Consider the following 576,716-nt stretch of genomic DNA (forward strand, 5'->3'; position numbering starts at 1 on the left):
CATATGCCTTAGCATAGTTACAAGGAGGATCTGCCCATGATCTTTCCTCGCACTGAGGGGAGACTGACTGGCCTGTAATTCCCTGGGTCTTTCTTTTTTTTTCCCATTTTCAAAGTCGGGATTATGTTTCCCCTTTTCCAGTCACTTGGAACTTCAATGGACTGTCATAACTTCTCAAATATGATGGGCAGCGGCTGAGCCACTTCATCCACCAGTTCTCTCAGGACCTGTAGATGCATTTCATCAGGTCCCATGTACTTGTGCACCTTCAAGCGATGTTACTGAGCTGTGGAAGATTCAGTTCACATGTAGCCTGTAATGTCCTTCTCAAGGACTGTCTCTGAATAGAGAAACTGGTAGCAGATGAACCAGATGCTCAACAGAGAAATTCTCAATCACTTGCTAATGTTGATGATTTGTGAAGGAAACTGCAGAAAACAAACAGCAAACCAATGAAAAGGGGGTGAAGCCTTCTACTGAATTGTAAGTATGCATCTGAAAAATACATGATTTGAAAGTATTGTGCCAAGGCTCCTAACATCATAACATTTTATCATATTTGATTGATTTTTGTCTGCAGCAACTTCCATTCACAATAGAATAATCAACAACTTGTTCTGAATATGGAAAAGGTATTTTTTGCTGAGAATGTTTCTGCCAGAAGTAAGCTGAAAGCTATGGCTCCTTGTCCTGGGTTCAGCAGTAGCAATCATTTTTCTCCGTCTTAGTAGTTGGTGCAGTGGAGTGTTTTTGACTTTCAGCCTGGGAACAGTGCTGATAACACCGATGTTTTTAGTTGTTGCTCAGTAATGTTTAGTCTGACCAAGGACTTTCTGAGTCTCATGATAGAGAAATTTCCCCTACTGCTACTGCAGAACCCAGGACACTCCTCTATGGAGAAAGTGAAGTTTACTAATAAGTCCTGAAATAGATATTAACAGCTGGTTTGCTGACCTAATAATACTAAGTCCTGGGACAAATTAACTAATCATGTAAAATTATCTCATTTGCTAACTGTAATGAGAAATGACTGATGAGGTTGGAGTTGATGCATGTAAGGGTTAGAAACCATGCTGAAATGTCTCCAAACAGATAAAACCTCTGAACAAATTGTTGCTGCCTCATTTAATAATAATAATATAAATTAAAAAAAGCTATGAAAATATACTTGGTGATTCAAATTATGTGACAGTCTCTGCAGTAAGGGATATGTGGTAGTTTTTTAATTGTAGATTGTAATTATTCTATTATGGCATTAATCATGATGTGCTTGCATTTTTAGACATCCAAAGACACCAAAACATCTTAAAGACACGTAAGAGAATTTTTAGCATTAGTACTTACTGAATGCAATTCATTTTGCAATAATGTCTATTTTATGCCACTTTCAATTAAAAGTTACAAAGTTCATATTTATTTGTGCTGAGTTATATTCCAGTATGTTTTCAAACTGCACAATTATAAAGATTCTAATCCTTCTATTGTCAGTAGGAGACTATATTCTGATGCCATTTCTAGGAGGCTGGGAAGTAGAATTACTGGCAAAGGGTGACTGTGCCAGACCTCCTGTCGTGGTTTAAACCCAGTCAGGTAATTCGTTCGCTCACTTCCCCCCCCTTTTCTTGCCCTCCCCCTGCTCTCGGAGGGGCGAAGAGGAGAATCAAAAAGAATGCAACTCCCACAGGTTGAGATAAGAACAGTTTAGTAACTAAGGTATAACACAAATCACTACTGCTACCACCAGTGATAATAATGATAAAGGAAATAACAAGGGAAGAGAATACATCATCTCACCACCAGCCGACCGATAACTCGCCCCCCCCCAGCCCGACCAAGCTCCGACCGATACCTCCTCCAACCCTGCAGTCCCCCAGCCCTTCTGGATAACTCTCAGTTACATCCTGGGCATGACGTGCTGTGGTATGGAATACCTCTTTGGTCAGTTTGGGTCAGGTGTCCTGTCTCTGCTTCCTCCTGGCTTCCCCTCCTCCCTGGCAGAGCATGAGGCTCACAAAGTCCTTGGCCAAACCAAAACATCGCTTGTTATCAGCTCTGTCCCCGAGCTGAAAGTCAAAACATTGCACTGCACCAGCTACCAAGAAGGGGAAAAATGACTGCTACTGCTGAACCCAGGACACCTCCTCATCTTGTCACGCAGCAGGACATACCTGATTAGATTTTTAGGTGTGCAAGTTACCATTGTTCATATTTTTTTCTTTAAAAGTGTGGAATTTCAACATTTTCTTTTCTTTCCGCTATATATAGATATTCACACATACTGATTTTAAAAGTATAAAACGTCCAGTTTCATGTAAATTTACAAAATTGATACATAGAATTTTCTGTGGTTTAAAGGAGGGCTTTCTGAGGACCCCTTTTGAAGAAGGAAATGCTTCTGCAGTCCAAGTAGTGTTGTGTGGGAAACGGATACTAGATTTCATAAGTGACTGAAGAAATGCTGCCCTGACATGATAACTGGACACAGAATCTCTTCTCAGATCTCTCTCCACACTTTCCCAGTCCTTAAAAGGTGGTGATACTCTTCCTTTGCTAGTATGTGCTTGGAGAGTCAGAGATAAAAACACCATCTAGATACTATTGGTTGTCAGCTAAGTCCCTCATCTTATTTCAGAGTAAGTTTAAAAAGAATAGAAAGCTGAGTAAAACTACTCAATCTTTAAGAATTTTATGGGGAGAAGGGGAACTTCATTAAAAAACACACTCATACAGCTGTTAATGTGACTCTTCCAACTGGTATTGCTATACTAAATACAACAATCCTAACTTTTTTTAACGTGTTTAGTCATAAACCTGTGTCCTGGGTTCAGCAGTAGCAGTCATGTGTCTCCTTCGTGGTAGCTGGTGCAGTGCTGTGTTTTGACTTCCAGCCTGGGAACAGTGCTGGTGATACCGATATTTTCAGTTGTTGCTAAGTGATGTTTACCCTGACCAAGGACTTTGTGAGGCTCATGCTCTGCCAGGGAGGAGGGGAAGCTGTGAGGAAGCAGAGACAGGGCGCCTGACCCGGGCTAGCCAGGGAGGTATTCCATACCACAGCACGTCATGGCTGGGGTGGGGGGTAACTGGGAGTTACCCGGAGGGACATGGGCTTCTGGGTGTGACTTGTTTCTCAGCGGGTGGTATCGTATTCTCTTCCCTTGTTATTTTCTCTTATCGTTGTTGTCGTTGGTGGTAGCGGTGGTGATCTGTGTTGTACATTGGTTGCTGGACTGTTCTTGTCTCAACCCGTAGGAGTTGCACTCTTTCGATCCTCCTCTCCCTTCCTCCGGGAGTGGGGAAGGGGAGAGCCCTGGGGGGGGGGGTGGTGGGAGGACACGGGCCTCAATTGCTCTCAGCCCGGCACCACTCACTGGGAGTGGGTGAACAAGCTGTCTGGCTAGGGTTTAAACCACGACAACCCGACAAAAAAATGCAGAAATATCAGAGCTGTTTTAGTTTACCATGCCACTTTACATAGCTGACTGCTATCCAGAGGCAGCAACTTTGAAAGGTGCTTATAATGACTATGTAGAGTTCATATGTTAATAGCACAGGCAGGATTTTAAGATTCCTAGACCAAATTTCATCTGAAAAAAAACCCACAAACCAACCAAAACCAAACCCAAAACCCAAAAACCTACTAGAGAAATTTTATACTAGAAAAATACGTGGAGTTTAGAATTATGTCTATTGACTCTGAAATGCTGCAAAGTTAACATTTTCTGATTTGTATTTGAAAGTTATTTCAGGTTAAACCGAGTTGAGAATCTGAATTGCACCAGATATTTCAAAAATCCTACTTCCATGTGCAGTTTTATTCTGAAATAAAATGTGGTGAAATAACTGTAGACAAAACATAGACTCTTGTTTTCAGATGTCATCGTAATCGCCTACTCTGATGAAAAACAGTTTGTGCTATGATAACTGAGGTTTCGGCTACATCCAGACCTTGGCATGCATCTCTGCATGAATTTATACATTGAGTAAAATTCCTGACTGATTTGGGAGCAGCAGAAAAAATACCCTGACCTGCAGCATATGTCTGGGCAAAAGCTGAGAAAATAAGGGTATTATCAGCAATCAGTCTGAACAGGCAGTCTACTGTGACTAGTAGGAGGAGACTGGCATTTGAAGATTATGCCTCTTGATTGATTCACAAGAGGAGGAATATTCATGCTGTAAAAGACGAATTTTTTTTCCTGTGTTCTGCATCAACACATCTGAATTTTGGTTGTACAATAAGGCAAATGGTGCAAAATTATTGTGTACGGAAACAAGCTTAAGTAGCAACAGCTATACGAATATACTGGCTTTTAGTGGCATTCTAGTACTCCTTGTGAAAGAACATTCAGGAAAAAAATGTTTTATTTTTATTGGATCTCTTCACCATATCGATACATGCCTATTTTAATCCCTCTTTTATACTGAAAAATTAAATATATAAATTCACATTCTTATATAAATAAAAAGTAGTGTACCAAACACAACTTGAACATTTAATGAAAACCGAAGGTGCTACTTATGGTTAAATGATGGTAATATTTTAAACATTTGTACCATTCACTCAAGCTTTTCCTGAAGTCTCAATAAGATGCCAAAAGTTGCCTAAATTTAAGATGTGCTATACAACAATTATTTTAATGTTTGGACATTTGGTTTTCCTTAAAAACTGCTAGTTTTTTGAGTTCAGTGCGTAATTGCATAATTAAGAAAGCCTGACTAAATAAACAGAACCAAAGAGTATGTTGTTTCACATCAGGCAAATTTATTAATGTGAGTTGATACACAAACAGTCTACACTGAAACACCTAGGCATTTCATAACCAAATTCAGCAAAGAAATGCCCACTGAAAGGAGTACCATCCATATGGCCATACTACATGACATGGGCAGTTCCTCCTTGAACAATGTACCTATTGGTCTTTCTTCTTTGTTTGGTAAGAGTGCTGAGTGTGTCAGGTAGCAACATCACATAAGGAAGAACTGGTGATTGTGAAAAATATTATGACAAGTGGAAAAAGCAGTTTGACATCCAAGCAAATACTTTGATACAAACCTTTGAGATGAGCTGTTTTTGCTGACAGTGATGCAAACTCATTGAGATTTTTTCTGTACTCACAGAAGCTTCCTCAGACAAAGTTTTGATAGACTATCTTACACTTGTACTTAGATTGGAAGTCCTATGTGTGATCTACGTGCTGCTCAGCCAATACAAAGTATTACTTTATAAGATCTACTGGCCAGTTTCAAAAAAATTTCACTTGTAGGTAACATGGAATTTCAGTTCTGTGATCTTTGGAAAGGTAATCTATTTCTGTTGTTTTTCAGAATCTAAAATGAAGAGGGAAGGATGCAGTTTAAGCGGTAAATTATAAACACAGGAGAAATTCAGCTGATTAAACAGAAAAGATACGTTGTTGTAAGGACAGGCAAATGCTTCACATTCTGAGATTTGCTCTGTACTTCTAAAAACAAAAACCCACTTTTTTTTTATTTTCAGAAGGAATTGCTTACCTGCCCTCATGAACATGCATGTTGTTGATGCATGGATTTATCATCTGCCTTCACAGTGTTTGAAAACTGCTCTCCAGTGAACCCCTATGAACTGCCAAATCCCACTCAGCCTTATTTCTGGAGCAACTTTGACAGAAATGGAAAGAATTTTGACTACACAATGGCGTATTTTTTTTTTCTCAGTAGCTCTGTTTTTTGTTATAGGAGAGGGAGTGGCTCTCAAATACTTTTAAATTTTGAACAGTTTGGCTAAAACAGAGTCATTGTTTGCTTCTTGTATTTTAATGACAGTCTGTGCGAACCAAGAGTTTTGGCATTGGGTTTTGGGGGCTAGTTTTGTCCTGTGGCAGGGACTGGCTTTTTCTTACATTCTGTCGTTGGGAAGCAGATCAAGAGCTCAGAATTTCATATGTACTTCTCAAGGCTTATCTGAAGGAGGGTATCCCAGTCAGTTCTGATATCACGGGACTTTTCCATTTGTGTATTTTAGAACTCATTTTTCTGGTACCCTGCACTGAGAGATGCAAGGAGAAAGGACAAGAATATTCCAGGCAGTAATAGCTTCTACATCTCTGCTGTCTTTGGATCAGACTTACTAGTCCATACACAGGAAATTTTCATGAAATGTTCTCACAGTCAGAACAATCATACCAGAGTTTAATTTTGCACAGTATATAACAAAAGATCTTGAAATCTCCAGTTAAGCTTCTCTAAACTTAGGCTAATTTAAAGCTATCAGGATAGCTGAAAGAAATTATTTAACTTTGATCTTAATTCTTGTACTTTTGGAATATGGAAAAAGAATATGAGTGCACTGATGCATTTTCAAGTAAGTGGTACCTGAAACACATGCTAGGCATTTTAAAATAAAACTCCAACAATTGTTTGACACTACTTAAAATTCTGTAACATTAAGCCTCAATAAAGGAAGCAGTACTGAGGCTTATCTATGGAGCTTTTGTGACAACTGACCTACTTGCTCAGCGAAGTATCACAAATTTGCAATCTTTTCAGCCCACCTAACTGAAAAAATACTTCAGTCCCTCCTCAGTTCAGGTTTGGGGTACAGAAAGTCTTAAAACCTAAACCAGTCATAACCGAAACAGTAGATCTTTCCAATGCACAGCTCTTTACCACTTGGGAAAGACCACAGTTGGATCCTTAATGGTGATTACCCACACACATAGTGCTGTCTCATTTTTCTCCAATTTAATTTTTAAAGAGAGCTTGAACTGTAACTCCAGGTAAAATCAATTTAACTGGGACGGAAGCTCAGCCAACACCGAAACCATTGGTAACTTACTCCATTATAACCGCTTCCTGATTAAATATAGTTAGGGCTTTTCCAATGGTTTATTCCCTATGGTAATTTAAACCGCCCCTCCTGGAACCCAGCGCTGCCCTGTCCCAGAGGCTCTGTACTTAGGCCCTCTGGCACTCCGGGTTTAAAGGAGAACCCTTCCTTTAGCTGCGGAACACCCGCTGTCGAGGTGCCGGGGCCCGGCCCGGCCCGCCCCCGCTGAGCTTACCGGCTGGCAGGTACGCGAGAGCAGACCCCAGGGGACGCGCCCGTTAACGGCCAACGGGCTCGCACGGCCCCGCGCCCCTTTCTAGGCGGGGCCAAGGCCCCTGGCCGGTCCCGCCCCGGCAACGGCCCTGCAGCCGCCGCCTTGTGAGCTTCCGCCGGGAGCGCGGCGGCCGTCCTGCGCGGGGCGGGGTTCCTGCTCCCCGGCGGGCGCCGAATGCGGCCCGCCCAGAAACTCCTCCGGGGAGCAGTGGAGTGTGCCGCTAGAGCGCCCGCGCGGCAGGGCGGTGCAGCAGGCGCCGCGTGCTCGTCTCGGTGGATAGGCCCGCCTCTCCGGCTGCGTGTGGCACCGTCGGGAGCGGAGCGGCTGTGAGGGGCCCACCATGATGAACAGCGGAGGGATTGGGGTGCCGCTGGGCTTCCCCCTGGGCCCCACGTCCGTCATCCAGGTCACGAACCTGTCCTCGGCAGTGACCAGTGAGCAGATGAGAACTCTCTTCGGCTTCCTGGGAGATATTGAGGAACTGCGCCTCTACCCCCCGGAGTAAGTGGGGCCTGTGCCGGCCTCCGGAGAGAGAGAGATCTGGAAAGAGGGAGAGGTCCTGAGGAGGATGGTGGGGGATGGATAAGGCAGAAGGTCCTGGGCGCCATTTTGAGTGCGGGCACCACAGCCTTCCGCGGGAGGGTGTATGTCCCACCGTTTTGTATGGCAGGAGCGGCAAGGGGACGGGAGTTTCGCCCGTACCTAAGATGGCGGCCCCGCGAGAGGGAGGGAGCAGCTGCGGCATTCGCGGAGCGGCGGGGTTTGCGTGCCGCAGCCGGTGGCTCGCGGTGAGCCCGGCCTGTGTGGGGAGCCGGCACCGAGGCAAAGCCGAAAGCCTGGCCAGAAGTGTGCCCGCGCCGCTTCCCGGCGCGGGTCGTTTTTTCTCTTTTTTTTTTTCCTAAAAAAAATCCTTTCTGCGGCCCACCGTTCTCTTCCGTCGACCTTAGTGGAGGGGGGCGGGCGAGAGAGCCCCAGGCCCGATCCCCGCCCCGCTGGCCCAACCGGCGTGTGCCGGTGGGACAAACCAATTCTTTTATTGTTTGTGTCAATCCCCCTCCACATTCCTTCCCCCTTTTTTCCTCCCCCCCCCCCTTTTTTTTTTTTTCTTTCCTTGGCCTGTTCGAAGGCCTCTGTTCTTCGAGAAAACGCCGCTCGAACAGAAGCCAGAATAGCTGTTCCCAGGGGGTCGGAACCTGCCCTGCTGTGAAATAGCCCTGACAAGGCGTGCAGAAAATTACAGTTAATAACGGACATTACACGTTTCTCCACACTGTAGTTGTTCTTATGTCAGCTGCGTGCGAGGGATGCACTCTGATGGGGGATTCTGAGGTTCACAAAATAACAATATTATTTCTCCAAGCAGATGATGATCAACAGAAAGGGGAGGAAACAAAGTTTGGGTTTTTTGTTTTAATACGTTTCTTGTACTAGGAGTGAGTGGCAAGCATGTTCTTTCAAAAACATCTACCTCTTAGGCAAATTAAATGGGAATAGCAGAAAGGGGAGGGAGCCATTCACATCCAGGTAGTTCAGTTTTAATATAAGTAAGATGTTTAGCTGAACAAAATACTCATTTTAAAAACTGACTTGCAGAAAATGTTGATATTTATCAATTTTAATGTGTCACTACATTACATCTGAGTGGATTTGAATGATGACCGTTCTGACAATTTACATATGATTTAATATGTACATATAAAGTATAAGTAATAAGAATGCATTTATGTAAAGTTAGGCTTAAAACAGCCTTACTGAGTTTTAAACACTCCATAATAGATCCTTAGTGATTTTTCACACAGTTTCTAGGGGTTTACGCTGGTTTTATTCTACACTTGCTTCTGAATATGTTTGAGTTTTCTCCTGGATGAATATATTTTTTGTTATAGATGGTGCTGTTATTTTCCAGTTAAGTTATATAACAGACTTTAAGGCAAATAGATACTTTCTTTACATGCAAATAATTCACATGCAAATAATATTTGTGCCTGTGTATAAAATTTTGCCAGTGTGCACATGCACATAAAATATTAAAATCCAGTACCATAGTAGGCTTTGACATGGAAATGTCAAGGTTATAATTCTGTAAGCATCAGTTCTAAATTATTAATTTTTCAGAGATAAGATGCAGGTTTGTGATTACTTATTTTACTCTTGGCTTTATTTATAGTTTTTGTGTATAATTTTTAGAAATATTATTTTCCTTGCCTGATGGCTATGGACATATGAACTGACTTTCAAATTGCTACCTTGAAAAATTATTTACAATAATGGCCTTCTTGTGGAAGAGACATGTTTCCTGTTGACCTGCTGAGAACATATTTGAACAGTATTACAGTTAATAAAAAGCTTCATTGACAAGTGCACGGAAAGCAAAGGTGTCTCAAGCAAAAAGATGGTAAAATAGTTGTCTGCAATTTGTTAAAATTATTTTCTGCCACTGTTTTTTCCTTAGGTATTTAATGATCTAAGGCGTAGATTAAAAAAAAAAAATACAATTTTCTATTCAGTTAAAAGCGAAATTTGTTTTTTTTATATTAGAATGAAAATCAGCCAGAATATTCTGTCATCTGATCTTAGCTTTAAAATTGATTCTGTAGGACATCCAAACTTACGATGTATTCTAGGGCATTAATTTTGTTAGCTTCATGGAACAGCGGAAACTACTTTTCAATCCAGTTTCTAGATGGAAAACATAATTCAGTAAGTTGAATTAGTGAGCTGCAGGTTTCATGGATACAGACTGCTAACTGAAAAACATTAATATCCTTTTTTTAAATTTAATTCATTCTGAGGAATAAGAGGAAGGTGACTTAGCAGCTTTCAGTAATTTGAGAGTGTGTGTGTTACCTGAATTGAAGCTTTCACTGAGATTGGAAATCCCTTTGCTGTTCTTTGCGTAGAAATATATCGTTAAAAAAAATAAAGCCAACGATACTTGTTTCAAGAATAATGAAAGATGTAGTATTAAAATGAGTATTATCCTAACTTTTTGAATATATTAAGCAATGAGCTGAAGGTGTTACATTACATTGTGTTGAAATGCAACCTGTTCTCTCTCTCTAATTCTGTAATGCAGATACTCAGCTCACACACAAAATAACTTACTTAGTTAAGCATGAGTTTTTGAATTAGAGTGAACTTGTGTTCTCTTCTGTATGCATCATTTCATAGAATCATAGAATAGTTATGGTTGGAAAGGACCTTAAGATAATCTAGTTCCAACCCCCATGCCATGGGCAGGGACACCTCACACGAAACCATCTCACCGAAGGCTTCATCCAACCTGACCTTGAACACTGCCAGGGATGGAGCTTTCACAACCTCCCTGGGCAACCCATTCCAGTGCCTCACCACCCTCACAGTAAAGAATTTCTTCCTTATATCCGATCTAAACTTCCCCTGTTTAAGTTTTAACCTGTTACCCCTTGTCCTAGCACTACAGTCCCTAATGAAGAGTCCCTCCCCAGCATCCCTGTAGGTCCCCTTCAGATACTGCAAGACTGCTATGAGGTCTCCACGCAGCCTTCTCTTCTCCAGGCTCAACAGCCCCAACTTTCTCAGCCTGTCTTCATATGGGAGGTGCTCCAGTCCCCTGATCATCCTCATGGCTCTCCTCTGGACTTGTTCCAACAGTTCCATATCCTTTTTATGTTGAGGACCCCAGAACTGCACACAATACTCAAAGTGAGGTCTCACAAGAGCAGAGTAGAGGGGCAGGATCACCTCCCTCGACCTGCTGGTCACACTCCTTTTGATACAGCCCAGGATACGGTTGGCTTTCTGGGTTACGAGCACACACTGCAGCCAGCTCATGTTAAGTTTCTAATCTGCCAACACCCCCAGGTCCTTCTCCTTCTCTCTTCAAACTCTTCTCTGCCCAACCTGTAGCTGTGCCTGGGATTGCTCCGACCCAGGTGTAGGACCTTGCATTTATCATGGTTAAACTTCATGAAGTTGGCATCAGCCCACCTCACAAGCGTGTCAAGGTCCCTCTGGATGGCATTCCTTCCCTCCAGCGTATCAACCGAACCACACAGCTTGGTGTCATCGGCAAACTTGCTGAGGGCGCACTCAATCCCACTGTCCATGTCAGCGACAAAGATGTTGAACAAGACTGGTCCCAACACCGATTGCTGAGGGACGCCACTCATTATTGGAATGAGCGGGCAGGGTCGCTCCAGTCGAGGGCTGGCTTTTCTGCTGGGCAGGAAGGTGGGAGCAGCTGCTCCTCCATGCCACAGGCATGCGTGGGCATGGGTCACAGTGCTGCCACTTGCAGCCCCATGCCTGGCAATCGTGAGCTGGGGCGCATGGCATCTCAGAGGCCCCAGGTGAGTAAGGTGGCCACATGCGCAGGTCCGGCGGTGCGCCCTGGTGGGAGCATGTGCGGCCGCGGCAGGGCCTGTCAGCACGAGCCTGCGGTGCTGCCTCAAAATCCGTTGTTACGGATGATGAAAGGAGCATGACAAAGTTGTGGAACATGTGTGTAGCCACCTTGAAGATGCTGTAACATTTTGGGCACAGAATGTCAGTAGGTGTGATGACCCCTTGAAATTAAGTTGTGAGCTGGCAGATGCTTGTCCCAAGGCTAGTGCAGTTTTTGGCAAACCTGATTTTGGTAAGATTTATGGTGGCTTGTCTTTCTGAAGACAGAGTTGGTACAAGTGTATGTTACAGCAAGTGACCAGCAATGAAAAATGTCAGGTATTGTACATAGACTATGGAAATTCTGAGGTTCTGAATAGATCAGACATAGTGGAAATTCCACTGGACTTGCAGTGTCCGAGCATTCTGAAGAAGTACAGACTCCAGGGACTGCAGATACCGGCTGATCAGAATGTAAACATGTTTGATGAGGGGAAGAAGTTCTTGAGCAGCCTAGGTTTTGAAAAAGAAGTAAAAACACATCACAAAGCCAAGTTCTAAGATGGTGCCATCATTGCCCAGGTGGAACATGAAAAGATAGGTAATTGGAGAAGAGGTGGCCAAGGCAGGGTTTGCTCAAAGATGCACATCACCAGGGTACACTAAAGAGGCAGAAGAGAAAAAAGCAGATGTCATGCAAATGCAGAATTGGAAGATGAAGATTTCAGTTCCGCTGTGGTTTAACAGGTCTTGTCACACGATGCACAGCTCCCCAAGAGAGCATGTTGAGCAAGGACCTGCTGGCACCAGGAACTGGAATTTTCCTGGAAACTGGATGTTTGCCCCAAAGGAAAAGGTGCTAGGTTTCACCTCGGTGCCAGACACCAGCTTGGCACACGTAAGACCAGATCAGAAGCTGCCTGAAGAGAAAAAAGTTCTGAGAAGGGAGAATCTGGATCTCTTGCAGAGTATGACTTGGCTCAAGAAATTATTCAGTTATGCACAAATGTGGATGAAAGAGATGAATTGATCAGCATGAGGGATGAGGTGCAGCAGAATTTTTATTCAGCAATGAATTAATTTTGGAAGTGGATCAGCTGCCTCTCTCAGAGCGCTCAAGAACGTTACAGAACTGCTTCTCTGGAGATGTATGATCAAGGTTCTGAAGCAAGTGACTCTGAGAAGGTATTTGAAGAGTTCTTTAAGTGGAAGAGTATTAAAACAGAAATTAATTTGTGTCAAATGATACAGACAGCTCTCTGAGTTCTTGCTGACTGGACTGGTTCACATATATAGGAAAAGGGTATTCATGTTAAAGAATTTATTGTAGATTTGTAATCCTGTTGTCTTTGCTGGGTATGTTTATTTCTAATTGATGTTAATTTCCAGTTCTGTTGATAATGGACTTTGTACAAAGACTTTTTTTATAACCTTATCTGCAGCAGTCTTCTGATGTTAATATTTTTTTAGCATACTTTCCACATAACTTTTGTGATTGAAATCCAGGAAATGCAGGGGGAGAAATACTATATAAAAAATTCACTTGTCAGAGGTGCCTCTATAGATGTTGAAATTTGTAAGGATTATTCTTTGAGCGTGGAACTGCCTGGAACAGAATTATGGTTTTAAGCAAGTAATGACAAAAAAAAACCAACACCCCCCCCCCCCCCAAGTTAAAAATCCCTCCAACTAACACCACAAAACAAATAAATAATTAACACCCCCCCTAGAAAACCTCAACCAATAAACAAAAAAATACTCCAACCAACCAAACCCAAACAAAGCCTGGGATGTATTTCAGGTCTCAACAATCTGGACAACAGAATTTTCAGTGGAGCCTTGAGCCAAACCCTAAGCAACAACAGCAGTATCAAAACTCCCTGTCCTCCCACACATCCCCCTTCCACACTCCCATTAACAAAACCAACCAAACACCCTGTGGCCATATAAAGAAGTATCTTTGCAGTGAGGGAAGTCTGGCTCTTGAGAATATGTAAGATCAAAAGTTGTACGCAGACATCTTTGCTGAGAAAGTCATAGCTTGCTGCCACTTTTGCTGTGGAAACTCTCAGAAGCCATTCTAGACAATTCTTTCTTTCCTGAATGTGGAAACTTGAAACTGAAAATACTGGCTACTACAAGGAAAATGAGCAGGCAGAAGAAATGTAACAATAGAATCATAGAATCGTTAGGGTTGGAAAGGACCTTAAGATCATCTAGTTCCAGCCCCCCTGCTATGGGCAGGGACACCTCACACTAAACAGTATGACACAAGGCTCTGTCCAGGCTGGCCTTGAACACCGCCAGGGATGGAGCATTCACAACCTCCCAGGGCAACCCATTCCAGTGCTCACCACCCTCACAGTAAAGAACTTCTTCCTTATATCCAATCTAAACTTCCCCTGTTTAAGTTTTAACCTGTTACTCCTTGTCCTATCACTACAGTCCCTAGTGAAGAGTCCCTCCCCAGCATCATTATAGGCCCCCTTCAGATACTGGAATGCTTAGGTATGCATTTTAGCTGTGATATGCTTTTCAATATGCTCTACAATAGTAGTATAACTACAGAAAAAAAACCCCTGAAGTAGTTTAAATGAATGTCACCTATACTTGCAGTGTGTTTTAAATTGTGTAAGGTTGACTTGTAGATATATGTATCTCCTATTCCCTGTTTATTTTTGCTTCCTCAGTGTGTCTGTTTTCACAGAATTTTCCATCATAAAATGTTTCTGCATGCCATGCAGAAGTTGGCTTGCTCTGTAGGTACTTAGGTGTTAACTTCCTGGTAAACAGAAACATACCAGTCTGTCTATCTCAGACTAAGTTCTTGCTTCATTTATGCAATTAATATGATAAAATAATGTGTCTAAAAATTCTGAGCTTGTACTTAAATACTAAAATCTAATTAATTCCATACAACAACTTCGGGAGTACCTGCTTGAAACTTGAGGGACTACAGGATGGGTTGGACTAAACTTGAACTGCTTCTTGTACTTCCAGAAAGTTGCTAAGTGTTTCTGTTTCTATTGAGGGAGGGTTAGGTGAACCATTTTCTACAACTTATTTTCCATGAGTTACTGCTTTGCTAGAAGACAGATAGATGGTCTTTTCAAATCAAAACTGCTGATATTCCAGCCATACCTTATTTATTGCATTTTCTCTTTGGAGATTTCACTGGACTTCATACGAAGAAATAAGTGCATAGGTAAAGGTTACAAGCCTTGACAAGGGTGTACATATTTTAAGGCAGACTTCTTTGGTTTTGATCAAAATGACAGTGCTTATGTCTTTGACATCTCTGATAGTAAAGCAGATCAGAATTTTTTTTCCAGCCGCATAGTGACCTTCTCTTCACTACACTATGCCAGACTAAGTTAGATGCTAAAAAAGAATTTGTAGTAATGTTGAACACGCTGCTCAGTGTTGTTTAGCAAGATTATGAAAGCAAATTAGCCTTGTTAGTTTGGGATTTTGGCTTTTCTGTAATTTTGCATTAAGAAGGAGGAGGTGCTATGCTATGCTTTTGTCAATGACATAGTAAAGTAAGCAAATCAGTAAATTTCTATACTCTTGCCTTTTAGCTAGCTATTCCAGGAGCTCTAAAACCTGTTTTTTGTTAAGGAGTAATAGTTAAAAATACAAACATAGAATTATTGAATGTGACTAATTTTTTTTTCTTTTTATCTTGCAGCAACGCACCTCTTGCTTTTTCCTCCAAAGTATGTTATATTAAGTTTCGTGAAGCATCGAGTGTTGGTGTGGCCCAGCATCTAACTAACACGGTTTTTATTGACAGAGCTTTGATAGTTGTGCCCTGCGCAGAAGGTTGGTATTTTAGACGTTTTCTGAAATGTTGTTCTTTGTCAAGTCTGCTAGTTGTGTTAAGCTTTCCATGTAAGGAAGTGGTGCTCTATTGGTGTTTTATTTCATTGCTTTTTGAAAAAAAGTCTTGAAACAAAATCTAAAATGGAACAGAGAGATGGAATTATATAGATTCAATTGCAATTTGGTATTAAAAAAGGTAGTTAAGTTAGGATAATTCAATTTATTACGTCTTTTGAGGGAAAAGAAGATAAATAATTTGCTTCAGTATGGTTTGTGTTGGCAAGCTTATTCTCACACAGAGTTCTCACTGAAGTCAATGGAGCACTGAGAAGATTAGGCAATTTCCTGGCACCAGTAAATTGCAGTTTGGATTTTAATGGATCACCTTTGATGTGGTGTTTTGTTGTTGGTTTGGGGGGGGTGTGTGTGTGTGTGTGTGTGTGTGTTTGTTTTTTTGTTTGTTTAGTTTTGTTGGTTTGGTTTGTTGTGATGTGGGTTTTTTTTGTTTTTTAATTTGTTTGCTTGTTTCTGAGATCCTAATTACTTTTCATTTTTTTAGACTGAATTCTGATTTTATTTTGTAGACATGTAATATATGCATTTAGCCATTTTAGATTGCTCTAATTTAAAATACTTAGTATTCATATTGACAATTACTGTTTGAATATAAATGTTTACCTGCTCTTTCAATTAAAAAAGAATCAATTTTCCTATCTTGTTATTGTAGAAAATATTTGTGAGCCACAAAAAGGTTTTCTTATGTATGCTGGTACTCCTTTTTTAGTTTTATCTCTCTCTTAAAAAATGCAGTCATCTGTACAGAATGCTTCTACCGTAAAATGATTTTAAAACTCAAAATAAAATGCTTGGTGAATACTAGATTTACGAGTATTCCTTTAACTAGCTTTGAGGTCATATTTTTACAGGTATGTTGAATGCAAGGTAATTTGTATTGTTTGTATAATGATGTCCCAGATCAGAATACAGTTATATGAAGCATGGTCCTATGGGAGGCATGTTGCTGGAGTTAGGCAAGGCGCCATTGACTTCATTGGGATCATTGTGGAACTGAGCACCCTCTGTTTGGTTCTGGACTTTTTGACTCTTCAGAGTAGAACATTCCAGCTGGTGGAGTGAACCTGACTTCACTTTGAACATGGTAGCTGTTTTGCCATGAGCAGCAATATTGAGAATGATTGAACCATAAACCATTTCTGGACCATGGAAGTCCAGAAATACCTCCTATGAACATAACTTTTCTAACTGAAGGAGTCAGGGTTTGGTTCAATAAATACTGTTGACTTCTTGGAGTTTGTTAACAGTGGTCCCAGAGTACCATTTTTTGGCATGCTTGCCATGTCATCTGGATAGCATGAGATATGATGTTGCTGTTGTAATGGTCTGGGATGTTTCTAGCAAACTCTGACAAGTTTACAAGTAGACTGTCTTAAGTACTTTCAGTAAAGGCTATATTAACCTGCAATATACTGTCTGTTCTGGTAGTCTTCTTAATAAGGACATATGGCATGTATATTTGTCTTTGTGAAGCTTAGATTTTTTAGTTGCTTTCATATCTTGTTTTCGGGGGCTTTTTGGTTTTATTTTTTGAATTTTTTCTTCAACCACAAAGAGAATATTGCTGTATCCACTTGAAGCTGTGTAGAGGCTAATGTGGAACTAGAGTCATTATTATTAAAAAATTTCCCCTAAATAATAGACTACAAATTATTCAGGATCTTAGTTTTACATTTCATTGAAAAGACCTTAACACTGGTTCAGTACTGCCAGAGAGGGATGGTTGCCACCTAATGAATGAACGACGCTTCCTGGTGGTTTTCTTGTGATGACATCACTGCCTGATGTGATATGGCAACAGGCAGGTAAAGCTATGTTTTCCTGTGTCTCTTGATAGTAGACAATGAGTGGCAAGAGAATAAAATCAATGTTCTGGCTAATCTTGTTCCAGCCCCATTTTTAACTGACATATTGGGCATTCCTGAGAAAATGTATTATAGAATAATTGACACTGTTCAAAAGGATTCTGGACCCCATAGAGATGTATGCATAATTAGGTAAACAAGTGATTGAGTTGAGAGGTCAGTTTTTTTTAATGTCAAAATGGTGTTTCCATGTAACTTTATAACAGAATCACTAATTTTAAAGATGTGAATTTATATAAATTCACATAACTTTCTGCGGAATATATTGTGTGGAGTAAGTATGGCTTTGGAGAGCACAAAGTAAGATTTTCGACTGACTATTGTGTGATGAGGAATAGCCAGTGGAGTGCATCATGGGCTTTGAAAGTAGTGATGGTTATATTCTGCCAGGAGTTAAAATTATATCCTTGGCCAGTGGTGCCAGTAATAAAACATTTCATGTGCCAGATTGAGCATAGGAAAGAGGTAAAAGGGAGCTCTGAAAACCTGGTTTTAAAACTCAAAATCTGAAATTTGAAGTGTATTTAAACAGTGGTAAATCGAGGGAGTATGAGGAGGTAATCACTATACAATGAAAACATAATGTTAATTTTGTGATGTTTAATAAACAATTTGGCAAAAATGCAATTGTAACATTAAGCTGTCAGAATATGACTTATGTATGTGTGAATGGGTAGGTTTTTCTTTGAACATTATTCTTTGAGAACACAAAGGTTGAAAGATAAAGATACCACCCTAATCATTCTAAATTTTATGTCCACATTATCTGGTAGATGGATTTTGACTATTAATTTGGTTTTATATGTTTTCTCTGTGTGATATTTGTGCATTATTAGATGACTAGACTGGCCAAGGCAGACCTGTTACACTTGCCTGAGTTAGGCATTGTTTGCCATGCCACTAAACCTGCCGCCAAGTGAAACCTTCATGGGGGAAATGAGATCGAAGTCTGGCCTGCTGAAGATGGACGCCCTGTCTCTGTTTTTATTTTATTTTGATTTCTTTCCTTTGTTTCTTTTTATTTTGATTTTGTCCCTTTTTTTTTCTTCTTTTTGTTTTGTTTTGTTCTGTTCTGTTAAATCTCTTTCCCTTGTACTTGTGAACTGGTACTTCAGTTCTGTAAAAATGGTGTTTTGTAAAGGGTTCACAGTGTTTCATTTTGAAGTTGACCTGAAGCTGCTTATGAATGGTGGATGGTATACACAGAATTTAGAGCATGATTTATGTTGTGAATTACAGGTAAATTTGATTTTGAATACGTTTAAGCATCTAAATTCAACAGATAAACACATTGTGTCAGGATCCAGGAACAGCGAAAAACCGTTTTAAAATTTATTCTCTCATATGTTGTACTTCATGAGTTTATCTTGGAAAAGAGTAGTTAAAACTCATACTTCGTGGAGAAATTAACTTTACGAAGTAGAGTCATGATCTTCCTCTGCTGTTTTTCCCCTTAGCAGAGTAGTTTTAGGTTGCGCAGTCTGTTTAGAAGAAGGCTTACTGTTTGTGACTAATATGAACAGTTTAATTAGTTCTGAAATTGAACTTTCATGAATATTGAATGCTGTGAAATACTAGTTTGCTTCTGATGAAACCTTGCTCCAGTGAGGTCAGTGGCAGTAAGATTTCATCCTTCTGTTTTTGTAATTTTCAGAAAAAAACTGTTTACCACTCATAAGTACAAATGCAGCCTGAAGTTTTGGTTGGAATGTGTTATGTGAGGCACATTGTCTTTCAACACTGTTATTTGTGGGGAGATTGAATCAGTTCTCCATGTGTGTATGTATGTGTATATTGCACTTTGACATGCTACAGTGGTGGTGATTTCAAGAAGAGGTCTTTTTTTAAAAAGAAAGATAGCAAAAAGTGTCTTCTTGGTCATCTCACAATGTGACAAACCCTGGCAGTTCATGCTGGAGTGATTGAGAAAGTTCTTGTCTGTAAATGATGTTCTTGTAAAATGGAAGTGGTGGACCAGGTGGTGTGTCTAGTCCTCAGGCATGGCTCTTCCCACCCTGCTGCATAGGAATTGGTTGGTTTCACTCTGGTAATGCGGCAGGCTGTGCAGTGCAGCTGGAAAGAGCTTTGTTTAGTGATCTCTGTTGGATTTAGCGGTGGCAGTTGAGGTAATTGCCCGTACGTGTAATCTCTTTAATCACTGCTGCTAAATCTGATAAGGGTCATGAACTGGATCACACAGAAATTATTTTTAAGTCTGCAGTTTTCACTGATTAAAAATAGCAGGAAAATATCAATTTCTTTAATTACATTTACAGTAGATTTGAACTGTAAGTATTTTTAAAACAAACTTATTTTAGAAGCAGTTTGGGGAGGGAGGGCGGAACTAGCCATGTAGTTTCAGTACAAAGAGCAGGAAATTAATTTCTTCTGAGCACTTGGAACGGAATAAAAATACTATGATTAGTACTTGCCTAACACAGATACTTCAGTATTTAGCAAAATGGATTGCAGCATGGGCAAGGATGACTAGGGCTCTTGAGCACTTTGATACAAAAAAGTAACAATCATAACTAATATTTAGGACAGCTGTACATTACATTTCCTAGGAAGCATAAGGTGTCTCTAGGCAATGCAGAGCTAATTTATATCTGCTTCCAGATTTCTATGCAAATGAAGAATCAAGAAATAAATTATCATAGAAACCATATTTCCTAAACACAAGAACTTCCAGGAAACCGTTTTAAGGATGTATAGGTGTGGCATATTTATTTTTTCTGTTTCCCTTATTAGAAAATAAATATCTTTACCTCATTTTCATTCAGCTTTTAAATACTGTGAGTTTAAAAACAAAACAGTTATTTGTAAAGTAAAATGACCTAATTTGCCATGTCATAACCCACGTTTTGTTGTATCTTTGTGGACTTGTATTCCTTTATTATAAGTAAACTCATGGAGATAAAACTCCGGAATTTAAACGCTGTAAAAAGTGAGGTTATTTGGCCTCACATACTAATTTGTTATGGGTTTGTTTTGTTGTTGTTTTTTTTTTTAACTGTGTAGAGAACAGGGAAGTATATTTGCAAGATATTTCAGGTTTCCTTCCCCCCCCCCCCAAGACTGAGTTTAATTTCTACAGAATTTTTTAACAGTTTGACATGGTCTTCACATGTAGAGAAGGATCTTTTGAGAAGGCAGTATCTTTGAATATTCAGGCAAATTTTCAGGGTTCTGTCTGTCAACACAGATGCTTTATCATTCTTGAATTAATGCACAAATCCTTTTTTTGGGCATGGAACTGACCACCTAGATTTTGGTACATTACGAAGGGCCAAAGTATTCTGGAAATAATGCTGCTAACTTCAGATACGCATGTTGTTAAATCTTTGAACTGCTGTAATGGTGCACTTAAACAAAAGTTGTTACTTGAGCAACATGAGTAATGCCAATTACCTCTGTAAGATGAACAATATACTTACAGCTTAGGCTTGTATTTAAGTAGCTGTCTGAACTTGGCTCATTGTCTGTTATGTGCCTAACTCAGTTCCTACTTAAAAGGGCTGAATGCCTAAACATGTCTTAAATTTATCTGATTAAGTATATATTGAATTGGCTGTATGTAAGCACATACTTAAATTAGGCATATACTTATGTACATTATTGGACAAGGATCTAAATTACAATGCAGACACACCACTTCAGGAGCCATTTCCACCATTGGATTTACTTGATCCATGTCTGTTGATCCTGTAGAAACCTGCATGAGTATCCAGTGAATTGCAAGATGCTGGTTGTTCAGGATAAGGTCTGGTTCATTTATCATTTGAAAGTGCTTAAATACTAAGATTTTTAGAAGAACTAGTATGTAATTCTATGCCTAATTTGCATGCACAGCTGCTGGAACTATATTTGAAAGCCTGTTAGTGAGCTACACAATAGGCAGGATGTACAGTGAAGTACCTGATACTCATGCGCAGTTAGGCAGATCATGTACACCTCTTGTTGCATGTCTGACTTCAAAATGGGATCTATAAAGAGTGCTGAACATTGTGATGATGACTCAGATTCATGCATGGGTTTTTTTTTTTTGTTTTGTTTGTGTTTTGGTTTTTTTTTGTTTTTTTTTAAGCCCTGGAAATCGTTATTGCACAGTTAATTATTAACTGCTAATAATTTTCCTATTTTTCTCCTTTTGATAGCAAAATCAAGTGGTTTGTTACATGTTAAGGAACAAGGTGCCTCAAAATTTTACATAAATGTAAATAGGAAGCATGAGAAAAAATGGGTACTGTTTTTAATTTTCTATTCCACCCATGCTACATACACATTAAGTTTCATTTAGATTTGTTTTGTCGTTTGGTGACACTCAACTGTAACCCAGTCCTTGTTGCAGATCTGTAGAACAGGTTTCCTTACTTTAATTTTTTTAAAAGTAGATGTTTCCTGTGGAGTCTATAGGAACTTGTATGGCTAAAGAAGCACAGTATTTTGAAACTTACCTTGTATTTTGCTTTTTTGATAAGAATATTTATATACTAATTTTTAAACCCTGAAGGTGGGGGTTTTACAGTTTAAGTATACACAGTTTGAACCAAAGCAGTAAAAGCCACTGGTGCAGTATTTGTATATACCTTGACTTTTAAAACAGTGTTTAAATAAAAGCATTTACTTTAATAAAGTGCATACCGAAGGGCTTAGTTGGATAGCATATATACAATTATGCCAGTAATTTTGAATAGATCATAGGTATCTAGTGTAATCAGAACTTTTCTGTAGTTTTACAGTTTAGTGTTTGATGTTTGTGCCAGTTTAAATCCCTTTACATTTCAAATTTAATATGTACATATAATTGTAGTTATAATTGTTTAACTATTAAATCTTAATTTTTGAAGATTTGGGGTCATTTAGCGGTCTTAATTGTGGCCAATGTTGAATGAAACTTCCGTTTAATTCAGATTAGCTATTACTTAAACTTCTAGCATGACAGGGGCAGTATAACCTGGATGAAATAATGGAAAATTGATATTTTGGGAAAATATAGCTTGCTTACCTGATCAGTTGCAATTTTTTTCAATCTTAATAAATTTAAATCTTATTTATCAGAGTTTCGGGTAAACTGAGGTGAGCTAGAATGTGAGACAGTACCAGCTGAGTTTTTTCTGCCCTCCCCTCTTCCACCTCTGACTTCACTTGTAATGTGTGTTGAGTGGAGTCACAGTAGTTTAGTAGTATTTTTTTATTATTTTATTTTTACATCCAAAGTAGGTATCACCAGAGGAATTAAAAAAATAAAAGCTCAGACAACAAAAACAAACACAAATTTCAGTTAGCACGTACTTTGTTTTTTCTTTTCTTTTTGTTTTACTGGTTTGGTTATTTGCCATTTCTGGGGATTAAACTTTAAAAAATGTTCTTCTTTTCTGTATCTGATGTTCTGTGTGCTATTAGTGATGCAGCCAACACGAACGGTTGTCATGTGTAAAACAACTTTCGATCACCGCGAAAACACCGCCCTGGGAAAGCGTCCATGCTTGATATCGTTTGGTTCATGAACATTAAGTTTCCAGTACAGGTGACCCATAGCTCAAAGTGTTAAATAATTGTATACATTATTCAGTTTTAAAAATAATCATTAATGAGACTGCTAGTCTTTGAAGTTTTGCTCACTTTTGTTTTTCCTAGTAGAGGCAGGGTAAAAGGAAAAACTTAAGTTCTTATTTGTTTCTTTGTAAGGATCTGGTAGATAGATTCATTGTTATTTATTACATTTTTAAATACAAGGGTAGTTGTAAAATCATAGAAAGAGTAACATCTGTGTAGTGTTCCAACTCTGTGTAATGCTTTCATTTGCTTCTTCAGGTAAAATCCCAGATGAAGCCAAAGCCCTTTCCTTGTTGGCACCTGCTCCTACTATGACAAGTCTGATGCCTGGTGCAGGGTTGCTTCCTATACCTACACCAACTCCTTTGACTACAGTAAGCAAAATTCAGCTGCTGTTTGATTTCTGGTTTCCTTTGTACTCAGTAGCCTTTTCTGTGTTTAGAGAGCAAGAACTATTTGGTCCATGGATCTCTTGTTGTGTCATTTTTAATTTTTGTCTTTCCCTAGACCCATTAATTTGGTTCAATGGCAGTGCTTTCCACTTCCTAAAAATTTGTTAAAGCGTAGTTACATTGACACAGTTCTTAGGAGTATTAAAATGCTGCATTAGGGTGCTTTAATTGTTATCTGTACAACAGGGCTTTTGACTCTTTTGCCTCACCATGTTTTCAATACAAAGAGCATAGGAGCTACCTGGTGCTACTTCTGTTTAGTTCCACTTTGCCTCTGTAAGTCTTTCTTGACATCAGCAGGCTTCTGTGACCTATTCAGGGGAAAAATCAAGTTAAAATAGAGTAGTTTTCTCTTTTGTTGCATTAAAAAAAAAAAAGATAAAATTGGTGCCTAGTTGAGAATTTCTCATATTTATTAGAAAATTTGTTTGCTGGAAAGGCAGTTGCTTTTTGAGTGGAGAAAATAAAATTCAAACCAGGAGCTCAGCAGACCAGTTTAGTAGTGATTTTTAAGTGAAAGAGAACTGTATTGTCCTTGTTCTTTAGGAAGTGACTGTGTTTGTAGGAAAAGAATTTAGGCTTAATATCCTTCAGATTTCAACTGTAATTTATTTTGCCTTTCATGATGTGTTGGTTGAAAAAGTACCTTTATTTGTTCCTTTGATGGACTGATACCTATTACTGAAAAAATTGGTCTTAGGCACTGCAGATTGCCTATTTCCTGTGCTGAACAAGGGCTCAGCAGTTCCTTACCTACTTTTATACTTGTTGTGGGGGAAAAAAAAAAAAAGTAAAAAAAAAAAAATATGAGCAGTGTCTGGAGGTGTCTCAATCAAATTGATCGGCTGTTAGAAATTCAAGCCAATTTGTTTTCTGATTGATGCAGTACATTGCTGGCCAGACCTCTTTAATAAGATGTTAACTAATAGTGCACAGAAAATTGTAACTATAGGAAATTATTTATGCATTGATTTTTATTCTTTAAAAAAAGTGCTCAGCTGGGACCTTAAAGTATTGCCTGTATTCATTAGATTTATTTTTACAGAAATGCACAAGACAAGCATGTGTTACAAACAAGTGTTAATAAGTGAAGTATCTTCCACCAGTGCTTGGTTGCAAAGCATATTCAATTTTTGTGTTTTCCAGCTTGGTGTTTCACTTGGCACTTTGGGGGCTATACCAGCAGCAGCATTGGACCCTAACATTACGGCTCTGGGAGAAATACCACAGCCACCAATTATGGGGAATGTGGATCCATCCAAAATTGATGAAATCAGGAGAACAGTCTATGTTGGAAACTTGAATTCACAGGTAGCTGTTTTTTGTGTAATGGAAATAATAATGGAAAGTGTAGAATTGCAATTTATGAATTCTAATCTTACATGTTAAAAAGTTTTTGTTGATAACAGTAAGAATTAAAAAATAATAATTTTTTTGGTTACTAGTGGTATTTTGAATTTTGAATGCTCCTGTGCCGATCAGATCAAACTGTGGAGCATTCTGGCAGGACATGAAAGTCCTCTGTAGCTGAGTTGCAAAAGCATACTTACAATTTTGTGTGTTGATCAAATGTACAGCTGGGTTGTGTTAGCTGAGCAGTGCCTCTGAAGTCATGAGATCAACACTGTGCAATGGCTCAGCTATAGCAAGGTGGAATGGTGTGTCCTACTGGAAGTTGATAAATTAGCGTAAATACTGTTTAGCATAATTAGCATAAATACTATGCTAGTACTAGTTTCTATAACATGAAAGTTAGGTCTGTCAGAAACTTGGTGGTTGGTTTTAGTTTTTTTTTTAGCAGTTGATTGAATTAATTGAAAAACAATTGGCTTGTGACTGATGGCAGTGTAAGTATTTTATTTGGAGGTTTTTTTGACTGCTAAATTAGCTACTAGAGTGTGGAAGTACTACTGATTGGAATAAAATAAGCTGGAAGCTAGTAGGAAAGCATATAAAAGCTAAGTCTTGTGATATTGTTTGGACTTTAATTGATCAAAATTCACAATCAATATCTTGGACACAAGTGTGTAAGGAAGTTCCTTATCAGTTATTTCAGATCAGTTGCCTGAAAAGCACACAACCCTCTGCAAATGCTTTTTAAACCTAGATGTAGGACTTCAGAGCTTGTGGTTGCACTATTTTGACTTGTATATTCTTTAGATTAATGGAAGAAAAATACCAAATTCATGTTACCTGCATAGTGATAGTGAGATATCTTTCCAAAATCTGTAGCTCTTAGATGGCCTGATATACTGGATAAGTGGTTTTCATTGTATATTTCACTTCAGCTGAGCTCTTTGACTCTTTCTAGACTACAACAGCAGATCAGCTGCTTGAATTCTTTAAGCAAGTTGGAGAAGTCAAATTTGTGAGAATGGCAGGTGATGAGACACAACCAACAAGATTTGCTTTTGTGGAGTTTGCAGACCAAAATTCTGTACCTCGAGCTCTTGCCTTTAATGGAGTTATGTTTGGAGACAGGCCACTGAAGTAAGAAATTAATTGTCTGTATGACTGTTGAATGGGAGATTTCTTTCTTTGCTTCTACATTTATGATTTTGATGTACAGGAAACTGCTGTCATGAATATTTTTTTCAATATAAGGACCTATTAGCAAAATGGAACATTTTCATAAAGTCCAGTTTCAAAGTTTCTTTCAGAAGAATATAAATGGCATAAGTCTTTAGTACTAATTAAGATTTCTGTATGATGTATATGTAATTAGTAGGCCTTAACATAGAGATTTGATCTGAAATAGAGAAATAGATTCCTAGACTTCAAGTAGAAAATACTTTAACGCAGAAATATTGTTCTACATTTATTTAAACATGGTAAGATTTGAAAGCAATAAAAGACATTTCTGATTCTTAGAACAGAAAAGCTTGAGGACTCATCTGTATTTTTTATGAACTTTGAAGTTTTTAATTGTACTTGGAAGTTGAGGTGTTTTCTTAGTTGTTTTTTCATTTTCAAGTGTTTGAGATTTAAAGGTTTTACTTTTCCTAATTTAGAATAAATCACTCCAATAATGCAATAGTGAAGCCTCCTGAAATGACACCACAAGCTGCTGCCAAGGAACTGGAAGAAGTGATGAAGAGAGTCAGGGAAGCCCAGTCTTTTATATCTGCTGCTATTGAGCCAGGTAGATATATTATGCTCCTTACCTAGCAGACACATTTTGTGTGTACCTTGGCAAGTGCTTTAAGAGCATTTTCAAACATGGGGAAAAAGGTACTTGAAGGTGAACAATTAAGTGTTGGCAAAAATTAAAAATAATCAAAATTGTGTTAGTGCAACAAAGCAGTGGAATGAAGCTATTTCATTGTGTCTTATTTTCAGATACATGCTCACTGAATGTTTTAAAAAATTCAAAGTTAATTCTAAATTAATAAGTAATGTTTCTTTTTAAGTTCAAAGTGCTTACAAACTTGGAAAATATTTTACATTTTGTTTTGTACTCCTCTGACATCTTTTAAGAACATAGCTTCATGATCAGAGGGAGCTAGCAGGGTTCTGAAAGCAGGGACATTATGCTTTCCTTGTCTGCAGCGAGTTAATTTTGTCCCCGTGCTATGCTCTTTTGTGCTGGCTCAAGACTCTGTGCATCCTCATAGCAAATGACATCAGAGTAGGAATCTGGGGTAGAACTTAACATATTGTAAAGGACATTTTTCATCCAGATTGGTTTCTTAATCCCTGTTAATACTGAGATGCCAGGTCAGGAGGAAGGCATTAGTGGGTTGAGAGGTTAGACATTTCATTGCTGATTTATGCTGATGTAAACTGATTGCAGAACCACAGCATAAAAAAATTCTCAATTGTTAAACTTGCAGTTGAAATTGTCCTTTTTCATTAGCAATATTTTGCCATTCTTCTTGCCAACAAACCCAGACATTGTCTTAACGTAAGTTAGATACTCTGGAGTCTTGAGGTATTTTTTTTTGGGGGGGGGGGGTGGGGGTATGGTTGAGTATTATGGTGGTTTTTTTAGGGTTGGAAGAAAAGTGACTCTAATGTTTCCTCAATGTCAAGCAGATGAATAACAGTCTTTTAGCATATTAGCCAAAATCTGGGGAGGTCACAGTAAAGGTTTCTATTGACTTCCTCGTGCCTTTTGGATCAGACATTTCACTCTGTTCTCTCCATTTCTTTAAAACAGTGTTTGAGGAATAAAACTTCAATATTTATTATACAGAGGTTGAAAAATCCAAAAAAAAGTACAGGAAGTGCTAATTACTGTTTACATTTTATGCTTGTTTTCAAAATTGTGTCCTCTAAATTCTTCTCAGGTTATTTTTAAAAACGTGTTGTGATCTTGTGCATTGTGGCAGCAACATAAATCCCATTCCTATAGAACTAGCTGTTTATAATTATCTGGTTTATGTGTACTGCTGCAGGATGGCTGCACTCAACGAGTATATGCAATGACTTTCTTGGATGTTTCTGAAGGATATTTGCAAAGAAGGAAGATGTGCAAAGAGTAGGCCCCTTGCACTATATGTGGTACATTCCACTTGTGCCAGATTGTTAACTGGGATCTTTAAATGTTCTGAGCTTACACTGCAAAGTGGTTTTTTCCTCTCAGAGTCTGGAAAGAGCAGTGAAAGAAAAGGCGGCCGATCTCGTTCCCATTCTCGTTCAGAGTCCAGGTCTAGCTCAAAATCCCGATCTAGGAGGAAAAGATCACACTCAAAACACAGGTAAGTGTGGGTTTTATTTTGCACTAAGAGATTTGAAAAGTCATGGCAGTCGGGTAAAGTTCCCGATGACTGGAAAAAGGGAAATATAACCCCCATTTTCAAGAAGAGGAAAATGGATGACCCAGGGAACTACAGACCAGTCAGTCTCACCTCTGGGCCTGGCAAAATCTTGGAGCAGATTCTCCTGGAAGGCATGCTAAGGCACATGAAAAACAACAAGGTGGTTGGTGACAGCCAGCATGGCTTCACTAAGGGGAAATCCTGCCTGATCAATTTGGTGGCTTTCTGTGATGGGGCTGTGGGATTGTGGGACAGGGGTAGAGCAGTTGATGTCATCTACCTGGACTTGTGCAAAGTGTTCAACACTGTCCCACATGACATCCTTGTCTCTAACTTGGAGAGACATCAATTTGATAGGTGGACCACTTGGTGGATAAAGAACTGGCTGGATGGCCACACACAAAGAATTGTGGTCAATGGCTCAATGTCCAGCTGGAGACCGGTAACGAGTGGTGTCCCTCAGGGATCGGTGTTGGGACCAGTCTTGTTCGACATCTTTGTCGCTGACATGGACAGTGGGATTGAGTGCGCCTTCAGCAAGTTTGCCGATGACACCAAGCTGTGTGGTTCGGTTGATACGCTGGAGGGAAGGAATGCCATCCAGAGGGACCTTGACACACTTGTGAGGTGGGCTGATGCCAACCTCATGAAGTTTAACCATGCCAAGGGCAAGGTCCTACACCTGGGTCAGAGCAATCCCAGGCACAGCTACAGGTTGGGTGAAGAAGAGATTCAGAGCAGCCGTGCGGAGAAGAACTTGGGGGTGTTGATCGATGAGAAACTTAACATGAGCTGGCTGCAGTGTGCGCTCACAACCCAGAAAGCCAGCTGTGTCCTGGGCTGCATCAAAAGGAGCTTGACAGCAGGTTGAAGGAGGTGATCCTGCCCCTCTACTCTTTCTCTCGTGAGACTTCACTTGGAGTATTGTGTGCAGTTCTGGTGTCCTCAGCATAAAAAGGATATGGAACTGTTGGAACAAGTCCAGAGGAAGGCCACGAGGATGATCAGGGGACTGGAGCACCTCTCATAAGAGGATAGGCTGAGAAAGTTGGGGCTGTTGAGCCTGGAGAAGAGAAGGCTGGGTGGAGACCTCATAGCAGCCTTGCAGTATCTGAAGGGAAGCTATAGAGATGCTGGGGAGGGACTCTTCGTCAGGAGCTGTAGTGAATAGGACAAGGGGTAATGGGTTTGAACTTAAACAGGGGAAGTTTAGATTGGATATAAGGAGGAAGTTCTGTACTATGGGGGTGGTGAGGCACTGGAATGTGTTCCCCAAGGAAGTTGTGAATGCTCCATCCCTGGTGGTGGTCAACGCCAGGTTGGACAGAGCCTTGGGTGAGATGGTTTCGTGTGAGGTGTCCCTGCCCATGGCAGAGGGGTTGTGATTCTATACTGAAGGTTTTTGAGGTGGTGATGGTTACTGATACTTCTTACTGAGTTATAAGACAAGTACCCTTGCAGAAATTACTAACTTACACTGTACAGATCAGAGTAACCAGGAGCTTTGTCTCTGAACAGATACTCTTTCTCTCCAAATTCTAAATGTTTTCAGGATTGCTTTCAGTTAAAACATACTAAAAGGCATTTTCTGTGTCGCGTAACAATTTCTGTGGTTTCATGGTACATTTTGTGAGAGGTAGCATCATGTTACCGTCTTGTGACCTGTATTTTAAAAGAAAATAGTAAAATTATTTTGCATATTGTGCATTTAGTTTACTGTTAATAGCCTGTCATAGTTTAAGCCCAGCTGGTAACTCAGAACCACACAGCCACTTGCTCACTCCCCGCTTTTCCTCCTCCCGCTCCCGCAGGGATGGGGAGGAGAACTGAAAAAATGTAACTCCCACAGGTTGAGATGAGAACAGTCTGGTATCTAAGGTATAACACGAAACTAATACTGCTACCAGCCATAATAATAATGATAAGGGAAGAGCAAGGGAAGAGAACACAACCACTCACCACCCGCCAACCAGTATCCAGCCCAACCTGAGCAGCAGTCTAGCCCTTCCAGGTAGTTCTCCCCAGTTTATATACTGGGCATGACGTGCTGTGGTATGGAATACCCCTTTGTCTAGTGTGGGTCAGGTGTCCTGTCTCTGCTTCCTCCAGGCTTCTCCTCCTCCCTGGCAGAGCGTAAGACTCAGAAAGGCCTTGGTCAGAGTAAACATTACTTAGCAACAACTAAAACTGTTGGTTTTATTAGCGTTGTTCCCAGGCTGAAAGTCAAAAACACAGCACTGCACCAGCTACACCCTGAGCAGATAGGCTGGCTAATTTTTCTAGTAGAAATGTCCCAATGTCCTGAACTTCTAAATACTGATTTAGTGAATGCAGTATTTTTACTTACTGTACTGTAATGTAAAACTATGGCTTTTTAAAGCATAAGAAAAAGGCTTTACAGGTAACTTTTCATTCTTCAGTTTTGTTTGCTTTGCTAAATTCGTTCAGTTCCAAAACAGGCTTTGGAATGTGGGAGGAAATAAAATTCCTAGATTATCATTAAGACTTGGTTTGTTTTTTTTTTTAAATGATTTATCACTGTTACAGTGTATTTTGAAAATACGCTGAAAAAAAGGACAGTCTGATACACTGAGGCTACTTAATCACTAAGAGTAAACTATCTTCACAGATTTACTGTTTTATAAAATACTTTTAATCCCTATGATATAAAATTGATTCACGGTCTTATTTTGGCTCAATCATAATTAATTTGCCGTGTTGTTAGTTTGTGCTGATAAGGGAAGCAAAGCCGTAGGTAAAAAAGATGGTTGCTTCTCCTCTTGGCTTATATGTCTCTGTGTCTTGAGCTCCAGAAGACAGGTTGAACTGGTATTTTTTGTACCTTCATGTTCTTCAGGACTTACTGGCATTTCTGTCTTTGGTAAGGTAAACATAGCACCATAACCTCTCAGGCAAAGTGTCTAATGATGTGGGGTTTTGAAACTTTATGTTTAAATCCAGCTTTTTATTTTGCTTTCCTAGGGAGTATGATCTTCATAAAAAAGGGAATATTTTGGAAAAAAAATACAGTACTTAAAAAGTCTTAATTTCTTCATCAAATCTGTGACTACGTATATCAGAAGACTTTAATTGAATTTTTGTCAGTATCTGCACGTTATTTGCCTTACGTATTTATCATTTAGTAAATGCTCATTCCTTCAGAATTCTTATAATGGAAATCCATGCTAACAAAGCTTTTCAACTGAAAAAATAACATGACTAAATGCCTGAATCACAGATAGTGTTTGTTCTTGAGGTTTGGGTTTTTTTTTTGGTTGGTTAGTTTGGTTTTTTTTAAAGTTAATTTAAATAGAAATTCTGGAGACCAAGGCAAAAAGAGACTAGTTAAAGTCATCTTTCTTGAGTGACCAAGACTGCAGTAAGTTACTAGGCCTGGAAAAGAAACAAAATCTAACTAATTTTTTTTTTTCAAGCTGCTAGCAATTGTCTGCAGTAGATTTTATGCACTGTAATTCTGTAATTTACTAAGGACAGATACTCTAATATGATATGAATTAATATTTTCCAGAATGTTCATAGAGGTTATTAGGAAACATGGGTATTACCTAAATGGTGCACTTGTTTCAAAGGAGGGCTTTTGCAGCTGGTGAATCATAACGCATAAGCAAAAATATATACACAGTATATTACTGAGGTGTAACTCTTCTATAGTTTTATGTAGCGAGGCAAGATTTATGGGTTTTCCCTTTGTTGATTGACCTAATTTCTATGAAGTTTCAATTTTAAACTATTTTTCTTCTGGCATTGTTAATATAGATCTGGCAACAGATCAGTCTCAAGACACAAGGACAGACGCAGATCCAGAAGTCCTGTGAAAAAACGTTCTAGATCTAGGGAAAGGCGGAAATCAAGAAGTCGCTCTCGTTCTCGGTGAGTTCCATTCCTATGAAATGATACTGTTGCTCTCAGTACACAGTATAGAGTACTTGAAAAAAATCTAGGAGACCTTTCAGGTGATGGTAAAGGGTGGAATCTCTTAAATACTTTAGCCTCTCCGTAGGCTTTATCTGTGGGACAAAATAATAACAAATTTTAATGCAGCGTGTACTGGTTTTAGCTGGGATAAAGTTGATTTTCTTCATAGTAGCTCATATGATGCCTGTGGAGGTTAAACTACCATACTAAGGTACCTAATCTTTGATAATCTAGTCTACAATTACAGTAATGTACAAACTGACTGAAAACAGCTAGCTTTAATTGCCAGACTTTAACCAATAGATTGAGAATTTTCAGTAGCATGTGCAGCCCACAGAAAAGTGGAGGATGATTGTTCAGTCTTTATCTGTTGAGAAGATTGGATTCAGGATGAACTTGATATCACATTCTGAGAACATGTATAAATTTTTTGTGCACAAGCCTTTATTGTTGCCTTTGGCTATCCTATTAGCCATATGGTGCTGTGGACACGAAATCATGTGTCTGTTACAGTATATTTGCATTTCAGGATCTAATAGATCGGTATTTTAGCTAGTCTGTTCATTTTTAAGTCTGGTAGGCTAATTATTGAACTGAGAAATTCCAACAAGATAACATAATTTTCTGAGGGATGAAGTGGTTAATATTCACAAAACAAATGTCCCTATGAAAGTAGCTTCATGAATAGAAGTCTTGGTACTTTTCTTTCTGTTTCATCTCTGTAATTCCCCTGATTGATTTAAAGGGAGCTTCATGCTTAGGTTGTGCAGTGGCCTCATATGTTTTGAGGGAAGAAGTTTTGTGGAAAAGAGAATTGCAGATCTTTGGACATTAGTGGAAACAGGAATAAGTTACCTAACTAGCTGGGCCTTATTGGTGTATCTTTTGATTCTCTGATGCTCTTTGGAGCTTTTTGAGATACCTGCTTACTGGAAGGGGGAAGTTCAATAAAATCTCTGTGATACATTATGTAAAAGGCACTCCTTGGCTAATTGTGAGACTGCTACTGCAGCAGTTGTGTGTTGTTTCGTCTTCAAGATCTTACATTCTTTTTCTGAGACTTCTAGGGAAGCAAAATTGTCAGGTCACAGAGCATACAACAGCCTACTATTTTATTAGCAGTTTTGAGGAAGAGACAGCTAAGCACTCCTTTTCTTGAAGAAAGGTAGGAGCTCTGCTTAGGACCTTTTGTGTGTGGAGGAGTCTCTTTACCAAACTTTAAAAATCCTAGAATAGGTACCAGTACCAGTAGACACACCAACTTCTGTCAGTCCAGTTCTCTTGGACATGCAAAGGCCTGCTAATCAACTTCACTTCTTGTGCTTTCTCTCTCTGAAAAATTGTTCATTTTCATCTGTCTGAGGGGCAGGTCTAGGAGTCATGAATCTGTGCTAAAAAAGAAAAAGATGGAGTATTGCACTTCCAAATAATGCTATACAGAAATGCAGTCTTGCAGCCAAAGCTCTGAGCTAATCAGTTTTTGTTTGCCTGGATGACAAGAATATCAGTTGTAATTTTCCTCGCTTTTCTTTTTATGAACATGCATCATACTGCCTGTCCCAAAGAAGCTGACTTTTTCTTTTGTTCTTGCTTCTGGTTTTCGTATATTACTGTATTAACAATTTTTCAACAACTTCTGAATTCCTAGTGACATTACAGATGACTGAATTGTCTTGAGTTTTGACCTTACATTTGCTTTTCAAGGGAATTCGTTTGGTGAAATTCTATTCCTGTTAGTTTATTTCTGTGTATTAATTGGTGTTGGATTTCTAAGCAGTTCCAGGATATCTGTGTGAGAGAACACTGTAGAATAAAGACTTATGTCAATCAGCTGTCATTAATCATGTGGGGCTTGTTAATCTGCAATCCGTTTTGTGTGGACACACTTTTAGTAAAGAGTGGATTTACAGACTTTAGAGTTTGTCTCCTGACAAAATGCAGAAAGTTTATGTATGTATAACGTAACTGTGAGGTGAAGAGACATGTTCTCTCCAGGTGTAGTAACATTGCTCTGAAGATCACAGTTCGAGTTGATTTTGGCCTCCCCTTCTCCAATTTGGTTTCCAAATTTTTTTTAGCTATATAACATTTCCCTCACACTGAACAGGGCTGGAAATGTAGAATACTGAATTATTTTCAACAGAGACTCATACCTTATCTTGAGCAGTTAATGTACACTAAAGAGTTGTAGTTTTAATTGGAAGTTTAAGGATGAATTAATGTATTTGTGTTTGGCTTTTCACAGGGACAAGAAAAGAGACAAAGAAAAGGTCAAGGAAAAAGAAAAAGTCAAAGAGAGAGACAGAGACAAGGAGAAAGACCGAGACAAAGATAGAGAACGTGATAAAGAGAGAAACAGGGAGAGAGAGAAAGAGAGAAACAAAGATCGGGAGCGAGTCAGAGACAAGGATAAGGACAGGGACAAGGATAAGGAGAAAGATAAGGAGAAGGAAAAAGACAGGGAAGAGGTAGACCAGGACAAGGAAAAGGAAGATACTGAGAAAGAAGGAGAGAAGGACAGAGAGAAGATTAAGGACAAGGAGGGAGATAAGGACAAAGAGAGGGACAGAGAGAAAGAAAAAGATGGGGATAAGGAGAAAGAGCGAGAAAAAGAGAGAGATGATAAAAAGAAGAAAGAGAAGAGATCCAGAACACCCCCAAGAAGCTATAGTTCCTCAAGAAGATCTCGTAGCTCGAGCAGGTTTGTTTAGAATTTTTTTTCATGCCTTTCTTGACTTGTCAGTTCAATAAGGCACCATCCTAGTTTTCATATATTAGTATCACCGTGTCTTTTACTAATGTAATTTGTATTATTGTTTTGTAGATCTTCCTGTAAAGTAAAATATATGGCAAAGAGCTCTGTATGATGCTTGGTAGAGCATAGTTTCTTGTTGGGCTGCTGGTGCTTGCCTTTCATACAACCATTTAGTATTGTCCTTGAGGACAGTAAGTAGAATGATTCTTGTGGCATTTCTCTGCATTGAAGCCACCCAAAAGTTCTGATAAAGCAAAATCACACATAGTCTTTGTCCTGATAAAAATCTGAGTCACTGTTATGTAGTTCCTTGGTTTCTTACATACTGTACAGTGTTGATCCGTACAGCTTGTGAACAGTTAGGTATTTGTCACTCTTCAGTTGGATGGCTGAACCAGCAGGAAGCGAGCATATCACTTGGCTGGCTAGCCATTTGGAATATTGGTATGTCACTTGGAAGATAAGCATGCGTTGTTTTGCTGGTAGATGGCCAGATACAAGTGAAAAGTAGCATTCCTTAATGATGCTAATAGCCAACATGAAAACAGTGTAGCTGTTGTTTTTGCCTCTGAAGGAGGCTGAGCTGAGTGGAAGTCTGGATAAATTCAGCAAAAGGAGACTGTGAGATTGATGATAAGCTCTGTAAGTGGATCAACTCATGCATAATCTAGAGTGTTGTGGCTGACTTAAGTTCAGAAGCATTGGTGGAAAAAGTGTCTGAATACCTCAGGTATTGGGAGTTCAATAATATCACACATCAAATTTAGATAAATTTTATTTGTTAACTTGAGAGAATGAAATGCTGGATGAAAAGTTACTTACATTACATACTATAATCATAACGGACAAAAGCAAAATTCCCCCAGTCCTCAAAATTCAGGAGTGCATGGCTCATGCAAAGCAGTCCATGTTGGTTTTTTGAGATTGATGGGCAAAATACTGTGCTGCCTTTGAGCATTTGCAGCTTCCTGTTTTGATGCATTTTTAACATTATTTCATGGGTTGAAGACCTACAGAGAAGAGAGGTATTTCTGCCAGCTTTGAAAACATGTCATTTTCTGTCTGTAAATCTCAGAAGTTTTCAGTTAGGTAAGTGTAGAAAAAAGATTTAAGATTTTGACAATATGTAGTGACAATATGTAGCTTATATAGAAACTTGGTGGAAGACATAGTTCTTAATGTCAAACAGCAAATGTATGTAGCTGGATGCTGCCAAAAATTGATACTCTAGTTTGCAACAATAATGCTTCATTTAAGAATCATGCTATTGAAGAGAGCAAAGGGTTCTAGTGAAAATTAGTGCATCTCTTCTAGTGGAATCACAGTGCAAAACTCTACTTTGATATGAAGGTTTTTTTGTTGTTTTGTTTTTTTTTAACAGAGATATTACTAAACAAGGTCAATGTTCTTTTGAATACAGAGGATGAGAGAAACACTTTTTTTTGACATGGATTTGTTATTCTTTCTTTGGACATAGTTATCCTTAGAGTATCAATACTGGAACCAATACTCTTGAACATCTTCATCAGTGGACAGTGCACCCTCAGCAAGTTTGCAGGCAATACAGAACTGGGGGGAGAGGTTGGTACGCCAGAGGAATGTGCTGCCATTCAGAGAAACATTGACAGGAAAAATGCACTGACACATCTCGGTTGGGGCAAAGAGAAGTCCAAATCCTGCACCTGGGCAGGCAAACTGTCACACCAGTACAGAATGGGGACTGACTGGAAGGCTGGCTGGTGGAAAAGGTCCTGGGGCTCCTGACTAGGTCAGCAGTATCCTCCTGTGCATTAGGCAGACTGCTGTGAGCAGGGCAAGGAAGGTTAATTCTTCCTCTCAGCACTGGTGAGGCCACATCTGAACCTTGCATCCAGTTCTGGGGTCCTCAGTATGAGAGACACAGATGTGCTAGAGTGAGTCCAGTGGAAGGCCACAAAACTGGTAAAGGACTTGGAACATCTGTCATAGAAGGAGAGACTGTGGGAACTGGGATTGTCTAGTCCGGAGAAGAGAAGGCTGAGAGGACATCTTACCAGTGCATATGAGTACCTGCTGGGAGAGTGTGAAGAAGACAGCCAGTGAGGGCCAGTGACAGGCTAAGAGGCAGTAGGCACATACTGACAGATTGGAAATAAAGAGACTTTCTTCCAGTGCTTGAATTATGTTGGTTTGGTTTGGTTTTGGTTTTGGTTTTGTTTTTTTTCCTAGGCAAACTGGACCCAGTTATGGTGAGAGATTGTAGTCTTTTTGGAGATAGTAAAAATCTGACTGGATGTGGCCCTGAGTAGCCTGCTCTAGTTGACCCTCTCTTTAGGTGGGTGTCAGAAAGGTTTGACTAGCTGGTCTCCAGAGGGCTCTTCCAACCTCAGTAATTCTGTTATTCTCTGAGAAGTAATTGTGAACAGGTTGGATTACAGAGTCCCAGTTAGCTTGCATTTGGGGTATCTGTTTACTGTGGTGATTGTTATTGCCTAGTTGAAATAGTAGTTGAAGTAGCATTTCAGCTGCCTAAGTTTAGCAGTGCAGCACGGAGATGGGATTGCTAATCCTTTACTGGATGAGTGTAAAATACTAGACAAATAGTCACCTTTTTGGAGAAGAAGTGAAGGTAGAGTTGGACATCCAGGACCTTCTGAGAGCTAGGTGGCAACTGACCTTGCTTTATTGACAGACCGCATGCAGGTAATAGAAACTAGATGACTGTTTGTGATTCCTAGCTGAAGGAAGTGGCACAGACCAGAGGAAGAGGAAGAACTGACTCCTTTTCTAACAAATATTTACAAGCTAGCAGAGAAGATAGTTATGGACTGTTAGTTCTGCTTATGACTAAGAGGCACAGAATCACTATTACAGTATTCAGACTTGTTTTTTCTTAAGTTTTGCTGTGTTAGTATTTCTTAACATTGTTAAGCAGGTGCGCACACATCTTTGTGTAGACAAATGTGATGGAGGTGAGAACGAATACCGTAAGACAGTTAAAGCTCTTTGACTTGAAATATGAAAAGCAGAAACTGAAAATTAGATTTCATGAATAAATGATTTCTGTTATGAACACAAATGCTAAGGCACTTAGGTACTTGCAGATATGTATGCTTTAGTTTATTTATCCCCACTTTATTTAGTGGGGATATACCCATTGTAGCCCAAGTGGGAGCGCTGTCAGTGTAATGCATCAGTTTTCAGTATCCTCATATTAAAACAGGTGCTGATAAATGTGAAGCTGTTAAAAATGTAATGTGTGTTAATTAGTGAGCTGATTAGTGATTTTATTATTTTCTCAATGATTCTGAGGCCAGTTTGTATTTTTGTTTACCAAAGATCAAGTCAAACTGGAAAAGCTTGCTGAACAGAATAGTTACGAATTTTTGTCCTGTGCAGCTTGAGGAGATCACGGTAGATGATATTGTCAATGTATCAATCCAGATAACGATACAAGGCATATCTTAATAAATCCTTTGTGATTTATTTAATAACTGTTGATTTCTTGGCCTTTCTAAATGTTGAAGATGTAAATACTCACACCTGGTGGTGTGAATTTTAAAAGCTGGTATGTGTAAGAATAGCATATCTTGAAGTTAATTTTTAACTTCCCTGTTTTTCTTTGATGGCTCTACACATCCTCTTTTCCTGCTTGAGGAAGAGGTGATAGGAAAAAATCACGTTACTTTGACAGAGGCAGGATCTACGTTTATGTTGAATGAAGTTTTACTGGATCAGGTTTTTGCTTTATTTTAACATATATCTTGGTATGTTTGCAACAAGTTATTTAATGTTATGTTCTATTCAAGGTTGGAGTCTATAATAACTTTGGCAAGCTCCATATGTCATACATCTGTAAACCAGTTGTTTAGTAAAATGCTATGAGCTCTTCAGTGCCTCACAGAATGGTAACATTATGTTTGCTGAGCAAGGACTGCTAGGAAAACAACAGATAATGACTTCTTGTTTTGATTTTGACAACATCTTGAGCTTCATTTTGCACAGTTTACTTCTAAACCAATAGGAATACTAGCACCTGTATTTAGGAATTAAATTTCAGTCAGGTTGAACTGAAATTACCGTGATCTTCAGGTTCTAATGTTACATGCTGAAGTTTGCATTGCTGAAATTAGGCCTTTTGTCTTAATGTGGCTCTTCATTCATTTTAATTCTTTTCCTGACTGAAGAAGCTCTTACTTAATACAGGATTAATGAATTAAGTGTGTTTCTGTTGCTGTCATGTGAGAATAAGCAAAAAACTAAAATCTGAAAGGTACAACCTTTTTTCCTCACGTCTGGCCTTCCCTTTCCCACCATCTGAAACATAAGATTTTTTTTTTCTTTCTACAGTTCACATATTGTTGCTAATAATAAAATGTTAAATTCAGGGATATTTACTTATTTTTTTTTGTCTCAGATTATTTTAAGGCCTTTTTTGTTTTAATCTGGTTCCTGATTTTATTATTTTTATTCTTATTTTTATTCTTTGATGATCTTGAATTTCTTGGTCCTGTAGAGGAAGGCGTAAAAGGAAGAGTAGAAGTCCCTCCAAGTCTCCTAAATCATCCAAAACAACAAAAAGAAAGTCTTCACGAACTCCTTCTCCAAGAAGGTAGGTTTCATGTAAACGTAAAGATTAATGAGCAGTAAAGAATCAAGAATTTTTAGTATTTTCATTGGTTAACTGCTGTTGCACTGACAATCTCAGACTCTTCCAGTTGGACAGTATGATGAATTTGAGCTTTGGTATGCTTTCACCTGGAGAGTTCCAGATCTGTCAACAATGCAGATTTGCTTCAAATCTGTAAAAGCTCTTCACTGGATACAGGTGGCCTTGGTTTTCTCTTTGCAAGTACCGTGCATACTGAGCACATGTATTCCTCAGCTCGTATCAGTCAAAAAATGCCCTTGTCTTTACAAAAAGGGGTTTTGTTAGTGTTTTGAGGTTTTTTGTGAAAACCCATAGATGGAAATTTAGTTTGCAGTTAAATGGCTTGAAGGTTGTTGCTGTTTGATCAAATTCTAATCTGAGTAAAAATTTTCTTAAACAGAAGCAAGAAAGAAAAAAAGAGAGAGAGAGATACAAATAACGAAAGAAGAGAAAGAGAACGCTCCACCTCCAAGAAAAAAAGTAGTAAAGAAAAAGAGGGAAAGGAGAAATCTGACAAACGCACCAGTACCTTGAAGGTAAACTATGTATAGATAGAATCATAGAATCATAGAATAGTTAGGGTTGGAAAAGACCATAGGATCATCGAGTTCCAGTAATAAGCAGAATGAAGAGGTGCTAGTGGAGCCAGTATTGAAATTTGCTTTTTTCTTTTTCTTTCTTTTCCTCCTCCCCTTTTTCTCCTGTTTTCCTTACCAAATTATTACCATTTCTATTTGGCTTTTGCCAGTGAAAACCTACAGTCGGTGTGTTAGTGGGCCAGTTTCATACGTCTCCATTTTTGAACTTTACTGGACATAGCAGCTTGTATGAATAGGTTATGGAATCACTTTTTGTTTGTTTCTTTTTCTTGCTCCGTATGTAAGGACCTGGCTGACTGCCTGTGTGTATGAGCAGGCAGGAACCAGACTGTGTAACTAAGGAGAGATGTTCAGGAACAGCTTGGCTGTCAAGCTGGAAAGATTACTTTTCCAATAAACTTTCACTGTTCACTTCAGCCTCTCCCTGGTTCCTTTGCCCTGGTGTGCATGTTGGACTCCGCAGGAGTAAAGTTGTAGAGCTGAGGAAGAGTGGTATGGGATTTTTCCTGCAAAATAGAAGATGGTGTGATTAAGGAAAGAAACATCTTCAGATTTTTTCAATCTTAGTATTTGAAAAGCAGCATGCCTTTAAGAGTAGTTTGTTGTACTCAGAATTATTCAACTGTTATAAACAGCTGATTTGGGTGACTCTGCCCACATGCTTAAGTAATTATCCACGAACTTTGTTAAAATGCATCAGGTATCTGCCAAAAACTATGAAAGAAAAAAGCTTAATCCTATTTTATTTAGGAAATCCGGAGAAATCTTCACTTCTGGAGCTGTTTCTAATAGATTCTGTGATGCTACTTTGTTCTTAATATTGATCGTAAAGACAGATTATGGCATTGATTTCTTGGATGACTAGTTGTTATGAGTCCCTAACTTCATACAATTGAAAAAGAAGCTGACACCTCTACTATAAAAATTGCCAAGACAAGATAGGCGTGTAAAAATTGAGCCAAAAATAACAAAAGGTGACTGGAAGTCATAAAAGTCATACCCTGTAATGCTAAGAATATGATTTTTTTTGTAAAATAATTCTGTTTTTGGTAGGACAAAGATCACACTAAAGAGGATCAGAATTCAGAAACTGACAAGGAAGTAGACAGCAGAGATACAGAAAGGACAGATGAAGTCAAACTACAACAGAATGGGAACTGTCAACCAAATGAAGAAAACCTCTCAATTAAAATGGAAGAGGTTTAAAGCAAAGAGTGGGCATCCGATTCAACTAAGAAATGAAATCCAAAGCTTTTTATTTCTCAGAATGAGGAAGAAAATAAAGCAATCAACCTGATCGTGTTGATAGTACTAGTAGCTCTTTCAATTCTTGGGATAGCTTTGTTGTCTTCTTGCTGTAAAGCAAGAGAGCACGGACCAGTAGTTATAACATGAAAAGGCAAATGCCATCAAAACTGTTCATCTCTGAAAATCCATGTATTCTCATGATGGCTGTACTTACTTGTGAAATGATTTATGTTAAGTTTTGCCATAAGCTGTTACATAAGTAGAAACTGAAAGATGTAAACCTGTACTACCCAAAAGAAGCTGAAGATATGCATTGAAGTTTGTTTAAAATTCTGCTTGTTGATGATTTTGTGGTGTTTTACCTTGTGGGTTAAAAAAATCCACAAAAACTTCAGTGTGTACTGTTTGATGTGCTTGGAAATGGTGCATAAATATACGCACTTTTTTCTGTTGTAAATGATCCCAACAGAAAGGGGTTTTAAACATAAACACAGTTTTACAGGTCTTTTGTTAAATACCTACTGACCAGTATGTTTTTAAGTTGCTTACTGGTTGAGATTCTTGGGGTTTATTATTTGAAAGAATTTCTTACTAATATCCATAAAGTTAATATTTCTTTTAAAGTATTTGAACAATGCATGTTACTTTTCTGTTCGTAAAAGGGACACTGTTATGTTATAGATAATAGATCAGATTACTGAGTTATTTTGGGGTTGTTTTGTTGCTTTCTTTGTCCTTCCGGAAGTGAGCACTTCTGTATCATATTATCTGAATTACAGCTTTTGTTTTCAGCCGTACTGCAGTGTGTACAGCTGCAAATAGTACAGGTGCCATTATGAAAATAAAATTTTCTTATTTGTTTTAAAAAAAAAAGTGGGAGCACAAGCAGATGCTTTAGTGCCTTCTTAAAATGTGGTATTTTCTAGAAACGTATATGTGCTGTTACTTATTTTCAGCTAAATCTTACATGATCTCTATTGCTGTTTTGCCACCACTTTACTGTAGACAAGAATGCAAGTGATTTGTCAGAATGGTTGCTGTATTCACTTGTTAAAATGCTAAAGTTCCATTTTTCTTTTTTTTTTTTTGTTTAAGAACAGATTTATAGATAAAAGCAAAGATGCAGTTTGGGGACCACCACTGTACAAAAGTAGTAGCTGAAGTCAAAGCATTTTCTGATCACCTGCATCAAAGACAGCCCTTTATAGACATTTAATCTACATTTGGATGGCCTTAATTAATTAATAATGACCTGTCCCTCATCTTCTCTTATGTCTGCTGGGTGAAACAGAAGGAATTGCATGTAAAGAAGAGGGCAAAATAATTTGGGGAAAATTCTAATTACACAGGAGTTAACTGGTAGAGATATTTTTTTTTCTCATTCTTTGGGGAGAAAGCAAGTAAGAGAGAATGACAAAGGAAATATTTTTGTCAAGGTAAAATATGGCTTGTCTTCTCAGAGCTAACAATTGGTTACATGAGATTTCTTAAGAGTCATTCCTTTAAAATTTACTATTTTTAATACAACTTAATACAATCAAATGACTTAATTGCCTTACCTCTTAGGAAGAGTTATTGTTGAATACAGTACAGTTGAAAAAAAAATGCAGTAGCATATTAGCTGTTTGGTTTCAATTTGATTTTTTCAACATTGCATAGTGAATTCTTCCAAAAAGAAAAAAACCCACCCGGTATTATAGGGAGTGAAAAATTTGCCCAATTCCTAAGGCAATGAAACCCAGTTTGATTGTGAAGCTGCTTAATCACTCTTCATTCTCAGTAGGATTTAATGTTCTTGCCAGTGTGTACATTTAAGACTATAGAAAATGCTTTACCATGTAAAGTATAGACAGTCATTTTTGTGCTGTTGGCTGGTAAACAGCTTATTCTGATAAAAGAGTGACAAATCTGTATGCTTACAAGAAGACTATGAAGGATTGTGTCTTGCAACAACAGCTGTCTTATTTATGATGTGTAAGTAGCATAGAGCAAAGAGATTGTTTGTATACTTGTTATCTTTGGTACCATTTCACTAATAAAATCAAGTATTTTAGAGGGAAGTTTCTGCTAGTACATACTTATTAAAGGAATATTTTTAGTTGATCTGGGTCTCATTCACGCAGCTTCTTTAATTAGAAATGTCTATACCAGTGAAAATACAAATGTATTATAGTATCTTTGAAAAGCTGGGTTTCTTTTTTTGGAGGAATTATAATTCTTGCAGTGTATCGTGTTTCAGCTGATACTAGCTTGATTTCTTGAGTTTTCTTATCCTGAAATTGCATAGTCATTATAAATCAGTTGCAAAATATATAAAGGATTGGGTACAGTTAACCAAGCAACATTCCTTTGGAAATTAATAGTGAAGGATGGCAGTCTTATTAACTAACTTATCCCGCATATAAGTCCATGTGCACCACACTGTTATATTGTTTGTGAATTAATAATTCCCTTACAAAAAAACCTTTTACTTGTTTTGTTTTTAAAGGAAAAAACTCAAAACAACCAACCACCGAACCCAGACATTTCCTCCCCACCTCAAGTCGTATTTTCTTAAAAATGCTGTATTTTCTGGGTTTGCTTTGTAAATATTGTGCAGATCTGTAGGGTAAAGTTTTGTCTATTTGTATTAGGTGTTTTGCAGTTCCCCTCTTCCTAAGAAAGCCACTAGTAGAAAACTACTGTTCTGTAAAATGCCTGTTTCTGCAGAGGATTGATCGTTTGCGAACTGGTAGTGTAGCACAGTAATGAAGTCTCTGCTTGCTCCAGCAGGATTGTGTGCATCATCCATTAAGCGTGTTCATACTCTATTGGAATTGCCTTCATTGTTAACTGGTTTGCATGCTGAACTGCCATGGTAGATTGCTTGGTTTTGCACTGCATAAATGAGATTACATGGAGTGATGTTTTGAGAACAGTGTAGTTCATGATAGTTTTACTGTTTTAAATGTAATTTCATTTGAGTCAGTTTTTATTTGAAAATATGAGAGATAATTGCTTAGAAAAGTGATTAGCCATTTTGCTAAGACCATGTGAAGCCTGTATGTGTAAGTTTCTGTTAGTGGCTACAGTTATTTCACAGCAGTGTTTCTGGGTTACAGATAGGCTTTTTCATAGGATTTTGAGGGAAGAAGATAGAAGGCAACTGCTGGTGACTGAAACAGGATTCCAAGTTCAAAGTAGAGGTGGCTGTGACTTAGATAAACTCATCAAAGTCAATAGGCTTACGCAAATGAGAGGGATGAAATTTTGATTGCAAACATTAGTATGATATGAAAAGAATATTGTTAGAACTAAGGAGAAAAAAAGGCACTTCGCTTAGAATCTAGAAACATGCAGAATACCTGAGACATCACCGATACGTAGGTTTTACCTACTCATTAGCATTACCTGCTCTCTTTTAATGGCAGTTTCAGGTGCATCTGAACTACCTTTGAATTATCTGGCTAATAGCAGCAACCTGTGCACAGCTTGTATTCTGAAATGAGCTGTGACACTTGTGTTTCCTCTGCTGTAAGGAGGTAAATGCCATAGCCTTTAGCATAGCTTGCATTGCTTGCTAGTGTTCCCTGGGCCAGTTACATCTAAGGCAATACCTGAAATAACTTTGAAACTGCAAATGTTTGTTACATGGTAGCTTCTCTGTGTTGCCTTCAGCCTGTACTGGTATTTTTGTAATAGTTACTAGATCTAGGGATTTCTGTGAATTTCTTTTGATCTGAGGAGGAGATACGCAAAGGCTGCTTTGTGTGATAAAATTTTATACTTCATACCTGTCCTTATTATTCTGTACTTTTTTCATTCGTGTATGGCTGTTGCAAGCAGTAATTCCTTAGTGATTGGTACGTGTTTTCTATGACTGAGTTATCTCTGCATCAGTGTCTTCTTAGAGTTCATGTATTTTAATTTTGCTAGCCATTCACTTGGGAAAAAAAAAACAACAACAAAACCAGACAAAAATAGTCTTGAATTTTGTAAATGTTAGTGTGAAAGTTGCATTATAGCAGTAAACCAGCTAATTGTGTATTCTGAGCAATGACTTGCAAACTGGGGGATATTATAGGTACTGCCTGCCACTTGGTGTACTTCTAGTTTTATAGTAATTGATTATTGCCTTTGGTGTTACCATGATTTTAAAAGTGAGAATTGGACTTAGTGACACAAATGCTGAGACCTGTAAATGGCCAAAGTAATGTAGGCACTTAGTTCAGAAAGATGTGGTTTTCTCACCAGAGGCTGGAGCGTGGGCAGTTGAAATTTGTAGATACCATTATTACCTAAAGAGAATCTAAAACTTAATTTTGTTTGCTAATGTATGTAAACAGAAAAAAAGGTTTGAGCCTGTACCTTAGGTTTATTTTTATATGTTGAAAACTGTAATTAAAATAATATTGAAAACTAAGACACTGTATGAACAGGTGTTTGTTTTTTTTTTAAATGTAAGATAAACTGTCAGTGGTGTTTAAAAGATGTCTTTGCATGCAGTGCTTGTTTTTACTTCAAGAATATTTCATTTGTAGGCAAGTCCTGTTGCAGGATCTGAGCACATTTGTCTGGGGATTTCTTCAATATTCTCTTCAGTGTAAAACAGCTTAATATAGTTGTCTGTGGAGGCAGCTACTTTCCACGTAGTTTGAGACACTCCTCCAGTACTTTGATTCTGTATTGTTTAAGTAAATACTACAGTTGAGAAGCTATCTACAAACTTCAGCTTCCATAGTTTCCTGAAACTGTGAACTCTTACTATTCAACAGGAAAAAAATCCTTTTTATTTAAATTGTCATCATAGTTTTATCATTGTTGATCTTAATACAGGAGAACATGGACAGCAAAACTTTTAGCTGTTTATATATTTTCTGGTATGGTTCAGCTTAAATTTGTTACCTTTTTTTTATGTTAATCTAATGTCAAAGACAAGACTTGAGATTTTTGGTGTACGAAATATGTTCCATGGTAAACTTGCTAATGAAATTAATCTTCAATTGAAAATGTTGCATGTCTTTTTTGAAATGAAAGACTTACCAGCAGTGGTAAAAGAATGATTGCAGCTTTGTTTCTTAGTCCTTCATGTCGTTAATGAGGCTGCCAGTAAAGTAGCTTTCTAGTGAGCTGTTGCTCTCCTCAGTAAAACCTTTCTTGGTGCAAAGGTGTGGAACTACTGCTGCACTGATGAGTAAATTATGGGCCACTTAGAAGTTACTACTTCATAAATTCATCATTTTCATAGTAATCAACTGAATGAGTGATCTTCTCTGGAAACATCAGGAGAGTAACTTGACTTGCACAATTCATGTGGTCTATCAGTATATCCCTTCTGGTATTTTTTTCCCAGTGATGCAGGAGCTATGATTTGTTACACACAGAACCTATCACGGTCTGTGATCAGGTATACCTCAAGAACCTAAGCAATACAGCAGCAAAAAGTACTGTTCCCCTTCTCTAAGTTCGGTATTTCTGGTAAGAAAGTAGGTCTTTCAAGTTTAACAAACATTACCAAAATGGAACAAATTTAGTTTATTTTTGCATTAGTGAAGAAACTATGAAATGGTACAAGTAAAGAAATTTCCAATGCTATTACATTGTTGCTGTTTTTGTAAATAATGCCCCAAAGTTTTAATGGTGTCATCACTTAATTTGGATGAGATACAGAAAATGGCTGTGCAGCAATTCGACTTTCTCTTTTTAAATTTTTTTTTAATTTATTTATTAGGCTACATCTGCCCCAGGGAGTCAAGTGCTTTGTAAGTAAGTCTGTTGGGACTGATATTGACAAGAATATTACATGAAAGGGGGTGAGGGGTTAACTAACTAAATGTATCATCACTGTTTAGTTAAATCCCCTGGCCTAGCAGGGGATTTTCTTCTCCAGAGAAAGCTACCATAGTTCCACCAGGGAAGTTTGTCTTTCAAACAGGAAGTTAATAAGTGTGACTGCATAAAGTATTTCTCAATTTCTTTTTTTTTCTTCTTTTTAAAGTAGTATCAGGAGTTCATGCAGAGCTTCTGACAGTACATGTCAATCTATTGCCATGGCTAGTTTTCATATGACAATTCACTTAAGCTTCCCTGTTACTTTGTACAATGTGTAAGAGTCTAAACAGGCAATGGTTAAGGAGCAGAAGTTTGAGGTCTGCTTCTCAACATAACTTGTTTGGTAGGGATCTGATCTTGTGATTTTTGGGAGCAGTTATGTCTGTAATGAGACTTGTGGCTGGCTTACCTGCTACTGATCAGGTGATTTAGTCAACACATCTTCAGTCTAGAGAGCTGCATTTTACCATGCTGCTCCTCTGAATGTGAAAGGAGGAAAAAACACGTCTGAGAAATACATTGAGATGTCTTGGCAGTGGTTCAAAATCATATATATACCTAATCTTGTTAAGTAATAAAAAAAAAAGTTCTCTTTAGAGGAGGGGATAGAAAATTGAATAAAGAAGTGTCAGTCTTAAACTTTCTTGTGTAGATGGCTTGGTTTGCCTGCTTGTTTTAAGAAAACAGGCAGACATAAGCATTGGTGCTAGACCTGTCTTAAATGTGCTGCTTCAGTATGAGATGTGGGAAGACTGCGTCTCCTGGTTTTCTCTCTACAAATTTTACCTTTCATTTTAAAGGTAGAACCTAAAGAAAACCTTTAAATTTTACTGAAGTAATATGTTAAAGGGTTGCTTCAGATTACTGGATTTAGAAGTTCAAAGCAGATGCATTGGTCTACATGAAACGTGAACATTAAAAGAATGTGTAATCATCTGTTTTTTGTCAGATTTGTCTTACTGTGATGGGGTAATATTTTCCACAATTTTTCCTCTGCTTTGTTCAATTTTGTAGGACTACTCCTCTTTAGACTTCTTTAATAAGTCTTCTGAACTGTTAAAAACTTGTCTTTCTATGAGCATGGCATTTTCCTCACAAATATTCAATTTACGCATCCCAGTTATCCCGTAGGGTCTCATCAAGACTAGGTGAGGACTAGACTTGTCTGAACTGTACTGTAAATCATACTAACCTGTGTTACAGATCAGTCTCAGACAAAATGATCAGTATTTCTGAATGAACCATTAAATGGAATGAACAGAAGGATGTTATGAGATAGTAGATACTAACCAGGAGCAAACACGCAGTGCTTTTTGGTTTGTTTTGGTGTACCCAGTTAAATTTTCCTCTGGCCAAAGGAAATTTGTGGTAGATAGGTTATTAAAGAGTTTATTGGGATGCTAAGAATAGGGGATGGCCTTACAGAAGATGTCAACTGGGTGCTCATGATGTTAATTGTAAGGTGTATTACTTGATGTGTCCAAGTTTCAATTGTATCAGCTGGGGCATCCTGATGTAGTAAAGATCCTTATGACTGTGATATGTTTGTGCTGTTGCTTAATCTCCAAAGAGGATGGGAAGATGACAAGTGTATGTTTATGGTGTGAACTGGAGACTGCTTTATAGTGCCATTTCTCAGATAATGTGGGACATGCAGTAAGTCACTGAAATACTGTGTTCTTCTAGTTTAATAACAGGAGTTAGCATTCTTGCTTTATTCAACTGAAGTGTGGCAATGCTGAATTTATCAGTTTAAAGTATACTTAAGAATCTTTTGATGGAAGAAAATGTTAGACCTGGATCATTGCATTGCATTAGAAATGCATTAGAAATGGGCATTTACCATGCTTTTATGGCTAGGTGGAAGATGGCAGCCAAGTGTTGCATAAGTTAATTCATTTTAATAAATCAGATTCCCTTTGATCACTTTTAGCTGGGGTAATTTATAGTTGCAAGCACTATAAAACATAAAATCCTACTTCCTTTATCCGAGAACTTTCTTCTGTCAGATGTATAACTTTATTTCAATAGTAGCTCGTAATTGCAATTGGCAAGAGTAGTATGTCTCTGTAGAAGTGATCATGTTTCATGGCTTCTATGTCATTCTCTGCCTATAAGATAAGAAATTTTTGCCTTTATGCTCTCTGTGGAGAGAAACAGACATCTGTAAAAAGCATAAAGGCAAAAATTAGTGTTTTAAAGGCCATATCATCCTTCCAGATCATAGTTCTCAGGAGCTTTATAAAACCAAGTCTCATTCCTGTCCCCTGTCTTCCTCAGGTTTAGAAGACCGTAGAAGGCTGAGTAACTATCCAAGCCTGATGCTTCTACTGTTGATTCATGTTCTGACTTCCAGGCCCGCGCATGAAATGTAAAATGCTTAACATGGGTGATGAAACATTGCTGGTGGTGATTATACAGTTAATTTAAGCCTTGTAAACTGTTGCTGCCACGTGGTGCTTAGCTGATTGGAAGCTGTGACTTTTGGGCAGAGGAAGGGGTTTGGGTTTTGGGGTGGAGGGCGAGAGCTCTGTGAGATTCACTCTGTTTTTGTATTATGAAAGCGTGAACTTGTGAGGTAATTTTGAGATGGAGTGGAAGATGAGATGCGTAGATCATGAGCGGTTAGTGGCTGTACTGGTTGAAGAGGACTGCATACGTGGAAGTGAGTTGTTTGAAACGTGAGGCAGAGGAATTAAATCAGTTTGCAAGAGAGAGGCCTTCATGTTAGATGGGAACTTAGGCAGGATGCTGATTTGGGGCTTATACAGAAAATTGACTTTACCACAGTGATTTGATAAACTTTTAACATCAGCTTTCCGTATCACCTGTGGTTGTGTTGCTTTTGGGTCATTGTGCTACAGTTGATGATGTTCCCTTCCCAGCACATCCTTCTTTCATTTTTTTAAATATGGTTCTGTGTATCACTTAGCAAGACTTCCTAATTGTAGTCTGGGGTTTGTTGTAGCACTGCCTTGTTTTGAAAATGTTGCCCTTCATTGGCTTAGAACACAGACTGGTCGTGTGTCCTGAGAGAGAAAGAACTCTCTTAAGAGTGAACTCTCTTAAGAACTCTCTTAAGCCCTTTAAGACTTGTTGTTCTGTGGAGAAATGGAAATTTTTCAAGCCAGAATCTGTCCTGGAATTTTAAAAAATACAAGTGTGAAGTGTGGAAAGGGCGTTATCTTTTAAAAACAGCTGCTATGCTGCACTGCAATATAAAATCCGGTGCTGGAGCACCCCCGTTTGAGCTGTTGCAGTAATGCCTCAGATACTGTTTGAAATCCTGCACATTTAGATGTAGTGTGTGCTAAAGGCTTTGTTTCAAGCCTGCTGCTAGGCACCACTATTTTTAGTACCTGACCACTGCTATTTCAATACCTAATGCAGTAGCAATCTGCTAAAATGCACTGGAATATGGTGTACCTATTCTTACATTAGTAGGTGATACTTTGTGTATGGGTTACAGGGCCTTTTTAGTAATATCTGAAATAGGTTCATTTGGACTTTGAGGATATGCCCAGTTGATTACCTGGTGCTTTGGACCACCACAAAGAGACTGAGGCTGATGTATGCTGGAGCTTTACATTTGATTACATGCAGCTAATTACCTGATTAAATTTGTTTTAACTGTTTCTTTTTTTTTTTCAGGGGAAAGGTAATTTAAAATGCTTGGGAGCAGGCACGTGCTTTTATTTAAAGCAGGAGAAAATGAACTATTCTGGACTTAGTCTATGACTGCAATGAGAGATGTGCTAGCGTGGAAAACAGATAGGAACTGTACAGCTGGATTCTGCTGATATGGCATTAGGCAGAGCACCATGGTGTCAATATGCAATACTGAGCCTCTCAGGCAATGCAGTTGGTTTCAGGGCCAAGATACATTGGGGGTGCTGGAAGGACACTATACAAGTGTAAGAGTATAAGATAAAATAAACAGTATCTTCCATTTTGTTCCTGGTGCTTGGAGTTCTGTCAGCTTGTTCTCTGCATCCAAACCTTCCCTTCTTTTTCCTTGAAGTTTTCCAATAATCAACCAGTATTTAAAAAAATAAAAAAAAACAAATCAAAACCAAAACACAACTGTTCTTGGAAGCTGAAAAAAATAGTATTCTGTTAAAGCTGCAACTGCTTCTCCAGTGTTGCTTCTGTAGTTGCACTTGCTTACGTTTTCAAAATTCCAAGGGTCTTCTCACCAACAGTGAATGAACATTGAAATAGAGTGAACAGGATCTTGTATCACTGGACTGTGTTTTAACTGTCATTGGAGCTAGGGCTTTTCTCAGCATCCACAAAATCTCTTATGTTAGTAGTGGAAATATTTTTACTTTTTCCTAGTGAGATCCTTACTAACAGTGTTAATTTTCATTGAGCCAATGTATCTCATGTCAATTTTATCTTAACTTTTCCACAAATGTTCTATAGCAGTGGAAGAACATTTCCGTGACACAGTGTAACCGGACCTGACAAATTAGAACTTCAGAGTCACTACATGCTACTGCTTTAGTATTTATGAGGCACGAGCCCATGCAGTGTTGAGAAGCTACAATACAGTGTGTGTCTAGATAAATAGCTTGTCTATGTATGCTGTATGGGCATTGGCAATTACAGTTGGTTTGAGACAGCTATGATAAATTGCAGAAACATGGGTGGCCTCAGTTCCAGAATTGAATGTGTAGTGCTTGAATATAACATACAGAAGTCACAGCGGCTACATTCATTTCAAGATAGATGTAATGCACCAAAGCCATCCAGATAGTGAAAGCAAAGCCGCAGCTGTCATACTAAAAGGGAATTACTGAGCTTTATGGATTCTAGATCTGATGACACCCAGCCACCATACACTTGAAATGAGTGCCAGAATGGTTATTTCATTGCAATTCACAAGAAAGTTGAAGGTTGCTGACAGCCGAGTATCTTGGCTTGAACCATGACCAGCAAAATATAACAGTAGCAGTCAACTGTTTGGGAAAGGTCAGAGAATACCCGTAAGATCTTTATGGTTCTGCTGTCCATTTCTGTATGAGCAACATACCAAAACTGGCTGCAGCCTACAATTTACAGTTAAAATAGCATGTCTGCTACTCTCCAGCCTGCCTGAACTCCAGTGTTTCCAGTAAGGCCCTGAACATGTTTCATCACGATTTCCCTGGCAGTTTGCTTCTGTCCTGGTCCAGGGAAAGCTGTGTGTGAGAAAATAAGAGAGCACAAGTCTTATGAGGAGCAGCTGAGGGAATTGGGGTTATTTAATCTATAGAAAAGGAGGCCTGGGAGGGACCTTATTGCTCCCTGCAATTGAGTGACTGTCATCTCTTCTCCCAAGTGACAAGTAACAGGAAGAGAGGAAATGGCTTCAAATTGCACCAGGGGAGGTTTCAGCTGGACCTTAACGAAAGATTTCTTCACCGAAAGGGTTGACAAGCACTGGAACAGGCTGCCCAGGGCAGTTGTGGAGTCTCCGTCCCTGGAGGTGTTTAAAAGATGTGCAGGTGTGATGCTTAGGGACATGATTTAGTGATGGGCTTGGCAGTGTTGGGTTAATAGTTGGACTTAATGATCTTAAAGGTCTTTTCCAACCTAAGTGATTCTATCATTCTATTCTATGATTCTGTGAAGCACTAAAGGGGTCTCTGAGTATGGGTGATGTGAATGACCTTTTCTAGCATGACAGGTAGTTTTCAGTTTTATTAATGAAACTTGTGCTTCTGCGGTAGAAATAAAATAGATATGGGGATGAGATTATTCCATGCTCTCTGTCCCCATCCTGCCTCCCTCTTTTTCCCCTCCATTGGCATGGATTGATTTATCTTAGAAGCAGTCTTCTGTAAACAATGCTCAGAAGTGACTGATATAAGCTGTCCCAGGTTTTATTACCCACTTTCATACAGATACCATCAGTGCAGTACCAGGATACAGTTAACAACATTCAGGCAGTAGACAAACAGTGCCATCAACAGAGAGAGAAACAGGTAAACCAAGAGCCTGTGACACAGTCAAAAGAACTTTCAGAGAAGTGTCTTCTGTAAATACAGGACTTTAATGAAGTGTTTCACTATTTTACAGTTTTTGTGGCAGTAATGGGTTGACTGATATTGACAGGATGCACCTGTGCTCTTTGCTTTCAGGTGGACACTCAAGTGCAGATGCCATAGTGCCACAAAGGTGTCTTTTAAGGTTGCCAAAGTACCCCAAAGGCTTATGATTTTAGGGGATTTGTAGCTATTCTGTAATTATTCTATTTAGTTAATACAGAGTGAAAAAAAACCCTCTGGAATACTGTGGTTGTGACAGTCTCTTACTCCAGGCTGAGTCTCTGAAACTCTGTGGTAATTTTCAGTGCTGTCTGAATACTGCACTTTAGTCTGACCTGAAGTGTAAAAAAAAGCCCAAAACCCCAGCTCCCGAAGCCCCCAAAACAACAACAACAGCAACAAAATCCCCATGCTATATTACATTAAAATATGCAAGAAAATCATCTACTCTGGGTACCAGAAAAAATAGGTATGTACTAACTTTGCTTTGTGCATGTTTTTAGAGGCCATATTAGAGACTGTATATTACATTCCTCTCTTTGTAAATATAAAATATATATATAAAATATAAAAACACTGTAACTCTGCAGTATAATACCTCGTGCTATAAATCACTATGCTGTATGCCTCCAGACCTACAGTTAACTGTCTAAACTTTTACAGTGTCCAAGTTCTCACTATTGCTAACACTGGTTCTGAGCTTCCATATTTGGAAGCTTTCACTCCTAACATAACAATAGCAGAGCTAAGAATACTGAAGCTAAGCATCCTACTGAAACCACCTGCACAGTACTACAGCACATGAAATACCTATTTGTAGAGGTAGGCAGGCTTCTGCAGTCTGTATATGCACACATTTCTATAACCTGCCTGAAGGGGTCAGCCAGTTAGACTGCGATTATTGTGGGTTCCTTACAACGGAACTAAAAATTCCCACAGAAGAACTAAACAACAACAATAAACAAATATCATTCCCCTTCCCACTGCCCCCCAGTTGAAGTTAAAACACATGAAGAGATCTAAAGGACTGCTCAAACCTTTGAGGTGGTGTGGGGAATGCTCCTGTTACCCCTTCATTTAATGAGCAGAGGTAACAGGGATAAGTAGTAACAGGTAGATTGCTTTGTGGCAAAACAATGCATTTTAACTGCTAAGAAAGAAACAATGCAAACTCCACAGTGAAATACAGGTTCATTCCTACCAGTTCTAACAGACATAGAGAGATACAGATAAAGAGAGAGAATATAAATAAGGGAAGTGAACAGGTTTTGTTTTGGGGCCTCAATAAATCAGTCAAGCGGGACATACACAATTTTTTTAAGCTTTTTGTAAGCATTGCTATTCTATAATTCATACTGCCTAATATGCATGAAAGTATTTGTGTGAATGTGAGTTGTCCTTCACTTTTAATGAGAGAATTTTAAGAGATGTCTGTCTAAGGAGCCTCTGGTACTTACAGTACAATGGATCAATTTCTCCACAAAATAATTATAATAAAATGCTCTGTAACCTAGAGACAACAACAATAAACTGAGTTATCTACAATAGCTGCAAACCATTAATGCCTACAGAGTTCATGGGTGGGCAGCTCTCATAAGCTGGAAAACCAATTCAGACTCCTTGCACCAGAGATACATGAGGGAGTCAAATAAAGAGGATATTAGGGAAGACCTTTTTATTCCCTATATCCCTGTGATTTCTCCTCAGTGCAAGCTTTGGAGGGCTGAATAACAACTATCTATTCAGTTCTTGAGGTCTGTTCAGCAGATACCATCATTACATGCACTGTGAAATGGTATCGGCAACTGCATCTCATAACAGAACGTGAATAGATTTCTATTCCTGTGTAGATAAACATGGAAGAAATAGCTTTAATTTAAAGCAAGTAAGAACTCCAGCACTAATACTGATATTTATTATCATCCTCATTTACACAGTGCTATTCATCTATGATAAATAAAGGTGTAAAGTTCTAATATATAAAGCATTTAATAGTGCTTTACACAGATGGATAAGCATAATTTTCTATTCCTATATTGAACGCTTTTCACTCTTTTGGCCAGCTTTGAACAGCTGGACAGCTTCTTTTGGGGTGGTAGACACTTCTGCTGGAATTTTTCCTGAAGAGATTATCAGATCTGAAAATTGGGTCTTAAACTGGTCATAGTGAACTCTCCTGATGACATTCTGCCTTGAAATGGCTTCCTGAGTGCCCTGGCACTAAGCATCTAACAAGAGGTACCTCACTGGAAGGTTTTTCATACAGTTCCCTGAAAGTTTTGCCTGTGTGAAGACAATAGGATTTTCCACAGAATTGACTGTGGTGAAATAGCTAATATAATTACATAATGAATCTATCTCACCAAGGAATTTTATTGAAGTAGATACTATTGTCACAACTGTCCTACTGTAGGCTTAATTACAGATTTAAACTAACAGTGTGTGTGGCTTTAAACTAACATAGTAAAATACAGTAAATTGTTCTAACTTGCTAACATGTGGAGACAAAGGTATTTCCAGCTGACGGGGGAAGGAACATCACAGGATTTATAACAGCTATGGAGACAATAAACAAGACCGAGGATGCCAGCTTTCAAGATAGCAGAGTGGCATCCAACATGGAGCAGAACAGAAGCAAAGACATACCAGCTGCTAACTCAGCACTGGGACCTTGCAAACATGAGCAAGGACTGAGGTCATTCAGTAAACACAGTGAGCAGCCATCAGAGACCCCCACTCAGCAAGAAAGAGCACATGTAATTAGGATGCAAATATTATAATTAATTCATGGAAATAGCATGAATATGTAAATAATCTCATGGAAAATTTGTTAGTATGCATGAATATGCTAAATATACAGCTGCTGCCGGCAAGTAATGGGGGCATTCACCTTTGCAAAACAATTTGCATGTGCACCCAGTGCTGCAATGAAGAATGCTGCTCTCTAAACTCCAAATTGAGTCTTAGAGAATTTCTCTGGCCAATTTTTACAGTAACACTACATGGTCCTAATGGCTTCATTTAAGCATTAGAGGTTTTGGAACTGGATTTTACAGTATGGGAAATTATATTTTGAAATTTGAAAAAAATATGAAGAAATTACGGCTTCAGTTTGAATTGACTTGTCCCATGAAATTTGGTCCAGATGTCAAGAGTACCAGCTGGTTTTGCTTGAGGTAGTCTTGGGGAGCAAACAAACGCTCATGCTCAGTTTGTGCTGGCTTACTGCTTAGCTCCATTTTCAGATGAGGATGAACAACTCTTGCAGGCAGTTTCACTGTCAGGCTCATCAAGGCTTTTTGGCTGATCTCCATGCTAGTGTAGTCACTCAAGAGTGGTACGGTAATGGAAATGATTCCTTCTTTTTCACTTGTTACTACTTCTTCAGGGATTTCTTTCTGCTTTAGGCTTATGTCTAAGTTATTGCTAGGTTCTTCTGACTGGTCAGTGTTACATTTGCTGTCTTCTCCACCATCTGTAAAGAGGTCTAACTTCAAAGAAGCCTTTGTCTCATGCTCGATGACATAAAGACTGGTGTTAACATTGTCTGACAGGGCCTGAAGCAGTGACCTTGAAACAGGTTTCCAATTAATCTGCAAAACAAAGCAGGGAGAAAGAATAGTTTTAGTGTCATAGAATCATAGAATAGTTAGGGTTGGAAAGGACCTTAAGATCATCAAGTTCCAACCCCCCTGCCATGGGCAGGGACACCTCACACTAAACCATCTCACCCAAGGCTCTGTCCAGCCTGGCGTTGAACACTGCCAGGGATGGAGCATTCACAGCTTCCTTGGGCAGCCCATTCCAGTGCCTCACCACCCTAACAGTAAAGAACTTCTTCCTTGTATATAATTTAAACTTCCCCTGTTTAAGTTTGAAACCATTAGCCCTTGTGCTGTCATTACAGTCCCTGATGAAGAGTCCCTCCCCAGCATCCTTGTAGGCCCAATACTCATGTCATACTTTCATGAAATGCAATTGTCAATTTACTGAAATAAATAACAAAAAGATAAGAGACAGGCAGCCTGATCCTACCTATATAATATGGTAATACATTTAATCTCATCTTCATTGATTTTAGAAAATTGAGGGAAAAAGATTGATTTCACTAACTCAGAGGACCATCTTCTCCTCTCCCAAGCTAAATAAGCAAAGTGTTTCTTGTGTTCATGTGTGATTGGGACGAAATGTAGTGATGATAAAATGTAGGCTTCTATTCTGCTATTCTGAAAAGTTTAACAAACGTGTTACTATAAAAAGGTGGCAGCTTGAACTGTACAGCAGGTGAACGAGCTTTATCTACCAGCTGCTGCTACTGGTTTGTTATTCAGCTTAATGCCATCTTGTAGTCCAAAGGTTAAATGAGTACCTTGGGTTACAAGCTTTTGCAACTTCTACATGATTCAAAGGAGAACAGTTTGTAAAACTTCTTTTCCACTTTGATCGTTCTGCTGCGTTTGCCCACTTTTGCCAAAAAGTTCTTTAAGTCATTGCCAAGCTGGTAAGTTCTCTGCTATAACTATTTGCTTTCTTTTTAGCTCTTTTTTTTTTTTTTTTCCCTCCTCAGCTGTTCTAAATTTGTTAAAATTGTTATGGTTCTTTTGCAAGAAATAAAATTGCATTGGTTTTAATTTTCTTTCTTTTTACAATTTGTATTCTAACTTGGAAATTAGTATGCAATTCTTTGAATTCTCAGTAATCCCACATAAAATATCTCTATATTTCTCTTGTAATGGGTTAAGTAGACACCTCCGCATGGTCAGATTTTGCCTTGTTTTAAATAAGGACTTGTGTGATATGTACCTCCATTATTGTATTTATTATGAACAGCAGCCCAAACTCTACACCTACCAAATCTAAAATAAGCTCTGTGTGAGCTTCTGTCTGAAAGAGGCAATGATGGATGAAGAGAAAGCATCATCTTTGAAGAATCTTGTCTAACCATGAAGAACAGGACACTGACAGGGTGGCTGGCTGTCCATCTTGGTCCCTGTAGTTCATTTTCCTGGGCTCTGTGTCTGACTGAATGGAGAGGGTTCCCAATTCTTCCTACTGCTCTGTACTGTGGGATGTTATCACTGCCTTTGGTTGCAATAAGGAATGCTCTGTCTGGATTTAAAGTACAAATTTTCTTGCCACCTCTCTGTACTATATGTGTGTGTCAAGAGCTGCTACATTGCTCAACTAACCTGATGGGGTTCAGTCTTGAAACAACCTGCAAATAGAATAAATATACAGAATATAATAAGGTTTACTCCCTGCCTCCATTTTACAAAGCTCATTCTGGGAATACTTTTCTCCACGTTTCATGAAATGTTCATAATATCAGATTACTTCTAGGGAATATGTCTGGAATATATCTTTATTGTACGGTCTTCTCACATAGGACTTTTTCTGCTTTCCACCAAACTCTTACCTGATACCTGTAATTTCTGTTTCTGCTGTGTTATCAACCTTACCATATTAATCTACCAGTCTTGGCTAATACAGACTTAATTTTCTTTTATAGTTGCTTTGCTTCTGTAGGAGTATCTTAATGCATTTTAAACAGGTATATTTTGCTTTTGGATTATTTGCTTTTGAGCTACAAGTGCCAAATAAAGCTCTGGCCTGCCAGAAAAATCAAAGCGATTTAGAAGAGGGAAGCAAAAATATAATGGTTGGTGGTCTGAGACTTGGGAGATAAACCGAGGTGCTTCTTCAGTCCTGAAATTCAGGTACCCTTTCCAAAACACATGTGAAAGCCATGGGCAAGATTTGAACAAGCTGCTGAACCCTGGTGTCTGTTGACTAGTAGGTGGTCCTCAGCCAGCTACCAGCTGACCAGGCAAAGCCCCTGGATTGCTCTTTAAGCAGGTAGAGGCTGAAGGGTGAGAAACAGATATCACAAAATACCGTTTACATGGCCTTCACTGGGAGAGTTCTATGGAATTAGGCTGCAATGTTAATTTGTATTTTGTGTAATTTGTACTTAATTATCGGTTCTGTTGGTGGAAACTGACTGGATAGAAAACCTGAATTTCTCTCTTTGGTTTCCATCTCCACCCATTCAACTTGGCTTTGTTCTTCTATCAACCGTACCTTTTAATACACTCTATCCTGTTCTAAACAAAGTCTGAGAAGAGTTACTAAATTAAAAACTGCATACAGCCTCTGGCTAAACAACACTAAACCCTCCCCAGTCCTGTATTTCTAGTATTACCGTAGCTTCCCAACTGTTGATATTAGGCATTTGCTGGGGTAAAGTATGAAAAGACCAGTAACTAGCATTACTGATTAATCACTAGAAGGATCTCCTTTGTGTATTTTTTCACACCATCAGAAGAGCACTTGCCATATTTTGGAGTGCACTGCTGTTTTTTGGACTTGGTACACTGGGCCAGCATGATATTTTCAGCCTGTAAAGAAATATTTAAATTTATTTTCAGGTTAATTGACATATTCTGTTCATTTAAATTAACTGACATTTATATGCAACATTTTACTGTTCTATGATGACTATTAAGCATAATGCCAATTAAAAAGAGAAGACCAAGCTTGGTAGTCTACACCGAATGCTGAGTTAGTGACAATTAGAATCTTTGCTTGAAGACAAAGGAGCTGTGACAGGAGCTGTTAATGTCTCTTTCTATACATTTAATCATTGTATTTTCCTAATTTTCTCATTTCCACAAAACCTCCGTCTTCCTTGAGGACTTTGGGACACTCAGGAAATGTTTTAGTAAATATTTGTTCCTGGGCTTCTGCTTAGAAGCTTACTTTCCCTCCAAGAAAGAGCAAGCAAGCTATTGCTGTTCTTATTTTTGGTGCAGTGACACTGGTGGCCTTGCAGAAGGTCTCCCTGGTACCTTCAGACCAGAACAGGGGTACATCACAGCTCCTGCTCTTTCCTAATCATTTTGAATTTGGCTTTTTCTGGGAAGGGGTTTGTAAGGTAGAGCTGAGTTTTTCAATAGAGGTGTTCAAATGAGTTTCAGCTGGCTGAAAGGTCTTCCATCAGAACCCTTTTCTTCATGCTGCTTCATTGCATTGAAGGGCCCAGAATGAAAACTGGCAACAAGCTGCTATGATCTCCAGCCACCTTGATCCCCTGCCATCATGGGTACTATCTCAGGCATTGTCCTCTGTGTCCCTTCCCAAGCAGAAGGGCTGCAATGTTGACCTGACTATTATTCCCACTGCCCTCGGATTCTGGTCCTGGCCCCAGTCTGGGGGGTCTAGCTGTAATTTCCCTATGGAGGGGCAGCAGAGGGGTGTGATGGGAATTTCAGAAGGAGTTTCTGCTGAGCTGACTGGTCCCATTGGCACCAGTTCACCCCTGGCTGCTCATGCATGGCTTCTGTGGGAGTGGAAGAAGATAATCCCTTGGCATTTTTGAGGTGATCTCCCTGTCAGTAGCTGCTCTCAGAACACCGCTCTTTGAGTTTTGCCCAATGTCTCATGTCCACAGGCAAAAACTCAACACAGCTGTGAGACTGTGGGAGGCTGTGTAGCCCATCACCTTGCCTTAGTGTTGGCTTCAGTGAAGTCTGGTTTTCAAATCAAACCTGGATTTCATTAGCTGAAATGTACTTTGCCTCTGTTTAGCCTGTGGTTTGAGGTGAAGCCTGAGGTTGTAGAGTTACTGGTTCTCTGATCTAGGTGAAACTTCTGTGTAAGTCTCAGAAGCTGTTGTCAAAGACACTAGATCAGATGTAAAGCAACTTAAAGCAAAATCTGAAAAGACAGTGCACAGGCGTCTTAATGTGGAATGCAGCCTGTCTCCCAATGGCAAGGGCAGGAGTTTAGCCTGATACATAAGCTGAAATGAGCTATATCTTGCCATACGGTTTTCAAGCTATGGTTTGTGCCATCTATCTCTTCTGTCCTTCAGCAGCTGTGTTTTCAGCTTCTGAGGCTGGTGCTTTATAAAAAGTAGAAGAAGGGAGTGTAATGTTCTAGGACACCAAAACAATAGTATGAATAGCTGTAGGAAACTAGGCTTATCAGAAAATGAACATTAGAACCCATTACTATGCAAATCATTTTTCTTATATGCCCCTCATATTGCACCTCAGATTAATTTGAGGGATGTGTATGTGTATACTTTATTACTACAGAGAACAACTTCTCCAAAAATAAGAGGACCTCATCCATATCTTACTATGGATGAGGCACCCTAGTTATTCTCTTTTCTTCTTACTCATCCACCTATTACTACTTCTCATTATGTGTTTATGTGCATAATTCATACAGTTGACATCCAAGTGTGTTTGCAGGAAACTGCTTAGATAGCAACATCAATTTGTGTATGCCACACAATGGAATTTCTTTTTGTATTTCAATAGAAGAGATGATTATCAGTTGGGAATGAAAGTGCAAAATAATCGAATGCATGCTTTTTCCATATATATAACCATTTCCCACTGTGAAGAATGGTCCTCACTCTTTTCAAGGGTGAGACAGGAGGCAGTCAGATAACGGTATTAAAAGTGAAAGATTATAGATTTTGAGAAACTAATTTAATCAGCTTATAGTAGTTTGCAATTGCTCTTACTTTGTAAATGCATGGTGTGGTGTGGCTTTTGTGTTGTGTGCTTTCTGACTTGGATTGCTTTTAATGACAAAAAAGGCCCAGTGCTATGAAACTCAGGGTGAAACAAACTGGAAATGCTGCTAACAACTTCAGTCAATATTCCCTTACCTTTTAAGCAGCAGAGAACAAGTGAGAGGTGCAAAAACCAGAATGAATATTGTGCTGAAGCAAAGGCCAGTCACAAAACCTTCAAATTCTCCTTTATCTGATGGGAAATAGAGAGATTGAATCAGCTTTATGGTATCAAGTATAGGAAGACTATTTGCCTACACAAGAGAAGTATTTCAAACAGAAGTCAAACCTTACACATGTTCTGGGGTGCCTGTAAGTGAAACCTAGTTAAAACAAGACCCAAGTTTTCTGGGTGGTCTGAGGCTTTCAGATTTGTATTTTTAAATACCTAGACTTATGTGCTGAATTATTAACCCTGCTATTCAAAGACAAACACGTTACAAAAACCAAAGTATTCCTAATCCCGATGCTATTAGGTGAGCTCTATGTTGTTTAACATCTCAAGACCCTAATGAAGGTCTGACTTCATGAGAAACTAGTTGAGTGAAAATGTTTTTTAATCTCTTTCAGGTTTTAGTAGCAGGACTTGGGTGTTTGGGTGAGATCTACCTGGTCCTGATAATAAGAATATAGTTTGTGTAGTTGGTAGGTGCCACAGTTTCCCTGTTGGATACATTGAGACAATTTTATCTGCAGTCCGCTATTTGTCAATCCTTGCTGCAAACCTGCATCTCCTATTGCCTATGTTAATACCTGCTTGAGATAACTTCTCATCGCACCCCCAAAAGAGATAACTGAGGTAAATTGCTTAAAACTTTACTGAAGGTTGATAATGTCCTGCTCGCTGTGAGCAGGGACAGCAGTGCTGCTCACACAGGAGCCAAAGCAATCTGTCGTCTGAAGAGTGGGTTGGGTTGAGGCATTCTTTACAGATAGCTAAATCAAAAGATTCAGAATAACTCCAGGAAAGTGTGGTCAGCATGCGATTGTGTTGCAGATACTGACAAGCCATATTTGCAAAAGGCCGCTTGCTTTTCCTTTTCCTTCCTACCTACCAACAAAACTTCTTTATTTTCAATGAGCTACTTAATTATGCTTTAAAAGGTACTCGAAAACCTGCAAATTGCTTTGTTGCTGAAAAAGCTTTTATGACAAAGAAACCTGAGGTTGTTTTAATGGATTAAGTAACACATGACATGTTGGGGAGGTGTAAAATATTAAACATAATGCTTAAACTCAGTGTAATTACTTGAATTTTCAAAATGTTGCATTAACTATGCGTTTTTGTAACTTCCTTGAAATATTCAACCCTATCTTCTGTATGTTCAATATCCTGTTCTATGTGTTCAATAGGATACATGGAATAAAGTCCTGCAGAAAAGCTGCCGTGGAGACACTTTAATTTCTTGTGTTGAAGGGAGAAAGGATTGGGGGTGGGGGGCAGAAACTCTTGATTCCAAGAAATATTTTTAATTTATTTTACTTTTCTTTCTGCTTCACCCTTTTGACTATTCAGCTGTTTGTATTTACACCTCCATCACTTAATACAAAAAAGCTGTAGCCATTTGCATACTTCTGTCTCTGAATTTCACAGGTTACTTTTCCTGTGCCTGATACCATCTTAGTTTGCTCTTTTATTGTGTTTTTTTGTTTAGAAAGCTCCAATTGAATGAAGCTGTGGTAAAACTGAAAAAAGTCTACTGCAGTGTCAGATTTAGCTTAGTTTTAGCACCTGATAAGGTGCTAAAAATGTCTGAGAAGCCACGTATAGGCAACCCTATATGACTGCAAATTATGAGACTTTATAAATGGAAGTGTATTGATCTTAGCCTATCCAGGCACCCTTGAAAAATAAAACTTTTGCCAGCAAACTGTAGGACTTCTTTGATAAAATGTACTTAAATTATTAAAACACAGGATACTTTGATTAGCTGTCACCCACAATAGGAGCAATTGAAAAAGACTTCTATTTTTTAATTGTTAATGGCTTAGGGAACTGGAAACCGATTTTACATGATTGCTCAGGGGTTTGCCAAGAGCAAAGACTAGTGAACCTCCTTAGTCACAAGCAGAATATTTAAAATGCTGAAATCTATGACAGGAGTCAGTAATAAATAAAGGTATGTGCATATACCTAGCATAAAGAGGTCAGAAAACATTTCAGAGATGAGGAGATCCAGCTAAGTCTTCCCTGCATGTTAGGTAATGAAGTACAGGCAGAGTTGCTCTGTGATGCGTAGTTTACCTGTCACAAAGGAACAGCTTTGTGTGTTTGCAATCAATAATTAAGGACTGAATAATAAATCTCCTGCATGAGCACTTTGTTACTCCCTGAAAAGTGGGAAAGAGTAGAGAATAATGGCATATATAGTGCATAATGCAAGGATTGATGCATAGAGCTTCCACGGTACCATATTTTGGAGTGCTGAAAGGTTGTGAATGAGTCGGAGGTCCTTCACCCACATTAGTGAATCCTGAAATCTGCACACGGTAACTGGTTTTTTCCTTCAGTCTGGTAAGATGGTAGCTTGTGGTAGAAGAATTGAGAGTAACAACTGAAAAGCAAGAGGGGATGGAGAAGATGATTAGATGAACTCTGGTGGCTGGGTCTGTATCAGTGTAGCTGACTGGGGAAAAGGCAAAATTTCTGTGCCCTAATCTGTATCTGGAGGAAGCCACACCTCGCTGATGTTCTTCAGATGGGTACAAGATTTCCCAAAAATACTTATGTATGTTTTAAATCTGGAGGTAAAATGCATGAGCTTTTAACACACAAAGGATGTTTAGGTGGTGAACGCAGAAGGCAGTGTATACTGCATGACAGGAAAACACACCTAACAACCTGAATAGTGGTTTTCATGTTGACTGTAACAGTTGACATAAGGACTAAACCCTATCACATGCTTTACTTTCACTCCAGTAGTCAGTAGTTGTTCACCTTAATTAATACCAGTGCTATTATTATTCACTGCAGAAACAGGTCTGTTTCTGAATAACAGGGCTCAATGTTTTTATTTTGGTCATGTAGTGACTTTTCCCCTAGCCAGAATAATTGAACAATGGTGCTGCAGTACACTGTAGGGCAGAATTACTTTTCAATTTGGCCACTGTGAATTAATGATCTTCATAGAGGTGGAAATGGTGCTGCAGCCTTGTAGGCTTCCTTTCCCCAGATTCTCTGATAAAATTATTCTTTCTGCCTGGGAAACATGGAGGAGATCAAGTGTTCATGTCACAGAGTCACAGAAATCTTAGGGTTGGAAAAGACCTCTGGAGATCAGGGCAAAGGGAAAAAAAGCCTCATAATTAAATCCAGCCCTGGACACTACCCTTCTGTCTCCTCTTAAACATTCTTACAGGTATTCGGGTGGAAGAGGGACCGCTGAAGATGGTGCTTACTTGAAGCTTTTGTTACTTTTTGTGCCCTCTAAAGGCTTAGGCCAACATGAATTATAGAATGCTTGCTGTTCTTTGCCAGGTCTCTGGTGCTATTTGTCTCCCATAGCATGCCTTTAATTTTATTTGAAAGTCAGTATGTGCAAAGTCAATGTATTATTATTTATAGCAAGAAGACTTTCCACTCAAGACCAGAAGTAAAATGTTTATCAAAAGGAGTATGGGGATTTTTTTTATTATTTCTTTTTTAACTCAAGTGGTTTCAGCTCACAATTATTAATTTATTTTAGTGTGTAGATGTTCCATCATTTGTAGGCAAACACAAAAACTATCTATTTAAGACAAAATTTCTAAAAATGAAATAAATAATAGGGTCTTTGAAAACAGGTAAGAAATACAAACTATATTCCCTTCTAATTAAGTTCAACAAAGAAGTGTATAATTTCTTAAGTCCTACAGAAAATCTCAGTTGAGCTTGTCTGTGTTGCAATGAAACATAAAAGTTTTGTGACTGAAGACTTAACAGCTCAGAAATACTGACAGCATGTATCTTCCTTTCAGTGTTACCAAAGAATTCTTCAGTAGGAGAATTAGAATTTAGAACTGTAATTTTTAAAGAAATATTTTCTTATCAATATTTAATACAAGATGATACCTAAAACACTCTTAAGTACTCAGAGGACCATCCTGAACATTAAAACTATAACCAGTAACTGACCTTTGAGAGGGCTCAATTCCCACAGAAATGTAAGGAACTCAGTACTGTGCCGCAATAGCACTTAATCAGTTGTATGAATCTTTTCTGTCATGACTGACCTGCTGCTTTGTTCTGAGCAGCAGTGACTTACCCAGAGACTTTTTCCTAGATGTGTCTGTGTAGCTGATCCTGTATCCCTGGAGAAAGCCCAAACAATCTTCAGCAGCTATTTGGGTCCACTTCACAAGTGCAGAATGCTTTGTGATATTCAGGATTGTCACATTAGCAGGACCTGTCCTAGGAACTTAAAAATCAGTTAAGAATTTAAGCTGTACACCAATACTTCTGCAATAGACATACAAGACTAAAACCTAGCCGCTTCCTTGACAGCTCTTTGCCTGATCCTAGTTGTCATAAATCTAACATCAGGGTGAAAGATAAAGGAGAGATCTTAGTGAGTAAAACCCCCTCATCTTAAGTAATACCAAAGTAGGTAGAAACTGTAACTGTCTCACTACTCCAACAGCCACAGCCATAATAATTTCAACTTGAAATATAAGAGACTTCCAAATTGGGATTGGAAAATCTAACTTTGAACACAGTTACTAACTCTGAGACACTCTTTCTGTTATTTTGGTAATGTCTTATGTAATGATAATATTTCTGCGTTCTGTCAGTAAGGAACAACATTCAGGTCATTCACTGCCAGAGCACAACTGCTAAAACTAAAGGCAATGCTAACTGGACAATGCTGTTAAGCCATCTGGAAAAGAAACTTTATGTAAATTGATGCAGATAGGAAACAAGAAGAAATATGAGAGATGAGATCATATAAAGGGGAGGAATACCTCCTTCAACTGAGTAAAAATGGGTCACTCCAAAAGTCTTTTCATGTCCTGTGAAACTTTCACACTGACACACATCCGATGCGTGTACCATTATTTTGTACAACTTAAATGGCTGAAAATTGTCTGGAAAACAAATAAAGGTACATCAGAGTTCATTGAAAAGTTAGAAATTACAAAGAAAAGCAGGAGAGAAAACAACTTGCAGTTTTTCTGTATAGTTCTTACTTTCTGAGATTCAAAATGCAGTATAGGTTTATGGTGTTTTACACTGACTACCAAATACGTGCATCCCTCTTTATTGTCTCTAGATGGTTACTACAAACATTTCAAAAGCAGAATGAGATATAACATAACTTTTCTTTTCAAAGATGCCAGACCTATTTGTAGTCTCTCTCTGAAAGGCTTGAGCTCCTAAAGGAGAAGAGGGGAACTAAAATGGCTGTTATTATCTTAGTGCAAGGACTGGTATTTCCCCCTCAGCCATCATATTTAAAAGCAAGCAGAACAACTAGGTGCAATGTGGCAGTGTGGATGTTGCAGAAGGACCAAGGAAAAGAGTGCATTCATTTGTAGAACTCTAAAGCTAAGTGCTCTTTACGGTACATAAAAGCCAGTCCTGCATGGCTTTTGCAAGTGTCACCTACATGATTTTAATCTAGATTTTTGATGATTGTCATGTAAATGATCCTTGGCTGCAGCTCATCATGCCTACCTTGGTCAGCAGAATACTGGAGTTGAGATCTTAGGTTTTCAGAAGGACAGCCATTGGGGTAAAAAAAATAATCTAAGGGAGACTAAAGAGCAGTTCATAGTTAAAGTTAAGCTTACCTAGACACAAGAGAAATATTTTATTTTTGCTTTTAAAGCCGGTAGTGTTTAGGTCTCCCTGGGATGTGGGCAAGGAGAGAGATCATACCAGCAACAGCAGCTTACATTTCTTGCCCAGCTGTGACCAGAAGAATCCTACTAAAATGTCCACATTTTCTCTGACTCAGTGTTACTAAAAATTGGATGATCTCAGTGCTGGACAGAGATAAGAGTTGCACTTATCTGTGTCTTCAGGTTGCTTTTAAAAACAGGGTGGTTGCTGTTACCTAGTGTGAAATTTCCAGTAGCTGTAGTTACTATTTTCATGCGCATATCCTCTTTACCCGTGCCCCAGTCAACCACAAAACATTTTGGATTGTATTCTGGAGTCCAGGTGACAACTGCACTAGTTCCCTGGTGTTTGACGTGCATTTGGCCAGGCATGTCTGTGAACAAATACACCATTAGAGATCAATAAACAGGAAAGCAGGTTTCTCTTCTCTTGACAGCTTTCTCTTTTTTGCTCTTTTTCAAAGATTATTCAATACATAGTTATCACTGCAGCTGATGTAGTAAGTTTTACATGATTAGGTCAGTGAAGAAAACTCAGCATCTAGTACTTTGCAATGGTGTCTGGGAATCCAGTATTAGTTGCTGTTCATGAGCTTTAATTTCCCAAAATTGGAAAAGGAGAAATGGCTGTTCCAAGCCTTAGGAAAAGGAAGCCTGATGTTGCTGAATAACCTCCTGTGAGCCACTATTAACTGCTATACATAGACATAAAGCAACTGTAAGGTAGTGCTTACCTGGGGGAGGGGGAGAAGGGGCTAATTGAGGATTTAGCCATATAATTTCATATTCCATATACTTTGCATTTTCCCCAAGGATGTTGAACATATTGACATTTTTAAAGACAGATTATTTAAATAATAAGAAAGGCCTTCTGACTGAAACTAAGGGCACAGGAGAACAACCTGTCATTTTGGAGTAAACAGTGGATCTTGTGACAGACAAGATCATCTTCTGTCTGAAAACCAGTATAATAAAGTCAAATTAAAGAAAATGGCTGTATGAGCTGAAAAGCTGTGCATGCTGAGAAGGAATGCATTTAATACAAGGATATTCTGTTAACTCATGATAGATACAGCAAACCTGCATATAAGTACAACTGAGTCTGAAATGTGTGTCTGAGAAGAGCCATGAAGAACAGGCTGAGAGGTTCAGTAAACAAGTAGGTGTCAATCGAAAGACGGCTTGAGGTGGAAGTATGTATTTCATCAGAAGGGAGTGAAAGCAGTCAAACTTAGGCCATAACCAAATTGTTATGTCTTTGCAGGGCAAGGAGAGCAGAATGAGGGGGGTGTGTTAGAAAACCATGGAATCATGGAATGGTTTGTGTTGGAAGGGACCTTGAAGATCATCTCGTTCCAACCCCCTGGCCACAGTTGCTCAAACCAGGTTGCTCAAAGCCCATCCAACCTGGCCGTGTACACTTCCAGGGATGGGGCAGCCACATGTCATTATATCTAGTCTGAATCTCTCCTCTTCTATTTTCAAAACATTATCCCTTGTCCTATTGCAACAGGTCCTACTAAAAAGTCTGTCCCTACCACTAACTGACCTAGAGAAGCTTTTTTTGTTGCCCTTGATGTGTCTGATCAGATTATTCTGCCAGGTCTTTAGCTTCACTAACATCATCCCTGGCTTGCCAGACAATTTTCCTGTATTCCTCTCAGGCTACCTGTCCCTGCTTCCAGCCTCTATAGGTTTCCTTTTTGTGTGAGTTTGTCCAGAAACTACTTGTTTCTGGAAAAATCAATGACTTGCAGCTGTCTGGAGACCAACAAAGGTGCTTGCACGCTTACACATGCTATAGGTTAATTTAAGAAAAAAGAAATAATTCTTACTTTGGAAGAGAGAGGTTTTCTTTTATTGCAATAGCTGTACATCAAGATTATAACGAATGAAACTCGCTTATATTATAAGAAAAACAATGTTAAAATGTTTTCTTGTTGAAATGAAAAAAAAAAAACCTGTGTCTTTAGGCATCACAATAGCTTACATCTTCATTGGAATATGACAAGTACATTCTCCCTATTGCTCTCACCATGTACCAGCAGGGATAATACTGAAATAAAGGACAGTAGCAGGTCTCTTAATAGTTACTTAGCTTAAAAACATTGGATTTGCACATCATTCTGCAAACTTTGTTTAAACTGCTGGTATCTACTTAACTTTGATGACCCTCCTTTTGATAGGTAGATCTATCACGTAGCTACTTCTCTAGTTTGAGAAAATGGGAAGTGATGAACAAAATCTTAAATTGCTTGGTCTGTTTGTTAACTTCTATTGAAATCGTTTCTTAAGAAGCAGTACTGACTCTTGCTATGCAAAAATAACAGCCTAAAAATATTCAAGAACATACTTAACCCTGTCCCAAAGACTGACAAAGGGTAGATTACAGATTGCTCATAAAACCTCCCCACTGCTCTAATGAATGAATGATAAAGTAAGTACCTGTTGTACAGAAGTCTGGGACAATGTAGATGGCTTGAGGAGATTCTCCTGCTTGATTATAGGCAGAAATACTAACTCTGTAATAAGCCATAGAAATATTTACAAGAACTTCTCTGTCCTTTAGAAAGATGCGATTTGGTGAATCACTGCAGCTGTTGGGTATTCTTTCCACATTAATGTAATATCCAAGGATATTCTCGCTTTGTGTTACCTAGTAAGAGAAAAAAGATTATTATTCTATAAATATTATTATGTTCTGTGCAGAAAAATCAAGAGGGATTAAATTGTAAAACCAAATTGTCATCTTTGATGAGGGGGAGAGAATCATACTGCTTTAATTAGGTTATTAGGAATCAATGAAGTAAAGCATTTCCTTAAAATTAGGAGCAGACTTAAATTTAGGGGATTTAAGCATGGTATTAAGTGTTTTGCTTAATTGAGATCTTAGTTATGTGTATCCAATTAGTAATAACAGCAGTGAAGCAGCTGTAACATTCTGTACATTTCAGTGGAACATACACCTCATAATTAGGAACTTGAAAGTTAATGAGAGGTGTTTAATTGCAATTCATGCCTCTGGGAATCTTCATCGACTAAATTTTGTTAGGCAACTGGTCCCTTTGAGGATAAATGCTAGTAATTACACTACAACTTCAGAACACGTTGTGTATCCACTGATACATTTTTACGTGGCAATGGTTCACATGTCATTTTACTGTACTAATCTTTATGAGAGATTGGAAAATGAGCGCATAGAAATGGATATTACTGTGATCTAGATAGAAACTGAGCTTTATACATGAAGGCCTGTGAATTCTGCAAGGATTATTTCTGGTATCAAGATTGTTATTTCTTGGTACAAAATTAATAGTGTGAAGATGCTGCAAAGCTGAGAAATTGGGTTATGTTAATGAAATTATTGGGTGCTTTTGGAGTAACATAAACAGGATGACAATTTAAAAAGCAGAGACACCTGTGTTGAGAGGAATTTCTGATAAAGTTGGAGGTTTTTAAAATGGAAACATGTTTTCCCAGGATAAAGAGGGAAGAATTAGTGCCATTATTTGAAGCTCTGGTAAAGCTGTTGGGAGAAGAGTGTTATGGTCCTCTCATCAGACTTTGAAACTGGAAAATGTTTCTGTGTAGGAGAAATAATTCCCAGGATAAGTGAAATTATGAGGTCTATTGCACAAGAAGAAACTAGTAGAATTTAGCCTTCTTAGTTTAGCAAATTGAGACCAGAAAAAGTTAGCACTGCTTTATGTTGTGCAGTCCTGCAGGAGGTGCCGGGTGATGTGCAGCCATGAAAGCAACACGTTGCCTGGTCAGGTGCTTAGAGCTGAAGCCAGGCTGTTAACTGAACATTAGCAAAAACAGAGGAGTGATGGCTAGCTGAAATATCTCTAAGCTGCTTTATTTGTTTCAGACCAGCTTAAACAAGTATGGCAGCAGAGTTGAAGATTTTCCATCTACATTTAACATGTTAATTATTGCATTCAGTCCTTCCTTCTGCTCCTTTGAGGTTTGTTGAAGCCATCTGGATTTGAACCCTATTTTGTATAACAGACTAGTATAAGTATTATCCTGAATGAAGATCCTAGCCCTGATTCTATATTTAATATTGTCTTTTTTTTTTTAACTAAAGCATTTAGATGGAGAAAAATTTATTCTCTTAACTTGACATTTAAATTGGCATGTACAGTCTATTGCTTGGTCACAAGATGAATAATTTAGTGTGCAGCTTTGCCTTTTTATGAGTAGATAAGGGAAAAAGGGGATCTCTTATGCTTATCAGAAGATGTCTATTTCCTCTGCTGCCTTTTCTTTCCTTTGACAAAAGTGCATGGGGTAACTACAGAACTTTCCAATTCTGATATTTGAAAACTCTGCCAGAGTCTGTCCTTTCTGTCAGGGATTTTCCCTATGTCAAACTTACTGGAATTTGTAGACACTTCTCTCAGAATTTCGATAATATTAATTAGTTTCCATGCAAATGCCTCTAGTACACCTTGTTCATTGAAATTGCCTGTTTGCCCATTGACTGTATATTCAAGTTGTTCATTTCTTACCAAGAGAACTTCAGCTGGTAATGCTGTTGTAGTCAGTCAGCTGATAACAACTCCTGCTGAAGAAAAGAGCATGCCTCTGCTGTATAGGTTTGAACTTTAAATGTCATTATGGGAAACATGCAGTTTGAAGCTGCTCTTACAAGCCAGAGACTCTTTTTCTGTCCCTATTATAATGTATTTGCACTTCTGAATTAGTAAATTAGTAGACATACAAACCTTTTCTAAAAGGTTTTGGTCTCTTGAGAGTATGGATGCTCCTTATGAACATGTGAAACACAAGGTATGTCACTTGTATGCGTTAAAGACTTAGGCTCTTTTTAGGAAAAGTGGCAAACTTGAGGCACACCTATTTTTAATGAAAGCTGGGAAAAATCTTTAGTCAATGATTTTGAGCACAGAGATTGCTGGTTTAATAATTTTTCAAGTTTATAAATTGGTGTGTTTTTTTCCTTGCTAATTTCTAGAACCTAGAACACCACCATAAAAATGCAGTGAATCCTGAAGTGAGACTACAGTATTCAATGCCTTCTGCTTATACAGTAGTCTCATTATGATGAGAAAATCTATTTTTTTCCTACAAAGTAATAAATTAATAACATGGACATATAGAAGGTACTCAGACTCAAAGTGAATGTTACCTCCCACTTCAGAAGAACACTTCTTCTGCCTGGAGCAATTTCTGTAGTTGCATTGTATGATATTCTTGGCTTGTTCATGAGTTCTGGTAAATGTGGAAAAAGATGGAAACATGCACTGATATAAATCAATATGATCATCATATTTTCAACAGAATCTGACAATGCTATTTCTATATATACAAGATTTTAAGAGGTTTTTACATTCATGCTTATTCCCAGTAGGACAAAACTATATTTCACTTACTGTGAGGGACCAAAATCTCTTTACTCCAAACGCAAACACAGTAGAGATCATCCTTGGCTATGCATCTAAGCTGAACAATGTATGAAGACATAGCATTTAAATTCCAAATGGTGACATTGACAGCACTGCTTTTGACAGGCACCTAAAAACAAATGATGTGTTTAATTTATGTGGCAGCAATAAAACATAATCTTGTATTAACTGATTTCTCAATCAAGAACCAGCCACCTGACTGCAGCCAAAAGTAGGGGTCCCTGTTCATCAATGAAGATTTACTACACATTTTAGCCAATGTCTTTTCACTCTTTCTCTCAAGGCAATACCCTTTGCTTCATGATCTGCGCAGTCACAATATATAAGCAACAATTTAGGTCTAAATAGTGTTTTTTAAAATAAATTAAGCATTATATATAATGAAAAATAATCTTACCTAACTTACCTAATAAACTTGCCTTGTTGGCATTCTGAAGAAGAAGATATTAAGGTCAAATTAAATATTAAAAAAAATACCTTTATTCTCAAACGTTAATCTAAATGGATCTGTATGGCTGATGTGGTAAGGAGTGAGCATGGCTGAATAGAATGTGTGGCAGCCTATGCCTTAGTACCACAGAAGTGGTCTGCATCTGCAGCTGATGACGGCACTGGACCTCCAGTAACTGTAAAGGGAATGGAGATAGTCTTCAAAGAAAGACACCACCTGTGTCTGAGGAAATACCTGAGCTGAAAACTATGGGAGAAAATATAATAGAAAACTGTTGCTTTATGCTTGAACTCTTTTACACTTTTTCCCAGATGTCCATTGGTCGTCACCATTAGATCACAGTATCCTGCCTTACATGGACTTTTGGTCCATGTGTTGTAACATTTTTGGTAAAAGTGGTATTGCAGATTGAAATATTTGGTTTAGCATTTGTCTGCTGTAAAGTTTTGTTTTCTTAATGATACGCAATTCCTAAAAAAGCCTATCAAAGAACCAAAACCAAAACCAACAGACAAAAAACCCCCAAACAAAACAACCTAGCTCTTCTTTTTTTTTTGCAGTTTTTTTTTTTTTAATTAAAATTAATTAATTAACATCTGTGTCAGTGTATTTACTTCTCCAACCAGACCTTTATTTCACATAACCCTCTTCAAGTGATAACCACCAGTGGCGGCTGTAATGCACCATCAATGAAGTCTGTGACTAAGTCTGGATTCAGCTGCACCTGAGCTCCCCTCAGGAAGGAGTTTAGAATACAATGGGGGCTCTTCCTGAACCTCATGACTCAATGGGAAGGCCTCCCTGACAGTTTTGTCTAATCCTGTCCTCTATGCAGTAAATACTCAAGCGTACCTTGCCATCAAAACTTGTTAAATCACTATCACATTTACTATCAGGCTTTGTTAAATTGCAGTTTTATATCAATAACATATTGCTACTCTGTTTTGTGGATGAAGTGACACACTTCACTTGTAACAAATTGATTTATTTGATAGGTTGGTGAGTAGTACCACTGATTATTTATGGAGGTATGAGGTGAATCCAAGTCCCAGCTTCTCAGAAAAATGGGCTCATGACAATTGTATAATGGGAAAGCTGTTGCCCTAAGCATTCCCAGAGCCATGATTCAAGGTCAGCCTGCTGAAGCCTCCCAGAAATTAGATAACTGTGAAAAAAAGGAGCCTATTATTTCAAATCCGCCAGCACCAGTCCTCAGTAAGGGACACAACCTCTTCCTTCCTCTTAGGGAGGAATTGCAGGGCCTGAATCAAAAAACCCAGAGTAATGCCAGAAGGCAGTTTGCCTTCCTGTCTGGAAAGTGGAGGCTTATCAGGACGTAAGTGGTGATGGCCCATATGTATTTTAATTCCAGCTGGTCCTCAAGGACACTTGGTGGAATTTTTAATAGACAGGGGAGCACAAATTTCAATACTAACACAAGAAGATAGTATTGAAGAATATACTTCAGTATACTGAGAATATATTGAGAAGCTGGCCATTCAATCCAGATGGTTAAGATCAGTGGTCTGAAGGAAGCAAGTGTTGTATGTTGAACTGCCAAGGTGAATTTATGGCTCCTGGTCAAGAAGTGTATGGCACTCAAAAATTACTAATGTACCACAATAACTGAATTCTGCTGTGGCATGGAATGGAATTTCTGGAGATTTGGAGAAATGACAAATGACATCCAGAACCCGTTCCCCATGTATGTCACCTGTCCAGTCAGTTGGAAACCAAGCAGGAGGTAGCGCTTAGCAGTTGACTGTTGGCACCTGAATGCTAATACATCTCTGCTAACAGCTGCTGTACCAAACACTCCAAACTTGCAACTACTTTGCAAGCAGCTGAAGCTGCACAACCATGGATGGCGGCATTAGATGTAAAAGATATGTTCTTTATGGGTCCCCTAATGTATGATAGAGGAGTTTTCTGTTTGGAGGGAGTAGTACATACTTTTAACAGCTTCCCACATGGGTATTAACATTCACCCACAATTGCCCATGCCACACTTGCAGAACTTTCACAGGCAGTCTCACTCCCCAAGGATGTGAAACTGTAATGATATATAGACGATATTCTGATTGGAGGAACTTCCCCTGAGAAGGTGGCAAAAGCAGCAGCAGCAGTATGGCAAGCACTAAATGAAGCAGAAATTGATATTCCATGTGGAAAATGCCGGGACCAAGTAAAGAAGTAAAATTTTTAGATACTTGGTGGATAGCAGGCAGTGAAGTGATTGCTCCAGAAACCTTGAGAAAAACAAAAAAGCTGCTAATGCCCCAATCAAGGAAGGAGTTACAACAATTAGTGGGAACTTTAGAATATTGGAGGAAGAATGTACTTGGTTTTTCTATCACTTCCCATCCATTATACTCACTCTCGTGGACAGGCAAACCCTGGGAGTCAATATTAGAACACAGAGAGGAGGTCAATTATTGTAACACAATAAGGTTTCACTCAACAAGATACTTACAGTAACCTGTTCCAAACTACCCCAGTGGGCCAAAACAATCTTTATTTTTTAACTTAACCACATTTAAAGAAACAAAACAATGATACTCTGAATGTGAAAAGGGTGACATGCTGCTCTATATTTTATTGTGTAAGACTATTAACAAATTTAGGATCTGTTAGAACAAGCCTGAGATCTTTGTGAGATTTGCCTACAGATTATCTGCATGCTGTGCCTCCTTGCTATTCATGTTGTGTGTGCTCTGCAGTAGCATCCTGTCAATGTCCTGCATATGTGATATGTATTGCTGTACTGATAATAAGGCACCTCATGTTCTCAAATGATTTTCATCTCTAAGTACATACCAGCGTCCACCGAGTGGATTCTGCGACTGCCTCTCTGTACCTCAGCTCATACACTGTAGGAGTTGCAGGCAGGTCCCACTTTACTATCAGTTGGTTTGTGACCTGATGAGCATTTATGTTTGATGGTGTCAAGCACTTCCCTAAAATGAGGAACATACAGCTGTTGTAAATACAAGAGAAGGATGAAGGGTTTTGGTAATTATGTCTGTCAGGTGTGGTTTATAAAAAATAAAAGGCTTGGCACAGAATACTGAACACTGAAAGACTTTAAAAAGACTGAAAAGAAATAATTACTAAATCTTTATGGCATCAACAAAACAGGGTTGATCCTCCTGTCTTTCTTTTGTGAATGCTTCTACTTATTTCAGAAAGACTCTTTTTCTAAACAGGTGCTAACCTGAGTGAGTCTCAAAGGCAAAACAAAAATGCCAAGAGTACCTATATTTGTCGATTGTACAAAAAAATTTCCAGGACATCTTCCAATTTCAGCAACTGCTTTATCTATGCAATTTTAAGTGCAAATACATTTTTGTCTGCCTCCCTAATAAACACAAGGTGGCTAAAAGCCTCTGTGGAGGTCATAGGGATAATTTGGTTTGTACTGGTAGTTCTCCGTGGCAGTAAGGAGCACCTTTTTTTCTTGGACCATGATTTTTTGGGAAGATTTGGAAAGCCCTCAAAGTTATCTCAGTGATCAGATACTGTAGGGAATCTTTAAATAAACATCTGAAGGACACAGTTGATAAGATTTACCTTTTTTTATATCTCCCCTGCAGCACCATGTAATGGGTAACTGGCCTTCAAAAAGAGTTGAAATTTGAAAAGGTTTCTCAAAATGTTAATGCTCTATGACAAGGATTCCTTAAGTGCATGGTACCGAGTCAACCTGCTCTTCATAAACCAATAAAGATGTTCAGTAAACCATTAAAGAGAGCACAGGAAACTGGTTAAGTACTGTACACAAGTATCAGGATATATTTTCTGGCTATGACTATTTCCTAGTCTAGCAAATGGTTTAAAGTAAAACTCTTCTCCCATAAAAGCTGATAGACTTTGGCTATTGACTTCAGTAAAGATTTCTTCCAAGGAAGCCAAACTTCAGCTTAGCTCTCTGGACCCATAAAAATAACAACTGCATACTGGGAGTTACAATTTTGGAAATAATCTATGAAAATGCTGCCAGTGCTTCAGGTTGGGTCTGCAGTGACACAATTCATGAAGCCGCTGTACCTGCTTTGCTCAGTGTAACTGAGATCTTCTTTCCTTTCACACAGCTGTCATGGGCATAATTGACTGCTATCCAGATTGACGCAGATCGCTTCATGTAGAGATTCTTTCGTTCTATCGTGATGGAAGATGATGACGTGTTTCGTTGAAAAAGTTTTGGTATTCTGTCCCTTTGGAGAAAAGGAAGCAGAATGTAAAACAAACATTTTATTGGACTAAATTTACTCATTCCTGCCTCAGAACACAATTTTACAGCAATTAATAGTTTTCCAGGTACCTATACACAAAGTTCAGTATCTTGAAATCTTGCAGGTGTGGCCTGAGCAGCTTGAAACAGCAAATGTAATTCCAGTACCCTAGTAAATCTAGCGAATTTGCACCTGCAAGTCTTCATTGCATGGTGTTAAATTCCTGAAACTTGCAAGGCACAGCGTGATATAAGACAAAATCTGTTTGGCCTTCTTTTGTACTTACAGTGAGATGTAAAGGAGGTATAAAATTAGGTTAGATATTGTTTATAAAGTCTACCTGCCACCTACCATAGGGGCACCTAAAATTCCCCTTGAACAGCAGAATTTCCCAGTTAACTGACTTTAAATTACCACAAAGGTATGAAAAATTTCTTGCAAGTTATATGCTTGCCTTCTGACTCTGTTCCTTCAAAACATCAGAGTTTGACACATGTATTTAAATGACACCTCAGTTCCTCAGCATTGTAGACTTTTGGTATACCTAATGCACACAGCACAGGAAGTGCAAGAGGTTTAAGTCCTCACACAGGAGGTTGTTCCTGTTCTGACTAGGTTTCCTTCCCCATTTCTCTCTCATTTACTCTCTGCCACACAAAGTACAGGTTTTTTTTAAGGTTAAAGTTGTGCCAGTTGAATGTTCTTAAAGAAATGTATGAATCCCCTCCCTACATATTTCAAGTATTAAATGTGCTGATCATGATACAATATTTAATAACTGAACAAAACTACTTGAAGGTTTCCCTGTCTTCTGCTTAGTCTAGCTGTGAATCAGCCATTAATATTTCAAAGCGTGACTTTGAATGCTTGGTTGGAACTTTTCTGTGGGAGTATTTTTCTTTAATCCTTTTCTTCCTGACAACTAAATCATACGGAGCAAGGATAAGGAACAATTTCAATGTCAGACTGATGTTACCTGCAGAAAGGGGTGATGTCCTCTTCTAGGCAAGCAAAAGCCCTTTCAACCTTTTTTTTTTGTTTTTCTCTTATCCAAGTAAGGGGTGAAAGGAAGTTTTTCTTTAAGACAACTGGGTTGAAGTGTTGGAGACTGAGGTTCAAGACCTACCTCCGGGTTGGGAAAATCAACCTCTCTATAAGGCAATTGCCTCCCTGCTCTCCTACCCACCTCCTCTTTCACTCTTTCTTCTGCCTTCTCTGCTCATAACACCAACCCTGCAGCCTAGGAACAGTACAGTCTGATTTTGGCTGAGGACTCTTACCAGCAACTAGCTTATAAATACTTAGGCTGATAATATCTCTACAGAAGCAGAGCTGTTTCACAGGTGCTTCTCCCCTTTGAAGAAATCAGGACACCTGAAAGCCCCAGGAGGCAAGACAGCAAAAGCAGTGGGATTTGGTGCTTATTGCAGCTTGGCCCTTGATGCTATCTCCAGTGGGAAAATACTGAAGGTCATGGAGGGAACTAACCTCAGCCCTGAGTTGATTGCTTTGCTCCTCTGCAATGTGCAGAAGATCACTCTCGTGAATTTCCCAGTGTAGTGACAATGCTTCTAACCACAGATCTTATTTAAATGCAGAGTGATGGGTTATGTGGCAAAATAATTGGCAACGAGTATCAGAATCTGCCAACGTCATACAATGTGGTACTCTGTGTACCCCATGATATGGTCTCACCGTAAAGATCATCTCATCTGATCTTAGTTCTCTATTTCTAAACATACCTTGATCTCATGAGAGATCCTAAATACGTACCAAAAAATGAGGAAAATCCACTTTGTAATGCAGGTACTGAGACAGAAATCTGCTTACTTTTATTTATTTTTAACAAACAAATGGACAAGTATTAATTTAATCTGCCCATTTTACTTGGCTTTTTTTGTTGTAGATTTCTCAAAGAAGGTAATCAGTTTAAGATTAAGCCTACGAGTTCATTCTACCCATTAAACCAGTACTAGATAACTCAGAATTGCAAGAAAATATTTTAAAATCTATTATTCTTATGTGCCACATCTGACATCTCCTTGGATACATGGTATAACACAATATATATAGTATAATAAAAACCAGCTTAGTTTTGTTTTTTGTGTGTTTTACATGCAAGTCAATAGATGCAAATGAGAGAAATTGATTAAAGGGCTGTTTGGCAATAGTGTTTCAAACAATGTGTCCGAATAATGGAAAGATGTATAAATGACTCTTTGTAATGCCTTTGCCTGTCAAGATTTTGGTACTGGGGGGACTACGGGGTGGCTCCTGTGAGAAGCTGCTAGAAGCCTCCCCTGCATCCAGCAGAGCCGATGCCAGCCAGCTCCAGGATGCGCCCGCTGCTGGCCAACACTGATCCCACCAGCAATGGTAGCGGGAGCAGAGCTTCCCCTGCAGCCCATGGTGCAGATCATGGTGAGGTAGCCGTGCCCCTACAGCCCATGGGGGACCTCACACCGGAGCAGGGGTGTGACCCCATGAGAAGCCTGCACTGGAGCAGGCTCCTGAAAGGACCTGTGGCCCCATGGAGAGAGGAGCCAGCACTGGAGCAGGTTTGCTGCAGAACTTGTGACCACACAGGGGGCCCACATTGGAGCAGTTTGCTCCTGAAGGACTGCACTCATGGAAGGGACCCACACTAGAGCAGTTCATGAAGAACTGCAGCCTGTGTGAAGGACTCACACTGAAGTTCATGGAGGATTGTCTCTCGTGGGAGGGATCCCACGCTGGACCAGGAGATGAGTGTGAGCAGAAAGAAGTAGCAGAGACAACATATGATAAGCTTAGTACAACCAACATTCCTATCCCCCTGTGCCGCTAGGGAGGGGAGAAGACAGAGAAATAGGGAGTGAAATTGAACCGAGAAGAAAGGAGGGGTGGAGAGAAGGTGTTTTGATGTTTGGTTTTATTTCTTATTATCCTACTCTGATTTGATTGGTAATAAATTAGATCACTTTCTCCAAGTTGAGGCCATTTTGACCAGGAAAATCTTGATCCACAAGCTTTTTGTTATATTTTCTTTCCCTTGCCCAGCTAAGGAGGGGGAGTGACAGACCAGCTTTTGTAGGCATCTGATGTGTAGCCAGGGTCAACCCACCATACTCTTACCAAATCAATATGTACTGATAAAATGTGAAGACAGATTTTGACCAGTATTGTGTAACAACTTACAATGTGATGAAATATGTTGGAGCAAAGATCTAGCAAGCAGAAATCATTCTGAATAGCAATGTAACAGCTTTTAGTTTTCTGAAATGACTTTTTAGTCTTACCATTTTAAGAAGATGGTATAATTAATTGTATTCGGAGCACTGGGTACTGGCAGCCAGGTACAGGTTAGATCCTCACTTAATTCTTTGTAGCATACCAACTCATTGTCCCAATCTGCAAGATGAAAATACGAAGACTAGAAAAGTCCCATCACAGGCAACTGCTTACCATTAATCAGTGAAAGGTGATTTGAAGCAAACACAAATACAAAGCGGGCTATACCCTTCTATGCAACAAAATAAGAACTAGCTATGTGAGTCCTTATACCATGTTTACTCTCAGGCAAGTAGCTCACTAATGTTGAGAACAAGGCACAGAGACATTTAGGAAGATTAAACCTTATCAGTCCTAAAGTTTCCAAGTAAAACCTAGTTTTCCTGCATAAAGGTAGAAAGGGATAATTCTTCATGTGTGTTATGATGCCATTACCAGCTGTTATGTACCCAACAACATAGTGCTGAAATGCTTGTTATGGTGTTTCCTACAGCTTTGCTATGGTTACGTATTTGAACTGTACTTCTCTCCTATGATAGTGACATATTGCTTGCTGCTTGCTTCTGAACGTTATAAAGCTTAATTTTTTTTTTTCCTTTTTTTCAGTTCTTAACAAAATATCTGTTATACTGCTGAAAACACTATCACATTTTTTGGCACAAAAATGCAGAAATAAATTGCATGTATTAAAGGAATCATCAGAGCTTTTGGCATTCTGCTTCAAGGAAAGTTATTGCAAAGTAATCTTGAACCAGATGACAAAATTACTGTGAACATCTGCTGTAAGAGACCTCAGATTTTTATCTCCCATCTTTGCTCTGGTTTCACGCTGTTCTCATCTGACACACAGTGCCTGTCATGACAATATGTTTCTGGAAATGCTCAAATGCTTGCTGAAATCTGTACAAAGCTTTGGCTTGTGGTGGGTTACTCTGGGTCTGGGGAGCAAGCCCCTTCTCTGGAGGAGTTGCTGTGACCTGGGAACCCTGGAGAACAGAACCAGGAGCATCTGCCTTGCCTGGAAGGCACTGTTCACCTGCAAGAGCATAAACTGGGATTGGCTCTGCTTGAGCAGCTTACTGAATGTTAAACACAAATTTATAGACATTTCTGAAAGTATAGGCCAGAACTGCCTCACTTCTTTTGTGAAGCATCTTAAAAATTAATTCCATGCAACTGAGTTGGGAGACAAAAAGGAGTGAAGGACTGCATTTTAGTAACACCAAGGGCCAATGTGATGTTTCAGAAATTTTCAGCTGCCAAGAATTGCTTTGGAATTTCTTGCAAAGCATTATACACTGCAGAGTAGGGCTAATTCTCAACAGTAGAACCAGCTGGCTAGGTTCCAAAATCACTCCAAACCCATCAGTCATCTCTATCCAGAGTTCAGAATAATGCACTATTGCTGGAAAAAAACAGTATGTCTCTTACACTACCAGCTTCATAAAGATCACATTATAAAGTAGTAGTAGCATAAGTTTATATACAAAATGATTTGTGCTTAATTTTTTGAAAGAAAAATATGGGAGTTTTATGCAACTGAACATACACATTTTTCAGCTGAAGGAAAGCAAAACACTGATGACATTCTTAAAGGAACTGATTTTTGGTCTTTAGCAGTTAAGCTTATTTCTGTTTCAAAAATCTCTTATCAGTAACAGTAATGATAAAATATGACTGTTATGCTTTTGCTCTACACCTTACTGTCTGAACTGTTAGTTCAGAAGAATCAGCTATGATGTCTTAAAGTACCACCCACACCTTTACAAAAAGACCCTGTTTTTTTTTTCTCTTCAGGAAAGTAGATAGGGATCTCAACAGGTACGGGATACTTAAGGTGATAAAAATGAATTTTTCTTGATAAGTAGACTCACATGTCCTTTATTTCTCTTAGGCTTCATGAGTTGCCAATAGACCTGTCAATTTTGACTAAGAAATATTTTGCTACTGAGTAAGTAACTATGCATATCTCTGAAGTTGGTGTCACAGCATAGTTATGGCTATGAAATAAAATTTCATTCCTCCTCTTTTCCACAGTCAGAGTATCCCCAGTATTCTTTTCACCATTCAAATAGCAGCTGTATATTTAAAAGTTTATTTGGACAAAAAAGAGTGTCGGATGAGTACAGCTCAGACTTTAGTACTCTCACTCTATGTCACTTCCTCTCTCCTACTAAAAGAAATGTGCTGTTCTAATAAAGCTATGCTGCATCAGTTTAGATGTGTGCAACTTTCTTTCAGGAAGGTGGAGATCAGTTTTTCCTTGTTTCTACAGCAATGTGAATAATTATTGAATTCTTTGCTTTCCTACTCTGATGACCAGCCACATCTTGGCTGTCTCACCCATAGACATAGTGCTCTAAAAACTGGGGAAAGTGACAACTGCTCTCATATTCTTCTGTTTTACTCTGGATTAAGCCTTTCATTTATTTTGTGTTTCTTTTTTTGTTCTTTTTCTGTAAAATAAACACCTGAAAATAAATGCTTTTTGGAACTGCTGTAATACTTTATGCCAATATATTTGTAACATACTGCTTCCAAAACTACTTGAAATAACAGTTTTTGAGAGAATAACAAGAAGGAAATATTTTGACTCTTCCACTAAATTTCTACTAACTTCTTCCTCAAATAATTTCTATTAACTGAGATCCAAATGGTTACCACAGTGTTGCAGACATCTGCTTACAGAACAAGGGGGGTTGTATTTTCCCTCATGCTCCCAGTCTTCCAAAAAACCTCTGACTTTCTCTATGAGATGATGGTGTTAGAACAGACAAAGATAAAAATAAGATTCTATATATGGAAATAGTGTGTAAGTTCAACTAACACGTTGATGCACTACCCTGCTGCCAATATATTAAATTCTCTGTTACTTTCTCCAGATGAACATACTGAATGCTACACACTTTGTTTTCACTTGTTCTATTTGTGGGAATTAGTCCATGTGCATATTCAGTTCTGTCCTAGTGCTTTTTTTTTTTTTTTGTTTTATTATGCTGCTTCCACTTAAAGAACATGTCTATTATTAGTACTTCCCAGACTAAGAACAGTACTAGTCCTGTATCATGACTGTATTCCAAGAGCTATGCGAAGAAAGAAAAAACTTGTTCTCTGTTCTAAAGACATCTCAATCAGTTTCTTTTTCTTTAGAAAAGAATAATAACATCCACTGAAATGCATTGGGCTGGCCCTTTTTGCCATTAACAGTAATCTATCAGTTAAATGTAAGGCATCAACAATTATCACACATAAACATTACACTGCACTGTCTTTTGAAACTGCTGTTGCTTTTGAGACTAACTGTTTCAAGACAGTGTGAGGTGGTCCCAGCTCCATCTCAGCAGGCAGGGTCCCTGGTGGCTGCACACAAGGGTGCTGGTGCCATCCCTTTGCCCCTTGATCAGTCCATCCAGCAGGGTCCCCATTCAACAGTGATGTTCATCTGTGCAATTAAGTAAGATATTATTTGAGAAGTATTTACTCACCTGGGAGCTGCTGGCAGAATGGGAAACCCTGGGTCATAGAGCTGCAGGAATCTGGGAAATAAAAAGCTATTGTTCAACAAGATAACGGCAACAGAGATAGCAAAATAAATGTTACTGGCTGTTGTTTCTCCCACCTACAGAAATTAATTCAGTCATGATTTTCGCTATACAGCCTTGTCTTTGAGTGGCATTAAGAATTTTTACTATTTATAAACATTATCAAGTTATGCAGCACATAAAAGCTTACCTGTTGCAAATAAAAAGATAGCAGCAAGCAGAGAGTTGTTCATCTTCTCTGTGAAGAAGCATAATGATTACAATCAACATTACAGTCTTCAGTCTGTTTTTCACACTTCCTCTTCAAACTTCCTATTTATTCATCTCCCTATACTGTTACTGGCTGAACACAAGTAATGGGTTTATTAATGACAATGTGAGAGACACTTGACCTCTAAGTTATTAATTATACTTATGAAATCCCAACAGCCCCTTGGAGAAAAAGAAACTTTCCCCCTTGGTGTTTGTGGAAAGTCACAGTTAGATTCTTAACAGTGTCTGAGGTATCAGTGGTGCAATTGAATTACTTACATGGGTATTATATATGAATAATATGAATTAATATGAAATAATATGAATTAAGCTTATACAGGTACTTCAAAATCCTTTGAAAATCCTAGCCTAAATGTCAATGCTGTAATCAGTTGATATCAGCAAAAGTAAACTTGGCTAGGGGTGTTAAAGATAACAGGAAGGGATTCTTTAGGTACATTGCAAATAAAAGACAGAGTAGGGGAAAACATGGGCCCTCTCCGGAAGCTATTAGCAGAACTGGCTACCCTGGATTTGGAGAAGGCTGAGGTTCTGAATGACTTCTTTGCCTCAGTCTTCACTGGCAAATGCTCTGACCACGTCACCCAAGTCTTGGAAGGCACACTCAGGGACTGTGAGAATGAAGACTTGGGCCCACTCTGGGAGAGGATCTGGTTCAAGACCATCTTAAGAACCTGAATGTGCGCAAGTCCCTGCGACCTGATGAAATCCATCCCTGGATCTTGAAGGAGCTGGCAAATGAAGTTGCTAAGCCATTGTCCATCATATTTGAAAAATCATGGCAGTCAGGTGAAGTTCCCGATGACTGGAAAAACGGAAATATAACCCCCATTTTCAAGAAGGGGAAAACGAATGACCCAGGGAACTACAGAGCAGTCAGTCTCACCTCTGTGCCTGGCAAAATCTTGGAGCAGATTCTCCTGGAAGGCATGCTAAGGCACATGAAAAAAACCAAGGTGCTTGCTGACAGCCAGCATGGCTTCACTAAGGGGAAATCCTGTCTGACCGATTTGGTGACCTTCTATGATGGGGCTACAGAACTGATGGACAGGGGTAGAGCACTCAACATCATCTACCTGGACTTGTGCAAAGCATTCGACACTGTCCCACATGACATCCTTGTCTCTAAATTGGAGAGACATCAATTTGATGGATGGACCACTCGGTGGATAAAGAACTGGCTGGATGGCCACACACACAGAGTTGTGGTCAATGGCTCAATGCCCAACTGGAGACCAGTAACGAGTGGTGTCCCTCAGGGATCAGTGTTGGGACCGGTCTTGTTCAACATCTTTGTCGCTGACATGGACAATGGGATTGAGTGCGCCCTCAGCAAGTTTGCTGATGACACCAAGCTGTGTGGTTCAGCTGATACGCTGGAGGGAAGGAATGCCATCCAGAGGGACCTCGACATGCTTGTGAGGTGGGCTGATGCCAACCTCATGAAGTTTAACCATGCCAAGTGCAAGGTCCTACACCTGGGTCGGAGCAATCCCAGGCACAGCTACAGGTTGGGCAGAGAAGAGATTCAGAGCAGCCCTGCAGAGAAGGACTTGGGGGTGTTGGTTGATGAGAAACTTAACATGAGCTGGCTTCGGTGTGCGCTCGCAGCCCAGAAAGCCAACCGTATCCTGCACTGTGTCGAAAGGAGTGTGACCAGCAGGTCAAAGGAGGTGATCCTGCCCCTCTACTCTGCTCTCCCCTGGAGTATTGTGTGCAGTTCTGGTGTCCTCAACATAAAAAGGACATGGAACTGTTGGAACAAGTCCAGAGGAGGGCAAAGAGGATGGTCAGGGGACTGGAGCACCTCCTGTATGAAGACAGTCGAGAAAGTTGGGGCTGTTGAGCCTGGAGAAGAGAAGGCTGCGTGGAGACCTCATAGCAGCCTTCCAGTATCTGAAGGGGGGATTTAGGGATGCTGGGGAGGGACTCTTCATTAGGAACTGTGTGGCAGCACAAGGGGTAACAGGTTCAAACTTAAACAGGGGAAGTTTATATTGGGTATAAGGAAGAAATTCTTTACGGTGAGGGTGGTGAGGCACTGGAATAGGTTGCCCAGGGGGGTTGTGAATGCTCCATCCCTGGCGGTGTCCAAGGCCAGGTTGTACAGAGCCTTGGGTGGCATAGTTTAGTGTGGGGTGTCCCTGCCCATGGCATGGAGGGTTAGAACTAGATGATCTTAAGGTCCTTTCCAACCCTAACTATTCTATGATTCTGATTCTGTAAGTCAAGGTGTTTGACATACGAATGGTTGGATACTGTAGAAATGATAGCAGCAGAAGATCGTGCCAGTCTTCACTTTCTGACTTTTTTTCCCATTCAGTGTATTTTCAGGACTGGAAAGATGCTGTATATCTACATTGTTGGTACCAACACTGGAAGCCCTAATGTAGACAAAAATCACCATAGCTGTAAATCCAGTGTGATTATAAACCTTGCATCCATGAAATCTGGTCAGAGACTGTTTAAAATTACTCTGGACACAGAAGCCACCAGAGCCACAACAGCTGCTGCTGCTGAAACAGTAAAGGGAAATTTTCAGAAAATTTCACTACTGTGGGAAATTCCCCCTGGGTTTAGATAGCTGCAATCAGAGACTATCTGGTGATAGGCAAATTATTAACTTATCTTGGCAACTCTGGTATATGTCAAGTTGAATATTCAATATATGTATATGTAAAAATCTGTCTAAAATGAATCAGTTAAGGAGAGTTATGGGCATACTTCTGAGCCTGGTCTACAGTAGGAGTGGGTGACTAATACATCAGCTATATCTTATCAGATTTTCTGAAGAGCACAATTATGAAATGCAAGAGAACAAGGAACTTGCGTGGAGACCTCATAGCAGCCTTCCAGTATCTGAAAGGGGCCCTTAAGGATGCTGGGGAGGGACTCTTCATCAGGGGCTGTAGTGGCAGGACAAGAGGTAACAGGTTCAAACTTAAACAGGGGAAGTTTAGATTGGATATAAGGAGGAAGTTCTTTATTGTGAGGGTGGTGAGGCACTGGAATGGGTTGCCCAGGGAGGTTGTGAATGCTCCATCCCTGGTGGTATTCAAGACCAGGTTGGGCAGATGCTTGGGTGGCCTCGTTTTGTGTGAGGTGTCTTTGCCCACGGCAGGGGGGTTGGAACTAGATGATCTTAAGGTCATTTCCAACCCAAACCATCCTATGATTCTATGATTCTATGTAACTGAGTGACCCAAAAGCCAGCCTTGCTAATGCTTCCCGCAAAGAACAGCCAAGAGGATAGTGTTAATTTATGAGCAGTAAGGAAAAACTGACAAGAAGAAAAAAAAAAAAAGGAAGTCATATGTGAGAGAGATTTTGACTGTGAGGGTTGAAGAGTTAGAGACTCAGAGTAGCATAGAATTCAAGAGATGGAGAAAACTACATCAACTCTATATCAACTCTATGTATTGGTTTGAAGTGATCAGGATAATCACATTTAAAATAACCTATCCCAAGCAAAAAACATCTAACTATCTCAACGCTAGAGCAGAAACTGGATTCAGCCTGCATAGTATTAAGAGAGAGCATATTGGAGAGAAATAAACCTAATAAGGCAAGTCCATATCATCTTTGCTGGAGCTCTAGGTCTCTGTATTACTGTCATTTAAATTAGAAAGTCTATTGTAACAAATACAGAAAATACATAGCCAATCAAAACAGCAGAGGAGATGATAGAATCTTGAAAACTAGAATGTATCATAGGGGTAAGAAACTTTTTTAATTATAGCTCAGCTATCAAGTTGCTGTAGTAACCTTTTAATGTATAACAAAAACTGGAATATTATTTTTGAGGTAACTTTTGAATAAAAACACTTTTTCAAAAGTTTAGTATTTCAGGTCTTTCACCTCTATGGACATGTATCAGAGTTGTAAATGCTGTAAATTTCCTGCTATTCTGGTGAGGCTAAACTGTGCCATCTTCTGTGATATGCTCGAAAGTGCAGAATAACTGGAGGATACCACCAACTTCACTTCATTTTTGATATAAATGGTTTCTCAGTCCTAGGTTTATGTATTGCTCCAGAGGTAGTTTTCTCTAAATGCTTTTCCTTGCCACTTACTTATTTAAGTTCTGCGGTAAAAGACATGGTAGGCTCTTGGTCTCTCCAAAATGCAGTCTTGAAATAAATGAACTTTTCTATTTAGACTGGATTACACCATGTAAATTAATAGAAAACCTGCAGTGTCCTTCTCTGTTTCCTGCTGCAAGTTTAAGTGTTAACTGTTACGCTTCGAAGAAGAATAACCTCAGAAGACAGGTGGACGCAGGATTAACATGCTGTCATCTCCCTTGTCCTGTTCCATCCCTGTGGAGCTCCACCTCTTGTAGCTTTGCACATTGCATGAGGACTGGTCAGGCCGTGAGCTTGTGAGTGCACTTATTGCAGGTAAACTTTGAGCCCACGAATGTTAATGAACCAGAAAGAGTCTCAGATCTTGTTTGCTCAGAGTCCTAAATATATCCCAAGAAAGTCTGGATTATGTGCAACCAGTACTCTGGTTAAAGTGCAGTCAGAACTCAGTGGGCAGCAGAAGCAGAATGTAAACTGCAGAGGTATCACATCAGGAGAGGAATACTGCATTTATGACACTAAGCTGGGAGGAGTGGCTGACACGCCAGAAGGCTGTGCTGCCATCCAGCGAGACCTGGACAGGCTGGAGAGTTGGGCAGGGAGTAACGGGATGAAATATAACAAGGGAAAGTGTAGAGTCCTGCATCTGGGCAGGAACAACCCCAGGTTCCAGTATAGGTTGGGGAACGACCTGCTAGAGAGCAGTGTAGGGGAGAGGGACCTGGGGGTCCTAGTGGACGACAGGATGACCATGAGCCAACACTGTGCCCTTGTGGCTAAGAAGGCCAATGGCATCCTGGGATGTATTAGAAGGGCGGTGGTTAGTAGGTCGAGAGAGGTCCTCCTTCCCCTCTACTCTGCCCTGGTGAGACCCCATCTGGAATATTGTGTCCAGTTCTGGGCCCCTCAGTTCAAGAAGGACAGGGAGCTGCTGGAGAGAGTCCAGCGCAGGGCAACCAAGATGATTAAGGGAGTGGAGCATCTCCCTTATGAGGAAAGACTGAGGGAGCTGGGTCTTTAGAGAAGAGGAGACTGAGGGGTGACCTTATAAGTGTCTATAAATATATAAAGGGGGAGTGTCACGAGGATGGAGCCAGGCTCTACTCAGTGGCAAACAATGATAGGACAAGGGGTAATGGGTGCAAACTGGAACAGAAGAGGTTCCACTTAAACTTGAGAAGAAACTTCTTCTCAGTGAGGGTGACGGAACACTGGAACAGGCTGCCCAGGGAGGTTGTGGAGTCTCCTTCCCTGGAGACATTCAAAGCCCGCCTGGACACATTCCTGTGTAACGTTATCTAGGTGTTCCTGCTCTGGCAGGGGGATTGGACTAGATGATCTTTTGAGGTCCCTTCCAATCTCCAGCATACTGTGATACTGTGTGATACTGCATTTCTGTGCGACGTCTTACCTGGTCTGAAGTGCTAATTAGTGAGGTTGCATTTTTGTTAGCTCGCTCTTTCTCTGGTGAAAAGTCCAGTTCCAGTTGACAATAGTTGATCTGTTTCAGGCATATTGTAAGACATTCAATATTGTAGCAAATTCAAATTAAATTTTGGCCTATTAGTAGCACATTCTGAAGTCCTGCATCTTTCCTTGTGGATTTACAGTTGAGCTACAATACTTTTCACAAGTCTCTTCTGCTGTAACAGCTTCCGATAAGCAGACCTCCAGCTTTGTAAATGATCTAACAGATACTTGCAGAGTGGTTTTTGCCAGAGAAGTACATGAGTATCTAATTCAAAGAGCAATTTTCATATGGCCTTTTGGGAAAATAAAAAAATCCCACTCAGCCCTCGGCCACACCCCTGGCAGAAATTTGCTGTGATGGGGAGAGTCTCCTCTACACACTCTTTCTTCCTTTCTGAGTTCAAGCTACAGTCTGAAGCAGCTTATCACTCAAACAGTTCTGTGATATCTTAATGAAAATCACAATCTTCATCCTAACAAATCGGCTGAGCAGAGACTATCAAAAAGTTGATATAAGACATCTGACCTGGAGGTTTAAAAAATCTGAGTAGAAATGAAGCATAAATGTCACTGAATAAACTAGACAGCCAACAGAAAACCAAGATATTTATATATTTTGGTGACGATTCTTTGAAAAAAAAAAATAGAAGAAACTAAATTGATTTAATTAAGACCAAATAGCCTTAATCAAAACACTAAATTCTGCTTATACTAGAATCAGTCTGGGGTCTCACCACTGACAGTGATATGATGCTGGATCTTCCCAAGTGTAGATGAAGACTTGCTAGTACATCAGCTAGAATACTTGTAAGAGTTGGGGCAGCATAATTAGATGAGACAGGCAACTTGTCTTTACTGCAGCACCACAGTCAGTGCTACAGGCTTGTTTGTGGGATGATGAGAAGAAATTCTCCATGGGGTAGCTCTGACCAGTGGTTTGGAAACAGAATTCAACAGATACACACTGGCTGAGCCGTGTGTGCAACAGTCTTAAGTATTGTGATTTGAATTGGAAACAAGATCCTTACCTCTGCTAGAAAACCTTTGAGCACGTCTTACTCAACAGTTTTACTAAGTTGGAGTCTCTAACTGTTTTAAAAATGCGAAAGCCTGCTTAGGTTTGTGATCATTATGTCTTCCTCTGCAGCTGAGAGAAGAATCAAGGATGATCCTGAATTTTCTCCATTACATTTAAGACTTCGTTAAAGGGAACTTAGTGTTTTTGGTATGCAAGCAGATGAGCAAGAAAATAAGCCTTCTTCCTTGCCATCCCGTTTGGCTTGTCTGTGCTCTTCCTATGCACAGATGTGGGAATAAGTTTTATCTTTTTGAAGTCTACAGGAAAGATTGGTGGGGGTTTTTTTGGTCTTTTTTTTTTTTTTTCCCCCAATGCCAGCTTTTTTTATCCCTGAGGGAAGTGGGAGGAGATACAAATATCTGAGTCACCACCACCCCCCTATTCTTTTTCCCTGATATTCTGAGGGGTTTTTGCCTTGGGATTGCTCTTGGATGAAGAAATGCTTCTAGTGAAATGCAGCTATTGTAGAAAGCATGTTCAGAGAAAACCCAAGAAAGCAGTATGAAGATGCTCATTTAGTGCAAGGTAGAAGGTGAACTTTATTAACATATTGTTCTGTGTTCATGATATATTGTCCTGCCCATCCACTTCAGTAACAGTGCATGCATTTGTGCTGTTCATGTAACTCTTCCACAGAAGCTTTTCTCCATGGTATTTTTTCTTTCAGAATTTCATCCAGTGTAACTGGGATGCCAAGTGATTGCCTTTTCTTAATCCAAATCTTTTCAAGCATCTTTCCTGTCTTAGAACAAAGTGATTTAAAAATAGCAATTACGTCTAACTGAGTCATCAGAGTTTGTATACATGCTCATTTGTGGCTTTATTACTCTTGGCCATTTTCTTTTCCCTTCCCCAAAAAATGACCTGGGGGAAGTATTTTTTGAGAGATCCTTTAATTAGCTTTATCAGAAGTTACTTTAGTCATCTTAAAATAACTCACAAATAGCTCTTTTCCATTCCTGTGTAGAATAGAAAGCCAGGGAGGGACAAGATTTGCCAAACAGGAGTAACAGATTTTCATTATCCTGTGTATCAATGACTGGAACAATTGCTCATTAAGCAAGATCAGTTAAACTTACTTTGACGGTGTGAGGGCTTTGCAAATGGGACTAACCACCATGCTTTAAGACATTCTAGCACGGCGTGTTTTGAATCTCCCTGCTTTATGTAAGTAATAATTCAAAAAAATCCCCTAAGCAAGAATTAGTATCTAATGAGTCATGTCCCATCTAAGTATTTTAACTGTTGAGCTAGAGCACTGTGTACCAGCAAGAGTGAGCAGAAAGTGCTCTTACTCAAAATACCTAGCTATCCTAGTAGTTAGGATATTCTTCTGACAGCTGAGAAACCCAGGTTTCTTGTATGCGAGGGTAAGAAAACAGATATTAACCAAATTTTTGTGCAACTTTTGTTTTTTATTTGGCTTCCAATAGGTTAGTCACACAGTCCTGATTATAGTAGGAAAAGCCAGTCTGTCCACAAGCTCTGGGAACTTGTGGATTTCCTAGCTTTTTTGCAACACGGTGTGAATGTTCATACTCACTCTCAGCCTCCAGCTTAGGCTTGCTTCTAGGAACAGAGAAGTGCCAGCAGTGTCATGGCTGCCTGAAGTTTCTGCCTTGCTATCAGGGGCAACAGGTTCTTGCTGTTTCTGTTGTGAACTGAAAAAGTTCAATCTTAAAAAAGTCATGGTGTTTTTGTCCCCATCCCTCATACTGGAAGCTGTTCCTGAATTTAGCAATTACTGGTGAGGCTTCCTTCTAGCTCCCAGCTTTATTTTTATTCCTGGCTAGATGGTATTTCTAAGTTTTTGTGCTTAGTTTAAATATTTTCTTTCATCTGCCATACTGATTATCAGCCTGTGTTTTGCTAGGGTTAAACAAGCCGTTCTTTTTTCTTTTGGTCTGTTATTATATGATAATATCCCATTTTCCCAGTTATCTCATTAGTCTTTCTCTTTGCAGTCTGATTCTCCGAGATTTTGCTGCTAATGAAACAGTACCAAAGAAAAAACACTTGCTTAGGCAGTTGCTGTTGGCAAGTTGCTGTTGGCTATTGCTGTTGGCAAGTGCTGTTGGCAAGCACTGTTGCCTGTATTTCATCTCCCTTTGGCTAGGAGTGCTGTCACAGTGAAGCCATTTCCTGCTGACCACAAAGGCTCATGCTTTTATTTCTGAGTTGGTGAAGTGTGGTTCAGTGGCCAGCCAAGGAGTGAGACAGCCTGGGCCCAATCTGGTAGGACTTTTTAATTCTAAAAATTTTATGTCTGAGGGACTGATTTGGATGCCGGGGAGTGGAATGGCACCAAGATGTCATAATCTGGGCTTGTCTGCAAGTGCATGGCAAGGGCCTGGGGGGGGAGAGAGTATTTGCATGGGCATGGGGCATTTTACAGAGTGAACACCTTCCACTTGCAAGCCGAGAACTTGAAGCAGCATGATGCACTGTAACAGATCAGTGCAGGCATGGCCCTGCTGTTTAACCATTGATTATAAAATGCCCTGGGATTAAAAAAATAAGAAACAGAATATTAAAGGTCGTAAGGGATATCTCTGCTAAAACCCAAACATTTCAAGAAAAGCTACTGATTAATCCCTATCATACAGTAATGCTAAACTGCCTGCTGCAAATTTCCCTCTCCTGCTTTGAAGAATGCAAAACATTCTTAGCTCTTTCCAGTTAAAAAAAGTTTACTTTAAAAATGTTCATAGGATTTTCTCCTGTTTTCTGAGGAAAAAAAAGGCAAAATTAGATGTGTTAAATGGTGGCAAGTTTACTTAACAAATTCTCAACAAGAACCTTAAAGAAATATGATAGGGGACATGATGTGAAAGTGGCTGCATGAGACAGTGAAAGTGCATGATTACCATGATTCAAACTCCTTTTTCTCCTAAAGGGAGAGGAAGGGCATGGACAGAGCAGGACATGAAAATAAGAATCATATTGACTTAAATGACATGCCAAAGAATAAAATTGAGCTGAAGATGGTATAAGAAACCCTGAAATTGGGGAGGTTTGTATCTAACCTTTGTGGCTTTTTCTTATTTGCATAACTAATTAACGGTAATGGCTTAGAACTCAGTTTCCTCCCCAGACACTGGCTCTTGGCAACAAAACTGTATCTGTCTGGTCAATATGTAGCCTTTTGTGCTCAGCTGAAAAGGGTATGAGAAAGATGTGAAGGTTTGGCCTTCCATGCTGCAGAAGGGGTTTCTGCAAGATGAGGTGGGACTGCACTCAATACAAAGTGCTCAATTGTAGTTTTCAACTCCCAGACCTGAACTAGACCAGAGCTAGAGTGAGAGGAGAGCTGCATACCTCTTGGTTTCTTGCTTGGTTTTTCCATTCTTTCTGAATGCTTAGAGGTAGATGGATATGAAACATGAAGTCTAAGCACACAGAAAAGAGAGACTTTTTCCCTGTAAAACAATGCAACTGTGAAAGAATCCAATTCTCTCTCGTGTATTGTTGTGTGCACAGACAAAGCAAGCGCTGCCACTCCGGGATAATAACACTTTGCAGTTGTCCTCCGCAGGGGACAGCCATACTCAAGATGTATTTGTTTGAGGGGTTTGTTTTGGCTGTGTGGGTGTAAGAAGATGCGCATGCAATCTGATTATCTTCTGTTTTTCAGAAAAGTGGGGCCTGCACTAACAGGGGAAATGTGCCTGATAGCTGAGAAGAGCAGTCACTGACCAACGGTTATCATCAGGTCATGAAAACACTGTCTTGCCCCGCCTATCATGAGCTTACATGGCAAAAAGCTAGAGATGGTTTATAAAGCTGCCTTGCTTTGCTTCTAAAAAAGAGATGCTGTGGCCTGGCTTACCCCAACTTGATGTGAGCACACCTTCAGTAGTTAACAAAGCTGGAGAACTAATGCCATGCTTAGGCATAAATTCAGCCTTCTAAAAGTGAAACAAAGTGAAAAGAACTCTCTTACAACAACAAGGGAACAAGATTGCAACAAACAGAGAACAATTTTATTTTATTTATCCCCTCTGCCTCAGGCTCTCAAATGAACCGGTTCCAGCCCTGTTGAAGGCATTTGCAGTCAGCCTGTTTGTAAATTTGTCAGGCTCCAACTTAAAATTGGTTCTTTCTCTTTCCCATTACTCCTGATGGAAAGCTGTTCCAGGACTGTGAATCTCTCAGAGCTATTTGGGAGAAGGCATCTGAGTCTCTAGGTTTTTTTACCTTTTGGAACAATTTGGAGGAGAATTATAAAGGAATACTACAAATAACTTTTTGTTTTTATTTTTTACTATTTATTAGAGGGGAATACAGTCTTGCAAGACACTGCTTTGATTAATCCCTTGTCTTTGGAGTCATTGTGGCAATGGCCCTGTATTTCCATGTTTAAGGGCAGCTTGAAGGTTAACAATATTCTTTCCTAACATAACAGATTCTTGAACTTGAAACATCCTTTGGTGCAATCATTCCATTGCACAGCTTGATAAAGAAGGTCTGGGTTTCTTTCATTTTATTACATTACATTACAATTGGCATCATAAATGCATGGCACAAGACGCATTCACAGTTCAATAACTTTTACTGGGTGCAATGGTCTTTAAAGATCTCTCTTAGTAGACATGGATAGGTAGAGAAATGTAAAATCATACCAGTTCTTGATGGCTCTCTATCACTGTTTTCCTCAGTCTCTCACACTCTGCATTTATTGAGTTATAGATATTTATAGAATTTTCCACTGACTAGTAAATCATTAGCATAAACACTAAATATGACTCAAGCAACGCCCATGGTTCTGTGTAAGCCATAGTGAATGGGACATAGTATTGTCAGCTGGGTCTAAAAAAGCCATGCTTCAGGCACTTCACACAGGCTAGTTGCAGAGCTGGGCTGCTGCTGACAGGCTAAAGGTAGAATTATCATGTGATTGGCAGCCTTCTGCAGTGCTTTCCCATATGTAGCAAGTAGAAGATCTTGCCCCTTTATCTGCTCCTTCACTGATTTGTTCCCTACAAAACCTAGCTATGAGTTTTGTGCAGACTGCTTAAACTTGGCTGTGACTCACAAAGACATGAATCCAGTAATGCCTTTTTTCTTAACTGAGTTTCTTAAACATGAAGAGCAAGAGAAAAAAAAAAATAACACATACACCACAGATCTGAAACTTTGATAAGCTTCTAAGTAGTGTTGTGTAGGCTTTGTACATATTTGCGTATCAGGTTCTCACTTGTGGTGCTGGATAAGCTTAGCACAAGAAAAGAAGCATTTAATAAAAGAAAAACTCCAATAAGGGTCACATTTCTGTACATTACTTTCTCACAACATATTTAAAGGAGAGGATTTTTTTTTAATTTAAAAGTAATACAAAAACTGAAAACTGTAGTGCGGGCCCAAAAAAAATTAATGCGCATCCTGTACAAGTTAATCTGTTCACCTCAAGGACTTTTACCTTCAGAGATCAGAAGACATAAATCAGACTCAGATGTATGTTCTCTCACATCACCTTCCATGCTTTAAAGAGCAAAACTTAAAGCTGAAGGAAATTCTGATGCTCCTGTTGGTATATCTTTTAGGGGCTTTAGGGAATTTGATGGAGCTGACTTTGTGAGTACAGGGTGCAAGAGTTGAAATTCACTGTAGCTTCCAGTGTGCAAATCAAACCAAGAACGTTTTCCTATTTGTTATTAACTCATGACGAAAGGACAAAGTCTATGGGGCCATTTCTGAGATACTGACAAACCCCAGAAATCTGTTGTTTGGGAGCACATTTTCAGAGAGTACTGTACAGTGAAATTTTGCGGCTAATCCCATTGCATGTAACAGGCCATAACTCACAGCAGCAATTACAGCAACCATCAGTGTATTGAACTGTCATAATTTAAACATGTTGTGCTTATCTGAAATTGTTTTTTTTTCTGCAAAAGTCTTGTTTGTGTAACCCTTATGTCCACATCATGTTGTCAATCTGGACAGCCTGGGTAGGTTGAAGAGTGGCTTGACAGTAGTTCTTTCTTGATAGAAAAAATTACATTAATCTTGCTTTTCCATAACATCTATTAGAAAATAATTTCTTGAAATAGAATAAAATTAGGCCCATGACTTTTCTAACACATACTTTCTTAAATAAAAACATATTTGCTCTTTAAATTCTCATGAAAAGCTTAAAATGAGAGCATGCTTCAGCCCAGAGGCGCTTTTTGGTTCTGGCACTCTGAAAAGCGACAGCCAAGAGCCAAGTGCGGTTTGCATGAGAGAGCAGGTCACACAGAGTCCAGCCTCAATCAGCTTTTGGGTACTCTTAGTTTTTGTGCTCCTGGCATCCTTCACTCCCTTCTAAAGGAAGATTAGGCAAAGCCAGAACAGTTCAACAAAAATTTATTACGTGTTAACATTTTTCAGGGGAAAAGTGCTGTCAAAAATTCCTCATCCATTTCTGTATTTCAGTCTACTTGTGGTTTATATTATATAGCAGTAACATAATAATTTACATGATTGAATTGCTCATAAAGGCTACTATAACTGAATTTCCCAGACACTTAGATACTGAATTGTTCTAACAGCAAACCCATAAAACCACTACAGAGATTAATAAAGCTGACAAAGCTGAGCTGGATTTCTGCAGCCAACCAAATTTTTCAGTTTGGCCACAGCAAAACATGATAACATTTATGCTGATATTTTCAAATCTGGCTTCCTGACCCCAAACACCCAGTCCTTAGATAGACAGCTGTACAGCCTTGAATAACTTACTGCTTAGGAAAATCAGTCCTACAGCTGTGTCAAATGAAGGAATTTGTGACACTGCAGAAGCCCAAGTTTGAAAACATAGGTTCTGCTACCAAAACCTGTAAGAATTTATCCTGCGTATGACTTTAGGTATTTCACATTCAAAAGTAGTTCCAGTGTTGATGAATTTTGAGTGGCCCCCTTCACCATGTTGCCCACCTCATGTAGCTGCTGGAGGGTGCAGACATGGCCCAGATAAAGCAAACCCTACAAGCCTCCTCCACCAAGTGCCGGACACAGCGTATGACTTCCTCTTCTCAGGCACTTTATTGGCAGCCTGTGTTGCGTGTCAGGGTGAAGGTTCTGAGCCACAGGCCCTTCACCCATCCGGGCTAGGGCTGTCCCACAACCCACCCAGCCTCCTGTACCTCAGTGGGGTGTTGGATTTTGTGTTTATTACCTCACAGTGACACCTGCTGGAAAGAGGCCTTCATTCAGCCAGGGAATATTCGTTTTTAGTATGAATTAAACATTAACTGGACATCATGTGTGGCAAGGACCATAGTAAAGACTGGCACAAGTGAAAGATACCAGAAGAGTATTATAAAACTTGCTGATATCCACCACAACCCAGTAAAGCAGCCTGTTCCCAATTCTCATCTCATTAACGCATATCTCAAAGGTGGGTGTCAGGAGGATGGTGCCAGGCTGTTTTCAGCGGTGCCCAGTGACAGGATGAGAAGCAATGGCCATAAACCAAACCACAAGAAGTTTCACCTCAACACAAGGAAGAACTTCTTTACATTGAGGGTGGCAGAGCACTGGAACAGGCTGCCCAGGGAGGTTGTGGAGTCTCCCTCTCTGGAGACATTCAAAACTCACCTGGATGTGTTCCTGTGCAACCTGCTCCGTGTGACCCTGCCTTGGCACGGGGGGTTGGACTACATGACCTCTAGAGGTACCTTCCAGCCCTAATGATTACGTGATCCTGTGATATTCCTAAAACTACATAATGGTTGACTGCAGTTTTACAACCAAGGCCTGGCACCACTTGAGTTCCAGACCAGCCCTCAGAGGAACATGCTGTGTTTCTCTGCAGTGATCTCTGAGGATATGGAAGTCATTCCTCAGACATCTGGTGTAGTTTTTACCTCCAGTCCTTGTGGGCTTTCTCAGCTTCCTGTGGGATTCAGAAAGTGGAAGGAAGGTAGGGAGGAAATCTGCCACAGGGCATTCCGAGAAGCGGTTCCTCTGGTGAAGTCGTCTAACATTGAAGGCTGACAGACTGCGTGGCCTGGTCCTTTTCACTAAGGTACCACTAGGCGGCACTAAACGCCAGGGATTGTCAGCACTGGTCTCGCAGGACGTGCGCGAAAGAGTAACGCTGCGTATTTCATGGGTACACCTGGTGTCAGCTAGGGGGCTTTTTCTCTTTGCAACGTCCAAAGTGTGAGGTCATTATAGCTTTTAGAAAGATTTGTATTTGTTTTAGGGAACATCTCTGGCTTCCCAGCAGTACATATAAACACTCAGCTTTCTAATTTTAATGGAAAAAGCTTATTTCACATACAACATGAGTGAAATAACCTTGGTCTGTAGAAGCTATTAAATTATACCTGTTAGTATTTGAGAGGAGCTAGTTCTGTCTCAGGATTAAATAATGGTGGTCTTTCACATGCGGTTTTCCTGCCATGTGTATTCAGTGAAGTTGCACTTGTTGGAACTCTCCCCACCATCTCATGTAGACAAAGTAAAAGCTGCCACAACTGCATTTGTTTTTAGAAAATCCCTTGTGCACCTTCAGTACGTAAACAAGTGTTAAAACTGAGGCTGGCAATGAAGCTTCAGCAACAACTTTGTCCAGCCTTCCTTCATTTTATACAACAAGCATGACGTAAACTGTTTTTTCCCCCACGTGTGGTATTCTATGATTCTATGTCTCAGACCGAGTCATCTTTTCCTTTGGAGGTGTGGGAGGGCACGGAGAGGAAGAACATTTTGAGTACATTGGCTGATGTGGGAGGTGTATCAGGGGGCTTCCAGCAACCTCATGACTAAAACTCTGCTCCTTTCCCTTCCCCAGTGTCTAGTTTCTTCAAAAAGGAAGGATGAAGAGTCAGGATGTAATTGTGAACAGCCAGAGAGCAGGGCTATGGGTTGTTCTACACTGCAGAATGGATACATCCTCAAAGTCTGTGGCTACCTCTGCCTCTAGCACCTGTAAAGTGTCTAAGTGGCAGACATCTGTGCTGGAGATACTGATGCTGGGCTCTGACCCATGCCCAGGGGTAGCTCCATAATGAACAGCTTCCTTAAACTGGCAGTGCTGAGGAACTCCTGGGAAAGCTCCCGAAGATATTGTTTCTTCAGCTGCATATTTGGCACCAAAGTCAGGATGGAAGTGTATGCTGGAGAAGGAGATAAAAGAGAGGAAACCAAATAACCATTCCTTCTACTGAAGGAACAGAAGTTCTGCAGAATAAAAGTAACATTTGTGCCTACTGGTAATGGCTTCTTCATAATGCATACAGAGAAACTGCGCTGAGACTGCCTCATCAAGTTTTGTTCTTTGTCATACGATAGAAATATTCTGTGAAATTTTCCTTTGCTGAATGAACACTCAAATTAATAGCTCTTTCAGTGTATATTTAGTTAAAACTCTCCTTCTCTGAGGGAAAAAACCCACAGTCTAGCATCCCAGATTTTATAACTACAATTTTCTCTGACAGAGAATAACAATAAACCTCTTTTTGCTCTGATTATTTAGCTTGTCTGTACTTCTCTTCCCCACTCAGACAAACTGTTGTTAATTTTGATCTTCAATGTAGTCTTCTCATGAACACAGCAGTAAAATTCTCTGGCACAGTTTTTTTTTCACATAGAAAAAGAAGATGACCTTATCTTAGGTACCTCACAAGAATATTTTAAGGTTTAATACATGCATGTTTGTAGAAAAGATCATATTATATTGAAGACAAAAAGCAATATATGATAAACATGACTTTATACTTCTTTGATCATAAAAGGTGCATTAGTGCTTTTCCTCATCTCTCAAATAAGCAGCATTGCTGTCCATTCCTATACATCCATGAAAAATATATCTATAAAACAGGAAGAAAAATAATTATAAGGTAAAGAAGATAAAGTATTATAAATAAAGAAATACAGCAGTAATTCATTTTAAGATGACGATTGGAATCTCTTTCACTTGGTTCTTTTGATCTCCTTGAGGCTCATTAAATTGTGGATGGCAGATACTGCTTCCATGTTTGAAAAAGAATCTAGAGTGCTGCTTAATCTCAAGCAAAAGTTTCAAAGGTAATGAGGCTTGGGACTTATGGACCAGAAAGTATAGGTTGATTTGCATGCATTTTCCACCTCCCCTGCTGCTTATTTGCATTGTGTTCTTCATTTTTCAGCCAGCTCATAAATCCTCAGCTGATTTGTTAATATTTGCACAGTGCCCATAAGCACTACCAATGCTCTTCAGGTAGGCAGGGAGGAAAAGCGCTGGCCCAGTCAGCTTCCAATCAAATGACTTGAGTTGTGATGCTCTCACTTTCATCTGCTATCTATCCTGGAGGAACATCAAGGATTTTCCATAGCAACTGTGAATGATAAAATCACAAAAATGGGTTCTAAATTGAAAGCCTATAATTGAAAGGAAGAGGTGAAAAAAACATTTCCTTAGATTCCACCTGTAAGAGATATAGGTATTCTCTATTTTTCTGTGTACATCCCGTTTTATTTTTCTTTCTGTTGGTTTTGTTGTTGTGGCTGTTTTTAATTTATATTCCTTTGCTGGTTAGGTTTGAGGTTACCTGCAAAACAAAGATCTGTGTAAGGAATGATGTGGAACTGCCTCATCAGAGATTCTAAAAACAAAATAGCTCTTTGACTTCCAGTTGACTACCTTTGCCAGGTTGTGCCACATGCTGCACTAACTAGCTCTGTAGACTAGTGCTGAACCTCAGCACAGAGGGACGTGAGACCCTTTGCACCTGGAATGGACTCCCATGGCAAGGAAGGCTTGCAAACCTGCCCTGCCTTATGGACAAGAAGTTGTGTCCTAATAACCTACTAAGACAATGAAAGTGCAGCATCATAAAAGTGGAAGGAAAGAGTTTCAAACACCTTCTGTAAGGTAAAAATAGACAAGCAAATTCTAAACCCACAAACAGCTTATATTGTAACCAAGTTTATTACCAAAGTGCTCTATAATAGGTTCTTCCCTTTGTTCTGATGCTTAGCAATTTCCTTTTTCATACCAGTTGACTTCGACAAAGATACCCCTGATTAGTATGCTGAGGTGTCATAAAGGAGTGTTATAAAGTACATGAAAGAAGAATACAGCTATATAAGCATGCCTGTACACCTACTGATTGCTACTGTATGTCCTTGATGTCTTCAAGCACAGAGCATGTGAACCTGCTACTGAGGTGAGCGGCCATGCCCATTTCAGTTTGCTCCACTGCCTGGCATTGGGATGGCTCCACGATCACAGGTACATGGCAAGAACCTGTGCATGCTGCCATCTAAAATGAGTTCTCACCATGCTGCTTTTTTACTTTGACTTAGTAAAGAGATCAAGAAATGTGTCAATGGAGATAAATTTAGTGCTTGTTTTTATGGTGAGTGATGTTTCATGTGCTGTTGGAAGTCTCTGAAGGAGTTTTAAAGGCAGAGGGAGTTACAACAAGACAGAAAAAGATGAAGAGAGCTGTTCGCCCCTACGTGGCAATACTAGTATGGAAGCTTTTTGTATAAACTGCATCATCTCTTTATATATAAGCTCCTGCTGAGATTGAATCCTAACCAGGACAAAAGCACAGCACAAGGAAGCTGCTATTGCTTAAATATGCGGTAGATTACTTTCTCCCTCTTTCCTGTATGGTTTAAGGAGTAAGCAGCAAGCATATCATGTTCCCGCTCTGCAGCACTTCTTTGTAACGCAAACAAAATTTCCTTAAAAACTACAAAGGAGCTCCTGAGAATATGTTGCTATCAACAAATACTTTGACAATAGGCAAGAATAAAAATTGAAAATACATTTTTTGGGTAGCACTCTTACAAATTCATTGAAGGTTGATTGTGAAAGTACAGTACCTCTTATTAAGCCAAATCACAAAGAAACCATGAAATCAAAGATATGGCTATGAAACATATAATCAGCTGTTAAAATAGAAGAAGTAAATCATGCTCAGAGAATAACATTTTGCACTATAAAGATACCAACCAGCAGCTACAAAGGGGAAAGCAAAAAGCCATTCTCTTCAGTTTCCAAACAATACTTGTGCACAGGAGCCTAAGATTTGAAAAGATTTATAGCTTCCCTTTCTATATCAAAATTACTGTGTTTTGGTGCAAAGCACAGATTAAGAATGGTATGTGGATAATGGCTGGAAGATTTTAACAGTGAGATGTTGCAACCATTTTCCAACCTCCCTCAACTGTAGCTGTTGCTAGACAGGAGTGTGTGGTTTGCTGAATGACCCTGTGGTATGTCAGTAGGTTTTGTCTTCAGCGTTAGCCCCTTCAGTGAGGAGCCAGGGTAATCAGAAGCCTCTTTGAGCAGAGGAAAAGAAGAATATCAAAAGGCAGATTGGAATTGGTATTCAAATGAATAGTGTGAAATCTCAAAGTGAGATTACCAGGGTAATGGTAACACAGTTATCTCAAAAAGAAGGCTGTTATTTTTAGAAATGGGATTTCACCAAAAAAGAGAATAAAGGGATCAGCACCAAAGAACCTGCCACTGTCAGATGAAAGGTAAATCTTTAATATGAAACACTTCTTTAGCTACTGTCATGGCATTGGCAAATATGTTTTTATTGCAGATTTTTATCTTTAACCAAACAATAACATACTAAAATAAACAGAATCAAAATTTTATATTTTCTCCAGAATCTGAGATAAAAAAAACAAAAGGGATTTTTTGATTAACAATATTAGTTATGATAATGTTAGATCTATCCTTGTGAATAAAAACTACAAGAAGCATGTATTGTAAGTAAGCAAGTTGGCTGGTTTACCATCTTCATTATACGGTTATTAAAAGATTGTAGTACTTATTTGTATTTGCTTTGAGTAAGATGCTATTTATTATTCTGTGGTTTGTAACAAAGGCTAAATTGCTCTGAAATGAGAGTGAAAGAATTCAAGTGAGAGGCACTATTGCCTAAGGGAATGTGTCTGAAGTTTCTTAGATGCTATAGAATCATAGAATAGTTAGGGTCGAATAGTTCCAACCCCTCTGCCATGGGCAGGGACACCTCACACTAAACCGTATCACCCAACGCTCTGTCCAACCTGGCCTTGAACACCGCCAGGGATGGAGCATTCACAGCTTCCCTGGGCAGCACATTCCCCATTACCCTCACAGTAAAGAACTTCTTCCTTATATCCAACCTAAACTTCCCCTGTTTAAGTTTTAACCTGTTACCCCTTGTCCTATCACTACAGTTCCTGGTGAAGAGTCCCTCCCCAGCATCCCTATAGCCCCTCTTCAGATACTGGAAGGCTGCTATGAGGTCTCCACGCAGCCTTCTCTTCTCCAGGCTGAACAGTCCCAACTTTCTCAAGCTACCTTCATGCGGGAGGTGCTCCAGTCCCCTGATCATCCTCGTGGCCCTCCTCTGGACTTGTTCCAACAGTTCCATGTCCTTTTTATGTTGAGGACACCAGAACTGTACACAATACTCCAAGTGAGGTCAATGACCAAAATATGACAATGACCAGAACATAAGGACCTGTATTGAACTAAAGTTTATGGAACTAATGTGCAAAATTTCTTTGTGTGTTCGTATAATGTTTCTTTACAGTCAAAAGTGATGAGCCAACAAAAGGGTTACCTTTTGTTCAGGTCTTTGAATTTCACATATCTTGCACACCGTGTGGTTTTGGTTGTGCTCAATTTTTTATTAATAGATGATTAACTTAGAAAATGCCTTGTCTATCAATTTTAGGTTTTGAAAGAAAATTCAAGGCTGCTTTTGAATATTCAGAGGCGAATGAACCCCAAGGAATTCCTCAAACTCCAGGAGAGAGCTGGGCATTGACTGTACTTGCCAGTAGGCACAGCCACATGCCAGCTGCATGAGAATATGTGTAGGTAGTGTTATGTTTTAAGATTTCCTTAAAAAACATGCCAAATCTTGTGATGCCTTGTAGGTCTATACTGGTCCAGGGACCACACCTTTGAGTAATACTGTCATAGAGATTGCAAGGGATCAGAACAGTGGGATACTGAAAAGCTGATGTATTTGTTTGTTTGTTTGTCTTAAATGCTGTATATGTCTTTTAGGTAACTTTCAATAATTTCTTATATGCATTGAAATAAAATCAACCTGAAAAAGAAAAGAGGTAGTGCTGAGCTGCAAGTAGGCTGTGGAGTTTATTTCAGAAGGAATTTCCCTGCTCTCTCTACCACTCCCTGCCCTGCTTTGTTTGAGCAGATCAGCACTCCTGCTCTCAGAGCCAGACACACAGTTCCCATTTTGCTAAACCCTGAGAAACATAATTTTCCAACAGCATTCTTTGTTTTTCTAAGCATCACTTGGTTGTCAGTGTTCTGTGTCCAGTGGAAAACTCAGCCTTTTTTTGTGTTCTAGCCAGTTTCTTTTACTGAAAGGAAAAGAAAAGAGACCAACATTTCTGTTCCTTTTGAAGTTGCCCTCTGAGCAAAATGCCACCTCCTGCTTCACAAGCAGAACATCTGACAAGCTTCTTCCATTGATGTTAGTGAGAAAAGCACATCCCGGTGACCAGGTAAGCTCAAACAGACATGTGTTTCTTCTTCTGCCTGAAACACTTATAAGCCCTGATTATCCAGAGGGATACCCAATATCAGCATCAATGCCATTTGTGGCTCACATGGTACCTTCCCTCCCCACAGCAAAGACCTCTCTGCTGTGGTATTCTATTCCTGACAGGTGGCACATATGGCTGAAGAACCTGACCCATAAGATCTCTGTGTACCTGAACTTGGAAATTCCAAGGCTAGATAAGATATAGATAAGATCCTTATTTATTATAAAATAGGAAATTCAAGTGCTGTGCAATGCCCTGCTGCAAGTCCCTCTGTCTCTTGATGCCTCACATGTTGTTTGCCTCTTTCCCCTGCATACATCCTACCTTCCTGAACAACACAGCATATTGCAAACAGAACACAGGACTAGCAGGGTGATTTCTGTGCACCAGTGAAAGAGCTGAATGTATGCCTCTGCCTTGCCCTGCAAGAATGAAACGTTTTCTGTGGAAATGCCACAGGCCTCATATACTATCTATCTTGCGTTGCAGTTAGTAGATGAGAAAGAGGTAACAGGTACATAATGAAAAGAAAGGTAAATGAAAGGACAATAGTTACAAAACCATAACGATTTCATTAATTTAATTGCAAACATCTTGAGGAGGTGATGACAGAATCCAGACATCATTTTTTCACCATGTTTACCAGCAGACTGTTGAAAACCAGCTAACTGCATGGGAACATACATGTTTTGGGCTCTTTTCTAACCAAAGCATGCAGCTGTACATCCCCTGGCCAACTGCAGAAGGAGCTGCAGTTCACAGTCTGCGGGCTGAGCGGTGCAGAGAAGGACGCAGTTCAGAGCATTGTGATCTTGAGAAAGTGCTAAGTCTGTGTGCACTTCTGTGCTCAATGACTCTTATAAAAATGTAGAATATTTTTAACTTTTAGTCAGGGTGTCTCAGTTTTCATTATCTTGCTCCTGCCTAGTAATTACTGCTGTGGATGTCACCAGTGTCTTTTGTATCTTTGCATATTTGCATGCCAGCAAGCACCTGGACCTTTAGCAAATACAGATAAGGTGTTGCAAACAAGCAAAGGAGCCTTCATGTATTACTGTTACTGACAGTTTTGTTCAACGTACAAAATCATTGTGCAAAACCTGAAAAACACTGTCAAGGAAGTACCCAGACACAATTACTTGAATGGATCAGCTCTGCTTGGTCCTGCAAGGTGATCCAGCTGACACAAGCAAATGGACTGAAAAGCCAACTTTGTAATGCTGCCAGGGTATCGACAGTTGCTTGAATAAAACAAGAGATGCTGCAATAGTTAGACTTTCAGAAACATGCAGCTAATTTGTGTCATAGTTACTGATGCCTTCTTCATGTAGCATTAAAGCAACAGCTTGCTCGGAAATAATAGCTGAGACAGGGAACAAGTAAGTCCCTTGTGTGCACCCAGTTCTGGTTACCTGGATGATGCTTAGGCTAATTCATATCTCACAGTACAGAACATTTTGCTTTCTTTTGGGGAAGGCAAACAAGTATCTTCATCTTAATCAGTTGGGGTCATTGTTCTTTTGCCTGACTTCCATCCAGTCAGAGAAGTATGGTTAATAGTCACATTTATTAATTTGACTCAGATTAATCAGACTGTTTTCTAATTAATCGAACTTGTTTTCTAACTCCTTTATATTCTGTAAAGACCATGATTATTTTTTGCAGAGCAAACAGTCCTGGAAGGTCACTCTTTCCTATGTAACTTCAGGTGTAACTTTGGCAAAATTCGCTGTGCCATCTAAATAAATAAATGGTATTAGACCTCTCTGGCTGCATTTGTTTTCAAAAAAAAAAAACCCAAACAACCCATGTTGTTGCAAAACACCACTACATGATAGATTATCCTGATAAACCACTACACCTGCTTTGGAAATTTTAAAATGTGTCTTTGATCTGCTGCTGCTGATTCATGTACCTTTCACAGGGTACTTGGCAACAGAGCAAAGCAATTTGTAATGAGGAGCCACTGAAATATTACTACAGAACCATACTAGAAAAACATCATAAAGCATGTAACAGGGTTCAGCAACTAATTCTTAATTGCTACATGGGGGAAAAAAAAAATCACATTTTGTAAAGTTTCAGTAAATCTGCAGTCTAACCTGTGAATTTTAATTAAGTAACTTGAACCAGCAAATGAGCGCACGGGAAATGCTGCTGCTCTACTGCACTCTAGTGAGTGCTGAAATGTAGTGCACTCATCATTTCAGCAAAAATTGAGCCCTGCTGAAACACCCTTCCAGAGAGACGTAGTCTGACAGCTCTAATTTTATGGCAGTGTCTCACTAGTGAGATTTCCTTAGATAAACAAGTGTCACCAGCTGGGCTTGCTGCCGTTGCCGTGCCATGCTGTCACTGTGCCTTTGGTGGTTTCACACTGCTGACAACTGTGGTCTACTTTCTGTGGACTTAATGTGATCAGACGTGGGAAGGCTGGCCACAGCTAAGGGGACACATGAGCACATGCTCAGGTTCTGAACTCAGCAGAGTCTCAATGTGCATTAAAGTGCTTTGCAGAAGAGGTATGGAGTTAGTTCTGCACTTAAAGTTTACTACTGAATTATTAAAAAGCACCTTTGTAAGCAGATTGTTTAAGTGGAAGTTGAGGTAGCCTTGACAACAAAACTTGCATAGGGTTGGTTCTGCTAATGATCCATGTGGCACCAAAGCCGAGCTTCATGAAATCACAGATCAGTTGATTTTGGTACTTGAAGCAGTTGCCATTACATCTTTGACTGCAGAGAAACCAATTCATAATCACAGAACCATAGAATCACAGAATCACAGAATGGTCTGGGTTAGAAGGGAATTTTAAAAATCATCTAATCCACTCCTTCCTGCAATGAGCTGGAACATCTTCAACTGGATCAGGCTGCTCAAAGCCTCACCTAACCTGAGCTTAAATGTTTCCAGGGATGGGGCATTGTTGTAGTTTAAGCCCAGCCGGTAACTCAGAACCATGCAGCAGCTCACTCACTCCTCTTGTCCGTCCCACCTCCTGGAGGGATGGGGAGGAGAATCAAAAGAATGCAAATCCCAAGGGTTGAGATAAGAACAGTTCAACAACAAAAGTATAATATAAAGCTTTAACTACTGCTACTAATGATAATAATTCTGATAAGGGAAATATCAAGGGAAGAGGATATAAAACTAAAAAGGGAAGGGGAAAAACGAAACAATAAACATAAATGTTGCACAATACAATTGCTCACCGCCCCCTGACCGATACTCAGCCTGACCCAAGCAGCAATCAATCCCTTTCAGGTGACTCCTCCCCGTTTATAGACTGGGCATGACATGCTGTGGTATAGAATACCCCTTTGGCTAGTTTGGGTCAGGTGTCCTGTATCTACTTCCTTGTAGAGGGCTTCTTGTGCCCCTCCTCACTGGCAGAGCATGAGACTGAAAAGTCCTTGACTGGGGTAAGCGCTCCTGAGCAACAACTAAAAACATCGGTGTGTTACCAGCCTTGTTCTCAGACTAAAGATGAAACACAGCCCTGCACCAGCTAATAGACAGGAGAAAAAATAACTGTTACAGCTGAACCCAGGACAGCCATCTATCAACTCTCTGGGCAACCGGTTCCCTTGTTTCATGACCTTCATCATAAAAAATGTCTTCCTTATACCCAGTCTGAATTTTCTCTCTTTTACTTTAAAGCAGTTACCCCTTGTCCTGTCCATCAGGCCCTATAAAAATCTGTACCCATCTTTCTTGTAAGTCCCCTTTAGGTATTGATGACTGTTATAAGGTCTCCCAGAATTTTCTCTTCTACAGGCTGAAAAACTCCACCTCTCTCAGCCTTCCTTCACAGGAGAGGAGCTCCAGCCCCCTGGGCATTTGTGTGGTCTCCTCTGGACCCGCTCCAGCAGGTCCGTAACATTCCTGTACTGAGGATTCCAGAGATGAACACAGTACTCCAGCTGGGTCTCACAGGAGCAGAGTAGAGGGGCAGGATCACCTCCTTCAACCTACTGGTCACGGTCTTTTTGATGCAGCCCAGGATATGGTTGGCTTTCTGGGCTGAGAATGCACCCTGACAGCACATGTGCAGCTTTTCACCCCTTTCTGCAGGGCTGCTCTCAATCCCTTCATCCCCTAACCTGTATTGATATGACCGTTGTCCTGACCCAGGTGCAGACCTTTGCACTTGGCCGTGTCAGAACCTCCTGAGGGTCACATGGGACCACTTCTCTATTTTGCCCAGGTCCCTCTGATGGCATTCCTTCCCTCAGGTGTGTCAATTGCCCTGGTCAGTTTGGTGTCATCTGCAAACTTGCTGAGGGTGCACTTGATTCCACTGTCTATGTTGTTGATGAAGACATTAAACAGTACAGGTCACAAGACCAGTAACAAGACAGGAAATCTCTCTTAATGATAGATACAACTATATTGAATAATTCTCGGCTGCTTCTAATAAAAGAATCTAGAAGATTCTTCTAGTGGCATGCTCTCTAGCTTACATCTCAAAAGATAAAAATATCAGTGGACTACACCATATTTGCTCTGTGTAACCAGGCTAATAATATATGACCTTCTGGAGAAGAAGAAGAGGGCATTGAAGGAGTGTCTGCCAGTGTGATGGTATCCAGTTTGATTTCATCAGAGGGATTCTAGGTGAACAAGTTTACATAAAACCCATGCAAGTAAATGCATTGTTGGGCACCTACTGACACTCAAGCCCCAAGCCTGCTGTTCATTGCTTACAGCATTTCTTTAGCTTTCAAACAATGATTATTCTGTTTAGCAAATTCTCAAGTGTAAATAGTATTTTCTTTATTACTAATTTATGTGCACATGGCATAATCCCATTTTCTTTCCTTTGAATGGATTTCCCTAAGTGACCCTGTACAGTAGAGGTTACTCCATAGTAGACCTCCCCTTTTACACCATTGTTATGAATAAATTGAAGGGAATGACTGGCATACTCAGCTGAATATCAGTGAAGAAAGGAGTTTTACTGGCAAATCTGATTTTGAAAGCCATGTCTTCTAAGAGAAGAATATTCAACAGGGCAGATTTTTACATAAATAATGTGTTGAATTCATTACATATATTCTTTCAGAGAGCCACAGGGGATTTCCCTCTTAGAATCACAATGCAAGTTATAAGATACTGAGAGCAGCACTATGCTAGTATTGTTATTTGGAAGATCCTATTTTTCAGGACCCTCCAGGGTGAGCTGGTGAAGATTCTGTATGTATTATTATGTATTAGTCTTCAGCTGCAAAAATAAAACCTTGTGTTTCAGCACTTATCCTACAGCTTGTTATGTTAGTTAATTTTGAAAATGGATTGAGGTAGAAAATTACATACCAAGAAGATAGAATAGCTTGTATGTGACTCACAGTGTGGAAAAAAACAAACCCATTGTAATAAGCACATGTACATGTATTTTCACTGATAGGTTTTGTAACAAGATAGTTTTGATTTGGTTGTTTTTTTAAAAAGGAATCCACATGCCTCTCTTAGATCTGTTTAAAAAATATCTTTCATTGAAAATGCTATTGCTGTGCACATGCGTGAATCAACATCCCCTTGCTTTCACTGTGATCTTTACTTTTCACAAAAGTGGTTATTAAGTAGTGACTGCTTCTGTTCTTAATCACTACTTCTACAGCCCTAGTGGTAGGGTCTAGTCCTTGACTTGGGCTCCTCTGTGCTTCTATCAAACTAGTAATTTCCAGTGTGAAAGAGCAGCAGGAATTGTGGGAGCTTTGTAGGTCCGTGTTGCATATTCAGACTCCCTGACTGTAGTTTTACATTTCCTTTCCAAGCAATGGAATTCTGTGTCCTTGCCAAGACTTATTACAGCTATGTTTTCCGTGGTCAGGCAAGGATAAAAAGAGGAGTCCATGTCTGATGCACACAAATGCTCTTTAAAAGAGATAGGCCACATGACAGTTGGCTATCTGGGTCTTCTCTACTAAGAGAAAAATAGCCAATAACTCCAGCCTTCCTGTTCAAAAGCCTGTTTTCTGTATGAATCCATGTGCAGGCTAAATAACTGCATGAAGTGCTCATGAACTGTGTGGGTTTGTGCATCAGAACTCTGTAAACAGTGTTCTGTGCGTATCAGTGTTCAAGTGGCCAAATCCTCATGATCCCAGGAGTATGGAATATAAACCCCTTCAGACAAAATAAATGATTGCTAGGTAATATGAAATATCTCCAGGATAGAAGCAGAAGGGACATTACCTCCAGAAAAAAAAAACAAACAGAACTCTTTCACTCGTGAATAGTGATTCGGAGAAAACTCCAGGAACAAACTCGATGGTTCATCTTTTCTCCTTGCCCACTGGTCTGAGGCCTGTATGGAAAATGTAGTTGCCAATCACTTTCTAATTTTTTGCTAATTTCTTGTGACAATTTTGCACTAAAGTGTGAACTGGTCGTAAGAAATTGCCGCTGGTACTCCAAAACGAGGTATTATTTCATTTAATAATATTTTAATCACTCGTCTTGCATTATTTATCCTACAGGGGAATGCTTCTGGCCAGCCTGAAAAAGTATCCGTTAACACCAACAAATATCGATAACCCCCTTTTCTTGGTAATTCAGAAAAATCTATTTGCCACTGCTGTCCTGGATAACTTCCTCTCCCAGTTGTCCCAGTTTGATTTCTATTTTCAGTTTTAGGATTATTCTTAAGACATAACTGACATTGTTTTGTCACTAACTGAACTGTGGTGTATAGATTCCTTCCTACAATTTGTCTAAATATTTATACAAAGAGTTGCTACCCCAATGAGTTTTATTATGTTCTTCCTGAACTAACTTCCAGAGTTGGCTATAGGGGATTACAATTCGCCCATCAGGTACTTGGAACTAACTTCCAGAGTTGGTTATAGGGGATTACAATTCGCCCATCAGGTACTTGAGTCCAACCCTCTTTATTTTCCTGTCCCTTTAGATCCTCAATCAATTTTATATCCTCTTTTGAATACCTAGGTTTAGATTTTTCAATTGTTAGTTTGCTGTCAGGGATTAAGGACATTATTTGAGATTGTTCAGGTGCTCGTTTGGCTTCAAAATCAGCCAAATTATTTCCAATTTCCTGATCAGAGTCACCTTGTTGATGTCCTTTACAGTACATAATAGCTACTTCTTCAGGTAGCTGAACAGCTTCCAGTAATTGTAGAATTTCTGTAGCATGTTTAATCTGTTTCCCTTGTGTGTTCAAAAGTCCTCATTCTTTCCAGATAGCATCATGTGTATGTACCACAACAAATATGTATTTAGAATCAGTCCAAATATTTATCCTTTTATCTTTAGCCAATTCCAGGGCTCTTGTTAATGCTATTATTTCTGCCTTCTGGGCAGAGGTGTTCGCAGGTAAAGGTTTAGCTTCTCTTACCTGTGAAGTGGTGGCAACAGCATATCCAGCTTTTCGTTTATCATTTTTCATGAAGCTACTACCATCAGTAAACCAAGAATCAGCATCTTCCAGAGATTTTTCTTTCAAGTCTGGTCGGCTCGAATATACAGCCTCTATGGTGGTCAAGCAGTCATGTGTTAGTGGTTCTGTCGATTGTTCCTGCAGAAAAGATGCATGGATCCAAAGTCTGCACCATCCTGTCATTCCCAGGAATGTCCGGAGCTCCTTGACGGTCGACGGCCGTGGAGTCTGGCTTCTTTTCTGGCAGTTCCAAGTTCTTTCTGTCCTCCTGTTATTTCATATCCTAGGTAGGAAACTCAGGTTTGGATTAGTTAGGCCTTTTGTCTGCATACCAGATAACCATTCAGTCCCAGAAAATTTAATAATTCCACTGTCCACTGGGTACATTCTTCCTTTGTTTCTGTAGCAATTAGTAGGTCATCCACATATTGTGACAGAGTCCCCCTCTGAGTGGGTGGCTTTCATGGTTCTAATTCTCGTGCTAACTGATTTCTAAAAATTGCTGGACTGTTTTTAAACCCCTGTGGTAATACTGTCCAAGTTAACTGAGTTTTTCTTCCTGTGTCAGGATTTTCCCATTCAAAAGCAAATAAATTTTGGCTTTCTTTGGCTAATGGTATGCAAAAGAAAGCGTCCTTTAAATCCAGGATGGCAAACCATTTCTGATTTAATTTTAGTTTGGTCAATAAATATATGGATTAGCCACCACAGGGTGGATGTCCTCTAGTATTTTATTTATTGCCCTTAAATCTTGAACTAGCCTACAGCTTTTCCCATCTGCTTTCTTTACTGGTAAAATGGGGGTGTTATATTCCGTACACATTCCACTAATAAACCGTATCTTAAAATTTATCAATTATTTCTGTAATTCCCCTTCTATCCTGTATTCTTAAAGGATACTGTTTTATTTGAACTGGGCAGGCCCCCCTTTTTATTTCCACTTTAACAGGCAAAGCATTTTTCACCTTACCTGGAACTTCAGATGCCCATACTCCCACATATACCTGATTAAGGATTTCTTCTATTTCAGGGAGGTCCTCCTTTTTGCTTTTCTGTTGAATTAAAGATAAACTCAAAACTGCAATTAATTGATTGTTTTTAACTTTAAATTCCATTTTGCCTTCTTTAAATGTTGCTTCTCGCCCTAATAAAGATTTTAGAGAATTTGGCATGCATAGAAATTTATGCATTCCTATTTGTTTCCCCCCCGCTTTTTCGTGGTGGCCAGTAGCACCCACACCTGTAACGAATCCTTTCCTCTCTAACACCAAATAAGTTGCTCCTGTATCCACTAAAATTCCACTTTATTTCCTCTAGTTCCTCATTTTAATTTAACCAGTGGATCTGCTCGGGTAGATTCCCCAGGTCCCTGTTAGTCTAGGTCCAATTCAGTCACCGGAGCAACCCCATGGCACTCCCCACCCCTCCAGGGCAGTCTCACTTCCGACGTCCAACCTCCCCATAGCACGCACACCGATCCAGTTCCACAGACGAGCTCACTCCCCCACCTCTGCCAGTCATCCCTCCCCCCATGCTCAAACACAGGAGCTGCCCGAGCTCCCCACCTTTCCCCCTTGGTTTTCCCTTTTTTTTTTTTTCACAGCTGCTCACCCTGCTCTGCAGGGGCTGCAGATGCCTGCCTCTGCAACAGCGCTTCTGGTTTAACCCCTTCTTAACTCTGAATGTGAATGTGCCGCTTGTTGCCAGTGACTGCAATCTCCTCCTCCTTGTCAATAGTGTCATGCTGCTTCAGGCTGTGTAGCATAGTCTTAACAGCATTTTTTTACCCCAGCAGTCTGCAAGCGTTCTTTACCCATATGTGGTCTGTATTGCGATGTATTGAAGTGACCTGCAACGATTTTCATGAAAGTGTAGTCTTCAGGGTATTAGGGAAAGACCGTCAGATGGAGAGGAAACTGTAGTACAGAAGCATGAGGTGAACAAAGGAGTTTAAGCATGGGACAGCAAGAACTGCTAATGTTGACACAAGTTGTACAGGGAGGACTTAGTATGTCTTCTACTAAATCTGTCTTTTGTGCTATTAATATCATGGATGGTCTGCAACAAGAGCTGGAGGTAACCAAGAGACTGCAAGATTGATAAGTGACTGTATGGTGAATACATTTTATAGTATTTAATATACAGGATACTGTGACAGCCTCAAAAATATTGCAGCCCCCAGAGAAATACAGAATATGGTAGGTCTGCAATCTCAGAAAAGCCCTTAGGAAGAGCTAAGAAACAATTTGGGGGCTGATATTGTCAAGTGCTAGGACAAGGGGGAAATCTTATTAAATGAAATCGAATTACAAACAGCATCCTGTTGGCAAGTGCTGAGCAGTGCAGAGCCAGCTCATGAATTTTGGAAGCCCTGTTTTGTCACAGTTAGTTAAAACCTGATGCTTAATAACACTGGATAGAATTCTGTGGTCTTCAGCAGAGGCATGAACATGCATAAAAATTGCACAACTGTTGAGGGGAAACATAATCGTGATCTGTCAGTAACATAGCAAGACCGAGATGTAGGATTTAACTGCTACATATCCACAACTCGCAAGAACAGACTGGTAAATGCAAGGTCTGTGATTGTGTCTGTGACTGCACAGACATACCCAAGACAGCTTTAAATAAATGAGCTAGGGAAGTGCCAGCAATATTGCTAATCATGCAAGTACTTTGTTTATTTCATAGGTGGGGTTTATATCCTTTGCTGAGGTCTCTGCTAGAAGAACGTGAATTATCTGCTATAAAACTGATTTAGATATAGCTACTCTATGTGGTAGTTACTGTGGTGCAGCCTTCTTCAAAACATCGCTTCCTAGAGAAGCTTTTTAAGCTGATGCACCTAACGAATTGTTCCTTCTCTCAGCCTGTGTTTGCACAGTGAGGAAGCATCAATACTTTTATCTTCTCTGTGAGCAATACTTCTGCTACCTTGAGTTGATGTGTACTTCATATCACTGTTATGACAGTTTACGGTTAATAATGACATTGGTATAGCTTTGCCCTTGTTTGAAAGCACTGTTCAGCAGCCTGACCACATACCCCAGCACACAGCCAGCAGTGACTGGCAGAACAGAGTATGTTCACAGGAATGTGATGGCCAGCAATGGCAGCTAAGCTGTGGGAAGACAGAAGGAATTTTTCCTTAAATCTTCACAGAGCAGCAGCGACGGTCACTGATACAAGAGCTCCCCTTTGCTAGCTACAGCCACCACCTGGGTGCACCTGAGAGCAGTCAGGTAATACTCAACAGTTTCTGGCTGAGAAATCAGCTCTTGGGGTTATTTTGCTGTTAAAGGCATGCTGCATCTCCACCCACTGCCTTTCTGCCTCTCAAGGACAGTGTTCCCTGCTCCTTTCCCTACTCTTTCCCTTGAGTCATCACTAGCACAGGTGCCCTGCAGCAAAGGCTCTATGTTTGAAGCTGAAATTGCATTTTCTTTTCAGTGTGGGGTGGTCAGTGATTTTGGAGGAGTCCAATGTGCTTGTGTTTCACACAACCATTTTATACAACTCAGTGATTAGATCCAGACTGGACTAGGGTTAGATACAGCAGCTGCTGTCAAGGCAACAGAATTAAGACTGTGAAACACTAAAGATAGATGAGACTGTGATGAGTCTCTACTTTAGAAGTCAAGATATTAGAAAATGCCATTACATAATGAAGTTCAGGACAGAGAATGAGACATGATGACAACAAATCTGATGTGGAGTGCCTGGAAATATTTAGGAAGAAGGAGCTAGACTCTGGAACAACAGCGAGTGGTGAAGTGAACAGCACAGAGCAGCTTTCAATTGCTGGAAGCTGCTTCAGGTACACAACAACATGGTCAAATATAAACTGGGTTCACTAGTCAACCCTTGGTTCTTCCCAGCTTGATCAGATGAGGAAACCACTGTTCCCACAGGCTGGTTGGCTGCAGGGGCTCCTGACAACACTGCTTCCTGTGCTGGGCAGCTGGAGGAGGCGAGGGCAGTGCCGTACAACTGGACAGGTTGTAAATGGCCACTGAGCTGCAGGAGTTACCTGTTCAAAAAGACAGGGTGAACCAGGGAGATATGCAGTGCTACCATTCAGGGTCTTCCCAAGTAGCATCAGAAGAGAAGGAAATAGCATCTGCCATGGCAGGCCTGAGTATACAAGAGATATATAAGTTCAGGTTAGAATTAAAGCCTCTTTTTGCTCCAATTTCTTTCATATAATACTTGTGAATCAGCATAAAGAGCTGCAGAATTAGTTGCATTTGTAGCAATTGTTACAGAGCTGGGTATGCAATCATGCCTTAAAAGAACCATGATTTCTGACATGTCTCCGTAGACTGATTTGAGCCATTTATCATGAAATCTCAACTTTAGGGAAGGTTGAGTGCACTCTCTAAGCTATAAGTTAAAGTATCTTTTCTATCAGTTTTTTTTTTTTTAAGCTTGCTGTACCTAAGGCAAAATGCACAATGTGTATCTCTGTGTAGAAGTACTAACATCTGATTGTATTTTGTTTTTTAACCCATCTGGTGCCACCATTTTATAGTTGAATGGAGCCTGCTGAAGTGAGAAAGGAAAGGAAGGAGCTGTTTGGCAAGAGCAGGCAATGCCCATGGGGTTTCACAGTACAGAGAAATTCAGTGAAGAAATTCCTGTAATAGCTGTATTGTACAAAGGAAGATCAGTGACATTCAGGCAGAGAGAAGGTCTTAGCTTTGCCATGCTTAGATTAGGACAACCCAGGCCATGCCCTTCCTTCCTTCCCTCCTTCTTTTGTAATACGAGTGACACTGTCCTCCACAGTGGAGCTGGTGTGGTTGTTTTCATAGGGTTTTAGAGCAGGATCCAGATCTCTGGGGTGTAAATTTGTTGGTTCTTCCAATGACTCCCCTCCTGTTGAAATCCCATGAAACGTTTGAAGTGAGAAATTGAGTTCCTTGGTTGAGTGTCATATTTTTGTCCATGTCTCTTCTCTCACTAAGGCTAAACGTGAAGTAAACAATAAAGGCCAGGTCCTCTGTCAGGGAATATGGGAAGCCAAAATGGTCATTACTGAAAAGGGCACTTCTGGCTGCCCACCATTATTAGACAGGTGACATCCAGTCAGGATACCTCCATAACCAAGAATCAATCCAATTAGAAACAACCTGAATGTGGGCAAAGCACGCTTTTCAAGTAAATTAACTAATACTGTAGCCTGGTACCATCCTATGCAGACTGGTTTTGGTGATCTCACTGGCCCTGGCTGGCAAACAGAATTGTAACTGTCCTTCTGTGTCTCAGAAGTGTCTTTTTAAAATAATTGGTCCTAAGTGTTCTGTTGCAACATTCCTGTGTTGTTTTTCCTAAACCTTCTTCAGTACCACATTCAGTGAGATTATTTTTGATACCTAAGTATGGAAGCTGTTGAATAATCTTTCCAAGATGTTACAATATCTGATTTCCAAATACCCTTAAGGTCAGGATGCCACCATAGTTTTAACCTAGATGGATAATTTGCCTCAGATAATCTAGTTCCATTAAATACAAATGCTTTTATTCCAACAGGCCTGCATTAAAAGGAAACATCTATCCAGGCCTGACATAGGATGTAATATTTTTATCTGGATGAAAACCTACCTGCAAATTGCTAGCTAGAATGAGGCTCTAACTCATGCAGGTTTAAATGAAGAAATACCCTGTAGAGTGCATACTGCCTTTTGCCCTCAGTCCATGAGATTCTGCTTTCACTGTTTTCAGGAAAAAACAAGGAAAAATGCACTTGCATATAGAACATTGATTGGTCTGGTGATGTTTTATATATTATGCTTAAGAGCTCCTGACAAGTGCAAAAATATTTCACTAGGTGTGATCAGGAAGTAAATTGTCCCTGCCCTCCGGCATGATCCAGCAATTACCTCCAATAGCAAAACCTCTAAGTTAATCACAGTATTAGCAAACTCAGTCTCATTGTTCATATGCTGAATCTTTTCCAGTAGAGTGTTATCCATTGAAATTAGAGTTTACAGGATGTTCATTTGAGGCAGACATTTCTTACTGGTAAGAATACTCTAATTACTATTTTCTAATTCAATTAAGCTTTTTAAAAATGTTAACCATGACATTTTAATAGCTTCAGCTCATATTGGTATTCTGACAACACACTTCAGCTCAGCCACTTGTGACTGAAAAGGATGTTTTTCCAATTAAGAAATCTCTTCTTAAAGGCTTCTCTTAAATGACGCCTATTTTACGGAGGGATGTAGACTAGAATATAATTTGTTTCCCTCGCTGCATCATCTCATAGTTCAGCAGGTAGCCCCTTCAAATCTCTTATTAAAAAAATATAGCCTTAATGCCACAATGAATTTATAGTGTCCAACACATGAAAAATAAAGCATTTAAATTATTATTAATAGTTATTTGTAGTTAATGCATGGAATTTTTTTTCTAATGCATCAGAATGCATCCTAAAGAAATCCGTATTCTGGATTCCATAAGCAGTGCATCTGACATGTTGGAGTGGGTCTCGAGGAAGGATAAAAAAATGATCAGAGGGCTGGAGCACCTCTCCTACGAGGAAAGGCTGAGAGAGTAGAGCTTGATTATGCTGGAGAAGGGAAAACTCCAGCAGGGGGCCTTTCAGTACCTAAACAGGGCTTTAATATGAAAGATGGGAACAGACATTTTATTAGGGCCACTTGCAATAGGACAAGAGGTAATGGTTTTAAAATAAAAGAGGGGAGATTTAAGAACCTGAACATACACAAGTCCATGGGACCTGATGAAATCCACCCGCGGGTCCTGAAGGAGCTGGCAAATGAAATTGCTAAGCCACAGTCCATCGTATTTGAAAAATCATGGCAGTCAGGTGAAGTTCCCGATGACTGGAAAAAGGGAAATATAACCCCCATTTTCAAGAGGGGGAAAATGGATGACCTGGGGAACTACAGACCAGTCAGTCTCACCCCTGTGCCTGGCAAAATCTTGGAGCAGATCCTCCTGGAAGGCATGCTAAGGCACATGAAAAACAAGGTGGTTGGTGACAGCCAGCATGGCTTCACTAAGGGGAAATCCTGCCTGACCAATTTGGTGGCCTTCTGTGATGGGGCTGCAGAACTGATGGACAGGAGTAGAGCAGCACTGTCCCACATGACATCCTTGTCTCTAAATTGGAGAGACATCAACTTGATAGATGGACCACTCGGTGGATAAAGAACTGGCTGGATGGCCACACACAAAGAATTGTGGTCAATGGCTCAATGTCTGGCTGGATATCAGAAATTAGTGGTGTCCCTCAGGGATTGGTGTTGGGACCGCTCTTGTTCAACATCTTTGTTGGTGACATGGACAGTGGGATTGAGTGCACCCTCAGCAAGTTTGCTGATGACACCAAGAGGTGGAGGGAAGGAATGCCATCCAGAGGGACCTTGACACGCTTGTGAGGTGGGCTGATGCCAACCTCATGAAGTTTAACCATGCCAAGTGCAAGGTCCTACACCTGGGTCAGAGCAATCCCAGGCACAGCTACAGAGTGGGCAGAGAAGAGATTCAGAGCAGCCCTGTGAAGAAGGACTTGGGGGTGTTGGTTGATCAGAAAATGAACATGAGCTGGCTGCAGTGTGTGCTCGCAGCCCAGGAAACCAACCGTATCCTGGGCTGCATCAAAAGGAGCGTGACCAGCAGGTCGAAGGAGGTGATCCTGCCCCTCTACTCTGCTCTCATGAGACGTCACTTGGAGTATTGTGTACAGTTCTGGTGTCCTCAACGTAAAAAGGACATGGAACTGTTGGAACAAGTCCAGAGGAGGGCCACGTATGAAGATAGGATGAGAAAGTTGGGGCTGTTCAGCCTGGAGAAGAGAAGGCTGCGTGGAGACCTCATAGCAGCCTTCCAGTATTTGAAGGGGACCTATAAGTATGCTGGGGAAGGACTCTTCATTAGGGACTGCAGTGGTAGGACAAAGGGTAACAGGTTCAAACTTAAACCGGGGAAGTTTAGATTGGATATAAGGAAGATGTTCTTTATTGTGAGGATGGTGAGGCACTGGAATATGTGGCCCAGGAGGCTGTGAATGCTCCATCCCTGGCAGTGTTCAAGGCCAGGCTGGACAGAGCCTTGGGTGAGATGGTTTAGTGTGAGGTGTCCCTGCCCATGGCAGGGGGGTTGGAACTTGATGATCTTAAGGTCATTTCCAACCCTAACTATTCCATGATTCTATGATTTTTTCTTAATTCTAATTCACAGTAAAAATAAATGTCAGATTATGACTTAGATTCCTTTTATAAGGGAAATACCACCCAGGTATATAAGCAAATCAGCATCCATTATGTTTAGAAAAAACTCTAAGGTCAGTGTTTTACTCCAGGACAAAGCAAAAGGCTACTTTTTGTCTAAATAGTGCTCCAGAGTAGACCTGTAATACACAACTGGACATCGTGGAGCCCTTGGACAGTAACTACCAAGGTTGTATGACTACTTGTCTTTTGGGAAATTTTCATGAATGATTCCATTGGTAGGAAATGCAAAATTACTCAGATCACTTACTTTAAGTACCCTAACTTAATTGTAAGCCACAATATAACATTTAATAATTTTTTTTTGCTTGTTTAAACCAGAGTTTATCTTACATTTTAAAAACTTTTAAATGACAAATTGTTCCATATTGGAATAGCCTATGACGATACTGTACTTCAAAAAGAAATGTTTTGAGAGACATTAACTAATAGCAGGAACAACAAACCAGCTGAGAATTTTGTCACATGATATCTGTGTGTGATTTGGTTTTGTACCACTGCGTAAACTGTATTTCAGTATAAACAGAAGTATAAAGAGAAGGGGAATGAGGAGCTCTTTCACAGGGCACAGGAAAAAGAAGTGCTGTCCAAAAGTCTCCAAAAGTCTCCATTAGCCTAAACAGCATAAAATGATCAGTATCTTGAGATAACTGTTAGCTGGCTTTGGAATCAGCAGTGCCTGAAGCTGATTATTTCTGGCTCTGTCAGATGGTCTAGCTGTAGTGAACTGAATTACTGTAGATAGTTTCAAGGGATAAGGAAAGATAAATGAGCCAAACAAAAAAGGCCTGCAGAAAATTAAATAGAAACACAGACTATATGTTCTAATACAAGATCACTGCTAAAACCGACTGCAAATGAAATAATTAATTAGTTAGAACAAACACAGGGGCACTAAGTGTTATTGCATCTAAATAATTTTTACATAATTTTCTTCTATAGAATAAAAAGAGATCCTGACACCATGCATACAAACTGTTCCTGTTTCTTTGAAGGGTATTTAATCTTTTGTTCTGCTGATCAGACAATATTTAAGCAACAGCACATTGTACTGCAAAGGCAGTAATGCAATGATCTCAAAATTATGTAGTTCTTTCTTTTCATAATAAATGATGTTGATTTGCTTTCCTAGTCTGTTCTAACTAACAGAAAATCTCTGAGTACATGTTCAATTAAAGGATGAAAGTAATTTGTTTTTTAAATCCTAGTGATAAATGGCAGATATTGCAAATCCAAGAGAAAATACTCACAAAAAGGATACTAGGAATAAAAGATCTACAAGCTCAAAATAAACTGTTAAATTAGTAAAGAACGCTTGAGCCAGGGCATGTCAAACATATTATCTAACCATCTGGTACAAAATCCGGATAAAAGAGTTGAGGTTAAAATATCCAGTGTAATGAAACCTTCTGCAGCATAGTGATATGAGATGAACAGTGAGAAGAAAGCTTGGTGACACCTTGGTCTCTTAATTTAAAATAATGGTTTAATTCATTTATTTTCATATGTGACACACAGAGTACATTATAATCTTGTTTTGGAGCTCACTCTTTAATCTACCAAGTTAGGCTCCCCAAACTTTCTGATGTACTCATTAACTTGCTTGCCAACGGGTCATATTTTATTGGCAATAAAAGCATATATATATAAATATATGAACTTTGTATTCTTCTTACTCAGTACCCCTGCATTCAGTGCACCCCTGTGACTGAATGGAGAAGGGGGGCTTTCACAGGTAGCAACAAGGTGATAGGAATGATCTGCAGAGCTGACCCCTTTTTGCTGTCCCAGCTGGCTGATGCCCAGCTGTCTGCACTGTACAGAGGACGCAGAACAATGACAATTTTAAATTTCATGAGATTGGAGGGATGAGGAAACATATCTTCTTTTTCATCATTTTAAGTAATATGTAAAACAGATCTGTCACCCCAATAATGCACCTTTTTTTTGTATTTTTTTTTTCCTCTCTACTGCTTTATTGGCTTAAAGCAACAAGAAATGTGAGGATCCAGTCCAGGACTTCGAACAAGATGACACCCAGACCTTCCCTCCAACCCCAGCCCTTCTGGAAGTTCATGACTTTCTCTAGCAGGGAGCAACTGCAGTTTTGTGTTACAGTCCCAGGCAGACGAATAGCAGAAAGAGAAAACGGCATGAGTGGATGTCACTTCTGGTGTGCCAAGAGAGTGCGTTACCACTTCTCGTTATCCAGCTGTGGGTTAACTCAGGTTCTGGTGATACAGAAGTGTCCTAGGCCTGGGAGCTGAATAGCACTCACCTGCACCTACTCTACATCTCTTGCCAGCTAGGTAGAGCTGAACTAGATTGACAGCAGTTAATCATAGAATCATAGAATAGTGAGCATTGGAAAGGACCTTAAGATCACCTAGTTTGAACCCCCCTGCCATGGGCAAAGACACGTCACACAAAACCAGGCAACCCAAGCATCTATCCAACCTGGCCTTGAACACCGTCAGGGATGGAGCATTCACAACCTCCCTGGGCAACCTATTCCAGTGCCTCACCATCCTCACAATAAAGAACATCTTCCTTATATCTCATCTAAACTTCCCCTGTTTAAGTTTTAACCTGTTACCCCTTGTCCTACCACTACAGTCCCTAATGAAGAGTCCTTCCCCAGCATCCCTATAGGTCCCCTTCAAATACTGGAAGGCTGCTATGAGGTCTCCACACAGACTTCTCTTCTCCAGGCTCAACAGCCCCAACTTTCTCAGCCTGTCTTCATACAGGAGGTGCTCCCGTCCCCTGATCATCCCTGTGGCTCTCCTCTGGACTTGTTCCAACAGTTCCATGTCCTTTTTATGTTGAGGACACCAGAACTGCACACAATACTCCAAGTGAGGTCTCACAAGAGCAGAGTAGAGGGGCAGGATCACCTCCTAACACCTCCTGGTCACGCTCCTATTGATGCAGCCCAGGGTATGGTTGGTTTCCTGAGCTGCAAGAGCACACTGAAGCCAGCTCATGTCAAGTTTCTCATCAATCAACACCCCCAAGTCCTTCTCCTGCTCTCTTCAATCTCTTCCCTGCCCAACCTGTAGCTGTGCCTGGGACTGCTCTGACCCAGGTGTAGGACCTTGCACTTGTCATGGTGAAACTGCATGAGGTTGGCATCAGTCCACCTCTCACGCGTGTCAAGGTCCCTCTGGATGGCATTCCTTCCCTCCAGCATATCAACTGAACCACACAGCTTGGTGTTGTCAGCAAACTTGCTGAGGGTGCACTCAATCCCACTGTCCATGTCAGCGACAAAGATGTTGAAAAGGATTGGTGCCAACACTGACCTTTCAGGGACACCACTCGTTACTGATCTCCAGCTGGTCATTGAGCCGTTGACCACAACTCTTTGCATGCAGCCATCCAGCCAGTTCTTTATCCACCGAGTGGTCCACCTATCAGATTGATGTTTTGCCAGTTTAGAGACAAGGATGTCATGCGGGACAGTGTTGAATGCTTTGCACAAGTCCAGGTAGATGACATCAGCTGCTCTACCCCTGTCCATCGTTTTTATAAATCTCGTGTAATAAATATATGATGAGAGATATATCCAGTGTTAGAAAAGATGTTAGAATTTGGGAGATGTCATTGAAAGGAAGGGATAGACTAACACAGAGAACAGATAGATTATTTTCCCTTCAGAGTTTCTGCCCCTGCAGAAGTCCCTTTTCAGTTTCTTTCAAATACTGTGCCTTTACACTGCTGTGTAAACTAAAAGGCAAAATGGGCACAATAATTTTTTCTTACACTAAGCCAAAGGAAATGTAAGATTAGTTGTCCAAATCTGTCACAAGCATCCTATCTCTGCTACCAGGCGTAAAGTGGTTCTCCTGCATTCTACACTTTTCTACACCACATTTTTTTTTATTGTGAGTAATTGAAAGAACGAGTGATTAGGATCTCTTGGTGAAATTGTGATGATGATAAATGATGATCACTAATTATGATGGGGTTTTCCATGAACAGATCTATTATTGCTAATATGACTTCACTCTATTTCCAGCAAAGGAAATCCATCTCCTTCTATCAAAAAGTCATCTGCTAATTTCCCGTAACAGTAGCTTAACAAGAGCCTCCTGTTCCTCCCCTTAGTGTATGTATGAGGGAGCTATTCTGACCCTTAACATTGCTCAGTTGATTAACTGGAAAATGAAAGAAGGGGATGGACTCCTAAATGTCTAATTAGTTTATCCTCCTCAGCAATTTTGAACAAGTCAATTTGCAGCACATTTAGGTTATAGCAGCTGTTGTGCAATGATGCTTATTTAAATGTGTCAAACAAGTCTGTATCTCATTCCCTTGTTTTGTGAGGTGTTTTTCCTTGTAAGTGTTACCAGGATCTTTCAGCATTTGCATGGTTCCAGTTGTGGTGTTGAAGGTTATAGAAATCTCTCAGATAAAGACTTTTTTATTTTTTGTGTGCTGATTGTCTTGTGTTATTTTCTTTTTTCTCAATCACCTCTTTAAACTGAAGTAGATGAAATAGCTGAAGGTGTTGGAAACAGCTTTAAGCTTGCTACTTGGAAATAAATCTGGAAATAATACAATAGACACCTTTCAACTAGTTAAATTCCACCTGAGGTCCTGTTTCTGTAAATCTAGGAATCATATCAGTTGAAGAAAATTTACTGGGGATTTCATGTTTTTTAAAAAGCTGAGCATTTCGAGGTCCAGAAGCAGGGGTAGCACTAAGCAGTTGCGTTGACCTTCCTCTGACTGACTGAAAACGTGGCATTGCTGAGCAGTGACTATCACAAGACATTATGTTGTTGAAGTAACTTGATTCTCCATGGCTGTGATGACAAGTGGGGAAGGCACCACTGACAGGGCTTATTCCAGTTATTTCTTTCTGTCAGGGGTGGTGGCAGACTGGATCTGTAGCTTGCTGTTGCAATCAGAGTAGAGTTGATCTTAATCACAGAAGCTGTGTGGTTCAGTTGATACACTGGAGGGAAGGAATGCCATCCAGAGGGACCTTGACACACTTGTGAGGTGGGCTGATGCCAACCTCATGAAGTTTAACCATGCCAAGTGCAAGGTCCTACACCTGGGTCAGAGCAATCCCAGGCACAGCTACAGGCTGGCAGAGAAGAGATTCAGAGCAGCCCTGCGGAGAAGGACTTGGGGGTGTTGGTTGGTGAGAAAATGAACATGAGCTGGCTTCGGTGTGCGCTCGCAGCCCAGAAAGCCAACCGTATGCTGGGCTGCATCAAAAGGAGCGTGACCAGGAGGTGTTAGGAGGTGGTCCTGCCCCTCTGCTCTCGTGAGACCTCACTTGGAGTATTGTGTGCAGTTCTGGTGTCCTCAACATAAAAAGGACATGGAACTGTTGGAACAAGTCCAGAGGAGAGCCACAGGGATGATCAGGGGACGGGAGCACCTCCTGTATGAAGACAGGCTGAGAAAGTTGGGGCTGTTGAGCCTGGAGAAGAGAAGGCTGTGTGGAGACCTCATAGCAGCCTTCCAGTATCTGAAGGGTGCCTATAGGGATGCTGGGGAGGGACTCTTCATTAGGGACTGTAGTGGTAGGACAAGGGGTAACGGGTTAAAACTTAAACAGGGGAAGTTTATATTGGGTATAAGGAAGAAATTCTTTACAGTGAGGGTGGTGAGGCACTGGAATAGGTTGCCCAGGGAGGTTGTGAATGCTCCATCCCTGGCAGTGCTCAAGGCCAGGTTGGACGAGGCCTTGGGTGATATGATTTAGCGTAAGGTGTCCCTGCCCACGGCAGGGGGGTTGGAACTTGATGATCTTAAGGTCCTTTCCAACCCTAACGATTCTATAATTCTATGATTCTATGAATAATTTAGGTTGGAAAAGCCATCTAAGATCATCGAGTCCAGCCATTAAACTAACACTGCAAGTCCACCACTAAGCCGTGTCCCTAAGCATTGTATCTTTTAAGTATCTCCAGGGATGGTGGCTCAACCACTTCCCTGGGCAGCCTGTTCCTGCGCTTGACAACCCTTTCCATGAAGAAATGTGTCCTAATATCCAAACAAAACCCTCCCTGGTGCAAGTTGAGGCACCTCTTGTCCTATCACTTGTTAACTGGGAGAAGAGACCAAAACCAACCTTGCTACAACATCCTTTCAGAGCAATAAGGTCCTCCCTGAGTATCCTTCCCCAGACTAGGTACTTGAGGTGTGGCCTAACCAGTGCTGGAGTCAGTGCAGATCCCTGCTGTGTCAGAGTTTGTGCACCTTCCCCATTTTGAGAAAGCTGATGCAAAGGAAGTTCAAAGGTATCTAGTGTGTATGTCACAGGGAAATGGCAGGTGAGTGCTCTGGATGTGCTTCCTGGTGGGATTTCAGTGGTATGAGAAGGGAGTGTCAGCAGCTGGGCATGCTTGGGGCTGTAAGGAAGACTCAGTAAGGGAGCTGAATGAAACACTTTGACAGTGGCCTTGGGATTTCCTTCAAAAGCAGTATAGACATATCCTGTCTTCCTGGAGACCTGTATTGAATTCCTGAGGACAAATATCCTCAAAGTCCATTTGATTGATTGTTTCTGCTTTAAAGTGTTGCAGAAAAGTATGTATCTTACCCCCACAATTTAGCAAGGTCATAAAAGTGCTGTACTCTCAGGGGATCTCCAAAAATGAAAGGAATGAAAGCATGCTTATTAGATTTGCTAATGACACTAATCTGCAAGGGACTGTGAGTATGTTGGAGGACAGGATTAGAATTTAAAGTGATCTTGACAAATTGAAGGTATGGTCTGAAATAAATAGGATCCTATTCAATGGGGATAGACAGAAGGAACTGAATTTAGGCAGGAATAATCAGCTGCACAAATAAAAGGGGAAAAACTATTTAAGTGGAAGATCCTTATTTGTCAGTTTTATGGCTCACAAAACAGACTGCAAGTCAACAACATCATGTCCTGCCTTTCCCCCTCTCCCAGACAAACCCAAACCCAGATATCCCGCAGTAAATAATGTAAACTTCACCCTGTGGGGGTATGCAAAGTTCTACTCCTTCATTCCTTGGGGCAAGCAATGCCTCAGCTGGACTGCTGTATCTCACTGTAGTATTGACTTAGAGCAATAAAATGTCTGAAGTGAGGGTACAGAAAATTCAAAGGATTCATATATTGAATGGTCTAGAAAATATTACTTAAGAGGACATAGGTTAAATTAATCTAGTCTTCGTATATCTCAAAAGTTGTTATGTGGATTGCCTTAAAATTATTCATGACAAGTAATTAAGAAAAGCAAAGTGTGGTGTGTGGTTTCGTTTGGCTAGATCCTGCATCTGCAATCAGAAATGTCTAAAAGTATTTTTGCAAGGAAAAGATTTAAAATCACAGAGTTAGAGACTGGAAGCTGCTTGTAATGATTTGGATCAGGCCACCTGGGAATGATGCGCCATCTCTATCTGGAGACATCTTTAAGGGCAGGTTAGATGAACATCTGCCAGCAATGACACAGACACAGCTGTAGCTGATCTTTGTTCAAGGGAGATAGATGGTTGGGATGTTTTCCTGAGGTCTCTTCCAGCATGAGCTGTGCCTTTGGGAGATGAAAGCAAAAAAAGAACTCTGAGATAGCAAAGAGCAACTGAGCTGCTAGTTCTTGACATTGCTTCATAATTGGTCACTTTCAGAGGGATTTCTTTCCCACTTTTCTTAGACAGTTCCTTCTGCATCTTCCCTGTTTCCATGCACTTTTTGTCATTTCCACCTATGCCTTCTTTCTTCCTTTTTATTCTCCTCTCTCAATATACAGGAGCAAATGAGGCTGTCCCTCAGCTGAGAATAAATTCAAAATGATGACTTCACTGGTGCTTTAGCAGGTATTGTATTGACCCTCACCTTGACCCTTCTCTAACTACTGGCTTTTCAGTGATGCTCAGTGTGTTCTCATCTCAGTGTTTAAGGAGATATGCAAATACTTCGTCTGTACAGGCAAATCAATCAGAGATTGATTGTAGATAAACCATTTTGACCTGATGCAGAATTTATCTGAATTTTCAATTACAAAATACTGTCACCATTAATAAAGCACTATGTACAGCTCAGGAAGACACAGGCTGAAGAACAACAGTGTGCAGCTGCACGCATGCAGCTTTTTTTGCCAGAGATTGAATTTAGCACAGAAAGAAATCAGTTGAGTTGCACAAAAAATTAGGAGTGCATGCAAGAACAAACTCCCATTAGACAAATCCAGGGATTAGCACCTAGCGCAGAATCACGACATTTCTTCCAAAGATACACCTTGCCCTATAACTTGTCACACAAGTAGAAGGCACGTTACTTAGCTAGGCCAGCAATGTTTGTCAATTTAGAGCTTTAACACTTAATTGATGTATGGCTTTGGGCAGATAGCTTCTTCAGCTTTCCAAAATTCTGTTTCTTTTATTCATGCTGCAAACGCTTTGATTTTGGCAAAGCCCCGTATTATATGCTTATACTGCATCTACTGCAATGGAGTCTTATCATTGTCAGCCCTTCTACACTTAATTCTAATTGTACTGATGGGAAGAAAATTTTAAGCTTGATACTTTTTTCCAGCTCACTAATTATGTGGAAAAATGGTGCATTTCGAAGGCAATAAATGTTTGCCCAGAACATTTCTCCGAGAACATTTTGCCAGTTCCTGGTTTGGTCAGATTTTTAGAAACAAGGAGTTACAGTGAGTTCACTGAAAAATCAAATTGTTCTTTTAGTGATATAACTGATATATAGATTAAATATATACTGGTGGCATATGTGCTTATTATTATTTATGCATATATTTTTTTTGCAAAGAACAATCCCATTTTGTGCAGCCTTAATTATGATGATTCAAATCTCTGGGTTTGTTTGCAATACTATTGCAAGCTGTATTAGCAGAAAATGCCACCTATAGCACTGGGGATTGTAGCCAGAAACAATATACTCCATCTTCATTTTATCTTTCAGCACTGAGTCCTTTTTAAATTATTCAGCTGTGCAAACTGTAGGCAAGAAAAGCAAAACCAACACCCGCCCTCTTGAGAAATAAATGCCAAACCCTCTAGGTAGGGATATAGCTGACATTTACCCAGATGGTGCACGGTAGCTCAAGATATTTCTTTTATTTATCTGCTTATGAAAAAAAACAGAGCAAGGGGATTCCAGTAAGGAAGATTTACTTAATACACAAAAATAATTTTAATAAACATTACTTTATACTGAAGTGTATAATTTATATATATATATAGACATATAGGTGCCCTAAGCGCATCCTCCCTTGAATATGAAGGATAGAAGAAATTGCAAGTCAGCAGCCACAGCAGACGAACAGAAGAGGGATGCATTATTTAAACATACTAGTTGTGAGTACAAGTTGCATAGTGAGCTAATTAGATTTCAGTGTTAAGCAATACTTTTGAGCTCTTTTTCATAAACTTCCCACTCCACTAACTATGGTGAGGGAAAAAAAAAATTAGTTGTGATTAAGTCTAAAAATTAGTCTAAAAATGTTTTCAATTAAGTTAAAAATTGCAAGGTAGCTTAATACTGTACAGACAATGAAGAAAACCTAAACTTGAAGAGCTGATGAACCTAAATGGTCACTCAAAGAACTCTTCCCTCCAACACACTATTTTCCTGTGTATAGCTGCCTAGGACTACGTTAATTGAGGATGAATAAAACAGTTTTTTACTCTAATATTCAGGAATTTATTTCCAGTACATCTGTTCTTGGAGTTCAGCCCCAGGTCTTTTTATGTAGTGTCCTTCACTGCTGGCATAGACATCAACATTTTTATACTGCTTCAATGATGTGTCTGGCAGGTTTTGGTCTGCTGTCTTGCTTATGTCCTTTCAATAAGTAGAGTGGAAGCATGGCTTGGAAACAGCCTGGAAAAATCAATGCAAAAATAAACCAACACTGTGGGAGGAGAGGGGTTATACAAGAATTCAGCAAGCTACTAAGAGCTTCTTGTGTGCATACCTAAGGCATGAGGATACGGGGCATGATATTCATGTGTCTTCTCTGCACTCCGCTTTCAAGTTGTTTGGCAAGAAGAATTTTTTTTGTTTTGTTTTTGTCTGGTGAAGTACAATTTTCAGGTGTTTGCTGAAATGAACTCTGGTAGTGACCTACCTAACAAAGAGCTACTTTCAGTGAGAGCTGACTCAGGTCATCATCAGCACTGCATCTCAACTGATGCATGGCCTTTGATGAAGACAGAGCAGTTTAGTCTGCAATGTTATTAGCGCCACTGCTAACATAGATGATAATGCTACACCTCTTGACATTTACAAGTGAAACAAAGTATTATGTCCTTCATTTATGACTGTGAGGACAACGAGACTTATGATATGGAATGGAGCCAAAAATGGTTTAGATTTCAATGCAGAGGAATTAGAGCTGATTTTGTACAGAAAGCTGCAAAATGCATAAATGCTGATCCACCTTGACTTAAAACTGCAATCTTTGCAACTAATAGTCCAATTTACACAGGTGTGTAGTGATTCTTGCTATGGTTAGTAAATAAGTGCTTAAAGCTTTGGGATGTGGGAAAGCCAATATACTGACACAAACTTCAGACCTTTAAAATAGTAGACTGCTACTGTGAGAAAAGTCCTTGCAAACGGATTTAGAAAACTAATGTGATGTTCATATATGTGAGGTTGTTACAGAGGGGGAAATGGTGATAATACGAAATCACATAGGGTATTTGTACTTTGTGACATCATAAGTTTTAGGCTTTTCTCTCCTGCCTTTAGATAGCCCCAACAAAGACACTGGTTGGTGACCTATTTCTGCTTATAGAAAAGGCAGAGAAATAGAGGTTTTAAGTCTTGATTCATCTGACCTTGTTTAGCTGCCTACTTTAGGACTACATGAATCATGCCCTTGAAATGCCTCTGGGGTGAGATGAAGTGTAGTCTCAGTATTCTGCCCCATTCCTCCAAGGATGCATTTTTATAAAAATGTAAGAACTTAGATTCTTATGACATTGGCTCTGAGGCATGGAACAACAAGTTTCAAGAGACATGATATATGAATTAAAATTAATAAATAAATAAAACTTAGGAAAAAAAAACAACCTTAAGAGCAAGTAAAGATAACTGCCACATACTGAGTCTACAAAACCTCTCATCTAAGTCCTTCAGGTTGAATGCCTAACAGTTGACTGAGTTCCTGAGTTGTTTGGGTTTGTTTCTGAAAGTAATTTGGATTGGGCTTTGCTTTAATTCCTAATGCCTATTCCTATCTTATTTCCAGCTCAATTCAAAATAGCAAGCTGAGTGACTATCAAAGTTGATGGCAAAAGTTTCAGTAATGGTCAGTTTTGATGTCTCTGTTCTTGTTCTGAAACATTTTCAATGAGACTTTTGGAAAGCAATAGCCTTCTCCCTGGCTGCCCATCAGCTCTTGGCATGCAGACTGGCTGGGCATTGATATGTTCACGCTTTTCTAACAACCACGGGTAAATCTTAAATTTGGATATCTCAGTACAGGTAGAAGGATAAGTCTGATGATAATACAAAATGAATGCTTACCTTCAAATCAGCTGATAAATGATGGTGTTCACAAAATCATCAGCATGAGAATGCAACACATAGCCAAACATAGATCAGCAACAGCATATACATTTTTTCTAATTTGCTAAACTATTGTAACTGCTGCCGGTTACATCCTGACTAATACTGGTCTGCACCTCATATGGCTGATGGTGCTGTGACAAGTTGTTTGGTATGAACAATTGTTTACTACAGAATATGTCAGCTCAATCACTTTTTTTGTTTTACCTTATTTTGAGTCTCCTTCAAAACTTGAAGCTGGTGTCTGGAAACACCGCAGGGCCTGCCATCTGTTTTAACTGGGCAAAACCTCAGATTTTTCTATATTTTTAAAGTAATTTTGACAAATCTGTTGCAAATCTGTTACATTATGAAATTTTATCTATTAAAACCATATGTTGCCTCTCTAGTAGACCTTTCTGTTCTGCATTTATACTGCTTGTCCCACTTCCTCCTTGGACACCTGGCATGACATTATTATTCTTTCAATATTCTAGACTTTCCTACATAGTCCATGATTTAATAAATGTCAAAATAAGTGAGCCAGAAAGCTTCTCAGATGTTAGTTTTAGGAATTAGATGCAAGTTTTCCCAACCTGTTCATACAAAAATTATTAAATGTAGTAGCTGTTTAATGTCCTTTGTCACAAATGGCTTATAAAGTACTTCATCATGCAAGGATCATCCTTCTGTGATCTCTCATAATTTCAAATACAGAATGGAATTTCATAAACACTTCTGCATTTCATAAACACTTCTGCATTATTGTGAATAAATCTACCATGTCTGAGCCTGGACTGTTGTTGGAATTTCACTTGTTCAAAATCAACTTCAAAGGCAATTTTTTATTGGACTCAGTCCTGCCAGCCACAGTCTTCTGTCATCTTTAGCTTCCTTACCAGATTTTTACATTTTAAACCTTCTGCAATATATTGTTTGTTATCTATTTTTCTTTCCTTTCCCAATTTGCAACTTTTTTTTTCATTTAACACAAGTTAAAGCCTTTGCAGCTCAAACATCTCTGCTACTCATAGAGACATGCCAAGTGCTTCAGATTCCCAAGACACTGCAGTCTAGAGACAATAAAAATAAATTGTGAAGGTATGCAACTCCTCTGCATGAAGAAATTCACAGTTTGGGAATCACAGTTCATTGCAAGGACTTTACTCAGGCAGGCTATGCATTTTGCTTTGCACCAATTTTATGTTGAGATTTTCAGTAAGATATTAGATGAATCTTCTTCAGTGGTAGGAAAACAGTTTGTGGAACAAAGGTGGGCACACATATAATACCTTGATTATAGAAAGACTTCTAGCATTCCAGTGACAATGTTTATGCTAGCTAAAGAAATTCTGTGACTTGTGTGAATCTAAATCCAGAACTGGTTTGAAAACAATACTGAAGGAATATTTGTCAATGGGTCACTGTCAAAATAGTAGGATTCATAGAGTAACATCTGTTTCTAATCTATATGCTGTTTAATAGTTTCATGAATAACTGGGATGATGGAGTATACAGTACACTTACTCAATTCGCAGATGGAGCTAAGCTGAAGATGAATATACTGAGAATGGTATAACAATTTAAAGTGATCCTGACAAATTGAAGATATGATCTGAAAATAATCAGATGCAATTCAATGGGGACATATACATTAGGCAGGAGTTGTCTATTTTGTAGACAGGATGGATAAAAGTAATTTAAAGAGCAGTTCTGCACTAAAGGACATAGGGGTTAAAGCTGACCATACAGTGGACTAGCCTAATATGATTGAACAATGCTGTATTGATGAAAAAAAAGAAAAGACAAGAGCTCTTTGGGATCAAATGGAATTTATAACCCCAAATGTAGCCTGTAAGACATGAAGGAATTCTTCCTATTGATTCAGCATTTAAAGGCTTCACTCAGAGCAATTTTCCAATTATATGTGGACCATTTGGATGGAATTCAGTAGAGAAAAATGAGAATGTTCAGGAGTCTAAAAATGTGACCTATGAAAAATGCTTTAACAAATTGGGTTATTTAACCTGGGAAGCAGAGGACTGCATGAACAAAACAATCTTCAAATACATAAAAGGTGGTTGCAAAGAGGGGGAATAATCCATTCTTCATGTTCTATGCCTAGAAAGAAAGGGTATAAACCTCAGCATAATTGGTAAGACAGTGAAGCACTGGAATAAATTGCCTAGAGAATTGGTGGAATCTCCATCTTTTAAAGTCCTTGAGAACCAACTAGTGAAATATCTGTCAGAAATGACACTGGGATAATTGTTCTTTCTGGAGCAAAGCAATAAGAGACTTAATGACATCTTGAGGCTCCCTCTAGTCCTGTGCCTCCAGGGAGTTGTTGGATATAAAATACATCTTGATGGAGGGATGTGAAAATTGCTACAGTTCTGATTTCAGTAACAGAGCTAACTGAAGATACAAAACTAGAAAGACTTTAATTGTGAGAGGTAAATTTACACTAAATTCCTAGTCCTCATTCTGAAATGTTGATTAACCTTTGTGGATCATAGTTTATCCAGTCACAACATAAAATATAAAATATGGAGGTAGTAATTAATACCATAACAAAACTCCGGTTGCAAAATTAGTAAAAATCAAAGTTCTGTCACTTGTTGTGAAATATTTAAATAGAGAATATGTCCATAATGTTTTAACAGATTTCTAAATAAACCACAAAAAATATTGTGAATTTGCTTAAATTTACCAGAATTGAATAGTACACTTCATGTAATTTAGTGATTACAGAGTGGTTTTCCCAAAAAATAACATTCAGTGAAAATAAAAAAAAAAAAGGAAAAAAAGAAATAAAACAATCCCTCAATACGTTTTACCAGCTTAGCCCAAAGAGGATCCTGCTTTGCATAAGCAGTTGAAGCAGTAAAATGAAAAAGCAAGGTCTTAACTAAAGGAATAACAATGGAATTCAGCCCAGTTTTCTAAAGTAAAATGATGGTAAAGTTTGAAGCATTCAGTCTCTTGTGCATCAGTGTTTGCAAGAATAAATGGAAATAAAACAGAAAACAATTTGTAAGTGGTATAGATGGTTGTGAAAGAAGTTTGTTCCATACTTGGGCAGTCATGAGATAAACAAGTCAATCAATCTGACTGGGTGAAGAATAGCTAATTCAAAGTAAGCAGAAGCACAAGGACAGGTTTCATTAAAATCAAGGTAGTGGAGCAGAGAAACAAAGCCTGATGGAATGGATACAGAGCAGGGTTGTCCACAATGGACCTGTGTTTTCTGATAAGGAGAAATGACAGTTTTCTTAGATAAACCTGAGTTATTCTGCAAGAACAGAAACATTTTCATTCAGGAAAAACAAACAAGAAAACAAACAAAACCTCACTGTAAATTTCAAGCATCTGCAGATCATATTCTCCAACAAGCATTAAGATCCAGCAGCAGAAACACGGTTACTTTTTAGTGGTGTGTTATAAGATTTGGAATTTGTATTTTCTGCACAGAAAAAAGAAGTTTTTCCTGCTTATGAGGCTAAAATATGTTCATGTTATAGACCCTCAAATTATCAAGCTAGAATGGATCAATCTGTGGTCATTTATCTTGAATTCTACATACAGCACAGGCTGTATGACTAAATAAACAAATTCTTGTTTAACTACTGTGCCTCTCCCAGAAAATCAATGAAGCTTTAATTGAAAGTTTTCAGTGATAGGTCATATCATAACACAATCTTTGCAATCATTCCTTAATTAATAATTCTTCATGAAAATTTTGTCACCAATTTGAACTGCCTCACTTCAGCTGCTAGCTATTTGATCTTTTCATATATTTGTCTGATGGAATGACAAGCTCTGTATTATCCTGTTGCTGTGCTGCATGCAAGTACTTACACAGTACAATCAGGTCAGCCGTGAGCCTCCTCTGTGTTTAGTTAAAATTGATTGATACATTGCAGTCTATTAAAAATTGGTCAAGTTTGCAATATTTAATGCTTCTCATTGGCTCTTGGAACTCCTGTTCAAGTATGGGACCCAAACCATATTTCTCTAGATATTGCACACCTATGTTCTACGGATTTAGGTGTACTATTACATGCTTCCCAGAGGGAGCAAGAATATGCTCTATTACTGTACTGCAAGCAAAGGCTCAATTAATTGGTGAATGTCACCAGAATGTTCTTCTTCTTATACAAATCTTGCAAATTATGAAAATGCATTTCCTTTCATTGCTAACTCTTGAATCAATTCATGAACCTTGACAGAAATGCTGGAACCATGTTTTGTGGTGTTAGGTACTGCAAAATATGTATTATCACAGTCTGAGAAACTGAATGTCTGAGTATTCAGTGAGTATTCAGCAGATACCATGGAAATGCCCTTAGCTTCAGCCATGCTAAGATGAAAGCAAATTCAAGCATTCATTTGTGAAATCCCTGATAGATGATTCAATTAGAGGACAGGCATACAATCTCTACTTACTCTAAGGACAAACTGTTCTCTCCTACATTGTCTCTGGCAAACAGTGCGACCTGACCACATAACAATGGATGCTTGGTTTGTCCATCAACAGGTTAAAGAAACTAAGACAATAGGGAAAAGATACACAATCAGTCTTGCTTTGTAAATCAGTCTTGCTTTGTATAAGTGATCATTTCACATCTTAATTGGCCTGACACTGAGATCTCCCAGTATGACCACAATGTGACCTATTAATGACTGTCTCCAAATAAATCACTGCTTGAGCTGCTTCTAGCTGTGGAGCCCTGTATGTCAGTTTAAGATAAAGCCCTTTTGCTCACTGAGTCTGTAGGAATTAGAAAACCTGTTGCCTGTCAGTTACAACTTCCATGCCTATGTGAATTCATATGGCTCAATACTGGCTGTTGTTTACAACCCAAAAAGGATAGCAAGTAATCATGCTTGGGCGCTAATGGGCACAGAAGAGATCAGTCATCATTTAGACACTCTGTAACCTTACATTTAGCTTTATTAAATGTGCTGTCTGTGCCTAGCTTCCAGACATTAAAATTACATGAGTTTAAAGATCTGGTCTCTTATTTGGCCTTGCACAGTCAATGGTCACAGTCCTTGTGACCACTGGAAATGCTATTTGTAATGACTTGAGGTTTCTTCCAAATCATTGATTAAAAGATCTGTCTTGTCCTAAGGCCATAGGTTCCCTGGGAACTGCATTAGTAACTTGTCTATTTGGTGATGGTACCCCAGCTGCGTGCTGAAAGACAGCCAAAAGCTCCACATCTATTGATGAATATGGTCTGTACCTGGACATGGATATGGATAGGCCAGTCCCTATGTTACACCCTTGCCAAGGTTTAAACTGTTGTTACAGTTTTCTGAGACCAACAGGCTTTGAAACAAATGTGCCCCAGTGACTCCAAACTTCTGGGGAATTGCTGCTCAATCAACAGTCCCCACTGATAATAATTTACCAGGCAACAACAATACTTCAGTTACTGCTATTGACACACTGCCATGTCAATCCTCTGGTGCCTCACCAGCTATCATGATTTATTTGTGATTGATGAAGCAGTGAAAGAAGAAGCTAGAGCACTACTGTCAAAAGATTGCTGAATGTGATTAATTTCATCATAGAATATGTTTATTTTCCTGTGTGATGGCAATGAAAAAAGGTGAAGAAGTCAAGCCTACAACAATATTTCTTTTGACTGAAAATCCATTGAGGCATTTTTGAACCCCAGAATATGGAGATAAGGTAAAAACTCATGAAAATGAAATGTATCTCCACGGTTTTCAAAAGAGCTACAGTATGGAGGGAGGAAATCTGACATGTTTGGGCTGATCCTGAAAAAGGTGAAAATTAAGTAAGGGGAATAATATGATTCATCTGAGGAAGATACTAGATGATGTGAAGAGACTACTGTGAATCAAATTAAGTATTTTTAGGATCAAGCATCTCACATATGCATAAGCACAAAAGCTATTAATATGTTTGGTTTTGTTATATTTCATATTTGATTCTGATTGATTCTGATAAATTATATGAAAGTTTGCATTTTTAGGTGGCAGATTTCAGTAGAAATTATTTCAGTTGTCCTTGGAAGCTGAAGACATGTTGACAATTTAGAGATGTCAGACTGTATTTATAAATCCAACCATGTATTTAGGTATCTTTTCTGGCAAAAAAAAAGCTTAAAAAAGGCTTAACACCTCATTTTTGGGTGACCAGATTAAATGATTAATGACACCAAACAATTTTTTTTTAATGGAAAGGAGACTCAAGAAAAACCTTTCCTGTGTTTTTTCAGTTGTTTACATGCAGACACGTACATGACATAACCTCAGCAATACTGCAGCTGGAATTATTTGACTAAGGACTGTGGTGAAAGTCACAAGCCAGGTTTATAAACCCTACCACACTGCCCACCCATGGGATTCTAAATGCAAACAGCTAACATGTTGTTGTGACTGGGGGGTTGAACTAGGTGACTTGTAACGTCACTTCCAACTTAAACCATTTTATGATTCCAGAATTAGAATCTGAAAGCATATTATGGTTTACCTTATTTATTTAACCTGCATTATTTTATGTAGTGCAAAATATTCCTGTGTTTTATACATTTACATCACAAATCCATTAAGAAATTGTTATCAGTGTTGACAGCTCCATAGACAGAAAAGCTATAATTACAATTGCTAGTGTGGAACACTGTGTTATTGGATAATTAAAGAGTGCATATGCCTTAGGAGATAAAATAACAGTCATAATTATGGAATTTCCTTGTTTTTTGTGCCACATAACTTCTGTGTTAAACTGTGTTTGCTTGTTTTTTAGTAGTTTCATCAACAGCTCCTGAAAATGTACTGTTCTGTCTTGAGGATGATTGACGGGGCCTAAAATGCTTATTTTAATGGTAAATGTGCTGTGCAGAACATGTAATTTAGTTCATATATCTGACAGATACATCAAGTGCCTTTTGAAATCATGATGAAAAGATCTAATAAAAAATATCTTTGTCAGTCAGACTGAATTTTTGAATAAAGTTTAATGTCAGATTTGATTGAAGCCTGGAGTAGAGAATTAAGAAAAGCATGACTTACCACCTGTTGCAAGGTTACTGTCCCCCTCAGCTCACTCAAACTATGCTCTATGCTTGTCTTTAAATTCAGCTGTTGTTCCCAACCTGGACTTAATTTAATTTCTGGCAAGAGTGGTAGAGTTTTCTGATACAAAGTACTTACTTTTCGATAGTCACAATTAAATTCTGTTATCTTCACACCATATTTTAGGAATAATCTTTGCTTTCCATATACAATATATAATGGTTTAAGCCCAGCCAGTAACTCAGAACCACGCAGCCGTTAGCTCACATCTCCTTCTTCCCTTCTTCCCCCTCCAGATGGGATAGGGAAGAGAACTGAAAGTATGAGAATTGAAAACCCATGGGTCGAGATAAGAACAGTCCAATAATGAAAGTATAATATAAAACTATTGCTACTGAGACTACTAATGGCAAGGGAAATAGCAAGGGGGGAGAATATAAAACTAAAAGGGGAAAGGGAAAAAACCCCAATAAACACAAGTGATGCACAATACAACTGCTCACCACCTGTTGACTGATACCCAGCCCGACCCAAGCTGCAATCTGCCCTTCTAGGTGACTGCCCCCAGTTTATATACTGGACATGATGTGCTGTGGTATGGAATACCCCTTTGGCTAGTTTGGGTCATGTGTCCTGTCTCTGCTTCCTCTCGGCTTCCCCTGCGCCTCCTCACTGGCAGAGCATGAGGCTGAAAAGTCCGTGATCAGGGTAAGTGTGTGTTACTGAGCAACAACTAAAACATCAGTGTGTTATCAGCAGTGCTCTCAGACTAAAGCCAAAGCACAGCACTGCACCAGCTGCTAGGAAGAAGAAAAATAACTGTTACAGCTGAAACCAGGAAACAATAACACTAAGTTGAAGTAAGAGCTTAGCTCTCAACACCAGAGAATGGTTATATACTTTGAGTTTACAGTACTGCTTGTGGTTGTTAGCTGCTGTGTTTAAAGCAGCCCAAGTAAAACTGTATTGCATGAAAGGATTAATTCCCACCCTGCCCCTAATAAGCTTGGGTAGACAAAAGAAGAAAAATTTGTCAAAGAAGAAAGTGTTAAGTCTTAGAAATACATGTCTAGACATCCTGAAACTTGATTCCTCTAGACACGTCTTACAGAAATACTGGAAAGACTACTACAACCCTTTACCTGTCACATTAGGCATAGTACTTTTGATTTATAGTGCTTGGGGATTTATTTGATTTTTAATGTTGTATTTATCCAATCCAGTGAACAGTGAACTTCAGATGGCTTTTTGTACACTCAATTTACATGTGCACACTTTAAATCCAATCCTGGTAATTAGCCGTGTATAGTCAGGTCTCAGGCACTTACGTTGTTCTGAATGCTACTCTACTCTAAACAGCTTTGTGCACATTTGAGTCTTCTATTAATGGAGTCTCTTTTAAGTGGGAGAGTTAGTTAAATTTTCAGTGAAGAGTACAAAAAAAGGAGCAATATAAGGCTGGGGACAGAAATAAATTAAGGTAAAGGGTTTGTGGACAAGCAGTTTGAAGGCTGAGCTGGGGATGCTATTGCTAGTACTACCATTCAATGCAAACAGCCAATTGGGAAAAAAAAACAAAACAAAACCCCAAAACACAACAACAACAACAACAAACTTGGTGAAATTTATCACCAGAGAGTTAACTGAGTTTTTGCAGGAGTCTGCGTGAGCCTGATTCAAAAACCTAACCAAACTGACTTCTAAGGAAAAAAACTCAGAACTAATCTGCAAACAGAGCAAACCAAACTTTTAGCCAACTTTCCTGTTTGAAGGGAAATCTGAATACTGCAGAACTTGATCTATAATAAGATTCTGTGAGTTATATATTGGTGCACAAGTACCTGCAGTACTGAACTACAGTATCACATCACATCAGTTTAAAAAAGTGGTTTGTATAAGTAGCTCCTTCTGCAGACTAGAAAATTTTCTGCTTGTGTACTCACTTTCAATTCAATTAAACTAAAATGATGTTTGTGCAATTAGGTGACTTTTATTATCAGTTTTGTTTGCAGTCCAGCCTGTTTCAACTTTCGCAGCGATCACAAAGAACCTAGAGGCTCAATGAGAGGACGCTTTTACATTTTTGTGGATCCCAAAATGAGATCACTGAAACTTTGTTTGTTCCAAATTTTTATGTTAGGAACTTTACACAGTTGGAAGAATAAATTAAGCTTGTGTCCTGGGTTCAGGAGTAGCAGTCATTTTCTTCCTTCTTGGTACCTGGTGCAGTGCTGTTTTTGACTTTCAGCCTGAGAAAAGTGCTGATAACACCGATGTTTTTAGTTGCTGCTCAGTAATGTTTACTCTGACCAAGGACTTTCTGAGCCTCAGGCTCTGCCAGTGAGGAGGGGAAGCTGGGAGGAAGCAGAGACAGGAGGAAGCAGAGAGAGGACACCTGACCCAAACTAGCCAAAGAGGTATTCCACACCACAGCACGTCATACCCAGTATATAAACTGCGGGCAGTTACCTGGAAGGGTTAGATTGCTGCTAGGGTCAGGCTGGGTATTGGTTGGCAGGTGGTGAGTGGTTGTATTCTCTTCCCTTGTTATTTCCCTTATCATTATTATTATCGGTGGTAGCAGCAGTGGTTTGTGTTACACCTTAGTTACTGGACTGTTCTTATCTCAACCTTTGGGAGTTACATTCTTTCGATTCTCCTCCCTCTGGGAGCAGAGGGAGGAAGGGGGAGAGTGAGCGAGTGGCTGCGTGGCTCTGGTTTGCTGGCTGGGCTAAAACCATGACAGCTTGTAACTAGAGCTCTCCTGTAACACCCTGAATATGAAAGTTTTTATTTATCTGAAAAGAAGAATCCTAACATGGTCTTATAAGAGATCTTATGCAGAGGCAGAAACATCTGGCTGCTAATGAATTAACAAAAGCTTATCAGCATATGGTGCTGATTCATGTTCATGCCTCTGCAATTTCATTGGATTAAAATCACTGAGAATCTTTATTAACCAACCTACTCTTTCTGCAATCAATTACACCTGGGTAAAGTGTGTATAAAATGCTATTATTCAGATTTGACTATGTTTTGTCCACATTTTGCTGCTTTTCAAAAGATTACACAAAGTACAGAACCATATTTAGTCCCTGTATGTTTAGGAGAAGAGGTCTCAGAGGGTTGTTTCAGGGTGACCAACACTACAGGTGAAAGAGAGCTTTCGTGCTTTCTCATGGTCTCTCCAGGCAGAGATAATATTTACTAGTGTATTTTTCTGAGAAGTAGCTGATGTGCATCCATATTTTATCTCTATCCACTACATAATGCTAAATACATTTTACAATCAGAAAGGGAAAGCACGTACCCTCAACATGGTTTTTATTAAAAATTTAAAGACAGCACTGAAGGAGATGCTAGGTGAAAGAGTACAGCGCGTCTTCTATATAAGCTACATTCCAGCTGCATCCAAATACCATGCAGCCGGCTTTTCATGCAGCTCTTTCTTATTCTTAGGAAATGGATGGGACTAGTAGGGAAGAGGGGGAAAGAAGTTTCTTTGAAGTGACATGCTTTATTTTGGATATATATTTAGCATAACCCTTTGAGTGGCATGTCATGATGTGGGGCAGCAGTGGCAGAGTGTCAAAGCCGGCTGAGCTATGTCACATTTGCCTAGCAAGCCTCACAATCTTTCGCTAATGTTACATAGAACAGTGGATATGGATATGTGTAGGGTCTGTAAGAGCTTGTACATGCCTTGGGGAAAATGATGTGCAGAACAAGCTTTGTTCAAGGGATTCACATTTGGGGTATCTTTCTAAAGTCTTCAAACACACTATGAAAAGTGTGTGTACGTATATTAGCTACATCACTGCTAGAGCTTTAGTGTGCCAGGGGAAGGAAGTGCAAAGAAGACGTAATGGTCTGTGTCTATTTATTTATATAAATAAATATATGTGATTTTTTATATACAGTCTTATGCCTGTGTAGGATATTTAAAATCATAGAATCATAGAATAGTTAGGGTTGGAAAGGACCTTAAGATCACCTAGTTCCAACCCCCCTGCCATGGGCAGGGACATCTCACACTAAACCATATCACCCAAGCGTCTATCCAACCTGGCCTTGAACACCACCAGGGATGGAGCACTCACAACTTCCTTGGGGAACACATTCCCGTGCCTCACCACCTTCACAGTAAAGAACTTCTTCCTTATATCCAATCTAAACTTCCCCGGTTTAAGTTTGAACCCATTACCCCTTGTCCCATCACTACAGTCCCTAATGAAGAGTCCCTCCCCAGCATCCCTATAGGCCCCCTTCAGATACTTGGAAGGCTGCTATGAGGTCTCCACGCAGCCTTCTCTTCTCCAGGCTGAACAGCCCCAACTTTCTCAGCCTGTCTTCATACAAGAGGTGCTCCAGTCCCCTGATCATCCTCGTGGCCCTCCTCTGCACTTGTTCCAACAGTTCCATGTCCTTCTTATGTTGAGGACACCAGAACTGCACACAATACTCCAAGTGAGGTCCCACGAGAGCAGAGTAGAGGGGCAGGATCACCTCCTTCGACCCGCTGGTCATGCTCCTTTTGATGCGGCGCAGGATACAGTTGGTTTCTGGGCTGCGAGCGCACACTGAAGCCAGCTCATGTTAAGTTTCTCATTGACCAACACCCCCAAGACCTTCTCCACAGGGCTGCTCTGAATCTCTTCTCTGCCCAACCTGTAGCTGTGCCTGGGATTGCTCTGACCCAGGTGTAGGACCTTGCACTTGGCATGGTTAAACTTCATGAGGTTGGCATCAGCCCACCTCACAAGCGTGTCAAGGTCCCTCTGGATGGCATTCCTTCCCTTCATCGTATCAGCTGAACCACACAGCTTGGTGTCATCAGCAAACTTGCTGAGGGCGCACTCAATCCCACTGCCCATGTCACCGACAAAGATGTTGAAAAGGATTGGTGCCAACACCGATCCCTGTGGGACACCACTTGTTACTGATCTCCAGCTGGTCATTGAGCCGTTGACCACAACTCTTTGCATGCGGCCATCCAGCCAGTTCTTTATCCACCGAGTGGTCCATCTATCAAGTTGATGTCTCTCCAATTTAGAGACAGGGATGTCTTGCAGGAGAGTGTTGAACATTGTGCACAAGTCCAGGTAGATGACATTGACTGCTCTACCCCTGTCCATCAGTTCTGTAGCCCCATCACAGAAGGCCACCAAATTGGTCAGGCAGGATTTCCCCTTAGTGAAGCCATGCTGGCTGTCACCAAGCACCTTGTTGCTTTTCATGTGCCTTAGCATGCCTTCCAGGAGAATCTGCTCCAAGATTTTGCCAGGCACAGAGGTGAGACTGACTGGTCTGTAGATCCCTGGTTCATCCATTTTCACCTTCTTGAAAATGGGGGTTATATTTCCCTTTTTCCAGTCTTTGGGAACTTCACCTGACTGCCATGATCTTTCAAATATGATGGACAGTGGCTTAGCAACTTCATTTGCCAGCTCCTTCAAGACCCGCGGATGGATTTCATCAGGTCCCATGGACTTGTGTCATTCAGGTTTTTAAGGTGGTCTTGAACCAGATCCTCTCCTACAGTGGGCCCAAGGTCTTCATTCTCACAGTCCCTGAGTCTGCCTTCCAAGACCTGCGTGGTGTGGTCGGAGTGTTTGCCAGTAAAGACTGAGGAAAAGAAGTCACTAAGAACCTCAGCCTTCTCCAAATCCAGGGTAGCCAGTTCTCCTGATAGCTTCTAAAGGGTGCCTACGTTGTCCCTAGCCTGTCTTTTATTTGCTAATTACCTATAGAATCCCTTCCTGTTATCTTTCACATCTCTAGCCAAATTTAATTCTAACTGGGGCTCAGCTTTCCTAACCTGGTCCCTAGCTTCCCGGACAACATCCCTGTATTCTTCCCAGGCCACCTGTCCTTGCTGACACCTTTTATAAGCCTCTTTTTTCTCCTCAAAGTTTGCTCAGCAGCTCCTTATCCATCCAAGGAGGTCTCCTGGCCCTCCCGCTGCACTTCCTTCTAGTTGGGATACAACACTCCTGAGCTTGTAGCAGGTGATCCTTGAATATCAACCAACAGTCTTGGGCCCCCCTGCCCTCTAGGGCTATATCCTACGGGACCTTACTAAGCAGGTTCCTGAAGAGGCCAAAGTCTGCTCTCTTGAAGTCCAGGGCAGTGAGCTTGCTGCACGCTCTTCTCACTGTCCTGAGTATCTCGAACTCGACCATCTCATGAAAAATAAGAAGACAGAAGGTAAGGGTTTATAGAAATGCTTGGGTGCAGAAGTGAAAACCTCAAAATTGGTTGTTACAGCAACAAATATGTTTCCTAAGGCTATGTATGCACAAATTTGCAAATATTGAGCAAATGACATAAAAAGGAGGAGCTGCAGTGCTTTGCATAAATGGCTAGGGTATTTATATCAGACCCTTTTGCTCTGGGGTCCAGTACCAACAAGTGCACAGTTGCTGTTTGCATCTGTCTTTCTCTTAGTGATTCCAAGGAACTTTTGCGGATTTGAATGGCACCTGCCCGCGTTTGCACATGGAACATCAAAGGCCTCCACAATTCACTGGATCTGTTGCTGTGCCAGAAGGAGCTGTGGGTGGCTGTTCTTGCATGTGTCATACAGCTCTCAACATAGGAAGTCTCTCTAGTCTGTCCAGATTCAAGGGATCCAACATTTGAAACAGATGAGAACTCCAAGAGATTCAACAGTGAAGGAAGAGAGTCTAAGGTTAAGAGAATGTATTTTTACACAACAATAATATTTATCCATTTTCCCCATTTGCTACACCTCAGCATTCCTGTTATTCCCAGGCCACAGCAAGGCTGAACTCTGCCACAGCCTTCTCTTTGGACCTCTAACTTCATTTCCGTACTGCCTGCTTTCTGCCTCAGATCAGTCATGTTTATACATGTGCAAGAGCACAGCAGAGCTGATAAGTTGTCCCACCTGCCTCTGTGCTGCTCTATACCAAGCATTTCTTGCATATATGTCTGCTACTAGTCATTATACATAATGCACAACCTATGACTTTCCAGGATGACATATTAATAGAAAAGGCTTGCAATCTTTTCTCAAGTCAATTAGCATGCAGCACACTGAACCTGCTGGACAACTGTGTTGCTTCCTTCTTGCTGCTGGTGAGATGCACAGAGTATGAGCAGGCCTAAGGAAACAGTTTTAGCTGTTCCTGTGCAAACTGTTGCAGGCTGGTTACACTGGAGGATGAAGGGCCATGCAGCTCTTGTGCCCTTATTTTATCCTTGACATCACAAGTACTGATGACAGATGGAACTCCAAACAGTGTATTACAAATATCATTGTGGTTACACCTGACTGTGATCCCAGTTGTGTTCCTTCTGCCTTTCATGGATTTTTAGGACTGGAGCAGAGAAAGTCCTTGTGTGACTTCATCATCCTTAGCATGTGGAGCAACCAGCAGTGAGCTCCCCTGCAAAGGTGAGTCTTGCCAATCTGGCAGGTCAGGGGAAACATCAGGTCGCAGGATTTTCAGTCTTCAGGTCCTGGCTCGACAGCAAGGACCAGGAAATTCAAGGGGATGAATCTGGGAAATCAGGAACGAGTTGTCATTCCTCTAGTCATGAGCATACCTGTGGTCATGCGTAGCTACTTTAAGAGACACTGACAACGTGACTTAACCCTTTATTTTCTTCAGGATTATCATCAGATGCACTGACACCTGTACTATTTTGTCTGGACTGTTGTTGTATGGTTTTGCAAAAACAGCTGCAAAAGAAAAGCACTTCAAGGTAGGAATAGATAAGATTTAATAGACAAGATCCTAGTTACACCAGTGACTTAGTTTAGGAAACTGTCAGCTTAGTCCCCAGCTGTTTGGACTGACCTCCCCTAAATCAGCTCCTCCTAAATTCTGTGTGTATCTCTCCTCTGTCCCTTTGTTAGCAATGGCTCCCTTTAGAGCTGTTGAGGTTTGCCTGCTCTTTCTCATCTCTCCTGATTAAACCTTACTTCCTGTTCTTACTTGAATTTATATCTCTCTGGCCTAAAACTCCTTTCCCTCCCCAGTTCCAGAGCTGGATTAAAAAGCGCAAGCGTCTGTAAGCAGCTTTGATTTCTCTCTTCCCTTCCTTCTCATTCCACCTAGCATCTTTTTGTGTCCACTTCCATGGCAATTTTTCAGTTAATATTTCTCTTGTATTTCTCATGTTTTATAACAATGAAATATGACGAAACACGTAAGTACATAGAATTCATTTGCCTCAGATGTTCTAAACTGATATTTGTGTATAGATTAAAGAAGCTCTATTACAAATACAAATGTGAACTCTATTGTGATTTAACCCCAACCGGCAACTAAGCCCCAGCTGTTCATTCACTCCCCGCTGCTGGGATGGGGGAGAGAATCAGAAGAAAACTCATGGGCTAAAATAAAGACAGTTTAATAGGTAAAGCAAAAGCCACTTACACAATCAAAGCAAACCCAGGAGCTCATTCACCAATTCCCATGGGCGGGTAGGTGTTCAGCCTCCTCCAGGAGAGTGGGACTCCATCACATGTAATAGTTGCTTGGGAAGACAAACACCATCACTCTGAACGTCTTTCCCTTCCTTCATCTTCTGCCCCAGCTTAGCATGATGACACATGGTGTAGAATATCTCTTTGGTCAGCTGGGGTCAGCTGTCCCACCTGTGTCCCCTCACAGCTTCTTGTGCACCCCTAGCCTGCTCACTAGTGGCGTAGTGTCAGAATCTGTAAAGTTCTTGGCTCTGTGTAAGCACACCTCAGCAATAACAATAATTGCATTATCAACACTATTTCCAGCACAAATCCAAAACATAGCCCCATACTAGCTACTTTGAAGAAAATAAACTCTATCCAGCCAAAACTATCACAGGTTCAAAAGTGCTTTTTCAGATAACTATTTCCTCTATTGCATTCTCCCAGTGCTACGGAACTGAGTGGCTAAAAGGGCTTCCCACCTTCTTTTTTTTCCACTCACTGAAGCACAGCAGTTTTCCTGCTGGTCCTACGTCACAGATCTTGCAGTAACAGAGTGAGGAACCTGGGTACTGCACCACAGAAGAGTGATATATAGGGCTGCCTGGGAGACAATAATGCTTTAAAAGCCTGTTCTGCTTCTCTTTTTCAATTTGCAAGAACTTGACAAGTTTGCTGTATGGATGAGTAAAAAGACTAGACTCCTATCACCGTGTATAGGCAGTGTATAATTTTGAGTAAGTGTTATATCTGTGTCGAGAGTACCCTCTATGCTGCGTAATATAGCTGGAGCTGAGGGCCCCATATGTTCTCCTTTCTTGCTAAGCCTCAGGGGCATTCTCAGTGCTCTCCAGAGCACAGAAGTTACAGCCCTTGTCACTGGGGTTATTATTTAAAACCAGGTGAACAACAGCACTTAGTAAATTGGTCCTTCCTTTATCTAAAAAAAATCTCTTGCTATGAGAATTGATCAGTTATCTTGGGTAGTGATGAGTTTCCAACTACCATCAAAGCTAGCAGGGTCCCCTCAGGGCTGGTAAGGCTTTTGGAGTACTGAGTCTTTTTGCTTGGAATGACTGGTCCTGCTCTATACACATGCAAATGTCCCTCTGGCTATTTAAGGATAAGATCAATAGTTCTTAAAAATGCCTCAGCTTCTTTACTTAAAAAAATACATTTTAAAAAGTTACCATTGGCTGGACTGTATCTCCTTGCTCTTGAGTATTGGCACTTCAGTATTTATTTTATCCCTGCTTTGGAGCTAAATGAGTACTACCAATTCACACAGACAGAAAAACAGAACAAAAAAAATCCTCTAATAAAAGAAACCCAATTTATTTTGCTTTTAAATAATCTGATGGTCAAGTTCCTAAGTATCAGACCACATGATATTACAAGCACTGAAATGAACACCTGTGATCTGAACACAGAGGTAATGTGTTCTACTTCTTATTAATATCCAGTTACTGGAACCTCACAATATTGCCTATCAAAGGTTTCACAACACAAAAAGAAAAGCGTAATATATTCTTAGTTATGAGTTAGGTGAATTAAAATAAAATCAATTTCAGTGCCTCAATGTGTATAATCCATTTCCCTCTAAAGGTTTATCAAATGGCATTTAGGCTGAATAAGGCTAGTAAAGTCAGGTGCTTGCTGTAACATATGCTAGCAAACGAATTACAGTAGGTGTTCAAAATCCTATTTTGAAGAGAAAACCAGCCTGGCTAAAAGGATAATTTCTACGCTAAATATTACTTCTTTTACTGCTTTCTGCAAACAAAGCTGGGTAGCAATGTGACTGGTGTATAAAATGTGCCTGCATATGAGAAGACAGAACTAAAGCATTGGTAATAGGTAAGCTCTGTGTTCAGTATGTAGTATGAAAGGACACTTAAATATTGCGAATCAAAATCCTCAGTTAAGACACTGTTTTTTACTTTGTTAAAAGCCATAGTACATTAGTCAGCTTTGCAAGGAATTATAAACCTGATTTAAAAGTTACACACTTCACACTTCCACCTTAATAAGGTTTAAAAGTCAAAATATAAATTCTTCTTTCCTTCCCATTTTACCATGAACTCCATTCACCTCTACGGCCTGGCTGTGACGTACAGCTAAGGTAGGCATCACTGCAGGGGCAATTAAGATCTTCATTCTCAGTAAACAGAATAGGTTTGATCCATGTAAAATACCATTAACTTCAAGATTCTCTAGCCTCACAAAGGCATTCAGCAACCAAGTCCTTTATGGCTATTAAGTTATTTATTAGAGTGATAGGTTAATATTTTCATTATTTGTTGAAGTTCATCTGTATTTAAGCATGTCTACATAATAAACCCCTCCTCCAACATGCTGTTAACAAGCATAAACAAGCCTTTAAATATGTTACAGGTAATCTTTACTTATATTGCTTCATGCTGCTGAAAATAACAGCTGGAACATAGATTAAATCACATCAAAAATGACCCACACATCTTGCAATTATTCACGAACCATTTAGGATACTAGAGAGAAAATGGTCACTGAATACTAGAGGTCTAGCTTTAGGTAAGTCTAATCTACCAGGAGAAAAAGACTCTATGGCTGCTCAGATTTTTCATGCTTATCTGTAACTTTCATTCTATTCTCTCTGCCATGCTGCTTTAAATACTACTTACCAGATTCTGGCTGCTTATGCTCAATAAAGGGACAAAGGTGAGGGAGACAGTTGTATTCCTAATGCTTCTATTGTCCCAGAACACTTCCAAGCAGCAGCCATTTGGGTAAGAAGTAGAGCAGTCACATTTTAGTCTGTTGATTACAGGGTCAAAAGAGCCTTCTGCCTGTCTTTCTTCTGCCATGCTTCCAGCAAAATGCCTTTTTGTGTATTTTCTCCAGACAGATGTAGTATAAGAACTATCCCTTCATGCACCTGATCAGTAATCTGATTTCCATCGTTTTGTGGGGGGTTGATGATAACTGATCTCTGGTACTTGTGAAACATGAAAGTTGGGTTACATTTACTAAAAATAAATCTTTCAGCATGGTAGAGGTGGAGAAGCAGCAATGACTCCGCTCTGTCCTAAAGTGTTGTTGGATGAGTCATTTGCCTATAATGACTGAGAGTTCCTGAGATGCCTCCTTCCTTCTTTGCCTAATGTTTCATTTGGGCAATATACTTAATCAATGTTTGCTGATGTTTATGGTCTAATATATACTGACAGCAGGTGCAGAGAAAGTAAATCCACATCTGCTTAAAAATCCTGCTGAAATTCAGAAGCATGCTGTTTCACTGTAATTTTCACAGACAGGTCATTTTTCATGGTACCTCCAGAAGGTTCCTCCCATCTCCCTGCTGCTACCTCTGTTTTCCTACCTGCTGCTACCAAAAGTCATGCCTTTGTTTGTAGCTCTTACATGAGGAGCCATTTTTAAGTGTATCTATTTGTTTTGTTTGATGGAGTCTCCTTTGGATTCAGTTCAGGTATGGGGTTACGCTCCGTGGTTTGCATCATGACTTTTGAGTGTCCTGGTGGACAAATGGCTTCCTTTGAAACACTCTTGCTCTTCACTGGAACAAGGGGATATCATGACCAAGGCTTTAAACCACGGGTGGAGATCCTGCTTCCTGGGGACCACACCCTCTGTTTTGTCTGTTTTCTGGAAAAATGCTGTTATTGCTGTCTGCTGGTTTGGTTTTTTTTTTTTTTTTGTTGTTTTGTTGTTTTTTTTTTTCCATAGCTATTGCATAGCTGTATATTAATAAGGTTAGGCAAATATCTCTACTGTGAAAGGCTATTGTTCTAAAGCTTAGATCAGTGTTTGAAGATTAGGGACAAACAAAAACTGTAACAAATTGTTTCTAAAAATGGGGAAGCCTACCTAGTTGCTTATTTTACCAGGTTTTAAGGACCAGCATACCTCCTGTCCCTTTTAATATACTCTTAAGTGATGGCTTCCTTGCTTTGCTTTGCCTTGCTTTTTGTTTGAGGAAACAGCAAAAGACATGGTTTGTCTGAGTTAATTTATGGTCATAAACTGCTAGAACACGTCTTAATCTTTCTACTAAATAGTTTTGAATTATTTGTGTTAAGTATTCTTAAGATCTGAGCCACATTATAGAAGTACATAATCTTCCCTCAAACTCTTCATCTAAAGGGAAAAGGAAAATGAAAGGCACAGTCTTATCCACTGTGATAAACCACTATGTAATCAGGAATAGAGAAGTTGATTCCTAGCCAGGTGCAATACAACAGACCATGTTATCACCTAATATTCTATTTCTTAAAATTAAGTAATCCAATTCCCCTCAAGAAGGACCAGAAAAACCAAAATATAGGGAGATACAAAAAATGGCTTAATGGGAAACCTACGTAGGATCATGCTTACAGATTTAGTAAATAAAGCAATGGGATATTGCACCAGATGAGATATGGAGGGAGATGTCTATTATAGAGCAGGAAATCTCCAAAGTCCTTATTTTGTTGGTTTTTTTTTAAAAAGAAACCAAAACCCTACCAAAACACAAAACAAAACAATATCAAAATAGTACCTTTCAAAACTGCACTGAATATGAGAAAAAAAACAACTACTAGTTAGGGGACTTTTTTTTTTTTTTATTGGGTGGGTAAGGGATTTTTTTAGTCTGGTTGGCTGAGGGGCTGGGTTTTTTTTTAATACTATAACTGTATAATGCCAGATGCAGTTTTGAAAATCTTGAGCTATTTTATCTGATTTTCAGTTAGAAAAGCTGGGGAAAATCAGGTAAGTTGAACTACGGGTTCAAAGACATAAAATGAGAATTAGAAAATAATTAAACCAAGCCATGTGAGAATAATCTCAAAGCAAGCTGAAGCTAAGCCAATAGTAACTCAGGCTCGCCTGTACCTATACAACAAAGGCAAAATGCAATACAGCAGAGAAAAGCTGTGGGAAGAAATGCATTAGAGCATTATCCATTACAGTATGCCACAGAAAAATGAGACCCTGTGCTCCTAGGTTTCTCAGAAAAGCCTTTGGGGAAAAAATCAGCAACTAGCAAAAGCAAATGCTTTGCTATCATTATTCTGTAACTGTTTCAAGAGCATTGGTAACTAGAAGATGTCTGTGACAAATGTGGGATTGAATGCCATCTGGAGATGAGGCTTTCCTTTTAAATTAACTGTCTCTGTCAAGACTCCAGTTAAAGAAATTAAAAGATTATATGCTAAACATGCTGGAAAGAGGACATTGAATAGCTGGGATTCTTTAAATGTTAAAAGTGTTGTCCCAGAGCACTCATAAAATAGTGGATGGTGATATATGGAAATTAAAGTAAATGTGAACAGAAAGTGCTTTCAGTCCTTCTGCACAAGTAGACAGAAAATTGTCCCACTTAGCAAGAAAGCAGAGGATTACAGAGGGTGAAGATCATCATGAAGATGGCCAAAATTAAAATTATATGTATCTCTAAGAAATAAATACTATGAAAGATATTAGGATTAACAGATTGACAAGTCAAAATTACTGTTAATAACTGATCACTGCTGATTATACCTCAAAATGTGAAGGACTTTCTGACAGCAAAATAAACAAGACTATTTGTTACACTCTAGACAGGTTTTGTAGTCTTAGCAAGGGTGCTGGAAGCCAGAATTTGTTTCAAAGAATATTGATCTGAAAGCTCAACACAAGGTTTCATTTTTCTCATTTAATTTGTGGGGAATGAAGTAATTTTTTGTGATGAAAGCTTATTCTATTCTAACATCAGGGTTATAAAATCTTACTAATTACATGAGACAGGTTAGAATTTCCTGACTCCAGTTGCCACTATGAAGGTAATTGTATGCACGAACCTGCAAACCCCACAAAAATTAGAAACCAGAAGCATTCAGTATAGTTCTCTCCTTCAGCTTGTTTTTAATACAAGTAAATTTTAAAGGAAAAAGTCTTGCACAACTGAGTTTTCAGTTATCTACATCTGTTGTATCTAAGCATCTAGCCTAAATATTTCCTAAGTGGCATTTCTTTCAACATGTCCTATGATTACCCTTGTTAGTTTCTCTTTTTATCTTAATTGTCATTATCATGGATGTTGAAAGTTTTCTTGGTCCCATATTCATTATTCTGGAATCATTAAATATTATGCTTGTGACATAATGGACTTTTCCATAGCAATCAATTGTGATGGCATAAAGCAAAAATGTTATGATTTTGAATAAAGAATTAATGATAAGAAAATGAAAATTCTGGTTCCCTAAACAATGTAAGCTAAAAATAATATTAAAAACATTAATTTTTTTAGCTGAGTTTTTTTTTCCTGTGTCATTTCCATTAAATTAAATACTGGTGGCACGTTATTCACACAGTCATTTTGGAAAAGATGTGGCACAGCAGTGGGGGAGTAAATATGATGAAGAATTTCTGTTAAGCTGCTTGTAACTAAAAGCACAAAATGTGATGGTACAGATGAAGAGCTTCTATTTCTTTTCTTTTTAGTTCTTATTAAGAAAAAAGTCTGTCAATGCTTTTGCTGGAAGACACCTAGTGAAATTCTCAAAAGACCTAGCTTCAGTACAGTGGCACGTAAGAAACTCTGTAATGCAACTGTTGTAAGCTACAAGTGTTTTGAGGAATTCATGCTTCCAAAGGCATCTCTCTGAATGAACAAAAGATGGGCTCCCTTCATCATGTCATAAGCCACAATGTAGCTTGCACCTTTCTCTGCCATCTTTTCTAATCTGGATTGCTTCAGGTTACAGAACACTGGGGATCACAGTCACATACTCAAACAGATCTAGCTCCTCCAGGTATGTGCCTTTCTTCCTTTCAGGGTCTTGTAGCCACTCACAAGGGACGTACAAGCAACCTTCTCTGTTCAAAACATTACTTAATGTTAGTAAGAGGCTAACAAAAAAATGAGCTTGTTGACTTCACCGTTTTTGCTTTTACTGTCAGTATCAATCTTTAACTATAAAATATGTGTCTTGTGTTTTGTCTTACGTGTCTTCTCAGTTGACCTTTTGGCACCACCTATTAAAGGTGCTGAAATCTTTTTCTGCTGTGGTTTCTGAAGCTAGGATAAACCAGTTTGAGTAGTTTAGCAGAATCAACATGTGTTACACTGAAGTCAGTGGTCCTGAATGTTTGCTAATAGCCTGAGACTTCTGCAATTTTTCTTTCCTGTCTTAATTTCCTCATGAATGAACAGCTGAAGTAATTCAAATGCACACAGTAAACAGCTTATAAAAATACAATAGAATACATTCTATTTAATTATTAGAAATTGTTACAAATCAGGCCTCTCTCATACAGTTGTACATGCTGTCTTCTGTCATTTTCCAGGGAAACAATTTTAACAGGATGTGGTTAATTTTGCTGCTTGCATTTAGCTGCTTCCTAGAAAAAGCAATCCAAATTAGGAGTCGGAACCCACTTTATAAAGCTGCTGCTTCATTAGGGGGTACCACTGAATTGTTTGTGTGTATGGAGCAGTGAGGGGGGAGGAGGTAGTAGAGCCAGTTGTGTATTTGGGAATTCATCCTTTTGATAATCACAGTCTCGTATCGAAAATGCCAGGAGCTGAGAAGTGGTAGGAAGTAAAACTCTTCAGGAGGAAGTGCCTCTGACTTCGACCATCCCTTTTTGACCCCAGATATTTTTAACATGCATCTCTTGTCCCTACTAGTCCGTATCTGATAACTTATTCAAAGCTTGCTTAGGGATTCCTCACCTGTATAATGACTGCAGTCCAAGCTGAGATGGACAGATAACAGATTTATAGATGCATACAAAGATATGCACAATTGGTATTTTGGTTGTGGCTATTTATGCATATAAATTCAGTTCATCTGAAACCTAAGATTTAAGTGTAAAATAACTCAATAGAGCTTTGTCTACAGAAGGATCTTGCTGAAACACAGATGCTGCTTGTGACCTGAATAAGGCAACAAACATACATTTTTTTCTTGGCTATAACATAAGAACTGAATATATAATATGCTTATGTTTCCTCAGTCCAGACAACCCCAGAATTACCTTGTTCAATATTCCTGTATCAATTCTTTCCCAGTCCACAATTTAACTGTTACCAGAAAGCGACTGATACCAGGAAATAGTGATCTATTATCAATCACAGATAATGTTGGAGTGTCCTCAAAAGGTCTTAGCCCTTTTGTATTAAACACGATATACAAACATTGCAGATCAACTGCTTTTTAAAATGTAAAGCTGAGGCTTTACATACATTTAGTCTCATTTGTTTCCAAAGGGCTGTAAGTCTTGTTGAGGTGACTGCCCTGACTTCAGGGAAGGATGTGGAAAAAATTTAGATCCTGACTATCCCTTAACATGCACCAAAGCAGTTATGTCCTTGCAAATGACATCAAGGATCCCACCTGTCCTTGTCCATATGGTTCCTGAGCTTTCCTGCCACAAGGGTAGGTTGTATTTGTAGGTGGCCTGATCTCAAGGTCCTTTTACAGTAGACAGATGCTAAGCCAGAGGCACCTTATAGCAGCAATAGGGGTGTGTGTGTATGCCTTGCTATAAAGGTGAGCTGGCAAGGTGTCAGATTTTAGCCTGTTTCCTCAAGACACTGTATAGATACAACATGATCTACCAAACTCAGTCTGACTTTTTGACTAGAAAAGTCAGATCAGGCAGGTGGTGCTGAGATAATATGAAAATATGACAGAGATGGATTTTAGAGTCAATGTTAAACAAAATGGTGATCTCAGTTTAGTTCCTTGTGGCAAAAGCTATCAATCAGAACCGGCATATTTGTTTGTAATTCCAGAAGTGAAATGGAGACCTAAAAGGAACTCACACTTTGGGGATAAGAGTTAAATAGAATCCATTCATCAGCTTGCACTTATGTTGTACGTTCTGTGGATACTGGCTATGTACTTTTTGCATAGTCAGTCTAATGGATTTAGCAAACATCAATTCGGTGTTTGAAAAATGTTGTCAAAGAATAAGGATCACGTATTTACCCTGGGTTACTGCCAGAGATGATACGATTTGAAAGGTAAATGTCAGGGTGCCCTGTATCTTTGTCTTACTAAACCCTCTACAACATTGCAGTAATTTCAAAAGGAGAGGATGAAAAGCTACTGGCTACTCTGGCGGTGAAAGAAAAATAAATATTTGAAATATTGTGCACTGAAGTTGTGCAATCTGTGTTGCACCAGTCTGTGTTCTGATGATTTAGATTGTGTTGGTTTCCCATACAGAGGCTAGTAAAGTAAGGCACTTCCCATAAACACCTCCTAAGTGCAAAAGAAACTCAGTAAAAGTAGCTAGTAACTATGTGACAATAAGGCATATTTTCACCCTGCCTCTTCTCCAGACGTTGAGATCGTAAGCAGGAAACTATTACTATTTGAGATCTACAGCCCAAAGCTGTCCTCAAGAAAGGGAGAGGGAAGTAGGGCTTGTTTTCCTCTTTTTAACCTGTTTTTTTCCTGAAGCATACCTGTTTCTGTCACTCAGAAAAAGTCTGTTCTCTTGAAAGCCTGCCTAGGACACTTCCCCTAGGAGGAATAAATTTGTATGTTAACTCTTGATCCATGTCTAAGCTATGCTTGAAGAAAGTTTAAAATAAAATGTCCATTGGAAAATGGCTACTGGAATTGCTGAAAGCTGCTAATTTCTTTTCTTGGCAGGATATTCTAAATACCTGGCTGTATTTAGCTTGGTAGCCAAATACATTGGTATTGGTAGCTAGGCAGCTTCTCTCTTTTTCTCGCTCTCTTCGTGAGTCTTGAACTGCTTGCTGGTTAACAGCACAGCTTAAGCCTTGGAGGTGAAGTGTGCCCCACTGACAGCAGGCAGAAAGAGAAATTGATGGGACATTTCTCTTGTATCTAATTGAGGTTGTAATCTTGCTTTCTTGGTTCCTGAATGAATGCTTTATCCTTCCAGCTGTTTTATCAAAGAACTGGGAGAGAGAAATACTGCTGTTGCATTTGGAAAGAAAGCGTTAACAACTGTGCTCTATAGAAGGCTGAGCCTATCTGCCCATTAAGAAACCTGAGAAAACATCTACCAAATTCAGCTCTCCAGGAGAGATAAGCCAGTTTTTAAACTCCAGTCAGGTTCATTTGATAGAGGCGGAGGAACCAGGACTTGACTAGAAACACCAAATCCAAAAGCAAGATGCTTTTTACCTCCTACTCAGCTCAGTGCCAAGCCCTGCAATCTGTAGCATGTGCTTAAAACTTGCTATGCAAAAGCTGCCTATTACCTACTCAGCCACCTTATTGATAAAAAAACAAATTGCTGTATCACACTTTACCTTGCAAAAAACTAAGACTGTTCTTGCACGCTATGGAACATTGAGAACTTGTAAGCTTGAACAGTAACTTCTACCCACTGCAGGTATAATTCAGCCTGCCATGCATAAGGCAAAGAATTTGAATAATTATTTAACTTCATTTAAGAATTCAAATAGGCAGTATAGGAACTACATTTCACAGTGTTACACTTCCGCTAAAAACTGCAGTCTACCAGCATTTCTACATTTCGTGATTCAATAGGAAAATGTACGTGAATATTTCAAGATAAACACCATCTCAATGCTTCTGGCACAATTTCTGATTACAGCAGTATACACATATTATAGATGTGTATCTGGTGGTGATACTTCATTTTCCCCAGCAAAGATGCCATTTTGCCTAGCTGGGCTTTGACTTCAGAAGAAACAAAACACTGCATGGAGACATAATGCATCTGGAAAAGACAGAACCGCATACATCTTTCCATATCAGGCAGAACAGGAAAGTGCTTAAGGTGGGTAACCTCTGCAGTTCTACACAGCCTCACAGAGAGTAAAATTTAGCACTTTTTAAGATGGCATTGAATCATCTTGATCCACGTTGGTGTGTCAAATTATGAGAGGAGCCAAAACGTTCCACATTTGTGACAGTTCTTTGGAGTTAACTATGAACAATTAGTTATGTCCCACAAGTCAGTAAGTATTCTAGTGACTGTCATTTCTGGAAAGTGTTTTTTGTAAATCGTTTGCATTCTTCTTTTTGAAGAGACAGAGTAACCCAAGATTTTAACTGTTGTTTCATAGTTTTGACAGTTTAAGTGCTCCTTATGGAAGAAGAGTTTACTTCCCTGCTGTAGGTACACCAAGTACTATGTTTCTGCTGAGCCTGCTGTGAATCAAATTAAACTCTGTGCACTACACAGTCCGAACTTGTAACCTTGACTGCTTCATCCTCATATGGTCCTTCACTTCTTTTTGGCACAGAGGTTACTAAAGTACAGGACTACAAGTATTTTGCTCCTTTGCATAATAACAAATGTAAACACCTAGTATAGTCATCAGTCATGAAATGGAAGGATATTAATTTTCTGTCTAAAGAAGCATGTGGGATTAATGTAGCAGATTTTGAAATATATTGCAGAAGAGAACAACTCTGCCCTCTTCCAGTTATCATGCTTTCTCACTGGTGCTGTCAAACACACAAATGACGTATTACAGCTAAAACTCTTTCCTAAATATAAAGTGAGCTAGGAAGACATGCGCACTACAATGGCCTGTAGATTTGAATAGCTAGAATCTTTTTATTATTTCACTTGTCCCAGCAATCTCGTCTGCCTTTAAGCTTCTGGTAGCTGTATTGCATTGTACAGATGATACATCACAGTACAATAAAAACACCATTTATGCCAGTAAAGCTGGTGAAATGAATTACAGTAACAGAAATTAAAAAAAAAAACAAAAAACCCCAACAACAACAAACCCCCCCAAAAAAAAACAGAAAAAAACAAAACCACACAAAACCCAAAAAAACAACAAAACCCAAACAAACCCCCAACCCTCACAACCAAACAAAAAAAACCCCACACTATGAAATTATGTGAAGAGGATGCTTTTTTTCAGCTTAAAACAAAGATTTTTGACCAAAGGTCAAAGCAGCCCACTCTTCTGCCCTTCTACATCATCTCTTTCATGCACAGCACTTTTTCTCTAAATGGTTTAAAATCAAAGTACCAGAAAAAAACCCTCAGATCTTCTAGAGGTTTAGAGACAAAAATAAAATCTTACCACTGTACTAAGCACTGAGTTAGCCATAATGCCTTTTAGCAAGCCAGTCATGTTCATACATTACAAAAAACTTCAAACTTAAAGTGTTTGTCAAAACATTTTTACTGGTTACATCTGCTCGAGTTGAAGAAAAATAACATAAAATTCTATGAATCTCAGGCCATTTCTAAAATAATAATATTGAGCGGAGTGTCTGACTTGTGTTTGGATGTAAATAAGTTTGACTCAGAAGCCCTTGCCTGGAAAACTGTTGTTACTGCAAGAAAGAAAGTAGAAACTGGCAAGATTTGGGTGATAATTCTGTGTTTCTGTGGATGCAACTGTAGGACGTATTTGGAAGAGACAGACAATTTAGCACTGTATGTTTTTCAAAATATGAATGGCAACTTACTGAAAGTAGTAAAATTTCATTTTCTCTCTTCCTTTGTACTTGCTCCATGCAAAGTAGAGGGAAGGTGCTGCCACTGGTTAGAAATGCTGTTTTGGAAATAAATGTTTCCTGATCTGCATGCCCTAGAAAAATCCTACTTGTGTAAAAAACAAACACTGCCAAAAATTAGGTAAACCTCTTTCTCTGGATTCACTGCTGTTCATTTTAACTAGGTTGGATGTGCAATTGCCCTTCACTTGAGGAGGAGTTTGCCATAAGTACCAGGTGCCAAGATTCCTATGCTAGGATCGCACTTTAAAACCGAGATGTTGCTATGCAATTTGCAGTATGAAATAACATGACAACTGTGAGCCTTCACTTTTTGTTTTCTCTCAGTCTTTAGTAGTGTTAAAATTAGTAGTGTTAAAAGTACTGCTTTGATACCACTGTAGCTCCCTGCCTTTAGCTAAGGGCTGCTTTGGGGGTTAGGCTGTGATTTAAAGTGTTACGCACTGTCTGTTACCACTTGGATCTGCCTCTAGGGTGCCCTGAGGTTGTGAAGTGATAACAGGAATTGCTTGTGTTCTTGCAAAGCAGTCTGCTGAAATGAGAAGCTGCATGGCATAGGACTGATTCTGCGACGTTCAGCTTTTATACCTTGATTTTGACTCTCAGCCCTTCCATGACACAAGCAGACACAGGTATCAAGATATCCTGTTCTTTCTTTTCCAGGTCATATAAAAAAGTTAACTTTGTGGTTACCATAATTTTGCCTGAGTTTGATTAGCCACAAGAAGTAATAGATTAAAAGTAAATATTGCCAGGAAGTAAGTGCCGTGACATCTACTTTGAAAAAAGTTGATACTTGAAACACCTGAGTCTTTGAAAATAAGAGGACTCATAGTCCCACTGGGCTGTGGACAGTCTACATGGAGTGATAACCTGATGACCAGAAGAACCCAAAAAGGCAACAACAAGGAAATGGTCAATACATATGGGAATTTCAGAAGATTCTTCTTATTTTTAATTTTTCCTTTCTTCTTCCTTTTTCTGTCTCCTTTCCCTTGCTGTGTTTCCTTTTCCTGTGCTATATCCACAGTTACTTTCTTGGTACAAATGCAAAACCAGATGATTTCTAACCATAATGTATTGAAATTCCCTGAAGTAATGCATATGTGTATATAAGATTTCTGTTATATACACAGAATATGACATTCATTTGGCTTCCTACCATGGAAACAATACCAAAATAGACTGTTTTAAACATAAGTAAGGCAGATACGGGAGACCCAATCCTGAAACATGGTCTGGCTACAGACACTGTCTCTGCAAATTTGTACTAAGATGTCCTGAAGAGATCTAGCTTCCATAGATACAGCATAGCAGCTAACCTTCAAATCTCCTTTCAGTTTATGAGGACAGCCCCACCTAATCCTCCAGCTCCTTTTCTAGGGTATCAGAACTGGCTCTCACTCCCATCTTTACAACACTGAGACATATGCAGAACCCAGCAAAAAATAAAAGAAAGTTTGCAAACTTTATAGGGATTTATGGCATATATGCATACATTAATGTCATTGTACATATTATATGCAGCATACTTATGATTCTGGTTTGTACCTTTTCCTAAAGAACTTAATATTTCAAGAAATTTGAACTGTCCACTCTTTCCAGTGACCATGCTAGCATCTCTTTGATGTGTCTAACATATTTCATGGAAATAGAGCCATGGTGGTCCTCAGGTGCAATTGTGGTATTAAGGCTTCTGCAGCAGCTGAGAGCAGTTCCCAGTTCCCAGGTCCAGGTATGTGCCCTGGATCTGTTCCAGCTGTATGTTGGGGTTAGATCACTGTGTACACCCTTGTTTCTTCACGCTCCAGAAACCTGTCATGGTTTCTGCTGGAAGGAATCCTGAGCACCTGGTACTAAAAAAGGCTGAAGTGCAATCATCCAAGTTCACAGACCAGATAGTCGGAGAACTGAGACCCTTTGCCTAACACTCAGCTTAGATGTAGCTATTTAGTTCTCTGAGGCCTTGAGACCTGACAGCCAGCCAAAGAAAGGCATGCTTGTTTTCAGATGGCTGACTGCCTTCCAGACTTCTCCCAGACTTAGGCACTGTAACCTTTCAATTTTAATTTTATTTCTTTTTAAAGCTTTCTCTGTGGACTCGGGTTCTGTGGCAAAGTAAGTCTTAGTTTGTCCAAGACTTGTGTTTTCAAGTCATATTATTTATTCATGTGCTATGGCATTGCATACTTAAAAATCACTGGTCTAATACATATATTTACAGTATTCAGAACTGAATGTTGCCCCAAAATATATGTTAATATATAAATGTACATAGTAGCCATAAAACAAAAAGAAAGACAAACTAAAACTTAGTGCACATTCAGATCTCTTGATTATATTTATGGGTTTTAAATATTACATTTGCTCATTTACACAGTCAGAACAGTTTGGCAAATAAAAATTAAATAATTATTTCAAGTTAGACAAATGGTAATTACATCTATTTTAATGTATTTACCAGTCTACAGATCCAGATAGATACTATGACTGTTAAAATAAACAAAACCAGGACAGTCACAGAAAAAAATTATTTTTCACTCACAGTGAACTATTGCAATAAGAAATAAATTCATTTAAAAAACAGTGTTAGCATTATTATTTAACACTCAGAAATCATTAACACAAACAAAGCAATTATTATGTAGATAAAACACTTATTTTGCATCAAAAGTATTTTGTTTTGGTTTATTATTTCTTTTTACAGACATGCATTCATATTTCTATAAGCCTTCAGCAGTTTATGTTATTATGAATGACAAAGTCCATTACAGCAGACTATGTATGCATCTTATTTCCTCATACCTGCAGGGAGACAGGGGACAGAGGTGCAGGACCACAGCGGGACAGCCTGAGTTCCTCCTGGAATCATTCCATGGTACCAGCCTCAAGCACACAGTCAGTGAAGGGTAGACCCTCGCCATTCCTACCAACCTTCTGGTCACCAATAAACTTTCAGACCTCAGTTTTCTGTATGTTAGAAAAGTTAAAAGATTGACATTATGTATCTTACTGGAAATTTGTATTAATTTAATGAATTATGCTTTAATTATGCAGCACTATAGCATGTTTGCATTAACTGTGCTACATAAAATATAATGGTGGCTTAATAGCAGGATAATTTCCCTGTGGAAAATAATTATGGCTTTGACCCTCCTGGAGTCAGAATAAAATGTTGCAGGGATAAGAGAACTTATTATTGTTATCTCCCTAAATTCTACTGTAACAGCTGAACTGAGAAATCGCATTGGGTGTGCTTTGGGTAAATTTTTCATTCAACAAATTGTAATGACATGATATTGAGAGATGTGTACATATTATCCTTTCCAAGACTTCTTTAGCTTTTATGTCATTGACAATATAAATTCTTTTTTTTACTGGATCAAGCATTTAATAGTTTGATTTGTCTGGAATCTCATTTTACAAGTCATTACTAAATCCATCAGGACCTAGAGCTGTGTTAGAGTGATTTCATATCCTTATAAAATTCCCCTATATTTGCCAGCAGTTCTAATTATCACGTTAAATGCCCTGCAATGACAGAAAAAATGTAACATATCAAAATTACTATAAATGTTTTTGAAAACTTGAAAACATTCTTTTTGAAAGAAGAAAGTGTGGCTGTGCTTTTTAAACTGCTGCATTATTGGAAATAATTGTTCATTTTAAATGGGTGGCAAAGACAGCTTACTCACCTCAGCATCTCATGAGTTTACCTCAGAATTTTTTGTGTTGTACACCTACAATATTAAAAGGGATTAAAAATCACTAGATTGGCTAAATAATTTTGGTCAGAACCAAGGTTTCCTGGTAACTGTACACAATCAGATGTATTATTATAGCATTAAAAAGACTCATATTACAGGTTACATGTCAAGTGCTCGTTGAGAGGGTATCTTTTTTATTTTTTTTTTTATATTCCCAAGCCTCAGGACTGACATGCCTCATGAACCCCAGTCCTTACGGTGAAGATAGAATGATTAATTTTTTGCCTGGTGTTTTCTGTGACATCCATTGTTGAAATTCAGGATTGTTTTGCAAATGAATTATTTTCTTATTGCAACAGCTCTGCTGGTGAAATAGATTTTATCTTTGTTCAGGGGGAACAGGTGTTTGAGCTGCTAAAGGCACACTGACCAAATGAGCTTGGCTGAAGGTGCAACAGCCCCATTTTTCAAAGCACTTGGTGAGGCTTGTTTAAAATTTCCAGTGGATTTTTCCCATTCTATTTCTTTTTAACAGTTTTGATTGAGATTAAAGCTTGTCTTTGAGAAATGAATAAAAAAGAAAGACTAGCCTTACATTTCTCCATGACATTCTGACTGAATTTTCAATTTTGCAATTATTTTGTTTCTGGGTGTCTTTATACTGGTTTTGAAAAACTTTCCTGTAGTAAAGCACAGTGTTAAAGCAAAATGTAGATTTTTATTAAGTGACACAAAGCAGTAAAGGAACACAAAGCAAAATGTGTTTGTATTTTAATTGCTGCATGGCAATTTCTGTTCTTTTTACCCAGTAATCCCCTCAGTGTTTCATGGTTCATTGGTTGGGGCTGTTGGAAAAGGCTGGCTGTTTGACATACCCTTAAAGACCACCATAAAGCATACACATACTGCCAGAGGCAAGCTAACGTTACCAGGAAAGCCTCAACTCAGGTATTTCTTACATTTGGGGTGTTCTGCTCATTGCTGTTCATTATAGCCTGTGCTGTGGAAAACCAACCCAATCTGCCTGGCCCAAACTTCTTCCCTTCTCAACCTGTTTCCAGCAGCTTCTTGCTGAGGCAGCATGCCCTTGCCAGGCCCCGTGGCACAGTCCTGCCCCCCCTGAATCGCCACATCTCCCAGCACCATGTGCGCGGGCTGCCGGCGGCGGCAGCTGCTGGGCCGCGTGGAGCCTGGTAACGGTTGCCCTGCAACAGACACGGGCAGTTCCAGATCCTTGCAGCCAGCTTCACAGCACACGCACACACAGCAAGGTGATGCTGACCCTATGTTTCGCGCTGCTGCACCTCTGGGCAAAGGCACAGCAGCAAATACCGGACGGACAGAGGGAGAATGATGAAGAAAGCGGGGAGACTGAGGTAAGAGGAGGAGGAAAGGTGTGTTAATATTTGCTTCAGTCCTCTCCTTTTGTTTCCCAGTTCCCGAATCAGTAATTAACCAATTTATATTAACTGGCAACTAAGTTAAATTACCTCAAGTCGGGTCTATTTTGCCCGTGACAGCAATTGGCAAGCAATGTCCCTGCCTGCATACTGACCCACGACGTTGCTGTTTCCACCCTGCCCCACTGCAGGGAGGGAGAAGGCCTTTTGTGGGAGTCAGTGTGGCCCTCTGGGGGAGTCACTGCGAACTGCGGCCAACCCACCACAGGCGCAAGCTTGTGCTTCTTCTGTGGATAACCTCTGGTGGGGAAGAAATGCACTCCTTACAGAAGGGATTCACCACGGCTGTTGGGTCTCAACCCAGTCATAAGGTTTTAACCTTGGCTGTTTGATAAAAGCATGAACAGCAAGTGTGAGATTTTGGGATCACCTGCAGTTGCCAGGGCAGGTTATGCCCAAGGGTGTCTGACACACTTCCATGTTCTTGCTCTGATCCACCTTAAGCTCTTCTTCATCCTGTCTCTGATGTCTAATCTCCAGTCTTCCTGTGGTGCAGTGACTTTCACTTCCCACCAGTTTGGATCTTCATGCCCTTTGCTGCATGGATTCAGCAGTAAAGGCAATGAAAGAACAGGTAAACCAACACAAAACAATATCCAGCATTTTGAAAAGCAGTGTCATTAAAAGCCTCTCTCAGGCTTTGTGACTTTCTTACGTGTGGGTGAATATCAGGCTCATCTCAGACAAAATTTGGGTGATTTATCTGTTAATGTAAGATTAATCTAGAAGGATGTTTTTACTGGTCCTATGTAAACTAAGATAGGCCTATGATCAAATTAGGCATGATTCTTCTGAGGATGGTAAAATCATCTCTGACAGCAAGGTGATCCTCACACCAAATTTGGGTTCCGGTTCTAAAGTATAAAAGCATGGGAATGGTTTCTGCTTTGTACTGAATGGCTAAGAGAATTTCATACTGATTTTATAGTGATTACAGATAGTGTACTTCCCCAGAATAGTTGAATTGTTTTGGTTTCCTCTGAAATGACTGAATTGTTTTGGTTGGAAATTCCACAAATGACAAAAAAAAAAAAAAACAAAACAAACTAAACCAAAACCAAACCAACCAACCAAAAAAAACCCAAACCCAAAACGAAAATAAAATAGCCACAACCATAAGAACAAGAAAAACAAAATAAAAAATGATGGATCACAACCTCAACAAAATTCATAGAAAACTTCATCTTGCATGAGTGCAATTTTGCATGACTATAAGCAGTGCAAGATGGACTGTTGCACTACTGAAAGCTTTGGATGACACTGCCACAACATTTCAGTCTGGTATGAAAAGTGGATCATTCTTTCAGTACATGTCCCTGATTTTGATATACTTCTTCAATTGTTTATGCTGGCAAAGTCTAAGCTAGGACAGTAATTCATATAAGCAGCTTTTCTATTAATGTGTGTGATTATATTTTTCAATTTAAATATTCTTCCCATATCTCTAAGGTCTGGGAATCAGTGCATCCTGTATCATACTCATCAGTTATAAAAGAGAAAAGCTATCACTAGAGAAGCATAATCTCTTTACACTTAATAAATGAAGACAAGTTTGCTAAAACATTTCAAGTTTATTATGTTCTTGCCATAAATAGCCTAGAAAGAAGAAATGTCACATATGCAAAGATAATTTGGAGCACAAACCCCCCCACGTTATTTAGAGAAAGCTGCTTGGAAAAGGAAGTAACATTGAGAAGGTGCAAATTTGGTCAGTGCTGTTGACATCAAAAGTGCCGAACTATAAATCAGCTGCAGAAAATTGTATTTATACATTAGAATGTTGCTTACTTTATTATCAAAATCCATTATTATTATTGTTGCTTATTCTTTTGAGACTGTTACTCATTTTTGCCTAGAAGAAAAACTTGTTTACTTAGTACATTTGACAGTTTGGGTGGTTTTCCAGAGCCCAACATGATTTCCTTAGCTAGGAAGTCATCTGGCACTTGCCCTTAATCTTTTCCACAATTTATACTGGCCAGATGTGCAACAAGATCTATTATTTTCACAGCTAGCTGCCTCCAATTGTAAAATTAATCTGGTTTCAGATTTGTAAGTGGTCTTTATGGATCCTTTGTACATATTTAGGAATCTGACTTTACTTTCTTAAGTGTTGACCATTACTTCCAATCTGGAACATAAAAATGTTTCATTTTAAATATGAAATGTTTGAATAAATTGAGAGTTTCCTAAATCCCTACTAAGTTTTTCTTTCAAACTAGCAGTGATTAATATAAATAGCACTGAAATTTTGGCAGTAAGTAAATCTAGAATATGGATTTTTCAACTTCATCTCCCAAAACACTGCTGTAAAATACTTTAGATCTAACTGTCCTAGTATGAAACTGCCAATCAAACAAATACAACATGGAATATAACTTGGAAATGTATGCTTTAGGAAATATTTTCAGCAAAGAATATCAGTGGTAATAGACTAGTACTGTTAATTAGTCTATCAATGAAACAAATGAAATAAATACCAAATTTTGACATAGAATCCACTGCATTTGTACAGTTTGGTCTGGAGACCAAGCATCCCTCTTGACAAGAACAAGCTTCCAGTGAAGTGGGAACCTTCCTCTCACTTAAGTGCTTACAATGAATTTCCTCCCTATTCAGTCTGCCCTGGGAATAGAGAACTCAGTTTTGATATATGGTAGGACACAAATATAGTCAATGAAAAATAAGAATAATAGAATAAAAAAAACTAAATCCCTAAATCCTACTATGAAAATGGGAAGTAGTCCACAAAAGATACCACTTTTGCTATTAAAATCTTACCCCAAGAAAAGTAACATCCCCCCCCCAAAAAAAAACCAAAACCAAAGCAAAAAACAAACTCCAAACTGCTTCCTAATTCTGGTAAACAGAGCAAGAAAAAATTAGCTTTCAAATATTTTACTTTACACACAAAGTATATACACTAAAAATTGGATGCATTTTCTTAAGCATGTAATGTCTTCCTAACTTTAGTCATGACATTTTGAGTCTGGGAGATTACCCTAGTTATTAATGGGAGAAAGATCAGAACAGAGGGAAACTCAGAATATTAGTCCTATTTACATGTACAGTGGGGACTTAGCTTTTACTCTTTCTGTGGGCAAATATGTCTGCACAAACAAAACTGTAGTATGTACATACTGTGGCACCATTTTTAGGGCTCCCACACAATAGTTGATTTCTCAGAGAAAATCACAGCTTTTCCTCAAACCCTGCGCCTGCTCTATTTAGGAACTGTTAAGGCCTGGGATGAGGGCAGGCAGAGCTTACAGAAACCTTGCGGGCTGTGTCAAATTTGTTTCTGCTTCAGTTGTTGCCATTGAGCTTTGGAGAGTTTGATAATTCAGGGCAATCACTGGATCGCATATTCACTCCCCATTTTTAAGTTGTTTTTCAAAGAGGCTCTGGCTAGTATTTCCAAGGAGGATTCTCTCCACACACTTTGCAGCCCATACTAACACTGTCCACTAGGGCCTTAATATTTAAGGAAAGGATGTTGTGTAGACAGTTGATGGCATCTAAACTCATCCAGGAAGTTCACTACCCCTGAAGCCTGGAACACCTAGCATTTCTCAGGGTGCAGATATAATTCAGGTTTACGTTCTCTCTGTTGAGCTGAAGGTTAAAACGTGGTTTAGGAGTGCTAAAAATAGTGACCAGAATACACCACAGGATGCAGCCATGCAGGCCTAGGTTATATTTAGCAGTCCATGGCTGACTACGCCTTCCACCTAGACCATGAGACTGGCTACACAGCCACAGTGCAGGAAGGGTCTGAGCTCCTTTCTTCTCCCTACTCTGTCTGAAGCTGGAGCTTTGATTATCTTCAGTTTCCATACCGAGTTTGAATCATCTCTTCCTGTCTATCTGCTCTTTGGAAGAAGTCATGATTTTACCACAATACTGCATGGTAAAAATGAGAAATCATCTCCTACTTCTCTGGTTACAGCACTGTGAAGGAACAGTGCTAAACATTGTTAAGATGTGTTGTGAGAGGCAACAGTTTTTCTATAATTTTGGGGGAGCCATAACACTGACTTTGAACTTTTTATAAAACACAGACCTCACAAAGCAGAATGTGAATTTGAGAACAGAGCTCTCAGAATGAGTAAGTTTTCAGTTATATGCCAGTTGGTAACAGGAGTGTGCCAAGACCACACTGCTCCTTCCTGCTGCTAATGCATTACTATATGCTGCTGATACACAGATGTTGTGAAGGTGAGGGAGAATTTGTGGAAGGCTCCTTGCTCAAGGGGTATATGTCAAGAAACCTAGCACATCTGTCAGCAGACTTATGGAAAAACTCTGCAGTGTGCTGGAAGTACACTTCTGTGTCTGAAGTCAAATTAAGAAGGTATCACTTCTACTTGTCCCTGCCAGCACTCAGCATTACGACCTCTCTAAATCAGCCTGAAACTGAGTATAGAACTACAGCAATGCCTTTAGGGAGACCTGAAAAGGGGATCAGTGGGTTATGCTTCCCTCTCTTCCTGTAAAACCTCCTGATGCTCCGATACATAAAGGCCTGAAGAGTGCTGGGTAGAATGTTGTTTTTTACCCTGAAGGTACCAGAAATGTAAATGTCAAAGTACAAACATTTGCCAGACGTTTTATCTAAGAGTGATTTTCTGCAGGTCTCCTGACAGTTACTTGTGCAGTGTTCACGCAGGTCCTCAAGTGTCAGTAATCAGGAAAAGTATCTCTAGCAATTATGCTGTTTAGCCCTGATCACATCATCTCTACCTGACAAGATCATGGCACTACTTGGACTTGATAAAAGCCCCTGCAGCAGGTGGAGGCCTGTGCTAGCTGTATTTCTTACATCTGGTAACATAATCAGTAGATGATATGTTACATTTTTCTCAGGTTTATTACATGTTCAACTCACTTGAGCAGGACATTTCTGTGAAAGCATATACCTGCTATTGCTAGGATTTATAATGTAACACAACCAGTCTGTTAATGCCTTTTGAGTTGTTCTGAAGCTAATCAGCATGTTCAAATGCACTTGTTTCATGCTCTGCAAAGTGCCGTGAAAAGTACACTGTGCTTCACATTCATTGTAAAAAAAGCTCTTTAATGGCGAGAGACTCAGAATTGGTTCTTTCGGGAAGGAATGAAGTGGCTTCTGCTTACTCTGACATGGGAAATTCATCCCCATTCTAAGGTCTAAGGAGACCCTCAGAGGTAAGAAGAAAGGACCTTCAAACCATGCTTTATGTTTGGAGGTATATGCCCAGCCTACAGACAAGAGTTGCCCCAATGCATTTTTTTACTCACATCCAACCTACCACTACAGTTGGCATTATTGGGTATTCCTGCCACTGACACCAATGGGTTGTACCCCACCAAAGAAAAGCTTTTGAATTCCTGATCTTAGACATTGCTTGAGAGCAAATAGGTAAAGATAAAGCATATCAGGTAAAAATTAAAGGTGATCTTCATGGTACTGTAATATGTATTTTCAGTAAGTCCAGGTTCCCAAAAAGTCTTGATTCCAAAATTTGCTGCTAGAGCTGAGAGGAGCACTCGGAAGTACAAGCTCCTGTTTGCCCATATTCTAGTACTTCAGGTAGACAGCTTTTTTTTCCCAGAGGTAAGGCAGAAATAAAAGTGAATGAACCTCCTCTTACAGAAGAGAGTGTGCTAATGAAACATTAATACACCGCCAGTGCAGAAGTCTGGAATTAAAAATTGAAAGACCTATTTGTATTACAATTTGCATTCAGGATTGGCACTAATTGGCAATGATGTTGGCAGTCTCAACAGGGAGGGCAAGAACTGAGTAAGCATGGAGACTTATTCATCCAATGAAGTGGTTCTTCCAGGTCAGGCTTAATGCACATTTACTATGCAGAAAAGGAAGCAGAGCGATGTTGCTGCCAGTAGTGTAACTGCATTATTTGGAGAGCCTTGTCTTCGCCTGGTCTGTCAGTTTTGTCTAGGAATTTTCTCCGTTGCTAACCCCACTATCAGGGTGTTTTGAAAACTGCTTCTTGCAGATGCACACTTATGCTTAAACATGCAGAATCAAAAAGGAAGAGAGTATTCTAAGCAACACAAAAAATAATTTCACAGAACACTGCCTAGTTAAAAAAGACAATGATTGGAAGACAACTAATGTCATAATGCAGTTTTACTGCATAAAACTGATACAGTAGCTATTACAAACATCTATTTTTTACATTTGACCCATTAAAGCTACAGCATGGGACAGATGTTTGCCCTGCTCAAACCATTGTTCTACCTCTTTTGAGTCTTTCAATTTTCTCTGGTTTATTCAATACACTGCTGCAATGCTAACTTTCTTTGCATGTCATTTTTATCATGTATTTGCTGCTTTGACTTCTTGGTAAAGACCCTGATCCTTATCTTTGAAGCCCAGTTAACAAAACTAATCATTATCTTAGTGTCTTTTCATGCTAGGATTTACTGACCATCTTTCTGTAATGTTCATCAAGAAGTTTGGGGGGAGGGAGGCTCTCTGTGGCTGTCCTTATGTGAAACAACACTCCTTTTGATTCTGTAACTGTTGTACTCTGTAAGTAATGGGGGGAGGTCAGTTGTATTGTTGCACAGGATTGTGAGAGAGAAAAGGGGGCTGGGTGGCTCGAAGTGGTGTCTTGTTGCAACGCTTGAGGGGAGGGGGCTGCGACGGTGAGGAGGCTGCCAGTGGGAGCTTCTCGAAACTTCTCGGTAATGAGACCCCCTGCAACAAAGAGAACCAATGGGGAAGAGCCATGTCAACATCCGAGTGAGGAGGGGCGACAGGATTGGCTGGGGCCTTGAACCGAAAGGGATAAAGGACCACCTCCCAGGGACCGCGTGTGCGCGTCTTGGGCGGAACGGAAAACTCACCGTCGCGCCCAGCGCTGTTTTATCTGCTATCGCTTACTCAGTTTAATAGAGCTTATACTTTAAACCGAAATTGGCTACAATATTGATAACATTTCTACACTTAATTTTTTTTTTTTGTCTTTACCTTATACCTGGTGACCTTGTGCCAAAATAGTCAAGAAATCTGTTAGTCATTCTTCCAGTCATTCAAGTCCACACAGAATGTAAGCATTTCCAACCAGGAGTACTATCAAGGAGTTTTGAGAATGCCTTTTCTTTCTTTTCTGTAATTTGTTTTCAGTTAACTATGCCATGAGAGCCCCGAGTAGTGCACATAGTGAACAGCTGTACCACACTGTATGACTATTTTTTTCTAATTACAAATCCTGTGAACGCTGTGTTTCAATTTCAATTTGTTCAGTGACCACCACCACTTACGGAGAGGAGGTAAGATCCTGCTGGAAGGAATGGGAGGAAATGGACCTTTCCTTTCTTGAGGTGCAGAGGAAAGAGCAGGAATTGGTTAAGAGGAGCCAGCTGTGGCTGTGTAGCACAGAGTGGGTGACTGCTGTGTGTACGGGGGACAGGCAGGAAGGGGAAAGTTTGGCAGGTCAGAGCATGGCTGCTTGTAAATGTACAGGTGAAAAAAGGGCAAATGTTCCCAAAGCTGAGCCTGGCTGCTGCTGTAGCTGAGGTTGGACCACTCTTAAGCTACACTAGTTTCCACCAGATGAATCTACTAATGACTGACAAGAGGTGCACAAAGCTTATTAAAAATGGACGTCTTCTTAAAAAATACTCTCAAAATGAGCTACTCAAGTCATGCCAGATACACAGTGTTTTGCTGTGAAGTACATCACTGATTGATGATGGTCAAGTACAAGCGACAGGACTTTCCCGAAGATGGAAAATGACATAAACTTCTGTCTTTGTGGCTTTTAGCTTTAGTACCCTTTAGCAACTATAGGCAGCATAGCATCCCTCATCTGTTTTAAGACAATGTTGGCAGAGTTGGTCTGCCATAGTTTAGAGGCCAGAGCAGAACAATACTGTCACTTACCTGTAACTTCTGGATGATATAATAAAACTTGAGTGCCTTCTAATTTCAATTTACGGCATAAATTAGAGCAGTTCAGTGATTATCCTAATATATGCCTTGCTGCCCCCAGATTACAGGTGGTGGTCTGGCAGTTGATAGTAACTGAAGTGTAGTAGCACTTTGGCTAAGCTCCTATTTTTTCCCAGGCAGTAGGAGAAAAGGAAGTGACAAAAGATCTGCAGTGTTGGTTTTCACCACCTGGCAATTTTCCTACACATCGCAAATCCCCAGGTAGAAAATTAAGCCAGTTGTGACATGACACTAAAGGAGAAGCAGAATCCCACTGGAGGTTTGGCTTTAAAAACTGAGGGCTCCGGAATTATGATTAAGTCCAGATTTTGGAGATAACAGGAGTTTGTCTGCAGAACCTAGAATACTAAGGAGGAACTCTCTTCTCTGATCAGTTAAAATTACTATAGTTAAGTTTGGAGTAGTGTGTGTAATTCACTTAGCTAAAATTAGTTCTTGAATTTCTGCATATACTTCATGTTTCCTTATTATTAAATATTGGTACAGGCAAGTTTCTGGTTAAATGCTATAGCTACGGGTATTAAAATCCTCTTCCCCAGTAAATTAACTCCTATGCATTTTGAGGGCCTGATCTAAGTACTGACAAAAAGCCAAAAAGAACTATCACCACTGTTACAAACTAATACCCAGCTTTAATACCTTGTTCAAAGCAGAGAAAGACTGAGATTTGGAGAATTTTATATAGCTATTTTTTCTTCCACTATTAATCTGATAATCCGGATAGTTATCGTAACATTAAAAAAAAAATTTTTTTTTCATTTACCACCTGGGAATACTGGATAAACTTGTCAAATTACAAATCTGGAATAGGGGAGACTTGCATTTTATTTCCTACTTTCGTTATCTAAGTACTGTGTTAATTAGAGCACATCAATAACTGGTCTGTGCTCACATTTCTTTTCCTATGAAATTGGGATGTAACGATGCTGTGGGACTTTATTCATTACCAAAGTGCTTAATCTGATTTCACAATTCGATTAGCCCAGGGAACCCTGGGCTGTACGGGCATAAGTAAGTAATGTGTATGTATGTAATGTGTAATACACACACCCGTGTATACAGGTGTGTGTATATATTTATACATTATACTAGTATATTAGATTAGGATCCATGTTATCATTATGACATCTAAAACCAAAGTATTTTCAAGCCAGTATTTTAAAAATTGACACAGCCATTAGGTTTAAAAGCCATTTAGGTCCTTAAAGATCGAGGAGCTGTCTAGAAAGATTTGTATAAGCTTCAGGTGCCTCACTTCTGTGATCTGCTTCGGTTTCAGTGGCTCGAAAAGCCTAGTCATAAATCCCAATGTCAATGCCCGTTTCAAAGTCAAACACCTAAAAGGATTTAGTTTGCTTCAAAACCGTATCTAGGTGTACATACCCTTTACCAACGATAGGAAGCTGGCAAAGCCGCTGCGATAAACCGCTGATTGATAGTTCGTTTTTAGAGGAATAGCGTGTCGTAGAAAACTGTTGTCATAAGGAATCCCTGTCTGCGTTTACTCCTGTGGCACCTCCCAGAGCGGAGAGGCCCGCGGTGCGCCCGGCCCCGGGGTCTGGCAGATCCGGCTGTGGTCTCCGCACCGCGTGCTGTCGCCCGCCCCCTCCCTCGATCGAAGCAGGCGGTGCGACCGGGGGGGACCGCCAGCCCCGGGGAGTCGTGGCTTCGCGTCTAGGTCCTGCTGCCCTTCGCAGGGAGGGGCAGCGAGAAGGGTCCCTGTCCCTCGCCCCGTTCCCTAGCCCGCCGGCAGACCCAATCTTCTGCTGCACTCGCCGCCCTGAAATCTCTCCGCTATCAAATCCGCCTGATCCCCACAGTGGCCCCTTCTCTTCCCCTCCCCGCTCCGCTACCTGCCGCCCTCCCGCAGCTCTCCGACCTGCTCCGCCTCCCGCACCGCTAGCTCCGCCTGGCCAGGCCTAGCGCCGCCCGCAGGCATCACACGCCGCCGGGGAGCGCGGTGGCCGGCCCGGCTCCGGCGGTACTGCTGCCGCCGCGCCGTTACGCTCTGCGGGGCGGGGAGGCCACGGCTGCCGACTGTGGGTCATGCGGCCGGCGCGGCTCTGAGCCTCCGGCTATGGCGGAGAAACTTTCGTCGGCTCCGGAGCGACCGCGGGGCGCCGGACACGTCGGCTCCTCTTGCTCCAGCTCCTCCTCCGGCTCGGAAACTCTCTCCGATGAGGGAGAGCTTGGCGCCTGCGGGGCGGCGGCGACGGGGCGGCGGCGGCTCCCGAGCGAGGAGCGGGCGAGCACTGGCGGGCGGGCGGAGGAGGATGTCTCGCTAGAGGAGCGGGATGAAGAGGTGCGCGGGGCCGGGGGTGCGACGGCGTTCGCTTCTGTCGGCCACAGACGGGAGCGGTGTGGTTTCTGCTCCCCTGACTCTCACCCGTTCTGGCTGCTGGTAGTGAGGGCTGGGGGGTTTGCATGGAAGGGGTGTATTTTTCTTTTAAGGAACCTTTTTTTTTCTAGCGTGTCACCTTCGGATACCGTTGCTCTAAAGCAAACTCTTCAATGTCAGACGGAAGTGATGGACAAGCACCTAAACTACACTAATCCTCTTGTGAGAGCTAATGGCAGGCTGTAGATTATGGAGGATCTCTGTGGTTGATAGATATGTAGCGTGATACGCGGATAACGCGTGGTGGTCGCTCCCTGCCCATCCTGATTAGCTGCAGTATTTCTAACGGCACTCTTAAACCCAAAACAACTCCCCCCACTATGTTACTGTGAAGTGACCCTTTTGTATCTGAGACTGTGTCGTTTTTCTTGCTATGAACCCCAAACCAAGCATATTGGTCTGCCTGACTCCTGCTTTACTTTGTGTACATAATCTCCTGTATACCTTACAGGAGTGGCTGATGTACCTACCTTTTGTTGTGGTTAACTTTTTAATTTGCTCTTAGCTGGCGTTTCTTTATTCTGTACCTTTAAGCAGCTGGATGTGCAAAATTTTCTTGGGGGGAAACCCTCGCATTTTGAAAGGAATATCTTTGAAATGCTGACTGAAGTTATTTGCAACTAGCTGAGCTGTGGTTGCCAGTAATGTTTTCCTCTACAGTATGTGGATGAATATGTAGATCCTGCTTTACACTTCATTCCCTGATGCCTCTGCTACTAAACTGATAGAACAGTAGGATAGCAATGTGAATTTGATCTGATACGACTTTATCCTCCCCCCCTTTTTTTTTAATTATTATAATTTAAATACTCAAACTCGGGCCAGGGTCCTCCTCTGTTTCAATTGCATGAGCTCACAAAGGCTGGAATGTTTTTGCAGGAAAGTGCATTTATGATAGTGGTAGAAAGAATGTGGGTATATTTAAATTATTTAGTTATTTTTAATGGATGTAAACTTGCTTTATTCACTTGAACTGAGTAGGAGCTCTGTAGCTGTTAGCATGGTGCTCACTGGTAGGTAACTGATATATTCCGCTTCTCTGCAGGTCTTGTATGTGTGGGCTGGGGTCTGTGGTTACCACAACTATGTGGTGTCTAGTTGGTTTGGTGCTCAGTTGGTAAGCCTGCAAAATACGATAGAATACACAAAGGCTGTTTGTTCAAATAGCTGAACTCAGAGCTGCTGGCAGACCAGTAAAGTTCTGGTTAAGGCTAGTTAGTTCTGTGTGTGCTTTAGGGATGCATTATAGGTACCTTTTGAGTTGAAAATATGGGGAAGCCCAAAAAGAAGCAAATATTAAATTCATTAGAGTTTGGGAAATCTTCTACATGGGCAATCTAATACCTCACCTCCAGTTAGTAATGATAGGAGATACCAAAATAAACTTATTTTTATGTAATGGGAAAGTATGCTTAGAATATGCAGCCTTCTTCCCTTCCCTTTATTCCCTTCTGCTAGATTCCTTCATTATCTGAAACTAGTCTTTTTTTTGTGCTTTGGTTTTGCCTATTCTTCCATTTTGGGGCAGTGAGTGCTTGCGGCTGAATTCCTGCCTACATGCAGAGCTACCTGATAAGTGCACCTGTATAATCTTTTTTTTTTCTTTTTTTGTGCAAGGACACGACGATGGATTACAGTGCAGGAATAAATGAATGCATGTTAATTTGAAATTGAGAGAGTATCTATGTTACTTGCAAATTGAAACCCTTAAAGATAGTGAAAAAAGGCAAGACTAATGTCCAGGATTAGCGTACAGACAATTTCAAGCTTTCTTGATGTGCCACCTGCCAGAAGAGTCACATGGAGAGGAGAGCTTGAAGATACCATTTTCACATTAGCATCTTATCCTATTAGTGTCAAATAATGAAAATTACGATGTTTTCTGTTATGTTTCATTTACGAGTTCTTTTGGGTTTATGGATACCTCGTATTTGATTGTACTCTTCCAGGTTTCAGTTTTTCTCTTGTCCTGGCCTTGTTCCTGTTGCCAGCATAGCAGAATTGAATCTGTTGTCACGGCTGTTCAGTATCTTTTAGACAGCAGTGAAACAGATTGTTCCGATACCCCTCTTGATGCTACTTTAGCTGTCAGTAAATTCTTCAAAGCCATGACATAAAAAATATTTTCAAACTGCATTTATAAATAAGTAATTAGAAAACAAGCATATTTTCCTATACGTGTTACTTACTTCATGTGGTATTCCAGTAGAACTGTTACTCTCCTGTGACACTGTATACAACATACTTGACAACTCTGATCTTGTCTCCTCCTAGACCTCTTCTTCAGACTAAACAACCCCAGTGGCTTTAATCTTCCTATATAGAATGTGTTTCCAGACATCTGATCATTCTCATTGCTGTCTTGTGGAGTCTTTCCATCTGGTCACATCTTTCTTGAAGCATGATATCAGAAAGCAGGATGCCATACTCAGATTTAGGTCTTGCCAGAGCTGAACTGAACAGAAAGATTATTTCAGAGGTCTCACAAGCAATGTTACTGTTTACGTAGCCCAAACTGCTCATTTACAGTTTGTGGTCTGTTACGAGTTTTGCCTTTTTCTGAAGAATGATGTGAATGTTTCTGCTTTACCAAAAAGGACAATTTGTCTCCCCACCTTGGTGAAGGAAACTTAATGCTGTCACTTATGGTGGGGCTGCTTCTTTTCTATCCATAAATTAAATAGTAGAAGTGAAAGCTTGTTAATTTGTTTTCTGAGTATCACATCTGAAAGAGTTAATTCCTGGAGGCAGATAGTGAAGGGAGAGGTGAGAAGAAAAGGTACATCGCTACTTTGTTTTTGTGGTGGTGTTGTTTTGGGTGGTTTTTTTTTCTATTATTACTTCATCCTACTCTTCTGTAAACTTCACCTTAAAATTACAAAACAACCAAAGAAAACCAGCCTCTCATTTCATGTAAGCAAGGACAAATGATAGTTTACAGGATCATGGCCATCAGTTACTAAGGTGTTTTTGATGTTATACTCTTAGACTCATGAGAATGAAACATGGCTTTAACCTTGTGTGGGAAGTGCTTTGCTTCAAAAACATCAGTGCATTGAAGTGATGTGGATAGCAAACAGTTGAAACTATGGCTTTAACCTCATGTGGGAGGTGCTTTGCTTCAGAACCGTCAGTGCATTGAAGTGATGTGGATAGCAAACAATTGAAACTGAACTGAATTCCAGAGGATTATTTGCCTATGCTCTTGTGAGGTGAGTGGCTAACTGCTGGCAGGAGCAGCCAGGATAGGATTGCATAGTGAAGGCCACTCAAGACAAACACTACATAGAGGATGGCTTGCTGCTTTAATGTAGCATGGTTGTTTAGTTTTTTAAGGATTATTCTGTATTCTCTTCAGAACTCTTGTTAGACTATTTTCCAGATTGTCAAAGGAGGAGCTGAAGCTGGGCAGTGGCACGTTTTCTGTTGAAATCTGGCTGCTTCAACAGTCTGTGGATAGTCAATACCAGAACGGGATTATGCAGAAAGGGCTGAAAGCAAAAACTCCAGGATTTTCCTATTTTCCTTTCTCTTGTATTTCTATCTTCTCTACACTAGTCTTTCTTCTAGCAAAAAAAAAAAAGTGACTGTGAACAGGAAACATGTTTTATGAAGTTTACTGAGGCAAGTGATGCCAAGTGTCATTTGGCTGCATTAATTTCTCTCATTCAGAATATTTTACAGTCTTCAGTACAGCATGATGTATGTGATTTTTTGTTGGTGGCTTCCAAATCTCAGTCAGTGTTTTACAGGGTAAGTGAGAGCTCACTTGGGTTAATCCTCTCTTATAAAAAGAGGATGAAGACAAGCTACGGATTCATCGCCTACAGCAGTAATCTTAAGGATTTGAAGGTTAAATTGTATGTTTTAGAGTTGTCTGCCTTTTCTGTCTCTGTCAGCTGACCTACTGAAAGACCTTGTCTTTCTACAAACCTTGTAACAGTAATTGGGAATGCACATTGCTTACCAGAGCAGAGTATCAAGCCAGAGAGGATCAGTGGTCTTCAGAGGGAATAATAGTGTGTCATATAGCACAGCTGTATTGGTCTGAAAAGGATCCAGAAGCTTCTGAACCCACCAGTGTCTTCTGGATTAAAATAGTATGTCCTCTTCGTCATTTTAGATGCTTTGCAAAAACCCGAAAACCTCCCATGAAGAAAAAAGGGGGGGGGGTGGGGGGGGGAGAATGTAGTGTTTTGTTGTCAGATGATTTCAGTTCTTGCTTTGTAAATTAAATGTCACTGACTAAACTGTTAGTAAGGGTTGATTCTGTGTTGAAAAGATGATGAGCAACTGTAAGGACAGGGTTGCTTCTGAAAAATGTCCACTGACCTGTGAGGTTGATGGTTCTACATTTTTACTCTCTAGTTGATGTGTATCATATTACAAAGATACTGCACTACACAGAATGAGAAGCACAAGAGCTTTTTCTGTTGCTGCTAACTCGTTGCCTGAATGTGCCTTCTTGCTGTTTCTGTTGCAGTCTGTTGTGGCTTCAGGAGGACTGTATGGTGAGAATGAATTACTGGGAATCTAAGATTCTGTTACGAATGTACTCATAGCAAGGTGAAGATGGTGTTAGAGAAAGTATTGCTCTAAAAGCTGCTCTTTCACACATTTGTCCTTGAGCATATGTCCTCTAGAGAGCTATAGTACCTCCAGCATTACAGATTGTCTGCCAGATCTTCACCTCAACAAGACTGTAGTGTAATTTGCAGGAGGGTGGAAATCAAATGCTTCAGGATAAAGTAAGCGAAGAGTGTATGAAGTGATGGCAACATTAAAATGTGCATCCATGTATAACAGAGATGGTGATAGTTCTGTCAAAATAATCACTGTGACCTAACTAGTAATGAAGTTTTTGTTATTTTTTTTTTTCCCTCCTGCTTGTCCTGCTGAAGTATTAGCCATGGGAGATACTTAGACTCTGTTGGAGATTTTTCCTTCAATTGTTTCAGACTCCCTTGTCTCTGACAGTGATGGGTTAGCACTGTTGTAGCACACCCTGGATTTTACAGCTACCTAAATGTGAACTGCCTAATTGTCAGAGTGTGATCCTTAGATCATACTAAGGGATAGAAACAAAGTCATAAAATGTATACTTCTCAGGGTTAAAATTGTTGCAGTGGGATTAAATAAATAACTCATTGAGACTAGAGTAGCTGCAAAGCTGTTCTTGCGTCACATGCGGCAGAAAAACAGCATTGCCTTTGGTTTTTTAGATATATTTGTGATGTTACCTGTAATGTTAAATACGTTACACTTTAAGTGTGTAGGACTGTTTCAACAGTCAGTTAAAACGCTTTCTTGATTTGCTTTTAGTATGAAAAAGTCTCCTAGTTTAAACTTTCTGCATGCCGGATAGGCCTTTAAGGTGTATGCTGATATGCACCCTTGTTACATAGAAATACATTGGGAAAATGAGAGACACATGGTTGAGGGCTTTCTCTAATACAGCTGTGTGCTGTTGCCTGTGCTTTTAGGTTATCTGTGCAATAATAGTGTTTATAGCTCTCTGGAGCTTCTTTTGAAGGATTTGGTGGGTATAAATAAGTAGAGCATCTCCCTTCTCACTTGGAATAAGTGAGAGCTGAAGAAGTAGATTCATACGTTGAGTTATGTATCTCTTTTAGTGTGCCAGAACTACTTACATATTTAAAATCCTTCTGGAAGGAGGTGTGTGATTATAGTCTTCAAACCAAAATTTGAATGCATTTGCAGAAATGGTTGAGTGGGCCTTTTACAGCAGAAGGACATAGTCCTGAAGCTAATCTTCAGGATCTGTATGTTCAACTGCGAAATCAAATGTCAAAAAATGTCTTTTCTGAAAAGCTGCAGCTCTGTAGAAGGAGGACAGTCTAAGTCCTGGGTAGTCCACTGCCTTAGACAAAATTTTCACTAGATGTGAACTGCTTTGAACTGCATGCCAGTAAACATAACAATGTGGTGCTAATGTCGTACTATGAGGAATATGATGAGGCTACTCTGCTAGCAGTAACAGCTTATGTGAAGTTGAATTTACACAAAGGGATAGAAGAATCCCAAGTAAAGACTTAAAATAGAAGCTCTGTCAAGTGCAGTGCAAATGAGAAGATCCTTGAGCTAGCAAGCTGAGCAGCTGGATAGCCTTTTACTGCAATAATCCATGTAATGGGGTAACTTTTCTGTTGGTTTTGCTGCATATTATAGACTCCTTCCCCTTACCCCAAAGAACAGCTGTGACCTGGGAGATTGGCTTGCTGAAGCATTAATACATATCAATTACTTGGTTTCCCGTCTTGCTATTTGGGTTACTTGGAGCTGGCAAACATTAACTAGCAACACTCTATGTATAAGATATGAGAAGAACATATTTAAAGGCAAAAATCTGAAATGCAGAATTCAGGGACTTAGAAAAAGGGGCATGATGAATCTGAAAAGATTAGTAATGTGTATGAAGTCCTTAAAGTTTTCTAGTAAAGCTTCCTTAGGCAGAGTTTCTCTGACAATCAGGCTGAAGGTTTTCTCTTATGCCCAATGTGGTAAAGCAGATGCTTGTTATTAAGAACTTAAGTGAGGCAGGCTCTGCCTGTTTTGCTGCTGGGTTGGGAGATGTTCAGGCTTTGATCTGGGAGAAATACCAGATCAAAACTCCAATTTTTTTTTTTTTTTTGTACAGTACCAAGCACAGCAACGTTACAGCTTGTGTTGGGAGCTCCTCAATGTTACGGTATCACAAGCAGTACTGTACATGCTATTTTAAAAGCAGTGATATGGACTTCAAATACTCTGCATTACAGCCCCCCCCAATTTTTATCATTTGTTGCTTCAGCCTTCAGATAGTGTATTTTCAGCTATTCTTTGCAGTTGTGGAGTTTAAAATTCTCTTCTGAAATGAGGTTTTAATAGTTGGGTGGTATGTGTATGACTGATGAGAGACTTGGCTTAAAATCATGAAATGCTTGTAGCTCTTTGTACAATGATAGAAGGAAAAAAGATGGAGGTACTTTGAGGATAAGGTAGCTGAAAATATGAAAGATGTGGGGGGTGTGGTATGTGTGTGACAAACAAACTCTGCTTCAGAATGAAGCCAGGAACCTGTGTTAGCTTAGTTGAGCCAAGTAAAGCTTCACTTGCCCTTTCCTAGCTGAAAGGGATGCTCTCATTAAACTTCTGTGCTGAAATGCTGTCCTACTTCAGCCAGGATAAGTGGGATGAATACCTTGCCCTCCTGTACAAATCTAACAAATTCTAAGCTGATGAATTTGCACCATTCAGAGGTGAATTACAAGTATGTCAACTGTTTAAGTGTCCTGCTATATAAAAAGCCTGGTAGCCCTTGTCACAGGTTTCTTTACTGAGTGTCTCTACATTTCAAGGGAACTTCCCCCCCCCCCGCTTTTCTGGTTAAACATCTCTGGAAGTGACTTGCAGGAGAAGCAAAAAAATAAAGCCCTGTGCAAGCTACAAAAACCTCTTCCAAAATTGTGTTTGCAAATAACTGATTATAGGATAGTCAAGAAAGATGAATTTCCTGTTGCCTGGCAGAGAAATCTGTGCATTAGGTGCATTTTGCAGTGTTTTATTGTAACAACTGTCTATATCTCAATATATCCTTTTTATTTTTATTTATTTATTTTTAATTGCTAGAGGCTGCATACTGAGTGACAAGCTTCCTTTGTGAGGCCATGCTGCCATGGTAGTGTGACTGTAAAATTAATTGCACCTGGACTGTTAATGATCCCATTGTTTTTAATAGCTTTGCAATCCTGAGAAAGAGAGCGGTGGGTGAATGGAGCAGATGAACTACTGCACTAAAATGCTAATTTGATTTTCATTGTTACCTCAGGAAACTTTTACTAGAATGTAATAATGCTGTAGCTATGGCTCAGTGGATGCTTTCATTGTAAAGCAGTTATTCAGGCCACATAACAAAAATGTCTCTGATGTCTTTCATACTGTGTCTCAGGTTTTGTGCATAGTATATGACAAGGAAAGGGCAGAGTGAATTGTGCCCTATATATTTGTTCTGAGCTAGCTAACAGAATAGATTGTTTCCAAGAAGTCACAAAGAAATCCTTTAGCTCGGTTCAGTCTTTGTAGCTTTGATAAGTAGATGGGTTAATGTAAACTTTTTGGATGTGTTTTAGCCTGTTATCAGTGGTTCCTTTCCGTTTGTTCAAATACTGGTGGTTTTAAAACATTATACCAACGGAGGACATCTTCCAAGGTAAAAGATGCCATTGATTTGCTGGGAGCAGTTCTGTAGCAAGCAGAGTACTGCATATTGAATTGGCTGTATGTTCTTTTAGAAAATGTGTGTCTAAATTACAGACTGATTAGCTGAAATGGCAAGGAGGTAACCTTGGGCATATCACTTGTAGGTCATTGAAGGGCAGTGACAGTCATTGACTTTCTTGAGTTTCACTAAGTGCATGAGTTTGCTGAAACAAATGTGTGTGTTGGCATTACAGTGTGGGCTCACAGTTGCACTGAATTCTGCTGAGAGAGTGTATGTACGCTCAAGGTGAGTATGTGTAAAGGTAGTTGTACGGTCTAATGATTGGGAACCTAGCTGAGAATTGATTCCCTCTAATAGCTGAGAGCCTATTTCTGCTCATGACTGAGAGATGTAACAAAAGTATGTTTTTTGTGAAAGTGTATTTGGTAGAGTATATATGTTTATGCTCATGGTGATTGTTTGTCTGAAAAGGCAGGAAAACATAGGTGTGCAGCTGTTCTATGACCTTCATATGCGGCCACACTGGGGTGCCTGGCCCATGCTCGACAACAGTGAGATCATGAGAAATTGCACACCCCCATGAGTAAACAGTTACAGATATGGCATAAAGATGGTTGTTTTTCTAAGGGTGTAAAAGCAGGACCCTCTTGTGGCCAAATCTGAAGCCTCACTTATGAGTGGACACACCACATAGGAATTTTCCCAGTTACCTAAGACTCCTAGCATTGCCTGCAATGGGTCTTCTCAGCTGGAAGTGTGGGCCTGGATGGTGATTCAGCGGTAACTGGTGATGCATTTCTTCTTAGTCACTATTCTTTCTATGCAGTAATGATTAATGCATTGCTAATTTTTGTTGGTATTTTACTCATATATGTATGTGTATATCTGATTTGCTTTATTGTATTTATTTACTATATACAGAGAGAGGTACATACCTGATTCTCATTAGTGTGTTTGTTTGCTTTAGTGTGCTTGTTTAATAAACTGTGACTATTCTACAGCTAACGTGTGGTCATTTTGTGGTGTACCCTGCCTGTCAGCAGAACATAAGGCATCTAGTCTTCTCAAAAGAATAATAGTTTACAATGCTGTCACTATGCTGAGTATTACCTTCCCTCCTGGCACCTGTTTTTGTGGTCTCCCTGGTTTACTTCTATCCAAACTCAGCATGCTTAGCTTTAAATTCCCATCGGAGGTAATAAGTAGTGACTGAAAATTGGAGCAGATGAAACTTAAGAGTTACATTCAGATGGTAGTGGTCCTACAGTTGAAGTGGGAGAGTTACAGGTAAAGTAAGGGTGTGAAGAGAGGATGAGGAGAGAGGTTTGGTTAAGATATTATAGAATTGTAGCATCATAGGATGGTTTGGGTTGGAAGGGACCTTAAACATCATATAGTTCCAACCCGCCTGATGAGGGCAGGGGCATCTTCCACTAGACCAGGTTGCTTAAAGCTCTGTTCAACCTGACATTGAACATTTCCAGGGGTGGTGCAGCCACAGCTTCACTGATGAAACTGTGCAAGTGCCTCACCACCCTCACAGTGAAGAACTTACTGATACCCAATTTAAATCCACCCTCTTTCAGTTTAAAGCTGTTATCCTTTGTCGTATCCCTGTATGCCTTTGTAAAAAGTTCCTCTCCAGACTGCACACTAGAGGAAACCCTTTTCCACAGTGTTCAGTAACCTTTATGCTTCCGAGTTTGTCACTATTAGTGTTGTACTAACAGGGCCATTAGACATAAAATTAAGGAAGAAGTATGTTAAAAACATGTACAAACTTAAAGCCACACTGTCAGGCACTTGAGGTGTGAACTTGCTTAAGGGTGAGGAAAAGTACTACATCTGAACTTTGGTATGTTAGTAACCACTCAAACAGCTGGGAGGTGCAAGCTGTGCTGTTACAGCCCTGCATTACTTCACCTGCATGCTACCTAAGAGAGCAGCTGTGCCAGGAACTGTGGCATTGTAACTTGTGCAGAACAGAGGAATAGCCTCAGAGGTATATGCACCCTGTTGACTTACAAGCAGGTAGGGACAGGTTTTATGGCTTCATGAGCTAAAGCACTTTCATTCCAGATCTGATTTTCCAATATGACGCTTCCAAGTAGTGTTTTTTTGGCATGGTAATTAAGAAGAAAGAAGACGTGCACAAACTGCAGATGACAAATGTAGGCATATTAAGTCATAGAACTGTCACTTGAAAACAAAGAATTGGGATTAGCAAAGTAAACATCTTTGAGGACCTGGGTTGTAATTCAGGCCAAGCTAGCAATATTTTTCCAAGTAAGTGTATACTAGTGTCTTCCTATAGCTAGCTGCAGTTGCTGAAATCTTGCATGCTTTTTGAATATCTAAAAAAAACCACCAAAAGCCCACAAAATAACCCCCAAAACTACCCCCCCCCAAGAAAACACACCCAAACCCTCCCCCCCAAAAATACAAACCCGCAATAATAATAAAAAAAAAAAACAACAACAAAACCCCTCCCCACATCACTACTGGTATAAATACTTTACTACTTTCATGCTAGTGATCTACCTGTAATTACATAATGCTTTTCCTTTAATTCTTTCCTTTTGGGAGCTTTAATAGGTTGCATTGCAGAGAAGTTATTTTGGCACTGAAACTTCTTGTGTGTAGCTTCTGGAAAAAGGATCCTACAGTTGGCTCCTGATGGCCTTGGTATGAAAAAAGACTTCAAAGGGATCTTTCCTGCAAAATGAACAAGGAAGCAGAAAGAGCCTTGCCTGTATAAGCAAATAACACAATGCAAGGGGGTGAAATGGTTTGAAGACAGTGTTCATATTGTATGTGTTTTGGGGGAACTGACTTCTGAACAGCTAGTCCAATCTCAAGAGGTGATGACCTGGTGCACTGCCAGTTGGGCAGGAGCCGGGTGTGCTTCAGGGTTTGTCAGAAGGCTGGCTTGGGCACTGGTGGTGTTGCCCCCAGATCAGCCCAGTTTAGCCACATGAAGTTCTTGGTTGATGCCTGGCCAGTTTTTTTTAGTACATGTTGAGCTTTGTGCAGCTGTTGATGCATGAACTATTTTTTCTGGATAAGCTGAAGTTCAATGTGTCTGCAAGAGCTGCAGTTGCAGGTTTGGTTATACTGTAAACATAAAATCATTTCAGTTGAAATTTCTGGCTGGGTGTGGTGATTTTCATTAGTTGTTAATCTCTCTGTCCTAACTGATTATGGTTGAAGTAATGTGCTTTCATGAGAGAATTAGCAGGTGGTTGGTGTGTTAATCCTTTCTGTTTAGGTATGAGTTTGGTAATCCACCTCCTAGATGTAGATGTCTTGCCTGTCTAAAGCTGTGATTTCTGTCTGCCTTATTTTTTATTTTTATTTTTATTTCTAAAGATGAACTTTCTTGCTACATGCGGTTACTCCTTGGCAGTTTCTTCCCTATGTTTAGTATGGTTGCTTCTAAACAGATTTGCCTGTCTCCTAGGAGACAAAGCAATGCCACTGCACCTGATTTTAAGCCTTGAAGATGTTATACATAAATACGGGAAAAATGTATAGTCTTCCCTGTACTTTAAGAGGTGTGGACAGGTAGAATGGCTTGGCCTGTTTTTGTGTCTGGTGGTACTGTTAACAGATGCCTCCTACAGTTTGATATTGATACCTGTGCAATGTCTGTACTTGTTCAGATAGCATCCAGATAAAACCAGGTAAGCTTCTCAGATAAACCTGTGGGCAAAAGACATTTCCATAATAATAGATGATTGTTTAGTCTAAGTATAAAGCTAGGTCCCAAGGTTTAAGGGCTCCTCTGAAACCACCCACTTCTAGTGCATGTGTGTAGGATATATTTTTTCTTCAGTGGGTCAGTGATACTTACGTACTAGAAAGCTTCAGAAAAAGCATCTTGAATTTGTGTTTGATGTTACAGAGCATATATTGACAGAGTTGTACATAAAAATGTACACCTGTATTCATTTCCTTTATTCTTAGGACAATTATGTCTCTTCCTGCGAGATTTCTAGAAGCATAAACAAACTCATTCTTTAATATCCAAATAATATAAGGAGTGTGGGGGAATTAACTTTGAAGGTTTTATCGTACAGGCATAGCACTTAAAATAATTCTGGTGACTGCATTTGCAGCTGATGTGGTAGAAGGCCTTCTGGAGTCTCCAAAGTGTGTCTTATACATTGCTGATCACTTCAGCGTAGCTCATGCATGTTTGGAGTTGTAGCACAGCACTGCACAACTAACCACTAAAGCACTTGGAGAGCTTTCATAATTAGACTTGACTGATTTGGACTCCTTTTTACTGTGTTGTACTCGCCATGCACTGCTCTAGTGCTCTTGCCCAGTGGTGTTTTTTATGTGGATGTGCAAACATGAAGTGTAAGCCTATGTAAAATGTCATGAGGCAAGACCAGTGCTGGACATAGATTACACAGCTGAGTCAAACCTTCGTTACTTGGCTCTTGTTCACACACAGATGTAATGCTGGAGTGTTTTGAGGCTTTATTAGTCTGGCTGAAGTTGCAAAAGAAATCAAGTCCTGTTTTTCCTCTCTTGCTTCACTGGCCTGCACTGTAAGTGGCTGAAGGGTGGCTTTGCAGAGTCTGGTTTCTGGGGCTGCAGTTTGCTGAGAGTGTCTGTAAATAAAAGTCTGTCTCACCTTGCAAAATGGCTTTATAAAGCTGGAGTCCAGGTTTGGGGCTCATGGACACCTAAGGTAAATCCATTGTGTCTGGTGTGGTTCAGTAAGTGCATTTTTTCTCTGTGAAGTTCTTCTCAGATGTTGTTTCCCTTCAGCGAGAACGCTTGTATTGGGTGCAGGTGGCCAGCTGCTGGCAGTGGGCGGGCTGCAGGGGTATCCTCTGTGAGGAGAAGCCAGGGGTGCCATGTGCCAGACACAGAAAGATTGCCAAGAAGTAGCCTTTAATAATGTAAAAGTTGAGGGTTTGGCTGTTCTGACACTTGTCTTCTAATTGTGAAGGTTTTAAGATGTTTTGGGTATCTTAAATCAGTCTCTTTAATGAACAGTGGTGTGTGAGTTTAGGATTTGAGCTTCATAGAGGCTAGCATCATGGTGGTAATTTATATGAAAGATTGAAAATTCTGAGGCTGATTGGATTAAGGTTTGTTTTTTCTTTCCCATACCAGTGGCACTCTCAGGAAAGGCACAAGAAACCCATCTCTTTTTCCATTGTTCTGTTGATTATAAAATGGGCTGTCTACGCAAGGACAGGGGCAGGTTTGAAGGAAATTGCACTAGTAAACTAAGGGACCTGCAATATGCCACTGATATTGAGGTTATCTGATATTGTGCAGCACACTGGCCTGAAGTTGTCCAGTTTGATGGCTCAATTCTATGTTTATGTGGCATGATAAATATATGCAGCTGTGCACCTGGACTTGTGGTCTGCTGCCCACTGACTGACTGAGGTTTTGCTTTTCTTTCTTGTATGTCTTGTGTCTGCCTGCCTGAATATGCTAGTTGCCTTTTTTAGTTGTCTTTATTCAGTATCCTCAGATTAAGACTTTCCCAGTATGTATGTGACCTGAGGTCTAGGTTGGTGGTACATGCCTCCTTATATGCACACTGAAGAGTGGTTTATGGCTGCATGTGAAATGCGTGTTTCAGCATTGCTGTCCATCTAACAAACATAAGTGTGTGAACTTTACAGTGGGGCCAAACTGCTATTTGTGTGAACTACTGCCATCTATTCTACACCTAGTGCTAACTTCTCTTCATAAAGCACTTACTGATGCACCTAAGCAGATGGAACAGATGCATATGCGTCCATACACGTGGCTGGCTAATGGAACAGTGATACTCCTTGAATAAAACTCTATAACCTACCTGCTTTTTGTGAAATGTGCAAAGTAATCTCTTACCTCGCCACAGATGAGAATTCTTAAAATGAATAAACATTTGAAGTTAAAAAACCTTCGGACAGGTTCCTACCCTGTCATTACTTAAGAGAGAATTGAGCCGGATTGTGGCACTGTGGATTTATCTCAATAATCAAGCCACTTTATCTTAGACATTGTGGTTCAGATTGTCTACCCCTTGTGAAATAGTGATTGACAGGAAAATCAAAGATGGCGCTATATTTCCAGGGTGAACAGGTTAGCTAGATTTAGAGAAGTGAAAGCAAAAGTTATTTCTTTAACCTCTCCTGTTTTTACTGTTGTGAGTGCTGCTTGGAAATTGAAGTTCAGATTTTGGAGGCCTCATGTATTGCATGTGAAAATCCTGGAGCTTGGAAACATGATTAATCTCGGCACAGCATCTCACTCTCATTTTAAGATTTTGTAGTGTGTAACCTGGTAGATAGAATCACTGTAGTCGAGCCTATCCTGTGCAGAGGAGGTTGAACCATGGAGAACATGTCAGCGTGTTGTTAGTGTAGCCCCTGACAGTAAAGGCCCAGCAGTGCCCAGGCTGTGACCAGTAATTACAGCTTCAGAGATGATAAAGCCTCTACTGGATATTCAGTTTCCCTGCATGTGTGTGTTGGGAGAGGTGTGGAAGGAGAGGAAGCAGGAGCCCAGGCCTGCTTCCCACTGACTTCCAAGACAGTTTTTCAAATGAAGACAGAAAATGTGTTACATGTAGCCTCCTGCCGATGTTGTTCATCATACCCTACTACAGATTAGTGTAGATTTCAGCTGACCTTTCAGGCTGCTAGCTGTTTAGAGGTGCCAGGATCAGAAAGTTCATTCAGACTTGGTAACATCTAAATTGAAAAATTGAAATGCAGGGATTTCAGGTCTGGGTGAGAGCATCTTGACTGCATGCTTTAGATCAAGTGCAGACCGATTACGCAAGTATAGGCATTAAACTGTTACTGGATCAAGGAGAAACTGATTTTTAAATGCTGTAAGGGCTTTTGGGAGACTGTAAACATGCATAGATGTGGCTGCTGAGAAGACCTGGTCCCATGTGACCCTATGAAGCAATTTATGCTGACAAAATTTTAAAACCATAATTACATTCCCTTTATACTGGTGAAGAGAAGGGTCAAGAAAGCATGGTTAGAATCCAATAATCCAGACAAATATTAGCAAAATAACTTCTTTAATATTTATCCATCTTAATTGGAATGCCATAGAAAATGGTATGATTTTCTGTTCTTAGTATTCCATGTCTGTTTTGATGATACACTACACTGGATTACTATAAAATATTCTAAGCCGTTGTACTTGTTGTCATATTGCATCTGCCTAAGAGGAATTTGTTTGATCATTAAGTCATGGGGGGGGGAAGATTCAGCTCTGCACACTTTTTTTTTCTTGAAGTAGATAATTCTGAAGCTGGAGTGTTTTGAGGTATGCTGCTAGTGGCAGGCTTCTCAGACATAGCAGTGACAGCATTAAAATATTCTTCTTTTAAAGCCCTAAGAGCAGGCATCAGCAAGACTTCAGTCTTGCACCTTTAATTATCTGTTTAAACCTTGAATTTCCACAATGCAAGAAACTCAGCATTTTTTGGCTTTCCCTTCCCCCCCCTTGCAATGTCACGCTATTGCAGAGTATATTGCTATAAAGTTAAAACTTAATAAAAACATTGGGAGATACTTCAGTTGAGAAGTTGCTTGGAAAGGAAGATGTGTAGTTTTGGGTAGGTTTTGGACACTGAAGAATCTTTTGGTCCAGAGTCTACATATATGTGAAATAATAATCCTCCAGGCAGCGTAACCAAATGGAAGCTAGCTGGATTGCCTGTGTGATGGATTACACTGTATGAACAAAGGCAGGAGGTCTGGGAGTTCATGTTGACAGCAAGTATTTAAGCAATATTTTTAAGGTGTGCAGATTTTAACTTCAGCACTTGAAAATTAGCTTCTCTTGATCTGACAAGTTGAAGTTCATGCTTTGTTGGTCTCTCTGCAGCAGCACGTGGTATCAGAAATGTCATGACCACTCTGTTATCACATTTGTCTTCTTCAGATAGAAAAAATACTAGTGGTGCAGACACATAAATGAGCTCCCCTTCTTGCCAGTTAATGTCAGAAGGTAAATCTGTTATCTTTCTTTTCGCATTGCATATGAATTTGTTAGCTATTATAGTGTTAGAATTAATGATTAAATACGTATTGCACTGTCGTGGTTTAAGCCCAGCCGGTAACTCAGAACCACGCAGCTGCTCGCACACTCCCCAGTTCTTCCTCCCCCTGCTCCAAGAGGGATGGGGAGGAGAATCGGAAGAATGTAGCTCCCACCGATTGAGATAAGAACAGTCCAGTAACTTTTTTTTTATTTTCTTCTTTGATAATAATTTGTTCGTAATCATTATGTGTATTTGTCATTCTAATAATGGGAAGCTTAGAAGGCAGAGAAGACAATTAGAAAAAAACCCACTACTGTTAAGAAAGAAACTTGCTGAGACTTTTGAGTATCCAGGAACAAGCAGAACATCAGAGCACCCCAACTTTTGTAAAGAAAGGCATCTTATTTGTCTGACTTCTGATTTCTTTTGTTCAATGGACACTATTGCACGGATATCTCCATGTCTCACTGGCCTGGTCACTGCTCCAAAGCAGTTAAATGTGCATGCATCTTTCTGTAACCTGTTCATGAGTTTATTGAAAGGTTAACCATTTAATTTTTCAGCAAGCTGCAGCTCTACCTTAACAAGCATGGAGCCGTTTTAAATTAATGGGTCCAAATACAATAGAAAACTCTCACTTTCTAATCTACTGGTAGCTAGAAATAGGAGAATTTATTTAAAATTATATCCTCTTGACCACCATCTGTGGGAAAATGTGGTCACAACACAGAAATAAAATTGCTGTGAATGGTCATATATTATGCTGGAAGGCATCACTGGATGGGAAGCCTTACAGAAAGAGATCAAGCATTACATGCCTAGTTAATATATAACATACCTTTTCACTTACAGAATTGTATGTTATAAAAAGGTAAAGGTGAATGCCTGGTCAGATAATTTTGAACCCTTTTTGTGGGCCATGTAAGAGTTTGGTTTGTGGGTTGCTTCTTTTTAAAGTCTCGTGTAAAAAGGTAGTAACAGAAAGCAAAATTTTTACAGAAGATTTTGACCTGCACTGCCTGGCAGTATAAATGGAAAATAAGCACTCTGAGACCTCTCTGCTTTAAATTTATGTAGTCCAACTTGATTTGATCCTTCCCTTCCCCCCAGGTGAATTTATAACAGCAGATGTTTAGCCTGGGTCCTTATAATTGAAATGTATTGTCCCACATGCCTTGTGAATTGTTATTGTAGTAAAAATCTATTGGCACTTGGTAACAGCCCTAATGGAAGTCTCTTTCAGATAGCTTGTTTTACTTCCACTTTTTCAAAAGATTGAGTTCTCAGATTGTGTAATATTTCAGTATAAATTACTACTTTTACTGTAATTTTTACAGGGCTTGCAGTCTGATCTATATGGAGTTCTGCATTTAAAACACTGCATTTGGAATAGTCTATCAACATTGGTTTTTAGATACTTTTTGGATATTCCATTAACACAATTGCATGAGTTGTTAATTAGGAGTACCTGAATTTCTTAGCATAATACTGATGTGGTTTACACTGCTGGTTACATCAATTATAATTTGCTGTACATGTTCCCTACAGACTGACTGAAGTGTTATTTAATATCTGAAGTTGTTCCTTTAGTGTGTATCTTACTCCTGAACTTTATTTTGTTCTGTACTGCTCCTCAGACTGGCCTGTGCTTGGTGAACCAGACTGCCATGACACTGCACTTTCAGTGCTTCGAGTGCTTGTTACTGACAATATGTAACTAACTGTGTCTTCCTCCTTTGTTATCAATAAGGAGAATGAGAAGTGGTGAGTGAGACTTCTGGAGCTTTTAGACATTTCCAGTTTTTATCTGGTCGGTTGTGCTTGGGATTACACTGGTTGAATGGAATGTTCCTCTTCTCTCATGGGAAGATGTTGCACTTGGAAGTAAGCTTGGTGTTTATTAGCACCAAACCTGGTGCATGTAATTTCTTGTCATAATGCTAAACCATAAATGACTTTATAAATGGCTTCATGAATGTGTCTTCCTGTCTGTATGTATTTCCAGGAGACATCTTAGAGCAGTCTTCCAGTACCTAAAAGGGCCTATGAAAAATCTGGAGAGAGACTTCTTACAAGGGGAATAGCTTTCAACTGAAAAAGGGTACATTTAGATTATATACTAAGAAATTCTTCACTGTGAGGGTGGTGAGGCACTGGAACAGGTTGCTCAGAGAAGCTGTGGATGCCCCATCCCTGAAGGTGTTCAAGGCCAAGATGGATAGGGCTTTGAGCAGCCTGGTCTAGTGGAAGGTGTCCCTGCCCATTGAAGGGGAGTTGAAACTAGATGAGCTTTAAGGTCCCTTCCAACCCAGACTATTCTATGGTCTTTTTCCAGATGAATGCATGCTTGTATCAAAATATGGTATGGTCTTTTATGTTACTTCTAACATGTAGTTCTTTTTAGAAGATAGTACTTAAAGCACTTTCTGTCTTGGTGATGAACACTGAAAATAGTACTTATATGAAAATAGTATTTATATTCATATACCACTGTCCACTTTAAGTTGCTCCATGTTATTTGTGGAATTGGAGAGTAGAAGAAACTACTCCTGTGCCTAAAGATAGTGTTGCCATATTTTGGGGAAAATGATTACAGCAGAAATTCATTTGCTGTGTTGCACTAAGGAGGTGTAGTTGTCACAAACCTCTTACTCTCTGAATTGATATTGTACACTTATTGCTGAAGTAGCAAGGTTGGGCTTGTGTTTTTTTTTATATGCAAGTGATCCCTCTGATTCTTTAAACATCTTTAGTAATAAGAGCTCCCTGCTCAAACTAGAAAACAGCAGATACATAATATAGCCTGTGACTATTGAATTGTCAAAACAGTGGATCTCTGTTCATATCAACAGTCTTGCTCTATCATATTAAAAAAGTCCAACCATATAGTCATTGGAATTAATGAAAGAACAAATAGAAAGACTCGTTCTGGTGGTAGGGATGCTCAGAGAGAGAATCAGCTGGCATTTTAATCTCTGTTGCCTCCAACACAGACATTTGATTGTGTGGTAATGTGATTTAAAGATTTCTTAAATACAAAATTTATACACACACAGTAAAGCCTATCCAACCTTGGAAATGCTGAAACAAGTCTGGCTGACTTTGCTATAAGATGCTGTCTATAAGGGGCGTTTACTGTGAGCTTGCAGAGTTTCTGTTAGGAACGTTATTACTGAATCTTGGATTACTCATTTCATTGGAGTTTTTGAGTAATTCAAGTATGAATTACTCAAAATCTCCAATTCCTCATTGAATTGGAGTGGACTAAATGAGAAAAGGATTATGCTAACTCCTGGCTATTATTTTCTGTAGTCCCTCTTGCACCAGTGAAGCTTCTGTGTCTGTTCTGGAGTCTTCCCAAATGGGTCTTATGTTGAGAAATGAAGCTAAGATGTTTGGAGCAGCAGACTCTTAATAATGCTAATGAATATTTTTTCTGATTCAGCAGAGAATCTCTTCTTCCAGAAAGCATCCGATGCACCTCTCTCCTTGCAGTAGCTGAGCATTAGGGTTTTGTGTGATAAGAGTTGTGATAGGTCTGCTTCTGCATTGTTTTTATTTGCCTGATTCAGAGAAGAGTGAAATCCTAGGTGTTCTGCATGGTGTGTATGGCCATTTCTCTGTGGGAAAAGGGACTGTAACTATTCCAGGGTATGTTTGTAACTGTTGTGTGTACAACATCCAGTTGAATGTTCACTAAGCCAGACAGAGACTTCATATAATCTGGTATTCTGAAGAATTTTGTGCAAGCCTTGAAGGCCTTCAAATATGAATCTCAATCTTAGTGTAGTTTTTAACAGGTAAACTATCAAATTATTCAGTGATTGGCAGTTTGTTGAAAAGATTGGACATTCTGGCGGGGCTGAGGTCATGAGTTTCTCTGTCACTAGAAGGGTGTAGTTTTTGATGCAGATAAGAAATGCCATGAAGTTGTTTTCTGATAATGTGAAGGGTGAAGAAATCCTCCTTCTGAAGAACCATTGATTTGCAGAACCAATGATTTGTGCTTGTGAGTTTGTGGCATCAAGTCAGAGTACAGGGCAGTGTGGTCGTTGCAGCAGGACAGAAGTCTTTGGAACCCCAGTGTGTAATGCTGCTGTTGTGGGTTTGTCATGCTACTTTCAGGTAGTAGATGTTCAGAAGCTGTACACAGAGATCTGCGGGGACTCAAAGCTGATGTTTATAAACTGTTAAGTCTGTAGTTTACCTCTGCAAATGCATGTGCTGGGATTAATTTTAATTTAAAAAAAAATTTGTACATGTGTGGGATGCGTGTTGTGTCATCCCTATCAGTCTCCATCGTTGTGTCCGCCCAACTTTTGGCCACGTGCAAAGGCTTAGGGATGCTTCTGCTACTCTTCCCTCCTCTCCTCCCTGTGCTGGAATATGGTTGCTCAAAAGGTTTCCTCTATATAATCTGTTAATGCCTTGTTTTGCATCAGCTGTCAACCTGGCACAACATTCATAAATATATTCCTTCTAGCAAGTGGAACTGATCTGTGAACATGTCTCATACCTCTTGTACAACCAAATTGTGCATGTGGCTTAAAAGTTTATACATAAAATTGAGAGGTGGAATTGTTTCACCTCAGGGGTAATTATTTTTTCTGATAATAATTATGGTGCAGGGCTAAACATATTATCATGGCAGTACTTTAATCGTGTACTGCAGCTCTTACCTAGCCACCTGTAATTTCTAATAGCACTGGAAATACTGAGTAACTTGGGAAAGACCAAAGAAACTTGCATTTAATTTAATTATTTTAAAAACTGACTCAAATGTAGGATCTTGTTGATGTCAACTTTAATCTTTTCCTAGCTAGATTAACTCTCAGACATCTTTAGTTCTCTCTTACACAATTAATTTCAGTTATCTTCCTTTTTAATCAAATGTTCTGCTTTCAGGCGAAGGGGATGAGATCAAGGGATTGTACCAGAATAGAGCTGTAATCTAGTGATAAAACCTCGTTTGCATTGTGAATGAAACTGAACTTTGGAACCACTTCATACTGTACCCAATTTCTTGTCTCTTAATAATTTAGATGAAAGCATTCATGGTTAGAACAAAGTTGTTCATTTAATATAACTCTTGGAAAAAACATAATCTTTCTAATTTAGTTCCAAGAATGAAGCTAAGGCTGCGGATGGGAGTAATTGGCAATTACTGTTACTGCCATTATAGAGTTTCTGGTGCTGTCACTTACTTGTTTTAGACAAAATTGTGTCAGGAAACCAAGTATTCAGTTGAGTTGTGGCTGTCTCTTACTTCTGTGAAAAATCCGTGTAGTCTGATGGAGCTGGTCAGAAAATTTGCCTCCAGACATCCATTTGGTCATGCAGCTGTTGCTGCAGACAACCTGTATAAACAGTCTCCGGTTAGCTTCCCTTAGTCATCATCAGGATTGGAGCAGAGGAAATTTTGTGAACTAGCTTGTCATAGTTTTTGAATAAACTAGATTGTATACAAAATGTAAATCTTAACTGTAGAGATGTTGTATATAGAGCTTTCCAAGGAAGCATTAAAAGCTGCCTTAGTAAATGTTATGCTGCTATTCAGAGCATTTTCAGGGCAGTTAATGTCTCAGCTATTAGAACCTAACTGAAAAACCCAAAACTTACTGTGATTTAGTGTTATTCTTCCCTTCACCAGATTGTGCTAAACAAGATGCCTTTATAAAATGAGTATTACTTTCAGTTTTTTCTTGCTAGGCAGTGTGTAACTAGTGCATGGGAGATGAGCGGTGGGAGAAAGAGCAGGTACTTTGCTGCAGTGTGATGCTCTCCCATTGTGTTTAAGCTGGAATAAGACCAGAGATATTGCTTTGCATTACCAATGCAGATTCTTTCTAGCATTAAAGAGAAAATAAGCCCTGAAAATGTTTGGGCTTTCCTTTTTAAATGAATTCTGTCTTACTGCTAATGAAATGAAAAAGATTTTGATTCCATCTCTTAATAGACTTGTTAAAGAAGTCATGAAGAATTAAGTTTGTAGTAAATTCTTTAAATTTATTTATTGCTTAATGATTCTTTAAACAGATATGCACAATTAAGTACTTTCCTGGAACTGGAGAAAGTCCTGCTTTGATTTTTAACTTTCTAATTCAGGTTTTACTGAAATTGTGATTCAGATTAGCTCTTGGAAGTTCAGCAACACCTAGAAATTCTGGTCAAATTCTTTTGCCATCTTCATCTGTAGGAATGAAATGGTGATTGCTATAGTAATAAAGTTAATTTCTTCATACTGTGAATGTGTAAGAAAGCAAGCAGTGAAGCCTGATGTATGTTCAAGCACACTGAAATGAGAAGCTGTTTGAATACCACCAATGGGAAAATGACTTTGCAAAATATTCCCTGTTCTTTTGTGGACATGTAGATGAGAAAGGGCCATGTTTTCATGAGATACAGCTATTTGAAGGAACGATGAAAATGTCACTAATTATTAAGAGGTAGGCCTGGGCTGACCTTGTTAGCTTTGGCACCTGTAGCTTCAAGAAGGTAAAACTTAGATTCAGCTTATTTAATTAACTTAATTAATATTTAAGTTTGACTTAAAAACATAGAACATGAAAATGTTGGAGGTGCTTTGACCTTATGTTCTCAGCAGTGTTGTCTCTTGCTGTTTTAGTTTATGTGTCTACAAAGTGTACGCAATCGAAGAGCAGCAGTGAATTTCCAATATTAAATTAGGGAAACAGAAAGTGTTTTTATGGGATGACTACTGTCAGAGGATAATATGTAAGCTGGAGCAGTTTCTTCTGTATGAAGCTTTTAATGCTTTTCAGGACTTTTATGATTTGGAATTATTTTGTGTTAAATACTTTAGTAATTTTTATTTTTAGTTTTAAAAAGCAGTCTGCAATAATGTTCTTGTTTTAGGTGAATGTGGGGTGTTGGCTTTTAGGAATTAATCTACTTTTTCAGTTTTGCCTGTTTCAGTGTTCTGTTGGTTACAGAACTGCATATTAACTTCAGGTATTATGTGGTTACAAGTTGTGTAACAGTTGTTGCTATGATTTTTTCAGGTGTAGCGGATAAAATATTTGATATATTTTGCTATTCAGACAAAAGTGTGTGGTTCTTCTGCTGTTTTGGAAGGAATATTAGTAAAATGGTGAATATCAGTCTTCTGTGTATTAGATGACTTAATGATGTATGAAGACTTGTCTGTATCCTCTCCTCTTGCCATTTTTCTAATGTGAAAGAACTCCAAGCCAAGCAAGGGTTATCTGTTGAATAATCGGATTCATCCTGTAAAAAGAGGGGGAAAGCTAAATGTACTCTTTTCTGAAACATCTTACATGGGAGCACAAAGCAGGAGTGGAAAGCTGCTTACATGCGATTTGGGACTCCTGTCTGGTTGGTGGAGTCTGATTGAAGTGCAGGCTCCACTTTCAATAGGGTTTCACCTCTTTATTCTTGAGATGAAATTCTTTGCCTGTAGGGCATGGAGCTAGTAGTGACTGGTTGTTAAACTTCACACAAACAGAATGAGGCAACTCCTGATGTAGTGAAGGTAAGCAGCCTTCCAGATGTCTCTTGGGATGGTTCTCCTGGGAGGTGACCAAAGATGATGGTGCGTGAAGAGAGGGGTGCATTTACAGTGATGCCAGGTGGGAAATGGAAGAGACTGAAGCTGAAAAGTGAAAGCATCAAACTTGTGCTTTAGTGGAAAAGGAGAAAGGGAAGATGAGAGAGGCCTCAAGGCTATTCGAGCCTTTCTTCGCACCTTGCTTTGCTCTAAATGCCGAAGAAAACTGAGAAAAAGAAGCAGAGGCAAGCAAATAGGGCTATTTCTGTATGTCATAGATACATCTATATCTATGCTTTCTAAACTGGAGGAAAATGAGAACTTTCAAAAGAATTTTAAACACATGGTTCAGTGCCTGTTTAGTTGAAGGAGTAGGTAAATGAGATTGTTTCCTCTCTCAGATTGCAAAAATTGCAAATACACCAACCGAACAGTGTGGTGTATCTCTCAGGGGATATTGTGCCATGCTGATTTGTTATACATTTGGTTTAATTACTCTAAGAATTTCAGAAAGTTTGGAAATCCCTTACAAAAGGCTTGGTGATAGGACTTTATTTTGTGTAATTAAAATATATTATGGGCAATGGGCATATTTTAATGTTGAAAGCTGTTGAAGTGATGCAGTGAAAAAGTAATATTTTTTTTTTTTTTTTCTTTCCCCTAATCACCACACTCCTGTTAGGCTACTTTTCTTTAACAGAGCAATTTTGGAATATCTGTCTTTAATCTGCATGTGTTCAGGTATCTTTAATCAACTTGTATTTTATAGGCTCCTACAGCTGATTGATTTCTTAATTACAGCCTCTTATTCCAGCACTGGCCATACTTTTTCTTAGTTCAGTGACTGACTCAATAGTTTTCTAAAACCATAATATTATGATATAGCTATAAGAAAATTAATCCAAGTTAGAACTTCCTATTGAATCAAGCAAGACTATTTCTGTGATGTTTAGTTGGGCACAGTAAATGGTCGCATGCCGAAAGAACATTCACTGCATGCTGAGCAACAGTTAAATGTAACCTTTTGTTTTTTTTACCAGAGCTAAGTGACTTACAATAAGTGGGTAAATAATGCAAGGTACAGAATTCCTGTAGAAAGATGAAATCATGGGATGGTTATAGTGCTTAGTGAAAATGTGAATCTGTTTTTTTACATTGCAGGCACAACGCTCATTAAGTTACTGGAACTGGAAAAGGCATGCAGCATGTATTTAGCGTTTTCTCCATTTATCCCTCAAGGTGTATAGAATTAAGACAAAAGGTGTCTGAATGACCAGTGTTTCATGAAACAGCTGGTTGCAATTTTTTGAAAAGTGATTCATGCTAGAAGATGTTACACTGATTCATACATGCGAATGTCATTTTCTGGCTTTAAAATATATTTATGTACAAGGATCTAAAGGATGTTTATGAGGTTTCCTGGAGTTTTGCAGTTAAAGTGAAAATTACGAAGAACTCTTTAGAAATATTATCCTATGTGAGCATTGTAAAGAGCAAAAATTGTAACTCCCCTTCTCATCCCTTCTAAGTCTGCGATGTGATTGATGGTAGAAATTAGTCTGCATAAATTCCATTCTCAGTAAAATATTAGTGCTGATTATAGCTGAATAGTCATTTCAAAAGCTTAGGTATGGGAGTTTGAAGAATTTGCCCTCAAAAGACTGTTTTTCTCTTCCTCAGAACTCCAGGAATTACACTGTGGATTTCTGAATGGAAAAAGTAGGAGCAGTCTCCTGTGGAGTGGCCATGCTTTCATTCTATATCCCTTCTCTTCCAAATTCAGAACTCTCCCTCAGAGTGGCTTTTTACTGTCGAACATAATGTGACCTCTGTGTCTGTTGGATTGTAATGCAAGGATAACTGAGATTTTTCTCCTGTGTGGGAGGATGCATCTAGTCTGAAAGTCAAATGATGCTTCTCTAATTGAATTGTCAAAGTTCACTTGAAAGTAGTTGCAGTTTTAGACCATGGACCTTTTCCTGAGGGCACTGCACTGACTCTCTCTGTCCCTTCCCTCCCACGATCATACGCTTTTATGTTTTTCCGACATCTGCAAGTAAGACTGGTAGCAGGGGTTATAGTGGACAGTGAAGCTTGCCATCTTTTTTGGGAGCAGGTGAACTGAGAACAGGCTGGTGGGTAAACTCCTTGAGGTGCTGTGTTTGTGGGAATATATATTCAGATGGTTATTTTAAATATATGTGATGTAGATGTGGATTAACAGTTATGCCTTTTATAAATAACATGGGTAAGCTATTTTTGTTCTGACCAGTTGTATGCAACTTTCTGAGAGAAGATCATGACTTTCTGAACTGCATTATTTATTTAAAAGCTTACAATTGGATTGGGTGATGGGGTAGTTAACAGAAATCGCTGCCTCCAAGATAGAACTGATGGGCTGTTTTGGGAAGTTGGTGGTACTTTCTCCAGGGCTGACCCGTAAGCATAATCTGTATTTTCCCCTCTGTCTGGCAGCTGAGGCCATCTCCTGAGCAGTGCAAAGCAGGATCCTTGACTTTTATTTGCACAGCTGCATTTGGCTGACAGTTGCAAGTGCTGCTCTGGGATTCTCTGAAGAATTTCTCACATACTTTGTCTTGGAGCTTCTGCCCCCAAGTGCACATGTGCTGTGTCCTAATCAAGACCAGAGTGATTTGCGCAATCTTCATAAGACTTAGTGCACAAGAATGTGTTGCAGAGTTTTGTTACTGTTATTTTAGTACTGCAAGAAAGGTTGCTGTTTCCCTTGCTGGGAGACAAATGTTTTACTTGTGAAATCTGTGTGAAATGGGAATGAAGGGATGCCAGCCAGAGGGACCTGACGGGCTCAAGAGATAGGCCATGTGAACCTAATGAAGTTCAGCAATGCTGTGTGCAAGTCCTGCTCCTGGGTTGGGGCATTCTCAAGCACAAGGACAGACTGGGCAGGGAATGGATTGAGAGCATGACCCAGCATTGTGTGCTTGCAGCCCAGAAAGCCAGTCATGTGTTGGGATGCATCAAAAGGATCGTGACCAGCAGGTTGAAGGAAGGGATTGTTCCACTCTGCTCTTGTGAGACCCCACCTGTGTCCAGCTCTGGGGCACCCAGCACATGAGGAACATGGAGATGTTGAAGTGAGTCCAGAGGAGGCCACAAAGATGCTCAGAGGGCTGGAACACCTCTCCTGTGAAGACAGGCTGAGAGAGCTGGGCTTGTTCAGCCTGGAGAAGAGAAGGCTCTGAAGAGACCTTAGAGCAGCTTCCAGTGCCTAAAGGGGGCCTATAAGAAATCTGGAGAGAGAATTTTCACAAGGGCATGACAGGAACAGGACCAGGGGGAATAGTTTTAAACTGACAGGGGACATTTAGATTAGATATTAGGAGGTAGTTCTTCACTCCGAGGGTGGTGAGACGTTCGAACATGTTGCCCAGAGAGGTTGTGGCTGCCACATCCCTGGCAGTGCTCAAAGCCAAGTTGGACGGGGCTTTGTGCAACCTGGTCTAGTGGAAGGGGTCCCTGCCCATGGCAGCGGGTTGGAACTGGCTGATCTTTAAGATCACATCCAGACCAAATCATTCTATTGATTGTGTGAAATTTTTATGAGGAAATTTGGTTCATCAACTTTCTTGCTATAGTTGCAGGTTAAAGCCAGGAGATAATGATATCACCTGACCTGCTGTGTAACAGAGAATACAGGGCTTTCTTGAATGGTTTTCCTTTCGAGTAACAGTATATCTTTTTTTGAAAAACAAGTATTTACTTTTCCCAACTTGATTGTGTGAAGAATTAAAATCTGGAAAACTGGTGCTCAATTACTGAAAAAAAAAAAACAAAACCAAAAATGAAAATTGGGAGGGGCCGTGGGGGATGGAAATCGATCTTAAATAGACCACTAAATGCAGGCTGGCAATTTCTATAAAATCTTATCCAAATTGTGGAAGGGTCAGATTTTCAGTTCTTAATCAAATGAGTTGCTCTGTTTCTTCATCTATACAAAGTACTTTTCTGGCACAGCCTCCCTATGTTATGGTGTCTGGTGGGACATCAGTAACTGTTGTGCTTCTGAAAACCAACTCCAAGCTGAACCAAAAAAATAGTTAGAAAAGATGTATTTGGGTATTCAACAATTTCCTGTTACTTTAAGTAGATGACGATGAACATTTTTCAGAGGAAGAAGGAGAGGAAGAGGAGTGTCTGTACAGGATACTTGCTGCTCAAGATAGGAAGCCAATTTAAAGTTTTGAGCTTAGACAGTTCCAACATTTTCTCTAATTAAAAGTATTTTCACTTGCTATGCAGGAAGGCTGTGCTTGCCTTTTTCCTCCTAGTCAGAAGTCATTTTTTTATGAAGTAGATATGGGCATGGAGGATAGGGGTTTTTGTGGGGTTTTTTTTGTGCCTTGGCTAGATGTTAGTCAGGCTTAATTTCATACTGGTTGCTTTTGCCACTCTGCAGTGGATGTTTGCTGGGACTGGTAGCTGCTGCTTTGACTGCCTCTGTTGCCTGGCTGGACTGGCCCTGTGTTTGGCTTCCTCTGTTGAAGGCAACTCTCTTAGCATGGGATGTTATTAATGCTTCAGCTTAACACGACCGTTCCCAAGTCTCTCTGGAAAACCAGGTCATTTTTCTGCATTAGCTGTTCCCTGCAAGAGATTAACTGTGCCTGCCTGTTTAGAGCAATCCCTGATTGCTTTGCCTCTGCTACTACAGTTTAACAACTGTCTTCCTGTGTTGTTTTTTTTTATTTTTTTTATTTTTTTAATGAATACCTAGGAAAAGGCATCTTCATGCTCACACTGTCATCTAGTACCAATGGCATACCTTCTGCATTCCTTCTTCTGTGGTGTGATATGCGGTGTTAACCAAGTGAAGTGCTAAGGAGCCATAGTGGCAACAGCAGGCATCAGTGGTGCTGCTGATCAGGAAGATGAATTGATGCTGCAAGGATTTATGGCTGGTGAGAGATGAACACTAAGTTGATGCATATGCCTGGATTTCAGGTTTTCTTACTTCAAGTTTTGGATATGCATTTTTTTTGCCTGGGGGACTCTTTCTTTCCAAAGAGTAGGAGAAATTCACACCTTTCTGGCAATCAGGGTGAAAACTTGAGTGTTGAGAGTTAGGATATTGTTGGACCTATGGTGCAGTCCTTTTGCCATTAGCATCCTTTCTTGAATGTTCTTCATGGACTTGTGCAGTCTCAGCTAAGGTGATCCTCACTCAGGAGAGCTGAGATGACAGCTGTCCTTATGCAGTGGATATTAGTTTTAAAAATAGAAGTAAAAAAAATTAAATGGTGCCAGATATACCTTGGTCATTTGGGATTTTAGAGCCCAGCTCTGGAATGAAGGCTGGTTTATTTCTGAAACAAAGGCTGGCAGTTGCCGAAGGAGGATGTCTTTTCATCAGCAGTTTTGGCTAAATTATGAGTGGCATAAGATTTGGAGTAAAATTGAGAGTTTGTAATGCTGACTGCAGTGAACATGATTAGCTGGTGGCTCAGTTAATAGCCTTGTTTAGACACAGGTAAGCTGAAAGAGCTGTAGGCATCCTAAAATAACATGCACAAAGGTAGGAAAATATTTGTCATTTGCTGTTCAAGGATGTGCTAATGCAGTTGTATTATATGCTTTGTGCTGTGGCATTATGTGGTTGTGTTCATTGCTGTGTGGCTTCTTGGAAGTATCTCTGACTGGTGTCTGTCTGCTGTGTTAATGGGGAAACAGTTCTTGGCAGCATAGTTACAGATGTGAGGAGAGATGCCTTTAAAAAGTTCTTGCTTACTCTTCAACTTCTTTAGAAGTCACACTAAAAATTCTTGTGCCTACAGCCCTTGTAAAAATCTTTAACATTTCAGGGAAGGCAAGTCCCATAAAACTGTCATTCTCAAGCTGATTTCTGTAGGTTCCATAGAGGAAACCTTCCAGCAGAACTTCAGGTAGATGGCAGTGAAAAAAAAAGCAGCACGGGGGAGAATTCTACAGAGTATGTTAAAAAACATGAGTTTATCTTCCAGCTACATTGGAAGCCTCTTCTTCTCTTTTTATTTTATATCCTGTTCTCAGGGATTGCTAATTAATAATTCACATGTACTACAGTTACCAATTAAAGAAAAATTGAATTTGAAACAGCAGTAGGTTCAATTAAATATATTTGGGAAGCAGTTATTTCTTCTATTGCTCAAGAAGAGAGTTTAATTATTTAAAAAGTCCTTTCTTTATAAATTTTTCTTCTACATGAGCAGAAAGTACCAATGGCTAATTACCATTCCTGAGGAGTTAAAACATTTTCAGGCTTTAAAATTTGGGGTTTAAAACCAGAGAAAAACCAAGCCAATTCAAGATGAAATAAATGTTACTTAGTTGTTTTGAGTGCATGCACGAAGCTGATGACAACCCTTACAAAAATGCAAACATTGTCAGAAATCAAATGTTTAGCTTGCATTGTAGTGTAGCACAGCATATTAGATTGTGTGTACAGCGATATGAAGTCATCAGATAGAAATGGAGAGAGTTGGAATTCTTGTTTGGACACAAAGAATGGAAAATGAATCTGTTCCTCCTAGAATGTCTTGATTTTCCAATCCCCTCTACGCCACAGCAAGCACTCCTTACCACTTACAGGCAAGAAAATACATGTTATGGAAAGGTCCTTCATTATACGGTATATGCATGTTACTGGAGTAGATTTGTTTTATTTTTTCTGCTGATTTCTGTTCCATAATTGGCTGCATTAGTATGCTATATTAGTCATATTATGGCTATTTGCCAGGGACTGTAGGAAAAGATGCTTGTTTCTAAATGGCAACCTGCAGAATTTCCTGTTTTGATGAGAAGATGTATCTCGTAACATGCATTGCTGTTTCTGATAGACTTCTTATAAGTCAATTGCTTCTTTTTCCTGAAAAGCTATACTAAAGAGTGAAAAGTATTAAAAACCATTTTATCTGTTCGCTTTTAAAAGGAAATGAGCTTCTTAACTGTGGTAATATGATACAACAAATCCAGAAAGTTGGCTGGGTTGAAACAGCATAAGAGAGATCTAAATTAAACTACATTGATTTGGAGTGGGCTATAACAAAGTTGAGATGATTATTGTTAGCGTTTCCTTGTAAGCCTGGCTTTCCTACTAGCAGGGACCTTTGACTTCTCCTTTCATGAGCACAGATTGGTGCCAGCCTCATTGCAGGGTACCTTTCACAGCAAGGGTGAAACTGAGGTGCTGCTGGTTGTACAACAGTGCACAGAGTATAACTGTCCAACAAAAATCTGCTTGTTAGTCATGGCTTCCTTTATATTTTAAATTATCTTTGATGCTTCCAGTTGAATGTTTGCTGATTGATTCCATATGTTGCTGTAAGTAACTTGATGGCTTGAATAAATGTGTATGTCTGGCATGTTCTCCTTTACTATGGTTGGACTATTCTGGTTTGCAATTAGCCTTTCAAATCTAGCACTATATATACAGCTATCTAAGTGTCGTGTTAGCTGGACTTTAAGCAGCCTTCCCCTCCCACTCCCTTCCTCTGACCTTATGGATGGTGTTAGTCTCACTCAAAGGTTGATTTGCATTCTTGAGCAAATAGGTCTGGAGAAGTCCTCCAAGGCCAGCTGAGAGATTTGCTCTCAATATTTAGTTGCTTATAATAAACTTGCTTTTGAGAACAGAGTTTATGGACACTATAGTTCATAAAATGTAATGGGGGAATACTCACTTTTCTTGGTAATTAGTTCCTCGATTAGTTTGCTAGGGTGTTTTTTCTTGTTTTTTAAGTAAAATTTTAGAAATATGGTAGAAATCATTCTGGTAAAAATAATAAAAATAATAATATTAGGAGACTGAAAATTCACAAATTGTGATTTTGAATATTTGAATTTTGATGCTTACTCTTACGTTGCTGGCAATTTTGTCATTAAAAAAAAAAGAAAAAAGAGAACATTGCTTTCTGTGTTACAGTGTGGATGGGAAGTTGAGAGAGGAATCAGGATATAACATCAGAGATTTTGGAAAAAAATCCAAAATGCCCTTGAATATTGGCAAAAGACTTGTGTTTGAAATCATTTTGACTTTCTAAATGCTATGAGACAGCAAATAAACTTTTGACATTGTGATACTGCATTTCCATTCAATTTTTCATGTAATTAAATTGGTTTGATGCATATAGGTAAATGAGGGTTTATTTTAAGCAAGACTTATACTTTCTCAGGAAGAATGAATTTTCTTGGAATATTGCCTGAATAAAGCATTTAAAGGTAACTCCAAATGCAAAAGCAAATTTTTAGCTGTTGTTTTCCCTAAAAATAAGCTAAATGACATTCGTATCTGAACACGCTTAAGAAAGGCAATCTTCTCTACATAAGACTCTTAACCATATTCTGTTGAAAGTGTTTCTTCAGCCCATCTACCTAATGAATTGCCTCTGTATCTTAGATCAAGAGTGAAGTCATTAGTTTCATCTTGATGTGTTTTATGTCTTTTGGACAACTGCAGAATGATACTGTCCCCATGGTAGCTGTCAAATGGTGCACTTGATTAAAAGCAAATATAAGCCAAATTATATAGTGTTGGTTTGAGATCTCTCAACATAACTAAGTTCTGATGTTGGCACAGTTTATTAACAAGTTAGAGAACAGAAACTGCTCTTTTATTATGACTAGAGCCCAAAAGACCTGGGAAGCTGCATCTGATAAACTTGCATCATTCATGTGACAGTTTGGTAGTAAATTCAGGAAAAGTGTAGATTTTGCTACCAAGAGATGTAGACAAGCTAGTTGTCTTGTTTGGTATGTAAGTGAATTACCTGAGTGTTTAATAGTCAGCACAGCTGAACTTCCAGTTGTTGAAATTTAAGATCTTGTGGGTTTTTGTTTGTTTGTTTGTTTGGATTTTTTTTTTCCCCTGAAATGATTGAGTCTGAGGAATAAATTCTTCTGCAGAAGTGCAACTGGCTACAGGTTATTTTTATCAAAATAGGTATTTTTTGCCTTGGCTGCGAACATGTCATACTTTCTCCATGTGTTAGTTAGGCCTTGCTTTTCCATCTTGGGTGATCTTGGTAACTAATATTGTAGCTTTTATTTAGAAATTAGTTGTCTTCAAATAACACAAACTAGCTGTCATTAAACATGATTGTTGATGGTTGTCTTTATGGAGAAAAATACTGCTTGAAAGAAGAAAACTGAAATTATTGAATGTAGTCTATCTTATCTTTGTGCCAGCTTTGCTTAATTTTCACTGCATTAGTGAGTAAAAGGGAGCTTGCAAAGTCTTTTCCAAGTCTTAATGATTCAGTGCGGGCACACTGGTGACCTAAAAAGTTATTTTTTCTTACCACTTATATTCTGCATTTCAGTGCTGTAAGATAAACACATTACTGAGATGTATGCAGTGGGTCACTAGCTGACTTCATAAAGTAAGATTCCTTATTAGCCTGAAACACGTTGTTTACAAGCAGATGGTATTTGAGTAACCAGAGAGTTTAAAAAGCCTTTAGGTGGAAGGTCATGGTAGCTTTTAGTGTGTTTTTGATCAAATTAGGAGTTTTTTTCCTACTGACACAGTGACCCTTGCTTTTTGTGTTTGTTTATTCCTCCTTCCTCCTCCTCTGAGCCCTTAAAGAAAAAGCTGAGGTTACTGCAACTACCACTTGGTTTACAGAAGCCTGCCATAAGAGCTGAGTGACTTAAAACGTTGCCATAGCTGTTTTAAAAGCCAAATGGGTACTCAGTTAATAATCAGCAGTTATGAAAAAGGTGTGCTTTCAGTTTCTGACATGAGATAAATGTTGACATTTTTTAGGGGTTACTTCCAATTTGTTATAAGTTTGTGTTTAGAAGAACTACTTCAAGGTCTAAAACTATCCCCATAAACAGAAATGAGGGAGCCTTCCTGGGAAGGTGCTTCTCTGTGGTATCTGTATTCATCATGTTGCAGTTTCCTGGTCACCTTCAAACTTTACAGGATTTATCTGAAATCAGCCCAAGTCTGTGTCCTGAACATTGTTCCCTATGAAGTGGGATCTGTGGCAGCTCTGTGGACAGAGAGGAGTTCGTCAGTGCTCCTGAAGGCCCTGTGAAGTCAGTTAGTAAAGGCTGGAGTAGTGTCCCCACTGCACTCCTGAGAAGTTACCCTTGGGGAAATGGTTTGCAGCAGCTTAAAAATTTCTCTGCTTGAGGTGCTGTTCACATGCACGATTGTGCAAGCTGGGAAATGGGACAGGGAGTTTTAGTTATGAATCAATTTTAAGAGGAATCTTTGAGAGCTGCCTTTTCTGAGCCATTGTTGAGTGATGGAGATCATGGAAGCAGGAGGCTGGGCAGGATGACCCTCCTTCTAGTACCCGAAGGAAGTACCTTCTGGCCTAGTGTATTTTTTTTGTCATTGTCATTTTCTGTTTTCCTTCTGTTGCCATTGCTCTGCTGTCTTCATGCTACATCAGCCATGTTGCCTCCACATTTCCTTAACACAGACAGGAAACATAGGTTTTCTTAGGAGTGATAGGAAGAGGGCAGAGCTGGGACAAAGAAATAATCCATGCAGACAGGTTTTGGTCATCCCCTTGCCCACTTTCTGCTTTTCTAAAGGTGGGGCAGGAAAAGATGGTGTTTTGTAATAGAGTTCATAACTAAAGTAGGACAGTCCTCACAACACACAAAGGCATCTGATATCCTGACCTGTAATACCTCATTACCATTCAGAAAATGTAAATAATTTCTTTAAAGTAATACAGCCATCATATGTAATGAATTATATTAATTGACTCTTACTATACAATAGTAAACCAGTGCATTTTAAAGCCTAATGGTAAATGTTTCTCTTCTGAAACTGGGAAGAAAATGAACTTTGTCCAAAAGATACTTATAATTGTGGTATAGAGAATTTAGAAAACTGAAACATCTAAGTACATGTAAAGAAGACCTAATTACGTTCTTCGTGGCTGTCACTTAAAACTTAGATGTAATTGCAGTCGTGTTTGTTATTGATGTAGGTGTTTGAAAATCAACCAACCGTTTGAATAAATGGTCAGAACATAGGAAAAGCAGTGCACTTTGAGCAAAACTGGATGTGCCCTTCTGCATGCACTGCCACTCATGGGTTGCAGTGAGTGCATGAAGGCTTGCTCTGTATTGGGACTTTGTAAAGCAGGGTTGTGTTTTAAGGGTTACTACACAAACCTATTTAACACAACTCATTGTGGATTCTGATTTGGCACCACCTGTGTGTTTTCACTGGGACTGACCCTCCTGCTGCGTGGTACCCGTTTAGCTGGATTCCCTGTGCTGCCTCTAGGAGAGGTGCTACCAGGGTGAGTATTTCTGCTTTCACTGAAGAGCAAGGTCTCTGATACCTTCCGTGTTTGCTGCTCACCTTTTCAGCCTGGCCTGCAGAAAGTGTTGTGATAGTTTAAAATGAGCTTTCTTCTCTCACAAAATTGTCTTGAAGCTATTTCCTTAGTAGCATTTATAACCTCTGTTTCTTCTCATAGATGCTAGAGAAGACATACTCTATACTGATTCTCTCTGTATGGCTGCTCTCTGGGAAATGAGAGGGGATGGGGAGCTGCATGGGTTTTTTTTAGTTGACTTTTAAAGTAACTGCTGTCTAAACAAAAAGTTTCTTGTTATCCCTTTGTGTTGTATTATGTGGCTTGTGACTTGTGACCTCATGCTGGGAAAAATGTCTGTTGTGACTGAAGATTGTCACGTGTCTTGTCAGTAGTGTCTTTGGCAAGTGGGAGAACTGTGGCAACTGCATCTCCAACCTGAATCCGTCTACGTTCCTGTGCTGGCTTCAGGCCCCTAACTCTGTCCCTGGAGTGCAAACCCTGGGACAATGTATTGAGTTCCTTCTGTGCAGTGATCTTTTGGTCTCATTCCCTCTTTTCTTTCCTTGGGCAGTAGGTGGTGGAGATGATTGACAGAAGCTGTTTGCCAGCTGTTGTAATTCCTTTTGGTAGCACAGTGTAGAAGAGTACCTTCTGCCATTTGCTGCTCCAGGTATCCCTTTTGGCTTTGAGTATTTTTCTGAGAATTTCAGGAATAGCCAGAATTCAGTTACTGCTCCTTTGCAGTTTGATACCTCCCCAGTTAAGCGCTGGATTGGCCTAGGGTTTGGCTGTCTTTTGATCAAGAAAGTTCTCTCTTCGATGAGGTGGTGCTTTCGTTTCAAGATTCCCTTGTGTGAGTCAACAGTGTTTGTCTAGAAGGTTGTTTTAGAACTTCATCTCCTTGTTCCTTCTTAGGAGGCTCTGTTACTTCAGATCCAGCTACTTCATGGAGAAGACTAATTTTATGAACAATAAGCTTTTACCTGGGGGAAGAAAGGAATTTACTCAATTTGGGTAACGAAGAAGTGAGCAGTTTGTGAGAAAACAGTGAAGTCTGTTTCTTTTCCCTAGCATCTGTGTGGGTGTCCAGATGATAAAATGGAAATCTCTGATCATATTTGGTAAGCTTCTATGTGGATTGATCATGTGGGCAGAAATAGAAATTGAGTATAAATAGGCAAAGACAACTTTATAATAATTTGTCTGCTGTTGTAGAGCTATTTCTTGGTAGGTGTTCGTAGTGGTTTCATACTCCCCTAGTTAACGGTAGTGTCCCCAGTCCTGTCAGGGTTGCTATTGCAGTTTTATCTTTCATAGTGTACCGATCTGTTCTTGTAAACAAATCTGACAAGAATATTACTATGGTATGTGGATTTTTTACTTTTTCTATGATTACCAAACCAAGATATCTGTTCCTTCGGTGGGTTCCTCCCCCTCCCCCCGCAGTTTATGCACACAAGACAAAATAGTTCAACACCAGAACCCAGAACTATTTATTTATTTAAAAAAAAAAAAGTTTTTTAAATAAGAATATTTTTTGTTCTTCTTTACTCTTCTGATTACCAGGATTTCTCCCAAAAAAGGAAAAATAGAGTAACTTCCTGTTCAGACTTGTCATCCAGTGACGTTTTTGTATCTCTGTTTGTAGGGAAACTTTTTTAGCCAGTGTATATTTACTATTTTTCAATCTCTAGCTTTCTCTGCCATCTTGCCTTCTAGATACTATGATGAAATCTTAAGTAGAAATAAATCATATATATATTGCCCCAAAAGTAGTAAACAAAAAGGGCAGCTTTATAAGCACACACCCCCCATGTTTTGGCTGAGTTACAGTTTAAATCTTTCTATATAAATATTCAAAAATTCAATTTACCTAGATTTATATTTTCCATTCAGTAGCCTGATTTTACAGCATATTATCTGTAAAGTAGTAGATCTACTTCCAGGTTAACTTTTAAAAAAAAAACAGCCATGCATGTGTTAGCTTTAGGCACTTCACTGTATTTATGCTTAGTTGTCATTTTAAGGATATTAAAGAATGCCAAGATCAAAAGCCAACAATTTTATTCAGAGCAAAGAGTTCAGTCTTCCTTTCCTGTCATCATTAGCTAGTCTCAATTTGTTTGAGAAGGGGTAAACGGACCTTACTAATTTGGTCAGTGCTCAGGGTCATGCTTGCCAGCTGAATAAACATGAAAAGGAAAATAGATATTATCTCCTAGTGGCTTTTCTTGGAATTTGAGAGGGGATGCCACACTAATCATTCCAGAGCAAAATAGGTCATTTCTCTTGAAGTATCCTTTTCTTTCCCATGACTCCCATATTTCTGACAAATCATGTACCTGCAAATTGAATTAAGCACTGGATTTCCTACTACTTGTGCAAGAAGCTTAAGTCTGCAAAAATAAAGTAAGTTGTACCTTCTGAATTTGTCTTGTAATCATGTATCACTGTTCCAGTTAATGAAAAGTTAAAAAACTTCAAAGTGGTATATTCCTGTGGCTTTTTAAATCTGATCTCACTTGCAGAAGTAAGTAAACCAAGAGATCAAAGAGAACATTGATCTTTCTTTCTGAGGCTCTGCTTTTATAAATCCATAATGTTACGGAATGGCAAATGCAAGGCAAAATGTATCCCCTAGATGCACATTAGCTTCAATTGTGATTTGAAACTTGCTCGCTTTCTGTGATTCATTGTCTTATGTGATCTGCAGAGGTGTGACTTGTGTTTTCTATTCTTTATTTTTTTCTTCCTCTTAACCCATACTTGCTCAGTATGTGTTTGAGGTGTATGCATATATAATCGAGAGCCTCTCTGCCCCGCCTCACCCTTATTATCAGAAAAAAAAAAAAGGAAAAAAGAAAAAAAAGCAGCAGCCTTCATATTTTTTGTATGCTTGATGAACGGCTGTTTTTACCCAGGATACACATATGAAAGAGTAGGTAATGGGTGATTTGACTGGATTAATTTGCAAGTGTGGCCATGTCTTCAAATAATGAATAACTTCACTGTTTCCATGATTGAAACTCCAAACAATGATGTAATGGTAAAAATGTGCTGGAAGTGCTTGAACCTCATGTACAAATCTGGGCCATTTGGGGGGGGGAGGGGCTTATTATATAAATTATTATATTTCTTTAGTGTGTATGCAGATTAGCTGCTTCCAGGGGCTGTGTTCCTTCTTTTGACTTTGATCTGAAATAACTAAATACTGATTAAAGTAGACGAGAAATGTTTTATGATGCTTCCGTGCTGAGTGTTATTCTGCTTTATGCTGTACGTCAACAGGTATAGTATGGGTTCTTGTTTGAAGACTTCAGAATAAGAATTTCTGTGCCAATCTCACTTCCATCATTCAGTGTAAGACTTCAGAGTATGATCTCTTGAATAAAAGGTTATCTTCATCATTCTGGAAGTAATGTGGGTTTTTTTCTTTGTTTGAGGATTCAGTGTCAGTTGGATTTTGAGTTTAAGTTTTATTTGAAAGTGTTTAGATGCGTACCAGAATCCTTTCACCTTATGCCTTTCAGGTTCTGTGCATTAGGTCTTACAGCTTTGAAGGGCTAAATTCAGATTTTTAATGATGGCCAAAGACTGACAGCTCTTTGCAGCATAGATGGATGGGGTTTTGGGGGGATGGAAGAAAATTCTGTGTATGAAAGTCATAGTCTGATCTTTTTCACTTTCCACTTGATTTTTTTCTTTTGTCTGAAGTATTCCAGCCTCTTTTCTTGTAAGGAATGTTTCGGGTTGTTTTTTTTTCCCCCTCTTTGATGCTCTATACCTCTGCAGGGGCTTGCCCTGCCCAGTGGGCCTACATCAATTCAGTATGAGGGCTGTTAATGCAGAAGCTCACAGAAGGAGTCACCATTATAAATCATAAATCAAACATTGTAACCCCAGCAATGCTGTCTAAGCCAGTAACTCTTGTTCTAAGTTCATGCATTTTCAGAGAACCTGTTGTCCAAGAATGTTGGCATGAGGTCCTGGCATATGATTCCTAGATACCTGCTTGTCTAATTTTTAACCAAATCTGCCTGACGAGAAATGGGAAAATGCGGGAAGAACTTTCTCTGTTCTGCCATTGAAGGTCCTAATAATAACTGGGTAATAGTGTTTTGAGATATTGATGGTTTAATGGCTTGTTCTGAGAGCAGTCTGGGCACTTTGTTAAATATTCTGAAATACAGGCTTTTAAATACAAATTCTGGGAGCTGTGTGTCATCTGCACAATGTGAGCTTTCATCTCTAAGATTTGTGAGCAGGTGACTTTCTGATTCACCTGGAAAGTAATCAGCTTAGGCCTGACTCATAAAAGAGCTTGCAGTTTTTAGTAAAAGAGAGCTTAACTTGCTTTATCTTTGCTTTATCTTTTAAACAAGCTGCTATTAAAGGTAGCATAGGAACTATTAGGGAATTTGGTTTTGGTAATTCAAAGAGGGAGCCATGGAAACCCTCCCCATAAAGGTTTGACTGTGATGCATAAATCTAATGCTTCAAGACTGTAAACAAGTGGTCAAATAATTGCAAGGAAAATTTGGGTCTTAGTATTTCCAATTATCTGTAACATTTTGATATTTGCACTTTATAAATACAAGATAGCATACTGGTTTTCAGTTTTCTATGTTTGTGCTGTGGCTTACCTACTGTAACTTGTTCCATGCTCATATGCTAGCTAACATTTGTTTCTGATTTCGGAATACATACGGATAAACCATTGGCACTGCTTAAGCTTGTGTGATAGTGAAACTAATACAAGGTCATGCTACTAGACCAGCAGACTTGATCATTATAATTTTTCTTTTGTTGACTGTAATGTGAAGTTACAAAAACTCCTGAAATCTACTGGACTTTGTGGTTTGTGGTGTCCCTAACAGTATAGCTTGTTCTGTCCAGAAGGTTGTACTTTTGTGTGCCTGACATAAATCTAAAATTGCTAGGTGAGCTATTTGTTAATGAATGAAGCCCTGAATGTTGTGGTTTTGGAGCTAATGTGAACCTAACAGGAAGACTGACTCCAAAATGTGTTGTCTAATGCCACGATGTCTTCAGTTAGTGTGGAAGGGAAGTGGTTCCTCTTCCTTTGTACCTGTAGAGAAGCTTCAGAGGAACCCTCACACACGTGAGTTATGGTTGGAAGGCGGGAGCAAAACACATGTAAGAATATTAAGTTTACAAATTGTTTCTCCAGTACCTTGCAAAATTTTACCTGAAGTTTCTTTTGAGTTGGATTTAGGACTTAAGCAAAGAAAGGAAGAAGGGAAATACCTTCAAGGTATGTTGACTTGGTGAATTTTACGGATCTTCTTTTCATAATCTCAAGGGTACCAAAACCCCACATTTCTTTTGATAATACCCTTAAGTATGATCTTTCTCTTATCCTAACCTCTGGCTTTCCCTGATGCAGTCTTCTGAAGACTTTTAGTGAGATCTCTGATGCTGATGTAGAACCTGACAGCAATATGAACATGCCCTTCTGCTGGCAGCACCTACTTTTTCTCTGGGAGGGATGTGGATAGGTGCCACAAAGATCCAGTTGTGCAGAGTAACGTCATGCGGAGTAACGCCGTGCAGAGCTTGGGGATGAGAATGTACTTCTCTTGATCTGGATTTTAGACAAGGAGTGTAGTGTAGATTTTTCCTGAAGTTAAATGTTGGCTTGAAATGAGAGGAGGAAGTGACTGGATAGGTTGAGCATTTTACCTTTTGTTTCTTTCATTCAAGTCTTTACATTTTTGGGGGTGTAGCTGTCCAGTCAGTGTACTGTCTGGGCTTGGTTTTCCTGCTCAGCTCTCAGAGAATTAGAAGGGAGCAAGGGGTCTGCCTTTCTCCAATAACCTCAGTCGTGGTCAGCTGTTAAGTGACTTGGTGAACATGTACAGGCTGAGCAACTAGTAAAATGTCACTTGTGGTCAGTCTGCTATTTTTCTTAACTCTTTTGTCTTTATCTGGAGAAGCTGTTATGCTTCCCTTCTCTGGAGTCAGATGGCTTTGCAAGGCGGATGCAACTGGAAGAGCATGCTGCTGTTTGAGCAGTTGTCTTTGAGATGAATCAGGCAGAGGATAACTGTCAGCTGAGGCAATCTCAGGATTCTCAAGCTTGTGATTCAGCAAAGGTTGCGATGCTGAGTTTAATGCATACACTGGTGATCAGGCACTTTGAGATTTTTTGCCAACATTTCATCTCAACAGATGATTGTTTTTCTGACTGGACCATATGCTGACTTAGAGGACTATTTTTTCAGTAGTTATGTAAACTCCACTTGACTGCTGCTGTGAAGACACACATCCATCTGCTGGCTGGCAGGGACTGCAGGTTCACTATGTTTCATGTTGAACATCTCAGGCTATCTTTCAGCAGTCTGTTCCTGAATATTTCTATAACTTCAACTAAATGAGCAGAATGGAAAAGAAATCTGACATCAGATTTCTATTTTGTGCTTCATTATAAGTGGTTTACACTCTGTGCATCAGGAACTGCATACCCTGAAGTCATTGTTCTGGAGGTAAAATACCCGACAATGCCAAGTCATCTTACGACAGCAGTAAAGAGAAGCGTATCTGCAGTACAGACTGGAGAATAGTGAAGACTCAAATGATAAGGTGAAAGTGGAAAAAAAATCGAAACATTGAGGTTTGCATTGCTTCATTCCTGGTTCTTCTTTGCCTAACACTGGCCTCAGGCTGTTCCCTTTCTTATACTCGGACCACTTCCAGTAAATTAATTTAATTTCTGTAGTCACAGAAAATAGCATCATGCATGGAAGCACCATGGGTACTTATGAAGACATGTGCCAAAGAGCTTGGATGCAATAGAGGGTCCTGACAGAAGCGGGGCTGCCTGAGGATAAATGGAAGATGAACGGGCTCAAGTCAAGCAGGCTGATAGGGGCGGAATTGCTTTTTCCTTCTTGTCATTACTTCTTCCCTTCAGGCACCTGTTCTCCTTCTTCCCTCCCTCCCATTTTGGGGAAGGTATAAATACGGGGACTCTGAACCAGGAGCCTGAGCTAAGGTGTTAGAAACTTCTGAAGGTTACTATTTTTATGAACTGCTGTTACAGAGGAAATACTTGTGTTAGTTTTGGCTTGCTGTTGAGTCAGGATTTCTGACAGGGCTGTTGTTTCTTAATGAGGCTATAATGTGTGTTTGCAACTACAGCATGGGAGTAGCCTGGAAGAGATTTATGTTCTTTCTCCTTCTTCACCAGTCACTCCTGGAGAGCCCATTGTTTCATGTTATTCTTGCGTGACCTCCTAGTATGCCGGCACTGTGAAACAAGAAGCTGTAGGAAAGAGTGTTCAATTGACAGTATGGGGCATGAATAAATGTCCTGTGGCACTCTGAGTCTTGCCACTTGCATACAGTTCTACACCTTTCTTTGCATCTGCAAAAAAAAGATGCAGCAGTAGTATTATTGGGAAGACTGTGGCTTTGGGAATGTAGGCTGCCTGCCTAAATGTAAAGGACAATTGAGTGTGGTTATATTTCTTAATAAATAGATCTGTTAGTTACACTAGTTCCTATATGATTTTGTGAAATGAGAGCATGCATGCAAACTGCATTTTCTTTGTTGGAAAAGCTTGCCAAGGTTGCTCAGTTTATTGTCCTTGGGCAGTCTAGTGTGCTGTTGTTATAGGAAAGAATTCTGGATGCTGTATTCCCTGGATGGGCAGGAGCACTAAGTGCTGTGGAGGCGGTAGTCCATATGGGTAGATCCCTAACTGAAATCTGTATTCCATGGTCTGTGGGACAGTTGGGCTTTATTAAAGGGGTGTCGAAGTGTTTGGGATTGGTTCCTTCCTGGGGAGAAATGTGCTGCAGAAACGTTACATGGAGTTGCTCCCTGCAACTTCAGTAGGGTATGCTGTTGATCAACTACATGCCAGTAGTCTTCAGGAAAAACAATTTTTAAAGTTAAACCCTGCCAAATATTTATTCTATTGAAATTACATACTCAAACGTTATTTTTTTAACATATAAAATATTTTTTTTTTTCCCCAAATGGGCATTATCTTGGAAACCACTAACTAGTCTATGTAAGTAAGGGAACATTTAAGTCTTAGCCAGAGGAGGCTTAGTGAATTACTGAAGTAATAATTGTGGGGTAGGTTTGAGATTCAAAGTTATTTGCTCTATTGGCTGTATGGTACTTACTGGGGCTGACAATTACCAATCACTTTCTGAAGTTCTATGCAAATAAAAACAAGGTAACTAGGAAAACAATTTGTGTATCCAAGTTGCTCTGGTTGTCCTTTTCAACTTTTGCTGTATATTTATTCTAAACTCCAAGAGGGGAGTGCATCTCTGTTAGTGAAACAGGCAATTCTGGAGAATCATCACAGCTGCTGTCTCTCTCTGTGTCTCAGGAGAGGACCCTGTTTGCCATTTTTACTCTTCTGGACTGCTGTGGTTGACTGGGAAAGTAAGTTCATGAATGTTGAGTATTGAAGGAAAAACCTTTAAAAGTGTGTCCTCCTTTGCTGGGAATGTGCTTTCTGAAAAAAAATGAATGATTTCTAGAGAAAAATCAGCAGATAAGTTTTTGAAAATATGCTGGAAACGCCCCCCTTGGTGGGCTGTGTTGGTGTGTGGTTTCGGTTGTTTGTTTTGTTTTTTTTTTAAATAAATACTGCTCCAGTAACGAAATGACAAAACTAGAGCTTGAATTTCCTTGTTACTAGCCTTGCTGCTTTGTTCTCTGAAAGAGCGAGTTTAAATACTCTTGATCCAAGTGAAGAGTAGGTTTCTGGAGGGATACACTGACCTCAATACTGCAGAGTTTTTCTTGGGGGTTAAACCTGGATTTTGGCTTTAGATAATGCAATGTTTTCCTTTTTGTGGAATAGTTTTGTTTAATAACTTTTACATTCAGTATTAAAAATATCCTGTTACTAGAGCAGTTGAACATCAGTAGAAAACTAGGTTAACTCCCACAGTGGTACTTAGTCACACAAATCATAAATTTCAAAGCTTTTAGCAGTGCATGCTTTTCCTTGTGGACTCTTGTTACTATATCTTAGCAAGACTGTTTTATTTGCAATTCTGGATATGGTTTCCTGGATTAGAGTCTGCTACTTATCAGAATAAAAAAAAAGCAACTAAAATGAAGTGAAGCTGTACTGTAGGTGATACAGATATATCCAAAGAAGATGCTATTTGTATATGTAGATGAAATAGTCTCTGATTTCATCTTAGACACTTCCGAACTGCTTCTCCTCCCTATACTCGAGAAAGCCTGAAAGAAGCTGTTTTGGGCCTTTTTTGTGTGTATGACGTATGGTTTATGTCAGCACATCAACTATTTGAATAGAAAACGGTTTATTTCCAGACAACTTTGACTCTGAATGCCATTATTTTTAGCCTTCTGATCCCTTACAGTGGTTTGAATACTTTTAAATAAAAAAGTCCATTTTCAAATCTGTGTTATGCCTTTTAGAGACTTCAGAATTCTAAACAACTGACAGATTTCTGTATCATGGAATGGGCAGTATCTTTGCCTCCTAATAGCTGTAGTTTTCAGTTTTTGAAGTGTTAAAAATACTTCTGTATTTCAAACCTCCAGTGTAACATTACTGTAGTCCATAATATCTACCTATTAAAAGGACTATGTGTGATTTAAAGTTTTCAACATTGACTTAGACAACTTTTTTTTGTTTTATGAAAGATGTGGGGTCCCATTCTTTTGAATAAGACAGTGTAACCCTTAGAATACATGTCCTGGGTTCAGCAGTAGCAGTCATTTTTCTCCTTCTTGGTAGCTGGTGCAGTGCAGTGTTTTGACTTTTGGCCTGGGAACAGAGCTGATAACAATGATGTTTTGGTTTGGCCAAAGACTTTGTGAGTCTCATGCTCTGCCAGGGAGGAGGGAAGCCGGGAGGAAGCAGAGACAGGACACCTGACCCAAACTGACCAAATGATACGGTATATTGCTCACTTGAAGTGAGGGCACAAAGCTGATTTACAAGTTGGTTAAAAGGCATACAGTCTATGCTGCCTTACAGACATAAAGAGTCCTAGTAGACCCGATAATGGAGGCGGGTGTGTGTGTGTGTGTGTGTGTGTGTGTAGTGGTTGTCGTGCTTTTGACAACATTCTCATTTCGCTAGTGGAAATACAAAAAAAGTCAAAACAAGACTCAATACAGTGTGAAATATCATGGTTAGAATTGCATTTAGTTGCTTATGAAATCAGGTTACTTTACCAAAATAGTATGAGAAAACCCTTCTAATTCAGACGTTACTGCCAAGTTGCAGACATTGTAGGGCTTCATTGCTAAGTCTTACACTCTAGACATGTTAATGAAACTTGCATTTAATTACTTATGAGATTAATGATGATATCAAAGTAATCAACTGTTACAACTTAGTATGCAACTAATCCTTGTAATTTAGAAAATTCTAAGTCATACTGAACTTTTAGGAAAGCGTATATAAATCTCTGAGGTGATATGATCTATAAATAAAACTCTAATAGCCATAAAAGTAAATCTTCTTCTGTTAATTTTAGGTTTTCTATATGAGGGTGAAGAAAACAGAGCAGCTATAAACTGTTTGTAAAGACAAGCGCAGTCATTGTTTTCATTTGGACAGCTTTTACATGCCAGTCTGTTTTGTAGTCTTCTACACATATACACTGATGTCTGTTCTTTCAGGTATATTGTGTTATTTCCCTGCCTAATGGAATTTAATACAGCATTTTTTAATCTAAGTAGGCATCTTTCCTTCTCCCACCCATCAGTGTCACTGTATTAAATAGCTACCTATTTAATTGAAAAAGCCTGGATAAAAACACCAAGATCAGCGAGGATAGGCCTAGTTAATTATAGTAGGTTTTACAATGAGGATATTTAGAGTGTATGGGCAGTTTCTTGCTTAGATTACACAAATAATTAAAAAAAGGGGGTGAAGTACATAAAATTGTCACTTACTGCCTTTTTGGTTATATTCTCACACGGTCTTAATGGTATTTCCTAATTGTAATACTTCTTGAAGTTTTCAGGCAGAAAAAAAAAATCTTCCTTGAGCCCCATAGCATTAATAAACACTTATGGTAATGATAGACCTGGGTAAATTGACTGAGACTGACAAATGGCTTCTGACAGAAGATGTGAAATGCAGTGGAGGCACTTAAAATTATGAACATGGTTCTTGGTTATTGTTCTTAATTACAGATCTCTCTCTGCCAAATGCAGATTGGGTTGTGCTCTCCCTTCCCCGTATACATATGCCCTTCTGATATGTTTTGCTACAAGGCTAAAGAGATTACAGGAAAAGCATCCCAATCTGAATTTTCTGTTAGGCATGTAGGGTAAAACTATAAAGGCATGAAATGCCTTATTCTGGTTCACTTTCAAAGCAGTTCAGGAAAAGGGTTTTCATGGCAGCTATTGTTAGATAGCTGTGCGTGGTATCTTTCTCAGCACTGAATGGGAAGAAAGAGATCAAAACCCCCTTGTCTGCAAGGTCTCTTGTGGCGAGGATGCATTATTTAAAAACTTAGCGTCATGTTAAAGGCAAACTCAGGGAAAACCTTTATTTTCTGGAGCTGTATATGCTGCTTGTGAAGGTTAATTAAAAAATACAAGAAGATACACCTACTGGTAATAATTACTGATTTGTGCTCAAGTACACACATGCACATGACTGATACATTGATCAAGTAAAACATTGCTTGTCTAAATCAGAATGTAAATTAACAACGCAACCCCTTCGCATAAATAATCTTGCTTTCATCTTGCATTGATTTATGGATCAACTTCAGCTCCATTACATGCTGAGAACCTTTTACTCCAAGCTCATTTCATCATGGGTTTTTCTCTTTTGTTTTGTACCTGCCTTGCATAAATGTGTAGTGATTCCCTTTGGTATGTTACTCCTAAGGAAGGGGATGCTGAATTTGAAGCTTTATGTGGCAAAATGGATTATTTAATATTTTCATAGTCTAAATAAGTAATAACAAAATGGAGATTTTTTTTTTTTTTCTTAACTGTGTGTAAGGGTTATGTCTCCCATTCTTAAAATTGAGATACTTGTGAACTGCTGTAGCTGGAGTGCCTGTTTACACTTAACAGTGCTTGCTAGTGCTTATTAGAAAGCTGCATTACAAATGTGTTTTCCATTAGTCAGAGGAATAAGTTGATGAGTAGGAATTCTTTAAGTCACTGAGTAGGTACCTTAAACACTGCATTACAGTCAAGAAGCTCTCAACTGTGCTTGGAGTGGCAGTTATTCAGAGTGGCTTATTATGGGGAGCTGGTCAGTGGAATGGGGAATGTTTCACCTTGCATTTTTATTTTTAATTTCGCTGTAACTGAGGGAAAAGTGAGACCTAATTGAGCATGGATGGAGCAGATAGACTTGAATAAACAATTAGTTTTCTGAGGCCTCCAGTGTGACAGAATAAATGAAACCTTCATAGGTAGTCTAGGAGCTTATTGGTGAATGTGAATGGAAATAGATTTTATAAAGAACTAAACTGCTTTCACTTCATTAGTATTCATGGTATAACAACCCCCCCACTTTCCAGAGATATATTCTCCTCTGAAATATTTTTTTTCATGAGACGAATGATGATGGTGTCAACAGCTGATGAAGATGAATAGGTCTTTCTTATGTATTTCAATTTATTTTTTTTTTTTTTTTTGCAATTGAAAGTGACTTTGAAGGTTAGTTTTACTAAATTTTCATCCTCCTAGTTAAAGAGCCGGGAAAAATCTTTCTTAAAAACCTGTGTATGAGCATTGAAAATGTTTGAAGTAAGGTATGCATGTGTGGATGCCTGCACATACACAGTGTATAAATACATATTTTCATGCATTTGTCATGGTTCTCTTGTGCTGTAAAAAGGGTCATTAAAATAATTAAGGGTGAAAATTCTGCCTGTGGTGTCTAGAAAGATCAAAGTTCTTTTTCCATTTGCTGTGTGGCTAATTTCTCCTTTCATTGAGATACTAAAGAAATACTCAATATGGCTATCTTGATATTTTTCTCTACAACAGAGTATAGTGCACAGTGTTGATAATGTTACTAATAGCTCTGCATATGATAGCAAGAAAATGAATACAGTCATACAATATTAAAGAACAAAAATCTGCCAAAAAAGAGACTTTATGCAAGACTTCTCGTGGCAGTTTTCTGTAGGTTGGAAACGAAGTGGTGTTTTTTGTGTTTTTCTTTTTTTTTTTTTTGTTTTGTTTGTTGTTTTTTGTCGTTTTTTTGTTTTTAGTCGGAAAGTAAGGAAATACTACTTTGGGTCATGTAATTATTTTTTTCATTTAAACTTACTTACATTTGTTTCCTAGTGTTTCAGCTGAAAACTTGATTGTCTCTTCCCCTTCTTAGGGAGTAGATGAATCAGTGAAAGCAAAACAACACCCCTGAAGTATGTGCTTTGTGTTAGGAAGCTGTGATTTCTGGAGCGAAGTCTGCCATGCCCTACAGAGTCGTGCCTGCATAGGGACACAGCAGTGGTCTAGCATCACTACTCCTCACTGCCAGTGGGCCTGCTGGAAGGAGAATGACTGCTGAAGTGCTTGTGCCAGTGCGTGCACCTTAAACCTGCAGCGTCCTGTCATTCGCAAAATCCTGGGGGGGGGGGGGTATTGGGGATGTGTGGCTTTTTTATTGCTTAATGCTGCAAGCATGCAGGTTTCCAGCTGTTGTCCCTTTTCCCCAGCAAAGGTGTTTCCCAGACCTTGGCAGCCACCCACTGGGGTGGGATGTGGGTTGTGTCCCTGGTTTCCTCCCTTATGGTGGTGCGGGTGTTTGAGCAGCTTTCTGCTGGCTTTCCCTTGCTGCCTCCCAGCTATTCACTGGGTCTGTTGCAGTGAGTAGCTGTGGCAGTAGTTACAGCAAATTTCAACACTACGAAACACTTTTTCCTGCCAAGATGGCTAGCAGGATGGGGGCCGGAAGGGAGTATCCTTCCTGCCGCATAGCGATGGCACGTACTGCTGCACATCTGGGCAGCAAAGGGTGGGTTTTCTTTTTTTTATCTTCTTTTGTCCAATTCTTTTAAATGTGTGGAAATGAAGGTGAAATGTGAGTGTGCTTCCTGATGCTCAGGCAGTGCTCAGAGAAGCTGTACTTCTTCAGAAAAGGGGACTTTTTTCTAGATGCTACACTTAGAGCAGGACTGAGTGGGTTGGACAGACCCCTGGAGCCCTACTCTCTGTTTTCAAGATTTTGGGGATTAAATTATCAAACAAGCTTCCTTACAGAATCTGCTATGTTGAGTCTAGTCCCTCTGCTTGTTTCCTAGTAGGGCTGACCTCCTGAGCCTAGTGCAGCTTCACCCTGGCGAGCAGCCTGCATGTGATGCTCTGACTACTCTTGGCAGTTTTCTGTAGGTCGGAAATGAAGTGTTTGTTTTTGTTTTTTTTTTTTAATTTGGGTTGGTTTTTTGTTTGTTTGTTTGTTGTTTTTTTCCCCTTATCGGAAGCAAAGGCTTTTGTACATCATGTACATTCCTGGGAAAATTCCTGTATGACTGTTAAGAGTAACAAGAAAGTCTTGATGCTGCCAGCAAGTGACCTATGTGATCCCCTTTAACCATGAACTGAGCTATGCCTGCATATATCTATTTAAAACCATGTTCTGTTTTTTGACTCTTGTTGTAGGGCCTTACAAGAGATCTGCAAAACCTGCTCTTAGTTAATCCTTTGCTTAATGTTCATTAAAGCTGGGTAAGTCCAAGGAGACTTAAGGCAGACTGAGTTGTTGGAAGCAGTGTCTTCAGTACAAATACTGCTCCCTTTGTTACCTGGAAAGGGAGCAGTCCGTCCATCCATCAGAGTGTGCAGGGCCAGGACACAGGAGGCTTTCGAGAACGCAAGGACTTGATCATATTAAACAAGACTGTTCAATCTTAACTGGGGTAAAGTAGTAACTGGCTCAGACATCAGTGTGCATGCATATTTATAGGCCACTTCTTGGTCTTGTAGAACAGTGTGTGAAGTCTGTGCTTCATTTTCTGTGCAATCATGTGTAAATGTGTTTGTGAAAAAGCGTTGAATGCAAGCTGTTTTGGGTTGGTGATTTGTTTTGTTTTGATTTGTTTTTGGTTTTTTTTTACATAGCTGTAGCTGATTCTTCATGTTTCTCTGAGATTTGTTTATTTATAATTGAGCAGAGGTCAGATTTATTTTCAAGAAAAATACAACTGTTTTAAAGGCAAAATTACCCATTTCACATCCATTCTAGAAATGCGACAAAATAATGTGGATATATCTCTATTGATCCTAACAGAATTCTTAAAATATTTCTACTACCTAGGGTGTAATAGGTAAGAACATGATATAGAAAGGTATCATGATCTTTGTTTGATAATTCTGTTTACTTATACATATATTCATATATTCATCATAATAAACCAGACAATTTTGAACAGTGACTTTAGGTTTAGGTATTGTGTTTGTGTGATGTAAAACTAATAAAATGGTTAGAGGTGACGCTTCCTGAACTTCAGAGCTTTGCAATGCATTTCTCTTCTTTACCTTGGTAAGGGCCCATTTGCAGTGTCAGCTGCAGGTTGCATTCATATGTAAATTGAGAGTTGTTGTATGAATGATTAGCAAATAATAATCTGACTGTAAACAAAATCTCTTCTGCCTCTTATCCTTTCCTGCAACAGGGAGTTGACTTACGTTCTGTCTGTGTAGTAGCTGACAGACTGATGTCCCACTGAGGAAACTGGATGTCATGGGGGAAGGTGAGATAGTCCAAGACTTAATGGCTAGAACAGGAATGACAGATATCGTTTAACTGGGGAACTAGCAAAGTCTCCCAGCAAAAGCTGAAGGAGGGTGGAAAGGCAATGCCAAGTTTAAGAAATGTGCAAAGTGTCTTTGTCTTCATTATCTTTGGCTTCTTGAACTGGTGCTAGTTTTTGGAGAAGTGTTTATTTTTATCTCTGTGCAGAATTAGGTTTTTTTCTGATTCTCTGTTTGGCAAAGTGATGGCTGCTCTAGAGCTGTGAATATTCAGAATAATTGCACAGTTCTCTAAACCCTGCTCAAAACTGAGGTGGGTTAACACTGCTTGTAGGCAAAAGGAACAGAGAATATTACTACCATCAGCTGATTGAATTGGAGCCTCTAATGATCTTGTTCAGCTGCTGGATTTGATCCATGTTCATGGAGATTTCTGTGTATCCCCAGATTACTCAGATTGCACCCCCAAGCTGCGTCCTTCAAAAACTGATGTTGCTGTGACCAAAAAGCAGTGGAGCTGCTCCTCACAGATGAGAATTATTGCAGGATATCTGTTGGAAATCTGTTTACAACTCTGCTTGTGATGGTATTCAGACCTCTTGGGCATCTACACTGCCCCACTGTAGCATTCCCCTCTCATCTGATTTGGTTCAACTGAATTGTCAACAAGCATTTGGAGTAACTGAAGGGCACTATGCTCTTAATAGGCTAAAATGCCTTTTTTTTTTTTTGACAAATTGTGAGATGCTTTTGAAAAATAAAATACTATCCTTTAATAAGATCATATTCAGTGTTGCTCTCTGTGTCAGTGCAGCTAATCAAAACTCATGTATTTGTGCCAAATGTAATTCGACTTGCGGAGAATATTTAAACGGTAAGAACATACTTCTCCCTCATACCCAGTTCAAGGAAGTTTGTACAGTTTGCTTCAAAAGAAGTGCTTTGTTGGGCTATTGTGTTTCAGCATCTGTGCTTAAAATGCTTGCAAAGGAGCCAGACAGAGAGGCAGCATGCTGAGAGGAACCCAGTGTAAGTAATGTAAAGAAACAGATTGATTTATGTTCCTAGCAGTTTGCTTTGCTACAAAGGGTCAAACGCTGTTGAGCTAGTGGTAGGTCTTAACTGGCCTTAGAAACATGCTTGCTTTTGGCATGGTTTATATCTGGAGATGCAAGAAACAGGAGGGGTTTGTTAGGTTTGTGAAACCATGCTCCTCTTAAGTATTTAGCTTTATAACAATGAGAGTTTCTACAGAACAATGGAATATCTCTTCACTACCAGGTAGGCTCCAGTACTTTTGTCCGCATAGGACTGGAGTGGATGTTTTTCATCCTCACTTTTTTTAACATCTGGATAGGTATGATGCGATTTGGCATGTTTGATGACAACATACTTATTACTAGAATTTTATTTTGGGACTTATGGTTAGTAATGAAAACAACTAAGCAGTAGAACTATGCTGGATATTTTCTGCTTTCGGTGCTCTGTATGTGAGAGATTTCGGGTGTTATCTCTCTTTTGGGTTGGTGCCTGACTGGGGGAGGCTTAAAATGGGTGACAACACACAGCCTTTTTATGGAAGCTTCAGGATTTAATGTAGATATACGACATGACCTGAGGTAGAGTTGAGTTGTGCAGTGTTTAAGAGGAAGAAATGAAAATGCTTAATAGTACATCTTCGTTCATATTTTTAAGACTGAATATTTGAGCTATGTTTTCCCATTTTTTGCTGGAAGTAAGAATATTGCCTGTGGAGCTATTAGGGGAGTTTGGAGTTGAAGTATTTTGGACAGTAAAACCATAGTGGGTGTTTCAAGAAAAGGTGAAGCTGAGCAGATGAGTTCAGTTCTCATTTCAATTTTTTTTCATTGAAAAAATAAAGTCCTTATTGCAACAAATCTCAGCAGCTCAGAACAGCCTATTTTCCTTATCCTGGTGTTATCAGTGTGATTGTGTTATCTTAGCTTCATTCACCTTCTTGTACCATGGATTTCCTCTCCTGAAATCCATTATTTTCTTTCTGGCTGCCTTGCACCTCATTGTGTACTCGGCTCAAATTGTACTTCTACACACTGGTGCTAGGTCTTATTTTGAACTGGTTGTCATGTCCTTAATATGGGCTGACGTACTTGATATGACTACTTGATGATATAATTACCAAGCAGAGAATTCATTCTAGCTGTAGAATAAATGCATGATGGTAGACAGCTGGATTTAATGCTTGAGGTTTTTAAAAACATGAAGATAATCCTTTCTGAGTAGGTGAACTGTTAGGAGTCCATGGCTAGTACTGTGTGAGAATAATTTAATTTCCTTTGGACAAAGGCACCCAACTCTATTCACACAGAAAATGAATAGCTTCAAAATATGGGGATGGGAGGTTTGAGGACAAGTTGATTCCTGCATAATAGGAGGAGACTGTCAATCAAATTCAATCCATGTTACTATAGGATCTTGAAATCTATGTGTAAAGTCTGTGATAAGGATATTTTGATTATTCTGTTCTATGTAATTTTTAAGCTGCTTGCCTTTAATGGTACTGTCTGTTCCTTTTTGTAAGGGTGGGGAGGTGGGGAATAGCATTTATGTGAAAACCATTACCTCCTAAATTTTACAGTGCTTCTGTAGAAATTCATCATGCCTACAACATAATCAGGCAGGGTTGTTTTTTTTTATGAAGTGCATGGAAAATGGATTGGAAGAAATTAATTTTATAGAATGGTACGTTCTGCGTAGCTTGGAGTTTGCCATGTGTTTCAAAGTGCCTTTGTTGGAAAGGAATTATTCTGTATTTAATGTTGGGGGAGGGAGCATTTTTACAGAAGTTAACTACCCATGCCTTGTGAATATTAACAGCAGAGACTGGTGGTGAGATGTGTACTGATTAAAAATCCCTCTCTAAGGAGCCCGTATACACTCGATGGCTAACTTAACTCCCTTTGTTCTGCAGATACAGGACTATCAAATATACTTGCTTTCATATACTTTGTCTTAGCTGTCATGGGTCTTTGAAGTAGTGATTTTCAGAAGTAACTTCTGAATGCCATAGGCAAGTGGGGAAAACTGCCCTCTGTTACCTTACTGCTCCTTAAGTCACTATGTTTCCTTAAAAAGAGTGTGGAGGGAAGTGTGTGCTTGCATTCAGAGTGCAGTAATGTAAGACAGTAGGCAGAGCATGCAATAGCCAAAAACCTGGAAGTATAACATGAATGTCTGTCTGTTGGAAACTTGCTGCAGGGATACAGCTATTTTATTTCTTGCAATTTGGTATCAAGCAAGTTTCACACACACACAGACACACACAGACACACACAGACACGCAAAAGGTGCAACCAAACAAACCCTGGTTCTCCTGTTGTGACTGTATACCATCCAACATGGAACACATGTCCATGTAGCTAGAAAGCATGAAATAAATACCAATAGAGTATTTGCCCAGCCACAATTACCTGATGTGCTGAGTAGAAACATCTTGAGTAAAATTAATTAAAATATCTCTGGTAGAATTTCAGCTACCCTCATTCCTTAAGATACTTGCTTTGATCTTGTCTTGTGACCAGTAGTGCCCAATCTGTACCTGATCTGACACACAAGCTGAACTTCCATTACTTTCAGGTTTACAAGAGGTCTTTCAAATAAGTATTAACAAGTTTGAATAGATCTTGCTATAATCTCACTTAACAGAAGTAGGTAGTGTCATTTTTGGCTGAATTTAACAATTTTATGTGATTTGAATATGTGCCATGTTGCACCTGTTCAGAATCAGCTGTGTATTCCAAGGAAGCAGGACCTAATAAAATGTTTCTGTTGATTTCACTTGTTCAGACTTGAATGCTCTGCTTGGCATGAAAGGAGGGCTGTTCTGTTGAGGACAGAAAGCCTCTTTATCTACTGCATAGGTTTTTTTCTTGAAGTAAGGTCTGAATGTGGGCTAGAAAACCTGTCTGGGTCAATTTGGTTCATCTAGCTGTCTATTCTTTTAGAGTAGCCTGAGAAATTACTTATAGCTCACAAGCCTGGCTACTTTATGCGGTCCCTTTCCCTCATATTTCCACGGCATTCCCAGAGTTATCTCAAGGCTGTTTAAGGGTATATCCTTGTCTAATCTTCTTGATTTACTAAAGCAGCAGTTAAAATGTACAGACTTCTTTAAAATAACACACTGTAAATGCTATAGATCTTATTTTGTCCTTTGGAAGGAAAAGTGAGATTTCAGATAGCTTCCAGAAATACTTTGTTGATATATGTGTAATTGTTTACATAAACTAGGAGGAGTTGGCCGTCAATATGAAAACGTTAACTGTCAGATTTCCATGTTACTTGTAGTGCTAGACCCTATAATGTCTCCTGGTATAGTTGCATCAGGTGACGGGCTGGAAGATGATAGTTCCATTGTGTAGACTTAAGTGTTACTGTGCAGGGAGCTAAGTGCATTTGTTGATTTTTATATTTTTTTTTAATTTTTACTATTGCCCTCTTTTTTTGATATTTGAAGTTTTGATGAAGCTTATGCCAGGAAAAAATGTGGTTGGTTACTTCTAAGTGTGAAGCTGTTTTAAGAAAGTACATAAATTTTTGCCAGTAACTCACCTAAAGCCTTGATTGGATCATGTTGTTGTCAGATGCTTGGAATCATTTGGGATGCAGCATTGAACATTCGTTGCCATCCGTCAGTCAGTGAGCAGTTTGATTATTTTCTTATAGATTTCTGTGAAAGATTCACAAAATAATGTTCATTAGAAGCAAGCTGTTGTGAGTCAGTTCCTTTTTAACTGATTTGTAAATTCACTCGTGAGGTATCTTAGCACTTGGAAACAGAAATATTTGTGATACACCTGTGTTTGTGAAAGATAAATAGCAACAATGGTTAATTAAATATCATTTATGACCCCAAGCCCTCCTAAGTTAGGAAATTGCTAAAAGCATGGGCTGTGTGTTCATCAGTTACTTCAGTGTTTGTCATGAACATGAATTAGTCTTAATATGCTGAAGAAGCAGATTCAGAAACCATGGTGTTTCTTGATGCTTTAGAAGTGTGTGTCTACAAACGCTTCCAATAAGCTGCAGATTTGATCTAAAAAAAACCCAAGCCCCAAAATACTAACTAGCATGAAATATTAAATAGAGAGGAAACTCTAAACATGGGATTTGAAGTGCTTTGTAGGGTGTAACAGTACTTTTGCTGTGGGATTAACTTTTTTGTTGAGCAAAAATTGGCGTCACTGTGCATCTTCATCGGTGACCTTGACTCCTTCCTTTCAGTGAACAGGGAGGATGAAGCAGTCAGGTATGCAGGTGATGCTCAGATTGCCTGGCTGATAAATTTCAGCCCATGAACTGTGAAAATTGAAAAGATTCTGATGTGCTTGGCTTCCTGAAAAATTTAGAAAGGAGTTGTGGTTTAAATATTATAGAATAACATTTGAGTCACTTGCAGAATGATGACACCGTGCAACTGTACTGGTTTGAGAAGGACGCCTGCAAAACTTTATACTTTGCTTACTCGCATCCCTGCTATTCCATTGCTGTATTTGCTCACTTGCTTTTTGTTTTGTTTTTTGTGAATTTAATCAAATATTAAGGAATTCAATGTATTGTGAAAACCAGACAGGTAAAATGTTGTATAGGAATGATGACAGGAACAGAATTTGAAGAATAAGGATCTGTATTTCGGCTTTTTTCAAAGCCAGCATGAATGAATGCTTGTTTTGCAAACTGGTGCTTCTTTAGACTGGGCAGCGGTTTCCGCTTCGTTGATAGAACAGTGCCATCTAGTGACTGCTCGCGTAAAGCTAGGGAGAAATTGCCAAGGGGCAGATTGCAAGGTCAGATGGTTTCACAGCTGTAAAAAGACAGCTTTGTGAAAGGTCGAGTAAGCTGAAGTCTGATCCGTTGTACCTTGAGGTGGAACCACTGCTAAAATGGTCCTTGCATGAGGCTGGGGTCGGAGGTGCTGTGAACTGCACAAGAGGAGGATGCCTTTCTTACAGAACCAGCCACAGATCTGGCACTTGCAAAATTTTTTGGCTTCAGTTAGCAATTTAATTACCATAAGATATTTGTAAATACTTTTTTTTCCCAAATGCTGCCATAATTTTTAGGTAAAGGTAACTTAGAATTTTTTTTTATTTTTTTTTTCAGTGAAAGTAAGCATTTAAACAGCGTATGCACTTTTTTTTTTCCTCTCTGTTTCATTTCAGCCTGATCACACATTGTCACCTCCGCCTGTGCCTTCTCAGAAACCCAGCAGTCCTGAAGCCTTCTCTGGTCCTGGAAAGTCTACTATATTTAAGAGACAGCTGAGTGAAGATGGGAGACAGTTCAGAAGGGGAAGCCTTGGAGGAGCTCTGACTGGTGAGTCTGGGGTGTGTAAAGTTACCAGGAGGTTTAGCAGCCGTGGAGCTGATGGCACCTTGATGCCTGGCATTTTGCCTTGTGGACAAACATTTTGGAAGAGATGTGAGCTCCAACTGGAGTTTTCGTAAAGTCTCTTCCACATGGGCCCCCTGATTGTCAGTAGAAGGAGCTCATGTTTGAAGCTCTGCTTCTGTGGGGTGCTGATAGGTGACCAAGCACCTATTTCAAGCCTGAAAATGACCCGTTTCCTGAAATTTTCAGGAATATGGCATATATTTTGCTGACTCAGTTTGGAGGCTTACTGGTTGTTTGAGATGTGCTCAGATGCATCCATCAGTGGGATCACATACATCTTATTTTCTCAAGGTGCTGAAATGCACAAATGGTCCCTCTAGACTTGAGTTCATTAAAGAAAAAAGCAGTTTGGTCTCATTTATCTGCTGGACTCCTTGCAAGGGAGGAGGGGCATTACCAGATATCCACTAGTTGTAGACTTGCAAACTCTCCATCGAACCATGTGGAGAGGTATCAGGATGTTTGAGGAGGGCTCAGGCCCTCCCTGGCATGCTAGCATCTGCGGAAAATGCCAGATGCTGAAATCACGATTGTGTCCTGGGAGCTGTATATCTGCATACATAGTGATTGATTTTGAGCATCTAGTGAAATGAATGTGAAAACATTGGGACAGTTTAACTAGCACTTAATTTCTGTATTTCAAGAAAAAGAATTTCTAAATTTGCTAGAATTCAGCAATTAAATATATTCCTGAAAAGCATAGCATCTAACAGTATGACGAACATGCTGTGAAGAAGAGGATATTAAGTTGTCTTGTGCTTTATCTGAAGGAAAGACAGCTACTACTACAGAAACTTCTTGTGTCACATCAGCACATAATCATTGCTGTGATTTTTAGTGTCACTTGGGTTAGATTTGCCATTTCCCTTGTGCCTTTATTTTTATCAAGAGTTGTATTATGAAGATTTCAGGAACAATAAAGTATTTGTGCTCTGCATGAGCTTCCATGAATGATAAGTGACTTACATCAGTCTGAAGTATAATATGGTTTCGCTAACCGTGTTGGTGAATTCTGGCTTATCTGAAGTATTGATACTCTAAAAACTGTAGATCAGACTATCAGTTTATTATTTCATCAAGAGTTGGTGTAGGTTTTTAATATTGTTTTTAACTTTAAAGTAGGGTGGTGGTCTGTAAAAATTGAACTTTCCCATATAAGCCCTCCAGATAAAGAGGAGGGAGACAGCGTAATCAAAACCAAACAAAGCAAATGTGATCTGCTGCTGTAGTCTCTGGTCTTTATCTCTACACTTGAGTTATTGCTTGAGTTCTTTATAAAGGGGAAATGGATATGCTTTTTGTCTGCTTGCAATGTGTTGTGCACAGTTTCATGTCGAGATTTGGGAATGTAGTGTGCAGTGATGTTAAACTGCTTTACGACTAATGAACTTTAAATGAACCTGAATACCCTACGGCTTTGGTATCTTAAAATAGTTTAAATATCTTAACAGCTTTCGTGATACTGATTAAATTAATCAAAGTCATTGTGGTGGCAGAAAGTTGTTAATATTCTTTTGGGACTTAAAAAAATCATTTTAAAGAACTGCTGCAGATGGAGAACTATTTCCTAGAATTGTTTCTAAATGCCCAGTAATCTGAATTTAATAATTTCAGTGTTACCTTAGACTTGTATTTACATATCTTTTTTTGCGTACTGAAAGTTGGTGTTTTGGTTTGTGGTTTTGTGGGGTTTATTAAATGCTGAAGAATGGCTCATGGTTCTGGTTTGGAACTACATCAATAACAATATCATTAAAAAAAAAGAAAAAGGAGAGGAGGATGAGAAGGCCCTCCATTCAAGAGTGAGCTGTTGTGTCAGCGCACACATCCTGTCCGTATTTTCTGTTTGAGTCTTAATATTTCTGGAAAGATAGTCACGGTCCATAAGGTAAAAAATAAAAAATATAATTTGGAAAAGTTCACTTTTTTATCACTTTACACTGATTACTGTCTTCTTTTATCCTTTTGTCTTGTTGCTTTTGATACTCTTAAATTAAGTCGTAGCTTAATAGTGGGTATCAGTCAATTGGAAGATTGTTCAGAAAGGTATTCTTTGACAATTCAGTAGCTTAGACAGTTCAGAAATTGTCTAAGGTATGGTCTCTACCCTTGTTGTTCAAAAATGTTACCTTTGCTAACCTCCTACAACTACATTAAGTGAGAGTAAGTAAAGCAAGAGAAGACTACTAGCTTACAAATTTGCAGGGTATTCCTATGCTGATGCTTGATGCTCTCTCCAAATGTTAGAAAATAAGTGAATTGTGCTTTGTATGTTACTTTGACTTTGCTGTTAAAAACACTATTATTGAGCCATAGAATGTAAGTAGTATTAATGATAAAACAAAAATAAAGATTTTATTTGTTTATATAAAAAAGAATAGCTCAAATCCTACAGGGCTGAATACTAATAGAGGTAAATAGATAGGGTTTTTATCTCTGGGAATAGATCCCAAATAAATGAGTTTATTGGGCTTTATAAGGAGTAATGTTATGCATGACATATGAGAAGAAATAAAATCTATACTGTTGCAATATTGTGAATGAGACTTGTAAAACCTGAAGGATTATGGTTACTGAGAACCTGCTACTTTGAACTGGCTACAATAAATTACAAAACTCTCAACATAGGAATTTGAGAAAATTGAAATACATTGATGTACAAGGTCTTTCCAGTGGGAAAACAAGACAAGGGAGAGGAAGTTTGGAAACTTGGAAAGGCAGGATAGAAAGTGGAGTTGTATTCTACATGGCTTCAGGGAAACTGGAACCCAGTTGTTTTGTTTTTTTTCCCGAATTGCCCAGTTTTAAGTAATCTTGCAAACACTTTCCCAGTGACAAGCTAAGAATGCCTTTTTTTTTTGAGTTGAAGAAAGCTAAATCCATGTTTTTGAGAATAAATCTGCTGTTGCTTCCCTGAAAATCACTAGGGAACCACTGGTACTAAATAAAGTTTGGCCAGTAAACAAAATGAAGACTTTTTCCTGGAGACACTATGCAATTATGTTCTGGAAAAGACACTATAACCTAATGGTTGTGACAGTGTTGCTTTCTCTAATCTTCATCCCCAGGGATGGGAGGAGGAGCAATGAGAAAGAGAGACTGATTTTGGAACGAAAAGACCTTATTGAATGTAGCCTGGTATTGGTCTAGCAAATCTACTTTAATAATTTGTGTTGTGATGTGCTAGCAGTACTGCTTAGCGGAAGAGAGGATGAAAAATAATATTTAATAATGGTGGTGGCTAAACATAAAACAACTTCAGAGTACAAGTATTTGAAAATATTTATGACCAGTTCCTCTTTTAATTTAAAATGTTGTATTTCCAAAGGATTATAGTGTTTTGGGTAGCATGAACACTTAACACAATAGTGTTTGCCTTTTTCCTCTTCTGCTGCTCCTTCCATACTTCAGCTTTCCCCTTCCTTACGTGCACTTGTTCCCATAACAGCGCTTGTGACATCCTTTAAGTGGGAAGAAAACTGGAGTGTTAAGAGTTCTGCCTTTGTCTGAGCTGATGTAACACACAATCCTCGCACAGTTTGTTCAACTGTGGAATAAGCTCTGTTGCAAAGCTGAGCTGTAGTTACTTATCTAATAGACCTAGGTCAAATGGAGAAGGAAAAGTTCATTGCTTCAGAAGGATGCTGGTGCACCCTGGGTGCCATGGGCACTGGGGCAGTGCTGGACAGCTTTGTCAGGTGAGATCAGCTCTGTTCTTCTTGGGACAATAGACCTCTGTGAATACACATGTATTTAAATGCCTACCCTCCAGCCTTAGGTTGCCTTCTTAAGGATTCCTAACACTGCACAGACTGGGGCTTCAAAACTTGTTTCTAATCAAGAGAAAAGATGTTTAATTAAAAAGCTGCTTTTCTGCGGTGGCTGGTTTTCTTCATCTCTACAAACTTCAAAGAGCTGTCTATAGTCAGGGTTTTTGGCTTAAATTGTCTACATATTTTAGTTTACTGTGTTCAGAGATGCTTTAATAGAATTCATGGCAGAAGGTAATGTGAAAGGCTGAGAAATTAAGTGAGCTTTTACTGTGGAGGGGGTTAACCTGCAAATCACTTGAACAAGCAAATCAAATTGACCTTGCTTTCATGTCCCATTGCTGCTCCTCAGTTTGCACTGCAGTGTGCAGTGTAGCTCTGTTCAGTCTCCTCATTTCATCTGGTGCAGCATTTGGAGATTGCTATCTACCTTTTTACTTCTGAAAGGTACAAGAGCTTATTGCTGTGAAGAGTTTGTATTTTGCAGAACACTGCAGCTAACTCAGTTGTCTCTGTCCTGTTAAGCTCTGCAGTTAGATACATAAAACAAAAAAACAAACCCAAACCACTTTTTTACCTATAGTTTGAACCTCTTCTCTTGCCTCCAGTTATCTAATCAATAACTGCCTGGAAGCAGACTTCCTGCTGGGCTAATCATTGCTAGTTGTAGTAGGGCTGTTATCTTGCTAACCTTAAATTGATCTTACGCAAATACTGGTGACCGTAACACTTACAGACTTCATTTTATAGAATCTTTAATCCAAAGATCCTAAAGCACTTTACATTAATGAAGTGGTCAAGTAGATTTAGATATAGTGAAGAGCTAAAAACTGAGAAATCTTGGGATGTATATATTTATATATTTTTTTCTTCTTTAATATTCCTGCTTTGATGCGCTTTCTACCACCGAGTCATCAGTCATCCAGATATGCTCAGCAATTATTGTTATTCCCATATAACTAATCTGTGGTTGATTTGAAATGGATTTAGGGATCCTCAGTCTGTTTTTTTGCATCAGAGATTCATCACTCTACTAGCACTAATTAGCAGGAAGATGAACAACTTTATGGGACATGAAGAGCAAGCTGTTCTCTTACCCATGGGTAGGCATGTGCTGGCAGGACTTGGAAAGGGAAGTTTTCTTTGCTTATACAGAGGAGCAGTTGTGGTGGTAGAACTCCAGTTTTCTCAAACATTTTGCTTACATTTTTTTTCCCATTGTTGAAAATGCAGTTTAGCTCATTAAGCCTCACAGTGTCAAATCTTTGATACAACTTGGTAGATAGGGAAAGTTGGGCATAAAATCATATTACTTGTACCTTGAAACCTCTGAAAGTGGTACCATCCCATTCTGTATGGCTGTTTATTGTAACTACAATGTGATTATTTTAGTGGCAACATCTTTAGATTGTTTTTATTAATGGTAGCCAATTGGTGTAGATAAGGGGAAGTGTTCACTGTCTCCCCTGTACAGTATCAAGATTGTTTATTGACTTCCAATTATGGCACTCATTGATTATGCATGCAGTACTCCAGAAGAAGGCCTGTGGTTTTGTAGTTATCTCTGGGGATACAGCTTGGTGGGCTCTGTTGGTTTGTCTGGCTCCAGAAGCCAGGGTGCTTTGGGATGTGGGAGGAGATTGGCTGCTAGCACTGAAAGCTCTGTCAGGCATGCCTTTTTGTAGGAAATTTTACTTCCTGCATTTTCTTTGCTCATATCAGAGCAAAAGCATATTTTGAAATTGCTTTCATCTCCGTGATACATGACAGGACTGGATGTACTGATTTGAGTCTTTTCAGTCACACCTGCCTGAGGGCTCTCCCCAGCAGCAGCAGAGGGGGAGGGTAGCAGCCCAGGGCTGGTGCTAACACCACTGGGTTTCTGGGTATACAGGTGCTAAAGGTTCAACAGCTAGGTATGCGTGACAACACGCACCACACGCTTCATACAATAGCGTGCCTGGAGCATGTCCTGGAGTCTCTTCACTGCCTTCCTCAAAGGCTTCCTTCAAGTCCTAGCTTTAAACTTCTTCCAGAATTAATAGAAAGAACTAGAAGCAAGCTATTCTGTAATTAGGGGTTTGCTGGTTTTTTTTTGGTGTTTTTTTTTTTTTTTCTCCTTTAAATATGAAGCATAAAGCTGTCTTAGATGAAGTAAATACGTTCTGCTATGAAATACGCATTTTTAACTGGTTCTTGGTGTACTGCTGGTTGAAATGACATTAGGTTATAGTTGTCATTGTTAGTTACATTTGTCATTTAAGGCATCAATCAACCTACATAGTCAAGTTTATTTTTTTTACCTCCCTGTGTGCCTGCAAGGTAATTTCCATATTCTTTGACATGTCTGCATCATGTGATAGTCTGAGAACAAAGATACTGTATTCCTGTCTCATTATTTTGCTCTTAACTCCTCGATTGCTGCTTTATCGTGCTTGTATCATCAGAACATAGGAAGTTGATTGTTGTTGAGATAAAAGCAAACTGTAGCAGTAGAGTGCCTCATTAGCAAGCTGCCTATTTTGGAGGGTGGAGGAGTAGAGTTTAACCCTCTTTGGAAGGCTTATAAAGCATCTTGGAAGTTAAGTCATTTGTTATAGTGGAAAAATAAAATATGGATAAAATTAATTGCACATTTAATTTCTGAAATTTGAGTTGTAGCTCCTTAAAAAATTCTCCAAGAGCAGTTGAATTAGCTGGCTCAAGTATGCTTAGCAGTGTAACTGTAGAAGCACACATGAAAGAACTTGCCTGGGCTTAGTTAAATGCTTGGGTTTAATCAGCTGATTACCTAAATCTGAGGTCTCTGAGGCTGCAGTTCAGTTATTGGTAGTACCTGAGCTCATTAGTGCAAACCTGTTTCTGCAGCGTGTTTGTAATTTGTAATTGCATGTCAGGACTCTATTATCTGTATTATCTGTACTCTTAGAAGCTGAAGTCTCCCTTTTTCACTTAGGAACTCACTCGAGTGGATGTTGTGAAGCCAGTGGTCTGACTAAGAATAGGGGAAAATTGTACTTGCTTGCTCCAAGATGGATGCTTTAATGAAAGTGGAATGTACAGCTTGAGAACTGTTTGAGAAAAGTACTTTCTATACTTAATCCTTAGAATGAGGGTTGAAGGCTTGAATAAAGAATTTTATACATGTTTACTAGTGAAAACAGGACCAGGCTTGTCTATTAGGAAACTCCACCTTTCGAAAAATTACTATAAACAAACATTGTTGCAAATAATTTCTTGTATTATGTGGCATAGCAATGTATATGTGAAACTAAAACAGGGGTTTTAGTTGGAAATGTAGTGTGTTGACACTTCATGCTTGTAATTCATAATAGAGTTGCTGAGCACTTTCTTCATAGTGCAGTGAAAGATGCTTGTTTCATATTATAATTTCAATGATCAGAAGGTAGCAAAAAAAAAAAGACGTTGAGATCAAGGAGAGTCGTTAGCCAAGAATGTTAGCAGCTGGCTGTTGTTCATCTAGTGGTTGACCTGAGCAACAGTGAATTTTCTCGAGTTCTTAAAATTAGACTACATTTATTCTAGGCACAACTTGGTTGAAAGTCTGACAGTTTTGGAGTTGCAGATAAGACCTAGGCCTGTGTGCAGTATTGACTGTATATGAGAAGGAATGCTAAAGCTGTATCATCACTTAGATCTAGTCCACTTTAATGTGCTTTTGGTAGCATCATGTGTTCAGTCTGAACCTTAAATTTCTGTTTTTTCTCCTATTTTCAGAGTTTCAGAACCGGATCTTCAGGTTTTTTTTCTGCAGTTGTAGAGTGGAAAAAATGCTGAAAGGGTAGCAGAAATATTTGTCTGTCAAAGTTCTGTTGTATGATCTGGCAGTCTGTAATTTTTGGAGCTACATGTTAGAAGTATGGAAGAAGGTTCTATTTTTTGGTAAGATAAAGAAAAGGAAGAGGCAGAATGTGCCCATCTCTGAGCTCACTAATGAATAAGGTGTCTCCAACTAATTATTTTTCTGAGTTTTATTCCAGTAGAATTGGGAGGTCTATAAGAAGAGTTGTAAATTATAACTTCAGGCTTTAGGGTTTGTTGTTTTTTTTTATCATACAGATAGCAGTGGTATTAGCTAGCTAATACTGTATTGCAGTAGACATTTGGTATGGAAAACATTAAAAAAAAATCCAAACACTGCCCTCACCTCCAAAATTTAAATAAAACTAAAGAGATTTGCTGGTGATCCCAAATGCCTTTCAAATATTTTATTGCTGTTATAGTACTTCAATGATAGATTGCAAATCATCAAAATATTAATGTAACTTCAGTGAGCATCTGTTTGCAGAGGAACTTTGAGTAATTTCCATATAAGCAAAATTCAGTATTGTCTTTTAAGTATCTTTTAGTGAATTATATTTGTTCCAAATATGGCAATTGTATTTATTTCTGTAAGGAAATCTTAACTATATTAACTATATGTGACAACTTAGTAATTGACTTACAAACAATCTTGATTCTGAATTCTTTGTAATTAATTGAGTTCTGATTTTTATTTTTATTTTTTAATATATTTTGGATACAGATCTAAACATGCATCCTACTAGTTCCTGGTCCAAAATGGTATGTGTCCTTTTCCAGTTCCAGTTTTCCCAATATTGATGATTTTTTAAGACAGATGTATTGCTTTTTTTTTTTTTTTAAGATCGTAATCTCACCCAAGTTTTGCTTTTGGTAGGCCACATTGATTTCATGCATGACCAAATACTACTTCATCTAATTTTAGAAGGTAAACCCAAGATAGAGCGTTTTAAGGAGACTTTGTAGTCCCACTTTTCATCAAAAAGTGAAAAATCTATAGAGAGTGTAATAGGATTTTTAGAAGGGCTTCTTGTGCAGTGACAAAAGAAATTATAATTGAGTCAGTTATAGTCAGTTATAGGCTTAACGGAGTAATGTTATGTTTAGTGGATAGATTGGTTGAAAAAAAAAAATCGCCTCTTGCATCAGACAGATTGGCATTGTCTATTGACTTCAGCCATGTGCAGCTGAGTAATATGCAAACCGTGGTAATTTTCTTAAGTTGTGGGCAATAAATGAGGCATGAATGAAATGGTAACTCTTCTTTGCCTGCTGGTAGTCATTTTAAATTTAAGTAAAGTTTGTTGATGCAGCCACAGTAAAACAAGGCAAAATATTGAAAAGTTTCCTAATGATGGCTTTAAATCCATCCACTATCCATTTACTTTCCAATTACTGCTAATGGGAATTATGGGCTTTGCTCCCTCCACTCCCACAGTGTGGAACAGACCCTGAAATTTATAGCATCCACATGATTTCCTACAGCTGGGCTGTCTGCAACAGTTGAATTTGAAGCAATAAAGCAGAATGCCCTAAACTGATAGTAAAATACTAATGTGGGAGGCTGTTTGCTTTTCACCTGGCAGGTTTCTGATGTTGTGGTGAGGCTTCATGTGTCTGTGGGAGTGGAAGTAGTGGTATGTTGCCTCTAGCTTTGGTTTCTGCTTCCCACTGCTCCTATTGCCCAGTCTGCATGTGTCTGTAGCTGCTCTGCCTGTGCTGGTGCTGCCACTGCTGGGGTGCTGAGGTGTCAGGGGTTTTGCTTCAGTCTTTCCTCCATTCACAATAAGACCTGTCAATGAACTGTACAGTCTGGGGGTGGTTTTTTTGGAGAAAAGCAGAAAGAGTTGGAAGAGGGAGTAGAACCCAACTGTGTTTCTTTTCAGTTTGTTTCGTGATCCAAAGTGATCTCCAGTGGGGTGCAGTTTTGTCTTCCACCATGGCTTGTGCCTTTCTTCTGTTGTAGAGAGATGTTGAGGGAGCAACTCACTTGAAACTACACTTGGCAAATCTGACTGGACCATAGCATTTGGGTTTTGATATAGGATCAGTTATTTTTTACTTTAAAGTACTGAGGATCAGTTATTTTTTACTTTAAAGTAGTGAGGGAGAAGAAGCTTTCTGAATTGTTTTTTAAATATTCTGCATGTATATCATAAATATATGTAAGTGATTTTTTTAGAAATTAAATGAAATAAGTATTTCTTGGCTCTTGCCTTTAAAATGTCAGAATGGCAAGAGGCTGTTTTGAAGGCTGCTATTTCATGGCAAACACATTCAATTTAATCTGTGGTACATTGTAATCACATGCACAGCTTCCACTTTGGACTAATTGTGTCTATACTGTCAGCCCAAATCCAGATGCTTCTATTTTAACAACGTACATACCTGTCTTCCATTTACAGTTGAGTAATGGAAAACTGCTTTTAATATTTTCATAAAAACATATTTCCATCAAAAACTTTCAAGGTGCTTTCTCTGTACTTATCTTTGCATTTTGACAAAGTACAGAATTTCCAGCAGTGCAGTCTATGCTGTCCTAAGTACTTTTGTAAAGGCAAAATCCTGCTTGAATGGCAGACGGATTCTCCATGATATGCAATTCCTGAAACATCAGACTGCTGAAGATTTGAGACAAGTAATTTCCAAATTAACTGAAAATGGAAAATTTATATGTACTAGATTTAAGCTCATTTAGTAATTCTCAGCCATGCCACTGGGATATGTATTTGATAGGGAAAGATAAAGGAGGGTAATACTTCAGCAGTAGGAAAGATTTTTCTAATTAGGATAAAGCAAAGCCCACCTTCTGTGGCTGATCTTTGAGTGAGTGTATGTGGGTTTTTTTCTAGTCTCATTTGGCCTTAAACAGTAAGGCATACAAGAAGTATGCACACATGGGATGCAATAGAATTAAGACGTAACAAAGATTCTGTTTGGACTTTCTGTAAATATCCATTATAAAGGAACCTAGACATACAAGAGGCAAGTTCAAGGGGAAGATGACACTGAGCTCCAGTGATGTATTTATTCCCTATGCCCCCCAATGATTACATAATGCTGTTAAATAATGCTCAGTTATTACCATTACGTACTCAACTTAAGTCAATTTTCATTGAAATGTGTTTTGATGACTAATTTTGTGGAATAATGAGGTTTGCATTCAGATGTGGGAAGGAATTACACTGGTTACAGTGTTGTGACTTCAGACTATCTTGATAGTTCCAGGCACTGGAAGGGTAGCAGAGATGCCAGCAAATCCTCTGCAGACGGCACGGGGGGAATTCAAAGGCTGTCTTGAGTGGGACAGCAGCAGGGGATCTGTAGGTGATTTATCTGTATCAGCAACTGGTGAAAGTAGTAAGAAAATTATTATCAGTGTGGCAGCGGTCTTGTTAGATGTTGATTATCCTGAACATTGGCAGTGTTTTTGTGCTGTGTATCGGCTAAAATGCTAATTGAGATGGAAGGGATGAGGTAGAGTTGAGGTGAAGTCATTCTCTCTGTCTCCGAGTCAGTTCACTCAAAAAAGGAGGGAGCTGCTTGGAATACTAAACTTGAATACAGAAATGAATGCAGTGTGAAAATCAGTAGTGCATTTAAGCTCAGGTTTCATGTGTAATACTGATTTTTGAATCACATGGCAGTGAGGAAAACTGGATACATGTAAATTCAAGGGGTTATTAAACAAAAAGTGAAGAAATGCATACAATTATGAACGTAAAAAAAAAAAAAGACTGTGGAAGTACTACAGCAGCAGGAAAAAGGACTGGATAGACTGAGGGTATTATTGAATTTTATTTTTTTAAGCTGGAGGAATCCGTCTGACTAACTTACTGTGGGCACGGACTGTTTATTGTGTGGTGGTTTAACACAGTGGCACACTAATCTCTCAAAGCCGATGGTTTTGGAAGAAATTCTTTTTCTCTTAAGAAATGTTGACACCCCATTTGCTTTTGGAAATGAAAAAGCCTCACTGAATTCTTATAAACTGTCAAACTTTTGCTTATTTTAAGAAGCACAGTATTAAATACACAGTTGTTATTTTCCAGATATTTTGTTTCAGTTGGCATTCTTGTTGATAAGTGTGAATCTCCTGGTAGTGTATCCCTGCATAAAGGTTATTGCCCAAATAACTGTAATAAAATATGTGTTACCATCTTCTTTTATAAGCCATGGCTAGTTTTGCTTCTGTAGGAAGCATATTTATTCTATGCCATTTGTGTGTTTAAAAGCTTAAAAAGCTATGAAAAGAAAAGGAATTCTAGACAGTTTCAGTATGTTGTGAGCTCGGCAGTGCCCTCAAGGCTCCTGTTTGGGGTAAGGATGGGACAAGAGACCATTCTAGCATCACACATGCTCACGTTTTCATTGTCAATTTTGATTGCGTTGGCTGCCTAATTAGCTGCTCCACAAACCCTCCAATGTTATTTTAAATATTTCTACAGTTTAATCATGCAAGAGAGAAATAATGGGATATTAAGTGAATTCTTAGAGTGCAGACATTGGCCCTAGTGCCGAGTTAATTTCTGCTTTCTTGTCAGTCAGGCAGAATCTTACTGTTGAATGTTAATATTGAATGTTTGTTTTTTTTTTTTTTAATTACTGTGGTCTGGGAAAGGCTTAGTGTGATGAGTTTCAAACCCCTGCAAGAAAGGGCATTGATGAACCAAAGAGTGAAGCTCTTCCCCAGTTTCAGAACAAGATACATTAAAACAGACCTGTTTCTTGCTTGCATTCTCTTTTGTTCTAAAGATCAGAGGAAAACTACTGCTTTTCAAGTATTGATTCCCATGATGATAAAAGGCACCAAGGCTATACTACAGTGATCAAGTTGCAAGTTGTTTAACGATGTTTTCCTGGTGGTTTATAGAGTGGCTTAATACAGAGAAATTTGTGTAATGTTTGTCTTGGCAAAATAGGTGTTGCCAAAGTGTTTTACTGATATTACCATCAGTGATATGATTTATTGTTTGGAGCTGTCTTGACTTCGCTGGAATTTCAGGAGCCTTCTTGCAGACTTCCATTACAGTGTTTTTAGTCTGCATTCTAGCCTCAGAAATCTTTGTAATCGGATGATACAGCCCTAGGAAATGTCTAGTGTCTCATATTATCACTGACTCTTGGGGGCAGAATCAAAATGCAAGAAAACGCATAGACCTCTTCTGATGTGGAAAGTATTAAAGAAATAGAGCATACCTGTTTAAATGTGAGGTGTGTATAATTTAGTTTTTTCCACTAACTTTTTAATTCTCTTTTTCTTGCTTGGATGAGAAGGAGTTAACCTTTTGAGGTGCTGTAACTGACTGCACATATCACTGATAACATATCAGAATTGACATCAATGGAATATCAAAGATATGGACATGACAATCAATGCCTTAAGCTTTTTATGGTGTCCTTTTAGTTGAGGATAGTGGGAGACTATGTAAGAAGGTAACCGGAATTTGGTAGAAACAGGCAGAGAGAGCAGATGGGAAATTAATTCAGTTTTTCCAGTTCTGGGAAATGTTATCCTGGATAATTGAGCAAAAACCCACATCTTTTTTGTATGTTTTTCTTCTAGGCTCTGGCAAGCTGTTAGCAAATTGGGTGAAAAATGTTCATGGGTTCCACTTTACCAGTATAACAAAGAACAATAGCACATTTTGAAGACTAATTGGGAAGCATTAAAAAGACTATTTTGTGCTGCTGCTTGAGAACTCTCTAGCTCCCAGAACAGTCAGTTTCCAGCAACTCTCTGAGGATCTGCTGTCAAAAATAGGGTTCTGAAGCAGAAGCCTTTGATTTCCTGGCAAATCTGTGCACACCTACCAGGGTGCAAATCCTATAGCAGTGGTCATGCACATACCTACTCACTCCATAGTTCTCTGAGATTACAAGGTTAATGAGGTAATAATTAGTAATTCCAGGAAACAAATGTTTAGGATGTGTAGTTGGGAAGATGGTTTTCATTTCAGCTGGTCAATAAAAATTTTGCATTGTGATTTTGAACCTAGATTTGACTAAATTTTTTTTTTTTGTCACTTTGCATCAGTTAGTTGGTCTTCTAAGAGAAGTCAGTTATTTCAGTAGAGTCTCATTTTTGCATAGTTTTCAGAAATAACTAAGAACTTAGGCTGTACATCTTTGCTAAGAATTGTGTATAGCCTCTTACCCTGTTTCTTGACAATGTCTGAAAGTAAGCAGAACAGAAGAGCATTATTATATGCCCGTCATCTTAATATAATTCCCTGAGTATTCCCCTGATGCTGTTTTGCAGCTTAGGGGCTTCCTGAGCCCATGATGCTTTCTGCCTGCTTAGTGCCTGTAGGGAGATGGTCATGACCAAGTGGGAGTGCTTGATCAGGGCTCTGACCTTCCGTTATGCTTTGCTCAAGCAAAATGACACTTTAAGGCAGCAAGTACTGCAACCATGGTGGAGGGCTATGTCAACTGCTGTCTGAGAGCCCAGTGTGTGTGTGTTCCTGGGGAGTGGCTGTTGTACGCCTTGGTGATCTCCACTTTCTTGGTATGCTGGGTAAGGATACTTTTTTTGGAATTGAGTGAGGCCTATTAGGTAGATTATAAGCCATTTTGGAATAAAAGCAGAATAGTCCCCATTCACAGGGCAATATTATTGTTATCCTCATAATAAGTGCTTTATTTCAGTAAACCTCACTTTGTACCTTGTACTCAGAATTCTATTGCTTCAGGGTTAGATGGAATGGTTTGGTTTTATTGTTTGGTTTGTCATTGTTTTTTGTTTTTTTTCCTTTTTGAGTAGTTGTTTTTATTTATTTATTTTTGTCTACCCCTCAGAATTTAGGTTCCTTTGGTTCAGACCCACCATTCTGGATGTTTGTATCTGTTGTTGCATTAATTGTGTTTGTAGGTAGGAAAAAGGTATAGTTGTGAGGTTACTGAAAAAAATGAGTTTGCCTTAGGGAAGTGTTGCTTGTGGAAGGGTTAACAAGAAGGGCTAGCAAGTAAACAGTAGGAATTCTGTTTGGAATCCACTTTGGTCAGAGCTATAGTGAAAGAAACAAGTATTTTACAATGGTAAGAGCATTACCTTTCAGTAAACATTATCTTATAGTAAGCATTGCCTCATCTGCAACATGTAACATTTTAAGACAGTCTTTTTTAACTTGACAGGCAAATATCTGCTTCCCAGCACAACAGGGCAGCAGCTATGGCAGTCTGCAGAGATCTCCAATCTTGTTCGCCTGCACTACCAAGCACTTGGGAAGTCAGCACCTTCCCTGACTCCTAATTTGGTGAGTAATTTTTTTCAAAGCTCGGAGTGTAAAAAAAAATAAATAATATGTTGCATTTCTGTATTCACTGGTGGGGGAATGGGGATCAAACTAGAGCTGATTTTTAGAACAGCTTCTTGTCCCTGAGCTGCTTTTTTAAAGTACCTAATGCATTCCTGCATATAACATTACTTAGTATGTTGAATGCAGCTGAGTAACATTTATGGTAGCAGCAACTCTGAATTGGGCTACTGGATTTTGCATAAAGTCTGAGCTGAATATTGCATTGATGCAGCCCTTTGCCTTTATGAAGTTTCTTTCCTTAAAAAAAAAAAAAAAAGCACATGCATTTAAAGATAGCAACAGAAGGTAACTGTGCTTTCTCCTGATTATTCTTTTCTATCAGTGTCTTTGTTTCCACTCTGCAGGACTCTGTCCTCAGGAGAACTTAGCTGTATAAAGCATAAGCTTAGTTAGGTTTTTGGATAAAATGATCAGGGAAGAGAAAAGGGAAGAAATGCCTCATACACTAAAACTTTCAGCTCTTTTTTTTTTTTTTTAAGCACTGATTATGCTATTTTGTGGTTCTGTGTATTGGGATCCAAAGAAGTGTTGAAATTTAATGCAGGACCCCATATAATAGTCTGTACTTTTCTTCAAAGACTTACTTGAATTGCTTTAATATATTTCATGTTGTATAGAAAAAGCAGAAAAGTTTTATTAATGTTTTCCCCTTGTCCCTCTTCTGCCTTTCCACTGGTTACCAAAACTGCGTTGATCCATGTTTACTTTCTAGTATAAATCTTTGTTTCCACATGGGATTCACTTTAAAAAAGGCTATGATTAAACAGTGCTGAACAGATACCACCATGCCAGTTTTTCATATTATACCAGCATGTAGATGTCTGTTTCCTCCACAAATCTATCAGAAATAGTATTTCACTTCAAGGGCAACAAATCTGCACGTACAAATGTAACTGTGACTTCTCCTTAGTGATGGTGTTAAGTGTGGCTCTTTGGGGCAGATGTGGTTTATTTGACTCCATGCTAGTTACAGAGTATATTTTTGGAAGTTGTGTGCTTTGAGCCCTAATGTTTTTCAGGGAACTAAGTGTTAACCTATCGATTTCTGGTTTCTAGTTTGTTAGGAGAAACAGTATTTGGGTTATGTATATTTGAAATGAATAGGAAAATAGATGAAAGGTCAGAAATCAACATAAATTGCATAAAAATGGTACAGTTTTTCCTTTTCTGTAGTTGGGAATTAAAGCCATAATTTCTTCTAATGATCTGAATTAACTAAATTTAAAAAGTGTTGTGTTGCTTTAGTTTTCTATTTCTGTGTGAACAATTACTAGTTGTCATGCTACTAGCAGCGTTCTGCTCTTGTTTTGGTGTAATGCTTAACCTGTAGAGAAGATTCAGCAGCATTTTGAGGAAAAGTATTTTGAATGGTCATAAAACAAGAGACTAATGAAAAATTCATTGAGTCATGCTTCTGTAAGGGCCTTTTGTTCATCACCTGTCAACTTTTATGGCATATTTGTCTGCTACAGGCTTCTTCATTCCTGTCTCTCCACACTTTTATCTGTGCCTAACTGCAGCTTCTTTCATGCTGATGCAAAAGCAGGTGAGAGCCTTTCATGTAGATCCGAGCAGACTGTGCATGGGGTGGAGTTGCAGGTTCCTCAGAAGTATTTATTTCTTACCTGGAACTGCCATCAGGCTTGCGTCCTGAGGAGTATAATGTTACATTGTCACATAGGCAGAGCTCTTCTCAAGCCTCCTTTGACAAAGTCTTGTGAAAGACTTTGGGCCTTTGCTTAAAAGGGGCTGTAAGTTAGGGGTCACTGCCTCCTTTTTTTTTTTTTTTTTTTTCCTCTGTCTTGCGTCTGTGATTTGACAGAGTTCAGTGTGTGAGGCCTATTGTTATGTTTCAGTAACGGGAGCTTTCAGCTGTGTTTAGAAAAGAGCTTGACTTTATGTAGAAGAGATCTGTGTGAAGAATTTCCATGTAGCTGTTCAGTCTGAGTTGAAATGATTTAAAATGCAGTGTTTCATTCATCTGAGAAATTATTAGCCTGTTATTAGTTCCTCTACTAGGGCTGATCATTCTTGCTGGGGTTCATACCCATCTGATGTGGACCATTACTGTGGCAGTGATTATGTGCCAATATAGACAAGAATGACAAGCTAGCAGCAAAAAGTTACATACTAGTAGAATTGCAGTAGAATTGCAGTAGAATTGCAAACAGGGGACAAAATACTTATTTTTTTTGCTTTTCTGTTAACAATTTGTAAAAGCTTCCCAAGATTACTTCCTGTGTCACAGATGTAGATCTTTCTGTGGGAAATTGTAGATTTTAAAATGGGTTAGGGAATAAGGATTAATAATGGACAGCAGGTGTTGCTTTAGATGGAGTTCAATAGCTGTGCATGGTTCACTCCTGTAATATAGGCAGTTGGGCTATAGATTGAAAATAGAGTTTCCATATAGAACCATGTAAGTGGGTTTAAAAGGTGTTTGGGACACCTGATTTTCAGATGTATGGCCAGTGTATTAGATTTGCTGGGGGCTCCTAATTCAGAGATAGCAAAGTCATAGTTTTATTACTTTTCTACTTGTGGTAGGTGTATGTTGAGTTGTCCACAACACAGCTTATGTGTTCTGGTGATCGCACAGATGATGGGGGTCTGCAGAGTATTAACTTGGGCTTAGAAACATTAAGAAAATAATACAGAATGTCTTCAACACTAAGCAGAAAGATGATGCTGAGGTGTGGAGCAGTTCTGCTTTAGAATGTTTTCACAGGTCAAATGTTGGTCTGGTCAGTTTCTTCCCCTTCACAATCAGTGGAGAGGTAATGCATCCTCCTAGAAAGGGATTCAGAGTATGCATCTCACTGCTGAGTTTTCTGGAAGCATAACAAAACTGTGGTAGAGCTACTTTATCTTAATCTCCTTGTTCTATAGGCTGACAGTCATTTTGCCTGATTTTAGGCAAATTTCAGGATGAATTGACCGCTGAAAGAGTTTCTTTTCTACTGAATTGGTTTGGGACTTCACTTACAGTTGCTGCCTCATTCAGTGTCCAAAGTTTGGGAATAATTCTCCTGCTCTGTCCTACCTCGTTGCACTCCATAAGTGTTTACAAATACCAGTATTACTTACCATTTTGACTTGTCCATTTTTATTAATGCTACTAGAATTTTTGGAAAATAGTTCAAAACAAAGCCATTTTGCTTAATATAAGACAATATTTATTGCTTAAAATTATGATAATGAGCCTGAAACTGCCTGAAAATTGCAGAAAGATATTTTGTCTCTGAGTGGCACTGATTCAAGTTCCTGATTTCAGCTTTTTTTCTGAATAGTTGCATGCATAAAAACAGTAGAAACATGAATATAAAATATCTTTATGACACATGATGATAAATGTTTAGATGAAAGGAAAAGAATTTGTCCAAAATAATTGGGTAAAACTTCTGTAGATTTGCTTTGTCTTCACAATGAATTAATATCAAACTCCTGTTCTGTGGCTTGGTTTGGTTTTTTTTTTAATATTTGAATGGTGGTGTGTTTGGTGGTTTACTGCTTTAAGGAGCACGAAGTCTTTAATTTTGTTTATCTATTTTATATGAACAAAAAAACCCCAACCCAACCCAAACAAAACAGCGACAACAAGAAGGCAAAAAACCCTACAACAAAGACTTCTCACAGTTCAGGGAGTCTTTTAAGATTATTTTATGACTACTCAATGATAATTTAGTTTAATAATGGAACATTTTTGACTACTTGTAAATAGTAGTCATAGTAACTTATGATAACTAGAGAAAAGGTAAAAAAATGGCCTTTGTGAATCATTTATGCTCTTTCCTAGTAAGCAGTGAAAGGACGTTTTGTCTGACTACAAACATTTGGTACTTTTTAGCATACCACTTCTTCAGTCTTTTCAAGATTAGTTTACCTCTTGATTTCTCCCTCCTCCATCTCCAGCTTCCTTCCTCCTCACTCCCAACTGTCAAATATTGCTGTCTTTTCCGAAACAGAAGACTGAATTTGCAAGCATCTGTACTTCGGTATACTTGCTTTTTATTGCCACTTTATCAGTGTTAATTTGTAAGAATAGTCTTACGGCAGCTGAAGGGTGGTGATTATATAAAGTGCTGTTTTATAAGATGGATTGCCGAAAGGAAACAAAATAAGAAATGTTCAGTGTCTAGGAAAAGCAGTTTTACTTCTTCAGAAAGGGCTTTGCCTCCTTTCTTTTAAATAGTATAATACTGAAAATGAGTAAATGTGTCTTTGTTAAGTATGCCATTAACTTCAGCTAAATCGACATAATGTTGACAGTTATTATGACAACTGTTTAAAAACTAATTATGCTAATTAGAATGTAACTACTAGTAATTGCATGTATTCAAACAGCACACCAACACCCTTTTGTGTGTTTTATTCCCCAGATGCAAGGCAGCTATTTGTTGCCTGAGAAGCTGCAAAATCAGAGCTTAGATAATAAATGATCACAAACAAATAAAATGCATTCTTTAGAAACACTAATTAGTTAAGTGAATGACAGTATCAGTTGTGCTTGAACAGACCACATAATTAAAAAAAAGGCCTTTATTTAAAAGATTTATTTTAAAATTATAGGAAATTTTTTGAACTATTATTGTCTGTATTCAGTTTTATCCAATGAGTATCAGGCGTAGCTGAATTTATTTTTAAATAAACTTTCTAGAGAGCAAGAGGAACCTGCATCTAAAACTTGGAATGCTTTGAATTTTAGCTTTCTGTTCAGGAATTGAGATTTTCAATGCCTAAGATTGTTGGTTGTGTCCGTGAGCAGCTATTTAATACTCTGCAAATTAAGAGTATGTACAGGGATGGCACTTGTGAGAAACATGAAGAAGGTATAATAAAAATTGCCTAAGTAGCTATTCTTGGGTCTTTCTCTAAAATCTCCTGAAAATAGTTAGCTAGATTTCAGTAATACTGAGACTGAACTGAGGAAGTTATTTGAATGTGTCATGGTTTAAGCCCAGATGGTAACTCAGAACCACACAGGTGCTTGCTCGCTCCCCCTGGTCCCTTCCTCCCTCCGCTCCCAGAGGGATGGGGAGGAGAATCGAAAGAATGTAACTCCCATGGGTTGAGATAAGAACAGTCCAGTAGCTAAGGTATAACACAAACCACTGCTGCTGCCACCAATAATAATAATGATAAGGGAGATAACAAGGGAAGAGAATACAACCGCTCACCACCCGCCAGCTGGTACCCAGCCCAAGCAGTGGTCTAGCTGTTCCGGGTAACTGCCTCCAGTTCATGTACTGGGCATGACGTGCTGTGGTATGGAATACCCCTTTAGCTAGTTTGGGTCAGGTGTCCTGTCTCTGCTTCCTCCTGGTTTCCCCTCCTCCCTGGTAGAGCATGAGACTCAGAAAGTCCTTGTTCTGAGTAAGCATTACTGAGCAACAACTAAAAACATCGGTGTTATCAGCATCGTTCCCAGGCTGAAAGTCGAAACCACAGCACTGCACCGCCTACTAAGAAGGAGAAAAATGACTGCTACCCAGGACCCTAGGCCATCGTATAGATTTGAATACCGTATTCTTGTTGGATGTAAAGTCAGCTTAACTTCTAAGACTAACCACTGAGAATCTTTTTAAAATGCGAAGTATTTATTCCTATGAAAGGCTAAAACTGCCAAGTAATGGTAGCAATTTCTTCCAGCTTTTAAGAAGAGTTCGTCTCCCTTGTGTTTTATTTCATTAGTTCCTTACCCATGAATATGTATTTGTGTTTATATTTCCTTGTCTGTATTTGCCTTCTAACAAATTCTTAATTGCAGTTCTGATTCAGTAGTTAGTTGTAATTTAGTAGTAGAGAGAGCTAAATGAACATTCATCTTCATAACCACTCCTTTACACTAGATACTGGTACAGAACAAAAGGCTGGAGTTTACCTGGTCCAGAGCCATGAAACTGTAATACTTTCTGACAAGCTGATGCAAGAAGTTAATAACTGGCCCCTCCATTTCACAAATACAGATGTATCTCTATTTGTCTATAACATTGTTTTTAAAATTGTCACTGCATGTTTGGGTTTAAAAAATATTTGTAGATTCAATTATTTGATACAGTTCTAAGTACTTGATCCCTTTCCTAAATCGGTCCGATTAAAATTAGTGGCTTTCTAAGTTCTGATGCTTTGCTCACTCATTCTTGATGGATTACATGGAGAAGTCATGATGGCCAGGGTTAAGTCTGTTAAAGATGTAAAGAACTTTTGATTTCTCTTGAATTGAGAACACATCTAATGCTGCAGAATATCATTAGTTAATACTCTGATTGGAATATCATGGGAAAAGCACGTAAAATAATTTCTCATAGAAGACTGACCTAGGTTAAGAAGTCTTGCAAGGATATCCAACATATCTTTGAAGTGTATCCAATTTGTCGTGAAGTAGGTCGCGTTCCGTCAGCCTGTTAGCTACCAGCCGGCAGGATGTATTTGAGCATATTCTGGAACTGTAAGTACTTTGCATGGTTTGTTAGAGTTGAATTTAGATATAGTCCTCTTCTCTATCCTGTTAATGGTACAAAACCAGTAGAGATTGAATGTGTGTAGGAGCTAGCAATACATCCTTATTTTGCACATGGGTGCCATTCTTCAGTTTTTCAGGCATCCCATATAACGATCTCGTTCCCTCATGTGGCAGTTTTCCATGAACAGTGAAGAGGCTCACTAAGACCACTTTCTACTTCTAGATAATGAAGCCTGTTGCAATTATCGTCCTTAGCCTGTGTTGTCAGCTGACCATGCCTTACTTTTTGAGGTTCTATTTGTTCCTGCAGGACCTGCACAGTCAAGATCAGTATGCTAGGTTAAGTGTAGTGCTTTATCCCTAGAACTGAAGCTTCTGACTGTTATGTTAGTAGAGACTCGAATAAGGGCTTATTCTGCTTGTCTGCTGTCATATTTGAGTTCTCTGTGTGTGGTGTTAGTGATAGTTATCTTACAGTGTAAAGTCTAGATGTCTTTCTGGGAATACAAGCTTTCTCAGCTTGTTGACAGACTTTGCTCAGAGGATAATCAAATAAATGTTATAATCTGTGATTAACAAGGAATGAGACTCGGGAATATATTGATGGACTTTCCTGGCCTTAGATCAAAAGCTTCTGCAACCCCTTGAAGGATTTATAGTGGTGAAAATGGGAAGGAGGATAAAGAGGGTAAAAAGGACATAGAGAGCAGGAAGTGAAGAAAGTGGGAAAAGGACTATCAGAGGGATAGATTTAGGAAAATCTAGCTATAATGGTGTCTCCTTGTCCCTATCACAAAATACAGAAGAAAACTGACTACTGTGGTTTCGTTGTCTAGTCAGTTAACACATCAATTCTATAGTTTTTAACATTTAATGAGAAAATAATAAGTTGTAACTTGAAACTAATGTCACTCACAGCTCTGACTTAAAAATAAGGGAGATGAAGTAGGCATGGGGGAATACCATTATAAGTGCAGGAAAATGACTGTCTGCACTTCTGTCTGCATTCAGGATCTGAAGGCATAATAATACTTTTTATTGAAGGGGATTGCTCTTGTGAAGAATAACCACGTTGTGGGAAGTGTTGAATCTTACAGTGGGAGGAACAGCCAAAACACATTAAGAATAATTATACAACTTTAAGGAAAAGTACATTAATACATTATTACATTGAGAAAATACTGTACCCCTGTTGAGATTAAAGGAAAAGGTTATAAAAAGTAAAAATGGGACATAATTTATCAAAATAAAGGAGAATGGATGTATCTTTGTTCAAATGATTTAAAAATAAAACAAGAATTTAAACCCTTCCAAAGTTTAATAATTGTAGTTGGAATGCAACTTTCCTATTATCGTTTTTGCACATGAACCAAACTTGTAAGTATTGAGACTACTCATAAAGTTATTGGTGCTGTTATTGTTTTGCCATATGGAGTTTTTAAGAATTTGCTTCCTTTTTCCACATTCAGAATCTAAAATATTCAGTTGAGCTGACTGTTAGAAAATGCCTCAACCCAGAGAATTCTTCTTAACTTGTTCTCTCAGATATAGGGAACTGCAGACTTTCAGATTTAAAATAGCAAAACTCCTGTATGTTGTTGTTTGGCATTTCTTGGGCATATACTGAACAAGTAGTTCAATTCAACAACTTTTTTTAAAAAGTACGGACATTTTGGTACATATGCAGTTTCTCAGCTCTTGTTGAAAAGAGATCCATGAAAGAAACAGACTGTACTCATGATGTGCCTGTGCTTCAGAAATAAATTTATTTTATGCTATTGTTTACTTAGAGAAAACTTGGAAAATTGGAAGGCTTGCTGTCTTGGTTGGACTGGTGATGCATTATGTTTTTTGCTGAAATAAAACCCCACGCTATCTGATGCAAAAGACAACATCACTGAAGTTGAAATGTCTATTGTAACCAGTATTCTCCTGTATGTTCTGTCTTTGAAAGGGGGCTTAATTACTTATTTAAAACATTTAAATAAGTTTGCTTCTTCAAAAAGTTTTTATTCTGATATTTTTATTAATGATTTGCTACCTTTCTGAGCCCTCTGAATGGCTAAGCCAGAAATGGGTTGGTGCAAGTAGTATTTTTTCTGGCAGGTGACGTGAAAACCCAAGGTATACCTATGTTGTCCATGGAATGTGCATCCTTTCCTCATGGCTACTCTTACATGTATAATTGAAACTGTTGGCAAGGTATATGTGCTTTAGTATGAAAAGGCAGTTTATTTTCAAGAACCTTAAGATATAATCAGAAAAAAACATAGTAATATTTTAAAGAAACAACTACAAGTCATCTGTACTTATTTATGCATAAGAAATTGTTGCATTCTTATACTGATCTGTGGCTTGCCACTTATGTAGATTCATCAGCTCCAGAAGAAGAGAATTAGAGTTCTGTTAAATAAGGAATTTTTAATTTCTCTGTGCTTGTGATGTGTATTCTGAGTAACACACAGTGGCTCAGAAGCATAGCAAAATCTTACGTAAGTACCACTGGACCTAGTAGCTGGAGTGCTGTCTTGGATAAACCAGCCTGGCTTATTTGCATGTGTTTTCATGTAATGTGGTTAACGGGAACACAAATTGAATAGCACTCTATCAGTCCATGCAGTGCGTCTTGCCAATAGTCTGAAATATAAAAGAGAAGTAAAAGGAGTGATGTGCTTTGCTCTGTGTGGGAGGGTATATTTGTAATACTGAAGGGGAATATAGGAAAGTACTACTAAGAGCTTACAATTTTGTTGTCAGGCCAGCAATGCCTTCTCAGTGCCGCAGCTGGGGACTCATAGGAAGCAGTGCCTTGGAAACATTTGGCTGGTGAAGCTTGTCTGTTTTCTTTTCCTGAGGGATACTACTGGTTGTTAATATTGAGTCCTGAAAAGGAGATGTTGGTTTCACATGGAGCAGTTGTTCCATACTTTTTCTAAGCCCTTAAAAGGGACATTAGGCAAATAGAGTGTAAATGGCTGTATAGACATAATACTGTAACTTTTTCACTTTGAATATTGAAATGTGTATTGTTTAGTGTCTAAAATTAGATGTGAATTATTATGTCATTATTAGTAGTTAATGATGATGTTATGGATATTACTTGATTATGTTAGATTAATTAGTTTCTCAGTATTGCAATGTATGTTAATAATTATTAATTGTCTTTATTAATCTCAATTTTAAACAAGGCACCTTTACCTCCTAACACCATAAATGGGACAATTGCTTTCCCTGCTTCCTAAAGTAAGGTGCAAGTTCATGTGATACCAATGTGTGGCTTCTATGGATAAATATCTTGGAAAGTAATAATGAAAAACACACGGTGGATTTATTACCCTGTTCAGATAGTTTGTAATAAAGCTGGTCTGTATTCTCTCACTGACTTCTTAAATATGCTTTCCTCTTAATTGAAAGGAACAAACCTTTCTATAGTTGTGTAAGAGGAAATTCTTGCTGTATATATTATAGAGCTACAGTTCTGTCCACTAGTCTCTGCATATAGACTAAAAAGCTGTCTGCTGCTTTGGGTGGATTGTAGCTGTCTCTACCTTAGTGACAGTGTAAATGTGGGTCTGTCAATTTTGGCTGCTAATTTTGATGAAATGTCTCACTTCCAATGCTGTAGCTGATGTCAGTGACACTTCAGAGAGCAACAGAGCTTTCAGAACTTGAAGAAACAAGAGGCAGATGGGTAAAGTGTTTCCATAGTCTTTTTTTTTCCCTCAAAAAACACTAAAAGCATTACATTAAAGAAAACTTGGGAGAATGTCACTGTAGGTAGTGATACTATAAGTGTCTGATTTATGTAAGATGACTAGGTGTTGGTCACATAAAATTCTTTACAGATTATAGTAATTGTGATTCTCTTCCAGAATGGTTTTTCAAGCTGATACAAGAAATAGGTGCACATAATCCAGGTCTGAGTATCATAAATGCCTTTGGCTTTCATGCTTCTGTAACTTCACTTGATGATCTGGGATTCATTATGATTTCTAATGAAACACCTTTTGGTCCAACAGCATTGTGGAATGACATTATGGAATTTTTGATGAGGCTATACATATATGTACAGGAGGGTTAAAAAGTTTTGGGCGATTGTTTTTAAACAGATTTTTTTTTTGTGTGTTGAATAGACAAAAATGTAGTCTGTTATAGGATATTTGAAATTCAATGTCGAATACTGGGTAAATTCCTTTAGGAACTGAAGCTATTTTCAGAATGCTACAGAACAGAAAAGTGATCTCAGTGTTATGATTTCTTACTCACATGCACAATATGATTATTTCAGTGTGGCACATAAAAGGTGGCTCTTCCGACCATTCAGAAAGGTAACTTTGGGCTCCTTTGTGAAACTGTAGTGTAATTTTCCCTTGACAATTTGTGCTCTAAGCTATCCTTAAAAGTAACTTCAGAAGGCTTCAATATAAAGTTTTTGTGTTTGAAAACTTTGAGACCCATGGTGTGTCTTGAGAAGAAATAATCAAAGTGGGATCTGCCTCTGAGAGATGGTCGAAGATGTTGCTGGAATTTGATGCACATTTCATTCAGAGGATAGGGAGTTTATGCTGCCCTGGACTCTGAAAGACTTTAGAGTCAGGTCTGAAGTACTGTTCCTAGAAGGCTTGATATTCTTGTGGGTTTGCATGGATGAAATAAATCTTTGGGATCAAGAGCATACATATGACAGACTTTTTTTGAGATGAGGTTTCTGAGTGTTTTCTGTTTCCTTTTAAACCTGATGTTTGCCTTTAGACTGCAAGGAGAAACAAATACTGTTTCTTTGCATGGTGAGCAGCTTATCATGAATACTACTGAATCAAAAGAAGTGTGACCAACAGGTTGAGGGAGGTGATCCTGCCCCTCTACTCTGCTCTCGTGAGACTTGCAGCACTGTGTGCAGTTCTGGTGTCCTCAACATAAAAAGGACATGGAACTGTTGGAACAAGTCCAGAGGAGGGCCATGAGGATGATCAGGAGCTGGAGCACCTCCTGTATGAAGATAGGCTGAGAAAGTTGGGGCTGTTCAGCCTGGAGAAGAGAAGGCTGCATGGAGACCTCATAGCAGCCTTCCAGGATCTCAAAAGGACCTGCAAGGTTGCTGGAGAGGTACTCTTCATTAGGGGCCTATAGTGATAGGACAAGGGGGAATGGGTTTAAAATTGCACAGAGGAAATTTAGGTTAGATAAAAGGAAGAAACTGCTTACTGTGACGGTGGTGAGACACTGGAAGAGGTTGCCCAAAGAAGTGGTAATACTCCATCCCTGGCAGTGTTCAAGGCCAGGTTGAGAGAGCCTTGGGTGACATGGTTTAGTGTGAGGTGTCCTGCCCATGGCAGAGGGGTTGGAACTAGATGATCTTAAGGTCCTTTCCAACCCTAAGCACTAGTTGTAGCACCAAATACCCCTGCAGAATAGAAAGCTTCTAGTTAATTCTAGTGTGCAGTGAGGAAGATGAACTATTGGGTTACTGAAGCTTGGATATCAGGAATCTCTGCTACTTTTGTATGAGCCTTTGCATTTGTGGTGAGAGACAAACACTTTTGCGGGACAGGTAGGAAGAGCAAAGATAGAACCATATTTTTTGTCCCACTTTTCCCCCTTTCTTCAGTGCTATGCTTCACTAATAATTTTTTTAAAAGCTATCTCCTTTATCTTCTTTTCCTATTAATTGTGTATTAGCCTTATCCAGCATCATGTGCCACCACAATTCTTCTGGCAGGAGACCTATAGAAATTGAAAACTGGATCTTAAAAGTTTGAACTGGAATGATTAGAATGATAAAATAGTAACTGGAATTGGCTAGCTGTGATGTAAAGACTGGAATATGTAGAAAAGACTTGGATGATGATCTTGAACTTGGCTGCAGAGGTTAGGTCTGGTTTGATGCATGAATTTTTGTGTGTATGTGCAGCATGCACATATGTATGGTTGGCAAGTTAACTTGCACTCCTTCTGTTTGAAATTTTCACATATGCAAAAGCAGTGTTTGCATGAGCTTGTTTCAAAACTGTTGTAACTCTTATTGTAACATCTAACAGGGCACACTCTGGTTTGTTCTAGTTATTTCTCTTTTCTCTAATGTGCTTAGAGAAAGACTGAATAGGAATTAGTGTTAAACGTTTCCATGTTTTTCCATTCCTGTACTTGTAAACGCAGGTATCTGTAGTTACACTGGGTCCACTTACCTGGGCTTCTGAAGATAGCTCTTAAAATATTTTCATTTTTCTACCAGCAGTCATTTGAATTGCTTATCAGTGAACACAAACACAATTAAAATCTCCCTTTTTTTACCAGTGCTAAGGAAAAGCCATTCTTATTCTTTTGGACTGCCTTAAGGATGATACAACTTATCAGAATGTAAGGCAATTACTGCACTGCTTCTTATCTATTCTAAGCATCAGATTTTTCACATTTGGGAAAATAATAAAAAAAAAAATCAATGGTGATTTGATGATGTAGAGTATTTAAGGCATAGGAAATAGCCCTGACAGAGATAGATTTAGAGGGTAGAGTACAAGTGAGTTGTTACATGGTATGTAATAAATACGATTTGTCATATGCTGCCACCATGTGTAGTATGGAAGAGGCAGCCACACATGTATACATAAAATTAAATCTGCATTGTAAAACTGCAGTTATGTGTATATATATATTCATATGCCCAATTTTTATCTTTTAATTGGGTGATTTCAGTAGTCACAGTAATTTCTAAATTCTTAGTTCTGTCAGTCAGTATTCTTTTCCAAGTGAAGCAATATGATTAATGTAAAAAAATAGCAGTTGAATGAGGAAAAAACCCTGTCTAAATGTGTGTAATTGTCCTGAAAACTATCTGCTACAGTGTTTCTTTTCAGCTTTAAATAAACATGTAGTTCGGAGTATGTATCTAAATCAATTCTGAAACATGCCTTCCAGTACCTTCTCATATGCCTTTATAAATTGCAACATAAGCAGAGAAAAGTGCCACTTCTAGAACTGACAGTGAATGTAGTTTTCATGAAAGGTAGTTTTGCACTTTTCTGTTTGGGATTAATCTCATCTTCCACTGGAAGGCAGTCTTCTCTTTGTTTCATTCTCCTGCCTTCCAGTATTATTTAGGTAGCTAGTCTTTAGTTTCTTTGAAAATGAAGTAAAACTTGTACCCTGTTTGTCTGTAGCTGGAAAATTTATTCACGCAGGAAACATCTTTGCTTTGCCTGCTTATTTTTTCTGTAAATTGTCCATGTACGCAATTATAATTTTTGTGAAACTTGCAGTGATTTGTTTGGTTGTGAACCTCTTGCATCTATGTCTGTCAGAGATACGTTACTTGGAGGTATGACTTTTTTGTTGTTTTTCAAGTAATGAATTCATGGAATTTTGAATGCTTTGTAGACCTCTTGGTTAGATGGGATATAACACTTCTTTCATCTACATTAGTCATTTATGTGTAGTCACATAAGCTAACATGATTGTTGAAATAAAACCAACTAAACCAGCATTACTTACTTTTAACAGAACTTGTAAATTGTGCCTAAGGAGGTTTGTATTTCAGTGATTAAAATAAAACTTGGGTAAATCTGTAGGTTGGGTATAGAAATGCAAACACCTTGCAGCTGAAACCTGTGGCGTGCCATGAGAGGCAAATTATAAGGTTTTGCCTCTCACCTTTGAACCTGGGCAATCTTTGGCTATTGCCTCAAATTAATTTTTGCTGTGCTCACTGGAAGCGTAACAGCAGCATTTAAATTGTGATACACTTGCCTCTGTCTTCTCTGGAAATAGAGAAACACAGAAAAGTCAGGATGTGACTGCACTGGGATGTGAATGACAGGGTTAAAATTTTAAAGTGATTAGAAGAAGAAAGAAAAGATGGCATTTTGAAATAGAAATGGAAAAAGAGGAGCACTGGGAGGAACCCAGAAGGAGATACCTGTATATCCTTATGTAACTAATATTTTCCTTTAGTTTCACATACATGAGGGATCTATTAACTTTTCAGTCTGCTGCTGTAAAGTGGCAAAGTTCTCACCAGGTGCAGCATGCTGTTCAAAGAGGTGTCATAAGTTAATTCAGGAGAGTTGATCAGCCTTTGTTACAGAAGAGGTCAGACTTGATGGTCACAATGCTCCCTTCTGGCCTATGAATCTATAAGTTTATCAGTGTGCTTGATTTTCTTGTCTCAACCTTGTGGAACTGTAGTTTTGGTCAATGCAAGCTTCTCCTTTGTGGACAGAAATACAGCTCTGATCCTGTAACTGAAACTGGTAATGGCTAATCTGAAGCCATTCACCTGGTGTTAAGGATGAATTTGGAGCTGGAGATACGGAGATTCAGGGAAGGGGAAATGTCCAGTTAATGTGTAACTCTGATAAAAATTGACTGGTTTTGTGTTGGTTTGTTGTTTTTTTGTTTTGTTTTTTTTTTTTTTGGGGGGGGGGGTGTTAATAGTATATTTGGAGGTCTCAGAAAAACATAGCTTACCAAAAGTGCTGAAATTTTCTTTCTCTTTTATTACAACAAGTGTAAAATAATGTTAATGCATTTCAGTCATATGAAGCAAAGCTGGGGAGGAAGGGAAGGAGATACGGCAGTGTTTTCTTACTCTGTTCTTCAGATAAACTGTTACTGCTCACCGTTATCCTTCCCAGCAATCCTTCATTTTTTGTTCTAAATGCTTTTGCCCCTACTATGGAATTTACTACTATGGAATGTAGTACTACTATGTTTTTAGTACTATGGAATGTACATGGATCCCTTCTCGAAATGATGCAGTCTGACAGGAAATCAATATTTTTTTTTCATTCTAGATTTGCGGGTGTGATTGTCATAATCCGCATTTTAGACTGTTAATGGGTTAATAGTGTGTATGGGGAAATCAATGAATAGCTAATAGCAGTGTGTGTGTGTGTGTGTGTGTGTGTGTGTGTGTGTGTGTGTGTGAATCAATCTTTTGCTTAACCAGAATCATAGCTGGTTCTCTTGTCAAAGAGAAGTCCAGTACCTATTTTTTCCTCCTTAGAATCTGTGTTTTCAACGTAACCTTCTCGTGTTCAGCACCGCGTTTTTGAGAGAGGGTTGTTTTCCTTGCTTCGGTCAGGTGAGGTGAGGTGATGCGGCGCCTGGCTACCTGCCCAAGGTCACACACAGCCTGACCCGCTACCTGCGGCTCTCGGCGCCCTGGGGCACTCCGCCCGCCGTCCGCCGTTCTAAGAAGCTCCGAATAGGAAGCCCTATTGCCTGGAGGCGCAATTTCTCATAAGGTGCTATTTGATGTATAAGAAAACTCTTGCATTATGCAAGTGAATGAAAACTCCCAGGCAGGCAAGAGCTGAACGGTAGCTGAAACAGAACGAGAGAGGAGGTAAACGCGCTGGAACACTGAGGCAGTGAAGTGGCGGTGCCGGCGGGCCGTGTGCGCCTGCCTTCTCTCTCGCCTCAGGACGGGCCGGGCGGGGAACGACTGGCGGGACCGGTGCCCTTTCCCGCCGCGCCCCCCTCCCGGACACATCCCGACCCCAGGTGAGACGTCTCAGCCTCAAAGGGCTGGGGGCAGGGGCCGGAGCGGACCGAGCCGGTTCCGTTGTTTCCCCCGACTGCCACCCCTCCGGTCCCCCACCTCACCTCCGGGCCGTGCTCCGCGCGCAAGGCTGCCCCATTGGCGCTCGCCGAAGTTGCCGGGGTGCACAACTCGCGCGGTCACGTGCCGCGGCGGCGCCAATCGGCTCGGCCGTGATGTCAGCGTTGAGCAGCTGCGGGGATGCGGAGCGGGGTCCGGGCAGTCCGGCATGGCCAGGCGGCGCGCGGCGTGAGGGCGGCGGAGCGGAGCCATGGACGAGCCGGGCATTCTGCGCAGGCGAGGGCTGCAGGTAGGAAAGTTGCCGTCGCCGGCCGCGAGGCGCAGGGGCGTGCCGGCGGGTCCGGCGGCGGCGCACCTGTGGGCGGCAGCTGCGCCAGCGGTGGCCCTAGCGGGCAGCGTTCGGGGCGCGGCGGCAGCGCCTGCCGAGGAGTTGTGCGCCGCGCCGGCGGGCGGCTCCCGGGAGCAGCCGTAGCGCTGCGGGCTTGTTCTCCCCGTTAGAGCGCTCTGGAGGTGGGGTATCGACGGCCATTACCTGGGGGAGAAAGTTTCGCCTGCTGACGGCTCTCTGGGCGTCTGCGGCATACTTTGTAGGATGGGAGCGTTGCCGTTCGCAGGCAGCTTTTGGCTGACTTTTTCACTGGTGTCCATAAACGCAAGAAGATTACATATCCCAAATAGAGTGTGGGTTATGGCCAAATGTTGGTACCGTATGTTGCGGGAACTCAGGACTTGAGCTCTTTTTGGATAACGTATTAGAAGCTTAAGTATATATATATAGGCAGAGAGCGTTTTAATAAAGAGCATGTGACAACAGTCGAGTGTAGGGTACAGTTTTTTACCGTTTCACCAAAATGGAGCACCACCTCAAACTACATCATTCTGGCCCATTGTTTAGAAAGCCCCTTTGCCCAAGTCCTCTTAGCGATGAATGTACTTCCTTTCTTTTGTTTTCCTTTACATCCGCAGTGTTTCAGTGGGAGGAGGGTGAAGAGGAAAGCCTCCTTGAGTTTGAGATCTTTAGTCTTAAGTAATGTAAACCCACGTACAATGTTTAAAATGCTCTGAACTTGTGTAGTTCTGAACTTTTTAGGAGGATGCCCTTTCTGATTAGTGCTCTCGACTTGATGCTGATTAACTGTGACAGGTTTTATTAGATGGCTGAATACAAGTAGAATCTGTAGCCCGTGTTGTTACATAGCATAGAGAAGTCCTAAATCTCTCGGGACCTCTTAGTCTTTTAAGAATCCATTAGCTTTTCTTTAACTTTTTGTGTGATAGCATTTGCCTCTGAAAGGTGAATAACTTTCATGAAAAGATTCTGAGATTTTGCTTAGTCCTCAAATCCTGAATCGTTTCAGTCAATGGATTGTAAAGTGTGAAGCAGAATCTCTGCTGCAGGTTGGGACTGCTAATGACAGCTTTTAAAGGAGAGGATTTAAAAATTTAAAGAGGTGGATCTTCACAGAGAAACCGGATTTCCTCCTGTTAAACCTGTTGTAACCCATTGAGCAGCGTAAACCGGATTTCTGCCTTTTGACAAGAACTGAACAGCAGGCTGTTCTGATTAAGGGGTAATTTAAACTGTAATGTGAAAGCCCATTGTTGAGTCCTGCAAACATTATTTTTTATTTTTTGGTATGTGTTTATTGTCTGCAACTTCAACAAAATGATTTTGAATGAATACCGAGAATATTTCACAGAATACTTGATTACCTCTTTGTATGCTTACATGGTCACTTGAGAGCATTAAAAGCTATCTAGTGAATAATCCCAGTACCAGGAAGACCACACTTGCAGTGCATGCAGTAATAAACTGGAGCTGTTTTTAAAGATCTGTACCTCATGACTGTCATCAGAATCTAGGATTCTAGGCTGGAGAAAAAGAGGCAGTTGGTTGAACTTGTATTAGTTGGCATGCTGTCATCTAGAGAAAGATGGAGGGGAAGAAATCCTATTTACACTCAAGTTGTATTCCTTAGACCCTTAACTGAATCTGTCTTCGTATTGTCCTCTTCCTTCCCTTACATTCTGCTACCTTATGCTTTTGTCTTCATCAGTTGTCCATGCAACTAGCCTAGAGACTACTATGTTGAATTTGAGAGCTAGAAAGCAGCTGATATGACATGTGACATGGAGCGTAGCTGCTGTTTAATTTTTGTTAGTAAATACTGATTAGGTGAAGTCTCCCAAGTTGTTTACTTGGCTGACATTTGCTTTTTATAGTACATCTCAAAATAATGAGTTGGTTATTTTATAGTAGTAGTATGTGTTCTTACCAGAGGAAAAAACCCTAAATAGTTCCACCATTGTGCTGTTCTCTGGGATTAATCCAGGTATCTTCTGTCTCTGTTTCTTTTTTATATGTTACTGATCCTTTCCTTTAAAGGCTATTGAGAATATTCTGAAAGGGATTAAAAAAAAAAAAAAGAAAAAGAAAAGGTTCTGGGTTAAGGCTGTTCTGAGATCTTCAATGAAAGGTCAGCTAACTTCATGTGACTTTGTCAGTTCTTTTGGTTAGAAGTAGAAGTGATTTTGCTTAAGAGCTGTGAGTTTTCTTAGGTTAAGGTGCATTTAAATTAAACCAGTCCTATAATGCGAAACAGCACATGCTTAAATTAAAAGCCAAATCAGTGCAACTGCTGTTTTTTTTGTGTTTGTACACAATTTGCTTCAAAGCTTGATTTGCAGGACACGCAAAGCATTTCCTTTTAGATGGGAACCCGATGTAGTTGTATATAATGCTATGTACCATCATGCTGTGTTTAAAAAAAGCCAGGAAGCAGCTTGAATTGAATCTCAAAATATAAGCCTTAAGTAAATATGTAGACATGGATAAATCTTGTTTTGGTTTGATATGTGAAAGGCTTTTCTAGTGCTCAGGCTTCTAGGTGAGAATCTGAGCTTTTAGTTTGTTGCATCTTGAATACCTACACCTAGTTAATCTTACTACAGCCTCTTCCTATATGTTCAGTTATTTACATTAGTTGTATTCATAGAGGAATAAAAGCTTCTGAGATCTGTTGATGAGTGGTTTCTGAAGTTTTGATTACAAAGAATGCATTTTGTTTCTAAGAAATGTCAGGAGAAAATTGAGTATTTCTTTCAACTTCTGAAAATGCTAAATGTAATTTAATGTGGACTGAAATAGTTCTATCTTGAAAATAAGTTTAACACTCCTCCCCCTAAAAACAGCTAACTAGTACTTGCATATTTACCATTCTCAATTGCTTTTTTGCTAACAGCCTATGTTTCATCTTTCTTGTGTGAATTTGTCTAGTAGGTGTTTGTCTGAGCAGTGTGTTTTATCCTGCCTTAGACCAAAGACTCCAAACTGTCTGAGCAGTGTGTTTTATCCTGCCTTAGACCAAAGACTCCAAACCCACTTGATGGTGGGTATAGGTAACACATTTATTTCCTTCAGTCTGTAAGAAAGATATGGGAATGTGGGAGAAATCTCACTGCCAGATGCAGCTTCAGTTATGCTACCAGAGCTGATGAAGCTTTCTCTTTGTTGAACAGATGCTTTGGGCCTTCCCTTTTCCTTTTGCTAATTTCGGTTCTGCCTCTTAAAGTGGCTGGTAAGCAGTGTCTTTTAAATCTTGGGGTAGTTACATGAGCTTTTTTAATTAGGCTTGCAGAAGAATTGACCAACAGCAGAGAAATTAGCTATACATGAAACCTCCCAAATGTCAAAGAAAATGGTGTTTATGTTTGTTTTCTTGTCTCTAGGTATGCTTTCTCTTTCTTAATGCTGAAAAATTTTCATGGAGGTATAAGGCTTCTTGAAATTCAGGATGACTGATTACATTAAGTTTGCAGAGGCAGGATTACAGCCAACATGAAAAACTCCAATTGAAGATCTTCTAATACTGTACTTCAGGCATTGATTTGGGGAGGGGGTGAGGTAGAAAATAATAATAAAAAAAAAGCAAAATTCAGATTATTGCTGTAGAAATGAAAACACGCAGTGTAAATACAAGTGTGGAGTCAATGGAGTGTTGCTGTTCTGACACAACTGAGGTGACAGTTTATACTAATTCCATATATTTCTAGAAAAGATGACAAAGGGTACAGTCATTATCTAACCTTGCCTACTCCTTTCCTGAACCTCTGAAATCCTTTAGTGAGCTCAGTGGTGGAATCTGTAGTGATTTGAGATGAGCTTGGTTGTGTTCTAAGACTCGAAGGAAGCCAGCTTTGGAGTGGTCCATGCACTTGTTCTCTCCTGTTTCTGAATCACTTGGCTTATCCCCAAAATTGGCTTGTGGTTTGTTTGTTCTGTCTGTCTGTCTGTGTTTCCGTGTGTCCATCTGTCCATCTTCCTCCCTTCCGACCCTGTTTAGTTAGTAGGAATAGTAGCTGCATGAAGGAGAGCAGCTTCTGATTGAAACAGTTTTGTGGGGTTTTGTTTGTTTGTTTTCAATGCCATGCATAGTTCTTGGTTTGACATTTTGTTAGCATTGGCTTTTACTCACTTTGTCACAATTAATGAAACTAGTAGTTTTCCATGTTTTCTTTTGAAAGTTTTTGTAAGATGCTTTGTTCAAATTTGATGCAGTTCTGACTGTGATGCTGCTTTATGTCATGCTTAACATAATGATTTGAGACTTGTTTTCACCAACTGATACACTATCTTTGCTTTAAACTTCTTAAGCTAATGGTTTTATCAAAATTGCCCACAGGCTGTGCGATGCCATTAATTCCTTTTCCTATTAGATTGAAACAATAAACTTTTTTTGCTTATAGCAGTGCCGGTTACCCATCTGAACATTAAAATTACATAAAAATCCGTAGATGATAGTTCTTTATTCACTGAGTGGTCCACCTATCAAATTGATGTCTCTCCAATTTAGAGACAAGGATGTTGTGTGGGACAGTGTTGAACACTTTGCACAAGTAGATGATGTTGACTGCTCTACCCCTGTCCACCAGTTCCATAGCCCCATCACAGAAGGCCACCAAATTGGTCAGGCAGGATTTCCCCTTAGTGAAGCCATGCTGGCTGTCACTGAGCACCTTGTTGTTTTTCATGTGCCTTAGCATGCCTTCCAGGAGGATCTGCTCCAAGATTTTGCCAGGCACAGAGGTGAGACTGACTGGTCTGTAGTTTCCCGAGTCATCCCTTTTCCCCTTCTTGAAAATGGGGGTTATATTTCCCTTTTTCCATGATTTTTCAAATATGATGGACAGTGGCTTAGCAACTTCATTTGCCAGCTCCTTCAGGACCTGTGGATGGATTTCATCAGGTCCCATGGAGTTGTGCACATTCAGGTTCCTATGAGTATCTCAAACCTGATCCTCTCCTACACTGGGCCTAGGGTCTTCGTTCTCACAGTCCCTGAGTCTGCCTTCCAAGACTTGGGTGGTGTGGTCAGAGCCTTTGCCAGTGAAGATCGAGGCAAAGAAGTCATTCAGAACCTCAGCCTTCTCCAAATGCGGCGTAGCCAGTTCTCCTGATAGCTTCTGGAGGGGGCCTACGTTGCCCCCTAGCTTGTCTTTTATTCGCTACGTACCTATAGAATCCCTTCCTGTTATCTTTCACATCTCTAGCCAAGTTTAATTCTAGCTTTCCTCACCTGGTCCCTAGCTTCCCGGGCAACATCCGTGTATTCTTCCTAGGCCAATCCTTGTGTAGGTGCTGTAAAAGAAAAGATTTCAAGCATTTTCTGAAAATTTTATCACTTAAGTAATCAAACCCACAATCTTAAAGAAACTAATAGGTGGCCTTAGTTGAAAAAATGGGGCTTGTGACATAACTGGTAACGAGTAGTTCCTGGTACCAAACAACCTTCCTGAATTTCACTTTCAGCTGTCTGGAACCTGATAGTTTTTTTGGAATACTTAGCTTGCACAGAGCACTGAAGTGCATTAGTATGGTTGGACTTGGTGATCTTAAAGGTCTTGTCCAACCGAGTTGATTCTGTGATTCTAATATGTTAAACTTCAAGCGTGCATATGTTTTTGCTTATGTTTTATGTATTTGAATATTCTCTACAGATAAATGATGCTTTTTTCAGTAAGGAAACATATATCAAAGTGCATTTCAACTAATACAGACTCCTCTCCTGTCGCATAATGTAACTTGATCTTCCTACGTAAAAAGAAAGGGAGACATGCTGAAAAGTGTATGAAATGGGTGCTTGCATTAACTTCTGCTTTGAGTTCTTTTGATGTGAAAAGTTTTTTAATGTATTTTGTCTCTTTAAATTATGCCACAGAAGAAGGATACCATTTCTATTTCTCTGAAAAAGCCTAGTTATCCACATGTTCTGCAGTGCACTACATTAGGGAATTTAGCAGTCAGAAATTGTGTGCAGAACCTGAAAGTAATCACTATCCTCTTGCATTTTCTGAATACAGCACTCACAGGTGCAGATGGAAAATTTAGGTTATGAGTGGAAAATTGATTTAGAACTCCAGTGCCCCTTATAAGCACTGTTTCCTAGTTTTAAATTTCTGTAATTTTTTCAAGATTTTAGTAAATGTGGAGAAGTGCAGGAAAGGGAGGAGTCGTATAAATGAAAAATTAGCAAGAGCAAATGTTTATGATTTGCAAATACAGGTTAACAGCTATATTTATGGCGCTCTGGTTCTTTATTAGTTCATGGGCTGTTTCCTTTTTAGGTTGTTCAGGACAATGTAGTGTGTGTTTAAACATAGAAGATTATCGCTGTTTATTTGATGTAAACAGAATAATGATCAAATACATGTTATTAGTCTGTATCTGTGACTGAAAATTCTAAATTGCCGATTTTAACTTTCAAACATGAAGCTGAATAGCATCTTTTTTTTTTTTTTTTTTTTCCATATTTGCTCTTGTCTGTAAGCTACAATTCAAACTTGTTCTTAGGACAAGGTTGCCAAAATCTACAGTTTTCTTGGTTTGGTTGGTGAGAGAGGAGAAGATCTAACGTCAAACGTATCATCTTTATCACTAGGTATGGCATGTTACTGTGTGTCCTTTGCTTTGCAGTAGTCATAAGAGATTTAAGTCTGACAAAGCTATTTTTCTGAGATGGCTGCAAAGACCTCATTGTGTTTCTCCATGACCTTCCAAAAATAGCACTCTCCAACTTAGTTCAAGAAAGCAGCTGCTCATAACATCTTGATTGGTTCAGTTGGCTCAATCTTCATTCAGTTTCACTTCTCAAATAGCATTTGGTTGACATCTTTGTCTATGCTCTTAGGACCCTGCATAGATCTTAATCTTTCAGTATAGATTTCTTTCATGAGTCTTTGGATTTTGGTTTGTTCATGTTGCTTGCTACTTTCTCTGCAAGTAATGCTAACTTTGTTTTTCTGCTGTTTGCCTTCTGGCTTTTTTACATTGCCTTTAAGATGGCAAAATCCTATTCTTTTCTGATTGAGATTGTAGCTGAGGGCTTGCTTATTTTTGAGCATCTGTGACAAGACTGTGTAAGAACTGAACTTGGCATCTCATTTTATAAGGTGTTTGGGGTTTTAAAATAGAATTATAACAAAACAACCACTTCTTTTTTGGTGCATGCATTTTCTCCCCTTCGATTCCTATGTATTTATTTGTATGTGTTTAGGACTGATGTCTGTTTAATGGTTTCTGTAGCACCTTATGACTCTTGCTTTGCTTTTAACAGTAAAAATGGAACATTCCAGTTAGTTTTTTAGTACTGCTGCAAAAATATAGTCGTGTATTGCCTGTTTCACCCTAAGACACCTTGAACAATTTCAGTATCATTTTTCTTTGACGTGGAGTCTATATGACAAATCAATACTAAGCTATTCCGATGCTGAGCCCAGTAAAGCTTGTTGGAATTATAGGTATGTGAAGTGTGTCTTCCTGTCTTCAGCCTCTGAGGAGATGCAAGCACTTACAAGTTGATGCATTTCCACAAAGGAGCTATTCTGGAAAAAAAAAACAACTCATATTTAAAGCATTTATTTTTCATGTGTATTCCCTCTGGCATCACTCAGGAAATGCAGTAACTGATGAGAATCCTGCCAGATATTAATTCTTGCTCTTTTCTCCTTCAACATGGCCCAATGTTCTTTGTTCAATACTGTAATGATTGTGTTCAACAGGATGCAGTTAGGAAGAAGAGGGCAGTCCCATAACTAGCAGTGCTAATGGGAGAGTATCTGGCACACTAATGTGTTAGACTGCCAAGGAATTGGAACAAACCTGTTAGTTAGAGGTTATTGTTATGCAAAATATAACATTTATGTCTGCTGCAAGAATGCAATATAGAAAGTCACTTCAGGTATATTTTTCCTTTGCTGGTAGCTTCTGTTGCTGGACAGCTTAATGGATGCAAGATACAGGCCCAACCTTTGATTTCTTTTCTCTCTGGGAGATAGCTTTCAAGAGTTTGTTTTCTTACTGTTTAAAATCAAAGCTACACATGTATGTTTTTCTCTTGGCTTGTTTTCCAGCCCTGGCTATAAGGATTGCCAGATGTACCATAGATGTACCATAATGCAACAGTCTTTGTCAAATAACTGACAACACATTACTTTTTTCTTTTTAAAAAATTCTGTAACTAGATAGACTTCTTTCTTACTTATTATACTTTGGCTCTGCTGTGAGGTAGCTCTATAACAGAAACAGCTTTCTTGATCAGCGTGTAGAGCTTGGTACAGTGTGTAGTTAAGTATTCCATTGAAAATCTAAATTTAAGGCAGCGGAGATCAGCAAGAAATGAACATCATACTGTTTTTTCAAAAAACCCTAACCAACCCCCAGTAAACCCCAAAACATTTCACACTTACTTGAATCCAAAGCTGAGAAGGAAGAACTGTGTGTTAAAATTTGTAACTTGGTCCTGCCTCCACACTTGGCACAATGAATTGCCTACTGTCTGAAGATCTTGGTCTGTTTTACAAAAATAAGTGTTTTAAATTCAGAGTATTTTAAATACTCATGGTGACTATGGTGAGAAAAAATACTACATTGTTTGCTACCTCTCACACTGGTGCAAGGCTTACGTATGTTTTTGTCTTGTACTGCATTTTCAGAAAGGTAAATTCCCAGCTTCTGCACCTTTGTCTGGCTCTGCCTAAATTGATCCTCTTACTTTTGTCATCAGTCTGTTGTGTTTTTGCATGTCACCTTGAGTAACTTGATTTTTCCATGCTGTATATGCTTTAAATGTTCATGAGTTTTTGTTGCCATTCTGTTGTAGGAAGAGTATATTTTGCTATCTAGTTTTGTGATATTTGGGAACAGAATACATGCAGTCTTCCTCCCCCCCCGTGCATCCTAGTTACCTCTTTCTGCCTTTGTAGAATCAAATTCTTTTAATGCCTTAAATTAAGCTTTATGGGAAGGAGGCTCTTACTGCCTGTAAAGGTAATACTCTTTTTCCCTTTTTCGTAATAGTGAAAAGATGATTAAATAGTCTGCAGCTGTAACACTGAAAACATGAAACTTATTTACCTTTTGAATGTCCCTAGGTTTTTCTGGTTTGCTTCTTCAGAGTGTCTTGTTATCACTGAAATGGGGATAGCATTTCATTATCTTTTCGGTAACTTAAGGCACAGAAAGATTTATTTGTTCAAGACTGTTAAGGTTATTGGTGACCTTGAATTTCCCAGTTGTCTGTTGTTACCCTGAACTCATAATGCTAGAACAGCCTGTTTCAGATCAACTATAACATAATACAGAAATGTCAAAATTCAATCTTCTAATACAATTCAAGAACTAATAGTATTTGTTATCAATATTGTAGCCAATTTTGGTTTAAAGTATAAATTTTATTAAACTGACTAAGCGATAGCAGATAAAACAGCGCTGGGTGCGCCGGGGAGTCCTCTGCTCCGCCCAAGACGCGCACACGCGGTCAATGGGAGGCGGTCCTTTATCTTCTCCGGTTCAAGGCCCCGGCCAATCCTGTCGCCCCTCCTCACTCGGATGTTGACATGGCTCTTCCCCATTGGTTCCCTTTGTTGCAGGGGTCTCATTACCGAGAAGTTTCGGGAAGTTTCGAGAAGCTGCCAGAGGCTTCGAGAAGCGTCCACTGCCAGCCTCCTCACCGTCGCAGCCCCCTCCCCTCAGGCGTTGCAACAAGACACCACTTCGAGCCACCCAGCCCCCTTTTCTCTCTCACAATCCCGCGCAACAATACAACTGACCTCCCCCCATTACCTGCAGAGTACAACAGTTACAGAGTCAAAAGGAGTATTGTTTCACATAACGACAGCCACAGAGAGCCTCCCTCCCCCCAAACTTCTTGATGAACAAACCCCACACATTACAGTATTAAAAATAAAATGACTGTAATACCTGGACAGAGCTTATCTAATCACCAGTTGTTTTCATTGAACATCGGTCTAATAATCTTGGTAGTGTTCAACAGGTAATTAATAGAATAATAGAATACTTCTTTTCGCATTTCTTTGCCTTAATGTCCAAATCAGTGGGATTATAAAGATTTTTAGATCTTCATATACTTACTTATTTTGGGCATATAGATAAATATAAAAATGCTAAGACACCTTGATTATCATCAACAGAGCCACCAATTCTCCTTTGGTATCAGGAAGAGAAAAGGGAAACTACTTTAGCTTGTGTTCTCCAATCTCTTTTTAACTATTTATCAGATGTAGTTCTAACACACTTAGATGATAGAAGAGACTTAATTTTTGACCATTCTTTGAAATTAAGATGCAGGCGTGCAGTGCTGTGTTATGCTGTATATGCTAGCTGCAGCACAGCACTGTGGCCTCTCACAGGCTCTGTGACATTGCACTCTGAGCACAGTTGGTTAAGTAATTGAGTGGAACAGCTGCATGTATTACGAGACACTACAGAGCAAGAGGTAGATCACTGTGTAAAGCAGTTCAAGAGATGATTTTAAGCATGACAGCAGGCCGTGGCCACAGGCTTTACAGCAGCTTTTGCTAGATGCAAATGCCGAGATGCTCAGGCTGGAGGATATGTCAGGGACTTAAATCTTAGGTGCATATACCTCTTGAGGAGATAGCCCAGGACTATTGGAGGAGGAAGTATGCTTAAAGATCATGGTTTGGGGATATTTGAAGAGGTGTTCTTCATTGTGACACTTCATAAAATCAAAACATTGAAATAGACATGCCAGCATCAGGATTGTCCAACTTGATGTGAATGCAGTTGTTGCTGTAAATGTTTTTTCCTTCAGCTGAGCTACTTGCAAAGCTGTCAGAGGCCAGCTGTGGTGTTTGTTGGTGGATTCATCTTCTTTGTGTAGACTTAATGGCACTGTTGCTTCTGATTGGTTTGGTGGCTAACAAAAATGGAGAGGAAAAACAGAAAGGCCAGCGACTGCTTCAGTCTCAAGATAGAAATCTCTTCAGATAAGAGTGCATGCTTGTGTCATTTGATATTGTCACTTGCCTGTCTCTTGACATTGCTGTTTTCATGAGAACAACTGCGCTGTTAGTGGTAACTGTTCTTATATGGAAGGTGCTTTTGATATCTCTTAAGCCTGTACATTGTTAAATTAGCTACTACTCTGTGCAGTCAGAAACATGCGTTCTCCTCACAACTGCATTCAGGCTTCTGTGCTATCAGAAATAAATTATATGAAATGTTCAATACCTGATGTCCCTTATCTGTGTTGTGTTTTGTGGTGTTTTGTTTTATTTTTTTTTCTATTGTAATTTTTTCCCTCTTTTTTCCCCTTTAGCAGTGTCTGTTTTCCAGAAGGTTGCTTCTTGGACTACTCACCTGTTAAATAAGTCTCTCAGTTTTTCTGCTTTCTGGCCAGTTTTCTTCATGCCATCTAGCTAAAATACCTTGCCATAGATGAGAATTATTTAGAAGCACTCTGTTTTTTCTTCAGCTGTCTGTGTTAATGTGAGTCATATTGGCTTTTGCCAAGGAGCTAGTTTTCTGACTGTCATTTTATTATATCGACTGATAATTGCAACTGACCTATCTCCAAACGTATCGTGAATCCACTGCATATGCTTTGCAGGTAATAACTGGTTTCTCTGAATGCATAGCATTTTCAGCCTGTACTTTTTTCCCCCTCTTCTGTTTACTCTCATCTTTATTCTTATCTCTAATTCCAATTATGTTTTCACATGCAGTGTCCCAGCAGCTTTTGTTAATCTCTTGCTGATCTCAGTTACACGTCAAGGTGGCTCTCTGCATATGTTAACATGTACTGACAATAGACTTCCTTCCCTGCTTGGGTTTACCTACTGTGCTTCACTGGCAGTTCCATCATAAAGATTTTTAGCAGCAGAGTGGTATATGGAATTTTCAGTCCAGCTGTTCTCTTCAGTGATTCATTTCACAGCAGTCCAGTGTTGTGTTCATCAGAAAGGCTAACACACCAAACTGGCTCTGACCCTCCTGCTCCGAAAACAGCTATGTTTAACCTGGATTGTTTCAGTGTTGGCATTTACAGAATAGAACCACACAGAATTATGCAGAGGGAGTAGTGAACTCTAGCTTCAGGGCAGAAATGAGCTGGTGGGAGAGCTGGGGAGAGGAGTTCCTGAATCTCGTTACTGCTGAAGCCTTCATGGTGGAAAGCCATGGCACGACTCACAACCACAGTTGCTCCTTGTCCAAGCAAGGAGGTGAAGCCTCTGATGCCAAGTGACTAGCAGCACAAAAGTGAGTGGAAAGCATTTATGATTAAAAACAGAACTGAAATAGCCTTTGTTGTTCACACAGGGGATAATGAATCTAGTAGCTGTGTTGAGTTTTACTGCCTGTTAGTATGAAAACTGCTACGTGCTTTCTGCAATCCAGCAGTGTACCTTGTATCGGCTGATGTTAACCCTGCCAAAAGACAGTACTGCATCAAGTCTACCAGTCTGGTTCTTTTATGCTAATAAAATAAACTGTTAATATACTTTGATTCAGAATGTTGTACCCATGTACCAACATGGCTGGTGTCACTGGAGGCACAGCCTCCATAAGCATTTTAATAGTCTGAGTAATCTTCCTTTTTCATAGGAAACCCTGCATCATTTTAGGTATACTTTCATGCTCATGAAATGGTGTTTGCTGTATTGGGATTTTTCTAGGTGTAAACTGTGTTTGTCACAGCTCTTATTTGCTCCTGAAATGCTTTCTGAAGGGGACACAGGAAGGGAAAAAAGAAGAATTGCCAATAACAGAGAATTCCAAGCTTCTCAGTTTGGTGCAGGATCTCATGTTACATAGGTTAACCTTAGTAAAAGGGAAGGTATGGGCCTCTGAAGATCACCACTCTTGCTAGCTAGTGTCAAGAAGCCACTTTTCAAGTATCCATTTTCAAGCATCCATGTTAAGTTTGTATTAAGTGATAATGTGAAGGGTGTTAGAAATTTTTAGAAAGGAATTATTTAAGGTTCCTTGAGTACAGAAATACTCTAGAATGCTTACTGCTAATTTTAGCCAGTTACACAGAAGTAATTTAATGGAGTGTTATCAAAAGACATTACCATCTGTGGAAGAAAGTTCAGTTGTAACCAAATATTTATTCAAGTGTTGGATAATTGCTTTTTCTATAATGCCTGTTAATTAGCAGTGAGTATGATACAATCTTTCCAAGGTGACCATAATCTTTGCTTCCACCAGATCTTTCTTTGTTACAGAGCTGTTTTTACATGGTGTCTTACTAGGAGTGGAAGCCTTGTTGTTAAGGAGGAGTAGAAACTACTCTTAGAAAAGCAGAGTCTTGAGATCTTGAGAAATATTTGTCAAGATGCGTAGAATTGTATTTTCAGTTAAAGAACCCTGTGGATATCTTTCCAGAAATATGAGCAAATCTATCTTGCATTTATAAAATATTTGGATTTTTTTTTTCAGAGAATATTGCTAGAAGGAATTGTGTACTGGTCCTGAAGGTGAGACAGAAAGGGAAACAGTCTCATGTATTTTCACCCTATGCTTCCTGTGATTTGGAACAGGCTCTTGGCCCATATCACCTCCCCATCAGATGCATACCTGAAATAACAGCCTGTAGAGTTCATACTTGTTACAACAATGTCCACATTGTAGAGTTTGTAGAAAGACTGAAGCAGAATATTTTAAGTATCTTGAGTAAGAAACTAAACATAGGTCTTCTGTCTTCTGAATATCCAGCATGTAGAGGATTTTGAAACAGCCTGTATCCTGGAAAAATCTTTGTTGTGCTGTGTGAGATACAGGCAGCATTGGGTAAATACGTTTTTTCTTAATTTCTTCTAGATTCCAATAAAAACATTCATGTTCCGTATTGCTTTGTTTTGTACTTACTTAAAAAGTTGTGAAGAGAGCACAAAGCCAACTCTTTGATCTTACATATTATAATATTAGTTGTTATGTGTTCTCCCTTTCTCCCAAGACTTTTAAGAATATGCTTAAACCATCCTTGTTTCTATCTTAATAGTACTTCTGTAATGTTTGTGAAGTTAATGAACGTATTCTTGAGAGTTTCTAGAAATGATGGAATTAATGTTCGATTTTCAGTCCTTTTTGTGAGAAATTATCTCTGAAAAATTCAGGTGCCATATTTGGTAGAATTCATAGAGAAACTTAAGCTTTCTGAATTTTGAGAGCAAACGGAGCAAGTGCTTTGTTTCAGATGGTTAAAACATTGCAAGGCTAGTGAACAAAAAGTATGTATTTAGGCTGTCAAGAAGTAGGGAATAAACTGAATAATTTGAAACAGTTTCCAAAAAAGCCGTTTTTCCTTTGTAAAATTTCAGGTTATACAGTATAGTTATTCTAAATACATATTTTTGTTTAAACTTTGCATTTGTTTCTAGTTTAAAATTTTTTGAGTGCTTAAGCAGTTGAGTATGTGGATGTAAATTTTTTTTTTTTTTTTTCTTGAGACGTGAGCACTTCCATCCACGCAGTAAAAGTTTAGGGACAGGCTGGTCCCTGTTCTAGAGGTTAGTAGGTTCCAGTTTGAATCAGTGAGAGCAAAACACAAGAAGCAGCAAGAATAAACGACCAGATGGTGCGCCATTTGAAACTTAGGAGGCAGTCCTCCCATTGCAGCTCCAGCAAGTCCAGGTAGTTTTAAGGCTGACTGCAGTGAGGTGTGATCCTAAATGATTTTGAACATGTGATAAAGAATTTAGTGCTTCTATGTTTTCAGTTTCTATTTGCTCTTTCAAACTTCTCTTTTGAAGAGAAAGTTCTTTTACATGGGCGAGCCTGCTATTTCTCAGATTTTCTCAGGAAAAGATGCTAATCTCTGCTAGGTGAAAATCTGCCAGTCTGTTGAAGCTTTGGATGGAGAATGTGAATCTAAAAAGTAATCTTTTACTAGAGGAGGTGTTGTTCTTTGTGTTAGAGTGAATCTAGATGGGTGGGATGTTAGTGTGTTGGATTCTTTTGTGTGTAACTTATTAAATTGATATATAAACTGTAAGATAGTGTATATACTTGGGAAGAATGAAATGAGTGATTTTTTTACTGTGTGTATGTAGAAATGAAGTAGGCATGTGTGAGAAAACAGTGCCATTAAATGCATGGGAATAATAGGTAAAAGCCTCATGAAGCTGTTTCTAGCAAAAGCTTCATTTTCTTTCTGGTATTTGTATGGTGGTATTATTGAAATTGATATAATAAAGCTTTTACAAAATTAGTAAAAATACAGTTCAGTTAAATACTCTCCCTTCTCCAACATCCTCCATTCCATCCCCTCCACAATCCATTTTTCCCCTTTTCTCTGTTCTTCTTCCTCCCCTTTCTTCATTCACTGTCAGGAAGGGGCGCCTCAGAAGAGTCATTTCAGCTCAGCACGCCACCGTCAGAGACTAGTGGAACCAGCAGCTACAAAAGTGAGTCTCTTTGTTGAAGGCCCATTTTTAAAATGGAATTTTGTGTCAGCAGAATATTTGTTTTCTAAGAGAAGCTCTTCTGTGTGCTTTGTGAGAAATAGATTTTTACTTACCTGCAAGTGATACAATCATTGTCTCTAAAGGTGAAGTTCAGCACTGGAAAGATTCATATTCAAGTGCAGCAGTCTTACTTTCTTTAAAACGTTGGGGTGAGTTGGGGAAACAGGAACTCTATGAAATGTTCTGCTTTGCTTTTATTACTTTGTGGAATGTGTTAAACATATGTAGTTCATTTGTCTCATTCTTAAACAAAAGGCTTTCATTGAATAAAAAATTTGGCAAAAATATGGAAAATGATCACACAGTCTATTATCAAGATGTGATATGAACTTTCAGAGTAAAAAACCCCAGCTTTGTCATCAAAAGATGATACTAGCAGATACAGTAGTAGTACTCGTTATAAGGTTATTCCGTCTTTCTGGAGATATGCTGCTTGCTAACAGGACACAAAAAAGCTTCAGATATTCAGTGAGTGTGATGTTATGGATCTTTTATGCCCTAGGCTCATAAGATGTATTATCCTAAAATATGTAATGCAAATTTTAGAGCATCAGTAGCTGTTCAGTTGTATCTGTCTTTTGCTACTTTTTGTGAGAACCAGCAAAAATGGAACTCTGTATCCATTACTACCACCTCCCAAAAGTCCCATTCTCTGCTTTTCTGTAGATTTGGATGCTTGCAGAATTGATCACAATATTTACATAGAACCTCTGATCCGTATTGGAGTAGATCAGTGGTAGTAGTCCTGGTCCTGAAATAAAAGCCCTGGTTTTATCAAAGAAGAAAAAGTGGACACATGTCTTGCCATGCATACTCCAGTCACTGTTGTCAGACCAATCTTCCTGTTGCTAAATGTGTTGACTTTTTAACTGTGGTGACTTCTACTGTTGCCAGCTTATATTGTTTATTCCTTTTAGCCTGTAACAACACTGTCGATAATAACTATTCTTTTGGGGCTCTGGAAAAGAGCATTTTGGTGTTTACAGAGGCAAAAGTGAATGAAAAGTGTGTGTATGTATATATGTATGTGTATATATTTTAAGGATTAGTTAAGTAGAATGAATTCTATGATTCTACTTAGGTTTGGAAAGGACCTTAAGAGCATCAAGTTCCAACCCCCCTGCCACGGGCAGGGACACCTCACACTAAACCATGTCACCCAAGGCTCTGTCCAACCTGGCCTTGAACACTGCCAGGGATGAAGCATTTGCAACTTCCTTGGGCAACCCATTCCAGTGCCTCACCACCCTTACAGCAAAGAACTTCTTCCTTATATCAAATCTAAACTTCCCCTGTTTAAGTTTGAACCCATTACCCTTTGTCCAATCACTAACAGTCCCTGATGAAGAGTCCCTCTCCGGCACCTTTGTAGGCCCCCTTCAGATACTGGAAGGCTGCTGTGTAGGAACAGAAATCAGTTCTGAATGAGACTGTCTCTTAAGGAACCCATGCTCTAGATGAGCCGCTTTTTGTGTGCATTGATGTACACTAGAATCACTCCAGGCAATTCCTTCAGCATAGAAAGCCAAAGGAAAAATGTATTCTGAAGTGGAGTTCTGTAAGTTGTGCTAGTGTTTGCTCCCTCCCCTTACTTATTTTTCCAGCAGTTTTCCACCGTACCCTGGTGCCCTACTATAGCCCTGGATGCTTCTTGTTGAAAGTAGATGCACTGTCAAAACCTCAATCTGGTAGCTGCAGAGCAACCTTCTCAGTATTTGCACTTGTGTTTTCTTTGGGGCAGAATGACCAGAAAAGGTCTTGACTGGTGTTTCCAGGGCCCTTGGCCACTGCTGTGTGTTCTTGGAATCAATTGCTACAACTGAAAGGCTGTTTGAAATAACTTGAGGTAATCATTTCTGCATGTTTCCCACTCCTTTCTTCTTTGCCTCATCCTTCTTTAGGTCTTAGGTCTGGGAAATGTCATGTTTACTTATGATCAGACCCCACTCATGTCAACCCACCTGGAAGGTAAGGTCTGGAATAGGCCTGGGCACCCCAACAGCTGCCCTTCGGCAGGAAGTTTTGGAGCAGGAATATTGCCTTATGATTCTGAACCAAGGAGGTGTAATTTGCTGCTTGGCATGGGACAAGCACTGGAAGTAGACGTGAGAGCAGTGAGAAGTCTGTGCCCAAAACCTTTGCAATCTTTGCTCAGGACAGTCAGGGCTGTGCTGTGCTGTACTCTTCCATGGACTGAAGCCACTCAAGAGAAGGGGTGAAGACAAACCTGACCTCCAGCAGGTGCTACAAGTTATGTGTGCTTGTGGGAGGAGTAGCCTTCTTCTGGCAGACTTCCCTGCAGACTGCTGCAAGTCAGTAGGAGTGTCATCAGAGTCCTTTCACCCTTCTTCTTCCCTGTTGTGGGACAGTAGGGACCCTTAGCTGTAGTTGCTGTGACAACCTGACCAGCACTCTGCTTGAAGAAATCCATGTGCAATGCAGCTGGTTAAGAAAGCCTACACTGTAAAAGGAAGTTGAGAATCCAGCTGAGAAAGTTGGACTCTATCTTGAAAGGCAACACCAGTGCAACCTGTCTCCAAGCACTACCAAAGACTTCACCTGCAGGTACACCTGCTGCAGTGCCTTCTTGGCAGGCCCCTTGGGCATGCAGGGTGTTAATCATCTGCTCTTGGGACTGTGGAGATCAGCAAAGCTTTCCTGATAAGGATTAGGAGGGTAGGGTTGAGTCTTAGCTGTGCTGGTAATTCTGGAAGTAGGAAGCTGTAGAAAGGCAACAGGACTGGCAGACCTTCTTCAGCAGCTTGTTTTATTACACTCCTTGGTCTAAATTTACTGCCTCAGGAAGAGCTGCCTGGTGGTAGGGGTAGATACACAGAAACCAGCAGTTTCATGGTCTTGACACCATCCTGAAGCAAGAGCTACTTTGTCCTTTCAGACTGAAGATGGCAAATGTCCATTAACAAAGCTAACATGCCTTTCTTTAAGCTTGTTGATTCAGCTCTTTCTCTAGTTTAAGAAACCACAGTACCACAAATCCACACCCCCCAAAACCCCTGAAACAAACCCCCAAATAAACAAACAAAAAACCCCAACAACCCAGAACAACTAAAAGCCCCAAGTCAAACCAACTTGTTACTTTGAAATGGTATGTTGCCTCTTGGCTCTGTAAAGGCTGGTGGATGCCTTTTATTCCTTTTGCCTTCCTGTGCAGCTGGCAGGATATTACGGAAGCCCAGGCTGCACAGCTTGCAGACTGTTGTCTGTGTCAAGGACACTGGGGGTGGGGGAAAAGCATCAGACCAGTAAAGAAATACTGGTTTTGTGCCCAGGAAAGCGTCCTGGTGGGCTTGTTATGGGTGTTTTGTTCTGCATGTCTGGTGCCTGGGTTTCCTGCATCTGGCTCCTAACCTCATGGGTATGGGAGAACAAAACTGTCTTTGGGAGACTAGGAAGCAGGGCAGTATCAGAGGACACTGAGGTACAACTTTGCCCAGAAGATCCTCTGTGTATGGTCAGCTGACTCTAGGTGAGCATCTGCATGCATTCTGCAGATCATCCTGGACCCAAATGAATGGCATTGTGGTTTAGTGATTTGATACGGGAGCATGGAGGTTGAGAAGTTACAAGGGAAAGCATTCAGATCATTTTCAAACTCTTATTTTTCAATACGTAGTAAGAATAAAGCTCTATTCTAGATAGGTTGCCAGTATAATTTGGAAGACTTGTAAATAACAGTTAATGAAGATTATTTTGAATATTGTTAGCTTGAAAGAACACTGATAATAGAATGAATCACATGGAAAACTCCAGGCTGGTTGTGAAAGAGAGAGCATTTCAACAGAGAGAGTTTGTTTGGCTTTAAGTCATTCTTTCTGGTGTGGGTACCTTACTAATTAGTTACAGAGAGTGGTAATCTTCCCCCAACTCATGCTAAACAATTTCAGCAGCATCTGTAAATAAAGATTTTAAAGAACAAGACTTTCTTGCTTGTGAAGGCATTTCTGGAGTAACAGTAGTAGTCACTATTGCCATATTCTACTTTTTAAACTGATGAAAGTTTTCTAGAACTGTTTTCTTCTCTGCCTACCTCAGTGATTTATGGCTTGTAAAGAAATAGTTTGCTATTGAAAGCCATGTCTTCCCCTGCCAAACCGCGGCTGGGGGGGTCTTAAATAGGTGGGAAGCCTGAGTAAAAAAAATGAATTATTTATATCTATCAATAATAAATGGCTAGGTAGATCAGATACTATTGTGCATCTTACTAAGCTACATCTTAAGTATGTTTTAAACACACATTCATTCTTAGAATTTTATTGCTTTTGCCATAAACTCAACACGAGTGGAAGGGTGTAATCCAGAGTAGGTATTCCTGTAACTTGTTCACTATGGGATCTGCTCATTTACAAAAAAAACCCAAATCATCCAATCAGCAGGGGAGTGCAGAGAAGAAAAAAGTACTATTCCCTAGCACTCCTCTCTGGCAACAGCTGATATAAGTTGATTTGATGCCCAGTTGATTGCTAGGAAGTTATGTTTACCAAAGGTTAGAGAGCCTGGCAGATGTATAAATAGAAGCAGAAGATAGTTGGCAGTCAGATATTACAAATGGATCTTCTCTTTCGTGAGTTAAGTTTGTTTTCCTTATAAAATCTGAACAAGCCAGTCAATCAGTAGTGTAATATTCATGGTACTAGATAGGGTATTTTTGACCTGCTGTGCCAAAACAGAAACAAAATAAATCCACAGTATTCCCTTACCAAAACCTTAGTTTTGTGGAAGATAACAGCAAGTTATAATTAGATGTTTTCAGCTGTTACTTTAAATGTGTGGCCTTCATCTCAATGGTGCTTGCATGCCTCCCGATGGATTAAAAATAGAAATAGCTGTGGTAGAAATAGTATTAGAAATTGTTTGGCTAGCCTGAATGTTATTATGTATGCAAAACAGTATTACAGAACGTAAAGTTAGTCTTAAGATATGATTAAATGAGTGGACATACATCCTCATATAGGTGTGGAATGTCTGCATAGTGTGATCAGAAACACAGGGTGGAGTGGGACCAAACTGTGGGCTAGAACATGAAACGTTTACTAAGAACAGAGGTGGGGGGTAAACTAGTATTGGTAGGTGTTTCAACCATACCGAGGTAACATTTGTGTCATCAAAAAGACAGCATTTTTTGCCCCCTCCAAGAGTTATTTTATTCTGCATGTACTCATCTCCACTAAGGAAATTACCATGTAAAGTACACTGGTGCTTTCCTTTACTCAAGTATCTTTGTGATATGACTGCAGGAGAGATGAAAGCTGCTGGGCTTAGCCTGCAAGCTGACTTGTGTAAATCAGTATTGGAACTAGGATGAATTTTTTTACTACTCCCTATTGCACACTCTGTTTAGGATTGGATTGCTTCCTGCTAGCTTTAAACTAGCTAGAAAGTGTATAGAGGAAAATATGGTTGACTACTCTTATAACTTCTGTTTCATGCTGAATAGACATGTAAGTGAAGGTGTTTGTCCTAATCCTTTTGTTTGTTTTGTTTTTGAGGGTCTCTGAGACTAGTTACACAAGAAATATCTGTGCCTTTGAAAAGTTCTTGTCATTAATTAGTAGATATTTTACAACATAAACTTGCAGACAGACATACTAGATAGTAGTATAAATGTGAGTAACCTTCACTTACCCTGTTAGACCTTATTAAGACAGTATAAATAGGATAATCAGTGAAAGGTAAAAGAGAATTTAAAAAATGTAATGCTTGCACAAACTTAAAACAGTTGCTGATGTGATTTACTGTGGTTTGACTTGGAACAATGCATCTGCCATATTGGACAAGGAGGGGGATGAAATTGGCTATAAAATGGCAATAATCCAAAAGATTATCCGAGTCCTTATCTCAATTTGCCTAGAATGTTAGTAGTCCAAGCAAAAACTATAAAATATACCTGACTTTATTGCTAGCAGTTACAGAGAGACCAAGTAATGATATAAATCGTGGAAAAGGATTTACCAGTATTACATTTTTGCTTTCTGTAGGTAAGAAGGATTTTCTGTCCACTGTAGTTTTAGCTGTCAATTTTGCATAGGCTGAAACAGTGATTGATTTCTTGTCAGGAGTTCACAGATTCTTGTAGATGGTGGTCCAGCACTGGTCTAGTAATTTGCATTGTTTTGTCAAGGATTTTTCCAGTGAAATTGTGAGTATTAAGAAGCTACGTTTGCAATATCAGCTTCCCTCTTGCATCAGTCTTTAGATCAGTGATTGATGCAGCTGATATATCTGTTGTTGCACACAGAGACTTTTGAGATTTTTGAATGAAAACAAAAATATCAGACTGGTAATGATTGTGTTATGATCCCTTTCTGGTAAGGAAAGTAATACTTCAAAAGAGCATTAAAATCCACAAAGAAAAACTACCTTTCTCAGTCTTGTCTTGCCAGCAGTGCATACTCAAAAATTGAGATTGCAGCTAATTAGAGGACCTGGATGACATCAGCAGGGAGAGCACTGTAATATCTGTAAGGCTAGTGGGATATTTTGCCATATTGTCTTTGAAGAGATTCAAATCATTTTTTCTTACTTTGAAGTGTTGACTAGAAATTGAAGATTTGTGCACAGCTGGTGGTGGGGGTGTGCTCTTGCACACCATACAGGAAAGAGGAGTAGTGACAGTAGCATTTTGCACTTCAGCTGCAAGCTCGTCAAACAAGCAGGAGACAAGGTAGGAAAAGTGCTGAGAGGACCCATGAAGAGCAGTGTCTAGGTTTATAGTAGTGGCAAAGACAACAGATTGTGAGAGTGTGGCTCCCTAAGTCAGAATGGGTTCTCCTTTTGGAGTAGCCAACAGTAGTGTGGATCTTTCAAATTTGGCATTTAAAGCCCTGTAGGGATTTTAGCTTGTTGAGAGAAATGTGTGACTATAGTTTTGAAGCGAAAAAATGAAGCTTCATTTTGACTAAGCTGTTTTCACAAATGGAGTTAATACTTACCTTCTAGTCTGCAGACAATCTTATTTTTTTCCAGTGTGACCCTTGCCCTAGAACATGAGCCTTTTTTCTACAGCAGTGGAGCTTATTATCAGTAAGCTGTGGAGTCAGCTGAACCTATCCAATTTAAATTTATAAATACTGATTAAAATGTCAACATTAAGCAAAATCTCTAATTTTGAGACCTTTAATTCCATAAAGGGCAGAAGATCTGGGATCATTAACAGAGCAAATACAAATTAGCCTTTTCCTAGAAGAGAGATACTTGTGTTGTCTGCTGTGAGAAAGTAGCTACTTGCCACTTCCGTTCCATGTGACTTGCGGGGTGGAGGAAGAGACTTATTTGCATCCTTTGTTCCTGGCCTGCCCAAAATCTTCTTTTCACCCTTGTATGTAAAGAGCAGGTGCAGAGCTCTGCTCTATGTGCCCTGGAGTGGCCATGATGGGCATAAGAGTGTCTTGGCAAGACTTTTGTGACCTAATTCCTCTGATTAACATGGCTTAAAGTTTAGTTCTAGTGTACTTTTCCCTTTCAGCATACATGGTCTCTTCCAGCTAATGATTGTTAATGTGCCAAGATAGAGTAAGGCCTGTGTTTTACTAGTGGCAATCAGTCCTGGAAAAAAGAGTAAATATGCTTGGACTTTTCTGGCCCCTTCTGTCCTGTGCAAAATGACTAACGAAAACTGTTGCAATCAAAGCCTTAATGTAGGCAAGTCTCATTCATGCAAAAGCAGGCTTAATCATGTTACCTTCTAGTTACTGATTTCAACAAAGTTTAACAGCAGCTGCTGAAACATATTCATTGTGTAATACAAAACATAAACTGCAGCTGGGAAGAAGAAGGCAACTAGATTCCTGTGTGCATAATGGTCTCCAGCAACTGTATTGTCAAGAAGTGCGAAGCTGGCCACTGTGTGCTTGGGTGTTGCTTTTTTCTTTTACTTTTTAATAGTAAGCAAAATCCTATATAAGTAAGCCCATATAAAAAAAACACTGCTTTCTGTTTGATGCAAGAGCCTAGAGGATCAGACAAAACCCAGAGAAATCCTTGGCTTTAGTTAAAGTGGATTCAGGGTTTTCCAGTCTGGTAAACTGTATCATTGTTCATATTTGTTCAGGTGAACAGTTATACCAGCATCTGACAGTTACGTCTTGTGGGGTCCCCCCCCCCCCCCGCTCCTTTTTTTCCCTTCTCATGTAGTATATAGTAGCACTCTTTAAAGAAAAGATGGGCGCAGCTCTGGTGTCCTCAACGTAAGGACAAGGCACTGTTGAAGCAAGCCCAAAGGAGGCTATGAAGATGATCAGGGGGCTGGAGCACCTCCCATATGAAGATAGGCTGGGAAACCTAGGGCTTCTGGAGATGAGAAGGCTGCGTGGAGACCTCATAGCAGCCTTCCAGTATCTGAAGGGGGCCTACAAGGATGCCAGAGAGAGACTCTTCATCAGGGACTGTAGTGATTGGACAAAGGGTAATGGGTTCAAACTGAAACAGGGGAAGTTCAGGTTAGATATAGGGAAGAAGTTCTTTACTGTGAGGGTGGTGAGGCACTGGAACAGGTTGCCCAGAAAAGTGGTAAATGCTCCATCCCTGGCAGTGTTCAAGGCCAGGTTGGACAGAGCCTTGGACGACATAGCCTAAGGTGAGGTGTCCCTGGCCATGGCAGCGGGATTGGAACTAGATGATCTTAAGGTCCTTTCCAACCTTAATCATTCGATGACTATATGGGAATATTCTTGTGAATTTGGTAGCTGGAATCTTTTTAGTGTTGGTGTTTCAAATACTTTGCAGTCCTAGAGCATGGGTTTTCTAACACTGTGTTAGATTAAATCATTTTGTATACTTTGAAGGTTCATACCATACAGAATAACATCTTCGTATGTTCAAATGCAGTTAAAAATATTTAAAAGAAGCCTTGTTTTCTGTGCCAAGCAGCATTCTGCAGGGAGAACTGTGAATGGAGTCTTAATAGCAGTAACTAGCTTCCAGAGCTTGCCAATGCAGAAGTGGCAATTTTCATTCATGAAAATGCTTGCAAAGCAATGACCTTTAATCTAATTTGGTGAGGGTGTATACTAAGAAAAAACCCTGGTAGGCTGGTGGCTGCATCTGGATTGACAAGAAAGAGCATCAAAGCCTTCAGCTGAAAGGCAGAATATCAGACTTTATTGTAAGGTATTACAAATGCCTAGCTCCTTGGCAGCCAGTGTGGACAGGGAAAAGTAGTCACCTTGACTGGGACTTGTGTTACCAGTAAGTATCAGTACAATTTTCCTGAGAAAAGTGAATATTGAATTGCAGTTTGGCTAAGCCTGTTCAGATTAGGAGAAAGAGGTGGTCCAAACACGAACTCACTTGTGTCATCTAGAAGGGATAATGGTTTTATAGTTACACATGTTTTGTAAGAAGTCAGATCTGATTGAGAGGACCTTGACTGACAAATAGCTGAACACCTTTTTGCACTGTTCTGAAATTGGTTGGTCCTGTTTTGAACTGGAAAGAAATTGCTTGGTCCTGTTTTGAACTGGAAATTTTAAAGTCAGTGGCCACTCCTGAAATTTAATCCTAGTGTCAATAAAAAAAAAACATTTCAAGACAGACATTTGGTATTCTTGGAACCAGGACACATTGTAATTTGGTGTAAGAACAAAGTACAGCTTTGACAGAGAAACAAAATTACAGCAGAAGAGACACATTTGGTGTAAGGCACTTAACACCTGGCTTTTGGGGGGCTCAATCTGTCTCCATGCTGAGCCCCTTGGTAGCGTGCTCTGTGAATCTGAAGAACTGACTGTTAGCAAAGTAGGAAGCAATCAGATAAAAAGCGTAATCTGCCACCACCTCACTTAGAAGATATTTAGAATGGATTAATACAATGGCTTAATATATAAACCTTATAAAGAAGTCAAGATAAGTTTGTAAAAAGCTCTTGCACAATGCAACCCCTTTTCCTGATAAATCAAAACAATCCTACGTTATATTACTTGACCTGCTTTTTTTCCTTATTTCCAAATCCAAATGCAGGATCTGCTGTCATCCTCCAGCTTTTCTTCAGCAAAAACATAGTAATTGCTTAAGAAGAAAATCCTTCAAACTTATCCTTCAGAGCAGTAGCTCTTGCTGTCAGTGATTATGATAAGGTGAATTGTCTGCCATTGCTGATTTTTTTTTTTTCCTACTGTTATTAATGCAGTGTTAATGTTACAATGTTAACCTATTCTTAATTCAGTGTATTAAGATCTAACACACATTACAGACTATGACACATGGGTAGTGGAAAAAAAACCCTCATCCTTAATCTTACCACACTTAACTCCTCAACTGGAGAATGCATTACTGAATTTTGCCTTTAAAAGATTCATTCTTTCACATGACTACATGGACAACTGAAAACTCTCAAAAATAAGACTTGCTGAATATTTGAACATTTATTGAATTGAATTCTGAATAATTTCAGTTGTTGGAATATGTAGCAGATTAGCTGTGGCTTTAAATTCAACCTGTATTGACAACATGAATTGTGCCTTTAGCAGTTTATGAATGTGTCAGCTTTTTCCTGATTCTTTAGAATTAAACCCAGCAATGAGCAATAAGCTAATGGCATCTCCCTCCCATATAAGGGAGGAAATTCAGTATTTTAATTTTTCTGGTAATTTGCTCTGTTCTGTTATTTAGATCATTTTTCTAGTTAATAGTCTTCCCTGAAGACTTTGACACAGAATAAAGCTCAGTGTGCTTTATTCGGCCAGCGTGGAGTTTTTTGTAAGACCAGATATTTGCATGCTGGTGCATTGACTGAACTTGTGCATACTGAAGTGTCTTATAGGTATGTAGGACCAGGGGAGAAATCATAATTATTGAAATAATAAAGTGTCTGTGCTTGTAGAACCATGTTATTGATAGTAAAAGTCACAGAGTATGGAGTTTGAGTGAATAATGATAGCTGCAATTAAATTCAGTACACATGGTTCTTAATGCAGCATTATAGCAATTTAGCATAGCAGGCACAGATCTCTTAAACCTAAGGCAAGGCTTATTATGTTTCCAGACAACGGGTTTTGAAACGCAAAATGCCTCAATGGCAAGAGCGTCTAGTCCATTAAGTCTGCTTTGTGTTACTATAGTGGAATGAAAAAGCCCTAGAACCAGCCCGTCTTGAAATAGCCGGAAGAGGATTCAACAAAGGACAAAAGAGCACAGTGTTGCCCTCTGGGCAGAACTGGTGCTGAGAACCATGCAGAGTGGTAGCTAGCGCATCTTTTTTCAGTACTCCAGGGGTTTGCCTGCTAAGTACTTGACCTGGAGGTCTTGACACCGCTAAGCTTTTACCTTCAGCTGTCCACATGTGTTGGATGCTGTGCAGCAGAACTGGAACAGCCAGTATTTTGAGTCTTTTATTGAGGCTTTCAGAAAGGAAACATGGTAATGCCAGAAAACTGTGAAGTTGTTACTGGTCATTTTAGTGTAACTGAGATTAGAGCTAGAGTGTTACAAGCCTTCATTCCAGCTTTCCTGTTTTTGGTGGCTGTGGGTAAAACAGCTGGGAGAAATGTAGTAAAAGTGGCATTTTTAGCTTCTGAATGGTATGGATCTTTTTTTATGTACTTAGGAATTAAATGATTTATCTAAACTATAGGCTAGCTCCATGTAGAGCATGTTTACACTTTTCCTACATGCTTTGTGTAGGCCCAGGTGTGGAGGTCTGCGGTAGTATTACAAAGCTAGCATAATGTTAGTAGTCTTGTCTGGGGTAAAAAGGTCTGTACTGATGCAGTTGATAACCTGATAATTTCTTCAGGCTGTGCAGAAATCTTTGTGGTAGATGAGTCCTAAGTGGCGCCAACAAATTGAATAAGAGATGTAAAAATTAAGGTTTTTGAGACAGAAAAGCAAGCTTTAGTTTACTATGTTGTTTTTTTTTTCTTGTTTTTTTTTTTTTTTTTTTATTCCTTGTTTTGTTTGCTTATGGAGAAACATACTGTTCTAGCCTTACAAATGCTTATTTGCAGTGTTTTGTAAAGGTTCCTGTATGAATTAGATACCAAAGGTTTTGTTTCATTTTTCACTTTGTATGGGTAGATCTTGGCAGTTCTTAACATCTTCACTAACAAGTCGTTACAGTGAGTCATCTCTCATGGAACCTTACTCTATAGCCAAAAGGGTGGCATGCGTGAAAATGGGCCAAGAAATTAATGCAATTTCTAGTGTCTAGAGAAGGCTGTATCTGTCATTTGCTACACTGTTATAATGATAAACTGTAGGCAAAGCATTGAGATTGAAAGAAAGGAAAAATAAAAAAGAAAATAAAAAAGAAGCCAGTTCGCTCTTCCAGTCATAATAAACAAATCTAAGGTACATGTTGCAACTCTGATAAGTGTGATGCAAAACCAAGTACAAATCTTGCTCATGCATTTTGGCACTTTTTCCACCAGCATTGTCTGTTACAGTGTGACAGTGCCTAGAATTACAAGTAAAGTTTTACATTAGAAATAGAACACAATGACTTTGTAAATATTGAAGAGGGAGGGGGGGAAACCCATACAAAGGGAAGTACGTGGGTTCTAAATTACAGTTACATTTTGTTCATTATGAATATGACATTTTAAATTTAGGGGAGTTACTCAGCTTCATAATGCAATATTGTATGCAGGTGTAACCATTCTTTTGTATGTAAGCACATGTTATGCTAAAAGATGTTGTTTTAAATTGCAAATTCTGAACAGTTGCTGGAACTTCCTAGGAAGTGGCAGAATTGGTTACCAGGGCCCCTAATTCTGCTCTCCTATGCCTTTGCCTTATGATCTCTAATTACATTGTTTCACACTATTTTTTCCTGCCTCATTCAGTGAACAGGATGGGTGGCGCTCAGGAATTGAGCAGTTACTTGATATTTTAGTCCTTATCATTCAGTTAGCAGCCTGGGTTTTATTTGCTGCACACCATTTAGAAGTTTCTAAAGAATACAGAATTATTCATTCCCTTACGGCCTTTCTGAGGTGCCTGGTTGAACTATTTTTATCCTATTGTATTTTCATGTGCATTTTTTGGTCAATAACTGTAATTTGATGTGCTATGTGAAATAACTTTTGTGCACAATTACACAGTATGCATGTGTACATATATATTTCCTTTTGAAAGAGAATTCTGTGATTGCTCCCTTTAATAATTCTAGAATGGAAGTCGAGTGTTACTTGACAGCCTTTTGTGAGAATATTGAAAGTAAACATGAAATAATGCAATTCAGTGACCAAAGACATCTGTCCATAAAACTCGAATCATTCTCATATGCAGCTTTGTCTTTCATGGTGCTCTTCAACTTCAAATGTATTCTCTAGGTCAGACGAGTTGTCCTTTTTTTTTAAATGCAGCCCGTACTCCCTGCTGGAAATGATTTTAAAGAAGACTTGAATAACATAGTATTCAGGGTATAAGTTTGTGTGAAAAACGGAAAAACGTGAGGGTAGTTGAACGCTGGAACAGATTTCCCGCAGGGGCTGTGGAGTGTCCATCTTTCAACATGTTCAGAACCCAGCTGGATGTGATCTTGAGTTGCCTGCTGTAATTGTCCGAGAGGATCTCCAGAGGTCCCTTCCAGCCTCAACTGTTCTGTGATTTATAAAATACAAGATAATCTACTTGTGGGTGTATATATCATGCTTATTTCTGATGGCCACAATATCATGGATGTTATGGCTTTCTTCTACACTAAAATGCTAGTGAAATATTTGTCTGCAATTTCCATTTGGCTAGCAGGCTATCTTGTTAGTCCCATAAACAGTAATATAACTCTTCCCAACAAAAGTTGTAGAAATGTTTCTATGGCAGCAGTTCTGTTATGCTATTACTTTGCAGAAGATTATAATAAATTATAATTGACCAAACGGTTATGTACTTAATCTATTTTGGGTTAAAGAACATAATGTAGAAAGCTTGGTGGCAATGGTCACCTGTTTAGGTCTTGATCCTGCTGTTAACATTTTCTGCAATTTATGGATGCTGGTAAGAAGGTAGTATATGTTTATCACTGATTCTTGCAAATTTTAATACTGTTATTGTGCATCATAGCTGTGACTGTAAGGATTTCCTATAACATCCCTCTGTTTGAAATATTTTACAAAAACGTGTAGACTTTTCCCATTGCTAATATTAATATTTCAGGTGAGAATAGAAGGCAACAAGTAAAAAGTGGTTCATGTAAAATCTTTTATTGTAGTCCAGATAACACCACTTCTGTCTGTCTGCTGATGGCGGGAAAGGAGGATAACAGTACTTGTCTCAAAAAGGCCATTTCCAGTTAAAGTGTTTTATTCCTAATACAGTATATCTTTTTTTTCTGTTGCAGAAAGAGCTGAGCCTTCCAAGAAGAGGAAGTTTGTAAGTATATCAAGATTTTTCTGTTGTGCTCACCATATACTGTGTAGTTTCATGAGGTTTTGAATACGCTAGTTTTCTTTTCAGGACAGTTAAATTGAAGGTTAAGTGTGGCAACTCATCTGCCTTAGAATGCATACAAAGAAATTAAGATTGTAAATGAAAACCTGCGGGCTGTGCAGTGACCTTTTTTATGCCAACTCCCCTCTTCTAAAAGAGCTGTTACGAGGGATTTCCAAAATGACAAGAAGTTCTTACATTGAAACTTTGATTTTATATTGACGATTTCTCTTGTTAAAAATCAAGGAGGAAATAAGTTTTCTTTGTCAATGATATAAATGAAACTTGACACATAAGTAAAACTTACGTTTCCATATGAAATTCTGTGATTAGTCCTGTGGATGAAAAGGTGGGAACAAAGAATAGATGAGTTCTACTAAATGTATATAGTAGTATTGTTATGCTACTATATTGATTAGTGGAAATAAAATAGTATATTCTTGTATAAATTGTTACTGAATTAGAATAATATGAACTAAGATATAGTGGTTTGGTTGTTTTTGCTCAGATTTCTGTACCTTGGCTTTGTTTTTCTAGTGTTTTTGAGCTGTTTGGTTTTAAAGCTTGTCTTTTTATTTGTATCTTTTATTTCTTTTTCTTTATTAGTAATTTATTGGGAAAATACTGGGAGAAGAGCATAGCAAAATGGCTTAAAAAGCAGACTGTTCACTTACTACTTTCTATCAGAAAATACCTTAGGACGTTAATTTATCACTGTGTGTGTGAAAAAGCTGTGTTAGTGTTCCAACATGTGAATAAACCCCTAAGCCCTTGCACAAAAGTCCATTTACTTGGTTTTATGTTTCTGTACTTGTTTTCAACTTGATAGTGCTGTGTAGCTTTTGATGATAATAAGATCAGGTATGTGAATAACTGAAGCTGTAACTGTTTGGTAAGCCTGGTTAAGTGCTCTGTTGTTCTGGCTTAAATGGCATATATGGGAAGTCTACTTAATAGGACATCTGCTGACTTGAAAAAGACTGTTGTTTTTGGTTCTGACACATAAAAAGTCTTACACTAAATAGTAAGAAAACCCATTATTTAAGAAAAGTCAAGAAAATGTAAAAGTAACTCAATGTAAAGTATCTGATTATTGCAATGACAGAAAAACAGTTCAGGACAAAGATTTTTGGTGTCCTTTGTGCTTAATATTAATCTGAAGCTGTTGTGTGGGCAAAGGACTTGCCCATATTGAAGTTTTATCACTAAACTGTTGTTGACTTCAGCCAGAGCAGAAAGTGGCTCTTGAGGCTCTTCTTTTTATCTATAGCCATGACCTTGCTTAATCTTGCTGTGATGTTTTACGTGAAACATTATTAGATATTTACTCATCCAAGTTTGAAAAATGGCTGCAAAGCAATCCCCTCAGTTGCTTCATACATATATTTTTATAGCTGATCACTAAGATGCAAGTGCACATTCTGTAATGTTGTTGACATCTTAATAAAGCACAGTAAAAGAAATAGCCCCTTGTCAGCATAATCATATCTAGTTATTAAGGGCTTAAAAATTCTTCAGATGGTATTTTAAAATATCTTTAATACTACCTTAGTTCACAGGGCTTATAGCGCTGAGATTAGCAAGGGTTGTACCATTAGGGGTTGTGTGCGGGGGTCATGTTACTGCTGTATTTGCATGTTATATGCATGTTGCCATGAAGATTGAATTTCAAAATGTGAGAATTCATATGTTTTCATTGCCACAAACATCTGAAGGTCCTGAATGCCTCAGGTAGGCATATGTCACTTTACTTTCTGGAGCTTCAGAGCCAATGGCATACCAAGAATGCAGCTTTAAGAAGGACAGGGTGAAGTTTTTCAGGAGTGGTCTGGTAGGGAAGCTTGGAGAGTGAGGTTTGAGTTGATGAATGACTGGTACTGTTTTCCACCCTCCACCCCCTCATCCCCATAGCTTTTAAATGGTCTGTTATTCTCTTATGTGATACAGTCAGAGGTAGAAAGGAAGGAGGGATGCATCAGGAAAAGTGTCTTATGGTTCACCATGTGTATGTTTCAAAGAGCTAGTTTGCAAAATATTTAAACTTTCATTTATATCTACTGAAATATTTTTTTATGCCTATTCTAGACTGGCTATCTTAACTCTTCCCTAGATTGTCTGTGGCTGTGGGGCCTCATTCTACATCTCATGAAATAAGTTAAGCTTTCTGTGGGTCTCCTACAACTAAATCAAGGTCTGAGTTTACATAGTTGTTGCATAGCAACTCTTAAAGAAAGACTATATACCTGACTTTTCCATACTAAATCAGTTCTCTTTCCTTTTTCTTTTAAATTATCAATTTCAATTCAGTTCAGAGCTAGATAACTTTCATGTATTTTTTTTGCTGCTGCATCTGTCCTTCTCCTGACATTTCTTAAACTAATTTCAGTAATTATGAAATCCAGACTCTAGTGAAGTAGTAGCAGCTACATAATCTACTTGCACCTGTGGGAATGACAAAGTTGGTCACAGAATTTTCATAAAATTCATTCATGCATTACAGTGAAGCAGCTGATATCCTTGGGTAACAGCTATGCAAGAGTTTGAATTCAAGGGAAGTGCTAGTTAAAACCACTGCTTGCTTAGGGACTCAATTAAGTAAGTTTCAAGAAAGTTGATAAGAGTTTTGCAGGAAAGTTTCTATCAATGACAAATATAGACTATCAGTTAACCTCAAGGAAAAAGTGAGAAAGAGAAATTGAGCGGAATGGAATTCTGGAGTAAATAAAGTTCTAAGGCCACTGTCATGTAGGTGGATGAAATGACAAAACTGGAATTTGATTGACAGTTTCTGTGAGCACATGTATATGTATGCTTACACATAGATTTATCTGTAAAAGATTTTGTATATAGGTGACCTGTGATAGGAAAAGTGTTTGGATTGGACATCAGAACACTCAAAGGAAACCTTAAAAGTGAAATACATTGACTGTGCAAGCTTAGCTGTCTCCCAACAGCTGCCCCTGAGCTTTCTCTCCCAAATTGCATAGGCTTCTTTGTGGTTTGGAAGACACAACTGTCAAAGACAGTCAAGGAAATTATTTTTGAATAACTGTGAAGAATTGAAAATTAAGCAAAATCCTCCAACCCCCCCAACACATGTAAGAAAGACTGCTACTTCCTTTGTCTCACGTGTGTATGTTTCAAGACTTGTGTGCTTATGCATGTAGCTTTGCAGTGTTTTTTGTCCAAATGTATTTTTGCAGAAGGGTGCTGTTGTGCTGAAAGTGCTCGTGTGGTCGTATGTCAGCACAGAAATTCAAATTTCATTTATTACAGCTGAAGACAAAGTTCATTTAAGTTCTAGAACATAGGTATTAGTTTTGGAAAATATTATCTAAGCAATTTTAGACATATCACTGTAATACTAGATTTTTGAGAAATGTTTTCCATGTTAATTAAAAAAATTATTCAAAATGCAGTCTTGAGATACTCAAGTTAGTAAATATTTGTGTTCCCAAGTAAAATAAAAACTCTTTCTCTGTTAATTAATGTTTTAAAGCTTTCTATTAATTTTCCCTGAAAGTGCACAGCCTCTGTAATCTGGTGTTCACTGAGAGAAATTGAGCACTGTAGATTACAATAATGTGCGATATCCTGTTAAAATTATTACAGGATAAAAATTAATACTTTGAGAGAACTTTCTGCAGAGCTGTGAAACAGTGCTGAACTGGAAATTTGTATTGCTGTAGTTCTCTTCCATGTATACTTTGCTGCTACTGCTGTTTGTGTGGAGATGAAGTAAACAAGTTGACCTGAGTATTTTTCATAAGTACCATTGTTAAACTGAGAGAAGATACAGAGGTTTAGATCAGTTTGTTCTTTAGAGTGTCTGCTTCTTTATCTGTGTCTCACAAACCCTCTTTTGGAAGGAATTTTTACTGCAAATTAGTGTGCACTGATAGAAGATTACATCTAATGGCAGCTTCAGGACTTTGAATTTGCCCACACAACGGAGCTTGCCCCCACAAAAAGTCCTTGTTGCATGTCTAGCGCGTTGAACTTTGGCAGGAAGTGAAGGGGGAAAAATAGGTAAGCAAGAACGCTTGTGAGCCAGGATGGGCAGGAGCTAGCCCATTTTGTCTTCAGACTTGGATAGCTTGGCTGGTGCAGCTGTGGATACAGCTTATGCTTAGCTATGGGTCCACCTGTTCATGAAATTCCACTTCCACTGGATGTGCATCAGATGCTTTTATCACACTTAGCTGTGTATTAGAGCAATAGACTTAGTTTGCTGATGTCAATTGTATCTAAAAAAAAAAACCCAAACAAAACAAAAAAAGAACTTTATTCTGGTGAGTTAGTTACTTTAGGTTTTTTCAGATGTAGTAAAAAGAAATCCTGGCTTTTTTGGTGTCATAGTCAAGAATAGCTATTTTCGTATCAGCAGATAATACAGTTCAGCTTTGTCAAAGAAGGAGGGCATTTCTGGAAGGAATGCAAGCTGTGGGTAGAGCTGAGGTCTTATACTTTAGAGTCCTGAAAGCAGAATGAGGTTTTTATTTTTCCTTCCATTTTATTTTCATTTCCACTTTATCTGGTCATTTTTTTCAGCTTCATCTGAGTTTAAGCTGAAACTCTGCTTTAGACTTTGAAATGATTGTGTCCAACATATTAATCTTTTATCTCTGTAATAACAAAGCATTGATCATGAAAAGAAAACTAGTTGAAAGGGGGCACTCTTAAGTTTCTAGATGCTTAACATTGCATTTGTCATTAAAATGCATTTTTGTTTACAGGAGTGTAGATTACCAAGAGATGCACATGGCTTTCTATGTGTAAACCTTATCACCTTCAATACTTACAATTTCTTCAGTGTGTAACCCTTGAACTTTCAGCAGTGGCTTTAAATCTGATTTCCTTATTGCTGATAAAGATGCTGAATGGCGTCAAGCCAGCTGATAAAATATTGTGAACGCATTAAAAAAATGACTTTATAAAGGAGGTTTCTCCACTGGCATCTTTTCTGAGGTACATTAATGAACTCTAAATATATTTAATGAACTCTAAATGTATTTAATGTATGCTTTATTGAGATTTTGATGCAAATTCTGAACCAGGAATTTATACCTCACAAAGTCTGTGTGTTTGGGCTTTGCTTATCGGATGTGGGACAAGGGCCACCAGATGTTGAACCCTCATTGCATCTCTTGGGTTCCTTGTGATTAACAATGAAAAACTTTGTTTTGGACATATTTTTTGTATGCTTTAGGAGCCAACATTTACCATATCATGATCGTTTTCCCTCACAATTTTGCTTACTTCAGCCCCCATAAATTTTATCCAGGTCTGGTGCCCATTGTCTGTGTTTCCTTGTTTTAGAGTTGTGTCGGGCTAACAGGAAGAGTAACAGCATGTGCAGCATGCTGTGTAGCTTTGTTGCCACCTTCCTGTTGTCGGTGCAGGGTCTCAGGCATACGAGTCCTTTATGCTGTGGAGAGCACAGGTCTGATTTTGATATAAACACATCAGTTAGTATTTTGTTGCTGTTAGTTGTGTCCTTGACTATCACTATAGGGTGTTCTATTAAATCTTGTTCCATTGTTTGTTCTGCTGCTTTCACATGCACGTTTGCCTCCCTGCTTTGTTTGTACCGGTATTAATATTTCTACCTGTCACTGCATGTTGTCTCTCAACTCAGGTTTTGCTAGTATATATATGGGTTTTACACAGTTAACATCTTCCCTTTGATTTATCACATCATGTGTCACAGAAAGGAACTATCTGTTTTAATGTAATTCATCATGTCCCTTTTCAGTGAAAGATGTATCCACTGCTTGAGGATATTTTAAAGCTTTGTGAAACCTTGTTATTGGTAAATTTATGCTCCTGTTTGTGTGTGTGCATGCACACAGTCTTTATGCATACATTTAAAAAAAGTCAGGTAGTGATGACTTTTTTGTGCATTTCAAAACTATTCTTTGTTGTACTAATGTAACATATGTAGAGCATTGTCTTACATTCTTTAATCACATAGATGTACTTAACACAGCCCAGAATACCACAGAACCCTCAAAAATCTGACATACTGAAACAGCTTCTCATTTGTTTGGTTTTTCACAGTGGCATTTGTTTTGGGAAGTCCAGTTTTCCTCAGTTTAGGAAAATTTGAAGTTTGTCAGAAAGAATTGTTTGTCACAAAGGAGTCGTAATGTCCTCATGGATTGCATGATCAAGGCTGCACAATGCTGTATTGATTAATTGATTTTTTTTTTTTTTTTTTTTTTTTGGTGCTGATGCTATTTTGGTGCTGATCTGAATAATCTGTTAATCTACAGAGAGGGCTTTCTGAGGCTGTGCACGTATCTAGCTCATGCACATTTAGCCTCTGTAGGATTGGGGTCATGGTGGGAGATTATATGATTGTTTGATGAACCTGTGCTGTGCTTAAACAATTCTAATAATAGATTTTTTTTTCTCCCTGTTTTTGTTTAGGGTTTTTTATTTTTTTTGGGGGGGGGGGGGGAGGCGTTGGGAAGGGGATTGGGGTGCGTTTTTTTTGTTTAGTTTTTTTTGTGAGGTTAAAGGTGAGGTATAACCTACAAATAAATGTTTGTTTTTATTTTAAGGAAAGATGCACTTGGGTTTCTGCACAATACGTTTGTTCCTCTGGTAGCAATATTACTGTATTGTAATATATTGTAAGATAGTATTGTAAATATCTGTCAGCTACAAGGGGCAGTTGCTGAACATCAGGGATCTGTCTGCCTGGCATCTTCAGGCAGGCATTCTTTCATTATAGATTTCCCCCTTGAAATGTGCAATGTTATTGCCATTTCATTATGTGAAGTATAGGCTGACTTCCTAGAGATGTCAGGATCATGAAATCACAGTAAGCCACTTCTGTTTTGTCCTGGAGGTGGGAGGTCCTTTTTTTTTCCCCCTCCCTCTTTTCTGTGAAATGCAAATTTGAACTTTAAAAATTACTTTGTGTTCTAAACCAGCACTGATCCTTATCATAAAGATATTCATGTATTTGTTACCCGCAGTTTCTTTGCTATTCAGCTGAACTACCACAGTGTTAAATGCCGTGGCATAAAGCATCTGGGAAACTCCTGTTCCCGCAGAATGTTTCAGTGTCTTCTGAAGAGCATATGAAACCTGCTGCTATGGGCTGGCTTCCCCCAGAACTTCAAGTCAGGATCCTCATCCTAGTTGCTGCATACCCTTGAGTGAAAATATGGGAAGACCACCTGAGAAAGTAGCTGTGTAAATACTTTCTAATATTAGCCTCTTTAGTTTGCAGTAGTGTTCTACTCTATTTTCTTATACTGTATTGTTCTGTTAACACGCACCCTAGAGACTGATTTTGGACAAAACCAAAATTAAGACAAACCATCCTCTGCAGATGGTTAGTCTTATGTACTCCTACACCAAATTGGGAAGTAAGGGACCAGTAAGTTTGTGCATGTGTACTAGGAAAATGCTCTTGGCCCACTGAGTTCATATAATGTCCTCATGTGCTACCTTTCTTATGTCAAGAGCTCTGGATGGTATCTGTGCCTTCACATTGGCTGTCATTCATGATCCACAGTTTTTTTTGGTTCTCATCTTCCTCTTTCACTAAGATAGTCATCTTTTATACTCAGCCTGTCTTCTGTGTCAGTCTCCCCATGATGGGCTCTTTTCTGTACATTTTGGCTATGATTGTCTCCCTCTTTTCCCCCTTTTCTTTTTACAGCTGTCCTCCCAACAGTCTTTTGCCTTCCTAAAAATGCCAGTCTGGGGCCTTGAGGAATGAATTCTACTCGTTAACCTGTGCCTTGAGAAAAGTAAAAACTACTTCAGTGTCAGTATTGGGTATTGTTGCTGGATGTGAGAGGGACTGGCAGTCAGATTAAAATTTCAGAAGAGGAACATTTCCTTTTGGAGGACCAGGGACAATAGCTGGATCTTGGGAAGCAGCAAAGCAGGCATGTCTCATTAGCAGGCATCTTGAATGAACTGTGAGATGCCAACAATCCTGATGCATACTCCTCTGAAGTCTTTACACTATAGTCCTGGGCAGGAGTGGGTGAGAGAGCTGCAGGAAGAGTTGGAGGAGGAGAAAGGCTGGTTTCATTTTGGTCAGGAATATGTGTCCATGGTCCATAGGCAGACTTGAAAAGCAGCCAGAGTACAATTTGGCAGTAGGAGGCGCTGTGTTCTGACTGTCAGGGCATCCATTGTCCTTAGCTGGGAGTGGTGCCTTCTCTGTAGTTAGGCCACACTGGCTGCTTCTTGTTACCCGTGTGAGCATACTGCATAATGTTTGTGGCTGTGGCCATTTTTAACTCTACCACCACTTCTATCTCTACTTAAAACTTCTGGGTCCTTTTGACATCTCTCCAACCTAGTATCTGCCTCCAGGTGTGGGTCATGTTTACCCTCTTAGGAAGCTTTGTTGACGGAGTGCAGTTCTTGACACAGTTCTGTTTTGCTGGAGGTTTTCGGTCCATTTGTATTTTCATTCTCTGCCTAAAACCAAGCACCTTCCTTGTAGGTGTGTTCTCTGGGACACAGCAGTGGAGAACTGGGGAAGGGATCCTCAGCCAGGTTTAGGCGTGAATAGGCATTCCAGGAAGCTGGTTGGCAAGTGCTTTGTGTATGGGAGGATGGGTGATGGCTCCTGGGACTAAAATGTGGGGCAGGCAGCATGGGCAGTCTTTGTGGAGGGGTTGATAGCTCCCTGTGAGACTGCAGGTTGCAGAAATGTAATAGATTGCTTCAGCCAAAACCATGGGCAGCAAAGTGGTGGCTTCTGTGCTGGGCTGAAAGGAGAGGTGAGGGATAGATGGCAGTGTGACAGACCACTTACAGAGTTGGAGATGAAAAATGCTGCTATGACAGGATACATTTCTGTTCTGTAAGGACTTATCGGCCATTTCTGCCTCTTCAGTCTGTCGCGGGTTGTGGCAACAGTTAACCTGGCATTAGCATTCTTCTCTGCCATCCATGTGCTGCTCTTCTCTGCTGTCTCTGCCATCTTGTCCTTTCTCCCAAATGTGGCAGTGTTTGCACTTCTCTGTCATGTTTTTTTTCTAGCAAGACAGTCAAGCTTAGACTTGTGGGGTTTAATGAGGTGTGTTGTGACAGCTCTCATAGGCATGTGAAAAGGTCAGAAAGAGTACAGGGGATAAGTAGATCCATAATATTGCCATGCTTGCCTGAAAGGAATGGCAGAAAACTGCCACCTGGGAAGTAAGTGGCAGTCTAAAAGGCTAACCCAGGTTTAGGGAGTCTCATACTTTACATTCATTGTGTGTTGGTTGCTAGAGTACAAAAAACAGTGTAATTGCACGTAATCACATTTCCTCATACGCCAGTGGCTTCTCTCGTAAATGTTTAGTGTGGTCATAACCCTAGGCAGTGGAGGCCAGCATAGCATTTGAGACAAACATGCTATCCCAGGTATCACTAACATGGGGCTCTGCATGTAGCTTGGACCTACATGCATTCCACAGAAGAATTTCTTGCCATTCTAGCCTAAATGGAAAAGGTCTTCTGTGCCTTTGTAGAGGCTATGCAGGAAACATCTATGTTAGGAATGCTTTGTTTCCTCTCTTCTAAGTGGTACTGTCAGGGAACTAGATGCACATTCCACTTCAAAAAGCCATATGATGGAAATGGGATTAAACGAGGCATGTTCTACAGCCATGAGTGTGCCCTTGAGACCCAGCCTCAGCTGTTCTGTTGCTTCTTCTTGGTATCACTGAGATGCTGCTGAAGATGAGTCTCTATGGACTGTTGTTATACTTTGTGGGTGCTTCTCTCCAAGATTCTGCTAGGAGACCCTTAAATTTTTTTCATTTGCATTTAAACATGTCTTGATTTTTTTGGTTGAAACAAGTCTGTCAGAAGTACCAACAATATATCTGTCTAAATCCAGAAAGCTTTTAGATTACTGCTTTATAAATCTGAACTTTGTTCAGTTGTTTTGTTTTGTTGCGTGGTGTGTGTTAGTGTGTTTTTTTTTTTCTTTTTTTCTTTTTTTTTTTAATGTGTGTTGTTTGTGGTTTTTTTTTTTTTTTTTGGTTGGTTGGTTTTTAGCTAAGTTTTACCAATAAGACATTCCAACAAATCTGTGTGTGTGGGGATATTGTCAATGTTGAGAACCTTCTTCTATGTTACATGCAGAGTAGAAACACGAAGCAGGAAATCACACTGGACTGCAGGTGTAAGAAACCTGGATGACTGGCTATAGTCATTATCTTTGATTAGTGGCCTAGATGATGGGATAGATGTGTTTTATTACATTTGCAGCAGACACCAAGCTGGGAAGAATGCAAGTATATTGAAAAACCATATGGGGTTTCAAAATCAATCTGACAACCTGGAGAAAATGTACTGAGTAAAACAGGACAAGCTGGAGACATCTTATTTTAGCAGAAAATAACGAGCTTTTTTGCATGCAAGGTAGTTGGATAGGTGGTGGCTTGCAGAAGAGGATCTGAGAGGTATAATGGTTCCACAGTGTGATGCTTTCGGGGGGGAAGAGATGGGAGAAGAGGGAGTATCATGCTGGAAAGCTCATGATTTGAGCTGCAAGGCATGCAACATTGTTCTGTCCCATGCAGAATTTAACAAGATCTTAAGCTGGTGTCCTGCATTTAGGCTTGAACTGCTGTATGTTGAGATGTTATCAGCTGGACAACACATATCAAGTGTCAGCTGCTTTGGAAACTTGACATGATCTACGGAAAAATATTTACCAAGCAGGGATTATTCACTCCATAGAAGGGGTGATTGTGAAAACATTCAACTATGTAAAACATCTGCCACAAGCAGGAAATAAGTGTTCTCTATGTTACTGGGATACAAAGCAAGACATAATGTTTAAATCGGAACAAGGGGGATTCAACTTAAACATTGTTGAAACACTTGTGTGTCTCTGAATTGTGAAGCAGAGGAGTGGAGTACCTGGGAGGAGTTGTGGGTGAGACAAGCAGCTGGATGGAGTGATAGGGGTAATATATGGATCTTGCTTGGGGACAGGGAAGATGTTCTCTTGATATCTTTTTAACTATCTTTATAACGTATCATTACTTTCCTGGGATTAATTGCCAGAGCTTTCTGCTGAAACTTGATGCCATATTTTCAGTATCTGCTTTCCTGGAAGAAAATATTGTCTCCTAACAGACAACGTTATATTATTCATTTGTGCTTGTCTGTAATCACTGAATTCCTGTGGAAATGTGTATAAGGCTTTACATAAGCGTAAGACATTAAGAAAAGACAATGACCTTCAAATTTTTTTTCTTTTTTTTTTTTTGGTGAAAGATTGATGGCTGTATTTCTGCTGCTTGCTTCCCTCCAGAATGCTGCTGACCCCTGTTTGTCTGATCTAAAGAGAACCAGGAGGTGTGTTTTTAAAAAGAATTCAGGCATACATACTGTAGCCTTAAAAAGCTGTTGGGGAGGAGCTTCTGCAGGCATACATTGGTGTGCATAATGGGGCCTTAATAAGGAATCAGTTATCAATCAATGAGGCAAAAAAGGACTTGGTAACTTTAGGTACATACTAGTTGTTGATGGACAGGTGTAGGGTGTTGGGGTGTGGGCTGCATTATAGAATTAGGAAATTCCTTATTGGTGCTTTAAGTTTTTGAAGAAGACACTCAGATACCATGATGATCTTACAAAACTATTTATAGATTATTTTTTTATGTTTTCAGTTTATTTCTGTAGAAAAAATAACCACAGGAAAGTTAAATGGCATCAGTTAGCACTGAAATACAGCTTAAACAAAGACCAGGTAAAGAAATATTCATTAAGAGCCAGGCTTTGGGTTATCTCTGTGTACCAAGCCTCTGGAATTATTATTTTTTTTTTTTAAATAACTGCTTAAACTCTAATGTAGAACTCTTCAAGAAGTCTATTTTTGCCTCAATTTTTTTTATGATGTTTCTTTTCTATTCAAAGGCAGTGCAGATTGAGACCATAATCATTATTAAAGCCTGATTTCTCAGGCTTTTTACAGTTTTGATATGAGCTTGATGTCTGTTGACAAGAGACTTTTATTAATTGAGCTATTTTTATTGCTTTCTAATTTAAGATTAGATTTTTAAATTGTTCTTATTGTATGTGAAGTATGGTCGGAGGTTGTCTAAATCTGATGTAACTAGTCTGGGACTTTCCTAGAAGAAGAAATTGTCACAAAAGGTATACCATTATGTTGCTTGATTTTTGACTTTGTATGGCATATTATTTTGGAGCTTTCACAGGTAGGTACAAAAATGATGCTGCCTAGTAAAGCGAAATGAGATACTGTGGTGGAATGTGAGGAAGGATACATAAACACATTGTATTGAATGGCACCTTGTGCTGTTTTTTTGCTGTCTTCTATAATAATGAGCCAAATTATATTTGGACAAAGACTAGGGAGTTTTTTGCTTACAGTTTTTGGCCAGATACTTTCATTATGTTTATCTGTCTTCTCGGCTCAGTGTTTCAGGACCAGCCAACATCAGTTGAACGTTTCTGTTTGTGCGTACAAGGAGGCTATTCTGGCTGCAGGGAAAATTTCAGAACTATCTGTTGAAACTTAGTGTAGAGGAGCGGGAGTGAGTGAGGTTGTAGCGTGATTTTTGCGAGGTCTTGGCTGGTGCAGGTTGTTGATACACTTCATCTGCAATATTCTAGGATCAGTGTTTTTCATTGAGATGTTCAATGTGACAACCAGTTGCTGGGTTAACTTTCCAGAGGTCTACGAAGCACTTCTGTAATTTTTAATAGTTAATTACATTGCTAATAAACACCTTTTTTTTATCTATTACTTTGTTTAGTAATGTAAACAATACCATAGATCTCTCAGCAGAACATGCAACTCATTTATAAAAAGTTATTAAAAATACATTTGAATTTTAATAGAGTGCTGTTTAAAACTGTAATTTAAAAACAATTCCCTTGCAGAACACTAAGAATTACAGCTCTAAATAGGTTCCAGCAAAGTGTTTTGTAAGACCACCTGGGCTTTTACTCTGTACTCTAGTGGCACATTAATAACATGCATTATTGTAAATTGCTTACTGGTGTCACATCTTGGGTATGCTTGTAAATGTGAGTAGATTCATGACGTTGAGAATTACAGAGTTTAAGGCCGGAAGCCATCATCTAATACATCCTTCTGTCACTGAGTATGAAACGGTCATCCCCCTCCCTGTGCTATAGTGCTAAGGGCTGACATATATATTGAACACAGATACCAAAGAACATGCAGGTTTTACCAAAGTCCAACCAATGTCCTACAGTGACAAGGAGTTCATTTCAGTGTGCCATGCTGAACCCATTGTGCAAATTGAGTGCCTGGGTACAGGCATATGCAAACAGCTTCCATCATCCTCACCCACTTCTTCCTTCACCAGGAAAACAAATAGAAGACAGACCCTCTATTGCTCTTTATATAATCTGACCAAGATGAAAATTTCCTTGCCATTGCAAACTGGGCAATTATTTTAAGCCTGAGCATATGAGTGAGACATACCAGCCAGTGATCGAAGAAAAAGGATTCCTTTCACCATCTGGTACTGCTTCTTTAAGCTATGCTCTCAAATACTTCTGGATAGAGTATGTGATAAATAACAATTCGGAATAAACTGGCCATCCCATTGACAAGAAGAATACTACTTGACCTTTTCTGGCAGATAGCTGAAGCATAAGATTTGTTTTATACACATTGTGTCAGTCAGTCTGTTGACTTGAACCAGAGGTAAGAGAGTCATATTTCAGACATTCTCTGGCTACTTAGTAATGTGCCCAAACATGCCATCTTCAAAAGAATGCAAAGAAGAGGTTGGGCCGTGTTTGCTGCTCTCTGATGCCAGGCAGAAGTGTTGTACCCAACTGCTTCTGCATCATTCCTGCTAGATCTTTAGAAACCAGGGTATTACCAATGAAGCAGCTGTTAGGATCTTGAATGTTCTCAGATTTATAACTTTGCTTTCCACCTGCTAGAAAACTCTGCACTGTGTCAGGTTTCAACATTAAGTCTGGTTACCTGCTCAGCTGAGAGAGTTTTGCAAAGCAAAGTTTTGAATATAGCTGGAAAAGAAGTCAGTTGGACAAGCAGGAGTACTAGGACCTGATCTGTCAACAGAGCTTCTGTGCCATCATGGTGAACTGCTCTTTATTTAGCAGTAGCTCCTGAGATCGTAAGTCTTCCTGCTGATGTGAAAGGATACTAAGTTATCACATGCTGGACACAGTGCTGCTAAAACACCCACAAACATACATACACGTAGATGCGTGCTGTGTGTATATTCACGTACATACAAATGCATATATACACAAATGTTCCTAATATTTTCTCATCCTTACAGGTTGTCCAGTGCAACACTAACCTGAGGAAAAATTGTTTCTGAGTAACACTCCTCAGTTACAAATATGTAACTCTCATGAATTTAAATGAACTCTCATAATACCTGAAATGAATACATGAAATGAATTGAAGTCTCATGACTTGAATACCTAGTTAGTGTATGTGGCTGACTTTAACCAGTAAGTGCTGCTGGTAATTGTGACAGAGGTGCATTTATCTTAGAGAGTACTGTATTGGGACTGTGGTTGAAGTTCAGAGCTACTGATCACAACTGCTTGACTGATAGACCTGCAGAGAGGATGCACACTTGATAGATGGACACAGGGATGGAATTCAGTGCGCCTTGAAAACTGGCAGATAGAAGTTCCAGTTTTCCTTTCTAAGCACAAGAAAACTGTAACTTGACTTACATAGAAAATATGGACAAAACCATTTGTTTCTGTCATTGTGACTTTTTGAAGCTATTCTTAAACCTCTCAATCATGTGTGGAATTACAGACTGCAGTATGAAGGCTGCAGTGAACAAAATTAATTCTCTCATTTTTCTCCTTCAGAGAAAGGAACCAAAGACAAAGTAGTAACTCTGAGTGCCACAATGATGAAGGCATCACCAGCTTCCATTTTCAAAACCGTGTTGTAAAGAGTTTTGTAATCTGTGATTTGGAAAAATAAGTCAAGATAAAAGCTGCTAAATTGTCATTCTGAAATTATTTAGCCCATGCTAAAATTTTAAATCTGTTTAAATCTGTTGTAAATTCAAGCCTTTTCACTGCTTATTGTCTCCAAATTACGGTATAAAGCTGTTTCTCATTAACATCCCCAGAAGATTGGTAAGTGTTGTCCTTAACTTGGAGGTTGACAAAACTGACCAACAGCAAACTGGGGACAAACTGAGTCACTTTATGCTGGTATTACAATTTTGGTATTCTTTAGTCTTGTGTTCACTGGATTCTGATGGCTATTTTTAAACCAAGGCACATTTTTTTGTGTTATGATTCAGAATTCCTGTTTGAAAGGGAAAAAAAGACCTCTGTATGTCTATGTAAGCATTGATGGATGGACTGTGTATGTTTGCTGGAAATGCTTAAATATCTGAACTTGTGTGTGAAGAAGATCAGATGATAGAAATTCAGAATAAGTGATCTTTGCCTTAAGGGCTGTCATAGAAAGTAGGTATTTATTGTCATTGTTCTTTTGAGAGTTTATTACTAATTCTTGAGTACCTTTGAAAAACACTAGCCAAGAGTGCTTGCCAAACGAAGGATGCTTATTTTCTCAGTGTAATTGCTGTTAAATATTAACAACTAATGAAAGCCAGAGGCACCTGGACTGTTAATGGTATTATTGTGTGCAGTGTCATTTAAGGGAAGAAGTAAGCATAGACAACAGCTGTACAAGAAGAGGGCCTTGAAAGGATAGAATATTAAAATGCTTGGCCATGGAAGAATGATCTTTCAGGTTTGTGTTTCATGAAGTGAAACATTCCACTGTGCTTTGCTGGGTTTGCTTGATTTTAACCAGATATCTAATATTACTAAACCAGAGAGGCCCCAGTAAGGATTTAAATTACTAACTTGAGCCATGTGCCCTTGCATTCAACTTTAAAATGTTTTTCATCTGCAGAAGCCTTATGTACAAAAGAGATTTTATCAGGGGCATTTTAAGGGAACAGAGCTTGTTTTGAGAGGTGCTGAGCAATGAGAATAGGCAGCTGCCTGTTCTTGGCAGCTGTGAGAGAGCCAGGGACCTGTGGCTGAAGCTGTACCTCACACTCTGCCTCACTCTGTTAAATTTCTGTTTCTAAATGGTTGTCTCCAATCTCAGTCATGAAAAATACCTGTAGGCATGGACAGCTTCACCTCATAGTTTCAGTGCTGGAGCTGTTTGACTGTTAGATAGTTGATTCTTGTAGTATTTTTTTTAAGTTTGAGAAAAAAAAAAAGATGTTTTGCTGAGTTTTGAGTAAAATCTGAAGAATATTTTTTAAAAGTACCAATCCGAGTTGGGCACGTAACTGATCTGTGTGCCTTTGGAAATCTGTGAATTCACCCATCACAGTTTGTGATCTTGAATTTAATCCCTTAGATCTAGTCCCTTCTCTTTCAGGAGGCAGAGTAATATAGCACTTCCTTGGAAAGAGTGCTTCCAGGATGCTTGGCTTAGTAGTGCTTGCTGAGGCCTTGTTTTAGTAATCAGAGTCCAGATATCTGTTGGTTTTAGAAATTCGAATGCATAGTTCTGTGTACCACTCAGGTTTTTAGTTTCTTTTTTTTTTTTTTCTTCCCCATAAAAACCTGAAGGATAGGTAGGTAATTTACACCTGTAAATGGAGGCTTTAAGTGATACGTAATTTATATTTAAAGTATTTTTCCAATAGAAATATGTAGGAGAAAGGAAAAAGAGTATCTAATGGTTATTTTTTATTGTGTGGTTGAAAGAGCAGTCTACTTCACTAAATCCTGTTCAGTTTCCATAACCAGGAGATTTACTTCTGTCTCTGAAACCTATAGCTCTGTACCTGTGAACTCTGTGATTTGTTCCAAAACCAAGCCAGGGCTGCAGAAAGCACCAGCTTGTGCTGTAGAAGTTGTCCATGCCCTGAGCAGGGCCAGAGCTCTGCCAAAAGAATAAAACCATGTGGTCGACATTATCATATTGCGCAAGAGGTACGCATTAAGAATCACACAGGAAAACTATGTGGCTGAGATAAAATATTCTAGCTCTTAAATTACTGAAAATAAGTACTTGCACAGTGCCTTTGCTTTTCATGGTGTTTTGTAGAGCCCTGGAAAAAAATGGCTAGTCCTCATGGAGTATTTATTTATTAAAAAGATAACCTCAGACTACTAGAGAATACATAAAAATTGAATGTAGTTAAATTAAACCCAGCATTCTGTGCAGCAGCGCTATCTAAAACTGTCTTTCTCAGCTTTTGTACTGGTTTACTTCTAAGTGAAGTTACCTGAAATTAATACACTTTTCTGCAATTTCTAGGTCTGGCTTTCAACCTTACTAAAAATTCTGTGTTATTTCCCTTTAAAATTCAAGTAAAACCATGACGGAACTGAATCATAACTTCTCCTTTTGTATTAACGTCACTGTAACAGGAGTGTGTTTGTTCATCAAATGCCTTAACAATTAATTTTCCCTGTTAAAGGAGAAGAGCCTGTTTTTTCATTCAACACTTTGCTATTCTCTTACTGCAGAAACTGCCTGTCTGTTTACCAAGGAAAGGGATAATGTGACTTAAACAAGATGGCTAAATCCTATTCGGCAGGATCAAAGGGGGTGGTGAATATTTGACATTTGCCATGAGAAACTGTCTTATGCATAGAGGTTTTTTCTGCACTGTGGGCTGGCGTAGCGAGAGGGACCTCTCCTTCCTCTGAGGTGCAGCGTGTGCATGTGTGTGTTGGCACGGCACTGCTGCTGCAGAATACCGGGGATGAATTACTTGACGTGCACAACTGAAGGCGCCGTTCGCTCCACAAGATCGTGTGCTGCCGCTACCCCGAGAGAGGCAGCCGGCAGCTCCTCGTGACAGCTAGAGGTGGAAGGACCCAAACTTGCGGTCCTCCCCCCGCCCCCAGAAGATTGTTAGTCCATTCCTTTATAGTGGTTCATTTTGGCTGTCATCGCCAGAATGCTGCCAGTGAATGTGTGTCACGGTTACAATAGAATGTGGTAACACGTAACAGCCATGAAAGCCCAGCGGGAAAGGCTACAAATTCCAGGGCTGACCTTGGAGTAAGTATTGTCTGTCTTTAATATTTTAATGGGTTCTGCATGATGCCGGCTTTCGTGCAATCAGGAGCTGTTTAACATATATTTGTGCTGATGGTCTGGGACCACTGCAGCTCCAGGTTAAAGGAACACATTTTAAATGCATTGCAGTTGGTTTCAGCAAATGTGTGAGCCCAGAGCTGGGATATTGCAGTACATTTGGAAGAAAGCATTTCTGCATATTTAAAGTTACTGGATTTCAATGCATGGAGCATTCTGTCAGCTCATAGGGGAAGAATCTGTCAATAGGCCATGGTGTCTTTATCTCCAGCTCTCTGTTACTGTTTGTTTATCACATTGCTGCCTTTTAGAAAGGCCTCTGTTTCTGCTGAATAATAGAGAGCATTCCAAGAGATTAAAGCATTACAGAAATGCTGTTCATAAAAATCCATCCATATTTTACATACGTAACTACACTAATGAACTGTATTGACATTCTGGAGGATTCCTGACAGTCTCTGCAGTAAGTATGTTTACCTAATTTAGCAGAATGTTTACTTGTTACTTGCTTAGAACAGATTAACTCATTTGTGTGCTTTCAGCTATTTAGAGAGTAACTACATGAAATACATCATTTTAATGTATAGTAAGTATAGTCTTTTATTAAAAAATGCAAGGATATATTTACCCAAGATTTGTTAATCAAAGTCAAATATTTATTTCTGTACATACATACCTACAGTCTACTTTGACATGTCAGGCATGTATGTATGCATGTTACAGTCACCATGAGGACTTGCTAATTTTACCTAGCTAAATAGATATGGTTATGTCAGATCCTTTAGTATTCCCTGGGACTTCCCCATTCTTGCTGGAGAAAAAAAGCCCTGAATGCTGCAGATGCCTGCGGTAAAGTTATTTAGCTGTGAAAGGTATTATCTCTGAACATCTGCTATGTTTTAAACAGAGGACTATAGGTAAGTGTGCAGTGTAGCAAATAATTTATTCTAATAATCACATGAAGGTGACAGAGCACTTTATTCCCAGGAACAATTGTAGATGTTATATTGGGTTCCCCAGAACTATGTTTGTGAAATGTCAGTGAGAAATTTGTGCATTTCAATCTGGCACTTTCTGCTGAGAGCGGAATGTGTGAGCTGTGAACAGGCTAAGCTCTAGATAATTTTTCTGGAGAAAATAGCATTGGTAATTCCTCAGGAGTTTTGGAGGAGGGGTCTGATGAGGAACCTTGTTAAAATGGTTTCCATGAATAATTGATAATTAAATTCCTTTTGGAGTGTGGCAGTTTAAATATTTTTAGATCAGTCTTCACTGAATTATATAATCATTGTATGAGAATAACATCAGTAACTGCAAAGGACAAAAAATGATTCATGTTACTGTTTTTTCAACATATGTGTGTGATTTTGTAATACGAGGTAATCATGTACTGCTTCCTTGTTTGTCATGGTAACCTGACATAATTACACTTGCTTTGCCATATTCTGACAATATCTAATGCAGATAAGAATTATATTTTAAATTTAGCATTGATTATTATTTTGGTTAAAACGTCTGGATATATTTAATTTTTTCGTATGTTGGACTTTCTTTTGCCATCACACTTGCTACTAAACTTAATTTACTTGTAGAGAAAAGAAAGCATCATATTTTGGTTGCTGGCACTTAATGTTTCCCATAGAGTTGTTCTCTCATGATTTGTCAGAGTTGAGTCAGTGCAGACTGAAGTCATGCCTCCCAAATTTTTATTTTCTATCATCTATAAAAGAACATTATCTAGGTGAAATAAAATTCCAACTTATTCCTTGAAACATTCTTCAAACCAATTCTCATGAATTTTCTTTCAGTGAAGTTTTAAGTGTTGGGACTAGAATTACGTTGTCTCTCTAAGAAATTAGTACACTATCTACTTTATATTCATTACTTGCAGAAAGCTCTTTCAAGGAATATTAAGGATCCAAAATGAAGCCTTCCAAATTTAGTAAATGTAGGAATTAAGGCTGCCTCTCAGCCTCGTGCATATGCACTGTGATAATTCATTTTAACAGGTTTTTGCATGAAATTTGTAGGTCTTAAAAAAGCAAAGCTGAAGAGCAAGTTCTATAGAAGAACCAGATTGACACTCCAGTGTCATCACAGTGGGAGTTTATAGCTCCATAGAACAAGCACATCTGATATTGAATGCCCTGAGAGTCTGCTCCATGACTGAGACTCTTGATGTGTTACAGTAAAGAAAGTGAGGAAGAAAATGAGTACTCCTACTAGCAGCTGTAGGAGTTCCACCTGCTGTGTATGTGCCATCCACTAGAGAAGGAAGATGTGCTTTCCTACTGCATGTCTCTGGAGTTTGTTCACAGCAAAGGGACTGAGTAACCTCATTCCGTGGTCTGAAGTTAATCTGTTCTTCTTGCTCGGTACCAGACTTTCCCTCGCCTTTTCACTGTTGTGGCTTCAGTAGGTTCCTTGCCCCTAGCTGTTACTCCATGGCAGTGCGCATGCTCTCCCTGCCGCAGCCAGTGCCTTTCGGCAATTGTGCTCTCTCCACCTGGATTCTCTTTGATCAGTGGCCTCTCCACTCCCTGATCCTGCTGGAGGTTGGTTGCTCTCTGCAACGCCTGCCTTTGTCTTTTCCCTTGCTGTGCACCTCTGGGAACAGCAGTGTGAGCGCTGACGGTGCAGCACAGGAGTTTACCAGCCTATAGTCAGCGAGGGCCACTCCACAAGCAAAAAGGGGATGCACAAGCAAACAAATGGGGATGAATGGCCAGCTCTGCTGCAGCAGATCTGCAGTGGAGAATAAAAGATAATGCAGATCTTAGAAGTACAAAACCAAACTTTTTACAAGCCTGTACTGATCATACAGAAAGACCTTTCCAGTACAAGTTGCAGCGGGTCAGTGCAGTGCAACAGAGAGTGCCCCTGTGAAACAGCAGAAAGCTGTGTGTCAATCCACATCCTTCTCCACAGGCCTGCACGGGCTGAATGACAGGAGCCTGGATTCAGTTTAGTCATTTTCAGGGTGATGTATTGAGCCATTGGCTCTTAATGGAGCTTATTAGCTCAGACATACTGTTGTGCTAGCATGGCTAGTCTGTAACTGAAATCAAACTATCTCATATCCAGCCTCTGGGCTGCATAGTCTGTGTGTGCTCTTCTGTGCACCTACTTCAGAGATTCTGCAGGCACAGACAGCAGCCAGAGGAACTTGCCCCTAACACAGTACCCTTGGCAAAAAGTTAACAGGAGGCCCACCCTTAACTCAGTGTGCATCTCCCTGCCAAACTCTGTGTCCTCCCCAGACCATCGCAGGAAGGAAAGGTTGCCCAACATCAGAAGACCATTGTCCCTAATCTGTTTTAGAAGCAGTAGTGTACTGCTGGAATAGTCAGGAAAAAAAAAAAAATCGGGTATCCACCTTGAAAAGTTATAATGGGAATATTTTAAAATCTGGCAAAGTGTCATGCGATTGAAAGGTTTAGAGTTGGAGCTAGCTGTGCTTAGCATACTGGCCATCTGTGTCTCCACTGGGGACCGGACAAGAATGATAGCATTGACTGGCTTCAAGGGTCTGGTACATAGCAGAACAAGTCTTTATGAAGGTTATCTGGAAGAAGTTCCTTGTAAGCCCATGCCTTCACTCAGTCTGCACAGAAAGCAGAGTTACATGGGTTTTTTTGACAAGTAACTTCAGCTAATTGAAGCAGGACTCATGCTGCTAAAAAAAAAAAAAAAAGCTTTCTTGCAAGATTTGTGCAGACAAGTGCATACGACTGCACGAGTGTGTTTTAAAAGAGCATCTGTGAAGTCAGTCAGTGACCTACTGTTTTATTGAGAGACATCTTGAAATGGAGATGCACTTCAGGTAACTTCCTGGAGGCACCTTTGAAACCAAATGCTCAAATACAGGTTTTTTGGATAAGTTGCTTATATCCACCTTTGATTACCAAGATAACTTGATATTTGTGAGGGAACATTTCATATGGAATCAATGGAAATTGATGCTACCTATCTAGGGCAATTTTTAGTGAGTGTGCAAATTTTAGTCTCTCAAATTGGAAATTTTATTATGGTTTTCATATTGCTGATGAAGAGTCATAAATTTTAGTTTTCCGTTTGGTTTTAATAGATCTGATTTGCATATAAAAAAACTTAAAAAAAGCTCAACAAACCCAAACAAAAAAGCCCACAAAACTAAAAACCCAAAACCCCTGAGATTTTTTTAAAAGACAAAAATGCCCCAGTTACATATCCTATTTCATACAGAATGCTTTTTTTTTCCTCTCTCTGGGGCTTTGTACACAAGCATTGTTCCCAGAGGAGTCTAAAGCAGTCAAGCATGTGCACCAGCACCAGATTTCATACTTGTTTTTCTTTAAGTCAGTTTCATCTTAAGTCAGAAACTGTGTGGCTACTGTCAATCACTTCATTCAGGAGGATGGTAATGTTTTGGTTCTAACCAGAACTCCTTTCATAACTCCTACACTAAAACATACAACTGTTGCTAAACCTTCTGTTCACTAGAGATGACATTATTTTAACTTGCAGTCTCACCCCAAGGAGCCTGAGCCCAACCCCAACAAGCCCTTGCAGTCCATGCAGCCCTCTGTTCGCTTTTCATTTTTGGAGGTAAGCAAGTAAACTTCCATTATTGATGTTTTTTTCTGCATCCAAAACCTGACAATCAAAACATTGCAAAGGGAAAATTGAAAAAAAATAAAAACTCTGCAATCCAAAGTATGTTTTACTTGACCAGCTGTTGTTCCGAAGTATTTTATGGGGAAAAAAAATTGGGTATTTTAGAATTTGAGACCTAGTACAGCAACTCAAGATACTGATGCATAATTCTGTGATGCTCTGCTTGCTTAGGGACATACCTGCTATTGAAATTTTACAGCTTGCTTCCTGTGATCATACCTCAAGCTGTATTCTGTTATGTCGAAAGTTTAAGGTGTTCAGAAATGAGAGTGATTCATGGGGCACATGGTTGTTTTTTGCTTACTTGAGAGAGAGTAGTATGCTAAGTGAGTCGATTATCCAAGATGCACATCTATTTATGAGAATATGAAGTCTTTGCATTAGTAGGACTGTGTTTTTCTTCAGGACTAGGAGGATTTTAAGCCTTATTTCTAACACAGTAATGTTTTAGATGAGCCCCAAGTAGCCACACACAACATCCTTCTCTTTTTTTTTTTTTCTCCTACTGCCAAGTTCATTTAGAAGAATATTTTTTTTGGTTCTTGTTGTAAAGGTAGTTATTTTTATGAGATGAGAAAATCAGTAATTGATTAAAAATACTATCCAAGAATTGCTATTGTGGTAAAATTAACATAATATTTGAAGGTTGTTTCTGATACAGGAGGCCATTTTTTGCTGCCTTTGTTCTCTTTATAATGCAGAGAACTTTAGTTTTAAGACAAGGATCTCAAAAATGTGAGTTACTGAGGTTCTGCTCCATAGGGAAAATAGATTTTAAAATGAGTTACTGATGAGTTATTGATGCCTCATGGATTAAAAATACCTTTTAATTTTGATTAAGGTCTCACTTGATACTGTGTGTATTAGGGACACTTGGAGAAACATCACCTTGTTAAATGATGTAATAAGGCACATTTTTGCCTGTTTGGTATACCACCTCTTGAACATAGCATGGCAGAGGAGAGAGTTGCTTGAATGTATTAATCTGCTTCACTACACTTTAAAGTTAAACTGATCTGAAAGACTCCTTCTATCAAGGCTTCATGTGATATTAAAAATGGGGCAATCACTTTGTAACTTGCTATGTGTTTCTGAAGAAATACTGTAATTTTTTTATATATACTGTTTTGTTAAGAGAAGAGATGGGATGTGAATCCCTAATTTATGCATTTTTCAGTATGATTTAAGCAAATACACCTTTTTATTCCTCAGTCAAAACACTTTTGTGATTTTTTTTAATTAATTATAAGCAAAATCAGTATATTTGTGGAGTTTGTCTTGTTGGTAGGGAATACTTGGTAAAGCTAGTATTTTCTAATTATGTCTTTAATTTATACAGCCAGAACAAATCACTTTTCTTAGTGGAGTAGGAAGTGCCCTTTTTCAAAATGTCAGTTTTTTGGAATCAAAAAGCTATGTACTAAGTTTTTAATTTGCGTAAGCTGCTGAAAAGCATCTCCAGATGCGTGGATGTGCTGCCATGCAAACCGTGCTGTGGACACTGGGAACAGACTTGTTCAGATGCTTTTTGAAGAAATGGAGTGGAAATTACTTGCTTTGTGTAAAATCTCCTCCCCAGATTTTGCTGAAAAGTGTCAAAGTTCTTAAAGATTGTTCTTGGGTTGTTTTGTCCTGAAATGTATTTAAAGCTCTGCCGGAATGGTTGATTTTTCCCTGGAATGGTAATTTAAAAGGTTTGATTCATTCTGAATATTTGTGCTGTAGCAGTAGAGGAATGATGGTGTATTGAACAGCAAATGTTTTAGTTATTAGTTACTGTTCAAGATTGACCTAGGTTAAAAGGGACAACATATGTGTCGGTTTTTAGGATATATAAGTAATTAGAATTTCCTGTTCTGTTAGCTCAGAGTACTCCCGTGTGTGGGAGGAGAAGATTTACTTCAGTGCAACTATTTTGCTCATATTCAGAAGTGTTAGAGGCATGGTAGCCTTACCAGAGTGAATGTGGTATCATCTCTCTCGAGCATGCTGGCTCATCTCCCTCATGCCCTTTGATTTGCACAGCTGCTCCTTCCGTAGTTGTTTTTGTTAAGTTCTGCTTATGGCAGTTGTTGCATACAGTGCTAGTCTAAAGGGAACCTTTTACCAGCTAGATGATGAAGATCTAAGTAGACAAAGTGAAACAGTACCATCCTGTGAATTTAAGTACCTGTGGTGGCAGAGGCTGCTGGTGCAGCCTGAAGTTATTATACTTCACTGTTACTTCTTGGAGAGGTTGTGGGATGGAGAGGTTTTTTGTATTTCAGGCAGGTAGGCATACGTTTCCCATTAACTTTCTTAACATATTTAAACTGGTTAAATTAATATACCGTATTGTTGGATACAGGTATCAAAACTTAGTTGGTATCCTCCTCTTCTTCCGCTTTCTCTGCTTGCATCTTTTATTTATTTTTTTCCTCTGATATTCCTGCACCCCTGAATCAGGTGAAGACAGAACAAAACAGCTACTTCGTAAAAACTGTATTGGTCTGTCTCATGAAACCCTCAATGAAATGGATGGATCCTGCAGAAAAGTGAACAGGAAGGTTTCTAGTAACTTCTTGTTGTTCTGAAAGTGAACATGTTTAAAGTGAAATGTTTTCTAGCTTTGTGTGATGCTGTGTGCACATATGAATATATGCACCCTTACTTAACGGACAGTGGGAATTTAGTCTCCTCTTTGGCATTTGCATTACAGAAGGCAATATTATTGTTTTTAAACTTACCAATGTTCCTTGGTTTCAGTGGGGAGGAAAGTGGTGTCAGTCTTCATTTGTTCTGCTGTGTGGTTCAAGACAGCTGGGGTGGGGCACTTGTGGTTGTGAGTTTGGCAGGGGACAGCTTGCTTATGGGGATTAGCACAGCCTAATCCATTACTGAAACCCATCAGTCCTGTCATTGCCCTGTTGCCATGGCTGTGGTCCTACTCTCTTCCTGTGTTAGCTCTTGCAGTAGTGTGGCTGACCCTGAGTTAAATCTCCACTGCCAGTAATAACAGGCCTGTTTTAGGAGAGGAATGGAGAGGGAGTAAGGGATCAGTTTTCAGCGGCATGGGAGGCAGTGTGTACTTGGACTGGCACTCCAGTGACCTCAGGTCACGTCCTTTGACAGTGCTGCACTGCAGCTCATAAGGCTGCTGCTCAGACCTGTGTAACAGCCAAGGTGACAGCTTTTGTACGTAGTGGTTAATGATAAAATCTGGTGTAAGTGTATAGTCTAGATAAACCAGACAGTGAATGCTCTAGAAAAGGAGGTATTACTATTCCCTTTATGAGGCAGAGGAACTTGTGCAGAAGCGTGACATGGTCCTCTCAATGTAGGGCAAAATTCTTGTGGAAGAGTTAGCAATTAAATTTGGGCCTTTCTGGTCTCCGAATATTTTCTTTACTTTTGTGTAATCCAATGTAGAACTGCTAATTCTTGGATTCCTAAAAGACACAGAGTGTACGTCAGAGGGTGCCTCCTTTCCCAGTGTCTCAGTGCCACAGCTGCCATATCCAGGGATACTCAAGCAAACATTTTTCTTTAAAATTTATGTTTTATTCCCACCTTTGCTCTCTGAGATCAGTACAAAGTATATTGACCTTATGGTTATGCTGAAAGATGAAGCTTTTGTTTTGTTACACTTAAAGAGGAAGGTCATGAGAAGGGCTGATGTGGATGAGGAAAGGAATCACTTGGCTCGATTTTCTTCCCAAATTATTCATTTCTGTTTAAAATGAGGAAAACCTGCTGTTTCATCTCAGAATAATTTGATTAGCAGTCATGAACACCTACCATAAAGCACGGGGTCCTCAAGATGAAATAAATTAATCTTTGTCTTTCTGTGCCAAAAGTAGTTTGTGTAATCTGAAGTAGTTCTTACAACCTTGCTGTTTTTAACCCTTTCTGTGAGCACTTATTTAACCACAGAAAACATGTTTTCCTCAGATATTTCCTATACTTTCCCATATTAAGACTTCTGACAGAGCAGAGGGAGAACTGGGGACATTGGGACTTCAGAAAATGGAAAATGACATTGTTTGCATAGGATTTTTGTGGTGTAGAATTGGCGTTTGAGAGTGCTTAAGTAAAGCAGCATCTTTCTCAGCAGTTCTGATCTCTTGTACTTAAACCTGCTATACCAACTTGCCCTTTTGAAATGCTTTCAAAGCTCTAAGGTTTTCTGAGCTCTGCAGAGTCACAGCCGAGGAGAAGATTTTGGTTTTATTGTTGCTTGCTGTCAGTATTTTATTGAGCAACAGCCTATTATATTTGTATAAGCCTATTAGTGTTGTGGTGGGGTGGGTTTCATAGGTGTAAATAAGGGTCCAGTTGAGAACTGCAGGAGGTGTACAGCTACCATCTGGAAGTGTGGCTTCCCTGAGGAATCCTTACTGCTGGTTTTCCACCCATGAGTCATATAGGGATGTGATTTCTAATCCCATCTGGGACTTCGGAGGGTAAAGAAAGTGAAGTTTTACTTGCCACACACAGGTGCAGAATCAAGAGAGGTTAAGCCTATGTTCTTAGAGTGATGTTTTCTACAGCTTCTGGAATAAAGTAAGAGTAAAACATAATTTGCTAATATCATAAAGATTCAGTTTTAAGTGTGTTTTAAAAATATCCCAGGAGAAAAGTACATTCTTCTGATGTGTCTTTGAAAAAGGTTACATGGAATAAGGCAATTTGATGTGTGGCTTGTGCTACTTGATGTGACTCGGAAGAAAGATTTATTTATATATATTTTCTTACATCAAGTAAAGCAAGAACAGCAGCCCCTTCTCCCTACAGCATATTCCAGCTCAGTAGGGTAAATAACAGTATTTTAGAGAGCGGATCAGAAATACAGTTCTTTGCTGTAGTGCTTTGGTCTTCTTCTTTCTCTCTTTCCCTTCCCCTTTCTGTCCTCTTACCCTCCCATTATGTGCATGTAACATGCATCTTAGGAAATCAAGAAAGTTCTTGTGACATTTGTTTCTTGTGGTAGTCTGAAAGCTACAGGCAGAGCTCATCTGAATCATTTTAAATGCCAATTTGTTGATCTCCTCTCCCTGAACTCTCATACAAATCCTCCCAAAACAGTCGTGTTAGTCTTATTAAATCTTCTGGCCTTTTTGGTTGTGTTCTGGATGTACTGTTGCAAGTTAAATTTTTAAGTTAGTAGGTTAGGCTTTCTAAGCATTTTGAGGAGGTAATACGAATACGAGTTTGCAAATTATAAAGAGATTTTATTTTTTATTCAAAATACTGTTTGAAAAAATGTCGTAACGTCTTTGAAGGCTGCACAGTCAGGAATGACCTGAGTGGAAGTTTCTTGAACTGCTTTACTTCTTTCTAAAGCAGAGAATGAAAAGTCTTCTAGAAGTATTACCCACTGAGATATACCACCATAGTATGTATTTTTACCATCATTTAGTGTGCTGCTCAGATTGATTTCAAAGCCTAAAATGTTTAAATGTTCACTGGCTAATCTGTGAACGTTCTTGTCATACAGCTCTTAAAGACAAATGACCTTATGAAACCAAACCCCTGCATTCTTTGGGCATGTTTTTGTTTACCTTTGAGTCAAATTTTGGTTTCTCTTAACTGTTACAAGTGATACCATAATAAAGAGTTGGCCCAAGCTTTTAATCACATTCCCTGTGTCTTGTTTGAAAGGTGAAAGAGTGAAATACAAGCAAGATAGGGAGAGAGGAGCTCTGTAGATTCTTTTTTTTTCCTTATGTTTTCAATTTAAAAAAAACAAACCAGTGCTGAAAGTTTGTAATATTACAACCAAATATGCCATACCTAAATCAGAAATTGGAGGAAGGATGCATGGCATGGACCTGTGCCTGGAGCCACATAAAGACTAGGTGAGTTGAGTACTCCATGTGTGAAGAAGTCACTCCAAGCCAAGGAGGTGGTTAAAAGTTTAACAACTAATCCACATTGTATGTGTGAATAACTCTAGACAGGTCTTCAAATCTACTTGAAGATGGACAGTCTGGTCTCTTCCTATGCTGTCAGACCCCAGTGTTTCAAGTACATGCAAATATCTGCTAACAGCAATCATTAGTCACTACTGTGACTGTACCTATTAACCTAGAGGCTTTGCTTGTCAGACAATGACCTATCTATTAGTACTGACTGCGTATGTCCTGAGGCTCAGCTGTCTGAACCTGCGTGTAAAATTCAGACTTCTGTAGTATGGCTGCATAATTAGCTTAATCTGATTTAATAGGAAAGCAGTAAAACATTTTGAATTCAAGGTCCATTTGTTGTCCAAAATGTGACTACTGTCTGTAATCTGCAAATCAGTTCTTGCAGGTATAGAGAAACTGCTAGTTTAGCCTGCCAGTTGTCCTTTACTTCTCTTTGAAAGTTTGATCTGATAGGAATGTCAGTGGCGTACTTCTTCCAGGAGAGCTATTTCATGAGGTAATTCCACTCCTGTAATGCCAAAATCAGAAATTCTGCAGTCTTTGTGCAGCACAGTGACAAATTTCAGCTGGTCCTTGTGTAAGTTGCCAGAGAAACAATCCTGCGGCTAAATTCTTGAGATGGAAATTCTTAACCTTGCTCCGTGCCAATGCTGCAGCATTATATTGCATCTGCATCATTTTATCATACCTTGATAAAAATAAAGAACAGAAACTAGTGTTGCACGCATCAGCCTTCCTTATGAGAGACAATTCCAGCAGAAGAAACGCTTTGAGACTCTCAAAGCTCTAAGTGAGGAGTGCACAAGGAGGAGATGTGTATAGGAAGACCACTGCTTCCTCTGCAGTGGCCTTTTTAAGGGCTTTATTGTTTGTGCTGTACATAACACAACTTGTTTTCACTGCTGTGCAGGCTGAATTGCTTTGCAATAGATGTTGATGATCCCTTATGGAAAGTGTCTTGCTTTGGTATTAGCCTATTCTTGAATACTATTAAAGTGATAGCTTCAGAGCTGCAAGTTCACCTTGATCTATGAGATGTGCTAATGGTGAGAGCAGGGATGGCTGATGCCCTTGATCGCAAGAGCTGTTCAGCAAAATAGTTTCCTGGCTTTAAACAGGAAAGCAGTTCCCCTGCATGTGCGGGGAGGACAGCTGGTGGCATGATTTAAGCACCAACTTCTGAGCTTTTTCAGTGGCTCTGCCCTCTGCTATGAGATGAGATGCAGCTGCCATGTTGTAAATGCACAGTGTAGTCCAAGTGCCAATACAGTGAATGTAGTCCTGAGAAACTTTGAGGAAGTGATTCCATCTACTTCTGGGACGCTTTGTTTAGAAAGTCTTGGAAGCTAGTCCTGGGCTACAGCATAGTGCTGGGAAGTAGTGAGGTGTGCTGGAAGGTGTTGAGGAGCCTGATCTTGGAATGACACCAACTTGGACGTGTCCTTGTGTACATCTCCTGGTAATTCTACTTTCAAACACTGGTGTGTTCATCACTTATGTGATGACCATTCCCTGTGGGTGCACGACAACAACATCAGTATTCAAGTGATATTGTGTTGTTTCGGGTGTGTTTTGTGATGTCTGGCTTTTAGCATGATACTTCCTGAGCTTGTGCTAGAGCTCTAAGTTGCTCAAATTGATAGCTCACTCTGCAGCAGACTGACTTTGTAGAGAGGGAATGACCCTGGCCTGAGAAATTCTTTCTTAGAAGTAAGAAAGCTGCTGTCAAAGCAAAATTATGGCTCATCCTTTCTTTGTGGTAGGAGTGATGTAGGCTGCTTTTTCTGCTCTTCAGGACCTTTTGCTAGGGGGGATCAGCAAGGCCTCTTCAGGCTAGAAAAGAGAGGGTGGCTTGCAGTTAGTGGCTTGAGCACATTTCAGCAGAGCAAAGCTGATGGGAGTTTAGAGCCTCAGGGCTACCTAACAAAAAATTTGTGTTTTTCACAATCCAACCATGCACCTTGAAGGAGTTAAGAAGGGGATTGCTTCATGTGGAGCTCTTGGATGGGAGATGACATGATGCTGCTTAGCCAGGAAGGCAAGTCTGCAATTTGGTAGGGATGTGAACAAGGACCTGAAGTGGGCCTAAATCTTTGACACAACAAAGACCATAAAAGACATGCCCATGGGATCCCAGAATCCAGCCACAACAGTCTGAAAGGAGTTTTTGTTATATTTTAGAAGTTGTAGTGTAATTGCTATGGTTCTGTTGCACGTACATTGGAAAACATGCTGTTGAGTTTGGTAAGGCTCAAGGTTAATGCCCTGTGACCTTCCAGGCTGATAAAACCTGGAAATACCTCTCAAAATTGCTGTAGTACCTAAGAGGAGGAGATCATGACTTGCTGTTGCAGATGTGTATCAACTGAAGCCAGTCTCTTTTATTATGAGCAGTCTGGTATGCTCCTCTTTTGCCTTCATACTGTGGTTTCTTTGCCAGGATCATGTTCAGGCTCTCCATGTGCTGTCTGCCACTGGACTGATGGTGGAGTATGTTGGGATAATCTCTTGTTGATACTAAGTTTCTTTTCTTCTAAATTTTACAGAATTAAAGTGTTGCATAATTTTTGACAGAAGCAATCTCTCCACTGGAAGAAAAAAAAAAAATCCAAATACTGAGATAAAAGAATATGCTGGTTTGAGAGAAACAGGTAGTTTTATACACATATCTGAGGTTAATTTAAATTCAAGGTAAGCCATGTCCAGACATAACTAGAGATGGTCAAAAGAGAGGCTGATTGATTGGTGAAGGGGATTTGAGCTTGCATTGTTCTTGGTTTGGATTTTTTTGTTGTTGTTTTATTGGTGGCATATAAAGAATGGATATTTGCATTGATAAATGTTTTTAAGTCCCTTTTGTATCAGGATATTGATACTTCTATAAACTAACATCCTTTGCAGTTACATGAATGGAATAATCAGGTTGTCTGATATCAGCAAAATTAGGACTCCTAGACAGTAGTTTGAACTGCTGAGCAGGTAATTCCTTCATTTCCACTGTGATGGATAGACTATTCCAGCATTTCTGGAATGCTGGAGGTATAAACAGCCATCATGGGTTGTGCTGATCCTGCACTCCTTGTTTTACATAATTTTGACAGAATTTTGGTGATGGCTGAGGTGACGACAGTAGTTTGTATAATACAGAATGCTGAAGTGCACTCTCAGTCCCACAAAGTTAAAACAAAATGTGTCTGCTTCTCTTTGGGGATGGAGTGTGGAAGTCTGTAACACTTGTCATGTTGTCACTGCTGATTCTTGTCATTCTCCGTGATATGTGTGAGAGATTTAAGACTGTTTCTTAACTCATCTTAAGTCCCTCCAGATGAGTTAAACTGTTTGTACGGTCTTTGCCTGGAGGGAGGAGGGGGTTGTAGAAATTGTTTAGTACCTTTGAACTGGTAAAGTGGTCGCCCTTAAGATCTCTCTGCTATTGTGTACTTTTCCTTCCTCCTTTTTTAGTATCTGAGCGTTTAATGCAAATGTTTCTGGAATTATCCTCCATGAGCTTACAAGAAGTAGTAGGGCATTATTATCTTTGCTTTACAGGTGGAGAACTGAAGCACAGTTTAAATGACTAGATAACATTAGGTTTTAGATCTTGGGGCACCTTAACCATAAGATCATTTTTAGTTTTTTGTCCTTCATTTTTAGGGTTTGCTCTCATGATTTGACAAGGGTAGCTAACTAAAATAATCCTTACCACTCTTGTACTTCTAGATGCTTGGTTTCCATCTTGTTTCCATAAAGTTTTAATTTTTCTATGTAGCTAATTTTACTACTTCTGGAGATTCTTGGTTTGTTAACCATATTATCTGCATGTACAGCTCACATTATTTGGCTGCAGCACCATTTGAGGGACAGGGTAGTTAATGGTTCAGAAAACTCTGCACACACAGGAGTATAAGCTGAATGTAATTAGGGTTATTCAGAAATTCTGATTTAAACTGGGGGGTGTATGCTGAAACACAGCTATTATTATTTTAGCCTTTTGAGTAGGAGAGCATTAAGGGTGACGTGTGAAGAGATTTAAGGATGTTATCAATTTGGAGTGCTTTGTGCTCAGCTCATTTTTGACATACCAAGGGTAACATTAATGGGCAGTCCACATAATATTCTTTTAAGCATAATGTTTCCCCTTTTAAATTCCTATGTCCCTGAGTTCCAGCTTGCCAGCTTGCACTGCATGGGGTGCTCCATCTCACACCGTTCTGCTGACAACAGATTCATCACACGAATAGCTGAAGCATGAAGCCAGATGAGTGCAGGGCAAAGCTCAGGAAATGCAACTATATATATACACACACACACACCCTGAAGTACTTAACATGCAACTACTGCAAAGCTCTGAATTCTTAGTACCAGATTCTTATTTAAATCAGGATTTGGGAAGAAATTGTGTATTTGAAATGTCTGAAATAAACATAGTACTTGCTAGTATTGGGGAGGAACATTTAATTTCCTTGCTCTGACAGAGATCTGTAGTGAATCTGTAGCCATGTGTCTTGTGCTGATCGGGTGATTAATTTAGGACATTCAGTGTATAAGTTTTACAGATGATGAAGTTTTCTGTTTCACTGAAGACAGCATTTATACCGAATTACTGCTTTTAAATTCAGTGGCACCAGAATTGATCTTTTTACACTGAGTTTGACAGACTTGAGAGCTTCACTGTGCTGATGTCCATTAAACACCCCAGAAGGTTTTAAAAATGAGAGAAGTTAAAATTCATGACGTTTCCAAACCTGTCAGGGTTGAATACTATCAGGAATTGAGCTTGATTTTGTTTACTTCATTTGACTTTTGCATAGAGAATCCCTTAAATTCTGTTATTCTGATCGATGAGTATAGCAGTTGGATTGCTGGAGGCAGAGCTTAATGTGAGATGGCTCTGTATAAGGAGCAGTATTCCTCTCATAGGAGTATGTCGTTTGAGGTTCTCATGCTGTGGCATGGCAACCTGGTTTAGTGGAAGGTGTCTCTGTCCATGGCAGGAGAGTGGAACTAGATGATCTTAAGGTACCATCCAACCCAAATCATTCTACAATGCTGTGAAAACTTAGTCTTTAATACAGATGTATTTCAAACTCTCTTTTAAACAACATGCTTCCTCTAGTAAAAAAAAAAAATAAATCAATCCCCCCCCCCCCCCCACCTGATACAGGTATTTTTCATCTTAGAGGTACACGAAGATTATATGCTATATCTAATGCTTATACAGACTACCCATATTGTTTGGTTTAAACTTTAAAGAGCACACTTTGAAAAAAAAAAACAACCCAAAACCTTCCGTTAAAAAGAAGAAAAAAAAGGTTTTCTCTACAGTTGAATTAAGAATTTTTTTCTGAAAAAATACGGCTTACTTGACTGCAGCTGTGATGCAGGATATATAACAACAGCTAAGTACACGCTGGTTTAGAAAAATGATTATCCAGAGGAAGAATATCCACATTTTCTTCAGAAATTGGTTAGGAATTGCACTTTGACCCTTAAAGGTAATTGCATTTGTCATATAGATTATGGCTGTTGATTTTGAAAGATGCACGATAAAGATGTGGCTGAATGTGTGAGGTCAGGAGAGTGTCTGAGTGGTCTGAGCCAGTGCAATTATGTAAATTAAGTGTATGACTGCTTCACATGAATGCCCAAAATCATCAAAAACTTCATGACAGCTCTTTACATATCTGTTCATCAACACATCCACCTTCACATTTAAACCAACGGTGCTTCAGCCACAAGAATGGTTAATTACATGTAATTAAAAATGGTGTTATCCTCTTAGGGTGCTGCTAACCTTAGGGTGCTTGCACAAGGCAAAAAAGGCACTTGAAGAAAGACAAAGCAGGATAGGTTAATACTAGCTGTGTAATACACTTTTTCTCCTGTCTCTGGCATTTGTGATAATGAAATCAAGGTCCAAGCAGCACAGTATCTGGAAAATTATGACGTTTTTATCTGATGTTTTCTGTTTTCTCTTCTTTTCTGGGCTTGCTTACCAAATGAAGTAGCACTTGTGAAGGATACTAATGCTTTTGCAACATGCCAAAATAAATAAAAATTCAGTGATAAAAATGGGAAATAACTTCTACACTTTCTCATTAGTCTGCCTGTTTGCTAAATTAGCTCTGAAGGAGAAGCTGATCTTTGGGACCACTGGAAATATGTAGCATGGTTGGTAGCATGATTGGTTCTCTCCACTACAAACAGCAAAATTTGATTAAAACCAGTGTTGCCAGGTATGAATTTTTATGCCTGATACAGGTGGCTATGCAATATATTTAATTTCTGGTTAATATTGTGCATCTATTTAGAACCTTTCAGAAATGGGAAGAGATGATGGGACCATTGCTTTTTCTAACTATGTTTATATTAAATGAGCTATAATAAACTAGAGTAGTGGGAGGTTTATTTAAATGTTGCATGTTACTTTGGAACTGGTTAGAGCAGTAGTGTTAATGTGTATTTATAAACAGTTCTAAGTAAACTTAAAAATTTGGCAGACATACACTGTACACCCACAAAATACTTCTTTCCTTTCTGTGATTTCTTCAACTTATTTTTGCACTGTACATCCCACAGTAAAAATCATGTGCAGTTAGTAGGGGAAGGTAATAAGCATTAAGATCAGCCGCTAGAGGGAGTAAGATTTCAATTATTGTGGTTAAGAATAATGAAACAATAATTATCGGTTAATACATTTTAAGAACTGAATAGACCAATTAGATCTTCTAGTTTGACTTTCTATATCAAATAGGCTGTAGAACCTTGTCCAGTATTTGTTTTTTTTTTATCCTTCTTCTAACTCTTGTTTGAAGTATGATTATTTTTCTAGGTAGAAATGCATATAACATGCAAGATTTACAGTGATTAGAAATCCACTTTGTTACAGTAGCAAGGTGAAAGAATTTAAAACTGTTTTTTTATCTGACTCTTGCACTTTGAACCCCTAACTCTGCTGTGTGTGAGGGAGATACAGGATGTAGTTCACTATTCTTAAAACCTGTATCATCCCAAAATTCCTTCTTCTGGGGAATACAGATACTGAACGGCTTTGGCTAAATTGAATGAATCACGCTTCTCAAGCTACACATCAAAGCTCAGATTTCTTTTTTTTTTTTTTTCTTGAACAGCTCCTGACTTTTCTCCAACCTTTAGCAAATACCTCGACTACCACTACTTTAGTCCCTCAATGCTCAGTTTTATCTTCTTTGTACTCCCGTTAGAGATATATCTAAATTCTTTGCATTGCCCCTGTCTTCCAGAATCTTACTGTATGTTTTATCTGTCATGGGGGGAGGGAGGGTTGTTCCTTGATACGCCTAGCAAAACTGGAATGCATGTCATTCAAACTAGCCTGCTTTATCCAATGAAAAATGATATATCCTGTTCCTCTTGTTATATACTTCTTTTTTGTTGTTTCCTAGGAAGGTTCTCGTGTTTTTTTCCCAGGTCATTGATAGTGCTAATGAATTGTATTAAATAAAGAACATAACCCTGTATTATCCTCCAGAAGCATTTAATGTGAATTTAGTTTTCCAAAAATATTGGTGAATTTTAATGTTTCCTGTATCACACATCAATTTTTGTGCTGTGCTAGTTATTAAAACATTGTGAGGAGATGGGTTGAATGTTTTGCAAATGTCTCAAGGTATTGTCAGCTGACAAGTTTATTGGCCAGACTTGGAATCTCAGTTGAAACAAGATCTGTTTGGGCAGACTGTTTTATGTGTAAAACTGTGTTTAGTGACACTATGTTACCATACCTAAATTCTTCTAAATTCTTCATTCTTCACAGTAGCTAGTATCCTGTTTGTCCTTTCGAAGGAATGCAACAGCATAACAGCTTAGTTTCGCTGCTGTAGAACTCCCCCAGGTTCTCCAAGGTACTTTGAAAATAGCAGTAATTGAATAAGCAGCACGGCCAGTTCCTTTTTTACTATTTGGATAACTATCTGACTAAAAAGGGCCAAGTAAACCAAAACAAACTCCTCAACACACCTGGAAGTTCAGTTCTAATCTAACATCCTTCAAGATACCGAGGGAATGAGTGGCATTTCTTGGTTGCTGAAAGATGTGATTACATAATTGTCCTTCCACTTGAAAACAGGAAAGATGCATTAAGGCAACCTTTTTTCTTTCCTGGTTCACAAATTTGCCCTCCTTATTCAGTATCAGGCCTATGATACTACAATTTTATTAGTCTTAGAGTTCTTTAAGGAACTCTTACTATCTTCACTGTTGCTGGTGAACTGCATTCTGTGTACTGTTATTCTGTATATTGCTATAAAATTGCAGACTTGAGCAGTCTGTAATGCTTTTGTGAAATGACGCTAAAACATTTTCACATATGTTCTGAAAAATTCTAATGCATATTTATGCCATCATCAGCGTGAAGAAGGTAGGGTTAGGTAACTGCTGCGTTGGAATGCTATGTGCAAAATATTAAGTATTGGTATAACATTTTTGTATCAAAGATAGCTGTTGAACTCTGTAAGTATTTCATGGTGGTACTTAAAATTAGTAGTCAGTCTTACGTAATTACAATGTTTCTGGGAATTTTTATTGCTGTAGCTAATGGAAATAAATGATGACATTTTGAATTCTTTTCTGCTTGTGTATTGAGTGGGACTCTTCTAAAGATACCTTTTTGTACGGGGTTCAGCTGTAAGAGTTATTTTTCTCCTTCCTAGTAGCTGGTGCAGTGCTGTGCTTTGCCTTTAAGACATTAATGTTTTAGTTGTTGCTTAGTAGCACTTACCTTGATCCAGGATTTTTCAGTCTTTCATGCTCTGCCTGTGAGGAAGGGGCAGAGACAGGACACCTGACCCAAAATAGCCATAGGGGTATTCTATAACACAGCATGTCATGCCCAGTATATAAACTGGGGGGATTCACCTGGAAGAGACTGATCGCTGCTTGGGTTGGTCTGGGTATTGGTCAGTGGGTGATGAGCAATTGTACTGTGCATCACTTGTGTTTATTGGGGTTTTTGTTGTTTTTTTTTTCTTTACCCTTTTTAGTTTTATATTTTCTTGTTATTTCCCTTATCATTGTTATTACTATTAGTAGTAGTATATTACACTTTGATTACTGGACTGTTCTTAACCCATGGGGTTTACATTCTTTTGATTCTCCTCCCCATCCCGCCTGGACAGGAAAAGGAGTAGGGAGTAAGTGAGCAGCTGTATGGTGCTGAGTTACCAGCTGGGCTTAAACCATGACACTTTGTAAGCTTGCTTTTGGAAATGTAACTTTCTTTGAAGCGAGGGTAAATTAATAACCTTTTCTGACTTAAGGGATGTTTTTATCTTCAAGTGAATGTGAAAGAGAAAATGTAATGATCCTTCTCACTTGTTTTGTGCTACCTTATGTAATACTTTGTGATAAATGAAACTCATAATCCAAATTGCATAGTAAAGCATCCCCTAAGTGATGAAGTTGCCTGAGCTTCTTGTTGTTTTGGCTGTATAGCTGAAAACTTAAGCAACAAAGGCTGTTAAGGACATGTTTGCAGGTTCATAGCTATTGTATTTTACTTGCCAATTTCCAAATTCAGTGTTTTTTATTGGATACTGAAGGAGAGTTATTTGAAGTTGATACAATAACATTTTATTGTAGGGAAATATATCTAAACGTCAAGTATGCATTTATGAGGATGCCATAGATCTGTTCCTAATAATTTTGGTTTTACGTATTTTGGATCACTATTATATGCACTGTTCAGTTCTTTTTGTCCAGTTCTATGTGGAAGAAGTAAGTAAATTGTGCTGGCTTACAAAACGAGACAAAATCTGGCTTTTAAGCCTGTGTTTGGGGAGGATGAGCAGCACTATCAGTATTGATAGTGAGAAAGGCTCCGATTTAAGGGACGGCTGTTGCCAAAGAAGTGATCCTCCTGCCCCTGCCTTTCAGCCTGAACATTTGCTCCATCTGCTTCCCCTGTACTGGGTCTGGTCTCACTGAGCTGATTCAGCTAACTAAATTAGAAGAGAAGTAGCCCCTTGGCATCTGTGTAGTACCCCCTTAATTAGCCGCCAAAACCTCACTATCCCTTGAGATGTTTGCTTTAAAAATCAAGCATTTGTGTCATGAGAAGTCACAAACTGCAGGCACCAGTTTGGAAACTGTTATCAATATTCTAGCCAATTTTGGTTTAAAGTATAAATTAAACTGAGTAAGCGATAGCAGATAAAACAGCGCTGGGTGCGCCGGGGAGCCCTCCGCCCATCCTCTACTGACTGCATCTAACAATTTTGATAGATATCCTAGAGGTTTTTCCCGTCTGGCCCAATCCTGTGCCAAAACCCCATACCCGGTACCCTCATCTACATTTACAAACAAATAAAAACGTCTTTTTAGATCAAGTAAACTTAGGACAGGTGCATTAACTAAATCCTCTTTCAGTTCCTTATATTCGGGGTAATTTAATGCTTCTGAATGTCTCCCCAACAAACGGCTGCCTTCCATTTGTTACTACCATCAGTGATACGTTCTAAGTTTATGTAAGAATGCACAAATCTAATAAGAGATGTCTATTGCCATAAAAGTATAATTAAAATAGAGGGAATTCTTCCTTAAGAATAACCAACTCAAATACACCTTTCTTTGCTGCAAATTCATCTTGCTGTTAGTGGAACACCACCACAGACAATGCCATTGTTTAGATTTCAATAACTGAGACGCTCTTTACCTTCTTTTTTTTTTTCCTCTCTTCCCCAAATTTCTCTGCTTTTCCCTAAGTGCTGAATTTTAGCTGAAAAATGCAATTGGCTGGATGTTGGTTCTTTGTACTGCCTGTAAGCCCATTAGAAACCAGAAAGCTGATCATCAAGTGTCAACTTGATAATCCAGAAAACAGCAAAGCCTGTTCATCACCCTCTTTGCCCTGAGTTCACCCAAGGCACATTTTTGATGAGTCAACTATCTTAGAATTTTTAACATATTATGTTTATCACATCCTGCAAATTTCCTGCATCTTTTCATTGCAATGTGTTAAATCATAAAGATACTTTTCTCCTCTAGTTGGAGAATGGGCTTTCCCTTAATGACGAAACTGAAACTCACTTGTGGGAAATGTACATAACCTAATGGACAGCTTTAATTACATTAGAATAATAAACATATGAACAACTTAGCTCAGGAACACCATCAGAATAAGTCTGAGTCCTCTAAGCCTTCAATTATTCTTTATACTTTTTCCATACAAGGAATTTCATGGCCTATTAGCAGTAGAACAGATGACTTTATGGCCATTTCAGATAAAAACTGTGAAAGGAAATAAATTTGTCAGTAGAACAAACAGCTTGAACTCAGGAAACGGTAATACTGAATTTGGCACAGGTGAAGGGGAATTTTAAATGGCTTATTCCACTATGATATAGGAAGTGAAAAATAAAAGGCTGAATTAATAGTTGCTTTAAGTAGATGTCACTGATTCTTTCCTATTAATAATGCCTCTTTTACTCAGCATCTTTTCTCCCTGCTACAGACAGGTCATATATTTGCAGTTCTTTTAGAAATTAGATGACTGGAAACTGAATCCCCTTCATGAGATTCATTCCTGTTTCATTGCTGCTTTTGCTTATCACCTTGGACATGGGATTGTTTTTTTTTTTTTTTTTTCTGTCAAATAGCAGAGTCACTGTGATACTGTAATGAATCAGGTCAGCAAAACAGCTGTGAGTGCATTAATGGTCACATTAAGGTATTTATGGAAGCAAAAAAAACACAGTAAAACCATGCATTTATTTTCCAACTAGGGCTCAATTAATTGATGACATTCTTTTAATACAGTTATTTATGATATGCAGTATAATTCAAATTTAGCATAGCTGCAATCTCAAGAAGCAATTAGGAAAGTTTGCAGTGGGGGTAAATGTGATTCTTGACAAAAAGGAGGTATTTTATTTTCTGTTTTAAATAAGCCTGCTCTAAGTCAAAAGACTCCAACAGACTGTTGTGGGCTCTCATACCTCTTGCCCTTATTATCTAACTTATGTTTCTATTCCTCCTGTTTTTCTTGCTTTTTCCTTTGCCTGACAAACTTGCCCCTTTCTCACTGTTACATTATTTTTCTGCTGTTTCTTTTCCTTCTACAAACAAAACCAATGATACATATCTTCTTCTGGATTAGAGCATGCCCTTATACCAAACATGTAGCTCTCAAACAACTGAGTGGATTAAAAGACGACAAGCTATTTCCATGAACATTCACCTACCCATGTTGTTTGCTTTCCTCTCCATCATCTTTCCCACAAGGACATTTTAAAAAAAAATTTGCTGCAGTTTTCATTACATTTCAGATCAGAAGGGATCATCAGATTGTCTGCTGCAACAGCCACCTTGCAAATTTAAATTGAATTAAGCATTACTGTCACTAGAATAAGACACATCAAACTGTCCCAAGCTTCTTCAATGGTACAACATGGATCACAGAGCCTGTGAGGATTATCTTCAGATGATCCCAGTAGGAAAATCTGATCTACTGCTTTCTGCTAAATTTATCTGAAAGGCTGCTTACTCCAAAACCATGCATAATCAAATTTTAAACATGTGATCAGACAGGAACTAAGACTTTCTGATCAGTAGAAGACAACAGCCCCTTTTATTTAACACTACTCTTCAGTTTAGAGTTATCTTTGGACTGGGAGGAAAAAGTCTTCCTAATACTACAGGAGATCAACAGAAACCTTTGAATAACAAGATCATGCAAAAGGGTAGCGATCAGCGTAAGATACAACACTGCTGTTAGCATTTGCATCTGTGTGTATAGTTTAATCCTGCAAGAGTCTGCTTGGACAGAAGAGCATACAAGCAGGTACTGAATACACCAAAACTGAAATGCTGGCAGCTGTGTGCCAATGAAAACAGAGGTAAGGAACTTTACAGTCCATTCACAGCCATAAATTTTGATCACAGTAAATCATTAGCAATATCCTTTGCAAGTGTCACTCCTCACCCAGTTGCTTAAATGTTCTTAAGATCTTTTCTAATCAAACTGCCAATCATCTAACTTTTCCAATTTTCTCTTAATGTCGATCCATGAACTAGCTACAAATTGGGCCTTAATTAATGCTTGCCCAACTGGCATGTCAGGGTCTACTCCTGACTATAGCTGGAAACTCTTTTGCAAACGCTCCAGCCATTCTGTGGGAGTTTCATCCTTTTTCTGATGTTCGCTAAAAGTCTTATTGATATACTGGCCTCTGGGGACCGAGTCTCTTATACCTTGGATTATTATAGTCCTCAGAACTTGCATATGACCCCTGTGTATTTCATTTTGGTTATTCCAATTAGGTCTCTGTAGAGGCCATTTTATATCAGCTGCGGGACCCTGTTGGTGTTGTTGGTCCCATATTCTCATACCGGCTCTCCTGATCATATCCCTCTCCTCAGCTGTAAACAAAATCCCAGTATCGCCTGCAACTCCTCCCAGGTATATATATTAGGCCCTAGGAATTGATCCACTCTGCAACCCCCAAGGGATCTTCCAGCAAAGTCCCCATTTCTTTCTTAAATTCCCTAGCATCTGCTGAATTCAAGGGTATTGAAAAACATCCCATTTCTGGGTGTGCCCCTCCCATTGATATTTCCCTTAAAGGGTACAGCAGGGCTTCAGTTTGTTTCTTGCTTTTACTTCGTGTGACCGGTCCCTCGGTCTCAAAAGTATTGGGGGGTGCCTCCGGGTCCTCACACGGAGCACTTGGAACGTTAGAGGGAGTCTCGGGTGGGGGCGAAGGCTGAGGTGGAGGAGGTATATATGGTGGGGGCGATATGGGAACCTCCTCCTCTGGCCTAGTCTTTTTTCGTCCCCCTTTTTCTTTTAAAGGGTATAGATTGGCTCTAGTCTCTGATCCTATCCACAATTGGGCATATTCACTTTCTTCCAAATCAAAAGGCTCTTTCAAATTGACATAGATATTCAGGGCCTGACATATTCGATTTTCAAAAGACCCATATACTGGCCAATGTAGGTGATCAGTCCTAATCTGTTTACCCCCCCATACTTCCATACAATAATGTATGATTTTTGTCCTGTCTTTCCCTCTTCTAGAGGGATAATCATTCCAATACTTAACCATTAAACCTAAAGGACTATCTGGAGGTATCTAAGGTAACTTTTATCTCTCCTTAGAACCTCCCATGGGATCAGAACCTTACTCTTTTTCTGTCCCATCTTCCGGTGTGCCTTGTTTCACTCAGTCTTTCGTATGCCCTCTCCTCGTGGCCCAGTCCCTCGCGGGAGATGGGAACCGCACTACTAAGAGGTCCACACTCACTTCGTCCACACTTGGACGTCTCACTCATGCACACACCGGGATCCCAACCCCAACCGAACGGATCTCAGTTTCTCAATATACTCACGTCGTTTCTGTCCTCTTCGTTCGGCTTCGTGCACAAAATTAAGGGGTTGCCGGCTTCATCTTTTATCTGCTATCGAATTTTGGGTTTGTCGGTGGAGAAGCTGGCAGAATGAACCACAAACAGGGGGCCACTCCTGAGAGTGGGGCGCCCCCCCCCGAATGTGAGTCCTGTCAGAATTTCTCCATCCGAGTCACGGCACCAATTTGTTATCAATATTCTAGCCAATTTTGGTTTAAAGTATAAATTTTATTAAACTGAGTAAGCGATAGCAGATAAAACAGCGCTGGGTGCGCCGGGGAGCCCTGCGCTCCGCCCAAGACGCGCACACGCGGTCCCTGGGAGGCGGTCCTTTATCTTCTCCGGTTCAAGGCCCCGGCCAATCCTGTCGCCCCTCCTCACTCGGATGTTGACATGGCTCTTCCCCATTGGTTCCCTTTGTTGCAGAGGTCTCATTACCGAGAAGTTTCGGGAAGTTTCGAGAAGCTGCCAGAGGCTTCGAGAAGCGTCCACTGCCAGCCTCCTCACCGTCGCAGCCCCCTCCCCTCAAGCGTTGCAACAAGACACCACTTCGAGCCACCCAGCCCCCTTTTCTCTCTCACAATCCCGCGCAACAATACAACTGACCTCCCCCCATTACCTACAGAGTACAACAGTTACAGAGTCAAAAGAAGTATTGTTTCACATAACGACAGCCACAGAGAGCCTCCCTTCCCCCAAACTTCTTGATGAACAAACCCCACACATTACAGAAACTGTGTTGTTTTTTGATGAATGTTACAAAATCTTTGCCATCATTTACATGTTATCCTTTTAAGAATAAGGTCTGTGTTTGCCCTTACGAAGCATATGAATTTGTGTAAGGTTGTTGTGGGACTATGATGGACTTCTCACAACTCTTCCCTTCCATTTCCATGCCTTTGTCAAAATCTCCATAGTGCCTTAATATGTGTATGTCCACCAAGCACTTCAAAAACCTAATTACTCAGGTCTCCTTGTGTTTGAGTGTTAGAACAGCCTGACTAGTTAGCAGGACTGTGTGTGCATCTAACTGTGCACAGAAAGCCAAGGTGAAGCTATGCTGGAATCTACAAGTCATGTAACTCGGGGAGCTATTGCTTGTGAATAGGCTGCGAAGGGTCTAGAGACAGAATTACAAGGGGTTTAATCATAAGAACCCACAGTTTGAAATGAATGATGTTCCGGATTGAATGTAGAACAATACTGATGTAACCATGATACACTCTGTTGTTATATAAACAGAAATTTCCACCTAGAATTTCTTCACTGCTTTCTGCTTTTGAAAACATCCAGTTTGTCAGATTGAGAAATGTGTATTGCTTTTGGTATGATTCTCTCTGGTTGTACATAAACGGACTAAACTTCTTTTCCATCAGAATTTGTCTGCTTGCAAACAGCAGTCATCTTTATTCAGGTGGGCCTTGCCCACAGTATGACAGGCTAGTCTTGCTTAATTTTTGTAAGTTCTTAGGGTGTTTTTCAGAATTAAAGGCTTCATGTCATTGTTGATAAGGTGGCAGGGATTTCCACAGAGAAATCATGAACTGAATTACAGCCTGGCCTTGCAGGTGAAGATTGCCTATTTTTGGCCTTGATATGAATTTTGACCTCCATGTTCCATGATTACCACACATGTGATATGCCTGGCTGAGTTACAGAAACTGAGCTGCTTTTGCTGCTGGGAGAGCGAAGGTACTTCTTTAACTGCCTTAGGAGGAGAGGGCAGAGCCTGCAGGGTGATGGGACACTGGAACTTTTCCTGCATGACAGGTGGAAGACTTTGTTGTTACTCTTTAGCCAGTGCTGTTCACAGCATCAGATAGGTAAAAGTCCCTGGTTTCATGATTACGTACACTTCTTTCTGCAGTCATGCCAGTTACAGGCAAAAACTTGTGTACATAGCAGAGAAGTTGAGGTAGTAAAGTATGTAGAGGAGGAGCTGTTTCCTAGTGCTTATGCAGAGATTCAGTAATTTCCTTTTTAAGATGTTTTAAGAAAGGAGGGTTGCCAGCTGTGCTTGTCTTGACATGTACCTTTAAAACTTCACACTCAGTATGGGCAAGCATGCCTCAAAGTGAACAGAAATGGATGAGAGGTTTTAGGTTCCTGGCTGTAATAGATGTGACTATTATTTCTCCACCCTAATGGAGAAGCATAAACAGAGTAGGCATGCAGGCTGCCTGGGAAGTGCCCTTCTGAGCACTAAGGTGCATGGGTGGAGACTGGCTGGTACAAGCTTTTGCAGCCCTTTCAGCCTTACTCACAAGAAAATCTGATGATAGATCTAGATAAGGCTGTTCCCCTTCTCATATGGAGCTGGTCTCTTCTAAAATGAAGAGATCTTTAGAGAAGTGTTACATGATTCTTTTGTGTTTGATCAGCGTTAAACTGATTTGTTTCCAGTGGCACGTCAGCAAATGGTGTCTACTGGGGGTTTGTACTAAGGCCTCTCTAGTGGTTAACTGCTGTGTGAACACCTTGTTAAATGCCTAACATTCCCTGAATAAAATTTTCCACCTGTGACTTGTAGAACTGTCCCCAAAAATGTTCTGCTGCACTCCCCAAAACCACATACCTTAGTTCATTAGAGGACACTAGTGCTTTCCAGTGAGTATTTCTGGAGGCTTTTCCAAACAAGGGCTAACATTGCAATGCTCTGTTACAGGCAGAGCTAGTACCCCAAGAGCTGTCTGATCCTTGATGTCATGTGAGCTTTTCTTGCTCTGTAGCATTCTGCACACCAGAACAAGTTTTCCTTCATCCAAGAGATAGACTAGTCTGTCTTACATCGGGTTTTTCTTCGTTTCCCTGATTTTCCTCCTACTAGTCCAGGCATCCTCAAGTGATTTAACCACTGCTATGTAATTCCGCTCAGTGAGTGCTGTGCTGCCACCTACCACGGTTGTGTTTTTTTAAGAAACACCTCATGTAATGCTGAGATTATGCAGGAATCTTGCCTTCAGTAAAACAAGTAAAGACTCAGCAGAAAACTGTGAGGTGTCCCTGCCCACGGCACGGGGGGTTGGAACTATATGATCTTAAGGTCCTTTCCAACCCTAACTATTCTATGATTCTATGGAAACTTGCAGCATTCTTTCCGTAAGTGTAAATGTGACCAAGTCCTTAAACATGACCCTTAGAGAAACGTAAAGGTAAATAGAAATTCTACATATGTTAAAACATGATTTTTTTGAAGCCATAGTGACTGTTTTTCTGTACCTGTCACCGTTGTTTCCAACAGCTTGAGTTACTGGATGACAGTGCGGTGTAGTAGTAATTTTAGGAAGATTCTTGTGTACTGCAAAGATGTGAGAAAAAAAATGCTAGTCTAGACAGAGCTGTGCAGGGAGAGAAGAGAGGGCTTGAGGGTCATGCTACTGGAATTAGAAGTGAAAACACTGAGGACAGCAGCCATGGGGTTAAAATGAGCAGTAAGGGGAAGGTAGAATGATGGGGGAGGTGGAAGGTCAAGAAAGCAAACTGAGCTGGGAAGCCGACGGGGGAATGCTGGAGAGAGGAAGAAAGTTGGTAGGAAGAACGAGGAGGAGGAGGAAATGACTCGAAGTACCTGAGGGATTAGGTCACTGTTTTGAGGGAAAAAAGTGCCCAGTCTTTCCGTATCCATCTTTTGCTAGCTTATGTGTTTCAGGGTAGCTTTCTCAAAAGAGATAGCTGGTAATGGAGGTTTGCGTCCTAGCTTGCTGTGGCGAACGCCTGGTGTCTGGAGCGGCAGGTGGCCAACGTGGGAGCCAGTAATGTAGTACGTATGCCGCCCGTTGCGCTGGGGCAGAAGGAAGGCCGCAACACTGCGCACGGACACGGAGCGAATGGGCGCGCAGCCGGGCCCTGCCGCGGGCTGCCTGCCCAGGCCGCCGGCGCCGCCGCACCTCCCGCGCGGGCTGGGATTGTGCCGCCCGCACCTGGCGCTCCGGGGGAGCGGCGAGAGGGAGGGATGGAGAAACGGAGGCGGAAGCTGCCCGCCTCCCGCGCCGCCGGGTGGGAGGGGCAGGTCTGCCAGCGCGCCAGCTACGGGCCGCAGGCGCGGGAGCCGCCGGCGGTGTTGAGCGGAGGGGAGTTGAGAGGCGAGCTCCTGCGGCGCGGCCCCTGCGAGGGCGCGAATGGTCGTTGCCGGGGCGGGGCGGGGCGGGGCGGGGCGGGGCCGGGCGGTGCCGCACGGGAAAGTTACCTTGGGTTCGAGGAGTTCCGTCAGTCGCGTTGCTCCCGTGAGGAAGGGCAGCAGCTCGCTCCCTTCTCCCTCCCCGTGCTCTCAGTCTCCTCAGAGCGGTGGGAGTTTTCCTCCCCGCTCCTTGTACTATGGCACTGTGTCTTTAGGGTTTCGGACACAGGAGAATGGATATGTCGGACCCAAGTTTTTGGACGGTCCTGTCTAACTTCACGCTGCCGCATCTGAGGAGTAGCAGCCACCTTCGCCGGACACAGAGGTAGGGAGGGGGGCAGGCGGCCTGGGCGCCCAGCGTGGGGGGCTGCCGCCGCTGCCCGGGCCAGCGGGCTTCCTGGTGCCGGGCGGGCGGCAGAAAGCCCCGGGATGGCGGCGGAGCTCCGGCCTCCCGGCTTTTGGTCCTGAGCTGCGAGACTCTCCTGGCGAATCCGCTGGGGCTCTTCCAGTTTTAAATGCTGCGTGTTGTTCTTTCTGCGTGTTTTTATATAATCAGTTTTCTCCTGCCCCTCCACCTTCCCCTTTGTTATTTCTTAAAAACACTTTCAGCGTGCTCTCAAATATTTGACCTTTTATCCAGAGCAGATATACTTTGTATGCACAACTTAAGATAGCCTACTTTGTTCAGTGTTCTTAAAGAGACAGGTTTGTGTAACTACTTTTTTAGACAGGCTAGCACAGGAATGGCCTTTCTGTAGCATTTTCATTTTTGTTAGAAGGCAGAAAAGATTTGGAAACAGTAAATGAGAAGTAAAAGGTTATGCTGTCGATGGACAGAAGACAGACAAGCTTTGACATCTTGGTAATTTTTTGGGCTGAGGTATTCCTTGTGGTTAAGTGTATGCTTCTATCAAAAGGAGTAACAAAAGTTTATGTAAGTTATAACTTTTTCCCCCTAGTATTCTGTATGCCATTTTGAGGCATACAGAATGTATGTTGTAGTGTTAAATTATGATACACTTCTGTCAATGAAAGTACCTTGAGTATTAGCTTATGTGTTATGTTTGGAGAAAGCGTGTGAAATGTTCTTATGCTGGCTGAAAGGCTGGCACAAAACAAGGGTAGAGGCTTAGCAGACCCGGCAGTTCTAAGCCTGAAATGTTTAGGTACTGGTATTTTTCAAAGGGAAAAAATGTCTGTTGAATGGCAGAGAGTTAAAATAGGAAAATAAAGTGGCCTATTTGAAATCTTCAGTATGTGTCTGTTCTTTATGTATCTACCCTGACATAGCTGTAAGTGCCGAGTTATTTTATAATTAATTATTATCCATCTATCGTAAATAATTTTTCTGCGCTTATGTAGCATCAGCTGAGTGTCCGAATAGGCATTATGCATTTTTCTGCTGCAAATGTATCTGTGTTTAAAGAGGGAAACATGCTAGGGCTTTTTGAAATCATCTGTGATCTTCACTTATTTTACTCAAGTAAGGTTGCGTCTATATAAATAACTAAAAATGCCATTTTTAAGTGTGTGGCTGCATGGCAGATTGAGGAGAGAGACTTGGTAGACTTCACAAGAAGCATAAAATACATGTGTACAACTTTTTTTCTTTTTAATGTTTGGATTCCATACTGCTTTTCAAATATATTTAATACTATATTGGCTTTGTTGAAATACTTGAAAGACTTTTTAAAGCAGCATGAAATACTGTTTCAACATATAATATGTATTTTGTGTCGGTGAATAGTACATGCCATATATGTGGTTATGTTTTATGTATTGTAGGGATATTCTATATTTAATGCCTTCTCCATAGCAAAATCAGTATGTCACAGCATTGTGAAACTAAAAAGCCAGCAGTGAAGTTTCAAAACTGCTTACTTTTAATGGGCCCAGGTACCCTCCTGTCTCAGGCTGGTTGGGGAGCTCAGTATCTGCTCCGTTACCATTGCCAGGGGAATGCTGACAGACCTGCTTCTTCAACTGTCTTCTTAAAGGGGGACCTGCCTCTTGTGTCCTTATGCTCATCATTAATCTACTAAAGTAAATGATAGATCCTAGAAAGATAGAACTGTCAGAAGAAATGAAAACCAATATGGACAGTGCAAATTCTCCTAGTTCTGCTGCAGAAATGGGCTTGAGTTAATTAAGGCACCTGCTGGTCTACATGCTCCGAGTTGTATCTCACCTGGACTATCTTTGTAGGCTCACAGTCAGCCATAGACCCAGCTGTTACATGAAAAGACTGTAAGGACAGCTGCTTACTTGCCACAGGATACCTTACCTTTCTGAAAGAGTGCTGCTGAGTGGTGGTAGCTACTCGTGTTTCCTACAGTGGCTCAGGCATTTTAGAGGACCAAAGAGTAGGCCATGAGCAGGCTTGAAGGAAGTCTGGTTCCTGTGATCTGAGTCTCCTGGCTCTGCTAAAGTGAAAGTTTTGGGCCCACTGATTCAAGAGAGAATTTTTTTTCTTAATAGTAACGCTGCCTGTGAAACTGTTGTCCAGCTAATTACAAGCCTTGGTGCTTCATGAAAACTTTACAAGAGACATGCATTGTTTTTTTCTGGTTGTATCCCCTCTTTGTTTTGGAACTCATTTGCAGTGTGAGAGCATTAATTTTGTATTTTGCTTTGGCATTTTGCCTCTCAGGTGTATTCCTTTTACCTATACCACCAGAATTCTGGTGGCCGCTAGGCCTCATCCTTGCTGTGAGCACTATCCTACTTTTTTGACACTTGGGATCATGGGAATTGTCTGCTAGTGCTACAAAGCTTGTTTTGTTGTACAGATTTGCTTGATGTAGGCATTTATTTTTCTTTGCGGAGGTTCTAAGAAGAATGAAAAGATAGTCTATTCTTATTTAGGCTGCAGTGTTTAGTGTGGCAGCTCAGTTACAAAATGGGCATAAAACTTAGTTCATGGTTCTATTTGCTGACTGAAGTCTTTCATTAAGATTTTTTTTTTTTACTTCTGTTTCCAGCAGTAGACTTAGGGTTCTCTTTCTGGAAGTGATACTTGAAGAAGAAATATCCCAGCCTGACATTCAAGTCATGCAGTGGGTTTTCAGGACTGGTGGGTAGAAAAATTCTCCAATTATAAATTGGAGGCATTTGGTATTCAAATCACTGAGCCATGACATGGGTTACATCATGTACTTTTACAGAGGAGAAATTTGTATACTACCATGTGTTAATATCTTTTTCTGTTGCTATGGGTGTATGATCCCTTCGTAGTGCTGATTTCAATGCCTGAAATGGCATTGCCTGGAGTAGGAGTAGAGAACTAGAGAGTCTGTGTGTATGTGTATACATTTTTTTTGTGTAGATCAATATGTAGATTTATGTATGGATAGATGTGCACACACACTTTTTTCATAGGGAAAACCCACAATACCTTCTTCCTCAGTCTATGCTATGTATTTAGTTCTCTGCTGCTACTCTCTCTGTTCTCTGGTCTTCTATGTGCATCTCTTACAAAACTGACAAGCCCGTTCGTGTGTGTGTGCTTTAGTCCTGGTTCTGTGTGGTAGTTGCACTGAAGCAATGTTACTACAAGCATTATTCTTTGAGTCAGAGTGTTGGTTTTTTTGTTGTTATGTGGGTTTGTTTTTTTTTTTGGTTTGTTTGCGTGTTTGTTTTCCAGAGGCCTGGAATTCATGAATACTTGTCCAATTGCTTCTCAGCCAACTTAGGCTCTTAGAAGATACTTGTTGAAACTTCATATTATTTGTGTACAGTCACTGAAGTGGTATCGAGGCTTCTTTGATATGGGATTGATATACTCATCAATTATCAAATAATAATTCATACATTCTAACAGTTCATAACCATTTCTGAAAAGTTAAAAGCAAAGGAAAGTTACAACCTTTACTGGAAATTTGGAGAATAGATTTGTCAAACCTGTTGCAGTTTTATTAGTTTTGGGACAGCATGCTTCCTGGAAAATGTTGAGCAGACTTTTCGAACTTCTCTGAGTTGGTTGTTCTTGTAAATGTAGTGATTTTAAAGTTATGTAAACTCTTGCTATTGGTTCTTCCATAGATGTCTTTGTCTAGGCAGTATTATGTTAAGTATATTATAAATGGATTATTTAATAATAGGTGTTTAAAAGTGGTCCTGTTGATGACATGAGAAAACCAATCACACTTATTAACAGAAAAACAGCCACAGAAATTACATATAATTGTGTTGATGCCAGCTGAATCTGTGCTCTGAGTTATTTTACTTTTGTTACATTAACATCAGTTAAAAATTTAAAAAGGATTGTTTTTGTTGTAATTTTATATGCTTTGTACTGTATGCTTTGGAGTGTGGTGATTTGAAGAGCTTTACTTGTTCCTTACTTTCAACCCATTTCATTCACCTTAGCTCCTTCCCTCTTGCACATAGGAATTGTTATCGTAATAAATGTTGAGTAAGTTCGGACAGAAGAGCAGCATGGGGGGGGTGGGGGTGGGGGGTTAGGGGGTGATGCGGAGAGGAGGAAATAAGAAATATGTCTGTGCAGGCTATTTGTGCTTTCAAAACATTGTCACTGAACATGTTTACGTAGAAGTTAATCTGTTGTACTAATGGTATCACTGCTTTCTGTGCTATATAGTGCAGTGTTAATGTATCTTGGTAATTATATTTCCTTTCATTCGCAGTAAGGGCTGTGTGTTAGGGGGATGGACTTACATCTCACCATCAAAGTGAGTGTGTTGTTTTTATTCTGGTTGGTTTACTCAGCCAATCTTCCTGTTCAAACAACTAATGTATTTCAAGTACTGCTTAACAATCTGGACATCGGCAACAGTCAGGTTTTCTCCACTGAGCGATCATTATTTCTAGCTTTAGCCAGACTGGTAAGGATTCATCTGGTCATATTCCTGGGTTTTGCTTATTTTTTACTCTGAAAAAAGTCCGAATTTGTTAGAATGAAGTTGAGTTCTTTAGGGTTGATTGAAGAATCTTACTGTAGAAAACTTGAGGAGAGCTGAAATATGAGCAAAATAAAAGGCTTGAAGTCCTGAAAGACTGCTGTATTTCTCTATAAAATGTGCTGAAAGAAGCTGTATTCCTCCCCCCCCACCTCCCATAGTGGTTAGAGTCTGGTGTTACACAGTAGGAGACAGTCTTTATCTTTCTTAACTGGGGAATCTAAGGGACAGTAGTCCAGACATCCTTCCTTCATGAGCTGTGGTTATTGGGACACATCACATGATGCGGGCACATTACACAGAGATTCAGTCCTCCCACTCAGTTGAATTTGGCTTGCATCTGCTGTTGGTGTTCTGCAGAGCCATTACAGTTCTTGTTGTATTACAAGTTGGCTGATCCTCCTCAAATGTAATTTTTAAGCACACATTATAGCACACTAATAATGGCGTGGAATTGCTTAAAGTTGCATGCAGTTCTTCTGTGTATATTGCCCTGTTGTCTGTAGGCTGTAGACCTGATTCAGGATGTCATTCATGTTGCATTTCATTAATAAAAATGTTTAGTAGGTGGAAGATTTGTTGGAGGGAGTACTGTGATAGCATCAGAGCAGAATCATACGTGCCTCACTGTACTTCCCAATCTGAGGAAAACAAAGTTCACTTGTCTTTGATTCAGGCTTACTCAACAGGCGTGTTGCATTCAGTGAGGGCTCCTGGATTTAGAGGATTTTTGCCTCTGGACATTTGCAAATCCACTAACTGTAATGATGGTGAACTTTTGGAGTCCAGCGCAAGAATCTGTAATATTAATACATACAGTTGGGTCTAGGCATAATATGCTAGTGTCATATATTGGACTCTGAAAATCATCTGATGTGAAGGTCTACTACATAACTCCATGCATGGTTACATGACATAAATTTTCAGGTGACTTTAATGTAAAGTGGTAGAGATGTTTAAGGAGATAACTCACACTTCATATAATTGGTGTTTTTCTATCCATTTCTGAGACCATGTATTTCTCAGTGCTGATGTTCCAGTCCTTTTTTTGTAGCAGTGCATATTCTGTATATTATTGATAGGTACTAGTCTTAGATCTACTTCAGTAGACTCTTCCAAGTGAATAAAGATGAGATGAAAAGTAACACTTCCAGGGCTGCCTTAAATCTCATGGTAGGTCAGTTCTGTGTTTTTATTTAAAATGCTCAAGCCAAATTGAATAGTACTAAACTAGAAATCTCCTTTTGGCGTGTTTCCTGGTAAATACAAACGTATCTCAGAAGTACTGTAAACCAGAACAATTCCCAGGTTGGTCTGTCCCATGGAGAGACTTCAGAACTACAGACTGTGTGTTACTGGTATTCCTGCCACTAGCAGATGAGTGCAAAAATGCTGGGGCCATGCCAGAATAAATATATCAGCTTATTTGCCCTTTCTTTCTGTTAGCAATGGTCTTCCCTAAATAATTGTTTAGGAATAAGGAAAACCGTCATGTTCTATTGTTCTTGAGAGATTATAATTATTATTGTAAGTAGAATCTGTTATTCTCATGAAATGCTGGCGTGCTCAGTTTGATGATTAGAAAGTAAAAACTGGTGCAGTTTCCTTATCTGCCTGTTGCTGTTTTTTTTTTTTTTTTCTGCATATGCAGTAATTATGTGGATGTTCTAGCATGTAACAGCCTGCTTCTGATCTCTATAATTTGGCTTTAACCTAGGTTTAAAATCATATGTTAAAGAAAAATTGTTAAAAGGCTGCCGACTAGTGGATCTTTTTTTCCCCCTATTCCACTCCAAAATGTTGACGATGATGTCAAATGAGGCACTGTTTACTGGCAGGAAAATGGCTGTTTATATGTGATCAAAGTGTCTGTCTTTTCTAACTAGACTGGTTTAAAATATAGTTATTAACATCCAAATAAATTAAGGGGAAAAAAAAGCACATGTAAGGGTGCACAGACATTTGTATACATAAATAACAGTAGCTGTAAAATACTTGTTGAGAAGCTGAATGAGATTGTTGAACTCACCTCATAGTATCAATCAGAAAAACTTACTTTTCTTACTTATGCTTTATTCAAAGGCATGTTTAGCATAAATAGGATAGATGCTTTTTCCATTTTTGAGGGTATTTGTTGTTTAGACTGTACATTCATACTATAGCTTTTGAAAATTCCCAAAGTGCAGCTGTTTATGATATTGGGAATATGGCTTCTCTTCCCAAGTTAAAACGGGCTCTTGGCTCTCTTCCGCCACTGGAAGAAGCTGGTGTATTTCTTTGAATTTTTTTGAACTTGACTAATTCAAACTATTATAGCACTTATATTGTGAAATACTGTGGTATCGTTCTCTTTTTCCCTTAAGAAATATTGGAACAATTCAGTCGATGTATTCTTTTTCTCTCTTTTTAATTTTTTTCTTGTATTTTTGCAGTAATTGTATGGCTATCAGTTTTGTCTGTAGCTCAGCTTGAGAGGGCTAATAAGGTAAAAGTTACTTTGTTTGAATGCTGGTACTTGTTACCTGTGATTGTTTTAAGTAGCACTCAAGATGTTCATAATTGGAACAGTAGTGGAGGGTAGACTTTATTTTCCCCAGCTGTTTTCCTGCATGCCTTTGGGAGCGTGGGGTGGGCAGTCTTCCTTCTCTGGGCTGTTGGGCCCCCATCCTGTATGAGATTTGGCACAGGCTTCTGAACAGAATCCCACTTCTCACAAGAGATAGATTTGCACATGTGGAGCAATTTGCAGTGCTTTTTTTGACCCTTTGCTTTTTTTTTCATGTGTACCTGAGAGGAGTCTGTATGATAGCTATTGGTTTCATTAAAACTATTAATCAGATATTTCTGTAAGAAGCCTTTACTCTGTTTTTGAAATACGTTTAAATACAGTGCTTTCATGCACTGGTTTTAAATTCTAAAGTTGTTACAGGAAAGATGGTACAGTAGTTCAAACTGTCTGAGCTTCCTTTGGTAAATCTGAGTCTAACGCATCAGCTTCTAATTTAAATTCTCCTTGAAATACTCTTTGGGCAACCGGTATTATCACTTCTTGGATGAGCTGCTGTTATTTTCTGGAAAATATCCTACATAAAAATACACAGAAACCTCAAAAACAGAAGCCAAAAGAAAGTTAGTCCTAAGAATAGCATATTTTGTAAGCAGGTACTTTAACCCTGAAACCTCCCCTCCTCAAACCCAAACCGAACTCTAATGGTATGTGGGAACTTGTTGGTATGCCTGATGGACGCAGAGGTGTCTGTATCTGGGAGGCAGTACCTTCTTCCAGTCAGGGGTTGGTGGCATTCTGGCAAAATGTCCCAGAGATGGCATTGCAGTGGCTGCAAGAAGAGTATCTTGCACTCGGGATAACTAAATGAAAGTGAGGAAAGGTGACACCTCACTCCCTCCCCAGAGGCACTTTGGAGAACAAATTGAACATGAGAGGTGAGAATTTTGCAGAATTGTAGAAGATAGTGCTGTGATTGAGAGAACATGGAACCACAGAAAATGGAGCTTCTCCTGACAGAATTCTTCATAACAGAGATGTGTCATTTAATTAAACAATGCATAGCTTAATATCCATGAACCTAGCAATATAGAGTGAAATTCTGCCTTCAGTCCTGTTCCCTGTTGAGTACAGTTCATGCTGAGAGAAAGCAAAAATCTTTATCAGAATTTTTAATTGATGAATGTGTCTTTGCAGGTTTCAAACATAGTTTGAAAGTAGTTCAGCCATAAACATAATCCAATCCTTGATGAAATGGATGTTAGATACTGATTATAAGAATAAATCAGACTTGCATTTCTACTGACAGATGCCTTGGTGTTTACCAGAATTTGTTGTAAGGACAGTTTTCATAATGTAAATCAACACATGGCTTCTTTTATTCTCTTTTATGAAAGTGGAAGAGGATGCTTGAATGTTAACTCATTCATCTGACAATGCTGTTCCGTGAGAAGTCATAATTAATATCCTTTGTGATAATACTGTTAAACCTCTCAAAGTTAGTTGAAAAAAAACCTAAATTGTATACATTTGTTTTACAGATTTGCTTTTTCAGTGAATCTGGGCCTGTCTAGCTTGTTCTTATGCATGGGTATGTCAAGGGAATTTCCATAAGTGCTGTAATAGTAGAAGCAAAGGCAGTCAGACAAGTCCAATATGCTCTCTCCACCTTGTCTATGAACACCCCACGCAAAAGGACGATTATGTCAGTTCATTGTACCATCAGGTCTTACCAGAACATCTTCCTTTTGCTTTCCTCACATAATGGACAAAGAAAATGTGTAAGACATTTTGTAAGTAAGCTTGGTTTGTTGTTTTTTTTTCTTTTCTTACCTTAGGCTTGGTGATGTAGCTGCTTCTCTGGCCCTTCTGCCATGTTTTCATGATTGAACTGTTGTGTTTGAAGGCATCTGCTCCCCATCTGTGGCCTGTGACTAATGAGAGAACACGAGTTCTGTTGGGAAATACATTTCTATTTTTTTTCCTTCCTGCTTGATTGTGCCTCACATGTGCTATTCTATCTTGCCAAATGTCAAAATATTACCATCTTTCACTAGGCTTTAATTTCTGTGGGTAGGGTTTAAAACTAAACTCCAAAACTTTTTTTCCTGCCACTCCCCCCCCCTGAAAATTTTCTTCACAATTTTCCTGCGTGTCTTCCTCAAGTCTTGTAACAGCAAACTGCTTGCTGGGGTTTTTTGTTGTTGTGGGTTGTTTGGGGGTTGGTTTGTTTGTTGTTTTTTTCCCTTTTTTTTTTAAGGAAATGTTTTAAAGGAAATACAAAACATACTAGAGTATATGAATATACTAGGTTATTTTATTAAACATGCAAATTGTTTGTGTAGGTCAGACCTAAGCATTCAGCATTATCTATAAATTAATACCTTTTAACCATCATGTGTTTCCTTCTTCTGATTCATAAATTATAAGGCAGGAAGAAACCAGTAGGATCACCTACTCTGACAGTCTACAGGAAACAAGACACTCAGCAGTAGTGTTAGAGATTTAGTAATTTGGCTCTGCCAGTCAGGGTAATCATAGAATCATGGAATAGTTTGGGTTGGAAGGGACCTTCAAAGGTCATCTAGTCCAATGCTTCTGCAGTGAGAAGGTGAATCTTCAACTAGATCAGGTTGTCCAGAACCACATCCAGACCGGCTTTGAATGTCTCCAGGGATGGTGCATCCACCACCCCTTTGGGCAACCTGTGCCAGTGTTTTACCACCCTCACTGTTAAATCTTTCTTCCTCACGTCCAGCCTGAATCTTTTAGTTTAAAACCATTGCCTCTTGTCCTGTCACAACAGCCCTGCTAAAAGGTCTCTCTCCAGCATTCTTTTAGGCCCCTTTTAAGAACCTTAAGGCCACAGTAAGGTCCCCACCTGGAGTCTTCTGTTCTCCAGGCTGAAGAATCCCAACTCTTTCAGCCTTTCGTCATAAGAGAGATGCTCCATCACTGATCACTTTTGTGGCCTCCTCTAGATTCTCACTGTTTAGTCATTGGCATGTTTGAGAAAATTTGAAAGGTTTGCTGTTCTGGCCAGCTTTCTTTTGACTGTTGTTCTTTAAGTGAGCTGTATTTCACTACTAATTTATTGCTGATGCTGTTGTCTCTCCCACTAACCTTGGTAGTGGCCTTGGAGACGTCAGGCCAGTCTTTTTATAAACATGAAAAAATGTTCTCTACATTCTTTGGGGCTGTGTCTGCATAAATTCAGTCCAAGGGTCATCAGTTGGGTATTAATAGAAGGAAACAATCTGAAGAGAGTTCCAAAGGACTGTTGCATTTTTTTGCCTCAGTCAGTATGGAAAAATGAATTTTCCCTTTAACTCATGCTGGGGGAACAGAAACATGTTTTCCACAAGGCATCTGCCCCAGGAAGCTGGCTTACGGGCCAACAGCATGGTGTGGCTTCTGTCCATGCTGGGAGTGTTGGGCAAGTATGAGGACGTGGGGGGTGCATCATATGCTGCTTTTCCCTCTTGCGTGGGCCAGACTGTCTGAAAATATGCAAGTGCGCAGGAACTGTATGAAGGAGAATGTCTTGTGAAGGTAGGAGGCTGTAGTGCAGTGGGAGGCAAAAGTGTCCCGTTGGTTTTATTCATATAGGCTCTAAGAAGTGATCCATAGAGCTGCTCTCAGATTTCATCTTGTAGGTAAATACTGAAATGTGGTACAGGAATGAAGTGAAGCGCATCTGGTACAGACAATCAGAAAACCCTGTTCCACAAATTAGGGTATCAGATGTGGCAAGAACACCCAGTGCATACTGGAAGTCCAGCACCACAATGAAATGAGATGCTGCTGAACTTGGTTTTAATATGGGAGTAGCATATCGGTGTAGTATTAGAGTATCTGGCAGATTTTAGATTATTTGAAGCTACATTTTAAGCATTATTTCTTACAAGGCATTGCTACTGTAATAAAAGTATTCTTACTAAACATGCATGTAACAGAAGATAGAAAATTCTGAAAGTCAGTGTAATTACCCTATTTCATGGAAAATCTTGTATAATTTTTTTTTTTTACTTGTGGATGTTGCTGGCATCAGAGGAGAGAAGAGAGTCTTGAGAGCTGACTCAGTGTTCTGTGTTATACAGTAGCCTCTTCGGAGGCACAGTAGCAATGAGCCTAATGCCGCACAACCAAAAGTGAGGATAGAGACACAGTTTTCATTCTAGTTTTTTGTACACATTTACAGATATTTCACCTGAACAGTTTGTGGTTTCTTCTCTGCAAACCATGTATTTTTACAAAACCACTTTTCTGATGGATATCAAGATTCCATAAACATAAAACTCATAAACCGTAAGTGGATGACTTCACTTATTATTAGACGATAGATATCCTGAGGGCAAAGGCAGCAAATACTATTAATACAGCTGTTCAAGGTAAGTGAAGGTGACTAAGTATAGACTTCGATTTCAAATGCAGCAGAAAGTCCAAGTAGTTAAAATACAATTCTATATAATACGATTTGGAAGGGATATGGTGCTTTATGTTATTAGGATAAGAAGTGTGCAGGATCAGGTATTTTTTTAATAATCATTTTTTTATGAGGTAACTCACATTAATCTTTTGACTTCAGCATTTGTTAGGCAGTGGATTCTTCTAAGACCTGCCAAAAGTAAGGCTGCCATTGCCTCATCAAAATCTTAGAGAACAAAGGAAACTGATGTGAAAGGTGAATTTGTTCCTGGCTTCAGGATGTGGCTACAACTTTGAGGGTACTGAAGTAGATTTTGGAGCAGTCTCTCCTTTTTTTTTTTTGACTTGAATCCTCTGACAGTGGTGTGCAAAAGGAGTAAGACATTTCAAACAAAAGCAAAGACTGCAGAAGTGGTGGTTTTATCCTTTCTGCACATCACTTCTTCAGGCATACTTCTGCTGTGATGCAAATACAAACCTTAAATTAGCTAATGAGTTAATGGGCTGGATGAGTACTGAGGTGATTAGTCTTCCTGATGGCAAAAAATTGTAGCACACCCTTTTCTGTCACCTTACTTCATCCACACCCTGTTCTAATCTGTCAGAGATGTCTGTCTCATCTATGTGTTATGCCTGGGTTTTTGGACTATGTAAGCTCTTTCCAGCAGAGGCTGTCATTTGTTGTGTTTGTATGGTGAAGTGAAGGATTGTAGCACTATTGCATATATAAGGAGTAATAATGGTTCTCGTTGCTAGGCTCTTTTGCACGTTGGACCAAGTTGTTTTGCTGTTGAGAGCAGAAAATGTGAGATTTTCTTACTTATGACATATCTTCCCTGAAAATAGTTTTTTCTTTAGAAGTCTTGAAATGAAGATGACCTACTCCAGTTTTCCAGAGTTTTTGCAACTCGACTCCATTGCAGCCTAAAGGAGGAAGGCTGCAGTCTGAAATCATTGTACTTTTTGAGCAACGACAAACTCACAATCGTATAAATCTAGAGTAAAACATCTAAAATAAATTATATATCAATTATATTCCAAAGATTTTTTTCAACCAGAAAGCACCATTGTATCTGCCAGTAATGGCATAGTGGTGTTGTGTTGTTGTTGTTTTTTTTGTCTCAGAGGGGTACCACATGGCTGTAGGGGTATGCACAGGAGTACCTATAAAACAAAAGTGGCAGATTATTTTTTCACATATTGCTGCGTTTTAATATTGGAATAGAAAATGTACAACAGTGTTAATGTACTTAATGAGTTCAGTGGTTACCAAGATTTTCAAGCAAGTACCTATTGTATGATTAATGTGTGATTAATTTCAATTGATTTTATTTGTTTTAAGCAAGCTGGAAGGTGCCTCACTGCAACACTCTAAAAGCAGTAGTTTTGCTTAAGGCTTATTTGGTTTTGTGTTTTTCCTTTCCTTTGTACATCACACTGAATTTATTAAAAAAAACAACAGTATTGAACTCTGTCAAGTACTTTCTCTGTTGGAAATATTTGGATGTATGATTTCATTGACTGAATGTGAAAATATGACTTCTAATCTGCACTGTGGCCACGCACCACCTGTTTGCCTCAACAAAATCAGTGAACTTCCATGCTCCTCTTTGCATGCTCAGTGGTGATAACCTTCTGAAAAGGTTATCAGTTTAATTTATCTGCTTCTTAACTTGGCCTGTGAATTGGTAAGAATTTGATTTGTTGAACTGTATAATTGTGTATTGTTAAATTTAATCTCAAAACATCCCCATTGCACTTTATAATCAGTGGTGATAAATTCCCTTGAATGGTAGAATCGCGTATGTATAGTATGTAACAGACCTGTTTTTGTTAGTTTGGGTAGTTTTCAGTAACTCGATTCCATCGAAAGACATACTGCTTTTAAATTAAGCATTGACAGAGAAAACCTTGAGGTAAGCAGGGATTTGCTTAGCGCAAATATGCTGTCAAAATGATTAAACTCATTTTTTAATTAGCTAGTTGAGATCTTAAAGAGCAACCCAGGGCTGAAGAAAAACATTCAGTTGATTTGTGTTTCTGAATGTTCGGTAGGTCGCTTCACAAGTGCGTGCTTGACTACCCTTAGCTTACCAAAAGGAGTGATGACCTCACGTGGTTGGCAGCCCACATTCATCTGCAAAACAGCACTGTGCCCTGCAGCACCATACTGGGGTGTGTGCTTAGCTCTGACTCGTAGTTCATCGTCATTTCCTGCAGCAACTAGTTAGCCCAATGCCACGTAGCATGAAATGGGACAAAATCATAGCATGAGGTGATAGTGCTACAGGCATTTGGACTGTTAAAGCTAGACCTGTAAAGGATATGATGTGTAGCTTTGTATCTCACTGTAGTGTGATTCCTGTCTCTACAACCAATGAATGACATGCTTCTATTTTTCTATAGTGATAAAGCATACTGGGAGATAGTCGTGAACAGGGAGACCAGAATTTGTCCTTTAGAGAGATTCACTATGCTACCTGTTTTAAAGATACAGCTAATATATTGAATACTCAGAATTTAAAAGCAGAATATAATTTTCTGGAATTATTACCACAGCTGTTTTTAGAACTCTTGAGTGGGTGATGTTTCAGTGGCTATCTGCTGAGCTGTAGTATCAAACCTGTGAGTGTCAGTAATGTTCAGTTCAGCTTCAGTCTTACAGAAAATCTTGGGAGTTTAGCAGATTTTTTCCAAAATTATATTGTATGTCTCCTGTGTTCAATAGGTGAATAGGTGTGAAGCTGCTGTTCTTGTGTTTGAGTTTGTTGACTGGGGAGAAAATGAAAAATAAATAAAATTTTGAACAAATCGTGCTGTTTCTCTGAAGAAAATAAACTGTGAAGAAATAAACTGTGTCAGTCAGTACACAGTCTCCCCAGTTATGTGAAATCTTGCAACACTTTGCAAGGAAGAGATGATGAAATTACATTGCAAATTGTGGGAGGAGGTATGCATTGTTGAATGCTGGTTTATCAAGTAGAGTCTTGGAGTTTTCTTTATTGGTCACTTTTTAAAATTTCATTGTCATTACTTTCCTGTATCAGCTAAATTTATGCTATTCACAATGAGGAAAGAGATTAAAGTTAAATCTGTTTATATGGGTAGTGGTAATTCTTCCAGTTATAGTCTGAAGAAAAGGTATATATATCTTTTACATTCAGGCCATCTCGGGAAGTGGCTTTTACTGACATTATTTTGTCTTTCAGGTGTATGCCTACATTTGGCTTTCACAGCCAAACACAGCTTGTTTAAGGTCATTTGTAATGATTATTTGAAAAGCCGAGCTAGAGCTTATGTTAACAGAAAGTCTAATGTTTGATTAAACCACTAAACCAAATTAGAGGTTTGGGGCCTCTATTTGTAAAATCCAGGAAATGTAGGAATAAAGTTCAAACTCTCAGCATATTCTTCCTTACTACCGAGAAGGCTAGAAGATCACAGAGTGCTAGTTCCCCTTGAACATGTCTCCATTACATCAAATAGACAGTATGTGGAAGTTGTGCCAAAGCAAGTTTTCAGTGGAACGGAGTAGTCATGTATTAAAGCTACTGAATTTGTCTCAAACTGTAGTTTCAACTTTCAGTTCTCTTCATTCGTGCTGTTTAAGTTTACTGGCAATCTGCAAGACTGCTATCTGTGGTGGAATCACTGGTGTGAATCTCAGAATAACAACTCTGTAACCTCGTGGCAGTAGAGCTTCCAGAAATGTGTTGACAGCCTTGGGGTATAGCTTGTTCGTGTAAGAGTTAATTGCTAGCATAGCAGTATTTCTTAGAGCATTTTGAGGAACGTAACGTGATGTGGTTGTACTTGAAATACATAGTTGAGGAAAGGAGGAAATTTCCTCAATATTGATCCCATTGTACTGTTTTAGTGTCATTTTTAGCATTTTTTAGGTCTAAATCCAATGTAAGTCATAGACACAAATTCTAATTCAAAACAGTTATGATCCATGGAAGCAAAAAATGAGATTTTTTTTTCTCGATTTTTTTTTTTTCTTGTAAGTACATTGCTTTTAACATCTTTTGTGTAATTAACCTTTTATAAACAGCAAAGGCTTACATAAAATCACTTTTTGTAGGAGAGTTCCTGTTCTCCTTGGTTGATAACTTTGACAGAAACTCCCTTTCAGGTTTACTCTTTCACCATTATGTCTCTGGTGACCCAGACATTACTGCTCTGAGGTGGAATTTTAACTGAATTTAGAAAGCCAGACAGATCTGTTCTGCGGGATTATTAAGTCTTGAGACTTTAACTGTGTAATACTGGAATTCTTGGAGGGATCAATGTGTAAAGAAGAAACACTGTACACTGAATTCCACTGTTCACCTTTGTTCTGTGTGTCCAAGCCAGTGTTCCTTTATATTTTGAATTTATTTTTGCTGTATGTATCTTAACACGGAAGTGTTCGTGGATAAAACTTCATTTTCATCTGGTTTTAGATGTTTAGGGTTCATATTAAGTCTTTCCATTGCCAAAATGGGTCTTGAAACATGGACTGCAAGGAAATTGTCAAACAAACCCCAAAGCAAAAAACCTAAACCACCAACAAAAAAAACCTCTGCCATCAAACACTGAAAACATGGAGTTTTCAAGTCTGGGTGAATCCAGAAGCTAGAACCTGGAAGAGTAACAGCATATGCTACATTAGGCAGTTGTAACAGTTGACAACACTCTCACATCGGCTTCCTTTTGTTTGGTTTGCCTGCAGTCCTACTTGTGTTGGAGCAGATACTGTTTAAACGCGTAAGTTTTAACACAGATGTATGCCATCCTGTGTTGTATAGTTTGACAGGCAGTATTTCCGGTAGCATCTTGGGTTGTTCTTGTTACTGCTAGCAGCACTGCGAGATCTGGTACCTAAAGCTGTTGCTGGTGTTGCATCACATAGGTTGTAGGCTTTCATAGCTGTAGACAGTAAGTTAACTGATGTGTTCACAATTAAAATGTTAACTATAATTATCACTACTTGCTTTTTTTGTCTCTACAGTGGATGTTACTTTACTACCATTTTATGTGTTACTTCATTCTTGACACACCAGGATGGATTAAACAAATCTTTATTGTGAAATTATTCCTCTTCACAATATTAGTTCATAGCTATTTGCACACTATAAATCATATCCTTGCACTCGTTTTTTTTCCTTTTCTTCTTCCTTCTACACTGAGTCACTGGCATTTGCTTTCATGAATCCTCTGTGACCTACTTCTGTTTGTGAGCAGTTAGTACATGACTTTGGTAGTAAAATACTTCTCTGGTAAGGATACTTTTACAGAGCAAAGTATATGCAAAATTTGTTTTCATAAATTACTTATATACTCTGTGCTGTTTTAGATGGATTTAGTCTTTTCCCCATATTCTTGTTGGATACTGTATCATTATATAAAGTCCAGTATAGGAAAGTATAGTAGGGATTAAAGGATAATTTGAAATTACGATTTTGCCTTGGTTTTGTGTTTCTGTATTTTTGTGAGAAAATTGGTGTTATTGGTCACTGAAGGGACCAGGAGAAGTATATATGAGAAATTGAGCTTATTTGGTCCTGAAATGCTATGTTTCTGTAAAATGTTGCTCGCAGAAATAAATCCTGGTAAAGACAAAGTATGAATGGCTTTTGTGGACCAGATTCATTCCTGGAGGTGCATTTCTCCTTATTAGCGCTCTACTCAGAGACTTGTGGTGTTGAATTTTTTCAGTAAGAAAATGCTGCTCATTTTTAAGTTTCACTTACCAGATTTTCATGAGGTGTAATCATGTGGATAAATTTAAGGTCAGATTGTGTTATAGTTGTGCTGGGTTGCCAGCTGTGGGACAGAGCTTGAAGTATATACCATTACAGAGAAGAAAAATTTCCCTCTCCCTTGATAATGCATTATCATCTCTCCTCAGAGCCTGCAAGAGAGATTGCAGCCCAGCACTATAATGTTTTGATCTCCAGGAAACTTATCTTAGGTGTGCTTAAAAAGATTCTGAAGTTGTGCAGTATTTCTGGGCAAAAAATTTGGATATTTGGCTCATTAAAGTGACATAGCGCGTCAGGGGGAACGGACCATTTGTGGCATAACATGGACACTTTATTTGGGGTGGCCTAGATAATTTGTTTCTGACCTCACTGTTTGAGTAATCCAGTCACTTGAAACCTACGCCACTGAAACTTTTTTAATACCACACCATACTATTTTTAATAGTATAAATGTGCATGTATATATAATGCCAGGTCTGTGGCAGCAAACTGAAACATGTAAATCATCTGATCTTTCCTGGCTTGTGTGGTGCTTGATGATTAAGCATTACGAAAAAAGAAGAAAAAGTAGATGTCAGAAGCCTTGTGTTGTCATCCCTGCTGATTACTGTGCCTGGAGAAGTTTGAATTGCTTCACTGGAGATTATTCAGACGTTTCCAATTACCTCACCATGACTTTGCAGCCAAGCAGTGTGATCTGCATGTGTGATAGATTGCCTGCCCTGGTAGGTATACAGCTGTGTGGAGCTGAAGTTTGCTCCCAGACCTAGTCTACATGCTGCGTTTTGTACACGGGTAATTATTTGAGCTATACCTAGTCAGTTAATTTTGCTGGCATCACTTTGTTTAGTACACAATTACATTTGAAAAAGGTCGTTTGTATTCTTATGATTCATTTTTATTTCCATCTGAGAAAACCTGAACTAGTAAAAGACTTCTCCTCTATGGTGTAACAGCATCTGCTGAAGGGAGAATATGCTTATGTAACTATACCAGTATAGGTAACACAGCTAATTCTGAAGTGTAGATATAAATAAACTGTGCTGGTAAGAAGTTTCTGTAGTTTTGTAAATTTGTAAATTTCTCATGAAACTTTGTTAAACAGTAATAATAAAAGGTTATGTCAGTTACATAAGCTCGATTTCCATCTAGAGAAAAAAGAAAGACCAGGCATATAAGGCGTTTTATAAAGGTTATTTATTGTTTCGCTATAAAAGGAATGTGGCTATGTTTGGGAACTCCAAGGGCAAAAATACTCTTTTAAGTTGTTACAGCTCCATGTGTGTTGTGGTTTAAGCCTTGAAAGCAACTATCTAATGCATCTTATACAGCGACTACTGTGCAGCATCTTATTCCCTGGCAGTGAGATGGGAGAGAGTTGTAGATAAACCCCCATGGTCTGAGATAAGGAGAGTTGATTTTTATTGTTAAAGTAAAATAAAATAATAGGAAATATATCTACAGGAATAACACACACCCCCCAAAACCGCCCAAACACAACATCAACAGAACATAAAACACCCCAAACATCAAAGACATGATGCATGATACAACTGTTCACCACCTTTTGACCAATACCCAGCCTTCCGGGTAACTCCCCCCCCAGTTTATATACTGGACATGACATGCTGTGGTATGGAATACCCCTTTGGCGAGTCTGGGTCAGGTGTCCTGTCTCTTCTTACTCCTGGTTTCTTGTGCCCCTCTTCACTGGCAGAGCATGAAAGACTGAAAAGCCTTTGATCAGAATAAGCACTACTGAGCAACAACTAAAAACACTGGCGTGTTATCAGCATTGTTCTCAGACTGAAGCTGAAACACAGCACTGCACCAGCTGCTAGGAAGAAAATTAACTCTATCCCAGATGAAACCAGGACAGTATGATTGATGGTGAATGCCACCTAGCTGCCTGCAGATTTGGGTCCAGGAAAGACTTAAAGTTGTGACCATGGAGTGTCTGGTCACTTACATTTCAGCATGACTTTGTAGATGTATGGTTCATACTGAACAAGCAGCTTCTTTATGAAAGTTGGCATTAATTGATGCCATCTTTGGCAGGCTTAATAGATACCAACAGCTCAATGGGCACAATGAAAGGATCTTTGACCCCCCCCCCCCTTCCCCCCGGGAATATAATGTTTCTAGATGCTTAATTATGATTTAATTAAAAAACTTTTGGTCAGCTGATTGGGAGGGAAGGAAAACATGGGTCTCAGTAAAGAAAAGGGGTCTTTTGTTTGCAAACTAAATTTCTGAACCCCAGTCAATGTGTGCATACTGAAATGTGGGGCACTGATGGTGCTGGCAGAGGTCTTATGGGAGCAGACATAGTTTTCAGGTTGAATGCCTTCTGCTTAATTGTTCTTACTCAGACTCCTAACCAGTAAAGGTCATAGTTTTCAAACACTGTATTTTGTCCTAAATAGTGATACTTCTTTTTAAGTGCTTTACTTCCTCAATTCCAGTGTATTAACTGCTTATGCACTACTGATTACTTGTGTCCAAGCAAAAGACAGTACAGAATATTAATTAAAAAAATGTTTATTACTCATATGCAAGGTGTGATACTTCAGTTGTATACTATTGTCTGTTGGCTTTTTTAAAAGTTCAGTTAAAGAAAGGAACAGGACTGTTTTGCTGTTGTTTGCCTTAATTGCTTTAAACAAAGGTTGCAAACTTATTTCATACTGCTTAGTTTAAAATTAGGTGTTTGTTGCAGATTTTTGGCAGCTCTCACATGCAGGAGAGGAAAGAGAGAGATAAACCACTGCAGCTAATGCCAAGGTGCCTTAAAGAGAATGAAGCTCATTTCCCCTCACTTGTCAAATGCTCAGTAGGCAACTGTGCTTCATCGTGCTGTGCTTTCAGATCTGTGGGTTTGTATTCTCACTTCTGGTTCTCTGGAGGTTAAATAACGGCAGTGCTTAGAACTTCCAGCTCTTACTGGGAGAGTATGTCTGCTGGAGACTAACATCCTTGAATGCTTCTCTGCCCCTGTGTCCCCAGGCTGCAACAAAAGGATGTCTGTTTCTGTTGTTGTTTCGGAAGCTGCTTTCAGAAACTTTCTGCCGAATTAAGTTGCTTAAGGTGATAGCTCATACGGCTGTACTATTCCACCATCATTCTAGCCAGTTTTACAGATCTTGTGCTTCCACCAGTTGGCCAGGAGTGAGCACATGGGATGGGGAGTTGTGGAGGTGCTCTTTCACTAGGAAGCACTCTGTATCCCTGCTTCAGTTTCAAAACTGTGTGAAGCACTTGCTGCATAAGTAGTAATAAGCGTTATGTATTTAGATGGGATTAACAGTGATTTCAGTGAACACGTGTGGTCCATGCTTATTTAGGCTGTCACTCCTTTGATATCTTGTTTCTCTTGAAGATGCGAAGCTTACAGAAATGGGAGTTCTGGTGCAAGAGGTGTCAAGGTTTGCTGGGTTGGTATTCATGAACCTTTTTATTTCTGAAGTGATTTTTCAGGTGATGGAGGCTGAGTCCTTTCAGCCCTGGGGCACCTCAGGCCCAGCTGTGACATGGAGCTGGGCAATTCCACTATGCTGAAGAGCAGCAGTGGCAGTTCCCTGTCAGACAGAGTGGCTCTCCTGCCATCTCATGAGGAATCTGGGAAGTTCTGGGAAAACTTGGCAGGAACTAAGTGTGAGAGTACCTGCTTTCCCCAGGACACTGGAAATATGGTGCATCCTGGTTATGCCCACTATGCTTTTGGCACGTTTTCCAGGACAGATGAAGGGTTTTTCTAATATAGTAAGTGACATCTCTGCCATTCGAGGTGAAGGTGTCACAACTAAGTATCTCTCAAACGACACACTGGCATTTGAGAGTAGAAGTAGTGTCATGCCTTCCCAAAATGTTTGTGCTAAAAATCACAGACAGGTCTTTCAGGTTTAAGGCAGAAATCTTCCTATCAATAACACGATTTGAAAGAAACCGTAGTTGAGTCATTTGCTTAAACTTGTTCATAACATGGAAATGTGAGATTGGGATATTTATGAGATATGACAGTGTTGTTTTTCTTTTTTCCCCTGTATTTTTCCTATGAGTGAGTTTACAGACCTTTATTTTAATACCTTGTAATTTCTTTTCATCTTTTTGTCCTATTAAATTCTAATTTGCTTTTCTTCTGATGAGTCCTGGTTGTGTAGTGCCATAAAAAGTTGCATTGAAGTGTTGAACAATGAAATGAGGCTTATACATCTTTCAAAATTCCAGTTCCATGTTGTTCTTTATGTTTTAGCATTCTCTTGTTGAAGAATACCTTCTTCCAGGGATTAAAGTTATATATGTACGGGTGCACATGCACACCACGTGTGGCTTGCTTTTTGGTTGTGATTATTTACAGGTGAGCTATAATCTTTCATCCTTTTCTTGGCAGTTACAACTGCCAGTTTCAGAAGAATCATGACTCTAGAAAAGGCAGAAGTCTCCCAGGAATATGCATCAACAATATGCTAGGAATAATAAAAATACTTTAAGAACCAATACAAGCTATAATTAGCACATTTGTATTTTTAAAATAGCAAAATTACACAGATGGCTTGTAGAAATTTTTAGCAACATTCTTAATTTCTTAGATCCGTTCTAGCAAGGGAGAGTAAGTTATTTAGCAGTTAGTCTGTAAGTATTTTACTTTTCAGTCAGAAAACAAGCATTGTTGTGAAAAAGTATCTTTTAAATTCAGGGTCTTTCCCAAGTATGAATTAAAAACAAACAAAATCAAACTCTTTTGTGTCTTAGTAGATTTCTTCTGGGAATGTAGTTTTTCTTCAGCCAGCTGCATTGCTCTGACATTGTCTTACCCATTCATCCTGTGAGTTGTTGGTAGTATTTGCTAAGTGTTTAAAGGCCACACGTGTAATCATCATGTGCTCCCTCATTGCTTTGAGGAGTTGAAAGCCACCAAATTTAGCAAGGGAGGAAAGAAGCAGTCCTGTCTGGACTCTCTACTCTGTTGAGTAAAAACAAATTGTTACTATTTAATTATAGGAGAAAGGAGCTAGATATAAATATAAATCATTTTAGGGGTTAAACCAGAAGAGAACTACTGGGTTTAAAAGTGAAACCATGTAAAATCTCTGTACTTCAGACAGGTTCCAATTTCCTACTGTTGAGTTTTAGGATATGATTAATTTAGCTGTACTTCATTATTGTTAGGAAACAGGGTGTGTATATGTGTAGGAAAAATACTAGTAGGAGCTTTTCTTTTAATGTCTTTTCTCATGGGGAGTGTCTGGAGTGTGGTGCAAAGCAGATGTTTTTTCATGTGATAAAGGGTACTGTGTAGAGTTTTGTTTTAATAAGCTTTTGATTCTTTTTATGTGAAAGTAGCCTGATTTCTTCTTTCCTTTTCCCAAGTGGAACCCCGTCGACTCCAAGGGGTGTCCTGTGCATGCTGTTTTGTCCAAGAGAAGCACTCCTTAAAGCTACTCTCTGTGATGTTTGAGGAATGCTTTCAATGCTACAAGAGGTCTGTTTGGCTTATTCTAGTCCACTAATTCTGTGACAGTATGGTGAGCTGTGCACAGTGGTGCTCAGAGCTGTGGTTGTTAGGAACAACCACCAGCAAGGAAAAAGCAAAGTAAGCCAAAAGTTCATAGGTCTGTGGAAAACAGAATGAGAAACCTGTGGAGAAGGTGGACAGGGTTTCACTGTGGTAGGTATCTGGATAAACAGGTCTTCCATCTGTAGTTTGGAGACACTCCCATGTTTTATCTTAATTCTGAGCTATGCTGGCCTCAGTTTCAACTGGAGTGACAGAAAGCTCAGGGTATGTACTTGGCTCCCTTGCAGTACTGAAATGGCCTGGGGAGTTGGCTGTGGTTAGTCCTCAAGTTTGGATGGATGCTCTTTAAAGGAAGTAAATCTGGAACAGGTCCCTTTTGTTTGCTGGTTTTGTTGAGGGCTTTTTTCTTTGAAGGGCCAGCCTGATTAAGAATTGCCAGTGGATGAACTGTTAGGTTCAGTGTAAGTGTGGAAAAGGCTCTAGCTCTATACCTTCACTTCAGCTGGGAGTGGCAAGGTGAGGAGGAGATCCCCCAGCTACCTCCTCACCCGCGTCTGATTTCTTGGCGTTGTGAGCAGCAGCAGCAGCCAGGGAGCACTGGCCTAGCTCCCAAACAGGGGACAGAGCTAGCGGCAAGCACCGCCTGTGACAGTGCCTGTGCTACAGCCTGGCAGAGAGCACTCCAGCTGGAGGTGAGTGGAGGCTGTGGAGGGAGCAGCAGCATCCAGCAGCCCCGAGTCACCTCCTTTGGCTCCCCACACTCCCTCAGTTTCTCCCAAGCTGTTAACAATGAGCAAGGGGTCAAAGTGAGAAACATCCTGCCCCTGACCTGACCACCACAACATGATAAGAAATGTCTGGCTGTACCCTCTTACCCCAAAAAGAGGCAGCAGGAGCTTGTAGTGTAGAGTCAAAATCTGGAATGATCTGGGTTAACGTGAAACTGCTGGAGATGGCCAAGAGCACAGTGAAACGTGTGTTTTAAACCTTCTGTCTGTGCTGCAGCCTTGATAGGCATTTGCTCTGGTAAACAGGGTATTTCCTGTCTAATGCAAGTGGTTTATGCAGGATTATCTACTATGCAAATCAAAGCACCTACTTCATTTGGTTGATATCTTCACATGATTGATGCTTTGATCATCACAGTGTGACATATAATACTTTCTTTTTTTTTAAGATTGCGTTTGTTAAATATTACATCACTGGGGCTCCTGATTATTTTTTTTTCCAAATAAGGTGTTTCTGCCTTTTTTTTTTTCCCTTCCATCTCCTCAATTACATAGAATAAAGGTACTGATACTTAGCAATGATTTAGGTCAGCTCTGTGTGTTTTTTCCTCTGCTTCTGGTACTAGCTTCCTACTTACCTTTGTATTTTGAAAGATTAATATTTGTGCGTCAATAAATTTAGTTGAATATCTCAGTATGATAGCAGACATGCTGTTCAACTAATAAGTTGGTTTATATCCCTTCCCAAAAGACAAATAAAAATAAGTTCAAGAAGCAGTGGGATTTAAATGATCCCATCAGTGTCTTCTCAATAGGTTGTCTGATAGGAAGATGTAGAAAGTGCATTTTGTGGATAATGAAGCATAATTGTGCAGTGGTCTGGCTTATAATGCCTTCTCTCCACCGCCTGCCCACTTTGTATGTATTACAGACTTTGTTTTGTATGCAGCTATTTTATAAAAATTGTATAACTGTGAAGTTGATAGTTAGCTTAATACTCTTTTACATGATATAATTAAGTATCTCTTTAAGAAGTTTAAACCTAATCAGTTGTTTTAGGAAGGAATGGAACAGACAGAGAGAAACCATTTAGTTCTGTAGAAGAAATTCAGATTTCTTCAACTACTAATTTTCTCCTGTGTGAAAATAAAAATTATGGATCATAATTGCTTAGACTGAAAGTGAGAGCAGTCACTGGAGTTGAATGCACTCAACATATATCTAGCACATGCAGTTGAGAAGGCTTAATGAAGGATCTGTTTAGTTGTTTGGTAATACTCTGGAGGAATGGAAATTGAGGGGTCTCCTATAGCATAAGATACCTGTCCTTGTGACAGTCTTCCTCAGATCTGAACAGCAGAGATTTGGCAGATATTTTTGCACCTGTGATTTTTTACTTTTTTTTTTCTTGGCAGCCTTTTTTGCAGTGATGCTGTCTCGCATGCGATTGAACCATTCAGGCCATCCATACAGAGGCTGATCATGTGTCTAGTGGGTTGCATTTTAAGTTTTACTTTTCTCTAGATTTTTAATTTTTTTTATTATTTTTTGGTTTGTTTTTTTTTTTAGAAAGATGAAAATGACGTCTCCTCTTTTGTATGGTTGAGGAAAGATGAAGTTCTGGTGGTATGCTGGTGGGTATTAGTAATGGCAGGGGAGAAGGTGTTGAACGCAAGTGCATGAATACCTAGAGAGCACCCTTTCCATGCGTACCTGGCCAGTAGCTGAAATGGTCAAGATAGTTGCTGTGTTTCAAGCCCAGCCAGTAACTTGGAACGACACAGCCACTTGCTCACTCCCCTTCCCCCAGCTCCCGGAGGGATGGAAATGAGAATTGAAGGAATGTGACTCTCATGGGTTGAGGTAAGAGCAGTCCAGTAACTAAGGTATAACACAAAATCACTGTTGCTACCATCAGCTGTAATAATGGTAAAGGAAGTAACAAAGGAAGAGAATACAACTGCTTGCTACCCGCCAACCGATACCCAGCCTGACCGAAGCAGTGATCTAGCCCTTCTGGGTAACTGCCCCCAGTTTATCTCCTGGGCGTGATGTGCTGTGGTATGGAATACCCTTTTGGTTAGTTTGGGTCAGGTCTCTGCTTCCTCCCAGCTTCCTGTCTTCCCTGGCAAAGCATGAGTCTGAGAAAGTCCTTGGTTAGAGTAAACATTACCTAGCAACAAGTAAAAACATTGGTGTTATCAGCACTGTTCCCAGGCCAAAAGTCGAAACCACAGCACTGCACCAGCTACTAAGAAGGACAAAAATGACTGCTACTGCTGAACCCAGGACAGTAGTCTTGCAAAATTCATGACATGCCAAACCATCAGCTGCGTACTTCATCTAAGTGTGCTGTGTTCATTCTGTTTTGACAGCACTCTAATTTCTTCAGATTAAGACTGGCCTCATTTAAGTTGACTGATCTGCAAATACAAAAGAGTAAAACCTGAATCCCTACATTACAGCGGTTAAAATTTCAATCCCAAGACCCTTCTTTCCCCAGCTCATTAAAGACTGGTATTGAATAATTCCTCACAGAGAGTAGGATATATAATTAATAGAATGTTCAGCTGCATATGTAACATTTTAAATACAGGACTATATATGTCTTTTATATAAATCTGGGTATATATGTAAATATGTATGTATATGTGTATGTTTATATACATATCTGTATTCATGAGCAAGATTTGGGAAGTTTATATGTAGATATGCAGTCAAGTAAAAATATACCAGAAAATAATGTTAGGTGATAGTAAATGAGTGTCAGTATGGAACATTGAAAGCCATTGAAAGAACAAAGAGAAAATTCTAGGTGTTACTGATGGTGTATTTTACTTTCATTCAAATGGTTTGTGCATTTCTCTCAATGGTTGTAGCACTTAGAGAATATACATACGGCAGTCCAGGAATATGGCAGTCCAGGAAATATCTCTCAAAATTGCAAGTCTTTGTTTGCTTCCTTACTCTGCAGTCTCTATTAGCTGTAGGGTGGAACAGGACTGCAAAAAATAGCACTGGATGGAGCCTGTGGATTTTGTTCATGTAACCCTAGTTCCACAGTATTCAGAGAGGTACACTCTTGGTTGATTCATTTTCTTTTCTAAAACGATCCAAGTATGAAACTACCATTAACTGCAGGCCATGTGTTACTTTGACTTTATAGCTCAGATGCTTCATCAAATACAAGCTTAAAGGTTCCTTTTGTCAAGCAGGCTGCTGCACTGTTGGTGTGCATCATCTCTTGCTGGCAGCTGTTTTTTGCATTCGAGTTAATGTCCCACAGAACGTGGCTGAATTCTGGAGAGCTTGGAAATGCTCAGCAAACTGACTATGCAAAAGACTTCTTTAAAAACAAAAATCACAAAACAAGCAAAATTCCTCACTTTAATATTTTAATTTTTTTAAAGTCAGTGTTGCATGCACAGTTGACTCTTCAGTGTTGCTGTTCATGGAGATAATAAATACCTATGAAGCCATAGGGTCGCTAGCTTCATAAGAAGTTAAATATAACTGAAATATAACTTAAATTTGACTTTCCTGTATGAATAAAATGGCAGTATCTCAAGTCTTGCTAGGGACAGGATATTCCTCCTGAGGTATTTTCAGCTATGCAAATTTAACACCAGAGAAATTATAGCCACCTTTTCTAACCCTAGAGCCTCTATGGGAGTGCTGGTCTTCATTATTAATCTCTCTTGTGTATACATAGTCAGGCTTTGTATTCCAGGCATGACAATATCTTAATTTCTCTGCACTTGTATTAGCAAATAAAACATTTTGTTTGCAACCTTTCTTAAAAAAAGAGTCCCCTTTTAATCTGCACCTTCTGATAAACCACTATATTACACTGATAGCAAAATTAAGAAGCTGTGTTGCAGAGTAGTGCTGTACTTAGCATAGCCTATGAAAGGTTATACTGTCATAAATTACAGTCAAAAGTTAAACTGTCATAAATTACAGTCCAAATCAATCTTCATTACAAGTGTAAGTATTAATAATTGAGAGTGTTGAGATGAAATCATTATAAACAATTAGAGCAGATGCCAAATTCCCATGAAAAGTAATGGCAGTAATCTCTGCCCATATAGCCTTCTTTCTTACTTTTTTGGTAATCCCCACCCAAAAAAAAAAAAAAACAACAAAAAAACAACAACCAAACCCCAAAAAAAAACAAAGAAAAAAAACCCCCAAATAACCCCAAATGAAACCAAAATCCAACCAAAAAACTCCAACAAACAAACAAAAACCCAACCCAATTACACTGCTGGTAATTTGCTCACAAATGAGCCCTCGTTCTGAGGAAGAAACTTCAAATTCAGTGCATGCCTTTTGCTGTTTCTTGATTATCAGGAAACCTGCATTTGATATTTCAGCTCTGGATTAAATGCTGCCTGTCCTAGAACTGGATTTCTGCTTTGACTTTTTGTTGTATTCAGTGTCTTCAAGTGCTTGTGGAGTGCAGCTTTATGTTAATGGCCGTGCTAGTATTTGTGTCTTGTGCTTTTCTGGTTTCCATCTAGCAGTTGCCGTATCTTTGCCCACAGCTTTTTCCTGATATAGGATGAATTGTGGCTGTCCAAGGAGCAAAGAGATCAAGCTTTATGCAACTGGATTTCATCTTTCAGCAGCTGTAGTTCACATTTGCTTTGTGATTAACAAGGTAGAACTCAAAGCACTTTTGATGTACTGTACTTCTTTTATCATAATACTTCTCATGGGAAGTGTTACTCATCTGCGGCATCTGGAGAAGAGCATTGCTCTTAGACTAGGTGTTGGGGCTGATAATGCAGCTGGGGTGAAGGAGGAATTCCCCAGCAGTGAGACATGGTGAGAAGTCAGGATAGGGAGGAGAGGTGTGAGTGAGTAGGAGGGAGCATCAGTAGCAGAGAGCAGGAGGCAAGTCATAATCTGTCAGTGGGTGATTTGGAAACCAAATAGGAAATTATGAATTGGATTCCAAGATAAGGAATAGTGCCAGTAGTCCAGGGCACTGCTGATACGGTGGAATGCCAGCTGCTTCCAGATAGGTGGTCATCTAGGACTGCCACTTTGTGGGCAACAGTCTTGCATCCAGGAAGGATCTTCCTGGGACAGAGATGACAAAGGGCAAAAAAATGTAAACTTTCTATCCTGCCTAAGTTTTGTATGCGCCCTGAAGTCTTCCCACCCCCACCCCCCTCCTTTGCTCTCCCGTACTCTCTTCTCCTTGGGGAAAAAAAGATGTTTTTCTTTCCCCCTTGTTTTTTTCAGTGATGTAAACCCTGTGTTGTATCTTCTGCCTGCCTTGCTAGTCTCTCCTCTGTGCCATGCAGCCGGATCACAGCGTGATTATCTGAGGCATTTTGGGGGTGTAACTGTCTGCAGTTTACCGAGGTTTATGTTTCCCTAAGTTAACAGCCCCTGTAGACAGCACTACTGTAACTTTCCTGCAGACAAAGAGGCTTTCTTTCAGGGCTGCCTCTTATCAGTTGGTTTATCTTGTCAGATTTGAATGGGAAAAGAATAGTTTTATGAAGACAATAGAAAGGAAAAGTTACTTAATGTGTTCAGAGTGATTTTGTTTGCAGTATGGCTTTAAGGTCTGAGATTCTTCTGTATATGGAAGATTGCTGTTTCAAGGCTGAATATAGTTCAGTAAGTAATGCTTTGGTACTTCCTTAGTTCAAACCCATTTGTGGGGTTCTAGCAGCTTAGGTCATCTTTCAGGGTTCCCTCAAGAATTGGGTTGTTTTCTTTTTTCCACCCACAAAAAAGCCTCCTCTTATAACAGCATTATTCTGGGAAAGGAGTTGTGTTTCACAGATCATGCAGGATGAATAACATTGGTTCAAAATCCTTGTGGGACAGAACTGAGAAAACAAAGCTACAGCAGGAGCTTTAGGATGGATTTGTCCTTTTATGCAGTGATTTGGATCTTACCTTACTGGTGAGACAAACAGAAGAAACTTAATATTTTTTTATTTTCTATTTCTCAATAAAACATTTCATTTGAGTGTGATGAAAGAGAAGTTCTTCATAAAGCTGCAGCCATGTCTGAGCAAATAGCAAAGATTTTTTTGAAATGGTGGTTGGAGAAAGTTTTCTTAACTTTTGGTATTGAAGGCAATCCATTGTGCTTCCCAGAAATAATGCTAAAAAACAGCACCCAAAAAAAACAGATAACTTGAATTAGGTATCTTTGATAGTGATTTGTGAAAGGTGTTGCATTAACTTCAGCTGAAGAATGCCAAGTTCGAATTTTAATGTAAAAGTGAATACAAGGCAGTTACTTATTTTACATAGGAAGTTCTGGCAAAAGTGATAAAACTGTCAATTTCTACAGATATGGGCAAATGATGCTGATAAACCTGTGTCTGGAATCGTCTTCATAGCAAAATCAGTGTAGGGTGCCTAAATTTGTTGAAAGCAGTGTTTACTTTGCTGAGAACATATCCAGGGGATATATGCCTGCACCACAGATGCTGTAATGATATCATCACATTACTGTGGATAGATGCAGTATGTACGTCCTTTAACAAATGTTTAATGAATAACAAAAGTTTCTAATGGGTTCAGTTTTAGATTGGGAAATTGCAAAGGAGAAGTTATTCAGACTTCTAAAAAACAAGTGTATCAAGCGAGGCTTGTCATGGTATGATACAAGAAAAGTTACAAAAAGTACAGTGATGTTGCATGAAGCCAAAACAAAGAATTTGGATACTTCAGGTGGACAAAATTGAGAGATGGGGGGAAAAAAAATATTATTTTGAAATCTTGTCTAATGAAATACAGATTATTTGCTCAAGTTCTATCATTTAAAAAGTTGATTAAGTGCTGAGTATGTTAAAAGTAAACATTGATAGCTGAGCTTAATCTAGAAGGATTTAAAAAAAATGCATTTATGTAATTTTACATTTACAAAATTCACTCTCTTTGTTCAGCTTAGAAATCGCAGCATATGTCTTGAGTTTTCCAGTGCTCTGAATGGGAATCCTGCAGTCATTTCAAGCTTGCTTTTCATACACAGATTTGCAGTAACGGTTTATATACTCATGAGTATATTATGTAATTGATCATAATAATAGATATGGCAATTAATGGTGCAGTTCATGCAGATGAACTTTGAACTAAACAGCTGGGAATGGCACCCTTGCTGCTTCACAAAACGTTTTTCAAGGGGAGACTGAACTCAGTGTTTGACTCTTTGCATATTGCACGTATCTTCTCTACTGTTTTCATACTCAACATTTCCTCTGGCTTTTATTTTCCTTGTTTTCAGTATTACTTCACATTACTTTTGAATATTTTATTTAGTGTTTTATAGCTTAAATAGCTATCTTTTGCACTGTATTCAGCTTACACAGAATCAGGACTAATCAGTAGTGCTTTCTGGCTGTTGCGTAGAGATCATGTTACAAAATTCATCTTTGGAGACATCTACAGATATGATCTGAATCTGCTCCTGTTTGAACCTGCTGTGTTAAACAAAGGGGTTTATATACGAATTTCCTCCTTTTAGTGGTTTTGAGCTTTTTTTAGACCTTTACAGAAAAAATTCTGATTGCAGTACTGTAAACATTAGCATGTGCACACAAGTTTATATGCAGTTACAGTCTCTTTGACTTCAGGGTACTGTTTTCCTCATGCACAAATGTTTGCAGTGTGGGGGTTTGTGTTTGTGAGACCATAGTAGAAGCAGGAAAAAAAGAAAAACACTTGTACCAACACATATTTAATAACTGTGTGATATATCTAAGAAAAATATCTTGTTTCCCATATTTAATAGATGTTAGTTTACTGTTTATCTCGCCTAATGATCTTCTAATATGGGAAATTTCTTCGCAGACGAAAAATGTATGAGTAAAAAAATGCATTCGTCTTCTTAGGCATCATCTGTTCCATTGACAGAAGGCACAGATGTGACATTTATCTCAATAATTAGATTTATAATTATTGTATCATTCTCAGATTGATAGTTCATTGGTCTTCATGGCATGTGATTTGAAGCGCTACAGGTCATGCAACAGAAATAGGCTTAATCATTGAATGGTGAACCTAAACTTGAGACTGGTTTTCACATTATGCTTATATGTTTTTATGTATTACAAAAGTGTATGGCAGATAAACTAACTGCAGGCAGGGAAGAACATTTGTAGATCACTGGAGGTGAATGCTGGTCTGTGGACAGAACAGCAAATGTGGAAGCCTGAAAAATATCCGTGGTGCATTTTGTCTGGAAGCTGCTGTCTTTGCCATTATCTAGTGTGATTGTAGACTTCCTGGACATGCCTGTGAAAACAACAGTAGCTCTGATTTTTAGTAGGAGACTGGGAAATGAGGGAACAAAGAAGCAGAATCTCAGAATGTGCATATGCGGTACATGCTGTATTTTTTATGCTAATGTCTTCTTTCCTCTCTTTTTTGTTCACAGTTGTAGAACAAGCAACAGGAAGAGTTTGATGGGCAATGGCCAGTCTCCAGCTCTGCCTCGACCTCACTCACCACTCTCAGCTCATGCAGGTGATTTTTGTATCTATGCTACTACTACTATTAAGTTCTTAGAATATTCACATAAGGAAAGGAAAAAAGACAAATTCCCTATCCCACTACTCTTCTTTCCACTGTTTGTAAAATCAAAAAGTTGCATATCATTTCATCCAAGTATCTGTTTTGTTTAGATCCATAAATCCTATGTTATGGTGAGAAGCAGTCCAGAAATACCTAACATGGATTATGTAGCTATTTTTTATTTCCCTGTCTTGCATTCCGACATTATGATGCATTTTCTCCCCCTTTCCCCTTGCCTTCTCTTTCTGGCGCTAGTTCAAAGTGTGGCCCTTAGTGTGACAAAGATGTAGAGTAGCTTACACACATGGTAAAGGTGTGGAGTTGGTGAGTAGGGTATTGCATTCTACTCCTAGTGCTTTTGCTCTCTAGGGTTTGTGGTGTTAGGCACACTGCTGGAAATTTGTGTGCTTCACTTTATATGGCAGTAAATCGATGATAATTATGTTTTGCTTCTGAAATACCTGAAGCACTTAAAGATTGAATGAAAGTCCATAAATAAATATTTTATTGATAACGATTGTCTTAATTTTAAAAAGGAACATTTTTAGCATATCAAACCCCGTTTTCTCAAATGCTTATTGTCTCTTTTAGTTTTTTTGGGCATTGGCTTGTAGCCACACACCAAAGTGAAAGCCACACACCAATACTTGTGTAGGCAATGGCACTGAATACTTTGGAGAACTTTTGTCAGACGGATGCTAAAAGAAAAGGTGCAGAGCTGAAGTTGAATTTTTGAAGTGGAGGGCAAGTTTTTATTAAGGCATCTTCAGTTTTCTTGTAGAAGCAATAGTATTAGAGAAAATATAGTGGTGATTTTCACTCTGAGCAGCAGGCTGTCACAATCAGAAATCCAGACAACATGGAGATTTGTGAAGAGTTCAAGGCAGCACAGCATTTAAAACGAACAAAGAAAAATATGGTGCAGACTATTTTAAAACTGAGAATTAAATGTAATAGTGTTTGGGATCCCTCTCTGGGTCCCTCAAATACAGGAACTGCGGTTTGGCACAGGGAATCTGTGGTCACCATAGAGAGAGGCTTTAGTTGTGCTGTTCTGACCGATGAAAGCAGTATGCAATGCTTGCTGTGAGAGCTAGTGTGTCTGCTGCAATGAGTGACTACACCACCTATTTGGAAACTCATGGCTTAGACACACAATGCCTAGAAGGCTTCAGAAGTATGGAGTGACCAGCACATGTTACCTGGGACCTGAATATAAATTGTGTATTTGGTAAATGCCAAAGAGTTCCTGTCTGGCAGTGGACTCATACTTCTAGCAAGTTGCGTGACCTTTTTGTGTCTTTCTCAGACCATAAAATGGGAATAATATTGCTGATTTCACAGCTGTTACCAAGTAGCTCTGGAGGTAGAAAAGTGGTAGTATAAAGATTAAGAGGTTAAGTGTAAGCTGTTCTTTCCCTTAAACTCAGCAATATGCGCAGTGTATTCAAAAACCTGTTGTGGAGATTTGGCAGCTTCTCCAGTTACCCAGGATACTGTAGGTTCTCTTAATGCTGATGTGTTCTCCCAAGGTATGTGTGCCAAACATTTCAGTAGCACTAGGAAGTCTCATACATGTGATGAAAATTTGCATGTGTATGGCTGTCTCTCTTAGTAGCTTGCCTCTAAGTATAATTAATTACAGTAAATATTCATGCAGTTATTGGCTCCTAGCTCAGCTGGTCAGTTTGCCTAGACTAGTCCCCTGAAGAGGCAATTTAAAGTTAAAGCATGTTCAGAGTCACCCTTAACAGGCTTTCTGTTTTGTCTAGTGATCAGTTAGATACTGCCTGGAATTTGGCAGGCAAAAATTTATTCTTTTTTTTTAATTTGTATTTTGAATAACTTAAAGGCTAACATGCTTTTGTGAATCAGAAGAGGTTTCTTTTTGGCCATCTTCCGGATTGCATGAAGTGGGAAAATGAAGGACATAGCTTGCTGTGGTCTGAGTAATTCTAATAGAAGAATGGATAAATTATGCATGACCCTGGTTGCTCATGCATTTTTAGAAGCATTTTGTCTTCTGGTTTCATACTGTTAAAGCTTTTCTGCCAGAAATGTTTCTCTTAGGTTCCTGTATCCCACACTGTACTCCCTAATGTCAGGGTACTTTGGCCATCTTACCAGAGATAGTAGGTTCTTATCCCTTTCTTATAGGCTGTTCAAGCTAAAGAGAATGAAGATTCTCCGACTTTTCAAAATCCACTCAGGATCAATTTCTATTAATTATCATCATGATAATCCTCAGTGTTATCCTGGGCCTAGTCCTAGTATGATTTTACGTGTAATATTACATAATGCCTAGTATGAGAGTAAGTCATAGTAAGGTTATTGGCATTGCTTGGGAATTCAGTGCCTCAGAGGTATCTGAAGTCAGTATTTTCATCCTTCATGAGGATATCCTAGGATCTACAACTGGCCTTTGCCCTTCTGTGTTAATCCATTGCTTGTTGGGAGAAAAAGGAAAATACGTACTTGGTTACCTTTGCTTGAGTCTCATACCTGAATGAGATTTATGGCGACCACTAGTTTAAGTTACCTGTTGGGTGTTTTTTTTCCCCCCAGTACTTCACATCTCTGAGGGCAAAAAAGTGGTAATGCATTGTCTGTGTCAATTGAAGCAAGATACATGAAGGCATGTTATGAATCTCAAGGTGGAGCTCTCATAGTCAGAGGCTGCATTAGCACTCATGCCAATAACTGTGGCTTTGCTCAAGAATGTTTCCATCTTTGGTATCTGCAGACAACGATTTAGAGGCCTGGTTGCACCCTTGGGAGCAATGTGTCATTACTTCAGACCTCAGGAGCTCAGGTTGCTGCTAGGTGGTCATAACAATCTGGATTAGAGTTAGACAAAACATTGGATGTGAGGAGTCTTGCTCTATTTTAGAAGAAAAGCTTGAACATAACCATAGTTTTTTGAGGTGCATTTTATACCCTTATTTTCCTTTGTAGTCCTGTTTTTCTCCCAGATGCAGTCTGCACTGAAGACACTAGCTGTTCTGTAGTTTAAATAGACATGCTTTGAGAAGGACCAGTGGCCCAAATTGACGGTGATGATAATTGCCCCATATGAGAAAGTCATACAGAGGTCTCAGGCAAATTTCTCCCTCCTCCCTAGTTTTCATTGTTTGGTCTGGAGGTGACAGAGGATCATTCCTACACAGCTGTCTGTTGTTAATCTGTACAGATGCAAGCTAAACTGGACAAACACTGAATACTTACGTAAAGTTTTTTTGTTAGCCTTACCATCTCTGTCATTCTCACATTCATACGGTAGCATGGGAAGGAGAGACAGGTGAGACAGCACCACACTGATAAAGTAAGTATATTTTAGGGGCACAAATAGTGCGCAGGTAGCACCTGACAAAGAAGGGGTAGGTTCATTTGTAAGCAGCAGTGGATGTGAGGGCTCATGGGCTAGAGAAAAGTTGCTAGAGTAATAAGTAATACAAGGCTTGGGAGCATACAAATAAGTATAAGATCTGAGACTGAGAGTTGAAATGGGGATAGGAGAAAGACGGTGTATACAGTAGGTACTATATATCTCTGCTGTATACTTTAATTACTAATACAGTACATGTAATGCCCTTTTTCTCTGTGCAGGACCTGCAGAGATAATTTGTGTTGGTGGAAAATCAGATTTTAGTTTGCATGTGAAGTCTCCCACTATGCCTTACACGTAAAGATGTGAAAGAATGTAAAGATGACAAAGAATAATATCAGCTTTAACTAAATAAAGTCTTTCTTTTGTAATGAAAATAGAAAACTAATCTATACTACGTTATGTCTTTGGGTTCAAACCTTCATCATTTTTAGTGAGTGTCTTAAGTTAGTTGTTTGGACATCATTTGCCTTTAGTATCTGAGCTGAAAACCTGCTGAAAGATCCTTTTAATTTTTGCATGAACTGTGGGTACATTCAGGATTGTGGGAAGCAAGGAATTGCAGCATCAGCTTGGACAACATCTGGTGTCCTGGTAATTAATGGACTTTTCCAGCTGACTGGCTTCTGTTGTTTAGGTAGGTCCTCTGCGCCACCCAGCCTGCAAATTGAATGATTATAATCTCGGCAGGTTAGGGCATTCAGGTTTCCCCACCTCCTTAGTCACAGGAGCTTGTTCCTGTGGGTCATGCCAACCCCTAATGATTAATAGTCACATGTGGTGCTGTTTAATTGTATCTGCTGAAGGAACAAGATTGAGCTGTTAGGAGCGATGCTGTCTTATTTGTCCGTATTTTAATAAATGTTTCATGCGGTGCCTCTAAGACAGCAGGTACTAGAACAAGAATTGCAAGTTAAGTAGGAAATTGTTTAAAGGGAAGAAGACAGGGGTTGTGCTAGAATGAGAAATACCATAAAGAGAGAGCAGAAGACTATCAGCAGAGTCCTCAGGTGTTGGGTTTGTGGCCAAACTTTGTAATTCTTCTCATAAGTGACGTTGGCATGAGATTACTGTAGCCGATGAAAATTTGGAAGACAAAGTATGAAATAGCATTCAGAAACTGTGCGGAAGTGACTGAATGATCTTGAGGACAGAAATAAAAAGATACGAATTTACATAGCAACATGAGTCGTCTTGTACTGGAGGATCAGTAACAGAAATGTCTATGGGACTTAACTATTGTAAGGAATTTAGGGAAGGACCTGACTGCATTTTTTTGATCAGATGATGTTTGCAAGGATCAGTCTAGTGTAGCTTTGGAAATCAAAACTCTGAAGATGTATAAGAAGGAAGTAATTTTCAATTGAATTTGGAAGATTTTGTCCCACCACACACTATCCTAATTAGGTTTCATCTGGAATACTGTATGCTTTTATGGTCATACGTGTTCAGATGGGATGACGAAGGAGAAAGGCTGGTAGGATAGAATGTGAGAGCATTTTTTGTCGTACTGAAAGACTATTTGCTTGCCTTAGCAACAAGAAGACTGAAAAGCCTGTATTGTCATTTGAATCAGTCAGAGGTATTTTCTTCATGGAACAGGAAAAGAAACATGTGCTGGACATACATACCAGAACATGAGTGTTCCTGAAGAAATGTTCACCAATTATGGTATGACCTTTTGTGTTGGATCCAATAAATTTATGAATAGGGCTGAATGATGCAATTGCCTAAAGCAGAATTTAAGACCAAGGAAGTCTTAACCTATGCCTGTAAGCCTTTTTCTAGGATGTTTTAGGCCTGCCTAGACCTTTCTAAGCAGACACTGTTAGAGTACTGACTGCTAATATTCTGATCTCACCTCATTAGGGCTTACTGCTTGCAGCGATTATTTTGTTTGAAAAACATACTTTAGCTAGCTACATTGAAGTGTAGTAATGAAGAAAGCTGTTCACCATGTATTTCTGTTTGTTTGGCTTTGAATCACACTGGAGGCATTTGTATGTGTGCATCAAATTTAGAGTTAGTATCCCTGGATTTTTAACTGTAGTTTAAAAATTCTGTAGGTTTTGTCCAAGATAGGCAAAAATGAGTACTGACTTACTACAGTGTCTTTGAAGCAGAGAAGGATCCCTCTCATATGCAGCCTCTGTGCTGTTTTGCTTTAGTTACAGTCTGGGTTGACTGGAATTTGGGGAAAGGAGGACTAGCTTTCTAAATGAATGAAGCCTTAGAAATTAATTTCACCTCTCATGGTGAAATACGGGAGTGTTGAAAGCTAAAGATTAAAGCAGGCTTCTGAATATTGTTTTTTTAAAGAAAAAAGATAATTACAGGAAGGAAAATAATACGATATTTAAATTATTCTGACTGTTGTCACATGTAGAATAACAGAAATGGTTTTGCTAAAATAAGAGATTACTTAGTCTTGCTTTTGGGTAAAATAAAACTGTTACAGCAATTTCAGAGCATTTTTTACTAGTTCAGGGCAGGAGAGGAAATTGTAAGTGGTAAGTTACATGCAGATAAAACTGTCTTCTAAATTAAATCCAATTAAAACATAGCACTGACAGTATTTTGAGTAGTGGTCAGAACATGCAAAGCATCCTGGTAAATGGATTTAAGGAATGTGCGAACCTTCTTTGCTGTAGTGGGCGAAGTTGTTTGCTGGTGTGAAGCATAATTAATCCAGGTTTTGAGCTCCTCACCTGTGAGTGGATCTCAGTGGAAAGCACCTACAGAATTGTTCAAAGTGATTCTGTTACCCAGCTGTGTGTTCTGATGGCTGGCAGCATTTGTTATTGTATGGAAGTCAGACCTTTTAACTGTTGATGGATAGTTCCTTGTGTATTGTTCATTTAGCAGCATGGGTTCACCATGAACTAAATTGACACAGCAGAACATATGACCCATTGTTACATTGTATTACTGTGGTGTTGATGTACTATGATTCATTTTAAAAGACTTTCAAATAATGACTTAATTAATCAGACTGGATTTGTCTTTGACCCATTAGGAATTTTGAATTAACAATTATTAATCTGTTATTCCCTCAGTACTAACAAAGTCATTGTATGTGAAACTATTTTATAAGTAGGCATTAACAGTACACAGTGACTGTGACATGCCTTTTTAAAAGATATAAAATATCTTACCTCTGTGGCAAAGGCACAGGACTTGTTGACCTTACATACAAAGCAATCACAATTGAAATGGTCTCCATTCAGTTTTCTTAACAATAGCTGTTTGCAAAATGAGCTACCCTGTCTGATGTCATGAGGTGGAGAATTGTTTTGGTATGTTGATTGCCTGTTCATTGTGTCTCCCAGAGGATGTTGGAGGTCATTACTTACCTAATGTTACTTTACCAGGTCAGAAACATTGACAGTTATCTCAGCAGCATAGAGATAACCTAGGACTAAAACATACAACAGCCAGCAGATCCCAAATAACAGTGGGATTTGACTAATAAGCAAGCACTGCACATATGGGCAGAGAATTAACTGGCTCTGGTTTTTGTTTGAAAGTCTCCCAGGTATTGACTTGCAGATGGGTAGATGGATGCTGTGGTGGATGAAGGTCATGTATAGGACTGTGTTTCTAACCTGTCTTGCTTTTCTGGAACACTGTACCTTAAAGCCATAATAGCACTAGCTGTTTCTACAGTCATTTAGGGTTTGGATTTCCTTTCTCTGTTTCCAGTCTTGAGTTTTTAGACTTCTAGATAAACCCATGGGATTTAGTATCCAGGCATTATATATATATATGGCTTTAACAGTTCTGTTATTTTAAAAGCTCATTTGGAAATACTGCTTGCAAATTGATTTTCCTAATAACAGGATCTGATGCTCTTCCGGAGTAAGACTTTTGACTTCTTCAGGTTTTGCCTGCAAGGAAGTGATCTGTGTTGATTCTAGTCAGGTAGTTTGCACCATTGTGTTTCCTCAAAACCACTGCAATAGCTATAAAATCGCGGCATTCTCCCACCATGATGTTTTGCTTGTATGTGAAGTTTGCACATATGTTCTAACTGATGGACAGTTAGTCATGTCCTTGATTTCTGTTAAATATGTGTATATATCCATATATAACTTTAAAATTGCTATCAGAGGAAAGGAGTTTGTTTACAAACTTCCATATTCTGGTTTGTCATATTATTTCCTGTCAGAAGCTATTTACATCTCACCGCGTTAAGCCTAATTCCTGTCTTTTTGCCAGAGTTTAAGGTAGATAAGAGGGAAAAAAGAAAAGCTAAGTCTGTGACACACTCGAAGTTACAGCTGGTTTGTTGTTTTTTTTTTTTCTAGTGCAGTAGCTAAAGTTTGTGACCGTGTTTTATCTGCACAGTGTTACTTTTTTTATTTTTTTAATAATTTTTTAGCTTATCTTTTGTAAATAAGATGTGGTAGCAGAAAAAGAAATCCAGTTAGCTGTTAAATTAAACAAACTGTTGCCCTCAGTAATTTGGTGTTTGCAGCTAATGCAGGGCAAGAATAGATTGTGTGGGTCCCCAAATAAAGATGCACATGTGTGGTTTCAAATTCTCTCTGCTTCTCCCCCCTTCACCTCCCCAAGCCATCTTAAAATTCTTGAGCCCCTCAGAAGTGCTGAAGGGTAATGAAGAAGCTGGGGTCTTGAGGAGGAGGAGGAGGGCATGTCAGAAGAACATAGTTCAGCCATGATAAACGGGCAAAAAGGAATTGGGAGGTACTGGCCATCGAGACTGGAATCCTTGTCTCTTGGCGCCATAAGAAGAGCAGCTGCAAAGATGTGATTTAAGTACAGCTCAAAAAGCATCCTGCATCAGCTTCTAGTCAAAAAAAATGTGGTGGGGTTGGTGTTCTCTGCATTCTCTATTTAATGGCTCTGTGATTATGCTTTCTTGGGTAGACTCAATGGGATCTGTTAAGGCCATCGCTATTATAAATGCAATGCTAATTCAAAAATTTGAGCAGAAATCGAGACCACTTGACAGTCTGTTAAGGACTCTGTTGTACTGGCATTTTCACATGTACTTAGCAATTTTCAAACATTAAATGTTGTTTCTAACTGGGTACATAAGAGCTTTGTTTATCTGTTGATTAATGTTATAAAATGCCACAACAAATATATTTCTTCTAACGTATTGTTTCAGTGTGTTCCCTGTTTAAGGAAAGACTGAGTTTTAGCTGTATGTCAGTGCTACTTTAAACTGACTCCTTTTAGCTTTTGGTGTTTTGGTTTGGTTTTCCTAGGGGGTCATCTTTATTCCTTTTTCAGATATGTGTCTCCTCTAGTTGTAGGTGCTGAGGGGCAGAGGTGGCAAGAGCAGCTCTCAGCAGCTGTCTTCTTTTTGCACTCGTGCTGGTCAGCAGGAGGTTGGGTGCTTTAATATGAAGAAGTAACAGACCCTTAAGTTGCAACCTGTACGCAATGTGCAGTTGCTTCGTCTCATCACAGTCGGTGGTCGTGTTTCCATGCTGAGGTCTAACAGAACAAAAGGGGAAAAAAAATCAGTGTGTTTTGTTTGCTTGTTTTGGAGCTAAGAAAAAACAAGTAATGAAAAAATCACAATAAAGCTCAGGTGGAAATGCTGCAGAGACTTTGTGTAAGGGCTGACTCACACTGATCATGATTTTTCTATCTTTCAAATGTTTTGTGTGATGTAAAAGAACCTTGTTTCTTTCAAGCTAATATGCAGTGTTTTTCTGAAGCTTCAATTCTCAAATAAATTTTAGAATTCTCGAAGAGCTAAATATGAGTTACGAAAATCCAGTAACTAAAAACCAAATACAAATGAAATGCTAGTAAAATAAGATTGAGAGTTTATTTTCTCAGAAACTGTGAGAGAAGACATTCTGAAATCAGTTTCTAACATGCCTGGATATGTTTGGATTAGTATGTCTGAATGGTTTTTAGCATTTAAGTTTTTTCTTCTTTCTTTGACTTGATTTTCTTTTTCTTTTTTTCTTTTTTTCTTTTTTCTTCCCGCTTTATGATTATTTCTCTGTGTATCCCCCCAACAGGAAACAGCCCTCAAGATAGCCCTAGGAATTTCTCTCCCAGTGCCTCAGCCCACTTTTCTTTTGCACGAAGGTAAGAGATGGTTTGTAGTATGCAGCATGTATTTTGCATGGAGGAAATGGTATTGGACACAGACATTAAAAGATGATTGCAAATACATCTGTCAAGTCTATCACTTAGGATGACAAGTGTTCTCTCACTTACATAAACTTTACTCAACCTCAGCTGCAATGAAGTTGTAGTGGATGATTGATACAATGCAATGGTACCTTTTTGAATAAAACACCAAAAAAATAAAAATAATGATGTAATTGTAGTGGATCCAGTTTAGACACTATCTCCTCATACTGGGAAGATTCTAAGCTCCCCCCCCCGATTTTTTTATTTTTTTTTTTCTTAACAGTGTAACTGCATTACATATAAGAGCACTTTTATAGAGATCCCCAGTTCAGGGTCTAATTTTACTGGCAGCAGCTGGTATGCTCACCATACCTTTAGTACCTGACCTTGACCTGTTCCACAATCTGTACTACAGGCAGCTCTTCATAAGAGTGTTGTGAGGGATTAATTGATGCTAGTAGAATTTTTGAAGATCTAAAGTGAATTTGAAGTGATCTATGAAGTAAATTATTATTAAATGAACCGTAACTGGAGTTGATAGCATGCCATTGAGGACTGCCTGTTCGTGCCATTGTGGTTCTCTATCATGTAACGCCTTGTCAGCCTACCTCAGATTATATCTTCGTTAACTAAGCCTGGGAGGTTAGGGAGTTTGAATTTTGACCCAAGAGTATATGTGGAAAAAATGAAATTAAAATGCTTTGGCTTTCTTTGTCATTAGTGCCAGGCATGTAACTGTTGCGTTTTCAGTGGGAGTGGTCTGTTCAATAAAAGTATCATACACAAGCTCTCACAAGGAAGTGCAGGGAGATGGTTTAACTCCTTTTAAATGCTGCAAAGGAGAGAAAACTTTACTTGTGTAATCCTTTTATCTGAATCTAATTCATCTGTGACAGTAGATCTTGTCAATCTTTATAATAGCATGTGATGTAACTTCTTTAATCAACACCTTAGAATATTTCTTTTGAATCTACTTCTTTCTGATAACATCTTTAGAAAAAGGCAAGCTATCTCTTCATAGATTACATTTGTTTGTGAGCACATTTTTAGAAAGATTTATTAAATACAGAAATAGCTTATAATGGAAAAAACAGATGTGAAAGACCAAACATTACTTAGAAGTACAGTAGGCAGGAAATAGTCTTCCTTTCCCACAAGTAATCAACAAAAAGTTTAAATCATTATGTTTTTGCAAAGCTTAAAATTCAGGAGGAAGAAGTTAATTTCTTTACCAGTGTATCTTTTGGATTTTGACCACTTTTAGAGCCTGTAATGCTTGATGACATTTAGTTTTAAAATGGCATTAATGTAAAAATTCCTCATGAATTTGGTATGTGTGTTGTGGCTGTCTTCATATAACCTGTCATAGGATTCATCTTAGTAATAAAATGACGTGTGGGTAGTCAGAGCAGTTTTCAGACTTCTGACTTTATGCCTTTTCTGTTATATTTTGTAGATTTAATGACAGTGCAGGTGAAGGGAAGAACAGTGTGTGTGTGTGTGTGTGTGTGATAGAGCAGGTTGAAGAAACATGGTGTCACATGTGTATGGATATTCCTTTTCCATCCACTGCCCCCCACTCAGTGAGGATACCAAAAACCTGGGAAGGTGTGAGGAAAGGAGGGAAAGGCAAAGGAAATGGCTTGTAAGCCTCATGTGGGAAAGAAGGGCTTCCCAGAACAGTTGTTTCTCATCTGCTGTTGGTTGCACCAGGCAGCAGAGGCAGGAAACAGAGGCACAGCAGGTAGGTGGCCCTCTGCCAGTGGCTGGAGACAGCCTTCCCCAGGCCCCTCGACAGCAAGCAGGAGTGTCAGCTTCCTGTGTCCACATCTGGCAAGGTGATCAATACCTAGGAATAGCCTGTGCCTCTGGAGCCACCACTTAGGCCTCTTCTGCTGGTGTGTATACATCCAGCATCTGCAAGTCCATGGGTAGGTCATGGATCATGCTTTCTAGAGCTGCTGCAAAGTGGGTAGGACCACATGGTAGGGCAGGGATAAGTAGTATATGAGGGGGAAAATGCTGCAGGGGCTTGCTACTACCCTTTTTTCCTTCTTCCCTTATGGATGCCTCTTATTCTCCCATCTTTGCTTCCCAGGTAACTTACCATGTTATCCCCTCCCTATCCTTGATGGTCCTTCTGTGTGAGAATGGCTGTGTGATGCAGGAACGTGTTCAATATGAGTTACTCTGGAAGGAAGTACTTTATATCACAGCTGCAGAATATATGGGTCTCACGTGTGTTTAAATACCTTCCAAGTTCTTGTTCTTTCAACTCTGAATGCATTTAGCCTGCACAACTGAGTCAAAATGAAAACTCCTTTTGGACTTGTTCATTCATCTGGAGCTAGCTCATGCATACCTGTGGGAAGGAGAGAAGGGCGGAGACTCAATGAATTAAAAACAAACTTACGGAGGAGGAAGTTTTTTTCTGTAGTTCAGTCCTTGATACAGCCAGCACTCCCTCTAGCACATGTTCTTATATTTTAACTAATTATATACTGTCAGGGTTTTTTTCCTCACTCTGTATGTATTCAAAGCTCCAGAGACTTGAGCTGTAGCTTGTGGATGGATATATGGGAGTAGGAAATAAAGTATTAAAATGGAGAAAACCAAGGTTTTTTTTTTTTTAGGCAGTTAGCTTTGACAGGTAAGTGAGCTGCATCAAGAGGTTTAAGATTTCTTACTTGGCGTGACTTCAGTTTCTCCTTTATGGAATTAAACTTTTTGTGTAAATCAGACTTGAGAGATGATCTTTGTACTGACTGTAAAACACAGCTTTAATTCTCCTGTTTGCCTTTCCCCCACTATCACGCTGTTTGTTAATAAGAACTTGTCCTATCTTGTTATTTATGTATTATTTTGCCTTTTTTTTTTTTTTAACATACTTGATACAATTGTACTCCAGTCACGGGCACCGAAGTGACAGGTAAATGGTAAATGTTACCCCTTCAAAAACCTAAACACGATTCCCATGGTTATTTGATTTGTCACCCTGAATGTTCAAGTTCCGTGTTGTTCACCTTGAGTGGTGAAGAACAGAAATTGAATTTGGTCATGATTTCTTTATTTTCTTCTTTTTCTTTTTTTCTTTTTTTGTTTTTTTTTTTTTGGTTCTGAGTGAGCTTAATTTTTGCTGCAAAATTTTTTTCCTGATTTACGTACCTAACTTCTAACAAGTTTGCTTTTACCTCATTATTCTTTGCAGTTATTTGACATTACCCTACTAGCTTGATGGTATCCTGTACTGATGTCACTTAAGCACTGCCCTGTGTTTCAAGCAGGCTGTGGTGGTTATTCTGTGTTTGAGTGTTGTGGTTTGCTTTTGTTCACAAGTTTTTAATTTGCTTCTCATTAATTTTCATTTGATGGACCTGATTGTTGCGAACACTCTTTGTGGTCCATTTGTGTGTTTAGTGAGACACTGATTCTGTGGAGCTGTTCTCTGTGTCCATTTCTGTGTGTTCAGTGAGATGCAGATTCTGTGGAGCTGTTCATCCACTTTCTGGTTGTTTCATCTCATAGATCTTTAACTAAAAAAAAAGTGTAAGCCCAAGTCATGCTTGCTGAGTGTTTATTGTGGTGCTCTGTGAAAGTTTAATTTTTTAAAAAACCCTGTTTCTATGATGTCTTTGGAATGTTTTACACAGTAATACTTCCATAGATGTTTCTTGTGTTAGGATACTTCAGCGTTCATTTGACTAACCTTGTTTTCACAACAGGACTGATGGACGCCGCTGGTCTTTGGCTTCACTCCCTTCTTCTGGCTATGGTACAAATACACCGAGCTCAGCTGTTTCTGTAAGTATCCACTTTGTGTGCTGATACATTTCTAATACATGCCATATCATCTCAAATGTAGCTTGCTTCTCTTAGGAGAAGTCAGTGTGGGTTTTGTTGCTGTGGGTGTACTTTCAAGTAGTATGGGATACAAAACTGCTTCACTTCCCTGCAATACAAGAAAAATTTAGGCAATGTGTGATTTTGTTAGAGATTTTCTGTCAGTGAGTAGTGTTCAACTGTCCCCTCTTGATCTGTGGGGCAGTAGGAAGGGAGACTACTGCCTTATTTTAACCATGTGGTAGTTAGATAACCAAGTTTCAAGTGAGGCTGCCTTGATAAGTCCCTCCCTGGGGAGGGACTCTTCATTAGGGACTGTAGTGATAGGACAAGGGGTAAGGGGTTAAAACTTAAACAGGGGAGTTTAGATTGGGTATAAGGAGGAAATTCTTTACTGTTAGGGTGGTGAGGCACTGGAATAGATTGCCCAGTTGTGAATGGTCCATCCCTGGCAGTGATCAAGGCCAGGTTGGACAAGGCCTTGGGTGACATGGTTTAGTGTGAGGTGTCCCTGACCATGGCAGGGGGGTTGGAACTAGATGATCTTAAGGTCCTTTCCAACCCTAACGATTCTATGATTGGCATTTTGGCAGTTACATTACATCTCCTGTGGTAAAGGGCTTGGTCCCTGTAGATCCAACTGTAACTCTTCAAAAATTGTTTTGTATCTTTAGCTTTGTTTTTTTACCTTTTATGGTAAAAATGGTTTATGTTTTTTACCTTTTATACATTTTACCGGACACCTGTACCTGATTTTTTGTAAATGTTTCTTTTACAGTTTAAGTAAACTTTCTCTTTCCCTAGGTGTGTTGTTTCTTTTGTGAAATAGTTGAGTTCTGTGTCTTACATATTGAGATAAGACCATTTTATGTTATAATCAACCCTTAATTTATTTTTGTCCAGAAAAGCTTCTAGAGAGTTAATTCAATTCCTGCTTCCAGCCAGGTTTAAGGATTTCATGGATCTTAAGAACTGTTCCTCAACCACACTGATTTTTGACCTCTGCTTTCCTTCCTGTGTAGATCTTACTTTTTTCAAACAAATTGCTTGGTTTCACATTAATTCCCTAACCACTTTCCGTAGTGCATTTTTGTACACTTCGCATTGGAACTAAACTTAATATGCTGTGCTCTTCACTTAGAATATATTGATGTAAGGAAGTTTATGTGAGATAAGAAGTAATTGCTGTAGCAACCCCATCATTGTTGCAAGAAACATGTTTGTGCTAGAAACGAAATGAAAAGCTGTGTCAGAAACATATCAAGACACAGTTTTAATTTTCAGTCTGTACTCGTGCATTTTCTTCAACATCTTCAATTTTAAAATGGTAATTCTAGTTCATATACTTCATTCTTACTTAAGTTTACTATCTAGTGTATGTGTCCTGGAATGTGGAGCAGTTTTACATTGTTTTTAAATTTCTTATGAAAAAATACAGCACTGTCATTTATGGACTTAGATACCTTAACTTCGTAATAGACAGTTGTTGAGTTCTCCCTTGATATTTTGTGACTAGACCAGATTTTATAAATATTAAAGTAGATGTCTTCCCCAGCATCAAACAAACAGCTTCTGACTTGTTGAAAGAAATCTGTTTTTCCTATAAATAAGTTTGAATTTTGTTGAAGAAACCACCAATAGGGAATTTATACCATGCATTTCTTATGGTTAGTTTGTTGCGAGGTTTTTTCACACCACCACACTCCCCTTTGCCAGGAATCCTCTACTGCTGATGAGCCGTGCAAGAGCACTAGGACAGCCTCTGAATTTTAAACCTAGCCACTATTTCTTTGCTTCTTAGAGGTGTTTTTCACTTTCTTTTGTACGATACACATGGAAAAAAAAGAAAATGAAGGCAGGAAGTGTGCCCACGTAACTGTTTTCATGTACTTTTTCAGAATCAAAAGTACATGGTTCAAAAGTACATGATGAAGCAGCTAGCAGTGTGCAACCTCTTCCTCCACATTCTTAGAAATACTTACAGGTAATGAGGGACAACTTCACACACTATAGCCTAAGTGTACATACAGAACAATTCCTTTTCAGTGCTGGGTAAGTAAGGTTCATGTTAATCCATAGATATATCAACTGGAGATCAGAAACAGTTTTTGCACATCACAGTACAGCACAACTTTAATCTTTAAAAGCAACTGAAAGTCAAAGCAATGGCAGAAGGGTCTGAGGTAATCATGATTATGCTCAGTGGTTCACCATTTATTGTTAGCCTGTGGGGTTTAGTGTTTTTATAATATTGGAAGTGGAGAGATTGATGGAATTCCCAATTTAGTGGAAGTGCATGGGTTTGGAAGTCGTGTGCAAGTACCACTTATACCAGTTTTCACAACAATGTTGTAGTCAAATGAAAATACCTCCTGCTAAGATTATTCATTTGAAAAGAAACTCTTGGTTGTGTTCCATTAAAGTTGGATCACATCTTACCAGTTATGAGATGCATTTAGGATGATTTTGTGTCTTCTAGGAGAGCAAGCCTATAAAAATTATAAAATGAGAAAATAGTTGCATATTTTTACCAGTAGATTATATTCTTGGAAGCTTCTTTGAATAGGGAAGTAGGGTTAGGAGATGAGGAAAGAGACTTTGGGGTTGCATTATCTGGTGTTGGCTGCAAATTTGCCTTTATGTGTTAGAAGAACAATTTGGATTGCCATGATGCATTCTGGTTGTGCAAATTAAAAGCATGTTAAATCTTAAGTAATTTTTGTAGCAGCTGTTACAGAATGCCAGGAGACCTAATTTTGTAAAGAATTTTGCTTATGAGGGTTTGGATTTGTACAGAGATCAGAATTGTAGACCTTCAAGAAAACACATCCTGTGCCTGTGATGGTGCTGAAACAACTGAGAGTTGTTTGTGAACAGAAGATTCTCACTTTAATCCTGTTGGATCTAGACTCTGTGACACTTTTTATGAGGAAAAGCGTGATACAAGTTATTGTCGTCCTGGTGTTCCCAGAACCCCTGAAGCTGGAGAGGCAGAGATTGACTTTATAGAAATAGCCATCCGTAATGGCCTGCATTGGGAAATTTCCATGGTCTAGAGTATCTTTCATCTTATGGAGCATGGCTGTAGGAAATACACCATGAGGTTAACTGCAACTGGTTGCCGTAGTGTGAGATAAGAATTTATCTATGCTGTGTGAATTAGGCATGTAATGTAATGTGCTAGGGCTGAATTTCTGTGACATGACAAGTTACTGCTTGTCATGTGAACTGTGTTAGATTCTTGGTGTGTGTATGTGTGTGGTTCTTAGCCTGCAGCAAAGCAAGGTAACACAAGTCTTGCTAACTTCGTCTTGTTCTGATGTGATGCAGCCATCCCACAAAGACCAGTCCTGTGTGAGTTAACCTTTCCCAGCAGTAGGTTCTCTTTTTTTGCCTTTAAGAGATGACTTTGTGAGAGGTAGTGTGGCAAGTATGCTCTTCTAGAGTTTGTAGGAGTCAGGATATGTTCAGCCTTTACCTCACAAGTTGCCGTGAAATTAAGAGGACTGTTTAGCTTCTGTGCTTACCTGCCTTGATATTACCTGCTGACCTTAGCAATGTAGGGCAATGTCTGTACAGTACAAAAGTATTGATTTCCATCATGAGAGTTGATATAGCAAAGAAGCTCTTACTGAGTTGGCCTCCAAGAAAAGGCGGGGGCTTTGGTGTCCTGTATGAGAAGACAGGTAAGAACAATAATGTGTACATGAAAATTAACATAAAAGAGAAACTACTGTTCTTTAAAAAAGCTAGCTGGAGACTGAAGAGCTCCAGAAAGACATGCAAGTTTTTGACTTCTCCTCTGCAGGTAAAATGAAGGGAATGGCTGCATGCTACCAGTCAGCTTTGTGCAGTCGTACAAGGATATTTGTGGATGAGCTATCTTGGAAACTAGTTTGGGAACTGGAAACAGTAGAGCATTTCTCTGTCTATACCAGTCATTAACTACACTATAGTTAATGCATTGAACTATGTACATGTTTGTTAAAAGGACATCAAATCCAGTATCAGTGAAGTAGTTTCAAAGTTTTGCCTCCAAACACTTTGAGTGGCTCAGGTAGCCAGCTGCGCTGTAGAAAAGACAGTAAAATATGATCATCACATGCACGGCATTATATAGTGTTTTACACGTGTAGTTTCACAAGGTTAGTTAATTGTAGTAGAACTTCAAATTTCATACTTGTCTGTATATTCTATTTTTATACTAAGTGGATGGTTTGGGTGTACATCCTTTCACTTTTGTGAGTCATAGAACTGTCTTCATAAATGCATTAATAATGTTACTGATAAATTTATTAAGTTCTTTCACTTCACTTTGAATGCATAGGGTGTTACAAGAAAATAGCATATGAATTTTGTCAGCAGCAACTGAAATTACATTTAGTTTTATTTTTTAAAGCATCAATAATGTCTTAAATATGGATAACGAAGTGCTTTAAGTATGTAACTGACAGTTTGTGTTGTGTCAGTAAGTTATATTCTACAGTTATCATGCTTATTCTGTCCTATTCAAATAATTAATTTTCAGCAGACCCATTTTACCTATTATGTATTCGCATGTGTACTGGCATTAGATGTCATATAAACTTAGAGGAAATGAAGGTTTTTGAAATGCAGTGGCTCTTTCTTTTGGGACTGAAGTAGTTTGTTTATACTTACTCTATATTTAGCTGTTCAAGTTGAGACTAATTATTTATTTTCTTCTTTAAATTGGTAGTCAGGCATAGGAAACAGTCCCTGTAATTTTTAAATTGAAATTCATAAGCACTGAACATGGTCTTAAAAATGCTTTTTTTCTCCAATAGAAGCTTATGTTCTGTTCTGTTCTGCTCTTCTAGTCATCCTGCTCATCTCAAGAGAAGCTACACCAGTTACCATACCAACCGACACCTGATGAACTACATTTTCTGTCTAAACATTTCTGTACCACTGAGACCGTTGGCAGTGATAACAGGTGCAGGACCACTGCAATGCGCCCACGGTCCCGAAGTCTCAGGTGGGTTTGTCTACCTGGAAATAAGGGTTGGCTCTAAATTAATGTATTCTGGAGCATCATAGTTTTTCACATTGGGGATGTTCACTGTTTTTTAAATTGCTAAAGTATAATAGAGGAAGTATGCATCCGAGGCTGAATTATGAGTAGTTCTCTGAGATTCTTGCTTCTGGATTTAATCATGGCTTTACTTCAGTGGTTGTAAACCACTTAATGTTGTAAATTAGGTCTTAATAGAAGGCAGCTAACCCTCGTGAACTCTTAATGAGCTTGTCATTACTGATCTTACAGTAGCACTAGTTCTCTTCCAGAGTTCAAACTGTTCACAGAATAAAGTCTTTCTTTGCAAAACAAGTTCAAAATGTATTATACCCTGGAACGATGTAGAAAGAAACGTCATAAAGAACACCTACCCTCTCCTGAGTGGTTTTGCCTGTGGATGTCCATAACAGAGTGTCCCTGTCAGTTAAAGGACATGGTGACATCTTGATATGGTGATATCTTCAGCTTTCGTTTTTGTCTTTTTAGAAAGCCAAAAGCCAGTTACAGAATCATAGACTTCCCTTCATTTGGTTTGGAAGGGATGTGAAAGATCATCTCGTTCCAGCCCCCTTGCCATGGGCAGGGACACCTTCCACTAGACCAGGTTGATCAAAGCCCTGTTGAGCCTGGCCTTGAACACTTCCAGGGATGGGGCATTCAGAACTCCTCCAGTCAACCTGTTCCAGTGCCTCACCACCCTCACAGTAAAGAATTTCTTCTTAATGCCTAAATTAAATCTACCCTCTTTCAGCTTAAAGCCATTCCCCCTTGTCCTGAGTGGGGGAATTTAAAAAGCCCAACTCTTTAAGCCTGTCTTCATAGGAGAGTTTCTCCAGCCCTCTGAGCATCTTTGTGGCCTCCTCACTTGCTCCAGCAGCTCCACATCCTTCTTATGCTGGGGGCTCCAGAGCTAAACACAGCTGGTGGCGTCTCATGAGAGTGGAGTAGAGGGAGAGAATCAGCTCCCTCAGCCTACTGGTCATGCTCCTTTTGGTGCAGTCCAGCGCGTGGTTGGCTTTCTGGGCTGCAAGCGCACACTGGTAGGTCATGTTGAGGTTCTTATTGAACAGCACTCCCAAGTCCTTCTCCTCAGGGCTGATCTCAGTCTAGTCTCTGCCCAACCTGTAGCTGTGCCTGGGATTGCCCAGTCCCAGGTATAGCACCTTGCTCTTGGCCTTCCTGACGCTGGCATTGGCAACCTCTCAGGTGTGTCTAGGCCCCTCTGGATGGCATCCCTTCCTTCCCAACATATCAACTGAACCACACAGCTTGGTGTTATCAGCAGACTTGCCGATGGTGCACTCAGTACCAATGCCCGTGTCACCGACAAAGATGTTGAACAGTAGTGCCAGTCCCAATACTGACCCCTGAGGGGAACCACTTGTCACCGGTCTCCAGCTGGACATCGAGCTGCTGACCACAACTCTTTGCATGCAGCCATTCAGCCAGTTCTTTATACAACACATGGTCCATCTGTCAAATCCATGTCTCTCCAGTTTAGAGACAGGGATGTCATACAGGGCAGCATCAAATGCCTTGCACAAGTCCAGGTAGATGACATCTGTTGCTCTTCCCTTATTCACCAACACTGTAACCCTGGCCCCCAGATTTGTCAGGCATGAATTGCTCTTAGTGAAGCCGTGTTGGCTGCCACCAATCACCTCCCTATTTTCCATGTGCAGTAGTACAGTTTCCAGGAGGATCAAGTCCATGATCTTGCCAGGCACCCAAGTGAGACTGACTAGCCTGTCGTTCCCTGGGTCTTCCTTTTTTCCTTTTTATAAGTGGGGATTATGTTTCCCCTTTTCCAGTCAGTGGGAATTTCACTGGACTGCCACAACTTCTCAGAGATGATGGACTGTGACTGAGCCACTTCACCGCCAGTTCCCTCAGGACCCCTGGATACCTGTTTTCAGTTCCCATGGCCTTGTGCACCTTCAGGTTCCTTAGATGTTCTCAGGCTTGAGAACATCTACAACAGGCAGTTCTTCATTCTCCCAGTTCCCATCTTCTCCTTCTGCTGGAAGCATGACTGGAGTTCTTGCAAATGAAGCCTGGGGCAAAAAAGTCGTTGAATACCTCAGCCTTCTCCATATTCTGGGTGACCAGGTTTCCCATTCCCTTCCAGAGGAGGGCCCACATTTTCCCTCATCTTCTTTTTATCACTGGCTTACCTATGGGAGCTTTTCTTGTTGCCCTCAACATTCCTGACCAGATGACTTTGTCAGGGCCTTAGCTTTCCTAACCTGATCCCTGGCTGCTTGGGCAATTTATATATATACCTCTAAGACTATCTGCTTACACACCCTCTTCAGGCTTTCTTTCTGTGTTTGAATTTGTCCAGGAGCTCTTTTTCATCCACACAGGCCTCCTGCTGTTTTTGCCTTATTTCCTCTTTTGTTGGGATGCATCACCACTGAGCTTGCAGGAGGTGATCCTTGAGTACTAACCAGCTTGCTTGGCCCCCTCTTTCCTCCAGGGCTTCATCCCATGGTACCCCACCAAGCAGGTTCCTAAAGAGGCCAAAGTCCACTCTCCTGAGGTCCAGGGTAGTGAGTTTGCTGTACACCCTCCTCGCTGCTCTCAGGATCTTGAACCCCACTATTTCATGGTCACTGCAGCCAAGGCTTCCCTCCAGCTTCACATTCCCCACCATGTTGGTGAGAACAAGGTCCAGCACAGCCTCCTTCCTCATAGCTTCCTCTGTCACTTAGAGAAGGAAATTATCATCAACACATTCCAGGAACTGCCTGGATTGCTTATGCCCTGCTATGTTGTCCCTCCAATAGATGTTGGGGTGGTTGAAGTCCCCTGTGAGAACCAGGGTTTGTGAATGTGAGGCTGCACCTATCTGTCTATAGAGGGACTCATTCACTCAGTCTTCCTGGTTAGGCAGCCTGTAGCGGGCTGCACTGTAAAGTTCCCTGTCCCTGCCCTCCCTTTAATCCTGACCCATAAGCTCTTGGTCAGCTTCTCATCCATTTCCAATTGGAGCTCTGCACACTCCAGCTGGTCATTAACATAGAAGATGGCACCCTTTTGTCATATCCTCAACCTGTCCTTCCTAAAGAGCCTGTATCCTTCCATTCCAGAACTCCACAGGAACCATCGCACTGTGTCTCCATGATGCTAATAAGCCCTGCAGGCGTGTGAACATTTCCAGCTCCCCTTGTTAGTCCCCATGCTGCATGCATTGGCATAGAGGCATTTAAGTTGGGCTGTCTATGAAGATGACATATTGTCTGGAGTGGCAAGAATTCTTTTACGCTGCTCTTCAGGTGCACTCCTGCTGACATGCTATCGCTTTCCAGGCTCTGGGCATCTCTTTGCTGGCACTGACATCAAACTGGTAGGAGGCGCCTAGATTGAGAGTCCCCTGCCCTGGCCACTTGGGTTTGTTTGCTCATGCAAGAAACCCCTATGTATACATTATGATAAAGTCACTCATAGAGGACAGAATCCCCTTTGTGGGTTTTCTTACCTGTTGCTCGTCTTTTAGGCCAGACTGAATGGGCTAGTGTCACCAATCGGAAAATCAGATAGAAATTTTTCAAAGGCATTTATAATGGACAGAGAGGGTCGTGATTGCAGAAAGCAGTTTCGTAGGTTAGCTAAGGCCATGGGTACCTTATATGGACTGTTTTCCTGCAAGTCTCATGCTTTTCTTAGAGGCACAGTGCCCCAGCATGGATGGAACTCATTCATATGTTTGGCATTAATTGTAGGAAGTTGCTGCCTTTATCTGCTAGTCAGATTGAAAATTGGTAGTTTTGATTTAAAAAAAAAAAACAACAAAGAAACAACAGTAAAACCCCCAAACAAACAAAACAACAAGCTCATTCTTAACATTTTCACTTGCAGCTAACAGTTCTTGTTCAGTTATTGCTATTTTGATTGCATGTAACCTTCAAAGAGGCAGGTATAGCCATAATTAACAGTTAAATATCTCTGTTGCCCTTCTGAGAAAGAGGTGATTCATCGATTCATAGAATAGTTAGGGTTGGAAAGGACCTTAAGATCATCGAGTTCCAACCCCCCTGCCATGGGCAGGGACACCTCACAATAAACCATGTTGCCCAAGACTCCATCCAACCTGGCCTTGATCACTGCCAGGGATGGAGCATTCACAACTTCCTTGGGGAACCCATTACAGCGCCTCACCACACTCACAGTAAAGAATGTTCACAAGTGTTGCAAAACTGCCTATATCCTGAAGGGTAGTTACAAACGAAGAGCATAGTTAGCAGTTAGATGTCAAGCATTAAATATAACATTAAATAACCTTTAAGGCCTAATCAGAAATAGCAGAAATGAACCAAATGTACCATATCAGAGAATGCACTTTTCCTGTGAAGCCTATGTTGACTTTTTGTTGCAAATAAACTGTACAAAAATATAGTAACTAATTTTAGCTCATGCTGAGAGAAGTTTAAAGGACGAATTTGCTTTGCTTGCAGCCCTGGACGTGCTCCTGCCTGCTGTGACAATGAAATAATTATGATGAACCATGTCTACAAAGAAAGGTTCCCAAAGGTAATGAATTATATTTAAGATACCTAGTATCTAAATTGATAGGCTACATAGGTTTTAAGTAAGTGGTGGGGGTTTATTTTATGAGAACTAATGATCCAACCCAGTAATGGTTTTCATAAACCATCACTAAACTCTTACTACAAAGATAAAATCACAATAAAGAAAAGCCCTGCTGAGAACTGGACAGTTTGGCAAAGCTGCTGAACTGTTTTTGAAATGAATCATGCTAGTAATATATTCTGCTGATTGGCAACTGATGGTACATTTGATTTATATAGGTGGTGTGTACTTGGGGCAAATATTTACTGAATTAGTAAATGAGAAATGGTTTCTGTTGAGAAGTCTTGTGTAGCATCTGCTGATACACCTGAAAATTCCTTTCTTTAAGTGACATTTATTCTTTTTCCCAAATACTCATTATATAGTTAATTTAACTGTGAAGGTCACTACACAGGTGTGGAAGTCTGAGGTACCCAATGGGGACGTGTTGCTGTCATGTCCAGAGGTCTGAGGGTCTGGGACACAAATGAGTGTGTAGCTCAGAGCACTGTGGTATTGGTTGCTTCTAGGATTTTGATGATCCCTGGAACATAAAATACGGTAAAGCTGATACTGTTACAAAAAGTGTGTAAATTCTTCATAGATACATGAAGAGAGATTTGTCAGAATTTGCAGAGCAATTGAGCAGCAATTTCAATGTGGAATGATCCACCCATTTCACTGTTTTAGATATGAACTAAGAGGTGTGTGAGATTACTTTTTAATAATACAGCTACCTTTAAATTTTTTAAGCATCTGCAGTTTTGTGAGAACCAGAAAGCTGGTTTAGTAAAACAGACATACTTAGCAACCTGCAGTCATATCTGACAGGACCAGTAAGTCTGTGGTGCTTTTAATCAGTGTTCATTCAGACTCTGCCCAGTGAAATATTCACGTGGTATAACCTGCCTGAAAGGAGGCAAGATATTCTGGATATTCTGTAGTGTATGCAGTTTTAGCAGAACAGAGTAGAACCCTGTGAGTTCTCTCCCCCCCCCCCCCCCCTTTTTATTTTGGACTTAAAAGTTTTATAATCATGGGTGTTCTCTTTAGTGATCATCACAAGATTAGCTAATCAGCACAGTTAATCAGCAGTGGCAGATAGAGGGGAGGATTTGCATAGCAGAACAGTAAGGCTATTGCTTTTCTGAACTGGTAATGTGGGGAAATGTCATCTGTCACTTTGCCTTTCTGTTGGCTTACTTTTTTGCTTCAGTCATTCCATGCATTCCAACTTGGTAACTTTGCATGCATTCCAGCATGGTAGCGTCTTAGACAGTAGAGAAACGTCATAGAATGTAAGCGCTGATTTATATAAAGCTGGCTGATTTAATGCATCATATATCTATTTGTCTACAGGCCACAGCTCAGATGGAAGAGAGGCTTCATGACATTATAACAAATCACTCTCCAGAGAATGTCCTTCCCCTGGCAGATGGAGTGCTCAGTTTTACCCACCATCAGATCACAGAACTGGCTCGAGATTGTTTGGATAAGTCTCACCAAGGCCTCATCACATCACGATACTTCCTTGAATTACAGCAGAAATTAGACAAATTGCTTCAGGAGGTATGAGCTGTGAGAATATTGTTGTGTTTGCTTGAAAAATCATTTAAATCTGTTAGCCTAAGAGGAGTTGTCTTGAAGTAATCATGACTGTTCACTCAAATAATTGTTGAAGTAGTATTCATAGCAGTTTTGTTCTATGTTAGGACCACTGCAGAGACCATATGGTACTCTGGTGTACTAGTCTGGAATAGATGGGTTGTAAAGATTACAGAAACAGCAGCATTTTGTCATTCAGTGCAAGTTACAGATTGCTTACAGAAGTGTGTACATAAGCCCGAAATGAGAAGGCTTGCTATTCCATTTACAGTGGATAAATGAGGAAACATACACTTTCCACTTTATCAACACTACTAATTGGCTGCTGTGTCGAGAAAGCAACCTTTAGCTTTCCCTTTGCTAGAGCTTATTTAATGATTTAAATATTTATAATAATCCTTTCATAATTAAATTGCTTATTAACAGACATAATGTAATTTCTGAAGTATAGAAACTTCCATAATTGACTAAATGAATGAGGAACTTAAAATGACAATAAATGCTCTATGAATGCAATTTATGAATGTGTAATTTTAAAACCAGTGAGTACATCATGTAATGTACTAGTTTGTGTGGGATTTGATAGCACATTTTGAGACAAAGTTAATGTCGTAGACCAGCAGATTTGATACTGACTTGAAATTTTCTGACTGAGGTTCTAAGATAGCATGCCTACCTTAATTTCTGTATTGTCTTTTGAGGTTGTTTGTTTGTTTGTTTGTTTTTTGAATGCAGGAGCAATTGATAAGGGCTTTGATTTTTTTTTTTAATTATGATTTTTAATTTCCCCCCTCTGTGCAGCTTTTTTGTAAACTTCTATTCACTAAATAGGTTTTCTGTAACTATTCTATTCTGAACTTTTCTTCTTCATAAAACAATGCAAAACTTAGGATATCTGTGATTTATTTCTGGATTATTAAAACCCTGGTTTTTAAACAGAAAATAAATACAGCTTGCTTACTAGTCAAAAGGAAGTGTGAACTAGCAGCCTTCTTGTGAAATACTGCTGAGTTTTATGATGCCAAAGTGCAGGCAGAGTTGGCCAGTTGGCTGGAGATACCTGACTGTAAATTATGTTACACTGGTGATTGTGTCAAAATACAAGCAAAGAAGTCTAAGTTAAGATTCACAGAACCACTGTTAATCACTGTTAAGAATATATCCTTTAAAATGGCTTCAGTCAGTGGACTCGGGAGAACATGTTAATATCCCCCCTCCAAACCCACTAAAAAAACCTACTGTAGCAAGTTATTCTGCAGTCTGCATATAGAATCATAGAATCACAGAATTGTTAGGGTTGGAAAGGACCTTAAGATCATCTAGTTCCAACCCCTCTGCCATGGGCAGGGACACCATATCACCCAAGGCCTCGTCCAACCTGGTCTTGAACGCTGCCAGGGATGGAGCATTCACAACCTCCCTGGGCAACCTATTCCAGTGCCTCACCACCCTAACAGGAAAGAATTTTCTCCTTATATCCAACCTAAACTTCCCCTATATATAAATTAATGCATTATAAAAAAAACCCAAAACAACAAACAAAAAAAAACCCACCAAAAACAAACCAGAAAACACCAGAAGACTCATTTTATCGTGATCTATGATGCTAATTCTTTATCATGTAAAACTTTCCTGTTCTGCAAAACATAATACCTTAAAATAGTCAGATTTAACTTTTCAGTCAACTACTTAATACCTGTTGATAGCAAAATCTGCCAGTAAGAAAATGTTCTCTTTGCACAACTTGGTTATGGTCAGTCAGTTGTGCTTTGGGTTCATGCAGTTCATTTGTTGTCAGTTTCCAGCTGTGAGGCTCAGTAGAAAGCTGCACATCCTACTGCTAGTTGGCATGTTGTGGTTAATTTGCATACCGGGGGAAGGTTCCCTTGAGGTTTGGGCAGCTCCATTCCACCAAAATTTTTATAATGCTAAGGTCAAGGTCAGGTGGACCTGAATGCTTTTCTGCTTCATTCCTCCTAAATGTGACCTGAGATGAGTCTCTTGTTCACATGAGCACAAAGGTGGTTTGAGTTTTTCTTGTTATTAAAATAGGCAGGTGGTTTGTTTGCAAAAGAGGGTTTTCTGGACATAGTTGGTAAGTGCAGAACACAAATGCTTCTGTCCAGTTAAAGGTCTTCCAAAACCTATTGCAGAATGCCAGCTGGTATTTGTGCCTTTTTCTTCTTCTCTTACTTCAAACTTCACAGATTAATTCTTCTCAGATATTTGGTGGAGTTTAAAATTGTAGTGCTTGTATTAAGAGCAATATGTATATTGCAATAATATATTGGGGGGTTTTACTTCAGAAAATGAGATACATTGTATGAAAATTAATTACCCTTATTAATCACTTTTTAAATGTTAGTTTCTGAATTCTCTCTGTGGTTTTGAATAAGCAAGAGATGACGAAAAACTACAATTTACTATTCAGAACAAAGAAATGCTTTGGTATTTGAGTGAAGGACTATTAGTGTATTTTAATCAGGAAGAGAATAATAGAGTTTCTTTGCATTCATTAGCATACTAAAATTATATAATTGGTTCTTAGGAACATTTGGAAGAAATCTGAAATGCAGTTCAGGCCATTGTGCAAATGTTAGCAAACCTTATATTTTTTATGTATGTGTTCTATAGTAGTTTTACCCCCTTTGTTGTAATCCTTGTAGAACTCAAATTTTCATTGTCTTCCTTTCTACATGTACCTTTATATGGAGCCTCTCTCCATATATATATATATATATATATATATATATATATATATATATATATACTTACATTTATATGTCCTTGTCATTATAGTATGACATGTGACCACAGGAAATCAGTATCAATCTGGCGTGGACGTTGCTTACGTTAATCAATATTACTTAGGTCAGTTTTCATTTCATCCTAAAATTATGAACAAATTGAGACATAGCTGTACTTGTAGAGACATGTATGTTGTATTGAAATACAGTCCCTTTTGCAAAACTGATGTATAAGTTCTAAAAAAAAAACCAAGGTAAGTATCATATCCGTTGCAGGCGCTTTTATTTTGTTTTTTCCATGTTAGAATTGTACAAATGGGATTATTTCAATTTGAAATTACAGCCTTGCTCAAATCCTTGTTATTTCTGTTGGCATCTTGGAAGTGACATGCTGTTTGTCTTAAGTATGTGCTTCAAACCCTGAAAGGTGTTTGAGATATCATATATTCTTTTCAAGTGTGATATTTTTTTTATAATTATTTTTCTCTTTTAGGCTCAGGAGCGATCAGAGAGTGGAGAAATGGCATTTATTAAACAACTTGTCAGAAAAATTCTGATAGTTATTGCTCGTCCTGCTCGCTTACTGGAATGCCTGGTAATATCATGCTTACTATGTTTTTCACTTGTTAGTGTAGGAAGGTTCCTGACTTACTATTCAAGGCCCTTTACAGCTGTCAAACAGTGGGAGAGGGCTTCATTGTTGGTGGGATCCTTTCTGCTTTTATTTCAGAAACATTGCATGGAGCTGCCAGAGACCTCCTGCAGTTGGTTGTGTTTGGTTCCCTGCTGTTGCAAATACTATGTTATAGAATCCCTTTCCTCAACTGATAAAGCTCCAGATCAAAACCAATTGGGTTTTTCTGTTGTTTTGTTAGACTTTGCTATTCCTTGGGAAGATTGTTCTGGAATCATAATTGCTTTGTGGCTTCCCGTTGTTGTTATTCTTCCTCTTCTTACAAGTTTCATAATTTTGTTTCACTCGATAGCTGCAGAGGTGTAAGCAGCTTGCAGTAAGCTCTGCAGTACCTGATCTGGGGGGAGCAGGCAGAATGATTAGTTTATCTGGATATAAAAATAGTTGGAGTTATGCTGGGTACCAGAAGGAGCAGAAGAGTTAACTGATGTATGCATGAGCATAGTGCTGTTGTCACCAGACTGGCCTAGCTTGTGCAAGGCCATGTGGGTGTGTTTCTGCTCTGCCTGCCCTTGCTGTGGGATCTGGGATGGCTCAGGTGTGGGAAGTTACTCCTACGCACACAAGCAATGTACTTCAGTTGTTCAGTGGAACAAATAGACTCTTGCAGAACACAGTGTACTTAGGAGGGTGGTGCAGACACCCAAATACCATGTAAGAACCAGCCTGGGTCCAACAGGCCTGGCACACAGCCTGAGCTGACTTTGTTGAGCCACTGTGCTTGCCAATACCAGGATCACAGTGTTGATGCTGCATACAGCTATTTGAGGCTGGAGAGGCTTATGCGAGAGCTACTAACTGCTGCTAGACTCAAGTTATGCCTGGAAATGTCAGACTACATTTTCATGGCACTGAATCTGAGCTAGTAAGTCTTTCCAGCCTGAATTTGGCTCTGTGCTGTGTCTCTTCATCTGTGGCACACTTAATCCACAACCTGGCTCATTCAGCTGTGGGCATTTTAAGAGCTGCCTCTCTTTTGTTTTGGAAACACCATGTCTCAGTGTTCCTAGTTGCAGTTTGTTCATGATTTGCAGTTCAGAAGGATCTAAAATAAAGTGCCTGAATCAGCATGTAAGAGATGTTTAAAGGCAGGCTGTAGAGAAGAGGATGCCTTAGCATGTCTTACCTCTGCTATTGAATCCAAACTTGTGTTACTTCTTTGTCCTGAACCCAGAAATCCTCATATCTAGTGTGGTCGTCCCTCCTTCATTTCCAGGGTTTGCATAATCTTTCTGCACCTCTATACCCAATTTCTTATGCAGTGTCTTGTTTTAGTTCTGTTCTGCATCCTCTATCATCACACATTCAAAACTTCCCTTAAATACACCTTGTGGGCTGACAGGCTTCTTCATGATGGTTGTCCTTTCCTTTCATGCTTGTCTGGCTCTCTCCACCTAACCGTCTCCCCCAGCATCATCGTTGTCTTTAGCTTTTTAATTCAGGTTCTCTCCCGGTGACCTGTTTGCCCAATAGTTCAGTGTCCCTAAATGCTAAATTTAATAGCTAGCCAGTCCAAATCTCCATTCACTTAGTCCCCAGTTTCTGCCCCTGAGATTTTATCCTAGGCTACTTCCTTCGAAGCTTATCACACTTCAAGCAGAGCTGTTGTACATCTTTATCCCTCTTTTTGCTGGGCCTGCCGATGCAGTTGGGAGGACAGTATCACAAGGCCAGATGACTGTCTCATAGCTGAGAGTTTCAGAGAAGCAATTGCAGAGAAAGCCAGCACAGTTCACTTAGTGTTCTTACTTCATACAGGATCTTTAGGAGACATAAGCGGAAATGTAACAACATTGCATGATTAGTTTCTGCAGAGGCAGGTTTTTTAAAAAAAAAGTTTAGGTGTACTCTCACAAACCAGCATGTTTCTCATTCAAAAAGGTATTAAGCCTGTTCCATAAACAGGAATCATGTAATCTTACATAAAAAATATTTTTCCATAGCATCCCTCTGGAAACTTTTGAATAATATTGGCTGTTATTTTAGAATGACTGAAATAGATACTAGGTATGGAAGACTTCAGCCTCTTAAGAAAGTTTGTAGCACTGTAGGAAATAAATCCAGCACTTTTGTCAAGAGAATTTTCAGGTACCATGCGGTAATGCTGCCTGTTTTTTGATGGTGATCTTGGCACAGGTGATCATGATACATGAATTTCTATTTTTATTCACTTGATAATCATACGAATAAATCTTTTTCAGTTTTGTATGTGCCAGGAGCTGCTGGCAAATACTGAAAGATTTTTATCCATTTGTTTATGGAAAATGAAACACAGAGTTGTAAAGATCAGAAATCCTTTGCTTTTAATTATTTGTGTCTGTGTGTATGTGTGTGTATATATAGATAGATGAGTACAGGCACACACATATGATTGAAAGTATCTGTTTTGTAATTATACTTTGACTTACTAGCAAGTGGAAGAGATGCTGTGTATCTGCCACTGCAGCAGGTAAGGACATGATGATGTTTTCCTGAGAGAGTATATAGAAATTCTTGGCATACATCATCACATTGTTGTGTTTGTCAGTGCCAAGGAGTAACATGTAGGAGAGATGGCTGGGGACAGCACGTCAGATAGGAGAGAAAGGCTAAAACAGCATGTAATGCAGATTTTTGAGCAGTTCAAGCATCTTGAAACTTTATGCTCAGTGACACGATTTGAGCAGTTCATGTTCACTGGGTTTCTGGTGAATCCTTTTGATTAGGCTGGAAATGATGAAACTTGTCTCATGACAAATGAATTTAAGATTGTTTCCAAAGACTGAAAATTCGAAAGACATGTCATGGTAGATTTGCTGTAACTCTTCCTGGTAGCCACAGCAGTTTGGAGGCTTCCAAAATGAAACAGGATACTTAATTTCTCAAGCTATTTTCCAGGGTGGGACATTTTGTTCCTGGGTCCTAGGTAGGCTGAAAAGCTAGGACAGGAGTCTTGTGACTCAGCACGCAAGCTACAGCCACGTGGAGTTATGGCAGGCTATGGAGTGACCACCAGGGAAGATAACTGGCTCAGCAGTCTGCCTGACTTCCACAGATACAGTTGATGGCACTGACATACTCCAGGAAAAATTCTTGTTTTGCTAAGTCAATGTTTCATGTCTCTGACTGGCTCTTGCTCTATTAAGCATTACACCTGTTGTAATCTATGGTTGGCACAAACATCTTGAAGATTGCAGTGGTTATGTTAGATGTTTTGGTATTAATTCATACCTGTACATAAAGTCTGTTTTTAAAAAAAAAGCCAAACCAAACCATTCTAGAAACTTCTTTGTTCCTTTCAGTGCTTTCATATTTTTGTCATCTAGAAGGTAGTAAAATAAACGTATTTCCAAGAGACTTGGGGGGTAGGCAGTGTTTTGGGTTTCTGTGTTTTTATTCCTCTTTGTTGCTCGTCTTTTAGGCATAGTATAAATGATAGTTGTAATATAATTGACTCCCAATGGAGGATGTTTAATTTCTAGATTTGGAGCAATTGGATCAATGAAGTTCAGAGGTTATTTTCAGCAACTTAGAATTCTGGCTTTGTTCTAAAGTTAGTGATTTATTTAATTGTATTTTCCACAAAACATAGTACACATATATTGATTAAAAATACTTGAAAATTTCATTTAGAATTTCATTTAGAATCAAAGTGGAGAGAAATATATTTACGTAGGTTCTTCATTTCAATAGTGGATTTATATATGCATGCAGCCGTAGGGAGATAGTCTTCCGTATGTGAAATCTTACTGCTGCTGGTTATAGGGCATTTCACTCTACATTTTAAAGGAAGTTCTGAGGGCAGTGAACTTATTAGTCTTCAAGGTAGTGCTCTAAAGTAATGGTATGGAATTTTATTGCTTAGTGTGTTGTATAGGAATCAGAGTAATAGACTACTAGTAACAGAATAAAGGGGTATTGTTTTTAGTAAGGGAAATGTTTGCAATAGAAGAAGCAAAGGAAATTTTTATGTTGGACTTCAAGACTTCCATTTCTACACAGAAAATGATGGTGGGGTTTTGTTTGTTTTTTTTTTTTTCCTAGGAATTTGATCCTGAAGAGTTTTACTATCTTTTGGAAGCAGCTGAAGGCCATGCTAAAGAGGGACAAGGCATTAAAACAGACATCCCTCGGTACATTATTAGCCAGCTGGGCTTAAATAAAGATCCTCTGGAAGGTTAGTGCGTCTTGTGGTCCAGCTATCCACCTAGATTCTTCCTTCTCAATGTGTTTAATCATTCTGATAATGTCTATACTGGAAAAGGGTTAAAGTAAAAATGGTAGCAGAACAAGCATTTGCTATCCCTCACAGTACCCTCACAAGCTCAAACGCATTAAAATGGCTATATGGGATAGTTCTCTTGTGAATATCATTCACAAACACTATGTCAGTAATACTTGTCATCTTCCAGCCTGGCAATGCAACTTTTTTTTTTCAGCTCTAGCTAAAATTTACTGGTATAATTTGATGGCAACTGTTAGCCAACCATAGGTATAAATGAAACCTAGGCTGAACTGTTACATGCCCTTCAGTGCGCCCAGGATCCCACATCTTAGAGTCCCTGAGAAGGCTATCTCCCATTCCTGTTAAAACTGCAAATACTTATTTTTCTGGGTAATTTATGTGTCCATGTTGAGGACTTATGTAGGGAGAATTTGGGTTCCAATTGGAACTGCAGAATTTTTGTTTGCCTGATCTTTCTTTTAAGGCCAGCATGGGGAGAACTAAAATCTCTTCTGTCTCCTAACCATACCATCATCTTTTTCATCCTGAGACCACGTTCTATCACCGGTGACAGATGGAAATTGGTTCATTGTGTTCAATGCTAGTCCTGCAATTGGAAGAAATTGGTAGAAATGCCATCATGGAAAATAAGTCTAGCTTGTACTACTTATCTTATCTTCTGTGTTATGACCCAGAACGTGGATGATCTCTAGGGTGGTCACTTGATAACACAATAGCAAAACACCACGATCAGTTTTGTTTTTTTTTTTTAAACCAGTTTTCATGATGCAAGATCACATTTCCATAAAGGGGTAGTGTATTGTGTGTTAAAAGAAAACTTTTTTTGTTCAACTTCAACAGCTTGTGAAGTTTAGCACTGCCATATGTTGTCAGTAATTTTATTAGATCTAATTCAATTAGATTGGATATTGTTAAAGATTATATTTGTATTATGCTAACAGATAAGACAGTCAAGCTGATTATTATTCTGCTTCCTGCCTTCACAGAAGAAATTCCTCATCCAAATCTAGTATTATTTTTATCTGAGGTATAGATTAAAGCAGCTTTAACTATTTTGCTTGGATTCAGAGTGCAGCAAAGAAGCCAGGCGAATTGTGAAAATGCATGTAGGTATTATTTTCCATGTGGTACTGGAAGAGATTGAGAAGTAGCTTAGTTCTCTGCAAGATAAAGGGGTGCCTTCTGGATTTGGAGAGCTAGATTTGGCCTAGACTTGACAATTCATAAATTATTCACTGATCGAGTATACAAGGTTTAATTTGAAGTGTTCATTGAGAGGTTAGTATAATTGACCTTGGTTGCCATTTGAACCTCATCCTACTAATTAATTTTTTGTGACCTCTTGGATAAATGTTTCTCTGCATAACTCAAGAATTGAACACTACCTAAGTTTAATAATATCTTTGAAACTTTAAAAACAGTTTATTGTGAAAGAGGTCTAGAGGCACATGCTTTATATAAGGGATACTGTTTTCTCAGACTAAATACTTATTTGATGTAAGAGTACTTCATCTAGGACACATAATTACATTTCATAAATTGAATATTAATATAAAACAAACTTGAAGCATTCAAGGATAGTTGAAATGTGGTGTTTGGGTTTTTTAAGGAGGATAAAGTGGGCAGTGTGGCTTGTCAGTAAATACTAAGGGGTGTATGATGTATAGATTACTGATCTTTGGTTGAATTGGAGAGTTGGGTGGTTGAATTATTTAGTGCATCATTCTATATGTTAATGAGTATATAGATTCGTGATCAAATAATTCAGGCCATCTGATTCATATTAATGCTTTCCTGCCTCCTTAGAAAAAGTGACGCTTATAAACAGTATAAATCACTGTACAATGACTTCTTAAATTATCTGGGTTTTAATAGTTTAGATTCTTTAAACATTGTTTTAATTACTATAAAGAATACTGCATTAAGATCATCCTTCTGAGAGATATTTAAATTCTTTCTCTACAAAAAGAAAAATTAAAATAGGTGAATGAAGTATTTCAAAACAAAGAAAATCCACTTCAGTTACACCAATTATCCTGAAACAAAGAATTGTATTTTCAAGTAAGCTGTTAAATTATGTCTGCAGTGTTCATAATGCTCACATATTTTACTTCCTCTGCAGAGAAGAGCAACCTACTTTTTTATATCTTTCTATACTTACCTCCTTTGTTCGCTGGTAAAGCTGTTGTGTCCTTTCTTTGAGTGAAACGATGCATGTATTACTTGGAGATAATGCTAGATAAATTTATACTGTACTGAAAGCAATACCAGAGCAGATTCATCACTTAGCAGGGACTGGTGGCTGCATTTCTGAAGAGTTCCCCAGGGAGAAATCTTTGCCCATGGTTTTTAAATTACCATCTTTACCTTTTTGAATCATGAGTCTTCAGAAATGGTTTAAATCAATGAAATAAAAAGGGCAGATGTTTAATGGTATTTAGATGAGTTTTAAAGATCTCTTCAGGCATTGCAAAATGGTTCCACAGCTCCCCATTTCTAAAGCTGATGCCTGGTTCTGTTCCATTATTACCTACTGCTTGCAAATAATATGTGTATTCCTCAGATAATGGTTATTCTGCAAAAGTTCTGGTTAAAAATGGCTTATTTTAATTCTCTATTTATGAAAATCATTTCAGTTGAGAAGGCTGTCAAAATATATTATTCTAGCTTGCTTGGTTCTCACCTGTACAATAAAGGTTTCATCAGCACTTCTGGCATGAAGACCTGATGTTCACAAAACTCTGACTTTTGCCAGGGAAATCCACTCCAGTTTCAATTTTGGTCTGGCATTTTTTTTTAAATATTTATTTGTTCTCAGTAGAGATCTTTTCATTGACTTCATATTCAGAATATTTTGAATTTTTAGCTTCTCTAACAGATTAAAGATCTGTTCGGGTTTTGAGATGACATTTTAATTACTTCTGATTCTTATACTTTACGCATGTAGTGTTTTGGATAGTGAGTACAAATCAGAGTTACTTCTTAAATCTTTAGTTGTGCCAACAGAAGATTGTGTGGTTAATTTGCTTTAATGATTACAGTGAGTGTTGGGCAGAATGTCTCTTGTAATAGTCATTTATTATATATAAAAATCCAGTTTAGATATCCTATGTGAATACTCAATTATTTCTCATATTCATAAATTCAGTTAACAGTCCTGAGATAAAAACACACCTCAAAAATTTCAGGTGGTCATATCTCTGATCCCCAGCACATAATTACAATAATATGTGCAACCTTGGCTATGTGGATTATATAATTGACAACATGTAAGATTAAAGTGATGCTAAGCTTCCCAGGGTCTTTTATCTACCAACTGTCCTGTTTAGCATTTATTACTGAGATGAATTCTTAGTTACTGTCTGCTGAAGAACAGGATAGGTTTAGGAGCTCTGCAGCATAAGCATGGGTTGACTCTGACAGGGACAACCGTGTCAAGTTACAGACCCCCAAAATCTGTTTCCCAGAGAAGTCATAGAATCATAGGATAGTTAGGGTTGGAAAGGACCTTAAGATCACCTAGTTCCAACCCCCCTGGTGTGGGCAGAGATACCTCACACTAAACCGTATCACCCAAGGCTTTGTGTGACCTTGAACACCACCAGGGATGGAGCATTCGCAGCTTCCTTGGGCAACCCATTCTAGTGCCTCATTACCCTCACAGTAAAATCTTCCCCCTTATATCCAATCTGAACTTCCCGTTTAAGTTTTAAACCCTTACCCCTTGTCCTGTCACTACAGTCCCTAATGAAGAGTCCCTCCCCAACATCCTTATAGCCCCCCTTCAGATGCTTGAAGGCTGCTATGAGGTCATCTCTGTTAGTGACCCCATAAATGATAAGCTTCTAAGAAAATGGCTTTTATCTTATTCTGTTAAGCATATTAGCATTTATGTGTAGAAGATGCAAACCATATTAGTCCATCTCATCTAGTCTAAACTAGAAAAATTTTGTTCTTAACTGTGGAAGAGCCCAACGAGGATGCAGCCTACTGTTAATCCCTCAGGGGATGAGATCCTCAGGAGTTTTAGCAGATTAGTGCTGTTTTACCCTTAATCTCTCAGATTTGAGAATTTCCATGCCTCAGCGATGGTAACAATACCACTCTTCATTGCCTTATGGCTGTTTGAATTCTTCAGTGGAAGATCACATAGGCATTGAATAGTACGTCTTCTGGGTGGGTTTTTTTTGTATGTGCTTGGAGATGTCCTGAAAGTTACTTGCAGATACTACAGATTGGACAGCATGTTCATTGGGTGTTCTGGAAGAACACTTTTCAGGTTTTCTGTGTTTAAAATGAAGTTTCTAATCTCTGTTTCCAGAAATAGCTCAGCTAGCTAACTGTGACAGTGGGACAGCAGAAAATCTGGAAGGGGATGAATCAATAAATGTAAGTTTTCATGTTATGTTGCTGATTTTACTGAATCTGAGCAAGGAAAAATAGCTGTGTTGTGTCCCCTCTGTTTTTATTTTCTCCTGGTGTGTGTAAAGAGATTGAATAGAACAATGCTTAATACTCAGACTAATGCCATGGTGCTCAGCGGAGGGAAGGCTTGCAAAACATAGTAGCACAAAACTTCCTACCTGTTTTTCTAGATGTTACAGTATCTTTAGCTTCCACAAAGTTAGTGGTTACCATGTGGCAATTGTTTTACCACAAAATTCATCACTGCTTCCTTTATTTCTGTTTAATTAATGTGTTGATTTTTCTTTCAGAAGGGTTTTTAAACCATTTCATAAAAAAAATGAATTCTTTTAAACAGATTTTAAAACAGCTACTGATTAAACCGGGAGACTGAACAGATCCAGTGAAGACACAAGAAAGAAACGGGCAATATAGTAAATAGTCTGGATTCAGAAAATTAGCTTGCAGTCTGGAAGATTGTGCATTGTTGTTCTGAATCTGTGTTTAAAAGTTATTGTCTAACATAGTGGGTATCTTACGGTAATATTTTGTCAGATGCTTGTTTAGGTTGGCCAGCGAGAAACTAGTTGGAGCAGTTTGTTGGTTTGAATATTGTAGGATTAAATGCTCTTGATTGAGATTCTTATTTTTAAAAGTTGTTTCTCATACTCTGGATTTCAGTCAACAATGGGTGGAGTCCTGACAATTTAGTGTTGATTCTCAGTGCAAGTGGATAGAAAAGGCAAGTGCCGTTTTGAGGGATGCATAGTTATTCAGGGGTGCTTTACAGAGACTTACAAATATTAGAATTTAAAACACAGGTATGGTGTATCTGTTAAAGCAGTTCTCTTATACTACAGAAAAGACATCATCCTCATAGTACATGTCGTATTATCTTGAGATAATTTCTGACTTTAACAAACACCACCTACAAAGGCTTCCAGAGTTGTGACATGAAGGGTGTTTCTTATTCTGTTCATCTGTTTTAGACCTAAGTAGCATTTAGTGGAAGGATATTGACAAATTGGAGAAATAACAGCTAGGAGATTTAAATGAAGTGCTGAAGTGCTTAGGAGAAGCTGAAGTGCAAACTGGCTTAGCAGTGGCTAAGAAATTGCAATTGTAAAGTTTGTGTTGTGCAACTGTTGAAAAAATACAGAAAGGTTAATGCAGTGTAACAAAGCAATGTAAGGAAATCAGTAAAGAAAAAATATGGGGTGAGTATTTGGAAACATTTTCCTTGAAGTATAGCCGTGGAATAAACACACGTGGAAAGTTACAGGAAATGTAACTTTAAAGTACAGAACCATTTAAAATCGTCATAAATATGCAATTAGGAAGAATCCTGTACTGGCAAGCAAGTGGGCTGAACAATATTAACATATTCACTAATCTTCTTGCACTGAATTTTCTTCAGCAAGAGTTTAATTAAAAATGTTCCAACCAGCTCTACTTTAAACCTTTACTACCAGACTGCTTGGGTAGGGACTGTAGGACTTGGAGATTTGGAAAGCATCTTGAAAAGGATCTTGTGGGTTTGGAACACTGTATTTTTTGTCTGGTGCCCTCATCACCCCCCTACACCCCAATTCTATTTCACACATGTTCAAGATTAATTAAAAACTGAAGCTAGAAAAAAGGTTATGCAGTACTCTCAGAACAACATTTGAAAATGTTTTGGCATACAAATGGATGAAAGTGACCTCCATAATGATAGAACTCGTGTGTTTTTAGCCTCTATGTTTTTCTCTTTCATTTTATGTCTCTTTTCACAGTCTGTCGTAACATTAGTTAGAAGTGTGCAGAAGTTTATTTGAGTGAACAAGAGCTCATCTACATTTAGTTACAACCAGGCTGTCATACCATGATCAGATTTACTAAAATGGGAAGGCAATGGACAACAGGTGCCTGGTGGGGTTCACTTAAGTCTGTAACTCTGACTTAACTGGACAGAGTATGTATGTGGTTCATCAGGGTATGACAGCCCGGTAATAGGTTAAGGGGTTTTTTTGGTTGGTTTTTATGTTTCCTTGGTCTTGAAAAAAGTACCATATTAACATTGTTCTCTCTCCTCTTTTACTTTGAAGAGCTCTAATACCTCACTGAAGCTGCAGAGAAAACCTCAGGAAAGTGATTTTGAAACAATTAAACTGATCAGTAATGGAGCTTATGGGTGAGTAATTCACGAGTGCAGCATGTTTGCTTAACTTCCCATTATTACTTATTGCCAGGATGTTTATGTGAAGGAGTTTGTTTGCCCTGCTTTTTCATTTTGCTTTCTGGTTTTATTGCTAATATTTGAAGTTCACAAGAAAAACTTTTTGAAAAGCTTGCTAGGCAATAATGAGTTACTGTGTGCTGCAGTAAATTAAAATACTGAGTATCACATCACAAAGATTTTTCAGAAGTATGTATTGTGTAATGCCAAAGATGAAATCTGAATGAATTGAAAGGCAGATTTAAAGCCACCTTTAGAGCAGTGGAAACAGTCTATGTTTGTGCACATGTGAAAGGGAATAAAACTGCATCTGTAAGGAGACAGATTGTTAAAAATCAGTGCTTATTTGACCTAAACATACTGGTGAAGTAGAAGCAAATTTCCTTAAGTAGGTCAACACTGTTTTGTTGCTTCTCTGCAGACAGTCTTTCATCTTCAAATTTTAACCCATTAGCTTTTAAGCAATTGCTGTTACTTAGTTAGTTTGGGGTACTTGGAAGGTCCATAGCTTACTGACGAGTGGTATGCAAATCATTGGGGATATCCTAGAAGACCAACAGAAATTATGTTAGCCTGGACCTTAAAGGAACACAGAAAGTTTTCTGGAAGTACCATGAAGGGATTGTGTGTATCAGCAGGCAGAAATCCGTCTTTAGTCACCTCTTCTGATCAGCTGCTATTAGACTCCTGGTTGGCTCCTCCTTTGAACTGAAATGTATCAGGACATAGTCTTGGTCTATGTAACCTGTTAGCAGAACCAGGAGGGATATATTCATTCAAAAAAGAAAGGTTTCTGTCTTGAGGTGAGGAGCTCATTGCCATTAGACCATGTCACAGCCTGGCAGTGGAGAGACCTGTGCTTTTCTTCAGCACAGACCTTAGACTGGCTCTTCTCTGCGCTACCTCTGCTTGAGGTAGGAAGCAGCAGCAACCTGAATAGGACTAAGCAGTCTTTGACAAGACCACGGACATAGAAGGGAAAGCACTTGCAATCTACCCAGTTGAATTTTGCATGCTGTTTTAATGGCCTGAGGCTGGTGAGCATGGTCATACTCTCCGATCACAGTAACCCTGAGCCCTGGGCAGGAGGCATTGGGTTCTGCCTAGTACTGTAGGTCATGATAGCACTTGTGGAGGCTATTATTTGTGTCCAGGCCTGCTTACATAGCTCAGCAGAAAGCCTGAAGGAAGTAACATAATTTTCATTAAAGTTATGTAAATATCCAAATAAAACTTCTCACTAGTCAAGTTGCACAATTTTCTCAGAATTTCTCTCTAGGTGAGCCCATTACTTACTGTATGCCTTTTTCTCCCAACTACCCCAGGACTTCAAAAGCCTTTCTTCCAGCAGTTAGCAGTAGCTGCTGCTCCCCTCCATGGACAAACCCCTTTCTCCTTCATTTTGCAGATCCTTAGTCTCCTCCATTCCTCCTTTCATCTCCTACCTAATTTCCTCTTTATCCTACTGAAGGAGCATATGAAGAATGGTGTGGGGTGGGTCCTCATCAGAGAAAAGGGTGTCCAAGTCACTACACCTGCCCAACTTCCCAGCAGTCTACGATGCTGAGGGAGGGGTAGAGAGGGACCAGCTGCAGAAGGGCATGCTTCAACTAGCAGTTTGTGGCTAGACTTCTAAGTCAGACATTTGGTAGGCCTGTGGCTCTTGCTCCATAGGTGTTTCAGTTGCAAGGAGCCTTGATGAGCCATTAAATACAGACTGGAGACAACTGTCCATTTGAAACCAGAGAGAACTTATCTCAGAAGCTGGAAAAGAAAGGATGAAAAGCCATGGCTTTCTATGGCACACATGATGTAGGGCTGTAGAATTTTTTTTCTCATGCTTGTGGAAGGCAAAATCAATACTTTTGGAACATCTTTTTAATGCCAATAGTATGCTAAATTGGCAATGCAAATGTCATAAAAATGGGGTGAGACCCTGATAGTTTTGTGGGGAAATAGAATGCTTATAAGAGGGTGAATAGCTTGGAGCATATCTGTATTCTGCATGAATCATTATTCTCTTTAGTAAGTATTAAAACAGGGGTAGGCTGGCAGGTTATACTGTGGTGTTAAGAAGTCGAAACTGAAAATCTCGTGAGTTTAGTAGAGTTCTGTTAGTTCCATCCTTAAATAAATAATAGCAAAATAGATTTTGTTGGCTTGGATTTATTGTTTTCAATGGTTACGTCTTAAGAGTCAAGAACAAGGAAAAAAAGGTACAGCCCCTTACTAATTAATGTAGAGGGAGAGGAACACATTCAGTGAACTGTGAGACAATATTCTGAAAGTACTCACTAGTCACTGCCCCCCAGCTACTATAAATTGAGTGGCCTTGTGCTCCTAAATTCTCTGGACTGTCTCAAAACTATCTGTCCAGACTGTCTGGACTTCTCAAAACTATCTGTGTGCTTGAAGATCTCCACTGTGGAATGTCAGGTAAATGGAACTGTAATATTGACAGACCAGTTTTTGATCTTTAGTAAGTGTTCTTTCTGTTAGCACCAGTATGATTGGTAGTTAATTTACTTAAAAGTTACGGTCAAGTTTAAAGAGGAGCATATCACGATAACATAAATGCTCTTTAACCCATCTACAAAATGGGGAGTAATAAAACAATATCTGTTCCACCTGTGAATACTAAACAATAGACTGCCCCATAGGCATTTAATGCAGTTTATTTACATGTATAAGCAGCAGAAATAAAAGTTACTGTTGCTAGCTGCAAGGATTATTTCTTTTCCCCCTGCATCCATGTTTTTCCAGGCCATTAATTTTTTGAAATAACCTAAATACGTGTGAATTCTATCTGTGCGTTATTGATTTATTCTCAAAAACATGTGAGTGGACATATTTGGTGCATTGACTTGTTAAAGATTCAGTATGCTGTTGTAATATTTTATGTATTTTGAGGCTATAATGGAGGGTTTCATTCTTAACAAATGAAAAAACCCCAAACATTCTGCTGTCTTTGATTTTGCTGTGGTGTTTTTGTCTTCATTAGTGAAATGGAAAGCTTTGACTGCTTGACAGGGTAATTGTTGGGCTTGGCATGGTGTAGCTGAGATTTGTCAGATGTGTTAAACTTGATGAGTTTGAGTATAAACTACTGGTTTTGTGAAGGTTTGAGTAAATATCTTAGCAGTTCTGTGCTTTTAATTGATTGGGTAAACTTATTTGTAGTGCAGTTAAGTGACTGTATAGTAGATGAGGTGTATCAGGCTATTGGGAATGGCTAGGAATATACAAGAAGTTAAACAAGCTGTGAATCAGTAAACATGTAGGATGCTGGCCAAGTCATTAATGATTTCACAAGCTGTCTATCTGACTTCTGTCAGCCAGCCAAAACTTTTCATACTTCCCAAATTTAAATTTTTCACTGCAAACAGAGCAACATTTTTTTCATATTGCAGCTTGTAAGAGGTAGCAGGTATTTGTAGTCTCTTCAAGTTGGCATCGGCCTGATTTCCTGGACCAGCTCAACAAAATGAAGATTACATTTGATTTCAGGGAAGCAAGTGATGTTAGTTCAGTTGTTCTTCATTAATGTATTACTGCATTTGCTTAAAGCATGTACATAATACTTATTTTGTGACTGCCTGGAATCCTTTTACTTATATGGTAATGGTTGGTATGTATATGTCACATACTGGCCAGTGGTGTTGCTTGATAAATTTAAAAACTGAGGTTGTGTTGGCTTGAGCAGCTGCTGCCTGTAACCTGTGATTACTCATTCCTGTCCCTTCTCCGTCTGATTGACAGTACTTGCTCATGGATCGTTGCATTGTGAATGGGAGTAACAAAACTACCCAGCTGCAGAATAATACCCTGTCATTCAGGTTAATTCATTAACAGCCTGGCAGACACCAGTTCAGAACTGGAAGGGGTCGGGGGAAGTCTGGCTTTATAGGTTCACTTATGTAGCACCAAGTCTGGACTACAGGTCTAATAAGCTATATTACTTTCCTTTTCTGTTTATCCCTGTGGGTCACAGGTCTGTGCAGGTAAGAGGCTTTGATTCTTAGGAGCTTGTAGCTTTGAAGAGCAGCTTAAAAAGTAGAGTCAGACAACTTCTGTGCTAGGGATCTTATACTCATCATTCATTGTGGACTTAATCAAAATGATGGACTTTGAACCTGGACACTGTATATTGCCCTATTGTGCTGTAGTGCTTTATGCAGCATTTCACCGTGTCCCCAAATAAATCCAGTCTGGTCATGGACATCGCCTAGCTAGTAGGTGGTGCTGTGCTGCTTGTAAATTGTGATCTTAAATAACTCTCCATAAACTTTACCACATTGCTGTATCATGAATCACACCCTCACAAGTGGCCCACTTCACTAGAGGAAACCTCAGACTTTGTTCCAGGGTAGTACAGAAGATACTAGAAGGAATTAATTGATTGATTTCATAATCAGTTTCCTTAAGGAAATTAATTATGAAAATGAAATATCACTCCCAGTAAGCAGCTGTAACTTTTAAGCAGCAAGTACAGTACTCGTATTTCCACAAGGAGTTCAAGGTCCTTTGGTAAATTAGAGAATTGGGTCAAAGCAAAGCAGCACAGCCACATTAGGCACAAAACTGAATGTAGACTGGATTGTAAAATGGCTCTAAATTTGAAGTTAATGAAAACTGTAAACTAGGCCTGGAGCCCTTAAGTAATTTAGAGAAAAAACAGGAATCTTGGTTATAAGATTGGAGACACAGCTTGCATAATGTAAGTTTGAGCAATTCAGGAGCCCAGTTAAATTTCTGGAAATTTATTTTGGTCATCTTAACACACACATGCAATCCTTTATATTTGTGCCTAGCTAAAGGTATTTTAGTGATACTTTTAAAAGCTAAGATTTATGTTGGAAGTAGACTAAGAGACTAATGTAGTGTTTGAATAATGCCAGGGATTTTTGCTACTTCTCTTGAAAAGCAAACTTTTTCTTGCTGTGTTGAAGCACAGCATCAATAAAACACAGCACTTGTGTATGTATCGGGATCCATATATTGAATTCAGAGGATGTTTTAGAAATCTCTTGGGGTCATGTTGCAAAAACAGAAAGAGGGGAGTCGTAAAGCCAACACCAGTTTGTGGCTTTGCAGGCAGACAGATCATTGAATGGATTGACACAACAGTTGGATGGTCTGCATGTTCCTAATACATTGCTTTTGTGTCAAAACAATCCTCAGATTTACAGTTGTCTGTATAATATACTGAAAATCATGAACAGCATTTAATGGCCAAGGCCAAGAAACCAAGAATTGAGGTATTATTGTGCTCTTTCTTAAAAGTACATGTAAAACAAAGATGAACTTCTGTTTAGTGCTCCAGTTGTAGCATTATGAAAAATAGAAGTATGTGGGATAGTGGGCCTGTGTGAGGCAAAAAGCAAGGCTCGTGTTCAGTGCCAGAATTGTAAGACTGAAGCAAGATGACAGCTTCAGGGAGTGTGAGCAGAAACTAGAAGGCCATCAAAATCTAGGTGGTAACTTGTTGCACAGTAACAGAGGCGTACCACCAGCAAATCAGAGTTTAGAATTACTGAAGACAAAAGTTGTTAAGTGCTAAAGCTACTGTGACTGTTGCCATCATTTCACCTCCAAGTTCATAGCTGTGTCTCAGCAGATGTATGCTTTACTCCAGGCTTTCTACTTAGATTAACTTGAAGCCCCACTTATGTGCAGGAACATATAAGGGTTTTTTGTGTGTGTGTGGTGTTTGGTTTTTTTTTGTTTGTTTGTTTTTAAGTTCAGGCAGTTTATATATGGTTATTTAACTGGGAATATTTTGTTTTCTATTTGTCATTTTATTGACAAGTTTCAAACTGTGGGAGCTGTGTCACAGGCAGTCCCAGGCACCATTGTTGTAGCATGCTTAGTTTAGCATACTGGTAGGCTAAGGAGATGGCGCCACTGCTGTGAATTGGGAGCATCTTGGAGGAAGAAGCGGGGGTCTTCTGCAGGAATAACATGCTGCTGGCTAGGACATAATTTTCTTTGTAAAGCATAAATGCTGTTTGCTGCGGTTTCTGTGATCAGAGGATGTGAATAAGCGATGCTCAACATTTTTGTATGTTAAGGATCATTTAAAAGCACATAGTATCTCATAAACAGCCTATGTCTCTGTAATTGTAAGAGGGACAGCTGTGTTGCAGTTGTCTTGTGGGTCTAGTAAACTTGAACTAAACAGTTTTTTTTTCCTGAGGAGTTGTAGATAACTGAATCCCAGTGGAAAGTAACACAATTGCCTGCCTGTGACTGTACGACTGGCGAATGGGATTTAGAGAGCTGGAAAAACACAGCCAGAATGTCCCAGATAGTTAGTGGACTACATAGTCCTTAGAACTTACTGGCTCTTCATCTTTAAATATGGTAGTAATTATCCTATAGATCCACATGATCTGCAAAGATTGATTAAGATGCTGTAATAATTTGTTCTGATTATTATCTGTCTTTCAGGAGTTCATACGGGCAGTGTTCAAATTAAAGCTCTGAGAGAGATCTGCATGCCAAGTCCTCAGGCAGTCCTCAGTTTTTTCATATAATTTTTTTTTTTCCAAGGATTACAGCTTCAGGGTTCACTTTTCTATATGCCAGGAGAGCACAAGGGGACTGAAATAGAGAAAAACATAGATGAAATTACAGGAGATTAAGAAACTAAAACTGACTGACAGGAGATAACATGAGAGAGGAAAACGAGAGTGTAAGGGAGAGAAAAGCAAAGGAAGAGTTGTAATGAAGGGGAGAGAGAAGTGGGCACGAGGGGAGGGGTAGGAAGAGTTCCAGGAGGACAAAAGACATGAAGCCAGCAGAGAGGAGTACTGGAGCTGAATAACTCAGTCGTTTATTCCCGCTTGGGAGGGGCAGAAGAGAGAAAGACTTTGTAGGAAGCACGAAGGGTGGGATTTGTCTTGAGTTTTGCCCAAGGTGGTTTTCCCCTACTTTCATAATGGTGTAATATCTTTTGTGTGCCTTGTGCACAGGCAAAAACAAGGGATTAATGAAAATTTTTGGAAACAGTAAGAGAAACTTTATTTTACAGAAAAAGCTTTTGTCAACAAAGGAAAGCAGAAATGTATTGACACTTTCAGTGTTTGTAACTTGGTAGCTGTGGGAAGGTCTTCACAGAAATAATAAGGCAAGAATCGCCTTTTTGTGTTTTTTGTGTTTAAATAAATAATTGTGTGCTGATAATTGGACCTCTTAGGGACAACAAACTGAATTTAAAAACAATCTAAATTAAGTCCCACCTCCCTTCTTCTCCCTCCCCCCCCCCCATTTTCTCCTTGTAGTCTTTTCTGCCTGTATACACTTGCTGCTGTGGTAATTATATACTGGACATGCTATGAGCATTAAATGCTACAAAGCAGTTTTCAGGCAAGGCAGACGTTTTCATGATTTGCCTCAAGGGATTCTGAGAATTGCAGCAGTAACATCCCGTGTCAGTGTTTCATGGCAGGATGATTCCTTGAGCCTTGAAAGAAAGAAGGCTTGTACATGTGAGGTTTTCTTTCAGCTTGCTTCCATGCCTTGACCTTATCTAACCAGGCTTACGGGAAACTCAGTACTGAGTACACCAGTGGAAATTCTGCTTGTCAAGATACATCTTAACCCCATGTTACTATGCAGTTAATGCAGTGATCTTTGTTTCGGATTACCTACTGGTGACCTACCCCTGATATGGATCAGTGCTGTCAGGGACTGAAAAAGAACAGGATAGTTAGCACCTGGCAACAAAGGAGCTACCCCATCAAACAGCTTTGAATCAAACCTCATGAGAAACCTGTGACGTGTTTTAAAATCTCCTGGACAGGGTCTGAGTCATAATTATCTGACAACGCATTTACAGAATAAGCATTTGTAAGAATGATTTTATAACAGTGTGCCATAGCTGGGTTTTGTGTATAATACTTTGTGGAAACGCCCAAAATCTGCCTGAGCTGAGAACATTTACTATGTCTGTTGGATGCATTTGCTGTATCCGTTGTTTGGTTTTGGGACACAGGGCAAGGGGGAGTTGTTTGGTTTTAGTTTGTGTACTGATTTTTGTTGACTGAGATTCATCCTGGTTATAGAACAAAATGAAGTTTGTAGCCATTCTGTAATGTCAAAGGCAGGTCAACTACATTAAAGAAAACATAAACCTTTTACATAATGCATACAGAGTTTTAAAAAATACTTTTTTTTGTAAAAAAAAAAGTTTTTAAAATATATATTTTAAGTTATTCAGAGTTTTTTCTTTCTCTGTCCTATTTGAACTTCTTCAGTGCGGTTTATTTTGTGAGACACAAAGAAACCAGACAAAGATTTGCCATGAAGAAAATTAATAAGCAGAATCTCATCCTCCGAAACCAGATCCAACAGGCTTTCGTTGAGCGTGATATCCTGACATTTGCAGAAAATCCATTTGTAGTCAGCATGTATTGTTCTTTTGAAACAAGACGTCATTTATGTATGGTCATGGAGTATGTAGAAGGTAAAGTGGCTGTTCTATTTTCATTTTCTTACAGCAAGAAAGAAAAATAACCCATATGGTACTTGCATTAGAAAGGCTTCCTTGGGTCCTCTGTACTCTGGCAATACAGATTTATGATCTAAATCCAACAGCAAGGTGGCTTTTTTCTAGTCATCTTCCAGAGGGAGCTTGTAAAACACTTGAGCTCCAGCTACAATGGGAAATAACTGCTGTTTGAATAAGTTCCTCATGGACTATAATCGTAAGTGTCCTAGTGTTCAGAAAACCTTGTGGAAATGCTGTTTGCTTTTCTGGAGCTGAAATTTTCATTAGCACATGTTGGGGTATTTGTACTAGTTAGTTTTACAAAGGAAGAGGCAAGAGGAAGCAATCTGAAAAGGTGCTGATGCTGAAGGAGACAGTGAACAGGGGCAGTGCAATATGGGATACCTAGACTAAGGTTGTGTGGGTTTGGTTTTGTTTTGCTGCCTCCATGTGTAGCAGCACAGACTTTATTATTTTCCAGCTGAACCCTTGAACTGCTCACTCCCAGCTTCACATTGTGTTTCCAGTACAATAGTTGGTATGGTTACATGGTCAATTGAATCACTTGACTGGAAAATAAACATTTGTGACTGCAGTTTGTGTCTCTTTCTGCAGCATATATGGCTTATACTGATACCACTCAAAATTTATAGTGTCACCTGGAACGTTTGTTCTGTTTCCACAGGCGGAGACTGTGCTACTTTGATGAAGAACATGGGTCCCTTACCTGTAGACATGGCAAGGATGTACTTTGCAGAGACTGTTCTGGCCTTGGAATACCTTCATAATTATGGAATTGTACACAGGGATTTGAAACCAGACAAGTATGTATATAGAATATACCCAAAAGAAGACATAGAAATTATTAGATAAAATATCAAAGGTGTAAACGTCCTTTGAATGTACTTGAAATGTTTTGTTGGTTTTTGTTTGTTCTTTTGTTGTTTTTTTTTTAAATAAAAATGTTATGTAGATTCACAATTTCTGCACAATATTTGAATTTTTCCCTACCTGCAGTAACAGAAAATGTGGTGTTTTTTTTTTCCAAAAGAGATTTTTTTGAGTTTTCTGTCTTTAGATGCAAGAGATAACAGAGTAGCAGGAAAAAAAAAAAATGTTTACTCTTCCAGCTGAATTGAGAGAAATTGATTTTGGTCATTAAGGAAAAGATCTTTCTAAGTGTGCTTAAGACACTGTTTTAAGACTAAATATTGCCAACTTGCAGATATTTGCATATATGAAGACAAGATTGCCCAGACTTGGAAATCTTTCCTATTGCATGAGGTTTTTTGTTTGGTTGTTTTTTTCAAAATTCAGAAAACTGTTTCTTCTGTACATGTAAATAACATTACAGCAAGTAGCTGCAGTAAAAAGTATGGTAGCTGCAAGTTTCACATTTAAAGAAAAAGAGTTAGATCATGCCTCTTGAATGACAGTACCTTCATAGCATGATACTTCAGGCTAGTGTAGTATTAGTTACTGACTAACTTAATACCTGAGTATTTTTTCAATTAATGACCCACAGAAAATGCTCTCCTCAATTAAAAAGCAACATTTATTCTATTCTAGGTCTTTCAGATGATGACTGTTTCTTTTTCTTCAAAGCATATAGCATTCAGCTCTCAACCCTTGTATGGTTCTATAAGATATTGTGCAATTGCATATGAAAAAGTGTTTACATCTGCTAATAGTAACAAATGTAAGACTCAGATTTTTAACCTGTTTATGTTGTACCTTGTTAAATTACTTTTTAAGGTGTCTTTATATTTTTGTGCTGCTAATGGAACATTTTCATCTAATAATAGTAATAATAATGATAGTTGTAATCAGCACTGCATAATGTTGAATTATATCACAGTAATTTCAAATCATTCTAATTTACAGTTTATTGGTAACATCCATGGGCCATATAAAGCTTACAGACTTCGGCCTGTCAAAGGTGGGGCTAATGAGTTTGACTACCAATCTGTATGAGGGTCACATTGAGAAGGATGCCAGAGAATTCCTTGACAAACAAGTAAGAGACAGCCTTTTTCAGTTCTACATTGAGTGTTCAATTTAAGTGATGTTTTGCAAGTGGCATGTAGCATGATACTCTATAAACTGTTGTTATTTCTGCATTGATGTTCCAGTTGTGTGTGTCAGTTACTTTTATTGATGCCCTGCAGATTATTCTGAGATTTTTTTCTTTCTACATTAGGATCTGTTAGTAAGATGAACAGCCTAATTGTGTGAAAGTGAATCTGTGAGAGAGACAAATGGAAAACTGTTTCTAGAAGGAATTCAGGAGTCTCAGCAGAGTACTTGTGGAGCTCATTATGCATTGTACAACCAAGGGTGCTAAAATCCTTGCTATGGCCCATTTCCCTTTAAGCATGCCTCATTACCATTGCTCACAATCTGTTCACTCTTTAAAAGTTACTTAAAATAAAACCATCACAACTTTCATATAAAGATAGGAGTGTGTTTAAGTTAAATAAAATACTTGCCATGATGGACTTTCATGCACGAAATTCAGACTGTCCTTTGCATGACAGATGTGCAAATGTTCATTATGATGCCTGTAAACATAGCTAGGTTGTTCTAAAAACATTAACAGTTATGTGAAGTCAGCAGACTAAAACCTACTGAATTCCTTTTTTCCATGTTTCCATAATATGTTATGTTTCCAAAACTGTCAGTGATGTGACATAGCTCAGTTAGACTTGTTTTACTATCGCACTTATTTTCTTTATTTTAGGTCTATGGTACACCAGAATACATAGCTCCTGAAGTGATACTGAGACAGGGTTATGGAAAACCAGTGGACTGGTGGGCTATGGGAATTATCCTTTATGAATTTCTTGTTGGGTGTGTGCCATTCTTTGGAGATACACCAGAAGAGCTGTTTGGACAAGTAATCAGTGGTGAGGATCATTGTAAAAAAAAAACAGATTATTCATTTTGCTGTGAAACATGTCAATTTCTGTTAATAGTAAATATATCTAGGTTTTTAAGCTGGTTTTGCTCAAAAGCCCCACCGCTATTGTGTTATTGTATTAGCAGGTTGCTGTCAAAGCGGTAAGACTAAATTTGGTTTAAAAGCTAAGTTTACAGTGTATTGTTGCTAAGTACAGAGATGCGGAAATGTACTTGTTAAGCTGCATTGTTTAGTAAAGAAAAGCCGTATTAGTAGAAAAGTAGTGCCACTGTGGCACAGTGATTTCAGTCTTTAGCGGAGAAAATATACAGTTAAAATAAATTTGCATAAATGGGAACATGCCTCGTGGCACAATGAAGAAATTAACAAAGATGTAATAAAACCCTAAAACAAATGTCTCACAAATAATAAATAATGGGAAAGAGAAGGAAACAAATTCAGTTCACAGATTGCAAATGATTTCATTGGTGATTGTTGTAGTGCAGTGTTATTTCTGTAGCAGCTGTTCTTCTTCCATTTAAAATTCAATAACCCTTTAGTTCTTAACCTGCAAGCTGACCCTAAGTGTTGTTATGTGGCTTATGGCAAAACTGAATGATAATTAAACAGAATTGTTTACTATCCTGCCTGCTGTTTCCATAAATTTCCCAGATGCATACATATAGAAGGCCTCTATTTATGCCAAGAGTTTAACAGAATGGCATCTCTTACTATTTCCCAGTCTGTTTTATAGTCTGCTTAAAATGTCCAGTAGCTAAGACAAAACCACCAAACAGCAAACCAAAACAGCTGTCAAAAAAACAGCCCAAACAACAACCAGAAAGCCCAACAGAAACAAAAGTGACCATACCTCTGGTGTCATACTCTGAGATACTGAGAATACAGCAAAGCCCCTTTTGTACTTAAGAATACGCTGTCATCATCTCGCTTTCCTCCATATGTGAAGCTGAAAGCCAAACTTGCTTGTAAACTGTAATGAAATGGATTTGTGTGTTGCCTCTAGTACATGACCTCTTTATACAACATCCTAGCTGTTCATGGATTTATAACCATGTTATTTTCTGATATGATTCGCCAAGCCTTGAGCGGCAAGGAGAATCAACTGTTTAATTAACGCAAGCAGCAAATGCTGGCTTTGTTCTGAATGCCTCATGGCTGCAATGCATATTCATGCTTTATTTTCCAAATCAAATTCAAACTGCAGTGGAAGCTGTAGGCAGGCAATCATGAAAATAACTCATGTTTTTATTGCATTTCCAGACATGTGCGCATGTGTTTTTATCTTTATGCTCTCTGGCTGGGAGAAGGGGAGGGAATAGTCTAAAATTAATGACAACATTTGCACTTTAGACTTTATTTTGCATGTGACAGTAATTTTAAAATTTGGAAAACAAATTATCATGTGTTACAATCTAGCTGATACTTATGTAAATAACCTTATCTGTTTGAATGTGTCCATTTTATCTTCCAGAAATTGTAGAAGTGTAAGTTTGTAAATCTGATCTTTTCCCCCTGGGTCTCCAAGCCTGTGGGTCAGCGTAGTTTCTTCTTTTGATACTGACTTGTCAGTTTCTGTTATTTTAAATATCTTTACTTTCTGAAACCATTCTTGCAGCATCTGCAGGACAATTCTTTTGCTGGATAAGTTTCCCATGCTAAAATATATGGTGCAAGGGTATAAATACTAAAATACATGCTAAAATACATGGTACAAGGGTATTCAACTGTAAAAGCTGTGTTAAGGAACCCAATCCATAGGCTGGATTTTTATTCAGTTTTTGTGGGTGAAATTCTATAATCTACTTTAAAATCTTGTTCCCTCATATTATACCTTGCTCTTTCTTCATTGCAGTTGCCTTCCCTGCCCCCAGTCTGTATAAGTACAGCTATGGCAGGCCTCAGTATAAATAAATCTAGATGCTTAAAATGTTAATTAAAACAAAATGTTAAAAATAGTACTTCAGAAACATTTATGCCTCTTATTTCAGTACCTTTCCTTAAACTCTGAAATACAGCAATTAAACTTGGTCTGATTATACAATGACAAAATCCATAACAGTCTTCTCTGGTTTTTGAGCATTCAGTTTCTCTGATGCCAAAATCCTTTTACCTCTTAAGAAAATTCTGCAAAGTTTTGTCTAAACCCGCAGTATATTACATTCTTGGAGACAGCTTCTGATAGAAATCAGACGAAACTTGCTGTGTAAGCTTGTTAAAAAGTTCATGTTCTTATAGAAACTGGCACATTTTTCCATTGCTTAATTTAAATGAAAATTTGGCAGATATTTTTTTTTTTTTGTCAGCCTTACCTGAATACTGCAGGGCTTAATATCTTGGTTGCATGATTTAGGTCCAACTTGCTATGAAGTGCAAAAGCCTTAGTGGTAGAAGAGTCAGTAGAGTGAGGTGCAAGTATGCAGCACTTGCAAGAGCGCTCCATTGGCATGTATCTTTCCAGAGCAGAGCCTAATACCTTGGCCATTAGTCATGGAAGTCTGCTAGCATTAGAAGAGAAAGATTGCAGATGTGAGCAGTGACTGCTAGGCCAGGTCAGCTATGTCCTTCACAGCAATTTCCATGGAACAGAACTAAAATTTAAAGCATGATTTGGGTGGGGTGGCCAGGGAGAAGGGACAGCATACAAATTTTGCTCATATTTTGCAATAGTTTTCCATGAGCCAAGCATTCCTTTATTCTGTTGTTAAACACAGTTTTGGGTGAAAGGATACTTCTGAGGAAAATGGGAACATACGTTCTCATAAACAGCATGTTTATGGAGTTCGTATAGAGAGTAGGAAAGTCAGAAGTAATTGGTATGCAACAGAGAGCAACTTGAAAAGTTGCTTTAACTCAACTTTACTGATAGCTTGCTATGAGAACTCTCAGAGTTTCTGCTAAATGTTGGGATCAGACTTCAGTAGTAACACACAACTTTCTGTTTTGCTAGATGAAATTGAGTGGCCTGAAAAGGACGAAGCACCACCTCCAGAAGCCCAAGATCTGATTACCCTGCTGCTCAGGCAGAATCCATTGGAAAGACTGGGAACAGGTTAGGAGGCCCTGTTTTATATTGTTAGTGTGCTGGAAATGGGTTGTGTATTCGGCATTGCAAGCTTTTGTTCATCTATTTGTTTTGCTCGGGAAGTAACTGTCAGGACAAGTGGCATAACAACATGCCATGATAGCAGATGATGACTGTCCTTTTTTTGAAGTTTACATATATGTGGTCATTTGCAATTACTCTTCTCTTAACTGTCTACATAAACCATAAATTTTTCAAAGACCCAGTTAGCTGTTGGATAGTGTTCTTTCATGGATACAGCATTAAATAACAGAAGTAGAGAAGAGGAATCAATACACAGCTAATGCTTTCTTTTGCAGAAGTATCTTAGCCTGGCAGATTAGTTCCTCCAGGCTTTAGGGTGGATTATGGGTACTCTAACTAATTGTTCAGAAATGACTGTCTGAAGTTGTATTGTGAAAGGTCTTGTAATTCAGCAAGCGCTACCGCCTTGCATGAAAAAGAACAAAACCCTAAGTGTGAATGTTAAGGAAGTAAATGGGTATCAGTGGGAGCACAAGCTGTCACCTTATTCCCCTGTGGTCATTCAGTGCTATGCTCTTTCCATTTTGAGAGGAGAACCTCTTAAAATGGAATGAGCATGTGGTATTAGGAGCATTGAGCCTGCTTAGGCTAATGAAAACATTGTACATTTATGTAATAGAATTTGTTAGTTGATGGAACAGGATTTTTCTGGGTATTGGATGGGAGGCACTACTGAAGAATATTGCACATGATTTTTTGAAGTGTTAATGTATGGAATCCCCTCTCATTGGCAGCCATTCCACTGGCCAAAGCACTACATAAACACAGCAAAAAAGACTTCCTGTGCAAAAGAGCCTGAATGTAAAGGTGTAGTCTCATTTATGGTGAACACTGTATGCCATGAATGGAAATCCATGGGGATGCTAAGGAAACTGAGTGGCAGGTTGTATCAGCATGAGAGTACTTGGAAAATTGCTGGCAAAACTTGAGTCCAGTGTTCAGATTATGCTCTGTATTTTTAGAGCTAACATAAACAGGAGCTTTAGAAATCAGTTTATAACTGGCCTTACCACTTTCACCTGGGGGGGTACATGTGTATGAAACCCAGACCCCAAGTACTATTGATGTGGTCCCACATGATAGATCTTCCTTTGGGACATGACGACATGACTTGAGATGAGGGAACTGCATGTCCTTTGCTGTCTGAGAGTCTGGGATCTGTATGAACAGGATCTGTAGCTGATGGTCAGGAATAAGTGACATCCACTAAAGTCTGATTTCTCCCTGAGTTGAACAAGAGTGAAGCAGATATCTTGTCCTAGTCAGCTTCTCTTGTTGCTGCCTGCTTCATCTGCTACAAAGGGCATGGCTACCAAAAGCAAAATAAAGAGCCGCAACTAATTCCATTCCTTTCTTTGACGTATACTCCTTTCAGGCATTATTGTTTCATTGCCAAGAAGCTTTTTCCTGGTAAACAGAGTGTTAATTCAAGGCTGTGAGCCTCCCTGTGAGAGGCTGGGTCAGAAGTAGATTGCAAATTCTGCCTGTCTTGCTACAGCAGGTTGAGAAAGTGAATTGGCTAGAATGAGGCTGTCTTAACTACTGTGATGGTCAGTGCCAGCACATGGAACATCTGTGCAGTGGCTGATTTCTTTAAACTGTTTGTGGTCTCTCGAGAGCTGACAGCCTGAAGAAGGAAATTGGGCAGCCATTTCTCTGAAGCACAGAGGGGTGTTTAGAAGCCACAACAAAGTTTGGGTTTTTTTAATGTTAGAAACAACTTCAAGAGCAGAGACTGCAATGTGACAGGTCCCATAGGGGCTCTGGAAAAACAGCACTGTTTATCCCATTCTCCACTGTGCATTTCAAATAACAGTGATATCTGTCTAATATGTATTAGCTAGCTGCATAGCACTGTGAAAATCCTAATTGTGTATTTGCTCAGGAGACCTGAGTGGCATAGTTAAGTTGAAGGAAGAGAGATGGATGCTATGCTTGTTTTGAAGAAGGAAAATTGCAGAAAAAGGACCTCTTAGGGTTTGAGGTGTCTGATACCAATCAAGAATTACACCGTTAAGGTGTAATATCCCATTGCTGTGCTTAAGAGAAATGTTCACTCCTCAGCTAGTGACTTTCAATGAGATGTGATTTTGGTTTTGTTCAGGAACATTTGGTATTGTTTACTTTTTCCCTGCTGCAGTCAGAAAAGCGAAGAAGCAACTTAGAAATTCAGTTGGAGACCAATCCTGGAGACTTGAGACTTTTTCAGTGGCTCTCTGCTGACTTAGCTTTGGCATAATGAATGCTGTATCATCGTAGTGGATTGATCTTGGCTGGCCACCAGGTGCCCGCCAGACTGCTCTATCACTCCTCCTTCCTCAACTGGACAGGGATGAAAATGCATTTAAAGATTTCTGGATCGAGATAAGGACAGGGAGAGATCACTCAGCAGTTAACGTCACAGGCAAAACAGACCTGGCTTGGGGAAACTAGTTTAGTTTATTGCCAGCTAACATTGGATTACGATAATGAGAAATAAGAACAAACCTAGAAACACCTTCCTTCCACCCCTCTCTTCTTCCTGGGCTCAACTTCACTCCCAGTTTCTTTGCCTTCTCCTTGCAAGTGGCATAGAGGCACGGGGAATTGGGATGCAGTCAGTTGATTACATGTCTCTGCTGCTCATTCCTCCTCATACTCCCACATTCCAGTGTGGGATCCCTGCACAGGAGACAGTCCTCCACCAACTTTACCAGTGTAAGTCCTTCCCATGGGCTGCAGTTACTCACAAACTGCTCCAGTGTGAGTCCCTTCCATGGAGTCCCAGCTCCTGCCAGGAGCCTGCTCCAGCAGGGGCTTCTCACAGGGTTACAGCCTCCTTCAGGCATCCTCCTGCTCTGGTGTGGGGTCCTCCGGGGGCTGCAGGTGGAGATCTGCTCCAGCATGGGCCTCCCTGGGCTGCAGGAGGATATGTCATCCACGATGGACGTCCGTGTTCTGCAGGGGCACAGCCTGCCTCACCATGGGCTGCACTACAGGTTGCAGGGGAATCTCTGCTCCTCTGCTGGGAGCATCTTCTCCCCTCTTTCAGTGACCTAGGTGTCTTGCAGAGTTGCTGCTCGCTCATGTTCTCTCTCCTCTCTATGCTGTTGTGCAGCAGTTTTTTTTACTCTTTTGTGAATGTGTTATCTGTTATTACACAGGGGCACTACCAGTGTCACTGATGGGCTTGGGCTTGGCCAGTGGTAGGTTCATCCTGGGTCTGGCTGGCATTGGCTCTGTCGGACATGGGGGAAACATCTGGCATCTTCTCATAGAAGCCACCCCTGCAGCCCTCCACCACCAAAACTGTGGCACATGAACCCTGTACAATCCAGTTGGCAGTAATTCTTGCTGCTGCGTGTTTCCTGTTCAGTTTTTAGGGTTAGAGTAATACTTGTTAATTATATACCCACCCAGTCCCCCAGGACAAAAATTCCAGTATTTCATTCTGTTGTTATGGTTGCTTCTTAACTTGAAACTAGTTTGATTGTATAACAAGAAGAGAGTAATCTATAAGAAGATAAATTATACGGTATTTCCTAATAAGAATCATTTTCATTACTTTCTAACTTATGCTTACTCATCTGATACACTTACTTACATTTTTATGATTACTTCATATTGTGCTTCTGACTAAATTGTCACTGAGAGATCATAATCAGTATATCCAGAAAAACAGTAATGTTAAAAGGGGGAAGATGATAAAAGCAGTGCAATGCTACTAAAGAAATGGCCACAACAAAACAGAGACGAGGAGGTGCTCTGATAGGTTTAGATTAATGGAAATGGCTAGTAGATGTTTCTGCCTAAGGACTAAGGCTTTCCGTGATGATTTACATTTTTTGGCCAGGGGTTTGTTTAGGTGAATAATGTCAGAGGATGCGGTATCATTTGCTCAGTGTTTTTCTCTGGCTCCCCCAGGTGGTACATATGAAGTAAAGCGGCATCAGTTCTTCAGGAGCCTTGACTGGAATAGCCTGCTGAGGCAGAAAGCAGAATTTATTCCACAATTGGAGTCTGAAGATGACACAAGTTATTTTGACAGTAGGTGTTTGATGGCATAAAAAAAAAACTGCGAAGAGCACCTTGTTTAAGTTAATCATTGCCTTTGACTTTTGCTTACTGCTTTGAAAATGTCCTTCATCAGAACCACTGGCAGCTTGCAGTTTCACTGGTTGTTTGACATTTCAGCAATAATAATCTTGGGAATAAAATTACTCTTTTCAGTTAATATTAAGCTTGGTACCCCTTCTTTATGATAAATTCACATACTTTATTTCTGTTGTCTACTATAGCTCGTTCTGACAAATACCAACATATGGAAACTGAGGAAGAAGATGATACTAATGATGAAGATTTTAATTTGGAGATGAGACAGTTTTCTTCATGTTCACACAGATTTTCAAAAGTAAGTAAAAATTACTGTATTATTACTGTGTGTTGTTTAGATAAACATTTTGCTACTTCTAGAGAGTTTGGAAACAATATGGAAGAAATAGGGCATTGTTTCTTCAAGAAATGCCAGCTGGAACTGAGCAAAAATTAAACAAATACTGTTAAGTCAAAACATGGAAAGATTCTATAGGAAATTATCTCTTGAATCCTTAAGAATGTAATAGGTTGTTATATTTCTGTAGCAAATTTATAATAGCATAAGAGAAATTTTAGGAGAACTATTCTGTTAAATGCTAATACATGTTCATTACATTGATTTCCTTGTATGCAGTTTGAATGTTGCTCCAGTTGTGTCCTGTGTATCTGGCAGGTGATGGCATAACAACGATTACAGTAGTAGCCTACAGTAGCTATTCATTAAATTACATTAGACTGAAAAGAAAAAGCAAAGTAGTGGTTATCTTGAGGTTTGGTCATGGAGAGATGTGGATTTGAGGGACTGATTTGAATGCTAGGAATTGAAAGTGAAACTGACTGTCCAAGGGGTAGTATACTTGAGTAGTTGAGATGAGGTCCAATTATTGCTGGATAAGGGATGGCAGTAGGAAAAGAGTGGACATGTTCAGAAGGGTAAATTGGCAGAAAATAATAGAATACCTAATGAGTGTGCTTCTAGTCTTAACATAGCATCCAGCAGTGATTTTCAAAAGCTTTCTATTCAAAAACATTTCTTTAACTCACTTTAGGGACTGTTTAAAGGTATTTGGAAAGTCTGCATTTGTATCTTGTTTGTCCTGGGTTATGTTTTAAAGAATTGGTGGATTTTGTGCTGGCTTTACAGCACCACATACATATTGTATCTGTGATAACATGAAAGAGCTGAGACAGTAATCATGGATGCAGTTATCCTCATTTGGTGTAGACTCCTCATTTTGACTTGGTATGTTTCAGAATCAGATATTGGTAAATGACACAGTCTCTCTGGGGTCAACTTGGATAAGGGGCAGTGGGCACAAACTGAAACACAGGAAGTCCTGTCTGAAGACAAGGAAACACTTGTGAGGCTAATCAAGTGCCGGCATAAGTTGTCCAGCTAGGTTGTGGAGTCTTCATCCTTGGAGGTCTTCAGAAGCCATTTGGATATTGGCCAGAGCAACCAGCTCCAAGTTGACCTTGGTTGTGCACAGAGGGGTTGGGCAATATGACCTGGTAGAGATCCTTCCAACCTCATTTTGTGATTCTGTGAACTTCTGTCCTTTTCAAAGTTCTGTACCACTGTAATAGTTTGGTTTGTTAATGTCATTATGTCATTGCATCTCTAGCTGTGCCTCTCAGGCTGCAGAATATACAGATGACAATTTGTGTATGCTGTTTGTTAGCTAAGCAAACAACAAACTTCAGTGATCAGAGTTTATTTGCTCTAAGTCCTTTAGCCAAGTAATTTTTTCTTAACTTCAAAGTCAATTCAGATTAATCTTTCAGTTTTCCACACCTGACTGGTAAACACAAAGTATCTTAGGGTTAAGGTTTTTTTACCTTGATTTGTTTTATGGTTGTGAATTAATCAAAGATGTGCGTTATCCTGGGTCTTAGAGACCCCAAGGCTATGGATTTTGTTTGTACTCTCTTGGTTCACATAGTGAAATGACGAGAAGGCTTATAAATCTCTAATGAGAATAGATATTATTCATGATCCTGTACATGAGGAGGAAGAAAGCAAAATAGGGGGCATTTTAAGAGTACAAACTTCGGAATTTTAAAAGGCGCAAAAAGCTTGAAGTTTGCACTCTGAAATACTGTGTAAGCATTTAGAATCACAAAATTGTTGAAATGTGCTTTCCTGCATATCTTTTTCTGTCAAATACATCAGCAATGACTTGGGGTTTTTGTTCATTTGTTGTTTTTTTTTTTGTCTGCAATAGGTTTTTAGTAGCATAGATCGAGTTGCTCAAACGCAAGGTGAAGAAAAGGAAGACGCAGGAGACAAAGCAAAAAGTGTGGCATTGCCTTCTGTGGAATCTTTAAGCTGGAGTTCAGAATATTCTGAAATGTAAGTAGAAGGAGATGCTGGAAGTGGTCCATGTCCTGCTTGCCAGGTGACAGGCCTCCTTATCTCAATAATTGCATGAATGTTTGTTTATTTTTAATGCAGACAACAAAGACCTACATCCATCTCCTCTGACACCGAGAGTAGCAGGCAGCATTGCAGCTCTGGTTTGCTTCCAAAGTTGGCCATATCAGCCGAAGGAGAACAGGGTGATTCTGCTGGCTTAGTAGGACCCCGGGAGGAACACGAAAAGCCTGTATTTGCGAGTGAGGAAGTAGTGCAAGATGAACCTGAAGTAACCACTCCAGCAAGCACGATCAGCAGCTCCACGCTGTCAGGTAATCCACAATGGGTCTCTTTTGACATTAGAAACAATTATGGGCCGTCTTTGTTTAGCAGTAACATTCATGGATTTAAAGTCAGGTATTTCAGAACTGCTTTAAAAAATAGCCATCCTAAGAGGGGTCTGGTTTGGGCTCTAGGCTCAAGCTAATAAAATCTTGTGAAAACATGTATGAAATTTTCAACATTTTTGGAAACACCAACATATGGAGTTACCCCACAGAGTCTGGAGGGCTTCTCAGCAAGTGAATAAAACAGTGACTTGACCACTGAGCCTTTGCAGGATCCTTCTGTGGTGAAAAGGAGTCTTAAATCCATTGAGCACTTAAAGCACTATTTTTATATTTCCTCTCTGAAGTTGGTGTTCCTGTTTTTGGTTTTGTTTTTTTTTTAGCATTCTGCAGTGGACCTGTATTACTGTTCTCCATGCTACACCATTGTGTGGTTTTTATTAAGACATCTTGATAGCACACACTTTTCACAATTGGTAGGATTGTCTTTGACTTGTGGAAGTCGTTTTTGTCATTAGGAGTCAAAAAAGGAAGTGTTGTAAACCATTCCTTCCTTATTTATTTGCTCTGTGCATCCCTCTCCCAGCTGAAGTATTTGTGTGCGTTTCAGTAGGCTCCAGGGCCCTACCTTCTTGCTTCATTTATTCTTTTGGACAAGAGCTTTGTATAACTATTTGAAACTCCTGATACTTAACACAGATCTAGACCTGTATCAGTTTCATTATTGTCCATAAATAGATTCCAGTTACCTTCTCTACACATTTACCTGTCGTCAGCTTACTTTTCTTTTGTATCTCACTCAGTGTTCTCAAGATAGCCCTTTCTATTCCCATACTCCTGCTTTCCCTTGTAGTTTTCATTTTCCTTCCCCTTCCTCCTCTCCATTTCTGGAAAGATAAATTTCCTCATGCTCACCCAGCTATGCAGCCATTTCCATCTCTTTCTCTTGGCGAAAATCTTGACTGTGCTGTATTCCAGGTCTTGCTCACTGCGTGTGTTACAGCATTGGCCTTAGCATAGCAGTCACAGTGATAACATAAAGTGGTCCACTTGTATTCCTCTTAAGAATAATTTCTTTTTTTTCTGGTCCATTTGCAATGTGACATTCAGTGACCTTAAACTAATACTAGGAATTTCTATGCTGTGTCTTTGAGTAGGCAGTCTACCCTTGGTGCGTGAGCCTTTATGTTTTTTTTTTCATTGTTTGAAACATTGCTGTCGTTCCTCCATTCAGTGTCATTGAAGTTCATTACCTATGATAGACTAATACCAACGTAGTTGTAATGCTGAGTTTAGTGGTGCCAGGTATCTTTCTGCTTTGTGGTAGAAAACCACCGAAAGAATAAAAGCAAATAATAATAATTAAAAATAAAATTATGCTCAGTGTTTTAATGATTTTTGGAAGACTTGTGAAGCTGATAGCAATTTATGCAGGATTATGGCCTTTCATTTACTTCAGGGGGAATTCACGTGGAAGATAGATGTTGGTGAGTGCTGCATATAGAAATACCAAACTTGCTTCATTTTTTGTCAGTGGCTGCAAAAAAGTGTTGCTTCAATTCATTTTGTTAACATTTATTCATTCTTGAGTGCAGAAAAATTACTCAGATTTCTGTAATGTTGTTTTATGAACTTGAAAGAAAAAATCCTTTGTCACATTTGTACCATTTCTCCTCCCTGACCCCCGGTTTTCCCTCAACGTGTTTGTCCTTTCTTCTTTGTACAGTTGGCAGTTTTTCAGAGCACTTAGATCAGATAAATGGAAGAACTGAGAGTGTGGACAGTAGAGATAACTCCTCAAAGCCACCCAGTGAAGTTGCATCTCACGTGGCTCGCCAGCGATTAGAAAGCACAGAGAAAAAGAAGATCTCTGGAAAAGTCACAAAGTCCCTTTCTGCGAGTGCTTTGTCCCTCATGATCCCAGGAGGTAGAGATAAATCTTTTTTGTCTGAATTGTTACGATTCTAGTGGTGTATGACATAAATGCAAAGTTTTGGAGAGGCCAGAATGAATTGTGTCACTTTATTTCTCTTGTTCACATGTGTTACTAGGATGGTACAGTCTTGTCAGTGAGTTACAGTGGTCACATTACAGCTGAAGGACCTTCTTTGACAGGCAGAAATACAGCTTATTGTGACTGCTTTGTGTTCAAACATGTACGTGCACAGCAGGATGCAAGATTCAGTCTTTGGCCCATTGTACAGTAGGGATGTAGCTTAAGTTCTAAGTAGTTAGCTGTATGGAGCTGCAAGAATAGCAGTTTGTTACAGCAGCACTTTCAGCCTTAGTAGGTCTTCCTCTTCTCCCATAAGGAAAGGTGAAAGCCAGAAAGATTAGTTGTCACAAGAGCATGATACAGACACAGGTAGTTACACAGCTAAGAAACACTCCAGAGTTAGTCATCAGTTTGTACTCTAGTAGTTCTTTCACCTTTCCTTATGGGAAAGTTGTCAAGCAAGAATCACTAAATTCAGAGATCATACATACCGAGTTACTTCCTTTCAGTTACTGAGTTACTTTCTTTCAGTTTAATCTCAGCATTGTTCTATAAAATACAAACTTAGCTTTAGTTACACCTAAAATGTTGTCATCATATCTGTATTAACCAAAATCTTATACATTAGCTATACCTGCTGTCCAAAAAAAACTACCTTATTCATATTTATCCATGAAGTAAACTACAGCAACAGCCAGACAGTATTCCTGACTTGAGTCATATAGCTGAGAGTCACAGGGCATATCCCAGGCACAGTAGAAGGCAGAGTGTGTGGGATCTGGGTATTAAAGCTCTTAAATGAGACAAAACGGGGGGGGGGGGGAGGGGGTTAGTCAAAGATGAAGGCGCATAGTAGCAGATCAAGGTCTTTGGGCATGAGCTGCAGAGGTGTGGCACCAACATTTGCTGGCTGTCGTCCCTGAGATCACTCCTTAGAGTAGGCCTTGTTGACCATTTCACATTGGGTACAATCTTCAGCTCTGGAGGAAACCACCTCATCTGGACAGCACCACATGGAACCAGTTTCATGGAGCTGGCTGGTGGCAGAGCCATAGGTGGAGTGAGAAGGCAAGGCCACTCTTGCTGAGCTCCCAGAAGCTGTGCCTGCAGCCAGCACCTAAGCAGCCAAATTTACAACCAGCTTTGGTACCACACCCTTGTGCTGCAGCCATTTTCAAGGATGTTTTTTCACCTGGCTGAATACTGCTGGAACACTGGCTCCAGAGGACTAAACTGGAATGGGTGGCCTTTGTGTGGGGCAGGCGAGGCAGGTGAGCTTGGTTGAAATGTGTTTCATGTTGTGAGTGCCATCAGTGATGGAAGGACAGGCTGCATTGATGGGCTGTGGCCAGTGGTATGAGATTCAACAAGGCAAAGTGCCAGAAGTGTCAGGTCCTGGGTTTAGACTACAACAACCCCATGCAACACTACAGGCTGGGGGAAGAGTGTCTGGAAAGCTGCTCTGTGGAAAAGGACCTGGGGGTGCTGGTTGATGGAGCTAAACATCAGCCAGCTTGTGTCCAGGCAGCCAAGAAGGCCAACAGCATCCTGGCCTGTATCAGCAGCAGTGTGGCCAGCAGGGCCAGGGCAGTGATCATTACCCTGTACTGGGCGCTGGTGAGGCTGCACCTCGAATCCTGTGTTCAGTTCTGGGCCCCTCACTACAGGAGAGACATTGAGGAGCTGGAGTGGGTCCAGAGCAGACCAACAGAGTTGGTGAGGGGCCTGGACCACAAGTGGAATGAGAAACAGCTGAGGGACCTGTGGGTGTTTTGTCTGGAGAAGAGAAGGCTCAGGGGGACCTTACTGCTCTCTACAACTACCTGAAAGTTTTGAGATCTGAAACAAGCTAGAAGGTGACAGTGACAGCTGCCCTTGGGGCTTGGCTGTTCTGTGGGATTTCAGTATTAGCCTAGTGATACTGATCTCTGGGAAACTCCAGTGACTCGAATTCAGGGAGTAGTGCTTCCGCTGTCAAAGCGTATCTGCCCTCATATGACATGGCTTGGCATGGAACACCAAACCTGGGTTGCATTCCTTTGTAGAGCTGTCACCCTCTTACAGTCACCAGAGTATGTTTTATGCTGCTGCAGTTGTGTTTACATTTGCACAATAATGAGCACATAGTGACTCAAAACAGTGAAATAAAATGAAGCTGTAACTGGTACTGTTGTTGCAAGAAATTCTTGTGCTCGGACATGGTGTAGCAGAATGTAGAAGTGGGGCCTTGTTATAAGCATTGAGTTACTGTCCTATATACCAGTATGTGGTTTAATTACATTAGTCTTTATCCGTATGTATATATAACGGAAACAAAATAAAACCCAAAACCAACACAAACCAAACAACCCCAAATTCAAACTAGTGCTTTATTTATCATTGCTGGATGATTTGGGGATGGTTTTGGGTGTACTCTTCAAATAATATCTGCTACCAAACTCGGGTTTGGTTTTTTTTTTAAATGAGTATTTGTTAGGAAGAGGCTGGAATTGTTCTTTGAAAGTTTTCAATGAATGTATTTCCTTTCTAAAAGGAAACACATGTAACAAGGCAACCCTTGCATTAAAAAATTCACTTCGCGCTACAGGGGAAGAAGATCTGACTGTTGGTTAAACAGGTAGGATAAACACTGATGGAGGTGGAGAGTATTCAAAGACAGTGATAAATTTTGACATAAAAATGTCGTAAAATTAAGCACGTTCCCTGTTCTTTGTCTGTACTTGTGTGTGCTCAGAATGTGCTTTAAATAGTCAGATTTTTTTTTTTCCAGATGTGTTTGGTGTTTCTCCCTTGGGAAGTCCTATGTCCCCTCATTCCCTATCATCTGATCCTTCATCCTCCCGAGATTCATCTCCCAGCCGCGATTCATCAATTGCTGCTCCAAGTCCTCATCAACCAATAGTAATTCACAGTTCAGGAAAAAAGTATGGCTTCACCATCCGAGCAATCAGGGTTTACGTGGGTGACAGCGATATCTACACTGTACATCATATTGTTTGGGTAAGATAATATATTTTTTGCCTGTATTCAGCCACAGAAAACGGTAATGATGAGTTTTCTGTTGAATTTTACACCTGTGATATCTGTTTGTTGACTGTTGCTGTGTAAATCATGATGTTGTGTCAAACAGTTTGCTTAGAATGAAATTTGTGCCTGTACACAAGGCTGGTGTTGACTGTAGGGACAACACAAGCTGCTACATATGATGCCCTTCCACATGGTTCTGCACTTTTCCTTTTGGAAAGTTTGGCAGGTGTGAATAGCCATGTGTAAGTTAAAAGTGCTGTGGCTTAGAAATCCAAAGGGTTGGTGCAGCCCCTCTTTGTTTGAGGGCAGTATCTGCACAGCCAGGAGATGGTAAACAGAAATAGTTGAAATACACAAGGAGTCTGTTAAACTGCATCAGTTAAGGGATTAATGAAATCAGTGGTATTTTACTAGACACAAGTAGGCTGATCTCAAGCACTGGCTTTCTTTTGTGTAGAAATGTATAAATCACTTGAAATTGTGCATACTTCTGAGTGCTAGGCATAGGAAAAAGACTTGACTGTCTTCAATAAATCCTGTATTTTTCATTCTTTCTTCACAACTAATTTCAAGTGGGAGACAGTCTAAAGGAAAAGACAGAAGTTCTTTCATTGGTTTTCAACCTCCTTAATTGTAAAATAAATACATATTTGTGTAAATATCTGGATTTTTTATTTTATAATTGAGGTTGATAACATCGTGTATTTTATATCATTTATATATTATACATGCATAAATATTGTGTGTGTGTGTATAATATTTAAAATACCTTAAGTAATTTTGAAAAGTTGTTTACCACAAATATCAAAAGCTTTGAAGTTTTGTACAGTGCTTTAAGTATGTGTTGTAGATTTTGAAGTAGCAATACTACTGATGTGGTAGTGTATTACTCATTTTTCATTCATGTTGTTTACCTCTCAGGCTTATTAACCCATCAAGAACATTGAATATAGAGGAAGGGGTACATTTGATAATGGAATAAATATAAAAATTGATTTTCTTGCCACTGGTATAGCATCACCATTAGTGAAAGGAAGAGAATAAAATGGTACACTGCAGGAAAAGTGAAACCTTGGCTTTTTTCAAGACACTGTAGGTTTCTTGGGATTAGTTCAATAAGCATTGTAAGCTTCAGTGGTGGCTGCATGCCTTAAAATTCTTCAATTACAATGAATTATTTAACCCTTCTTCAGAATAATTTGAAATTCAGTTTGTTTTGGTCTGTCATCCCTTTTATGATGTACTATTTCCTCTAATGGGCAGCCTGGTGAATTTGAACCAAATGAAAGCAATCCTTAACTGTATGGTAGAGTTAATTTTTATCATGATTTAGGGTATTTCATATGACCACTTTGTTAATTACATCAGTGTTTCTCAGTGTCACATGCTAAAAATCTTGATTCAGTTATGACATTTTGCCACGGGGAGTGAATCACTCCTCTGTCATGCATAAAAACTGCCCTGCTATACAGATCTTCCATAATAACAGTGGCAACAAGCAGCATTTCAGTGAGCTTTGAAACACCCCATATAAGTATAAAGTTTGCGTAGAGTAGTTGGTGAAATGGCTGGTCTGATTTTTTTTTTTCTTCCTTTATATAACTTAATATCTGTAAGTGTTCTTTACTACTGACTGATGTAGAAGGATTTCAGTAAACAAAGCCTGATCTTTAATATAGAAAGGTTAAACAGGGGTCCATTTTGTGTATATTCTCTTCATCTCTAATTTCCAGAATGTGGAAGAAGGAGGTCCGGCTTACCAAGCAGGTTTAAAAGCTGGAGACCTGATAACTCATATCAATGAAGAGCCAGTGCATGGTCTTGTTCATACAGAAGTCATTGAATTGTTGATAAAGGTAACTATTGAACTACTGGGATACAAAAATGCTTGCTGTTTTGACAGCAAGCACTGACAACAAAAGGGGTTGTGGGGTTATGTTGATTTCCTTTAGAGATCAGTTACTGGATTTTGTAGTTGTTCACATATAAGCTCTAAGGTACTATAGCAAGCACAGCTCTGGAGAAAGGTCAGTGACTTCATATATCCTGCTGTGATTTGAGTTTTTATGCAACAAACTGGCACTGCTACTGAAATAGCTTAAGTACTTTTGAGGCAGTGATACAAAGAGATATCCCTGTCTCTCAAAAAACTTATCATTTTCAAGCACTTTTTTTAATTCCTACATCTTCACTAAGTAATTCAGGCTTTTGAAGATGAAGCTAATTCTTGTTTTCTCCTTTTAAAGTGAAATCAGTGAGGAAAAGTGATAACAAAGAATATGAAATATTTTTTGCCTACTGTGCGTGAACTTGCTTTCATAATCTTAAGGCCCAAAAGGTTTTTGTCTTGTATATGGCCAGAGATGTCCAACAAGAGCTGCTTTGCTTAATGGAGTTCTGATCCTACAGTTGGATTTTTATGAATAATCCATCATATTTGTCTCCTGTGGAGTTTTCCAGGATCTATCCTATTAGAAAATGATTGGTTTTCCTTAAAAACTAACAAACCCCCAACTTTTTAAATGAATAATAGTGTCTTCGCTTTTCACTATAGCTCATTGTATTGCAGATTTTATGAACTCTTTCAAGCATAGACGAACATAGGTCAGAATTATTTTAGACAGATGTATATTTATTTCCTATACTGTTAACAATTTATGGTTACATGCAGAGCTTTGCCTGTGAAGGAAGCTGCTTGATTATGACAGAAGATTGGAAAGCAGTGAAGTAATGGGGAAATAAGAATAGCTGAGGAAAGATTCAAAATACAGTTTTCCTTAAGTCTTTTATTTTCCTTCTCTGAAACCAGGAAAAACTTCCAAGTTTTCCAATTTTATAAGAAAAGTGTAAGAGAAAATTCTGTAATTTTAGGCAGTTGGGTGTGCACTTGTTTTCTGTGTCAGATAGAGAAAAAGAGAAACTTAACAACCCTGTGCAGTACTTACAAGAGTAAACTCAAATTGAGAAATGGTTGAATGTGCTGTATCATAAATTAATTTGGGCTATTGGAATTACTTTGAAAAGAAGTTCACTGTTGTGAAATACAGTGGTGGGCAGGATGTATGGATTTCTAAAACATAATATGGGCATTTCCAGTTTGTTTTATTGAGTCATCTGTTCATGAAAATGGTCCTAAAAAGCTTATTTATATTTATTATCTCTTTTGAATCATAGAATGGTTAGGGTTGGAAAGGACCTTAAGATCATCTAGTTCCAACCCCCCTAAGATAAAAGAATTGTTTGGGATTGATATTGTCAAGTTCTCCATCATCATTGTAACAGTTGGTATTCTGAGGCATGAATGGCAAGTGAATGGACCACTGGGCAGTTACAGCTGTTCTTTGTGGCAAGCTTTCTGTAGATGCTTTCAGCTTTAAAAAATGCAGTCTTACTCTTCTCCTGTATAGCTACAATTACTGGAATTTCTTCTTGTCCTGAAGCTGGAATGGAGGAAGTTGAGGAGATTTGCAAAATTTAAGAGTTGTCCAGCCATCATTTATCTGATGTAAATTGAACTGGCAATGCCTGTACATGGCTACTTCGTACACTAACAGCTCTTAACTTTGATGGAGTCCTTTCTCATTGCATTCACATTGGTGGTGTAGCTTCAATTTAAGGCAAAGTTGTCCTGTATTACTCACACTTAAAGGTTCCTCCTCCATTTTGGCAGAGTGGTAACAAAGTCTCAGTAATGACAACCCCTTTTGAAAATACTTCAATCAAGACAGGACCTGCCAGGCGAAACAGCTGCAGGAGCCGAATGGTCAGGCGCAGTAAGAAAACCAAGAAGAAAGAATGTTTGGAAAGGTGAGTAGTGCCTTTGTCTCACGTTTACATGCGTGTATATATACATAACAATTAATATAAAGTGTGAAGTTAATAGAGTTCTCTCCCTTGTCTTCTCCATCCTTTTACTTTCTTCTGTGAGATCCTATGGTTGTAACATGCCCTTCCGATTCTATTTTGCCTAAGTTAGGTCTGTTAAAATAAAAAAAAAAAAATTTTGTGTGGCATACCCACAGCTAAGAGGAAGAAAGTGAATAACTGAGATTGCATCTTAATTTGATTTATCTTTTTGTACTTGTTCAGTTAAACTTCCCAGTGCTAAGTGTATGGGCATTTTTAGTTTGATGATACACATCACTAGTAGTTTCTACATATTTCTTCAGTTTTGGTGGGGTCCTTAAATTAAGAAAATTAAGATTTATACTCATAAGGAGCTAGCTATTCTTCTGAAATACAGTGAGTGAATTTTAGTACAGATTTAGTTACAATATCAGTCCCAACTGTTGGCAAATCAGGGTATATGCTAAACATCATCCTCTACACTGTGGTCATTTGTTCTCATGTAAGCATAGATTTGATAGTTGCTTTTCTGGTGTAATGGGAGGAGAAGCAATGTCAGTTTTTAAGAGTTTTGCCTGGCGTAATAGTATCTTCTGATTAATGCCATGTTTTTCTCATACTAGGAGAAGATCCCTCTTTAAAAAGCTGGCCAAGCAACCCTCTCCTCTTCTTCACACCAGCAGAAGTTTCTCCTGCCTGAACAGATCGCTTTCGTCAGGGGAGAGCTTGCCTGGATCCCCAACCCACAGTTTATCACCTAGGTCACCAACCCCAAGCTGCCGCTCTACTGACTTCCCATCTGGTGAGTGTGAAGGGCTGGAGGGCAGAAGAAGAGGATGTGAAGTGTATTCTACTTGTGAGCCTCCCAGACCTGTTAAATACTCTTGTAAGAGTAGTCAGTTCTGACAAGCGTAATCATTAAACAGATGGTTTCTGTCTGGAAAAGGGTAAATGATTCCTGATGCAAAATCAAAGGTCTTTTCATGATATAGTAGCACCTAAAAGGCTGCTAACTTTGTCCTTGAGTTTAAATCCAAGTCCAGTGCTGTAAGTTGAGTAATAAACAGTTTGAGATCTGGGTAAAAGGTAGACTCTTGCCTAGGAGAGGCTGATTGATAAAAGAATGAAACTAAGGAAAAAGTTGCTATATAATGGAACTAGCACGGGCACTCATAAATGCAGATTTATTGCTGAAAAGGTAGGCTGGGTTCTGAAATATGCATTTTTTCTGGCTCCTAAAAGTCTGCTTCTTCTTCGTGTTTTAATTCTGACATTATTTTAGTGTGTACTAAATTTAAGTGCTGTTGTATGATCCTTTGACAAACATAAATTATTTGGAAAGTCTTGATCATTGCTTTGAAGTGGCAGAAAACAGTAACTGTTCTATTTAAATAATGAGAAGTGGTAATTTGAAAGGGATGAGGAACAAAGGAGGAAAGAGACAAATAGCAATGTAATTGGATTGATAAGGGTTTTACAGTCCAGTCACACAAAACCTTCCAGATTTTGCAACATTGTGAGAGCAAATGGCACATAAGCATTTTGAACTGGTGCAAGTTCTGTCTCTCACTGAGCATTTAGACAAGATTCATAGATCTTGCTAATCTTTGTTTGTTTCTTCTTTTTGTAGGTACTAACTCTTCCCAGAGTAGCTCCCCTAGCTCAAGTGCTCCCAATTCTCCAGCTGGTTCAGGGCACATAAGACCCAGCACTCTTCATGGCTTGGGTCCAAAGCTTGGTGGGCAAAGATACAGATCAGGAAGACGCAAATCAGCTGGCAGCATTCCTCTCTCTCCTCTTGCACGGACACCTTCTCCAACACCCCAGCCAACATCCCCTCAGCGATCTCCATCACCATTGTTAGGACATTCAATTGGAAACACAAAAATAGCTCAATCTTTTCCTAGCAAAATGCACTCTCCTCCAACTATTGTAAGGCATATTGTTAGGCCAAAGAGTGCAGAACCACCAAGATCTCCCCTGTTAAAGAGAGTCCAGTCTGAAGAGAAACTTGCTCCCTCTTATGGCAGTGATAAGAAACACTTATGTTCACGGAAACACAGTCTGGAAGTCACCCAGGAAGAAGTGAATAGAGAAATGTCCCAGAGGGAGGTAACTCTTCAGAGCTTAGAGGAGAATGTATGTGATGTGCCATCACTCACACGAGTCAGGCCTGCAGAGCAGGGCTGCTTGAAACGACCCATCTCCCGAAAATTAGGTAGGCAAGAATCCATTGATGAGCTAGACAGAGAGAAGTTGAAGGTCAAGATAGTTATGAAAAAACAAGATTTTGCTGAAAAATCAAATGCTGCTGTACATGAATGTGGCAGTGAAGCAGAAAATCCCAATACCTTAAGACTGGAAGAAAGAGACAAAAAAACATTCCAGAAGGTTTTAGAAAGATCAAATCAGTTTGAAACAAAAATTGTAGCTTTGGAGACCCAGTCAGCTGGTGGCATACTCAAAGACACCCTTCAAAAGAATGCAAACTTGAGATCAAATGATGGTGTTGCTTTAGATGCGCACATGCTGTGTCATGGGCCTTTGCCTGATGAGCTGGGTTCTATTTCTTATGACTTAAAAAGAATTTCCCCTCCGTGTACACTGCAAGATGTTCTGCCTCAGTCCACTGACAGGGTGCTAAATGGAAAGGGAGAAAACACAGATAAAAATGTACCCACAAAAGAATTTGTCAAACTTGAAAGATTAGATGGTAAACTTGTAAATATTGATTATCGTAGAAAGAAAGTGTCCATTGAAGAAAAAGATGACAGTGTCTGTCCCATGCTAAAACCTAAATTGACATCAAATGTTCTTGAATGCCTTCAACTTAATACAGGAATACCCATAAACGTACAGCAGGATTCCACTGCAGTTGCTGATGGTAGAGCTTTTATTGGAAGTGCACATGCTGCTCAGATTAACTCAGTTTCTTTTGTTCCTCTCAAGACCTTGAATGGCCGAGCAGACATGAATGTGGAAAAGTCAGCCCTTATTTCCAGTGAGACTCCTGTCAGAAAAAGTCCCTCAGAATATAAACTTGATCCGAGGTCTGTTTCCTGTTTGAAGCCAATAGAAGGCACGCTAGACATTGCCTTACTTTCTGGGCCACAGGCTTTGAAGACTGAACTGCCTTTGTGCATTCTGCCAGAAGGACAGAGCACCAGCAGTGATGGGGGATCTCCTAAACCCCCAGCACCACAAGGGAATGGTGGGAAGGCAGAACTGGCCTGTCAGAAAGAGCAGTTGTTAAGCTATTCAAAATCTGGCAAAGTCAGTGTATCAGAGCCTCAGATTTTGCAAGCAAGCAAGAGTTCTCCAAATTTGCCACTCACCCCTGTGGCTGCAGAAGTGCTGACAGAGAAAAAGGTTTCTAGTCCAGCTGCTAAAGGCAGTATTTCTGTTACTGACGCTGTTCAAAAGAAAGACATCTCCCCTTCAAAGCAGAAGGACAGCTCAGCAGATGTGAAGTCATGTGTTACACAAAGTCAGAGCATTAAAACTACTCAAACATACTCCAAACTTTCTGCTGTCCAAAGCACTCCTGAAAAAGCTGGTGGAAAAGAGAAGCAAAAGGAGTTGCTGGCCGAACAGCCAGTGGCCCAGAGAAGTTGTGAGCCTATTTCTGCAACAGTGGAGGTGATCAGAGAGCCATCTCTGAAGGCATCTGTCTCAGATGTCCTGATAACGAGCTACTCGAAAAGCAGTGAAAAAAATTGCTCTGATTTTGCCATTCCACCTCAGATGCAAGGAAAAATGCAGGCAGCTGGCCCCAAGGCCCAACCTAAGGATGGCAGAGAGTCACTGAAACAGCGAGGTACAGATGACAGCAGTGTTGCCGGTAGTTTCATGGAAGAGGATATAAACAAGCAGAAAGTTCTCATTGAGTCTAAGAAAATTATTGCAGAGTCAAAGATTGAAGCTTTTCCGTCCAAACGGCCTGTGCAACCCTCAATGGATGGTGGTCCAAAAAATGAAAAGTCTGCACCGGTTTCCTCTGTGCAGAAAGACAATGCCAAAGATTTAGGAACAAAAGTTCAGGAACAGCTCACTGACGTAAGGCTTCATATTACTGAGAAAGAGCAGTCCAGCCAAGTTCCTCAGCAGCAGCTTAGCACTTCAAGGTCCCCGGCTGTGAGAGACGCTGTAAGCAGAAAATGTGCTGTAGATGTTCATGTAGGTATTCAAGAACACATGAAGCCTGCTGCCGCATATATGGAAAGCAGCAGTAATAAACACAGACCAGCCTCTGATACAAGTTCTTCTAAGGCTAAGTACTTGGATAAACAGACACTGTCACAAAAATCATTCACTCCAACCATAAAAGAAAAAGAAACTACTATTCAGGTGTCTACCAGCTCCCGGAAAGATGGGAAACATGCCAGTAAAAATGTGCTAAATCCCCTTTCTTCTGTTTCAGGCTCTGTGGAAAAAATGACCACTAAACATGGGCAGGCTGAAAGGCCTATGAGTTTGGAGCGTGGCTCAGTAGCCACCCTCCAGATGAGCAGCATCACTCCTGACACCAAACCCAAATCCTCTACTGTCGACCCCATATCAGCAGGCCCAGAGAGTTCTAAGCAGGTGCAGAGACAAGAACCAGGATGCTTGGGGGGATATGGTGATCAAAAGCAACTTCACCTCAGTGAAAAACAAACCGTGTCTCCAGAGTTTTCCACTGTGAAAGACCCTCCCTTACTGAGCAAACAGACAGACAGGAGTCCTGGTGCTGAGATGATCTCTTCAGACAAAAGACCTGACGGAAAAATACGCACTGACGCACTTTATGTTCAGCTTGACAGTGGGAAAGTAGAGCCTACCCTTTGCCTCATGAGCTGCGATGCCAGAGAGAAAGGAGCAGAAAAAACAACTGCTAGTAGCAAAAACTCTCAAGAGTCAAAAGGGAAGGGACAAGTTAATCAAAAACAACCAGAGAATGCAAACAAGCAGATCACAACGTCAGCTGCCAGTGGGCAGAGTTCTTGTCGTGTGGCTGCAACACCAGGAAAGCCGCTGACTCGTTCAGCCAATTTCTCTGAATGTAGACAAGAAGTCTCTATTTCGTCTTCAGCGAAGAGTGACGCATCTTCTACAAAGGTTAAAGCAGGTTCACCTGAGCTTCCTGCGGCCTGCAAGGAACTAAATAAGAAAGGCACCTCTTCCGCAGGGAGTGGTAAGGCAGAAATGACTAAAAGCATTTCACTGGTGGCCTTGCACAGTGTTGCTGTTGTAGCAGAAGCCCACCACCCTGCTTCAAACCTTGGGGGAAAGCCTGGAAGTCAAGAAAAGTCTTCTTTTGTTAACACTGGGGATGTAAAGGGAAAAGACGCTGTTCAGACTCAGCAGTCTGCTTCAAGAAAACAGAATGTAGGTAAAGATCTGTCCAGATCAGCAACCGTACCTGACCGCCCTAACGCACTTTCTGACGACAAAGATTCAGCTCGGCAGCGGCGAGGAAAAGAGGCTCCACGGAGCAGTCCTCACAAAAAATCCTGTTAACTGTAAGACCTGGCCGGTGTGAATTCAAGACTTGCTGAACTAATGTCAATATATTAGACTGCCTTTAAACCAGCACTGTGTCTTGTCTTTGTTCTGCGAAGCTTTCATGTCACTGAAGAGCGAGAATAAGGGGATATATAAAAACAGGACTCTTCTTTTTTTATTCTTTTCTTTTTCTTTTCTTTTTTTTCGAAATGCCTTCCCAGTTGTAACCGGTAAAACTGTTACCATATAGTATTTGTACAAGAATACCTTTACAGCTGAGAGCTGTTGAAGAAAAGATCTCCTCTGTAAATACCTAGCAATGTGTTTGGGGTTTGAATGTAGCATATGTACTTTGCTGCTGATTGCATTGTTTACTCTTCCCTTTTTTTAAGATAGTTGCTTTGCCACTTATTTGCCATGCTCAAATATAAAACCAAATTATTGAAACTCTGACCTCTGACCTGGCATGGACATGCACAAGCATTGGTCTGACTGGAAAACAAAAACAGGCCAAATTTTTACTTGCTAAAATCTTAGCTAGAGGTTAAAAAATCACTAGTAGAGAATAAATACAGTGACTTATTGTGAGTTTTTACATGTATTTTTAATAATCTAATTTTGATAGTACTGTACCTGGTTGACTGATTCACCAGGTGTAACACAAGACCTGACTGCACCTCCCTGCTGCACAAAGCCTGTCTCTTAGAGCACGTGTCATTAAAGCTGCAGGAGGACCACTTGGATATGAAGGCATCCCAGCCAGAGTTGTGTTCTCTGGTGAAATGGTGGTTCTCATCTTGTCTGTTTGGTGACCTTCACATCAAGGCTGAGACTGAAGTACTTGCTGTGTGCTTCACTTTTGCTGCAGTTCTCTCGAGTTCCCTGAGCTTTTTTTCAATTTAGACCCTTGCAGTGTGAGGCACAAGTATAAGCACATGACTTGCAGTACTAGTATGTTCATTCCTGGGTTAGTACATTTAGAGAACACATTATCATGGCACATAGGTCTGCATAGTTAGCTTCATACAGTTTAGATTTTTTTTCTGTTTTACAACAAGGTAAAAAGGAAAAACTGTTTTACTATCATCTTCAAAAATGTTCAGGACACCTGATACGTTTTAATACATAGCTGGGGCCTTATGTTCTAGACTTAACTTGCTATTTTTAGCAGGTGATTCTGGGTTTCACATTCATTTCTGAATGCATTGAGTAGCTCCATGTGTTTCATACAATAATCTTTTTATTTGTATGCAAAAAAATACTGTAATTATAAAAGAAGCATTTTGTAACAAAGGAACCTGTTGGAGCTATTTGGTGCTAGAATGTGACTGTCTTCTTACTTTTGCTAAGCCTTATTTAAACTTTGTATACTGTGGAACATGTAGACTTTAATCATTTTAACATGGAGGTATTTAGTTTATTTTGAAGGATGAAAGGTAAAATCTGAAAGAGGAGCACTACAAAGTGCCCTTGCAGATGCATGTTTTTTAATGATTGGGATCAGTAAAATGGTGGGTTTGCTTATGTCTGTTCTATGTGCCCACAGTAGAGCTAGGACCTTCCCGTTTTGTCAGGGCTTATGGATTGTCTTTCTGTCTCAAAAGCTAGAAAATTATTCCTAAAAGCACAGTGTAATCTTGACTTGGAGGTTTGTATGACAGCTGACAGTGTGCAGAATTGATTTCCCTCTGGTGAAAATTATATTATACTGATTAGTTGGTTAGATTACAGCAAACCTTTCATGGAAAGATAATATCACAAACAAGTCCTTCTGATTTTTCATGTGGCACTAGTACATTCATACTGCCTTTGATGCATTCACAGAGGAGCTAGTGAACAATGGATAATGTTTCTTGGGCAGTTTTAAAGATAAAATGGTCTCAACATTTACAGTTCATCTGTGCTTTGGCAGTTACTACAAATAAATGCTAATGCACTTCAAAATAACATTTCTGCCTGGAAGGTATTTCTTAGTTTACAGTCTTACGTATTTTTTCAGCCATCCTTTTGTTTCCTTTAAAGTACATCTAGCTTTTTTGTTTACAGTAACCTTTCTGTATATTTTGTATAGCTCATCATCACTTCTGACAACTAAGTTCTTTGCATTTTGGAAGTGTAGCAGTGCTTAAGCTTGTGTTATGTAGTACCTGTTTGTTGGTGTTTACCTTACCAGTGAGCTGTTAGAGATCTTCCTGCCTGTGTTCTACTTGGTCAGTCTTTATGTGATTGTAGATCTGATGTGTTCTTTTGTAGACTTCCTGCTGTAGATTCCTCAGCCTACAAAAAAAAAATACCAAGAAAAAAAAAATTGTTAGGGTCTGTGCAATAAAGTGTTTGCAGTCTTATTTTCTTTAAGAAACTCCTTATGGATGTCATAATTGTTATATATTGAACACGATTATTTATACTTATGCAGTTGGATAACATTGAAATAAAAATTCAGCATGAAACGCTGTTACGTTAGCATTTCTCCTTGAACTGTTTTCATTCCTGTAACTTAGGACACATCTCTGCTGTGCTTGGAGACAGACAGTTTTATATTCTTTCCTCTGGGGCCAGCTCAGTGCACGCCTTAAAGTACATGCTGCAAAGGATTTTACATGAGGAAATGCAGTTCAGTCTGAAGACAGAGGAGGGCTGCATAGCGGAGTATCTTGTCTCAGTGGCTGAAACTGCTGATGTGCTGTTCATAGGTAGTCACATGGCTATTCTGGATGGCATACCCTGACCAGTAAGTTAACAATGTCGGCAGGCTGTAATGTGACATTTAAATCTTTCCTCCATAATGTGTATCATCCATGACATTTAAATCTTTCCTCCATAATGTGTATCATCCATTACAATAGGAGCAGTGTCTATTAAAATACATACATATTCGCTATTCCATTGCTGGTAGCTCTGCATAGCTGCATGGCAGAGATTTAGTTTTGTTCACATTTTGCTATTGCATTGTTTTCTATGTGTTTTCCCCTGTACAGAACTCATGCAGTAGTGTTACAGCATTGCTTTTGGTGCTTTGCTCTCTATTTGAAAGCAGTAGGTGAGGGGAAGCTGCAGGTCACCCTTCAAGCTTTCCAACCTGCTGCAACCTAGCAGAAGGCAGATAGTCTGTGAAACTGGTGCACTGCAAAGGGGTATGATGAGTCTAGGATGGGAGAGCAGCAATAGGAAAAGCAGCCCAGAGGATGTGAAATGACCAGAGTTAAGGACTGGCTGTGCCATCCCTGGCTGTGGACAGCAGCAAACACTTTTTGTCCAGGGAGGCATAGAAACCTGTGTGCCCTGAATGAGTCTCCATAGTGTTTGTGGCCAGGGGAAAGGGGTGGTGTAAGGGGTTTGGGTCGAGGAAGAATTCAGGAAAGAAAGTTTACTGGTACTGTCTGGCATGGCCTATCATCCTCACATCTACTGTTGTAAGAAGAGATGGCACCTTGCCTGGAATGGGAATGGTCTGAAAGGGAAATGTGAGCACCCTTTTTCAGCACTGAACTCCCAGTATGCAGTGCTCCCTAAGACTCCATATTTTTCTCTTACGTAGTTTGCAAGACTTAGCAAGGATGTCAAGCTTGGATTCAGATAGTAGCTCAGACAGAATAGATCATAGGACGTGAAGATACTGGAGGGTATACTAGATGCACAAACGGTCCAGTTCATGGCTTAGGATTTATTTTTTTTTTTCCGCTGACTATAGTATTTTGATTAGCCCTGACCAGCTCAAACTCCCAGACATTGGCCAAGGATGGGTTTGAATGACCTGAGGGTAGGAAGCGATGCTAGGTGTTGTGGTTCAAGCTGCAAAGAGTTGAGAGCATCAGGAAGAGTGGAGAAGGCTGTAGAGTAAGAAGACTTAATGTAGGTACGTTCTAGTACACAGTAAACTCTTCAAAATGAAGGTGTGAATTAAATACAGGGGAAGAGGATGTTTGAGAGATCTGCTGGAGAAGGATGTCATCTGCTGCTGGGGGAGAATTTCCATAGTATTCGCCAGATGAGGAGGTGTGGTACGAGTGAGTGGTCGGGAAGGGATCTTGCCCGCTCTTTTTCCAGGTATGGGCAAGACCAGGGAATAAGAAAGTTCTTAAAAAGCGCATCATCAATATCAGGATTTTTTTTTTTTTCAAGTCAACAGATTTAGAAATTGGCCTCTTCAACCATCCTGTCCAGAGTTAAGTTGTCTTTAAAAAATTGAATTACCTCTAACTGATAGTATCTTGTTTAAACTCAGTTGAGGAAGAAAGAACTTGGCTTTGAGTCTCAGTTTCTCCAATTGAAATAAAGGTAAGTGCTCTCTGACGTCTCATTAGCCAAGATCTGCTCATGTTTCTTCTATGTGTAAGTACAGGTAACAAATTTTCCTTGGCAGTTTCATGTTGGACGGTGACTTCAGTGACATCTGCAGTTCAGGAGCCAGCATGGTGATGAGTTGAATCCTGTCAGACACCACTCACTTCAGGTGATTTCCTTGTTCTCTCTGTGTGCTGACTCCCCAGCTGTATCTGAAAATATCAGATATAAAAGGCTTGACTAGAAACCAAGGACTGTATCAGACCAGAGCTTGATGGGGTAAAAAAAATCTATGAAGAGATCTACTGTCTCTGTTTACATACTCGCCAAGTAATCCCAGAAGACTTAATCTTTAGATACTTCAAAAAGTTTTAAGATATAATCTGGATGGTTTTGGTGTATTATAGCCGTATATAATTTTTTCTTCAGAATAATCAATACCTGTGTTCAGGATTTGTGTATCCTGAAGCATACAGTGTATGCTGTTCAGCAGTGTTGTTTGCACGGTGTCCTAGGAATGACATTTTGTAGGCAAATAAGAAAGCAGAAATGATGCTGTAAAGGAAATCTAAGAAAATTAAGATGAAGAAATGGTCCTCAAAATTAAGTTTTGTGTAGAAGAAAACAGAAGGGTCACAGGAAAAGTCTACTTAATACCCTGTGTGTAAATAAATATTGCATAGGAACACATTCACCGTTCCACCTTTTCAGCCATCTTTTGAGTTTTAGCAAACCGAAGTCTACATGAGTTCACACCATGACACTGGGCACAGTTCCAGAAACTGGTGGTGGTTAAATCCTGGTTTCTTCTCTCCAAATGGAGAGGTATATGAGAAAGCATCACCTGAATATGCAGTTTTTCCCCCAAGTTGCTGATATTTGTGGATCTCCCACAGCTGATACTCGCAGTAATTTTTTGTGCCTGTCCCAGGCTATGAACTGCACCATGCTTTCTTTTAACTTCACTGTTTGTCTATCATGTTTCTGAACCCACAAATTTAAGAAGGAAACAATGGAATAAGCAGGTCTCTCTTGGATGGTGCACACACTGGTGTCAGGATCTGATTGGAAAAAAAAACCCTGTGCCAGACCCTGTTTCATTCGTGATCCCAAGAGTGAAATTGAGACACAAACAAGGACAAGTAATGTAATCGATCCATTGATTTGTTACGAAAAGACTACTATAAAAAGGGGGACATTATTGTAATAAAGGGGATAGAGATAGGACAGATTGGAAAAAGGATGGAAATGAAGCAAGCATTTGGGGTGCAGAGAGAGAGAGAGAGTCACCACTGTGGGTCCAGCGGTGTCCTGAGGATCTGTTGTCATCGTTGCCAGTGGTGGGAGTTCTCCTGGGTTTGTAGTCAATATTGGAGCAGTGTCCCCCAGGAGTCAGTCGTAGTCATTGGAGAGGGGTATCCTCATGGAGGTGTCCTTCTGGGGTCATCCCCTTAAAGGTACCTGTGGAGGTGTCCTGATGGAGTTGCCCTCATGGCGATGTCTCTTGGAGAGTGTCCCTCAGGGTCTGTAGTAGTCATTGGTGGAGAGTATCCTCACAGAGGTGTCCTTCTGGAGTCATCCTCATGGCAATGACTCCTTTCGTAATTACCTTTTCCGCCTTTTATAATGGGTTAGGGGGAGTACCTCTGTTCTTAATGTCACATATTACATGTTTCTGGTGGACCAGTTTTGCTGGCCTTACAGCCAGCTCTTCAACTGCACATGTCTGCACACACAGGTGTCTGCAGCAATTGTTGGGATAATGGGCAGCAATTTCTCACACCAGTCCTTGAGGTAATAGATGGAAGAGTCTTATCTCAGCTCTTTCCCACTCAACTCTCAGGCAGTGGATAGTGGAGTCTTAACTCCTCCCACTTCTGTCTCTGAGACAAAAGATAGGTGGAGTTCCATCTCAGCTTCTCATACCAATCTGTGAGACAATGGACAGTGGAGTCTGATTTCAGGTCAAGTCTTTCACAACTGCCATTCCTGCTGGATTGTTAGATAACACAGTTATCAGGGGTTGCTCATTTAACTAGTTGGATTTGCAGTGGGAGGGGAAAGCATACGTTGAACCCTGGGCTGACTTGTTCCCAAGGACAAGCCCGGGATTCCTCACAGACAGCATGGTTTGCTGGGTGACTGCTCCTTTAGAGCAGTCCTTGCTGAAGTGCACATCCTGCACAGGCAGCCCTCACAACTTTGGTGTTCTGTGGCTGGGCAGTGGGAGCACAGCACCTGCGGATGGGCTCAGGGGGAGGTTTATGTGCAGAGCGTGTCAGCGGCTGCAGAAACAGGGAATACAGGGATAAGCAGAGAGTTGTCAGGAGAGACAACGTCTTGGTTCCCCTAATCCAGGAGTGCTTATAGGCAACTGTAGAAGAAGCATCAGACATCTCCCCCTGCATGCTCTTGGGCAGCATATGGCTATAAAGGCAGGAGGAGGAAAAGCTGTGGGGTAAGGCAGGCAACATACGTGATGTGAAAGCATCTGAAAGCTGCAAGAATCCTGTTGTGTTTGTCTGATCAGTAACAGCGGCTTTTCAAGCAAGAAAGGTACTTCTTCCTTGAGAAGACCAAGCAAGGATTTTGACAGCCATATCTTCAGAAATGAGCAAAAACTTTCTAGTCCAGCAGGGATCTTTGAAATCTTAGCTCATCAGCATGTTAGGGAGGAAAATGTTGAGGAAATGCCTTTGGGGCAGGAGCTGAAGCTGAATGTGGAGTCCTGCATGGGAAGTGTTGAGAGAGGGCGCACCTTCCACATCTTGGTGACACACTGGAGAGCCTTACCATGGCAGGGCAAGTCTCCGCATGGTGCATCCTCTGTTGTGGAGACAGAAGGCTCATACTCTCTGAGAAGGTTGTGTCTATACGTGAGGGTTAGCCTGTTATTAAAGCACTAGTGCCATAAATCATGCTATGGAAACGTAAGGCAGATAAGCAGGCACACCCTTGGTCAAATGCACATACTCTGTCTTGCCACTGGGTTTATTCACATATAATGTCAGAAAAAGGGATTTGATTGTTCACTAAATGTAAATAATAAGTCTGTCTTTTTTTTCTGTCTGGCTGTTGTATATCCCACTGGAACAAAGAGACTCCAATTTCTCTCCAGGGATGCATGCAACATGGGGTAGCTGTCAGCACCAGGAGCACCGGTGGGATGAGGTTGCTGCTCCCACTGCACCACCCCCCTTTGCAGTCTCTGATTTTCTCTCCTTTACTCCTTCCAGAGGAAACAGTTCAGGCTGGCACAGGAAAGCCTCGTAGCTGTTGGTGTTGGGTTTTTGCCCTGTGCAAGCAAAGCATAGGGCCAAGCACCCATGGATTCTTGGCCAAATCTACAAATTTTATGGTTAGAGATGAAATCGCTGCTGGCCCCTGCTTACTATGGAGTCTAGGAAATCGTACAGGAGCAGAGCCTGTCCCAGGTGAGAGATGGGCTGAGGTTTAATGTCTGGGAGCTAAGGATCAAAAATACTTTACAGGCTCCCTACTCTGAGTACCCTGGTGAAGGGCTGCCCATTTTTCTCTCATAATGATTCAGGCACTACCAGTCTTACAGGAGTGGATCTTACGTGACTATGAATGTTGTGCCTGTTCTTCACAGAAAGATAAGTTTTCCTTTTAACAGACCCACCTCTTAAACAGCACTGGTTTTCAAGGGCATTAGACAGAGGTGGGTGTTTGGTTGGTTTATGTTTGGGTTTTGTCTGTGGGAGTGGTGGTGGGAGTTTGGTTTTCTTTTTTTTAGTCATTGGATCTTCCCTTTACAACTGCATTAACTGTAGTAGCTGGGGCACCAGGGCTAACACTGAGTTGAACTGGGATTTCTCTGTCAGACAAGTTACTCATGTTCAAGGCTTAGGTCATAGTTTATTTTTCCAGCTCTCAATAATTCTTTCATTATTTTTTTTAAATTTATAATAAAAATGGGCAGCGTATTACAAAAGTTAAGAAAATACACGTCACGAAACCAGTAAGTTGTCTTTCATCTTCATACAGTTGCTGTAGAGCTTTTCTGTGTCTCCATCGTACACTTAGATTTTCTGGTAATTTTTCTTGACATAGCGAGCACCCCAAAGGAGGATGACAGCACAGAATAAAATAGCCAGGACAACTGCAATGATTCCTCCTGTGGTGATCCCACAGGAGAGTGAGACAGTGGCCAGCTGAGCCCCAGACTGCCATTTGGGTTCAGAGCATCTCGTTTCTTTAGGGTCCTCAATTTTATCGAGATTCTGCTTGTACCAGGTGATTAAATCGATATTGGAGCAGGTACAGTTCAGAGGGTTGTAACTTAAATTGATGATGCAGTGGCCAGCTAGGGGTGCTAGCTTGTCATGTGGTACAAAACGGATTCTGTTGTGTGCAAAATTGAGATAGATGTTCTTGAGGCTTGGAAATGCATCTGTGCTGAATGCAGCAAGTTTATTGTGGCTCAGATCAACATGCTGTAACTTCTTGAGACTGTGAAATGCTTGGTTACCTATTGCTGTCAGTTCACAGGATGATAAAATTAGCACCTCTAAATTGGGTAGCTCTTGGAACAGTTTGTCGTTTTGCATGATCCCCAACTCGAAGTTATTTTGACTAAGGTCCAAGAATAGGAGGCTTTCCAGGCCTTGAAAGAGATGCTGAATGCTAGTATTAATGTGAGAGGAGGAAAGATTCAGCACTTGCAAGGTGTGCAAATTTCGGAAAGGGCCCTGTGAAGTGTTGATATGAAGAGGAGTAGAAGCAAGGTCCAGCAGCTCCAGGCTAGCACTGTCTTTCATGAACACATCGTGGAGGTGCAGCTTGATGTTGTGGCTCAGATTCAGTTGCCGAAGACTGCTCAAACCACTCAGCGCTTCCTTACAGCAGTCAAAACTTTCGATATAACTCTTACTTAAATCAAGATGCTGAAGCTTTGCCAGTTTCTCCAAACAGCCAGAGCCCAGTTGCAGGAGCTCCAAGTTCCCCTTGATGTGGAGGTGGACAAGGGAGGGGAAGGAAGCAGAGTTGATGTTGCAGAGATGCTCAAAGGAGTTTGCATTCAGAACTAACTCTTCTAGCGAGCTCATGCCACTGATGCCAGCAGGCAACTTGTTGATGTGGGTTTGAGTTAGATCCAGCTTGTGGAGACTGGTCAAGCAATGAAACATGTCGGCGTTCAGCTTCTTGAAGTGCCGTAGCTGCAGATAGAGATCCTTGACAGAGATACTACAGAGGCCTTGTAAAACATCTGGGGTTATGAAGGGCTCCTTTTCCATACCGTGAAATGTTCCCAGCCAAAGGGTCTGGACTGTGGAGTTCTGTAGCCCCGCCAGGATTCCAGGAATGTCAGCACAGCCCCCAAAGTCCAAACTGTAGAAATGGGACTGGAAAGCTCCAGGTTCAATGTACGTAATGTCATTGCCTTTGAAGATGAGAGTTATATTGCTGATCTTCTGCAGAAGAGAGACATCTGCTGCTGTGATTGTTTTTATGTTGTTCATTTGAAAGTCAAGGTATTTGAGGTTTTGAGTAGGGAAGTTAGGAGGAAGTTGCAGCGAGGAGATGTGGTTGTTACCCAAGATGAGTGTATCCAAGCTGTCCAGATTCGTCATTGGAATAAAGGACATACTGGTTATTCCCGTCTGTGTTAAAACAAGCTGCTTCAGGGACTGTGGCCCAACAAAAGCTGTGTCAGACAGAAACATGAGCAGGTTTCCTGTCAGCACAAGTGTCTTCAGCTGCCTGTTGCTGTGAAAGGCACCGTCATATACCCAGTTTATTTGACACCTTGAGAAAACAAAAGAAACCAGCATCAGTGGCCTGTCTTGTAAAGTTGTCCCCATATATATGATAGCCCAAACTGCACTTCATAGCTGTAAAAACTCATGGGCAGTTGCCTTCACCAGGATAAAAGTTTCTTTTTTTCCCAGTACTGCTTGCCTGGTACTTGTAAGCTCCCCTTTAAATATAGGGTCCCGGTGAGATGAAAAATCTGCCCTGAAATGACAGATGTGAAGAGGCAACTATGGAAGTCAGGGTGACATGAGGTTTTAAGCATCCAGCTTAATAAAATGAAAATCTGTTTTCCTGATTTCCAGGAAAACAGGAAATGCTGGGCATTTCCAAGGACCAAACTTGTCTTTCTCTAAGTTTTAGGGAACCATATCTTTATAGAAAAGGGAATAAAAAGATTGGCATAGGAATTGGTATACCTTGTTAAGTCCAAGAGGAGAAGAGACTTCAGCTCAGAGAAGGTTGAATTGTCAAGGGAAGGGAGCACGTTGAAGCTGAAGTCGAGGATTTCTGTTGTGACAGGCAGTCCTTCAGGAATCTTCCTCAGTTCTAAACCTTCACAGTTGTAGCTTTTATTTGCTGCAATCTGTGAAAATTAGATAGTGAAACTGCAACAAGTACACACTGCGGATGTAAACAGGAAAATATGGCACTGAAGAAAACCCAAACCAAACACCCAAACCAATCACAATTTTGAATTACTTAAAAACACAGCAGCCAGAGCCCTGGGGAGCCTCAGCACAGGCTTGTAATGAGCGACCCTGGGGTTTGTGGAGTGATTTTAAAACATATGCCTTGAATCTGTCTTGTACTAACTTGAATTGTGTCTCATCTGTAGCACTTTCCTATCAAAGTCAGCACATGTGAGGACTGTTTACTTTCTGGATGAATTATCCCAAAGAAAGAATTCCCACAAGGTACCTTTAAATTCTGAATTTCATTGATCTGGTAACAAAGTTTATTCTAAGAGAAGTCTTGAGAAAACCTTGCAGAGAGGATGTAAAAAAAAAAGAGCAGGATTGGAAATGTTTCTGGAAGGAAAATATCCAGATTAATTAGATCAGAACTGCAGTTACACCCTGCAGTAAGAGGACAGTGGGAAGGCTTAGCTCAGGGTAGACAAAGATAGCCTTTAAAATTTCTGTGAAGGCTTTTCAGTTTAACTGCAAATAAATCAATCTGTTCTATAGAGAAGTCCACTCTGTGGATACCAGAGACAACTATTAAAGGTGTCTGATCTGCCTTTGCCTGGTGCCTGCATGAAGGTCAGTCAAGCACAGAGGGAAGAGTCACCCTGACATAGCCTGCTGCGCTGCTCAAGGCAATGGAAATGTTCAGAGCATCACACTCATCCCCTGCCAACCTGTGATGGTAGTGCGGGCACCTCCAGCATCATGTCAGCCTCCTCCTCACCCAGCCCTGCTCCCAGAGGGAAAGCGGGTGGTCTGTGAGGGGCAGGGTCCCTGTGGCTGTGTGAGAGCCACAGCTATGGCAATATCCTCCCAGAAAGTTCAGAGATGTTCTGCTTGTAGGGAAGAAAATGCACATATTGCAGACAGCTGGCCAGTCTGACTGTTTTAATTGGACTCAAAGCTATTCTATTAGCCGGAATAAGGCAAGCACAGGGGGCAGTGGGTTGTCTGGAGAGAAACGCACTGGAGCGTGGAGTCCATGTTGAGCAGGGAACAGCACAGGTGTCTGTGCTGTGGTCCACTGGGGTTTTGTGGAGGTGCATGTGAACCCTGGGGAGCAGTGCATGGAGTTCATGTCTTTCCGTTCACATGGGACTGTGAGCGTTTGAGAGCAAACCATGCCTGTGGCTTAGGTGAAACAGGTTGGCACTGACTGCTCTTGGTGGCCTCGCTGGAGGGTGTATAACAGCAGTATTTCTTGCAAGCCACAAGCTGTATAGGGTAAGCACTTTCTTCCTTTCCTCTGAAGCACAAATGATATAGCTGGAAGGTGCTGGGGAAGTGCCATGTCCCTGTGCTGCTGCAGGCAGAGCAGCCTGGCGGGCAGAGCAGAGGGATGCAGTAGCAGCATGGTGAAGCCAGGAGGAAGTGGAAAGGGACTTTAACAACAAAATGCTCCACTGGGTGGGGAGTGTGTCTCCTTGGCCCACCCGTGTCACTGCTGGAGCTCGGACCCCAGGATTGCATCTGCAGGGAGGGACAAGCCAGGTGTGCTCACAGCTGAGCCCCTGTAGCAGATGCTTAGCATGACCTGTGGACAGAAAACTAGCCCAGTACCTGATGTGACAGCACGTGGCCATAGCACAGGGGCTGAAAACTAGGCCACAAGAAGTTTCACCTCAACACAAGGAAGAACTTCTTTACATTGAGGGTGGCAGAGCACTGGAACAGGCTGCCCAGGGAGGTTGTGGAGTCTCCCTCTCTGGAGACATTCAAAACCCACCTGGATGTGTTCCTGTGTAACCTGCTCTGTGTGGCCCTGCCTTGGCAGAAAGGTTGGACCAGGTGATTTCCAGAGGTCCCTTGCAACCTGTGGAATGTGATTCTATGTGTCAGGTCCAGCCTAGAACAACTGAAATAATATGGTGCTGGTAACTACTGAAATAAATAGCAAAATACAGACTTAGAAAAGCTGGTGTTTTTATTACTGGTAAACAAAGAAGAGCTCATGGAGCTGACTGCTGTGGTGCATGGTTCAGGCAGATAAAAAGTATATAGCTGTCACTGTAAATGAACAGTGCCTATGTTTTACCATTCAAATAAAGCAGTGAGTAAGTGAGCTCTTGCCATATGCTTCAGGGCATGGAGTGCTCTCATGAGGAGCTGAGGAACAATCATCCCCTAAGGTATCCCACTGTGCAACCCTGAGCACTTGGGGATTTGTACATTTAATTCAGTAAGGAATTTGCTATTGGCCCCAGATGTGCACTGTGAAGGGCTGGATCTCCACGATGCCTCTTCCATACATCAAAATCCTTGTCATTTTTTTTTTTTTTCCTTGTCTCCAACATAGAAAAAAAAAACAACAAAGAAACCCAACACCATTTACGTGTCAGCCTTTTCTCATCCCCTGGAAAAATCCTGGTACTTTCTTACTACCCTCGTGTGGTATCGCACATTGACCAAATGGCAAATAGACACACCATCACTCACCACTGTGTACAAATTCCTGTATGGAGAATGCAGCACAAGAGGTAAAATCCTTGTATCTGTCCTCTGCCTAGCTCTAACATCCACTAAACACCCCTGTGAAATTTTATCATCCTTAGAGATCCCTGAGAGGTGAAGTATGGTGCTGGGCTCCCAAAGTCCCTGGCAGCAGTAGGAGAGAGCATGAGGATGCACAAAGGGGCAGGTGTGAGGAGGAGAAGAACTGTGGCCGATGTCCCTCAGCACATCTCAAGACATGTGCATTATTTCTCTGATAAAGGCCCTCAGATGCCCCTGAGAGAAACCCCCTGGGAAGTGAAAACCGCCTAACGTCAGCAGGCAGGCATGCACCAGGGATTGTACACAGCTTCTGCATCTCTGGGGGGACCGGCGGCTCTCACTCACCTCCACACACATCTTCTCAGCAGTGCTGGGTGCTCCACAGCTCAGGCCGGTGAGCACTGTGAAAATCAAAAGGCACAAATCACGGGCCATTACGGAGAGAGGCGCGTTGCTAAAATGGGTGATCTGCTGCTATCTTCCCTCAACGAAAGCAAGACTGGGCAGCCGAGGTCACACAGGCTGGGTAAGTCAACTGGAAGGCAGGTCACAAGGAAAAGAAATGTTTGCTGAACGTCCCGGATTCAGTGTGAGCAAAAAAGTGGTTTCGGAGTGAAAGAGGAACTCCCCTGCTTTAAATATAGTCAAATTACTGTGCACTGACACTTCTTTGGGGCAGAACAGAGTTTTTAAAAACAAGAACTGTGGGAAATTTGCTTTTATACTCATTTAGAGTGAAATGTCCCCACTAGGTACAGCCCAGTTCAGTGTGAAAGAGGAGGTAGAACAAGAAAAGGGCAGATGAGAATTCAGCATCTCAACAAAGGGGAATTTAATGCAATGAGAAGTTTGAGTTGAGAAGAATTTGATACATTGCTTATGAAAGTCACAAGAGCTCACAAAGCAACTGAAAAGCAGGGCTCTGCTGAGGGGACTGGTGGCAATAATGTACTTGACAGTGTCAGGTTTACAGCTGGACTTGCTCTTAAATTTCTCCAACCCAAATGATTCTATGATTCTAAGATCTGTTCCTATATTGCTGCAAAAAGGATCATAATGCTGACACATGCTTCTCAGTAGAAAGAGTGAAGCTAAAAAACAGTAGTTCAATCTAAAAATGAACTCTTTTCCTCTTGTATTTATATTACAGATAACGATCAGTTTTCTTGAGGGGGACAGTATTTCTAACCATCCCTAAGATGAACATGCATGTGCCAGCTGCAGGCTGTGACAGCAAGACAGGGGCTCTGGTCCTTGCTGCCTGGGACATCACTGAGCACTAGTTCCAGGCAGACAGCTCAACTTGACCTTGCTCCTTTGTCTTTCTTTCTTTCTTAACTGTCTGAGTTATTAGCTTGACAGCTTTGTTCTCAGCAGGCTTAAGTAAGTGGTGCTCTTTGGTCTGTCAAGAAGCTCAACATGACCCAGCAATGCGCAGCTGAAGCCCAGAAAGCCAAGCATATACTGGGCTGCAACAAAAGGAGAGTGACCAGCAGGTGGAAGGAGGTGATCCTGCCCCTGTACTCTGCTCTCATGAGACCTCTCATGAGTACTGCTCACCTGCAGCACTGTGTGCAGTTCTGGAGCACCTAGCACAAGAGAGATGTGAAACTAGGGTGAGTTGAGAGAAGAACCAAGAGGATGCTCAGAGGGCTGGAGCACCTTCTGCCTCGAAAAGAGGCTTCAGCAGCCTTCCAGTACCTAAAGGTGGTTTACAAGAAATCTGGAGAGGGACTTTTTGGACATGTAGTGATAAGATTAAGTGAATGGCTTTGAACTGGAAGAGGGTAGATTTAGATTAGGAAGAAATTCTTCACTGTGAGAGTGGTGAGGCACAGGCACAGGCTGCCCAGAGAAGCTGTGGCTGTGCCATTGCTGGCAGTGTTCAAGGCCAGGTTGGAGGGGGCTTTGACCAGCCTAGTCTAGTGGAAGGTGGCCCTCCCTATGGCAGGTGGGTGGAATGAAATGATCTTTAAAGTCCTTTCCAATTTGACCCATTCTATGATTCTGTGATTCCTTCTTCATGACCTAGTAGAGAAATGCATGATAAAAATAGACTGGGCTTGGCAAATACACATGGAGCCAATCTATCCCGGTGACTTGATCAGTGAAGCTTCAAGCAATCAAGGTGCCATCTGGAGAGCTTTAAGTTTGACATCTGGGAAAATGGAGACATCTGGGCTTCTGTGGTGCCAAGGACACACAGAAAATCAGGACCTTTGACTCTGAGAAACTGCACAAAGGTCATGGCTGTACAGGTAGCTGGAACTGACGTATCCCTGCGGTTTCACCTGAGCCACTGTACCCATCACTGCTGGTGGCTGGGAGAGGGGAGCAGTCAATGTGGTGGGAGTGAAGCTTAAAATCCATCTCGGAGCTCACTCTCTTTTGCATCTTTGCCTAACCCCCTCAGGTGGGCTGCTGGGGCTGGCAGGCACAGAGAGGCCATGGCAGCAGTGCCCTGCTGCTGTATTTGTCTGCTGCAAGGATGCTTCTCTGCTGATCTGATTCCACTGGGCTCTTTTCCTCCTAATTTTGTAAAATACAAAAGAACACAACTTATCTGAATGACAAGCTGAAAATCTCACTGTACTTCTCACTAACGGCCCTGACCCCCCCAGCCAGCTCTGTGTTTGCTGGAAATCCTGCTTGCCCTGCAGGTGGTAGCAGAAAGTTCAGAGGAATTTGTTTAGGATGTTTGCTCCTTTATTTGCCATTTTCCATGCTAATGCTCAAAGGCATTGGTGCTTGGTGTGTTCCTGCCGTCCCCATTGTTCTTTCCTGGCATGCAGCAGCTTGGACTCACAGTTGCACCCTGTGTCTAGTTTCTGGCAGGCTATGAGCCCTGGTGGTACGGATGCTTCCTCAAACGTCCTGTACCAGAAACCTCCAATCTCAGATGAATGAATTGTTTTGTAAGAAAAGTCCTCTGAATCAGAGGGGATATCAGCCAAAGCTAATCCTGCCTCTTCCTGCAGAGCAGTGAAGCATGTTATTATGTGTTGTGGAATTGATGTTTGATGTAACAAAATAGAAATAACTTCAGAGATATTTTTTTTTTTTGGGGGGGGGGGGTGTTTTTTGAGGAAGCGGGAAGCTTTATGATGCAAATAATGAATTCCAGGGCCTGCCTTAATTTCAGATAATGAAGAATTCATTATGAAATTGGTATCGGGTGACTGAAGTTCCTCTCCTTATTCATATGCACAAGCAATCATGGAGCTTAGTAAAGACAACTAATGATTAGAGGTATCTGAATTATTCATTATGTGTGCCCATCTGATTAATTTAGGCCTTTGTGCTTATGAAGCAAAATGTGGAGGGATAACAATTTATGGCAGTAGTTAGAAGGAGCAGTTTTTCATGCTCACAGGGGGCTTTGCTATGGGCACCGGCCATGGGCTTGTGCAGTCTGCAGCCTCTCTATGACTGTTGTGGGCTGATTCACTTCCCACATTAAACAGGGAGCGCTCCTTTTCTGCATGAGTTTCTATTTGCTGTTCCCAACTGCTGGGCGGCTCCTCTCTCCGTTATTGTGTTCAGGGCAGCTCTTGGACCACAGTGTGGGACATGTGGGACAGTCCCCACATGAGTATTTTTCTGCTAGAAATTTTACTCCCTCTGTGCTTGGTTGAAACTCTTCCTGCTCTGACGACAGGAAGTCTAAGAGCATGCAGACACCAGTGGTAATTACCGTCCGGTAATACTAACAGATGGTAATAAAAGCATTGTTGCTTTAGTGCGATGGTGCTTGTCGCTGAGCACTCATCAGGTACTGAGCACTGCTGGGGGCTGAGCACATCATTTCCTCTGCACTGCCCCTGCGGCACCCTGCCACCCCACAAACAAGGTGCTTTGCCTTTCAACCAAAAAGTCCCCTAAGAGAGGGCTGTACCTCCACAGACGTTCTCCATTTTACACTGATTTCTGAGCTGGACAGGAGGAACGAGGCTCACCAAAATGTGGTGAGTCATCCATGGTGTGTGCCCACAGGCAGAGACTCTCTCCCCACTTAAAAACCACCAGCAATGAGGTGCTGGTCCTAGCTGGGACTGCTGTGGTGAAGTGCTGGCATGTTCCTCAGCCAAGTGGCATGGACGTGGGCATCTTGTGAGCAGTTGGCATGACACTGGCGTCACAGGATGCTAATTCCCACCCCCAGCACAGAAAGGTGGGCCCTGTTTCTGGGTGGGATCATCGGTCCTGCAGGAGCCTATCTGGCTGGTCAGGTCGAGGGGAAACCCCTCTGGCTCTGTGCTCGCCCTGGCCCAGCCCTCATCTTGGGAAAGGCTTCAGTCAGAGCACTGAGCACAGCACCTCCAAAACCCGTGGCCCCTGAAGCTGTCGCGGGTGGGATGAATCAGAGAAATTGCTCCTCTTCTGTGGTTGACTTAGGAAAAATATGTAATGACTGTAGGAGTAAGTGGGAATCAATCTAAGACATTGAACAGAAAAGTGCAATGAGTTATATGGATGTATTAAAGAGTCTTTACTATCCTCAGAGTTACAATGAGATGTTAATTCTCTCTTATTTAAGAGATGAATCATGTGAATCCCTGGTCTTCTGTAGCTCTGAAGAAAAAAGGATTGACAACCCAACATAGCAGGGCTTCCCAAGTATCTGTCTATACAGGATCAAAGGGTTAAAACAATTTTCAGTCATTTCCTTTAGGTATGGATTTCAAGATTTTTCTGTTTGCTGTTTTCTTGGTATCACAAACAAGAAATAGAAATCCAAATGATTACTTTAAATAACAGATATTAAGAACCCTGACTGTAGTTATCCCTGGGGCAGTGGGGTTTGGGCTGTGACCATTCCTCTGCTGTGGCTGCATGGTGCCCCAAAATGAGACACAGCAGCTGTGGAGGACCAAGCACCCCTGCCATATCCTACCACAGACCTGCATTTTCCAGCTGGAAACCCTGTGAGGGCTCTGCTGCTGACGCTGCGGGCTCAGGCTATGCTCTGAGGAAAAGTACAGAACAAGGTGATGCAGCAAGAGCATAAATGACTTGCAGGTGGAAAATACTGCCATAAAAACATGTCAGATTTCACCAGACTCCATGTGAAACCCCTCTGTTCTGTTCTACAGCAACTGATCTTTTGGAAACCCTAAGAGAGGGCAGGAGACAGCAGCCAGATGTGCTTCCCAGCCCATACTCTCTATGCATGTGAGCAGTGTCCCTTTGCCTGCTCTCAGGGCGGTGGGGACACAACAGGTACAAGACCTGCAGGACTGTGCCTGCGATACCCTCCCTGGCTGGGCGCCATCCTGTCTGCTGAGTGCTTCTGCAGTCAGGGGCCAGGCTGCAGCATCGCCCTGCCCCAGGAGTTCCTCTTCCTCTGCTTTGCCGCTACTCCTTGGTGGAGGAACAACCAACCAGTTTCTGTCACCTGGCATGGATGGTCCAGTTTAATTCTCAAAGCATGCCACACCTTCAATCCAAAATTTCCATGACTGGACCAAACCATCTTCTCAGGGAGTGAGCTAGGTGCCCCTTAGGAAAGAGAGAATTTAACCAGGGTTGTGGTGTAATGGCTGTGTATAGAAATATCCCAAACAAATGAAGTGAGTGTTCCCCTGGCCACCTCTCTTTGGATGGCTTGTTCTCACATGGATTTTATTTAGGGCAGCTTTCAAAAGGATTGATGGAGAAGGCACTCAGTCAGGGCGTTGCTGCTGCAACCAGGTCCTGGAACCACTGGCTTTGGAGGGCACCGGTGCTATTGTTTTTTAGCAGGCAGGATGAACAAACTTTCAGCTGATGATTGCAGCTTGCTGGAGGCCAGGGGGATGCCGGGTTTCCTGGCCACCGCGCCTGCATCCTGTACCCTGCCTGCCAGCCGGAAAGCTGGGTTTGCCAAGGCTGGTGCATGTGGAGCTGTGTGAAGTCCTACCAAACACAAACCCAAAATAGTCAGGACAAAGGTGCTATGTGGGAAGGAAATTGCTGATGGGAATTAGCAACGGATTAATTACTGGCATCTTGTACATCCATGTTTCATCTGCATGACAGGGGGACGTCTCCTGTGCTCTGCCTTCAGATACTGTTTCTGTATTACTGCTGTTGCTACGTTATGCTCCTAGACTAGCTTACGATTTTTCAAACATTTAGAAGATGTTTTGAGGATCTTGGTGCTGGAGACCCTGTCACTCTGTGAAACAGCTATAAGGCTTTTCCCTATCTATCTTAAAATTGCAGCCTCTGTTCCCTGCTAAGCAAGTAAAACACCCAGTATTCTCTCTCCCCATGGATTCTATCAGTACTATAAAGCCCAGAAAAAATGCAGATTTCACTGCACAAGTCTTGCAGGCTAGATTTCAGACTGATGAGAGAGAAATCTGGTTACATCTGTAAGACCAATTTAAGCAGCAATAAAAAGTAATAATTTAAACCCTCCTGAGCTTTCCCTTTCTCCAGCTGGTCTCCATCAAGTGTAGCTTGGCACAGCTCTGGGGAAAAGGAGCTTCCCAGCCCTTGCATGGGGAGGCTGGACTGATTGCTGGGAGTTTCATTTTTGTTGGATTTTGTTTGCTTTGTCTGGCTGCAGATATTAAACTTGCAATGGGAGGAAAAGGGTCAGAGATATAAAAAAAAAAAGCCAAACTGAGTGAGCTGGTGTGAGTTCAGGCTATTTAAAGCACTTTCAGAAGAGAGGCTTCAAAATGACAACACAGCATCTTAAAAGGAAGTCCTGTTGTTCAGTGACATTCATTTCCATGTATAAAGCTCCAGGAAGAGAGGAGAGAAACCTCTCCCTCCATTTTCAAGTAGTCAGTGCTGGTGAGGAGTGCCTGTGACCCAGGCCCCATAGTCCTAAGTGAGTTGAAAGTGTCCCAAGCTATGTCCTGTCTGAGAGAGGGTTTCCATGACCTTTTGGTGAGGGGTGGCCATCGGTGAGACTGTGTGTGCAGATGAGAGCCACCTCTTCTCCTCCACCTGCAGTTTCTGAGAGTGCTGAAATGCAGGAGTAGACTTCACCTCTGGTGAGGGTGGATGAGAATAATGAGAGAAACCCAAAACTGCCATGACAGAGAAAAAACCCTGTAGTTAATGCTCAGCCAGATGGCTTGGAACCTGAAGCAGTGTCTATGCACGGTTTTCACTGCTTCAATTCAGTTCTCAATTTCCTTTCTTCTTTCTTCCCCATTCATATTAACAGATTCTTACCTGTTCATTTTATACTGATGGTCTTTGACTGAAGATCATCCATACAGCTGCCAATATCCTACGCTGGTTGTGACTTTTTGTAACAAGATAAAATGTATGCTGCTTCAGTCTGGAATATGTCAATGCCCTAAATGTATTTTACCACAGGGTAACATTTGTTCCTTTGTCCTCACTGTGCTTCAGAGATGTGACTCTGAAGTCTCTGTCCTCACATTTCTTGCCAGGCATGAATCCTTGACCAACCTGGTTTGCTGATGGGAGAACAAACCAACTTTGCTGCTGAAACTCAGGGTTTCGCTCTCAATGTGGCTGCTGGGAGCGGAGGGTGTGGTTGGGTGCTGCTGATGAGCTGTTTCTATCAGACAGCTTTGAAAGGAAGTTTTTTCTCTCAGCCAGACTAATGATGTAGAAATGAGGTGATTGGTCCTGAATGTGCAAAGCGATCCCATGGTGGTCCTTGCTGGAGCTATGCCTCCTCTGCACACTGGCCTCCGCAGATACCAATGATCTGGAGCCACGGGTCGCTCCTTCCATCAGATACTTGCTCCAGAAATTCCACCTGCTCTAACATCCCCTTTCATGTATGTGTTTGGTTTAGGTTTTTTTAATGGAGATATATATATATATATACATATATATGTACATATATGTACACACGTACCAAATACTTAATCATTGTTTGCAATGGTATGTGAAAGGAAAGAGTTTGGACTTGGTGAGTTTGTCAGATCCAGGTCAGAGACAAGCTTGTTTGCTCCTCAGCCCCCTGAATGATTGCTAGATGAATGTCCTACAGTATTGCAGGTTGGCGATTACTCTTTTGAAAGTGTTTCACTCGGCAACTCAGTCTTCAGCAAGGCTTCATTGTCATCAGAAAAAATGCATCAGAGCTTCACACTGCAGCTTGGTTTGGTGTTAATTCTTTGCATATTGCCATCCCTCCAAAATATTTTTCATACCAAAGCCATAAGCCAACAATAGCCTTCTCTTCCTTTTTCAATAGCTTCTGAAAAAGCATTGAAATGCTTGAAGCACCATACCATGAACTCTCCTGGAGTGGCTGGGAGCTGCTGAACAACCACCTCACTATTTGGCCTGTAGCAGAGAAGACCTGGGATGACTAATCTGCCTAGCCCAAAAGGAAGGGAGCAGCAATGGTTCACGCAGCTCATTCGCACTGTCGGGCTCCATTTTCCTGCAAGCGATGATGATGAACTCTTGCCAGGATGGTGTTAGCCGATAGTCATCACTTCCTCTGGCACTGGACCCCATTGCCTAATCACACTTGCTGTCAGTTGCAAGCTTTTTCCTCTTGGTGTAGCTATATTTTCCTTGCTCTTATTTAACTTGTTGCTTATTTTGGTATTAACTGTTCAGAACAATTGACCCTTTCCTCCTCAGTATCCACAGGCTGCTGGCACTGCAGCCCCTCTCCACTCTGCTGTGCTATTTTCATGCCCATTCAGCTTCAGCAGCTGTTGGTCAGGGCCGTTGTCTCCAGCTCATGGGGACAAAATCACATTAAAAAAAGTGTTCCCAGCAGGTGTGTGAATTGTACTTTGTCACGCTGCTGTGCTGATCCAAGTTGCACTGCCTGGGGCAGAGACATCTCTGTCTGCAGTGCACCACGGGATGTGTATTTTCCTTGGATCACAGATGAGTGGGTCTTAAAAGAAACATAAGGGGCTGGGCACTCGCCCGAGGTTTGAATCCACAAAGAAGCAGCTCCTGAAGTTGTGCTGGTGTGAGAGAAATAGCAATGATGTCTTTCAATGTGCTGCTGGTTGTGAGCAGCAAGCTTTCCCTGGCTAGGGCTTGCATGGACTGATTAAATGACACAGGCATAGGGTGCAACAATACTGTATAGGTGGTCTTTTTTGTAGTAGTAGAAATAACTTTTTGGAGGAGGATGGCTCGGTGAACAAGGGCAGAAAGTGAAATTCATCTGATCTAGACAAGATTTCCAAATTTTGCCTCCCATATTACCCTTTTGTTTAGTTTTCTCACCTGTCTCTTACGGTTTTAGTTACCTAAGCAGCATGAACAGCAATGTGTGGCTTGCTACTCACCCAAATCCTGCAGTAGCTCATGTGGAAAATCATGCCCAGCACTGTGGAGCACTCAGAGGCTAGGGAACGTTCTTGCCTAGACAGAAAACATACAGAAGACAGCAAGGAGCTGAGTTTGCATCAGGTTACCCACTTCCAGAGGAAGATCTGCCCAGTTATGCAAAGGAACCTTCCTTTCACCATGATGTGTAAACTTTTAGTCAGTTGCATTTTCCATAGCCTCTCTTGTCAAGTCCTATTTATAGACTGCCATCAGGCCAAACCTTGTCATAGCCAGCAGCGTGGGATCTCTACAGTGCACACTGCTGTGCATTTCTGCTGACATCTTGTGTGACTGAGCTCCAGCTCTCATGACCATGTGCTGAGTGGGCACTGTTTGCTAAAGCACTCGGGGATATCGTAAGCATGGCAATGGAATACAGAGGTCCTCTGAAGTCCAAGTGGCCATTCATCATTTTAGCATAATTTATGTGTTTGGGCACCTTGCAGGTGAGTGAAGCTTCACCTAAGAAGATGGTTGCATCTGTGTTCAGCGATATACGCTCATGGCTTGCTGATGTCTTTTGCAGTTCATGGAGTGTTTGCCAGACTTCTTAAGCCTGAAGGATTTGTTTTCTTAGATGACTCTAAGTGGTGGTAACATGTCTTTGAAGATAAAATCCACTAACTGTCCTGCAGGACATGGATTATGTAGACTCGCAAGATGAACTCTAATAACAAAGGCTAAAACTCAGAGTCTGAATAAGCTGGAGAAAAATCCAAGAGTACATTAGGAAAGAGGGAATAACTATTCTTTTAAAATATAACCTTGTAAATTTAGTGCTGTGCACTTACTTCATATAAATGATTGAAAGAGTTGCTTATCTAAACTGGAAACTTTTTCAAAGGCAGGAACGTGCTTGAGCTCTGCAGTACAGATGTTCGCTCTGATTTATAAGGACATGTGCAGGGGTGTGGACACTTCTGGAATAAGCTGCAAAATAAGAAGGGGAAACTAGATGACAGAGACAAGAAAGAAATGCTGAACAAGGTGCAGATGCAGCTGTAAATTAACCAGTAGAGGCAGGGAGTGATGGAGGGAGAAGGAGTCTCTTTGGGAAACGGTCTGAAGCAAAGCTCTGCGTGGCAGAGCTTCACCGCACAGCCTCAAACCCTCCTGTGAGCTCCGAGTATGATCATACGTAACCATGTGAATATTACAGCTAGATATCAAAAGTCAGAAAAAATACACCATTTCTGCTGACTTTGCTCAAGGGTTTTTTCCCTTTCTTTCAAACCTTTATGCGGGAGTGAAACTCCGGGAGGGCTGGGACCAGTGAAACCTCTGCAGATGGGAACCAAAACCACTGCTGGCACATACAGCCAAGGAGAAAGCTGGCAGCATTTTCCTACAGCTTTTCTCCTGCTTCGTTGTTGTTTGTCCCCCTTCTGCTGCTGATTTCCACGAGATGGAGCTAGTCTAACACGACTTTGGGAGCACCCAAACCCCGGAGAACAGTACCCTACAGCATATTTTGTTTTATTTCCATGGCAATCCTTCTGAACGGGATAGGCTTTTATGAAAAATCATCATGCAAATTAAAAACCCCAAACCCAGCAGAAAGATCAGGAGCTTAACGTGCACCTTGCCAGGCTTGCCATCAAAATCTCCTTGCAGAAATTACCCCCAGGGACTGCAGTTGTGTACAGAGCAGTTTTGCCTTGCACTGGGGCAGTTGGTGGGCTGTGCCTCCAGGCTCACCTCTCCATAGGGTTTATTTTGCAGTGGCTAAGAAGACTTCCAGTGCCCCATGTTGCTGGGGGCCACCTTGCCATGACCAGGGACACCCACCTGCCCTTTGCCTACAGCCCTAGTCTGCTCACTTCAGTCAGCCTTGTGGGACAGCTGCCTGCCTCTGCCCTGCTCTGATGACCCCTCTTTGAGACATTTCTATCTTTTAAATCTATTTTTTATGTAGTTTTATCTGTTTCCACTCGTCACCTTCTCCCCATTGCAGCACCCCTTGCTGCTTCACCCCCATCAGCCCCATTTCCTTCTGAGTCACACTGCAGCCAAAAAATCATGCAAATGCTGCTGTTCTGTGATGTATGTCCACAAATGTTATGGCATGACCTGGCCTTCAACCAGATCGTTTCTGCAGAGCCAAGCTCCTCCTGCCTCTGTAATTTGGGCATGCTTTCCCTCTGCAGGCCCTACAAACAGCAGCAGCTCAGGGAGAGGCTTTTATCTGGGGATTTGTCAAAATTTGGGCCAGGTATATAAGCAATATTTGTAATGTAGAAACGTGGGTGTCCTGAAAACGTTCTGCCCATTGCCTGCTTTGTAAGCTGTTTAGGGCTGTGCTGGCATTGTCATGCGAAGCCGGTGTTCTCTGCACACCGGAGATAAGCAGTTATCTCCATGACAAGGTGTTGCTGGCCATGTGTGCCTGCCCTGGGCATGCGGCCATGCACGGAGATGGTGGGCAGAGGTTTCTGTCCCTAGCGAGTGCCCTGCGCCGGTGCCGGATCATCCCTATGCCCGGAACAGCAGAGAGCCAGCTGCTGCTTCTCAGCCACACAGGGTCTGAAATCCTCACCACTGGGACCCGGCTGAGTGGAAACCACAGCAAAATAAATAAGGGTCAGCTATGGAGGGCAGGCGGCTGCCATGGCCAGATCGAGTGACACTGCACCTGTTCAGATTCCCGTGTGAAATCTTAATTTGCAGAGACTGGAGCATAAATGTGCTGGTGGCTGGGGTTTTGGGTTTGGGTGGTTGTTTTTTCCAGTGTGGTTTAACATCCCTCCTTCCCAGGCCCCAGGCCTATGCTTTACAGTGAAGAGCACTTTGGAGGAAACATAAAAATGTCTTGTGAGCTCCCAGGCAGAGGGGTTGTGCTCTTTGCAGGACTGAAACCTGTCAGCACACACCAAGCAGCACAGCCTGCCTCTTGCTTTTCAAGACCAGGACATAATTCCAGTTTCTTTAATCTGGTGACCATCCTCCAGCAGCTGAGGAGCCCCTTGCTGTGGTTCCCCCAGCTGCAGTTTGCTCTCCAACCTAGCAGCACGACCTTCCTTGAAGGGCTTCTGCTTGGGCCAGTCCATTGCCAGTATCCCAACTTGGCTTGTCATGAAGTCATTAAAATAATCTAATACAGCTTATTTAAACATAGCTTTAAAGGCTTAATTTTCATAAAAATGTAGGTGTGTTTGGGCAAGCCAAGTGCGTAGTTACCGTGCACTTTCTATGTGTGCTGGCTCAGGTTTGCACACACCAGTGCCTATGCGGGTGCACAGACCTGCCATGTGCATGTCCAAAGACAAACAGGCGCTTGAAATCAACCAGGAAAACATGCAATGTGCAATTACCTAGGGGTGTTCAGGGGTGTGATTCTTGGGGGTGGCAAGTGTCAATAGCTCCTTATGGAACTCACTGCTGTGCAAATTCTGAGACAAACTGGTTCAGGTCCCAAAGCTCCTGACTTACTCTATCCTTGGAGGGCCACTTGGATAGAAGGAGAGAGGGAGCAGGCTGATTGCAGCATATGGGAGCGCGGCACAGACGACACCAGTTCCAGGAGGAAGGGATGAGTGAAAAATTGATGAGCCAAAGTAGATTATTCCTCTTGCTTGCAGGTTCCTACTTGGGCAGGCAGCACAGCAGAGAGGGAGCACCTTGCTTGTCAGCTCCCCTGCAAGCCCACCACCCAGAGCCAGGGAGAGCTGGAAACACCCATCGAGGGGTGCCTGCTCACAGCCACAAGTTGCACACAGAACTATAAATGGTTCTTCTCTATGTTTCTTCACCAGAAAGATTATGAGGAATGGCTCTTGCTAAACGTCAGTGTGATGGATATTTCTCCCTTTTATGTAAGAAGAAAAAAAATAATGAAAGGGTCTAAGAAACCACAATATAAATACTATTGTTTGAGAGAGCAGGGCTAGGAATTATTTGGACTTCCATGAGTTTTACATGACAGGGATGTGGGTGACTTACACTACTGATTATTCAAGACACAGGGTGTGATTGGACTTTTAGGATTTGAAAGGATTACGGTTGCTTGTCAAGTGGGTGTTTAATTTCTCATCAGTTTAGACTCATTCTTTGTAAATGTTGAAAGTACAAATTATCACACCATTGGTCCTTGGCATAGGGCAAACTTTGCTAATTTTCTCCCACCTCAGCTCAGATTAACTGCCTTTCTCCATTGCTGCTACTGCCACAAAAAATATGGTTTTCTTTTTTAAGTAGTTCACACTGGTGTGTGCATGCACACATGCAGGCAGGCATGTGTTTCGTAACAGGTTTTTGTACTTGTGATTCAGAGTTGAACTATTAAACCATAACACATGGTTGACATCTGGAATTTGCTCAGATGTTTTTGTCATTTGAATATCGGTAGCCATGGTTCGTTACTCTCCTTTGCTCCAAAAAGTAACTTTCTTTATTCTCAGCTCATAAAAACAAAGGTAGAAGGTTCACTGAGCCTGTTCGTGTCACTTCATCAATACATATGAAATATTTTGTCTGAGACTGCTTAAAAGGTGCATGTGTTCAGAGAGCTTGGCAGACAGATCCTACTAAAGTCTCTACTTTGTCTTTGGATTTAAAATGATTGCTTACCATGAGAATATTCAGAAAATGGCTTATTTTCTCTCAGTAAGAGTCTGTGCTTGCTTAAGGCACAAGCAGTCACCTGTTACCTACCAAATTGGGGTAAGAATTGCAGACAGATTGCCTTGGTGTTTGAATCTAATTAGCTACATTAATTCCTTTAAATGAAAGTCTCTCATTTGGATGGTTTTAGAGAAAGATTAAAATGTGCTGGTGTTTGCTCTAATGTGGAACAGTTCGTCTTACCTGTGTCTCACAGGGTGCTGTGTGCTGTTCCCAGGGCTGTTTGCTGTGGCATGGTATGGTCCCGTAGAGATTAAGATTTTTGCATTTTGTGGAGATGCCAGTCAGAATGTTGTAATTAAGGATGTGTTGAAACTCACACGGTACCAAGGGTTTAATGAAAACTGCTGTCTATCTGCTGCTGTGATGAGTCTCAAGCAAAACGGGTGAATTTGGGGAACTGTTTCTGGCTCTGACTCAGAAAAGCATCTAGGCATGTTTTCAATTCAGCCCTATAAGCACATCTTTAACTTTGTGGACCATCTGTTTCTCCACTGAATTTGGAAGTATGTGTCTCTGCTTCAGTGCCACTTCAGGCAGAAAGGAGGAGCTGTTTGAAGCCTTTCCTGACCCCTCTCTCTTCAAGAGTAAAAGTGTAGTATGTCTTCAAGGCACCTTTTTTTCAATGGTGAGGGGCTGCAAAGGAGCAGTGATGTACCACTAGGTTACAGAAAATGATCATGACGGTTTTGGAGAGATGGGCATACAAAGGTTTATTGTAGAGTCAGTCCAGTCTTTGGCTGTCAAAGTAAAAAGTGGCAGTGGTGGAGCAGCACTATGATACCTCTAACTGTTGTAGCAGTGAACCAATGTCACAATCCACAATGCAGGATTTTACATGTGGTTCAGTGTAAGGCGTCTCAGGTTCAGCAGAGAGGGCTTCACCTACAGCACTTGGTCTATGGCACAGATGTGCCAGGTGTAGTTGGCTAGGGTAACCACTTGACAGTATGCTTGAGCTGTCAGCTTTCCACGTAGACATTCATTTGAAACATTTTTTTAAGCAGCTATGTTTCAGACCTAGTCATGTCTATTCTGTTCAGTGTAGCTGGGTAAGAATTTCATGTCAGGGCTTCAGAACATAATTTGTGTTCTAGGGTCTCTGACTGTAACTGCTGTTCAGCAATCACACCATGCAGGCTGTGATGCTTAACATCCTGCCCAGGATCCTTCATCCTCACAGCTGCACTTTGCTACCGACTGGACAAGGTGGACCCGTATTGCTCTACTCACCTGTCAAGATTAAAATGGAGTCCTCCAGACTCCTACAGACTGACTTCTTCATCAGAAAGCCCCTGGCACTGGATGTGGCCCTTAGCTGTTCCCTTGTAGCAGGGTTTTCCAGTGTATACAGACATGTATGCTAATGTTATGAGCCTGATGGCTATGCCCCGGACATGGGTGAGTGCAGAAGGTGGTGCTGGGCAGAGGTGGTGATAGGCAGTGCAGTACTGGCCCATCTGCAGCCCAGAGCAGGTTAAGCCATTCCAGTCCATCTCTCTGAGGTGGTGTGTGAATGTGCCTGTGTTTAGCTGCTGGCAGCTCCTCTAATTGATTATGTGGGTACACAAAAGTGCTATGCTATAAACAGCAATTAAAACTGTGTTGTCAGACTGTCAAAATCAATCTCAATTTTGGATCTGGCTAGACATGCTACTTTTTTTTTTCTCATTACAGAGATTAGAGTTTATTATTATGGTCATCTGTTGCTCCTGATTGTCAAATTGTGTCTTCAGTTGCTGTGTAGGTTTTAATAATACGTTGACCCTGAGTTGAGCACTTCCTCACCAGATCTCTGGGTCAAGCTGATTCCGATGGAAAACTTCAGCCAAAACAGCTTGGCCATTTTTGAGTATAAATCCTGGCGCACATCATCCCCTGGGGCTCCTAAACTTCTGCATCTTTTGGGACAGCTTGGTGGACCCACATGCCCTGGGACTTGCACAAGCCTGTCCTGGTGCCTCTGCCACCAACCAAAGTGTATGCCATTCCCATGACGCCCACCATGGTGCCGCACCTTGGGATTAGGTTATTTGTGGTTCTCCAATCCGGGGTGGGATGGGATCAAAGGGACTGTCTTTGAGCCTTGCCCTCACTGAGTTCCACAGTTTTGGTTCACTTTTTATATAATGAAAACTACTGCCTCCCACATCTCCTTACCCTTTACCCATCTCCCCAGGCAGCTGTGAAAATTAACATGTTGTTTATGAAGCACTCATGTACTGTAGTGGTATGGGAGAAAAACAGGCAGAAATTAATTAGTCTGTCTTCAGAGCAGGGTTTTGAGGATTATAGAAAATAAGCCTATTAAACATTAAGGAAAAAGCAGAATGCTCTGTATTGGGTCCTCACTCACCCTGGGTACTTAACGACATGTTTTCACTGGAAAAAAAAAATGGTACCGTCATGTTAATTAAAGGCTATGCCAGAATGCATATGTACAAGGAGGGTAATTGAAGGATGCTGAATGTCTGCCAGTTTGACATTACCTAACTAGCTTAATTTTTCAACCATAGTAATAGTCTTAGTTTTATTTATTTTTTGGGACGCCATATAAAAGAAAAATATTTTAGCAAAATGGCATACTGAGCAGAGTAAATTACACCAGTAGGGTTTCTTGTTACTCTGTGCCTGATGGAGACAGTGAAAAAGGATAGTAAACAAAGCAGAGAAGCAGAGAAGTGTGTACCATAAATAAAAAGGTACTGTAACAGCAGTGATCTGTCTGCCATAGTAATGAAGTGAAGCGTTTGGAATAATATGATTTCACAGCAAGAAATGATAGTGGAGATCTACTGAGCTGAATCTATATTAGATAGTTGTGACTTACCCACATGACACTACAGAAAATGTTAGATCTTAATTTTATTAAATGGTGAGTCATAGCAGACAGGTCACCTTATGGCTTTTCTAAATTCCTTGCTTTCCTTGTCTCCAGCTTAATATTTAGTAGAGCTCTACATAGCTCTGTGGACTATGCAGTACTTGGCTTGCAAATTCGTAAGTGCTAGCCTTCTTCCCCAAGCTGTTTCTGCTACTCTTGCACTGTGCTGTCAGCTGCCATATTCAAAGATATCACTCTTTCTCTAATCTTCCCTAGTTTCTCCATATATACCTCTGGTAGACAAAAAAGACAATTCTGCCCTCCTTTTGCAGCTGGGAAGCCATGGCACAAGAGCCTGCTCCTTAATAAGCAAAATGGGGTTAAATTTGTATCCCCAGATTTCCAAGTAGCTAAACCACCACCTTTTAATCTGATCTCCTCTGTGACTTTGTTCCTGTCTTTCCTTGGGCTGGCACCCTAAGTGACACATTTCTCCATTCCTCCCTTGAATTCCCCCATGCTGTTTTCAGACTTCCCTTTCTGAACGTCAAAAGCTTTGGGCTTTTACATGCAGCTTCCACTCTGAATTACTTCTCCTGGGACACCTCTGAGGAAAGAAAATAATCTGATTCAAAATAGGAATACCAAACCACACTCAATGTAATTAACCCTGACCCTGTTGGAAGGTCAGCTGATTTTTAAGACTATTTGTAATCATTACATTGGGCAAGGGCAGATACACATAATTAATTGATCTTATCTTCATTTCCTGGTCACCTTTCATCTCCATTTGTCCTTCCCCTGTTTGTTTATGTTCTTTCATGCCTTTTTTCAAAGAAGAATGTAAAGCCTTTGGGACAAAGGCCAGTGGTAGTAAATGAGGACAGACTCACTCCCTCATCTGCTGGCCTAGTCTTGACTATGAGAAATGAGTGAACGCTGCAGTGTCAGTGGTAAAGGATGGGTAAATCTGCCTTGGAATTTTGAGATTTACCAGTGGCCACACCACAGGCAGGGACTAATTTTGCCTGAGCAGCTTACCTGTAGCCCTTGGTGGCCAGGGGAGTAGCTGCTTGGGGCACCTTGGCCAGAAGCCCACCTGGTCAGCACTATGACCTGTTATTGACCAGAAGCCTCTGGCAAGGGACACAAAAAAAATCTGCTATTATGAACCACCCCCCCCCCCCAAATAAAAGCAACCCAAATACAATAAACCAAATAATAACAAACCAAACCCTCACAAAAACCACTCTCAAAACCCCAAAACTCCCTCTCTTCCACCACCAAAAGATAGAAACATCACATGCCTGTAGCTTTACGTTTCATATCGTTTCCAGTCCAAGGGGATGTTCAAGCAGAGATTCAATTGTTCTCTGCAGAGGCACTGATCTTCAAGAAACTCTCAAATACATAGTTGTCAGATTTTACACAAGACAAAAAGAACAGCATGAGAAAAAGCCAAGAGATAAGACAGCCAATGGAGAAATATCAACAGATTACCCTAGAAATGTACATTGATCTTTTTAATGCTTTTAATTGTGTTTAATCCTTCAAGGAATAAAATGTGTGAAGAAGCTGTTGTAATGCTAAATTAGGGAGGAACATTTGTGAGAGGGCCAGGTCTTACACACCTGGCACAGTGGAAAAGCCCAAGCAGAACCAGAAATGCCACTTGCAATGCAAATAGCAAACAAGAGGGCACCAGTAGCTGTATTTTTCCTAAAGGCTAATCTCTAGGCTTTGTTATAGTGGTCAGGGGATATCTTTTCTTGACCTTGTACTTTCCCCTTGTTTCTTTTTCTTTAATCTTGGTTCCTTGCTGTAAGAATGAACTGTGTGAATATCTTAGTGCTTGATTTCTTAGAATTATTGAAACAAGGTTGACTAAAGAAGTAGTTAGTGGTTGCTCCATCCCTGGTAGTGTTCAAGGCCAGGTTGGATGGGGCTTTGAGCAACCTGGTCTAGCAGGAGGTGTCCCAGCCCATGGCAGGGGAGTTGGAACTAGATGATATTAAGGTCCTTTCCAACCCTAACCATTCAATGATTCTATGATTAAATGTGCTAAATCCCTAGAAGAAAGTCAAAGCAGTGGCTAGTGATCAATTTTAATATGAGGTTTGTTCATTTGGGTTGGTAATCCCTTGTGCACAGGTGTTTGCACCTTTCTCCAATTACACATGATGGCTTATGTTCGAGAAAAATCTCATCCCTCATTAGTGATATCTTTATTTCTAACTCACCATAAAAAAGTAGACTTACAGTGTGTTAGAAATAGCAAGTAGACTGGGGTTTTATAATTGGGGGGAGATGCAGGTGAGGTCATCAGCAATAAACCTTCAGCAGGGAGGCTAGAAACTTGTAAGTCAAAAGTGCAGACATTCGTGAGATGTCTGCTGAGGTTGGGTTTTGTCCATCAACACTCAACATTTTCAGAAAGTAGACACACATTATTAAACTTGCAGATGACACCAAGGTAAGAGTAAAGAGCACATCTCAGGAGGGCTTTGAAATCTGAAGCATCTCAACGGTTGAAAGATCTGGGCTGAAAAAGGATGGTGTAACTCAGTAAAGACAAGTCCAAATCTCTTTCTCAGAAGGAATGAGAAAAGGAAGGGCTAAATGGGCAGGAGTTCGGCAGAAAGGGATCTGGGAGATGTAGTTAGTTACAAGGTGAACATAAGGACATGTTATCCTTCAGTTGCAGGGTGGGTGGTGGGAAAGTGCTGTTAGGGATAGCAGTACTAGCTGTAGGAGGATGTGCTGGGTCTGAGACTGTACAAGGCAGCTCAAGACCTGCATCAAGAGTGGAGAAACCAGGCACCAACTGGAAATAGTCCACACAAGAGCAGTAAGAGTCCTCAGGATGCATCAAATAACATCTGATGGTGAATTACTGAGGGCTTTTATCGCAAAGAATGGGAAACTGAAAGGGAAGAGAGAGATATTTTGGTGCCGCAGCACTGCTGCAGAGCAAGGGAATGGCACTTGCAGATACCAGTGAAGATGGGAAACACCTTCTGATGTTAATATTGACAAACTGTAGGAATAGGATGCCATTTTTCAAAACCAAATGGGAGAAACATCTCTCAGTAATGACACTGAAGCAGCTGGTTCCTCCTTGGGACAGTGGTAAGATGTTCATAGTTTCTCATATCCTTCTGAGCTGTATACTGCCATGATTCTACAACACAAATATTTCAAAGCACTTGCAGAGTGAACTGAAAGAAGACAACCTGACTTCAGGTTTCTCTTACTTGATATGTTTAGTGTCGGATGGTATGGCTCTGCTTTTCACAGTAATAGTTTATCTTGGCTCATTCTCTGGAACGGTAGTGTGAAATGAAAGAAAAAATAAGTTTGCATTCTGAAGAGGAGTTTCTTCTGCAATTAATTGTGGCTGCAGGCTGAGATGGGCTGAATGTTTGGAATCTCACCACTTCTAATGTGGCTTTATCATGAGCTTTTAATGTCTGTTCCCTGTCAGCTCCAATTTTTGTGTGCCTCTGTTAGCCAACGTGACAGTGAACTTTGTAGTATGTAACGTGGCTAAACAAAGGTAACTATCATATACAAAGTGTTGGGAGCTTCATTCAAGTTGCAGCTTGGTTTGGCAATTAAATTTCTGTAAGTCTGTTTTGTGGTAACATATGAACTGTGGCTCCTACAGGGGAAACAAAAAGCTAAGAATAGTATTAGTAGGAATGTGGCTTTGGTGGTTTTTCTTAGTAAAGAGACAGATGAACAAGACGTAGCCTGTAAAAGGGAAGAAGAGGCGGGTGGGCATAGGGGAGAGAGACAATGAGTTTGAACATTCCAGGTGGGGTTTAATGGCTTGGGCATGTGGAAAAGTAGACTGCATTTGCAGCTTTTTACCACCAAAGACAACTCTGTAGTCCAGCTGGGGCAGGAATTACATTCTCAGATTTTTCTTTCTTTTGTTTCCTTTTTTTTTTTTTTTTTAAGCTGCCTAGATACACTATAATTAAATTTTAAGCAGTTATCTAGGGCTAAGTCAAATGTCTCAAATAAGCCTCTGGAATACGATGCTTTCAACCTTAGTGCAAATCCTCTGGATTTTCATGCTGAAGGGTTTCACACGTTTGTTTTTTTGTGGGACATACAAACATGAAATTTCAACCATTTCTGTTAAAATTAAAGAGTTCTATTAAATCTAGTAGATTTTCCTGGAATTTCACAAAGAAGAGATAACAGTCGAAAAGGTCAACATTTTTCCGGTGAGATACTTAATTATTTTAAAACATTCCAACAAGATCCCCATCCTCCCCACAACTGAACACAGAACATTGCAGTAAAATAAATATGCAGAATAACGTTGTGATGCTTTGATTTTTGGATTCTAGAATGTTCAGATGACTGGAAATCAAATGTTGCTGCAAAACCTGCCTTGTTCAAGCAGTGGTAACTTGAAGGGCATGCTCCATCCTGACAGGGAAGAGACAGGTCTTGCACAGTTCTACCTCAAATCTTTCTCACTTCATGGCTTTTCCACATCAAGAAGATCAAAGGGAAGAACCAAAGCTGTCCTAGCAGGCAGAATTTGAACCACATAGTTGGGAAACTAAGCCTAATGGTGAGAAGCTTCCCCAAGCCTCCATCAACTAGCTCCATCCAAAGAACAAGCTTTCACCTCCAGCTGCTGTGTTCCTCTGGCACCGCCCTGGGACATCCCCACTGCCTGCAATTGTAGTGGTCAATGGAGGACTGCAACACAGCTCCAGCTCAGAAAAATTTTTAATCAGACCCTGCATGCACCTCCGTTCTCATATGCTTGTTACTGAAGTGGTAGAGTCTGTGTGATGGCTTTTCTCTGCTGTGTGCAGAGCTCAATGCAGTAGAGCTGTGCATGGTTTCGGCTGCAGATGTTGCTCAGCATGTTGACATGCTCTGATCGAAGAGCACTTTCCAGAGAAGTGATGGCATTAGACCAGGCTGCCAAACCTGACAAAACTAGTCCCACAACAGAACAGGATTAACTGACAGCTGTGACATGTCATTTCCACTTCTTCCTCATTGTTACTAACCAAACCGTTCATTTGCAACCACAAGCTCCTCCCTAAGAAGAATATATAGCAAAGCTGGTAAAAGAAAACACTGTTCAGTTGATTCAGGGGGACTGTGTGGAGCTGATGCAGTTACCATTTCACTTCATCATGCATTTGAAGTGAGTGCTTTTAAATCCTAGAAGACAATGATGTAACTCTCCTGCACCACTTTCCTTCTTCAGCTGGAGATTGCAGCTTCTGTTTGCCAAAAAATTATTGCTGAAGACATTAAACAAAACAAAGCAGGTCCCCTGTTTTCCTCCAAGCACTGAAGACAAATTTAGGTTTTACCGTCATGTTATATCTATTAAGTTCCACTACGCTTGCAGTTCTGCTGATTAATGAGCTGCAGTGATCTAACCAATTATTTCTTCATAAATAGCAAGCCTGTGTTGTCTGTTGACCTTATCTGTGTTACTGGCTGGAAGCTTAATGCTGTTGATATCTTGCCATTTATTCCACTTCAGATAAAGCAGAAATCTCCGGAGGTCTCTGGCTGCCTGCGACCTCCAAGGTTAAATGTAGCATCTTACTTCAGGGAAGGGTGGCAGATTTGGAAGCCAGCATGTATCTCCTGAGATACTTCTAGGCTCCCTGAGCAGGGCTGGGTGTCATAAAGTCAGGTTATTGCCCAGGGGAAGGAACAAAGAGGCCTTAGAGTAGGTGTGAAGACTGCATCCTTGATATATAGGAATGCAAGAGGAAGAGATAGCTGACTGCAAACTGCAGCTGCAGATCCCCTTTGCAACATTTCCACCCTGTTGTCCCAGCTATTCAAACACTCAGACCTACACACTCTGTGGGGTGAACCACAACCCCCTGCCTGACTTACCACTGCAGGCAAGAGGCAGGGCTTCTCTCTGGGACAGCTAGAACTGGTTGACAGTTTATTGTTTGTTTTAGTGAAAACTTCTTTTTCAAAGAGAAAGATAATAAAAACGAAATCTCTCTCTCTCACACAAAGAATACCTGTTTGTAGCTCTTCAGCTTCACAGAGGCTAAGCAGGACAATGGCTGTATCTGTTATCGTGTCTTACAATCTTTACACCATACTTGTTGTAAGGCACCCTGAAACTTGGATCCCTCAATAGTAGCAGTGACACCAGGATTTCTTGTCTGCACACTGGGGTTTCCTTGCAAAGCCTGGAGCTCAGTATGCTTGTGTCTCACTGGGCTCTTTCAAGGTGTGGGAGATCTGGATTTCAGACTCTCTTCCGAATGAGGCAGAAACAAGACTTAAATTCAGCCTGTTGCCTTTCTGGCAATTATTTTAAGCTAAGGTTCAGACTGCAATATTCTGCTTTTTTCTCTCAGAAATTTTGTAGATCTAGTTTTCATCCTGATACTGCATGAAGATATTTGACAATTTAATGGAATAGGATTTCTGGCTGGCTGCCCAAACGAGGTGGTTCTTTGTATGTCTTTGTAGATCAGGTCTGTGGTGAGAGAGATAACTCAGAGAGCCCTCAGAGAGGTCCTCATGTCAGTAATTACCATTTCAGATAAAGAGAAATCCTCCTCTGTGGCTGTTACAGCCCTGTTTCTCCTTTGCAAGTAGAGATGATATGGTCAGGGAAAGGTTTTGATGGCTAATGGGGCTCTGTAGCTTCTGCTTCCCAAAATGCTTTTTTTTTTTCTTTCTCCTTGGTTTCATATTCTATATTCTCTTGAGCTTGTAAATAGCTGAGCCACTGTTTGGCAAACGCAGGAGGTGGGAAGGTGAAAGCAAGCAGTGCCCTTTTGGAAGGGACCCATGTGGCTTGCTTTTTTCTTTAAGATTGTCTCTCCAAAACTTCTATGAGGGTGCAGTTATCAGATACAGAAAAAAATAGTGTCATAGCTGATATTGGATTACACAGAAAACATTATCAAGTGATCAAGTTATCATTCACATATGTAAATACATAAGGAAAACTTTGTCAGTGCACCCTTGATTTCTCTTCACTTTTCCCCACCGTTTGAAAAAGTGGATTGGTAAAACAAATTTAATATGGCCCCTTCTTGTTGTCTTATGTATTTGTTGAGGCTCTTTTGATGAGAAACCTACGTCTTTGTTAGAAATTATAACTGTTGTAAAACTACTAACATGGATAATAGGAATATGAAAAGCCTGAGTAATGAAAGCCTGGACTGAAATATATTTCAGCTGCCAAGTAGTGGGAGGGTGGTGGGGAAGGGGAAGAAAACAAAAAATTGCAGGTTTTGATGTCCATTTTTCAGTGAAATGTAATAAAAAGGAAAATTTCACCTTGGCACTTCCAAATACTTTAGTTTTGTCTCAAATGAAATATTTTTTGCACTCTGAAAACATTGAAACAGTTTGTTTAAAAATTCTCTCCCACCTTTGTTTGGCTAATGCTATTTGATTTGAATTATGATCAGCTGAATTTTGGTCATCTTTAAAACTGCCTATTCTGTTGCAGTTGTATTCATAACCACCCCACACACCCATTAGCTCTGTTTTTGTGGTCTCTGAAACAAAAAAGTTCAGAAACAAAAAGCAATGGGACTGCCAATGGCAAGAGTGGTTGCAATTATTTACAGTGTTGTTGAATTTCCATCGTGGAGACGATATAAAGAGATATAGATTTTCCTTTGAGCTAGATGAGGCCTTAGTGTTGCTATCACCCTGCCTCACCATTCCAGGGAGGATTTGTGGTCCTCACTTCTTGGCAATGCCTCAAGTACTTCTACACCAAACTTTTGGCTGTTCTGGCAGCTTTTGCAAAGCAAATCCTCTGTGTGTAAGATGATAGTCAGCAACTGGGGTAAAAAGCAGAATTCCCTCTATGCTTCAGTAGAGATGATCCAATATATTTTAATGTGGAAAAATGTAATAGCACAGAGAACTGGGTTAAACAATAGCAAAATGAGCCATGCTTTAAATGGAAACAGCCGCCATGACACTGCAAGGAAAATGGTCTGGCAGACACAGTAGATATAAACGTTAAACCATCAGCCAATATCTGGCGTCAATTAGAAGAGTGCACGAGACACTGGGCTGCTCTGAGGTTTTGTTGCCAGATCCTGCCCCTCCTGGGGCACAGCACCTGGCACCCAGTGCCAGGCAGGGCAGGCTTTGCCCAGATTATGTATGCTATAATCTTTTGCAGCTCATCTGTAGCACTGGGTTAGGTTACTAGATGGCAATAATGTTCTCTTGTATGGTAGGTAATAAGTAAACTTGCTTTCAAAATGTCTGCATTTTTTGTGCTTGTCTTCCTACTATTGACACAGGTTATGGGTATTGGTGTCTAATAGGGCAGCAATGGTTCCTCTTCAAATCCATGCTCAAGCTGTTTCTTTCCAAATGTACAGGGAGCTGACAGCGTTGAGTGGGTCTGAAGCAAGAGGGTGAAATCGTGTGGTAAAACACAGAACTGCACTGGATGTGAAGCAAACACTGAAAATAGAAGTCATATATAAGGTGTCTTCTCTGTGACAATCACTGACGTTGGGTGCTGACCATGGATTGAGTCCAAAAGGAGCTTGCCATAAATTTCATTGAGCCTAAGAGGGCAGAACAGCCAAAACCAGAGCTGGAAGAAAAACTTCCTTGTCATGCTGGGAGAAGCATTTCCTCTCTGTCTTTGAGTTCTGCAGCAAGCCACATCTCTTCAGCACATGGCCTTTGGCAACTGGTAAAAGCAACATGTCCTACTCCTCACTCTGTCTCTGGGACAGTCAGTTATTGTACCAATGGTGAATGACCAGGTATGAAAGTCATGGCTCCATTATCAGGAAAACACAGGTTGCCTGCAAAATCCTGAAAATGAGCCTCAGCTGGTCAGAGTGCTGTCTGTCAGAGGCAAGGCTGCAATAAAACCTGTGCTCTGATCTCCCCTTGGTTTTTCACCACGCGGGATGATTGCATCTGTGGTAGCACTTCAGACACTTACTCTTCCTGAGCTGAGCCTGAGGTAGTTTTTTTTCCTCTGGAGGAGGATGTGCCACCGAGCATCACAAACTGATAGCATCCTAGGAAAGATGAAGGATAGAAGATAGACAGTGAGATCATTTGTTGTCTTTTGGTTTTCTAAAAGCCAAAGGAAGGCCCTGTGACTTCAAGGCAGTTGATGGTTCTATTTTCAATTTGGTTAACACCAGATAAGCAGTTTTTAAAAACAGTAAGCTGTCTTCATGTGATCTGAAAAGAGAAAAATGATTTTTAAAGTTCATATATGAAAGAAAAGCAGCTGTCAGCTAGAACTCCTCCTTGAGATACTGAGCTTTGCAAGTGTGACTGAGCACCGGGAACTTTGGGCCGCTCTGCAATGACATTACCTTACTTGTTTTGGCAGCCAGCCTTTCCTTATCATCAACTCCTGAGATTTCACCACAGCAGAAAACATTGTGGAGAGATGATGGGTAAAGATTATGCCAACTCAATAGTCCATCTTCTGCTCCATATAGCTTTTTTCCTCTCTTTCCAAGGACCCCAATAAGTAGAAAAATCCATATTCCTGCATTTCCTTGGAATTCCAGATAAAACTTCTGTCATGGTTTTCTAATTTTGGTGTGTTTCTTGACACTGAAGGATAGAAAGCACCATTCAGTACTGGATTTGCAGCTGCTCAATGACAATGGCAAATACTTTGGTTTTCATGTGTTCAACCCTACCAGTTGCTGCCTCCACCCTTCCTCCTCTAATTGGTTTCATCCCCTGATCCGAAGGATACATATTTAACACATTCTACCAGACAAAGTATTTTCAATCTTTGTCACATGCAAATCTCTTTCTCTGCACAGGGGTTCAAAATCAGGAACAAACTCTTTTTTTCCACACTCTTGTTTGCCTTCCAGCTGTGGGAGCAGGTCTAGGCTATGCTTTCATCCTTTTTTCCTTTGTATAGGGTGCAAGAAAGAGAATGCAGAATGAGGCAGGGCAGCTGCAGCAGCCTCTGTGCTGCCAGAACAATACTAATACACCAGGTTTTGTCATCTCAGCAAGCGAGCTGAGATGCCTTTCTTCATGTGCTACTGGACCTTTATCTCAGAGGGAAGAAAACAGTTACATTTTCTCTCTGTGCTTGTGACTGGCTATAGGGCTTTCATGCTCTTTCAAAGTTGCTCTGTTGGGATGTGGCAAGTTTCATCAACAGAACGAAAAAGAGTTCTCTCCCATAAACCTCTTTTTTGCAGAATTCTAAACCCCATTGCCTTTCAGTTTGCAGCAGTAACTCCTTACAGGCTCCCAGCTCAACCTTAATGGAAGTGAAGAACGGGTCTTTGCAGCATCACCAAGCTGGGCAGCTTTGCTGAACTTCCACCAGGGCTGTGAGCAAAGCTACGTGCTGTTATGGACATGTTGTTGGGAAATCCCTCAGAGCCTGGGAACTTGAGTAGCACTTGGTCCTCCTCAGCAGCTGGTTTTGTTGGTATCCCAGGAACATGGGTTCCCAGCCCCATCCCCAGCCTGTCTGGCTGCAGGAGGGTCTTCTCTGCCCATTGAAGTGTGGCTGCTTACAGCTGGCTTTTGGAGAGCCCCTGGCAGGCATCTGGGTGCTCCCTTCCCCTGGCCAAATGCTGCACCAGTCACCCTGCTACTCAATATTTCAAGTACGTATGAAAAATCCACTGACTTTCAGCATCCAGTGATTTTCTGAAATGCTCTGTTCTCCCCTTGGGTCACGGCTCTCTCCCAGGATAACACACTTCCATTTCAGAACTGAGAAAGGCTTGCATGCTGAAAGCTGGTCTGTTCTGTTTTTTTTTCCCCAACTGTTCTAGTGGCTGTAATAAAAGATATTGTCCTCCATCCACAGACCTCGTTGCTTTACTTTCTTAGGCTGTTACACCTCATGGCTGCCAGCACCACCATTGCCAAGCTGAGGTAACCGTACCTGTGACTGAAAGCTTGGGCACATCAGCCTGCTGGGGTTATGGTTTTTCTGAAGCAGTCTTGAGGAAAACAGCTAATGTAATGCCTGAAGCACCTCTCTCCTTCACCCTTTCTGGGCTTTAGGAAAGGTTGTGCATTACTTGTGCTCATGCTACATCCTTGTACTAGGGCTCCTGGCCCCAGCTAGGGCTGAGATGTTTGTTTTCTTCTTTCTGCAAGGCTGGAGGAGAAATAGGTTTGTTCTCTGTTTGGCAGGTGCTTTCACTTCTTTTGTATGAAGAATCATCAGGTGAAAATCTGCAACTTGTTCTTAAATTCAGAACATTTACATGTAATCTAAACACAGGTAACGGGGCGCTTCCAGTGGGGGCTCTACCATTTCAAAACCATTTCCCTTTATTCCCCTTATTTATTAGGCTGTGGATGATGGAAGTGAGCTACTGTGTGGAGACAGAGCAGTTGGACACTGTGGTTAAACCCCTTATCTGCTGCAGACTGTTCAGCTTCACATACCATGTTTTTTTTCAGAGAAAATAAGTGGATTTGGTATTTACGTGTATTTTCTATTAAAGCTGTCTGTAGGGAAAAGACTAATTATCAGGGTCACAGCCTGCTTCAATTTTCCAACTACCATAATCAGACATATTTTAACTTTGTTCCAGGGTTTGTTTTTGCTATGCCACAAGTGTGGGTTCTTCCTCTGACTTGGCTGTACTTCTGACCTGTGGGACCAGCATTTTGAAAGAATTGTCTTGCTGTTCATTTGAAGTTGATATAAAACATTTTGGTGTTTGTCTTGGGCTTTTTTCATCCCTGACTGACCTTCTTGTTATGTCAACTAAAGAAATAGTGCATCCTCCCTGCATCATCTCCAAGGCGAAAGGGCTGCTCATGGGTAGCTGAGGGACACAGAGGCAATGGATGCTTGTTTTGGAGACGCTGTCAGGGTGTGTGGGGGGATGGCATGGGGGAGCCAGGGAAGGAGGAGTCTGGGTGACAGAGGAGGTAGGGTCAGGCTGAGAAAACATCTGGAAATGCTGACCCAGGGAAAATGTCACTGCAGGACTCAATGGCGGGGCTGGCAGATGAGCAGCAGCACCCTCTGAGCACAAGCCCAGACTCTACACTGGGTGTTTCCAAACCAGGAAAACATGGCCAGGCACCTGGAGACATGGTAGAGATGACTGCAGTGGCCATGCAGAGAGAGATGTCATAGTGCAGGGGCTTACTACCCCTTTGTTCCTTTGCCATGTGCTCTGGGTCACCCCTGCTAATGTCCGTGCTTTAGCCACAAAATGAGTGCACAAATATTGCTGTTTTCCAAGTGCTGAAGTGTGACATTGCTTGCATCTGGGCACATGTGCCATCAGAGAGCAGAGTGTGAGCAAAAGTAGTGAGGTGAGGGTGGGGGGAGCTAGAGGTGGAGGTGTTGCAAGAGCTGTGCTGTACTACAAAATGCTCCTGCCACCAACAATGTTGTTCAGTGATAATGTCTTGGCATGCTACTTTTAGATGTTATTTTGTCCCGTTCCTCCTCTCTGTCCCTGTTTTAATTCCAGGATGGCTCTGGACAGAGAGCATGAAGGCAGAACTGCAGGTGTGTGTGATAAGCTGTATCTAAATTAAGCAGATATGAAAGCTTTAATTATGCCAGGCGTTGAAAGGACCAATGCATTGCTTTAAGTTCCTGATTATTGTTGAGACTCAGAGGGGAGAAAATGGGGGAAACACTGGCTGGGTGGTCCAAAGTCAATGAACAGGGGTGAAACTTGGCCCCTAGCACCTCTTCAAATAAGACACCTTCACCAGTGAAAGTCCTTGGCTTTTTTCCCATGGCAGCACAGTCAGACCTGTGCCATCACTGGGGGAAAGCCTTGCTCTGCCATGGTCTGTTCCATACCTGCTGTTCATGCGCATCCTCAGGGCTTTGGGCAATGGGGTAATAGCTGGTCACAGAGACCTGCTGGGCAGGTGGGTCACTAAAAGTTTTGCTGCACCCACAGGCTTCATCCTGACAAGGTAAATCATGCACCATGCTGGTGGTTTGTTCTGTCCTCACTAGGAACGGCAGGTAGCTCATAGGCACCGTGTTGTGCTAGCTGGAATATTGGGTGGTCCCAAAAGTGCATCTCTGCCGGGAAACATTTCTTACCGAAGCAGTTAACCTCTGGTGACTGCTGGGAGCTTACATGCTGGGTCACTGATGCTGGGTCACTGCAATGTCAGCAGTCCCAGATCCAGCAACATGCTTTCTCTTTCCTGCTGGCTTAACATGCTCTTTCTTCTAGGGCAGAGAGAAAAAAAAAACAAACCTTTCTTTTCTGCTTGTATTTATTTATTTTTTTTAAAACAGAGGGATTTCTGCAAGAAAAAAGCACATGAGCTCTAATGTGACCCTTCCATGTTCCTGTGCAGCATGGACCTTCTTATTTCCTGAATGGCTTGCTCTGCACTGAAGTTAACTCACACCCTGGATTTTGTCCAAGTACATTTTGTTTCTTGATATGAGGCCAGGCTTTGCTGAATTGTGGTGCCGTTTTCTTCTCCCTGCTCTCCTCCCTGTTTCTCTATTATCATTCTCATTGCTAAGTGTTACTTGCACCCTGCAGCCAAAGGGGGGAGAGCAAAGCCCAGCCCTGTGCCTGCTCCTGACAACAGCTGAAGCGAGTGCACTGAAGCTGTGGTGAACGCCTGCTTTAATGAGCGTGTAGGTTGAGCTGTCCTGTGCTCAGCCTGGCGCTTAAAGGTATGTCTGAAACCGGCTGAAGCAGAAAACATTTGAACTCTGCACTCTGCCAAATAGCTTCCAGATGTGTAACATGTAGCCTCACTATGGACTCTGACTGTCGCTCTGCCAACATATGTCTGCACATTTCTGGTGCACAGGGAACATGAAAGTAGATCTTTTACAACATCTGCTGCCTTTCCCTAGTTCTCCCTCCCTGTGTCTAGTGGCTCTTTCCCTATATTTCATCCTCCCGTTAAAAAAAAAAGAAAAAAAAAATTAAAATAATCTACATGTCCTCTTACTGATTTACTGAAACTTCCCTGCATGTTTCATACCTTTAATGAATTCTGTATTGATTTAGGGCTCAGCTGGGTGTTCTTCTTAAGAGACTCAAATCAGAAAATGGTTTCAAATTCCACTGAAAAGGGGGGTTTGTAAAAAAAAAAAAAAAAAAAAGAAAAAAGAAGATATTTATCTTACTGTCACAATAAGAATTGTTTCCTTAATTCTGCAATCACTTAGGCACGAGGAGTGTCAGAACAGGGCTGGGCAGAGGGGAGGGAGAGATCAGAGCTGCTGGGGATTAGGTTATATAAGAATTTGATAGTATCTCTTATTTGCAAATAGCAAAAATTATTGCTTGCTAAGGTCTTACTTTTAAAGTATTGTTTTAGTTAAGAAAAAGACACTATAACTTTCATTTTCTGCTGTTCCCAAACAAAAGAGGGCTAATAACCCTATCCATCAGGTTTGCTTTGACTTCTTATCTCTGCCCATGCAAGTGCTGGTTGCTTGCCGAACTTTGTTTCTATACAAAAAGAATCCTGTGTATTCTTCAAGAAATAATTATCTTCGTAGCTCATGGCTGTGTCAGTCTCATCTGTTCTGGGAAGCTAACCAGACCCAGGCCTGGGATATATTTTGATGAAAGACCACCTGGGAATCGCAGAAGCCATATACGTACGCCAGGGAGTTGCGGTCAAGCTCTTGGCACATCATAGACCACAGGAATCTAATGAGTGGAAAGACTTCATTTGGCCTCATCATCCGTGCTGAGTTGATTGATGGGTCTGAGATGCAGCCATACTGATATACCTATTTCTGTCTTCCTGCTGTGATGAACTGGGGCAGGTTGTGTGGTATGTAAGAAGCCTGTCAATCAACTTATAGGACTTTTATGGGCAAAAATTTCAAATGGAGGATGCCTCTGTAGTGGTGCATATTGCAGAACTGGGGAAAGAGACATGGTGAGAAGGGAAAAAAGGTGTTTCCTAATCTAGTCTGTCTATAGTGAAGACTGCCTACTTTTGTCTTCCTCAGTTTGAAGCAGTAGGTGCAGTAACATTTACTCGTTGCTAGTGTTTGCAATGAATCTGCCTGCATGATTTGTGGCCCTGAAGTAACTTATAATTTTGTTGGGGCAATAGCCTGGGAGCTGTAATTCCCACCAGCAGCTCCTTTTAGCCAGGTGTGCAAACGTGTTCCTGATTTCAGGCACATAAGGAGTTTAACTGACATGCTTCACATTAAGTGCTTGTGGAGGGACCAGCAAGATGACAGCCGTCTTTGACTGGCAGCTAACCTTGCAGGGGTGGTCTCTCTCTTGCAGGGTTTTGATGTATGTGGGGGTTCTTTCTTCCTTAAAGTGTTTTCTGTTGAAGCATCACTTTCTGCTACTGTGAATGTATGGACCAGATCTTGTTAAGAGCCTCATTTACTCTAGCCTAAATCAAAACCTGTTAAGATTTTATCCCTATTATCACTGTCTTATTGCTATGTTTTCTAAGTGGTTTGCTTTTTAAATTGGTTTTTCTTCAGGTAAAATCACAGAATGGTTAGGGTTGGAAACGACCTTAAAATCATCTAGTTCCAATCCTCCTGCCATGGGCAGGGACAGCTCACACTAGACCATGTTGCCCAAGGCTCTGTCCAACTCGGCTTCGAGCACTGTCAGAGATGGAGCATTCACAACTTCCTTGGACAACCTGTTCCAGCACCTCACCACCCTCACAGTAAAGAACTTCCTTCTACCTAACCTGAACTTCCCCTGTTTAAGTTTAAGCCCATTGCCCCTTGTCCTATCACTGCAATCCCTCATGAAGAGTCTCTCTCCAGCATGATCAAGACAAAAGATTTCTATGCCACAATCAAAAATGACTAGGAAAAGGCATGAACAGCATATTGAGGAAAAAAGGTTTTAAAAAACTAGAATAATGGTCTTAGTTCACCCCTCCTCCTTTCTTATTTGGGTGCAAAAGATAGAGGGAAAAAGAGGTCCCAATATCAGCAGCTGCTTCATCTCTTGACATGATTTATGTAACTGTGTGTCAAAACTGAAAAGATCTGTATGAAACAGCTTTGCTTTTACAGAGACTCATTCCTTGGAGGTTTAAATCTTAGGGACAACTTTATGTTGTGAAGCGTCTGGAAGTCTCCTTGGCCCCTTTCCAGCTCAGTGTCCCGTGGAACATCTTCCTTCTAGTGCCCCAGTGAGCGACCTTTGACTCCGTGACTACAGAACAAAGCAAAGCATCTCAGGTTCAAAGATCCTGGGCTTCTCCTCTTGTAATCCTTGTCTAAGTATTATTTGAACAGGGAAAAAAATAGGCAATAATAACAGTGCCATTTCAATTGCAGAGGATATAGCTTAGTCTAACAAACAGTACCTCTGATACAATCATTCTGTGTGTTAACACCCCCACCTTCTTCAGTGCCCTAATTGTAATATCCCCGTGATAATCACAGTAACTATTGTAAGCAGAGTCGAGACTAAACAGAAGATAGTAAAAAAACCCAGATTTGCTTCAGTTTCTTTGTCTGCTCATCCCTTTACTCAATTAGTTTAGGATCAGATGTTTTTCATTCACAAGTCATCTCTTTGATCTACTGCCTCAAGTACACCTAAGCCACTTCTCTCTTCCTTCTTCAGTTTCTTAGGCTTATATTATTGTTCCCTGATGGCTCTGATCTCACATTTTGAGCTGCCCCAGGACTTTTTGATATTCTCAGTAAAACTGCAACAATCCTCTCTCTTCAATCATTCTTAGGTGTAAATTTGATCTCTGCATTAGTCTTCCAGCCAAGACTGGAGACTCAGTCTTCTCTGGAGACTTCTATACCCCACAGCTCTGTGTGTGTGTTGAGACTGAACATGGAGATAATGTAAAAATAGGAGAACACAACTCATTTATAGCTGAAGTGAAACCCGTTTGCAAATGCAGAGCTTCCACATGTTGAGTATGATGCTGAATAACCCTTACAGCAGACTTCATGCTTCTCCCCAGGCTCACAGGACTGACTTCCCAGGTGTCCTGGAAGCTTGAAGGTCATGATGCCCAACAGCAAGTCTAGGACCCTTGATTTCTTGTCTTTTAGTAGCTATAAGAAGTTTTTAGACTGGCAGGAGGTAAGAAGACATTAACATAGAATTACAGCATAGAATCAGCTTGGTTGGAAAAGACCTTTAAGATCGTATTGTCCAACCATTACACCAGAACTGCTAACTCCATCACTAAACCATGCCCCTAAAGGCCTCATCTACATGATTCCATCTACACTTCCAGGGACGGTGATTCCACCACTTCCCTTGGCAGTCTGTTCCAGTGCCTGACCACCCTTTTGGTGAAGAAATTTTTCCTAATATCCAATTTAAGCCTCCTCTGGTGTGGCTTGAGGCTGTTACCTCTCAGTTGTTACTTGGAAGAAGAGACCAGCCACCTCCTCTCTTCATCCTTTCAGTAGTACAGAATGATAATATGTAAGAAAAGATGTCCCCCATGAGTCCTGTCTTCTTCAGACTAAACACCCCCAGTTTCCTCAGCTGTTCCTCATATGACTTGTGCTATAGGCCTTTAGCAGAAAGCAAAACCTGCTCTAACATAAAATCATGGAATCATAGAATGGTTTGGGTTGGAAAAGACCTTAAGGTTGTTTAGTTCCAACCCCTTGTCCTGGTCAGGGAATCCTCACACTAGATCATGTCACCCAAGGCTCCATTCAACGTGACCTTGAGCACTGCCAGGGATGGAGCATTCACAGCTTCCTTGGGCAACCTGTTCCAGTGCCTCACCACTCTCACAGTAAAGAACTTCTTCCTTAGATCTAGCCTGAACTTCCCCTGTTTAAGTTTAAACTCATTTGCCCTTGTTTAATCACTACAGTCCCTGATGAAAAGTCCCTTTCCAGCATCTTTGTAGGCTCCCTTCAGCTACTGGAAGGCTGCTATGAGGTCTCCACGCAGCCTTCACTTCTCCAGGCTGAACAGCCCCGACTTTCTCAGCCTATCTTCATGCAGGAGCTCCAGTCCCCTGATCATCCTCGTGGTCCTCCTCTGGACTTTCTCCATGTCCTTTTTATGTTGAGGACACCAGGACTGTACACAATACTCCACGTGAGGTCTCACAGAAGCAGAGTAGAGGGGCAGGATCACCTCCCTTGACCTGCTGGTCATGCTCCTTTTGATGCAGCCCAGGGTACAGTTGACTTTCTTGGCTGTGAGTGCACACTGAAGCCAGCTCATGTTCAGTTTCTCTTCAGAACCCCAAGTCCTTCTCCGCAGGGCTGCTCTGAATCTCTTCTCTGCCCAACCTGTAGCTGTTCCGGGGGTTGCCCTGACCCAGGTGCAGGACCTTGCACTTCACTTCATTGAACTTCATAAGGGTGGCGTTGGCCACCTCTCATGCGTGTCAAGGTCCCTCTGGATGGCATTCCTTCCCTCCAGTGTATCAACCAAACCACACAGCTTGCTGAGGGCGCACTCAATCCCACTGTCCATGTCACCAACAAAGATGTTGAACAAGACCGGTCCCAACACCGATCCCTGAGGGACAACTCTTGTTATTAGTCTCTAACTGGGCATTGAGCCATTGACCACAACTCCTTGTGTGCGGCCATCCAGCCAGCTCCTTATCCACCGAGTGGTCCATCCATCAAATTGATGTCTCTCCAGTTTAGAGACAAAGACGTCATGTGGTACAATGTCAAACATTTTGCACAAGTCCAGGTAGATGATGTCAGCTGCTGACATGATGTCAGCTGATTTCCGCTGGAACCTCTGTCCATCAGTTCCATAGCCCCATAACAGAAAGCCACCAAATCGGTCAGGCAGGATTTCCCCTTAGTGAAGCCATGCTGGCTGTCACCAAGCACCTTGTTGTTTTTCATGTGCCTTAGCATGCCTTCCAGGAGAATCTGCTCCAAGATTTTGCCAGGCACAGAGGTGAGACTGACTGCTCTGTAGTTCCCCAGGTCATCCATTTTCCCCTTCTTGAAAATGGGGGTTATATTTCCCTTTTTCCAGTCACCAGGAACTTCACCTGACTGCCATGATCTTTCAAATATGATGGACTGTGGCTTCGCAACTTCATTTGCCAGCTCCTTCAGGACCCACGGATGGATTCCATCAGGTCCCATGGACTTGTGCATATTCAGGTTCCTAAGATGATCTCGAACCTGATCCTCTCCTACAGTGGGCTTAAGATCTTCATTCATCCTCTGTGTTTTCTGCCTTTATGAGCCATTGTCTATTTCAGGAAGGCGAGACTTTTTTTGCCAAGGCTCAGGAAGTATTGCTATTAACTACTTTTTCGGAGGGTGAACTGTCTGCATGCCATTCATCTTGGTTATTGGCATCATGGTCATCTGGTGTCTGTGGTATAATGTCTGTTTCTTTAATGTGTATAAGGATTAAATAAACCTTAATTTCCATGTAAAATAGATTAAGTATTGCTAATCAGAGGATTTTAGTGCAAACATGATAATGAATCAACATTTTTCATGTTATTATTATACTTTTATTATGTGTTATTATTATGAATAATTATTTACTTTAAAATCTATGTTCTGTTCCGAATCAATGCAGATTTTTGCATTTCAGCTATGGTGGCTGAGGCACTTGTGTGTACTGATACTATTTCTTCAATCCATCCAAGTCAGACCGAATGTGGTTGTTTTAGACTATGTGCTTTCTGTCTGTCCCACTCTTTGCAGACATCTGCATGGGGTCCCTGGGTCACATTCTTGTGGGACTGTCTGCAGCAATTTTACCAAGACTGCAAGGACTGGGCAGTGGAAAGGAGCACCAAGCAGGAGAAATAACGACTCTATAGGGCATGCTTATAAACCTTGTGTGGATTACTTTTTCAATGCAGCTATTAGACCTTTCTAATAGTCTTTCTAATTCTCATGTTCCATAGCCAAATACATGCCAAATATTAATAATGATCACAAATTTGTTTCCTAATCATATGGATACTTTTCATTTTACTTTGGCTTTTTCATGGCAAGGGGAGAGGACAGAACAAGAACAAGCCACAGCCACTGTATGTAACAGAGAGCTGAACCAGAACTTTTTTCTTTGGATGGAGGTGTCTTTACGTTTTTTCTGAAGTGGAGGATTATTCCTCCTGAGAAGATAATGTTCTGGCACAGCAGGTGAAATTAAGACGAACTGCTGACTGACGCTACACAGGTCTGAACCTTAACATATTTGTATGTCGGGGCTTATAGATATTTTAGGTGACAGGACAGTTAACACATATAAAATGTGCAAAGAGTGAAACATAAGAAACAGTCAGCTAGAGGGCTCCTGAGGTTTATGGACACCTACACTTTTAGATTTTGTTTTGCTTTATTATTTGGAGATCACATCTAATTTAATGAGATAACCTTGTCAATATCTTTATAAATGTTTTCAGGCTGATATGAAATATCATCTACTTCATTAGAATTATTATTTCACATATGGAAGGGATTTAGAATCCAAGTTTTTGCAGGTAAGTGCACAGACAATTTGGTGACATTCAAAAGCACAATGGGTAAATGCCCAGAACAGATCTGTTCAAGTTGCAGCTTTACATGACTGGGATACGTTGAAAGCAGAAATACATATTTCCTGAAACAGAAAGAAGGAATGCTTAGTAACTATTTACCAGGTGTAATCACAGCAAATAAATGCTGCCCTTGCCTGGACTAGCATCTAACTTAACCCTGAGATGTTTTTACAAGGTCTTGAAGGGAATATGATAGCATGTTCCAGTTCAAGAGCAGAGCACTGCAGCCCCTCAGATGATAGGTAAAATAATATGTAGTTAAAAGGCATGAAGGGTTTAGTGAAGAAACAACAAATAACCTAGCTGCAAGGTTATTTGGTCTTAAAAATAAAAGGTTGTGATCTTGAATAAAGAAAAAAATAAAAATAAAAAAATGTTGTGGTCTTGAAAGCAAACAGAAAAGAACACTTCAAAATAATCCCCACTTCAGCCTCTTCATCCTTCAAGCACTGAAATGCAAAATGCAGATGAAGATTCCAGAAGTTCAGCACAAGAATTTATAAATAGAAGAGCAGAGAGTAAAAGAATTACCAGAGATTTCAGAGGGGAATATGAAAGGTTTAGAGTGCAAATAAAATAACCAAGGAGACCTCACTTCATTCATGATCTACATAAATTCTTGAAAACAAAACAATAAAAAATTCAAAGAGAGAGGAGAAAGAATGGGCTATGATGGGTCTTTGGAGCGTTAAGAAGCAGCGAATAGGTGGACAGAGAAACAGCAAAGATGAGTGGTTTCTTTGAATCAAAAGGATGAATATTTTTTAAATCTTGGTGATCTTTATTTTTAAATTATCTTTATGAACTGCATATTGTTGCAATGGTCTGGTACTGCTCCAGTCAAAAGCAAACAAAACGTGATGTTTGCTCATCTGTTCCCATCCTCCTCAGTTCCGAACTACCACACAAGAGCAGTATGATATTTTGCTAAATCAGCAGAGACCTGATTTAAAAGATGGATGTACTTTTCCATATTATTACTTGTTTGTCCTATCAGAACAGGTATGTATATATGTATATTTTATGTGTAAATAGACTTTTACTATGTATCACTGAAGCTTTACTGTCCCTGTTCATCCTCAAGGTGTTTTAATCTATCAGTTCCTGATAGATTCTTTTTTATTTTCTCTTTTGCCTTTACACTGTCCCATGCCTATTTTTAGAACCGGGACAAAGTCAGACACAACAGTCCCAGGAGTCCTGCAGGCTCATTGCTGTGGTGTCTTTGTAGTGTAATTGTACAATTTATAAAAAAAATATAATTTCTGTAAATTCCTAGATGTGCTGAGCTTTTCTGTTTTGTGAAGTTGAAAACTCCAGTCAACTTCAGAAATTTTGGAAACACTGGGAAAATACAGCCTGTGGATGACAGAGTTTACAGGGTTATGAATCATGCGCATGGAGATTGAGATTAGGGATTGAACTTGTTGGTATTACACTCTCAGTTACATGTACTTTAACAAAATAGAACACGCAGGGTACAGCTCTTAGTACATCCAAAAACTGTAACTCCGCAGACTTATACATTCAGAAAGCCTCATCTCTCTTTAATTTCCTCTCCAGATCCATTCACCTGACTTCATGTCTTCAAAATCCAAATCCTGCAAAACTAATATTCCAGCCTCTTCTTTTGCAACAAGTAGAATCTCTGAGGCAAAATAACTTAGGCCTGACCTCTTTTGCAATTTAAGGCCTTGTAAGGCAGCTCTAAAATGTTTTTTTTTTTTTTTATTATATAGAAAGTGGTTTCATTGCTTCTTCAACTGAATCTAAAAAAAGCATGGCAAATCCAGTTTTTTAATGAGGATTGTAATTGCCTTTGGTGCTGAAATTCCCCTCCTGACAGCCATTAGGGTCTTTTAACAGACACTATAAAAATGGCACACTCTACATGTCTAAGGGCTTGATCAGCAATTGCATAAAATATTGCACAGCCTCCAGGACACTGTTGCCTTTCCAGATAATAAATTAGCAGGGACATGCTTGTCCAACTTGCTTGTTCTTAAAGACCTAAAAATGAAGTTTGCACTGTAAATGAGGTTGCTTTTGACTGGAAGTGAGAGGTTTTAGCTCTGGATGTCAGCTAGCCATAAGATATGAAACAAGCAGTTAGAGAACAAATGTTTTGGAACATAATCTTTTCTTGACTTCTGCTGGAATAAATAAATCTCTGTGATATTTCAAATGTGCTTTCAATGTAAGGTATTTGCCTCCATATATTGTTAGACAAATTTCAGCTATATCAGCTTATGTGTTTTCCCAGAATTCAGGAGTATGATGTGTATTTCTGATACTTCGCAGAAGGCTTTTTTTTTGTTTGTTTGTTTGTTTTTTCAGCAAACCATTGAGAATATTACATACCTCATTATGTGGGCTTTTTTTTTTTTTTCTCATTTACAATAACTAGTGTATGGATAATTGTCATTTATTAAGTGATACGAGAACATTTTAGAGTGGGTTATTCCTCTCAAATATATACATTATTCCTGGCTTTGGATTGGGTGTTTCTTAGAATGCAGACTGCATGCCTGTCCTTCAGGGCAGAAGAGATACTAAATAGCAGGGCAGCAAAAGTGGTCCTGACACCCACGCTTCTTTTTGTTTTTATTCCCTCTCCTCTCGCCCCATGGCTGGTAATGCTTAGCCACAGGATATGAGAAATGAAGTCTGAATATACACATGCATATTTATATACTTGACCATCTTTTCCTAAATATGCACATGTTGCCTCATGTACTTCATCTAGAAATTTTTTATTAGCTGAAGGACATACGCCTCTCCGATCTACCCAAACAGCATATGTCTCATGAATGTGTGCTTTGTCTCATTAAAAAGAACCAAAAGTCTTATTCAGGATTAGAAGGACAGAGTCAAGTTCTGAAGAGGCAGTGAGGCCCTAACTCCCTTCTCATTCATGCAAATCACTATGAATTTCAGCTAATGAGCCTGGTAGACAAAAAGATAAAAAGAAAGCAAAAACCACACCCAAATATAGACACTGAAGTGTTAGTATAGAACCAACTAAGAAACAGCAGCAGAAAGATATTTTGAAGTCACAGGCATGGCTTAGTAAAATGGTTCTTACCTTCACCAGATTATTTGGTAATTGTGGACTTGGCCAGTGTTCTCCTTGGAGAACATTCCCTGAACTGAGTTTCATAACATGGAATCATAGAATGGCTTGGGTTGGAAGGGAGTTTAAAGGTCATTTAGTTCCAACTGCCCTACCATGGACAGGGACACCTTCCACTAGACCAGGTTGCTCAAAGCTCCATCCAACCAGGCCTGAACACTGGAATATTCAGTATATACAGTGTAACAGTCATGTTTCCTCCACTGTGTGAAATTTTCATGATAAAATGCTTCAGAAGCAGCTCTAGTCCAAATATATAGCTTTTGGTACACAGTCTTACCTAGTAATAATCACTTTAGCTCTTCATCTTGGATGGTAGCAGATTTTGGGCTGAAGATGGTGATTTGAGCCCAAAGTTGTCCCAGCTGATGCCAGCAGGTTTGTAACTGGTTGGCAAATATGTCCCCTGGAAGAATAGAGTATTTTCTCAGTCTTTGCTCTACCTCACTGATGATATTGGATCTGTAGAGAAAGACCTAAACGTCATCCTTTTTTGCATGGTAGAAGAAAGGGGAAGCTATGTGCCTGCAGCTGGATGAGCCTGCAGAAGCTCCCTTCACAGAATACACATTACACTTAGTTTTAGTACATGATCTGGCAAAATCTCTGTGCAAGACTGAGACTTGACATTAGCTTAATTTTTGCATTTTAGGTCTACTATATATCTATGTTAGATTGGCATCTTCCACTACATGTTAAAACTGTCTGGCATTGCTTAAATGACATAGATGGTTTCATTATGCATTCAGCCTACCTCACCTCCTTTTTACAGCAGTCTGATGACAATCAAACTGTAAAGATGGTAGGAGATTCTTGCTCAGGAATACCTGTGTTCCCTTATATGTGCCTTTAATTTAGTCCCTTCATGAAGAAAAAGCATTAAAATTTTCAGTCTAACTAATTATGATGCCTGAGAGACTTGTTTCATGCAGTCATTCTAGAGGGCTTGTTGGGGAACCTGTGGGATATCTGATAGGTAACAGCTTTTGGCAGAAGGGGTAAACAAGAGAATCCTTAGAATTCATTTCTTTTTCTTTTAAAGTTTAGTCAGCTTAATTACATGTCTGCATTATTTACAGTCTGTTATTTGCTGTAAGATAATAGGGTAGTATGGATTCCTGAATTGCTGGCCCTGCAAAAGTGTAGCTCATTTATTTTAATGACTGCATCATCTAGCCAATTAACAGGATGGTCAGGCTTTTGTAATGAAGTGCATCAGCTCAAGCATAAGCAAGCAAGAGACCTTTTTCTTAAGCATCAGTCTTTCCCTAAAAAGGGTTTGTGTTGTAAAGCTCCTGTTGACTGGTTGGGTGACAGTTGTTGCTGTGATTATCGGTGACAGCCTTTCCTTCAGTAAAATGAGGCTTACGCAAATACTCCTTTGTTTGTATGTTTCTCTTACAAAAAAATGCAGAACCCCAACTGTTTGCATAAACAACAATGCAAACACCAAATATTTAGGCAGAGGTGATACCCCCACTCCCTGATTTGATTTCTGTTGGGTCTGGAGGGCCTTTTCACCAATTTTGTGGACCTGTGCGGCATTTTTCTGCCATAAGGTGGGCAAAAGTGTGGTGAATCAGGCACAGAAGGTGAGTTCAGCTGAGACAAAGTAAACTCAACTGAAACTTTCACTCGAGGGAACCAAAAGACAGGAGAGTAGGATCTGCATAGCATCTGCAAAGAGAATTACTGGTGCAACTCTGCTGGTGACCACCCTGCTGGGAACATGTCCCGTGGCTGCACTTGACGAACTGAACTGCTGTGGATCAGAACAGGGCTGCACTTGCTGGGATGGCTCCCTGTGCTGGACAACTTTTTGGAAACACAAGATAAATGTTATTTGAGCTTTCTGCAAGTTGAAGTGCTTCCAGCCCTGTTTGCTGTACTCCTACTGTGCCCATGCTGTGACAAGGACCAGGGCAGCAGGCACAGCACTACTGAGTCACCTGGCAAGTGGGATGAAAAACTACCAAAAAAGCATACCATGCAGCTGTTGCCGAGCTGTGAATAGCTACAGTGCAGGTAAAGTAAAGAGGACTTTTTGTCAGAGCCTTGAGGATTAAATATTAGAAATCTCAAGGTATTGCACAAAACACAAGTTGGTACAGGACTTCTGAAAGACTAAGATTTTTGAAAGGAGGGAAACCTGAATATGTATGCCTTCTAAGAGTACGACAGTGAACTTTGGATTGGCAAACTAACCAAGGACACAGCAAGCTGTCTTCAAAAACTGAAGTGAAAGAGCAGATCGCAGGAGAGAGGGTGACTGCAGGACACCATAAACAGGAGGAGGAGGATACTGGACTCCAGCCCATGGAGAGCTGGATGGTGCAGGGGGGTGTGAGTACAGCTGTAGTTTCCTCCCAGTAAGAAACAGAGCATTTAAAGACCTCTGCAACTCTCATCAGTCAGCAGGAGGCTCCTACATCCCGTGGGAGATGCTGCTGAGCAGGCAGGGCTCTGCCCCGCAGGCAGTGGTCTTGTCCTGTCTCTTGTTCTGGGGGGTGGGGTACCACAGCAAGGGATACATCTTAGTGGAGTTATTGGCTAATTATTCTAAGAGGCAGTAACCGTCTCTCCATTTGCTGATAATTGCTGTGTCAAATTACACATTTAGGCTTGAGACGTCCCATGCCAAACCTTCCAGTTCTGGGGTAGACATAGCTGCTGCAGAGGAAAAGAGCAACCATAATACACGTTGCAATTCACATAGTGTTTCTGTAAGACATTGAAAAACTACCTTTATTCCTTTAGTCCTTGGAGGCTCTGCCTCCAAGACTTACAATGTCTAGCACATAGTCATGCCTTTGCTTTTCTTGATTCCTATGAAGCTTGGGGTATTTCATACGAATGCAGCTGGGCTCAGAGAGCTAGCAAAAAATTTTACCCTGCATAATGCAAGCTAGGTTTAAAAAGATATATGTGTACGCACATATGAAACATGTAATGCAGCCATGCTTCCTGGTTCTTGCTCTGAAGTCTGGACATCAGAACTAGCGAGTTTGTTTTATCCATCCCGAGAGAGCCCTTGCACAGTGTTTGTGGTATTATGTGCTGAAAGACCTCATTAATGATGCAAACACTTCAGCTGTCATTGACTCATAAAAAAAGCTCAGAAATAGGAACATCTGAAGGAAATTGATTTTCTTTAATTCCTTTGTGAGGTGTCATGTGGAATATTGATCACTTTGGTAAGAATGATTTACATATCTCTCAGGCATCTACTGGAAGACAAAAAGGTTTCTATCTGAAGCTTTTTTTCTCTTCTTGTTGGGCCATAGTACTCTTCATTTGGGTATCAAGATATTTAGGACATTCACTGGCCCAAACACAACTGAACTATGTTTTCTCCTTGGAAGGAGAGGCTGCTTATATTTAAACTGCTGGAGAACTACTGTTTCATGTCACGTTATGCCATATACAAGTATTTTAATGGCTTTGCAGTGAATAACTAGAAGCACACTAGATATAGCATGCCCTGTCTTTGAAGAAGGATCAAGGTGACTCAAGGCTCTGTTAGGATCAGTTTTATTAAGCCTCTACTTCTATTAGCTACTAAAACGCATCTTGTTACTCTGGAATATATTTTGCAATCAAAATTAGTGATGAGGGAAACTGCAATGGAAAATCCCTGTGGGAAAAAAGATCTGATTTAAAATATGTTTATATTATATTTTTACAAGGAAGTTATAGTTCTGTGTTAGAGGTGAATCTTTCCTACATTTTTTTTTCTCCCCAGGCTTCACAGACAGTGAAGGTAAATTCATGAGTTCATAAAGTGTTGGATGTTCGCTGGGTGGAAGGTGGGACAGAATTGTAAAGCACTTTATTTCTTTGGTATCCACAGGGAGTTATTATTTTGGTCCAACACATTATTAGTGAGCATTTGGAAATTACACTGAATGATTCACTGGGAACAAAACAGTAGTAAATAATTCCTGTTTAGACCTGCTGTCTTGTGAGGAACATTTTCACCAGAAAACAGGTTGAGATTTGCCTAAACTAACACATATTTCTTGAAAATCTTAGCAAGGTCTCAACCAGTGTAATTATAAATCAGTAGCCTGTGATATTCACCTTCCCCTACTCCTGATCTCTCTGGCATTTGCATTACCTTGGTCTGCTAGCTTCATTACAAGTCCTGTCTTTGGGAGATTAATCTATTGTGCTATGCATTAGAGCAATGGGAAATGTTTAAAGAGCTTCCACTGTGTGTGTGTTATAAAACTGTCATGAAAAAGACAGTGCCCGGAGATAGCAGAATAAGAGTCTTCAGTGGCAGAGAAGGAGAAAGGTCCTAACTGAAGAATACTAGTCCTAATGATGGGCTCAAATGGATCCAGTCCGGAGCTGTGATGTGGGTTCCTATCCCCTCTGGGTGAATGAAAGGCACATCCCCCAGAGAAATCTTCAGAAAGTTTGGCTGCAGATCTCATCTACATTCAGCACAACTCTCTCAGCTCAGCAGTGCTATTAACCTTATTCATTATCACTCTCTAAGTTAATGATGGGTATCTAATCTGCATAGCTATCTTCTCTCATTTGCCACATCCATCATAACTTCAGCTAGGTTGTTATTAAGTAACAGAGGTGAAACATAGGATAATCCCTTTCAAAATAAGATCTATGCCAGTGTCAAAATGTGGTCCTAAGATAGTTGCAATGAATCTGACCCTCAGAAATCTGCTTCTCCCATGGGTGTTTCATCACTTGTCTGTGACCTGCCTGGGGAATCCTGCTTGGTCAAACAGAAGGGGCAGGCAGGGCTCCAAGGCAAGGTCCTACTCCAGGAGATGTATTAGCTAGGGCAACCTGGCCAGCCTTGGGCACTGTGTGGTTGTGCCTGGGCTTTTCCCTCTTTTCTGCCAGTCCTGATATCAAAATACATAATAATACATAATATAATACATGGATTATGTATTATTATATATAGCATCTCTGAAGAGACCGATGCTTGCTTTCTCCAGGAAGCTGTTTTAACACAGGTTTCCTTCCCTTCCCTGGATGTCAGCTGGCTGTGACGGGTGACAAGGTGTTGGAGGGACTGCTCTGCAAACTGGCAAGATAAGCGCAGCAAGAGGCAGGTTTGCTAGAGGTGTTCTCACAAGTGCTGGCACCTACCAGAGCCAACACCTCCAGCCCTGGCCTGTGACAATACCCCTGCAGCACTGCTGGCACCACTGGCAGGAGCTGAACCAGAGGCTTCTTTCTGTCCATGCTGATACTGCCAGCCTCGCCTGTCTAATTCAATGTCTCCAATAGCTCCATTCCGGGGATTGCTGCTGCTTGGTTTCAGGGAGGTTTTGCATTTCACAGGAGGAAGCCTGGTGCTGAGTATAGCAGTGATCTGGCAAACGTACAAAAAAAGGAGAAATAAACCAGCTGGGGATTCCTGGCTGCAAATCTTGTGATGGTGGAATGAGGTGCTTTTAACAATTAATGCAAGATGTACTACTCGTCTGCATTTAAACAGTCGATCTAGCTTAACTGTGCTTTGGGTATCACCTTGATTTACTGGGTTCAAAATGGTTACAATTTGAAAATAGTCTGCTACTTTTTGCTCAGAACTTAAAAGCTGTCAGTGAACACAAATGTTTTTCTCTTGCTATTTGATATTTGTAATGATCTTAAATTATTTTAAATGGATTTTTCTCTCTTAACCTTAATACGTATGTACAAACACACACTACACACAGAGCCCTCCTCTTGTGATAAAGCTTCACTGAGTTTCTGAGGGCAGTTATTCCCATAAAATGAGATTGAGTTAATAATATTAGTGACTTTTCTATAGGTTCAAACAGAAGACAGGAAGCTGAGAAACAAGGTGCAAAGCTCAGTTTCAAATACATGATTAGCAGTAAAAAGCCTATGATAGTTCTCATAAAGCCAGGAATGTTTCCTAACTATGCTACATCTGTGTGAACTCCCCTGTTGTTCCTGCTTGATGGAGCACTCCTCTCTTTCTGCCCTGTGGCTGCTGTGAGATGTTCAGTTGTTGCTTACAAAGCAGAAATAAAAGTATGTGGGGGATTTATTTTCTTTTTTTTTTTTTTTATTAAACTGAAGCTTTTCAGTGCTTTTCTATGGTCTAATAAGTTGTCTTCTGCATGGGAGAGAACTCTGGGGCCTGAGAAAAAATGGTGGAATTTTATAAAGAAGCATGAATGGCATAGAGAGGATAACCAGAGAAAGACTATTTACTGCGATCTTGCAGTCTGAGGCACCCAGTTAAAATACAAGGCAGTAGGTTTAAAACGAAGAGAAAGAAGTCCTTCTTTTCACAATGTGTTCTTAAATCAGGGAACTCGTGTCACAGGATGCTTGGGAGGCCGAAGGTGTGAATAGGGTCACAAAAAGGGTTACTTAAGCCCATGAGAGTCTGGGTGCAAGCCATGGGTCAGGAAGCGCCAACCCCAGCAGCAGTGGGCAGCTGAGTCTGCGTGCTGGGGACAAGCTGCTCTCTGCCCTGCCTTCCGCCCAGCTCCCAGAGCCCTGCTGGTCCCTGGTGCGGGACAGTGCTGTTCCTTACGGTCACGTCAGAAGATGAAAAGTGGCTGCCAGATCCTGCAACTTAGCCCTGTTAGTGATGAGCTCCGGAGTGGGAGGTCCTGCAGAGCTCCTGCAGGAGGGCACCTGGGGGAAAAAAATATCTACCAGCCTAGCTGTTTTGCAGCAGCTATGCTCCAAGCTGGCGAAGAGTGCTCCCAGTCACAAAGATGTGGATTCGCAAGTTTATCATGGCAGCTCCTAAAATTAGGGAGAGGAAGGGACTGAAGTAGCAAACAGCCGTTTGGACTTGTCTTTCCTTTGTAGCTCTTCTGAATGATGCGCAGGCTGAAGTGGGTGTTAGAAAAGCATATACCTATGTACTCTACAAAGCCTGGGCTACAATTATTTCTGGCAGTAAGTATGCTGTGAATTGTGGTATCCGGAGGTAATTTGCTAGTGAAATGTGAAATGAAAAGCAACAGAGTGGTCACTTTACCTGCCTCATGGGTCTAAGACCTTCCGGCCAATATGTGACATCCTCACTGCTGTGAAGAACCCCTAAAATTCTCACTTTGGCAAGTATTAAAAAAGCACAGCTCACAGGAAAAAGTAAGGAGCTCTGTACAGAAAATCCTCTCCACCCGCAGGTAGCTGCTAGCAATGAGCCCCTCAACCAAAAGCCCCTCAGCCATGCTGTAGAAATCTAGACATAAATCAAAAGAGGAAGTGTAAGAAACCGCTCTTCTTACATCAGCCATTTGTGTGGCACGCACATTTCTCAGACACAGCAAGAAAATATTCTGCATCTCTCTCTAGAAGTCCTTTAGGTTGGAGATCTAGCACAGAAAAGCAGCTGGGAAAGCAATTCTTGAATCCTTTTATAAAAAAGCAGAAAATGACAAATACAGAGTTGAAGGAAATTGTAATTTTTATGCGCAGGATAAGCATGTTTGGTCTGTACCACCAAGCTGCAGCATGTTGCTCAACTGTTTTCAGACAATGCAGCTTGTTTTCCAAGGAATTGTCTCATGGCCCAAACTCCTGTTGATTACCTGTTGGACTCCTCAAATGCTCTCCTTTTCAGGCAAGAAGGTCCAAAGGAGCATTTTAGGACTTAACCTGAGTTTTCCTCAGATAAGATGCCTGTTGTTGTCACAGGGCTTCTTGCTTTAGGACAAAACATAATGTTGGGATTTCGAGGTCTTGCAAGGAAAGTAAAAATTAATTTAACTAAACAGCTGCGAATGAAATTTTTAAAAAGAAATAGTAGCAGGAACTACTCAGATGTAAATCTCTGTCCTCAGAACAGAGATTGGCATAGTTCAGCCTTTCAGACTTTCATTAGTGTTGCTTTCTTTTTTGTCCAAATTGAAGTGCTGGTAAATAAAATGCTACCTCATTTAATCAACTGACCTGAAATCCTTTCTTTCAGCCAATGCTTGCTTTCTACTCCAGTTAAAGGAAGAAGAAGCAGAAATGATGAATCTGAGAGCATTTTCGAAAGGGACTATATCTAAACATGAAATGAGATTTTTCTCATCTAAAGGTTTGGTAAATACAGAAGAAAAACATTGCAGATGCGCTGTACATAGCCATGAGAAATAACAGCTTCAGCCTGTACCCCCCAAATTGGTTTCCACACAAAGCTCCCTGTAGGATTATTCATCAGTCTGGCATTTCTGGGGCTACGAAGGCCACTTCTGGGGACTATAACTTGGTGCTGAGGATGTTTTCTCACAAATGTTTTAACTTCCTGATGTGATGCCTGGCTAGTGTTGAGTGACTTCAGTATGTGCAAGATTCAGCCTTCTCAGTTTGTTGGTCTTGACTGAACATGGGGCAAGGGATGGTGCAGAAAACCATGCTGTGGGTGGTTTTTAGGACAGAGCTTTACTTCTTAGATAAGTTTCTGTGCTAGAAGCTCTGCTAGCATGGAAGGGTAAAGGTCTGCTCTGTCAGTCACAGGAGTTTTTGCAAGTCCAAGAAAAAGAAATGTGTTTTATTCTGAAGCAGTATTTGAGGGCAGTATCTACATGGAGGCAGAACTTGGTTTGCCCATTCCCAAAAAGTCCAAAGTAAGATGGCTGAAATTTGTTAGGTGTATGGTTTGCTGTTAAAATAAACAATTTGGGGTAAACTTGAGCAATTTTGAAAGTAATTGAAGAGTTGTTAAATGGTTTTGAATTGAAGGGTTTCTGTGAAAAAGGGTGAAATATTAATAGCAGTGGTCCAAGCAGCCTTGGCTGTGAATTTTGCTTGTGTTTTATTTTACAAAAGCACCTTCCAAATTAGACCATTAAAAATGCTTCTCTCAATTGCCCAATATATTTTCCCAGTTCTTGATCTGCTGAAAGAGCTGTTGGTTTTGGATTTTTTTTTTTGTTTTTGTTTTTTTGGGTGTATAGGGTTGTTTGCGGGTTTTTGAGTTAACTCAACTGACTGACAAAATCAGTCATATGACTTCTAAGCAAACAATGGCGCCAGACTTTCAGGAACTTTCAGAAGGGCTGTAGAGGTCTGATCTCTGAAGTCCTCTTTGAAATAAAAATCCTTAATAGCTTTCATGAACAAAAAGCAAGGTTTTGTAGGCACAGGCATAAATTTTCCTTGAAAACAGTTAATAGATTCTGTATGCCAAGTTTGCTGTTGACTCAGCACTTTCAACAGTTTTTAATGGAATTTCTTGGAGCAGTCTCTCTAAGCCTTTGAATTAGTTGATCTTCTGAGAATTGCACATTTGCCCTTGTTTTGAACTTCTCAGTCAAATTCTATGAAATGTTAATGGTATGCAGTGCAGAGGGCTTAAAAAAGGCACCATAACAGCTGCAGAGCTTGTATTTCTGCGAAACATATTTCTATTAAAATAGTATTCACCATGTTCAATGTACAGGAAATATGGGCCAGCAATAACAGGTTTGTGAATAAAGCAGGAAAGGAAAGGCCTGTGAGCCCGAGTTGGACAGAATGTCTGTAACTTGCTGTTACAGCCTCCTATTCAATTATCTATTTTAGAACAACCTGAATAGAAAGAGTGGAAGTGAAGTGTGGCAGGAGAACATCTGTGCTACCATGGTGACTATTCAGGACTTTTTCATTTGACTGTTAGTTTCAGCTTCCTGGCAAAACACAATTTATATGTAATTTTTCCAAACATTGTTTTTACTGTAATGAATTATTTTCCTTGCAATAAATCCACATTAAACTATTTCTTTTCCAGAGGAACCCTGGATATTAGGGAAAATCCTGTGTCTTGAAAGAAAGTAAATTTGGGGGGTCATTGTTTTTTTTGTTTCTTAAAAGATTAAATAGCACTCTGAATGTCAGTTCCCTGATTCATTAGTCTTTTGGGAATGAAGGCTAATGCTTTAATTACAGCTTTGTTCCAAACCCTAATCACAGTGACAGTAGGTGTTTCCTAGTAATTAAAACTTCTTCAGTTGATATGTGAGCACTATATTCATTAATATTTTTACCTGGATTTGGTTCCTAAATTGCTTGCAAGGAAGCTTCTCTCCTTAAATTTCTTGTGCTATGATTACTGAGGTGAGTGGGAGGAAGGAGCTGACATTAGTGGGGACTTTCAGACCGTGGGGCTGGCTGTGCACTGCTCATCTTCCCTCTGCAGCCTTTACAGGGTACATGCATGGTCAGTTAGCCTTGGTGCTGAGTGCTGGTGGTTTAGGGGGGTAGCAGACCTGAACAGAACCCTGCTGAAGCCCCAAAGCATGCTCACTAACAATGAGTAGAAAAGGACTTTGTTAGCATGAGAGATCCCATCTTTGCATGGTAATGTAGGATTTTTGTTGAAAAAGTGCAGTTTTCTCAACATGCATTTGAATAGACAGTAACAGGAGGTATGCTGGGGTGGGAGGGAACAGCCACTCAGCTCTGAGAGTGCCCACAAGCCTGCAGCTGGAGTGTACAGCCTGCAGTGACCACTGCCCTGTAAAGGCAAGGGAAACTGGGTATGCTGCCATGCAATTCCTAGCATAAGCTGCTGATGTCTGATAGACCTGCTATTAGATAGGCACTAACATGCCCCAGCCTGAGCTGGCTGTGCACAGGAATCACACTGGAGATCCAAACCAGTGATGCTCTGCAGTCTCACAGCAGGCAAAGGCAACAGCCTTGTCTCTATCTCTGAGCTGGGGATGTAGGGTCTGCTCTCAGATTTGCTTTTGCATGAAGCTGGTGCCAGGAAAAATCCCAGTGTCACCAGCCAGTGTCTTAATGAGACAAGCTGGTTTTGAAAAGGGGGGAACAGCTGTTTTGAACTTGTTTTCTAGAGAGACCTTCTTCAGTGGGTATGTGCCGCAGAAGCGAAGGGCTTGGGGTAAAAGGGAAAAACAGGTAGGAAGGATAAGCACAAAGAAGTTTCCTTATGGTCTGGCAAAAGTTCTGACTTCTTTATTTATTGAAGAGGAGCAAATAGTTCAAGATGTGCTTCTATCCTGAGCTTTCCAAACTCTCTCTTTCTCTTTACCGCCTGCCTATCCTATTGTTCAATGGAAAAATCCTATTAGAGGCATACCAATTACCTAAAAATTAAATCAGATGCTGTCATGCTGCTACTTTTCCACCTCAATTATGCAGAATGGAATTAAGAGTACCTTAGAATAAGGCTCTTGCTGTTTTATGAACTTCAAACCATGCCAAGAATATTCTACCCAGTGGCCTTTATCTGCACATAATTACAGGCTAAGGCATTGTTAAATCTTTTGCTAAGATATTTCTAGTATTAGTCCATAGTAATCTTAAATAACTAGGGATTTACCAAGGATTGTTGCCCTATTTTCAGGGAACAGGAGCTACACATATCAGAATTCTGTGCTCTGATATATTCAGCAAGAATTGTTATCTTTCATAAATCTGACTTTTTAAATAAAGATTAAAATTGTCTTGTTAGGTAGTGTAGAGATAAATTTGTGATTCCTCTTTTAAACTTCTAATAAATTAAGAAACATAAAAAATATGTCTGTATAAAAAAATTCATGCTTTCTTATGCTAAAGCTCACCATGTATTTTAAGTAATTTCATGATCCTATTAAATGATCACACTTCTGGAGTAAACTTCTTAATGGAATTTAAACTCTGGATTTTTGTTGCATATTATGTGTAGAAGAGGGTGAGTGGAGCTAGTTATGCACAAGTCATGGATCAGCACAGAGGTTTCACTCAGCAAATGACCTGTACAGCAAGTACCATTTCTAGGGAATGGGTTGTTACTCCAGGAGATACATACCTCTGTGTTAAGCAGCTGAATATGGATAGCAATGTTGGTAGATAAAATTACTAGCATCTGAAAGGTCTTTGTGAAGCAAGTCTGTGGCATTAGCCTTGTTTTTAAGGGTGTTTTGAGGGCTAGAGGAACTCTTTGCAAGCTAAGAACAAGAAGTATTTCCAGCTGAAGCTGACCTGAGTCAGGTATGCCATAAGGGCTGCTTCAATCACACCTTCTAGGTCAGGGTAAAAGGGCCTATCCAGCTCCCAGCCTGACCTGCTGAATGTGGGACATAGCTCCTGACTAAGTGTTTGTGGCATCTGGCTCATGACTTAGCACTGATCAGAAAAGAACTGGTCTTGAATTGAGGTCTATCTGCCTAAGAACTAAGATGCTGGCAAAACACAGGAAAAAGCATGCGAAGTAGAAAAGCATCCTTAACAAACTGGGAAAAAGTACTCCAAAACACAGAAACACTAAAACCCTTTCACAATATTATAGAAATTAAATACAAATAGCCCTTCTGCTCCATATTGTGTGTACAAAAAATGAGATTTTTTTTCCCTCTGTGCTCAGCAACTGTTACGCAACTGTCCCAGTTATTTTGACATCTAGTAGTTGATGTGAAAGTGTATGGTTTCTTTCTAGAACTGGTAAATGAAGTGGCATGTTGCAAGCCCCAGAAGCTTTACAAAAACCATGTGAAAAAGCATTTAGGTTGTTTTCACAGTATTTATTGGGACTGTATCCTGTATCACACAGTTTCCTGGCTTTATTTTTTTTTTCTTCTTCAATTGTGTGAGTTCCCCTTAGTGATGAATATCTTTCAATCTTGATGCATATTTTTCTCTGTATAACCAAAGGTGTTTCTTTTTATTCTCTTAAAACTATGTTCATAAATGGGGTATAAAACAGTTTTAATGGTATAATACTCTCAGATCTTTAGCTATCCTTCAGTAATCTCTATATCCACACGCGGATGAAGGACAATGACTTCCTGTCATCCATAGTAATGTAATTAAATCCTGGAATATACTGGTGAAAAGATCTTGTTTAAGAGACAGCTACCTCTTAGGGACAGTAGTGATGTCTTTTCAGAGTTATTTTTGTCCCCTGATTATGCATCTGTCTGTACGTATATACACTCCCTCTTTGCAAGCATGCAAACTGGCTCTGGCCATATTAGTTTTGCTTAGTTTTGCCTGCGGGCTCTCAGATATGGCAGCAATAATGTCTCATTATCTGAAGACGTGGGTCGTGGCTGGAAAACTCCAGAGGGCTACAAATGTTTTGAAAACAATCTCACAATCCCCAACGACACGTGCAAGGAAATTTGACTGCTCTGTGAACCATGCTCTATAATTTTCCGCAAACAAATATCCTTATATTGGAAAAATCTAAGTCCAGATGAATTCCTCCAGTCAAATCCTTTAGATGCATAACAGTGCGATTGAGCCAACAGACATCTTCACTTTCCTTCTTCTGTCTGTCCAGACTAATAAATGTCCTCAAGGTCAAAATCCTGGCTGATAAGTGGATTAGGACTGGCAGATGTCTCTCTACCACTCTTCTACTCACTTACTAGAAGTCAGTAAAGCCTCTCTTTCATTCCACCTTTTTCTCTTGCTGCCATTTTTGTCACTGGAACTGCTGCAGATCTACAGGCAGGTAATTGCAGTCAGATATAGTCAAGGTCTTTGTAAGTACAAAAGCAGCTGCACTGTAGTAATAGTAAAAAAAACAACCCTCAAACAAAATGCAAGCATTACCCTTCCAGCTTTCCAATACTTCTCAGTTAGGACCAAAGGCAAGGGGGAGACTAGCAATGTATTGAGGGCAATACCTCATTTTCTCTGTTTTAATTCATGGCATTCCACCTTTTGGTGTACATTCATCTCTTTTTCAAGTACTTTCTTTTATACAACCTTTTGTTAACAAGTGGCATGTGCAAAACAGACAGCAGGTGATTCACCCAATGTGAATCTTCACATGCTCATTGATACTCTGATCAGGTGATGTATAGCTCAGCTGCGCATAGCTCAAATGTCAACTGTCTGCCAAAGGATACTGTAGATGCCTAAGTTCATGTGTGGAGACTGAAAATGTTAATGACAGATAAATACAGTAGAGGTTACCCAATATACAGGAACTGTCCCCAGCTTAATGTGGCCCCCAGCTACATGGTACCAGACATTAGCTGGTTGAAGTATTCTCTAAGTGCATCCTTATATTCCACCTTTCATGGGCACCTGATTTTGGCACCCATCAGACAGAAGATATTGAGCCAGACAGACCTTTTGATAAGGCCCATTTCAGGCGATGTTATACATTGTGCTAGGTAAACTAAACTTTTGCCAACCATATCCTGGGCTACAACAACAGAGGTGTGACCAGCAGGTCGAAGGAGGTGATCCCGCCCCTCTACTCTGCTCTTGTGAGACCTCACTTGGAGTATTGTGCGCAGTTCTGGTGTCCTCAACATAAAAAGGGCATGGAGCTGTTGGAAGGAAGGTTGAAACTAGTAGATCTTTAAGTCCTTTCCAACCCTAACTATTCTATGATTCTAAATAGCAGAGGTGGTCTTTTATCTTCTTATTTCAGCAGACAGCTTTCTCTGGATTTGGACTCCATTAAAAACACGGTGGCAAAGGTGTCTAGAGTCCATTGCAGTGGGGCTAAAAGGAAAGAAAACTCTCTTGGTTTTAACTCCTGTTCATTTGTGAGAAAACCTCACTCTAGTAGGAGAAGCGAGTGGCTTGAAGGTTTGTGTAGTGCCAGTGCTGGAAAGCCACACCAGTAAACTGTCGGAGAACAACTCTGATGCTGCTTATCAGGGGCCAGGAACCAGCACAGGACCCTTCAAACCACACCCAGAGCTCTCAGGCAAAAACAGCAGTGAAGGAAGGCAGCTCTTTTGCTCACTGGCAGGCTCTGCTGAAATCATGAAGCACTGAATGATCCTGGAGATGCAGAAGCTCACAGACACGTGCCATACTGCCCAAGCTTAACTTTTCAGAGGAAAGTTCTTAAGTAGAAAGCATCTGTTGTCATCTGTGTTGAAGGCCAGCTGAGATTTGAGATCCAGTCAGGTAAAATAAACATCTGCTTGAAACAGGTTTCTGGAAACACACATGCAAGAAAGGTTATTTTTATGTCTGCCTGATTGATCAGAATACAAAAAGGGGATGAAATGTTCTACCCATGGCCTCGGTATAGCATGATTAGGTTTTCATTTTTATTCAAGGCTCATGTATTGTCTTTCTCTGCCTTGCTTTCAATGGACATGATCCTCTATTTTTTATTTTTTTTTTAATTTGTTTGAATTTGAATGGTAAATCTTACTCAAAGGGCACTGTCATTTATCACCAGATATTCAGTTTGCTAGGGGCTGTGCAGAGGCAATGAGAACACTTTACATTTCCAGTGTCTGTAAGCAGGAGGATTCCGGGGTATAGCCATACTCATTACTATTACCTGGTGTAACATATAGTGAATATCATGGGACAGGAGGATGCGCCATGCTCAGTTTCCTTGTCAGCATGATGTAGGGAGTGTGACACACTTCTGAAATCCAGGGATTTTGGAAATGTAAATTGGTGCATTTATTAAACAAGTTAAAGATAAAATATTGTTAAAACATTGGGTTCATATTCTTGAGATGCAGGACTTCTTTTTCTGTCATGTTTTAATGCAGTTGCACAAGTCTACAGTGAAACCTACAAGTCCTTAGTATTTTGGTTTTATTAATTACAGTTTATTTCTTACAGATAAAGTGCTTGAAACACTTCTGCATCAGCCTAGTACTGTCCTCTCTAAGATACTATAGTGGCACTATGTCTGATCTGGTTACACACCAGAATTTCTGCTCAAAAATCTCTCGTCAGGATGTTTTTTGTTGTCCTTTCTAGACTCTGTTTTAGTGAGACTTTTTGGAGAGGTGGTGGCCTGAGCAGGTGTTCAGATATGTCTAAAGCCAGCCTGTCCATTTTACACATGCTGCCCAAGGTCAAGCTGGCTTTTTTCCTGTCTGCTGTGCTGTAAACTTAACATCTTGCCAATAAATTATCCACAGGCTGTAAGGCCATAAGGAACAACTACAGCCATTTACTCTTGACCCGTGTTGCACAGAGGCAATTTCATTTCTCCAGAAGAGGGTTAAAGCACGCTATTCCTCTAGAAAAGCAGGCTATCTCATTTTAAAGGCTAAGTGACTGGAAGCCTACCCATTCTTTCAGTAATCCTGTCTACCTCTCAATTATCTTCACTGCCATGAAGCAGTGTCCTAATGCAAAGTCACATTTATCTCTTTTCAGGTCTCACCTGTGAATTTTAAGCTTAGGTTAACCCTTCTCCTTTACTTTTATTCTGTTCTTCTGGAAGTCCTTGCATGGGCACAGACTATCTCATAACTTTTCACAATGCAATGCAATGCAATGCAATGCTAATCCTTACTTGGTACAAAGACCATTTAGTGTGGTGATTCAGGTCAGTTCAGAAGACCACAACCCATTCTTATTTGCCATCCTGCCAGTCTTTCTGACACCTGCATATTCCCTTGGCAAGAATTTTATCCTGCCATTCTGATCATCTGGGTCACTGATAAAGGCAGCTAACATTGGACTGAAGACATTTTCTTGAGTGTATCTCTTTTCTCATAGCCCTACGTCTTGGTATCTTTTCATTAATGTCACAGTTTGGAGAGCGACCCTTTTAGGTGTACTAACCCTAAAAAATACTAATTCCAGAAAATGCAAGATTTTTAATCAAAATATTGTGTGACAGTAAGAAACTTATTTGCATCAACACAGACTAGTTAAAATATGTATTTTTTTTAAAGTGAAAGAACAAGTGTTTATAAGACCTATTCTCCAGGAAACTATACTGACTGGTATTCATTGTACTTTTATATTTTAACTCCTTTTTGATAAAATCCTGAAAAATCTCTGGCAAACTAATGTCAGATTGGAAATTTCTTTTCCCTGTTTCGAAGAAATGGAATTACACTTGGATATATACCACTTAAAGGTTGGAGGTTTTTCTAATCTTTACTTAATAATCAACTTTACTGATGCAAACAGACCTTCAACTCTGGCTAAGTGATTTGGTACAGCTGATTTGAAAATACTTCATGTAATTGGAATCTCTATTGCTGGATATGCACTGTTGTTAAAAGCTGCTTCTGCAGCTGTAGCATAGATTTGTTCTCTTAATTTCCTCATTTTTCAGAGGTACAAATCTAACTGAATTTGATGCCTGAAAGAGCATCAGAAATCAGCAGGCAACTTTATCTTAGTGCTAATGGGAAAACTAATGAGAAGAGACTATTTCTGAAAATTGTATTTCCCTCAAAGCTGTAGTCATCAAGCACACCCTTACATTAACCAGGTTTCCCAAGGCAACACAGCTCTGGAGGAGGTCAGCAAAAGGACTCTCCAGCCATACCCAGCATACTCTTCTCCCTAGGTACCTTAAAGAAGCTCATAAAAAAGTAGTATAAGAAGTAAGTCTGAAAATGACAGTGGCAACTTGTCTTAAATGTTCCTAACATATCAGGAGGTTCTTAACCCAAAGGCACAGCAATCTGCTGTCCTTTCACTGTCAGAGATTAATTATTGGGCAGTGATTCTGTGTAAGTGATCTGGCGGGGAGGGAAAGGGGCCATGGAGTTTAATTGCCTAGATAACAAAGAAAACGAAAAGAAAAATCCAAACAGCTTAGCTTTTCATTTCAGAACCATGTAATTTTATTTTTCCCAAAAAGTCTGCCACTTGGAAGCTAACATGTTTTCCTTTCATGCCAGGCTGTTTTCCTTTCATGCCAAGTGACAGAGAGCACTTTGCTTTTTAACAGCCCCATGTTATGCTCTGACATCTTTATTGTGTAGGGAATCACCCCAGCAAAAGCACTTGCTCTGGAGATGGGTCTGATTATGTCTGCTTGTAGGCTGAGCAAAGCTGAACATGTGTGTGCCTAACTATGGGGTTTGGGAGCAGTAAGAGTTTTTTGTTGGTTTGGGTTTTTTTTTATTTCACACACACACTTTGTTACAAGATTTTTTTTCTTCCTTCAGCATTTTTTTTTGTTTTCCACATGCTGTAATTAGATGGGCACCTCGCAAGATTTTTAAAGTTAAATAGAAAATAATAGGAGTAACAGCCTTGTGCACTTTTAATCAAGAAGGAACTTGGTTCTTCTGGGTTTCTGATGCAACCAGAATTTAGCAGTGTTGCTCTCTTTAATGCTCAGGATAAGAAGTCTGCCACAGCTAGTTTAATAGTTGAGTGCTTTAGTCAATGTAATGAATTATTGACCAATGGATGTCAGTTTAACAATTGATCAATATGCTAAAGTATAAAAAAAAAAAAAAAAGAAAAAAATCTTAAGTTGAATAGGTCTTCCTTAGTAGAGAGAGTGCTGAGAGCTATTTAGGTTTTCTGTCCTTCACAATATAGAGACCAGACAAATTTGTTAAAGGATTTTATGTGCTTTGCAACCGTTAATTCCTTGAGCGTATTTTGGACTCATGCCTTTACCTACCTTATACATTCCTGTAAGTATCACATACATCAGCTCTTAAATACGAATTTGGCACTTTTTGCAGATGGAGGTTATCTAATTTACAGTAAGCTGTGAGAGATTGCCACAGTTACCTACATGACTGTAACTCAAGTTGGCAGTACTGTTTGCAAGTTTCACATCATTAAAAAAAAAAAAGCGGCTACCTGATTTGGTATGAAATCATTGGATTTTTTTTTGCTGTGGGGAGGAGGGAAGGCTACTTAGGTTCACATTTCTGACGCAGTGCAAAAGGGAAAAATCTTGATACTTTAAGGAATTCCCAAAATGGGAAACATGAATTTTATGAGGGTATTTGTAATTCTTCCTCTTCCTCTGCATGTGTCTTTTTGTGTCCATCACAATGAGTTAGTCTAGAGGTTAATTTATTCAAGACAATGTTCTAAGGAGCAGTTTACGTTTATTGATAGCAGGCAATAGCACAGAGCTGTATGGTAAAGCCTCTTCGGTCAATTAAAGGAAACTGCAGGGGTGAATTTGCATTTTAGTAGAGATTCTCAACTCTTTTTCTCTTGTGTTTGCTTACTTTCAGTACTAACGTTTCTCTCTCCACCCACAGCAGAGGGTGTCCATGCAGGTTTAGGAAACTGAATTGATTTTTTTTTCCACCTTGAAGCACTATGGACATAACAGGCTTAGAATCATAGAATCATAGAATAGAATAGTTAGGGTTGGAAAGGACCTTAAGATCATCTAGTTCCAACCCCCTGGCCATGGGCAGGGACACCTCACATTTATTTAATGAATTTAAAAATTTGCTTGATTTTTACGTATTAGTTTCCACAGATTGCTTGCTGCCCATGTGAGTATAAAAATGTCTCTCTCCAACTCTGTAAAGAGTTTTTTAAGGTATTTGGTGGTGATCAAGCACAGCAGAAGCTATATAAATATACATTTTATAAGATCATGGGTAGGTGAAACATCAGCATAATTTGATCAACAGTAACAAAAATCACATAATAATTAAAAAAAAGATTTCTTTGGCACATGCACAGCTAATAACATCATACTCGATATTCAGATTAGGTTTCCTGGCATTAGTTAAATTAGTTCTTTTCTGGAGCCATTATTAAACCATGCCAAACAGGAAAAGTTCCTCCCCTGTAGATGATTTAAGACTCCAGAAGCACTGGCATAAGCTTTACTCTGTCAAGAGTGCTTTCTTGTTATTTTTGTTTTTAATAGTTTTATAGGCTGTTAATACCATAATTCCACCAGGCAAAATATTAACAGGTTACCTGCCATTGTTGACCAGAGCCAGGTTACACCAGAGTGAAAATTTCATGTGTAACTGCAAATCTCCCTTGGGCACCATGTAATGCTGTAGAAATGGCTGGATATGTCACAGTTAAATAATTCCTATTGATGTGTGTTGCCATTTGTTAACTCAGTAAGTATGATCATATATATTTTTCTGTAATTCTAACAGATTTTTGTCAAGTATAAATAATGATGTAAGTTGCAGAAAGTAAACTAATTTCATGTAGGCTTGCTAAACAGGATAGGAAAAGTCAGGACATGGAGCAATAAGGGATCTAATGTCTCCTCCCCCATGCATAGCCACAGAATGTGTCTTGTGAATACGCAGTGGCCCACTGTCTGGGCAAAATGCGCAGTGGCCACCCTGCTTTCCGAGCAGCATAGGCACCTCCACCAGGGGGAACTGCTGTTCATGCCAATGGCTATCTATCTCCACTAAAGATAGTGAAATGATTATTTAGTGCTAAATTCAGCAGGTATAGCAATAGCTGCAAGCAGATGAGATGACACTAACCTTCAGAGATTCTAAATAAAAACATGATAAAGGCTGTACAGCAAATAGTCTGACAAAAACTTCTGGTTGATGAAAGAGAAAAGAGATTGATAATTTTTTTTGTTTTTCTTTTTTTTTTCTTGTTTTTGTTACTAGTGCTGCTAGAAAGCACAACATAATACAAAAGTTAGTTTGGAAATATGCTTTGTATTCTGGGTGCACTGCTCAGGGTGACATATCTGCCAGCAAGGACAGTCGGGGAGAAAAGAGCAATCACTCAACAGGTTGACATCCACTTTTCTGATGGTTCTTTCTGCTGAAGCTTGATAAGTCCTGTGAGAGCTCTGACCATGGTCCCCCATCTCTGCATTGGCACCCAGTTTCCTCAGCATCATGGACTTCCTCTACGCAGGTCACTACCCTTGTAGTGATCACCCTGCGGTGATCAAAGCTTGTGAGGGGGATCAATCTCTAGCTCCTTCCCATTTGAATTAGAGGCTGGATGTGTCAGGAACTGTTTTACCACCTACCCCTACTTATCCTGCAGATTTAAAGTCTCTTCTTGGAAGTCAGCAAGGAAGAGCTGAGTCTAGTCTGGGTACAGATCTTCAGCATCTGAGAGAGGGTAGAGAACAAGGTCCCTCTTCCATTTAAAAAACCCTGATTACACATGGTCAGGGGCATTGAGTAATGGAAAAAAGATCTGATAGGTCAGTCTGCCATAAATTTTGTCTTGTATTTACCCAAGAGAGCCTTCTGTGAATGAAGAGGAAGCCAAACCAAAATTTATAGATGTGAAACCAAGTGTATACTTCTTTTCTGCTGGGCTTAGATCTTGCCAGCTATGCTTTAGGGAAGAAGGAATTGGTATAATGTTGATGACAGAATTCCTTGAGAAACCAGATGTGAGATAAAAATACCGTCCTGTTGCTAGTCTGTTGTACTGGCAAAGTAAAACACTCCAATGATACATAGACTTGTGGTTGAATTTTGAAAATTCTTGTCAAAATCACTTGAGAATGAAAATATTCAGAAGATTAGCAAGTTAAGATGAACCACTGCGTTTGTTTTGTTACCCCAGGTTATTCTCCTGTGCATTCCTGTCATCTGTGGTGTATTTCCTTCAAGCCTATGAGCCTGGTGTTTTCCAGCAGATGTTTATATGAAGTTGGCTATAATTAAGAAAACTTGAGATGTTTGAATAACCTCTCTGATTTAGATATAAAGTAATTAAGTAATGACTACTCTGTTTGACATGCTTGTGCTGCATAAAACCACGATAAAAGTGTTTGGGGTGAAATGAAGTTAAAACCTACGTGTCTGTAAGGAATAAGGAGACAGCCTGACAGACAGAGGGAGACAATGTGGGCACTGTTTTCAGCTACTGCATGAATATTCTCAAAACCTGGATTACAAGGCCGACTGCTGGATTTAACCCATCGCAGAGCCTGCTTTTGAGAAGCTGCTTTGAGTGCTGAAGGGTAGATGCTGTGTGGATGGCTCTGTGGGTCATAAATATGAGCAAATTCATGTTTCTTCCCTCTTTGACCAACAAATCTTTCAGAATATCATCATCAGCAGAAATGCCAGCTACAGTAAACTTCTCCCAGAGTCAGCATGTTTAGATCTCTTTAGAGGTTGCTAGGCATTGAAAGCAGGGGAGGAAATTCAGCTCTTGCATTTAATGGCAGATGTCATTACACCAAATTACTTAGGAGGAGTGAGGAATGGCAAAGAAGGGAAGAGGACCATGGGAAGAGGAACCTGGCCACACCTCTGTTCCCCACAGTAATGCTCTGAACAGGATGCTGTGGATTGTTTGTTCCTCTCAGCATGGAGCAGTCCTGTTCCTGCTGCTCCTTGGCCAGCCCAGTCATCCAGCCAGCCTCATGTCATCCCTCCTTCCTGAGAAAAGATCTTGTCTTTACCCCTGTAATAAGTCTGGTTATCTACACTTACAGGTTTTCATATTATGGAAAGCAAAAGATAGTGTACTTTGACTGCTGGGAAAGGGATGGATACAAGTTAATAAAATCAAGGAGAAGTCTGATTCTTGTAATTTATAGTAGTAATCTTCAACATATTTAAATGATGGTTCTGTGATTCTATGATAGTGAAATGTACGGTTCTTCTTTGGTGTCGGAAGGATTCTCTTAATTTCACAGACCTACCTACTTCCTGTAAATAATCTGTCTTTATTTTTGAGGGTACAATGCTGAACATTGTTAGGGTCACCGTCAGTGGGCTCCTTCCTCTGCTCTTCAAAACTGATTTTCTGGACAAAAAGGTTCTGTGTATAGGTATATAGCCTTGACAACAAAGTGCGGGAATTTTTGCAAAGACTAGCAGTAGATCTAATGTTTTAATTTAAACTGTCATTTATTTATTTAATGCATCAATAAAAGCTTACTGATGTTCAGTGTGAATTGCTTTGTTAATAGCAATTGCGATAGTTTTCACTTACACTAAAATATAGCCTTCTTACTTAATTTTGTTACTTTTTTTTTGTTTGTTATTCTTTGTAAAGATTTGAAATGTAATTGAATAAATGTAGTGGTTAAAAACATGATGTGCCTGCAAATTGGCTTAGCTGCTATAGTATTATCAATGGAGAAAAATAAGATTTTTGTTAAGAAATCAATGAAATGTTCCTTTAGCTGTGAAAGAAACCAGTGTACCACTGTTGTTTTCAGTCCGCCCCAGGCAATCCTGTTCATAAACAGTGATGATGCTACTATTGCTGATGGCAGATGCCTCTCCTTACTAGAGCTGAGGCAGGGTGTGAGCTGAATTCTCCGGGCTGGAACTGTGACTGTTGCAGGGTGTAAAAAAAAAACCCTTGTACTACTTAACATTAAACCAGTCCCTTTTATTTAAGCACTCACAATGCTCTACAAGCTTTAGCTAATGAAGCCTTACAACACCCTGCACAGCCCTGTAGGAAAGTGCTGTATGGGATTATTAGACTGAAACACTGCCAGCTGGCAGGGAGTCCTGCAAGAGTCCTCCCGCTGCTCCACTGTGCACAAGAAAGACCTGCTCCAAGATCTGCTTGGCTGCTTTCCATATCAGAAGTAGACAGGCAGATCTCTCTGAAGGGGGATGTATCAGTTGTGGTGTGTTTAATAATAACATCGAGATATGATTCCTTTTTTGTAAAAATAAACTGACTCCTCACTAAGGCAATTATGAAATACTGTAACTGCACTAGGCATTGCAGCTTTTCCATGCAGGCTCCTTAGGCCTCTGTTCACCTCCTCTTGCGTCTTCTGTTTCTCCTTTTGCATTTTTTGCGGGTTTCCAGAAGTGAAACAGAATGGTTGAAAAAAAATAAATATCTTTAGTCTTTCCCCTTGTAAAGATTGTGCTGGGTTAGGCAGTGTGGTGGGCAGTGAGAGTTTACCAGCATAACACAGAGCAGACATGCAAACGTAGTGGTGGAAATTGTAGTTTGGTAGTCAGCATCAGCAGGGACTAAGTAAGCATGCAGAAGGTACAGATGGCAACAAGAAAGGTTATAGTTCAGCTGAAGAGTGCACATCAAGAAAAAGCAGTACTGGTTGCAAAAAATTCACTACCCAGGTATGTGAGTAGTAAAAAGTAAATGTTTCAATCCTGTTAGAAAAAGTATGTTGGGGAATAAAAAGACTTAGAACTGCTGGATTGTCCCACAATGCTCACATACTGTGTCCATGCAGCAGCAGAGGCAAGCTTGTGCTCATAGGCAGAACCGAAGGTACTGACCCTGCAGCAGGCTGTGTGAGAGCTTCAGAGCAGGCTGGCGAGAAGGGAGGCCCCAGGTCCAGCAAGCTGGGTCTGGCTCCTGTCACCTGCCCCAACAGCTGACTGAAAAAGGAAAAATAAAAGGACAAAAAGGAAAGAAAACAGCCAAATGAGCCTCATTAAATTACTCAGCAGCTCTTGGCAATAACAAATTGAATAGTCACACTTAATAGATGCTTCTGTGCACCTGGTGCAGCTGGTTCACCTAGCTTATTTTAATCTTGATAGGATTTTTCTCAGACTTTTTGGGGCAAGTCATCCCAACTTTATTGATAGGGGGGAAAGTTCTCATGCTCTTTATGAGAAGCTGCCTGGGCTCATTTTAGATATAACAATGCTGATGGCGTTTTTTGTAACAAGCAGTGTGTGTTTGAGTCACACAGGATGCTTTGCCTCTTTTATTCAGGGTTTCAAACAGACATACTGTTTACAGCTATCATTAGAAGGAATAATCCTTTCAGCATAATCTAACATTCAATTTTTTTATATTCAGTGTGAGCCTGGAACATCACGATCAAACTGCAAAAGGATCATGAACTCTTGCTCACATTTATTTTATTAGGGCAGCATACTCTGAAGAGATTATTTTAATAGAATTTCTTTCTTTAGGGTTTTCAATTAAACATGTTTTTGAGAAACAAGACAAAGAATTCAAACACTTGGGGTTTTTTATTATTACAGTTTTGCAGCTGACTTTCTAGTGTTTCAATGTAGTATCTAAATGTAAGTGTACCATCTACTTTTTTTGTAACAGCTCTTAAGAGGGCACTTCGATTCAATGCTAACAGTGTTTTCTGAGTTCTCCATCTTTCTTATCTATGCTTCCTATCTCCTTATTAATTATTGTGCATTAATTCTGTCTTCAATACCGCCTGGCATAACTTTTAAGTCATTTTTGTTCTAGACCTAATTTCTGTACGAGGCCTTTCCTGCTTCTTAGCCATTGCCTTTGTTGCCTTCACCCTTTCTCTAGTATACAGAAGTACAAAACATGGTCTTTTGAGACTCAGTCATGAAGCATAGATTTTGCATGGCTTTGATTAAGCCCTATAGCCCTATAGATGTATACTATGGCTGTATTCAGACTTATATAGCAAAACCAGACACATGCCAGCTGCCAAGAAGCCATCGCAGCTGCCTCCTTCCTTGGGACCAAAACTCCCCTGGGAGGTGGCTGTTGTGGCAGCCCATGTGGGGTTTTGCCTTCTGCATGGGCCATTGCTGCTAGTTGAGCAGGCCAGCCACTGCCAACCGTCTCTTTCTGTGTGATGGTGGCAGAACCTCCTACTTGATCAAAATAGACTGTGCCTTCCTGTTATTTGGAAGGGCTTAATTCCATCAGAAATGGACAAGGTAATCTGTAGGAAACCACATCACTCACTCCCTTGTGCTCTGTATGCAAAATCCAACCTTAATTGTACACTTTCTGCTTGTAGGACTTTATAATTCATATGTTTGCAGAGGATAAATGCCATCTTGTTTTGCTGTCTGGTAATAACTCAGAAGTACAGCCAAAGAGGAATATAACATTGCACTGCTTTCTAAGTTTGTGTCCCTGCGCTTACAGCAGTCCTCGCTGTTCTCTTTTAAATGGCTAAAACATCTCTGAATGTGACAACACAGCGATTAGTTTACAGGCTTAATTGTCAGTTAAAGGTATCTTGAAAATCAGGTGGAGCAAAGTTGATTTCTGCCATTTGCATCTGCTGGATACATCTTGGGCCTGCTATTTCTGTTTACTTTCAAGACTGTATTGAGATCAATTTAATATTCTTTTAGAAGGTGATACTGCTTCATATTAATCACTGCAAACCTCATAGAATATAGCATTCTTTTGACAGTAAATGAAAGATGCTGGTGCTGAGGCCTCCCAGTGTCGTGGAAGTGCACGCATCTGTTCTGAACACAGACCAGTTTTGCCAGCGTTGCCTTTTGGAAATTCTTGCTCTGGGTTTAGGGTCTACAGCAAGCCAGTGAAGGCGTAACTCCAGGCTATACTGAGAGGGTTGATACAAGAAAAGGAAGTGAGAGGCAAAGCCGGGAAGCAAGGTTTTCATTACTCAGTATGACACATACCCCACTTGCAACCCGGTTCACAAGCTGGGGCTTCAGCACTTACCACAGTGGAAGCTGAAACACAACAAGGACTATGCTAAAACTCCTTGGGGTGAGAAACACTACTCCTTTCCAAGCTGTAACTAGCAAGAATAGGCTTCTAGTGGCTTCAAGAAACATTCTTCACTAAGAAAGGCATATAAAAGCAATTTCAAAGGATGAAGACAAGCAACTGAAAGGTGAAGAAGATCTAGGAGGTTTGTTAAAGGAAATTTGTAAGGGAGCTGTGTGGGAATAAGTGCCACCTCACTACCAGAGAGATATCTAAACTAAAACATGCCCCAGGAAATCTCTAGATGAAACAGAGTCCTTAACTGCAGGACTGTACACAAGTTTCTGTTGATTATCATTTTAATTAGCAGCAACAGAAGAAAATCTCAGCTATACAGTAAAACTTGGAGAACATACTGTGGAGATAGCTTTGAAGACATTACTGAAATCATTTTGAAGTTAGCTAATGTCAGTGCCTTGGATCTAAGTCTTTTCTTGCATATCTAAATTTAGTTACTAACTGCTACTCTGAATGTTTCTACTGCCTGACAAGCCTCAGATGAGGGCTTCTCTCTTTTCAAGCTCAGAAAGGAGAAAGATAGACATCTGGGACCAGAGAGGGGCTGTAGATGTAGAACAGATTTAGATCCATAAGGAACATGCACCCTAACAGGGACACTTGGTGATAGATACACAATATGGCCTCTGATTCAGGGCATGTAGTTGTAACTGTCGTTCAAATCTTGATGGAAACAAACTCTGGAAATGCATGGAAAGTATCTTGTGAATGCTCTTGTGAATTCCTTGTGAATGCTCTATCCATAGTGTGTGAATGCTCCATCCCTGGCAGTGTTCAAGGCCAGGCTGGAAAGGCCCTGAGCAGCTTGGTCTAGTGTGAGGTGTCCCTGCCCACGGCAGGAAGGTTGCAACTAGTAGATCTTAAAGCCCCTTCCAACCCTAACCATTCTGTGATTCTATGAAATAGGGCTTCTGGGCCATACAGTTTCCAGGTGTCCTTGACTCTCTGCTTGAATTTGACTTGTCTTCTGAGTGACCGAATGTGAGTAAGGATGCATCTTCAGCCTCCAGTGTTGAGCTCAGCCACACAGATGCATGCAGACGTTCAGCTAGAGCTATGTCCATCCAGGTACCAGAAATTCCTCAGTTCTGCCCCTGCCTATGTCTATGCTGCCACACCATGTGCCTGTTGCAGTGATGCAATACCAGCTCCACCACGTGTGCTTCGATGGATCCACCAGAGTTGCTGGCCAGGCGGATGTGGTGGAAATGCCATGCCTAAATAAAGTTGTTAATGACCAGAGACCTTTGACTTGTTTACTGTGGAAAACTTATGCTCACAGAGAGTGTTTAATAGCCAAGAGATTCAGAAACAGTTAAAATAACGTAACTGGAACATGCAATCAGACAGAAGTGTCAGTGAATGAAAACTCTGTGCTTGTTATATTCATTGAAATATTTTTTTTTCCTTTTTTTCCCCTTTTTTTTTGGCCATTCTTGAGGAGTGAGAAATAATGTGACTGGTATGGGCTTGCTAGAAATGTATTAGCATTGGCTGTTAGATGCTTTTTTGTTGTTTTGAAAATGTTATCCTGTTCCACTGCAAACATCTGCTTGTTGCTGCTCTCTGAAGGGCTATGTCTCTTATAGCAGCTCAGATTCCTTAAAAAGTCCTGGAAGAACTACTTGAGAGAATGCAGTTCACTCTTATAGAAAAGGTAGTGGCCTATGACCTTAGCGTTGATGGGATGTGCTTGCAGAGGGACTGCGGAAAGGTCAGAAACAAGCTCTCCCGCTGAGCCACAGCAGCTGGTTTAGTCACTGGGACTGGCTCTTTCTGCAACCACACTCTTTCCCATAAAGTAACCACAGCAGAAAAAACAACAAGATTACTCAAAGGAGTCAGTAAGAAAAAAAAAAGTGGTTTACTTGCAAGTTGCAAGAAGTGTAGGAAAGTTGGAAAAATGCCATGGTTGGCTGTCTTATTAAGGGTGAGTAACAGTGTTGTGTGAGTGGGTGCTGAGGGTTGCTGAAGGCACCTCTGGCAGAAGAACTACCCTGTAACTTGTAGGCAAAGAGATGCAACCCACATCCCAACAGCAGCCTGGGGAAGATCCTGTATGCCTGTATCACCCATGGCAGGCTGAACTGATACTGTCCTAAAGCTGCTTCCCTGAGATGGTGGAAATTGTAACTGAGAATGAGGAGGCTTCAGGTGGGAGGAGACAAGGTGAGATTCAGCTTTGAAGAAGGAGAATATGGAATCAGGAGAGAAAGAAAAAGCAATACAAGTTCAATTTATTGTTTTGTTCACTAGTTTTGCCATCTCTTCTCTATTCTAGACCAATTTACCAAAAAGGTTGTGTTAGACTGCTCCATGGGTAGCCTCCACTCCTGATCGATTTAATGATGCCCAAAGAAATAGCTAGAACATCATTGGTGTTTAAATAGGCTTGTGTTTAAAGATTGAGCTAGGGTTGGGTCTTGTAAAAAGAATAACAGGAGGGAAAGGATTCAGTGTCAGTAGTGGGGTAGTCCCTCAGAGAAGGCCGTAGTCAGTTCTCATAACTGAGGAGGTGTAGTAATGTCTTCTTAAAAATACCATGACAAAGTAGTAAATTAAAAGGTTTAAACCCCTCCTTCCCTAACCAATAGGTGGATAAAGGGGAAAAAAAATCCAGGGAAAGCTGGTTCAAACAGACATCCTGTAATGAGAAGTCATGTGAGGGTTTCCCAGGAGTGGCTTTTGGGTAAATCCCAGGCTGGGGATACAGCCAAGCTGGACCACTGCTGACAAAGACCTGCAATGTTATATCTTTCCAGGATAAGGCCTAAAATGGGCAGATGGCTGTGGCTTGCTTCCCTGTGGTCTGGCCTGGATCCATGAAAGGTTAGTCTAGTAAAAACAGCTGCAGAGAAAGTTGGCTTCTGGGTCCCTTGGGGCAAATGTATTCACTGAGGTCTATGTAGGAAGAGCAGAGCCTGATTAATGGATGAAGGAGGAATGGCCTAACTGCAAGCTATTCAGTTCAACTTACTGGCAATTATTGGAAAAAATGAGATTCTCGTCAATCTGTTTTGTCTGATCTGCCTCATACTATATTATATAAATGCCAGAATACTATCTGGGGTCTAGCCTTCCATTTTAAAATGTTTGTATAGTTTGTCCATAAGACAAATAATGCATTCTCCTTCTCACTGAGAATAAAAGAGCACAGCCACCTCCTGGAGAAGACACATCCCTCCCTTCTCTGGTGGAGCCTTAGCTTGTGGGGTCATGTCCCAGATACTAATGTGTCAGATCCACCTGGCATCCATGGATTTGGCACAATATTCCCCTAGAGGAAGATCAGAAGAAGGTCTTCTATTTGAAATGACTTACCAAGAGGTTTGGTTTACTGGCTGGGAGTGGATGGCAGGTCTGATAACACTTGCCATGCATTTTTGCTTTCAAGATCCAGAGTCATTGGTTTAGGTATAGCCCACTGGTTTAGGGCCACCCACTCGCTGGCCGAATGACAGAGCTGGTTTCCAAGGCTGTGGTCCTTAATGAGCTAAGGTAATTGGGGAAAACGGTGGCAGTTTCCACAACACATACCATATTCGTGGAATACATGTTATAACAGCTCCCCTACAAAAAGCTTCAAGTACAGCTTCATGCTTCATGCTTGATTGCTTCCAGCTAGGGAAGCTGAAGGTTATTGCTAACCGGAATACTACAGTACTGCTTTGCAGTGGTTACAGAGAAGGGGGAAAGACTTTGTCCATCCTATGAATGCTCACCCCCTTTTCTTTCCCATGAGAAAATTAAGCCTTAGAGGATCAGGGGGAAGATATGGTTTCCAGAAGTAACGTCTTACACATATTTTTTAAGACATAAAGCAATGACTTATCTGAAGCAATGGTTACAGCAGAACTATTAGCTTAAAGCAGTTCAGCCCAATCACAATATATGTGAATCTGCCAAAGTGTGGGAAGAGCTTGGAATAAACCTGAGACTGTTGCCCTTAGAAAGGAAAGCTTTCAAAGCATGGACACAGATTTCGTAGGACTGAGAAATACAGCTCTGTATAGCATAAAAAAATTGTGCTGGCAGATACTACTTGACATTGTCATTGTCTGGTGCTGTCTTCAGGTAGGACAAGAGGAGAGTGTTGTCTGCTCTTTGGCAGGTCAAGTGTCCTTTGGGAGGTTCTCAGAGAACAGGCAGTTACTTCTTCGTTTCCTTCTCTATAGTTCTTGGAGAAAGCGTGGGGGCATGCCTTTTGGGGCCTTTAACATAGTTCTCAGGCAATGGAAATGAATGAAAGGCTGATTAAAACAAAGTTGAGAGCTTAACGCACAACCTCCACAGACTTGGAGCAAATCGTTAATTCTCTCTGGTAGGAGAGATGCAGGACCTGGGCTTGCTGAAAGCCAGGTAGGACTGAACATGAATGGTAAGGAGCATGTTGCCTAAGTGGAGCTTTTGGTGTATCCTCACAATCTGTAAGGTGGACTGAAAAATCATTCTGCCTCAATTGTAGGCAGCTGGAGAGTGTTACCTTGCTGGAACATGTTGACCTCTGTCAAATGCATTTAGATTTTTTATTGCAGTTCCTTAGGGACACTTTTATGAACATACTGATGGGCTTTGTTTAGAGGAAAAGGAAACAGTTCTTGGAGGGTCTGTAAAAAACAATGTATATACAAGTGTCTGTATATACATATGTATGTATATATATGCATAGTTCCTCATTTAGCATATGGAGCTAAGATGGAAAAAACTAATTTTGAATGTATAAACCTTGAAAAGCTTTCCAAAGGCATATTAATGCAGAGCCAAAACATGAGACTCTGACCTAGGCTGGTTTATACATATGAGCAAAAATATTTACTCAGCAAGTAAGTATTTGATTAACCTTTGTTTATTGCTTCAAGATGACAGACAGTTAAAATACAGGAACTTGTGCATTATATTTTTGCTTTTTGGCTGATGTTCATTTCCTTCAGAGAAAAAAAAGTGGTATAGTTACAAGAAGAATGTATTTATTGCTCATCTCAAAAAATGTATTTCAAAGTCTGGAGCTGAACTCAGGAGAAATGTACCTATTCTTTTTTGTTTGTTTAAAACTAAAGCAGAAGATAGTTATGAGCAATGTCAGACCATGTATCACATAACTCCTATGATGCAGCAGCATGCACGTACAGGAAAACCATGTGCAAATATTCTGTTTTCTGAGTTGGAGAAAGACCTGGATTTTTTATTTGTAACTTGAAACTAAGCGATGTCAAACATTGAGTATTTTTAGGCACTTTCTGTTTTGAAAGCTTTACTTTACAAGATGTTTTATGCTTTAAACTCACTTATTTCAAAGGGAGAACACAAACCCCCTTTTACACTGTGCATTCCTGCTAACAAGACCCATCTGCCACAGCCATCCGCCTGCCTAGCATGGGTCAGCAAAGTGGTTCTAAATGTACCAGTGGTCTTGGCACGTGCCAGTGTAAGAAAACTGACATGAAGTCACCCTTTTCTTTTTTCCTGCTTGTAATCCAGACCAGGCACTCTTCTGTCCTGAATAATCTGATGCTGTAACATGGTGCATACTGCTGACTGCCTGAACAACAGGGACTGAGAAGAGGATGGTCAGGAGGAGGTTTTACCAACTGAACTCTACTGGGAGTTAGACCTCATATTGGTGAGGGGATTAAGAAAAGCAGTAATTGCTATGTGCCTTGAAGAACTGGAACATCCTTTGTGATGGATTAGAACAAGACCTTTCATTTGGGTGTGAATGTAGTGGGGTGTGACCAACAAAAGAAACCTCAGCAATTAAATTCATTTTTTGTTTATTGTGTTGGGTTTCTGTTTTTTAACTAAAACAATTATGCTCAGTAGGAATAGACTGAATGAGATGGTTTGCATGCCTTAATAATTGTCATTTGAGAGTTCTCTTTTGAATCTAGTATCATACTAGGATGTGGAAATGACCTAAGGTTGTCTTTTCTGTCTTTGCAGAGCTGCATCTGTAAAATAGCATCTGTTAGAAGGTAAAAATGTCAACACAACCACGAATAGCAGGAGAGGATCATTAATAGCAGCTGTGGCAATCTTTCAGGAAGAATTTCCAAAGCCACATGTCTTGTCCTTGATAAACTCCCGATCCACTGAAAATCGTAAAGGCTGTCCCAGGCAGCTTTTCACAAAGTAACCAGCAGTGGTGTTTCCCCTGCAAGTGTTCAACCCCACCAGGGTGAGCGGCTCTGAAGACCCCTCCTTGCAAGATTAAGGTTGAGCAGAAAGCCATATATTGCACTACCCAGTTATTTAGCAAACGTCGGTCCTTTCGTTTTGTGGTAAACTCCTATCTTGAGTTTCCTGGTTCAAATGAACTCCCTAAGAAACTGGATCTGTAGGTTTGTTTTCTAAGTTGGTTCAGCTCCCCTGTTGGCATAAGAGCCCAGCCCCACAGACAGTCGTGGTGATGCAGGTAGAAGCCAGGCAGGGCTTTCACAGCCTCATGCTCTACTGCTCTGTTCGAAGAACATTATGTCTTTCTTATGCCCATGCCCAGGCTATTATTAAGATACTATTTGTTTTTGTCATTCTTACTGGTTAGCTACAACCAAGTCATTTATTAGATGGTCAGCCTTCACCCCCCATGTGTCATAAATTGTGTTTTGAGGGAGTACTTCTACTTCAAACCCTGTAAATTTTTCAGAAGAATTTTACCTGGTGTGGTCCTCATTACCTGGAAAACCCACAGCTTGGTGAAGGCAGGGATTTTTCAATAGCTCTGCTTTGCAGGAGAGGAACTGAATCACAAAGAAATGTGGTGAGTTGCCTAACACTGCGAAGTGGTTTAGCAGGAAGCCTTGGATTTTACTTTGACTATGCTGGCGGTGGAGTAAAATAAAAAAAAGTCAAAGATTTCTACATTTCTAGGGAGAAATTTATTACTTTGGGCGAGCGAAACCCTGGAACACAAATCTATTAAGACCCCTGAGCTGTATGATGAAGCAGCATGTATTTTACTGTTACATTTGCAATTAATAATAATTATAGTAATTTTGTCCATATATAAGGAACAAAAAATAACTTTTTTTTTTCCTTATTCCACTCCCCCTAAATATACTGTTTCAAAGCTCTTACTGATTTCAAAAGCAGTTCAGCCTGGGCCTGTGATGGGCTCACTCATGGCTTTGAGGAGTGAGGAAACACTGGGGTGCAGGTCAGAGCAGAGTGGTGATGAGCAGCTCAGAAGACTGCTGCTTCCAAGAAGCAGGCATTCAGCTAATGAATGTTTCCAAGAGCAACAGGGGAAGCAGATTGCCTAAGAGAAACAGAAAATATGTATTGCTCCAGCATTTTCTAGGGCTTCTGCTCACCCCAGACTTGGCATCTCTGGGAAGCAGTGACCCTTATTGCCATTACCAACTCTAGACAGTCTTTGGTTAAGCATTACTGAAGTTTTCAAGTCCATGAGTGTGTCTGTGAGAGTGCTGAGTCGGGAGGGTGCCGTGCAAAAGGGGCTTTGGTACTGCTCCTCCACTCCAGTGCACTCAAAACACAGTTTCAGTGCAGATTTAGGCTTCACCGAATTCACCAGATTCAGTACACACGGCATGAATGCTCAAAACCCTGACCTGTAAACCTGGTCTGGAAGAAAGTTTCATCAGTTTGTTTGTGGAGGAGCAGGCAGGGAGAAGCAGGGTTGATGGATGGGAAGAGAGCAGAGAGTAGAAGTTAGGGAACTAGGTTGAACTTGGGTTCAGACACCATGCCGTGCATTGCTTGCAGGTACTACACCCCTCTGGCAGGTCACTTGAACTCCCTGTGCTTTAATAAACCAAACTGTAAGCTTGTTTACAAGCTGAAAACCAGATGCTTGCATCTGGGAAGAGCTGGCTCAGGCAAAAATCCTTAACTCCCATTTCCAAGGCTTGTGTTGATCCTGCCACCAGTTGCGGCTGATGAATCTAAAGAGATCTTTGAAAATATGTTTGACTTGGATTTTTTTTTTTCCCCTTATCTTTTTCCTTATTAAATATTATCCTGATTGTCACTGAAGAAGTATGGGATGAATTACTGTCTTAAGATAGACCAAAACTCCAATAAACAAGCAAAATGTTCATCTTAAGAGAAAACTGTTAACACCTTGGTTGTAAGTCAGAGAATAGTCAGACCCAGATGTCTGCAGAAAGGTTCCTACAGAGATGTCTGCCTTCAATGGCAATTGCTAGGCCATATTTATCATCAGTAAAACCCCACAGGCAACATCAGCAGGTCAGATCACGCTTTTGGAAACAATTTGTCCTATCAGCTTTCCATCTTTCTATTTGGTTTTGGCACTTCGTGAGAAAAATCAGCTGCCCGCTTCTGACACTTTACTTCCTTTTCTCCTCCCACACTACGTGCCTTCTTAGCTTTCAGCCCGCTGGAGTCAAGTCACCTTTGGGATGCTGATGGGCTGCAGACAGTGCTACAAGAAACTGCTGAAATTCCACGTTACTTGTGGGCTGTGCCTGTGACACCTGATAGGGAATAGGAAGAAGTGCAGTCCTGACAGGGACAGTCTCCAAATCTGCTCATGCACCATGTGGTGATGCGTGCAAGCCGTGCTGCAAAAGAAGCTGCTGATGCAGGGCTATTTCTGAGCTTGTGTATCTGCGAATGCATTGTCTTAGTCATGATATTTTGAGAGAGTGTCAGGGAGAGTCTCAGACTATTTGATCTGTATGTACAAATGGGTTTTTCAGACCAGGTGCTGATAATATATAGCACTCAGCAAACCTCATGTGTGTGTTTTCTGTTTCTGAGTCTTGGGACAAACAAAGTGAAAATATGGTATCAACCTGAATACGGAAATAACTTCTCACTCATGCTCTTTCTTCAAACATGAAACCTATTAATTAATCAACTATATTATTATCTAATTGTCAAACCTAGGGGACATATTTTTAAAAGGTGTTTTCTGCCTCCTAGTTGACAAAAAAACTAAACAATTTTGAAAAGAAAAAAAAGTGTGAGAAGTTTCACTTTTTTCTCATATTTACTCATATTTTGGCCAAAATGGGAACAGCAGAAAAGAATTCTCAGACATGACTGAAATTGGCAAAGAAAAATTTCTGTGTATGATGATGAACTGAACAGCAGAGCTGAAATTAGTGGAGTCACAGTTGCACAAATACTGTGAGCAAATGGAATCAATCTCTGTATCTTTGGAATTCTTACAGCTCAGTGATTTAGGTCAATTAAATGCAAACCAAATAAAGAAATAAATGTTTTGGGTAGACAAACTTTATGGGGAGATTATAAGCTAAGCAAACAACACTACAAAGCGTACTCTAAACTGGACTTGTTGGAAGTCCTTTATGAAACCAGCATGATCTTTATTATTCTAATCCATCAAAATTCAATCACAGGACTACATTTTTACATGGCAAAGCAATTGCTAACCTTAATTAAGTGGGAATGTGCTTATTTAAAAAAAAACAACCACTGGTAGAAATAGATCCTGCAGTAAATATATTTAGTTTTTATCAAAACCCAGGAGCTATTTTATTGTCATAATTATTGTTGTATCAATTTAAAACAAGTTAGTGGGTAGTTTTGAAATTGCATGCTTTTATTTACATCAAACCAAACATTGTATAGGCTGATAAATTTTCATGCTGGGAAATGAGTGTATTTTATCAGGTGGTAGCCATTGACTTTACTCAAATTAAATCTTGCCAGCTGGAGTCCAGCTGTTCCAGAACTATAGAGAACAGTGATTCCTTGAAAAATGTGGGCAGTGTTCAAAAGAAGGGTCTTTTCTTTGGGAATGATAGCTAACCCATTTTTATTTTCCATCTTTTCTGATTTTAGACCTTGATCTAGGAACTCAGAGGAGCATATACTTGTGATCCCACCCCTACCTAGGAAAATATGGCACCTTTTCTCAGGAAATACAGACACTGCATTCCGTTCTTTGGATGAGCCATTGATTTCTCCAGTAGAGTGTGGGTATGACAGTCAGTGCAAAAGGATATGCCAAAGCTTTACTTCCTTTCATGTGACTTAAACATATGCTTTAATTTAAACACATGCTTAACTAACCTTTCTGCATAAGGATGCTTTCCTGACTCTGGATCTTAATTACAAGCATATTTTTGGCAGCTGTTTACATTTCTGATGTGACTGAGTGCCTTTGCTTTGCAGGAGTAACTTCTTCAAAGTAAAATGGTCCAAAGATATTTGTAAACACCAATTCTCCCACTAGTGGAGCAGTCCATACATTTTCAAAAGTAGAGATTTTGGTAGGAAGAATACGTCCTACTTGCAGGGTTTCAAAAATCTAATTCACCTCAAAGGCTGTAAGACTGGCTCCTTATGGAACAGTGTATTTAATGGTGTAAGCATAAAATGATCAAACTGATTTATATGGGGCCATTTCATTTAATGGATAGGAGTTTAAGCCAATTAAACCTGTCCTGAATTAGTTGATCATGCTAGGCATTCACATGCAAATTTTGCAGCTGTAGATCCAAATAGGTAAGGTGTTTAATAGCTGTTGACTTCCTGTAACAGATGGAAAGCATACACCACTTTTGCCCACATGATTTAAGAGAAACCCTTCACAATCTGGGGTAACAACAAACAGGAGATGGACTGTAACAATAAGGGCAATAGCTCTCACACAATAAAGTGGTCAAACCAAACCTGTGTCTGCACAGGTTTTATAGTACTGCAACCATTTTGTCCTGCAAAGCTGAAATCAGTTATTTATAAATTGTTACCATGATGACACTGCAGTATATTGTACAATGTTTGGATTGACTCCCTATACATCAGATTGCAAAGCACTGAAGCTGCAGGCATATTTGTAAGTATCTCAAAGGGGTTGAGACCCTATACAATCCCTACCTCAAGTTTACTTCCAGCTGGTATTAATTACAGGGTTCCATAGGAAAGGAATCTCTGTTTCCTGGTGGTTGTGTTGAGCAATAGCGACTTCCCTTTCCAGGAAAATCTGTGGACTTGGTAGAAGCAAAAAGCTTATGCCTAGCAGGTGTTGCTTTTAAAATAACATGGCTTACAGAATTCGCTGTAAGCTTGAAAGGACAGACTCTTTTTTTCGTCTCCTCCCTAGCCCAGGTGGAACAAATGTCAGTGCTGGCTCAGGAAATAAAGACCCTTCTTTCCTCCCAGGCCAGATCTATTGTCTGAGAGTGGATGGCTCTGGCTTACCTGCTCATTTGTACTCAGCAGGCAGACACAGCAAATCATTCTCTGAAAAACTAATCTCAAAAAGATCAGCTCTCTGGTGCCCCAAAATTGCATTAGCGACCTAACCTATGGGTATCCAGTGCAAATAAATACTGTGAGGGCAAAAGCCAAAGATTTTATTGTTCTAGCAATAAGTTACCATGTGGAAGCAGGAAGCACCCTTGCATTGTTAACAATAATCCATATAACAGTTATTGCAGGTCCTCTACCATTCTGAAAGAGAAAAGAATAGAGAAATGACACAAGCATAGTCACAGCATTGAGCCCACTGAATGATGATCTGGGGAAAGCTGATGCTTGTTTTTGTATCTCTCCCTGATTTTAGCTCTGTCCTTTGTCACAGCAATCTCCTTGTCTTAATATTCTCTTTCTGTGCCTTTGATTTCTTTTTGATGGAGCTGGAAATGCTGGGCTAACACACCGACCCTGTGCCCCAGTAGTCATGAATGGTAGAGAGAAGGTCCTCTGTCACCTCCTCAGCAGTCTCATCAGCTTTCCTTGATGATGGTCTGGGTCACTGTTGTTGTTTTGGGTCCCTTCAGCAGAGGAGGAGAACATTGCTGCTTCTGTGTCCAGAGAAGGATTGCCATTTTTTTGTTAGGACACAGGTCCCTGTTGGGTGAGTTTAATTGGTGAAGTGGATCTGCTTTGGGGAGTGGTTCCTATAGTGCCAGCCACAAGCACTGATGCAAATATGACAGCTGAGACAGAGGCCTACAGAAAGGCCACCCACTGCCTGTGTTGCCGGTGGTAAGATGTGTTCCTGGAAGAAGGTCACAGTCGAAGGGCTTGGGGTGCCCCAGAATAGGGGTATGGTTTTATTTTCCTTCTACCTTTACCTCTAAAGGATATAGATAGTCTTCCACAGGCCTCTTCTACATGTGGATTGCTGGGCTGACCACTGTGGAGCATCTTGGGTGCACACCTACATGGTCTCCTCCTTGGTGTGGACAGGGCGCGCCTTCATCCAGAAGCCCTCAGGCTTCAACTATCCTTCCTTTATTGCTTCAGTGGCAGCTTAGTTAAGTCACAGATGGTTTCAGCTCTTATTTGGCTACTTTAGGTTTTTACAAGGAATGAGATATATTAAAAATTAGAACTATTACTATTTCTGAGGGAATGGTTCTATTAATGGCAATGAACGCTGATCCCGTTATCACCCCAGTGATGGCAGCTGTAAGATCCAGTGCAGCTGTTCATCAGCCGCTTGCTCATGTCTAAGGGGTCAGCAGAAATTCCTGTAATTGTGAGCAGATTCATATTCCGCTGTCACATCAGTCCTGAACTTTTCTCTTGCTGGTACTGTGATTATGCATAAGGTGATAAAATAGCTAACAGGGAAGTCTGGTCTTCTCATTAAGCCCTGGACTGGAGGATCAGTTTGGTGTCTGCACCACATACAAGTCTGTGACCTCAGGAAAGACACTTACCACCCATGTTATCACTTTCCAATGGAGAGTATTGTTTTTATTTTGCCTCACTAGGGTGCTGAGCATACCCTTTAAGAACATGGAATTATGGCAATGCAAGCATCGGAGGATCCTTATGAATATGGATTTCCTCACAACTATTTGGACTTAATCTCTTCTCTGTGGTGTTCTGACTCCAAAATAAAGCATAGTTATTGTCCTTATTAAGTCTTGCACCCCATCTCCTTTTTTTTTTTCTGGCACTGAATAAAAAGGCTTAGCAAGATATGAACAACAGCAGGACTTTTTTTCTTTTTCTTTTTTTTTTTCCCCAAAATCTACATTCAAATAAAACAATGATGCACTGAAATTTTAAGAAGAGTATGTTTACACTTCAGCTTAGGTGATAGCAAGGGGACTGGCTTTGTTTGAACAAAACAACCTCAAAAAGATCTTAAATTTAATGAGCTGTTGCAGATGATATCTCTTGGTACTTCTGACAGGACTCCAGTGATCAGAGGTCTGAGATGTGAGGGGAAAGATCTGCCAAGCCTTTCCCCTACAATGAGTTGTTTCCAAGAAAACTGGAAGCCTTTTAAACTGAAAATTTAATTTGAGAGTGTTCAGGCTTTTAAATAGAGAAATTTAAAATGACCAGGCCAGACAGAACAGAGGGGAAAATAAAAACAGAATTGGAAGGTTTGTATTCAGCTCCCTTCCTTGTCCATGCTGGCCCTGCTGGACAGTCCCCACTCCCAGCTCTCAGTGACTTTGTTGGTAGCAGGGATTTTGGCTCAGCCCACTTGTACCCCGAGGCTCAATTGTCATTTCCTCTCCCCTGGAGCACCCTGTCCTTTGCTGATGCTGGGGAGCTCATGCCTTCCTTCTCCTGCCTCTGCCCCACAGGGCCTCAGGAGAAGGAGATCACTGCATCCTCCCTCCCAGCAATCATACATCCACCTCAGAAGAGCAGCAACTAGCACGCTGCAGGGAATGAGAAGTGTCAGTGTGTGCTCCACATAGCAGCACACCTCCTCTGGCTGCTACCATACCCAAATTCTTGCCATGTTCTTCAGCTCTGTGCTCACAGTCATTTGCCAAAGGTGCAGGACATTCTCCAGGACTTCCTTTAACAAAGAAGTTTGGTTATTTGTTGGATGGGGGGTTGTTTTTGTTTGTTTTGGTTTTTAAAATTCCTGCAGGCTGTGATTTCAATAGTGATAAACATGTTTTAGCAGATCTTCAAACAAGCAAAGTAGCCAGAGCTCTACTGACACTGGTGGACATGGGCAAATCACCACATCTGAACACAAAAAACTAGAGACTTCATTGTGCTGACACAGAAGACAATGGCAAACCTCCTGCTGACTTTATAAGAAACGGGATCTGACATTTAGTGCAATATCTGGAGAGGTTTTCTTATATGGACTCTGGAGAGCTTACAATAACATACGTTTCATTCTTTCCAATGTGTGTCCAAATGTGAGGTCACCATTTTAATTACACCCCTATTCTTATTCTACTTGGTAATGAGGGGAAAACAAAAGAGCGTTTGCATTTGCTTATAGCACTGGATTTTTCCCCAGAGCTAACACAATGGCACTGGGCAGTTCTGCTCTCTAGAAAATGTACCAAGCCAACGGAAAAAAAAAAACGAAAAAAGCCCAGAACTAAATGGCTGTAAAATGTTATTGAAAGCATTCATAATGGGTTCCAAGGGGTTATGTTCAATGGCTTTAGGAAAGCTTAATTCTCCAAAATTATTTTGGAGGTGGACATGTATTTAATTATATTGCAGCAAGGTTTAAAGACCTCCTGTTATTAGCACTGTTCAGTGAAAAGCTCCTGTATTTTTTTCAAATCCCCTTAATTCAAATCTTTTCTTGCAATTTGATGTTGAGAGGGAAGCTGGTTTTTAATGGTGATTACTATTTCTATGAATCTCAGGCAGGTAAAAGAAGAAATTATTATACAAATTTTATTTTTATGACCTAACCACTGCTAAAAAGCTTTAAATGACACTGAGTGGAAAATGGTGCAATTAGGCTGAATAAAAGCCTAAAGGCTGTCCTTCCAGGCTCTCCAAATGTTGTATGGCAAGTCTGATTGAAGCAGGATGTCATCTAAAATTCGTGTGAAGATGAAATTGCTGGAACATGCTGGTGAGGTGAGGGGAAGAAGGGTGCAGTGGAGCGCGCCGTAGGGAGCTGTGGAGCAGGGCACTGGGCTCCCTCATTTCTCTCTTTACCAGCATAACCAAATCAAGGCTGGGTTTAGCTCTCACTTCCTGGCCTCTGCTCCTAGTGCTGCAGTGTCTTGGCTTCATTCCACAGCCTGGCCTGGCCCAGAATATTTGTGGAGTTGCATAACATGACATTTAAAATTTGTCCCTGGGTTTATTAGATACAGGAGAGCAATGGATAGGGAAGCACCTCTAAAGGGTAAATACCTAGATGGATTTGTTACTTCCTGCCTAAGAGCATGCCACCCTTAATTTCTTTTAGCAAAATCTAAATACCTCTTTTTCTGTTTTTCACATTAACCAATCCTAGTACAGGCATACCACCACTTCTAGTGGAAACAAGGTGGTTTGCAGGGGTTACATGCCTTTAATCCCACTGTATGAATATAAAAGGATTACTTTTCATTTATTACCTACGATCCCTTCAGGCCAGGACACAGCTGGATTGTCTCAGCATGTGCTGTAAGAAGGTTGCTGTAGCAAGCCCTTCAGCTAAATCTATGAATGCACAGCATACTTGTCTGGCTTTTGTAAGGAAGATTAGCATGTCTAATTGAGAAACATTAACCTGTTGTTCAGTCTCAGGCTGCAGTCCCAGACTCATCCCAGTATATGCTTGACTCTGCTTCTGACATTCAGATCTAAAGAAAACTGACTGTTGCAAAATCCTACTGCAGGAGGTTCCCTTGTCCAAAAAAGAAGGATAGCTCCTTACAGGAATTGCCAGAAGATTGTATCCCAGCCTCAAGTATGTTGCTGCTGTGGCTCAACTTCTCTGCCCAGTTAGGCAGACTCTGACCCCAGAGATTTTCCACTACAATTGCCAAAGCAATTTGAGAGTGGAATATTTTGCAAATGTTTTTTGACAATTTGAACTTTTAGTAAGAACAGCAACTAGTACTTTTTCTTTGGATTAATGACTACTGTGCTTGCTGTATCTTTATTGCTAATTTAATTAGTTCCTTTGGAGACCTTAGTACTTACGGAATGTATGCATATGTTTTATTATTGCCTCTACCTAGAGGCAATTGAAATATATATCAGATAAAGTACAACGCAAAAAGGACACAGTGAACAATGCAAAGTTAAAATTGTACAGCATGAAACTGTTGCTTCAGTCATAAGGTTTTTGTCAGTTTATACAGCTTGTCATGTTAGCCAAGAAATGGAAATGGAGTTGACAAGACAAGTTGAAAGAAGTACACTCTGAGAAGTGGAACAAAAGGCACTTTTAAACATAGCTTTAATCTTTAAGCTATCGTTCATTTGTGGCTAGTTTGCTGCAAGTTGCAACTTACCTAGGTCTCTCATCCACCTCATTTTATCCAGCTTCAACTGTGCATTTAGGCTAGCTCTTGGGATGAAAAAATAATTTGCATTTATTCCTTTGACTGCACTAGTGTATTTTATTTTCTCTCATTTCTTTTAGCCAAACTAACTTAACCACACACAGCAGCAAGATGCCCTGGTCTGGTCTTGGGAAAGCCAAAGAGAAATCTGGGGCTTAGGTCTTTCTCCCAGAGTGTGTTTTTTGTCTGTGCTGTTGAAGTTTTTCCTTTGTATCTTGCAGATACATTTTATGTTTCTCTGCTACCAGGAAATGTGTCTGAGCCTCCTCACTATTAGGGCAGTTTGGGGAATGGCAGTTACCACGTTAGTACCATATTTCTAGCAAAGCATCCTGACTTCGACAATGATATTTGACGGGAAATGCCACATTAAGATATGAACTAACATTAGTCCCTGTTCCCAGTACAAAAGCTGGTTGTCAACCATATGCAACAAGAGTCCTGCCTGCTCTTAAAAGTTCATATTTTTCCATATTTTTCCCTCAAATTATCTTAGCATTTCTAAAGTTCTTTTGATTCACTTGTGAATACAATGGCCCTTTATTTGCCTGCACCTTGATTATAATGGAGTTTGCCGGAATGGTTAAAGGATCCCTCTCCAGGGCATTTGTCATTCCTGTGCTCCAGACAATGTTTGCACAAGTTCCCTTTCATCCTCTTTCCCATTATCTGTGACTTCTGCAACATCGTGATCTCTTGCACAAGAACACTGCTGGTACAAAAGCACCATGTATTATTTTGAAACGCATTCCCTGTCATCTCCTAATTGCATATTCGTATTTGGGAAAGGCTTTTGGCATTTTTCCCGGAAGCCAATATCCTCCTGCAGAGCTGGCACCATCCCTGGCATTGGTCTGACGTCAGAGTCTGTGGCCTTTTATGAGTGACTCTTTGCCATGTGCATGCACACCTGTTCTCTGTATGAACACACTTAGTAGCACTGCTGCAGTTTTTTAAAGGGCATACTCATTTTACACAGTATAATGTAGGGTTCATAGCACTAAACCAGTTACTAGAGTCATGGTACAAGACAGGTCTCAGACCACAAGGATCTGCCTGGGACATCCTTTGATCCCCTGCACTTTACAATCTGAAAATCTCCCCTGCTGAGCTGATGCAACATACGCTGAGGCTCTTCTCCAGTAGCATGTCACCCTATTTTCCAATTAAATGCAATGGAAGTGGGCACTACTCTCCCTTCAGACCACAAGAAGTCTATTGGGATGCTAAGCTGCATCTGTCCTAGGAGGAGGAGGCAGTCCTGAAGGGTTGTGGGATACATCCATGCAGCAGGACTGGAACTCCTTCTGGACAGGCAGAGCTTGGCAGTGTTGTATGGCTTTGGTAGCAGCCAAGTCTCCTGCTGTTCAAAAGGGCCAATTATTTCTGATTAAAATTGAAGTGAAAAGGCTGAAGGCTCAAGAAAGAAATCCAGCTTCCAAAGCAGAATCACCATGTTAGTAAACCTTGGGGTGTTGTGAAGGGGAACTCTGATTCTAGAGCTAGACCTGTTTTGAGCTGCTCCTCTGCACATTAGTTGAACAGACTTTGGGGCACAGCTGTTTAAGGAAGAGGAGAAGGTTGTCTATTAATAGCTGAATATCATCCATGTGCATTCCCAAGGAATAAATTTGAGACTTTTAAACCCTTTCTTTTTTTTTTTTTTTTTTTTTTTTGGTAACCTGGATCTGTCTCCTCTCCCCTGAAGCCTCTTTTCTTACTGCCTTAAATACATGAGTATTACCAGTCTGTTTTAGGTTTCTGATTTCAGCTGTTCCGTACCTGTGCGTAAACACCACCGTTTCTCTGTTGATCATTTGTGGTGGTTTGTGGTGCTTTAAGTATTTGTCTTTTCAGTTAAAGGCTGGATGAAAGCTGCTGTAAGGGCAGTATATATACAGCATTATTGCCTTACTGTTGCATATGATATACTACCGCCATCCTATCACAGTGAGTAGCACCCGCAGAACACTGCTGTGGGAATAAAGACTGCAGCCCCATTCAGCAGCATCACAGCTGCAGTGCAGTGACTGTTGCAGATATCTGGAGTTACGGGCTCCCAAAGGGCTTGTTCACAGTGGGGTCACACCACTAGCCTCATCTATGCTAGCGACAGTGGGCAAATACTGAACCAGAGCTAGCCAGGTGTTTGAAAATCAAGTCCCGGGATCTGTTCCACTTGAGAACTACATTTGGCTGAGTTGACGCTGGAAGTGTGTTACCATGTTTCATGTCATTCACAGGTTTATTTAAAGCTAGTGATAAACACAGTTAAGTAAGAGAATCCCTCACAAGTGTCAGAAGTTCTGAGAGTATCTGGTCCTAGCTCTTACACAACCTAGTAAAAAGAGATAACAAGGTAGACCGAATATTGTGTTTTATAGGTAGTAAGATAATAACCAAAATATACAGGAGGAGAATTTCTTTGTGTTGCTGTAGTAGTAAAGCACCACCATAAACTTTTGTAGCTAAGTAGACCTTATGGTTAATAGGCATTACATGTTTTCATGTATCTTACATTTAAATAGCATACTATATTTCCTTTCAGTGTTCTCTTTATGTATGTTCAAAAGCAGTGATTTTGTTGTAAATTACTCTATTTATTTATTTATTTATTTATTTATTTATTTATTTTCCCCAACAGTGACAACCCAGCAGAATTGAAGATGAGCAAGAACCAAGGAGTTTGGTTTCTGGATGAGAACTGAGCTTCACTGCAGTCTGTGGTTGTCAGATGTGTACTTCTGGCTTTGGTCTTTTGAGAACACGCTGTGAAAGCCACAAAGTTTAAATCTTCCTTTTCGTATTCACGGGCTCAAAGTATCAGATTGGTCAAAGAATTACATTTTAGGGCAGCCACTGAACACATACGAAGTACAAATTTTAATCAAAACTTGCCACCATGTAAAAGAGAAACACTAGGCTTTAGTTTTACACAGCTGCTTTTTCCATGAAATCTCCAGAAAAGACTGGTGATTATGGTTTCAAACAATTTTTAGTAGCAACTTAAGATAATTTTTAAAGAAATCCTGATTTTTTTTTTTAAGGGGTACTGGATAATTGCCTTCTGAAAACCACATCTTTGGTAAGTGTTTTCTGTTGTGGTGAACACAGTAAACCTCTAGTTCCCTTTTAAAATCTCAAAGAATGGAAAGAAAATAGTCTTTGGCTTGGTTCTGTGCTTCTTCTATTATCTATGGGCTAGATCCTGTTCCTGCTAGTGTCTGTGTCAAAATGTCTACTGATTTTTGGCACTAAAATTAGCCCTTAATTTTGCAAGACTTATCTGCAAGGATCAACATAATTTACAAAAATACAGTGATTATTGTGTGCAGTTTTTTTATCCCTGGCTCAGTATGCACCTATTTCTCCTGCCATCTTTTCTCTCCCAATTGGTGTTCTGGAAGTCTAGCTAAGGTTCTTATAATAATTTTCTCATTCATCAGTCATTTATCCCACTGCTTTCCTCCATCTCCTGACCCCAGTAAGTTGCTTACTTCATGCTTTTGTTTTGAAAAATTGCCTTCTGCACAGTAAGACCAACCTCCTCTCATCTGTATTTCTGCAGAGACTATATCAGTGCTGCTTCAAGAAGGCAGGTGCATCAAAATAAAAGCCCTAGCTTATCTTCTCCAGTCCAGCTGCTGACCAAAGATTAGTGAATGCTTTTCAGGTCTTTGAAACCACTAGTTCAAATTCTTTCTCAAATAATTCCAAATGGCTACCTCTGAATCAGTATTTTATGGTAGCACTATTGTTTTGATGAAAGCTCAGTCTTTCCTCCTGGTGAGAATATGTTAAATTTATTGTGGTATTTTTAAGGCAGGCAGAAATGCTCAAAATCCATTACCCTGGGAAACCAAAGTGGCAGACATGAATCTTTGTTACATTTAGGTAACATCTTTCCACGGCCCTTTCTTTCCCTGTGGAGCAGTTCACAGCCTTTATTCTTTGCATTCTCCCAGGATCCAGGGGTGTTAGCAAGCAATAGCATGCTGCTACTCTACAGGGAGAGTGATTTCCATAGGATTTCGGAAATGTGGCAAATCAGCCTTAAATTAAAAACTTAGCTGAACATCACACCAGCAGGACAGGCTATCCTCACTGTACCAAGAGAGGGATACAGCATCAGGTGAAAATACATTTTTGTCAAGTCATTCTGGTGATAAAGAGCCTGGAGCAGTGGTGGGAGGCAAGAGGAACAGAGTGTCTGATGAGGGGAACAGTGCTTGTGTCCTCATCCCAGCATCTCAGCGCTTGAGAGGGTGTGGGAGTTTAATGTTTACTTAGTATATGAGCAAGGTTTGGTGTCTTGGGAAGATGTGGTTCTCTGTCAGCCATCAGAAAGGAGAAACATGGAAATGACTAGCATGCCAGTGCCTGACAGTGGGGATTTGGGGAGCCATTAGTTATTGCTCTTACTTGCTGTTTTTCCAAAGGCACCTGTCAGACCCAGCTGACACTTCAAGAACTGAGAAATATTTGGCACTAGTCATGCCTTGTGAATGTGCTGTATATATTCCCTTTTCATACAGTTGCTTTGTTCTCATGAGGTTTTATATTAGCAAAGGTTTTCATCTTTGCTCTCTGCAATAACCAGCAGACGTGCCTGAGCTGAGGCATTACGTGCAGGCTTTGCTGTTTCGAGCCTGTTTCCCACCGTCCCCCTGGACCAAGGATTAAGGCTATTAACAAGATATCTACATTTAAATACTGCAGCTAACTGCTCCAATTCCTGCCTATTAGCTAGGGAGTTCTGTCAGGCCCTGATCCTCTGTCAGCAGCCCCGTGACCCATGCAAGCGTACGACATGAACTTTTCATTGCCCACCTAATCGTGTTTGCCAAGGTTATCTCCAAGAGGAGCGAAATCTGGCCTAGGGCATGAACTTACACATCTGCCGCTCTGCAAAGTCTGCTTTTCTCCATGTTACTGCTAAGACTCTTTGCCTGACTTAACCTGTGTTTATGACGCACACAACAATTTTTAATAGTTTACTCAAACTCTTTTTCCTTTTGAGGCAGCATAAAGTATATCTGTTTTTTTTAATATTTATTTTTATTGATGTTTTTGGCTTTGCCAGTCCTTAGAAGACCTCATTCCTTCTTCAAAACATTGCCAGAAGAAGCAGAACATCGGCCTGCTTTACAGATAGAAAGATAAATAGTGACAAAGCTACCAGAGAGCAGTGGAGGTGTCCAAATTATGAAAATTCTGAAAATGTCTATCCTAAAAAAAACCCTAAAATGGAGAGTCCTACCTCTCTTCTTAGCTTCCCAGTAGAAGCTGGGAGAACTGCTGTTTGTGTTGACCCTCTTCCTGTGGCAGGCCTTCAAGAGTTCTGGCAATCACAGTTGAAATCTGCCTGGGATTATGCAGGTTTATTTTCTGAATCAGATTGAAACAATGCTTCTGGATTTGGTCATCTGACTGTTCTGTCCACAAAAGCAATTATACATTTCTAAAATTGTATTTGCTTTGCAGATTGGATGCTTGCAGCTGCAGATAAGATCTGTGGACGTTTTTGTTTGTGAGGTCCCTTTTTGAAAGTGCAGTCTTTGGTTTAAGAGCAGTTGCAATTAATGATGACTTTCCTAAAAAATGCATACCTGATTTTACACTAAAGGCCTTTTCTCTATTTTAACCATCCTAGTGGTAGCTCTATTTGCCTTGTTGTCCTGGGTTCAGCAGTAGCAGTCATTTTTCTCCTTCTTGGTAGCTGGTGCAGTGCAGTGTTTTGACTTTCGGCTTGGGAACAGCGCTGATAACAAGGATGTTCTGGTTTGGCCAAGGACTTTGTGAGCCTCATGCTCTGCCAGGGAGGAGGGGAAGACAGGAGGAAGCAGAGACAGGACACCTGACCCAAACTGACCAAAGAGGTATTCCATACCACAGCACGTCATGCCCAGGAGGTAACTGGGAGTTAGCCGGAAGGGCTGGGGGACTGCAGGGTTGGAGGAGGTATCGGTTGGAGCTTGGTCGGGCTTGGGGGGCAAGTTATCGGTCAGCTGGTGCTGAGGTATTGTATTCTCTTCCCTTGTTATTTCCTTTATCATTATTATCATTGGTGGTAGCAGTAGTGATTTGTGTTATACCTTAGTTACTAAACTGTTTTTATCTCAACCCATGGGAGTTGCATTCTTTTCAATTCTCCTCTCTGTCCCTCTGGGAGCAGGGGGAGGGCAAGAAAGGGGGGGAAGTGAGTGTACGAATTATCTGACTGGGTTTAAACCACGACACTTGTGATTCTCTGAGGAAGAAATTCCTTCAGTTTCTGCTTTTAAGGCAGATAAATAATTCTTGAGTCATGACGAGTAGGATGGTTGGGTTTCTTCAACCTTAGCCTTTTTTTATTACTGGCTTCTTGACTCCACAGTGCCCTCAAACTCTTCCCTAACCACATGGATGACCTATCCTTCCCAGGGGTGTCAGCTTGATGAGATCCATGTATGATCTCTCTTTAAAACAATCAGTATTTTAATACCTCTGCTACAATCCTTGACTTCTGTCAAAAAACATTTGTGAAGTTGTTTTGTAAACATTTTTGTAAATGTTGTAAACATTTGTAACAACATTATGTCTTATATTCCTTCAGTGAGGAGCAAGTGAGCATTGCAAGTCCTCTGCTTAATTTCTTTACCATCTTCTGTAGCTTACTTATTTTTTTTTCCAGCAAAATCATCAGTCCCCCTAAAGCTTGCACTCACCTTAAAATGAAGATACTAGCTTCCAGACTGGTAATCTAGTCAATTTTCTTTTGAGGATGGATGATAACTTCCTCCTGCAAATGGTGGATGAGCCGACCAGGAGAGGAGCGCTGCTGGATCTCATCCTCACTAACAAGGAGGATCTGGTTGAAGCAGTAAGGGTTGAGGGCTGCCTTGGTTGCAGCGACCACGAGATGGTGGAGTTCAGGATCTTGTGTGGTAGGACTAGTAGAATAGCAAGTAGAATTGCAACCCTGGACTTTAGCAGGGCAAACTTTGGCCTTTTCAAGCAATTGCTAGGGGAAATCCCATGGGCAAGGCTGCTTGAAGGTAAAGGGGCCCAAGATAGTTGGTTGATATTCAAGGATTGCTTTTTCCGAGCTCAAGGTCGGAGCATCCCGACACGTAGGAAGTCAAGGAAGAGGGCCAAGAGACCTACGTGGCTAAATAGGGAATTGCTGGGTATGCTCAAGTGGAAGAGGAGAGTTTACAGGTCATGGAAGGAGGGGCTGGCCACTTGGGAGGAATATAAGGCTGCTGCTAGAGGATGTAGGAAGGCAGCTAGGAGGACTAAGGCATCCTTAGAATTAAACCTGGCGAGAAGGGTCAAGGACAGCAAAAAGAGCTTTTTCAAATACATGGCAGACAAAACTAACACCAAAGGCAATGTAGGCCCACTGGTGAACGGGATGGGTGCCCTGGTGACAGAAGATACAGAGATGGCAGAGTTACTGAATGCCTTCTTTGTCTCTGTCTACTCTGCTGCAGGCAGTCCTGAAGAGCCCTGTACCCCTGAGACCTTAGATGAAGTCAGGTCGACGGAGCGGTTTGCCTTAGTCGATGAGGAATGGGTTAGAGACCAGTTGAGCAATCTGGACATCCATAAATCCACGGGTCCAGATGGGATGCACCCGCGGGTGCTGAGGGAACTGGTGGAAGTCATTGCTAGACCACTCTCCATCATCTTTACCAAGTCTTGGGAAACGGGAGAGGTGCCTGAGGACTGGAGGAAAGCAAATGTCACTCTGGTCTTCAAAAAGGGCAAGAAGGAGGACCCGGGTAACTATAGACCGGTCAGCCTCACCTCCATCCCTGGGAAAGTGATGGAACACCTTATCCTTGGTGCCGTCTTAAGGCATATCAAGGATAAGAGGGTTATGAGGGGCAGTCAACATGGCTTCACCAAGGGGAAATCATGCTTGACCAATCTCTTAGCCTTTTATGAGGAAATAACACGGTGGATGGATGATGGCAGAGCGGTGGATGTGGTCTACCTTGACTTCAGCAAAGCATTTGACACAGTCTCCCACAGCATCCTCACAGCTAAATTGAGGAAGTGTGGACTGGATGTTCAGGTAGTGAGGTGGACTGCGAACTGGCTGAAGGAGAGAAGCCAGAGAGTTGTAGTCTCTGGGGCTGAGTCTAGTTGGAGGCCTGTAACTAGTGGAGTGCCTCAAGGGTCAGTACTGGGACCGGTATTATTTAATATATTCATCAACGATTTAGATGAGGGAATTGAGTGTACTATCAGCAAGTTTGCTGATGACACTAAGCTGGGAGGAGTGGCTGACACGCCAGAAGGCTGTGCTGCCATCCAGCGAGACCTGGACAGGCTGGAGAGTTGGGCAGGGAATAACTGGATGAAATATAACAAGGGAAAGTGTAGAGTCCTGCATCTGGGCAGGAACAACCCCAGGTTCCAGTATAGGTTGGGGAACGACCTGTTAGAGAGCAGTGGAGAGGGTCCTGGGGGTCCTAGTGGACGACAGGATGACCATGAGCCAACACTGTGCCCTTGTGGCTAAGAAGGCCAATGGCATCCTGGGGTGTATTAGAAGGGGGGTGGTTAGTAGGTCGAGAGAGGTCCTCCTTCCCCTCTACTCTGCCCTGGTGAGACCCCATCTGGAATATTGTGTCCAGTTCTGGGCCCCTCAGTTCAAGAAGGACAGGGAGCTGCTGGAGAGAGTCCAGCGCAGGGCAACGAAGATGATTAAGGGAGTGGAGCATCTCCCTTATGAGGAAAGACTGAGGGAGCTGGGTCTCTATAGTTTGGAGAAGAGGAGACTGAGGGGTGACCTTATTAGTGTCTATAAATATATAAAGGGGGAGTGTCACGAGGATGGAGCCAGGCTCTACTCAGTGGCAAACAATGATAGGACTAGGGGTAATGGGTACAAACTGGAACACAAGAGGTTCCACTTAAACTTGAGAAGAAACTTCTTCTCAGTGAGGGTGACGGAACACTGGAACAGGCTGCCCAGGGAGGTTGTGGAGCCTCCTTCCCTGGAGACATTCAAAACCCACCTGGACACATTCCTGTGTAACATTATCTAGGTGTTCCTGCTCCGGCAGGGGGATTGGACTAGATGATCTTTCGAGGTCCCTTCCAATCTCTAGCATACTGTGATACTGTGATACTGTGATACTGTGATACTGTGAGGTGCTGCATGTTGCTCCCAGCCTCTGGGTTGTTCCTCTCTTCATCCCTGTGTTCAACCTCCTGCTAGCACTGTACAGCTTTGCAAACACAACATTTGTGACTTTGCATCACCTTAGCTTCTTTGTTCACAGTCTGTCAGGCTCAAGTATGGGTTCATTCTTGCCTTTGAGCTCTATTTTCTTGGCCTTGCCATGTCACTCTAATGAGACAGAGAAACCTCACTGATACAAAACCTGGGAATGCACCACTCTCTTGGCCACTGAAAATTGTAGGGCAAGTAACAGCAGTGTGAGGGTTACACATGCAAATATGTTTTTTGAATGTGTTTTAATGTTCTTTAGCAAGAAAAAGAGTACATTTGCAGTAGGTGAAGCAACAACTTCAGAATTAATGCATTAGAAATAAAAAGTCACAGCAGGTTTTCTCTGTCAGAAATAAAGAATAAAATTTACATGGGCTGTGTAAATATACAGAGCAAGAGCACTGCAGGCAAGTGTTTACAAGATGCATGTTTAGCCAGTATCATTATGTTCCAGCAGAAAGCAAAAAGGCCAAATGACAAGTCCTGGGTGGTCATTTTTTTTTTTGCTAGATGCTGTGAGCCTGTAGAACAACATTAAGTGTTTGTGCCAGACTGCTGTTAAAGATGATAGGCAACGCACCCATCAAATACTTCAATAGCAACTTTATGGTTTACTTGTCGGTTGATGTCCATATTGTTACCCTTACCCAAGACTTCTATATGCACATAGTTTTCTCTCCTGCAGAGATCTGCTATTTCACCAACTGCTATTTTAGGGAAGGCTGTCTTGTTGCATCAGAACTAAAATCACTGCCATCCTCCCTTAGCAGGGAAACCTTCTCAGCTCTGTTTGCTGTGGCTTCACCTTATCATTGCTGTCACTCCCATCAGCACACTCTACATCAGGATCAGTATCTGGATGGGGACTTTCCCAGTCACCCAGGAGAAATTCAGGCCAGAGGTTATTCCATGCTTTGCCTGCCATGCAGATTCAGTTTTTCATTGTTACATCCTTAACAAGCTTTTACAGTTTCTTTTCCTAGTAACAATGTGTCTGTAGCCCTTACGATTTTTGGATATCTTTGTTTGATCCTAATACTCCTTAGGATTTTCAGACACTGTGGCAGCCAAGAAGTGTTTCCCACTGGGGCCTCCTACAGCAAGTGTGCTTGCTTGAGTGCAGCAAGAGCTTGCAAAGGACATCCTCCAGAAAATGCAGGGACTTAATCAGTAAACTTTTATCCACTGTTGAGCTGTAGTTTCTGTAACAAAACAGCTGAAAAGGCAGGATGTGAAATCTGCTTTGCTCAGAGACAGGGCAGTGCCATCAGTCTAAAGGCATGAAGACTTGGGACTATGACGGTCAGGAGCTATAGCAAATGGAAAGTGTCTGGAGCAGTAGTACCTGAACGATGAATGATGCTTTTGGTGTTCTAAAGTCTCCTGCACTGTTTAAGCTGTCTCCAAGAGGTAACACATTGCAAATTGTGTTTCGTAACAGCCAATATTAAATTCTGATTTATTTCACAGACAGATAGGCAGTTAGTGACATGGTTTTGCCTTGGAAGGTCAGAGATGGAGAGACTTTGGCCAAGAGGTGCAATCTGTATGTATTTAGTTCTTGTTTTCTGGAATCTTTCAAAGTAGATGTGGCTGTTCTTGACTCCATGAGCCATAGCTTCTGGGTGCAACAGTTCTTCAGAGAAGCAGGACTCACATCTGAGAAGATGTCTATGTTTGTAGCTTACAAGATAGAAACCACTGTCTCTGACACAGGAGATGCTCCAGTGCTGTATAGCTGTCTGAGAGAATGAGATTCATGTGGTGTCTCTGACCATCCCCCATTCCCTCTGCAGAAACTTCTCCATTTGAAATGCCAATCAAATATAATGGCAAAACAGACAACGATTTAGTTCTTCAGGTTTTATGGAAAAGTACGTGCATGTAGAAGAGAAAGACCTCTGTCAGCATCTGCCCAGAGGAAAAGGTAACATCCAAATGGTCTTATTCTGAATTCAGCTAGTCAGTGAGCTCCTGAGTGCTGCTGGGGACCCAGCTCATGGGTGCTGTTGCTTCAGCAGAGCAATTGGAAATGGAGGAGTGAGGGACCTGCAGGAAAGGAGGATTTGCAATGTCCACTGTGTATGGAGCACTGACTGGACCTGAGCTCAGGCCCATCCCTGCATCATCTGCACATCCCACTACTGCTGCAGCACAGTAGGAGGTCTTTTCCTAGGACCCCTCCACACTCAACAGGGAGGGTGACTCAGCTGGGCTGCAGTATCTGCTAGAAGTCCTTATTTCTCCCTGTTCATATCACATTTTGGTGCAAAACCCCCCTAGACAAAATTAATCTGAACATAGGTCATTACTGCAGCAAGCTCAAGCCCGTCACACTGCAGAGAGCCCTTTTCATGTCTCACTGTCTGGAGAAGTGGTCAGCAGGCTGTGGTACAATGAGAGTGTGCCACATCCTCATCTGGGCAGGTCTTTGTTGGCAATGTTGTAGGTCTGTAACGGCACCTGGGGACAAACCTTAAGGGGACTCTGAATGTGCACACCGTCTGGGCTACAGCGTCTCAGATTCAAGGCTGGGCTGTAAGAGGCATGAAAACTTAAAAACCTGGGGAAATTTACTGGTAAAGAAACAAGCACTCACTGGATTATGTAAAGATTTGAGGATTGTGTTCCAGACCCAGTTCTGCCTAATTTCCATTCTGATTGCTTATGTCCTTATGTGTACTCTGAGTCCTGCGAGTGCTTGGGTTTCAAGACTGAATGTATAAGAAAGGAAGTTAAGTGTTAAAGCCAACTGGTGAAGCTGAATGTTCCAGCTGGGTTAATGTTGCACTGTCCTGTGTGGCTTCCATTCCCTCTTCTCCCTCGCTTTTCACATTTCCTACATCACTCTTTTTCTTTCCTGCAGCTATAAATGACAGAGATGGTACTGAGGAAGAAGTACCTTTTTTTCCATAGCCATAAAAATAGCTTCCTTGGTTTTATTAGCAGCACATGGATTTGAGTCCAGCATACTCTCCAAAATAGACAATGAGCAGGAAGCACTCAATTTGGCAATGAATTTGGGGTTAGAAACATTGCTGTTTTCAAAGCATTTCACCAGAGTCATTAAGTGCTAGAGCAGAGAACTTGAACCAAACAAAACTAGGGGAAATTACATTTCTCTTCCCTGACCTATATAAAAACCGTTTGTGCTTAAATCATATTGAAAGCTTTAAAGGGACCTCTCTCCCAGTGGAACATGCAGAAAACATAAATGTCGTGTGATAAGATTATTGCTCACTATAACTTAGTAGGGTTTGGCTGCGTTTCCTTTTCTTCGCAAATGTTTAGTAAGAGTGTTTATGGGATCAAAGTCTAAGCAAGGATTGCACAGATACACAGTTTCATTTTTCAAATCTGAGAGCATGAACCAAGAAACTTTCTCCTAATGGGTAGGCTTATCCTGGCTGAGGACAAAGACAAATCCATCCCATTCCTGTTCAGTCCCAATAACTAGCATTGTGATTGACTCCAAAGCTTTGTTTGGATATAGAATCCAAATATACAAAATTACTGGGGGAATAGCTTAAGATTTAGTAGCATCTGAGAGAACTGGGCAAACAACATATCAAAGGGCTGAAGTGTCAGAATATTCCCTGTCTTTATTATTAACTGTGATTCAGTAATCACAGTCAGAGGAGAGATGGTCTGGCTTTCATTTAACGTGGGAATGGACCATATCTCTCCAAATAAGGGAAAAGTCTCAGCATGTTGTATCTCATAGAGGGGGGCAACTGCTTCTGCACTCCTGGACCTATGCCCATACACCAGCCTGTCCCAACTCTGTGTGGGGTCCCATTATCAGGGAGACCAGTTTCATCTTCTCCCAGTTATGGGTGTGTGCAGAAGGAGCTGCAGGCTCCCCTTCTGTTGCGCATGCAGCCGGGGTAGCACACAGCAGTGGTGGTCCTTGGAGCCAGTAGGAGAAAGCAGCACTGAAACACACAGCAGCTCTGCTGGGGTCTAGGAAGAAGCCCCTTCAATAACTCTGAGCTCTGAAGTGACAGTTGACCATAAGGATGTTCATAGTCTAAGGCATTCAAACACCATGATAGTGTTCTGCCTTAAAATACTACGTGCTCTACTTCACTTCCAAATCTGCACTGTCTGACTGGCTTTATCCATGGGCCCAGAACAGATGTACTTCTAGGTACTCTCTGCAATAGACTCTCTGCCTGGATCCCCTCCTTATGCTGCAGTGATTGCGCAAGATGGGCCAGAGTATGTTGCTTAAAGAATTAATTGCCTCCTCCTGTGCTCTTGGTCAGGAATTTTTGCATCTGCTGTGAGTGATGTTAGTTTTTGAGCAAATTGGGACTGGGAGCTGCTGCTCTATTGCTTTCTTCCACTACCCTTCTTTATTCTACTCTACCAAATGTTTCATTACTGCTTCTATTCCTAGATGGGTGATCTCCGGTAGCTGTTGTCGTTCTCATATGAGACAATTTGTTCTTTCACTTTGTTTTCATTGATTACTCATCCCTTTATATAGCCTACTTCATGAGTCATTTTGCCTACCTACCTGCAACCAGCGTGGTGTGCTATCCATCAGTTCCTTGTTCAGTAGCAATTACCAGCCTTTTATTGCTGGATTTTTCTCCCAAGGACTCCTTCTAATGCCAGAATACTTCATTAATTTCTAATTTTGCAAACCACAAATTGTGAAATAGCTGCAGGAGCTGGAAATAGAATAAGTATATACCCTCTCCTAGAAGTACGCATATGGAGTTGGAAGGGAACTAAGGTTGGAGTTGCCAGAATGTCCCTTATAATTTCTTTCCACTAACATTTAACCAGACAGATTTTACCCTCACATACATTTGTTCATTTCAAAATGGTTCAAGTGGACTCAGTGGATGGCAGTTTGTTGTGTACTTGGAGCAGGACATTGCTCAAGATGGGAAAAGCCTAAATTCTTCAAATCTTCTTACTGCTGCCCTAGAATGGTGGCATGATGCCCCAGACATAAACTTGATCATGCTTTTATTGATTTCTCCACAATGTTTTCTGGTCAACCTAATTACAGATTATTTTCCCACATGAATCCCTCTTAGGGAGAATACTCTGAGAAGTGGAAGTTAAAATGATGAAATCCATTGATAACATGTTGCAGGCAATATTATGAATATCTGTATAAAATATTAGTTTTGATATTAAGTCTGAGACAATGTTAATTTGAAATGAAATAACTAATAGTTTTGATTTGTGTGTCTTGCACTGAAGATGCCTAAAACTGTCATTATTCTTTGCAAACGGAATGAATACCAAGCAGGTCTGGGACATGAGGATAGACATGCAGGATTAATGATATGAACAGCATGTGTTGTGGCTCTGAAATGAAGCTCAATGTAATCTCAATTGACCTTTCTGTCTCCTCATCTGAAGAAGAACAAGGGTGGTTTTTTTTTGCTTCTGTCCTTTCGCTCGAAGTTTTTTTACAATATTAGAAGAGAAACTGCAAATTTCTTTTATTTCCTTGTCACCATGATCCCAGCAGGAAATGGTACACTCTGTGAAAAGGTGATAAAGCCAGTCTTTGTCCTTCTAACATAAATGGAAGTATGTTTTGCAGCTCAAACAACTCCATTCACAAATGAAATCAGGCCATTAAGTTCATTGTATATAGGTAGTCACTGCTGCAAATCGAAGCTGAATGCAAGCTGCCTGTCTTAGACAGTGTAGCTGGACACTCTGCACCAAGTACCCTGAACTATCTGGTCTCTCTGGGCATTGATGTCATGGGTCCATGCTGGGCTGTCCAGAAGGATTGTCTTGTTTCCCCAGCCACTGGGCTATGAGTTATTTGCCTGATCTTTCAGGACCAATAAAGCCGCCCACAACACTCCAGGATATATTAATTCCCTGCATGTTCTATTGTATTGGAAATGTTGGTTATTAAAGGGAAAAATAGCTGGGGCTTTTTTAGTACGAAATAAAAATTCAGGTCCTTTTTGATCCTCTACTATTCAGACTGCATGTGGCTCTTTATTCCCATCTAGATACAATAAATATTGCCAGTGCTTTTGTATCATGTAATATTTTTCTTGGTCCTACTATTTCTCAAGTAATGCAGTCTCATTGAATACTTTCTCTATAAAAAAAGTCAACAACAAACAAATCCAAAACAACTGAAGGAAGGTCTTCCAAAATGTCCCATATATTCAACTAAATGTTTTTATGCTTTTTCTATTAATATGTACTTTCCATCCTCAAAGACCGTCATACAAATCAGTGCTTCAGCCAGCTGAAGTAAGCGTGTGCCTTGGGACACGATTTCCAAGCAGTCCTTCTCTGTGCATTCCAGTTTTGATTTAATCCAGGTTTATCTCAGCTTTGCATTAGCTGTTTGGAACAGGTTTAAGCTAAACTGGACAAAAACACTCTCAGACAGTAGCAAGAGTGTTGTTCATACAGAGTATCACATTAGCCAGCCTCAATGGTTGCAAAATCTCTGTGTAGGAATCTTCATCTTTGACATCTCTTTTCCTTTTTACTGAGCCTCTCTCTGCTGCCATGTTTGACTTCTTTCTACTGCTCCATGCCTGTAGCAGCATTAATATGATTGGGGTCTCAAACTTCAGAGAAAGCTATACATAGTCAAAATCTCAGTCCTTTTAACAGCAATGAAAGCTTGTCAGAGGGCAGTTCTCCCCCTTGTCAAAAGGATGCATGATGGTATCTTTATCGCTGAACATCAGCAGAAGTGGCTGTAGGGGCTTGGGCACTGGGACTTTTCCAGTGCTGGGCAGATGACAATGCTCTGCTGAGATGGGGCTTTCAGTCATAGTGGCACTCACCCCTCTCACCACTCAATCGTGGTGCCTATACTGTGATACAATGGCAATGCAGCAAGCCCAGAGCATGCTTACAGCTCTCACTGCAAAAAGCTCTACTGGCTACAGGTAAACCATTTCGCTGGTGGCAGAGGAGTCCTTCCGACTGAGAAGGAGGTGTACTGTGTCGTCTGCTGTTTGCCAAAGTGGGCTGCCACTCATGCTGGGCCATCCTTGCTGGAAACAGAAACATAGGACATAATGTAGACCACGCAAAGAAAGAAGTCTGCATTTCATAAATAATGGACAAGGAATAATAGGGTAGGCAGGGGAGAACTCAAAGGAAAATTTCGTGTTCATGCTTGGCAAAAGTAATAGCAGCACCTGAATGGGCGATTGCCCTGCTTTTTGCTAGAGGGAGTTTCATTTGCTGGAATTACATTTCATGTCAGGATGGCAAAGCACTGTGCCCTTGAGAAAGTTAAGCTTTTGCAACAAGGGTATCAGGAGGCCCTAGTGACCTGTGCACTGAATGTGCTGGATGGGAGACTCTGGTGCCCTATTGATTTTGGTACAGCGATAAGCTCTTAATTTCTGCCTTGTGGGGAATCAATAATTGTAAGAAGAACTGCCCACAGAGTTCACTCAAAATTTTTTGTGGGAAACAAAAGATTTTGCTGGGGATGCTGGGTTTTTCTTTGAAAATGTCAATACAACATTATTTTTTTATTTTTTTTTACTTCTCTTTTCTTTCCATTTTGCTTGTGGAAAGATAAAGAAGTGAGTATGGAAAAACCCCTTCAAAGCTGGTGAAAAACTGACAGTATTTCAGCAATGCCAAATAGAGTATGAGAATTTGCAAAAGTAACAAGAAAACAAAAAAAATACCTTTTTTCTGAACTCCATCTGCATTTCTAGTTGATGCTGAATTATCACATTTCTTTGAGAGTTTTTGTTCAAAGAAGAATTTTCCATTTCTTCTGATAGTGCTGTGAAGCAGACAGCTACAGGGCTGACAGGGTAGCCTGTTTGCCCAGCTCCAGCACAGGGATGCCTGCTCTGTCACTCCCTGCTCCTTTGGGTTAAAAAGGCTGTGAAAACAACTGTTAGAAAATGAGCCTAGACTACTGCCAGGCTTGAATTTTTGAACCAGTGACGCAGGATCTGCAATTTATTATCAGTCTTCTGTGTTCTCCTGGATATTGCCCAGCAATTATATTTTATAGCTAGGCCAAAAATATGCATGGGTAATTTAATAGTCACTTGGAAATTGCCAGATTATCTTAACTGCTCTGTCCAGCACAGCAGTCGGGAGTGAAGAGGCCAGCACCTCACCCTTGGAAGAGAGAGAGAAATAAATCTGTAATGGGCGGTCAGGAAACAGCTAGCCAGCTGGGAAGCTTCTGATTAACCCTGTTACCAAATACACAGTTGATGTTACAATATAGGTTTGGGCTTTTTCTTTTGTTTTTCCCCAGATTCATATGAAATAGCTTATTGTACAATATTATGGTGAACATTCTCATTATTCCTGTATATTTGAATCTTATTAAATTGTTAACATCAGTGTTATCTTCTGTTCATGACTTCTGTACAACTAATGCTGGGAAATCTAGATCTAGAATTCCTAGTATATGATAACAGTTATTATACATTAATGATAAGGTAGATATTAATTACATTTAATAGCAAACATTTTTCTCAGAATCCAGTTGTGTATGTATGTTGCCAAATGTGTGATGGGTGATAGTCTGCAGCCCGTGGAAATACTCCCTGCTTTGAAAATTTGCCCTCTTACCTGTGTACCTAGGAAAATGATCTGTGCCAGTTTTAGGCATGTTTTTTTGAAGGTCAGAGGATCGTTACCCACAGAAGCAACAGTTATGAAATCTCTCTTTTGTTAGCAAAGGGAAAACTGTTTTCCTTTGAGTTACTCTGTTCAGCCTCTGTAAGACAGCTGTTCCTGAGTTTGAAATGGGACCCCTCAGAATGTTTCCCACCACTGCAGAGAAGGGAAAAATGAGTTAAATGCAGTGTCTTTTGGGGATTTAATTCCTTTTAATATCTCATTGCTACCATAAATGTGTGGGTTTTTTGTCTGTTTTCTGAAGACTTACAAGCTCAGTGCAGTTAGGCAAGGTTTGCAGAGAAAGATGCATTAACAGACCTTGAGGATGAGAGCAAAGGCATGCCTGTAAAATGTTCTCTTGAAATGGGTAGGAAGCCCTAACATGCTCCAGGAATCAGTGGGAAGACTGTTGACTGATTTAAAAGCAACTTGATTGAACTGTGAAAAGCATGAGTCACAGATCATGATGACCGATGTTAAAAACAGCTTTTTAATTATTTGAACATTAGCCTCCAGTTTGAAGTAAATTGAAGAAACTGGATCACCCCATTTATTTGGATAATGAAATCTTTCTGCTATCCCTTCCCCTGGCAGGAGTAGGGCTTGGGTGAAAGTCTGGCTTCACTGAACTCAAAGACAGAGACCCTGTTGATTTAGATGCAAACAAGCCTGCACACCTCAGTATTTACTCTGGTTTCTTTATTCTCTATTTCTTCTCCTGCATTTTCAGAGCTCTTTTCTGGCTTCTCTTTGCATCACAATCATGACAAGCCCAGCACTTTGGTGTCCCTTTTGAAACATGCTGTACATGAGCCTTATTTAAAAAATGAAGGCAACCCCCTGACTTTTCCTTTCTGCATGAGGAGGTGTCTCTCCAGGGCATGGAGAGCCACAGGTGTGTGCTACCAGCTTTCAGCACCGGCTTCAGCTGACAAAGGCAAGAGGCTGCAGATTTCTACCCCACATCTGTTCCAGTGGCTGAAGCATGGCTGTCTCCTCCCAGATGATGTTTTGGAATGGCAGAGAAAGGACCAAGCAGCTAAGCCCAATGTCTGCTCAAGCTAAAAGCTGACTCCAGGCACAAGGGATGGGGCTCAGAAGAAGGGAGAGGAAGCTTCAGGTCTCTCAGTCCGCCACCAGCTAACAGAAACCGTAACTGCATGGAAAATGAGGTCTCAGATTTTGACAGGAAAAGTTGGCTTCCTGCACACTGGCTGGCACCAGACTAGACAGAAACACCCATTACCAGCCCTGGCTTAAGTGTACAAACTCTGAATTTTGCCCCAGAGCTCTCTGTATTCCTGGCCCCTTTAGCATTTGGATGGATTATCTGACAGTTGAAATGCCTCTGTCAGAACCTCTGTCAAGCATTGGCTGCTTGGAGAGGGCTGGTATCCAAAGCCTTGGAGAAGGTCAGAGGCCCTGGGCAACTTGGTGAAGCATTGGGCCTGGATTCAGCTTCAGAGCTGACCCTGCCCTCAGCAGAAGTTTGGTCTTGAGGAGCCTGAATGGTGCCATGAAAACAAATGTGTTTGCTGAAATTACACCCTTGTTCTGTGACAGCTGCAAGCAGCAGAGAGTATTTCAATAGATGTTTCGTGAGGAAGTGTGTTTTATTGATTCTGTTCAGGACAGTGCTGCAGATCTAGAATTCATCGTATTCAGCTCCATTTTTTCTGTTTATACAGGTTTCACAGGACTGTCAGCACTAGGGGACCTCAGATTACATATTCATTCAAAGGTAAGCTGCATGTGTTGAGACGATTTTGCTTTATTCAGACTGGAATACAGTTGGTTTGTTTCCATTAAGCTACAAGAAATATTATTTTTTTTTACTCCTCTAGCCCACTCGTTGTTGGGTATTGTCCCCTGCAGGCATGGGAGGAATAATTATGTGGGTTAAATAAGGAAAGGAGGTGTGGGGGTGGGTTGATGACACAGCGCAGTGCGGTGGAGATGAGCCAGGTACCGAACCCAAATCATGGGGAGCCCATCACAACACCCCTAATGTCATGACCCACACATAGATTGCCAAGTGAGCTTAGAAGACCATTTATTCTCATCTTTACAAGGAACTATAAAGTCACTTTATGCTGATGTTATGGTGCTGCTGCTTCAAGAAATTGTCCTTCCTTCCCCTCAGTTCTCATTTCCACTTTGACTCTGCATTGCGTTTGTACCTTGTACCACTCCTTGTTGAACAGGATTTGACACCTGGTTTAGTTGAAAACAAAGCTTTGGGATTACTCCCAGTTACTTTTCTATCAGATCAGCTACCTGCCCTAACCACTGGTGTAGCCACAGGCTTGGTTACTCTGCAGGAACATTGGGTCAGAGCCACCCCTTTTTGCAGGAGCCAGACAACTTAGTGTCCCCAAGCATCTGGCTGGTGCTGGGCTGAGCTGGCAGAGCAGGGGCTGTGCTGTGGCTTTTCCACCGGCCTCACTGCTTTCCCCACATCCTTGCTACCCCCTGGGTTCGCCCGTGTGAAGGCTCCCCTGTGTCTATGCAGACCCAGGATAAAGAGTCAGCCCTTTTCCCCCAGCACCATGACTGTCCCTATGGGAGGGAACAGGCATGGGGAATGGGGTGCTGGCAGTCAGTGCAGCAAACTTCCTGGTCCCTCCTGGCCCCGTGGTAGGGCAGAGGTAAGATATAGCCACCGGTGAACCAGGGTATCTCTAATGTTTTCTCTGCTTATTGTTTGCCTGTGCATGCCACTGCCCTGGGTTTGCATTATGCAGGATAAAGCATTGCAAAGACTTTCTTCTTCTTCTTTTTTTTTTTCCCCAGGATTTTGTGAGTGCCATTGTGACCATAACTGCTGTACTGAGCTCAAGTATTGAACTGTGGTTTTTAATTACATGAAAACCATTTACATTAGCAAAAACCTGACACCTGCAAATTAATTTCAATGAACTGAAAATTATTTAGAGGGCCATTGTGAATGTTATATTGTAGGTTTGTATTACTTAAACCTCTGGAGCATACTGAGTTCATGGCTGAACTGTTATTTAAACTCTTTCAGATAATACCTCTTGTTATTTAAAACTAACCAAAAAATGCCCTTCTTCATGGTGTTTTATGGCTGAATACTCCCGTCCTCCCCATACTGTCACAGAATCATTGAATACTAGGATGGTTTGGGTTCGAAGAGACCTGGAAAGGTCATCTAGTCTGAACCAACTGCAATGAGCATGGACATCTCTTCAACTGGATCAGGTTGCTCAGAATCTTATAGAACCTGATCTTGGGTGTTTCCAGTGCATCTACCCCTTCTCTGGGCAACTTGTTCCAGGGTTTCACCACCCTCATGCTAAAACATGTCCTCATTACATCTAGTCTGCATCTACCCTCTTTTACTTTAAAACTATTACACCTTGATGAATCAGAAACAAGTTATTCCTAATGCACAATTATGAGTGCTTGTACCAGAAATGTGACTCTAAAGATTGCAAACAGTATTACAAACTGGCATCTCACTGTTAACAGTGAAGTGTCCCAGAAAGTCTACAGCTCCTGCTTGATTTGTCCCATTCCTTTTAATATAGAGTCACCTCTCAGTTTAAAGACATTGCATGGCTTTTAAACATTAAGGTCTCAGACAAAAAAAAAAAAAGGTTTCGGGGTGTGTGCTTTGGCATCTTGTAGACTGGCTTGCCCAAATGTTAAGCCTAGGAACCTCTTTTGTGTATATACATTTAAAGTATGCAGGTATCTAAATGTTTATTTTATTTTAATTTATACTTGTATATACTTATATATAATTTAAGCTTTTAGACGGTCACAGAACTCTGGGGGGAGTTAGGACTTGTTGGAGCAAGTCCAGAGGAGGGGCCACAAGGATGATAAGGGGGTTGGATCAGCCCTTGTATGAAGACAGGCTGAGGAAGCTGGGGCTGTTCAGCCTGGAGAAGAGAAGGCTGTGTGGAGACCTCATAGCAGCCTTCCAGTATCTGAAGGGGGCCTATAAGGATGCTGGGGAGGGACTCTTCATTAGAGACTGTAGTGACAGGACAAGGGGTGATGGGCTTAAAGTGAAGTGGAGGAAGTTCAGGTTAGCTAGAAGGAAGAAATTCTTCACTGTGCGGGTGGTAAGGCACTAGAATGTGTTGCCCAAGGAAATTGTGAATGCTCCATCTCTGGAAGTGTTCAAGGCTGGGTTGGACAGAGCCTTGGGTGACATGGTTTAGTGTGAGGTGTCCCGGCCCATGGCAGGGGGGTTGGAACTAGATGATTTTAAGGTCCTTTCCAACCTTAATTATTCTATGATTCTATATATAGATATATGTAATTTATATTGATATAAAGTGTATGCTCTACATCTATTAGTATAAATGTATAACTACGACTGTCTTCCATCTGGCAGGTAAATTTTCCCAAACGACAAATTTTTTTAATGGCTTATTGACACAGGCATTTCTCACTGTGAATGAGATGTGGGATAGGTCAGTGGAAACTGTGTTAGCAAACAGCGTAGTTTGGTCATGCTGTGGGTGCTCGGATGACATGGGCATTGTCTTAGAGGAGTTGGATGCAGCCTGCTGAAAAACGCTTAAGTTCTCTGGTCACATAGGTTGAGCACTGTCTCCAGGTTGAAGGTTTTGCTCTCAGCGACACTGAGGAGCCAAGCAGGACTGGAGTTGCTCTTCATGCTGAATATAGACAGATCCAGGAGAGAAATGACTCAAGGAGACAAATAAGAGCTGAAGTGCCCAGATTAAGCTTCAGGTGACAGCTGTTTATCACAGCAAGTGTCACAGAGAGAATGAGTAGGGGTTATGCGTTAAGTGACTTTTTTGATGACTGGAAAAAGGGAAATATAACCCCCATTTTCAAGAAAGGGAAAATGGATGACCCGGGGAACTACAGAGCAGTCAGTCTCACCTCTGTGCCTGGCAAAATCTTGGAGCAGATTCTCCTGGAAGGCATGCTAAAGCACATGAAAAGCAACAAGGTGATTGGTGATGGCCAGTATGGCTTCACTAAGGGGAAATCCTGCCTGACCAATTTGGTGGCCTTCTATGGTGGGGCTACAGAACTGATGGACAGGGGCACAGCAGTTGATGTCATCTACCTGGACTTGTGCAAAGCGTTCAACACTGTCCCACACAACATCCTTGTCTCTGAATTGGAGAGACATCAATTTGATGGATGGACCACTCGGTGGATAAAGAACTGGCTGGATGGCTGCATGCAAAGAGTAGTGGTCAATGGCTCAATGTCCAACTGGAGACCAGGAACGAGTGGTGTCCCTCAGGGATCGGGGTTGGGACCGGTCTTGTTCAACATCTTTGTCGCTGACATGGACAGTGGGATTGAGTGTGCCCTCAGCAAGTTTGCTGATGACACCAAGCTGTGTGGTTCAGTTGATACGCTGGAGGGAAGGAATGCCATCCAGAGGGACCTTGACATGCTTGTGAGGTGGGCTGATGCCAGCCTCATGAGGTTTAACCATGACAAGTGCCAGGTCCTACACCTGGGCTGGAGCAATCCCGAGCACAGCTACAGGTTGGGCAGAGAAGAGATTCAAAGCAGCCCTGCGGAGAAGGACCTGGGGGTGCTGGTTGATGAGAAAATGAACATGAGCAGATTCATTGTGCGCTCGCAGCCCAGAAAGCCAACTATATCCTGGGCTGCATCAAAAGGAGCGTGACCAGCAGGTTGAAGGAGGTGATCTTGCCCCTCTACTCTGCTCTTGTGAGACCGCACCTGGAGTATTGTGTGCAGTTCTGGTGTCCTCAACATAAAAAGGACATGGAACTGTTGGAACAAGTCCAGAGAAGGGCCATGAGGATGATCAGGGGACTGGAGCACCTCTTGTATGAAGACAGGCTGAGAAAGCTGGGGATGTTCAGCCTGGAGAAGAGAAGGCTGCGTGGAGACCTCATAGCAGCCTTCCAGTATCTGAAGGGGGCCTATAGGGATGCTGAGGAGGGACTCTTCATTAGGGACTGGAGTGATAGGACAAGGGGTAATGTGTTAAACAGGGGAAGTTTAGACTGGATATAAGGAGGAAGTTCTCTGTGGTGAGGGACTGGAATGGGTTTCTCAAGGAAGCTGTGAATGCTTCATCCCTGGCAGTGTTCAAGGCCAGTCTGGACAGAGCCTTGAGTGACATGGTTTAGTGTGAGGTGCCCCTGCCCATGGCAGGGGGGTGGAACTTGATAATCTTAAGGTCCTTTCCAACCCTAACTATTCTATGATTCTGTGACTTGAGCTTGACAGGAGTAGTAAATCAGGGATGAGCAAATGGATGGAAATATAAATTGCCATGAGTTTCTTCCCAAGCCTTAAACAAAATAGTCACTGGCTTTTATTTCTCCCTCTGCCTGTTTCCTTGTTTGTGTTTTGTTTTTGTTTTTGTTTTGTTTTTTTTTTTGTGGGACTCCAAATGGAAACATCAAAGGCTGGTTTTCTAACATTTCCAAGAGAGTTAAAATAAAAAAACTCTACCAAAATTAGCATTGTTAATATTCTTGGCATGCTTTTCCAGATTGACTTCTAGACCAAAAAGTGATTTTGATCTAGAAATTTGTATTCCTTCCAACCATCTGGACCTCTGGAAGTCAGCTCTACTATACTATGTCTACTTTGGTTGTGTTTCCTGTTGTTCTATTAAAAGGACCATGAAAGTATTCCCGTGCCAGAAGAACAGGCTTAAGGGGAAATTTTCCAGGAACAAAATACTTGCACTTGGCTAGGTGTGATTAAAGAGGAGGTGTGATGAGGGTTGTTCTAGTCATCATGTCCCCTCAGAAGGAAAGGGAAACATGTGTGGGACAAACCCAGCATGTAATTAGAAGTAATGGAGTCCTACTAAGGCTCAGGTTGTGGCTCCTCTGGTTCATAAAGCATTTACTTGTGGTCTGCAGGAAACTGGTAGGACACACCTCTGACTTCTTTCTTTCCATGTTTTCTATTGCTTGACTAGGGCGAGCAGCTGGAAATTTCATTATATATTCATTATAAGCTGCAGCTACAAAGGAAGATCAGCTGGATCAGTTGTGACTATAAGTAATAGTCATCAGCACTTCCTAAATGTCTAGCAGTGCCAGGTAATTTCATAAGGAAGAGGAGACAGAAGAGTGACACATTATGTTGGCACAGAGAGAGGACTCTGCTCAGTAAACTGGGCATTATTATGATAGAGAAAAATAATATGAGGTGCAGAGAAGAGAGCACAAGAGGGCCTGGAACTGCATCGTGGGAAGGTATTGGAGATGCTGAAAGGTGCTCTCCAGGAAGGTGTACTGGTAGGCCAAAGCACATATTTTTTCTGTGTTATTTCCAGAGTATCTTGATTAAGCATGAAAGCTCCTGATGTTACATAGAAATTGAGAAAGGGTAGTAGAAGCTGAATGGTTGGAAAGACAGAAAGAGAGGGGACAAGACAGATAATAGCTCTTATTTGACCATGTGCCAGTTGATCATGACAAAAAAATGAAGACACAGTTGTGCAGCTGTGTCTTCTCTCACAGTTGTAGACACTTTCATTCAGATGCCCTTTTCTCATCTCCACAGGAGAACAAATACTCTACTCCACAGAGCAGGTGGTGGATTTCTGATGACCTATTGGTCACTCGTTGATAAACCAGGGTGGTCGCAAGGAATTTCTTTCTCAGTGGCTGTATGGACTCCTGAACAATTCCAATTCTCCATAGTGAAGAACCCCACCTTGAACAGAGGCTATAATGCCAGGCCAAAGATGAATCAATACTTCTTTTTTTTTCTAAACTCTCTGATCTAATGAAAACATTAAAATAATCTAATATTAAAGAAGCTATTTGTAGTTCCTGTTAGAAGATACGATGGCAGAGAAGCTTGTACGAAACCCAAAGAGAACAGTTAATATATTTTGTGTGTGGAACTAGACCTTTTCCTGGAAAGGTAGAAGGAATTAGAAAATTTCACAGTTCCTGTGGCCCAAAACTGTACTTGGTTTCTTACCATCTTGGTTTTTCACTGGTTGCCTGAAGTACATACTTTATACCTCGTTGTTGTGATGCTCCATGTACTTATGGTACTACCCAAATTTTGGAGACAAGGCTTCCTTTCTGTATGGGCAAATTATGTTTTCCTTTCACATTGTAATTGGGACTTTGGCTTATTCTTTGGAACACTGCATGCTTTGTGACTTGTTCTAACACTTAGATTTTTCCATTTTATAGTAATCATAACTTGTGTAAGACTTCAGTCACAGCCCAAGTTAAAATGGGGATCATACAAAACACTTTTTGTCTTTGATGATGTAATTTTTCAATTGAAGCAGTGTTACTCATGTTGTTACACACAGAGGTCCGCAACATCTCAAATGTTTCGACAATGCAGCTATGCAATTTGATAAACAGTAGTAAAGTGGATGCAGGTGTTTTCTGCACTCCTTTAAGACTGCAGCAAATTCTTCTGATGGTTGAAGGCAGCAATAAGTCAGCCACAATGTCAGTAGAACACTGCAGGAAAATAACCTTTTCTGTGTAAAGCAAGGACAGAAAGGAAAGGAATTTAAGAGTACCAGCAGACTGGTCTTGAGCACTTACCGCCCAAGAGAGCAAGAGCATTTATCAGTTTTTCAGGGAACCGGCAAATTTGGTGTAAAGGCACAGGAAATTCAACTTGCTTTCAGGAATCAGAGGTGATGCTGTACTGCTGATATAGACATAGACACATTCAGCATACAGATATGCTGAAAAATGTACTGAAATAAGTGCAAGTTTACCTTGGAGATCTTAAATGCTTCCCAATTGTAAATACACATAGCCGGAGCAGGAATTAACAGTAGACCAAGACTGCCAGCTGGAGTGGTGGAGGAGCAGAGATAATGCAATTATACCAAAGATCAGAAAAATAAAAGAAAGGAAATGAGATGCTGCTTACAGCCTGTTAATGATCCATGATGAATACGTCTGAAATTCCACACTTGGAAAAGTTTCATGAATTTGAAGTAATAATCTGATACTAAATTTTTTTTGCCCTGAAATTTTACCTGAAATTTTAAATATATTGCCCCAACCTTTATCTAGTAGCTTTAACACCTTATATACTTGAGAATTTAATTTACATACTTTGGCTCGCAATTTGACTTCTTTTGTCATTCCAGAACTTTTTTTTTTTTCCTAGTTGATGTTAAGAGGCAGGGTGAAAAATATGGTGTGATAGTAATTTTTATTTTTTTAATCTGACAATGCTTGTGCATGAGTGCATGTATGTGTGTGTTTATATCTCCACATATATAAGTAAATGCATACTACTACTATTTTCAAGCAATCAACCACAATGTAACTGTTATAGCACTGTCTTGAAAAACAGAGCATGTTGAATGTTTGCTGCAGAACATTTTTAATGTGAGTTGTGAAGTAGAAAAGCCTTAAGGGTTTTGAAATGTTTAGATCTACAGAAAGCCTCTCTTGTCAGCTCACATTGAACTGTCTCCTTTGGCACTGAAATTTCTTCTTAATGTATTCTGTAAGGTCAGTTTAATCCAGAGCTGTCCAGAATCCACACACATCAAGGCTGACACCCATAGATTTTCCAATGGTCCTAATAGCTACATCCAAGCATATATTTATGCATTTCATCTCAGACTTAATTTAGATATAAAACCCCGAAGTATTTTGACATGCCCTGCTCAGCTAAAGTCTACTGTCATCTCACTTTTTAATGGAAGCTTCCCTAGATGTTTTATGTTTTGTTTCTTTTGATTCCAAACACGTTCCAGCTTTGACAGAGCAGAGAAATTTAAATCTGAACTGATATCCAAGCCTACTGGAACAAAGAACCAGGTGTCTTCACAAACAGGAGATCTCAGTCCAGAAGGTTTTCCCACGGCACGCCTAACTTGCATCAAAAGGATTAACATTCTCATAAAAACAGAGTTACAGCAACTACTTATTCAAGAAAACAATAGGCAAGTGATGGAGGAAGGTGTATAAAGGGAGAGGGTTATGGCTATCATATGGGAGGGAAGACACTGTGTCTTGATTCTGCTTCCAAAATTATTTATAGATTTCAGATCAAATTACTGGATGCAGTAGCAAGGTGGTGATGGGTCACTGGCCTCACAGTTACCTTAACTACATGATCCCATGCACAGCTGTATGGTACCTAGCATGTACTGGACTAGTGCTAAGTATCTTGAAACAATAAGAGCTGAGAAAAGAAATCTGAGATACGCTGAACTGAAATCCTGAGACTGACTTTGTAAAAGCCAGGTCTCCAGGTGTGAGAGCTCCAAAGCTTAGGAATATGATTCCATTAAAACTGGTTTTTATTCTTCTATTCTCAACCATAGTCTTCTGAAAATCGTGACCATACCTTCAGGGACAATGTAATATTAGGGAGAAACTTCTGTGCATTGCAACTACTTTGTAATGTGATTTTAGCAGCTGGGGACATGGAGGAAAACCAGACTGATGTGATCAGCCAGCTTTCCTCAAGACAGTTGTCATTTATTGCCCACAGTTCAAGTCCTGCTCTCCTAGCTGGTGGTTCCTTTCCAAAGGGGCAAATTCAGAGGAAAGATACAATACATATGTAACTTGCTGTAATTCATTAATGGGCACAATGCTGGGCACAGCCACTGGAGATACAAAAGCTGGCAATGAGGATGGCTGCAGATTTATACCTTCTTCGGATGTGACATCTCCTGTACCACTGGGACAGGCAAAGATACTTTTAAAAGATATGTCAGGATGACTGTAAATGGGTGCACTAGTACACACTTGGCAAAAGATGAACGTGGAAGGTTTCTATGGTTTTATTTTTAGTGTGTTTTGTTGCTGTCCCCATTCCACTCCCCCTCCAACAATGTTGGTGTATAAATGGTGATGACTCTTGGCCTGTCTTCAATAGTAATACCTACGTAAAAGTACTACTGCGTGGTGCTTCTGCAAGTTAAGTTGTGGGAAATGAATAAGAAATGTCTCTCTCTTGTAGCACCATGTAAAATGTAGGTTTTGTGGCTGAAGTGATGAATTAAAAATGTGCTTGTAGACAATGAACTGGATAAATAATATCAGCCACACTGCACTTTGGAGGCTCCTCTGGGCTTTGTAAAAGTGTTTCCAGAGGGTCACAACTGTCTTTTTGTCAAACCTCAAGGATTCTGAAAATTGGCCTAGGGTCAAAAATAACTAAAGGAACATGCTCAGCTTCAACAGCACCATAGTGTAATCTGAATCTCTCTGATGACCATTAAATGACCTGCAGCAGCCTTGTCACCTAATCCCAAACAGAACCATCTTGCTGGGAATACCAAATCTTTTGGCCAAGTGAAAGTTGGTTTCTTTATAACAGCCTTGGGAAAACCCAGTGAACGAAATAAAAAATTCACAGAAAAACAATTCATTTGGGGAGATTTTCCCATACATTTTTTTTTGGTCTCAGTATTTCTAAAATAACTTGTTTTAGAAATATAAGCTTTATTTTATACTGCTGGATTTACAGAAAAACAGTTAATTTGATTCTTATGGTGATAAACATGTATTTATCAAATCAAGACCTAACTCTAGATACAGCAGAACAAGTAGGATGTTCATGCGTCTTACATGTACCATCAGAACTCATTTACGAAACTCATTAGCAAGAGGAAATGGATACTAGCTGGAAGCCAGGACCAAAGATAATTTTAAGTCACCTTGGATGTTTCCTAAGCATTTTGTACAGTTTGAGCTTGAGTCTGCAGCCTCAGATCCCCAGGAATGTATTGATGTTGGCCACAAGCTCTGCTAAATTGAACATCTCATGAGAGAGTAAAAAGCTTTCAAATTTACCTTCTTGTCTTAAAATGCAGAAAATGTCTTACTGAATTTTAAAAGCACTCTTGGAGGTAGATACCATTAATCCTAACTTGCATCCTGAATTACTGACTTTCACAATTGTAAGACCATCTAGATATTCCCTATATCTTCAGGTGCCAAAATGCCTCTGAAATCTGACTTTGATTCTGCACAGCAGCTCCTGATTGTGATGGCTGGCAGATCACTTCAGAACACGGTATGCATTATGAATCTTAATATAAATATCTTCATATAAAATATGAATTTTATAAAAAAAAAAGTCTTGTTTGTGAGAATATTCTTGTTGCTCCTGTTGTGCTATAAAATTCTATGCAAGTGTCATTTGCAGCTTCATAAGCTTGAACAAGGGGAGCTAAACTTTGGCAAATTACTGCCCTCACTCTAGTAAACTGTGAGGCAACCTCACAACCTGAACTTGGTCTTTGAATTCTGCTTCAATCTTACCTTTAACATTAACAGGTGTTTTGGTTACCAATAGATCAACACTAATTTGTGGCCAGCAGACTGAGGGAGGTGATTCTGCCCCTCTACTTTGCTCTGGTGAGACCCCACCTGGAGTACTGTATCCAGATCTGGTGTCCTCACAAGAAAGACATGGAACTGCTGGACATGATCTCCTGCAGCTGGAGAGCCATGAAAATGATGTCTATCAGACTGATAGAACACCTCTTCTATGAGGAAAGGCTGAGACAGCTGGGATTGTTCACCTTGAAGAAGAGAAGGCTCCAGGGAGACCTTATTGTGGCCTTTCAATAGCTAAAGGGAGCTTAGAAGAAAGATGGGGCTTTTTAGTGGGACCTATTGGACAGGACAAGGGGTAATGTATTTAATCTGAAAGAAGGTAGATTCAGGATGCATATAAGGAAGACATTTTTTGCAATGAATGTGGTGAAACACTGGAACAGTTGCCCTGAGAGAAAGTAGATGCTACATCCCTGGAAACATTCAAGGTTGGGCTGGACAGGGCTCTCAGGAATCTGATCTAGTTGAAGATGTCCCTGCTCGTTGCAGGGGGTTTGGACTAGATGGTCTTTAGAGACCTTCCAAATTCCTTTCTGGTCTTCCAACCCAAAACATTCTGTGACTCTATGATTCTATGATTCTAATGAATGTATAGTTATTGTACATTTAATTTGATACTACTAGACTGGAGACTTTTCAGTTAAAGCACTATACTGCAGAAGGATTCCAGAGGATGTAGGGGTCCAGAATTGCTGACAAAGTTATTTACAGCAAATCCACCCACTAGTTTCACCGTAATCTTCAGTTTTACAGCCTGATACACACTACTCCAGCTTTGTTGCAGTGTTATCTCTCTGATTATTTCACCTTGTCTTTCTGTGAGAACCAGGATCCTCTTCATCTTTGAATGTCCAAATGTTAGCCCCAGGTAGATGTCATCTATTTGCTTTGTGAATCTTGTCCCTCTAACATTTTCCTCTCATTTTAAGGAGAAGGCTCAGAAGAAAGGCACAGGCTAAAACCATGCTGAGTGTAATAAAGCAGGCCATGCCATCATTTGTTCTGGACTACTTGTGCTAGATAATTCCCTAAAAACTGCCCATGAATTCTAAACCCACTTCTGGACATCGTTGAGGAGGTGGGTGTACAGCTGAGGTATTACAGGGCTTTAAGAGGCACAGAAGATGAGGAGGCAGATGGCATCACTGTCATACTCCTTGGTTGGGAGACTTGAAAGGTGACCATGGAAATAGCAGTAACACTGGGAGAACTGAAAAAGTACCTAGTGTGAAGGAAAAGATGAGTCTGTGGCTTTGCACCTTGGAAGTCTTTCAACTTTCCATACTTCAGCAGAGCGGAGGGCCAAAACGCCGCAGTTTTTTACTTCACGCAACTGAAAATGTGGGGTCTGAAGAGCTCAGAGACCACTGCAGAGCTGTAAAAGAGCTTGGCGGATTTGAACTATTATTATGTTAATATTCTTCCTTAATATTGTCAGAAAAGCCAATATTTTTCCCATGAGAAATTCTGAATCTTTTCTTTTACTGAAATCCCGCCAGAGCTCCTGCTGACAGAAAGGTTAATAAAGGAAGTGAGATATCCAAAGGGCTCTGACAATGTTTATTATAATCTTTTTATCCACCATACAGACTTGCATTTTAACCTTCAGAGTCTCGGGAAATAGTGATGCACCAGAAAACGCGTGTGATACTTGCCATGAGCTGCTGATGCCAATTTGGACATAAGTGAGAGTTTTGCAGATGTTGCTTTAAACTGAAGTGTGGTTTTCAGATCATGATTTGGATGCAGAAAAGGCACACTCAGGGCACTCCTTTCCTCTTAATTTCTGTTTCAGTCTTTGTTTGTTTGCTTTCTTGGTTTTTTGAAGCACTTTTTTCCTTCCCTGTTTTTGGAGGATACTGTGATTGCACAAGCAGAGTTTCATGTTTAAAGTAACAGAGTTGTCTCGACAGAAGGCTTCTCAGACAAAAGCCCAACCCCAGGCCTTGGGAATAAATTGTAGAGCTTAACAGTAGTATTTTAGAGATTATAAAGCTGAGACTTTTAAACAAGC

At 40.0% G+C, this 576,716-nt stretch overlaps 5 protein-coding genes and 1 long non-coding RNA gene across 12 annotated transcripts; 3 read left to right on the forward strand and 3 right to left on the reverse strand.

Moving 5' to 3' along the window:
• The first annotated feature begins 7,248 nt into the window (after positions 1-7,248).
• SREK1 (splicing regulatory glutamic acid and lysine rich protein 1) lies at positions 7,249-43,254 on the forward strand. Its single transcript, XM_062612338.1, is given in 12 exon segments — positions 7,249-7,583; positions 15,139-15,272; positions 23,030-23,145; positions 24,370-24,534; positions 25,535-25,713; positions 26,235-26,365; positions 27,809-27,929; positions 31,761-31,874; positions 34,165-34,620; positions 39,170-39,265; positions 39,705-39,840; positions 40,957-43,254. Coding segments are annotated over 12 exon segments (1,962 nt in total). The 5' UTR covers positions 7,249-7,422; the 3' UTR covers positions 41,110-43,254.
• LOC134160493 (serine/threonine-protein kinase 31-like) lies at positions 11,336-12,477 on the forward strand. The gene is given in 3 exon segments (XM_062612568.1): positions 11,336-11,413; positions 11,541-12,050; positions 12,052-12,477. Coding segments are annotated over 3 exon segments (1,014 nt in total).
• A 12,306-nt stretch (positions 43,255-55,560) lies between the features above and the next one.
• Positions 55,561-84,589, reverse strand: LOC134160379 (interleukin-31 receptor subunit alpha-like). Its single transcript, XM_062612318.1, has 15 exons — positions 84,516-84,589; positions 84,269-84,319; positions 80,792-80,903; positions 77,329-77,495; positions 76,099-76,238; positions 72,798-72,939; positions 72,554-72,636; positions 69,847-70,057; positions 67,617-67,775; positions 66,523-66,645; positions 65,826-65,978; positions 63,993-64,136; positions 61,678-61,774; positions 59,329-59,392; positions 55,561-56,587 (listed from the first exon to the last, which is right to left on the reverse strand). The coding sequence occupies exons 1-15, from the start codon at positions 84,556-84,558 to the stop codon at positions 56,102-56,104; spliced, it is 2,175 nt and encodes a 724-aa protein (XP_062468302.1). The 5' UTR covers positions 84,559-84,589; the 3' UTR covers positions 55,561-56,101.
• Positions 84,590-113,401: 28,812 nt separating this feature from the next.
• Positions 113,402-114,334, reverse strand: LOC134160341 (uncharacterized). The gene is made up of 2 exons (XR_009963515.1): positions 114,106-114,334; positions 113,402-113,745 (listed from the first exon to the last, which is right to left on the reverse strand). It is a non-coding gene; the product is annotated as an uncharacterized LOC134160341 (long non-coding RNA).
• A 61,597-nt stretch (positions 114,335-175,931) lies between these two features.
• Positions 175,932-451,215, forward strand: MAST4 (microtubule associated serine/threonine kinase family member 4). Of its 7 annotated transcripts, XM_062612321.1 has the most exons (30): positions 175,932-176,303; positions 233,396-233,549; positions 248,357-248,478; positions 280,218-280,292; positions 294,646-294,677; positions 374,131-374,219; positions 383,658-383,727; positions 387,498-387,576; positions 392,454-392,611; positions 397,108-397,183; positions 398,582-398,791; positions 402,068-402,169; positions 406,292-406,424; positions 410,815-410,882; positions 412,985-413,070; positions 421,374-421,582; positions 422,292-422,430; positions 423,491-423,623; positions 424,347-424,512; positions 427,474-427,575; positions 431,536-431,658; positions 431,910-432,022; positions 433,932-434,059; positions 434,162-434,394; positions 436,136-436,336; positions 439,176-439,405; positions 441,166-441,288; positions 443,103-443,239; positions 443,902-444,080; positions 444,909-451,215. In XM_062612321.1, the coding sequence occupies exons 1-30, from the start codon at positions 176,079-176,081 to the stop codon at positions 448,775-448,777; spliced, it is 7,764 nt and encodes a 2,587-aa protein (XP_062468305.1). In that variant the 5' UTR covers positions 175,932-176,078; the 3' UTR covers positions 448,778-451,215. The 7 variants fall into 7 exon arrangements, with proteins under 7 accessions (XP_062468305.1, XP_062468306.1, XP_062468307.1 ...); XM_062612322.1 differs by lacking the exon at positions 280,218-280,292; XM_062612323.1 differs by lacking the exons at positions 175,932-176,303; positions 233,396-233,549; positions 248,357-248,478 and adding an exon at positions 264,722-264,852.
• Positions 451,216-456,905: 5,690 nt separating this feature from the next.
• Positions 456,906-462,619, reverse strand: CD180 (CD180 molecule). The gene is made up of 3 exons (XM_062612319.1): positions 462,349-462,619; positions 459,241-459,407; positions 456,906-458,815 (listed from the first exon to the last, which is right to left on the reverse strand). Exons 1-3 carry the CDS (start codon positions 462,436-462,438, stop codon positions 457,090-457,092), a joined length of 1,983 nt encoding a protein of 660 aa, XP_062468303.1. The 5' UTR covers positions 462,439-462,619; the 3' UTR covers positions 456,906-457,089.
• Between the last annotated feature and the right edge of the window lie 114,097 nt (positions 462,620-576,716).

Source organism: Pezoporus occidentalis, unplaced genomic scaffold (genome assembly GCF_034315485.1).
Source record: "Pezoporus occidentalis ecotype Australia unplaced genomic scaffold, CSIRO_AGI_Poc_V1 ctg16, whole genome shotgun sequence".
NCBI lineage: Eukaryota > Metazoa > Chordata > Aves > Psittaciformes > Psittacidae > Pezoporus > Pezoporus occidentalis.

Excerpts from the sequence above, each read along its gene's own strand:
- LOC134160379 (XM_062612318.1), bottom strand. The coding sequence starts at position 84,558 with ATGAACAACTCTCTGCTTGCTGCTATCTTTTTATTTGCAACAG. Across the intron at positions 72,637-72,797 it reads AGAGATTTTGGTCCCTCACA|AACTCATGAACAAGCCAAGA; the intron begins GTAAGTGAAATA and ends CACATTTACCAG. Across the intron at positions 67,776-69,846 it reads CCCAGACTTCTGTACAACAG|ACATGCCTGGCCAAATGCAC; the intron begins GTACTTACTTTA and ends ATTTGTTCACAG.
- MAST4 (XM_062612321.1), top strand. The coding sequence starts at position 176,079 with ATGGCGGAGAAACTTTCGTCGGCTCCGGAGCGACCGCGGGGCGCCGGA. Across the intron at positions 248,479-280,217 it reads CTTCCCTGACTCCTAATTTG|GAAGGGGCGCCTCAGAAGAG; the intron begins GTGAGTAATTTT and ends ATTCACTGTCAG. Across the intron at positions 441,289-443,102 it reads TCATTGAATTGTTGATAAAG|AGTGGTAACAAAGTCTCAGT; the intron begins GTAACTATTGAA and ends CCATTTTGGCAG.
- CD180 (XM_062612319.1), bottom strand. The coding sequence starts at position 462,438 with ATGGCCCGTGATTTGTGCCTTTTGATTTTCACAGTGCTCACCGGCCTG. Across the intron at positions 459,408-462,348 it reads CTGAGAAGATGTGTGTGGAG|ATTGCAGCAAATAAAAGCTA; the intron begins GTGAGTGAGAGC and ends TAATTTTCACAG. Across the intron at positions 458,816-459,240 it reads CTCCTCTTGGACTTAACAAG|GTGTCAAATAAACTGGGTAT; the intron begins GTATACCAATTC and ends TGTTTTCTCAAG.